We start from the raw sequence: 576,716 nt of genomic DNA on the forward strand, positions 1-576,716 counted from the left end.
AAAATGCCCACTTATATTTGATGCAGGCCACACACTCAAGGAAACTCCCTTTCAACTGACTGGCTACTCACAGCAGATCCCATCATGGAGGTTATCACATTACATCAAATCTCATCATGGAAGTGATCACATCATTCGACTTCCAAATCACTGAGAATCGTGGCCCAGCCAAGTTGACACATAACATTAACCATTACAACTTCCTATTACAGAAGAAAAGGGTATCTCATATTACTTCCCCTTAGAGCCTCCCTTGCCCCATTCCTACAAAAAGAAGCCTTGGTGGTGCAGTGGTTAAGCACTCAGCTGCTAACCAAAAAGTCAGGGGTTCAAACCCACCAGCCCCTCCAAGGAAGAAAGATGTAGTGATCTGCACCCGTAAAGATTACTGCCTTGGAAATCCTATGAGGCAGTTCTACTCTGTCTTACAGGGTTGTTATGAGTCAGAATTGACTTGATAGCACACAACAAAAATTCCTACCATGTAGGTAATATTATAATTTTTGGTCAAATCAATATTCAGTGCTTAGATTAGGATGATTCTGTAATTATTTTTAAAATAGCAGAATCATGTATTACGATTGCATTTTTTAAATGTAGTTTTTTGTCTTTTTTTTTTTTTACAAACTTTGTTTTTCCTGTGGTTATAATCATTGCTTCCCTTTCCATTCACTTTGTCTTTTACATGCCTACCTCTAAGTCATCTTTAAATTGTCAGAATCCTAATACATCTCTCTGTGTTACCAAATACACAAAGTAACTTATTTACCCCATTACTTTTTTCTTGGAGACATCAGTTGTGTAGACTTCCATTCTCTTGCCTCAGTCTGTATGGATTGCTTTTTAGGCCGGTCATACAGCTGTTATCCTGAAAATTTCCTTAATCTTCATTCTGAGTATCCCCTTTTCCTTTTTCCAGTATTAAGGCCATATCTCCATCTCTCTTATTTTTATTCCCTTTTTTGGGTATATTTGGTGGAAGGTTCCCTTATGCACTCTCCTGAGAAAAGCTTCTATTGGAAGAAAACATTTTGAGATCTTATGTCTGATGTAAAAACCTAAATGCGCAAAGAAACACCAATATTAATGTAGCAGAATATATTTATTGCGAGTACATATGATTCAAACTGGGCAGTGTCAATCCAAAGGTATTGGGAAGGCCTTCTAAAGAGGGGACAGTGAAAGTAGGTTATAAGAATGGGATCCTGGCAGGGTAGTCTCCTGCGGATCACTGTAAATTCCATCCATGTTGGGTTCTCAGAGAATGTGCAGGGCTTAAGGGTCAGTCAGTGCAACAGTCATTAATGACATGCCATATATCCTAAAACTGAGCTTCCAGTCAGATCCTGGAGTTCATTCCTCTGGAAACTGGCTGCATACAGATAATCTCAAAAAAAAAAAAAAAAAACCAATGCCTAAGGCAAAACGATCTAAGCTGTTTAGGAGGCTATTATTTTACTTGAAGGTGACTTTAGGAAAACAGTTCCTTAAAGGCTCAAAGTTCACAAGGACTCCAAAAGGCAAATGACCTGAATGGGTCACCCCAACTCCATGGACCCAGAAATCTGGATTCCAGGAGAATTAAAATGGTTCCTCATTGAAAACAGTTTCATTCTACTTTTACACTTGTTTGACTGGTTGGCTTTACAGAGAATTCTATATTGTAAATAATCTCCCCACTACGTGTCTGTCAGTTAACATGATTATTATTCAAATTTATGCACCAACTACAAATGCCATAGATTAGGAAATCAAAGATTTTTACCAACTTTTGTAGTCTGAAATTGATCAAATGTGCGATCAAGATGCATTGATAATTACAGGTGATTGGAATGCGAAAGTTGGAAACAAAGACAAAGGATCAATAGCTGGAAAACACCGCTTTGGTGACAGAAACAATGCTAGCAATCACATGATAGAATTTTGCAAGATCAATGTTAGGGATTGTATTGTGTCCCTCCAAAACACATATCAACTTGGCTAGGCTATGATTTACCAAATGGTTGTCCACCATTTTGTGAACTGATGTAATTTTCCTATGTGTTGTAAATCCTAATCTCTGCCTGTGGTTAATGAGGCAAAACTAGGCTATGTTTAAGAGAATTAGGGTGGGATGCAACACCCTTACTCAGGTCACAGTCCTGATCCCATGTAAGGGGAGTTTCCCTGGGAGTGGCCTGCATCACCTATTTTTTTAATTAAATTGTTCTTTAGGTGAAAGTTTATAGATCAAGTTAATTTCTCATAAAAAACTTAAACATATATTATGTGACACTAGTTGCAATCCATATAATGTGACAGCACACTCCCCCTTCCTACCCCAGGTTTCCTGTGTCCATTCAACCAGCTCCTATCCCCTTCTGCCTTCTCATCCCACCTTGGGACAGGAGCTGCCCATTTAGTCTGGTGTATTTATTAGAACTAAGAGGCACACCCTTCATGAGTATTATTTTATGTTTTATAATCCAGTCTAATCTTTGTCTGAAGAGTTGGCTTCGGGAATGGTTTTAGTTCTGTGTTAACAGAGAGTCCAGGGGTGATGTCTTCTAGAGTTCCTCCAGTCTCATTCAGACCATTAAGTCTGGTCTTTTTATGTAAATTTGAGTTCTGCACCACACTATTCTCCTGCTCCATCAGGGACTCTCTGTTGTGTTTCCTGTCAGGGCAGTCATTGATGGCAGCTGGGCACCATCTAGTTCTTCTGGTTTCAGTCTGATGGAGTATCTGGTTTATGTGGCCCTTTTGTCTCTTGGGCTAATATTTTCCTTGTGTCTTTGGTATTTTTCATTATCCTTTGCTGTAAGTGGATTGGGACCAATTGGTGCATCTTAGATGGCCTCTCACAAGCTTTTAAGATCCCAGATGCCACTCACCAATGTGGGATGCAGAACATTTTCTAAATAAACTTTGTTATGCCAATTGACCTAGATGTCCCCTGAAACCATGGTCCCCAGCCCCTGCAACTCTGACCCTCCAAGTGTTTGATTGTGTTCAGGAAATTTCTTAGCTTTTGGTTTAGTCCAGTTGTGCTGACTTCCTCTGTATTGTGTGTTGTTGTCTTTCCCCTCACCTAAGATGATTCTTGCCTACTACCTAGTTAGTGAATTCCCCTCATCCTCCCTCCCCTCCCTCATAACCATCAAAGAATGTTTTCTTCGGTGTTTAAGCCTTTTCTTGAGTTCTTATAATAGTGGTCTCATAAAATATTTGTCCTTTTGCAACTTACTAATTTCATTCAGCATAATGTTTTCCAGATTCATCCATGTTGTGAGATGTTTTGTGGATTCCTCATTGTTCTTTATTGTTGTGTAGTATTCCATTGTGTGTATATACCATCTGCATCACATTTTATCTTGCAAGGGATAAAAGGGCAGAGAAGGAAGCAGAAAGATAGGGACCTCATTACCACCAAGCAAGAAGAGCTGGAAGCAGAGTGTGTTCTTTGGATCTGAGGTCCCTGCACTGAGAATCTCCTAGACCAGCGAAAGACTCATGACAAAGACCTTCCCCCAGAGGCCACGGAGAGAGCTGGTGCCCTCAATTTGGAATTCTAGCCATCTAGACTGTGAGAAAATAAATTCCTGTTTGTTAAAGCCATCCACTGGTGGTATTTTTGCTATAGAGCTGGTGCCCTGAATTCAGACTTCGAGCTACCTACAGTGTGAGAGAATAAATTTCTGTTTGTCAAAGCCATCCACTTGTGGTATTTCTGCTATAGAAGCACTAGATATCTAAGACAAACAATGACTTATTCATTGCAAATACTTTTTTTTCAATAACATAATGACAACTGTATACAAGGACCTCACCAAATAGAATACACAGAAATCAAATCGACTACATCTGTGGAAAGAGACAATGGAAACGCTCAATATCATCAGTCAGAACAAGGCCAGGGCCTGACTGCAGAACAGACCATCAATTGCTTACATGCAAATTCAAGTTGAAGCTAAAGAAAATTAGAGCCAAAATACAACCTTGAGTATATTCCACCTAAATTTGGAGACCATCTCAAAAATAGATTTGACACATTGAACACTAGTGACTGAAGACTACACAAGTTGTGGGGTGACATCAAGGACATCATACATGAAGAAAGCAAGACATCATTAAAAAGACAGGAAAGAAAGAAAAGACCAAAATGGATGTCAGAAGAGACTTGGAAACTTGCTCTTGAACTTAGAGTAGCTAAAGCAAATGGAAAAAATAATGAGGTAAAAGAGCTGAACAGATTTCAAAGGGTGGCTCGAGAAGACAAAGTAAAGTGTTATAATGAAATGTGTAAGAACCTGGAGTTAGAAAACCAAAAGGGAAGAACATGCTCAGCATTTCTCAAGCTGAAAGAACTGAAGAAAAAATTTAAGCCTCGAGTTGTAATACTGAAGGGTTCTATGGGCAAAATATTGAACGACACCCGTTACCCCTTGCCGTCCAGTTGATTCCGACTCCTACTGAACCTATAGGGCCCAGTAAAACTGCCCCACAGAGTTTCCAAGGAGCACCTGATAGATTTGAACTGCTGACCTTTTGGTTAGCAGCCATAGCTCTTAACCACTGCGCCACCAGGGTTTCCTTGAATGACACAGGAAACATCAAAAGAAAATGAAAGATACAGAATCACCATACCAAAAAGAATTGGTTGAAGCTCAACCATTTCAGGAGGTAACATATGATCAAGAACTCATGGTACAGAGGGAAGAATTCCAGGCTGCACTGAAAGTACTGGCATAAAACAAGGCTCCAGAAATTGACCAACTGAGACATATCAACAAACGGATGCAGTGCTGGAAGTGCTCACTCATCTATGCCAAGAAATTTTGAAGACAGCTACCTGGCCAACCAATTGGAAGAGATCCATATTTGTTCCCATTCCAAAGCAAGATGATTCAATAGAATGCAGAAATTATCAAACAATATCATTAATATCACATGGAAGTAAAATTTTGCTGAAGATATTCAAAACCGGTTGTATCAATTCATCTATGGGGAACTGCCAGAAATTCAAGCTGGATTCAGAAGAGGATGTGGAATGAGGGATGTCATTGCTGATGTCAGGTCGATCTTGCCTGAAAGCAGGGAGTACCAGAAAGATGTTTGTTTACCTTTGTTTTACTGACTAAACAAAGGCATTCGACTGTGTGGATCATAACAAACTATCGATAACATTGCAAAAGAATTGGAATTCCAGAACACTTAACTGTGCTCCTGTGAAAACTGTACATAGGCCAATAGGTGGTCGTTTGAACAGGACAAGGGAACACTGCGTGGTTTAAAGTCAGTAACGGTGTGCATCAGGGTTGTATCTTTTCACCATACTTATTTAACCTGTATGCTGAGCAAATAATCCAAGAAGCTGAACTATATGAAGAATGGGGCATGAGCGTTGGAGGAAGACTCATTAACAACCTTTGTTATGCAGATGACACAACCTTGCTTGCTGAAACTGAAGAGGGCTTGAAGCACTTACTAATGAAGATCAAAGACCGCAGCCTGCAGTATGGATCACAACTCAACATAAAGAAAGCGAAAATCCTCACAACTGGACCAATAAGCAACATCATGATAAATGGAGAAAAGGCTGAAGTTGTCAAGGATTTCATTTTACTTGGATCCACAATCAACAGCCATGGAAGCAGCAGTCAAGAAATCAAACGACGCATTGCATTGGGCAAATCTGCTACAAGACTTCTTTAAAGTGTTGAAAAGCAAAGACGTCACCTTGAGGACTGAGGTGTGCCTGACCCACGCAATATTTTCAATCACTATATATGCATGAAAATGCCAGACAATGAATAAGAAGATCAAGGAAGAATTGATGCTTTTGAATTACGGTGTTGGAGAAGAATATTGAATGTGTAGTATCATGGACTGCCAGAAGAAGGAACAAATCTTTCCTGGAAGAAGTACAGCCATAGTGCTCCTTGGAAGCCGGAATGGCGAGACTTCATCTCATGTACTTGGGAAATACTATTAGGAGGGACCAGTCCCTGGAGGTCACCATGTCTGGTACGGCAGAGGGTCAGTGAAAAAGAGGAAGACCCTCAAGGAGATGGACAGACACAGTGGCTGCAATAATGGGCTCAAGCATAACAACAATTGTCAGGATGGCTCGGGACTTGGCAGTGTTTTGTTCTGTTGTACATAGGGTCACTGTGGAACCAACTAGATGGCACCTAACAACAACTAATCTCTTTTTGAAATTCAAAGATATTGTTCCATTTTATTCTAGATTCCCACGTAATTGTTGAAAAGTCCAATGCCATTTCCCACGCTTAGTTTTCATCTTCTGTCTGTGATCCTTTTGCTATTCTGCCTAAAACATTTTGAAAAATTTCTTTACCTTTGTTTTTCTGACATTTCATGATTATGTGCCTTTATGTAAGTCCTTTTCATTCATTTTGCAAGTACTTTTCAATCTGGAAACTCAGGTCCTTCAGTTCTGGAAAAGTGTCCTTTACACTCAAAAAAATTCTACACTTCTTCCCACCCATCTTCTTTTCTCTTTCTGGAACTCCTACAGGTTAGATATTTGATCTCCAGTCCTCCTTTCTTAAAAAATCTTTTCTCTCCTACTTTTCAACTCGTTTTGTCTTTTTGCCGTTTTGAGACTTCTCAAATTCATTTTTTCCATCCTGCTATTGATTTTTTTTATTGAATTCAAAAATATTTTTAATGCCAAAAGCCCATTTTTTCTCTGAATATTTCTTTTAAAAAATAACATCCTGTTTTCATTCATAGATGCAATATCTTCTTTTCCTTCACTGAGGATATTGCTCATAATTCTTTTGATATTTTCTTTGCTTTGGCTTTGCCCTGCTCCTCAATATTATTTTGTTTGGTGTCTCATTTTCATGACTGTGGGTTTCCTCAAAAGTGATCCCCAGTTATCTATCATATTTAAGTGTGAGGGAAGCCTACCTGTGTGCCTGGAACTTGTAGACAGAGAGCTCTCATTTTGATGTGATTTGGCAGGTGATCTGCCTGTTTTATTAAAAGAGTCTTCCCAGCACCCATAAAAGTAATTTTCTTTGGGGTGGTCAATTTCTCTAGCAAGGAATCCTTCAATATCCTCTTCGGATATGAATCTGGAAACTGGAATTACGGGGGCTGAGTGGGAGAGGAAGTCTCATATTCAGTATGCAGATTTTCACTTATTCCACCAATATGCATAAGGCACCTCACCCCATACTCAGCTGTCACGATGTCCTCAAGACCAGAGCTTCTCTAGTTGAACCTCTCCAGGGAGTAAGTCTTATCGTCTCTGGATTGGGGTTGGGCAGTGTTCTGCCTGGCTGCTTGGCTGGTGTCTATTTACTCCTTATACAGACTTTCAACCAGTCTGATTATTTTCAGCCTTTCTCTCCACCCATGTTCTTGTAGATCCCTGGGCCCTAGATTCCTGATGATCTGGATTTATGTTTATGCAGCACGAAGCAGTTTGTGGAGAGACCAAAGTGTCTGTGTTCAACCCACTGTTGACCAGATTCACTTGTTTCGTTCCAAATATACAGGTTTTCTGAACTCTTCCCAATACTTCCGAGTCAGAATCTGAGAGGCCAATCTGAGAGTCTTAGTTTGAAAAGGTTTTCAGGTGATTCTGATGATGCTAGTCTATTAACCCACACTAACCATGACTTTCATTAACACACACTTGACAGTTATCTTTGAAGGCACAATGAACTAGGTAGAACTAGGGGAATGAGGGAAAGGACGGGTTAACTCTGAGAAACGGATGCCTTAAAAAGGGACAGGCCTTGAGTGATCCAGGGATATTTTGGAGAGGGTATGTCTTAACTGGGTGTGTTGGTGATAGTATTGTTCCATGCAGTGTAGGTCAGGGAAGCAGGAGACCCAACATTGGAGTGCTAGGAAGTAGGCCAACCTTTGGCTGGGAGTGATGTTTGTGAGATGGTGTTCATGAATTTGGCATCTAGACTGAAGGAAGAATAGTTTTCTTCCTCTAACTCCACCATTTCTTCTCTTCTTTCCTCCCCTTATTTTCCTTATACAGATTTATAAAATAAAGGAAGCCTATAGCCATTTTTTGAAATTTGGAAAGCTAATAAAAAAGTCCTAAAGAAAATTTCATTCAAACATGACCTCTGGTAACAGTATTCATTGATAGTAATTTTCAAAATCAATTTAATCCACTGAAAACAGCGTAGCATATATATATAGATAAGCCTTCCATATTGTATATCTCATCATCATCTCCATTTTAGGATTGGTATGTGCAACTAGTTAGGTATGAGCTGTGGATCAGAGAGAGCAGAGTCACAAAGCAAGGAGGTTAGCAGAAAGAAGGAAAAGAGAAGGGGCCCAGATTCAGAAAAACAGGGAGGGATATTATGAGGACAGATGATACCCAACCAAAATTCATCTTGAAGCATGTAAGAAACTTTTAAATAGGAAAATAGGAGACATCGTAAGAGGGATGGGTGGTACTAACCAACAAAAGTTAAAAACTTTCAATCAGTTTTTATTACATCTACATTATTATATTCATTTGTCCAAGTAAATAAGGTTATTAGAAAAGATAAAAATTGGCATTTGGGAAAATAAGGACTTATTTGTTTATCGCAAGAAAAAAAAATTTTTTTTTTTAGTTTTTTTTTTTATATACCTAGGTAGTACTGTGACATTTCAAAGCCACGGTAATACCTGGTATAGATCTAAATCTTAATGATAGAAGACAGATTGCTTAAATGCTATGCTAACAATTCCAACTGAGATTCATGTCCCTCCAGGCCCTGTGGAGATGCTTAGTATTTTATGAGGCCCATGGATCACCTAGACAGGAATTATTTTCTTTCATCCTTCCATATTCTCCCTATATTTATAGATATAAGGGGTTGCACAGTTTATCTGAAATTAGGAGAAACAAAGTGCTGTTAAATGTGGTGCAGTTCAGAGTGATACAACAGGGAAAAAATTAAAGTGAATTTGCTATGATTTTTTTTTTCAGTTTCAAAAATGCACCATAGATTCTCCCCACATGCATTTCTTTCAAATGTATTCATTTAAAATTACATTTCCTAGTACAACACATTGTACAAAGTAGTTTCTTGAGTGAATTGGTAAGAACTGAGTAACAGCCGAAGAACTGGAAAGATGCTTATTCTCTTCAGAGATCTGAGTTCCTTAAAAAACACACAGGGTGTATATGGCTATGGATTGAGTTGTGTATCCCCAAAATATATGTTGTAAATCCTGTACCTGTGGTTATAATCTCATTTGGGAATGGGTTTTCTTTATGTTAATGAGGCAGTATTAGTGTAGGGTGTGTCTTCAGTCAATCTCTTTTGAGATATAAAAGAGCAGCGATTCAGCAAGCAAGCAAGCACAAAAGGAGGGGAAGATGCATGCTGCATGACTGCCAAGGAATCTAGGAATAGAAACCGAAAAGAGACAAGGACCCTCCTCCAGATCCACAGAAAGAAAGCCTTCCCCTTGACCTAGCAACCTAAATTCGGACTTCTAGCCTCCTAAACTGTGAGAAAATAAACCTGTTGGTTAAAGCAACCCACTTCTGGTATTTCTGTTATAGCAGTACTAAGACATACTAAACAGCTCTATCTTCACTATTATATCTTTATTCCTATTCAAAGCTACTTTCTGCAAATATGTAATAATTCACCAACCACATCTTTCTAGATTCCCTTTGTGTAAGGATAAGGAAAAAGTCTAGGGTTCTTGGGAAAGGCAAGCCTTGATGAAGTTGTGGCATAGTGGTTAAGTGCTATGGCTGCCAATCAAAAATTCGGCAGTTAGAATCCACCAGGTGCTCCTTGGAAACTCTATGGGACAGTTCTGCTCTGTCTTATAGGATCACTATGAGTCGGAATTAACTTGATGGCAGCAGGTTTGGCTGGGAGAAGTCGAATTTTGGCTTTACCTATTTAATTCACAAATATTCATTCATTTCATTCATATTAACATACCATATACCACCACTCTTAATGTTCACAGGAAACAAATTTCTATTTTAAGGGGTTTAATACATATGGTATATAGACAGGGAACTGCCAGAAATTCAGGCCGGTTTCAGAAGAGGACATGGAACCAGGGATATCATTGCTGATGTCGGATGGATCCTGGCTGAAAGCAGAGAATACCAGAAGGATGTTTACCTGTATTTATTGCCTATGCAAAGGCATTCGATTGTGTGGATCATAACAAACTGAGGATAATATTGCGAAGAATTGGAATTCCAGAACTCTTAAGTGTGCTCATGAGGAACCTTTACATAGATCAAGAGGCAGTTGTTCGGACAAACAAGGGGATTCTGATTGGTTTAAAGTCAGGGAAGGTGTGCATCAGGGTTGTATTCTTTCACCATGCCTATTCAATCTGTATGCTGAGCAAATAATCTGAGAAGCTGGACCATATGAAGAAGAATGGGGCACCAGGATTGGAGGAAGACTCATTAACAAGCTGCGTTATGCAGATGACACAACCTTGCTTGCTGAAAGTGAAGAGGACTTGAAGCACTTACTAATGAAGATCAGAGACCACACAGCCTTCAGTATGGATTGCACCTCAACATAAAGAAAACAAAAATCCTCACAACTGGACCAATGAGCAACAACACGATAAACGGAGAAAAGACTGAAGTTGTCATGGATTTCATTTTACTTGGATCCACAATCAACAGCCATGGAAGCAGCAGTTAAGAAATCAAAAGACGCATTGCATTGGGTAAATCTGCTGCAGAGGACCTGTTTAAAGTGTTGAAGAACAAAGATGTCACCTTGAAGACTAAGGTGCGCCTGACCCAAGCCATGGTATTTTCAATCACATCATATGCTTGTGAAAGCTGGACAATGAATAAGGAAGATCGAAGAAGAACTGACACCTTTGAATTCTGGTGTTGGCAAAGAATATTGAATATACCACGGACTGCCAAAAGAATGAACAAATCTGTCTTAGAAGAAGCACAAACACAATGCTCCTTAAGAGCAAGGATGGCGAGACTGAGCCTTACATACTTCGGACATTTTGTCAGGAGGGATCAGTCCCTGAAGGACATTATGTTTGGCAGCGTACAGGGTCAGTGGAAAAGAGGAAGACCCTCAATGAGGTGGATTGACACAGTGGCTGCAACAATGAGCTCAAGCATAACAACCATGGCAAGGATGGCTCAGGACCGGGCAGTGTTTCGTTCTGTTGTTCATAGGGTTGCTATGAATTGGAACAGACTCAACGGCACCCAAAAACAATACGTATGGCTTAGGTTGTGCAGTTAACAGCCACTACAAAATATAGGCCAAATACTAACTTTATTATAATTTCTGTTTCTATTGAAATTTATTAGTGGTTCAGGGATAAGATACCCCTAATGTGAGATCATTTTAGAGAACTATTTAAAAACCAAAAAGTAATCATTTTAAGTTCATAGTCTCAATATTTTGGGTTCTTTGATTTTAAAACAGTAGACAAGAAAAGTCCAACTTAAAATTTATGTACGTCTTTCTATGTCTAGGGCTGTTCAGATGGTAAAATAAATAACCCTATTTAGAAAAAATATTTACCACTCTTCTTTGGCTCCTAGTAACTCAAAAGTTTTTCAGCGGAAGTGTGGAGATGGGATTGACATTAGACTGCTGCAGGAAAAGAATGTGGTTCAACCCAACTCACAGGATACAACGCCTAAAAAAGCCTGCTACAATAGGGGAGAGTCACACCCCCAATAGTGACTACCACCTATCATACTTTTACAGATCACCCGGTTATCTTCGTTTAGTTCACATTACTCATTTCCCACCTAATTCTTTCAGTGAAGGCTACTTCAGAAATAACTCTCACTGGAAGAGAAAACCAGTTTGGGTCCTTCAGGCATTCTAGATTCTTGAAGAGGCCATTCACAGGACCTGCTGTAGGCTTTTTAACGGCATCCATCACAATTCCAGATTTGAAAAATCTAGTATTTTTTAGACACAGTCCTAGGCACTGGGAATACAGAAATGGTTCCTCTTAAAGGACTCAAGAATCCATTACCAAACTAAACCCGTTGCTCTCAAGTCGATTCGGACTCACAGCGACCCTACAGGACAAAGTAGAACTGCCCCATATGGTTTGGAAGGAGCGGCTGGTGGATTTTAACCGCCGACCTTTTGCTTAGCAGCCAAACGCCTAGCCGCTGCGCCACCACGGCCCCGAAGAATCTACTGGAGACGCGGGAAACCATCCTATAGCAATCAACGTTATAAAAGCGAAGCAAGTAAAATACTGGAAAGTATAGGAAAAAGTGACTGATTCTGAGGATGAAAGTGCGTATCTGGACTAGCGGGTCTGCGGCCCCAAACAGCTTCCCTTCCCAGGTTCGCCCAACACCCTGCGGGCACACTTAACATTTTAATCAGGCCTCCGCCCCCACCGTCCGAATTCCTTTCCGGTCGCGGACCCGCCGGGTACTCCCTTCCAGGAGGCCCAGCTTATCACCCCCAGCCCGGCCACTTTCCGGCTGCGGCCAGGCGAGCCTCCCGAAGTTTCCTGTGACGCCGCCGTCAGTCTCCAGACTCATCCCACCCTCACTCCCACCCTGGCAGCTCAGGACACAGTCTAGAGAGGAGCAGGTTACCGAGGCAGACAGAACAGCTCGAGCAGGCGGACCTCGGGACCCCACCCGGACCCGGGAGCGGGCCCAGAAGGCGGTGTCCGCGACTCCACGCCTCCCCTCACCGCGCCCGCTGCCCCCGGCTTTGCGCGAGCCCACCGGGCCCGGCGCCTGAGTCCCGCCCCCTCCGCAGTTCAGGCCAATCGGCCGCGCCCCGCCTCCTGGGAGGTGGTGAGGAGGGGGTGTGAGGGCCGGGCGTCAGCGCCCGCCTTCCACCTGCATCCATTGGCTGCGGCCTCTAGGGTGCCCGGAGACCGGAGTGCAGCGGGATTGGCCGCAGAGGCTCGTGACAGCGGCGCTTATTGGCTGCGGCGGCCACCGTGACGCGGGGTGGCGACTGTCTCCCCTGTCTGAGGGGCTCCTGCTTGTCAGGTTCTAGGTAGGTGCATTTCGCGCCGCCAGCGGCAGGCGCTGTTGCGCGGGGTAATTCTTGGGGAGGGGGTAAGAGAAGGGAGGGCAAGCCAAGAGCCGGGGCAATACCTCCCGCCCGCAGGGGGGCGCCTAGGAATCGGCCCCGGCGGCGGCGACGGCGCGGAGGACTCTTTTCTGCCCTCAGCCACCCCCACTCCCGCCTCAGCCTGCGGGGTCGCCCGCCCATCCTCCCGCCAGCGGCGGAACATTCCTGGTTGGGATTTGGGCCGGGCTGCACACCCGGCCCCTCGAGGCCCGCCCCTCCCACCAACCCGGGACCCGGAGGCTGAGGGGGCGGGTGCCGGCGCTAACGGGTGGTGGCGGGTGGGGTGGCCCCTCCCCGCGGCGGGATTGGGGTGCTGCGGCATGTGGGGTAGTGTTGGAGCGCTGTGGGCACCGCCCATCACGCCTGTACCACCTTTACTGTGCGCGCTCCTCTCGCCGGCACCGCCCTCCATTTGGGGCGGACACCCTCGACTGCGAGGTGTTCTGTTAATCCCTTCCCAGCTCTGGGGCCTTGCAGTCTCCGTGACCCCTCTTTAGTATTCAGCCATGCTCCTCCCATGTGCCAAGTTCATCTCCCACTTTTATTCCCTCCTCCCTCCTGTCTTGGCCATTGGTGTTCCCCGTGGTTCCAGATAAGAGACTCATATGTGTGAAGCTAGTACAGTGGGGGTCTCGAGTGAAGGGACAATTTCTGCTCCGTTCTCTCTGCCATTCGGGACTGGGGAGGTGTTTCGAGGCTTTGAGTCAATTTCTGGCTTCAAGTCTCCCTTAGGATCAACTCTCTGAAACATGCTAATTGGGCTGGTGTTGGTAGGGTCAGGGTACTTCATTCACAAAGGGATTTACTGTTAGGTGGTTGCTTTTTTACTTTGTACATTTGTCAATTTCGTATTTAGTGCTCAGCAATACAAAATTAATAATTCGTTAAGGCTGGTAACTTCATTTTCGTGTTTTATACCTTAATGGTTAAAGTGAAGTTTTAATCTTTTTTATTAAGAATCTGCGTATAGCGATTTTACGTTTTGACATAAACTGCGCTAAAGATGAAGTACTATTTTCCCTTCCTCCAAACAGTTTAAGATAGTTTCTCTAATGGAGTCACCATATATAAAAGTGTAGCTGTAAAATCAATAAGAGGATAGATTTTGGTGATTAAAGACTAGAAATACGTTTTAAGCAATGGAACGAAACAGGATTAAACAAAAATGTATTGCAAAATACAGTTGCTTCTCTAGTGCCTTGTAGTCCTGGTAAGCCTATGTGGACTTTACCAAAAACCAAACCCAGTGCTGTCGAGTCGATTCCGACTCAGAGGAACATGGATTTGTGAGAGCTACACGTTTCAGTGGGAAGAATGCAAAGAAAGGGTAAGTGTATCTTTTGTAATCTAGGAAGTCATTTCTTCCAGCACTGTGAGCCAAAGGAAATATGTTTCCAAATGTACTGGGAGTATATTAAAGACAGTACACAGGCACACTTTGAACCTTTTCTTTGTTTCTTATGTGAAGACTTTTGGTGAAGATCTTTTTTTCTTCTGCTCTGATGCTTACGGCAGTCAATATACAGGTTTCCCCTGCTGAAAGAAAAGCGTTCCTTCTGAAACCTTTCATAAGCCAAAATGGCGTAAAGCAAAGAAGCAGTTACCATTAATTTATATGGGAAAAAGCTTTGAGCATTCCAAGGCTCAAAAAATAACCTACCAAATCATCCCAAGTAGCACAGAAGACTTAACACTAACGTGTAGTAAAAGCAAGGATGATATGATAAATACACAGCCACGGCAATGGGTTTTATTGAGTATATAAATTGGAAATTACGTACAGTGGAGGTTCTCTTGCCAGAATCGGGAAGACAGCGAGCACGCCGGAAGGCTGAGACGAAGTGGTGGTGATGATGGTAACCCCGGCAGCTTAGGTGGCAATGGCTGGATTGAAGGGCCGGGGTTCAAATCCTGCAGAACAGTGGGATTTATATTAACTGTGCTTACGGAGGCTTGAATCCTACAGTTAAGGAAATGTACAAGGAACAAGTCCTGGGTGAGATTTCGAGGTGCATGGTGCGTTTATAAGTCACCAGGCATTTGACTGAACATGGCTGGATCTTAAGTAACGGTGGAGGAGTTTGCAGGACGAGGTTGGTCAAGCCGTTACTGCGAAAGGAGCTTTGAGGGTGCCACTCTCCCTGCTGCTTGGGGTGCGCACTGCCTTTTTAATAGCTCACAAATGCTGGACGCTATTTCTGCTTTTCGCCTTTTTTTTAAAACGAAAATCCTCTTCGGATTTCTTTTGATTACTGAAGACAGGTACTGTAATGTAGGTCTTTTGTAAAAGCAGAGTGGCGTAAAGGTAATGTTCGAAAAGCGGGGGACACCTGTACACCATCTAAAATTATTTGGCGTACAGTTTTTTTTTTTTTTTTTACAGTTAGTGCAGCTCTGCACCATTTCGAAGTTGATGAGTCTGTAATGTAGAAGAAATGATTTAGGCTTTTGTTAGATAAAACACTTGCATCCTCAACTGTTAGTAGCTAAATATAACTCTGGTCTGTGAACATTTCAAATTTGCCTGTTTTTTTCCCCAGTATTTTACTGTTAAAAATTTCAAAAATGCAGAAGAGTTGAATTGTACAATGAATATCCACCACTTGGACAGCAATAATTTTTTCATGACAGTAGTTACATAGTAAACAGAGGAACTGAAATGATCAGGTTTGAAAACCAGTGTGAATATGTTTCTATCATAAGGCGCTTATTTCTGTGTGTAGATGGAAATAGTACTCCTACAAACTGCTTCGTAATTTAATTCCATGAGGCTATTACAAAGCAATCTGGTAAGTAAGCAGGAAGTCATCATCTTTGTAAATCAAGGCCCAGATGATAAGTTGCGTTTTGATAATGAGAAAAAAGGAAATTAATGATCTTGTTATAGTAATACAAGTTTTGTTTTAAAACTGGACTCCTGTGTTAATAGAGTTTTATACTAGATTTTTGAGTGAACATCTTTTGGAGAGAGATCCAAGGGACTATCAATTATGTAATATTTTGGTAACATAATAAATTGGATCAATCTTATGTATTTTTTTTGGAATAAGAGTATATTGCTGTAATGGAAAATAACTTAGAAATGTGAACTTTTTTAGTAGGACTTTTCATGAAGACTGAACTTATTTATCTAGAGAGGCTTGAGCAAGTAATTTGATAGGACTGAAAACTATCAGGTTGTCTCATGGTATTGATAAAAGAATATTTTAATATAGAACTTTAATTTATAATAAAGGAATAAGTAGAAATGGGTATGAATTCACAAATGTGTGTATTCTATTCATAATTTTTGATACTTGGAAATTCTTGCACTCTAATTATTTGAACCCAGCTTTTCAGTTTTAGTATACCCTAAATCTGGTTTTCATACCTACCTCATTTATATAATTAATTTCTGAAATATCAAAATTAACAGCTGTGTTGCAGAATTTATAGCTCCCTGGATTGCCTCATTATAATTTTTCTATACCTCATTTGTCTTTAGCATGCTTGTATGGATAACCTAAAATGCTATTGAGAGATTAAGGAGAACAAGCAGGTCATAGTTCTGGAGCTTTAGTAGTAGTTCCAAATCTTTGAGGATACAGCTAAATCGGAAAGAAGATGTCTAGCTTTTTTTTTAAATCAAAGCTCCTCTTTAATGAAAGTTTTCTCTTCTCCCTCCCTCTTCTCCTTTCTTCCTCCTTTCCTTTCCTATTTTTGTTTTGATTATAAAAGTTAAAAGCTTTTATATCAGTTCAGAAAATGATGGAAAAGTCACCTGTAATTCCAGCCCTGGTGGTCCAGTGGTTAAGACCTTGGCTTTTAACCAAGGAGTCATTAGTTCAAATACACCAGCTGCTCCTTGGAAATCCTATGGGACAGTTCTACTTTGTCCTGTAGGGTCGCTATGAGTAGAGATTGACTCGATAGCAACGGGGTTTTTTAAAAAAATAATTCCACCATAGTTAATGATTTGGGAAATATCTGAAACTTTGGCTTCTTCTGTAACACTCTACCATTTGTTACATTTTTATGGTCTTCCTTTTGGGGGATTTGCACATGAACCTAATCGTGGAGGAGTTCCTGAATTTAAGGCTCAGTTACCCTAAATTAGAAGAGGAGTTCTCACGTGGGAAAGTTGAAAAGACTAAATAGAGGACAAATTAGAGTCAGAACAAAGGAATCAGACCCAAGAAATCACCCACTTTTTTTGTTTTCCAGAAGTACAAATATAACCCTAGTTATAAAAAAAAAAAAAAAAAAAAATTTTTTTTAATTTATATGAGACTGCTGTTATGATTGACAAAATAAAGGGCTTCTCAAGTTTCCTGTTTGGAATTCAAAATATCTAGGTGAGATGATTTTATTTAGTGCCTTTCTACAAAAGTTTTTAGATTTCTCTGTTTTTAAGATACTATATATTCAGGTTTTTAAATTTTATGTCATGTATGACTTGTATTTCTTAGATATTCACATGTAGTTATCATACTGTGGTTAATTTTCAGCCTATAGTTCATTACCATAGTAAGCATGATACTGTCCTCTCCTTTAGTATTAGTAATTAAAAGACTGAAAATTTTAGTCTAGGTATTTCTTGTCAGGTAGCAGGGCCTGTATGAGTCGGAGTTGACTCAACAGCAGCCGTTTTTTTAGCAGTGTGTACATAGTAAGAATAAGATCTATCTATTTTGGATCTAGACAGTCTGGGTTTCAGCCCCAGTTCCTCTTCTGTGGGATCTTGGGAAAATTACTTAATCTGTTTAAATCACAGTTTCCTCATCTATAAAACAGTGGTGATAAAATTCCCTCACAAGATTGTTATGAAGAATAAATGAGGCATACTAGGTAAGGTGTTTAACATCATGCCTGGACTTAGAAAGTGCTCAACTTCTATATTTAGCTTTAATTTTATCTCTTGTTAATATGTATTTTATTAATGTTTTTGCTGTTAGTTGCCATCAAGTTGATTCTGACTCATGGTGACCCTGTAGGTGCAGAGTAGAACTGCTCTATAGTGTTGATTCCAGGCTGTGACCTTTTGGGAACAGATCACCAGTCCTGTCTCTCGAGGTGCCTCTGGATGAGTTTGAACCAACCTTTTGACTAGCAGCTGACCACTTAACCATTTTCACTACCCAGGGACTCCTTTTTATTAATACTTGGTGTTAATATGTTTATTCTACAATCCTCAAAGCCCCTGAATTTAAGACTTAGGATATTAAAATACGTACATCAAGTTTACTTAAATTGAATGATATTTGCATTTATACAAACAAATAATTAGAAATGTCTCATATTATCTGTTCTTAACCCCAAATATATCCAGTTTGTCTAGATTCCTGAATTATTTTTCTTTCACCTTATGTCATGGGTTGAATTGTGTCTCCCCCATCTGTCAACTTAGTTGGGCCATGATTCTCAGCATTGTGTGATTGTTCACCATTTTATGTGATTGTCCACAATTTTTTGTGATTTTCATATATGTTGTAAATCCTATCACAATGTAATAAAATGGATTAGCAGCAGTTATATTGATGAGGTCTACAAGATTAGGTAGTGTGTTAAGCCAGTCTCTTTTGAGATGTAAGAGACAGAAGTGAGCAGAGAGACATGGGAACCTCATACCACCAAGAAAGCAGTGCTAGGAGCCCAGTGTGTCCTTTGGACTTGAGGTTCCTGCGCTGCTATGCTCCCAGACCAAGGGAAGACTGATGACAAGGACCTTCCTCCAGAGCCGACAGAGAGAAGAAGGTTTCCCCTGGAGCCAGGGCCCTAAATTCAGACTTCTAGCCTACTGGACTGTATGAGAATAAACTTCTCTTTGTTAAAGCTATCCACTTGTAGTATTTCTGTTATAGGAGCGCTAGATGACTAAGACACCTTAGATTATCTTCTGTTATTAGATGATTGTGCTGAATTCCTTTCATGTAAACCACAAGTATTTGCTTATAAGTGATATAGAAAAGCTAAATATTATTTCCTTAAATCTAACTAGTCCTCCTTCTTCGCCTTGAACTACATTACACATTCCTACATTACTTATATTTAAATAATACACAAAACTCTTAGTTGTATGTGTTTTGTCTCATACCCATGTATTTTTAGGGTACAATATTTTATAAATATCCTTATTTCAGAATGTGTGTTTTATAAGTATAGGGTTCTAATTCTTAAAAAACACAGTTTAAATGCACAAACCAGCCTGTAGTTATTGTGTGGAGTGAAGCAAGCACTGAACTGAGTAAAAGAGTTAGGGGTTGAACTAGATAGTTTTTGTTGTCTCATTCAACAGTAAAACAAAGATTTTGTGACTAAGTCAGCAATTCTTAATATCTTTTTCCCATCCAAGTACAACATGCTCACATGCGTGACGTATTTCAATGTGCAGTTTTATAGCATGCTAGCTGGAATTCTGTATCTCCCTCTTCCACTCAAGAGAGCTTATCAGAATGCAAGTGATAGAGGGTGACATCATTATAAGGATGAACTTGAACCTACTTTGATTTATTGAAGAAAGTAATTACAAAATATGTTTAAGTAATGTTAGTACAAATACTTGAGAAACACCTTATAGTACTGCAGTTGAGACCTAAGTGACTGCCAATTTTCTTGAAATGAAAGCCTCTCTACTTATTAGTCTTTTAAAGTTGCAGAAGACAAGGTTACTACAATAATTTTATGTAATTGATAACGAAGAGTCTTACCTTTAGAAGAGTTAACTGTTCACGAACGTTGAAAAGTGTTTGAATAATGGCGCCCTTGTCTTTCTTGTAAATAAAATCATACCAGTTATTTAGTTATTATTAAGCTTAATGGAAGAATTGACCTTAGTTTTCTAGTGTAAAATATTTTAATTGATGAGAAACTGTTTCATAGCAGGACTAATGGTTTTAGGAGGGGAGACTCTTGCTACTTCATTAATTGTAGCTGTATATATGATAGTAAAATGTAGCATTTTGGGATAAACTTTTATATTCTAAACTAATTTAGTATATAAAATGCTCTATACATTGGGTTAGTCAGAAAAGTATCTCTAAAATTACATTTCTGTGAATGAGATTGCTTTTAAAATTGCTTATTCTGTATTGAAGTAGCACGTATGATATATAGTTAGAAGTAAAGACGTAGAAAAACTAAGTTCAGTAGACCCCTGACATTCACAAGTGGTATATCTGGAAACCTTTGTGAATCTAGGATATAACTTTCTCCATAAAATGCAGGCAAATTTAATGGAAAAACTTAAGTGATCCCGTCAGACAGTTAATGATTCTATAAATAGGACTCAGCCTTTAAAGTTGTTAAAAGGAATTTTGTTTCTAAATTCAAGGTTAGATGACTGCATTACATCCTAGTATACAGGCAGAGGTTCTTATTTTTGACCCCTGTGTCCTGGGGTTTGCAGAACAAAAGAGCATTCTTGGCTTACCCACAAAGTCAGCTGCATTGTCACAAAGTTGGAGTTAGTCCTTGGCCACTGTAATGCTAGGTTCTTGTTGCTTTTCTTTGATATATATTTTCTCTTTGGGGATCCCTGGTGGGTCAAGCAGTTAAATGTTTGGCTGCTAGCCAAAAGGTCGGCAGTTTGAATCTACCAGCCGATCCTCGGAAACCCTATGGGGCAGTTCTCTCTGTCCTATGGTGTCGCTATGAGTTGGAATCCACTCTATGGCAGTGGGTGGATTTTTCTTTTTGGAGTTGAGCACTGCAGTAGTCTTTGTCCTTTCTTCTCTCTGGAAGTCGTCAGCGTGGGAATATTTCCCAGGCTTCTCTTGTCAGTTGGTGGGGCTCTGTTGATAATTTCATATTATGCGAAAAATACATTTGACTAACAGTATTCAATTTTGGTAACAGAGGGGTCAGTAGCTGCCCTAGCACCTATACCATGTCTTACTCCATGAAAATGTTTATATGATGTCCTGACTTTCTCTTGAATTATGTTTCCTTCAGAAATCACATGCTTTCTATGTACATTCTTATACAGGCTAATCATCATTTCAACTTTCACTAATGTGTTGCAAATTTTTCTCTGCTAGGAGCAAAGGAAACATTTTCAATCATCTCCTTTTTTGTTTGTTTCATCATTTAGTCTGTGATGTTTAGTGGATTTAGCAATGTCCCACATCTAGTCATTGTTACATTTTACATCCATTCTGAATTTACTCCAAATTTATGAATTGTGGTTAACTACCATCCATTTCTTAGGCTTCTTTACCTTCATGTATTGAATAAATTGGCAATGGTAGAGTAATTAAGGGAATCTAAACAATGTAGTTGTCTCAAATAATTGTTAATGACAAATAACTTGATAGGTCACTGTGCCAGCCATTTATAAACAGTTGTGTTTGACAAAGTGTATGTATCTTTATCTAGATTTATATACAACAGAAACTTTTTACAAAACCGGAGATTAATTTCTTTGTCCTATTGTCATTCATATGCATATGTGTGTGTGTGTGTGTGTGTATACATATATATAAAACCAAACGTGTTGGCGTCAAGTTGATTCCGACTCATAGAGACCCTATAGGACATAGTAGAACCACCCCAGAGAGTTTCCAAGGACGCCTGGTGGATTCAAACTGCTGACCTTTTCGTTAGCAGGTATAGCTCTTAACCACTACGCCACCAGAGTTTCCACATACTATATATTGTATTGTAATTATTTGTTATGCATGGTTCTTTTTCCTCCCCTCCTTAACATTTTAACTTCCAAGGTAGAAACATTTCTTTCAGAAAAAGTTCATGAGTAAATTACATGGATTCACATATATTGTTATGGGGGAGCCTTTCTTTAGTGCTTATTAAAAGTGCTAGGTACTTTTTTTTTCTTTTCTTTTCATGACAAGCCTATGAATTATATGCTTGTATTTTATTTTAGTGATCAGGAACCAGTTTTAGGTTATGTCTATCCAAATAAGTGATACCAGGGATTTAAACTCAGATCTTTCATACTCTAAAGCCCATTCACCCAAAGCAAACAACAAGTGTTAAAAGTCTAAATATAATAAACCTTTAGTAGTCAGGATTTAACAGCAGTTTCAGCTATTTGGGAGTGACTCTAAAGGTCCATGTTGAAATATTTGCAGTTTTGCGGAGATGAGTTCTCATTGGAAGTGAGGCCCTAAGATACGCATGACAACTGCCCAGTGTCTGCATCTTGCCTTGCTTTTGTTCTCTGCTTGAAGTTGCCCTATACTATAACTTTTGTGACGTGATAAAATATTGTCCTTTTGTAAAAAATTTTCCTGACAAAGCCAGCTGCTACAAGTGAAGAGAAAGTAAAGAGGCCTAAGAAAGTAATGAATCTTAGCCAGAAAATAGACATTTTTGGATATATTAAAAATGAAATATTAAATTCAGCAAGTATTTGATCTGGATGTGAATCAATACACCACACCTTTTAGGGAAACCAAAGTTGATTTGTGAAACAGTTTTAGTAAATGTTCCAGCCATGTTAAAACTCACTTAAGATCTTTTAGGTAGATTTCTTGAAAATGTCAGGGATCTTTTATTCACCAATCCTGTTCCCCTTCCCACCCCTCGTACCCTTAAGAATAATATTTTGAAGAGATTTGGTTGGTTATTAATAGCTGCTACTTTCTAGAAGTTAATGTAGTTCTTAAAAAATCTTAAAATATTAACATGAACAACAGTACCCTTACTTATAGGATAATATGGTTGCTCTATTTTGAGTATTTCATAAATATATAGTAGCTGGACCTTGGTAATGGCCCCTTTCTAAGGTTCTGATTTCCTTATGTATTTTGGAGCCCAATTTACCCTGTGACTGGAACTGACATTCTAGGATCAAAGTGACTTAGAGACACTTGTGTTGTATACAGTAATATCATGGTTTTTGAAAGAGAATGGAGATGGTAGAGAAATAGACATGTTCTTCAAAGTAGCCTACATTAAAAAAATAATGCAGACATATTCTGTGTCAGACAAGAGCAAGCTGCTGTAGGAATGAGGCAGAGAAGGAAGGGAATATGATTCTTCCTTTTTTGGTTACTTTACAAATGTTAATAGACTACTTACGACATGTAAGGCCTTACATTATGGTTATAGATAATTATAAGGCATAGAAGAGTTTCAAACTCCATTTTCCTGAGAGGGAGTATGATATAGTAGAAAAGAGCATGGATGTTGGAGCCAGACCAGGTTAGGATTGAGACTATGCTACCAGTAATTAGTTTTATGAATTAATGCATATTATTTAATTCTTGTGGCTTTTTCATCTGCAAACTGGGAATAAAAATACTCACTAGATTATTAAATACTCTCCACTTGTGTGGGACCAAAATCCTGCTCATGCTAGCTTAGGGCACTGGGAAGAGCAGAAGTGTACCCTTTTAAGGCCCCAGTAATGGCCTCAGGACATGCTCAATGGCTTTCTCTTGTGTTAGGTATACTCTGAGTAGGCTTTCTGAAGTGGAGTCTTCTGCTGGCCCCAGGCCTACATTCTTTCAGTTTTGTAGGCCCAATAAAAGAAGAGGTTTCTTATCCAAAGTTCCAGCAAAAGTCCTAGGATTTTGTCTCATTGAATTGGGTCATGTCTCCATGTTTGATACTGTGGCAAAGGGGACAGCATATGGTGATAGGATCAGGTGCAAACTGCTGGAACTGGGAATAGGAAGTGTGGTTAGCCACCTCTGAACCACGTAGACTGAGAGTCAAGGTGAGGTAGTTGACTAAAAGAAAAAGAAAAAGAAAAAAATGGCCATGATAAAGGGAAGTGTATCTGGACAAGCATACCCAAAAGATATTTAGTGTAATCCTCCCAATATGCATATATGTCCTTCCTTACATACATACCCTTGAAAAAGTGCCTTCACCTAATATAATGCAAATATTTCTCTTACAACTTCTAATGTATTCACTACTCACCCCCTACCCCCACAAGGAAGACAACTCGAAGACTTTAGTTACTGCATCTGGGTTTTTTTTTTTTTTCTCTAAAATTTATTTATTTTGTTGTTGTTGAGACTATATACAGCAAAACACACACCAATTCAACAGTTTCTACATGTTTAATTTAGTGACATTGATTACTTTCTTAGAGTTATTTAACCATTCTCACCCTCCTTTTCTGAGTTCTTAGTACCTCATTAACATAAGCTCACTGCCCTCTAAAGTTCCTGTCTAATCTTTTCAGTTGCTGTTGTAAGTTTGATCCCATATAGATAGTACTCAAATGAGCATAATGCTCAATGCAGACCTTTTTTATTAGTTAAGCTAAACTGTTGTTTGGTTTTAAGGTGCCCTCGGGGGATATTTTTGGCTTAAGGTTTGAAGATTATCTTAGCGCAATAGTTACAGCAGTTCATCTAGCCTTCATGGCTCCAGAAAGTATGGAGTCCATGAGAATTTGAAATTCTGTTCTATATTTTCCCCCTTTTGATCAGGATTCATCTATGGAATCTTTGATCAAAATGTTCAGTAATGATAGACAGAAACCATCCAGTTCTTCTGGTCTTATGGCAAAGGAGGCAATTGTTCATGGAGGCAATCAGCCACACATTCCATATTCTCCTATTCCTGACTCTTCTGCCTCTGTTGCTGTAGGTGGATAGAGACCAATTGTGTCCTGGATGGCTGCTTGCAAGCTTTTAAGACCCAGGCACTACGCAATGAACTAGGAGGTAGAACAGAAGCACTAAATACATTACTAGGCCAGTTAACTGGAATGTCCCATGAAATCATGACCCTAAACCTCCAAACTAGGGAACTAAACCCCGTGATGTGTTTGGTTGTGCATAAGCAGCCTCAGCAGCTACTCTCTCTCTCTCTCTTTTTTTTTTTTTTTTTAGCATTGTCGTAAATATATCTGTCACATAACTTTTTCCAATTAAACTTTTTAGAGGTGTTCAACCTATTGACAGCAATTACAGTAGTCAGCTGTACAACCCCACCCTTAATCAATGCGGTTTTTCCATCACCGTTAACCCTCCTTTTACCACTTCCTCCTGCCCCTGGTAAGCATTAAAAAATTTGGTCTCTATACATTTGTTTTTTCTTATCTTTTTCATATAAGCAAGGTCATACAATATTTGTACTTTTGTGATTGGCTTATTTTGCTCAGCATAAAGTATTCAAGCTTCATCCGTACTGTAGCATGTATCAAGACTTCATTTCTCCTACTGGCTGAGTAGTATTCCATTATATGTATGTAGCACACTTTGTTTATCCATTCCTCTGTCTAATAATGGACATTTAGGTTGTTTGCCACCTTTTGGCTACTGTCAATAGTGCTGCAATGAACATTGATTTACAAGTCTCTTTTTGAGTCTCTGCTTTCAAGCCTTTTGGCTATATACTTAGGAGTGGAATTGGTGGGTCAGATGGTAGCTCTTTTTTTAGTTTTCTGAGGGAACTGCCGCACTGTTTTCCACAAGGGCTGTATCACCAGCAATGGATAAGGGTTCCAATTTTCCCACAAACTCGCCAACATTCATTATTTTGTTATTATTATTATTTTTTTAATCTTAGCTACCCTAGAGGGAGTGAAATGGTATCTCATTTTGGTTTTGATTTACATCTCTCTGGTGGCTAATGATGAAGAGCATCTTTTCGTGTGTTTGGTGGCCATTTGAATGTCCTCTTTGGTGAAATGTCTGTCAAGTCATTTGCTCATTTCATGATTAGGTTGTCTTTTTGTTCTTGAAGTTTTATACATATTTTGGTTATCAGATTCTTGTTAGATATATGGTTTCTGAAGCTTTTTTCCCAGTTGGTAGCTTGTCTTTTCACTTTTTTGGTAAAGTCTTGATAAATAAAAGTTTTTAATTTTTATGAGGTCCCATTTATTTTGTCTTTCGCTGTTTTATAATCCAGTGTTAAAAGCTAGGCCTGATGGCGTTGCCCCTGCTTGTTCTTCTAAGAATTTTATGGTTTTAGTTTGCATGTTTAGGTCCTTAATCCATTTTTGATTTATTTTTGTGTATGGTGTTAGGTGTGGATCTTGTTTCTTTTTTTTGATTGTAAAAATCCCATTTTCCCAGCAGCATTTATTGAAGACCCTCTTCTTCCCCCGTTGAATGGACTTAGCACCCTTGTAACAAATCAGTTGATCATAGATGTGTGGGTTCATTTCTGGACTCTCGATTCCGTTCCATTGTTCTATGTGTCTGTTGTTACACCAGTACCAGACTGCTTTGATTACCATAGCTGTAAAATCAGGAAGTATGAACCCTCCTACTGTGTTTTTCTCTTTCAACATTGTTTTAGCTGTTTGGGGCCATTCTGTATAAAGCTGAGGATTAGTTTTTCTATTTCTGTAAAGAAGGCTGTTGGAATTTTGATTGAGATTATGTTGAATCTATAGATTGCTTTGGGGATAGTATTGACACCTTAATATTAAGTCTTTCAATTTATGAACATGAAACATCTTTCCATTTATTTAAGTCTTTGTTAATCTCAGCAGTGTTTTATAGTTTTCATTGTATAAGTCCTTCATGTCCCTGGTTAGATTTATTCCCAGGTATTTTTTTTTCTTGGTTGCTATTATAAATGGAATTGTTTCCCTAATTTCCCTTTCAGATTTCTCATTGCTGGTGTATAGAAACTCAACGGATTTTTGTTTGTTGACCTTGTACCCTGCAACTTTGCTAAATTCCTCTATTAGTTCTGGAAGTTTTCTTGTGGACTGTGGGATTTTCTGTATATATGGTCATATCATTTGCAAATGGAGATAATTTTTCTTCTTTTCCAATCTGGATACCTTTTTAAAAATTTTTCTTGTCTTATTACTCTTGCTGGAAACCCTGGTGGTGTAGTGGTTAAGAGCTATGGCTGCTAACCAAAAGTTTGGCATTCGAATCCACCAGGTGCTCCTTGAAAACTCTATGGGGCAGTTCTACTCTGTCCTATAGGGTCGCTATGAGTTGGAATTGACTCAACAGCAATGTGTTTGGTTTGGTTTAATTACTCTGGCTAGGACTTTTAACACAACATTGAATAGAAGTGGTGAGAATGGGCACCCTTGCCTTGTTCATGATTTGAAGGGGAAAACTCTCAGTTTTTCTCCATTAAGAATAATGTTAGCTTTTGACCTTTCCTGTATGCCCTGAATCATATTGAGGTATGTCCCTTCTATTCAAATCTTCTTTAGGTTTTTCATCAAGATAGGGTGTTGGATATTATCAAATGCTTTTTCTGCATCCATAGAGGTTGTCATGTGGTTCCTTTCCTTTTTTTTTATTGATGTGGTGTATTACGTTGATTGATTTTCTAATGTTGAACCATCCCTGCATTTCTGGAATAAATCCCACTTGGTCATGGTGTATGACTCGTTTAATATGCCGTTGGATTCTGTTCAGTAGTATTTTGTTGAGGATTTTTGCATCCATATTCATAAGAGATATTGACCTGTAGTTTTCTTGTGGTCTTTTTTTCTGGTTTGGGTATCAGGATTATGTTTGCTTCACAGAATGAATTAGGGAGTATTCCTTTCTTCTCTGACTTTTGGAAGAGCTTAAACAGTATTGGTGTCAATTCTTCTCTAAATGTTTAGTAGGATTCCCCAGTGAAGCCATCTGGTCTAGGACTTTTTTGTTGTGAAGTTTTTGATCACTGATTCAATTTCTTCACTTGTTATGGGTCTGTTGAGACTTTCTATTTCCTCTTGAGTCAGTTTGGGTAGATTACTGTATCTGACTTTAGTTTAGCATCCCTGGGTAATTTCTCTCAATTGTGTTATTCTAGCAACTTATAGTTAAATGATAAACATAACTAATTCTAATAAAGCCAGTTTTCAGTGTTAGAAGAAAAACAGCATAAGGACAACAAAAATTCAATAGGAAAAGGGGGGAGAAAAAAGAAAAAGAAAAAACCCACAGAGATTTTTAATCCATGGCATATACAAATTTCATTGGACAGGGATGGCACAAACTCTTTACCCTGGCAGTAGAATGAGATTTTTGGTTAGCCAATATGGCTATCTCTGGTTTTGCCACCAGGGAGGATCTCCTTTTTTTTTTTTTCTCATGGTCACAGCCAAGATGGGTATTGGGATAGATCTCTTACTGCGAACTGCACTACATTAGTAGCCCACTTTCTGTTGGTGAGGTGTTAGAGCCCAGAGAGTCACTTTAGGGAGTGAGCAATAATAAGCCTTTGCTTGTTGGAAGTTTCTTAGTAAATCCTAAGCTTATCAGTCATCATCTCGACCTTTGCCTCTAAGCCATTCATGTATTTGTTATAAAGATGCACAGCTAATTTGTCCCTGTTGCTGGGCTGTTTCATCCTGGATGATTCTTTATAATATGGGTAATTATCTTGTTTGTTTAGGATGCTTGATAGGAGCCTGGAGCATCAGGCTTCTGCCACATCTCAGCCTTAACTGGCCCTTAGTTTTTGTGTGATTGAAGGCTCTAACTTTGGTTTAAGGCTGTTCATTTTTCAACCCTGTGAGTAGCAAGATTAACAGCCATCTTGTGTTTGTAGGGATAAGCTGAAAGGGCCTCTGTTTTATTAAGACTTCACCCAAGGTGTGCTTCTTTCTTGAAGGACCTTACCGAAGACTACAACATAGCAGGCGGTAAACCAACATCTTTTTTTTAACTAGGTACCCTACAATTCCATCTGCAGTAGATAAACGTAGTCTGATTCATAAGAGATGGCATTTTACCAGCTGTTTTTCTTGTTAAGGATTGCTGATTTCCCACCCTAAAATAGCAGGATGCGAAATTCCCATTGTTGATTCAGTCATTTCCACATTTTAGGGCTGTCACTTGTATTACCTGATTTCTGATTTCTGGCATATACTTTTATATTTGTCAGACTTCTTTTGGATGTCAGTAATAGAAACTCAGTTAGAAAGCCAGTCATTTACAGTGGTAACTCCATTTTTGTATTTTCTCAGGCCCAATACCTTGAGGAGCCCTGCTGGTGCAGTGGTTAAGAGCTCAGTTACTAACCAATAGGTCAGCAGTTCGAATCTACCACCTGTTCATTTTAAACCCTATGGGGCAATTGTACTCTGTCTTGTAGGGTCGCTATGAGTTGGACTTGACTCCATGGCAGTGGATTTGGTTTTTGGTTTAATACCTTGAAGTTATCTTTAGTTCTTCTTTTCTTTCACTTCCCTACCCAATCCTTCAAATTATTCCATTGACTTCAAAATATATCTGAAATTTGTTTACTTCTTACCGCTTCTACTTTAGTCACTCTGGTTCAATACCGTTCTCTCTCTCCTCCTAGATAACTTCTAACAAGTCTCTCTGCTGTTATTGTTGCTCTCAAAATAGTACCTGTGTCATTCTTTTAGAACATAAGATCACTTTTTTGCTCATAATCTTTCAGGGGCTTCCCACGTAACTCAGAGTAAAAGCCGAAGTCCTTAGAATGGGCTACGGTTTTGTTGTCCTGCTCCCTGCTCTCTCACTCAGTGTTCATTAGTAAATATGAACTCAGATTTTACTATTTGGTGCACCACTGTCCCCACACTGGCCTCCTTGCTCTTCCTTAAGTACAGACTTTGCATTTGCTTTTCCCGTTGGCTGGAATGCTCTTCTTCCAGGTATTCATGTGACTCACTTCTTTATCTTCTTAAGGTGTTTGCTCAAATATAATTTTTTTGATCACCTAACATAAAATAAGAAATCTCTGCTCTCTCTTACAATTTTTATTACCTTTTCCTGTCTCCCCTTTATTTCTGTAGAACTTGTCATCATCTAACACTGTATATTTTACTTATTTATTTTGTATTTTGCTTTTTTCCTCTCTCTAGAATATAATCTCCTTGAAGGTAGGAATTTTTGTCTATTTTGTTGTGTATGCTCTCAGTAAATATTTGTTGAGTGAGTTAACAAGAAAAAATATCTTGCCTCGTGTAATTGTTAAGTCTGAAACTCTGAAGGGACTGAGAACATCCTGCTTGCAAGCTAACAAGTTAGCCTGCCTCAGTTTCATATACATATACTAAGAGAAGAACACTGGGTCAGAGACTCAAACAGTTTGTTACTCACAGCAAAAGCAGTGGCCCAAGCAGTGTCTGAGTACCGGTTCCACATGCCCCATCTCTCTTGACAGGTCAGATGTTTACCTGTGCATGTAGTGTATTTGCATCACAGGAGAGGAACTTCAGAATTAAGAGACCCTATAGGGTCTTTTTTATAGGGTCGCTATGAGTCGGAATCGACTTGATGGCACTGGGTTTGGATTTTGGTTTTGGAAGCATGTACAAAAGGAGTCCTGGTTGCTCAATGGTTAAGCGCTAGGCTGCTAACCAAAAGGTTGGCAGTTTGAATTCACCAGCCGCTCCACAGGAGAAGGATGTGGCAGTTGGCTTCCGTAGCGATTACAGCCTAGGAAACCCTATTGAGGCAGTTCTATTCTGTCATATAGGGTCGCTGCTGTGAGTTGGAATCTGCTCAATGGCAAGGGGTTTTAAGCATGTATAAAGAGGAGCCCTGGTGGCACAGTGGTTAAGCACTTGGCTGCTAATCGAAAAATCAGTGGTTCAAATCCAGCAGCTGCTCTGTGGAAGAAGAAACATGGCAATTTGTTCCCATAAAGATTTCAGCCTAGGAAACCCTGCGGGCGCATTTCTACTCTGTTCTATAGTGTCGCTATGAGTTGGAGCTACTTAATGGTATGCAACAACAACAGGCTTATATACAGGGACCCTGGTGGTGCAATGGTAAAGGTCTTGACTGCTAACCAAAAGTCAGCGATTCGAGTCCAACAGCGTGGCGATCTGCTCCCATAAAGGTTATACTCTGTCCTATAAAGTTGCTATGAGTTGGAATTGATTCGATGGCATGTGACCACAACAAGAAACTTGTGTAGGAGTCCTGGTTAGGTGCGGGGCTACTAGCCACAACATCGACAGTTTGAACCTACCCAGAGGTACCTTGGAAGAAAGTCATGGTAATCTGTTCCAGAAAGGTCACAGCTATGAAACCCCTATGGAGAGCAGTTCTACTCTGAAACACATGGAGTCACCATGAGTTAGAATTGACTTGATAGCAACTGGCTTGATTTTTTGGTTTTAGCCTCATGTAGACTACTGGCATGTTTGTCCATCCTCCTCTCTAGAGGGAGAAATATTACTCATTAAGTAAATCTCCTCCACAAGAGAGGGGAAAGTATCTTTAGGCTTGTTGTTGTTAAAAAAGTTGTTGTTATGTGCAGTCAATTCTATTCTGACTCATAGCGACCCCATAGGGCAGAGTACAACTGCCCCATGGGGTTTCCTAGGCTGTAGTCTTTACCGGTGCAGATCAACAGATCTTTTCTCCTGTGGAGCAGCTGGTGGGTTCGAACCACTAACCTTTCAGTTAGCAGACTTAACCATTGCACCACCAGAGCTCCTTTCTTTAGGTTTATTACTTTAGAATGTAAGTAAATGTCTACCCTCGAGTGGGGAATGGGGAATAAGAGAGTTTAATTTCTCCAAAGCTTTTTGAAGGACTCTATCTTTGGGTAAAAAAAAAAAAAAAATTTTTTTTATTATTATATCTTTGGGTAGACATTATCTCTAGCTTCCAAGGCTGGTAATTATACAAATACATTTGTACCCTTTACTCAGAAAGGTCTTGACTGTGCAGGAACGTAAGAAATCCAGGCAGAATTGTTTTCCAACAGTAACTCCAAATTCCAGCAGCTAGATGCATTCATGGAGCCCTGGTGCACCTGAACTCACCTGAACTCAGGTGTGACTAGATATAGGGACAAATGTTTTCAGATTTTTCTTCATTTCTTCTTTCATCTCTTGGATCTTCTTTTCACTGAGTTGACTCATTGTCAGGTAGGTCCTTCCCGTGTTCCTTCAGTTTAACAACCTCAGCTGAAAGAGAACTTTCCTTTCCTGATAGTTCCTGCAAAAGTTTTTGGATTGAGTCTTACAGGTTCCATTTGGGTCATATACCCATTCGTGAACTACCTGGGGGAGGGAATATGCTGATTTTCCAGACCTGGGTCATACACCTATTTCAGGAATTTAAGAGTGGGAAAGATTAGTGCCTCCCAAACCGCATGGAATGAGAATCACAGGAGGGTAGTTCAACAAAGGGGGCATTGATGATTCAGTGGTAGCATTCTCACATTTTGAGTTTCCCTAGAAAAATGTACCTTGAACATTTTTATACAGAGCCCTGGTGATGAAGTGGTTAAGAGCTACAGTTGACTGCTGACCAAAAAGGTTGGCTGTTCGAATCCACCAGCTGCTCCTTGGAAACCCTGTGGGGCAGTTCTACTCTGTCCTGTAGGGTCGATATGAGTTCGAATCGAATTGATGGCCGTGGTTTTGGTTTTGGTGTTTATATACAGGCTAATTTAATATGCATTTTATACAGGTCAATTTTATGGCACTTTACCAAACCAACAAAACCAAACCCGTTGCCGTCGAGTTGATTCCGACTCACAGCGACCCTAAAAGGTTGCTGTAAAATTGACAGAATGGCGAAAAGTTAGTGTGTCTGTTGATGTTCATCATAAATTGTAGATTTGCAATGAGTTTAGAGCCAAAAGATACTGAGTATTTCATCAAAAGAACCAAACAATGCACCAATGTCTAAGATAATTTTAGCTCCACTATTTGAAGCAACAGTGTACATTTGTGATAGAGGGCTAGAGCGATAGAAAGTATGTACTTGACCCTCGAGGTTCGAGGTTCGGTGGTAGAATTCTCACCTTCTGTGTGGGAAACCCAAGTTGGATTCCTGGGCAGTGCACCTCGTCGTGCACAGCCACCACTCATCTTTCGGTAGAGGTTTGTGTTGGTGCTATGATGCTGAATAGGTTTCAGCAGAGCTTCCAGACTAACACAGATGGGGAAGAAAAGCCTGGTAATCTTCAGAAAAATCAGCCAGTGAAAACCCTGTGGATCGCAGCAGGTTTTGTTCCATTGTGCATGGGGTTGCCATGAATCAGGGACTGACTCGATGGCAGCTAACAACAACAAACTCAACAAAAGAAAATTGAGGTGCTATTACCAAAAGAGGGAGAGATAGATGCTCCAGAGTAAAAAACAACAAAAAATTTCTAATACTTACATGTACACATAATACATACTCATTGAAAAAAAAAAGTAGAATCTTCTTGTATATAGGCGTTCGTGCCTCAGCTGTTTTGTACCTAACATCATATCATGAACAAGAAATTTTATTTGAAAGCATGGTTTTAAATGGATGTAAAATTACACTTAAATTAGTTTCTTATTTTTAGATGTTTGGTTTATCGGAATTGGATTTTGAAGAAGTAAAAGGGTATTATTTGTTAGATAAGCATGGAGAGTAAAGGTGGGAAAGAGAGGCAGGACCAGGACTAGGGTGAGGCAAGAGAGGTGCCCAGGATAGAAAATTTAAAGAGGCACTCACTCTCAGGGTCCAAGTCTCAGGGTCTCAGGTGGCACTTGGAGCAGAGAAGCATATTCAGGGAATATGACTATGAGTGTGAGTTAGAGAAGATAGCCTGTGTGATTGGGGAAGTTGGTGGGAAAGGTTAAGATGCACCTAGAAAGTAGTAATTATACATTTCTAACTGTCGTATATGAAAATCTTTGCTGAGTTCTGATGAGGATAATGCCTTTGAAGTAACCCGTAAACCTGTTGCCATCGAGTCGATTCTGACTCATAGCAACCCTATAGGACAGAGTAGAACTGCCCCATAGAGTTTCCAAGGAGCACCTGGTGGATTTGAACTGCCGACCCTTTGGTTAGTAGCCAGAGCACTTAACCACTGCGCCACCAGGGTTTCCTTTGAAGTAACAGAAGGAAAATAATTTTTATTCATGGATTTATAGTAGTCTGAACAAAAGGAAAGTTCCATTTGGACGTGCCACCAAAGAATTTGTTATTTATTTTTAACCTAAACCATTTCAAAGTTTGGCAGTTGTCACTATGAACATAGTGAAAGAAGGAGACAGTGAATGGATGGGGGGTAGGATATTATCTGTTGGATTATGGATGTATTTAGGGAGAGGAGATTGTTTAGAGTGATGGTTCCCTGAGGGTGAAAATGAGTTGGTGTCATTTACTTTGGATAGCCTTCCCTAAGCACCCATTCTCTGCCAAGGGCTCTTCCTCTATGCTTTCATAATGTCCTACCCAAAAACCAAACCCTTTGCTATTAAGTTGATTCTGACTCGTAGTGACCCTATTGGACAGAGTAGAACTACCCCACAGAATTTCCAGAGGGTGCCTGGTGGATTCTAACTGCCAGTCTTTTGGTTAGCAGCCAAACTTTTAACTACTATGCACCAGGGTTTCCTTAGCATATCTCTAAATAGTTCTGTAGGTAGTCATTGATTTATCAGTCTATCACACCCATTAGACTATAGATTCCTTGAAAGCAGAGAAGGTACCTTATTCATATTTGCATTTCATGGTTCTAGGACAGTACCTGGTACATAGCGTACATTGATTGAGTGATCATTGAATTTTAGTGAGTGCATATACAAGTTATTTTTTCACCCATCATTTTGTTTTTGTACTTTAATATGTATTGTTCCTGTCACAATATCAAATGGAAAAATACTGTTTTTCTCATTGGGAAAAGAAAATTGTAGAAAAGATTGAGTTGGAGATTGAGACATAAATAACACATGGGTGCTTTGACTAGCTTCTTTGAGGAGGACACTTGATGTGGTTTAGTGTTGGTCCTTGAGTCCCAGCTGAATAGTTGAAAATTACCATTTTCATATCATAGCGAGACCAAAATATAGATTTCCAGATAACCTTCAACTGTCTTTGCTGATAGAGAGGCTAAAAATTTTCAAATTAAGTGGACGATCTAGTAATTTTTGCATATATCTTTAGAGCAGAATCAGATACAAACATGTGCACATTTAGGTACATGCTATATTTTGTTCCTTGAAAGTATTTATGAATAATACTGTTTATTGTACTTTATATATTTTTTTATTGTACTTTATCTTGAGGATTAAACTGGAGATACTATATAGGAAAGATAAGTATCAAAAGAGAAGTCATGTCTAAAATTTTCATATATAATAAGATTTTATGTCATGAATTTTATCATGTAACAACTCTTGAGAAGACCACGTTTATACCAGAATGTACAAATCAGAGAAAGCTGTAACTCACCTTGGAATTTCATTCATTCAGTAGTTATTTATTTGGAACCCTGGTCGCATAGTGGTTAAGAGCTCGGTTGCTAACCAAGAGATCAGCAGTTCAAATCCACCAGGTGCTCCTTGGAAACTCTGTGGGGCAGTTCTGCTCTGTCCTGTAGGGTTGCTATGAGTCAGAACCAACTCAGTGGCAGCTAACAATGATGACAACAAGTATGTGGTGCAAACAACTACTAGCTGAAAGGTTGGTGGTTCAAACTCACCTAGAGGTGCCTCGGGACACAGGCCTGGCATTCTGCTTCTCAAAGGTCACAACTTTGAAAATCCTTTGGAGCAGTTCTACTCTGAACACATGGGATTGCCATGAGTTGGAATCAACTCAGTGACAACTAACAACACAACAATGTTCCAGGTGTTGTGCAGCATGCTGGCTATATTAAGATAAAACCCCTTTCCTCAATCATCTTTTATGAAAGAAGAGTGATGTAATAATTCTAGCATTGGGAATTTGCTAGGTTGCCGTATCTAGAAGGGAATAAAAAAACTTATCTGGGACAAAGAAGAAACCTTTTGGAAATGGGTAAAAAGCTTAGAAAACTAGTTGACTTGGAGAGCATACTGTGTTTAGTCAGCTTCCTGACCAGAAGGAAAGGAGTAATCTTATAGTTAACATCTATGAAATATCATCTGAATCATGTGAAAGTCAAGGAAGTAGGGGAAACAGAATTGGGCAAATGAAAAAGAAGAGCTTGAAAGAAGAGGACAGCTTATTATAAATAGAGATTAGAAATATTAGGGCATGGGGCAGAAAAATGAGAAACTGAGACAGGGCTATAAACTGTGTAGAGTGGGTCAGTGGTAAAGAAGAGAGCCAGTGACCAAGAAACATCTTAGAAGAGGGAGAAAAGCCAATACAAGGGCCATACTTTGGTATACTAAAGCCTGTTAGATAGAAGAAAGTTACTCAGTGTTTGCCAGGAGAATCCTTCACAAACTTCCTTCAGCTTTTCAAAAATCTTTTCTCACGTAATTAACTACTCCTTTTTTTTTAGGCTGTAAGAACATTTTAACAAGTTTATTCACTTGCTTCTTCTGTTGTGCTTAAAACTTGAAGGTAGTTTCTTGTGAAAATGGAGAAAAACATGAATTATCTCTTCAAAAAATTGAGGGAACAGGTTAGGGGAGAAGATCAAATACTTCTCACATTGTGAAACTTGTGAAAAGAAAGAGGAGGGAGTAATAAGGGGATAGGAAAGTAAGTGAGGTAAGTGTAGCGTTCTCATTCTTAATCTTTGTTAAAGTGGTAAACCCTCACCGTGAATTTCCAGTAATATCCTGTTAAATTTCACGTATACACTTTACCTCTTTCTCTGTAGTGAACAGGTCTAACTCCTTGAATTTCTTCTTGCAGCTCATGTTTTCTGGCTAGACCTGTGATCATTCCTGTGAGACTTCACTGCACGTTTTGTGGTCTTCCTCATCCCTAATGTGTAATACCACAACATGGACCTGCTACTTTAGCTAAGTTATGACCAGCAATGAATAGTAGCAAGGTAGGATTATGTTACTCTTCTTGGTAAAAAAAAAAAAATTTCTTGTCTCTGCAACAGTTTTTACTTGTCTTGATTTTGTAGTGTTCTTTATGTTAGATTATTCTCTAACGTTTTCTATTTGTTATTTCTTTTTTTGCTTGTCATTTATCCTTCTGAATTTTACCTCATCTGTGATGTAATTTTTTTAACTAACACTTATAATCAGCAGAATCCCAATCTATATATCTCTTCCCCAATCTGTGTGCCCACCAGTCCTGTATTTTCCACTGCCTGCCACCAAACTCAACTTACCTTATTTTTCTTCTCAAATATTTGCTTCTCCTTCTGGTTTCTATATTTCAGTTAGTACCATTATTATTCCTATTGTTTAAGTTCTATATTGTATAATATAATATAGTTATATATTCTTTGCTATTTCATTCATTTATCTATTGTACAGTGAGGGGCTTGCTAAAGGGAGCCTTGGTTGTGTAGTGGTTAAATGCTCAGCTGCTAACTGAAAGGTCAGCAGTTCGAACCCACCAGCTGCTCCACGGGAGAAAGATGTGGCAGTCTGCTTCCATAAAGATTTACAACCTTGGAAACCCTATGGGGCAGTTCTACTTTGTCCGATAGGGTCACTGTAGTTGGAATCAACTCCAGGGCAATGGGTTTGGTGATAGGCTTCTACCAAGTTTCAGACACTGTGCTGGCTTCTGGGGACACAGTGATGAGTAAGCTAGATGTCCTTTCTTCATAACTTATATTCTAGAAAAGACAGGTTAAAAGATAAGCTGATAAAATAATTGTGAAGTATGGTAGATTTTTTGAAAGAAAAAATTTGGAGATGAGGAGGTAAGGGCTCCTTTAGGTAGGATGGTCAGAAAAGGATCCTCTGAAGAGTTGCCATTTAAGATGAAATTTACTATATAAAAAGGAGCTACTTAAAGAGTATGTGTTGTGTGTTGTATGTATGGGATATATGTGCCTGTTTGGTGGAGGAAACATTCCTGTTAGAAGGAATAATGAGTGTAAAGATCCTGAAGGAGGAAAGAGCTTGATGAATTTGAGGAACAGGAAAAAAACAAATAAACAAAAAAGACAGTGTGACTGACTTGGTAAGGGGGCAGAGGAAGAGGTTACAGAAATATTTAGGACCAAATCATGCAGGGCTTTGATGGGTTTAACAAGAAGTTTGTATTTTATTCAAAATGGTATTATTGTAGTTTGCTGTGTAAGGAATGGACTGGCTGGGGCAGAAGTGAAAGCTGCTGGTTTTCCAAGCTTAGGTGAGAGATAGTGGTGGTCTGAGCTAAAGGTCCTAGCAACAAGAGATGCTTTTTTTTTTTTTGAGTCAGAATTCTTGGAACTTGTGGATAGTTTGGGTGTGGAAAAGAAGAAAGAACATACTCAAGGAATTCCTCTAAGATTTCTGGCTTTTGAGTAAATATGAGGATGCCAGCATCATGCACAGAAACCTTTCAGAAAACTATCCTCCCCATTATCTGAAGGATTGCTTATTTTACCAAAATTAATTATAATGCTAGAAATAACATTAGTGCAGAAAATAAAAACATCTGGCAAATTTGTATAGAGTACTGGTTAATATTTTGTTTTACCTTCCCCCCCCCCAAAATTTAGTTTTTTAGGACTTTTAATTAATTATGAATTTAATTTCATATGACTTCAGAATCATTCTGGAAGTGAAATCAATTGAGCTATTTTTTACATGGAGTTTTAAGACTCCCCTCTCTTGTGAGTGCTAATGCATTCTCTCTTATGTTCTAATTTTTTTTTTTAATGTTATTGTGTTTTAGGTGAAAGTCTACAGCACAAATTAGTTTTTCATTAAAAAAAAATTATGCACAGATTGTTTTGTGAGATTAGTTGCAATCCCCACAATGTGTCAGCACTCTTCTGCTTTCCCTTTCCACTCTGGGTTCTCCCTGTCCATTCATCCAGTTTTCCTGTCCTGTCCTGTCCTGTCCTGTCCTGCCGTCTCATCTTTGCTTTTGGGCAGGCGTTGCCTATTTGGTCTCGCATGCTTGATTGAAACTGAGAAGCATGTTCCTTGCATGTGTTATTGTTTGTTTTAAAGGCCTGTCTAATCTTTGGTTGAAAGGTGGACTTCAGGAGTAGCTTCAGTTCTGAGGTGACAGGGTGTCTGGAGGCCACAGTCTCCTCTAATCTCTGTTAGACCGGTAAGTCTGGTCTTTTTTTGTGAATTTGAATTTTGTTCTACAGTTTCCTCCTACTCTGTCTGGGACCCACTATTGTGATCCCTGTCAGAGTGGTCAGTGGTGGTAGCCAGGTATGATCTAGTTCTGGGATCAGGCTGGTGGAGGCTGTGGTTCATACAGTCCATTAGTCCTTTGGACTAATATTTTCCTTGTGTCATTGGCTTTTTTCCTTCTCCTTTGCTCTGCACGGGATGTGACCAATAGATGTCTTAGATGGCCGCTCACAAGCTTTTAAGACCCCAGGTGCTACTCACCAAAGTACAGTGTGGAACATTTTCTTTGTGAACTATGTTATGCCAATTGACCTAGATGTTCCCCAAGACCATGGTCCCCAGTCCTCAGCCCCAGTAACTCAGTCCCGCAAGGTGTTTGGATGTGCATGGGAGGCTTCTGTGACTTTGCCTTGATCAAGTTGTGTTTGAAAAAAAAAAAAAATGTTTTGTGGTAAAAAATATGTATAACAAATTTTGCCATCTTGTCCACTTTTAAGTGTACAGTTCAATGGAATGAATTAAATTCACAATGTAGTGCAACGACCACCACTATGTATTTCCAAAAGTTTTTCATTGCCCCCAGCAGAAACTCACTCCTGGGTAAGCAATAACTTCCCATTCCTTCTGCTCCCAGCTCCTGGTAACCCCTAATCTACTTTTGTTTTTATGTATTTGCCTATTGTAGATATTTCATATGAGTGGGATCATATGATGTTTGTCCACTGTGTCTGACTTACTTCACTCAGCATGATTTTAGGGTTCATCCATGTTGTAGCATTTACTTGTTTATTATAATTGTAGAGACCTTTTTTCCTCTTTATAGTTGAATGTTTTTCATTTGTATGTATATACCACATTTTTGTTTATCTATTCATTTGTGTATGGACATTTAGGTTGTTTCTTCCTTTTGGCTGATGTGGTAATTCTGCAGTGAACATTGGTGTGCATGTATCTGTTTGTGTCCCTACTTTCAGTTCTTTTGAGAAAAAGAGATAATTCTTTTAACATTTTTTCAGTTAGTCTTAAATCTTCCCAGAGTGTTAACCAAAGTTCTGATATGTAATTTTGTTGTTATTTTGTTTTGGAGATCCTGTGGTATATACCATTAGATACATACTAACTTCACTGGAAAGAATCCAGCTTGTCTGAAATTCTGGGAGGTTCATTTATTATCTTTTTGGTTTTGTGGCTTTATCAGAGCATATTTGTATTTGGCCTTTTAGAATTGATATTTTAATAGAAACTGAAATAGAATAGACATTTTAAAAATTCCAACTATGTATTACTTATTTCTTCTAAGCCAATTAATTGTCCTACTCTCTTGTTTTTTGTTTGAAAACATTTTAAGATGTTTTCTGAAAAGAGAGAAAATATTTATTGTTTGTGTTCTGTGTGCCAGGCATTTGGCTAGTCATTTTAAATATTTTATTTTATTTTATTCTTTCAACAGTTGTATGAGCTTTCTATTTGCATATGCTTATCTTATGAGTTTCAGAGCAATTAATGAACATTTCGGTTGTTTCCTTTGTGACTGTTGTGACTAGTACTGCTGTGAATGTTTGTGTGCAAGTTTTTGAGTATCTATTTTCAATTCTGTTGTATATATACCTAGGAGTGGAATTGCTGGGTCATAAGGTAGATCTCTGTTTATTTTTTTAGAAACTCTGAATTGTTTTTGACAGTGGCTTAACCATTTTACATTTTCATCAGCAATCTACAAGGGTTCCAATTTCTTTCCTTCCTTGCTTCCTTCCTTCTTCCCCCGCTCCGTCCTTCCCTCTCCTCCCTCCTCTACTCCTCCTCTTTCTTTTTTAATATTATAGTCATTCGAGTTGGTGTGAAGTGGTATCTTATTGTGGTTTTGATTTGCATTTCCCTAATGACAAGTGGGGAGCCCTGGTTGTGCAGGGGTTAATTAAAGCGCTTTGCTGTGTACTGAAAGGTCAGCAGTTTGAACATACCAGCTGCTCTTCAGGAGAAAGCTGTGGCACTCCCGTCCCATAGGTAAAGATTTACAGCCTTGGAAACCCTATAGGGCAGCTCTACTCTGTTCTGTAGGGTCCCTATGATTCAGACTCAGCTCGAAGAGAAGGGGTCAGTGACAAGTGATGTTGAATATCTTTTTGTGTGCTTGTTGGCCACTTGTGTATTTTCTTTGGAGAAATGTATTCAAGTGCCTTGTCCATTTTTAATTGGGTTGATTGTCTTTCTGTTGATGAGCTGCAGTAGATCTTTATATATTCTCAACCGTAGACCCTTTTCAGGGGTTGTCTTTTTAATCTCTTGACAGTGTCCTTTGATATACAAAAGTTACTCATTTCAGTGAAGTCTCTTTCATGTATTTTTACTTCGTTGCTTGTGCTTTTGGTTTCATAAGAATCTATTGCCAAATCCAAGGTAGTGATGATTTATAGTTTTAGCTCTTACGTTTAGTTCCCTATTGGCATTTTAAGTCAATTTTTATATACGGTGTGAAGTAGAGGTCCAACATCATTCTTCTGCGTATGGATGTCCTGTCATCCCAGCACTGTCTGCTGAATAGACTGCATTTTCCTCATTGAGTGTTCTTGGAACACTTGTCAAAAATCATTCACTCTAGATGTATGGGCTTATTTTCGGACTCTCAGTTCTACTCCATTGATCCGTGTCTATATCTGTCCTGATGCCCAGGATAGCTATGTAGTAAGTGCTGAAATTGGGAAGTACAAATTTTCCAACTTTGCTTTTCTTTTTCAAGATTCTTCAGCTGTTCCAGATCACTTGCAATTTCCTGTGAGTTTTAAGGTCAGCTTTTCCACTCTGCAAAATGACCACTGGGATTTTGATAGGAATTTTGTTGGATCTGTAGATCACTTTGGATAGTACTGCCATCTTAACAATATTAAATCCTCAAATTCATGAATGTGAGATTTAAAAAAATTTCTGTAAGTCTTTAATTTCTTGCAGCGATGTGTTAGAGTTTGCAGTGCATAGTCTTGCACCTCCTTGGCTAAATTTATTCCTGAGTATTTTATTGTTTTGGGGGCTATTGTAGTTGGAATTATTTTCTGAATTTCCTTTTCAGAAATACAACTGATTTTTGCATGTTCGTCTTCTATCCTGTGGCTTTGCTGAATTAGTTTATTGTCGGTAAGAGTTTTTCTGTGTATTCTTCAGGATTTTCAGTATATAAAATTATGTTATCTGGATATAGTGGTAGTTTTATTTCTTTGGTTCCAATTTGGATGCCTTTGATTCCTTTTTTGTTGCCAAATCCCCTGGATAGAACTTCCAGTGCAGTGTAAAATAGATGTGCTGAAAATGGGTATCCTGTCTTGGTCCTGGTCTTAGAAGAAAATCTTTCACTCTTTCACTGTTGAGTATAATGTTAGCTGTGGGTTTTTTATAAATGCCTTTTATCATGTTGTGGAAGTTTCCTTCTGTTCCTAATTTGTTGTGTGTTTTTATGTGAAAGGGTGTTGGATTTTTCAAATGCTTTTTCTGTATCAATTGAGATGATCATTTTTTTTCTTTGTTCTATTAATGTGATTTATTATAACATCAATTGAATTTTGTGTCTTGAATCACCATTGCATTTATGGGATAAATACTACTTGGTCATGGCATGTAATCTTATACAGTGCTGGATTTGGTTTGGTAGTATTTTGTTGAGAATTTTTCTATCTATATTCATAAGGGATATTGGTCTTTAGTTTTCTTTTTTTGTGATGCCATTATCTGGCTTTGATATCAGGGTCATGTTGATCTCATAGAATGAGTTAGTAAGTGTTTCCTCTTATTATTATAGTCTTCTATTTTTTGGAAGAGTTCGAGAAGGATTGGTGTTAATTCTTCTTTAAATGCTTGGTAGAATTTACCAGCAAAGCCATCTGGTCCCGGGATTTTCTGTTAATAACTTTTTGTTTACTGATTCAGTGTCTCTATTTTTTATAAAACCAGTAGTCATCTAGTCAAGTCTAACTCATGGCGACCTCCTGTGTCAGAGTAGAAGTGTGCTCCACAGGGTTTTCAATGGCTTATTTTTTGGAAGTAGATCGCCAGACTTTTCTTCTGAGGTACCTCCTGGTGGGCTTAAACTACCAACCTTTTGGTTAGTAGCCAAGTGTATTTACTCACTATTTGTTATAGGTCTGTTGAAATTTTCTGCTTCTTGAGTTAGTTGGTAGTTTGTGTCCTTCTAGGAATTTGTCCATTTCATCTGAGTTATCTAATTTGTTGGTATACATTTGTTCATAGTATTCTCTTATAATCCTTTTTTTTTTTTTTTTGGTGTCAGTATGATTGTAGCAATGAATGTCCTCACTTTCATTTTTGATTTTAGTGATTTGAGGTTTTTCTTTTTCACTTGGTCAGTCTAACTAAAGATTTGGCAGTTTCATTGGTCTTTTCAAAGAACCAGCTTTGACTTTGTTGATTCTATTTTTTTTTTTGTTTTTCTCCACTCTAATTTTTATTATTTTCTTCTTTCTCCTGGCTTGGAGTTTAGTTTGTTCTTCTTTTTTTTAGTTCCTTAAACTGTAGACTTACTGAGTTGGGATCTTTTTAATTGTAGGTGTTTACAGCTGTAAATTTCCCTCTGTGCGCTGCCTTTTCAAAAAATTAAATACCATAATTTTGGTATGTTGTGCTTTTGTTATCATTCATCTTAAAGTGTTTTCTAAGTTCACCTGTTATTTCTTTTTGACCAAACGGTTGTTTATGTGTGTGTTTTTTAATTTCCATGTATTTCTGAATTTTCCAGGTTTCTGTCTGTTCTTCTAGTTTTATTCCATTGTGGCCAAAGAAGATACTTTGTATGAAGTTAGTTTTTAAAAATAACTTATTGAGTATTTTTTTTTTTTTTCTTTGCCTAGCTGTGGTCCATCCTGGAGAATTTTTTATATGTGCTTGAGAATTGTATTCTGCTGTCACTGGGGATAGTGGTTTGTAAATGTCTCTGTGCTCTAGTTGATTTATAGTTTTGTTGAATCCTCTGTTTCCTTTTGATCACCTGTCTAGCTGATCTATTACTGAAAGCAGTGTGTTGAAGTTTTCAAATATAGTAGCACTGTTTATTTCTCTGTTCAATTCTGTCAATTTTTGCATCATATATTTTTTGCTGTGCTGTTAGGTGAGTACATGTTTATAATTGTTAAATGTTTTTGATGGATTGACCTATTTATTAGTTCAGGTAGTCCCCAGTTTACGATGAGGTTCTGTCCTGATGACTCTGTCATAAGTCGGTTCTGATGTATATTGAATACCTCATTTTTTTAGTTTTCATTATGATTGCCTTTTATTATCAGTATCTTCATAAATCAAATCTTTATTTGTCTTTAGGGGTTGGGAACATTACATATAAACTTACAGATATATTTTAATACATACGTAAAGAAAACCAAACCCACTGCGTTGAGTCAATTCCGACTTGTAGCGACCCGGTAGGACAGAGTATAACTGCCCCGTAGGGTTTCTAAGGCTGTGAATCTTTACCAAAGCAGACTGCCACTTCTTTCTTCCATGGGGTGGCTTGTGGGTTCAAACCACTGACCTTTTGGTTAGCAACTGAGTGCTTTAAAAAATACGTAAATCAAAAACGTACTCTGATGATGAGGAAGAATCGGATGACATTGGCATTTTGTCAGTTGTGGTAATATAACTCCACTTGTGGAAGCCTCTGGATCATCTGGATTATCCCTGGGAATGGGGATGGTGTTTCTGGTCAGAAAATTAGCGAGAGTTGTCTGTATGGTCCTTTTCTCTTTTTCTTCATATATTTCATGGTAACATCTCACTGTTACTTGAATATTTTAAAGTCTTTTCCTTAGTAATTAAACTGGGAATTACATTTAACATCTTAACTTTATAACAATTAAGTTTGGATCAATACCGCCTTAGTTTCAATAGTATACAAAAACTCTGCTCCTTTAAAGTCTTGCCCCCCCATTAATTTTGTTTTTGCCACAAATTAAATTTTTATACATTGTGTGTCCATTAAAATAGATTTATAATTATTTTATACATTTTAGAATTATATTTGAAAAAAAACAAGATTTACAAGACAAAAATGCAATACTCCTGGCTTATGTATTTAACTATGTAGCTACCTTTGTTGTTTTGTAGCACAAATATACCACAAGTGGGTGGCTTTAAGAAGAGAAATTAATTTTTTCACAGTTCTGAAGAATAAAAGTCTAAATCAGAATCCTGGCCGTGTCAATTCATTCTTTGTTGGTGGCCCTGGATGTATGTCTTCCCCAACATGTGCCTGTGTCCATGTCTGATCTGCTCCTTTTATAACTCAGAAGTGATTAGGTTTAGGATATATCCTATATTGATGAGGCGTCATTGACATAAAAAAGAAAACCCTATTTCCAAACAGGATTACATCCACAGGAATAGAAGTTAAGATTCTAACACATATTTTGAGGGGACACAATTCAGTCTATAACACTGTTCTTTATTTCTTTGTATGGCTTGAAGTCATTATTTAATATTCTTCCATTTCATCCTGAAAGACAACCTTTAGCATATCTTGTATGACAGGTCTACTAGCAACAAATTTCCGTGGCTTTTGTTTTTCTTGGAGTTTCTTAATTTCTTTTCAGTTTTAGTTTTGCTGGATATAGGATTCTTGGTTGGCAGTTTTTTTCTTTCAGCACTTTAAATATGTTATCCCATTGCTTTTAGGCCTCCATGATTTCTATAAATCTTATTAAACATCTCTTGATATGATGAGACAGTTCTCCCTCGTTGGTTTCAAGATTCTCTTTTTATCTTGGCTTTTGAGAATTTACTATAATGTATTTCAGTGTTGATCACTTTGAGTTTATCTTGCTTGGAGTTCATTGAGCTTCTTGGATATGTAGATTCATGTCTTTGATCAAATTTGGGAAGTTGTCAGGCATTATTTCTTCAAATATTCTTTCTGCATTTTTTTTTTTTTTTTCCTCTCTCTTCTCCTTCTGAGATACCTATAATGTGTATGCTGGTCTGCTTGATGGAGTCTCACAGGCCTGTTAGGCTCTCTTCATTTTTCTTCATTGTTTTTCTTTCTGCACCTTAGATTGAATAATCCTATTTCACCTATCTTTAAGTTTTTGATTCTTTCTTCTGCTTGCTGAAATACTGTTGTATCTCTCTAGTAAATCTGCCATTTTAGTTATTATCCTTTTCCTCCAGAATCTCTATTTGATTCCTTCTTGTAATTTCTATCTATTCATTTATAGTCTGTGTTTTTTAGGACATTATTCCCCTGATTTTCTTTACTTCTTTGTCCATGGTTTTTCTTCAGCTGTGAGCATATTTAGGACAGCTAATTTGAAAGCTTTATCTGGTAAGTCAAACGCCTGGACTTCCTCGTAAAGAGTTTCTGCTTTTTTTCTTCCTGTGAATTGGCCAGACTTGCTTTTTTTTTATTCCTCATAATTTTATGTTGAAAAGTGGACATTTTGAATATTATAATGTGGCAATTGTGGACATCAGATTTTTTTCCCCCTTTTTTGGCTTTTTTGTTACTGCTCGCTATGTGTTGCTGTAGTTTGCTTGTTTAGTGAGTGTTTTGTAAAGTCTGTATTCTTTATTGTCTGTGTCCCCTGAAGTCTTGTTTCATTAATTTGGAGGCCTGCTAGTGTTTTGACAGTTTCTTTAAATCCCTGGAGCCAACAAAAGAAACAAAACAAAAAAACACTCTTCCAGTCTTTTCGAATTGGCTTTGTATTGGTATTTCTTCAACATTTACCCAGGCCATTTACCTGAAAGTCAGCCATGGGTGAAAGGTGAGGGTCTTATTGAACTCTTTTTGGAGCATGCATCTAACCCTGGGGGCGTATGTGCCCTTCTTGATTTTTGGGTACGTGTGGAAGCTTTAGCAAGCCTTTATTCCCCTGTATGTCTTTTTTTAAACTTCCTTCTTCCCAGACTTTTCAGTCTCTATTGCTTGTCCCATGTATGGTTCATTGTCTCTGTCTGCTGTGACAAATACTTGTGCCTTTAAATGCTTTTGACAAAAGCTACCCAGGAAGCCACCCCAGCCACAAAAACACTCTCAGTTGGGAAAAACAAAGGCAAGTCCTTGCACCAGTCTTTCAGGGAGCCACCAAACAGGTTGAAATGGATGACCATAATAGTTTGAGAATGGGATCCATATTGCTCCCTCTGGGACAAGCAGCCTATGCCAGGAGTATGAACAGTAGGTGCTCATGGCTGCCACAAATCTTGGGGTTGGATAAGGTAAGTGAGCAATTTAAAACACTAAGTGCTTTTTTACTGCAAAGCAGCAGCTTTTTTCTTCACCCAGCCTTCCTTAGTTTGTACGTTTTTGTTAAGCTCATTAGTTGCTTTGTAGAGAGACAGAGATCTGGAGTTCCCCGCTCCTCCATTTTCAGTAACATTACTCCTCAATTGTCTTTTTTTTTCTTTTCTCTTTTGCAGCTATTTTGTTATAATCAGAATACAAATAAGTTCCTCATGTTTCATTTGATTAATATAAAGAAATGCCTTCCTGAAAATTATTCTTTCCATTATCTACAAGATTGATTATGTTATAGAAAAGGGAATTAATTATAATCCTAGAAATATGTATGTCTCTAAAGTCTGTTTTAGAACAATATCATTAGTATCACACGCAAGCAAAATTTTGCTGAAGATCATTCAAAAACGGCTGCAGCAGTGTATCGACCAGGAACTGCCAGAAATTCAAGCCAGTTTCAGAAGAGGACGTAGAACCAGGGATATCATTGCTGATGTCAGCTGGATCCTGGCTGAAAGCAGAGAATACCGGAAGGATGTTCACCTCTGTTTTATTGACTACACAAGGGCATTCGACTGTGTGGATCATAACAAATTACGGATAACATTGCGAAGAATGGGAATTCCAGAACACTTAATTGTGCTCATGAGGAACCTTTACATAGATCAAGAGGCGGTTGTTCATACAGAACAAGGGGATACTGATTGGTTTAAAGTCAGGAGAGATGTGCGTCAGGGTTGTATTCTTTCACCATACCTATTCAATCTGTATGCTGAGCAAATAACACGAGAAACTGGACTATATGAAGAAGAATGAGGCATCAGGATTGGAGGAAGAGTTATTAACAACCTGCGTTATGCAGATGACACAACCTTGCTTGCTGAAAGTGAAGAGGACTTGAAGCACTTAGTAATGAAGATCAAAGACCACACAGCCTTCAGTATGGATTCCACCTCAACATAAAGAAAACAAAAATCCTCCCAACTGGACCAATGAGCAACATCATGATAAACGGAGAAAAGATTGAAGTTGTCAAGGATTTCATTTTACTTGGATCCACAATCAACAGCCGTGGAAGCAGCAGTCAAGAAATCAAAAGACACATTGCACTGGGTAAATCTGCTGCAAAGGACCTTTTTAAAGTGTTGAAGAGCAAAGATGTCACCCTGAAGACTAAGGTGCACCTGACCCAAGCTGTGGTATTTTCAGTCGTGTCATATGTATGTGAAAGCTGGACAATGAATAAGGAAGACGAAGAAGAATTGACGCCTTTGAATTGTGGTGTTGGTGAAGAATATTGAATATACCATGGACTGCCAAAAGAACGAACAAATCTGTCTTAGAAGAAGTACAACCAGAATGCTCCTTAGAAGCAAGGATGGCGAGACTGCGTCTTACATACTTTGGACATGTTGTTAGGAGGGATCAGTCCCTGGAGGAGGATATCATGCTTGGCAGAGTACAGGGTCAGCCAAAAAAAGGAAGACCCTCAACGAGGTGTATTGACACAGTGGCTGTAACAACGAGCTCAAGCATAACAACGATTGTAAGGATGTCACAGGACCGGGTAGTGTTACGTTCTGTTGTGCATGGGGCCGCTATGAGTTGGAACCAACTCCATGGCACCTAACAACAGCAGTCTCTTTTAATTAATTCCTTTCTCTCTTTTTCTTGCCATTTGTATGTTGAAGAAAATGGCTCATTTGTTCTGTAGTATTTCCCTCATCCTGGATTTCGCTAATTGAATTCCTTTTGTGCTCTTTAACTTGTTTCTCTATTGCCTGTATTTCCTTTTAAATTGGTAGTTATATTTAGAGATTTGATCAAATTCAGGTTTGGTTTTTATGAGAATAGTCATAGATTATTGCTGTAAACATCCTATTGCATCACATCAGGAGCCATATGTGGTTGTCTGTCTTTTTTGGTAGTGTAATTGATTATTGAGTTCAAGGTCAAATGTTATGAGCTTCATTCATCTAGTATAAAGTTTCCCATCACTCTTTTACCTGATGATTTTAACAGCCATTGATGATCATTTCCTAGATTTATTATTTCATTAGGGCTTGCAAAATGGTGATATTCTAATTCTATAACACTTTCTGCATTTATTAGCAGGAATTCTTTCATAAAGAAGATTTTTTTCTGTCATCATCTCTTTGGTTCTCCTGAAATTAAATTCTTAAGAAATACAGGGTAAATGATTTTTTTCCGTTTATGTTTTAATTTTCAGAATTATGAATAGGTTGTTCCAGAAACCCCCAGTAGTGAGCAATGAAACTTTTTTTATAAGTATCATTAGGAACTCATGAATATTTTTTATATTTGACTTGTTTTAATCTACTGTAGACATTCTTTTTGTTGGTCAAATTTTCCCTTTTTTGAAAGTTTCAAATTAATTCATGATTGCTCTTGTTTTATTTGAATATGACCCTAGTAGTCTTTGACAGGTTTGTTGTCTTCTAACCTGAGGAGATGTCCCAGGCTCATCTTGTACCTTTTTGAGCCGTATCTGGACTTAACCGTTTATTAAAGGGTACCGCCTCCTAATAAAGCCCTGACCTTTATTAGACTGCTCTATGTTCTGGACAAGAGACTATTTTCCAGTATCTGTATATCTTGCCCTTTACTTCCATTTTCAAGGAAATTAAAAAAAAAAAATCCCTGGATAATTGTTAACCAATTGCGATTTATATGTTAGGATAATGACTTTGTGAGCACAAATAAAACAAAATCCAAACCTTCTTATTATTTATTGAAAAATGAAAACTATATTACTCTTATTCATAGTTAAACATGTGATATTCTCCACTTCATTGGTGATCCTATACTGGCTTAGTTATTCTCCTGAGTCATTAAAATGTATTTATGATAACCATATAGATATAGTTGGAATCATGGTGGTGCAGTGATTAAGTGTTTGGCTGATAACCAAGAGGTCGGCAGTTTGAATCCACCAGCCACTCCTTGGAAACTCTATGGGGCAGTTCTACTCGGTCCTATAGTGTTGCTATGGGTTGGAGTCAACTCGACAACAATAGGTATATTGATACAGTCTTTTCAACAATTACAATGTATATTATGTAGGACTTTTTCATAAATCATGTTTGATTTCTCTTTTTTGACTATACCTCTAATTTAGTGTAATGATTCAATGTTTTGATTGTTTTTCTAAATTAAAAGATGTTTCATGCTCACACTTTTTGATGGTACAATATAAATTTTGCTTGTTTTATTTGGGATGTAGTTGTACCATTAAGCTTGTATTTGAATAAAATACCGAAGGTATTTCTAGTAAGTTAGTCATTAGAAAAATCCTTCTGTTAGTTCAGTTTTTAAAATAAAATATTAAATGCTTAAATTTGTGTATTTGGAAATATTGACATATAGGTTGCATTTGTAATTTTTTAAAAGCAGAACTCTCAACTATGAATAGAAGACAAAAAATTCTTGAATGCTGTCTTCCTTTAAGGAAAGTTCATGATACTATTTTCAGAGATAAGGAAGCTTTGATTAGGCAGTTAAAATAGCTTTTAAACTACCTTAAAAACATATTTTGAAACTTGCTGTTTGCTGTGAATAACTTTTTGGCATGTAATGTCGAAGTCAAAAGGCATGGCAAGAAATCTTGATGTATGGCTATCAGGGAATACTGCTGGCCTTAGAAAGGTAATAGCAAGACACCCCCAGGTTTGGGTCAGGAAGAAGAATTATAGGGAAAGCTAGATGACTTAAAGTTGCCTGAATTTTACCTTCGCTTTTTAGGGTTATTTTTCTTCAGCTAATGATGCCAGCATCACATTTTGTCCAGATTTCCCCTTGTAACTTTGATCTGAATATGGGAAATATACCCTTCTTTTGTTCCCCAAACATAGCTAAAAGAGGCTAGAGCTTTATAAAACACCAACAGGAAAACAAAGAATGTAAGAGAAATAAAACAGTATCGCAAAGTACCAAATGTTTTGTTCTGATTCCATGTTGGCTGCCTTGTTCCCAGGACTCATGAGGAACTTAAGAGAACATAACTATAACAATTTCTATCACTATCTACTTGCTCACGTTTCCACAATTAAATACCATATTAGTTAAATATTATATAGTCCCTGGCCTCTGTTGTCCCTGGGTGGCACACATGGTTTGTGTTTGACTATTAACCTAAAGATTGACATCTCAAACCCACCCAGCAGTGCTGTGGAAGAAATGTTTGTCAACCTGCTTCTGTAAAGTTATAGCCAAGAAAACCCTATGGGGCAGTTCTACTCTGTAACATATGGGTTGTCATGAGTTGGAATTCGCAATTTTGATAAGTGGTTGGTTCAATCTATGATCCACATTATTAGTAGCAAGAGGAGTTCTAGTCAGAAAGAGATGCCTTTCTTATGGCTAATGATTTTAGTGCCTCTCCCAGTTCTTCTCTACTCCCTTACTTTTTCTTACCTCTATCTGTGGAATCTGATTTTTATCTTCTCAATCCTCAGTATTAAAAAAAAAGAGAGAGAGAGAAAACAAACTTGTTGGCGAGTCTTTTTTTCCTTTCTTTCTATTTTTGTATTATAAAACCAAAACACTTGTTATAAATATGCAAATTAGAGAGTCATAAAGTAGAAAGTCTCACTTTATTTTCAAGTCTCATTATTCAGAGCTAGCTGGTGTTATAAGTTTGATGGATATCAATGTGGACTTTTATAATATATATATATTCAAAAACACATGTTTATGTGCATATAGTTTTAAAAAATGGGATTATTGGATGCACATGCTTGCTTTTCCTACTTATTGTTTGCTTTTTACTTAGGCTCCATGTAGTTCCAAACTCTGTTTGATATAACTTATAACAGTAGAGGACAGACCAGTACAGAATAATAGGGGAAAACCAGAGTAATTGCATGAATGGGAGAGATAAAATTTAAAAAGCTCAGGCTGAGGAGAATACTTGCTAGTTTTTATTGTTGATGCTTTTAAATTTAAAAGTGGCCTGTATTAACTCAAGTTTAATCTATATGAAGTTATAAAAGTAATCATTTTTCAAATGATGTGTTTGGAACTAAATGCTTGGGAGAGTAAACCTTTAAGATTTGTTGACACACCTAGTTGTGTACACCTATAAACTGGGCATTGTTTGAGAAGCATGAGGATATAAACATGAAAAAGACACTTATTACTGAGGACTAAGTGACAAAATTTTAGAAATGGAGGACTGATTAGTGGTTGCCAGGGGTGAGGACAGGAGGGAAAGAGGCAGGTATAGCTACGAAAGGGCAACACCTTGTAGTGATAGAACTGTTCTTTTTGTTGATTGTGTCAATGCCAGTGTCCTGGTTATGATGTTGCACTATGGTTTTGTAAGATAAGTACTATAGATTGACCATGGGGAGAGGGAGAGGTACAGGATACATGGAATCTCTTTGTATTATTTCTTATAATTGTATGTGAATCTCCAGTTATTTCAAAATTAAAAGTTTAATTAAAAAAATAAAAAAAGAGGGAGCCCTGGTGGCGAGGGGTTAAGAGCTGCTAACCAAAAAGTCGTCAGTTTGATCCACCAGCTTTTCCTTGGAAACTGTCTCATATATGTCCGAATTGACTCGACGGCAATGAGTTTGGTTTGGTTTTGGATGATAAAGAGCAGAGGTAGAGAAGACTGCCTGAAGGAGGTGGCATGTGCACAGTCTTAAGTTACTAGTAAGAATTAAACCCAGTAAAAAAAAAAAACTAGTAAGAATTAAACCCAGTAAAAAAAAACTAGTAAGAATTAAACCCGGTAAAAAAAAAAAAAAGCTGGGTATTAGATGGGTTAAAAAAAAAGGCTATGAAGAGTGAAGAAGGACTGAGTCAGAGCTGGAGGTTGGTAGGACACATGCAGTGAAAAGACAGAAAGGGGAATTCAGTTTATCAATTTAATATATGTAGGGAAAGAAGGGGGGCATATGTCACCATTTGCTTTAGACAGTCCTGTTGTCTGGCATAGTTAAGAATAGCACCCCCTTTCACTCTTGAAAATATCCCAGTTTGGATGATAAATAATATGTTCGTTCTGGAAGGAAGATAGTCTAGGGTGAGCTGATAAATTTAGGGAAAATATCAGTCAGTAGATGGCTAGAAAGACTAGATATAATAGAGGTTAAGATGCCAGAAAGCTGGAAGATTATGGCCTAAAACTAGAATATTAAAATTTACCATTTCAGAGGTGAGACTCTTGGATTCAGGCTGTGGGCAATCGCAGATGGTAGTTGCAATGGTGTTGAATTGAAGGCCTTTGGAGAAGAAAAAGATTACGTAAGTTAAAATTTCCATGGATGAAGGCAAGACCTGGGTTAGAGAATACAATTTCGGGGCAAGTGGGGGATCGAGAGGCAGATTTGCAAACAAGTAACGGCAAGGTAGGGTAGGACTTAGTAAAGCTGAACAGTGTAAATTTCAAAGGAGAAAAGAACTTTGCATAAGATTGGAAGAGTAGTGATTTGGAAATGGTGTAAAGGAACTAGAATAACTTTGCTACCCTGCCCCCCCAGCCCTATAGATGTGAGTGGTTGAATGTAGGGAAGGTGTGGCCTCCATCTGAGAAGCAGGGGAACCAGGTTTCAGATAGGGTGAGAAGTTCCAGGGTAGAGATTTAGGGAAGTTTATTTACAAATTGAATGGGATTCTAGAGGACTCAATAGAAAAGATGGAGTAAAACAAATGGAGAAGAAAACAGAGTTGTAAGGGCATGATCCTAGAGAAAGGATGGGGTGGGAGTGGGGATTCGATGTTGTTAATTGCCCTTGAATTGGCTCCAACTCCTGGCAACCTTACGTATAACAGAATGAAACGTTGCCCAGGAAAAGTCTGAATTACACGTCCAAAAAAAGCCAAGGATGGAACTGACTTTTTTCTCCATGTTGTAAACATGGCACAAGGTTTTTGGAATTGATTGAACTAGTGTCTGATCTTGACTCCCTGAAGGGCAGTTCACTACAGGCTAGGGACTGGCTTTGGCTTAGTTCATTTGACTTGTAACTGATGAAAGTTTGTTGGCCACCATTCTGTTAGGGTATGCCTTTAATGAACCTATTTGAAAGTACAGATATGTATTTCAGAATTATTTTGACTTCTCCCCACATTGTTACTCCCTTTGAAAGAAGAAAATATATTTGGCTTTAATATAAAAGCTTAACTCTTTTATAATAATTGATCATCTAGAAGAGAAAAAGTTTAAACTGGTATCCAGATAATGATATTTTTAGAACTGTGGGGATGAAAAGTCCTATTCAGTAGTACCATAATTAATCTTTTTAACCTTTGTACTTCTGTTTTTCTTCAAATTTGCAATGTTTCATGAGTGTGTTCCTCAGTTTTCCAACCTCTGTACTCTTGTTGGAAACCCTGGTGGCGTAGTGGTTAAGAGCTATGGCTGTTTGAATCCACCAGCCGTTCTTAGAAACTGTGGGGCAGATCTACTCTGTTATACTCATAATCTTGTTAATGTTGAAACTTCTATGTAGAAAGTAACCCTCTTCTACCACTCACTCGTCCATGTTTTCTCTCGTACCCATGCTCTCTCTCATACTTTATTAATAATGACTGCTTTTTAATGTCTCTCTAAAGCCAGATACATTAAATACTTTATCTCGTCTAATCTCCATGACCATCCTGCAAAGTAGGTATTATTATTCCCATTTTTACAGATAAGAAAACTGACCTTGAGGAAGATAAATTAAAATGTACAGTTACACAGCTATTAATTAGAGTTAGGATTTGAACCTAGGGCTTTCTGCTTCCAAAGCCACCTCCTACATACACTTTTGGACACACACACACACACACACACACACACACCCTTTCATAAGTGTTCCTCAAGGCTTATTACAGATGTTCCCTTCTTAAGAAAGGTGTTTTGAGTCCCCTACTCAGCTGGCCCCTTCTTTACTCTGTGTCTCTGTAGCCCTTTGTATCTCATACTTTTATTTCTGTGAAGTTTTCCCTGACAGCCTCTTAGAATGTTGTGCATCCTTCCTTTGTATCCTCACTGGGCTTATAACCAGTGTATAGTTGTGCACATGTTGAATTATATGTCAATTATTTATTTATTTTTTCACATTTGTTCCCCCTAGTAGGTTGGTTTTTGAGACTTAGGATTGTATTTTATGCATCTTAGTGTTCCTGGCACTGAGAAATATGCCTAGAAATAGGTACTCAGTACATGTTTGCTGAGTGAATTTTGAATGAATTAATAATGTCATAGTTACCTGTGAATTTGTCTAATTATTCTCAGTAGATTGTAAATTGTTTGAAGGAAGTAATCCAGATATTATTTATCTTTGTGTCCCTAACAGTAGCTCTCACTTGCATACCTAATAAACACCTGTTGATTTGTATCACTACATTGAAACAAAGAAAATACTTCTGTTAATAATTATGCTCTCTCTAAAGAATTTTAAATGCAGCACTTCAAGTTCCTTTTATAGGTAAAATAATAGTTAATTTAGAAGCAAATATTTTGCTCATTTGTTTAATACAGACTTCTAAGGTTTCTATTCATTGTCTCAGTAGAAGGCTGTCATCCATTAATGTTATACCAGTAGGCTGGCCACTTTACTGCTATTTCACTTAAATTTAGCTTTTATTTTAAACTAAGCTGAAAGCAAAGCTTTCAAATAAAGCACAGAAGGAGGTTTAAATTCTGTATCTGTCGGGTGGCCAAGGTCAGCATACACTAACTGGCATATATGATGTTGCCATTGTAGTTACACTTTGGTGACTCTGTTCATTCCTGCCTGTGTAAGTGCCCTGGAAAACAAAACACACCACCTCACTTTGCATTCATGTGAGGTCAGTTTTTTGGTTTGTAACTGTGGATATTACTGGCATACTTGATGATGACTTTTTGTGACTTTGTTTCTGTCTTGCTCTAGGCAGCTGAATATTTTGTTCAAATAGAGTCATTCTATTTCTGACTGCTGTCACTGTTGAAGCATGTAAAAGGTAAGAAATGCCTCCAGATAATTCTTCTTGTACTTTAACTGGTTAATGATTTTATAGCCTTTATCGCTGAGCAAATATATTCTGATAAAGCAACTTGAGCCATAAACTGAGTTTGATAGGTTTTATTAGTCAAGGATTATAAACTCAAACCCTGTTCATTTTCCTTCCAGTTCTTGAGAATATCTGTTGGGGAAGAAATAAAAGATTTTCTACTTCTATTACGTAGTTTTTATTCATTTATTTGCTGATTTTTCTAAATTAACATATTTTCATAGGTATACTTTACTCGAATCTCTTTGTGAATGTTAAAATAAAGGAAATGAAACATTTTTGACCATAAGACATCATCTGTGTTAAAATAAAATTGCCCTTACTTGGAAGAGAATATTCAATACACATTGTCTAATTATGCTTTATAAAAACATTATTTTTGTCTTTGTACTTGGACATTGTAAAGGCTGTCATTTGTGGTACCAGAGTTCAAGTTGAAAAACAAAAAATTTTAAAACAGATACTTGTATATGTCTTAGGTATTAGGTATTAATTTTACAGTAAATACCATGGGATTCTATGATCCTGCCAAGGAGACTAGTTATCTGTTTTACATTTTGCTACTTAGTAACTTCTGTTTCTGTTTAAGAAGGATGTATTTATAGATTTATTTTATAGAAATTGAGCTTCTAATTTTAGAAAATAAAGCATTTTTTAATGGTTCCTTTAAAGTTTTTAATTACTATTTATGGTGAATTGAAAACAATATATATATGCACTCATTTGATCCTAAATACAAAACTGAGTACCATTAAATAAGATCAATTTATTTACTCCATAGTTTAGTGATTTTTACTAGGTTCACTTTAAAAGAAGATGCTATTTAAAAATAAATATCTTTGCTGATAACACACGTGTACTTTTGTATAGTAGTCTTTGCTTATGCCTGATTTGTATTTACTGTCTACTAAATGATAGAAATTTTTATTTTAAAATCCCACTTTATAAACATCTTTTTAAACAGACTCAACTCTTACAATAATCTATAGAAAATTGAGTGCATTCTGGGTTCTGCTTAATAAGCCCCAGAGCTGTAAATGTTAAAAATACATGATATTCTTGTTTCCGGATACCTCAAAATTTAACAGAGGAAATATATCTGAACAAACAATTAGAATAGGAGAAGTGTTATATTAATTAGATTTACATACATAGTACATAGGATCTGAGAAAAGAGAATACCTAAACTGGCCTGGCACCACATGTCTGTCAGTTTGTCATACTGTGGTGGCTTGCATGTTGCTCTGATACTGGAAACTTTGCCATTGGTATTTGAAAAATACCAACAGGGTCACTCTTGGTGGACAGGTTTCAGCAAAGCTTCCAGACTAAGACAGACTCGAAAGAAGAACCTGGCAGTCTACTTCTGAAAAGTTGACCAGTGAAAAACCTGATGAGTAGCAGTGGAACATTGTCTGAAATAGTGCTGGAAGATGAACCCCTCAGGTTGGAAGGCACTGAAAATATGACTGGGGAAGAGCTGCCTTCTCAAAGTAAAGTCGATGTTAATGACATGGATGGAGTCAAGCTTTTGGGACCTTCATCTGCTGATGTGGCATGACTTAAAATGTAAAGGAACAGCTGAAAACGTCCGTTAATAATTGGAACGTGGAATGTATGAACTATGAATCTAGGAAAATTGGAAGTCATCAGAAATGAAATGGAATGCATAAGGATTGGTATCCTAGGTGTTAGTAACCTGAAATGGACTGGCATTGGCCATTTTGAATCACACAATCATATGGTCTACTAAGCTGGGAATGACGAATTGAAGAGTAATGGCATCACATTCATCATCAAAAAGACTGTTTCAAGATCTATCCTGAAGTACAACGCTGTCAGTGATAGGATAATACCCATACACCTACCAGGAAGACCAGTTAATACAACTATTATTCAGATTCACGCATCAGCCACAAGGCCAAAGATGAAGAAATTGAAGACTTCTACCAACTTCTGCAGTCTGAAATTGATCAAACATGCAGTCAATAATTACTGGCGATTCGAATGCAAAAGTTGGAAACAAAGAAGGATTGGTAGTTGAACAACATGACCTTGGCGATAGAAACAATGCCAGAGATCACATGATAGATTTTTGCAAGACCAATGACTTCTTCATTGTGAATACCTTTTTCACTAATATAAATGGCAACTATACACGTGACTTCGCTGGACAAAGTACATAACAGTGGAATCAACTACATCTGTGGAAAGAGATCATGAAAAAGCTCAATGTTATCAGTTAGAAAAAGGCCAGGGGCCGACTTTGGAACAGACCATCAGTTGCTGATATGCAAGTTCAAGGTGAAGTTAAGAAAATTAGAACAAGCCCACAAGAGCCAAAGTATAACCTTGAGTGTATCCCACATGAATTTAGAGACATCTCAAGAACAGATTTGATGCATTGAACCACCTCAAGAATAGATTTGATGCATTGAACACTAATGATGAAGACCAGACAAGTTGTGGAATGACATCATACATGAAGAAAGCAAAACGTTAAAAAGACAAGAAAGAGAGAAAAGACCAAATGGATGTCAGAAGAGACTCTGAAACTTGCTCTTGAACATAGAGCCAAAGGAGGAAAGGATGAAGTGAAAAAGCTGAACTGAATAGTTTTCAAAGGGTAGCTGTGGAAGACAAAGTAAGGTATTATAATGAAATGTGCAAAGAGCTGGAGATAGAAAACCAAAAGGAAGAACACTCTTGCCATTTCTCAAGCTGAAAGAACTGAAGAAAAAATTCAAGCCTAAAGTTGCAATATTGGAGGATTCTATGGAGAAAATACTAAACAATGCAGGAAGCATCAAAAGAAGATATACGGAATACACAGAGTCACTGTACCAAAAATAATTGGTCATTGTTCAACCATTTCAGGAGGTAGCATATGATCAAGAACTGATGGTACTGAATGAAGAGGTCCAGGTCACAATGAAGGCACTGACAAAGAACAAGGCTACAGGAATTGACAGAATATCAACTGAGATGTTTCAACAAAAAGATGCAATGCTGGAAGTACTCCTTTGTCTATGCCAACAAATTTGGAAGAAAGCTACCTGGCCAACAGAGTGGAAGAGATTCATATTTGTACTCATTTCAAAGAAAAGTGATCCAATCAAATGCAGAAATTATTGAACAATGTCATTATCATTAATATCACACACAAGTAAAATTTTGTTGAAGATCATTCAAAAGTGATTGTAGCAGTACATCGACAAGGAACTGCCAGAAAAATTCAAGCCGGATTCAGAAGAGGATGTGGAGAGAGGGATATCATTGCTGATGTCAGCTGAGTCATGGCTGAAAACAGAGAATACCAGAAAGATGTTTACCTGTGTTTTATTATCTATGCAAAGGCATTGGACTGTGTGGCTCATAACAAATTAGGGATAACATTTCGAAGAATGGTAATTCCAGAATACTTAATTGTGCTCAGCGGAACCTGTACTTAGGCCAAGAAGCAGTGGTTTGAACAGAACAAAGGAATACTTCCTGGTTTAAAGATAAGAAAGGTGTGAGTAATGGTTGTATTCTTTCACCATACTTATTCAATCTGTATGCTGAGCAAATAGTCTGAGAAGCTGGACTCTATGAAGAAGAATGGGGCATGAGGATTGGAGGAAGACACATCAACAGCCTGCTTTATGCAGGTGACACAACCTTGCTCACTGAAAGTAAAGAGGACTTGAAGCAGTTAATGATGAAGATCAAAGACCACAGCCTTCAATATGGATTGCACATCAACATAAAGAAAACAAAAATCCTCACAACTGGACCAATAAACAACATCATGATAAATGGAGCCAATGTTGAAGTTTTCAAGGGTTTCATTTTGCCTGTATCTACAATCATTGTGCAACCAGAATGCTCCTTAGAAACAAGATGGCGAGACTGCGTCTTACATACTTTGGACATATTATCAGGAGGGATCAGTCCCTGGAGAAAGACATCATGCTTGGTAGAATACAGGGTCAGTGAAAAAGAGGTAGACCCTCAATGAGATGGATTGACACAGTGGCTGCAACAGTGGCTTAAGTGTAACGATTGTGAACACAGTGAGGGACGGGGCAGTGCTTTGTTCTGTGGCACATAGGGTCATTCTGAGTTGGAACTGACTTGATGACACCTGACAACAACAACAACGCAATGTCTATGGAAGCAGCAGCCAAGAATTCAAAGGACACATTGCACTGGGCAAATCTGCTGCAAAAGACCTCTTTAAAGTGTTAAATATCAAAGATGTCACTTTGAGGATCAAGGTGTGCCTGACCCAAGCCATGCATGATGTTTTCAGTCACCTCATATGCATATGAAAGCTGGACAGTGAATAAGGAAAACCAAAAAAGAATTGATGCCTTTGAATTGTGGTACTGACAAAGAATATTGAATATACCATGGACTGCCAGAAGAACGAACAAACCTGTCTTGGTAGTACAGCCAGAGTGCTCCTTAGGAGCGAGTATAGCTTACTTTGAACATGTTATCAGGAGGGACCAGTCCCTGGAGAAGGACCCCATTTTTGGTGAAGTAGAGCATCAGCGAAAAAGAGGAATACCCTCGAAGAGATGGATTGACACATTGGCTGAAACAATGGGAACAAGTGTAACAACAATTGTGAGGATGGCCCAGGACCAGGCAGTGCTTTGTTCTGTTGTACACAGGGTCACTATGAGTTGGAACCAGCTTGATGGCACCTAACAACAACAACAGCAAATTCACCTGGGTAGTGGTGGTTGTGGGGATAGTCAGAAGAGACTTCACAAAGAATACAACTTGCAAGCTTAGTTGGTGATTCTTTAGGCAGACAAAGGAAGAAAAACACTTAGACTGAGGGAACAACATATGAAAAGGCACAGAGATGTGAAAAAGATGAAACATTTAAGGAACCGTAGGTAGTAAGTTGTATGACTATTGACGAGGGTATAAAGTTGACCTGGGCCAGCTTTGCTCACTGGGCAAAGGTGTCTGAATTTTAACCTCTCAGTTAGGGTTGTATAATTAATACTTAGTATTACAAGTAATCATGCAATTAATTACAAATCAGTCTATAATATAATTTTATGTCTGCCTGCCTGCCAGACTGCCTACTTACCTACCTGTCTAATTTTTGACTGCAGTATGATTGTGTAATTTCATATGAAGGATATATGGGCTGATTCCAGTTTTTGACTTTTACTGATAAAGCTGCTATGAACATCCATGTACATTTTGTGGAAACTTAAGTTTTTATTTCTCTGGAATAAATGCCCAAGAGTATAATTACTGGGTCAATTCGTAAGTGTATGTTTAGTATTAATATGAAACCAGAGTCCCTGTACCATTTTGCATTCCCACCAGCAAAATATTTGTGACACAGTTTTTCTATATCCTTATCAGCATTAGGTATGTCATTACCTTTTATTTCAACCCTTCTGATAGGTATGTAGTGATACCACATGTGGTTTTAATTTGAATTTCCTTATGACTAATGACTTTGAGCATACTCATTTGTATATCCTCTTTGGTGAAATGTCTCTTCGTGTCTTTTGCTCCCTTCTAGTTGGATTTTTTTTTTTAACTGTTGAATGTTGAAAAGTCTTCCTATCGTCAGATTTGTGGTTTGAAAATATTTTCTCCCAGTTTGTTGCTCGCCTTTTGTCTTACACTGAGTTCTCTAGAGGAGCAAAACCAGTGAAGTGTATATATAAATGTATATAAAACCAAACCAAACCCACTGACATTGAGTTGATTCCAACTCACAGTGACCCTATAGGGCAGGGTGGAACTGTCCCATAGGGTTTCTGAGGAATGACTGGTGAATTCAAACTGCTGACCTTTCTTTTGGTTAATAGCTGTAGTTCACCACTGTGCCACCAGGGCTCCATAAGTATATATGTATGTAGATTTATCTCAAGGAAATGGCTCACGCAGTTGTAAAGGCTGACATGTCCCAAATCTGTGGGTCACGTGTCAGACTGGAGGCTTCTCCTGACCCATTTTGTTGCAAGGGCTGATGGACCCCAAATTGGCAGGTCAGGTGGAAAGCTGCTGGCTCATGGGGTTGTGGGAGCTGGCGAATCCCAAGATCTGCAGGTCAGGAGGCAGGCTGCTGGCTCATGTCCCAAGAACCAGAGGTTAGAGGATGACAAGTCAAATGCAGGATCCAAAGAGAGCTTTGCCAGAACATTTACAAGTATTTGATGTAAGCCTTTACACAAGGAAATTGGTTTACTTTCAACTGAGTGGCTACTCACATCAGATCACAAAATGGAGGATGATTATATGATATCTGTCAAACCACTGAGAATCATGGCCTAACTAAGTTGACACATGACCTTAACCATCACATCTTTTTATCCTCTTCATGTGGGCTCTCACAGAGCAAAAGTTTTTAATTTTGATGAGGTCCGAACAGTTTTTCCTTTATGGATTGTGTTTTTAGTATCTAGTCTAAGAGCCCTGCCTAGTCCTAGGTCCTGAGGATTTTCTCCGTTTTTTTGTTTTCCCTGAAAGTTTTATAGTTTTATTTTTTACACTTAAGTCTATGGTCTTTTAAAGCTAATTTTTATATAAGGTCTTAAGTTTAGATCATACTCACTTTTTTGCCTATGGATGTCTAATTGTTCCCACACAATTTGTTGAAAGGCTGTTTTTCCTCCAGTGAATTGGTTTTGGACCTTTGTCAAAAATCAGTTGAACCTGTTTGTGTGGGTGTTTTGGGGTTCTCTATTCTGTTCCACTGGCCTATGTGCCTATCTTCCACCAATATCACAACAATGTCTTGATTGCTGTAACTAATTTACCAGCTGGACCATGTTTCTTTGAATACTCTTTCAGCCTCATTCTCTTTCTCATCGCCTTTTAGGACTCTAATGATATAAATGTCATATCTTTTGATATTGTCTTACAACCCTCTGAGACGTTCTTTTTTTTTTTCAGTCTGTTTTCTCTTGATGTTGGTATTGGGTGAATTCTGTTGTTCTGTCCTCAAGCTCATTGATTGTATCCTCCAGCATCTCCACCCTACTATAAAGCCCATCTAGGGGGTCTTTTATTTCTGTTATTACATCTTTTTAGTTCTGTAATTTCCATTTGATTCTTTTTTCATAACTTCTATTTCTTCGCTGAGATTCTTTATTTTTTACATTTATTTTAAGATAATTTGTAGTTGCTTGATGAACAGCATTTTTATGATGTTGTTGTTATTGTTAGGTGCCATTTAGTCAATTCTGACTCATAGCGACCCATGTACAGCAGAATAAAACACTGCCCAGTCCTGTGCCATCCTCATAATCATTGCTATGCCTGAGCCCATCATTGCAGCTACTGTTCCAATCCATCCTGTTGAGGAGCTTCCTCTTTTGCTGACTCTCTGCTTTACCAAGCATGATGTTCTTCTCCAAGGACTGATCCCCTAACAACATGTGCAAACTACGTGAGATGGAGTCTTGCCATATCCTCACTTCTAAGGAGCATCCTGGCTGTATTTCTTCCAAGACAGATTTGTTTGTTCTCCTCGCAGTCCATGGTATATTCAGTATTCTTTGTCAATACCATAATTCAAAGACATCAATTCTTTTTCAATCTCCCTTTATTCATTGTCCAGCTTTTGCATGCATTTGAGGCAATTGAAAATACTATGGCTTGAGTCAGGCGCACCTTAGTTCTCAAAATGACATCTTTGACTTTTAACACTTTAAAGAGGTCTTTTGCAGCACGTTTGCCCACTGCAATACATCATTATATTTCTTGATTGCTGCTTCCATGGGCATTGATTGTGGGTACAAGTAAAATGAAATCCTTGACAACTTCAGTATTTTCTGTATTTATAATGGCTTCTTTGAAATCCTTGTCACATAATTCCAACATCTGATTCATCTCGGTGTTGGTGTCAGTTGATTGTCTTTTTCATTCAAGTCGTGATTTCCTTGGTTCTTGGTATGATGGATGATTTTTGATTGAATTCTAACAATTTATCTGTTAGCGGGGGTCTGGGTCCTATCTTAGTCTTTTATTTTTCTAGGCAGTCATCCTGTTTAGGTTTAACCTGCAAATCTTGGACTGTTTTTGGGGGGTCCAAGTTGCTCTGAAGGCATTGGCGAAAAACAAGGCTCCAGGAATTGATGGAATATCAATTGAGATGTTTCAACAAACAGATGTAGCGCTGGAGGTGCTCACTTGTCTATGGCAAGAAATATGGAAGACAGCTTCCTGGCCAACTGACTGGAAGAGATCCATATTTATGCCTATTCCCAAGAAAGGTGATCCAACCGAATGTGGAAATTATACAACAATATCATTAATATCACATGCAAGCAAAATTTTGCTGAAGATCATTCAAAAACAGCTGCAGCAGTATATCAAAAGGGAACTGCCAGAAATTCAGGCTGGTTTCAGAAGAGGACGTGGAACCAGAGATATCATTGCTGATGTCAGATGGATCCTGGCTGAAAGCAGAGAATACCAGAAGGATGTTTACCTACATTTTATTGACTATGCAAGAGCATTCGACTGTGTGAATCGTAACAAATTATGGATAACATTGCAAAGAATGGGAATTCCAGAACACTTAATTGTGCTCATGAGGAACCTCTGCATAGACCAAGAGGCAGTTGTTTGGACAGAACAAGGGGATACCAATTGGTTTAAAGTCAAGAAAGGTGTGCATCAGGGTTGTATTCTTTCACCATACCTATTCAGTCTGTATGCTGAGCAAGTAATACGAGAAGCTGGACTATATGAAGAAGAATGGGGCATCAGGATTGGAGGAAGACTCATTAACAAGCTGCGTTATGCAGATGACACAACCTTGCTTGCTGAAAGTGAAGAGGACTTGAAGCACTTACTAATGAAGATCAGAGACCACACAGCCTTCAGTATGGATTCCACCTCAACATAAAGAAAACAAAAATCCTCCCAACTGGACCAATGAGCAACATCATGATAAACGGAGAAAAGATTGAAGTTGTCAAGGATTTCATTTTACTTGGATCCACAATCAACAGCCATGGAAGCAGCAGTCAAATCAAAAGACACATTGCACTGGGTAAATCTGCTGCAAAGGACCTCTTTAAAGTGTTGAAGAACAAAGATGTCACTTTGAAGACTAAGGTGTCCCTGACCCAAGCCATGGTATTTTCAATTGCATCATATGCATGTGAAAGCTGGACAATGAATAAGGAAGACCAAAGAAGAATTGATGCCCTTGAATTGTGGTTTTGGCGAAGATATTGAATGGACTGCCAAAAGAACGAACAAATCTGTCTTAGAAGAAGTACAACCAGAATGCTCCTTAGAAGCAAGGATGGAGAGACTGTGTCTTACATACTTTGGACATGTTGTCAGGAGGGATCAGTCCCTGGAGAAGGACATTGTGCTTGGCAGGGTCCAACGTCAGCAGAAAAGAGGAAGGCCCTCAGCAAGGTAGATTGACACAGTGACTGCAACAGTGAGCTCAAGCATAACAACGATTGTAAAGATGGCTCAGGACGGGGCAGTGTTTCGTTCTGTTGTGCATAGGGATGCTATGAGTCGGAACTGACTCAACGGTACCTAACAACAACAACAACAGTTCCAATGATAGTTTAATTTTCAGAGTCTTTGTATATTATTATTTTGATCTGCTTTGTTTATCTGGTACTACTCTGGCTCCCACTTGTCCCTGATGGTGTATAGAAGGGGCTTTCTCACGCTGAGCCACCAGATGTCTGTTGGTGAGAAAGGATGTGGTTGGACTTCTTCGCTTTGCTCCCCGGCTGCCCTGATGTCTCTGGGCAGAGTAGGAGCATCTTGAACCCATGAAGAATAAGTGGCTTCCTGACTGAAACTCTTGCTAATGCTTGGCCCCTCTCACTGGTTCTGCCCATCTGCTCTGGTATCTTTGGGTGGGGAAGTAGGTCTTTGGCTTGCAGGAACAAAGAGGTGTCCCGACCAAGATGCTTGCTATAGCCAGTCTCTCTTGTAGGTTCCTCCTTCTAGGTTCACTTTCTTTTGGGGGAAGAAGGAAGTCTCAAGCCTTTCAGGGAAGGAGAGAGCTTCACCTGACCTCTTATTTTTGATGAGGCTCCTGATCATTTTCCCTTGCTGGTAGTGTCTGGCTCACCTGATGCTGGGGACTTCTGTTTGATCCTGGAATGGATTAGCCTCCATGGGCTGCCTTCTGTTGCCAGGTTGGAGGTTGGGAAAAGCTGGGTCCGGGTTACCTTCTTCTTCTGGGTGGAGGGACAAATATTTCCTTGGATGGTGGGAGTGGTATTGGGCACCTTGCCATGCTGCCTAGAGCACCAGGATCTTCTCTTTCTTTCCTTTGAAATTGTGGTTTGAAACTATGGCGTAAGGTTGTTCTCCTTTATTTGCTGATGATATGTTCAAATTTTTGGTTTTTCTTAAAAACTGTTCTTGTTCTTTTCATTAGTTATTGGTGGTAGGAGCTCCTGAGATACTGTTTCACGATACCAACTTTGTCCAAAAATTCCAATAATAACTTTTTTCGCAGTTTTCTTATCTCCCTGTGACATTTGACACTGCTAATATCTTCTTTTTCCCCCTGGTTTCTGTGACTCTGCCAAACCTCTTTTATTCTTTTGTTTACCTAATCTCTTCCCTTTTGATGGCCTCTTCTTTCTTTTCTCTATTGATAGATTCTCATTGATGTTGTCCTTGGCTCTGTGCTTTTCTGTCAACTTCAGTCTGTTGGTTTCTTCTAAGCAATTGATTCTCAAATTTGGATATTTAGCTGTAATATTTTACCTAAGGGTTTATTTTCAGCTGAAATGAGTATACTTTCCTTAAAGTAGCTCCATGTTCTCATTTTTTTTGTTTCTATTGTTATTGTCATTACTCTTTCATATTAAAACTTTGAAGTTGTCATTGGATTGTTTCTCTTTTGTTCTCTAATCCATTAACCAGGTCAAGGCTCTTCTATATTAATTCTCGCTGACCTTGTCAATGCTAGATCTTCATTTCTCAAACTATGTTGCTGTAATGGCTTCTTAACTTGCCTTTATCCTTTTTTTCTCTTCCAGCTATCTTATATCCTCCGGCCAGGTCAAAATCTCTCTCTCTTTTAAACTATAGCATACATACAGAAAAGTGCATGAATCACAGGTGCTCAACTTGATGAATTTTCACATACTTGTGTAACTAGCACCAGCAGATTAATCTTTTTTTTTTTTTTAAAATATCACTCTCGTGACCTTAGTATTCTGCCTTACAAATCAATTAATTCAAGGTTTGAGGTTTACAGGTTTCCTGAGCAGAGGAATAGAGGAGATAAATTGGCATACCATCTCCACTGCTTGCCACACATAGGTTGATTTTGGAGTGACTTTTTTTTTTTTTACTGCACTACATATTCACTTTTTTCCCCATACTGCTCTTACTTATTGTGAAATATATTTATTTCTCTTTTGACTTTTCATAATCTAAATCATGGTCATTATCCTGGGTCCTAGCTCATGTCTTACCATTTACAGGAAACTTTTCTGAGCTATCCCAGTTTTCATTAACTATTCTTTCTTCAAAAATTCTTAATTTATTTTTTGAATAGGTAATATTAATATATTCACAAAGAACAAAGTTCAAATGTTCAAAAGGGTATCTAGAATGACAAGTCTTCTTCCCACCTCTCTGCCCTAGTCATTTTGTGCTCTAGAAATATTTTGTGCACGTACAAGTAAAATTAACATCTCTTATTTCTCTTACTTTTTAAAATAAATGACAGCATACTAAATTCCGCATCTTTTTTCAATTAATAGTTTTTAATGATAGTTCCATATCAAGACACAAAAAAGTTTCCTCAATTATAATTAGGGCCGAGTGATATTCCACTGAATAAATATACCATGATCAGGTCTACCACATAGGGTTGTAAAGGCTGGGTACTGAACAAATTCACATAGACTATGATTTGAATGGCGCTCCCTAAAATTATTCAGTTACAATCTAATCCAGCAGCCTTGATTATAATGTATTTAATCAGTTCCTATGGGTGGATATTTCCAATTTTTTTTTTTGTTGTTATTTCCAACACTACTGTGATGAATAGTCTTATATGTAGGTCACTTGGCATCTATGGGAAAGTATCTGTAGGATATCAATCTCTTAATTTTTGAAGTATTTATAATTTCTACAAGTTCAGCAATTAGATACAGTCTTAATTTATTATAAAGTTGTTTTTTAAAAAAATTCATTTTTTGCATTTTTGAAAGAGTGGTACCTGAAAGGATGGTACCATATAAATTATTTTATATCCACCATTGCCTAGAATGTTGGTGTATATCAGTGGGTCCTTAGAATGGGCTGTAGTGTATCTCACTGGTAGCTGCCAGATTATGTTTCCTTTTTGTTCTTCTGAGCTCTTCACAATTCGTTTAAGATTCCTGATAGTGGGAAGCAAAAAGCGTTGTCAAGGTTTAGATGAGAGCTGGATGTATTTAGAAGCAGAAGCAATATTTATCTCAGATTATGAAAGAATATGTGCCACAATCTCAAATACAGTTAAAAAAAAAAAAGTTTCACCTTTTTTTGGCCTCAAAAAATGTTTTTATCCTTTTGTTGAAAATGTAGGATGAGACAGAGTATATCTCTACTGAGACATAGTTGAGCTGCAGATAATAACAGGAAAACATTCATTGTAAATTTTTGTGCCCCATAAAGATAAAGCAAGTCAGTAATTTTTTTTAAAAAGCTACCACATACAAAGTAAAAATAATACTGAAATTATCCTACTGGATATTAAAGTGAATAAGTACTTTTTATTGCCTTATTTATGTTAAGGTTGTGGTCACTGGATGGTACAAATGGTTAAAACCAAAAACCAAACCAAACCTGTTGCCATCAAGTTGATTGCAACTCATAGCGATGCTATAGGACGGAGTAGAACTGCCCCATTGGGCTTTCAAGGAGTGCCTGATGGATTCGAACTGCTGACCTTTTGGTTAGCAGCTGTAGCTCTTAACCACCACACCAGCAGGGTTTCTGCAAATGGTTAAGCACTGGACTACTTGCTGAAATGTTGACAGTTTGAACACACCCAGAGGCACCTCAGAAGAAAGGCTTCGAAGACATCTACTTTTAAAAGGTCACAGCCTTGAAAACCCTTTTGTGTAGATCTGCTCTGCATACATGGGGTTGCCATGAGTCAGAATTGACTGGGCAGCCACTGAAAATAACATATTATGGTTCATTTAGTGTCTTAGTTACTACTTAGAAAATTTTGATGGACTAGTGTTTTTCTACAACCATTTATTTTTTTCTTAATTCATTTTATGGTTCATAAAACTAGACAGTTTTTATTTGGGGTACAAGTGAAATTTGTTATCTATTTGGAAAATCCTCATTTTTACCATCTCTTCAGATGAGGTTACTGAAGTTAGAAAAACATTTCTTGGTTTGTCATATAGTTTAGAGAACGTGAGCTGAATTAACAAGAAATTGACTTCTAGTATGAGTGAGCCACCCTTTGAAATCTTCTGTTCATCTCTTACTTCATCATTATTTCATTCACTTTAGCTAGTCTACATTCAAGAGCAAGTTTCAGGGTCTCTTCTAACATCCATGTTTCTTTTTTCTTTCTTTCCTGTCTCTTGAATGACCTTTTGCTTTTTTCACGTATGACGTCCTTGATGTGGAAACCCTGGTGGTGTAGTGGTTAAGTGCTGTGGCTGCTAACCAAAGGGTCGGCAGTTCAAAACCACCACATGCTCCTTGGAAACTCGATGGGGCAGTTCTACTCTGTCCTACAGGGTTGCTATGAGTCGGAATTGACTCGACGGCAACAGGTTTGGTTTTTGGTTTGGTCCTTAATGTCATCCCACAACTTGTCTGGTCTTCACTCATTAGTGTTTGTTCAATCCTTTAAATCTGTTCTTGAGATGGTCTCTGAATTCAGGTGGGATATACTTAAGGTCATACTTTGGCTGTCATGGACTTGTTTTAATTTTCTTCACCTTCAGCATGAACTTGCGTATGAGCAGTTGATGGTCTGTTCTGCAGTCAGCCCCGTACCTTGTTCTGACTGATGATATTGCACTTCTCCATCGCCTCTTTCCACAGATGTAGTCAAATTCACTCATATGTATTACATCTGGTGAGGTACACCTATATAATTGGTGTTTATTTTGTTGAGGAAGGTATTTCCGATAAATAGGTCATTGGTCTTGAGAAGCTCTATCATGTGAATTTCCCGTGTCCTTTCTGTCATCAAGGCCATATTTTCCAACTACCAATCTTCTTTGTTTCCAGCTTTGACATTCTAATCAACAGTAATTATCAGCGCATCTTGATTGCATGTTCAATCAATTGCAGTCTGCAAAAGATAGTAAAAATCTTCAGTTACTTCATTTTTGGTATTGGTGGTTGGTGTGTAAATTTGAATACTGGTCGTATTAACTGGCCTTCCTTGTAGGTGTATGGATATTATCCTGTCACTGACAGCATTGTACTTTAGATCTTGAAATGTTCTTAACAATGAATGTGATGCTATTCCTCTTCAATTTGTCATTCTTGGCTTAGTAGTCTATATGCTTGTTGGATTCAAAATGGCCAATTTCAGTCCATTTCAGCTCACTGATGCCCAGGACATTGATTTTCAAGCATTCCATTTTCATTTTTGACATCTTTGTCGAGAAGATAAAGTAAAATATAATAATGAAATGTACAAAGACCAAAAGGGAAGAACACATTTGGCATTCCTCAGGCTGAAAGAACTGAAGAAATAGTTCAGACCTTTAGTTACAATATTGAAGGACTCTATAGGCAAAATATTGAATGATGCAGGAAGCATTAAAAGAAGACGGAAGGAATATACAGAGTCATTGTACCAAAACGAATTGGTCAACAATTCAACCACTTCAGAAGGTAGCATATGATCAAGAATTGATGATATTTAAGGAAGAAGTCCAAGCTGCGCTGAAGGCATTGATGAAAAACAAGGCTTGAGGAATTGGCAGAATACCAAATGAGATGTTTCAACAAATGGATGCAGCTCTATAAGCGCTCACTCATTTAAGCCAAGAAAGTTGGAAGACAGCTACTTAGCCAACCGATAAGAAGAGATCCATATATGTACCCATTCCAAAGAAAGGTGATCCAGCAAATGTGGAAATTATTGAACAATATCATTAATATCACACACAAGTAAAATTTTGCTGAAGGTCATTCAAAAGTGGTTGCAGCAGTACACTGACAGGGAACTGCCAGAAATTCAAGCTGGATTCAGAAGAGGACATGGAGCTAGGGATCTCATTGCTCATGGATCTTGGCAGAAAGCAGAGAATACCAGAAAGATGTTTACCTGTGTTTTATTGACTATGCAAAGGCATTCAACTCTGTGGATTATAACAAACTATGGATAACATTATGAAGAATGGGAACTCCAGAACCCTTAATTGTGCTCATGTGGAACCTGCACATAGACCAAGAGGCACTCTTTGGAATAGAACAAGGGGATACTGGGTGATTTTTTTAAAAAAAGAAGTGTGCATCAGGGTTATCTTCTTTCACCATTAGTTTTCAATCAGTATGTTGCGCCAATAATGAGAGAAGCTGGACTATATGGAGAAGAATGCAACATCAGGATTGGAGGAAGACTCATTAACAACCTGGGATATGCAGATGACACAAAATTGCTTGTTGAGAATGAAGAGGATTTGAAGCACTTACTGATAAAAATCAAAGGCTACAGCCTTCAGTATGGATTACACCTTAATATAAAGAAAACAGATTCTTAGAACTGAAACAATAAGCACCATCATTGTAAATGGAGGAAATATTGAAGTTGTCAAGGATTTCATTTTAGGTGGATCCACAATCAATGCCCATGGAAACAGCAGTCAAGAAATTGAATGACATATTGCATTGGACTACCAGAAGAATGAAGAAATCTGTCTTGGCAGAAGTATAGCCAGTATGTGCCTTAGAAGCAAGAATGACAAGACTTTGTCTCATGTATTTTGGACATGTTATCAGGAGGGACCAGTCCCTGGAGAAAAACATCATGCTTGATAAATAGATGGTCAGAGAAAAGGGAGAAGACCCTTAGTGAGATTTATTGATAGAGTGGCTACAGTAGTGGGCTCAAACATAGCAAGGATTTTGAGGACGGTGCAAGACTGGGAGGTGTTTCATTCTGTTGTACATAGAGTTGCTATGAGTCAGAACTGACTCCGTGGCACCTAACAACAATAACAATAACATGGGTGAGCCAGAACTAAAAATAAAAAGTTTATGTCTTCAGTTCTTCTGAGTGGCCCTGAAAGACTCGCTGCCTGAAATTCTAGGAAAGTAGAGAACAAAATGAATTCTACCATAGTTTTCAGGATTTATAGCAAACAAGTAGGATATTTTTAGGAAGATTCTGGGACTGATTTTGAGATGAACATAAGTTATACTGTGGTGATTTTTTAAGCATCTTTATTGAAATAAAATGCCCAAACCGAAGCATTCACCTGCTGAAAGTATGTATGGAGTCCCTTGGTGGCACAAGGGGTTAAGCACTCGACCACAAGCCTAAAGTTTGGTGGTGAACCCACCCAGAGGCATTTTGGAAGACAGGCCTGGTGAGCTACTTCTGAAAGGTCACAGCCTTGAAAACCCTCTGAAGCACAGTTATACTCTGATACACATGGCATCGCCATAATTAGGAATCAATTTGACGGCAGCTAACAGCAACAGAGTGTACATATCAATGATTTATGGTATGTTTAAAGAGCTGAGCAGCCATGACTACAAGCAGTTTTAGAACATTTCATCATCTCCAAAAGAAATCCAGTACCCATTAACAATCCCTCCCCATTTTCTCCTAAATCCCTCAACCCTAGGCAGCCATGAATCTACTTTCTGTCTCCATAGATTTGCCTGTTCTTGATATATCATATAAACAAAATCATACAGTGTGTGGTGTGTTGTAACTGACTTCTTTAACTTAGAATAATGTTTTCAAGGTTCATTCATGTTGTAGCCTGCATCAGTAGCTCATTTCTTATTATTGCTGAGTAATATTACATTGTTTTATGGGTATGAATAGATAGTAAGCTTTGAAATTGGGAAGCGTGAGTCCTCCAACTTTATTCTTCTTTTTCAAGATGATTTTGGTTATTCTGTGTCCCTTTCATGTGCATATAAATTTTAGGATCAGCTTGTCAATTTCTGCAAAAAGGCCAACTTAGATATTAATAGGGAGTTCGTTAAATCTACCTCACATTTTATTTATCCATTCATCTATTGATAGATATTTAAGTTGTTTTCAGTTTCTGGCCATTGTCAACAAATGCTTCTATGAATATTCATATAGGAGTTTTTGTGTGAATATATGTTTTCATTCCCTTGGATATATACTTAGAAGTGGAATTTCTGGCTAGTATGGTAATTCTGTGTTTAACTTTTTGAGGAATTGCCAAACAGTTTTCCACACTGGCTGCACCATTTCTCATTTCCACCAGCTATTTATGAGGCTTCCAGTTTCTCCACTGTCTCGCCACGCTTGTTATTATACGTCTTTTTGATTATAGGGATCTTAGTGGATGTGAAGTGATTTCTCATTGTGGTTTTGATTTGTGTTTATCTAATGACTACTGATGTTGAGCATCTTTTCATGTGCTTATTAGATTTGTGTATGTTCTTTGGGGAAAGGTCTATTCACATCCTTTGTCTATTTTTTAATTGGTTTATTTGCCTTTTTATTGTGCAGTTGTAAGAATTCTCTATATATTCCAGGTAGAAGTTCCTTATCAGATACATGATTTGCAGATCTTTTCCCCTATTCTAGGGGTTGTTGTCTTGGTTACCTAGTGTTACTGTAACATTTTTTGATTTGTTTGTCTTTTTGTTGTTAAGTTGAAGGAGTTCTTTACATATTTTGGGTGTTAAACTGTTACCAGATATATGGTTCCTCAAAATTTTCTCCCAATCTGTAGATTCTCTCTTCATTTTGTTGATAAAGCCCTTTGATGAGCAAAAGTTTAAAATTCTTAAAAAATTTATTTTGTTTTTGTTGTTGAGAATATATACACAAAACATACAACCAATTCAACCGTTTCCACACGTACAATTCAGTGACATTGATTATATTCTTCAAGTTGTGCAATGATTCTCACATTCCTTTTCCGAGTTGTTGCTTTCCTAGTAATAGAAACTCACTGACCCCAAGGTTCCTATCTAATCCTTTGAGTTGCTCTTGTTACTTTGATCCCATATAGATAGTTCTTAAAAAAGCATAATGTTCAAGGCAGACATTTTCTACTAGTTAAGTTAAACTATTGTTTGATTATAAGAAGACTTCAGGGGATATTTTTGGTTTAAGGTTTAAAGATTATCTCAGGGCAATAGGTTCAGGGGTTCCAGCCCCAGAAGTTTTAGATTTTAATGAAGTCTAATCTATTTCATCTTTTGTTGTTTGTGCCTTTGATGTTATATCTAAGAACCCATTGTTAAAAACTAGGTCCTGGAGCATTTGCCCTATATTTTCTTCTTTTTATGGTTTTAATTTATACATTTAGGTTCTTGATACATTTCGAGTGAATTTTTGTGTATAGTTTGAGATTTGGGCTATTTTATTCTTTCTGATGCTATTATAAATAGAATTTGTTTTTTTATTTTCAAATTGATTAATGTTAGTGTAAAGAAGTAGTATTGATTTTTTTACCCTACAACCTCATTGAACTTATTTATTAGCTCTAATACCTTTTTTTTTTTAATCTTAGAACTTTATGTAAGATCGTGTCATCTACAGATAAAGATGGTTTTACCTCTTTTTTTCCAATCTGGATGCCTTTTATTGTTTATTTATTTTTCATTGAACTGGCTAAAGGCTCCAGTAGGATGTTGAACACATGTGATGAGGGCAGAAGACATTCTCATCTTGTTCCTCATCTTAGGGGGAAAGCATTCAGTTGTAGTTAATTTTTACCCTAAAAAATGGTCTGTAACTTTGCTTTGAAGACTTGATTCCTTTTAAGATTATTTTCTTGTGTTTTCATACACAGATATGTGCTGATTAGAAGCTCACTTGCGTAGTGTGGAGGATAAAGACAGTGCCTTACAAAAATGGGATTTGGGAGTGACCTGAAGAATTCGCATGAAGCTGTGTTAAAATTGCAAGACTGGGAATTACGGTTACTGGAAACAGTAAAGAAATTTATGGCCCTAAGAATAAAAAGTGATAAAGAATATGCGACTACTTTACAGAACCTTTGTAATCAAGTTGATAAGGAAAGTACTGTCCAAATGAATTATGTCAGCAATGTATCCAAGGTAAGAAGAATAATTCCATCATGTGTTATGTATAGCGTTATAATTGTGCTTAAAGCAAATACACCATATTATTGAATGAATGTACAAAGTCAGCGTTCTAAGGCAGCGGTTCTGAAATCTTGCTCATTATCAGAATCTTATGGAGAAACTTAAAAATTATAGATTTTGGGGCCCTACCTCCTGAAATTTTGATTTAGTAGGTCTGGGAGGGACTTTGAGATCTTTTTTTTTTCAAGATGTTTAGGTTATTCTAATGGTTAGTCAGATTTGGGAACCTTTGTTAGAAATTTTGTTTTCTTTTATTAACCTGCTTTTGGTTACATTTTTTTGGTTACATTAGCCCTGTTATGATAACCAACCTCCCTGAACCGTTCTGTGAATCATTAGTATAGTCAGGTGAAATATTTTAATGTGCAGGCTTTCTTTGTTATCATTTTATTTACTTCTAAAACACTAGTCCATTTGTGAATTAGTCACATTAAAAAAATCAATTCAATAAGCAATATAGTTTCTTAACTGGAAGTTTATTCTGTCCTATAAAAAGGAAGGCCAGAACTGCACTGTTAATTGTTCTTTGAAGACGTTAAAGATGAAATATTAAATACCTTAACAGTTTTTAGATATTTGCTCCATTTTTCTTCATTGTCTTATTTAAATATGTTTCACTATATTTATTCATGGTCAAGAAAAATTTGTTTTTACTTTGGAAAGTTAAGAAAGTTGTATTTTTCTTTCATTTATGTATCTTAGTATTTGAGTAAATTGTAGAGGAAAATTCTGTTTTCTATGGAGAATGTGTGCTTGTGTGGTGTGTATATTTTTGATCAGGGAAGGATCTGTGGTTTTATTGAGTGCCTCTTAGTATCAATGTCTTTTACTTTCTTTTCCTGGACCAGTCAGGTTCCCCAGAGAGGAATTCTCTGGTCTCTGGTTTGCATACAGAGTTGCCAGAAATACATGACACCTAGTTAAATTTGAATTTGAGATAAACAACAAATAATTTTTTAGTGTGTACTGAAATTATTTATTTATCTCAAACTGAAATTTAATTAGTTGTCCTGTATTTTATCTGACAACTCTATCTGCAGGTATGAACCTGGTGTTGTGGGAACAGATAAAATAGAAATAGGAAAGTAGGCTGGATAAAAGCCATATTTTATTTAATCTTCCTACTTTTGGTAAGCTTCCTGCTGTCCCTGAGACCAAAGGCTCTCTGGTTCATTTTGTCCTCCCATTTTCTACTGCATTGGTAGAAGAGTAGTTGCCTGTCTTTGGAGGCTGAAGAAGAAGAACTAGGGTTCTGTCTGCTTCTTATACAGATTTTTAATGAATCTTCCTGTTTCAGAACTCTCTCCACAGCTTTTCTGGAGTTGTCTGACTTATAAATTGGCCTTTTCTTCTTGACCTTCCCCCTTGCAGGCACTTACGTTTCAAATTTTCCTGATACGCAAATTACTTACCACTTACCTGCTTTTCATTTTCTTTAATCCTATTGACATCTCTTATCTGTGGTTGTGAATTTATACTTTAAATTACTATATTGCATTTTTAGTGGTATTTTTGGAAGGAATGAACAGATAGCTATGTGTTTTCTTCACTGCTTAATAGAGATATATTCTATAAAGAAGTAAGATAGTAAAAGGAATGAGAAATAAGATTAATAGGCAAGAAGACTGAGGGTTTAAGAGGTTAGGTCAAATGAAGAGTCATCAGTATGGATACAGAAACGTTAAGTGTTTTGGTGAAGGAGCCAAAAAAAAAAAAAAAAATCCAAACCTGTTGCCATTGAGTCCATTCTGACTCACAGCGACCCTATAGGACAGAGTAGGACTGCCCCATACCGTTTCCAAGGAGCGCCTGGTGGATTCAAACTGCCAACCTTTTGATTAGCAGCCGTAACTCTTAATCACTACACCACCAGGGTTTCCTGGTGAAGGATAAAGGAAGACAAGTGCTAAAATAATCAAGGAAGGCAGGACTATATTTGGGATGGGAATGGGTGCTAGGGAAAAAAAAAAGTGGGGGTGGTTTAAGTGGATAGTGTTGCTCTCAAAAGAGGAAATGTTGAGAGGTAGCAGTTGAACAGTGGTTGAGAACGCAAAGGAAAATAAGGAGTATGTCAGCTTTTTCTTTTAACACTGAAAAATAATAATTTATTCTACCTACAAGTAATGTTCATTTTATCAGTTTTTTTTTTTTCTGCAGAGACATGTGCTTTTGTTGCACCTAAAAAAAACCTTTGCTTGACTTGAAGTTACAATGAGTTTCTCCTGTGTCTTCATCTTGAAGTTTTATAGTTTTAAGTTTTATATTTAGGACTCTGTTATGGATTGAATTGTGTCCTCCCAAAAGATACGTTGAAGTCCTGACTCCCACACCTGTGAACATGACCTTGTTTGAAAAGTGTCTTTGAAGATGTTATCAGTTAATATGAGGTCCATACCAGGGTGGATCCTAATCTACTCTTAGTGGTATCCATATAAAAGAGACAGAGGGAAGATGGTTTTGTGACAACAGAGTTATGCTATAGCTGCAAATGAAGAATCACCTGGGGCTACCAGAGAGACAAGAAAGGGTCATTCTCTAGAACCTTCAGAGAGAACATGGCCCTCCCGACAACTCAGAATTGGGACTATAAGTTGGTACAATCTTAGGGCTCACTTCCTTAGTTTATAGTCTGTTAGGGATCACTCTTGTTGTTGACTGATGTTCATTGCCTTGAGTGCTGTTGTTTCATGTATTTTGTCCAGTTTTTAGTTGTTTTAGGCAGGAGGGTAAATTGGTTTCTGTTTTCCCATCTTGACTGGAAGCAAAAGTCTTTAACTAGTGATTTTTATGTCTTTACTTGAAATTGTAAAATTTATAGCAGGGTTGTAAGAATAAAACAAAGAACTTCCCTATGCCCTTCACTCAGCTAATCAGTTAAATTAACATTTTGCCATATTTGCTTTATGCATCCCTTTCTCTCTATGCATAAATATATGTAATTTTTTTTTCCTGAACCATTTACAAGTTAGTTGAAGATATATGCTCCTTTATCCCTAAGTACTTAAGCATGTATTTTCTAATAAAGTATCCACAATATAATGATCATATTTGGGAAATTTAACATTTTTTACCATGTTATTATTGGAAACCTTGGTGGCATAGTGGTTAAGAGCTATGGCTGCTAACCAAAAAGGTCAGCAGCTCGAATCTACCAGGTGCTCCTTGGAAACCCTAGGGGGCAGTTCTACTCTGTCCTGTAGGGTCGTTATGAGTTGAAATAGACTTGACGGCGGTGGGTTTGGTTTTGGTTTTTACTGTGCTATTATCAAAAATATATTTCATATCCAGCTTTTGCCAATTATTCCAATAATTTTTTTTGGCACATATTTTTCATTCTGATCCAGGATCCAATCCACAATCAGTCGTTGCATTTAACTGTTATGTTTCTTCAATCACCTGTAATCTGGAACAGGAGCATGAGAGATCACACTCTGTGATTTGGAGATATTTCTTTTAAATTATTTTGAAATTTGGACATTCTGTCTTCAATTAATCTTGAGGGTGTGGCTTTTGCGTGGTTTTATTTTTCTCTTTTTGTAGTTTTGAATTATTTTAGGAGAAAATATTGAGAGATGGAGACCTGGACAGCCATTTTGTCAACTACCTGGACTCTGTGTCCATTATTGTTTGAGTACTTCTTTACTTCTTGGCATAATAAGATATACTAGGCTCTTCTTGAGTGTTCCCTACTCCAGCCTGGAATAAACCACTTTCGCTAGGAATTCTGGTTCCTTTTAGTGGAGAATTGTACTTAGAATATTTGGAAATTCAATCAATTTACTATGTATAGAATTTTAGGCTTCACAGTATTTTGAAATTACAAATAATGCTTCAATGAATAACTGTGCAGATGATTTTCATATTGTTGTGGGTTTCTTCAGGGTTAATTCCTGGAAATGGGATTTCTAGGTCAAAGTATAAATATATATGTAGTTTTATATATTGCCAGATTTTTTTGGTACTATTTTGCATATTCCACAAAATTATATAGGGTACCATTTCCACTTAATGTGAGCAATAGAATGTGTTATCAAACTTTTGAATTTTTGTTAATCTAATAGGTAAGGGATGGTATCTTAGCATGGGTTCAACTTGTATTTTTTGATTATGTTTGAAACTAAACATCTTTTCATAGATTTAGCAGTTATTTTATATCTTCAATGAGTGATTTTTTTGAGGACTTATTCTATGCTAAAGATGAATTTTACTTTGTGTTTTCTTATTCATCTAAGAATTATACCTGTCAGAATACAATGATATAGAAACTCCCATCATCCCCAAATAACACACAATCTACTTGAAGGAATGATTGGCTTACCTTTTAAACATGAAGTACATTGAAATATTGATAATGTTTCATATTCTATGGGGGAATTAAAACTAATAAAAATGCTTTTTGATGAACCAACCTTATTATTTGTTACATAATACACATATACTGTAACTTGGACCTATACAACTAGAGTTTTAACTATTTGTCCAATATATATATTTCTAGGGCGATGATTCTCAAGTTGTGCTATATTGTTTGATTTGAAAGAATGAATTGGTTCCAGTGCAATTGGTTTATCAAGAAACAGTTTAACATGCATTTTGTGTTTGCTTATGCTTGATTTTGTTTGTGAGAAGCTCTAGGTGAATGCTGAAAGCTTTACCTAGCTGAATAGAGTTGCATAGGAATGCACATAATACACACAGATGCACACATGCTTCAAATATTTAGCAGCTACTTTGACTTTTGTGTTATGAGCCAACCCATCCATCTGTGATATTGCAGCTTTCTGTCCAATTTCAGATAATTGTGAATACAAATAATAGATAATTTCAGATAAAAAGTTAAAAGCTGCAAACCTTCTGACACTTAGACTTTGACAATCTTCAGTGCCATATTTATTATTTATTATATCAGTTATGTATTTATTTATTTATATCACTTATGTATTTCTTAACAACTTAATATGTGTAAAGCTGTACTAAGTTTTTATTAGGTTACTATCTGGTTTTGTAGGTGTCCCTGATGAGCTTTTTGTAGTGTTACATATGTATTATTCAAATTTATGCACCAACCACTAAGGCCAAAGATGAAAAAACTGAAGATTTTTACAAACTACCACTATATGAAATTGATCAAACATGCAATCAGGATGCATTGATAATTACTGGTAATTGGAATGTGAAAGTTGGAAATGAAGAAGCATCAGTAGTTGGAAAATATGGCCTTGGTGATAGAAATGATGCTGGAGATTGCAGGATAGAATTTTGCAAGACCAACGACTTCTTCATTGCAAACACCTTTTCTGAGCAACATAAGCAGTGATCATACACACGGACTTCACCAGATGTAATATACAGGAATCAAATCGACTACATCTGGGGAAAAAGGTAATGGAAAAGCTCAATATTATCAGTTTGAAAAAGGCCAGGGGCTGACTGTGGAACAGACCATCAAGTGGTCATGTGCAAGTTCAAGCTGAAGTTGAAGAAAATGAGAACAAGTCCACGAGAGCCAAAGTACAACCTTGAGTATATCCCACCTGAATTTAGAGGGTATCTCAAGAATAGATTTGATGCGTTGAGCACTAATAACCAAAGACCGGGCAAGTTGTGGAATGACATCAAGGATATCATATGTGAAGAAAGCAAGAGGTCATTGAAAAGACAGGAAAGAAAGAAAAGATCAAAATAGATGTCAGAAAAGACTCTGGAACTTGCTGTAGAACATCGGGTTGCAAAAGCAAAAGGAAGAAATGGTAAGGTAAAGGAACTGAACAGAAGATTTCAAAGGGTGGCTCGAGAAGACGAAGTAAAGTATTATAATGACATGTGCAAGGAACTGGAAATAGAAAACCAAAAGGGAAGAACACGCTATGAGTTTCTCAAGCTAAAAGAACTGAAAGAAAAATTCAAGCCTCTAATTCCAATAGCGAAGGATTCTATGGGGAAAATATTAAATGAAGCAGAAACCATCAAAAGATGATGGAAGGAATACACAGGGTCGCTATACCAAAAAGAACTGGTTGACTTTCAGCTGTTTCAGGAGGAAGCATGTGATCAGGAATTGATGGTACTGAAGGAAGAGGTCGAAGCTGCACTGAAGGCATTTGTCAAAAACAAGGCTCCAGGAATTGATGGAATATCAACTGAGATATTTCAACAAACAGATGCAGTGCTGGAAGTGCCCACTCATCTCTGTGCCAAGAAATTTGGAAGACAGCTACCTGGCCAACTGACAGGAAGAGATCCATATTTATACCTATTCCCAAGGAAGGTGATCCTACCGAATGTGGAAATTATTGAACAATATTATTAATACTACACCCAAGTAAGAGTTTGCTGAAGATATTCAAAAGCAGCTGCGGCCGTATATCAACAGGGAACTGCCAGAAATTTAAACTGGATCCAGAAGAGGATGTGGAACCAGGTATATCATTGCTGATGTCAGATGGACCCTGACTGATAGCAGAGAAAACCAGAAAGATGTTTACCTCTGTTGTATTGACTGTGCGAAGGCCTTTGACTGTGTGGATCATAACAAATTATGGATAACATTGCAGAGAATGGGAATTCCAGAACACTTAATTGTGCTCATGAGGAACCTGTACACAGTTCAAGAGGGAGTCATTTGAACAGAACAACGGGATACTGTGTGGTTTAAAGTCAGGAAAGGTGTGTGTTTTTTCAGGGTTGTATCCTTTCACTACACCTTTTCAATCTGTATATCGAGCAAATAATCCGAGTAGCTGAACTGTATGAAGAAGAGCGGGGCATCAAGATTGGAGGAAGACTCATTAACAGCCTGCGTTATGCAGATGGCACAACCTTGCTTGCTGAAAGTGAAGAGGACTTGAAACACTTACTGATGAAAATCAAAGACCACAGCCTTCAGAGTGGATTACACCTCAACAGAGAGAAAACGAAAATCCTCACAACTGAGCCGATAAGCAACATCCTGATAAATGGAGAAGAAACTGAAGTTGTCAAGAATTTCATTTTACTTGGATCCACAATCAACACCCATGGAAACTGCAGTTAAGAAATCAAAAGACACATTGCATTGGGCAAATCTGCTGCGAAAGAGCTCTTTAAAGTGTTTGAAAGCAAAGATGTAACTTTGAAGACTAAAGAGTGCCTGGTGTTTTCAATGATCTCATATGCATGTGAAAGCTGAAGAATGAATAGGGAAGACCAATGAAGAATTGACGCCTTTGAATTTCCGTGTTAGCGAAGAATATTGTGTATACCGTGGACTGACGAAAGAACTAACATACCTGTCTTGGAAGTAGTACAGCCAGAATACTGCTTAAAAGTGAAGGTGGCGAGACTTCATCTCACATTCTTGGGACATGTTATCTGGAATGATCAGTCTCTGGAGAAGGACATTACGCTTGGTAAAGTAGAGGGTCAGCAAAAAAGAGGAAGACCCTCAATGAGATGGATTTTGGCACAGTAGCTACAAAGTGTGCTCCAGTGTAATGATTGTGAGGATGGCCCACGACCTGCAGTGTTTCCTTCTGTTGTACATGGGATCACTCTGAGTCGGAAGTGACTGGTGGCACCTAACAACAACTACAGCAACAACTATAACTGATTTTTCTGAAAGCCATGCGTTTTTTATTATATGATTTTGCAGGAAGGTTAGATTACTAGGAATAAAAATACTGTGTTATAGCAGAACTGCTGTACATTAGAATTACATGGGTAACTTTAAAAATGCTGTTGCCTGGGCCCCATTCAAAATCTATTCAGTCAGTATCTCTGGTCATAGAACTCAGGAATTGCTATTTTAAAAAGGCTTTTCAGGTGATTATCGTACCTAGGGTTGTGAACTCCTGGCCTAGGGAAACCAGGAAGCTCTTGAAGAAAATGCAGAAAACCAAAAAACCCAAACCCATTGCTGTGAAGTTGATTCTGACTTATAACAACCCTATAGGTATTGCATAGGGTTTGCAGTCACGTTGCGCGGTGGCTAAGAGCTTGGTTGCTAACAGAAAGGTTGGCAGTTTCAATCTACCAGCTGCTCCTTGGAAACCCTGCAGGGCAGTTCTCCTCTATGCTATAGGGTCGCTATGAGTAGGAATCGATTCAAGGGCAGTGGGTTTGGGTATTTTTTTTTTGGTTGTGGTGCAGAAACTGCATTCTTCATGGAAAATTTATGTTGCATTTTAAACAAATCAACCAACAAGAAAGAAAGAAAGTAGTTGGAAGATGCAGTCTGCAGTGAAAAGCTATTTATGACAACTATTATTTAGGTATTTTTCAAGCTTGAGTCATCTCGTTGATTATTTTCAATGCTTTCCTGTAATTATAGCTCCAGTAGTAGTTTGCTGTTTGACTCAGTGTCCTAGAATAAATACTTTTTGGCATAATAAACTCAAAACACTTAAATTGCTACCTGTTTATGGAATACTGATTTACCTCACCACACCTATGTTAGTTGAAAAGTGGAAGGCAAGAAGGGACATGATGTGCGTTTCTAAAGGATATAATTTTTCTCCATATGTTGTTTTCGCTTTCAAAAACTGAGTATAGTGTTTACTTTCTTTATAGCATGTATTCATTCTAGTATAACTGGTACTATTTATCTCAGTTGGCTTCCTAAGAGTAAAGTAGTCACTTTGGGATTTATATTAATTATTTTAGAAACCTGGGATGCTACTGATTGATTTTTTTTTGTGTGTGGGGGAAGGGAAGAATAAAAATCCCGTAAATTGAACCATTATTTCCCACTTATTATGAAATAAGAGATTCACTTATTTCCAGGAACCATTTTATTTTTAGCCACAAAACAACAACAAGAATGAAAACCACATTTAGGTATTCAGAAAATATTTTGAAATCATACTTTTCAGGTAAATGTATATTTATGATATAATATTAATATTTTTCAGTGTACTACTCATAATTCTGAACAATGTTCTAAATCTTAAAAATCTCAGAAGTTTTGTTTCCTTGGGTTATAGGAAGATGTACACTATCTGTGTCATTGTCTTAAAAGTGGTATTACTTCTAATTATCCAGTGTAGTATTGGGGTTGATTAGAAAAAATGATGGTGACTTATTTCTCAAATCTTCTGCTTAGGGCGATTCAAGGGGTGGATCATTATTCTGGTTAAAAACCCAATTACCTTTAGAAGGCTCTTTCATTTTTTTCTCCATTGCTTCTAAGAGAGTGTGCTATATCAAGAATGACTTACTAATCTTTGCCTAAAAGGACTTCTTCACTTTACGAGTTATTCTTGCTACAAAAGTAGATGGCCTAACAGGAGCAGATACCTTATCCCTATCGATAAGAGGGAAGTTAATGATAAAGTACTAAGTACAGATTAATTGAAGATTACTCTGTAACCAGTATATAAAGTACTTTCATCAGTTTAGCTTAAATAATTATTCTCAAATGGTCTTTAGATGCAATAACCTCTAGGTTTCCATAGTTTTTCTGGATATCTGCCTAAAAACTGTAGTGGAATTTCCTTTATAACCAATTTGGAAGAGAGTATCTACAGGTCTTAACAGTTTTCATATTCCTCTTACTCCTTGCTAGTTAATTGTTGCACATTCAGAATTTCTGATTGATTGATTAATTAAGTCATTAATTTTGTATCCTCCAAATATCCTAGTATGTGCCAGGTCTAGCCAAATTAAAAGGTAGATTTGGTTTGAATTTGAGCTCTTCCATTTATTGGCTATGTGATTTTGGACAGATTATTTAAGGTCTCTGCCACTTAGTTTCCACATCTTTAAGATGAAAATATTTGCCTTACTTAGTATTTATATAGATGAATGAGCACCTCCAGTGCTGCTTCCATTTGTTGAAACGTCTCAGTTGGTATTCTGTCAATTTCTGGAGCCTTGTTTTTTGCCGATGCTGTTGGTGCAACTTGAACTCATCCTTCAGTACCATCAGTTTCTGATCATATGGTACCTCCTGAAATGGTTGAATGTCGACCAATTCTTTTTGGTATAGTGACTCTGTGTATTCCTTCCATCTTCTTTTGATGCTTCCTGCATTATTCAATATTTTGCCCAGAGAATCCTTCAGTATTACAACTCGAGGCTTGAATTTGTCTTCAGTTCTTTCAGCTTGAAAAATGCCGAGCATGTTCTTTCCTTTTGATTTTCTAACTCCAGGTCTTTGCACATTTTATTATAATACTTTGCTTTGTCTTCTTGAGCTGCCCTTTGAAATCTTCTGGCCAACCAACTGAAAGAAATCCATATTTGTGCCCATTCCAAAAAAAGATGATCTAAAAGCACAGAAATTATTGAACAGTATCATTAATACCACACATTAATAAAATTTTGCTGAACATAATTCAAAAGTGATTGCAGCAGTACATCATCAGGAAACTGCCAGAAATTCAAGCTGAATTAAGAAGAAGACATGGTGATGTCAGATGGATCATGGCTGAAAGTAGAGACTATCAGAAAGATGTTTACCTGTACTTTATTGACTACACAAAGGCATTTCCCTGTAAGAATCATAACAAATTATGGATAACATTGTGAAGAATGGGAATCCCAGAACACTTGATTGTGCACATGAGGAACCTGTGCTTAGACCAAGAGTCAGTTGTTCATACAAAACAAGGGGATACTGTGTGATATAAAATCAGGAAAGACATGGGCCAGGGTTGTATCCTTTCACCATGCTTATTCAATCTGTATGCTGAACAAATAATCTGAGAGGCTAGAGTTTATAAAGAAGAATAGGATATCAGGATAGGAGGAAGACTCATTAACAAGCTGCAATATGTAGATGACACAACCTTGATTTTTCTGAAAATGAAAAGGACTTGTAGTGCTTACTGATGAAGATCGAAGACTACAGCCTTCAGTATGGATTACACCTCAACATAAAGAAAGCAAAAATCCTCACAGCTGGACCAATAAGCAGCATCATGATAAATGGAAAAATATTGAAGTTGTCAAGGATTTCATTTTACTTGGACCCACTGACAAGAGCCATGGAAGCAGCAGTCAAGAAATCAAAAATTGGATTAGGCAAATCTGCTGCAGAAGACCTCTTGAAAGTGTTAAAAAGCAAAGATGTCACTTTGAGGGCTAAGATGTACCTGACCTAAGTTAGTGTTTTCAGTCACCTCCTATGCATGCGAAAGTTGGACAGTGAATAAGGAAGACCAAAGAAGAATTGATGCATTTGAATTATGGTGTTGATGAAGAATATTGAATATACCATGGACTGCCAGAAGAACGAACAGATTGTCTTGGAAGAAGTACAGCCATAATGCTCCTTAGAAACAAGGATGTGAGACTGTGTCTCACACACTTTGGACATGTTATCAAGAGGGATCTGCCCCTGGAGAAGGACATCATGCTTGGTAAAGTGGAGGGTCAGCGAAGAAGAGGAAGACCCTCAGTGAGATGGATTGACGCAGCGGCTGCAACAATGGGCTCAAGCATAACAACGATTATGAGCATGATGACTGATAGGGCTATGTTTCATTCTGTTGTACATAGGGTTGCTTTGAGTCAGAAGTGGTTCGATGGCACCTAACAACAATAAATGATAGGGAGTTCTGGTGGCTCAGTGGTTAAGAGCTTTGCTGCTAACCAAAAGGTGGGCAGTTCGAATTCACCAGCTGCTTTTTGGAAACCCTTTATAGGGCAGTTGCACGCTCTCCTGTAGGGCTGGTATGAGTTGAAATTGACTCAATGGCAACGGATTTTTGGTTTATAGATGATAGAATTTTATATATAATGATAGATCAAACATTATTAAATTACTTATTTTTTTATTTATGGAAACCCTGGTGGCATAGTGGTTAAGTGCTACTATGGCTGCTAACCAAGGGGTAGGCAGTTTGAATCTGCCAGGCACTCCTTGGAAACCCTATGGGGCAGTTCTACCCTGTCCTGTAGGGTTGCTATGAGTTGGACCTCATAGGTTTTGGTTTTGGTATATTATAAATATTTTTAGTTTTTCTGAAACAAGCAGGGATTCAATTCTTCCACTATGCTTGGATTTCTCATTGGATTTTCAATCATTTTTGCTACTTGTTTTTTGACATACTGTTTTCTAGAACATAAAGATTCATTATAGTTATATCTTCATCGTGGTTGATATTCCTTTTTATCATAATGTGCCCCTTTTGTTTTATATTTTTTACCTAGAATTTTTGTAATTTGAATATATCATTTATATCATTTGAATAAAAAATGATATAAATGATATATCATTTGAATAGAATGGGAATTCCAGAACACTTAATTGTGCTCATGAGGAACCTTTACATAGATCAAGAGGCAGTTGTTCAGACAGAACAAGGGGATACTGATTGGTTTAAAGTCAGGAAAGGTGTGCATCAGGGTTGTATTCTTTCATCATACCTATTTAATCTGTATGTTGAACAAATAATATGTGAAGCTGGACTATATGAAGAACAGGGCATCAGGATTGGAGGAAGACTCATTAACAACCTGCATTATGCAGATGACACAACCTTGCTTGCTGAAAGTGAGGAGGACTTGAAGTACTTACTAATGAAGATCAAAGACCCCAGCCTTCAGTATGGATTACACCTCAACATAAAGAAAACAAAAATCCTCACAACTGGACCAATGAGCAACAGCATGATAAATGGAGAAAAGATTGAAGTTGTCAAGGATTTCATTTTACTTGGATCCACAATCAACAGTCGTGGAAGCAGCAGTCAAGAAATCAAAAGATGCGTTGCAAATCTGCTTCAAAGGACCTCTTTAAAGTGTTGAAAAGCAAAGATGTCACCCTGAAGACTAAGGTGCGCCTGACCCAAGCCGTGGTATTTCCAATCACATCATATGCATGTGAAAACTGGACAATGAATAAGGAAGACCGAAGAAGAGTTGATGCCTTTGAATTGTGGTGTTGGTGAAGAATATTGAGTATACCATGGACTGCCAAAACAATGAACAAATCTATCTTGGAAGAAGTGCAGCCAGAATGCTCCTCAACGAGGTGGATTGACACAGTGGCTGGAACAGTGAGTTCAAGCATAACAACGATTGTAAGGATGGCGCAGGACTGGGCAGTGTTTCGTTCTGTTGCGCATAGGTTCGCTATGAGTTGGAACCGACTCGACGGCACCTAACAACAACAACATCATTTGAATACGATAACTATGGGGTCTTTTATTTACATTTTTCTGGGTAGGCTTTACTTTCCATACACACACACATATATTTTTTCTAATGTTATTTTACTTGTTTTTCTTGTTGAATATTTAAGTGTTTTGCCTTTTTGATTAGATAGTTTTCCTTTCCATAGGTGTTTATACCATTTTCATATACTGTTTAACAGATATGTTTAGTGCCATTTTTATTTTGTAACTTATTTTCAGTTATTCATCCTTTTTCATTTCTTTTGTTTTTTACTTTTTTCTTTATGGACATCATTTATTTTACTTTTTATAAAAATATATAACAAAATTTGTCAATTTAGACTTTTTCACATGTACAATTTAGTGACCTCAATTACATTAATAGTGTTGTGGAACCATCCCCAGATCCACTGCCATATTTCCATCACTGTGAACAGAAACTCAGTGCTTCCAGAATGATGAGTCTGCTTTTCCTCCTCCCTCCTGCCCCCAGTAGTGTTTACTTTTATTAAAAATCACTTCTGATAATTCAGAAGGTGTATATAGCCTTCTTTAATAATAGCCATTAGTTTAATTTTTGAAATTTAAACACTATAAACTTAGACCTGTATTTCTTGATTTATAAACTTTATAATTAAAGTTCTCTATTGACTCTTCGAAAGATTAGGAAATGAACAAACTTATACTTCTTCCTGTCAGTCTCTCACTCTTGATTTTTGTGGATATTCTCTGGGATTTTTTGTGTAGTCAACGATAGTTAAACTACTACTTCTGTACTTTGTAGCTCTTCTTTCAAGAGTTATGATATATTCTGTTTTATAAACTTAACCACTGTTTTTTTTTAATTGTATTATTTTTGCCTATGATTATATTTTTTGATGTTAAACTTCAAATTTCTTTTACCTTTTAATATTTCTAAACCTGACTGTAGCTTTCAACATCAGTCCCTGACTGCTGGTAAAATCCCATTACCCATCCACTGCCTTCAAGTCGATTCAGACTTGTAGCAACTCCATAGTCGCATAAGGATAAATACTGTATGAGACCACTATTATAAGAACTCAGGAAAAGGTTTAAATATAGAAAACATTCTTTGATGGTTACGAATGTGGGGAGGGAGGGAAAGGGGTATTCACTAACTAGATAGTAAAAAAAAAAAAATAGACAAGAATTATTTTAGGTGAAGGAAAGGACAACACACAATACAGGCTAAGTCAGCACAACTGGACTAATCCAAAAGCTAAGAATGTTTCCTGAATACAGTCGATTGCTGTAACCACTGTTGCACCGTGAGGAATATTATTAACAAGCAGAATTCTGTATAATAAAGCAATCTGACAGTTATAGTTATCTTCCACAAAATATCCTAATGAGCAAATAATGCCCTGGTCATTGCGATGCTGTATTAAAGAGTCATATCTGCAAAGTGCCGTATCAGTTTTATTGCAAATGTTGAAATGTTAAGTAGATCTTTACTTTTGTTTGTTACATTATCAAGCATCTGTTGACATTTTACTCTGCCTCTCTCTATAAGAATACTCGAGCTACCCACCTAATTCAGGTACCACACTACTCAATCTTGCCTACTCTCACCATTCCTTTTAGGTCAGTGCTTCGTATTGCCATTTATGCTGCTCCGATTCCTCTATTGTTTTATTTGTTGTAGACAGACCTGCTTATTTTTCCTTCCCATCAGTGGGCATTGCTACCATGCTATCCAATTCCAGGTTAAAAAAATTTTTTTTTTTTTTTTTTGCTTTTTTATTACATACATTCAATTCAGGCTTTTTCCTAACTTCCTTCCCTTCATCCCTTCCCTCCCTCCCTTTATCCTTCTCTCCTTCCGTCCTTCCCAAGAATATTTAGTTTATCTACTGTGGAGCAGTTCTGTGCATACATGGGGTGGCCATGAGTTGGAATCAACTGGATGGCAACTAACAGCAACATCACATCTTAGGTATCCTGGTAAATACCTGAAATAATGAAAAGAAACATGATACTTCCTTATGGAAGAAGTTGGGGAGACATACAAAAAAACAAAGTATACATACAGATAAATAGTGGTGTTGCATGCTAACCAAAACCAAACCCATTGCCATTGAGTTGATTCTGACTCATAGTGACCCTGACAGAGTAGAACTGCCCCATATGGTTTTCAAGGAGTTCCTGGTGGATTCAAACTGCTGACTTTTTGGTTAGCAGCTGTAGCTCTTAACCGCTACACCACCAGGGTTTCCATTACATGCTAAGAAGGTAAAAATAAAAAAGAGAATGGCTCAGGCCATTTGTGATAGGCTGCTAACTTAAAGGTTGGTGGTTCAAACACACCCAGTGACTTTGTGGAAGAAAGGCCTGGTGAACTGCTTCCGAAAATATTATAGCCAAGAAAACCCTAGGGAGTAGTTCTACTCTGTAACATAAGGGGTTACCAAGAGCCAGAGACCAACTTAGTGGCTGCTAACAACAGCAACAGACTTACGTTAGATTTAACTTATTCCTAAAGGAAAATATGGATCTTGCTATGTGAAGGAGAGAAAGAGCAGCTAGGAAGAGGGAAAGCTTTGTATGTTCAGGGAACTGAAGAAAGAGCAATGTACCTAGAATTTATTTTGCTAGTTGGAGAATGTTAAAATATGAAGTTGGAAGGATAAACAGAGGACAGAAAATGGGACACATTATATGTCTTAGAAAGACGTTTGGATTTTATTTTAAATGGAAAGGAAAGCCAATGTAGGGTTTTAAGCTGGAAAATGACATTAATATCTTTTGCCTCTTCAAGGGGAATGGATTTGAGAGGAGTGGGAGTAAGAGAAAGGGCACTAATTAGAAGGTGTTATACTAGTCTAAGCCTGAAATAATCATGGTCACAGAAAGGGGTGACAGTAGAGATGGAAAGAAGATAGGTTTTTAGTATACTTTGGAGATTGAATCAAAAAGACTTGCTGATGGATTGTTTGTGGGCAAGGGTGGCCTGAGCTTCAAAGGATCTGGGAGCAGTAAGCGGGAATGTTTGTTAGCAGCATTTGGCAGGGGGATTTGAGAGTGGGATAAAGACAGGTTTTTGTTAAAGCTAGAAGTTAAATGGAAAGCTCTGATAAGAGGTATAATGAGTTTTCTATTCATAGAGCAGGGATTCTTTAGGTAGGGGCCTGGGTCAGATGAGGAGATAAAGAGAGCAGTGTAGGGTTGAGAGTTGGGGTGGTAATATATGCTTAGGAAGTTTTGGATGTCTGGCAGTAACTACAGTGAATACGCCTATTAGATAGCCTGGGATGTCCCCTCTGGGAGAAGGAGGGCAATCTGACCTTGTTCTGTGGTCTTTAATGTTGGCTTCTGAGAAGGTTTCTCCCCTAGACTACAAGGACTGTTACACAGAATTACAAAAATTTATTGCTACAAAGCATTTAGAGAATATTTCTTTTTTAAAGATATGGCAAGAACTCTTACTCTTCTCCCTTTCTGTGTGTGTTGGGTTTTTTTTTTTTTTTTTGTAGCTATAACCTTCTGCACATTCCGCAGAGCTTTTTTTTCCCAACATTGTATTTTTTAGAGAGAAAATGGGGTGAAAAAGGCAAAGCTACATGAGTTATTATGGCCATTTAGTTTATGTTTTTAATCTGTGTTTATATAGTTTTTTATTGTTTGCACCTTTGTTAAATTTTAGATTTTAAAAGAAGTACCGTGTTATTTTTAAGTTGCTTTGTGGTGTCAAGAGCATGTTAGCACTTACATTTTTTAAATGCAGAAGTAAATATGATGAGTTCATAAGCCAAGTATCTTATTCTATGTTCATCATAGAATTCCAGAACTAAAAATGACCCTCCTGAATCTGGAAAGCGTTATGCTGAGTGAAAATAGTTGCAAAAGGACAAATATTGTATGAGGCCAATATTATAAGAACTCAGGAAAAGGTTTAAATATAGAAGAAAACATTCTTTGATGGTTACGAGTGTGGGGAGGGAGGGAAAGGGCTATTCACTAACTAGATAGTAGACAAGAATTATTTTAGGTGAAGGGAAGGACAACACACAATACAGGGTAAGTCAGCACAACTGGACTAATCCAAAAGCTAAGAATGTTTTCTGAATACAACCAAACACTTTGAGGGACAGAGTAGCAGGGTCAGGGGTCTGGGGACCATGGTTTCGGGGACATCTAGGTCACTTGGCATAACAAAATGTATTAAGAAAATGTTCTGCATCCCACTTTGGTGGGCCGTGTCTGGGGTCTTAAAAACTAGCAAGTGGCCATCTGAGATGTATCTGTTGGTTTCAACCCACCTGGAGCAAAGGAGAATGAACAGCAAAGACACAAGGAAAATATGAGTCCAGGAGACGGAAAGGGCCATGTAAAGCAGAAACTCCATCAGCCTGAGACCGGAAGCAGTAGATGGTGCCCAGCTATCAGCAGTGACTGCACTGACAGGGAACACAACAGAGAATCCCTGATGTTGCAGAAGAAAAATGGGATGCAGACCTCAAATTCACATAAGAAGACCAGACTTAATGGTCTGGCTGAGACTGGAGGGGCCCCAGAAGTCATGGCCCCTGGACTCTCTGTTAGCCCAAAACTAAAACCATTCCTGAAGCCAACTCTTTAGACAAAGATTAGACTGGACTATAAGACCTAAAATGATACTGGTGAGGAGCATGCTTCTTAGTTCAAGTAGATACAGATTATGTGGGTGACTCTTGTCTGGAGGCGAGATGAGATGCAGATGGGGACGGGAGCTGGTTGAATGGACATGGGAAATACAGGGTGGAGAGAAGGAGTGTGCTGTCACATTGTAGGGAGAGCAACTAGGGTCATATAACAATGTGTGTATAAGTTTTTGTATGAGAGACTGACTTGAATTGTAAATTTTTACTTAAAGCACACACACACACATATACACACAAATTAAAAAAAAATCAGAACGACCCTCCTCCACAAATGTTTTCAAAGGCTATTTTTTTTTTGGAAAAATGTATGTTGCACAGTGTATCAAAAACAAGATTACCAAGTTAGACCCTGGTGAGTGCTGACTGGGACTAAGAAATTAGGTTATAATTTTGACTTGGATGCTTACTAAAAATCCAATACAGATTATATTGGAATATTAACAGGAGGAGAATAATTCTGTTCATCCACAGATCAAAACTAATAGAGTAGAAAATTATTCATGTAAATATCTGAAACCATCCTTGTCCTTTTTTGGTATTTTTTACATAGACCTTCCCTTACCGTGTAATTGTTTCCGAATAGACTTTGAAGACCTATAGTGAAGGACATTTATAAGTTAGGAAGTCTGACTAATAAAGGATTTATTCTTCCAGCAGCCTCTGTATGTCTGCTTGTTCCAAACCTGCTATTGAGGCAATGTGTTGTCACCTCAGTTGTGTTGCAGTAAAAACACTATTGAGAACCAATGTATTTATTAATAATTAAGGAGAACTGTGCATAGAAGTCCAGAGAATACCAACATTTAAGACATAGGCAGCAAAAGAAGAGCAGGCACCAAAGATTGAGAAGGAAATTTAAGAAAGGTAGGAAGCTCTGCAGACTCACTCCTGGAAGAAGTCAGCCAGCACGGTTAGGTGCCACACAGAGGCAGATTAGATGAAAATGTCTGTTGCATTTGATCGCTGGGAAGTTTGTTACCTTACTGCGGAATTAGAATGGTGTGGGCAGAAAAAATATTTCAGTATTTTAAAAAAGGAATGAGAAGTGCTAAAACAAAGTCTTTTAGACTTCATTCAGATGTGGACTCTCAAAAGAGTCCTATATTCCTTAATCCCTTTCCTAGTATTTTTTTAAGTTAAAAAAATTATCGTTTCATAGTATTCTTGATAGTCTCTGATTACTGAATTTTGAAGCACTTGTACTTGAATTTGAAGATGTTAAATGTGAGCCATACATATCCTATTGCACAATTGCCAGAAACCTGCCATTATATATTAAGGCAATAATTTATATAAAACTATTTGAAGTTCTTGAACATGTAAAGCATAGCAATGGAGACCTCTAATACAAATGCTAATTTTCTTCATCTTTTTTTTTTTTTTTTAATTAAGTCTTGGTTACTTATGATTCAGCAAACAGAACAGCTTAGTAGGATAATGAAGACACATGCAGAGGACCTAAACTCTGGACCATTGCACAGGCTTACCATGATGATTAAGGACAAGCAGCAGGTGAAGAAAAGTTATATAGGTGTTCATCAGCAGATAGAGGCAGAGATGATCAAGGTTTGTGTTTTCATTCTGGAATTCTTTGTTTTTTAAATTTGCTGAAATATTTTATCCTGTTTGATTCTTTGAAACTGTTTATTGATCATTTTCTGGCAAAAAATAGGCTCTGGTGTCTTTAGTAAGTATTTTCTTATTTTATCGAACATAAAACATTATTGATTATAAGATATTCTGTTACTTTGTGTACCCCTAAGGAAAAGAAAATGCTTTCAATTAAACTATGATACAATGCTTTCTTATCACCAGAGTTTTTATTTTTTGCTTACTGAAATAATTTTTTAAGGCTTTAGAAAAATAAATTTGTATCGTATGACATTGTATGCATACATAATAAAGAAAATATAGGAAAAATAAATTAGTTAAGGTATTCCTAAATTTTCATCACATTCAGAGTTCGTCTTTTCTGGATAACGTTTTAAAACTTTTTTTTATTTGCAAATTTGCAAATATACAAAAGTAGAGAGAATAGTAAAATGAACTCCCATCTACCCATTACTCAATGTTTTTTTATTTACATTCTCGCCAACTTTTTCTTCTACACTAGACCATTTTAAAGAAAATTCCAGGTATCATTTCCTTAAGTATTTTAATATGTACTGCTGAAATAAGAACACTTTTAAAAATATATAACTACATTATCATTATTCTACCTAAAATTAACAGTTCTGTATGTGTTTTCAGCCTGATGAGCTTATTTAAAAAGTTTCCTAATCAGCATTTTACCTAGTAGTCTTAAAAACTAGTGATGTCTGTTACTTAGATCCATTACTTTATTAGGTGTTGCAAGTTGGTGATACTTTACTTCTATCATTATTAATGTAATTGTTAGCTGGAATTCTTCTAGAAGAAATATCCTCTATCAACTTTTTGGTTACCCTGATATATAATTCGTATCGGAAATGGAAGATAAATGGTTGCTTTTTTGAATTTATTTGCCAGTTTTTAGAATTGCAGAATTGAAAATTTGCCATTTTTCAGTTAATTTGCCCAAATTTTAGAATGAATGAATTCTATAGCAGTTTCAAAAGATAATCAGTGAGTTTTTTTCTTTTTGAGGAGTATGCTTTGAACTCATTTATATTGTAGTTGGTGATTTTTTTTTTTTTTAACGCATTGTCACCCTCTCTGACATCAAGAACACTGGTGCTGCAGCATTTCTTAAAAGATGGCTCCACTATTGTTTCTGGTATTTTCTCCCATATTGCCGGTGCCCCTTTTGCAAGTTTCCAGTGCTGTAGCTTTCTTAGTCTTCTCAGAAGGTATAATAGAAGATTTTCAGACAACAACTAGGACTCATATTTTTTCCTAAAATGATATTTACGTAGCTCGTTGCCTGCAGCATCAAGGGGCTGTGTTTGTATAGTCATTCCAAGGAAATAACAGCCAAGTTCATACATGCATGCAGTTACCACTGTCATGACTGCTGCGTGGCCAACAATGTTTGTAAGAGGAATCCTCTTATCAGAGATGTTAAAATGTTAAAAAAAAAAAAATGCATTTTAGAATTGGTGAAATCAGTTGCATCACTAGGGGGTGTGAACCACGCCAGGTGACAGTGTCAGAGGGGGTGACAGCAAAATGCCAGTCTATAAAATTTTTGTGCAATGTTTCAGTGGAAATTTATGATTTTTTATAGAAATATCCCTGTAATTAGTTATCATAACAAAAACATTTTGAGTAAGCCCAGTTTACATGTATTTATATACCTTCAAGGCTAAAACTCTATGCTAATTTACTTTTTGTACCTTCTAATTCGGTGCGGTCAGAGCTGTCATGACCTAATTACAGTGATGCTTCCAATCATGTGATTTCGTCTGCACACCCTACAAGCATGCGCTGTTTTCGTTGCTGCCTTTGTGTTTTTATAGTCGCTGACTTTGTCAACTTTTCTGGTGTTTTAGCTACAATATTTTGGCAATTAGTATTTGTGAACCTATATCAGTAACTTTTTTGAAAATGAAGTAGTAATTAAAGAAATAGGAGAAAATAAAAAGAGGCTTCCATTCAGTTACTAATAAAGTTGTAATTCAATGTAGAAAGATTTTACAAAATAATTTTGTTATTAGTATTCATATAATCTAAGAAATATTAACATTTAAACAATTTACAACTATATTTATTACATATTATTCTATGATTAAATTTGATAATAAACATTACTAAGGATTCTGCCTCATCTGGTATGGGAGGAGGGCCCAGGGTGAGGGGTGACACCATGAATTACTGCACTGAGTGACACCAACTGTAGTGATGCCACTGGATGAAATACAGCCACTTAAAATTTCTTTGTATAATTAAAATATTTTAATTAGTTTTTTTGAATTATAGAAGGTATTTTTATATATAGCAAATTAATTTGTTGTCACTGATTTTTAGATGGTGACAGCACTATTTTTTGATTTGCTCCTTTTTAAGAAAAATTCTCTTTTCATGTGCTATTGAATTTATTACTAAAACTAATGTTCCGTTTGTCTGTCCTTGTATATTGAAGAGCAACTCTGACTTATCTGCAGTAAAATACATGTCAGTTACTGCTTTGGAATTTAATTTCTGTGACAATTTAAGTTTAAACATTAAAAGATTTTCTGCATTTTGCTTCTTTAACAGGTTACAAAGACAGAATTGGAGAAATTAAAATCCAGCTATAGGCAATTAATAAAAGAAATGAATTCTGCGAAAGAGAAATATAAAGAAGCTTTAGCTAAAGGTATGGCAAAATTATGAAAAAAAACATTTGTTTAGTGGTTTCTATTTGAAAATTATATTAGTGAAATGATTCCACTTAGAGCAATTTACATTTAAAAAAACTCAGGTAAAATAGATTGGCTATCAAACTATGTAGTACATCTTCATACTTTTTTGTTTTAAATTATTCAAAGTAATTTTGAAATAAATTGAAATAAGTAAAATTATGTACCACTTAGAATGCAAGGCATGTTTAAATTTTTCTTTCTAGCTTCAAATTTACTTATTAATTAGTAATTATAGTAATTCATGATTAAAGAGTAATTAGTAATTACAAAGTAATAAGAAAAATAAAATTGCATTTATTTAGAAGACTTTTTTAATCTACATTTTACCTGAGATATATAAAAACTGTTATAACCACAAGATCATTTTATAGAATTATATTGTCTTCATAGCTTAATCTTATGTGTCTACATTGTTCTAGGAAACCCTGGTGGAATAGTGGTTAAGTGCTACAGCTGCTAACCAAAAGGTCAGCAGTTCAAATCCACCAGGTGCTCCTTGGAAACTCTTTGGGGCAGCTCTACTCTGTCCTATAGGGTCGCTATGAGTTGGAGTCGACTCGATGGCGGTGGGTTTGGTTTGGGTTTGGTTATATTGTTCTAAAATTTTCATGAGAACTCGTAGAAGTAGATGGAGAGAGAAGTATATTATTTGTGTTTTAAGCAGCTTTGTGTTATAGTTTCTTATTACGAGTTTTAACAAAAGTCTAATTTTTTAAATGTTAGATTTTAGTAGAGATTTAGCATAGATTATGAGCAGAAGTGTCTTTGGGTGTTGCTATAATTGGTGGTATTTTCTTTACACTTAAATGTGACTAGTCTTCATTTTAAGTTTCCAAAAAATTGTAAAAGTTTTTTTTTTTACTCTTCCTAGATAAATATAAGCTTTGTTAGAAACTCCATTTTCCTTTGGTTCTTTAGTTTACTTTTCTCTTTATTAGCACATTTTTTTCCTTTGTCTTTTACTTGTTCTATATTCTGTTGTTATTTTGTGAGGGAAATGAACAACTCCTGAATTTTGCTATATCCTGCACAGTGAAAAAATTTTTTGTTAGTTTGTTGTACCCAGTAGACTATAAACCCATTGCCATTGAGTCAGTTCCAACTCATAGCAACCCTGCAGGACAGAGTAGAACTGCCCCATAGGGTTTCCAAGGAGCGCCTGGTGGATTTGAACTGGCAACTTTTTGGTTAGCAGCCATGGCTCTTAACGACTGCACCACCAGGGTTTCCAAGTGGTACTGATTTGAAGGCAGTTCTACCTCCCTCTCTTGCATCCTCCTCTGCTTCTTCTTTTTCTTCCCTTCCCCTCACTCTCTCTCACTGTCCCTGTCCATCCCCCTCTGTTTCTCCCTCCCTCTGCCTCTCTCCCACTCTCTATGTTTGAAAACGAAACAAAACAAAACTTTGTCTCCCTCCCTCCCTCCCCCTTTTCCTCTCTCTCTGCTTCCACCAACATTTACTTCATGTTCACATTTCTTGTAATGTTTCTATTGCTTTTTTTGAAAGATATACCTTATGTTCACTGTTTTCTTATTTTATTTATTTTTCGTGTACTTCAACCAATATTTTGAGATTATGGTCTCTTTATTACTGTAAACATATCTTTTAAAATGCTTTTTTAGTTAAATTACCTAATGTATTTAAGTGGCATAGTGGAGGGACCATAGACTTTGAAATTAAATTGTTTTGAATTTAAATTACAATATTGAATGATTATTTCATAGATTTTCAAACTTCATGTAGCCAATTTTCATTCTATTGTTATTTTTGAGTGTATTTTAGATAATCAAGAAACATTTACTGAATACTTAAGTTTAAGTTATTGAGGATTCAGAACAATGTTTCCTAGGCATTCAAGGAGCTTAAGGTCTAGTTGATGGCAGAATTTGGAAACTCCAAGTCTCACCTTCTTTCAAAATTTTACTTTTTATACAAGGCATCCCATGCCAAACCGTCAAGAGTCGTTTAGAAATGGTTCAGTACATACTGTATTATTTCTTGATCCACCCAAATAACTAATTTTATAAAGTTCATTAATTCATGCCTGGCTGGCATTCTCAAATTAGTGCTCTTCATTTTAAATACCTATTTCTAAATTCACATAGAGCAAGTGATGACTTAATCCATCTGTGTTATAATCAGCTAATTTTTTTTTCCACACTAGTTATGTATCTGTTAGAGAATGATGAGTTAAAAAAAAAAAAGAAATATATAGTTACTCCCAAGTGTTTGATATCTATTTTTAAGGATATAGTTTATTTTTGTTTAAAAAACAACATCTAAAACTGATATCGCTATAAAGGCTTTTTTAAAAAATAGTTCTCATATATAAAGCTTATCAAGGACTATTCATAGATAGTAGTTGTTTATTGCTTTTTTACTTTTTTGGTTTTTTATTGCGGTAAATATATAGATAACAAAACACTTGGTATTCTGTGACATTATTTATAGTCATCATGTTGTTCAGCCATCGCATTAGTTGTTCCTGAATTTTTCTATCACCCTTAAAAGAAGCTCAGTGTCCCCTAAGCATTGTCTTTCTTTCCCCCTCTCTCCGGCCCACCCTTGGTAACCACTATTAAACTTAGATCCCTATACACTTAACTATTCTAGATATTTCATGTAAGTGAGGTCATACAGTATTTGTTCTTTTGTGATTGACTTAGTTCATTCAGCATATGTTTTTAAGATTCATCCATGTTGTAGCAGGTATCAGGACTTCATTTTTTTAATGGCTGAGTTAATATTTCATTGTGTGTATGAACTATATTTTGTTTATCAATTCATCTGTTGATGGACATTTAGGCTGTTTCTGCCTTTTGGCTATTGTGGATAGTGTTGCAGTGAACATTGGTGTACAATTACCTGTTTGCGTTCCTGCTGTTAATTCTTTTGGGTATATACCTAGGAGTGGAATTGCTGGATCATATGGTAATTCTATGTTTAACTTTTAGGAACCACTAAAATGTTTTCCACTGTGGCTGCACCATCTTGAAATCCCACTAGCAGTGGATGAGGGTTCCAGTTTCTCCACATCCTCACCAACATCTGTTGTTTACTGTCCTTTTAATCATAGCGATCCTAGTGGGTGTGAAATGATATCTCATTGTGGTTTTGATTTGCATTTCCCTAATTTTTTTTTAATGACTAATGATGTTGAGCATTTTTTCATGTGCTTGATGGTCATTTGAATTTCTTCTTTGGTGAAATGTCTGTTCAAGTCCTTTGCCCATTTTTTGATTGGGTTGTTTGTGTTTTTGTTGTAAAGTTGTAAGAGTTCTTTACATATTGTGGATATTAGGCCCTTGTCTATATATGGTTTCCAAAAATTTTCTCCCAATTTTTATCTTTTTACTTTTCTTGACAGTATCCTTTAATGAACAAAAGTCTTTTATTTTGATAAGGTGCTGTTTACTTATTTTGTCTTTTGTTCTTCATGCTTTCAGTGTGATATCTAAGAATCCACTGTCAAAAATTAGGTCCTGAAGCATTACCTTGCTATGTTTTCTTCTAAGAGTTTTATGGTATTGGATCTTACATTAAGATCTTTGACCAATTTTGAGTCAGTTTTTATATATGGTATAGGTCCAGGTTCATTCTTTTGTTTGTGTAAATCCAGTTGCCCCAGACCCATTTATTAAAGAGACTATTCTTGTCCCATTGGATAGATTTGGCACCCTTGTCAACAATTAGTTGATCATAGATGTATGGGTTTATTTCTGGGCTTTCAGTGCTATTCCACTGGCCTGTGTGTCTCTCATTATACCACTACCAAACTGTTTTGATTACTGTAGCTTTATAATATGTTTTGAGGTTGGGAAATGTGAGCTTTCCTACTTAGCTCTTCTTTTTTGAGATTGTTTTAGCTATTCAGAACCTCTTGCCATTCCTTGTAAATTTGAGGATTAAGTTTTCCTTTTCTACAAAGAAGGCTGTTGGAATTTTGATGTGGCTGTTGAATCTATAGATTGCGTTAACAATCTTAACAATATTAAGTCTGATTCATTAGCATGGAATGCCCTTTCATTTATTTTTGTCTTCTTTAATTTCTTTCAGTAATGTTTTATAATTTTTGATTAACAAGTCTTTCACTTCTTTTGTTAAATTTATTCGTAGGTATTTTATTCTTTTAGATGCTATTGTAAATGAAATTGTTTTCTTAATATCCTTTTCAAATTGGTCGTTGCTGATTTATAAAAATCTGACCGATTTTTGTGCATTGACATTTTATCCTACCTCTTTGCTGAATTCATTTATTAGCTTTATCACCTTTCTTGTGTAGCCTTTAGAGTCTTCTACAGTTGTCGCTCCTTACCTGCAGTTTTGCTCTCCACAATTTCAGTTACCCATGGTCAATCGTGGTCCAAAAATGTTAAACGAGCATGTAACATGATGAAATCTTGTGCCATTTTCTCCCCATCATTCACATAAATTTTATTACAGTATATTGTTATAATTGTTCTATTTTATTATTAGTTATTGTTGTTAGTCTCTTATTGTGCCTAGCTTATAAATTCAACTTTATCGTAGGTATGTATATATAGGACAAAATATAGTATATATGGGCTTTGGTACTATTTGTGGTTTCAGGAATTCATGGGGGGCTTTAGAGCATACCTCCCATGGGTAAACGGGGACGACTGTGTATATAGGATCGTGTTATCTGTGAAAGTAGATGATTTTACTTCTTCCTTCCTGATTTGAATATCTTTTACTTCTTTTTCTTGCCTAATTACTCCAGCTAGAAATTTAAGTACAATATTGAATAGCAGTGGTGAGAATGGGCATCCTTGTCTTGTTCCTTAAGGGGAAAGCTTTCCGTCTTTCTCCATTGAGTATGGTTCCCCCCCCACCGCCCCGCCCATCCTTGGACTTACAAATTGTTTGTGTCTTTGGATCTGAAGTGAGTCTCTTGTAGGCAGCATTTTGATTTGAGAATTTCATCAATTACATGTCAAGTAATTACTGATAAGGAAGGATTTACTTCTGCTATTTTGCTAATTATTTTCTACATGTCATATCTTTTTTGTTCTTTAATTCCTCCCTTACTGCCTTATTTTGTGTGTTGATTGATTTTTTGTAGTGTACCATTTTGATTCCCTTCTTATTTCCTTTTCTGTATTTTTTTTAAAAAGTTTTTTGTTTTGTCTTCTTTTTTTTCTGTTCTGTATATTTTTAAAGTTTTTTTTTTTGTGATTATTCTTGAGGTTACAATTAGAGTCTTAAATTTATAAAAAACTAGTATGAATTAATGTCAGCCTAGCTTCGAAAGTATGCAAAAGCTGTGCTCTTATACTTCTTTATCCCTTTCCCTTTATGTTGCTGTTGCCATAAGTTTCATCTTTACCTATTGAATACTTCTAGTAGCCAAAATTTATAATAATGTTTTTTTATGTATCTGTCTTTTAAATCATAAAGGAAAAGAAAGGGGGTTACAAACCCTGAATAAAATAATACTTAGAAAGTTCTGAGGGCTGACAAAACAAAAGAATGCTCCTAAGCCGATTCCTTAGGAGCTGCCAGTCAGGTCAAAACCCACAACCAAAATTCTTCATGAGCAAGGTTCATATTGTCCCCTCTCACATCAGCAAGCCACATGCTGTATGTGGGCCTCTGTCTCTGTGACTGCCTTTGAGTTGGGGAATGGAGAATGGTAGGTGGGTAAGTTAAAATGCCACAGTTCGGTGACGATTGCATTCTTGGAGTTGTGCACCCTCCTTTTTCAAGTTGTTCCTCCCCCATTAACATGAAGTCACTGCCTCCTCAGTTTCCTATCTGATCTTTTGAGTTGCTGTTGTCAGTTTGATCCCAGATAGATAGATCTTAAAAGAGCACAGTGCTCAAGGCAGATATTCTTTACTAGTTAGGCTAAACTGTTTTTTAGTTTTAAGAAGACTTCAGGGGATATTTCTGGTTTAAGGTTTAAAGATTGTCTCAGGGCAGTCATTTCAGGAATTCATCCAACCTTCATGGCTCCAGAAAGTCTAGAGTCCATAAGAATTTGAAATTCTATTCTACTTTTCCCTGCTTTGATCAGAGCAGGATTCTTCTATAGAATTTTCGATCCAAATGTTCAGTAATGGTAGCCAGGCACCATCCAGTTCTCCTGGTGTCATGACAAAAAAAAAAAAAAAAAAAAAAAATGACAAAGGAGGCACTTATTCATGGAATCAATTAGCCACATATTCCATTTCCTCCTCTTATTCCTAACTCTTCCTCCTCTGTTGCTCCAGTCGAATAGAAACTAGTTGTTGTGCCTTGGATGGCCACTTGCAAGCTATTAAGGCCCCAGGCACTATGCAACAAACTAGGAGGTAGAGCAGAGGCGCTAGGAATGTTATTAGGCCAGTTACGGAGTTCCATTCCAAAGACTGTAGTAAGTTGATTCTGATGTAAGTTGAATACCTTTTTTTTTTTTTAAGTTTTCATTATTATTGCCTTTTATTATCAGTATTTTTATAAATCCAATCTTTATTTGTCTTTGGGGTTGGAAACATTACATATAAATTTACAGATAACATCAGCAAATTATGCACTGCAACACTGTAAGTAGTAAATATTACTAACTATATAAAAAAAAGGATGGTCCTAAGTGTGGTTTACTGTAATTTGAATACATCTTAAGTGCGAGAATACCTGTACTCCATGAGCCATCACTCCTTCTTTTCTGCTTTCTCCTGGCCTGAGTAACCACTGAGAAACTTTGGTTTCTACATTTGCTTGTTCTTCTGTTTACATAAGTGAGGTCATACAATATTTGTCCTTTCGTGATTGACTTATTGCACTCAGCATAATGTCTTTAAGCTCCATCCATATTATAGCCTGTATCAAGACTTAATTTCTCTTATTGGCTGAGTAGTATTCCATTGTTCCATTGTATGTATGTACTATATTTTGTTTATGCATTCATCTGTTGATGAACATTTAGGTTGTTTCCAACTTTTGGCTATCAGGAATAGTGCTGCAATGAACATTAGTGTCCAAGTCTCTTTTTCAGTCTCTTTGGTATATACCTAGGAGTGGAATTTCTGGGTCATATGGTTGTTGTATTTTTAGTTTTTTTAGGGACCACCGCACTGTTTCCACAAGGACTATATCATTTTGCATTCCTGGCAGCAATGGGTAAGGGTTCCAACTTCCCCACGTCCTTTTCAACATTTGTTATTTTCTGTTATTTATTTATTTATTTATTTTAATCTTAGCCATCCTATTAGAGTGAAGTGGTATCTTATTGTGATTTTGATTAGCATCTCTATGATGGCTAAGGACACTGAGAGTCTTTTCATGTGTTCGGTGGCCATGTAAGTGTCCTCTTTGGTGAAATGTCTGTTCAAGTCCTTTGCCTATTTTATGATTACATTATTTGTCTTTCTGTTGTTAAGTTGTTGCAATTTCATATATATTTTGGTTATTTGATTCTTTATTGGATATGTGGTTTCCAAGCATATTCTCCCAGTTGGTAGCTTGTCTTTTCACTTTTTTTGTAAAGTATTTTGATGAACAAAAGTTTTTTAATTTTATGAGGTCCCATTATTTATTTTGTTCTTCGCTATTTGTGCTTTTGTTGTTAGGTTAGATAATCCACTGTTAAAAGATAGGCCTGACAACATTGCTCCTACATTTTTTTCTAAGAATTTTATGGTTTTCATTTTCACATTTAGGTCTTTAACCCATTTTGAATTTGTTTTTGTGTGTAGTGTGAGGCATAGATCTTGTTTTATTTTTCTGCATATGGAAATCCAGTTTTCCCAGCACCATTTATTGAATCAGCTTTTCTTTCCCCATTCAATGGACTTAGCATTCTTGTAAAAAATTGGTTGACCAGAGATGTGTGGGTTTTCGGACTCTCAAGTCTATGCCATTGGTCTAGTGTCTATTGTTATACCAGTACCAGGCTGTTCTGATTACGATAGCTGTATGTTTTAAAATTGGGTGTTATAAATTTTTTATTAGGTTTACAATTTCCTAAAAAGTTGATTTAGCCAGTTTTTGCCAAATTAATAATTACGTTAGTAGAGGAATGGATTTTTGGAGTTTCCGGCTCTGTTATTTTCAGTGACGTTTCTTAATATTTTATTTTGACGTAATTTTACCACAGAAATAGTGTGTGAAAAAGATACAAATTCCTATATGCCCTTGACTAATATTTCCCAAATGTTAATATTTTACCACATTTAAAATCTGTAGTTTCTAAATCATTTATGCCAAGTACTTAAAGCCTAAGTAATTTTTAAAATTGTGTTTCACTTTCATAAGAGTAATTCAGATACATAATTAAAAAGTTAAAAAACCAGTATAAGACTTAAAGTAAAATAGCAATCTCTTGTCCCTCTCTTCTCTCTAAAAGTCAGTTATTCTTTATGTGGTTTTCACCCTTCTGTCTTGGAAACTCTGATGGAGTAGTGGTTAAATGGTTCAGCTGCTAACCAAAAGGTCGGTAGTTCAAATCTACCAGCTGCTCCTTGGAAACTCCATGTGGCAGTTCTGCTGTGCCCTCCCTATAGGGTCGCTATGAGTTGAAATCGACTCGACCGCAATGGGGTTTTTTTTTTTTATCTTGGTTTGTATTGTCCCCTGTCTTATTTTCTATTCTCTCATAACTTATCCTTTTCCTACTGTCATTTTAATGGGTTTTTTGAAGGAGTGCTGATAAAGCTGTACATTTAATTGCCCATTCTTGTCATGTGATTCTGTACGTTTTATACTTCTATCTATATTTATATCTATATTCACCTTATATCTTCTAGCTTACAAAAAAACTGTAGAAGCACTTTTATACTTGTAAGAAAGAAATTGTTTTAAGTATATGCTCTCATTGGTAATGTAAGAAGAAGGAAAATAGTACTGGTAGAATTGGAAGAATAAAATAGGACAGTTGATGATAGTCTGTCTCAGTACAGGTGGTCCCTGACTTACGACGGGGTTCCATTCCGAGGGCTCCGTCATAAGTAGGTACTGACATAAGTAGAATACCTCATTTTTTTAGTTTTCATTATTATTGCCTTTTATTATCAGTATCTTTATAAATCTGATCTTTGTCTTTGGGGTTGAAAACATTACATACAAACTTACAGATATATTTTAATACATGCGTACATACATCAAAACTACACAAATCATAAAAATTTGCTCCAGTGATGAAGAAGAATTGGATGACATTGATGTTTTGTCAGTTGTGGTAATAACTCCACTTGTGGACAGTTCTGGACTGGATTATCCCTAGGAATAGGGGTGGCATTTCTAGTCAGAAAATTAGTGAGAGTTGCCTGTATGGTCCTTTTCTTTTTTTCTTCATATATTTTGCGGTAACATCTCACTGTTTCCCGAATCTGCCTATTACCTTTAGCAAAGCAATCAGTATATAGTTTCATGTTTTCAAGTGACTGAAGCCCCTGGTTTGGTTTAGAAAACTAAATCTAAATGGCAGTGTTTTGAACAGTAAATCATAAAATTGAACATCTGCGGGTAAACATATGAGAATAATAACATCAGCGAATTATGCGCTGTAACATTGTATTGCATGTAGTAAATACTATTAATAATAAGATGCAAAAAAAAAAAAAAACTCTAAATGGATGGTCGTTAAGTGCGGTTCATGGTAACTCGAATGCATCATAAATTGGGGCTACCTTGCACATGGTCCAGTGACTATTTTGTATATTCTGTTGATTGATTTTTTATAGTAATTCTGAGTTCATAAGTTAGAAGAAGAAACCAATAAAATTGTCAGTGGAACTTTTGCTTGGTACGTGGTAGAGCTACTTTTTTTATTGTTGTTCCCTTTGGATCTCATTAGCATTATGAAAGCTGCAGGAATTCTAGTGAAAGGAGATAATGTAAAACAATATCTTGATTCACAATAGAGAGAAAAGTAGATATTTGTTCATTAAATTATTGTAGTTCAAAAATCATATTAGTCTGTTCTCTTTAAGTTCATAATGATTCTCTATTTTTTTCCTGTATGATATCCATAAAAATACTTTTTCACATATATGTCTCGTATATTAATTTGAGTCCTGTTAAGAAATTGTAGTTAGGTAATTTCTTATAGTGTGTAGTTTTTTGAAAGATTCTGGAAGTTTATGTTCTACAATAGACAGGAGTGTTTATATCTCATTTGAAATGAAAATTTTCATATAAAATTTGAAGAAAAACTTATCTATTAAAATCAGTATATTGTTGTTTGTTTTTCTAATTAGAAAAGATTAAACTTTCAAGGCTTAATTCTTATTTTCCTTATCAAGATTTCCCAAGAAACTGCTACAAAGAATATCTGTTTATTTTGATTAAACCAAAACCAAACCCACTGCTGTTGAGTCTATTCTGATTCATAGCAACCCTACAGGACAGAGTAGAACTGCCCCATAGAGTTTCCAAGGAGTGCTTGGCGGATTCAAACTGCTGACCTCTTGGTTAGTAGCTGTAGCACTTAACCACTACGCTACCAGGGTTTCCTTACTACAACTAATTTCTGTTAGTTTAAGGCTGATCATACAAAACTATTATCAGTTTTACCATGTTATTTGTCTGCATTAGAAAATTAAAAATGACGACTTAAAATGCTGGATAGTTTCCCTGGAACTTCCTTGTGGATACAGATGATGTCTGCAAAATACACGATAAGGAGAATAATAAGTTAATTGACAGAAGTCTGTCTGATGTAAAAGTCCATGGCCTTAATAGGTTTGTTTCTTCCTATGAAGAGCATGAATTAAATAAAACTCAGTTAGTGATAATGAAAGACTAAAACATATTAACATGATTTTTACAGCTTTACTGGCCTTTAGCGTCATTTGCTCTTTTGACCAAAGAGTTGTCTCAGTTTATTGATTATCACATTTTTGGGTTCACTGTTTTTTTAAGAGATAGAATATATACATGCACGCCTCTGTTCATATGCCAAGTAGCACTTTTTTTCAAAGTAAGCTAACTTTATAAAGTTTAAGCAATATAATTTTGAATCATGTGACACTGAATGAAATGAATTTGAAAATGATTTTGCTTTAAATGTTTGAAGTTTACTTGGAGACATAATGAGGTATCAGAAAGGTTACTCATCTCTGTTATTTATTCTGATGTAGCCTATCTGATTGATTCTGTAGGGTTAGGATTACACTAGGGCATTATGTTTACCAAGCCTCCAAATACCCACAGTAGCATTTGTGGGTATTTCTAGGTGGGTGAACTGTGAATTCTTTTATGTTACCATATATCATATTCATGAAAAAGAAAAAGACAGGATGAGCTACTCTACATCACATGTGCTCACAACAGTCTTCGTCTAGAGAAGCTTAAAACGAGCTCACTTTACCCTCTTCTTTTTTAATCCCCATTATAACCCCTTTGCCATGGAGTCAATTCTGACTCATAGTGACCCTATAGGGAAAACAAACTCACTGTCTAATTCTTTCTGTACAAGAAGCAAAAAGAGTGCTAAGGCTTTAACAAACTCCCTGATAACTTACAAGTCCTCATTTAACCTAAGTAAGCAGAGTAAGAAGGTACCTGTTGCTTTAACTGCCAGGAGGTAGCTCCAAGTCTCATTCAAAAGTAAATTTTTCTGTAATTGGGAAATAGATTCTCTAAATTGCCTCTTCAGGCATTATGAATAATTCTGTGGTATTTTATTTTATAGCCAACTACAATTGATTAGATTCATTGAGTTGTCTCTTTAGAGTACTTTAGTTACGAAAACTAGTTTGCAATGAGTCCAGCCTTGAGGCAGATGGCTAAATTTATGTTTAAATAAACCCAAATTAAAAAAAAAAAAAAATTGATTAAGAGTTTTTTTTTCCCCCTAAGGCTCCTTTTGTTGATTTCTTCAATTTGAATCCACAAAGTATGCCAACTGTCCTTATTCAATCATCTTTAAATCTTGGAGTTTTTGAAAATCAAAATCATGCATAGATCATTCATGGAGGTCCTCTAGAAAAAAATTCTGTAATTCAAATTTGCCTTTTAGTTCAACATGTGGAAGAAATGCATTTTGGATGGAGCACTTGCTAAAGATCAAAGTAGAGTTCAACTTATGTTTGTTGATCATTAACTCTATTGAAATGATCTTGAAATGAGAGATTTTCTCCTTTTGTGGACCTACTCATTAAACCAGGGCTATAGTGGGCGCATTGGATAATCATTTGGCTGCTAACCAAAAAGTCAGCAGTTCGAATCCACCAGCCACTCCTTGGAAACCCTATGGGGTAGTTCTACTCTGTCCTTTAGGGTTACTATCAGTCGGAATTGACTTGACAGCAATAGGTTTGGTTTTTGTATTACTTTACTCATTAAACCATGATATATCATTACCTAACTTATGGCATGGGTACCTTTCACTGCGTGGAGTATAATATGATAGGAACTTTCCAAGGTCATAAAGAATAATGACATTCTCATTTATTAACGTAATTTGCATTGGGTTGAAAGCCCTCATGGTGCAGTGATTAAGCACTTGGCTGCTGAACAAAAGATCAGTGGTTTGAACCCATCAGCTGCTCTGTGGGAGAAAGATGTGGCCACCTGTTTCTGTAAAGATTTACAGCCTTAAAAACCCTGTGGGGCAGTTCTACTCTGTCCTGTAGGGTTGCTATGAGTTGGAATTGACTTGACAGCAGCAGGTTTGGTTTTTTGGTTTTAAAGCTGGGCAGAAATTGGAGTGAGAGTTGAATACCCTCATTAAAAAAAAAAATTAGCTGCTGAAATACTATGTGGGGTGCAATATGCTACATGATTCATTTATATTCTGCAGATGATTTCCTAAAAATACAATGAAAGCATAATAATTTATTTTGTCCCTACTTGGCTTAGTTTTATTAAAAGAAAAGGTAAGTTACATACAAAAAGATAAATTGTATCCTTTTGTTGATTTTCATGTGTGTTTTCTAGGTGAGCTTTTTAGAGATACTAGGTTTGAACTTAATTACTAGAAAGATCTAGAAAGACGCTGTAAACAGATGTGGAAGGTAAAACTGTAATCTTCCTATAAATTACCTTTTAAAATTAATTTAAATTTATGTTTTTATTTAAAAATATATCAATTCATGCATTTAACAAATATTTATTGAGTTCTTGCTATATGTCAGTTACTGTTCTGTGTACTAGGGATATTAAAAAAAAAAAAATCAAATCCATTGCCATTGAGTGGATTTTGACTCATAGTGACCCTATAGGGATATAGTAGATAATAAAACAGATAAAAATTCCTGCCTCCGTGAAGCTTACATTTTAGAGCAGAAGACAGCTTATTATTAAACTAAATGAGCAACATATACAGTATGTTTCATAAAACCAAACCTGTTGGTGTCGAGTTGATTCCAACTCATAGTGACACTACAGGACAGAGTCGAACTGCCCCATAGGATTTCCAAGGAACAGCTGGTGGATTTGAACTGCTGACCTTTTTCTTAGCAGCAGAGGTCTTAAGCACTGCATCACCAGGGCTCTATAAAGTATGTTAGATGATGAAAAGTACCATGGAAAAATGCACAAGGTAGACAGAGTATTGGGAGAATATCAGGTTATGCTTCATGGAAAAGGAGATTTAAAGAGTGAAGGAAATGAGGGAGTAAACCATGTGGTTATCTGGTGCTAAGGGTACTCCTGGTACAAGGAATGGCCAGAGCAAAGTCACTGAGATGGGCTTATGTCTGGGATATTAGAGGAGCAGAAGGGACTCCTGTGTGCATTGACCAGAGTGATAAAAGGAATGGGATGGAGGTATAAGATGAAGTCAGAAAGAATGATGGTGGGTGTCAGGAGAGGCACAGATCATGTAGGATCTTGGTAGGCTTTTTAAACATTTTGGCTTTTACTACAGGTAAGATGGGAAGCCATTGGAGGGTTTTGACCAGGGGAATAATAAGAATCGACTTGCATTTAAACAAGATAATTCTGGTAGCCTTGTTGAGAATGGAACCCTGGTGGTACAGTGGTTAAGACCTCGGCTCTAACCAAAAGGTTAGCAGTTCAAAGCCACCAGCCCCTCCTTGGAAACCCTATGGGGCAGTTTTACTCTGTTGTATAGGGTCGTTATGAGTTAGAATTGACTGGATGGCAATGGTTTTCCTGTTGTGGTTGAGAATAGTATGAGGGGTAGGGGAAGGATGGAAGTAAGGAGACTAGTTGTTTTCAGCCTATTGCAGTAATCCAGGCAAGTACTCATGCTGGCTCGGATCTGGGTGGGAGCAGTGTGGAGGTGGTGAGAAGTGGCCAAATTATGGATATGTATTACAAATAAAACCTTGGGGATTTGTTAATGAAGTGGTTCTGGTTTATGAGAGACAGTGAGAAGTCAAGGATGATTCCATGATTTTTGGCCTGAGTAACTGGTAGAATGGCATTGTTAGTAACTACAATGGAGAAGAATAAGGGAGAAGCAGTTTTGGAATATCAGGAGCATGATTTTGAGATTCTTATTAGACACTAAAGTGGAGATGTCAAGTTTGCACTTGTGTATTTAGTTCTTGAGTTCCAGAAAGTGGTCTTGTTTAGAACACTAAACCTGAATATTGGTTGGAAATTAAAGCCACAAGACTTGATGACATCGCCAAATGTGTGAGTAAAGATAAAAAAGAGAAGTGTCCTAAGACTGAGCTTATCATTAAGAAGTCAGGCAAATAAAGAGGAAATTGTAAAAAAAATCAATAAATCAATATCAGAGGAAAATCAGAAGAGTGTATTGTTGATGGGGGGGGTGTTCAAGGAGGAGCAAATGATCAACTACATTGAATACTACTAAAACTTAAGATGAGGACTAAAAATTGGATTTAGCAAAGCATAGGTTATTGGTGACTTTGACAAGAGCCATTTTAGTGGAGCATTGTTGTTAGGTGCCATGGAGTCAGTTCCAACTCATAGTCATCCTATGTACAACAGAATGAAACATTACCTAGTCCTGTGCCATCCTCATGATCGCTGTTATGCTTCACCCCATTGTTGTAGCCACTGTGTCATTCCGTCTTGTTCAAGGTCTTCCTCTTTTTTGCTGACCCAAGCAATACAGGGAAGAGCCTAAATGGGGCAGATTTATGAAATAATAAGAGCAAAGAAACTGGAGATAATGAGAATAGACAAATCTTTTCAGGGATTTTGCAGGAAAGGGAAGGAGAGAAGTAGGGCAGTGACGGGAAGGAGAAGTGGGATTAAGGGAAGGAACCTTTCCTCTCCTCTACTTTCCTTTTTTTTAATATTGGGAACAACTTGTTTGCTGATAACAGTGATACCATTGAGAAGGAAAAGCTGATGAAGCACCAGAATGACAGAAGAATTGCTGGAGGAACGCCCTGGAGTAGATGAGAAAGGATGGATCTGGTACCCAAGTGAATGGATTGGTCTTAAATAGAAAGAACAGTAGTTTTTTTTAAGAGAGACAGCCACGTTATGGGTACAGATTCAGATAAGTGGTTAGATATGGTAGTGAAAACTTGTGGAAGAAGTTCTCTTCAGATCACGTTTTTGTTCTTAGTGGGGTTCATGGGCTCCCTCTTTGTAGTCACGTCATTCAACACTCAAAATCACAAGGTATAAATCTTGAAGTACACAATGAAAAGTTTTCCTCCCACCAGTTACTCAATTTTGTCTCCAGGGGCAACCAATATTACCTGTTTCTTCTAGACATATCCTGTGCATACCTGTAACTTTTACACTACTTCATTTAAGGAATTTATCAATTTATTAGATAACAACTTCATAGTAGAGTACTTTATTAGGAGTTTGAGGTCAGTGACTGGTTATCCATGCTAAAAAATGGTGACCTCTGCACTCTTTTTCTTCTACAATTATATCCTCTGTTCCAGTGAATAAGTTTCTTTGTGGTTCATAACATTGACATTTTTGAAGAGTACAGGCAAGTTATTTTACAGAATGTTTCTTGATTTGGATTTTTTAATCAAAAGATTTGGATGATTTTTTTTTTTTTTTTTGCTAGAATACTGTAAAAGTGATATTGTATTATTCTCAGTGCATTATATCAGGAGGTACATGATGTCAATTTGTTCCATTACTGGATGTTAAATTGACCATTTTGTCATAATGGTAAATGCCTGATTTCTCCACTGTAAAACTATGATTTTTCTTCTCTTTGTAGTCAATAAGTACCTTATAGGGAGAAACTTGGAAGCTATGTAAATATCATGTTACTTTTTGCCCCACTATTAATGGTTCTTGCTTGAATAAATTATTATGTGATTGCCAAATGGTAATTTTTAATTTCATCATTCGTTTTATACTATTAATTTTCTTCTAATTAATGTAAGGAAGGACTTCTGTCTTGTTCTACTTTTTATTTACTGTTTATTTCTGTTATAATTTTGTTTTTTCTTACAATTTTCTCTTTTTTTTTTCTACTTCATGTCTTAGTTTTTAAATTTCTGTTTGTAGGTTGTTGGCTTTTTCATGTTCCCAAATGCTTGTTTGATTATGTTTCCTTCACTTTAGAATGTCGTACTACAGTTTTCTTCTTTGTTTTTTGGTGGGGGGTAGGTATTTTTCATCAGCTCGGTTGGTTGGATTCTCATTTTCTATTTTAGAGTAATTTTATGTAGATGAAGATTGTTTATGCTTCTACATTTCTGTGGATAGGCTGATGATTTGGTGTGGTTGTCAAGATTCGTAGTTTAACCATCTTCTGTCAGTGTAGTAACATATGGTTTTTTTTATTGTTTGTCTCTTTTAGAGGAGGACTGGTGGGAGAAAACTATCTAAGCGTCTTATATTTTTGCAGGCCTTTTTTTTCAAGCTGAGGCACTGACTTCCTTTTGTCCAGACTATTTTTTTGAGGATCCTTGTATAGCAAAAAATCTTGGTAGATAGAATGTAGGACTTCCCTCTGGAGCAAAGAGCAGGTTTGTTTGTTGTCCACTATAATTAAGATAATGTTTCCCTTTGGAACCCTGGCGGGGTAGTGGTTAAGTGCTGCAGCTGCCAACCAACAGGTCAGCAGTTCGAATCTGCCAGGTGCTTCTTGGAAACTCTATGGGGCAGTTCTTCCCTGCCTTATAGGGTTGCTATGAGTCAGAATCGACTCGACGGCAGTGTGTTTTTTCAGTAGGGTCAAAGGTCAGGCAGACTTACTGCACATTATAAAATATTTGTTTTCCTAATCTCAGAGTTCCTTGCCTGTAATGCACCTAACCTGCATGTACAGGTATCTTCTGGCCCTCTTTGTATCGTTTTGTTGGAATTTCGGCTAATGGTACCAGTACACATATGATGATACTCTGGCTACTGTCACTGTGAGTAAGACATTGTCCCGTCTCTGGCGTGGAAGTCTCCTGTCTTCTGCCAGTATCTAATAAACTGTGTCAGGCTACCAATTATGGTAAAATCTCATAGCCTTCATGGTTCTTCACAAGAATTTGTGTCTTTTGAATTTTTTAATAAAAATTTCTTCTTTTTATTTTTCAGGATACTGAGTTTTCCACCCATGCTTCTTTTTTGCCCTTCACAGTTTCCAAAGTTCTTTTGTTTTAACCGTCTCCTCCCTCTGATATATTACCTTTCTAAGACTGCTCCCTTGCCTTTTACAGATCCTTTTAAGTCCCTTTCCTGTAGTCAGTGCTGTGATCTACCGCTACATTCTTTCCAGTATTTTTACATGCAGGATTGACCTTCTTTTTCTGAGGGAAGTTTTAGGTCAGTCTTAGGCATGCTGCTAGCTCTTCTCCTCTCCCTTTAGTGCATTTTTCCCCCCAGAATAGCCCTTGGTCTCCATGAAAGCTTGCGGTGGGAAGGTGAGAGATGATTTACAGAGATTTGGTGTTTATTTTTCTACTTGCCAGTTCACCAGTTGCTGTTGAGTCGATTCTGACTGATGTCGACCCCACATGTACCAGAGTAGACATGTGCTCTGTGGGGTTTTCAATGGCTGATTTTTTGGAAGTAGATAGCCAAGCCTTTATTCTGAGGTGCTTCTGCCTATTAGTTACATTGAGGGTGTGGATTGTATATGTTTTTCTTTTTGTCCTTTACTGTACTTTTAGATAATTTGTGGGAAATTCAGAATTATGCTGCTACCATTATCCCCTCTGTACCCCCGTTGCCGTCGAGTTGATTCCAACTCATAGCGACCCTATAGGACAGAGTAGAATTGCCCCATAGAGTTTCGAAGGAGCGCCTGTTAGATTCGAACTGCTAACCTTTTGGTTAGCGGCTGTAGCACTTAACCACTATGCCACCAGGGTTTCTTACCATTATCCCAGCTGCCCAGTATCCCAGCTGCCCAGTATCCCAGCTGCCCAGAATTCCTCTGTTCACAGCTTTCTTACACTATATATTTGGACACGATATATTATTCAGTTTACAATTTTTAAAAGACTGTGGGTCAATTGAATTTATCATTGCATGCAAGGAAATGACACTACATAGATTTGAAGAGCTTGGTGTTTCAAGGTACAGTGAAACCTGTGAGTGCTGAAATTCGATGGACTGCCTTGTTTTTCTGGAACTTACAAGTTTTCCTCCTTTGACAGAAGGCAGTCTTACAACTTTTCTACCACTTGTTTTAGTGGAAAATATTTGAGTTTTCCCTCACTGACAGGTTTTAGCTTTACATAAAAAAAATTAAAACCAAAGCTATCGCCTTTGAGTTGATTGCAACTTGTAGCAACCCTCTAAGACAGTAGAACTGCCCCATAAGGTTTCCAAGGAGTGGCTGCTGGATTTCAACTGCCAACCTTTCGGTGCAGCTGAGTTCTTAACCACTGCGCCACCAGGGCTCCCTGCCTTACACAGGTTCTGGCTTTTGTAGGTTTTACTGTATTTATATTGAATTAAACAAACAAACAAACGAACAAACAAAAACTTCCTAAACTCTGCTAGGAGATATCAGAATCCCATGATTCCTTCCCACTTATTTCAGTTCATTCAACAGTATAATACCCTTAATAATGCTTGAGAAATATTTCTTGATTGATACATTAAATGTTCTTATGTCAGAGAATTTATTAAAAGTGGTAAAGTATGGATACACTTGTATTTTTTTTTAATACATTATAGGAACATGTGATCACACAGGTTTTTTTCAGTTCTCCTAACTCTATACTTTATTTAGCCTTTGCCATTAACCCTGAATGTTGATAATTTTCTGCCATTTGATCTTTATCACAACCCCATTAATTAGAAAGAGCAAATAATTTAAGTCCCAGGACTAAGCATTAGAGGCTGAAATTTAGATTAAATCACTTGCTTGGGGTTGCACACCTAATAGAAGGAAAAGCTGAGAATAAAACTGATTTAACAGTGTTTCCTTTAGAGCAAAACTGAGTAAAAACGGTAGCTTGTTCATTGTTCCTGCATATCATACTTGAATTTTAAGTTCCGTGGGGAAAAAAGTGTATTTGTACATATGCTCATTTTCTTCTTATACAGTGTGCCTAGAATTGAAATAGTGTAGTAATAAGTAAAAATTATGAAGTTGAGGAGGAATGTTTGGAGGAAAGGAAAAATATGAGAAAGTAGAATATTTAGTTAAACAAATGAAAGCATTGTCCTCTTGCTGGGGCTTTTTATTTGAAAATAACCACTTCTTACCCGTATCCCTCTCCAACCCATTGTCCAGTCCAATCCATGTCTGAAGAGTTGGCTTCGGGAATGGTTCCTGTCCTGGGGCAACAGAAAGTCTCGGGACCATGACCACCAGGGTCCTTCCAGTCTCAGTCAGACCATTAAGTCTGGTCTTTTTATAAGAATTTGGGGTCTGCATCCCACTGCTCTCCTGCTCCCGCAGGGGTTCTCTGTTGTGTTCCTTGTCAGGGCAGTCATCGGTTATAGACGGGCACCATCTTAGTTCTTCTGGTCTCAGGATGATGTAGTCTGTGGTTCATGTGGCCCTTTCTGTCTCTTGGGCTCGTAATCACCTTTTGTCCTTGGTGTTCTTCATTCTCCTTTGATCCAGGTGGGTTCAGACCAATTGATGCATCTTAGATGGCTGCTTGCTAGCATAAAAATTATCATTATTATTTTTATTTTAAAAGGAGACTTTCCACCATAACATCTAACAATTGGTAAATACTTGAGAAGTTTACAGTAAAAATACTTGACTTTCTAAGCTAGCTTAATGAGTAATCTGGCCTGTCTCTTGTAAATGTCAAACTTACATAATTGAGTTTTGCTAGCTTCATAATATTGTTTATGGCATGACATGTTATATGCACACTCCGTTATTACAAACATTAAACAGATTTGTCAACAAGTGGTGGCAAAAGAACTATAATTCAATCTCTTTGTGAATTTCATTATATGGAGGAGGAAAAATTGGATGTTTTCCTCCTTGTTAATTGACATGTAGAACAGTTCCATGCCCTGCTTCAGTGCCTCACATCATTAAAAGAAGAATACTGAAAGAGATTTATTATAATTCTGTGTCTGTCAATAAAAATTTATTCACTTTGTGCGCTTCACATTAATTTTAAGCTCAAATGTAGTTATTTAAAGGCCAAGAAAAAATAATAGTGGTTTGAGATATACTGAACCAAATGGCTATGTGACAAGAATCATATTACTTGTTTTTCGCAGTATATTTTTTAAGTAAAAGGAATTTTTAAAATTATATTTGCAATTTTGGTTTTCACATAGTGTTACCATTTTTGGGATTTACTTATATAATCTCTGTGGGACCCTAAATATTTATTCAGCAAAACAGGAAGACATATAATAGAATCTTTTCCCAAACTGTGATAACTGAGGATGTTTTTGAAATTCTCTGTTCATATCTAACCCATTGCCATCAAGTCAATTCTGACTCATAGTGACTCTATAGGACAGGGAAAATCTGCCCCATAGGGTTTCCAAGGAGCGGCTGGTGGATTCGAACTGCCAACCTTTTTGTTAGCAGCCATAGCTCCTAACCACTGTACCACCAGTGCTCCTTGTTCATAACTAGAAGGAAGGAAACAAAGGAGGGCGATTAAGGTAGGTAGGTAGGTAGATAGATAGATGCATACAAGCATACCCTATAGCCAAATGCACAAGTGCAGGTGAACTGTAGTCCAAAAAAAAAAACCACCTCCCAAAATGAAAACATACCCTCAAATTCAGTTTAATCCTGAAGCTATTTTTCTTTTCTTTTTAAAAAATTATCATTATTATTTTTTAAATAATTTTTATTGTGCTTTAAGTGAAAGTTTACAAACCAAGTCAGTCTCTCACATAAAAACTTATGTACACCTTGCTACATGCTCCCAATTAGTCTCTCCCTAATGAGACAGCCCACTTTCTCCCTCCACTCTCTCTTTTCGTGTCCATTTCACCAGCTTCTAACCCCTTCTACCCTCTCATCTCCCCTCCAGCCAGGAGATGCCAACATAGTCTCAAGTGTCCACCTGATCCAAGAAGCTCACTCCTTACCCGTATCCCTCTCCAACCCATTGTCCAGTCCAATCCATGTCTGAAGAGTTGGCTTCGGGAATGGTTCCTGTCCTGGGGCAACAGAAAGTCTGGGGACCATGACCACCAGGGTCCTTCCAGTCTCAGTCAGACCATTAAGTCTGGTCTTTTTATGAGAATTTGGGGTCTGCATCCCACTGCTCTCCTGCTCCCGCAGGGGTTCTCTGTTGTGTTCCTTGTCAGGGCAGTCATCGGTTATAGACGGGCACCATCTTAGTTCTTCTGGTCTCAGGATGATGTAGTCTGTGGTTCATGTGGCCCTTTCTGTCTGTTGGGCTCATAATTACCTTGTGTCCTTGGTGTTCTTCATTCTCCTTTGATCCAGGTGGGTTCAGACCAATTGATGCATCTTAGATGGCTGCTTGCTAGCATAAAAATTATCATTATTATTTTTATTTTAAAGTAATAGATTCTGCCTTGGATATTTTCAAAGGAATTTAACATTTTTCTGAAATGTTGATGATCACTGATAAAAAAAAAATTTTTTTATTGATAATTAGAGTTTGGCTATAATAGTTATGGATTGAATTGTGTCCCCCCAAAATGTGTGTCAGCTTGGCTAGGCCATGATTCCCAGTATAGCATGATTGTCCACTATTTTGTCACCTGATGTGATTTTCCTATTGTAAATTCTACTTCTATGATGTTAATGAGGCAGAATTAGAGGCAGTTGTATTAATGAGGCAGAACTCAATCTACAAGATCAGGTTGTATCTTGAGTCAACCTTTTTTGAGATATAAAAAAGAGGACAAAGCAGAGAGACAGGGGGACCTCCTACCACTAAGAAAGCAGAGCTGGGAGTAGAGTGCATTCTTTGGACCTGGGGTCCTTGTGCTGAGAAGCTCCTAGACCAGGGGGAGATTGATGACAAGCTCCTTCGCCCCAGAGCTAACAGAGAGAAAGAACATTTTGCTGGAGCTAGCACCCTGAATTCAAACTTCTAGCCTTCTAAACTGTGAGAGAATAAATTTCTCTTTGTTAAAGCCATCCACTTGTGGTATTTCTGTTTTAGCAAAAAAACCAAACCACGCCTGTTGCCGTTGAGTAGATTCCAACTCATAGTGACCCTATAGGACAGAGTAGAACTGCCCCACAGAGTTTCCAAGAAGCGCCTGGTGGATTCAAACTGCCAGCTTTTTGGTTAGCAGTCAGAGCTCTTAACCACCACACCACCAGGATTTCCTCTGTTATAGCAGCACTAGATAGCTTAAGACAATAGTCTTCTTCAAGTTCTTTGCCATCCACTGTGTCTGGTAAAGAAAAAAAATATATATATATCTGGGAATTCATAATTTTCTGATCTTATTTTGGATTATAAAACATAGGAAGCTGAGCCTGTGTATTTAATGAATCATTCCGGACTAGCTAGAAAGACAGATGGGTAGTATGCAGTTTAAAAATCAGTATAAATAGGGGGACAGATGGTGGTTTAAATATCTCCATGAAAATGTTTGTGTGGAGAGCTTGACTCCTGAAGTTATACTAAAAAAAATTTAAGGAATTAATTAGGAGTAATAAATATAAAAATAATATTGTTCAAAGTGACGTAAAATACGGAATTCACTGAATTTACTGGTTATACCTTTCGAACTGACAATAAAAATTAACAAGCCTCAGAATGTAATAATTAGTAAATACTCTTACCTGGTTAACTGTATGTCTTATTTTCTTATTATGAACATGTAAGCTAGAAAGATTCTTTATCACTTAGAATCAATTTATCTGGGTAATTATAGATGACCTTCTGCACCATCTTTTGTAGTCAGAATTTGATTTCAAGTAACAGACCTCAGAGTAGTTTAAAAGAATGGTGAATTAAAAGAGAAAGAACCAAAGAAACAGGCCTCAGAAAGGGGCAGGAACTAGGGCTAGTCTGGTAGCTTCTGCAGCAGAAGATTTTGGACTTTCACTCTCTTCTGCCATTATTGTGACTTAGCTTGCTTCCAAAAGATTGGTTCCTATTTGGTCAGGTATGCAACTTGGATCTTACATGTTACCTTCACATAGAAGTCAACTTTTCCACTTTGGAAATCAATTTGGTGCTTCCTTAAAAAGCTAGAAATAGAACTATCATACTCCACTCCTTGGAATATACCTTAAAGAAATAAGAGCCTTCACAGAAACAGATATATGTACACCAATGTTCATTGCAGTACTGTTTACAAGAGCAAAAAGATGGAAGCAACCAGAGTGCCCATCAACGAATGAATGGATAATAAATTATGGTGTATTCATACAGTGGAATACTACACAACGATTAAGAACAAAGATGACTATGTGAAACATTTAATAACACGGCGGAATCTGGAAGGCATTATGCTGAGTGAAATTAGTCAGTTGCAAAAGGACAAATATTGTATGAGACAACTATTATAAGAACTCTAAAACCCAATGCAATTCTAGATAAAATTTAAACAGAGAAGAAAATATTTTTTGATGGTTACAAGGGTTTTTTACAAGGGTGGGGAGGGAGGGAGAGGGATATTCACTAACTAGACAGTAGACAAAAATTTTTTTAGATGAAGGGAAGGAAACACATAACACAGGGATAGTCAATACAAGTGGACTAAACCAAAAGCAAAGGTTTCCTGAATACAACCAAAAGGTTCGAAGGCCAGAGTAGCAGGGATGGGGGTCTGGGGACCATGGTTTCAGGAGACATCTAGGTCAATTGGCATAACAAAATGTATTAAGAAAACGTTCTGCATTCCACTTTGGCGAGAGGCGTCTGGGGTCTTAAATGCTAGCAAACAACCATCTAAGGTGCATAAATTGATCTCAACCTACCTGGAGCAAAGGAGAATGAATAACACCAAAGACACAAGATGAATATGAGCCCAAGTGACAGAAAGGGCCACATAAACCAGAAACTCCATCAGCCTGAGACCAGAAGAACTAGATGGTGCCCGGAAGAACTCGATGGTGCACGGCTACCAGAGATCACTGCCCTGGCAGGGAACACAACAGAGAATCCCTGATGGAGCAGAACAGTGGGATGCAGATCTTAAATTTTTGTAAAAAGACCAGACTGAATGGTCCAACCGAGACCAGAGGGACCCTGATGGTCATGGTCCCCAGGCCCCTTGATAGCTGAAGGTTGAAACCATTCCCCAAACCAACTCTTCAGACAGGGATTGGCCTGGACTATAAGATAGACAGTGATGCTGGTGAGGAGTGAACTTTGTGGCTCAAGTACACAGATGAAACTATGCAGGCGACTCCTGTCTGATGGCGAGATGAGAAGAAAGAGGACAGGAGCTGGTTGAATGTACACGGGGAATACAGGGTGGAGAGGAGGAAAGTGCTATCTCAATAAGGGAGGAGCAGCTGGGAGTATACAGCAGGGTGTGTATGGCTTTTGTATGAGAGACTGACTTGGTTTGCAAACTCTAACGGAAAGGACAATAAATAAATAAAAAAAAAGTCAACTTTTGAGAGGTGTGGGTCAGGAGAAAGGTAGGCTGGCCATAGGTGTGTCAGTTGCCTTGACTCTGGGGGACATTTTATGAAATGCACTTCTGTAAGAAGGATGCTAAGTACTAATATTCATGGATTAAAATGCTATATATAACATTCTATGAAAGAACCATTATAGTAATGGACCATGTGGGATGATATGTTCCTGAGAAAGTTAAAACTCATTCATGGCTAGTGTTTTTGAAGTGATTTATTAGTTGCTAAATTAATAAAGCAGGGAGAAAATACCTGGCAATATGCGCCCATAAAGATTGCATCCTAGGAAGCCCTATGGAGCAGTTCTACTTTTTCATATGGGGTCTCTGTGAGTCAGAATTGACTTGCTAGCACACAACAACAAGTTAATGAAATCATCCCAAGTGTTATATAGAGTGAGTATGAAAGAATATTTCTTGTTCTCTAGGGATTTATATTGTTGTTAGGAGCCATGGAGTTGATTCTGACTCATAGCGACCCTTTGTACAACACAATGAAACGCTGCCGGTCCTGTGCCAACCTCACAGTCTTTGATACGCTTAAGCCCATTGTTGCAGCCACTGTGTAATCCATCTCATTAAGGGTCTTCCTCTTTTTCTCTGACCTTCTACCTTACCAAGCATGATGCCCTTCTCCAGGGACTGATCCCTCCTGACAACATGTCCGAAGTACGTGAGACATAGTCTCACCATCCTTGCTTTCAAGGAGCATTCTGGTTTTACCTCTTCCAAGACAGATTTTTTCCTTCTTTTGGCAGTTTATGGTATATTCAATATTCTTCACTAACAGCACAATTCAAGGGCGTCAGTTCTTCTTCGATCTTCGTCATTCGTCATCCAGCTTTCATATGCATAGGAAGATAATGAAAACACCTTGGCTTGGGTTAGGCGCACCTTAGTCTTCAAGTTGACATCTTTACCTTTCAACACCTTAAAGAGGTCTTTTGTTGCAGATTTGCCCAATGCAACGCGTCTTTTGATTTCTTGACTGCTGCTTCCATGGGTATTGATTGTGGATCCAAGTAAAATGAAATCTTAGACAACTTCAATCTTTTCTCCATTTGTCATGATGTTGCTTATGGGTCCAGTTGTGAGGGTTTTTGTTTTCTTTATGTTGAGGTGTAATCCATACTAAAGGCTGTGTTCTTTGATCTTCATCAGTAAGTGCTTCAAGTCCTCTTCACTTTCAGCAAGCAAGGTTGTGTCGTCTGCGTAACGCAGGTTGTTAATCAGTCTTCCTCCAACGCTTGTGCCCCGTTCTTCTTCATATAGTCCAGATACTTGGATTATTTTCTCAGCATACAGATTGAATAGGTATGGTGAAAGGATACAACCCTGATGCACACCTTTCCTGACTTTAAACCACTCGGTATCCCCTTGCTCTGTCCTCTTGATCTACGTACAGGTTCCTCATGAGCAGAATTAAGTGTTCTGCAACTTCTTTGCTATGTTAGCCATACTTTGTTATGATCCACACAGTCGAATGCCTTTGCATAGTCAATAAAACACAGGTAGACATTCTTCTGGCATTCTGTGCTTTTAGCCAATATCCATCTGACATTAGCAATAATATCCCTGGTTCTGTGTCCTCTTCTGAATCCGGCTTGAATTTCTGGCAGTTTCCTGTCAATAGATTGCTGCAGCTGTTTTTGAATGATCTTCAGCAAAATTTTACTTGTGTGTGATATTAATGATAAAAAATATATATATTGTTCAATAATTTCCACATTCGATGGGATCCCCTTTCTTGGGAATAGGCATAAATATAAATCTCATTCAGTTTGTTGGCCAGGTATCTGTCTTCCAAATTTCTTGGCATAAATGAGTGAGTATTTTCAGTATTGTATCCGTTTGTTGAAATATCTCTATTGGTATTTCGTCAATTCCTGGTGCCTTGTTTCTCACCAGTGCCTTCAGTGCAGCTTGGACTTCTTCCTTCAGTACTGTTGGCTCTTGTTTATATGGTACCTCCTGAAATGGTTGAACGTTGACCGGTTCTTTTTGGCATAGTGACTCTGTGTATTCCTTCCATCTTCTTTTGATGTTTCCTGAGTTGTCTAGTGTTTTCCTTGTAGAATCCTTCAATATTGCAACTCGAGGCTTGAATTTTTTCTTCAGTTCTTTTAGCTTGAGAAATGTTGAGTGTGTTCTTTCCTTTTGGTTTTCCATCTCCAAGTCTTTGCACATGTCATTTTAGTACTTTGTTTTCTTTAGCTGCACTTTTAAATCTTCTCTTCAACTCTTTTACCTCATCATTTCTTCCATTTGTTTTAGCCACTTGACGTTCAAGAGCAAGTTGCAGAGTCTTCTGACATCCATTTTGGTCTTTTCTTTATTTCTCATCTTTTTAGTGACCTCTTGCTTTCTTCATATATGATGTTCTTAATGTCATTCTACAACTCATCTGGTAGTCAGCCTTTGGTGTTCAACATGTCAATTCTATTCTTGAGATGGTCTCAAAATTCAGGTGGGATATACTCAAGGTCATACTTTGGCTTTTCCATCATTTCTTCCCACAGGTGTAGTCAATTTGATTCCTGTGTATTCAATCTGTCAAGGTCCGTGTGTATAGTTGCCATTTTTGTTGGTGAGAAAAGATATTTGCTTGAAGTTGTTGGTCTTGCAAAATTCTGTCATGTGATCTCCGGCATCGTTCCTGTCACCAAGGCCATATTTTCCAACTACTGATCCTTCGTCTTTGTTTCCAACTTTTGCATTCCAATCGCCAGTAATTATCAATGCATCCTGATTGCACGTTTGGTCAATTTGAGACTGAAGAAGTTGTTAAAAATCATCAATTTCTTCATCTTTGGCCTTAGTGATTGGTACATGTATTTGAATAATAGTTGTATTAACTGGTCTTACTTGTAGGCATGTGGATATTGTCCTATCACTGACAGCATTGTGCTTCAGGATAGATTTTGAAATGTTCCTTTTGACAATGAATGCAATGCCATTTCTCTTCAAATTGTCGTTCCCAGCATAGCAGACCATATGATTGTCTGATTCAGAGTGGCCAATACTGGTCCATTTCAGCTCACTAATGCCTAGGTTATCAATGTTTATACGTTCCATTTCATTTTTGATGACTTCCAGTTTTCCTAGATTCATACTTCGTACATTCCATGTTCTGATTATTAATGTTTGTTTGCAGCTGTTTCTTCTCATTTTGAGTCGTGCCACATTAGCAAATGGAGGCCTGAAAGCTTAACTTAGTCCATATCATTAAGGTGGACTCTACTTTGAGGAGGCAGCTCTTTGCCAGTGCCTTCCAACCTGAGGGGCTCGTCTTCTGGCACTTTATCAAACAATGTGCTGCTGCTATTCATAAGGTTTTTACTGGCTAAATCTTTTCAGAAGTAGACCACTAAGTCCTTCTTCCTAGTCTGTCTTAGTCTGGAAGCTCAGTTGAAACCTGTTTGCCATGGGTGACCCTACTGGCATTTGAATACTGGTGGCATAGCTTCCATCATCACAGCTGTACACAAGACCCCACACTTCGACAAACTGAGAGACATGTGGGGAGGGATTTATATTAATGGAGGCAAAATGTTTATTGGGGTCTCACTAACATTTAAAAAAATTAAATTGAATAGAATTTTTTAAAAAATCACAACTTATCCCTTATAGTAAAGAGATGAAGTGTTTCATGAATTTCCTATTTCCGTTACATATTTAAAAATTTGCATGATTATTTACTGGTTTATGACATAAAATTTATTACCCTGTAGGTTGTAGTCAAAACCATGTCTTTAGTGGATAATGTTATTTTTTTTCTGACCCCTTCTTCAGAACTGAATGCATTTACTCACCTCCTACCAGTCTAGGGTTATAACCTCGACACAGAGAGGAATTAAGGAAGATTAAATTATAAAATCTGGTGATTAAATTATTTTCTCACTGAGAAGTTCTTTGCGTTATGTCATAAAGTAAATCACTTAAGGAAACATTTTTGGAATAACTTGAACAATTACTAATACCTATAGTTTTTTTTTTTATAGTGTAGGAACTAGCTAATGGACTGTGGCTAAAAAAATTATATTCTATAAAATAATTATGTACAGCTGTCCTAGGAGCAGCCAATGGTAGTTCTAGTGTTTGGAAAGAGTAGAATTTATTGGTAGTAGAGACATAGCAGTCTGCTGGAAAGGTCTGTTTCATTTTCCATCCTGGGTGTAGTCCATGTGCCTCAGAATAAGATGCATGATTAGAAAGGTGAAGAGTTCCCTTCCACTTATACTTGGTTGCTGTGTCTAGGCGTGGTCTAGGGGCCTGCAGTCTCCTCTGTCTGTAAAAACCTTCACTTCTTCTATGTCTTTGTCCCTGGGCTAGAGAGATTCTCAAATGTAGAATATGTTTCTCACTTATCTGAGTGAATATTCAGATGGGTGCTGAGCCTAAGTGGAGTAGGAGCAAGGGCCTCTGGTGTAAAAAAATTCTGAATATGAAATTTGTTTCTGGGCGGAGAGTTTTTTTGAAAGAATCTTTTTGGAAGCAAGGAAAAAAGTAATTTTTTTTTCCAGGAATTTATTTTCTAGACCTAAATTATTGAAAAAATATTTGTTTAATTTACATCTAAAGTTTAAGATTTGCTTTAAAAAAAATCATCCATCCATGCATTCATTCACTTGTGTTGGCAATCTTTAAATATTTTCTGAATGACTCTCATAAAAAACCAAAAACCAAACCCATTGCCATTGAGTCGATTCTGACTAATAGCAACCCTATAGGAAAAACCCTATAGGACAGAGTAGAAATACCCCATAGGGTTTCCAAGGAGCGCCTGGTGGATTTGAACTGCTGACCTTTTGGTTAGGAACCGTAGCTCTTAATCACTACACCACCAGGGTTTCCGACTCTTATAAAAAAAAAAAAAAAAATTTTTTTTTTTTTTGGAACCACAAAAACCTTTCATTCATAAAACATTTAGTTTTTTGTTACAGCCTTCTGCACAAACTTTATCAATATCTCTCAGACTTTTCCCACATCAAGTCTAAATTTCCCTGCTTGATTTTCAAGGCATTCACAACCTAGAATTACCCTACCTACACAGAAGTATCTTTCCAGCTTCCTCAAAACATGCTCTTTTCTTTAGGCAGGGTTATCTCTTTGCTTGTCTACGTAACATTGCTTATTTTTTTTTTTTATCTTTTCACTGAATATTACTATTCACCAGAACAGAATATGGACTCTACGTCAGGGACTCTGTTTTGCGAAATACTGAATTCCCTGTGTTTAGCGTGGGTTGCCTGTCAGGTGTCCAATTAATATTTGTTGAATGAAAGGAAGGAAAATGGGGAAGGAAGGAGGAAAAGAGGGACTGCTGTGGAACTATTGTCTATTATTCTTTCTTACTCCTGTCTAGACATGCCCCATCTTTTAAGGTCTGTTTTCTTCATGACACCACCTCTGGTTACTCTGACTTGCCTTCATTGATATCTCAAAGATAAACCTCAAAATTTAACATTATTATAAACTTTCTTGTTTTCTTGGTTTTACAGTTTTATGTTCACTGGTATTCTAACCTGATATAAGCTCTTTGAAGATGAGAAAGATCGTGTATATGAATTTTTTTTTTACTGTACATTAACCTCTCTTTACCATTTACTGAACTGCATGCATCCTTCTTAGTAGCCACTGTGCCACTGTGCTAGCTATTGGCAAATAACCAGTTTTTTTGCATAGAGCTGATCACATAGTATATGTTCAATGAAGTTTTCGTGATTATTCATAAAATGTATGAAATAATATAAAATAATGGTAACTGATTTTGCACATAGTAGAGATAAACTTTTCTTATCTCTTTGCTTTCTTCAATGTTTTCTTCAGGGAAAGAAATTGAAAAGGCCAAGGAACGTTATGACAAAGCCACAATGAAGCTTCATATTCTGCATAATCAGTATGTACTGGCATTGAAAGGGGCACAGCTTCATCAGAATCAGTATTATGACACCACACTTCCTCTGCTCCTGGACTCCTTACAAAAGATGCAAGAAGAAATGATAAAAGCACTGTAAGATAAATTTTCTATTTTTCATGAAGTAATTTCACCATTATTTTCTGTCCTAGTTAAGCTTTTGTGTAAAGTTGTCTGTATTTCATAAGCTTTGTTATTGACCCAATCCAAAAGGCAGTCCAGACCTGTTCTACCTTGGTTCTTCTTGATTTTCATTTATGGTGTCCCTTCAGTTTGTTCTCATTTTCTAAACCCCTTAGCTAATCCCAGCCAAGGCACATATTTTTGCATGTTTTTGTTTTGTTCCAGTAAGTTGGAAATTTAAAGGAAAAAAAATTCACTAGTTGACAAATGTTAAGAATTAATGATCTGCTTCCAAAGGGTTGGATGTCTAAATCTTAAACACTTGAGAAGTGCCAAGGAAATACTTTTTTGAAAGTGTTTTTTACGAGTCTCTTGGTCTCATTTTCTGTATGAGATTAAAAGCAACAAATAATTATTGAAGTTCTACTATATGCAAAACACACTGCATGGTGCTTTGGGATATAGAGATGATAGAACACAATTTTTGCCTCCAAGGAGCCAACAGACTTCTTTGATCACCAAGTCAACACAAACGTGTTTACCATACACATCTGTGTAAGACAACAAAAAAAAAAATAAGCCATCATATGGTGGACTTAACTTCTTTATTGATTAGAGCTTTCCAATGGAATAGACTCCATTTCTTTCACTGAAAATGAATTTTGAGTGATTCTTCAGTGTTAGAATAGCTGCAGACAAAGAGCAGGAATAGGGAAGAGGGAAAACAAATGGGGTAGGAGTGAAGGAGAGTTAGAGAAGAAGAAAGATGTGTGATGGATTATCTCTGAGTTGGTGATCAAGTTCACAAATAAGTAGTGAATTATGAGAGAAGGAACTTGGGCAAGTCAAGTGCAGGTTCTTATAATCTAGTTAATTTATCCGTAGTTACATAAATTATCAAATGAGCCCCTAGGTTTAGTGTATTCTGAAATGTAGCAGTAAATTAATATGAAAGATGATTATGAGTATTTTTCAGGTTATGATATAAGAGGAAGCCTGAATATCGACTAATAGGTGCCAAAGTAACTATTAAAAATAAAATGACAATTTCTGAAACAAACAAGCAAAACAAACAAAATCTTTAACTTACATAAAAAATAGCACTTTGTATTTTATGAACCACTTTCGTCTGCATTTGCTCACTTCTTCCTTACAGTATCCTGGGGAGTTAGGAAGAGGAGGTTATTACTGTCCAGGTTATATCTGTCACAGACAAGTAAGGACTGGCCCAAGATCACAAAGTTAAGACATGGCAGATCTGGGACTTGAAGTGAGGTGCTCTGATCAACCCAGCCAGTTTTCCATGAGAAGGAGTTATTTAATATGATGATTTCTATTAATGTTTTGATTTTATTTGGAATTTTTCTTTAAACACTCACCATAATTGGAGCTCTTAACTTACTCTTAAGATTTTTTCAGTTTTATCTATTTTTTTTTAAATACCCTGATATTCATGTAATTATCTCTGTTATAGAAACATCTTCAAATATGAAGAAAAAACCATGTGTTATGGATTGAATTGTGTTCCCCAGAAATGTGTGTCAAGTAGGCTAAGCCGTGATTCCCAGTATTGTGTGGTTGTCCACCATTTTGTGATCCGATGGATTACCCTATGTGTTGTAAATCCTAATCTCTATGATATTGTAGACAGGATTAGAGGCAGTTATGTTAATGAGACAGGACTGAATCTATAGGATTAGGTTGTATCTTGAGTCAGTTTCTTTTGAGATATAAAAGAGAAATCAGCAGAGAGAATGGGAACCTCATGCCACCAAGAATGAAGAACTGGATAGGGAGCGCATCCTTTGGACCTGGGGTTCCTGCACTGAGAAGCTCCTAGACTAGTGGAAAGCTGATGACAAGGGCCTTCCACCAGAACTGACAGAGAGAGAAAGCCTTCCCCTGGAGCTGATAGCCTGAATTCAGACTTCTAGCCTCCTAAACTGTGAGAGAATAAATTTTTCTTTGTTAAAACCATCCACTTGTAGTATTTCTGTTATAGCAGCACTAGACAACTAAGACAGAATTTGTTACTGGGAGTGGGGTACTACTCTAACAGATACCTAGAATGTGGAAGTGGTTTTGAAACTGTGAATAGGTAGAGGCTAGAAGAGTTTTAAAGTAAAAGCCTAGATTGCCTTGAAGAGGCCGTTGGTAGAATTGTGGATATAAAAGAACTCCAGAGAGGACTCAGAAGGAAGTGAGGAAAGCTGTAACACTGAAGAAGGTGTATGCAGCAAGAAGCAGCAGCAGAGAAACGGCAGCAGTAGAACTAGGAGACTGATGTGAGACAGTGCTGGAGCTGACCCGTGGAGAGAGAGAGCTGAGTGCCTTTGCACAGGAGGCTTCCTGGCAGAGCGGAGTGCCTCTGTATACTTACCAGTGGAGTTAGGCTTGCCAACCTAGGTAGCAAGAGAGCTGAGCGCCTTCCAGACGAAGTTTACTAGTGGAGTGGAGTGCCTCCAGACACTTATCAGTGGAGCTATAGAGCTTTGGAACACTTGCCCCAGCAGGGCGGATGCAGGTGTAGAGGCCAAGGAACCAGGAAGCAGAAGCTGAAGAGACAAGAAACACTGGAAGCATAGCTGCCTCAGTCTCAAATGGTAGGGCCAAGACCTCTGGGGTCTTAAAGGGTGAAGCCATTGTCTCTGGGGCTTCAAAGGCTGGGGCCACAACTTCCTAGGTTTCCAAGAGTCAGACCTTCCAACTTGGTTCTGGAGTGTAGGGCTGCAGTTCACGAGTGCCAACGGGATGAGGTTGACTGTACTGCCCAAAGCTGAGGGAGCAAGGCTGCCATGCTCAAAGGGCAGAAGAACCAGGACTACCCAGGCTGAGGGAGTAGGGTCACCACTCAGATGGACTAGGAGAATAGGGCCGCTCAAAGGCGAGGGAGCAGAGTTGCCATTCCAGTGGGCCTGGAAGGCCCAGCTGAAGCCCAGCACCACCCTCCACCCAGAATCTGGAGGGTGTGGCCAACATCCAGAGTGTGAAGGGCAGGGCCATTGCCTAAATGGTCTCAGAGAACAGAGGATTATTTGAAAGCCTTGAGAGCTAATGTAGTGTGTTCTGCTGACCTGCTTCATGCCTGTTATCCCTTCTCTCCCTCCATTTTCTCCCATTTGTAATGAAAATGCCTACCTTGTGCCTGCTCCACCATTATACTTTGGAAGCAGATGACTTGTAGTCTAGATTTCACAGAGGAAGAGGAATTTTGCTCCAGGATGACATTTGGACTTGAAGTTGATTTAATACTTTTGGGATGATATGATGGGATGGAAGTGTTTTACATGTGGTAAGGATATAAATTTTGGGAGCACAAAGGGTGGAACTTGTAGATTGAATTGTGTCCCCCCAAAATGTGTCAACTTGTCTAGACCATGATTCCCAGTATTGTGTGACTGGCCACCATTTTGTGATCTAATGTGATTATCCTATGTGTTGTGAATCCTAATCTCTGTGATGTTAAGGAGGCAGGCTTAGAGGCAGTTATGTTAATGAGGCAGGACTCATTCTACAGGATTAGGTTGTTTCTTGAGCCAACCTTTTTTGAAATATAAAAGAGAGAATCGAGCAGAGAGGATGGGGACATCACGCCACCAAGAATGAAGAACCAGGAAGGGAGGGCATCACTTGGACCTGGGGTCCCTGCACTGAGAAGCTGCTAGACCAGGAAAAGATTGATGACAAGGATCTTCCACTAGAATGGACAAAGTTTTCCTCTGGAGCTGGTGCCTGAATTCAGACTTCTAGCCTCCTAAACTGTGAGAGAATAAATTTCTCTTTGTTAAAGCCATTTTTATGTGGTATTTCTGTTATAAGCAGCACCAGATAACTAAGTCTCTGTGTAATAATAGACCATTCTCTAATCTGTCTGAAAATTTATTTTTGTTTGTAACCATTAGAAATTTTATGATCTTTATGATTTGTGACATTACTTTTACTTCTTAAAATATGATTAAAAAAAGTAATATGAACATAATAACATTTCAGACATACATGATTAAAAATTTTTAATAGTTGTGTAAGTAGCCTTGGTGGTGTAGTGGTTGAGTGCTTGGCTGCTAATTGAGAGATTGGTGGCTCGAACCCACCAGCTTCTCTTTGGGAGAAGATTTGGCAGTCTGCTTCCATAAAGGTTAAAGCCCTGGAAACCCTATGGGGAAGTTCTGCTGTATCCTATACAGTCTCCATGAATTGAAATCGACTGGATGGCAATGGGTTGTTTTTTAATAGTTGCATTGAAAAAATAAAAAACAGGTAAAATTAATTTTAATAATATATTTTATTTAATCCAGTATATCCAAAAGTTGTCATATAGACATGTAATCAATATTAAAATTAATAATGGGATTTTTTTGAGGGGTAGGTCTTTGAAATCTGGTGTATATTTTGCAGTTACAACAGATCTCAATTTAGAGTAGTGACACATTAGGCAAGTTCAGTAAGTAATATAAATTATTTGGATAATAGTTTAATATAGGCTTTCAAAATAGACACCCTTTTTTGACTCCTTTCTTTTATTAAAAAAAAAACCTCTTGAATTTTTAATAGTTACCAATTTTGGGATATTTTGAATATTAATGGTGAGGCCAAAATATTACTTTATAGATGTTTTATTTAGGATTGTATGGCAGATAAATAGTAACATAAATTCTCTTAGTTTGACAACTTTTAGGATTCAGTTGTAAAGTTCATTTTAAGGAATAGCATATATTGAACTACACAGGTAAATACCCCTCTGCAGCCAATCTCGTTCTGCTTCTATCATTTTCACTGAGTCGGATTTTGTCATTCTTCCAGGGTCCTTTCAGATGTTTCTTGATTTATTAAATCTGCAACAAAAGCTTCAGATTGATTTGAGTTTTTCAGACCATCCTTGGTAGATTTGTATCTCTCCTGCAGATGGTTTGCCTTCTCGATGTTCCATGGAGGGATTTCTATGTATGTGTTGGAATGACACACAGGTGTTAGGGATGGGTGGGTTGTTTGCGTGGTTCCTTCGTAGCCTGGTGCCTTTAAGAGCCATCACGTATGCCAGAGGACTCCGGACTTGTCAGTAGCCATTTCTTTGCAGTCATTTAAATTTTTAGAGTTATCAACTCTGACAACTTTTATAAAGTACAGATATGCCAAGGAGATAGGCCTTTATTAGCATTTATTTTAACACTGTAGGTATTTTAGAGCTCTTTTTTTTATGTTTGCTTCTGATTTATGATTATTTTTTATTGTGGCATTGAGGATAGTTTCTACACAACCTATGTAAATTATGCTGTTTTATGTTTCTCTTCATATATATGCTTTAACTGGGAAACCTGATTGATGGGAGGGTTACTTTGCGACCTGACAGTTTTATGTTGGCTTATTTGTATGAACATTTAATTACCTGCATGTATTTTACTTTAGCTAATTGCTTGATTAATGAATGACTAGAAGTGTTATCAATAAATTGAACTTCCTTTGCATTTATAAATGACGGTATCTTTTTCACTGTGCAGTATATTGAAAAAGGCGAACACTCAGGTCAATAATACGAGTAGCCATTGGTTCTCATTGCTGCACATGGTTCTTCTATACATGTGTTGTAAATCCTAACCTCCTATGCCTGTGGTTATAATCCCATTTGGGAATGGGTTGTCTTTGTTATGTTAATGAGGCAGGATTAATGTAAGGTATATTTTGAGTCAATCTCTTGAGATATAAAAGAGATTAAACAAGCATGCAAAAAATAGAGATGAAGGAAGAGGGATGGCAAGCCATATGAAGATCGCCAAGAAGCAGAAGCTCACAGAGACAAGGACATTCCTCAGAGCTGACAGAGAGAGAATGCCTTCCCCTAGAGCCGCTGGCACCCTGAATTCGAACTTCTAGCCTCCTAAAATGGGAAAAAATAAATTTCTGTTGGTTAAAGATGCCCATTTATGGTATTTCTGTTACAGGAACACTAGATAACCAAGACAGTTACTTATTCTTACTTTAAATTATATATTATATAAATTATATATTGATTTAGATGTATTTCCTTTCCTACTTTCATTTCATGAATCAGTTTTTTTCACTTTTCATATCAGTCTTTAATAACAGTGTTTTCATCATCACCGAAACCTCTTTTGAATGTGTAATAGTTTCCTAAAACATATTTCTCTTTACTTTTTAATAAATTGTTTGAAATCTGATATTTTAAAATCACTGAAATTGAATCCTGTGACACAAGGACTCATGCAGATGGTATTAGGGGATTTATTTGCCTTCCCCATGCCCCTCCCCATTTGTCTTAGAGGTGAATATTAATGATCTCCATTATTGTATTGCTTTGTAAGAGTTATCTTTAAAAGGGTCGTTTACAGTAATAACATTTAATAGTTTCAATTATAAGATTATAACTCTAGGGATATTTATTAAATCTGCATTAAATTTTTCTGGCTCCTCTTTTCTTTGAATTGTGTCTTTCAGGTGATTTCTGTAAGCATTCTAAACTAGCATTTCCTGAAATAGTTTATGTGTTTTTTTACTCAAACAGTATTTTGTTATTTAAAAAAAAGTAATTGAGAGAATACTTCATGAGAGATTTTATAAGGCTTTGGAAAAGAAAAACAAACCTTGCCTCATATTTATTTAGGCATACGCAGTATAAGCTTGTCTGCACTTGCTGTGAAATCCACTGATGCCCAGCGATAGGATAGCTTTCTTAAGTTTGGAATCTGGTCTTGGCAACAGAACAGTTTTTTCCTTTTTGCATGTATTAGATTAGGCTAATAACTTTGCTGTCACTTTTGCTACTGACTGGAGGTCAAGAACAGATATTTAGATGGCATTGATGACAGAGAACCAGATGAACTCTTTATGTGCATGTATAGAAAAGAGCAAAGGCCCAGGAGCAAGAGAAGAACCAAAAGGGTAGCATGTGTGAGGAAATGACGGATACTGGAAGGAAAATTAAAGAGGTGGGAGTTGGCCCAGAGTTCCATGTTATAGAATCCAAAATTTTTATGAGAATGTTTGGAAATAGAAAGTGAGCAACAATGACCTTACATATTAGACATATCACATACATGCTGGAAAAGGTAATGTTTTATTCTAATTTGCAATTATTATACCAAATGTCAGGTGTTAATCTGTACATTTACATAATTCCTTCACTTTACCATCCTGGTACATGGAATCACATCTGTAAATATTGTATATTATTTCTTATATTTATTGCTCTGATTAATTTTTAGGACTGTATTCCCTTGACAGAATTTTAAATGTTGTAAAAATTTATTTTTCTTTCCAGAAAAGGTATATTTGACGAATACAGCCAGATAACCAGTCTTGTTACAGAGGAAATAGTGAATGTCCATAAAGAGATTCAAGTGTCAGTTGAACAGATAGATCCTAGCACAGAATACAATAATTTCATAGATGTTCACAGGTATGATATTTTTATTCCTCTTTCAGCGTTTAATGGTGTTATATTTTTTACCATATAATATTTAATCCAATTGAAAAAAGAAATATTTAGGTGATAAGACAGGATATTTTAGATTATCTGCCTTTAATTATTTTCAAAGTCCTTTCTCATTGATGATAACTATTTATATTATGACCTTTTAAATTTTCTTAGTTATCATATCATTGCTTAAACCTATAATCTGTAAAACTATTTTATTTTTAACATTTATGTAATAATAATACTATTATTTATATGCATATTTAGCTTTATGGTGTACCAATTACTTTTCCATTCATGAATCATCCTATTTTATATTCATTACAATTGTGACATGAATGAAGAGGTTTATCTCTGAATTGTACAAAGGGAAAACTAAGATTCAAGTTACCTGACTATATCTATGAAGCCTAAGATTTGGTATGCACTAAACTGTAGTATTATAGTGTAATCACACTGATCAAAATTATGCTTTACTAGAACAACGGCTGCTAAAGAACAAGACATTGAGTTTGATACTTCCTTACTAGAAGAAAATGAAAATCTTCAGGCAAATGAGATCATGTGGAATAATTTAACAGCAGAAAGTTTGCAAGTAATGTAAGTATTTGAAAATCTGAATAGCGTTAGTGTTGTTATTGCTGTATAGTTGTACTTTATCGGATTTAAAATTCCATTTTTTTTTTCAAGTGAAAAAAGTAAATTAAAATTCAGTTGATTTTTGTTAGGTCAGAGTGAAATCTTCTGACAAATAGACTACACCTACTGTCTCGTTACTGGACATTTCATATTTACAGCAATAGTAAAAAATCTGCTATCTGACTGTTTTGTGCATTAATGATGTATACCTGGCAGTGACATACGTCTGACAGTATCAAATACCGAGGTGTGAGGCGAGAGTGAACGCTGGCTGTGATGGTTAAGGTTATGTGTCAGCTTGGCTGGGCCGTGGTTCTCAGTAGTTTGGCAGTTAATATGATGATGTAATTTAGAAGTTATGTAATGATGTAATTTGGCAGTTATGCAATGATGTAGTCGTCCTCCATTTTGTGATCTGATGTGATCACATAATGCTGATTTTCACATAATGACCTGGTCTTTGGAACCTAAACATGTCTGTAAGTGAAGAGTGGGTATACTTTTTCTCACTGCCGTCACTAATATTGATAATTCTCAAAATCAGGGTTCTGTGTTATGTTACTTACATTCATTTACCCAATCATTAGTCATATCTTTCACTGGAATAATGCTTATTTCTCTTCAGAAGTTATTTTTGTTTTCTATTCCATTTGATCCTCAAAACTGACTAAAAGAATCATTTTGGAAATGAAGACACTAAATGTTAGAGATTAGGTACTCATCAATATCGGAAGCATTTAGTTACAAAACCTTGACTTTCCGTGGAGTTCTTCTACCTTTAAACAGGGATGTCTCATATTATAAGCTATTAAATAAATTAGTTCTTTAGTTTATTACTGTTACATACAATTTTTAGAAATTTTGAGAAATTTTAATGTCTTTTAGTATCTTTTAAACATTAACAGCAATTAATAGTACATTTTTGAATTTAGAAAACATAATAAAGGGATTCTACTTTTATTTAACCTATCTTAAGATTTTGTTCAGGTGCAACACAAAGAAACTTATACTTATTAATAAACATTGTGTGTGCTTATCTGTGTATGAGAACAACAGCTAGAAATGATTTTGCATTCATTTTCTCTTCAATTTTGGCCACGCTATATCATCTGTTAGAATTTAACATCAGAAGACTCAGCCAAAAGGCGCAATTAATTTGTTCACATCTGATATAATTAAACAACCTCCTTTCTATTGTTCAGTAACATTGTATTGTTACAGATAATTAATTTAGTGGTAGTACTCTGGGACTAGCTCTTGGGAAGGAGTTTGATATCTTTGAAGCTGGCTAGGTGGGATTGTAGAAACAATAAATGCTTGCCAAATTGTCTATACAAGATGAAGGCTGAATAATTATTGTGGACTGACTGCTGATGAAAGGATTGTAGGCATGGGAGTACCCTGCATTAGAGAGTTTTTCTTAGCAACCATATTGGGATTCTTGAAGCTAGTCCCCAAATTTTTAAAGCCCTCCATAGGATTCTCACTTTAATCATTGACTTTAGATATATCACTATAAGGCCAACTATTTCCTAAACCAGTTGTTCTCACCAAGGGTGATTTTTTTTTCCCCCCTCAGGGGACATTTGACAATGTCTGGTGGCATTTTTGGTTCTAGGTATCTAGTGTATAGAGGCCAGGGATACCTCTAAACATCCTATGAGCACAGGAAGGCCTCCCAGAACAAAGAATTATCTGGTCCAAAATGTCAGTAGTGCCATGGTTGAGAAACTGTGGTCCAAACAATAGATTTGGATGCACGGCACAAAATGGATGACAGAGTTTATCCATTTTTTTAATTTCTGTGCTGCTTGATTAATGATGGAATATGACATAACTTACTCCTGTGTTTTTGTTATGACTATATTGCTTCCAAATTATTCATTCATTTATTCATCTAAATATATTTACTTATATCTAAGGTTGTAAGGGTTAATACCTCCAAGGACTTTACAGTACGAATGGTCAATTTGTTTTAATTAACACCAAGAAAGAATGAACATATGGTAGTATAATGTGGTAAAATAAAAATAAGCTGTTATAAGCTTATGTAAACTCAGAGCTTTTGGGACCAAAGAAGAATTTGTGTTACTGCCTTTCATCGTATAATAAGAGCAAAATTCGTTATGCTCATAAATCATTATTTCTTTTTTTATGGTGATAAAATAATGAACAAAAATTAATAAGATAATAAATCTTTGATAATATGATAGAAGATTTAATTGCATGCCTTTACTTTAGCTGCATTTCCTTGAACAGTGTCTGTATTCAGGATATGAGTTTAAATGGTTAAGAGTTTTATTTCAAGAATGAGTTATTCAGTGTATATTGACAGTGTTAAAAAAATCTAAGGTAAGTCCATAAAATCTGTAAACATTTTTTAAATGTAAGTAGGAATTAGAAAAATCTTACTTTCTTTTTACCAATATATTAGTGGTTTAAAATTAAACTAACATCCTACCTTTCCTGAAGGCATTGAAATTGAGATTGTTAATTTTGTTGATTATGTGGAAGAACTATGTCAAATGGAATGAAACTATTGAGTAGGAGTAAATACAAATGACCAAAAATCATGTGAAAAGATACTCTTTATTGATAAAGAAATATAAATTTTAAAAAAGAGGCTTTTTTTATTTACCAGATTGGCAAAGATTAGCCTGTTTGTCAAGTCAATTCTGACTCATAACAACCCTACAGGACAGCGTAGAACTGCCCCGTAGGGTTTCCAGGGAGTGGCCAGTGGATCTGAACTGCCAGCCTTTCGGTTAGCAGCTATAGCACTTAAGCACTGTGCCACCAGGGCTCCAAAGATTAGACAATTTGATAAGACTGAGTGTTACGTAGGATATGAAGAAATAAGCCCTCTTATGAAGTGTTGGTAGAAATATAAAATGGTATAACCATTGTGGAAGATAATTTGGCAATATATGTCAAAATTCAGTGTGCACATACCCTTTGACTTAGAAGTTGCACTTATAGAACTTGCAAAAATATATGTACAAACTAAAGTGGTATGTTGCTTGGGTCTGAGTCCTGGCAGTGCCAAGTGGATATGGCATATCCGTACTATATCCACAATTTTTCCATATTATGCAGGTTTTTAGTACAAAGAGATAGGTTTATATATACGCTTATATGGAAACCTCTCCCAAATATATGATAAAGAGCAAAAACAAGTTACATAATAATATTTATGGAGTAACTGTTAATTAAAAATAATAGTACGTATAAAGGTTTCTATTCACATAGAACATGTCTTGGAAGTGGGGTGAATGGATGGCGTAAGTAGGAAAGGATGTCGGGGCCAAAAGTTATAATAATGTTAAGTGTGGCTTTATTTCTGATCTCTTTGCAATTTTATTGTTAGCAGGACTCCCTCCATAGTAATAGCTATTTATTTTTCCTCCCATTGTGTCAGTTCCTTATCACTTCACCAAACATTTGTTCTTAAATCACATTGTTGTATATACTTTTAGAACAGAGCACTCTCAAAGGCTCTATTTGAATATACTGATACTTTATGGCCTGTCCATCTGTGAATGCTAATGCATTATTAAGGAATTGTATTAAGAAAAAGTTCAGAACATTTTTTTTCTGTTTTGCTCTTTATGCTTGTATAACTGATCAGTGACCCTGTTCTTTGTGGAAGGTTACATTACTTTGGAAATAAGAATCTCTGATCTTTAACTCCTAGAGAATTTTCCTAAAAATTGGAGCCACAGTGACAACCTGCCTAATTGCTAGTTAGAAGTGGTATAAAACATAGAATAAATTGGACTATAGTTTATTTTGACTTTCAAAATTGTTGGCTAGCTGTTAGATATTTTGAATGATTAACATCTTTGTTGAATGAGTGAGTGAATGAAGATGGTTTTATGGAGAGATTTCTGGAAATTTCTAAACAGTGGATCTCATCGCTAGATTAGGATCACTTGGAAAACTTTTAAAAATGCTAATGTCTGCTTCCCCTTTCCCCCCACCAAACCAATTAAATAAGATTTTCAGAGAGTGAGATCCAGACATTGACATTTTCAGTAAATTCTCCAGAAGATTTAATTTCAGGAAGGATTGAAAATTCCTACTGTAAGCCCAGGAAAATTGGTAAAAAGTCATAGGTCATAGTTTTGTTGATTTCTGAAAATTTTCAGAATACAGTTCTTTGATTTCTGAAAATTTTCAAAGGGATTCATGACCCCAAATGCCTGAAGACTATGATTTTACTTGAACATCTGCATTTCATATTTAAAAAATATCTTTTTGTTAAACTTTACTAAAGAACTTACATTCCTCCAATTGAATAGCTTTATTGGGAAAGAAATTAGCATTTTTATAATCGTCTAATTGGAATTCTTTTTTGAGTCTTTGTTTTTTCTTCCAATCTGCCATATTCTGGACCAGTCTTGACTTGTATTTGAGTTTTAAAATAGATGCTCTTTCCCTAAGGTTATCTCTTTCACTTTGCTAGTCATAAAAAGTCACCTTTTATTTTTATTTTTTTTAGATTCTCAAATGTAACATAAAAATAACTGTTTTCATTAGCAGAAACTTGTCAATTGCAGTGAGGCAGCTCTGACTCATGGCAACCTTGTGTACAACAGAACAAAACATTACCTGGTTCTGTGCCATCTTTGGAAACTTATTCACTGTAAATTTAATAATTTACATTCTTGCACTAGATTGCATTTTATTGTATTATATAGATTCTTCCCAAATCGTCTTCAAATGCCACACTTTTAAGACACAGTGGAATGGGGGCTATTTTATTATTAAATTAGATGTGCTATAGGAAAAAAAATCATAACGTTTAATAAAGCAAAAAGAAAGTTTTATTCGGCATATATTCAAAAAGGGAGAAGTGAGAAGCGGACAAGTGTGCTGCCAGAGCTAATGTCTGCCCGAATATGTGACAGGTTACAGCATCATCAGTATGTATTAACATCACAGAATGGGTAGAATCATCGAAAGCTCACTTTTTCACCGACTGGCTAAAAGCTGCTAGATCAACGTGATTCTACATTTTGAATCATCCTTCTTAATAATCATTGGTACAGGTTTTAGTAACGACAGTCAGGAAGGTCTTCATTGGTCCAACAATTTTCTATTCACTAAATGCTAATAGAAAAATATATGAGTGGTAAGTCCTTTGTGTTCTGTTTGATTGGCCTATGTGAAAGGTTCCCTAAAAGATATTTTTCTTCACGAAAAGATATTTTTTCAAGATTATCCTAGCTGTTGTCCTTATCTCAGGGCCTAGTTGATGTATCCTTGTGGGTCCTTGTGAGCCTGGCTCTAGCTGTGTCACATTCTCTATGTTCAAGAACAGGAAGTAACGATTCTAATATTATTTCCTAAATCAGATGGCAAAGCACTGTGTTTATTATGCAATGACATTATAGCTGTGCTAAAATAATACAGTAAATGTTGACATTGCCAGACCCAGCACGGGAAAGTACTAGTCAGGAAAATTAGGAAATTTGAAATGGAATATCTCATCACAGCAGACTTTCTTCACAAAAATAAAAATGAAAATGAGGCTGCAGCCAAAATAAGTTTCTGAATGGTACATTTGTTAGCCAAGCAAGGAAAGCCATTTACCTTTGGCAAATTAAATAGTGTTTCATTGTAGTAACTGGAGAAATATGTTCAGATGAACTAAACTTGCTTAAGACTATTTGCCTATCAGCAAGTACATTTTCTTAAAGAGTTAAGACATTGGGAGCAACATCATTAGTCAATTAAAAAGCAAGGCACAATTAATTTGAGTGATTTCCCTTGACACTAATTGAGTCAGCAGATGTTACCAAAACTGCTCAGTTGTTTATTTGAGGAATCAGTGCTAAGTTCAGGTGACTGAAGAATTACTCTCTGCGAGTAATCTGTGCGGAACAACTCCAGATGAGAATATTTTTTTAAAATTTGAGAAAACAGTAATTCAGTACAGCATGAAGTGGAATCTATTAAGATGTGTTAACAACTGATGATGGTAAAAAATATTTGTAGAGCAGAAAAAGATTTAGTTGGACAAATTACAAAGCTTGTGAAAATTTAAAATGTTTAAAGCCTGTGCTTGTTCATTGTATTATTTATCAGCAGGTACTTTGCAGATAATATTTGAATCTAATTATATGTTATTGAATTAGTAATATAAACAGTGAACTTCAGTCCCTCTCGTGTACCTAACCTTCATCAGTTCCATGAATTTTTGTCAGAAATTGAAGCTGAATATCCTACTTGCAAAACTACACATGACGTCAATGGTTTAGAAGTGGTAAAATTTTCTTGTGTTTTTTTTTTTTTTTTTTGAGCTGAGGGCTGATACTGAAATTTTTCTGAACAAGAACTGCCTTCAACCAGTGTATTGCACGCTAAATTCCAAAAACTTTAGAAATTAGCAGACTTGATAATTTTTATAGTGAATTTAGCATATTATTTCAAATCAAAACACGCTTGTATGAGAAACTTGTACCGCAGTAAAGTCATTTAGATGACAACCAGTGTGGAGTCACAAGTAGTATCCAGCTGCCTTATATATTTCCTTTGCTGTCAAATGTTAAAACAAGAAGACAGATTGCTTTCTCACCAGATTTGCGGCTGATATATTTTTCAAGCTCAGACTACAGTGTTTATGATTTTTAGAACTTGATATAAATTCAAACGATTTTTCTACGTTTCAGAATCTATTTAGCTGTGCAGTTGAGGAGCTTAACCTTCAACTGGAAGTGATGAATCTGCAATATAACGACATGCTAGAAAGCAAATATCAAGAGAATAATCTAATAAACCTTTATAAATGCCAGCTAAGTGATGAATATGCTCAATTACAATCATATGGTCATGGATTGATGTCAGTATTTGGCAGTACCCATCTGTGTCAAAAGACATTTTCAAAGATGAAATACATGAAGTCTTATTACAAAATAACAGTATTAACAAATGAATATTCACAGCTGATTTTGATGATGAGCAGTAACTTTGAATCCTAATAAAGTGGAATGTTATCACTCTCAAAAGATTTCCATCTTCTCATTAGTAAACTGGTATTGCACAAAATTGTACTAAATTTTTATTCTCTTTTTAATTTGCTGATTATATATTTGTGGCTATTTGTTTTCTCACTTGTTACATTAGCACCTACATAAACACTAAAAACAAAAACAGTTGCCTTTGAGTTGATTCTGACTCATGGTATCCTTGATTTTGCCTCTTGGACAGCAAATGCTAAAACATTTACTCTTGGCCCTTTACAGAAAGTGTTTGCTGATCCCTTTTGTAGGGGTTGACACAAGTTTAATCAATCAGGCTGTCTAACTTAACCTTGGTAATTACTGGGGTATCAAATACTGCAAATATTTTACCCAAAACTTTGATTTTACCAAGTCTGTTTTTGGTTATTCTCATTTACAGTTTTTGTTTGTTCTGTACAGTCTGTGGCTGAACATACACCAGAATTATGTCAGGCTTTGTTAGGAGAAGACTTTTAGAAGTGAGTGAGCTGGAAAGGTTGGAAAGATGTAAAATGTTAGAAGACAGAAGACAAGTTAGGATCAATGTTCACTGCAGAATTATTCACAGTAGCTAAAACATAGGAACAACTCAAGTGCCCATCAACAGATGAATGGATAAACAAATCTGTGGTATATACACACAATGGAGTGTTATTCAGCTGGAAAGAAAAGTGAAGTTCTGATATATGCTACCACATGGATGATCCTTGAAAATATTATGCTAAGTGAAATAAGCTAGACAGAAAAGGACAAATGTTTTATGATCCCACTTACAGGAAATACCTGGAATAGGTAAATCTATCTAGACAAAAGAAGATTGATGGTTACCAGGGGGTGGGGATGAGGGGGACTGGAGAAAAATGTCATCATAATGTCCATTTAAAATTGGTGAATTGTATTTTATGTGAATTATTTCTCAATTAAGATTTATTAAAGAAAGAAATCAAGGGGGAAAAAAAAGAAGACATGTTAGAAATCCAGTTTGAGTGAGAGAAACAAAGAAGTTAACTTGGAAGAAGGCTGATGGATTTATTGGATTGCAGGTGGATTAGGGTGTGTATTAGGAGATGAATGTATTTAATAAGAAACTCAAGTAACTTTTGCTTGGTCTGTTAGTTGCTATGATATTCTGTTTAGAGAGAAAAGCTATAAAGATTTATGTCATGGTATAGAAAATCATCCATAAAATGCTATTCTGCTTCAATTATATTTTAAAGAAAAGATCACAAGAAATAGGTTATTTCTTCTGTTTATGTTTCAGTAATAGGTAGAATACAGGAGATGTCAGTAATGTTACTCCAGGCAACTGTAGTCCTTATTCCATTTGTTTTTTCGTTAACCCAAATGTCACAATTAAGTTGGCAGCATTGTAAATTTCATGTAAGAAATAAAAGATGTGAAGATGACTTATTCGGTAAGTCATTTATAGTTTTCCAGGAAGTTGGGTCTCTGTAAGAGTGCTGTAAGATTTAGATAGTGATAGCTCATAGCCAGTGCTTTGAAGCTATGAGAAAATGTTTAAAAAACCAAAAAATCAAACCAGTTGCCGTAGAGTTGATTTCTACTCATAGCGACCCTACAGAACAGAGTAGAACTTTCCCACAGGGTTTCCAAGGCTGTAATCTTTGTGGAAGCAGACTGCCACTTTCTTCTGCAGAGTGGCTGGTGGGTTCAAACCTCTGACATTTTTAAGGTTAGTAGCCAAGCGCTTAACCACTGTACCTCCAGAGTGCCTGTAAGTGTTGTACTGTGTAAGTACTGAAAACATGCTATCCACAATAATTTTTACATTTTTAAATTATTGCATATAGATAATAAAATCTACAGTATCTTACAAGAGGGTACACAATAAAATAAAAATTTTCCCTCCTTCTTTTTGTAGACTTCATTTCTACCTTCGAGGGTTAACTTGTGAAAAAAGTTTATGTATCTTTCCAGAATATATACAAGCATATGCATGTGTATAAATGGTTTTCATAAGTGAGATTATTTTATGCATATTCTTTTGCATCACCCTCTTTTTTAGCATATGTGGAACCTTAATGGTGTATAGTGTTCTCCCGCTTGTATGTAACATAGTTTAATTAAAAGATTTATTTATGTACAAATAGGTTATTTCCAATTTTGTCCTGTTACCAGGGGTGGATCCAGGTTTTGTTGGACATGAAACTTATAGAATTGTGGGTGAGGTTATCTTTAAGAAAAAGTACATCAAATACAAACATGAAATGAAGTACAGGGCCTTTGAAGGGATCCTGAAAGTGAGGGGCTTGAAGGTTAAGCCTCATTAGCATAAGTTTGCCTATTGTGATGCTGTAACAAACATCCTCATACTTACACCTTTGTGTACCTATAGAAACATATTAGGATAAATTCTTTATGGTGGAATTACCATAGAGGCTATGTAATTGTTAAGAGCTCAATTCAGGATTTCAACTGCCTGGACTCAAATGCTAGCTCTTCTACTTAAGGAGCTCTGTGACCTTGGACAAGATACTTAATCTCTCTGTGCTTCAGTTACTCATATGTCAAATGGGGAGAGTAAAAGTGTTGTTAAGACTTATATGAATTTAAAGTGATTAAAACTGTGTGTGGCACTCAATAAATGTCAATTACTATGTCAGATTTTTTTTTTTCTTTTTCCTCTCCTTTTATTTTTTAGGAGCCCTGGTGGCAAGAAAAATTTAAGCACCTGTGTATCTGGTAGCATAGTGGTTAAGTGCTATGGCAGGTAACCAAAAGGCCGGCAGTTTGAATTTACCAGGTGTGTTCCCTGGAAACTCTATGGGGCAGTTCTGCTCTGTCCTCTAGGGTCTAGGGTCTCTAGGTTACTATGAGTCAGAATCACCTTGACGGCAATGGGTTGGTTGGTTGGTTGGATGTATCATCGGAGCCCTGGTGGTGCAGTGTTTAAGAGCTTGGCTGCTAACCAAAAGGCCAGGCATTCCTTAGAAAGCCTATGGAGCAGTTCTGCTGTGTCCTGTAGTGTCACTATGAGTTGGAATTGACTCGATGGCAATAGGTTTTTTAAAAAAATTTTTTGTTTTTCAGGCAGTGTCATTTTATGGTGGTTAACTGTTTTGCATCATAATTGTTTAGTATATCATTGATATTTAATTTAAATATAAACTAAGTTATTTGAACTATTAGTATTATAATTGTATATAAAACATATATAATAACACATGGTGAATAATGCTTTAAAATTTGTAGACGATTCTTACATTTATTAAGTCATATATACATAACGCTGTAATTACTAGGATACTGTTTCCTTTCCTTAACCCACTCCATACTAGATTTTTTTTTTTTTAGAAATGGTGGCAAGAAAAGGAAAACACTTTCTCCATATTATTCTATTCATCTAAATGATCTCTGCTTTGACTTTTGCAACCATGGATATGAAGATATTTAGGAATATTAAGAAGTTTTCACTTCAAAGGCTTACTTTTCCTCAGTTTTTTTAGTTGAGAAGCTTTTTGTATAAAGCTCAGTTATGCTTTGTCTGCGCCAAGGCTGTCAAAAGATAAAGCCTCCAAAAACTTTTCTTCACATGATCAGAGGCTAGAAGAGTAAGAAAATTAATATTATTGTTCCTTTTTCTCTGATGTCCGTTCTTTATTCTTGTCTTTTTTCCATCTTCTTCAGCCCTTCATTGCTAAACTTAAAAAACATGTCGTAAATTCTAGCATACCAACAGAACAGACCTGCCAGGGAACAGAAATATTGTTAGCTATCCTAGGCCCTTGTTTGAGCTTCTAATGCCTTTCCAACTCTTTAGGGAATCTACAGTTTGTAGTAAGCTGGAGGTAGACTTTTTTCTTTCTGGCTTAAAGTTATTTTATCCTAGGCCCTTGCTTGAGCTTCTAATGCCTTTCTAACTCTTTAGGGAATCTAGAGTATGTAGTAAGCTGGAGGTAGACTTTTTTCTTTCTGGCTTAAAGTTATTTTAGCAGAAAATAGAAATTTTAAAGAAAAGAAGTCATAAGTGCCACCTCATTCTTCTCACAAATGAGCTGACATGTATACTCAAAAACTTAACATATTTCTTCATTGATAGTCTTAAATGATACTTTTCAGGAAAATTACTAAAGGAAGTGGAAAGTGTTATGGATCTGGATGTTAATATACTATGCTAGAATTGCCTTGTACCAGTGGTCTGTGATAAATGGGGTTAGGTAATGTAAGGTGCTTTAAACTTGTTTGTTGCCGCAGTGGATCAGGGCTAGGCATTTACCTCATTCCTCTTTCTCTACTCTGTTTAAGAGTAAAAATACCAAACAAAACCCACCCAGTGCCATCGAGTAGATTCTGACTCATAGCGACCCTATAGGACAGAGTAGAACTACCAAATAAAAAGAGGGCAGCAAAACGATTAACCATGGTAACCATGATGTCCACCACAAATGAATGTCTCCCCTTGAGTTTTTCTAAATGATAAATATGAAGAAATGCTTGCAATATAAATCAATAATAAAATTTCTAGTTTTTTGCTTACTTTTAGAATTTATGATAATAGGACTCCTGTTGCGTAACATCAGATCAGCACAAGTGTGGGTGTTTGTGTGTCTATAGATACACTTACCTTTTTTTCTATGATCCTCACCAAAGATAATAAATGCAAACCAATATTAATTTCTCATGAAACTGGCATTCTTCACATTTCCAATAAGTTAAAGTTGTTGGAAATAATATTGTTATGAAGGGCTAAACAATTCTAATTATGAGTAGTTCCTCATAAGGAAGCATACTTACCATATTACTTGTTCTTAATTGGGAATAATATGTAAATAATGAAAATATAACCTGTTCTTGATTTTTACTTAAAAATATATTCAATCCTGCCTTAGGAGCACCACTATTTTTTTACATCCGAAGGTCAGAAAATATTCTTTAAAAAAAGTAAGAGATAAATTCTAAACTTATTTTTCAGATAGATGTTTCTTATTTTACATGGAGCCAATAAAACTGGTTAATAATATAATAATAGTTATATTTATAGGGAAAATATTATACTTCAACTTTAAAAACATGCATCATAGTCATAGGACTATCCAAACAAAAATAAACCCAAACCTGTTGCCGTTGAGTTGATTCCGATTCATAGCAACCCTGTAGGACGGAGTACAACTGTCCCATAGTGTTTCCAAGGAGTGATTGGAGGATTCGAACTTCCAGCCTTTTGATTAGCAGCAGAGCTCTTAATCACTGTGCCATCAGGGCTCTAACTTGTTTTAAAATTTTCTCCATATTATTAGAGGAAACGGAAGTTCAGAAAAGCTAAATCAGTGTTCACCTGGTGGTTTCTGGTTACAGAGCTGGTGTCTGTTACACCAAAATAAGTTTATTTGTATAAAACTTAGTAAAGGTGTAGGGTTGTAAATACAAATATTTCTCTTGACTTATTCTGATATGGTAAGGTGAAGTGATTATCTTGATGATAAATTTTTTACATGAGAGGAATCAGCCCTGTCCTAATGGCTCATGTATAGAGAAGGAAGACTTCCCTTACTCTACCACTGCAGTGTGTTTAGTATCAGTTTACCTCCAGAATTAGTTGGTGAGTGAAAGGCGTATATCATGTGGTTACCACGTTAAGGTGGCTCTTTACAGTTTTATTTTCTAGGTAATTCAGAATAATAGAAATCAGAAATGTCTTGGGAGTTATTAAGGAATTGCAGCAAAAGCTTAATGTGTGGGCTTCTAGTAAGAAAAACAGGACATAGGGAACTGAGTTGAGCACCTACTATGTGCAAGACACTGTGCTAAGTGTAAAGGATATACTATGAAGAGTAAGCCATGGTGCCTACGTCTTACAGTTTGGTGGGACTATGTATTTATTCCAGGATGGAGCGGAGGATATGGTACAGTGACAAGAATTGAGAAGAAACTAGGGAAAGGAAACAGTAATAGTCAAAGAGAGGAAAGAAGAAGAAGAAAAAAAAGGGTTGGAGGATAAAAGGTCGATGTCTCGTCTCCTAGAATGTAAGTTTCTTGACCAAATTTGTTTATTGTTGTCTCCCATCTATGTGTCTAGCAGAGTGCCTGACACAAAGAATGTGCTTAGTAAACACTTACTTTAAATGAATGAATGAAGGGTTGAGAAGAGAGATGAATGGGCAGTTAAGCTGGAAGAGAATAAGGGAAAAGTGTAGGGGAAGGAGGCAAAGGATAGAAAAGAGGAGAGAGAAGTGATAGAAAGAGAAAAGGAGCTTTCTATTAAATTCAGCTTTGATGTAGCATGGCCAAAGCAGTGGTGAGAAGCTGGTTCTTTGCTGTGTTACCTCCAGACTGGGATGACAGAAGGCGGTGGGGACAGGTTCTGAGGTAGGGTCCTTGTTGGAGACTTTCATGAGTTTAAATGATATGTGTAAGGCAGAGTTTTATAAACAAAGCAATATGTGAATGTTATTTACTTATTTATAATTGTTTAATTAATAAATAACTGGAAGCCAGGGGTTGAAATATAGCTTTCTTGAGAATGATCTCTAATTTTGTTACAGTACTGCCTTCTTTATTTGGTCGTCAGGAAATGAGCTATTCCACCTAAGTGGATTCTCTAGATAACTGAAGCTCATGTCGCTATTAAATTAAAAAACATCGTTTTACTGGATTTGATGCAAATCTTTTATAAATATGTGTATTTTCTTAAACAAAAATACTGATCTTAATTCGACCTTTGATGATTCTGGATCATATAAGAAGCATCATTGATGTTTTGCTATAGTATAATAAGGCCCTCAGAAACCTATTGAGATGTGCTGCTTATCTCTAAGCAAAATGAAATCATTTGAATTGCTATATTCTAAGATCTTTTGATTATGTCCCATAGTTATTCTGCCTCTTCCATCTCTATTACTGGTTTAGTAATTTAAGAAAATTAAATCTCTTCATGTTACAAGAGATAAAAATATTAACGTCTACAGAGTAAAATATTAAAGTCCCTTTTTGGCCTTAAATTATCCTCTACCCCAATCCTACTTCCCTTAGAATATTAAAAACCTGTTGATGAAAGTTTGGTTTGTTGACCTCTGGTTCTTCTGTGTGTTCACATATACACACACACACACACACACACACACATATACACAGATACACATAAATGTATTTAATATAATGGAACCATGCTTTATGTATTCTTCTGCATTTTGCCTTTTGATTTAAAAATGTGTCTTGGAGAACTTTATATGTCTGTATCTCATTTTCTTTTTTTTTAGTGGTTGTTTGCTAGTGTGTATCATAAATGTATTGAAATTTATTCAGCTATTCCTTGTTGATGGACTTTTAAATGTTTTCTAGTTTTTTTGCTTTGTCAATAAAGATGTTGCAACAAACATCTTTGTATGGACAGATTTTGTGCATATTGTACAGGTATTTTGGTAAGAAGTTTTTAGATGAGAAAAGAATATTCTAATTTAAAAACTGAGAGAGAATTCTAAGTTTACCCCTGAAAAATTTGTGCCATTTTTGTCACAACAGTATATGAATATTTTTTTTTAAAAAATAATATTAATACTAGAATTATGTATTTTTTAAGCTTGTCACCTTTAGTAGGTTAAAAATTACTTATTGCAGAATCTTCAGGTATTTAGTTGTGGGTCAGGTTGTACATATTTCCATGTGCTTATTGATCATTTGAATTTTTCCTTGATGAACCTTCCAGTTGTTTTTTTTTTTGTCTGTTTTCATATTACGTGGCCTTTTTTTTGTAAAAGTTTTTCCTGCATAAAGAGGCTTTTTGCTAGTACTTTGCACTGCGACTATTTCTTCTTAGTTTGCCTTTTTATTTTATTTATGATATTTTTACCTTCTGGAGATTTAAAATTTTATAGACTTAGATTATTTAATATTTTCTTTTGTATTTGAGTTTCCTGTCTTGCTTTGAAAGCTGTGTATATTTCTGTGGTAGAAATATTTCTGGTAAGGGCCAGGTGCATTTTATGGAACCATAAATTATTCATGCCGAGAGTGTATATTAATTTTGTGTATTTGTTTATCTTCAAATCCATATAGAAAATACCCCTACAGCATTATTAGAATATGTAAAAATAAAAATAGCTTACCATGTACTTAAATTACCGAACAACTGAGCCTCAATTTCTTTAAAATAAGGATAGTAATTTCACTTTCTAGATAATTCAGAATTATCTATCTCATAGGATTGTTGTAAGGATTAAATGACATAGCATATGCAAATAATACTTGCCTACCATTTACTCAATGCCTACTAAGTATCAGTCACTGTATATACACTAGTCCATTTGTTCCTCAAAACACTGGTATGAGGCAGGTGTCACTGTTCTCAAATTACACCTGAGAAAATAGTTTCAATGAGCCCAGGGTCTCATAGATAAAAAATGGCAAAGCTAGATATGAACATATGTTCGTCCAAAAACAAAAACTGGGTTTTTTCACTGTACATTCTTCCTGGGACATGGTGGGTGCTCCTAAATTTATTTCCTTTTCTCTTCTTTCCCTACTTAGACCTACAAAGTGAAATAAGATTCTCCAGACCAGCACTGCAATTATTTTCTGCAATTATTGAAGTGTTCTCTTCTGTACTGTCTAATAAAGTAGCCACTAACCACTGGGCAGATATATCTGTTTAATACTTGATATGTGGTTAAGGCAACCAAGGAAAGGAATTTTCACTTTTTTTTTTAATTTAATTTGAGTTACTGTTTTGGACAACCTAACCCTAGATGAATGAAACTTTTTTTTTTTCCTAAAATTTTTTTTTTTAATGTGTTAAGTGAGCATAATTAATACGCTGGTTGATAACGAGAAAACTGTTCATTCTAGGTTGAAAACTTTAGCAGAAGAACTTATGCAAACACAGCAGATGCTTTTAAACAAGGAGGAGGCTGTACTGGAGCTAGAAAAAAGAATTGAAGAATCTTCCAAGGCCTATGAAAAGAAGTCTGAGTGAGTAAAAGAAAACAATTTGAAGGAGAAAAGTTTAATTGATAATCATTTTACAGAAATACCTTAGTTATATGGTATTGATAGATGTAAATTTTAGTAACTTAAATTTTTAAATGTACAGCTTTATATAGTTGAGTTACTTTCTAGGATCCTAGAACAATGATTCTCTTGTTTTTGTAAATACAGCATACTGATCATGATATGATTTTTTAAAAATATTTATCTCAACATTTTAACAGTTTAGAACTGTTTTCTGAAAAATCCTCTGCTAAAAGCTGCCTTCACATTTCCTCATTCATGACCACCAGACCTACTGTGGATTCCCTTGTTAAGAATGTGGCAGGGAAAAATTGGCTTCTACTGTGCTCGAAGGAAGAAAAACTAATTAGAAAATAGCCATCTGTTTCACCCACAAAAATCAGAAAAAAAGATCTACTACTGCGAGCTAGGATTTCTTGAGTTCTTACCCTATGTCACATGTAATGCTGGATGTTTTGTACATATTAACTCACTGAATGTTACCTTCATGGGCTTGATGTGCTGTAATGGCCTCTATTTTACGTATAGGGCTTAGAGAGTTTAGATGACTTACCTACAGTCAGATAGACAGTAGTAAAATTGATGCTAAAAGTATGAGTTCTTGACTCCAACATGTCTGACTTTTTTATTGATCTTAAGATTTTAATAGCATTTTTCAGAGAATAAGTTAGATGTGGTTAGTATGTGAAGCTTTTCAGGGAATGAGTCCTATTTAATCCAAGTTCTGTTAGTCTTTGTCACCATGGAGTTTTTATTTTGTTTTATTATTAGTTTCAGGGCATAATCTTGAAAATGTTAAATATTCTTATATAACTAGATAGTTATTGTTGAGTCTCATTAATTCAGACATTGGCAGGGTAGAGGTTTACATTGAACTATATCTTAAAATATTTTGCTAAACAAATAGTATGAAAGGAATTCTATGGGAAATGTTTGCATTTCAATGTTTTTAGTGTTACTTGAGCATGTCTTTTTTGTGTGTTCAAGTATATGTGCACACATGTTTAAATACACACGTATATAATTAAAAACAATTTTATCTAGTTATTAAGGTAGGTTTAGAATTAGTTTTTCTTCACAACACTTTGTTAGCCTCATATATTACTTGAAAAAAATAAATGATAAAACTTCCCCACAGACATATTCTATAAGTTAGATGTTCATACTCTTAAATCATATCTAGATTAATAGATTTATACTAAATATTCACTTAGTAGATATAGCATTATTGGTCCTGTCAAAATATAACATAATCAAGAGTCTAAAGTCAAAACCTTTAAATTTGGATTCAATATAAATGCCTCTAAAGCATCCTCTATAACAGTGAGAAAAAAAAGTTACACAAGCAATCATTTAATAGTTTTAATTCAAGAAATGAATAATATGAAGTAAAGCTAAACTTAAAGAATGGTTCTTATGTGACTTTAAATTCACACTGACAAGAGCAGAATTTATGCTTATATAAGTAATGCAGGTCTTGGTTGAAGTGAAGCACCATAACACAAGGTATGCCTGTATATGTGATGTTTCTCCCCAGAGAACAAATTCGGCACCCAAGGATTTTAATGGGAACTGGTCATATAGGCACCTCTGCCTTTCACGTATCAGAATTTCAGACTCCCAGAAGATAAACAGATAATTATGTTTAGCATAAACCATATTGTTTGTACAGTCTAGGCACAGTGAGCCTTCCTAATCAGTTAGGGAAAGTTTTATATCAGTGTACGGAACTTTTTTCTAGCCAGGTTCCCAGATGCCAACCAAGCGCCAAGTTTGTTAGCAGGGGTTTCTAAGAACAGCAGCCTCAAGCCTGGTATGTTAACTCTTTTCTGCACAGTACATCTATCCCATCTTCCTATAAGCAGAAGTCCTTGTGACATTTTTTAATCTGCCCAAATCATCTCACAAAAGCAGATACAGTTACTAGGACACCCCTTGCCGTTGAGTCAATTCCAACGGAGTACAGCTGCCCCGTAGAGTTTCCAAGAAGTGGCTGATAGATTCAGACTGCTGACCTTTTGGTTAGCAGCCGTGCTCTTAACCACAGCACCACCAGTAACTAGGATAGCAAATGATAAAAAACAGAACAAGATAAAATCCAAGGACAGCATGTTCAACATACTAGATGACAAGATATCCCACAAACCCCCAGAATATGCGTGTGAGGGGCCACATGACTAACAGCAGTAAGACTCATGCAGGGAAAGCAACTGTACATAGGAAGCAAAGAAAAGGAAAAAAAAGGGGGGGAGGGCTTATGATGGTCTTTAAGAGCTGGATCTTGGATAGTTATAAGAGCAGAAATATCAATGAATCTCTAAAAGGAAACATCTATACTTGGAGTGGAGGACTTAAAAACCAGATCTTAAACTAACAATCAAAATTGGTAGAGGTCTATGTAGGCTCCCACTGAGGGTGAGAGAAAGTGGATTTTTCTTGTTTTAGAATTGTTGTAAGTCATTTTGGAAGACCCTGTTTATTATCAAGGCTAAAATAACATAAAATAATAGTAATACACAGAGATCAGAAACACCACGGAAAGTAATTTTTAAATACAGAATTCTTTCTCTAAACTATTGTCATGGGTTGAATTATGTCCCCCCAAAAACGTGTGTATCAACTTAGTTAGACCATGATTCCCAGTATTGTGTGGTTATCTTCCATTTTGTGACTGTAATTTTATGTTGAGAGGATTAGGGTAGGATTGTAACACCACCCTTACGCAGGGTCACCTTCCTGACCAAGGTAAAGGGAGTTTCCCTGGGGTGTGGTCTGTACCACCTTTTATCTTTCAAGAGATAACAGGAAAGGGAAGCAAGCAGAGAGTTGGGGACCTCATACCGCTAAGAAAGCAGCACCAGGAACAGAGTGTGTCCTTTGGGCCTGGGGTCCCTGCGCCTGAGAAGCTCCTTGACCGGGGGAAGATTGAGGACAAGGACCTTCTTCCAGAGCTGACAGAGAAAGAAAGCCTTCCCTTGGAGCTGATGCCTTGAATTTGGACTTGTAGCCTACTTTACTATGAGGAAATAAATCTCTTTGTTAAAGCTATCCACTTGTGGTATTTCTGTTACAGCAGCACTAGATAACCAAGACAACTATATAATATATATGGATTGTATTTTTTTTTTTTTAATTGCAATTTGCTATGATGATGCAAGAAACCCTGGTGGTGTACTAGTTAAGAGCTACAGCTGCTACCAAAAGGTCGGCGGTTTGAATCCATCGGATGCTCCTTGGAAACCCTATGGGGCAGTTCTGCTCTGTGCTGTAGGGTGCCTATGAGTCAGAATCCACTCAAAGGCAACAGGTTCAAGTTTCATGATGATGCAATCCTTCTGTTATTTGTTTTGTATTAATAAAGCTAAAACTAATTCTTTTATATCCTTTATTTAACCTGTAGTCTTTTTTTTTCTGGCTGCATCTTGCTTATAACTCTTTAACATTTTTCCTCCCTAAATTTCTAGTTTTAGTGGGACAGTAAAACCACTTCTGGTTTAGGCTTTTTAAATGAATCTAAAATGCATGTGATCTCTGTTGGCACTTGTACTGGTTTCCTATTGCTGCTGTGAGAGGCTACCACAAATTTAGTAGCTTAAAACAATACAAATTTATTCTCGTACACTTCTGGAGGTCAGAAGTCCAAAATGAGCTTTTTGGGCCTAAAACCAAGATGGTGATAAAGCTGGTTCCTTCTGAAGGCTTTAGGGGAGAGAATCCATTTCCTTGCCTTTTCTAGCTTCTAGAAGCTTTCCACAGCCCTTGGCTCTTGGGCCCACATGACATTGCCTCTGACATTGTCATTCTTGCTTCCATCTTATAAGGAAGCTTATGATTACATTAGATCCACCTGGATAATTCAGGATAATCTCCCCATCTCAAGATATTTAAGTTAATCACATCTGCAGAGTCTCTTTTTCCATGTGAGGTAACATAGTCACAGGTTCTGGGAAAAGGATGTGGTCACGTTTGGAGAACGGGGGCATTTTTCTGCCTACCACAGGTTTTAAGATAGAGTAAAATGTATGCTTTTTGCTCACAAAAATAAATGTTCTTTGAATGATGTTTGGATGTTCAGTTCACATTTACTTTTTTTGCAATTATGCCTGTTGGTCATTTTCTATTTCATTTTTGTGAGCTTATTTTTATTCTATAAATTATTAAATTTTGTATTTTTTCCAAGTCATTGTGAAATTTATTTGTAGAGAACTACTGGTCGCTATGAGTCGGAATCGACTCGACGGCAATGGGTTTTTTTTTTTACTGGTAACAGTAATGCTTCTAGAGTGTTATTATTTTCAAGTATACTTTTCTGTTAATACACTTGTAAAATCATTCACCCTTTTTTCTGACTGATCTGCAGATGTACATGAAAATGTATTTTTGCGATCTGTCTTAGTGCTGCTATAACAGAAGTACCACATGTGGGTGGCCTTAACAAGGAGAAATTTATTTTCTCACAGTTTAGGAGGCTAGAAGTCTGAATTCAGGGGTGCCAGCTCTAGAGGAAGGCTTTCTCTCTCTTCTGGCTCTGGGGGAAGGTCCTTGTCTCTTTTCAGCTTGTTTCTTGTTTCCTTGGATATCTTATGTGGCATGGCATCTCTCTTCTTCCATCTGTACTTGTTTGCTTAATCTGCTTTTTTTATATCTCAAAAGAGGTTGATTTGAGATACACCCATACTAGAACAACCTCATTAACATAACAAAGAAAACCCTTTCCCAAATGGAATTATAACCACAGGTGTAATTTAAAAAAACCCATTGCCTTCCAGTCAATTCTGACTCATAGCAACCCTATAGTACAGAGTAGAACTTCCCCATAGGGTTTCTAAGGAGTGGATTTGAACTGCTGACCGTTTGGTTAGCAGCCGAGCTCTTACCCACTGTGCCACCAGGGCTCCAAAACTACAGCTATAGGGGTTAAGATTTGCAGCACATATTCTTGCAGGACACAATTCAATCCATAACAACATCTTACCTTGGAAATTTTACATTTTTTTCTTATACTATTGTCTCTATCGCTCCCTCCCTCCCTTTCTTGTTTCCTGAGTCCCTGGCTCCCTTCCTGGAGTTGAAAACAAAGAGCCCTCAGGAAGGTTTAGATGCATTATTAGGATTATCTTCTCCAAGATCTGGTTCTTAAAAATTTATGTTCATAAAAGTGATTGTTTTAAAAATCAACTTTCTCTGAAAAAATTCTCTGAGAAGTCAAAATAGCCAAAGTCAAAATATTATAAAAGGAGTTACCAACTAATAAGCCAACCAGAATGCCATAAAAAAAAAAAAAAAAACTCAGTGCCATCAAGTCGATTGTGACTCCTAGCGACCCTATAGGACAGAGTAGAACTGCCCCATAGAGTTTCCAAGGAGTGTCTGGCGGATTTGAACTGCTGACCCTTTGGTTAGCAGCCATAGCACTTAACCACTATGCCACTAAACCATAGATCATAAGATCATAATAAAGCATCTTACATTTGGCTTTTGTTTCCAAATATTGCCTTATATTTTGTTAATGCTAGCATTTAACTACTGTGATGACTTAAAATCTGTTTAGGTTCATATTTCTTATGTTTCTAAAGGACTCTTAAAAAGAAGAAAATGAAAGCATAATATACATAGATATTGTTTCATTTAAAGAAGTTGAAATAATTTGTATTTAATTTTTTGTCTTTTAGTATTGTGCTTCTGCTAAGCCAAAAACAGATGCTTGAAGAGCTGAAACAATCAGTCCAGCAGCTGAGATGCACTGAGGCAAAGTTTGCAGCACAGAAAGAACTCCTAGAGCAAAAGGTGCAAGAAAATGACGGGAAAGAGCCACCTCCAGTAGTAAATTACGAAGAAGATGCACGATCAGTTACATCTATGGTAAGTAAAAGAGTAATCCAATGAAAAATTTGAACAGGTAATGTCCAGGCACTAAGTCAATACAAGAATTAATTCTGGTTTGCTAAAACAAAGCATTGCTCTTGTAAATGTGCAACTCCTATTATACTTGTCTGCAAATGGAAAATAGGTCACCCGGAGAGCACTTACAGGAACTACCTGTAAAGTCATTGAAAAAAACTCTCCCCTTTTCCTTCAAAACTGAAAACAAAGACTACATTCTTACATTTCTCTCCACTCAGCCTCCTCGCTCTACCTTGAATGGTCCAGATGCGCTCCTGTTTTACAGTCTTTGCAAACCGTTTATATTTCCAGGGAAAGAGTGTTCCAGCCAGAGGGTGCATCCATCGCAAAGGGAACGAGGCTAGGAAACTAATGGAGAAACAGATCTTGGGACCTTGTGGACCATAGTTAAGAATTGTGTCTTTTCTCTGAGTGAAATGGGAGCCATTGGGGATTAGGGATTGTAACAGAGGAATGATGTGCTCTGACTTTTGAATTAAATGAATCACTGTGGCAGCTGTTTTGAGAACATACTTAAGGGGAACAAGGATGGAAGAATGAGACTATTGCAATAACTCAGGTGGTAGAAGATGATGGTTTGAGCAAGGATGGTAGCACTGGAAGTGTGAGAAGTTCTCAATGAATAAAGTCTCTGTTTTGCTTTTTTTTTTTTATAAGTCAAAAGTGCTTATGTATAGGACCCACCCTGCTCTGGTATGACCTCATTAATATGACAAAAGAAAACCCTATTTCCAAACAGAATCACATCCACAGGTACAGGGGCTAGGACTGCAATACATGTTTTTTGGGTATAGAGTTAAATCCATAACACTCTCAACCCTTTGTCTCCAAGGCCCTTAAGGAAGAATCAAGGGAGAGAGAAAAGAAATATAAAGGGGGGAGAACAGAAGAAAGGTAGAAAAAGAAATAGGTGAGGGAAAGAAGAAAGGTTAGGAGGATGAAAGGTAAGGAGCAGAAGAAAAAAGAAAATATAGAAATAAGAGGTAGGAAAAAGAAAGAAGAAAAGGGACTAGGAAAAGTGATATGGCAGAGAAGAATGCATGAGACAAAAAAGGCTTTTCATTCTCTGTTCTCTCCCTACCTTTCCCAATCATGTGCCTGGCTGACCCACCTATTGTGATAGAACCCACTTCCTTCTTCCCTTCTTCTCTCATGTCCAAGTTTCCATTTTTACTGACTGCTGGCTTGGGACCTTTTATTTTTTAAAACTAGGATTGTACAAGATAAGAATTTGTAGATAAAAGGCATTGATTATATTGGCATTTCTCACACAGTGTTTTGAATTTAAAATAAAAATATTTATTGAACCAAGCTAACTTAAAGGTGTCAAATCTTACAGTTTTTTTGTTTTAGATACTTAGTAAAATTCATTCTCACATTTGATTAAAGTCTTAGGGCAAGAGCCAAATTATAATATTTTGAGAAGATTTGTTTCCGTGTAATTATTAGAGCCCTGGTGGTGCAGTGGTTAAGAGCTCAGCTGCTAACCAAAAAGTTGGTAGTTCACATCCACGAACTGCTCCTTCGAAACCCTATGGGGCTGTTCTACTCTGTCCTATGAGGTTGCTATGAGTCAGAATCAACTTGACAGCAATGGGTATGTAATTATTTGAATAACGCCAAATTAAGGTGTTGATTCCCAAAAGTTTTTATGGGGAGGCATTGATTAAAAAAAAGAAAAAAATGGAAAATTTAGACATTTACCCGAATAATTTAGTCCCCTAAACACAAATCTGAAGTATATTATTTATTGTAACATTTTTGGGGGGAGGGCGGTACATGGACATGGATGGGTATAGACATGCTTTATACACATAGTTGCTTCAGTTTTCTATTAATTATGTTGTGGATATTTAGATGCAGCTTATGTTTTTTTTTATGTTAGCTGTGTTTAATTATTACAGGTATTTATACTTTTTGATGTGTCTTTTTCAATTTTATATTACTTATAAAATATTCATAGTCTTTGCTATTTATTAGTCACCAGTGTAGGTATATTATTAGAAAAGAAAATTGCTAGATAACTCTATTATGTTCACTCATGGTTGAATGACATAAGATGGAATTCAATCATTATGAAAACTCTTATTGAAATCCATTTTTTGCGCTCCCATTGTGTATAGTAGAATTATGTAAAGACTTTCCTGTAACTATAATCATATTTCATGTCTTATTTGATCATGTTTTTAGGACTTAATTCCTGAATTTAAATCTAATAAAGATTAATTGAACAAGAGATTCTATATTTTGATCAGGTAGCATTTTCTAGTATGATACAGTATTTTCTATCTTTCATTTATATAATTGTTTTAGTGTATTAAAAATTTATTTAACCAGAAAGGTTCTTTGCCAGCTTCTTTTGATAATAATGAAATCCATAAGTCTCTCTTGATTTCAAAGAAATATTTAATTATACGTGTGTATGTGTATACACACACGTAAACACACACACATATATATGTGATATACAAACATGTTGATTCTGACTTTTCACTAGTTATTTAACTTACAGCAGAAACTGATGTGTATGTAGGCTATGTGACTGGGCTCATTTCATAGTCACGTCTGGCATCATTAACAGATCCCAGTAAGCGGATTTATTTTTTTTGCCCCTCTTAGAAATATGGTCAACCTTGCGAATTTGTGTTCATGATCTGGAAAGCCCAGCATTTTGAAGGTTAAATGACATGAAAATTAATAAGGGATGGCTATAAAAACCCAGTCCTGTCGAGTCGATTCCAACTCATAGCGACCCTGTAGTGAAAGTAGAACTGCCCCATAGAGTTTCCAAGGAGCACCTGGCAGATTTGAACTGCCAACCGTTTGGTTAGCAGCCGTAGCACTTAACCACTACGCCATCAGGGTTTCCAAGGGATGGCTATAGAAGTGTGTAATATTAGTTTTGTAAGAAAATGAAGTTGGACCCTGCATTGGCATGACATTTCTATGGCACTACAAGAAAAAAAATAAAAATATTGGGGAAAAACTATGTAGACCATAGCATGTATAATTCCTATGCCCACCCATTCCCAAAACCCATTGCTGTCGTGACTCATAGCAATCCTATAGGACAGAGTAGAACTGCCCCATAAGGTTTCCAAAGCTGTAAATCTTACTTATGAATGTCTCATTATTTTCTGGTTTCTATTTGGTTATTCCTAATTTTGTTTTGCACGTTATTATTATTTTTTTGCTTTATGTGTAATCAACCTTTCTCTAGCTTTTTAAATAGATTTTTAAAGAGTGCTAAAAATTTAGCTACTTTATGCAACATGTTTCATTTTGGAGGGAGGGTTCTTCTAAACAAATTTATTTACTATTTATTACAATTCAAAATTTCCAAAGAAATCATTCTTTGAGAGACAATTAATTTGATTCATTAACATTTGGTAATGTTAAGTCACGTGTGTTAAGTTGTTCTAATTTGTCCTTTAAAGAAAAGTACTGAAGGAAAGGAACTGACCCTTAATTACTACTTATTTTATGTGAGACGGAGCCCTGGTGGTGCAGTGGTTAAGAGCTTGGCTGTTACCCAAAAGGTCCACAGTTTGTATCCACCAGCCTCTCCCTGAAAACTCTATGGGGCAGTTCTACTCTGTTCTACAGGGTCGCTACGAGTTGAAATCAACTTGATGATGATGAGTTTGGTTTTTTGGGTTTTCTGTGTGTGAAACACTGTACTAGATATACATCATATTATTTTATTTATACTGAGAAACAATCCTGCAAGGAAGGAGTTATTATTCTTACCTTTCAGATGCAGATATTGAAACCTGAAGAGATTAAGAAATTTGACAAATTCAAATGAAAAATTTGGGGTGGGGGGCTAAGGTTTAAATTTTATCCAAGTAATTGCTGTGAGTTGGAATCGACTCGACAGGAGTGGGTTTGGTTTGGTTTTAATAATTTTTTTTTTTTTTTAGTAGCTAAGCCTACAGATGCTTAGAGACCTTAATTCCGATACTCTCTGTGCCATTAACAATATGACCTTGGACAAAGTCACATTTTCTCTCTCAGATGAGTTTCCTTGTTGGTAAATTTTGGCAAGTTATAAAAAATTCTTAGACTTGATTTAAAAATTAAATAAGATAATGTTTGTAAAATCTTTAGCAATGTCTGACACATAGCTAAGCTCAATAAATGGTAGTTAAAATGAAAGAAAACATTACTATTTCATTTCCTAAATGTAGTTTTCCAGTGTTTTTATGTTGGAGGGCACATTGCACTTTAAAAATATTTTAGTTCTTTTAAATAATCTAATACAGAAAGGTGGTAAGAAATTACCAGCAGGTGGAGCTCAGTGTAAGAAAAACTAAATTCTGAAATGGAGATATTTTTTCATCTTATGTTTTAAAAATAAAGTCAAACAAATGCATACAGTTCTGAAATTTATATGTGAATGCCTTCTGTTTTTAACATGCCAGCCAGAAGTCATCATTCTGCAACATAGTTCTTGAAATATAGAAATCATGCTTTAGTTATTCTACATTTTTAATTATATTTTTAGATTTTTTATTATATCACATATAAGGTAACACTTTACCTCTTTAAGGTGTTAAAAAGCAAAGTTGTCACTTTGAGGACTAAGGTGCACCTGACCCAAGCCATGGTATTTTCAGTGGCCTCATATGTATGCGAAAGCTAGACAGTGAATAAGGAGGACCAGAGAAGAAATGATGCATTTAAATTATGGTGTTGGCAAAGAATATTGATATACCATGGACTTCCAGAAGAATGAACAGATCTGTCTTGGATGAAGGACAGCCAGATTGATCCTTAGAAGCAAGGCTAGTGGGACTTTGTCTCACATACTTTGGAGATGTTATCAGGAGGGACGAGTACCTGGAGAAGGACATCATGCTTGATAAAATAGAGGGCCAAAGAAAAAGAAGAAGACCCTCAACAAGATGGATTGACACAGTGGCTACAACAGTGGGCTCAAACATAGCAACGATTGTGAGAAGGGCACAGAAATTTGTTTTGTAGTACATGGGATCACTGTGAGTTGGAACTGACTCGATAGCACCTGACATCAACAACAACAAGATCGTGGTCTGATAGTACATTTTTATGAATAAGACACTTTTATGTGAACTTCATTTATAAAGATTGGCTAAGAGTTTGCTTGTTTCATTCAGTGAAGTAACTGTATTGATAACCTTAAATTTTACCTGTTAAAGCCCTGAAATCTGCCACTCCTATAGTCTTTCACTTAGTAAGTTGCATCACCTTTAATCAGCTGATCAAGCCAAAATCTTGGGACTCACCCTTATGTCCACCCTTTTCTTCAAACCTCACATCACTCCATCACTTGTTGTCACCATCTCTATTGTATTCATCTATGTAAAACCACCAGAAGTTGTGGCCTGGACTACCTTAGCCAGCCTCTCTGCTTGCTTCCTTGTTCTTCCTGTATTTTATTTTCTTTACACTAACCAGAGTGATCGCTTGGTGTAAACGAGATCATATACTTCTCTTGGTTATGAGCTCCCAGTAACACCCCTATGTAAGTGGAATAAAATTCAATTTTTTTTTTTAAGGTAGCCTAATAGTTTTTTAATAGATGCTACATTATCTTTTTCCTTTCCACTTTCCCCATCATCTCCTACCACTCCTGCCCATCCACCGCACTAGCAGTTTTGGTCTTTTTATTGCAATTTAAACATGGCAAAGGTTTTATTTATGGCACAAATGATGTGTGCTTAATTACTAACCTAAAGGATGGCCGTTTGAACCTACCCAATGGTGCCTTGGAAGAAAGGCCTGGCAATCTGTATCCGTAAAGATTACAGCCAAGAATACCCTATGGATTAGTTCTCTTCTGTTCGACGGCACTGGGTTGGGTACTGAGTTGTAACACGGGAAACCCTGGTGCTGTAGTGGTTAAGAGCTACAGCTGCAAACCTAAAGGTTGGCAGTTTGAATCCACCAGGTGCTCCTTGGAAACTCTATGGGGCAGTTCTACTCTGGCCTGTAGGATTGCTGTGAGTTGGAATTGACTTGACGGCAGTGGGTTTATTTATTTATTTTTTTGGTTGTAACATGTGGGATCACCATAAGTTGGAATCAACTTGATGGCCACGAGTGTTTTGAGCATGTTAGACATCTCATCTCAGGGCCCTTCTGATTTCTATCCCCGGAATATCCTTTCCCCAGTTCTTCACATAACTGACTGGCTTCTTTCATCGTTTTAGTGCATGTGTCACTCCTCTGAGTAATCTTCTCTGACTAGCTGTAATGGGCTCTCTTATTATTCCTCCACCGCTGCTATCATTATTTATCCTATTTCCCTTTTTTATTTATTATGTAGAATTTATTTCTAGTATCTTCACTAGTACTATAACTTGTACTACTATTACCGTGACTATTACTACTACTAGTTTGCTGGCTTATGTTTACTACATGGTAGGTTTGTTCTAAGCATTTCTGTGCATTAAATACTTTAATATGTGAAATTATATATATTAACTAATTTAAATATGATGTTTGTATATGTATGTTTTTATTACCTGTTTCTTCTGTCTGTAATTCCTGCTTGCCCCTGTAAGCTCCAAAAGTCAGACACTTTTAGTTTTTTTACTACAATTTCCTCAGTGTCATGGAGAGTGGTGCTTGGCATATGGAGGAAGCTCAGTGAATACATTTTTAAATATTGGGCAAGCTCTCAGAATGCATAATAACAAATAAAATCATCAAATATTTATATAAAATAACCTTCTAGGTTTTAGGGAACATTTTCAAAGGAAAAAATGCCTGAATGATTGTTCTTAGAGTTCTTTTGAATATGAAGTAATAAGATATATAAGTTATATAGGCTTTTTGAAAATCTTTGACAATCTTTTTTACCAGATAGTATTAAATGTTAAGTCATTATTGGCATGCCAAAGCTGCTTTTGACGTGGCCAAAGAACAATCTTAAAATCAGAAATCAAAAGGCAGCAGTAAATGGTAGGAATTTATTTGATTAGAAAAGTGTAAAGATTAAGGTGTCTCAGCAATTAATCACAGCTTTTTTTTATTATGTTTCTTTTTCTCTTTATTGTGTTTATCATCTTTATGAGTGACCTGAGATAGTGACTGCCTACTAAAGTTTCCATGAATCCAGATGACACCAAATTCTAATAGTTGTGAAGAGCAAAACCAGTAGGTACATATGATCATAGGTGAAGCTCGAAAATGAGCTTTTGTCTTGGGTAGAGCAAGAAGCAAGGAATCCAGCTTCTGTAGATCTTATATTCCTCAACTCTAACCTTTAATTTTGATTTAAGTCCAAGATCTCTTCCAAATTTAAAGTTTTGTGATTTTATGAGCTTGGGTGAGTGCCTGCCACTTTGTAAACGCTCAATGGATATTGAAAGAATATATGAATAAAACCAAACAGGAAATAAGAGATAAATTTTAAGATAGGAAAATTTAGGTAAATACGTTTACATGTGAAAATCCAAGTTATTTGTTTAAAATGAGCTAGGGGGAAAAACGAACCCAAGGAAAGAATACTGAGAATCAATATGCATTGTTTTCTGAGTTTATCAACCTATGGTGAGAAAAAAAATGTTAACGCATCCCTTGGACCTCTTTTGGGCAATAGAATACTTTTAGTGAGTTGGAGCTGGACCTAATCCAAGAAGTGGAGCATAGTAGTTAACTGCATAGATTCTGCAGCAAAATTGCTTAGGTTTAAAACCTGGCTAGGCCACTTACTGGCTGTGTAACCTTGAGCAAGTTAGTTAACCTTTCTATGCCTCAGTTTCTTATCTGTTAACTAATGGTTATAGTAGATAACCTATCTAATAGGGTTGTTGTGGGCAGTAAATAATCCATCTAAAATGCTTAGGACAATCCCTGGCACATAAGAAACTCCCACCCATGTTGTCTGTTATTATTTATTAACAGTAAACTTCTGTTATTCTCAGGAACATAAAATGAGGCTTTTCCTAATGAACTTGATATAAAGATAAATGGTTGCTATTGATAGCAAAATCAAAAGGTGGATATACAAAAAAGGAAAATGGAGGACATTATAGAAGGAGCCAGGTCTTAAAAAAAATATTTAACTGGAAAGGTAGCCAAAGGGTTTAAAGTGGGAGATGCTTGTGTCAGAATTGTGAGCCAGGAAAGTCTTACTACTAAGACTTTTGTATAGTTGCTGAATGAATAATTTCTTTTATAAGGATCAGCATAAAGCTGGTTCCTAACAGGAATGTGCTAAAGATGTCCCAAATGCCTAACTTTGCCAAATTGCTGTACAACTCCATCATCTCTAACATCAACATACTCCTCCTCCCCTCAGTACTCTCCCTTCCATCTTTGGGTTCCATAAATCACTGCAACATCTCATAGAGCTCATGACCCACATAAAGGAAATGGCTCATGCAGTTGTAAAAGCTGGCAAGTCCCAAATCCGTGGGCCAGGCTCAGGGTTCTTCTGACTCATGGGCCTGCAGGGGCCAATGAACCCAAATCAGCAGGCCAGAAGTCAGGCTGCTGGCTCACAAGGCTGTGGAAGCTGGCGAATCAGATTAGATGATAGGCTGCTGGCCTACAGGGCTGCAAAAGCTGGTGAATCCCACAATTGGCAGGTCAGACAGTAGGATGCTGGTTCAAGCTCTAAGAACTGGGGGTAGACAATGATGAACTGAATGTGAGACATAGAGAGAGTGAGAGGACCCTTCCAGAGCACTTGCATATATATATTGGATGCAGGATATACCCCAGAAAGGGAGTGACTTGAGTAAGGTTGGGACTTGACTGTGACACAAGATATACCCCACGGTAATCCTGCTTCATTAACATATAAATGTTAGGATTTATGACACATAAAATAGGAGAAAAATTAGGATGATTACATCAGATCACAAAATGGAGGACAGCCACATAGTACTGGGAATCATGGCCTAGCCAAGTCGACACATAACACCAGCCACCACACCTCATTACTGTTCCATAAACCTTATTTGCATGGTCTCATCCAGTCATTGTGTGGGAGTCACAAAAACCATAGCTAGAAGGGCCTTATTAAATAATTCACTGCACCACTGCAGTTGCTCTCTATTCCTTTTTTTTTTTTCTTTTAACTTGTTTTCATAAAGTTCTTTGAGCTTTGGTTCATTTTAGAAAATGTTCTGCATAGTGCCTGAATGATGCCTGGCAACTAGGAGTTGCATACTGCTTTCTTCTTTAAAAATGAATGAATAAGACAGAGATTTAAATAGCAGTTAACAAGTTATTATAGAGCAGATTACCAAAACAGAAGTCCGATTTTCAGATTAAACATTTAGGATTTTGAGTATCCCAAACACCCTACTGCTTCTTTAGCCTGCCGCCTTACTCTCATTGTGTGTCCCTGTTGCTGCTGCCTTCAGGTAATTTTTAAGCCCAATAATCTTGCTGCAAGGGGATTTCTTATTTTTACTGAGATCTTAAAGATCATTTGTATGTAACTTAGGTTTTTATTTTTTCTCTTTTAAGCAGGAGAATTATAAAGCTTTGGAGAGTTATACCTCAGTACAAAATAATAAAAATAAGAAAGCATTGAATTAAGAAAAGTTTAACATAGCTGTCTGCAAGGTTTTATTTCAAGAAGTGCTTGGAAGTTTGGTCTCTTCTCAGAGATCTTAAGATCCAAGTGCCTAAAATAGACTTTTACATGTTATATAGGAACAATATTAGCTATTTTATTTAAAATATCGACTAGAAAAGAGATTTGTTTCCTAAATAATGTATTTTCACTTAATGCATGAGGATTTTCTCTTTTTTGCTCAGTAAACCAAGAGTGTTTGTTGGATGTACCCGTTCCTTTAATTCAAAACTGAGCGGTACACTTCCGTGCCAACAGGGGGAGATAGTACCAAATAGGAGGTCCAGATCTGTGCCTCTTCTATCTTGCTTTTACCTCAGGCAGGAAAGTCTGTGGTGATGCCTTCTGTGGGTCCACCATCTCTTATCTAAGATTCGAGATGGAGCACAAAAATAAATGTGTCCATTGTGGCAGTAAGCTGGAGCCTAGTTCTGACTCCCAGCACTGTAAAAATTGTTCTTTGAAGCTTGGCAGTGAGGCTGCAGGTCCCTCTACATCAGAAGTAAGAAGAGATCAGGTAGGGAAGAGGAAAGTCTGTCTCAGGTCTGCTTTAGCCAGAGCCCAGAAATTCAGAGTCCAGCGGTCATGTGTTTTATGTTGCCTCTTCGAACAGGAAGAATAATTTTTCTTGATTTCTGAATCTGGTAGTAGTCAAAATTCTTTTGGAGGAATATCGTTACTCAGACGCCAAGCCAATACCATTTAAAACAAAAAAGAAAATGGCTTGTTTTCCATTTTCATTTTATATCATGTGTTCTCTTTACTCAACTCTTAGATTTGAGAAAAATACATGCTTTCTGCTATTCCAATACAAGGGAAGGGAAAAGAGCTCAGTTTTGTTAGATACCTATGGAGAAGCATTGCTTAGGTTTAAATCTGATTATATTAGGATTTCCATTTTTCAGTTTTTAATTTCTCCAGTAGCTAGTGGACTCAATTTCACTTCATTTTCTGTCATTTCTGTCAGCAAAGGAAAATGACAATATTTTTCTTGAACATAGGTATTAAATAATTAGTGACAATACCTGATACAACTTTTCATTAGAATACATAACTGTATAGTTTATAACTAATACTATAATAGCTTCTTAGAGTTTAATTTAGTAACCTGGGAGATACTAATTCATTTATTTTAAAATATATAACATAAACTTTTTATGAATAATTGGAATGGAACCCTATCTTAAAGCTATTGTGTTGGTAAAGAATTATATTTACATGCTACTTTGCAGTTTAAGAGTAGTTGCTTGTATCCTCCAAGCCCCCTAATTAATGTACCTGTATTTTAGGCTATCATTCTTCCAGATTCACTATATCAAGGAAAAAAAAAAAAAAAGTCTGGCCTTCAAATAAGAAAGATAAATGTCAGAAAAGAAAGTTTAATAATTACATAGTTTCATATATATTTTTCCTTATATTTGAAGAGAGTTGTAATAGACATACAATTTCTGTTTTAATGTTACTAAATTCAATATTTGAGTCATGATGTTCTAAATATTAGTGTCCTGCAGTCATGGAGTAAGTAGTATTCATATATATAAGAATCATTCCTTATGTGTATAAGTTCTTTGCTATAGGTTAGTAGTTGAATGCAAATTGTTTTTATGGTCTAAAGATCTAGAAAAATATTAGAGAATGGAAAACCTATAGGAGTCATCTTGTCCAATTTATTAATTTATCTATAATAATGTCTCTGAAACCCAGTATAATTAGTCACTGAAACAGCTAGCTAGTGACTCACACCAACTTAAATTTTCATTAGTTTAAAAAAAAAAAAATCTTGCTTCTTTTTCATTCTTTATTTTCTGATGTATATTCTTTTATGATACTTCTTATTTTATATTTTTCTGTTTATAATCTTACTCTTGTTCATTTCATTATTGTGTTTTGTAATACAACTTTATACTTTTTGTTTTTGAGATTGTTCTAAATCCCACTGATTTTTATTAATATATTTCTTTTCTTTCGTATCAGCTCTACTGCATGTTTTTCAAAATAAAGTAGAAGAGAATAAAATTTTTATTTTATGACTATTTTGTGTAAATTTCATTTAGAATAAGTGGTATAAGACTTTTTGTGTTAATGACTATCGGGCACCATCCTCAGGAAAACATTAACTATAGGGATGTACTCTAAAAAACCTCTAAGTCTTAAAATTTTAAAACAATTAACAAGTGAATACTTAGTCAACTTCCACATCTGTGAACTTCTACACATAACCACGATGATTTCTCTTTGGTTATTAGCTAATGCTGACCTAAATATAATGAGACTTTTAGACTTATGATAAATCTATAAATGTATTTTTAAACTTTTATTATCGTCACTTTGTTCACTTAGACGTTACTACACTCACCCGGACACACACAGTCAGATTCACACATTTCATCTTATGTAGTGATTCCATGCTTAAAGTGATTATAGGAGAGCTCTGCATTCCCTTAGAGTCAGCCTTTATTCTCCTTCTTTCATAAGGTTGTTCTGACTTCTTTGTTTTTTAATCTCTGATATTATTTTCCAATGTTTCCAATGAATACCTGTCAGCATAGAATACACACTGACCCATAAAAGTTAATTTTTAGGCAGGAGTCTTGCCTTTTACCAGTACCCGTAGTTCCTTGGAAATGAGACCAGTCCAGGCCTAGTCTGTCTTTTGCTGGTGAGCTGTAGTACCCCCACAATGCTGCTCTCTCACCTCCAAGTAGCATGTCATATTTATACTGTATTGTATATAAGATCCATTGTGTACTGTGTTTTTACTTCCCTAACCCAGCCCCATACAGCTCCATCCTCTCAGACTTTTTCATTGTGCCCTCTGGAATTTCATTCTGGTAAGCACACTTTCCCATCAAGAGAAGTTTGCTCATTCTCCCAGTGTTGAGAAGTGGTCCATATGCTGCCTTTAAGACCGTCGCTCCTTCACTCTTATGTGAAAACCTTTGTGCTATCAGGGCTTGTGGAATTTGGTTATACTACCTTCTACTCCTTGTCATTGAAGAAATTTTTCAAACTTCTCTTCATTCCTTTTTATTCATCAAAGAATGTGATCCCGGACTGTGTCTTTTTCTACCCTAGTCACCTGGGATGACTTAAGCATTCACGTTGAAGAGCCATCCAAAACCTTAGTTTTTAGGTTCATTGAACTAAAATTAGTATTGACTGAAGGATAGCTGGTAAGCAAATTTAGGTCAAGGGACTTTTTTTTTTTTTTTAAAGATGGAAGAACATTCTTAGGTCCTTGTTGTCCCTGTTGAGTAGAGTAACTGGCACTGCATTAGTCACGAGTGCTTTTTTTTTTACAAATTTCTTGTTTGATGAGAAACGTAAACTCTTGTTTGGTTAGGCTGTGAGTTGAAATCGACTGAACACACAACAGTAACAATTTTAGTCATATTTTTGTCACATAACTAAATGCAATTCTGACTGGAAGTAAATAAACTATTAGTGAAAATAGAAAAATAAGGCAGTGTAGTATTGTTATCTTTGTTGGTGGTATTTGTTTGTTTATATGTTTTAGAAAGTGTTTGCTCCCAGATCATAGGAGCTTGCTATGACACTAAGTTTATGAAGGTAGAAGAATCTTAGTTGATCAATAGATATTATGGTAGATTCTAATGTTTAAAAATTTGAGTACTGTATGTTGCCCTCATAAATACTTACACTTTGAAAGTGTGGTACTCTCCCTTTCCCCACCCCTCTAGTTTCTTGTTGAATTCTTAGGGAGCTTTAATTTCCCCTGGTGATTGACAGCCATGTTATAAAATCTTTTAAAGTTATATATGTATTTCAGCGTTTGATGATGTAATAACAGTATTTATGAAAATAGTTAAATTGATGAGTTCTTGGGATTTATTGTAGGACTTGATCTTTTCCGTAAGAATAGAAACCAAGATTGTAGGAGTTAGTGTTGGAGCCATTAGATTTGTTCAGAGAAAACAAAGTAATTGTATATATTTCAGATTGTCTTTGCTAATTGAATAATTTTATGTTATTGCTTTAGATGCCCAATTTCTAATTTCTGACAGGAGATTTATCCTAGCTCTGAATAGCATAATTTTCATATCGCATGTCTCTTGCAGGTATATGTATTAACACTATTTTTCTCTTTTATTAAAGAAAAGGAGTAGGAAGTGGTAGAAAAGATGCCACAGTTATAAAACAAACCAAAGAATAGATGATACGTGAATGCATTAGACTTTATATTTAATACTTTAACCAAATAATCATTGGGGTCTTTATAATTTTTTAAATTGTCATTATGATCCTTCTGTGAATTTTAAAATATTTTACATAATCTTTAGTCTGATTAAGAAATATGTCTAAAGACATACATGAAAGCGTTGGATATATGATGAAAATTCATTCCAAAATACAGACTCTTGTGTCCCTGAGGGAGCTGGAGAAGGAGAAAGGACATGGTGTGTTTTTTAGCCTTTTTACCCAGTCTCAGTAAGAAAGATATTTGTTTATTCCTAATGTTATAAAGGTGTATATTCTGTGGTAATTAGGAAAAAGAAACTGTTTTGTTTGGGATAGCAAGAAAGAATTGGCTGCCTTGAAGCCTCTTTGCACAACCCCCCAACCCCTCAAAAAAAAAAAAGTTTAAATTGAGGAGACGTTTTGACTGCTCTTTTCCAGGATGAATCCATCTTAAGTGGTAATAGAACAAATGGCAAATACTTTGTTAGGTAAACCTACATACATCTTGAGCATCAATTCCTAGCATCAACAGGTATTGTCAGATGGAATCTAAGAAACCATCAAGATAACTCTATTTATTAGAATTCCAGAAATCCTTTTTTTTTTTAAAGAATGTCTATAAATATGGAAGGCAAACTATTATCTTAAAATGATATTTCACTACTCAATCACAAATCTATACTATCATTTACCTTTGAAATAAACACAGAGTACTTATAAACATGAGGCTCTTAAACCCCACAATCAGTTGACAATCAGTTGATAGTTCACATAAACATTAATATGTAGCTTAGGTTTGGCTAGATGTTAATGTTGATATTTTATTTGGTAATTTACACATTTTTCTATCTAAGGCAAAAAATTTGAGTATAATTTTTAGGGGGTTAAGTGTACAGAAAAGAGTGAATGACAGGCACTATGGGGTGAATGAGAGGGAGAGGCATAGGTGGGAATGAAGGAGGCTACCATAAGCTTGGGTGACTGAGGTCTTATTGGTCACTAAGTGATCGGAGTAGGAGAAGCAGGTCAGAGATCATTTCCGTTTGGGATATGCTAACTTTGAGGTGCTGTGAGCATTCTTATACAGATGATTAATAGGCAGTGTGGGATGACAGACTGAAGATGGAGAATAAGACCTGAGAGTGACACTGTAAAGCAGGGAGAGGGTAAAGAGAGGAAAAAGTAGGATAATTTGAAGTTACAAGAATGAAGGAGTAAACAAATACCGTGAAGAGGTAGGTAAGTACTGAAATGCCGCCTTTGTCTTTTGTCAGTTTAAGAAGTTGTTGATGACTTTAAAAGAAGCCCTGGTGATGCAGTGGTTAAGTACTTGGCTGCTAACCGAAAGGTCAGCGATTTGAACCCACCAGCCGCCCTGTAGGAGAAAAGACATGGCTATCTGCTCCCATAGAGATTACAGCCTAGGAAACCCTGTGGGGCAGTTCTGTTGGGTCCTATAGAGTCGCTATGAGTCAAAATCACCTCGATGGCACACAGCAACAGCAAATGACCTTAATGAGAATAGTTTCTGTGGGGTGGAGGGGCTGGGTGGTGGAGGAGTGAATGGGGGTGAAGAAGTGAGGTTTCAGTTGAGTTTAAGTCCCCAAAGTGTTTCTTATAAACTGTGAGACATTAGACAAATCACTTCACCTGTCTAAGTCTGAGTTTCCTCATTTGTAAAATGGGTGTAATAATAATTACTTTGTGTTCTTATATGGATTAAATGAGAAAATGGAGGTAAAGTGCCTAGCACTTTGCCATATACAAAAAAGTACACTAAATAATTATAATTATTAAGAGAAGATGATAAATGTAGACCACTCTGGGGATTTTTGGATAAGCAGGGAAAAAAGAGTGAAAAGGTGGTAGCTTGAAGGATAAACAGGGTCAAGGAAGTAGTTTTCTTAATTTTTAAAAGGAAGGGAGAAATGACGGCTTACAGTTGAAAGAATAAGGAATGAGTAGAGAGGGAGAGATTCAGGTGAAGGAGGAGCTAAAGAGAATAATTAATATAGTGAGATTTCTAAGAAATGGAAGGGCATCATGGGATGAATAGGGTTGGCCTTGAAAAGATGGCAAGCCTTTTCTCAAGAGAGAGAAGGAGTAAAGGATAGATGTGTGTATAGATGTGTTTGAAAGTACATGAAAAAAAATTAAGTTTTATGAAGAAAGTAAGTGTGTGAGTTTTCTGGGGTTTTCAGGAGAGAAATCTAAAAAACAATTGGCCATTTGAATCTGGAGCATAGGAAACAAATTTGTCTTGGTTGTTATAGAGTTAGGAGTCATCTATGAACACTCTAGAGGGGCAGGGATTTTTATCTGTTTTGTTCACTGATAGGCCTGGAGAACCTAGGTTACTGTCTGGAACATTGTTGTCATTCAGCAGACATTTGTTTGAAAGAGATGAAAGAGATCACAAAGAAAAATAGTATAATATGAGAAATTATACTATCTTTCTAAATTGTACTATCTTCCTGTGTGAGGCCAGATACTTGAGGAACACCAGGTGATGGAGCGAGTAACTCCTAAAATAGAAATTAAGGAAAGACAAGAGAGAAGAAGGAGATCCAACGGAACAGATTGCCAGAATTTCAGTAAAGGAGCAATCACTAAAAGGCAAATGCTTGGAGACCTGGTATTAGTTTTCTATTGCTGTGTAACAAATTACCACAAATTTAGTGTTTGAAAACACCATCCATTTAGTACTTGACAGTTCTGTAGGTCAAAAGTCTGGGACATGGATGCTGGGGTTCTGTGCTCAGTATCTCACGAACCTAAGATCAAGGTGTCAGCTGGACAGCATTTTTATCTGGAGCTTGAGGTCCTCTTATAAACTCTTGGTTGTGGCAGAATTCAATTCCTTGTAGTCATAGGACTCAGGTCCCTGTTTGATTGCTATCAGCCGGGGCCACTCTCAGTTTTTAGAGTCCATCCAAGTATTTTATTATTAAGGGTTTATCTGATTAGCTCAGGCAGACCCTGGATAATCTCCCTTTGTTTAAGTCAACTGTACTGTATAACCTAATCAAGTTTAAATATTAGTAAAATCCATTATATTCACAGTTTCAGGGATTATTCTGGGTATGTCACCATGGGGCTGGAATTTTGGAGGTCACTGTAGAATTCTGCCTTCTATAGATATCAAACAAGTAGAAACTAAATTGTTGTTGTTGTTAGGTACTGTCGAGTCGGTTCTAGTTCATAACAACCCTATGTACAACAGAATGAAACGCTGCCCAGTCCTGCACAATCCTCACAGTCAGTAATATGTTTGAGCCCCCCATCTCCTCGAGGGTTGTTCTCTTTTTCGCTAACCCCCTACTTTACCAAGCATGATGTCCTTCTCTAGGGACTGCTCCCTCCTGATAACATGTCCAAAGTATGTGAGGTGAAGTCTCACCATCCTTGTTTCTAAGGAGCATTCTGACTGTATTTCTTGTTTGTTCTTCTGGCAGTCAATGGTATATTCAATATTCTTTGCCAACACCATGATTCAAAGGTGCCAATTCTTCTCTGGTCTTCCTTATTCATTGTCCAGCTTTCACATGCATATGAGGCAATTGAAAATACCGTGGCTTGGGTCAGGCACACCCTAGTCCTTAAAGTGACATCTTTGCTTTTTAACACTTAGAGAGGTCTTTTGCAGCATATTTTCCCAATGCAATACATCATTTGATTTCTTGACTGCTGCTGCCATGAATCTGCCAGGCGCTCCTTGGAAACTCTGTGGGGCAGTTCTACTCTGTCCTGTAGGGTCGCTATGAGTCGGAATCGACTGAACAGCACAGGATTTTTCAGGGTTGCCATGAGTGTTGATTGTGGATCCAAGAAAAAGAAATCCTTGACAAGTTTAGTCTTTTCTCTGTTTATCATGATGTTGCTTATTAATCCAGTTGTGAGGATTTTTCTTTCTATATGTTGAGGTGTAATCCATACTGAAGGCTGTAGTCTTTGATCTTCAGTAAGCGCTTCAAGTTTTCTTCGCTTTCAGTAAGCAAGGGTGTGTCATCTGCATATCTCAGGTTGTTAATGAGTCTTCCTTCAACCCTGATGGCACATTCTTTTTCGTATAGTACAGCTTCTTCGATTATTTGCTCAGCATACAGATTGAATAAGTATGGTGAAACAATACGGCCCTGAACATACCTTTCATCATTTTAAACCGTACAGTATCCCTTTATTCTGTTCAAACAACTGCTTTTTGGTCTGTATACCGGTTCCGCATGAGCACAGTTTCTTTGGAATGGGCACAAATATGGATCTCTTCTATTCTGTTGGACAGGTAGCTCTCTTCCAAATTTGTTGGCACAGATGAGTGAACACTTCCAGCATTGCATCTGTTGTTGAAACATCTCAATTGGTATTCCATCAGTTCCTAAAAAAAAAAGTTCCTAGAGCCTTGTTTTTTGCCAGTGCCTTGGATTAAATAGAGACTATTACGTTTGGATTGGATGTCCGTTATACCAGGAGTATAATAAAAGCCTGGAAATTCTACCAAAGTCATGTAGATATACTAAAAAAAAAAAAAAACCCATTGCTGTCGAGTTGATTCTGACTCACAGTGACCCTATAGGACAGAGTAGAACTGCCCCATAGAGTTTCCAAGGAGTGCCTGGTGGATTCAAACTACCAACCTTGTGGTTAGCAGCCATCGCTCTTAACAACTATGCCACCAGGCTTTCCCATGTAGGTACAGTTTTAATTAAAAAAATAAAGTAACATAACACCCAGTTTCTTCAGAGGTCATGCTCTCTGAAACCTCAACTATGAGAAAAAGTAAAAGGGAAAAACGTCTATTGGGATCTCACGAATAGATGTTCTTAAATTTACACAATAAAGATCATGTGCTTTACTTAGAGGGAATCTTACTTTTATTTAGAAACAGTTCTAACAAACTTATTTGCATGATTTCTGAGAGTACTGTAGATTAGAAACAGCAAATGTGAATAGTGAGTGTGGGCGAGGTGATGGAGAGATGAAGGAGTGAAGTTGAGCATTGTCAGTGGAAAGAATTGATAACTCATATTTTAACACCAAGAGAAGAATCTTAAACAAAATAAAAAGTACAAAATGCAGATGGAAGAAATTACAAAATAGAGTCTTACTGATTTTTTAACTGTTTAAGTGGACAGGGAAATACATAATTTGTTTTATGAGGATTATTCTTTAAGGATGTGGCCCCATGAGGCATCTCACTAGTGCTATTTAGTTCCAAAGTAAGTTATTCTTTTAAAAATTGTCAATTTCAACTCGAATTTTAACATATCTAATAGCTATTTGATTTTTTAAAATTCAATACAATTTATGGATTTTTTAAAAATTTATGTATAGTTCTTCAAAATGCATTGATAATTTGGTGAATTAGAATGTGAAAGTTGGAAACAAAGAAGAAGGATTGATATTTGGAAAATATGGCCTTGGTGATAGAAATGACACCAGAGATCACACAATTGAATTTTCTAAGACTGACGACTTATTGATTCAAAATACTTTTTTTTTTTGTTTCAACAAAATAAATAGTGTCTTTACAAGTGGACCTCATCACATGAAATTCACAGGAATCAAATCAATTATATCTGTGGAAAGGGATGACAGAAAAGCTCAATATCATCAGTCAGAACAAGGCCAGGGGCTTACTGTGCAACAGGTCATCAATTGCATATATGCGGGTTGAAGTCAAAGCTAAAGAAAATCAAAGCAAGTCCATGAGAGCCAAAGTATGTCCCTGAGTATATCCCACCTGAATTTAGAGACCATCTCAAGAATAGATTTGACATACTAAACTCTAATGATCGAAGACTAGATGAGTTGTTGGATGACATCAAGACATGAAACATGAAAAGCAAAATGTCTTTCAAAAGACATGAATGAAGGAAAAGTCCAAAATGAGTGACAGAATAGATTCTGAAGCTTACTCTTAAATGCAGATTAACTAAAGCAAATGGAAGAAATAATGAAGTAAAAGAACTGAACAGAAGATTTCAAAGGACAGCTCGAGAAGAAAAAGTAAAGTATTAAAATGAAATGTGCAGAGCCCTGGATTTATAAAACCAAAACGGAAAAACGCACTCAGTATTTCTCAAGCTGATATAACTGAAAGAAATTCAAGCCTTGAGTTGCAATACTGAAGAATTATATAGGCAAAAAAATTGAATGACACAGGAAGCATAAAAAGATGGAGGGAATACACGGAGTCAGTGTATCAAAAAGAGTTGGTCAATATGTTCAGCCATTTCAGGAGGTAGCATATGATCAGGAACTGATGGTTCTGAAGGAAGACATCCAAGGAGGCTCCAAGAATTTGACGGAATACTAATTGTGATGTTTTAACAAATGGATGCAATACTGGAAATCCTCGCTTACCTATGCCATGAAATTTGGAAGACACCTTCCTGGCCAACCAACTGGAATAGATCCATATTTGTGCCCATTCCAAGGAGAGGCGAGCCAACAGAATGCAAAAATTATTGAACAATATCATTAACATCACATGCCTGCAAATTCTGCAGAAGATAATTCAAGAGTAGTTGCAACAGTACATCTACAGGGTACTGCCAGAAATTCAAGCCAGATTCAGAAGAGGACATGGAATGATGGATATCATTGCTGATGTCAGATGGATCCTGGCTGAAAGCAGAGAGTATCAGAAAGATGTTTACCTGTGTTTTATTGACTATGCAGAGGTATTCGACTATCTGGTTTATAATAAATTATGGGTAACATTGTGAAGAATGCGAATTCCAGAACACTTAATTTTGTTCATGCAGAACCTGTACATAGACCAAGAGGCAGTTGTTTGAACAGAACGAGGGGAACTGTGTGGTTTAAGATCAGAAAATGGTTTGTCAGAGTTGTATTCTTATACTTATCCAGTCTGTATGATGAACAAATAATCCAAGAAGCTGGACGGTATAAAGAAGAATGCAGCATCAAGATTGGAGGAGGACTCATTAGCAAACTGTGATATGCATATGACACAACCTTGCTTGCTGAAAGTAAAGAGGAGTTGAAGCACATATTGAAGAAGATCAAAGACTACAGCCTTCAATATGAATTGCACTTCAACATAAAACAAAAATCTTCACAACTGGACCAATATGTAACAACATAAGAAATGGAGAAAAGATTGAAGTTGTCAAGATTTTCATTTTACTTGGATCTACAATCAATGCCCATGGAAGCAGGAGTCAAGAAATCGAATGACATATTGCATTGGACAAATCTTTGCAAAACTCTTTAAAGTGTTAGAAAGCAAGTTGTCACTTTGAGGACTAAGGTGTTTCTGACCCAAACCATGGTATTTTCTATCGCCTCACATGTATGTGAAAGCTGGACAATGAATAAGGAAGACCTAAGAAGAACTGATGCCTTTCAGTTATGGGGTTGATGAAGAATATTGAACGTATCATGGACTGCCAGAAGAACAAACGAATCTGCCTTGGAAGAAGTACAGCCAGAATACTCCTTAGAAGTCAGAATGGTGAGGCGTTGTCTTGCTTACTTTGGACTTATTATCAGGAGGGACCAATCTGTGGAGTAGGACATTATGCTTCATATAGTAGAAGGTCAGCAAAAAATAGGAAGATACTCAACTAGATGGATTGGCACAGTGGCTGCATCCATGGGCTCAAACATAGCAACAATTGTGAAGATGGCGCAGGATCGGGAAGTGTTCAGTTCTTTTGTGCATGGGGTTGGCTGTGAGTTGGAACTGACTTGACGGCACCTAACAACAACGTGTATAGTTGTTAAAGCAGTGAAGTTGATTTAAAAAAAGATTTCAGATATTAAATCTGTAAGCTGTCTTGTTATTGTCCAGTATGTGTATGAAGGAGAAGGAATGATTGAATTTATATTGTGTTGTAGGTTTTAATGTCAGAATTAATATTCACAGTAAGAACTTATTATTACTGCCTTTTGTAAAGTTTATTAACCACTCTTAACTTTGGGCTTTTAATGTATGAAATGAGGATAATAACATTTAAAGTTGTAGAAGATTAAATATACAGAGCAAAGCACATACAGGGTATGGAGTACTTGGCACATAGTACTCTATAATGTTAGCTACCCTTAGGTTAGAGCCATTTTCCTAGTAGCTCAATATTGTTTTTCAACAGAAACTTTGAGTAATGTATTGTGGCTGCCCTCTTTGACATAGCCCTTAGAATTTTAGTATTATTGATGCTACTCTCACTGTCATCCATATATTTGATAATATCTAAAAATAATAATAATAATTTGGCTTCTCACTGAACTACTTTGAGATTTAATAAATTTATATGCCAGTGAGTGAAGCATTTGTGAAATGTGACTCCAAATATTCCTGTCTTTATATTCAAATCCATGTCCCCTGTCTTAATGTTTTTTAAACTTTAATGAAAAAAATCTAATTATTTTACCAGCCATTAATATTTAATAGCTTTCAGTCATGTCTAGCTGCTTCTTCCAACATTCCAGGCTAAAAGCGGCTGTGTGTGTTTATCTATGTATCTTCACATTACCAGTGTCTCCTAGTCTTATAATCATTTTAAATTATGTTTCACTAGTCTATTCCTATTTTTATTATATTCTTGAGATGTGGTATTCAAACTACTGCATCATTTTTTAGGTGCACATGAACCATGGTTTTATATATAATATTATAAGTTGAATGTAATAATTATCTCAGATTTAAGAAGTAGAGCCACTCCTCCACATACCCTACTAAACCCAAAACCCAGTGCCATCGAGTCGATTCCGATTCATAGCGACCCTGTAGGACAGAGGAGAACTGCCCCATAGAGTTTCTGACTGATAGCTACCGTTTGTGTGATCTTTTTGGTAATAGTTGAGACAACGTGATACCAAGCAAAGGGGGGGAGTAAGCAAGAGTTTGCTTTGTCATCATATGTGTGTCCTGGGGCAGGCAAGTCATTTCACCCCCTCCAATCTCCATTTCCTCATCTATTGTGAAGTGAAAAAGTTGAAGTAGAAAATCTCTAACTTAGAAGTTTCTTCTATCACTGATTCTATATAAAACAGTTTCATTATATGACTGCTTTGGGACAAAAATGTGATAGAATAAAAATTATGGCCCAGTAAATTTTATACTTATTTTCTGTGTTCATTTTTTTAGTACTTATTCTATCTCTATAAACACACAGTGACCAACTTTTGTCTTGGGAGTTGGTTGCCTTTTAAACTTCTTTCTTTGCTGACACCTGATTATTGGAAACAATATTGGATCCCAGAAAATGAAAAGGAACATGAAACCACGTGTACTAATTAGTGTGAAAATAGATGCTAGCAAAGCAAATAAGTTAGCCAGTGTTCCAGCTACTGCTCTGTAGGTGAGTGAAAAGCCAGAGGGAGAAAATCTAGTGACCTTGCTACTGCCAAGCTGTGAATATTGGTGTATGGTTTCTTGGAATTATCAGGGCTCCTGCTGAAAAAAACTGTTGTTGGGACTAAAGCTGTGCCTCTGACAGTGGATTTGGGGTAGAGTGTTGCTGTAATCAGAGATAAAATTCTAAAAACAGGAATGGAAAATGAAAGATAAAAAAGTACACATATGCACATTTTAATCCAACTGCATAGAATTTATGAGAATACTGCAGTGTTTGACCAGTTGTTCTGATTAATAGATTTCTTATAAGTGGAATTGTTTTTAGATATTTAGGTTAGCTGATGATTTACAGGGTAAAAATATATTACACGGTTAAGTGGCAGTAATTCTTCCTCAGCGTGTGTGTTAGTTTGCTAGGAATGTTATAACATTACCACAAACCGGGTGGCTTAAAACAACAGAGAATTACTTTCTCACAGTTTTGGAGGCCAGAGGTTCAAAATCAAGGTGTCTGCAGGGTTGCCTTTTTCTGCAGGCTCTGAGGGAGAGTCTGTTTTATGCCCCTGGTGTAGTGGTTAAGTGCTATGGCTGCTAACCAAAAGTTCAGTAGTTCATATCTACCAGACACTCCTTGGAAACTCTATGGGGCAATTCTACTCTGTGCTGTAGGGTCACTATGAGTCAGAATCAACTTGACCGCAATGGGTCTACAGGTCCTCGCTTCTGTTGGCTTCTGTCAGTCCTTGGTGTTTGTTGGCTTATAGACACATCACTCTAATCTCTGCCTCTGCCTTCACGTGAGTTTCTCTGCTTCGTCTCCCTCTTCTGTCTGTGGCTTCTTACAGGGACACTTGCCATTGGATTTAGGCCCCACCTAGATAATCCAGGATGATTTTTATCTTGAGATCCTTGATTTAATTGCATCTGCAAAGACGCTTTTTTAAAATGAGGTCACTTACACAGGTTCCCAGTGGACATATTTATTTATTTTTTTTTTTTGCGGGGTGGGGGGAGGGGGTACACTATTCAACCCACTAAAGCTTTTATCTATATTTTCTTTAATTATCAAGAAAGTTTTCAAAAGTTGAAGCTTCGATTGTAAGTGAGATCCTTAACTTTGAGAGAAGCTGATTCTTTTGGCCTTTCATTCAAATGATATTTTTTTAGTACATACTCTGGAGCCCTGAAAATACTAAGTAATTTACCCAAGGTCATCTGGTCAAGCAGCTGAAATTTCATTCAACTTTGATACCAAATTTGTACTCTTAGCCACTGTGTATTTTGCCTGCCTCGAATAGTTTTTGCCAGCCCTTGACCTCATATTTCCCAAGTACTCTTTCTCAAACTCTTCAAAAAGGAATGTTTTTAAAAGTTTGCTCAATAAATGTCTATTTAACTGCTGCAAAAATACAATAAATGGAGAACTTTTTGGTGTTATACCATACACCAAAAAAAAAACAAAACACTACGCCACCAGGGCTTCCATTGTGTTATACTATGGATGTAGATAATTGATTTAGAACCTAGGTTCGAGTTCAGACCTTGACTTGGAGTTGGACCATAAACAACATCTCTGTGTTTCTGATGAAACAAGATTCTTCTTCTGATGTCTCCAAGTTCTGAAACGTTATGACTATCTGACCAGATTTTTTTAAACGTGTTAAAAACAAATTTTGCGTGTTGTGCCTGTAGAAAATTGAAAAAAATAGTCTTTGTATATTATAATGCATACTTTCATAAAATAGAACTTTTGCTGTATTTTGAAGATGGCAGCAGCAGCAGTTGTAACTAGAAGCTTTGCTAAGTCCTTTACATGCCAAACTTAACCCTTGCAACAGCCCTACCTGAAAACCCTATGTGACAGTTCTACTCTGTCCTGTAGGGTTACTATGAGTCAGAATCGACTTGAGGGCAGTGGGTTTGCTTTGATTTCAGTATTATTACTCCCAATTTGCAGAGAAGGAAACTGGTGCATAGAGAGATTAAGCAAGTTTACCAAGGTCATACAAACTGGAAATGGTGGAGTCAGAATTTGAACTCCTTTAGTTTTACTCCAGAATGTGCCCTTTCCACCACTTATTCTGCCTCTGTTGCGTGATTTATATAGTTTAAATGACATAATATTATAGAGATTGGAAAACTATGGCCCATGAACCAAATCTGGTCTGCTGCCTATTTTTATGGGGCTTACAAGCTAAACATTGTTTTTGCTTTTTGAAATTATTGAAAAAAATGAAAGGACAAAATATTTTGTGATGTGCAAAAATCATATAAAATTTAAATTTCAGTGTCCATATATGAAGGTTTATTGGAACATAGCCATGCTTATTTGTTTACGTATTGGCTGTGGTTGCTTTCACACTACAACGACAGAGTTGAGTAGTTGCGACAGAGACCATATGGTCTGCAAACCTAAAATGTTTCCTGTCTAGCCCTATACTAAAAAAGTTTGCCAACCCATGTAATGTTGCTGGTAATTTGTTATTTTTGTCTTTTGTTACTCTTATAACAGAGACATTAACGAAAATTTTAGTTTTCTTTTTAGGCAATGTAGTTTCTTTTTCTAAAAGGCGTGTTTTAAATGAAGCTTTAGATTATTTTATATTTCTTTTGATATTATATACCAGAATAAAAGTTTGTCAGTCACTCAAGGAATTATAATAAAATATTTAGGGAATTTATATTATTGAAAATGGTGTGTGTAAAATAACATTTGTAGGTACATTATTAATAGTTTGTACATTTTTAGGGATTTTTATATCAACTTTACAATGCAGTGTCCAAGGGACTATTAAATATTTTTTGTATTCTTGAGCTAATTCTATATCATACAAAAGTATCTTTTTTGATAACTCATTTAATTACTCAGAATTGAGAGTATTTTCATTCTTTATTCGTATATTTAATTTATGCTACAATAAAGAAATTGAAAATATTATTTAAATCTCAAGCAAAAAATTTAATTATTAGGTAATTGCAGTAACTATATTTGAATCAACAGTCCATTTAGCTAATCACAGACAGCCATTCCCACATAGATTTCTCATTTAAATCTGCTTCAGATGTTCTACTAAGGGAACTATAGGTTGTATTTCTGGTGAAATTATACTCTTGCATTAATGCACTGAATGATTTTAACAAATTGGGAAATACCTGTCTAAGGCAGAAGTAAATATGAAATTGTAAATCATTCTCATGGAGACTTACCATAGAGTTTTAATCTGTGTTCTTGTACAATTTTTTTCTGTCCTGTTTCATCTCTTACATAAAAGCAAAACTGATTTCGTGTCTTATATAAAAGCAAAACTGATTAAGAAACCATTTTTTTATCTCAGATTTTTTTTGCGTAGTATTAAGTGGCTATGACTTCATAGTTAACATGCATATCGAAAGAATGAGTTCTTGCTAATTTTTCACATCTAATATTGTTGAAGTGACATTGGTTTCTGTTAAGGTTAAGGGAATTTAATAATGGATTGGCCCTAGGATCAGAGTTATTCCATCAGATTTGAATGTGGCTCCTTAAAAATATAGTTTTAAACTTAGTTTTTCAAGAATCTGGAAACCCTGGTGGCATAGTGGTTAAGTGCTACGGCTGCTCACCAAAGGGTTGGCAGTTCAAATCTGCCAAGCGCTCCTTGGAAACTATGGGGCAGTTCTACTCTGTCCTATAGGGTCGCTATGAGTCGGAATCGACTCGATTGCCCTGGGTTTTTTTTTTTTTTCTTTTTTTGGTTTTTCAAGAATCTACCAGTCAGATGATCCAGTATGCATGAATACTTTGCTTGTTGAATTGTTTTGGTAAGAATTCAGTTTTCATTATACTTTTAACTTGTTCACCATTGTGTAGAAGTTTTAAAATAATGAGAAAGTATGTATAATATGCCAGTAGTTATCCAACTTAGGTATCTTGATTGTTCTTTAAAGCTTTTTTTCAGTATTGTAATTCAAATAAAAGGGTTTCTGAAGAATAATTTCTACTAGTAAACATGAGTAAACAGTAGGATAAATCCCTATGTACATTAAATTGTAAAGACCCAAACTACTTAACTCTGTTACAGAGACTATGTATTAGTTTATGAAATAGCTCTGGAAATTTCTGTTCCAGCAGACACTAAAAAATGTTATTTCAATGAAAGATTTCTCATGTTACCTTTGAAAAATAATTACATTGAATCTTACATTTGGTAACATAATTATGAATTCTTACCAACACAATTTTCAGTCACCTCATATGCATGTGAAAGCTAGACAATGAGTAAGGAAGACTGAAGAAGAATTGGCACCTTTGAATATCCATATACATATCCATAGGATTCTATGGGGAAAATATTAAATGATGCAGGAAGCATCAAAAGAAGATGAAAGGAATACACAGAGTCATTATAACAAAAATAGTCGATGTTCAACCATTTCAAGAGGTAGCACAAGATCAGGAACCAATGGTACTGAAGGAAGAAGTCTAAGCTGCTCTGAAGGCATTGGAGAAAAACAAGGCTCCAGGAATTGATGGAAGAGCAATTGAGATGTTTCAATAAACAGATGCAGTGCTGGAGGTGCTCACTCGTCTATGCCAAGAAATATGGAAGACAGCTTCCTGGCCAACTGACTGGAAGAGGTCCATATTTATGCCTATTCCCAAGAAAGGTGATCCAACCGAATGTGGAAATTATAGAACAATATCATTAATATCACATGCAAGCAAAATTCTGCTGAAGATCATTCAAAAACAGCTGCAGCAGTATATCGACAGGGAACTGCCAGAAATTCAGGCCAGTTTCAGAAAAGGACATGGAACCAGGGATATCATTGCTGAAGTCAGATGGATCCTGGCCGAAAGCAGAGAATACCAGAAGGATGCTTACCTGTGTTTTATTGACTATGCAAAGGCATTTGACTGTGTGGATCATAACAAATTACGGATAACATTGTGAAGAATGGGAATTCCAGAACACTTAATTGTGCTCATGAGGAACCTTTACATAGATCAAGAGGCAGTTGTTCGGATAGAACAAGGGGATACTGATTGGTTTAAAGTTAGGAGAGGTGTGCATCAGGGTTGGATTCTTTCACCATATCTATTCAATCTGTATCCTAAGCAAATAATCTGAGAAGCTGGACTATATGAAGAAGAACGGGGCATCAGGGTTAGAGGAAGACTCATTAACAACCTGTGTTATGCAGATGACACAACCTTGCTTGCTGAAAGTGAAAAGAGCTTGAAGCACTTACTGATGAAGATCAAAGACCACAGCCTTCAGTATGCATTGCACCTCAACATAAAGAAAACAAAAATCCTCACAACTGGACCAATGAGCAACATCATGATAAATGGAGAAAAGCTTAAAGTTGTCATGGATTTCATTTTACTTGGATCCACAATCAACACCCATGGAAACAGCAGTCAAGACATCAAAAGACCCATTGCACTGGCTAAATCTGCTGCAAAGGACCTCTTTAAAGTGTTGAAGAGCGAAGATGTCACCTTGAAGACTAAGGTGCGCCTGACCCACGCCATGGTATTTTCAATCACATCATATGCATGTGAAAGCTGGACAGTGAATAAGGAAGACCAAAGAAGAATTGACACCTTTGAATTGTGGTGTTGGCGAAGCATATTGAATACACCATGGACTGCCAAAAGAACGAACAAATCTGTCTTGGAAGAAGTGCAACCAGAATGCACTTTGGAAGCAAGGATGGCAAGACTGCATCTTACATACTTTGGACATGTTGTCAGGAGTGATCAGCCCCTGGAGAAGGACATCATGCTTGGCAAAGTACAGGGTCAGCCGAAAAGAGGAAGACCCTCAACGAGGTGGATTGACACAGTGGCTGCAACAATCAGCTTGTGCATAACGATTGTAAGGATGGCGCAGGACTGGGCAGTGATTAGCGCTGTTGTGCATGGGGTCGCTATGAGTCAGAAGCAACTCGATGGCACCTAACAACAACATATCCATATAAAACAATCAAACTTTTATTATGCTTTTCCTATATGGACTGTATTGCTGCTTGTCCAAATAATAGATGAGAGGAAGTATCTCTTTACAGAAATATTCCAACGAATAAATGGAAAAGCAACAATAAAATTTGAAAGATTATCACCATTTTCAGCATCCAGTGAGTCAATGGATCTAAGTTTTGATCATCATTGGCTGCTAACATCACAAAAAGAGAGCAGGCATACATTATTTGTCTCCTCGTATGTACTGCTGTAATTTTAAGAAAGGTATTTAATCTGAGTCTGACTCTTATGGATTGAATAAATGTTCCCCCCAAATATGTGTTGTGAATTCTAACTACTATACCTGTGGTTAAAATCCCATTTGGGATTTGGTTGTCTTTGTTATGTTAACGAGACAGGATTAGTGTAGGGTGTGTTTTAAGTCAATGTCTTTTGAGATATAAAAGAGATTAAACAAGCAAGCAAGAGTAGCAGAGATGGGGGAAGAGAGATGGCAAGCCACATGAATATTGCCCAGTAGCAGAAGCTCAAGGAGACAAGGACCTTTTCCCAGAGCTGACAGGAAGAGAAAGCCTTCCCCTAGAGCTGGAACCCAGAATTTGGACTTCTAGCCTCCTAAACGATAAGAAAATAAATTTCCATTTGTTAAAGGCTCCCATTTATGGTATTTCTGTTATAGTAGCCCTAGATAACTAAGACACTGCCCTTGCCTCTGGATCCAGCTCCCAATTTGCAGGAAATAAGGCTAGAAGACTTGTTGGACTGCCCTATGAATATGGAATCATCAAAATCTAGTCTCTGGGAGACTGTATAGATCAAATGACTGAATTCTTAAGCAGCAAAATTGTAAGAAAAATATGGGGATAGAGGGGGAACTTATAAATTAAAGATACATTTAATAAAATTTAAACAATGGGTAAGGCTAAATAAACTATAATGACTAGGGATGCACAGTTTGGCAATAATAAAATAATGAGAGTAAGTGATTAAAAGTTAAGATAGTGGTTGCTGTTAGGAGGGATGGAGGTGTTGTGATTAGATTAGATCATATGAAGGGTTCTGCAGTAAGTGGCAAAGTTCTATTTCTTGACCTGGCCACTCAGGTCAAGGGTATCTGTCTTAAGTTATGTATTACCTTTGATTCCATATTTTTATTTTATAATAAAAAATGTTAACAAATTAAAAAAAAATTCCAATTTAGGATATTTGAGAATTTTCCTCTGCTCAATACACCAATCTGACTTTAAGGAGTCAATGTGATTTGGCGATTTACTCATTAATTCACCAAACTTTGTGTATATGTGTGAGTGTGTGTGTGTGTGTCTGTACTTTGTGACAAGCACTGTTCTACGTATCTATTGCTGTGCAATAGACCACCCCAAAATTTAAGGTCTTAAAATAATAACAATCATTTATTTTCCTGATGCATCTGCCTTTGGAAAGGGTTCAGTGCAAAAGGCTCATCTCTGCTCCATGTGGCAACAACTGGAGCAGCTGGACCAGGGGCCGGAGGATCCTGTTCCAGAATGGTTCACTCACATGCCTGGCAGTTTGAAGTCTGTGAGCTGGGAGCTCAGCTGACGTTGAGGACCAAAGCTGCTGGTCTCTTTGTGGGTTTCTACATTGGTAGCTTGTGTTTCCTTAGAACTTGGGGTGGCTGGGTTTAAGAGCAAGTTTCCCGCTAGAACCAGGAGGGAGCTGGTTTTATGATCTAGCTTTGGATGCCATGTAGTGCCACTTCTGCCAGAGTCACAAGTCCATCCAAATTGAAGTGGAGGTAATACAGGCCCCACTTCTCAATGGGAGGAGTGTCAAAGTCTTATTGTAAGAAGAGCATGCATGATGGAGATATTGTTGTAGCCATTTTGGAAAATGCAGTATACCTCAGGCACAATCCTAGCTTTGGGTACAAAGCTGAATGAGATAAGAGTCCTTTTCCACATGGAACTCATAACTTAGTTATAGACACATTAGCAGATAATTGTAGCATAGTGTAATGAATTCTATAAAAGTAAATATAAGAATACGTAAGAAGGCTGCTCCAAACTTGGAGTGTGAGATCTCTAGACTTGGGGCATCAGATCTAAGGGCATATATATCTGTATATTTGTTGTTGAAAATATACACAGCAAAACATACACAAATTCAGGAAGGAAGAATTACACTTGTCAGTGGTAGGGTGGGGGAGAGACAGAAAGTTGAGAGAATTCCCACAGGATCATTTCTGTTTTCTCTGACTAGTAGTGAGGTCATTAATGGGGAGTGAAGGGGGTAGCGAAATAGGTGCTGAGAAAAATGGTAAGTCGGGGGTAGGGGGAGGTTGTTGGGAATGGGAAAAGTACAGATGGATTGTGGAGCAAAACATTGTATTGACCTTAATATTTTTCTAGTCTGAAAGGAGCTTACCTTCACTTTCCTTAATACAGGAGATTTGAAGTTTAGAGCTTGTTCGGAAAATCAAGTGTATTTTAAATTTGACCACTATACTAATGCTGATTTGAATATCGCACGTGTCAGTGTTCTTTTACCCACTGAAGAAAGAAAAAAAAAAAGAGTGCCTCCTAATTTCTGCTGTTCTTGTATAATTTCCTTTGATTAACCTAATACTCTACATTATTTTATCAGCTGATGTAGAAAAGAAGATGGCTATGGTGCTTTTGATAATGCCTTTATACAAAGTCATTTATTTTTATGAGAAGAAAATTCCAGTTTCCTTTTTAAAATTAAAAAAAAAATTTTTTTGGTGAGATAAAATTTTTCTTTACCCCTTATTTGGGGTTATTGTTAAATTAAGATCTTCCTTTACTGAAGTGTTGCTTTCTACTGGTATTATTTCAAAAGCAAGTATCTTGTATCTGTCAGTCAGTTTTACAGATTTATGGAGGGAGTAAAGAGGGAGGCCACAATTTAAGCAGTACTGATAAAACATTTGGATTTTACTTGGAATAAAGTATTGCTATTCAGAGGTGTTCTGGTTAGAAATAACACAAATTAATCATATAATTCCAGTTACTAAGACTATGGCCAATAAAATCATTTATATTTTTCCCTTATATTGAAGATTTGGAAAACAAAAAAAAAGCCAGTATCTGTTTTCTGTTATCTTCATATCAGTTAGAGATAAAGTTCTTTGCTCTCTTTGCATTTTAAATACAAATTGTGAGTTTATCATGAATTAGGGGGTATTATGGATTGAATTGTATTCCCCCAAAATGTGTGTCAACTTGGTTAGGCCATGATTCCCAGTATTGTGAGGTCCATCATTTTGTGATCTGATGTGATTATCCTATGTGTTACAATCCTAACCTCTATGATGTTAATGAGGCAGGGCTAAAGATAGTTATGTTAATGAGGCAGGACTCAATCTACAGGATTAGGTTGTATTTTTGAGTCAATCTCTTTTGAGATATAAAAGAGAAGTGAGCGGAGAGGAGAGAGACCTCATGCCACAAAGAAAGAAGCACCAGGAGCGGAGTGCATCTTTTGAGCATGGGGTCCCTGCGCTAAGAAGCTCCTAGACCATGGAAGATTGATGTCTAGATCCTTCCCCCAGAGCTACAGAGAGAGAAAGCCTTCTCCTGGAGCTGGTGCCCTGAAATTGGACTTCTAGCATCCTAGACTGTGAGAGAATACATTTGTTTGTTTAAGCCATTCATTTGTGGTATTTCTGTTATGGCAGCACTAGGTAACTAAGATAAGGGGTTAAATTGGTCTCTGATGGGTGAATTTTGTCTTCTGAGAAACTCTTTGGTTGAAGATGGCTAAATGTTTTGAAGCTCTGGAACAGTGTTTTCAATGTCTAAGGCTATGAAGTATATACTAGAAACAAATGTCCTAGACTTGCAGAGTATTACCACAAGTCTCCTGGCTATGTACAAAAAGGATCTATTGGGCTTACTGTGTGCCTTCCAGTGTAACAGTTGGTGCTAAATAGGTCTAGAATGGCTCTAAACAACTTCCTTTTTTCCATACAAACTTGGAGAAATTTTAAATTCTTTTTTCCATGCGTACTTTGAGAAATTTTAAATTCATCTGATTACCACAGATATTGCAAATATTTGTATCAGTTTTTCTCACCTTTTGCAGGAAGGTATTCTCACTCCATAACCTTTTCTGAATCTTAGAGAAAGCACATTATAGTCACTCATAAGGTAGGGAGTTCATGCTTGAGGGGGGGAGTATTTACAGTGTAGATCCTGGAATAGGAGAGCTACCTGACAAAGGACTGAAGGTAGTGAAGAGCAATTGTATTTCCTTTGTAAGTTATGCTTTATAAGATATGTAGGTCATGTGAACAAAGGGAAATTTAGAGAAAACATAGATAAGAATATGTATTCCCTTTGGCCGTTCTTTTAATAAAGTATAGCCTGTCCATTTCCAGAACTGCCACTGCTAATTCAACAAATCAATTTTTTACTCTAGTTATATCTTGAGCCAGAAAATATATAGTCAGAGCCAAAGTGAATGCTGTGTGTGGGGGGAGGGGGACTCATCAGGAATAAAGATTTAAATACTATTCATAACTTTTCAGATACTTTTTATCAGAATTTTTAATAAGGTTTTGCTCTCAATGAGATAATTACTGGAAAACTTCCAGTAGGCCTTTTTTGGGGGGGTTGGGTAGGGTGGGAGGTACAATCAGCTTTTGTCCTCAGAGCTCTGTAGATAAACTTATATAGAGCTGTTACCTCACACTGATAGATGACAGTAAGATTCATGTTGCAAGTCTTCATTTTCCTTTTTATTGTCTTTCTTCTGAGTACTTCCCATGGGTATAGACTGAGGTATTCTCCTGTATAAAGACCAGAGATGCCCTGAAAAAAAAAAAAAGTAGTTATAAAATCCCTGGGGAGTTCAGAGAGAACAAAAATATTCACGGGATATTCAAATTCTCACTCTTTAAACTTTTTCTTCAAAGGACATAATTCTGCTTTAGTATTATTAACAAATACTATTTTGAATAATCTTATCTGTGTAGTGCCTTTTAATTTAGTGAAACTTTTGAAATGGGTACTTGATGAGTATCCATTTTTAATTTTCTGACGAAAAATTGTGGTTTGGATGATGCCAGCTAATCAGAGATCTTCCTTGTTGCAAGTCTGATATTTGGAGTTACACGTTGGCTGCTCTAGGCCAGGAGTTTAGTATGCTGTCCGTTTCTTATTGATTCTACTCTATCGACTGAAATTGTTAAAGAACTTTTGAAAATACCCAGTATACCCATTGGGTGCTTTATTAATTTAGGGAGATTAGTGCCTATTAGATAGGAACAGAGACCTAGACTTGAGATTTCTAACTTACATTTATATTGATAAAAACTATGTAAGCAGTGGAGATGGTATTTATGAGCCTTTAATTGGGAAAGTCTGATTAATAATTTATTAACATTTTCTGGGTATATATTAGGTTTTTCTTGAACCTGTTTTTGAGTAAGTTAACTGTTTTCGGTTGATGTGTTTATAAACGCAGTTGATTAGTTTTCAAACCAAAAACATCAGAAAAAAATCAGTCATTTTGAAAATGCTACAGAGAAAAAAATCTTTTAGCTCCCAATATATCAAGATATTATTCTGTGTTGTTTTTGAATATTTCTTAAAATTTCAATAAGCATAACTTCAGATTTCCAAAAATTAATCTGAGCTAAATGCTGCATGTTACTTGAATGATTTTGGTTAATTCGAGTCCATCAGTTTTCTTTCTTTCTTTAGATTCCTTTGAGGCTCTTTAGCACACGCACAAAAAAATAGTTCAAATGCATGTGCCACTTTTTATTAATTACTTTAGTGAAGTTTGAGAATCACTGTCTTAAAAGCGTCAATTATTTTGTGGCATTTATTTAATATTTAAATAATTTGAATAAAATAGGTAAAGCCCCCTGCACTCTTGGAACATACATTATATTGTGATTGTGTGTTTGGCTCCCAGATATCTGGGTTGTGTAACCATTCATTGGAGTGGGAAGGACCTAAACAAATAAACAGACTAACAGGTTTGGAGGTTATGAGTTCAGAATTAAATATGTTGACTTGTATCTGCCTTTGAGACACCCAAATAGAGAAGTCACATGAATGTTTAGATATACAGAGCTTAGTTAGAGATCTACATTTATGAGTGGGCTTGGTTTAGGAGGTAATTGAAGACAGTGCATAGAAGAGGTTACCTAGGGAGGAAGTATAGAGTAAGAAAAGAAGAGACCTGAAATCAGTAGAACTTAGAAGCTCACTACATTTAATGACCTGGTAGAGGAGGATGAAGCCTGTGAGCTTGGAGGAGAGTGTGACAGGGGAATAGCTGTTTCATGTAAGAGTAAATAAGCAATAGAGTGGAATTCTGCTGAGAGGTCAAGTAAGGTAAGTGAGAAATATCTCTGTTGGATTAGTGACATGGTTGTTGGTTTCTTAGGAGCATCTACTTTGGTGGATGATGGGGTGAAAGCCAAATGGGAGTAAATTGAAGAATGCGTGGGAGGAGAGAAAATGGAGACAGTGAGGATAGATAACTCTTTCAAAAATTTTGTCTGTAAAGACCAAGCAGTAGCTGGAGCAGGATGTGTGGTAAAGCAAGAGGCTCATCCTTCCTTTCTCCTTGCCCCCTCCCTCCTTCCTCCTCTCCTTCTGCTTCTCTCCCTCCCCTCCAATTTAAACATATATAAAAGCTAAAGGGAAGGAACCAGTTGAGAAGGAATCGTAGACTCTACATCAAAGGTTCTTGGGAGGTTAGGAGGGGATGAGATTCAAAGTACAAGTAGAAAGGTAATCCTTAGATGGCAGAGAAACAGTTCCTTGTTCAAAAAGGCAGAGAAGCTAGAATGGTTTGCAGATTTGAAAAGACAAGATGAAGGAGTTCCTGGCTTATAGGTTTTCTGTAAAGAAACTGGAGGGAGTAGAAAAAAAAGTGATTTTAGGCACAAGAAAAGCAGGAAAGGTTTGAAATGTTGAGTTGGTTAGAGAAATGTAGGAATATTGTCAGATACTTATGGTCCATTTGAAGTTAGTAATGTGACTCTCTCCAGCAGTGCTAAGTTGCTTGGGTGTAAGCTCAGAGAGTAGATAATTGGATTCATCCAGGACTGGGTTTTGCCACACGGGTACAACTAAGAAACAGGATAGCAAGGGAGTTTAGAATATTGGCAAGAGTGCATTTGAAGTGATGTATCATGGAATCTAAGTTGGAGAAAGAGGGAAGAGAAGTGAAGATTGGGAGCAATTTGGAGGCTTAAAGGCTTAGAGTTCCAGTGGGTCTGCAAAATGCTTATAGTGGAACTGCTTGAAAGCAAACTGGTGAGATGGGAGATTGTGACTAGAAAGAGGGAGGGAAGCTTTAATTAGTTAATTTGGAGCTGGAGGAGTTAAATGTGATGGCAAGGCCCAAGAAGAAGCTCAGAGTGATAATAAGAGAGGGAGAGAAATGCTTCCTCTCCTACTGCCTCAGAATGGAAGGTTTGTGGTAGCATTTACTGAAGTGTATTTTGGAGAATAAGATTTCCTGCACAAAGGTGTGTGCACTAGTGCATTATTAAGGCTCTGAGACATCTCAAATTAAAGAAATCCGTTTAACTTTGTTTAACTGGGAATTTCTAAAACCTGTGGCACTGTACTTTTTTGTGTGCAACCTCTATTAGTAACTATCTAAACTAGGGTTCTTCCAAATATGTTTGAGTAGTTGCTTTGTATGTCATATGCTGAAACTGTTAATGTGAGTAAATAACAGTAATTAATTATCACAGATAATGTTTATATTATAAAGAATTTTTATTTTGCAAAGACTTTTTATATCTGCATTAATGTTTTCAATATCAAGAGTTGTTTTTCTATTAAAATTAAGTATGTTTCCAAATTATAAAAATGTATTATTTTGCTAGTGACAGTTGTGAAATTTAAAATTACTGACTGAAAATCTTTAATTTTTTTTTAATAATGGATATTCCAGGAAAGCCTACTATATTAGTTTTATGTAACACTCACTCAGGTCAGATTAGCTAAAGCAAAAAGAGTGCTTAGCTACTCATGTAACTGGTATATCTGAAAAGCTCAAACCTTGTCATCAAAAATTTGTCCATCTTCATTTCTCAGTTCTTCCTTCCATTGTATTGACTTTATTTCTCAGGCAGGTTGTGCCAAGGTCCCATAGTGTGTTAACAGTTTCTCTCCAAGGGGCTGAAGGTGAGACAGGCAATTAGAACCTAATTGACTTCTTTCTAAACCAGGATCTCCTAGCTGGGGATTTGCTGGTAAGTAGCAGTGTATTATAAGCACTGCATTCCTCTCTTTAAAGTTTATTATTTCCTGCTCTTTTATGAAGTCTTAGTATTTTCTCTTAGGTTCTGCAGTTTCTGATTCCATCCTAATATATAAAATCTTGACTGAGGCTTGAAACTCAATTATTAGTTCCAGTAACAAAAGGAGCTCTGAACAGATAAGAGGATTATTGATGCACGTATGAGACTACTACACAGTAAAACTATTCAAGAAACTTTTTAGATAAAGTTGAAAACTTAAAACATGTGCAAATGTGAACTATTAATAATTACCCTTGTGAGGCTGCCTGCAACAATACAAAACTCATATGACAGGAATCAAAAGTTTTGAGACATCTGTACATTAACTCTTCTGAGGAATGTAGCCTTTAACTCTGAAGGCCTATTGTAGTCATTGATCATCATAGTTAATGGTAGTCAATTTCAAGTCTGTAACTTTTGATAAATTAATGGCTGTTTTCTTTGTCATACCAAAGACCTGTAAACTGTATCTTTGTGTTATCTTTGTGAATAAAGGAAAATAAAATGATTGGAAGATTGCTTGTCTTAAAATGGCATATGAATTCTGTATCCAGTTTGGATATAGAAGTCACAAAGACTATCCTTCCTACTTAATCAAACTAAGGCAAATAACCTACAAAATAATAGCTTTTAAAAAAAGTTATCAGAGAGCTGAGGACATGAGGACACTTAAAGGAACTAAACTCCAGAAATTGACAAGTCTTTCATAGGAAAAAAGAGACCCATGGCTGCTTCCATCCTTGGTGGAACTGCATGAGCAGAAATCCGCCATAAAGGGGAATAAGGAGAAATCAACCCAACAAACTTTTAACAAACTTGTAATGACAATATGTGAGCTGGTGTGATCAGATTAGAATCTGAAAGAGCCCTACCCATGAAGGGAGACTGAGAGAATCCAGGAGTCAGGGAAGAAGACTTGAGAGAGAGATATTTCAAATGAAATCCTCTCCACACCAAAGGAGGATGGGGTTCGATTGGAGAACTGAGCACTCTGGGTTTTCACCTACAAAAGAAAAAGAGAGCTCTCTCTGGAGATACTCTGGGCTTTCAAATACCAAAGATTGAGAGTGGGGGAGGAAAGCTGAGAAACAAACACAAACAAACAACAGCAACAGAAACCCCCCAAAACTGCTGCAGGGAATTCTAGGTCTTCACAGAGCATAGACCAGTGGTTCTCTAAAGGCTGGGGATGGGTAATGAGGCTGCAAGATGTCATTTTAGGTACATAAGGTACAGAGTAGGACTGGAGAACAAAGAGAACTCTCTAGGCCCCCCCGCCCCCCCCAAAAAAGCTGGAGAGATCTCCCACAGTTCCTAAGACTGGCAAGTTGGCTTTGGAGAATAGGCAGAATGCTGGAATCTCGCAGGGGCTCTGATACCATTCCTAGCCAAAGGAGAATTCTTGATCCAGCTCTCAAAATATTTGAAGCCAGTGGTGAACTGATTCAAACTAAAGCTACACAAAAGGCCAGACCCAACTTAACTACAACTTCCCTTCTAGAGGCCTGTCAGAAAAAGGAGTCTGTGTGTGTCCCTTTCTCAAAGCAAATACTGTAAATATTTTTCTTTTACATAAACAGTGTGGAATACAGTCAAAGATTATATGATGCACTGAAAAGAAAGAAATGTGACCCACAGCCAAGAAAGTAAACAGACCCTGAGACAGCTCAGAGGCTGGCACTATCAGACAGTGCTACTACTATAGGTATTACAGAATGCTAAGGAATCTAATGGAAAACATGGACAGTGTGTATGAAGAGATGGGGGATTTCAGCAGAGATGTAGGTGCTATAAAACTGGAAATGCTGAAAATGGAAAATGCAATATCAGAACTGAGGAATTCATTAGATGGCCTCAGTAGACTGGATACACAGAAGAAAGGATTAGTGAGATATAAAGACAGGTTGATAAAAACTATTCATACTGAGACAAAAAGAGAAAAAAAAGTAAGAAAATATAGCAGAGTATTTGATATTATGAGGTAATATCAAATAGTTTAACATACGTGAATTAGAATACAAAAATAAGAGGAGAGACATAATGGGATAAAAGACATATTTGAAGAGATGAAGGTCAAGCACTTTCCAACACTTTCAACAGACAGATCCATGAAATTTAAGCAGGATAAATAAAAAATAATAATAATAAAAAGCTACACCTGCTCATATCCTAGTCAATTATAAAAGCAGCCAGAGAAAAAGAATTGGGGAATGAATAATGATACCAATTACAGCTGTTTTCTCACTAGAAACAATGAGACCAGAAGACAGCGTACTGAAAGACAAAAAGCAAAACAAAATCTGTCAACCTTGAATTCAACATCAAGTGAAAGTATACTTCAGAAATGAAGGCAAGCTAAAATTAAGCGAATAAAAGCTGAGAGATTCATATCCAGCAGACAAGCACTACAAGAAGTGCTAAAAGAAATTTTTCATGCTGAAGAGAAACGATACCGGAGAACCTCACATCTGCAGAAAATAATGAAGAGAACCAAAAAGAATAAATGTATTTATAAATTTCTTCAAAAGACTTGATTATTTACAATAAAGCAAACATAATAACAATGTATTCTGTGTAGCATATATAGAAGTACAATATAAGACAGCAATAGCAGAAAGTGTGGGAAGGTGGTAAGTGGAATTAAACTGTTGTATGAGTGCATTGGTGGTTCAGTGGTAGACTTCTCTGCAGGAGACTCAGGTTCAATTCCAGGCCATCGCACCTCATGTGCAGCCACCACCTGTCCATCAGCGGAGGCTTTCGTGTTGCTATGATGTTGAATAACTTTCAGTGGAGCTTACAGAATAGTAAGAAAGGCCTGACAATTTACTTCTGAAAATAAGCCGATGAAAACTCTGTGGATTACAGTGGTCTGATCTGCAATCAATCATAGAGATGGCAGAGGACTGGGCAGCATTGTGCATGCATGGGGTTGCCATGAGTCAGGGGTTGACTCCATGGCAGCTAACAACAACAACAAGATTCAATAAATAGTATTAAATATAAAGGTAGATTCTAATAATGTGACAATGAATAGCGTACTATCTATTTTTGTAGTTAGGTGCAATAGAGTTGGTCCCGACTCAAAGCAACCCTCTGTACAAAAGAATGAAACAATGCTGGATCCTGTGCCAAACTCACAAACGTTGTTATGCTTCAGCCCATTGTTGCAACCACTGTGTCAATCCATCTCATTGAGGGTCTTCCTCTGTTTTGCTGATCCTGTACTTTGCTAAGCATAATGTCCTTCTCCAGGGACTGATCCCTCCTGATAACACATCTGTCCTGGATTGAACTGTGTCCCCCAAAAATATCTGTCAACTTGGCTAGGTCATGATTGATTCCCTTGTATGATTGTCTACCATTTTATCTTCTTATATGATTTCCCTGTATGTTTTAAGTCCTATCACTATGATGTAATAAGATGGAATAGTGGCAGTATGTTGATGAGGCCTACAAAATTAGGTAGTGCCTTAAGCCAATCTCTTTTGAGATATAAAAGAGAGAAGCAAGCAGAGAGACATGCGAAAGCAGCACCAGGAGCAGAGCATGTCTTTTGGACCTGATATTCCTGCACTGAGATGCTCCCAGACCAAGGGAAGATGGTTGACAAGGGCCTGCCTCCAGAGCTGACAGAGCCTTCCCCTGGAGATGATGCCCTAAATTGGGACTTCTAGCCTACTAGACAGTAGAGAATAAATTTTTCTTTGTTAAAGCCGTCTACTTGTGGTATTTCTGTTATAATAGCACTAGATGACTAAGACAATGTCCAAAATATATGAGACATAGTCTCCCCATCCTTGCTTCCAAGGAGCATTCTAGTTTTACTTTTTTCCAAGACAGATTTGTTTGTACTTTTGGCAGTCCATGGAATATTCAGTATTCTTTGCCAACACCACAATTCAGAGGCACCAGTTCTTCTTCATTTTTCCTTATTTATCATCCAGCTTTTGCATGCATATGAAGTGATTGAAAACACCATGGCTTGGGTCAGGCATGTCTCAGTCTTCAAGGTGACATCTTTGCCTTTCAACACTTTAAAGATGTCTTTTGCAGCAGATTTGTGCAATGCAATGAATGCATCTTTTGATTTCTTGACTCCTCCTTCCATGGCCATTGATTGTGGATCCAGGAATACAGAAATTCTTGACAACTTCAGTCTTTTCTCCATTTGTCATGATGTTGCTTCTTGGTCCAGTTGTGAGGATTTTTGTTTTCTTTATGTTAATGTGTAAGCTATACTGAAGGCTGTGGTCTTTGGTCTTCATCAATAAGTGCTTCAAGTCCTCTTCACTTTCAGCAAGCAAGGTTGTGTCATCTGCATATCACAGGTTGTAATATCTGTAGCAACCACTCATAAAATAAAACAAAGAGGTACAGGTAAAAATTTAATACAAGAGATAAGATGGAATATTAAAAAAAAAACAATGCTGTTCATCCAAAGAAGACAGGAAAGGAGGAAGAGAAAAAAAAAGAACATGGAATAAATGGAAAACGTCATGAAGATGGGACCCTTAAACCTAACCATATCATAGACTTAAACACAAAAGCTAAAATTATAAAAGTTCTAAATTTCATTTGTATGAAATCCAAAAACATGCCAAACCAATCTATAGTGATAGATGTAAGAATGTGCTTGCTGGGCTGGGAGGAGAAAATCATTGGAAAAGAGCATATGGACAGTTTCTAGAAGGATGAAAATGATCTGTAACTTGGGTATTTAAAAAAAAATATTGAACTAAACTGGCATAGTGGTTAAGTGCTACGGCTGCTAACCAAAGGGTCGGCAGTTTGAATCCACCAGGCGCTCCTTGGAAACTCTATGGGGCAGTTCTACTCTGTCCTACAGGGTCACTATGAGTTGGAATCGACTCGATGGCAGTGGGTTGTTGGGTAAACACTTAAGATCTGTGCACTTTATTGTACGTTAGTTTAAAAATGCAACAAATATAAGAACATTATTATTGATAATGTTTAACTAGCTGGTAAGTGGGATTGTCTCCTGTTGGCCAAAACCTATGAAATAGAGAGCTGCAGACACTATGGGGGCCAGATACTTTCTTCCAGGGGTTGTTATGAGACTCTCCATCCAGTCACTGTCCTCTGAATCACCACTTCATTATCCCCAGGCATTACTCAAGGCCCCACAATGATTCTCCCATTCTCCTTCTCCCCACAAGTCAGTATGTCAGTCTAGATTTGGAAATGTTTAGTTTTTTCCTCCTGCCCCTCACTATAAATCAAGTGGAGGGTGGAGCTTTAAAGAGCACCACTTGGAGAAAGTGCTGTGCCTGCTAGGAGGGATTACTGACATCTCATTACCTAGATGGATTAGATATCTCACCACCAGCTGTAGTAGTTGATTTATTGTTCTGTCTCCATGCCTGGACTGGCAGAGAATTGTAGAAAGATAATAGGATGGAGTCTCATACTCATAGCGACCCTATAGGACAGAGTAGAACTGCCCCATTTTTGGGTTTTAATAGGATGGAGAGGGGTTCAGTAGTGGAGCAGCGTGCACTTTTCTTTAGAGAAAGGCATATTTGAATTTCCTGTAGGTCAACTGTATACTTCTGAAGGTAGTTGGGCTTAAATCATCCTTTGGATACCCCATTTAAGAAGGCTAGGGAACTGGTTACATACTGTTGACCAGGTTTGGGCTTAGCTGGGGGCTTAGAAAACTTTGAACTGAGTTTTGCAGAACTCCTACATGTGCTCCATGAGAGAGCAGGCTTGTGGATGCCTTCTACCACATTGGCATAGATGAGTGGTCAGCATTAGCTAAGAGAGGGCTACACTAGTGGGCAGATAAATAAGATTAATTAGACCCTTTCCATCCTTCTTATCACTGTCCTAAGAAATGGAGGATCAAGAAGAACCAGAGGAGGGAGAAAAGGAGGAGTGGAGAGCAGACTGCCTGTTTTCTACTATGATTCTTTGTGGAACATCTGAAGCTTGTTGGAGGCAGAGAGGAGATAAATGTTACATTGGCTATACAATTGAAGTTTTAAACTGCATTGGCCCTTTTTTTTTGATACCTGAAAATGATTTAAAAAAAAAAAGGAAAAATTATGAAATTTGGTCAACATGTCTTTCAGTGATACGAAAGGGAGATACAGCAGAACATAATTAAAGGTGCTGTTTGGAGTTGGTATGTTTGTACCCCACCAAGTTCATACTGTTCAGTGTCTGAGCACAGGTGCATTTGGACGCTTGGACATCTCTGGGCATGTGGGTTTAGGCAGAGTTTGGCAAATTGGAAGCCTGCTTTGGTGCTTGACTGCGTGTGCTTACCTGTTGCTGAACTATGCTAAACTGCTGGAGAGTTGTAGTCTTCACAATCCTTCTCAGGGATTGCTGGGTTTTGCAACTCTGTATCTAGTGTTGGCCCTTGCATCCAAAATCATGAATTCAAGAATTCAGAGTTTATTCCTTGCACTGAATTGATGTATAAGATAACCTTTCTGTTTTCAATCCCTTACCTCTGAGATAAAGATAAAAAACTGGAGAATTAAAAAAATTCTTAATTTTTATAGATTTAAAGTTGCTAATTTCTAGTAGTATTTTTATTATCTTACCCCCAATTCTTCTCTTAGTTTGACCTTTTGATTTTCTTTTCTACCAACATTCTTGCTCTTCTTTTGACTGCTTTGTCCTTGACTGTCCTGTTGAAATTCTTCTCTGCTTTCAAAGTGGGCCCTGAAAGCTAACACCTTGGTATAGGCCCTCATGGGTGGTGTCTTAAGTTTTCCCTGTCTCTGAAATGGGTCCTGAATACCTTTTCATATTAAAAAAAAAAAAAAAGTTAATTCAGATTTCTTGAGGAAGGGAGCCGGATATGACAGGGGGAGCATTGGACTGAAAGTTAAGAAACCTTGCCTACTATTTATTAACTGTGTTTTCCTAGAGATATTGGGCTTTAGCTTCCTCATCTGTAAAACGAGAGTAACAAAACCTGCTGTGTATATCGTTTGATCGCTTTAGGATCCAACAAATAAATATTAGTAAAACCAAAATAATAAGAACTAATATTTAAGATCATTCATTATGATAAGAGAGAGGGAGAAGAAAGGAAGGAAAAATGGGAGGCAAAGAGAGAGGAGACAGGAGGAGAAAGGAAGCAAAAATGGGAGGCAAGGACAGAGGAGACGGGAGATATACAAGCTAATGTGAGAAAGGCATGTGCAGCTTAGGCAGGGAATGTCAAAGAGGTTATTTTGACTTGACCAGAATAATTCATTAAGAGGAATAGTGAGCTTGGGAGTTTGTATGGATGTGGCTGAAGTTGGTAAAATGCCTTGATTAGTAAATACGGGGGCCTCTGATGAAATACTTTCACTAACATTATAATGTACTCCTTCTCTTATAATTTATTAGCTTATGTAAAGAAGATAAATTTACTGTTGTATTATTTTGTCCCTTTATTGTTTCAGAAGAATCTTGGTTCAGTCTTGATATTTTAGCTCATTACAATTGTACTTTTTCAAAAAACTGAAATGTATAGCTTCGCTGAGCAAAGTTTATCAGCATTTAAATAATTGAGTCAGTATGGTGCCCACCAAGTAGATGTGCATTTTGCAGTACTGGACAATTTATAAAAAGTATCTTTAACCATTTCTGGAGCCCTGGTGGAACAGTGGTTAAGTGCTCTGGCTGCTAACCAAAAGGTCAGAGACTCAAACCCACCAACCGCCCCGAGGGAGAAAGATGTAGCGTTCTGCTTCTGCAAAGATTACAGCCTTGGAAACGTATGGGGCAGTTCTGCTCTGTCTCATAGGGATGCTATGAGTTGGAATCGAGTCAGCAGCAATTTGATTTTTAGCCATTTTGCTCACACAATTGAAAAAACACCATGCATATGTATGGAACATGTACTGTATTTAGATGTTGAATACAATGAAAGCTGATTATAGCCTCTTGCTTGGGCCTTGTTTCCCCCAGAGATATCATCTATTTAAGAAATACAGAGTCAAGAATCCAAGAATAATGTTTTGACATTTTTATAACATAGAATTCACCAAACTCTTATTTTTTTATACTGTGGATTTCCTTAGCATTGTTATTTTAAAACAAGATCTTGGTAATCATTCATGTGTTCCCTTTACACATTTGGTTTCCAGTTTTATTATTTCAGGAGATGAAAATACTTGACTTAGCATGGGGGTAACTTTCTTTTAATAAATATTCTTGATATGTGAGCATCAAAGAAAAAACACAGCATGACAGACTAGGTTATGAGGCAGAGAATACTTCTAAAATGATCTGCCTTCAGTCAGAACCCAGTTGCTAAAATAAATCATTTAAAAACTGTCTTAATACTTAAATTCTATGTACTGATAGGAACTGTGTATCCTTCATTATCCCTAGCAAATCAACATCTGCTAAAGATTCACTCGTTTGTTTGTAAATGTATTCTTATTATGAAGGACATTGATATTTACAGTATTTCATTTACATTATAGAGTCATCAGCAGTGGAGAATTTTTTCAGGAAACCATCTTCTCTGAGGTTATAATTTCCCTGTAGTTATTTCTCACAAAATCCCTCTGAATTTCACGGCTGCTTTGCATATCAAGTCTCAAAGATATTTGGCACTCAGCCCAGAGTGTAAGCATGCATATTGTTATCTTTTTCTTGATTCTTACTGCCTCCTGGTTTGAATATGAATCTGACTGTTCCTGCTGGGCCAAATAATCATTTTCATTGCTTCTTCCAAGAATTTTATTAAATTGGGTTTATTTACAAAAGGTCATGAGGAATAATATTTGTTAATAACAAAAAAGTGTTCTAGTGACACCTTTTATTACTATAGTTTACCCTCCCCATTGGAAAGGCACCTCAACCTGAATGTGACTAAGTCCTCTAAGGAAAGTGGTCTGGTTGGCATCCAGATACTATGGAACCTATGGAACTTTCATTGATACCAAATGGGGTTTTCATCAATGATCAGTGCAATGAAAATGATTAGGAAGTTGGACATTACTGGTAGAATTTTTGAGATGAAGATATTTTCTAGTCCTGTGCCTTCCTATTTATTGATATGGAAAATGAGAGCCAGGGTAGTTAGGTAATTTGTCCAGATTCACACTCTTTATCCCTTCAGACATCAAGGACCTCATTCTTTCTACTTTCAAGAGCCTGCTTTAGGAGTCTTGGTTTGAGGACCAATGAGTACTTTTTAGTTAAAGTCGTTTTAACTTACTAAGGCATCTAGATAGACTGTCATCGGGAAGAGCTGTTGAGTTTTGTCAGAGTCATTCCAAACACTAAAACCTCAATTCTTTTTTTTTTTATCTCTTTGCCTGTGCTTTCATGGGCAGTGTATGGAGGTGACCTGAGTGCCTGTTTTACTACAGTTTACAAGTTCTAGTGAAGAGTAATTTAACACACTGATTAGAATGTTTTTACTTTAGCTGTAAGTAATTTTGATATGGTTTCTTACAGAGTTATTTGTTTTTAATTGATAACAGGTAACCTTTTAATTAGTTTGCAAAAGATCTTTTTGTTTAATATTTATATATGTGTAGAGAAATAAAGAGCCTCCTCCCCACCTCATTTAATTTTAAAATGATGAAAAACTCTCCTAAAATGAGAGGCAAAACTGATATGCATCTAGAGTTTTTTTTGCAAAATACATTTATAGCTGTACTTATACCATTTTTCTTGGCATCTCATCAAAATTCAGGCATTATTTCCTAACATCTCTTCTCCCCTTTCTGTTCCCTGACTGCCTCCACTGTGAAGGGCTGTCCTTTCACCAGAACTAATCCCTAGCTGTTCTTTATCTGGAAAATGCTCTTTATCTTGTCATTACTTGAGGTCTATAAAATGAATATATCATCACCAGCCTTGGCAGGCGTTCAGGCAAAATTAGACACTGTATCCATGGTAATGAAGGGAAGCTTTTAATTATTTTTTTAAGTAGCTATTTAATTTATTGATACAAAATCAGCCTGTCAGTGAATTCAGTGCAGTCTGATGTGTTATTAGGTAGACTGTAATTTAAATCTGGTAAGTAATAATACATAGACAAGAGCCTTGGCAAATGAGTTCCATGTTTTATTTGTGGAAATCAGGGCACCAAGTGAACTGACACTGCTTAAAATATTTTATAAACCCTATTTCATTTTGATTATTCCTATATGAAACTTAAAAACCAAAATCAAACCCCTTGTCATCAAGTTGATTCCTACTCACAGGAACACTCTAGGACAGAGAAGAACTGCCCCAAAGGGTTTCCAAGGCGACGCTCGTGGATTTGCACTGCTGAACTTTTGGTTAGCCGCCTGTAGCTCTTAACCACTGTGCTACTAGGGCCTCTTAAGCTCTAATATTATTTGTTACAATACATTTTTAAGACCAACCTATCAAAAGAGTATCTTTAAATACAAATCTGGCTTCACTGATTTTATCCCTTTGAACACACAATATATTATGTTTAGTAACTGTAATATTAGAGAAGTTTTTTAAATCTTATTAACCTCATAACTGGACCTATCCACTAGCCTTATATAGTGTTATATCTTAAGAAAATGTTTTCTCTTTTGATATTACAAATGGGTTTTGGGGGAAATACTTCTGTTTCTTTTTCTAGGCTTTGATAACTAAGATAGAGCTTGAGGATAATTATTTTTACTTTCTCAATGAAAAGTATTTATCGTATACAAATAAATGCTTTCTAGTACTTAAAACTCTCTCCTGAGTTTTCTACTACATAATCTTCCATGTAGTTTTCAGTTCCGTTCTCATAGTACCCCAACATTGGAACCAGACTCCCTCCAGTTTTTTAAGAACATTGACACACAAGAGAAGTCTAAATTCACAGTGGAGGTCCTGCTGCTTTCTTGTGAAGCTTTCATTGACATACAGGTAAAGTTGCACTTTCATCTCCTCTTCCGACGAGCAATAGCTGCAAAAACATCAACAACTGTATCACTGCTGCTACCAACACCACTGACACCTCCACAAACACACAGACTGGGGAGAGAAGCCCCCTTAGGAATAAGAAAAAGGGTAAATTGGGTTGGGGAGTGAAAACCTATAGCTACTACAGTACTCTCCAATATGTGTGATTTACCCATCATAATATATTACTTTATAGATGTAATTACAGAACTACTGTATATGCCTTCCTTCCCACTATTCCATTCTCAATACACTGTCTGTACCTTTTGTCAGTTTTTACCTTCCTAAACTTTTTTATTTTGGCAGACTTTTCAAGTACCAGGGATAGTGTGTTACTTTTTGTTTTTGTTTTTGGAAGTAACTGAGCTGAAGATGGACATGCTTTAAAGAAAGATCACTATACTCCTTTAGTACTTCAAAGCTGTCCTTCTTTCAGTTACAGTGATTTCAGTATGATTTTACTGAAAAGTAAAATTTGAGCTACATGTAACTAGAACTAAAGCTCTAGAATACATGCTCACATTCTAAGGTGGTGATCATTTGTATGGTAGTAATACTTAGGTTCTAAAATGAAATTTTATTAAATATTCACATACTTTTAAAGTGTTAACTTTTATCAGTTATAGTAATTTACCTGTAAGTACTATATTAAGATGGGTTGTATTTTTCTTCATTTTTATAGATGATCAAATTGATGTATATGTAGTGATTTCCACAGCATTGTAAGCAAGATAGTCATATGAGTGATGATAATGACAATGATGTGATAAGAAGAAGCTGATGAACATGGATGACAGCTCTTATTTCTCTAGGGTATATTCCTAGGAGTGGGACTGCTAGATCAAATCTTTCTAACTTTTTAAGGAAGTACCATATCATTTTCCAAATCCATTGTACCATTTTACATTCCCACCAGCAGTGCATAAAAGTTCCAGTCCCTCCACAACTTCTCCAACGTTTGTGACATTTTGTGTTTTTTGAATTACTGCCTATATTGTCGTGGGTGAGATGGTATCTCAGTGTACTTTTGATTTGCTTTTCTCTAATGGCTAATGATCTCGAGCATTTTCTCATATGTCTGTTAGCTGCCTAAATGTCTTCTTTGGTGAGGCGTCTGCTCATATCCTTTGCTCGTTTTTAATTGGATTATTTGTCTTTTTGTTCTTGAGGTGTTGCAGTATCTTATAAATTTTAGAGATTAGACCCTTATATATTATAGCCAAAATTTTTTTCCCAATCTGTAGGTTTTCTTTTTACTCTTTTGGTGAAGTCTTTTGTTGAGCGTAAGTGTTTGGTTTTTAGGAGCTCCCAGTTATCTAGTTTCTCTTCTGGTGCTTGTGTATTGTTAGTTATGGTTTGTATACTATTTATGCCACGTACTAGTGTACCTAGCTTTGTCCCTGTTTTTTCTTCCATGATCTTTATTGTTTTAGATTTTATATTTAGGTCTTTGATCCATCTTGAGTTAGTTTTTGTGTATGGTGTGAGGTAGGATTGTATCATTTTTTTGCAGATGGATATGCAGTTATGCCAGAACCATTTGTTAAAGAGGCTGTCTTTTCCCCTTATAGTGGACTTTGGCCCTTTGTCAAGTATCAGCCACTCATAGATAGATGGATTTACATCTGGGTTCTCAATTCTGTTCCATTAGTCTATGTATCTGTTGTTGTACCAGTACCAGGCTGTTTTGACTACCATGGCTAATAATACCATGGCTGTTATAAGTTCTAAAATCAGGTAGTGTGAGGCCTCTCACTTTGTTCTTCTTTGTCAGTAATTCTTTACTTATCTGGGGCCTCTTCCCTTTTCATATGAAGTTGGTGGTTTGTTTCTCCATCTCGTTAAAAAATGCTCTTGGAATTTGGATCTGGATTGCATTGTATCTGTAGATTGCTTTGGGTAGAATTGATATTTCACAGTGTTGTCTTTTCATCCATGATCATGGTATGTTTTTCCCTTTATATAGGTCTCTTTTGGTTTCTTGCAGTACTGTTTTGTAGTTTTTTTTTTTTTTTTTTTTGTATAGGTCTTTTATGTTCCTGGTTAGATTTATTCCTAAGTACTTTATCTTCTTGGGGGCTATTATAAAAGGTATTGATATGGTGATTTCCTTTTCCATCACATGATAGACATATGCACACCTATGTTCATTGCAGCACTATTCATAATAGCAAAAAGATGGAAACAACCTAAATGGCCATCAGCAGATGAATGGATAAACAAATTATGGTACATACACACAATGGAATATAATGCAACAATGAAGAACAATGACGAATCTGTGAAACATCTCACAACATGGATGAATCTGGAAGGCATTATGCTGAGTGAAGTAAATTAGTTGCAAAAGGGTGAATATTGTATGAGACCACCATTATAAGAACTCAAGAAAAGGCTTACACACAGAAAAAAGCATTCTTTGATGGTTATGTGGGTTGGGGGGAGAGTCACTAACTAGATAGTAGGGAAGTGTCAACTTTACTGAAGGGAAGGGCAACATACAGTATAGAGGAAGTCAGCACAACTGGATCAAAGCAAAAGCATAGATGTTTCCTAGACACATCCAAACACTTTAAGGGACTGATTAGCTGGGGCTGGGGCCTGGGGACCATAGACTCAGGTAGCATCTAGGTCAACTGACATAATGTAGTTTATAAAGAAAATTTTCCACCATCCCACTTTGGTGAGTAGCATCTGGAGTCTTAAAAGTCTGTGAGCGGCCATCTATTGGTCCCATCCCACCTGAGATAAAGGAGAATGAATAAAACCAAAGACACAAGAAAAATATTAGCCCATAGGACTAAAGGACCGTATGAACCAGAGACTCCATCACCCTGAGACAAGAAAAATGACATGGTGCCCAGCTACCACAAATGACTGATCTGACAGGGATCACAACAGAGAGCCCCAGACAGAGCAGGAGAAAAATGTAGAACAGAATTCAAATTCACAAAGAGGACCAATCTTAATGGTCTGACAGACTGGATGAAGCCCCGAAACTATGGCCCCCGAACACTCTGCTAGCCCAGAACTGAAACCATTCCTGAAGCCCACTTTTTAGACAAAGATTAGACAGACACGTAAAACAAAAAATAACACATGTGAGGAACGTAATTCTCAGTTCTAGCAAACATACGAGAACAAATGGGCAGCTCCTGTCCAAAAGCAGGACAAGAAAACAGGAAGGGATGGGACCTGGATGAACGGACACAAGGAACCTAGAGTGGAAAGGGGGAGTGTGCTGTCACACTGTTGAGATTGCAACCAATGTCACAAAACAATACATGTATAAATTTTTGAATAGGAAATTAACTTTAGTAGTAAACATTCACCTAAAGCACAATTTAAAAAAAAAAACAAAAAGAAGCTGAGATCGTCTTTCCTATTAAGTTATTCTAAGATTATTTTAAATTATTAATATTCATATTTGTAGAATAATCAGAACTATTAGCACTGGCAACTACTATAATAAAAAGTAAATAAAGTGGGAATAGGCAAATAGAGAGGCAGATACTAAATTTCAGAAACTATAGTGTTTATCAGGCAGCATATAGCCAAGAATGTCTATGTTTACTTTGTATATAGACATACTTTAGGTTTGGAAACAAAGAATGTTGTTTGTGGCCTACTTTTGTTGTTTTCCACTGACACGTATGATTGAGGATCACTTCTGATGGGAGTTGTCATTCCCAACATAGTAGATCATAGGATTTTCCAATTCAAAATGGCCAATACTAGTCCATTCCAGCTCACTAATGCCTAGGATATTGATGTTTATGCATTCCATTTTCATTTTTGACGATTTCCAAATTCCCTAGATTTATGCTTTGTACATTCCATTTTCCAATGATTAATGGATGTTTGCAGCTGTTTCTTCTCATTTTGAGTCATGCCACATCAATAAATGAAGGTCCCGAAAGCTTGATTCCATCCACGTCATTAAGGTCGACTCTACTTTAAGGAGGGAGCTCTTACCCAGTCATCTTTTGAGTGCCTTCCAAACTAAGGGGCTTATGTTCCAGCACTATGTCAGACAATATTCTTCTGCTATTCATAAGGTTTTCAGAAGTAGATCACTGGGTCCTTCTTCATAGTGTGTCTTAGTCTGGAAGCTCAGCTGAAATCTGTCCGCCGTGGGTGACCCCACTAGTATTTGAATACCGGTGGCATAGCTTCCAGCATCACAGTAACATTCAAGCCTCCACAGTATGACAAACTGACAGACATGTGGGTGTCAGAAGACACTCTGAAACTTGCTCTTGAATGTCGAGTAGCTAAAGCAAAAGGAAGAAATGATGAAGTAAAAGAGCTGAATGGAAGATTTCAAAGGGCAGTTCAAGAAGACAAAGTATTGTAATAACATGTGCAAAGACCTGGAGATAGAAAACCAAAAGGGAAGAACATATTCAGCATTTCTTAAGCTGAAAGAACTTAAGAAAAAATTGAAGCTTTGAGTTGTAATATTGAAGGATTCAATGGGGGAAAATATTAAACGATGCCGGAAGCATCAAAAGAAGATGGAAGGAATATAAAGAATCACTGTACCAAAAAGAATTGGTCAATGTTCATCCATTTCAGGAGGTACCATATGAGCAGGAACCAATGGTACTGAAGGAAGAAGTTCAGGCTGCACTGAAGGCACTGGTGAAAAACAAGGCACAGGGAATTGATGGGAATACCAACCGAGATGTTCCAACAAACAGATGCAGCACTGTAAGTGCTCAGTCTTCTATGCCAAGAAATTTAGAAGACAGCCGCCTGGCCAACATACTAGAAGAGATGTATATTTATGCCTATTCCCAAGAAAAGTGATCCAACCAAATGTAAAAATTATCAAATAATATTAATATCACATGCAAGTAAAATTATGCTGAAGATAAGATCATTCAAAAGTGGCTGCAGCAGTATATCAACAGGAAATTGCCAGAAAATCAAGCGGATTCAGAAGAGGACCTGGAACCAGGGATATCATTGCTGATGTCAGATGGATCATGGCTGAAAGCAGAGAATACCAGAAAGATGTTTACCTCTGTATTATTGGCTATGCAAAGACATTTGACTGTGTGGATCATAATAAATTTTGGATAACGTTTTGAGGATTGGGAATTCCAGAACACTTAGTTGTGCTCATTGCTTTCTCTTCTTTCATCTTTCCCCATTCACTTGCATTTGCAACATGGATTTAAAATTAAAAGTTTTAAGGTGAAATTTCTTTCAATTGTTATATACAATATTTTGAAATATAAACCTTATACCCAGCAGCAATCTGGATTCTTTTTTTTTTTTTTAATTGTGCTTTTGGTGAAAGTTTATACCTCAAGTTAATTTCTCATACCGAAATTTATACACATATTGTTATGTGACACTAGTTGGAATTCCTAAAACGTGATAGCATACTCCCCATTTCCACCCTGGGTTTCCCATGTCCCTCCCACCAGCTCCTGTCCTTTCCTGCCTTCTCATCCTTTCTTTAGACAGAAGCTGCCCATTTGGTCTCATGTATCTCCTTGAACTAAGCAGCACACTCTTCATGAGCATTATTTTGTGTTTTATACTCCAGCCTGATCTGTCTGAAGAGTGGGCTTCAGGAATGGTTTCAGTTCTGGGTTAACAGAGTGTCTGGGGGCCAGGGCTTGGGGGGTTCCTCCAGTCTCAGTCAGACCAGTAAGTCTGGTCTTTTTATGTGAATTTGACTTCTGCTCCATACTTTTCTCCTGCTTTGTCAGGGACTCTCTGTTGTGTTCCCTGTCAGGATGGTCATTGGTGGTAGCCATGCACCATCTAGTTCTTCTGGTCTCAGGCTGATGGAGTCTCTGGTTATGTGGCCTTTTTGTCTCATGGGCCAATATTTTCCTTGTGTCTTTGGTGTTCTTCATTTTCTTTTGCTCCAAGTGGTTTGAGACCAATTGATGCATGAATTGACTTTCTTAATGGTAGTTCTTCCAGTACTTCCTTATTTTTACTGCCCACTCCATTATCATCATCATGTGAACTTCCTAGGTACTTAAGGGGAATTCACATTTAAAAAATATGTTCTGTGTAATTCTATTCCTGTTTTCCCCTCTTAATTGTTTCTCTCTTGAAAATCCCTCGTAACTATAGTTCTATCTGAAATCTCTGTTAGATTGTTTCATTCTAACTTGTGTCATTTTTTTTTTCCTGTATGTTCTAATACTTGGTTTTCTTACTTTCTCCCATCTCATGAATTTTTCTACTCCCCTCTTTTCCCCAAATCAAGGCATTTATTAAGGGTTTCGAGTTGATTCCAACTCATAGCAACCCTATGGGACAGAGTAGAACTGCCCTGTAGGGTTTCCAAGCAGTGCCTGGTGGATTTGAATTGCCAAGCAGCTGAACACTTAACCACTGTGACACCAGGCCTCCTGATTGAGGGTTTAGAAAAACTAAAATGCTATGGAGTTTATATGCACTTGGTTGTGATCCTTAACATCAAGGTTTACATTTTATGTAGTTAAAAGAGATGATGGATAATCTGTGGGTAAATACTTAAATATCCAGGATAACTGTGTATATACTAGGTAGTTTGCTATTGTTGAAAGCTTGTTTCTAAATCCCTCCAGGAAAGAAAGGAGAAGCTATCCAAATTTGAGTCTCTTCGTCATTCAATTGCTGGAATAATTAGATCTCCAAAATCTGCATTGGGCACTTCAACAGTAAGTAGGATTAACTTTATGTTCTACTGAAAATGTTTATTTTCTATCTTTTTTCTGACATTCCCAGGAATGTTACATATAATTTTGTTTTCACAACTAGAAAGTAAGTGCATAGTTTAACTTTTTGTATGCTTATGAACCTGTGTACATATACATGTAGTAAGACCCCATTAACATTGATATAAGGATGACAAATAAATGTGTATTATACACTTCCTATACCACACATGCATAATTACAGGAAACAGTCAAGGTATTTTGGGCCTTATTAGAAGAATGGTGTAAACAATTTTCCTTTCTAGTGAAGTATTTTTATAATAGGGATTATTATAAACCTGTTGTTCTAGAGTCAATTCCTACCCATTGTGACCCTATAGTACAGAGTGAAACTTCCCCATAGGGTTTCCAAGGAGTGGCTGGTGGATTCGAACTGCTGACCTTTTGGTTAGTAGCCGAGCTCTTAACCATTTGCACTACCAGGGCTCCAGGGATTACTGTATATGTATTTTAATAATTATGAGTTTATAGATGTATTCATTGTTCTACAACATTTTAATTGTAAAAATGAAATCTGTTTGCTAGATTAATCATAGAAATTTGGGTTTGGCATATCACAGTAATGAGTAGAATATTAATTTTCCATGGTAATAGCAGCTAATGACTAAGCAAGTATAAAATACTCTTATCCCATTTAGATAGTGAAATTGTTTTCCTTACTTCCTTACCTTTTACTAAATTTTAACTTTTTAATTCTAGTCATGCTTCATGCACAATAGAGCTTTACAGTGATATCTTTTTGAATGATGGTCAAAACAATATGCAGTCTGAATTAACCATGCTTTTCCCCCATTGTTCCAAGTTTCTACATAATAATAACAAATCTTAGTGTCGCTTCTCCTTTCAAAACTTAGCTCTTTAAGATAATGTGGCCCAGCCTTACTTAGAAGAATAAAGTATTTCCTAACCATGAATTATTTAAATATCCATTCACCTATTAAGAAAACATTCTGCATCCTACTTTGGAGAGCAGCATCTGGGGTCTTAAAAGCTAGCAAGCGGCCATCTAAGATGCATCAATTGGTCTCAACCCACCTGGACCAAAGGTAAATGAAGAACACCAAGGACACAAGGTAATTCCAAGCCCAAGAGACAGAAAGGGCCACATAAACTAGAGACTACATCAGCCTGAGACCAGAAGAACTAGATGGTGCCTGGCTACAACCAATGACTGCCCTGACAGGGAACGCAACAGAGAACCCCTGAGGAAGCAGGAAAGCAGTGGGATGCAGACCCCAAATTCTTGTAAAATGACCAGACTTAATGGTCTGACTGAGACTAAAAGGACCCCAGTGGTCATGGCCCCCAGGCCTTCTGTTAGCCCAGGACAGGAACCATTCCTAAAACTAGCTCTTCAGACAGGGATTGGACTGGAAAATGGGATAGAAAAAGATGCTGGTGAAGACTGAGCTTCTTGGATCAAGTTGACACTTGAGACTATATTGGCATCTCCTATCTGGAGGGGAGATGAGAGGGCAGAGGGAGTTAGAAGCTGGCAAAATGGACACAAAAGGAGAGAGTGGAGGGAAGGAGTGTGCTGTCTCATTAGGGGGAGAGCAATTAAGAGTATATAGCAAGGCGTATATAAATTTTTGTATGAGAGACTGACTTGATTTGTAAACTTTCACTTAAAGCACAATAAAAATTACAAAAAATATATAAATATCCATACACATTTTGAATTTACCCCCATAATTTCTTTTTAAGATGTTATGCACATTCCCACCACCACATGTCTGCCAGTTTGTTATACTGTGGGGGCTTGTGTGTTGCTGTGATGCTGGAAGCTATGCATGGAAAAGCTGGACAATGAATAAGGAAGACTGAAGAAGAATTGACACCTTTGAATTTGAAGAATATTGAGTAAACCATGAACTGCTAAAAGGATGAACAAATCTGTCTTGGAAGAAGTATAACCAGAATGCTCCCTAGAAGCAAGGATAGTGAGACTGCATCTTACATACTTTGGACATGTAATCAAGAAGAATGAGTCCCTGGAGAAGCAGATCATGCTTGGTAAAGTAGAGGCTCATGAAAAAGAGGAAGACCCTCAAGGAGATGGATTGAAACAGTGGCTGCAACAATGAGCTCAAGTATAAAAACGATTATGAGCATGGCTCAGGAGTGGGCAGTGTTTTCTTTCTGTGGTACACAGGGTCGCTGTGAGTCAGAACTGACTTTGTGTCACCTAACAACAGCAACAACAACACATTCCCATATTTTTTCCATGTAAGCAACTATCTTTTTTCCACAGTTTAGACAAAGCGTAATGTAGGTTAAAAAGAATGACTGAGTTTGGCTACTAAGGAAGAGGTCAACTGTTTGAACCCACCAACCTCTCCTTAAAAACCTATGGGGCAATTCTACTTTGTTGTATAGGGTCACTACGAGTTGAAATCAACTCAAAGACAATGGGTTTTATTTGTTTATTTATTTTGGTTTTTATAGACATCTAAAACAAAAAAAAATATATATACATAATATTAAAGAGATTTTCTGTTTATATGTTGGCTTTCGATACTGTTATTGTCACTGCCAATTTACAAAATTGTTCTGTGGAAATAAAGATAGAGCTGGGAATTAATGCAGACCTTTTCATGTGCCAATAAAGCAAATGAAAATAAAAATAATTATAGGCAATAGCTATTTGACAGAGTAAGTCTCTGCCAAGAGCCATCTCCTACTCTTGTTTTTTTAAGATGAAGGTTAATGATTTATAATTTTACAGATAAATAATAGTTCAAAGGACTTGATTTATTATGATTTGATATTTGAAGTAAAGCCTGGAAAGCTTGATTTAGAATTTATGAGAAATTATACAGTCTACATGAAAATACTTTTTGATAAATTTTATTAGAAGATAAAGAAAAAATGATTCATGGAATGTTTGAAAATTGTTTTTTAGAAACGAAAAACAAAAAGAGCTGTTGAAAAGAAATATTCCAAACTATTTTCAGAGAATGAAAATCAATTCTTGAAAGAAATATGCAAAGACTTCAGTTAACCCATCCTAAAATTATTTAATATTAAAATGGACCAAGGAAACACATAACATAGCTAAGTTACTGTGCAATTAGCTTACCTTTTTTTCAATTTGTGTGCTAGCAACTAGTTGCAGTTTATTGGTAAGCTAATTTGTGAAAGATGCCTCCTGTGTTTTTCTTCTTTTACTGTTAAGCTCAAGCTTGACCTAAGTAAAAGGTTTTAAATTCTTGAGAACCAGAGTCCATTATAACATATGCAAGGCTTCCTTCAGGTTTATTCTTTGATGTAAAGGGTAGGAGAGTGGGATTTGAAGCTTCAAAAACAGAGCTTGTGACAGAAAAAATAAGAGTTCTACAATTGTGGAAATGGAATGACATTCTCCATGTTTGTTTGTTTGTTTGTTTATTATTTCCTTACTACCAAGGATTCCTAAGCACTCTGTGCCCTCAAGAAATGTCACTATGAGTACAACAGTGGCTTCATAGACTTCATGTGACATACCTTACTATAAAGTTCATTTTTAGGGAAACTTTGGCTTTTGGCTTTAGCCAGGGTCTGATTTGATGACTCAAATTTGATAAGAGAATGGGAAAGATTTTCTCTTCTAATATACGCTGATTTACCTGGGAAATTCAGTTAGCTCATTATGAGATTATATAGGCTTGACTATACCCTTAGTGTATGTTAGGTATAATATGAAGAATCTTAATGAGTTGGTGATATATAAAACATAACCTTTTAATCTCTGAAGTTATTTTATGTTATTTTCTCCACTTGAAAATGGTCTTTACCTCGTTCTTAAATAAAATTTTTAAATTGACACTAATTATTATAGGCAAAAGTTTGTTGTTCAAAAACTGCTTTTGCCTTTTACCTAAAATGAAGCGCCTTTCCCACAAAGCATGTACCTCATTCATATATACAGTGTAATCTTTTTTTTTAAAGCTTCTCAACATTCTTGAAATTATGAAATGGCCATTTCTTCTAAGAAAATATTCCCTTGTAATTGAGGATTCTAGAGAATATTCACTCCCTCAAGGCCCAGTCGATCACAACTTTATCTGTATTTTTACAATGAAGGCAGTCATTATCTTCATCAGTTAAATGTCCTGTAGTATTTCCTGGTTCATTTAGAAATCTCGTGAACTAAAAAGTTGTCATACACTATGAACAAATGAATGGAGCTATTCCTCTAAGGTGTTAGGGTATTAAGAAGGTAACTGAGGTCTTAAGTATTAATATAAATATGAAGATTTCAGGTGTTAAGCATGATAATCTAAAATGCATAACAATTTGAACACTACTTAATCACAATTTAAAAACTCTCTTCTGGTATAATATAGTAGTTTTTGGAATGTGCTAGTTTGGTTAAGTTAAAATAGAGGAAGAAAAAATTTTTAATTATTATAAATGATTTTTCTTGAAAAAAGCTGTAGACAATTTGCTGAATTGGCATAGTAAAGCATTTTTATGTTTTTTAAATTGAGATTTACTTCACATAAGATAAAATTTACCATTTTAAAGTGTGCACTTAGTGGTTTTAATATATTCACTATGTGATGCAACCATCACCACTAATTCCAGAACATTTTCATCCTCCCCCTCAAAATAAAAACACCCCTTATCTATTAGCGTTAGTCTCAGTTCCCCCATCCACTCACCTCTTAGGAATCACTACTTTCTGTGTATATAGACGTGCCTATTCTGGACATTTCATGTAAGTGGAATCATAAAGTCTGTGGTCTTTATTTTAGTAATGCTGTCAACCTTTGCCTATGTTGTAGCATGTACTTCATTATTTTTATGGCCAAATAGTATTCTACTATATGGATATGCCACATTTTATTTATCCATTCATTAACATTTGGGTTGGTTCCCATTTTTAGGTGTTATGAATAATGCTGCTATGAAATTCATGTACAAGTTTTTACATGAATGTATGTTTTTAATTCTCTTGGGAGTGGTATGGAAGTGGAGTTGTTGGGCTGGAATTGACTCAGTGGCACCTAACAAAAACAAAAACATAGTAATTCTATGTTTAGCTTTTTGAGAAACTGCCAAACTGTTTCACAGTGGCTGCACCACTTTACTTTCACACCAACAATGTATTAGGATTACAGTTTATCCAGATATTCACCAGCACTCATTATTGAATTTTATTATTATTATCATTATTATAAACATCCTAACCGAAGTAGTATCACATTGTGGACTTTATTTTCATTTTCTTAATGACTAATGATGGTGAGCGTATTTTTATGTGCTTAAAAAAAAAAAATCTTTTTTTTATTAGACATTTTTGTTTGTTCTTTGGAGAAATGTCTATTCAAATCCTTTTCCAATTATTAATAGGTTTGTCTTTTTATTGTTGAGTTGTAAGAGTTCATGAGGGCATTGGTGGTTCAGTGGTAAAATTCTTGCCTTCCATGCAGGAGACTCTAGTTTGAACCCTGAACAGTAAGTGTCATGTACAGTTAACACCCATCTGTCAGTGGAAGCTTGTGCATTGCTATGATCCTGAACAAGTTTCAATGGAGTGTCCCGAACAAGACACTGGGAAGAAAGGCCAGCAATCTGCTTCTGAAAATCAGTCAGTGAAAACCCTATGGGTCACAATGGTGTGATCCACAAGCAATCATGGGGATGGCACAGGACCTGGCAGCTTTTCAATCCGTTGTTCACAGGGTTGCCATGTGCTAGGGGCCGACTCAATGGCAGCTAACAGCAACAAGAGTTCTTTACATATTCTGGATGCTAGACTCTTATTGAATATTTTCTCCCATTTTGCGTGTTGTTTTTTCACTTTCTTGCTGATGTCCATTGACACACAGAAGTTTTTAATTTTGAAGTCCAACTTTATTTTTTTCTTTGGGTGTGCTTTTGATGTCACATCTAAAAAACTATCTTATTCAGAGTCATGCAGATTTTCAACTATGTCCCCACCTAAGAATAGTTTTTAGCTCTTGCATTTAGGTCTTTGATCCATTTGAGTTAATTTTTGTATACGGCCTGAGGTAGGAGTCTAAATTCATTTATTTTCATGTGGAAGCATATTTAAGTTAAAACCTTAAAAAATCAGTAACTATGAATCATTATTTCTTTATTCAAATGAACATACGGAACTTAGTACATCAAAGCATATTTTTAGATAAAATAATGCTTAGGGAAATGAAGTTGGAATTAATCATAATGATATTTTCACTTGACACTTGTTATAGCTATTTGCCTCAGCATTTTTAAGAGTGATTAAAATGTACCACTACCTTTAAAGAAAGTCTTTTGGAACTTAGATTAACAGTCTTGAAAGAAGGAAGAATGTAAGATAATTCACTTTTAGATGAATATGGCTTTAACTGAGTATCATATCTGATGGCAGATGTTTAATATTTATTGCTATGATCAAGGTAGTCTTTAATATGCTTCATCAGCTCCAAGTGTGTACTCTTTCCTTCAGTCTACTAAAAGAGCCAACCTATCATTACTGCCTCAGTACTGAGACCAACTCCACATCCATCATCTTCTTAGGCTTCAGGCAGTTATAATTTTGTATGAACAACTACGTCTGAGAGGCTGCCTCAGAAGCCAGGGCTAGAGGTGCGAGATGCAATTAATTGCATAAACTGGCAGCCTACTGACAATATTGAGTTCCATTTCATTTGGATCTCTTTCAAACCACATTATATTTAATGAGATCTGTTCTATACATGTCAAGAAAAATGTCCCTTATCCACGGCCATCTTCAGAGCCATCTTTTTACTGCATAGTCTACAGTAAGTGGTTGAGCAAAACACTTGTTCCATTTTACAGCCCCCTATGAATGCTGGATGTATCACTGATTTGTGGAGTGTATTGTTGTTGTTAGCTGCTGTTGAGTAGCCCCTTGACTTATGAGGACCTCATGCACAATGGGATCAGACCACTGTGAGCCATACGGTTTTTACTGGCTGATTTTTCAGAGCTAGATCACCAGACGTTTTTTTCTAATCTGTTTTAGCCTGGAAGCTCTGCTGAAATTTGTTCAGCATTCTAGTAACACGCAAGCCTCCACTGACAGAGCTCTTATGTCTGTGCTTGAGGTGTATTGGCTGAGAATCCATCCCTGGTCTCCCACATGGAAGGCAAGAATTCTGCCACTGAATCAACCACTACATGCTAGTAATGCTCATGGAAAAATGTTATATAAAATCACAATTCAGTACATTTTGGTCCCATTGATTTGTTCTAGACATCAAGAATTATTAAATTATTCAATTCATATATCCTTAAAATTAGTATTTTTTTTCTTACAGTCTCTTGACATGGATCTTATTTTAAGTTTAGAATTACTTTGTACTAGAATTTAGAAAATGAAAATATTGAAAAATAAAGATGTGCTTCTTTTGATATGGAATAAACTTGCAAATAAGATTTGTTTCCTTGCTTGTTTTAGAAAATGATAATTCATCTAGGTTTAAATTGTACATTTATTATAATATCAGTATTATAATACTTGGTTTCCATCACTGGCATAGGGAAATGTAGGTATTATGCATAACATAATAAACCTCTTGTATTTTTTAGTGTTCTCATTTGAGTCTACCAGAGAAACCCTGTACTTCCTCTAACAAGGTCTGTTATTAAGTTGACATTAAATATCGTGCATTTTAAACCTTAGTTGTCTCCTATTATCCTCAAGGTCTTTGCTTTTTTATTTCTTATTTTTTTTGCCCAATCACTAAGATGCAAAGAATAAGAAAAAAGGGAAAATAGGAAGTTAAATTTCTTGCACCATATCACTGCCACACACAATGAATTCTCTTGTATAATTAGTCATGGTTAGGAAAATTAAATATGATTTTCTGAATTTCAGGTTTTGAATCAGTAGCATTATCAGACATAATTTTCAAGAAGGGCTTATTGGGATTTATTTTCTATGCTTTACACTGTTATAGGGAACAACTCTATTATATATTTATTCAGATATTTAAAACAAATGATAAGAGATCATGTCAGACTGATACAGTATTCTGCACAGGCAGTCTCAACATGATATTTAAATTTACTGCTATATGATGACATGCTGAATCAGTAGAAAGACCTGGTGATAATCTTAGTTGAGATGTGTAGTACAATACTGCAGTGAATACAATTAATTGATTGAAAGGTATTATTGATATTGTGCCACATTTTATATAATATGAGCATAAGGAAAGAATATTTGATACTGAAAATATAAAAGTATAAAAAATGCATTGAAATAAGAAGAGAGAGGATGAATAAAAGTCACAGGCACAACCTGGAATATTAAATGGATAATAATAATAAAGTGCTAAAGAGAAAGTGATTACTAATAAAGAGAAGAAGAGTAAGGGAACTAAAGAAGCCCCCCCAAAAAGCAGAGAAGTCCAAAGAAGCCAGAAGGTATTAAAGGAAGTAGAGTATTAGACCAAAAATGAAAGATAAAGAAAATCTCTTACCAGCATGTAATTCTACCTAGTCATAATGCTAGACAACAGTTGCTTTATTAACTAAAGACCAAACAAACTGAAGTTCTCAAGATGTACAAAAAATCGTTAAGAAATTTATGGACTTCTGGCCAACATGGTGCCGGGCCACGCCGTTCTTGCACAGCAAAGACCCGAAAAACTCAGTAAAACAGACAAACATGACTCCTGGAACCCGAAGTGTCAAATGAAGAGAGAAAGAATTCAGCCAAGCACCCAGTGGAATAAGAAACCGATAGAGACAGAGAGCGAGGGGTGAGGAGAGATACGTGTAGAGGATCCTTATTACCTAACGCAGCACGGATCCGCCATCTTGGACTCCTGTTGGAGATCAGAGGACAGGGAGCATGAGAAAGCAGCTTCAAGGAGCTGCCAGCAGGAGGCAGAGCACCTAGTAACCAGCGATGCATGTTTTCCCACCTCCCATCCTCTCTCCGCAGCTTTACCTCCGTGCTTCCTGGCTGGCAGCAGTGCATCAGCTGGCCAGGAAGTGCAGGGTCCATGCTCCTTGGTTTCTTTCCACCCACCTCAGAGATCTGTGGCAGAGAGTACTGGAAAGCAGCTTCGTGCAGCTCCCAGCCGGAGACACAGCAGCTGGTAACCAGCGATACACGCTTTCCCACCCACCGTGCTCTCCCTGCTGTTCTACCACCACACTTCCTGGGTGGCGGCGGTGACTCCACCAGCGGGGAAGTGCAATGTCCCTGCCACTTGGATTCACCCCACCCACATCGGAGATCTACAGACAGGGAGTACAGGAAAGCAGCTTCATGAAGTTCCCAGAAGACAGAACACCCAGTAACCAGTGATGTATGCTTTCCTAACCCCCACCCTTCTTCCCCCTCCCTCAGCCTTCTCTGCTTCCGGCCAGTTGCAGTCTCTTGGCTGGAAGGCAACTGTTTCTGCCCCAGGCCGCTTGGATTCACCCTGCCCCACTGGCCGGCTTCCTGAGTGCCATTTGTCAGTTGCTGGTGCCGCTTTTTTCCATTTCTTTTGGTGTCTTCCATGCCTCCCACCACCTTCCCCCCTTCTCTTGAAAACCTGGCTTCGTATGCCATCTTTGCTTCTTCTTGTAAGGCTGTGAAGGGCGGCTCCACTGGGGAACCACTCTCTGGGTCCACAGCACCACACTGGTGGGATCTCCAGGGCATTTTTTTTTTTTTTTTTTTTTGCTTTATTCTGTTCTATTTTATTTGTTTGCTAATTTTCTTCTTCTTTCTGCAGCTTGGGAGCCCCTTCTGACTGGGCGGCACTGCACAGCTTAGGAGCTAATTCCCCATTCAGTGGAATCCTTAGGGGCATTCCTTTTTTCTTTTCTTTCTTTCTCTTTTTTCCTTTCTGTCTTTCTTCATTTCTCAGTTCTCGTCTCTCTATATTTACCTTCTCTTCCTGTCTCCTGAATACCTGGCACTGTGTGGCATCTATACTGCCTCTAACCAGAATATACTGCACAGCCTGGGAGTCATTCCCTGGTCTTTGCAGCTGCACTGGTGGGACCCCTGGGGGCTTTTCTTTTTTTTTTTTTTCCTTCAAATTTTTACCTTGTTACTTTTTTTTTTCCTTTCCTTTTTGTTTTTTTCCATTTCTTGGTTTCTCATCTCTCCACTCCAATGACAAGTTCCTTTAGCACCCTTTTTTGTTTGTTTGCTTTTGGCTCCTGTTTCTCTCTCCACTCTCTCCTCCTCCGTATACCCATATTATCTCCACCCATCACAACCTCCCTCTCCTTCCTGCCAACCTGCACCATGTGCTGAACATCACACCCCCAAGAAGGACAGGCATGGCTTACTGGAACCTGTTTAGCACTGATTCCTGGCCTGCCCTGTTGGCCCTAGTATGTGCCACAAACAACCCATTCCACCCCCTCTCCTTCAGCTGGACCTGCCCCGCTGCACCATAGCTGAATAACTGGACCTGCCCCGCTGCACCATAGCTGAATAACTGGACCTGCCCATTGGACAAGGAGGTGAAAAGCATCGTTACCACAGACGAGCAAACAAAGAATGCACAGCCTGCCTGCTCAGGCATAACCAAATAAAACAAAAAAACAGGATGAAACAAACAGATCTACAATCAGTAAATGAAGAAAATAACTACTGAATTTTCTGAAGAGAGCAGACAATATCAAAACATATTAAAAAAACAGGACAAGATTGTTTCAGTAGGTGTCAAAAATAAGACACCAGATGACCTCCAGTAGAAGAAAAGACACTAGAACTACCTGACGGGAATTGAAATCTCTAGTATTCAGAGCTATCCAAGAATTGAAGCAAAAAGGAGACAAAAATGAGGAAGAAATTGACAAATTCATAGAAAATACAGACAAAAAAGGAAGAATTCAGGAACAAAATGCCGAAATAAATTCACAACTAGAAATCACACAAAAACAACAATTAAAAATCCAAAAGATAGACAACAAGATTTCAGAAATGGACACCGTCATAGAAGGGCTGAGGAGCAGGTTTGAAACCACGGAAGACAGGATCAGCGAAATTGAAGACAAACACTTGGATACAACTCTGCTTGAGGAAAAATCAAAAAAGAATGAAAAAAAAATGAAGAAACCTTAAGAATTATCTGGGATACAATCAAAAGCAAAAATTTACAAGTGTTTGGAGTTCCAGAAAAGGGGAAGAAAATGGAAGACACAGAGAGGATCACTGAAGAATTGCTGATAGAAAACTTCCCAAATATCGTTAAAGATGAAAAGCTGACCATCCAAGAAGCTCAGTGAACCCCGTATAGGATAGACCCCAAAAGAAAATCAGCAAGGTATATCATAATCACACTTGCTAAAACCAAAGACAAAGAAAAAAATCCTGAGAGCAGCTCGAGAAAAGAAAAAAGGCACATACAGAAGAGAAACAGTAAGACTAAGCTTTGATCATTGGGCAGAAGCCATGCAGACAAGAATACAATGAGAAAAAAACAATGAGAGGACCTATATAAAACCTTGAAAGAAAAAAATTGCCAACCAAGATTAATATATCCTGCAAAATCCTTGCTCAAATATGATGGTGAAATTAGGACATTTTCAGATAAACAGAAATTAAGAGAATATGTAAAAACCAAACCAAACTTACAAGAATTATTAAAGGGAGTCCTTCAGTTTGAGAACAAACATCAGACCACAGCCCGAATCTAGGACTCAATATTGTACCAGCCAGATACCAACATAGGAAATTAACTCTCAAGGACTATCCAAAACCAAAAGAAGTACAACAGGGAACCAGAGAGGTTATCTGTAAATGACAACAATGTCAGAAAAATAAAAGAGGGAATAAACAGTGTAGGGGTAGAACTTTCTAATGGAGAGGAAGGCAAGGCGATACCAAGTAATAATAGACTGGTTCAAACCTAGGAAGATAGGGTAAATTTCAGGATAACCACGAAGAAAGTTAACAAACCTACTCATCAAAATATAAAGAAAATGTAAAGTCTCTTTAAAAACAAAATCTACAAAATCAAAAGAAATGAAAATGGAATCACAAACAAAAGGAATTCAGAACAGGAAAGTAAGAGAAAGAAAACATCAGCACCACAAAAAAAAAAAAAAAACTACAAAATGACAGCAATAAACTCACACCTATCAATAATTACAGTGAATGTAAATGGCCTAAATGCACCCAGAAAGGGACAGAGAGTGACAGAATGGATAAAAAAACAAGACACATCAATATGCTGCCTACAAGAGACACACCTTAGAAACAAAGATGTAAATTTATTAAAAATCAAAGGATGAAAAAATATATATCCAGCAAACAGCTACCAAAAAAGAGCAGGAGTGAGTGGCAATATTAATCTCAGACAAAATAGACCTTAAGACAAAATCCACCAAAAAAGACAAAGAAGGGCACTATGTAATGATTAAAGGGACAATCCATCATGAAGACTTAACCATAATAAACATCTACATACCCAATGAGAGGGCTCTAAAATACAAACTGTAACAGCATTGACAAGAGAAATTGACAGTTCCACAATAATAGTAGGAGAGTTGAACACACCACTTTTGGAAAAGGACAGAACACCTAGAAAGAAGCTCAACAAAGATACAAAAGGGCTAAAGGGCACAATCAGCCAACTTGACCTCATAGACATATATAGAACACTCCACCCAACAGCTGCAAGCTACACATTCTTTTCCAACATACATGGAACGTTCTCCAGAGTAGACCACATCTTAGGCCACAGAGCAACCCTCAGCAAAAGCCAAAACACTGAGATAATTCGAAGTATCTTTTCTGACCACAATGTCATTGAAGTAGAAATTAAGAAAAGTAGGAGTAGGGCAAAAAAAAAAAATTACATGGAAACTGAATAACACCCTGCTTAAAAACCATTGGGTAATAGAAGAAATCAGAGAGGGAATAAAAGAATTCCTGGAATCAAACGAGAATGAAAACACATCATACCAAAACCTTTGGTATGTAGCAAAGGCAATCCTCAGAGGTCAATTTATAGCACTAGATGCACACATCAAAAAAGAAGGGACAAAATGCAAGTAAGAGGAATGAAAAGAATCACATGATCATCAATTGACACAGAAAAGGCATTCGACAAAGTCCAACACCCATTCCTGATAAAAACTCTCAATGAAAGAAGTATAGAAGGGAAATCTCTCAACATAATAAAGGGCATCTATGCAAAACCAATGGCCAACACCATTCTTAATGGAGAGAGGCTGAAAATATTCCCCTTGAGAACAGGAATGAGACAAGGATGCCCATTATAACCACTCCTATTTTACATTGTGCTGCAGGTCCTAGCTAGAGTAGTAAGTCAAGAAACAGAAATAAGGGGCATCTACATATATTTTTTTTTTAAGTAGGTAATAAAGAAGTTAAATTATCCCTATTTGTGGATGATATAATACTATATATAGTAAACCCAAAAGATTCCTCAAGAAAACTACTGGAACTAATAGAAAGATTCTGCAGAGTTGTAGGATACAGGATAAACATACAAAAATCAGTTGGATTCCTATACACCAATAGAACAATGAAAAGGAAATCAGGAAAACAATACCATTTGTAATAGCCCATAAAAAAAATAAAATACTTAGAGATAAATCTAACCAGGGATGTAAAATAAAAAGAAAACTACAAAACACTACTGCAAGAAACCAAAAGAGATCTACATAAATGAAAAAACATACCATGCTTATGGATAGGTAGCATTGTAAAAATGACAGTTCTACCCAAAGCAGTTTACAAATACAATGCAATCCCGATCCAAATACCAACAACATTCTTTAAAGAGATGGGAAAAATTATCATTAACTTTAAATGGAAAAAATTATAATTAATTTTAGACAGATAAGTAAAGCACTATTGAAGAAGAAGGGTAAAGTAGGAGTCATACTACCTGACCTCAGAACCTACTATACAGCTATGGTAGTAAAAACAGCCTGCTACTGTTACATTGACCAGTGGAACAGAATTGAGAACCCAGATGCAAATCCATCCACTTGTGGTCACCTGTTCTTTGAAAAGGGCCCAAAGTCCATCAAATGGGGAAAAGACTGTCTTTTTAACAAATGGTGTTGGCAAAACTGGATGTCCTTCTGCAAAAAAAAATGAAACAGGACCCATACCTCACACCATTTACAAAACCTAATTCAAAATGAATCAAAGACCTAAATATAAAGCCAAAAACTATGAAGTTCATAGAGGAAAAAATAGGATCAACACTAAAAAAATATACAGCATTAAGAGAATACAAATCACAATCAACAACATACAAACTCCAGAAGACAAGCTAAATAACTGGGCTCTTCTAAAAATTAAACACTTATGCTCATCAAAAGACTTCACCAAAAGAGTAAAAAGAGAACCTACAGACTGGGAAAAAAAAATTTGTCTATTATAAATCAGACAAAGGTCTAATCTCTAAAATCTACAAGAAAATCCAACACCTCTACAGCAAAAAGACAAATAATCCAATTAAAAAATAGACAAAGAAAACTAACAGACACTGTACCAAAGAAGACATTCAAGCAGCCAACAGACACATGAGGAAATGCTCATGATCTCTAGCCGTTAACCATTAGAGAAATGCAAATCAAAACCACAATGAGATACCATCTCACCCCAGCATTATTGGCAGGAATCAAGAAAACAGGAAATAACAAATGTTGGAGAGGCTGCGGGCCAATTAGAACTCTTCTACACTGGTGGTGGGAATGCAAAATGATACAACGATTTTGGAAAAGGACATGGCGCTTCCTTAGAAAGCTAGAAATGGAAGTACCATATGATCCAGCAATCCCACTCCTAGGGATATATCCTAGAGAAATACGAGTTATCACACAAATAGACATATGCACACCCATGTTCATTGCAGCATTGTTCACAATAGCAAAAAGATGAAAACAACCTAGGTGCCCATCAACAGAAGAATGGATAATGAAACTGTGGTACACGCAGCAAAGTATGTATATATATGTATATATATATGCGCAACTATAAAGAACAATGATGAATCTGTGAAACATCTCATAACATGGATGAATTTGGAGGGCATTATGCTGAGTGAAATAAGTCAATCACAAAAGGACAAATATTGTATGAGACCACTATTGTAAAAACTCATGAAAAGGTTTACGTACAAAGAGAAATAATGTTTGATGGTTTTAAGGGAGGGAAGGGATGGGGATAGAAAAACACTGAACAGATAATAGATAAGTGGTAACTTTGGTGAAGGGTAAGACAGTACAAAATACCGGGGAAGCCAGCGCAGCTTGTACAAGGCAACATCATGGAAGCTCCATAGATATATCCAGACTCCCCGAGGGACTGAATTTCTGGGATGAGGGCTGTGGAGAGTGTGGTCTCTGGGAACATCTGGCTCAACTGGCACAACATAATTTATAAAGAAAGTGTTCTACATTCTACTGTGGTGAGTAGCGTCTGGGGTCTTAAAAGCCTGTGAGCGGCCATCTAGGAAACTTCACTGGTCTCACTGCTTCGGGAGCAAGGAAGAATGAAGAAAACTAAAGATAAAAGGGAAAGATTAGTCCAAAGGACTAATGGACCACATCTACACTGACTCCAGTACAACTAGATGTTGTCTAGCTATCACCACTGACTGCTTTTACAGGGATCGCAATAGAGGGTCCCGGGCAGAGCTGGAGAAAAGTATAGAAAAACATTGTAACTCAAATGAAAGACCAGACTTGCTGGCCTGACAAGAGACTGGAGAAACCCTGAGAGTATGGCTCCCAGACACCCTATCAGCTCAGTAATGATGTCACTCTTGAGGTTCATTCTTCAACCAAGTATTGGACAGGCCCATAAAACAAAACGAGACTAAAGGGGCACACCAGGCCTGGGTCTAGGACTAGAAAGCAGGAGGGGACAGGAAAGCTGGTAATAGGGAACCTAAGGTTGAGAATGGACAGTGTTGACATGTTGTGGGGCTGTTAGCCAATGTCGTAAAATAATATGTGTACAAACTGTTTAATGAGAAACTAGTTCTGTAAACTTTTATCTAAAGTACAATAAAATAAAATTTATGAATAAGAATTCTGCTATTTTATTGTGGAAAGTAAACATTAGGTAAAGTGTCTGTTTTAGTTAAAGATACTAGCAGATGTGAAAATGATCAAATTTTTTTTTTTTTGCTATAAAAAATAGCTAGAATTTGTACAGTTACAAATAGGCCTTAATGCCTATTAAAGACTGGACACTGCTCAAATTTGCATCCCGTTTGTCTAGCTTGAAGACAAAATGGTCTTGAAGATGAAATATTTGTTTTCTTTTTTTTGAAAAAAAAAATGGCAGGAAAATTATTTTTCTTGGTTTCATTTTGTGTTAAGCATTTTTTGTTCAGCTATCAAACTAAATGGTATAAAATATATATATTTTTAATTGAGCTTTAGATGAAGGTTTACAGAACAAACTAGCATCTCATCAAAGTTAGTATACACATTGTTGCATGACATTGGTTACCAACCCCATGACATGTCGGCACTCTCCCTTCTCAAACCTAGGTTACCTATTACCAGCTTTCCTGTTTCCTCCTACTTTCCAGTCCCCACCCCAGGACTGGTGCACCCCTTTAGTCTTGTTTTGTTCCATGGGCCTCTTCAATCTTTCGTTGAAGGGTGAAACTTAGGAGAGGCCTCATTACTGAGCTGAAAGGGTGTCCAGGGTCCATACTCTCAGGGTTTCTCCAGTCTCTGTCAGGCCAGCAGGTCTGGTCTTTCTTTTGAGTTAGAATTTCGTTCTACATTTTTGACCAGTTCTGTCCAGGATCTTCTATTGTGATCTCTGTCAGAGCAGTCAGTGGTGATAGCCAGGTACCATCTTGTTGTACTAGACTCAGTCTGGTGGAGGCCGTGGTAGGTGTGGTCCATTAGTCCTTAGGACTAATCTTTCCCTTGTGTCTTTGGTTTTCTTCATTTTTCCCTGCTCCTGAAGCGGTGAGATCAGTGGAGTGTTCTAGTTGGCCGCTCACAGGCTTTAAGGACCTCAGACGCTACTCACCAAAGAAGAATGTAGGACATTTTCTTTATAACCTCTGTTGTGCCAATTGAGCTAGATGTTCCCTGAGCCCATGGTCCCTGCAGCCCTCAGCCCAGTAATTTGGTCCCTCAGGGAGTTTGGGTGTGTCTATGGAGGTATCATAACCCTGCCTTGTACAGGCTGTGCTGGTTTCCCCAGTATTTTGTCTTACCCTTCTCCAAAGTTACCACTTATCTATTGTCTGTTAAGTGTTTTTCCATCCCTACCCTTACCCACCCTCGTAACCATCAAAGATTGTTTCTTTTTGTATGTAAATTTTTTCATGAGTTTTTACAGTTGTAATCTCATACAATATTTGTCCTTTTGTGATTGACTTATTTCACTCAGCATAATGTCCTCCAGATGCATCCATGTTGTGTGATGCTTCACAGATTCATCGTTGTTCTTTAGCGTTGTGTAATACCCCATTGTATGTATGTAGCTCAGTTTGTTTATCCATTCCTCTGTTGTTGTGCATCTAGGTTGTTTCCATGTTTTTGCTATAGTGAACAGTGCTACGATGAACATGGGTGTGCATATGTCTATTCGTGTGACGACTCTTATTTCTCTAGGTTATATTCCTGGGAGTGGGATTGCTGGATCATATGTAAAATGCTTTTTTTTTTTTCCTTCTCTTTGGTTACATTTCTCTTTGAAAATAGTTTTTTAGAACCTGAGGCACATTCCTATTGGATCGACCGGTATTTCCCACCTTGTGCAAGAGTTTGGTGATTATGTTAATTCCAACTGTATGTCATTCTATTCCTTATCTCTTCCTAAAATTTCCCAGTGTTATATAGTTTGGAGCCCTGGTGGTGCAGTGCTTAAGAGCTCAACTTGGTGACCAAAAGGTCAGTGATTTGAATCCTCCAGCAGCTCTTTAGAAACCCTATGGAGCAGTTCTACTCTATCCTATAGGGTCGCTGTGAGTTGGAGTCAACTCAACAGCAACAGGTTTGATTTATAACACTTTAGAGTTAAAGGGAATTTTATGGACTTTTTGAGAAATGATTAAAATTCTGAGTTACTTATATTCACCCCCATCAATTACCAAACTAGGCTTGGAATAATCCATTACTTAAATTGTAAATTAATAACTAAATTAAGAATAGAAAAGAGAATAAAATATTAATTTTATAGTTATTAAAAAATCATGAAATGTATTTTGTAATGCCTTGTGTTGAAATTTTATTCAGTTTGTTCAAGCTCAGTGAGAGGCTTCCGTGTTCATTTCCCATGTTTTATTCTAGTTTTTAAAAATGGTTTTATATTTGGGTGCTTAATTTTAATAGAACCCAGGCCTTTTTTTAAGCACTTTGTCTTTGATTCTCAAAAAGGAGCTCATCTTTCTTCTCAGACGCTTGAGATAAAGGTGTACAGATCTTCATTAATTACTTAGGAATCAGCCTGAACTGAATAAAGAGGCCTGGTGGTGCAGTGGGTAAAGCAATTGACTGCTAACCGAAAGGTTGGCAGTTTGAAATCACCAAGCGCTCTGTGGAAGAAAGATGTGGCAGTCTGCTTCTGTAAAGATTTACAGCCTTGGAAGCCCTATGTGGTCCCTATGAGCTGGAATTGTCTTGATGGCAGTGGGTTTGGTTTTTTGGTTTGGAGGGTAAGGAGAAAAAGTGACCTTTTTAAATTTCCCAAAGAAAACATATTTTCATTTTCTAGTACTGCCTTTTCATCTCTTCATTTATCTCGCTAAGCCAAATAAGCTCTGTATTTCACTAAGCTCAGTAGGTTTTTACTGGAATATTCTTTAAGAGTAAAGCCTGGAGAAAATTATTAAATGGCTAACCCAGTTAATCAGGAAAGCTTATCATATTAAGTGTAATTTATTAACTGTAGTATATTACTTTAATTATAGAAAATAGGCTTTTTTTCACCCATAACTTTTGCAAAAATCCCAAATAGCAACAAGGAAAAATTTCCACCTACTGAGGCTTAGGAAGTTATGATATTTCAGGTGAAAAATCTCATTTCATTTTTGAAGTATTTTATGACAGCTCTTGGGATATTGAATTTTCTTGCCAATATACGCTACATCCTGTTGCTTTTAAGCTTTCCAAATTATATTGGAATTTTATTGAAATCATATTAATAAAATCGTTCCTTCTAATGCTTCCTGATCGACTTTCAGAGGGCATATGTATGACCTTTCTCTGTGATTGTGAGTGTACATACTCACTGTAACTTCAGCCTACAATTCATAGCAGTATTGCCTAGGGGATGGGAAATAACAAATCTCTAAGCTCCCCTTCCTACCCAAAAGAAATGAATAAACCTAAAGAATTGGAGTGCAGTCCCTATGAGATAGCAATATCGGTTCCTTCCTATTCATTCCTTTTGAAAGGAACAACAACAACACAACAGCTTAGATATCTTCTCAGGGTGATTTTTTCCCAAGCATATTCCTCACCTTCAGATCCTTAAATGGATTTCTCCAGTGTTTGCTAAGCTCTTGTACTTTAAATACTCCTCTGACTTAATTCTCCAGGCTCTCAATTCCCCCAGTTCTAACTGAACACCCATTTGGGAGGATAGGTTGACCAGGACAAGAAAGCAAGCAAACGACATCTCTGTGATGCTTTCCTGTTGTATGGACTTTTTTGGGGGGTAATGATGCAAGTATGTTCTTTGCTAAGAAGTTACAATACATTTCTTACATAGTGACATTTTTTCAGAGAAAAAAATCAATAAAGCACTTTTGCTATTGATGAGACTTGGAAATATTTTTATTGTAGTGAAATTTTGGTATTTACTCTGATGATATGCACTGTGATAAAATTTTGGAAAAGTCATCTATTTATCCATTTTTATTACTGTCTTTTAAGAAGGATAACATATTGATAGTACCAACATATGAAAAAAATTAATTCTGAATGGATCTTGATTTATTTTTAAAAGCAACATTTTTGCTTCTTATAGATATGGTTAGTTCTTCATGTAATTAGTTCTTCAAACTTATTTTTAAGAACACAATTAAAAAAAAAAACTTCAAGTGAACAAAGTAGAAACCAACATGTGGATTCTTCTCCGAGGTCTATTTGGGATTTTCAACGTTGTTTTTTTTAAACCAGAAAATGGGTTTTACATAATATGAAATAGAATTTCACCAGTAAGTTTTAGGTCTCTTCGGTGGTACCGAACAGTGAAGGCCATGTTCAAAACCAGTGTTCATTTATTACCATACATGGGGCCAGATAGAGTTCATAATATCAGCCTGGAAGAACTTGTATGAGAATATTTTGCCTTTTGTTTATTATTAATCCGCATTTCTCCAGCTTAGAAATTACTTTCTAATGAGGCATTGTGCATATTGTATTTTGAGAACCTTAAGAGATAGTGTAAATTATTGTACCTTACGCATAGAATACTCTTAGCATCTGGGGCAGTTTTGTTTCTGTGGGTGGTTGAAAAAAAAAAAAGACAAAAAATCAGTTAACTTCTTACTTATTAGAAAATACGTGATTCTGTTTACTATCAATTAGAAACATTTCAAGGAAATATAGTCAGCTCTTAATTATCTCTGCTAATTGGCATTATCATTTGGCTTCCTAATAGAACAGAGAACTTGCTTTTCCTGCTGTGCTCATGGCTGGTAGTCCTCTCCTGTATTTACCGCTGTTTGTAATTGCACATTGGAGGTTTTCAGTGTTGCTAATTATCTGAAGGCTTTATCTGCCATCACTGTACAGGAGCAGGACCAGCCATGTTGGACAGGTAATAGCTGAGGAAGTGAGGAGAGTGGGGATAGGGATGGGAAGGCATAGCCGCAAAGCAGCAGCAAAGCCTTGGATAGTGCCTCTGGAACATAGGACATGGGCAATTCCCAGCCCATGTGATAAAAAATAAATAACTCAACTTTTAAGTAAAAATGAAGTTGTTTTGTCATAAAATTTCTCTGATAATACCATTTTTGTTTATAATTTCTCTGGCTGATATACTTTAACATCTGAACTTAGTTTATTAAGACTATAAATGCTAATATCAAGTGTACCTGTGTATGATAATACAGAAAAAACAAAATATTTAAGAATATATATTTGTACTGAACTTCAGCAACAGTGCCTGTAGAAGATCTTTTCTTTGAAAGTTGTGAAAATTTTAGATTCATCATGTAATTAATAGGTTAATGAAGGAGAAGAACAAATGTAAGAAGTGTTTATAATTGGTATGAATTTTATCAGAAAAAGGATCACTGTTTTCTCTAACTTAGTTTTTGCTTTTTTTTCTTTTTCCCTTCTATATTTGTTCAAGTTCTCTGATGTGATTTCCATAAGTGAGAAGCCCTTGGCAGAACAGGACTGGTACCATGGTGCAATCCCCAGGATAGAAGCCCAAGATCTGTTAAAACAACAAGGAGACTTTTTGGTGCGAGAGAGTCATGGGAAACCTGGTGAATATGTCCTTTCTGTATATTCTGATGGACAAAGGAGACACTTTATCATACAGTTTGCTGATGTACGTTTCTAGCTTAGTTTTACATGTATACTTTAATGTAGTTCATTGTGGTATAATTATAATAAAGTGAATATTAAAAAGAATAGTTTGTGGTAAATGCTTGTAACACTTAAATTTTAGCACATAATTTTTTCTATCTGAATCCCTTAACTACAGTGCTTCAAGATTTTAATAGCATGTTATAGCTCATTAAAGGAATACGTACTTAAAAATATTTTAACTTAAAAATAATTTATAAATAAAAAAAATTACATTTAAATATCCAATAATTTCAAATATTTTAAGTTTAATTTGAACACTAAAGGTATTTTAAATTAATAATAAGAAATAATGTGATATTATCAAAAATCTTCTTTATTTTCTCCTAAAACTATTTAAGTTTAGGGATTTTATGCTTTTGAAATTGCCTTAAAAATAAGCTATCAGATTTTTAAGAAATATTTTATTGAATAGTGGTAATGAAAATTTCTTATTGACTAGAATAATCATAGTTGAATTGGTTTTGTAATTCATTAAGGATTATATTTTTTGCCCCCTCTGTATAAGTTCTTATAAGCTCTTTCCCATGCGTCTCTCAGTATATCATACTATTGTGGCTTGCGTGTTGCTGTGATGCTGAAAGCTATGCCACCGATATTTCACGTACCAGCAGGGTCACCAATGGAGGTCATGTTTCAGCAGAGCTTCCAGACTAAGACAGACTAGAAAGACTTCAGAAAAAATTGGCCAGTAAAAACCTTATGAATAGCAGTGGAACATTGTCTGATATAGATGAGACCCCAAGTTGGAAGGCACTCAAAATATGACAGAGGAAGAGCTGCCTCCTCAAAAAGAGTTGGCCTTAATGACATGGATGGAGTCAAGCTTTCGGGACCTTCATTTGCTGATGTGGCATGATTCAGAATGAGAAGAAATAGCTGCAAACATCCGTCAATAGTAGAGACTATCACAAGAATAGATTTGATGCATTGAACACTAATGATTGAACACCAAGCGAGTTGTAGAATGACAACAAGGACATCATACATGAACAAAGCAAAAAGTCATTGAAAAAGACAGGAAAGAAAAAAAAAAAATGGATATCAGAAGAGACCCTGAAACTTGCTGTTAAACATAGAGTAGCTAAAGTAAAACTAAGAAATAATGAAGTAAAAGAACTGAACAGATTTCAAAGGGCAGCTTAAGAAGACAAAGTAACATACTGTAATAAAATGTGCAAAAACCTGGACATAGAAAACCAAAGGGAAAGAACATGCTTGGCATTTCTGAAAACACTGAAGAAAAAATTCAAGGTTTGAGCTGTAGTAGTGAAGGATTCTGCAGGGAAATATTAAATGATACAGGAAGCATCAAAGAAGTTGGAAGGGAATACTCAGAGTCACTGTACCAGAAAGAATTGGTTGATGTTCAGCCATTTCAGGAAGTAACATATAATCAAGAACTGATGGTACTAAAGGAAGAAGTCCAAGCTGCAGTGAAATCATTGGTGAAAAATGAGGCTCCAGGTATTGATGCAATACCAGTTGAGATGTTTCAACAAACAGATGTGACACTGGACGTGCTGACTTGTGTATGCCAAGAAATTTGGAAGATAGCTGTCTTGTCAACTGACTGGAAGAGATCCATGTTTGTACCCATTCTAAAAAAGGTGATGAACGCAATGCATAAGTTATTGAACAATTTCATTAATATCACACACAAGTAAAATTTTGCTGAAGATCATTCAAAAGTGGTTGTAGCCGTACACTGATAGGGAACTGCCAGAAAATCAAGCTGGATTCAGAAGAGAATGTGGAATGAGGGATATCGTTGTTGGTTGTCAGATGGATCTTGGCTGAAAGCAGAGAGTATCAGAAATATGTTTACCTGTGTTTTATTGACTATGAAAAGGCATTTGACTGTGTGGATCATAACAAACTACTGATAACATTGCGAAGAATGGGAATTCCAGAACACTTACTTGTGCTCAGAAGAAACCTGTGTGGTTTAAAGTCAGGAAAAGATTGTATCAGGGTGTATCCTTTCACTATTCTGATTCAGCCTGTTTGCTGAGCAAATAATTTGTGAAGCTGGACTATATGAAGAAGAATGGGACATCAGGAATGGAGGAAGACTCATTAACAACCTGCAATATGCAGATGACGCAGCCTTACTTGCTGAAAATGAAGAGGACTTGAATCGCTTACTGATGAAGATCCAAGACTACAGCCTTCAATATGGATTACGCCTCAACATAAAGAAAACAAAAATCCTCACAACTGGACCAATAAACAACATCATGATAAATGAGAAAAGATTGAAATTGTGAAGGATTTCATTTTACTTGGATCTACCATCAACACCCATGGAAGCAGCAGTCAAGAAATCAGATGATGTATTATGTTGGGCAAATCTGCTGCAAGTGAAAGATGTCACTTTGAGGACTAAGGTGTGCCTGACCCAATCCGTGGTGTTTTCAGTTGCCTCATATGCATGCAAAAGCTGGACAATGAATAAAGAAAACCAAAACAGAATTGATGCCTTTGGATTATGGCGTTGGCCAAGAATATTGAATATACTATGAACTGCTGGAAGAATGATTAAATCTGTCTTAGAAGAAGTACAGCCAGAATGCTCCTTAGAAGCAAGGATGGTGAAACTTCATCTCTCGTACTTTGGACTTGTTATCAGAAGGGAGCAACCCCTGGAGAAGGACATTATGCTCAGTAAATAGAAGGTCAGTGAAAAAGAGGAAGACCATAAGTGAAATAGATTGACACAGTGGCTGCAGCAGTGGGCTCAAGCATAACACATTGCCAGGATGGCACAGAACCGGGCAGTGTTTTGTTCTGTTGTTCATAGGGTGGCTATGAGTCAGAACTGACTCAACAGCACCTAACCACAACATATAGGTTCTTGCTTGTAGTCTTTAATAAACAATAAATAGAAATTGATGAAAAATAAATAAAACGATTTATTTACCTTACTTCTTCTAATGCTAATTTAATTGTGGAAATTTATTTAAGTATTGCTAAGCTACTTCTTATGTTGGTTACATTTTCTTTATTGAGCATTCAGCCCATGAAGAAAATCTTAAAATTTTGCTTAACCTTCAACCACTGACAAATGTTTGTTTTTGACATACGAAAGAATCGATACGCTTCTATCTGTCGTTTTTACTCCACTCTTTCAAATGGTATGAATTTTCAAGATGGCTGTCCAGAGGATTTCAGTTTATGTCCAGGGACTAGAGTGATGCTAACTAATTGCCTTATGTACTAAATAACCTCAGACAGGTTTAGATGACACACACACATTGAAGTTCACATAACATAAAATTCAATATTTTAAAGTGTGCAATCCGGTGGGATTTAGTACATTTATATCTGGTAACTTGTATTAAAAAATAGACAGCATTTAAATGTAGTTAGATTGACTAAGGCTATTAAAGTATATATTGTAACTTTGACACTGGTTGTTAGCTTTTTATAGTATTCAGACCCCCACTTTATAATCATATTTGCCTGCTTTCATGATCCAACTCACTGTTCTAATAGTAATATGTTGTTTTTTATTGACAAAACCTTTTATAATGTGTGTGTGCTGGTAACTTACCTTATAACAATTTGAGACCATGTGGATGATATTTATAAAATTGTATGAGAATTGTAGAAGGAAAAATTGTAGGTAAAGCATAATAAACTCTAAATAATACTATTTTTGAAATATGCCGTATATTAAATAAGACTGAAATACTTCCCTTGTACTTTTAGTTTAAAATTTAAGTGTAGGAAATTAGATTAATATTCTTACTAACAAAAAGGAAAGAGTCAGCTTGCAAATTATCAATTTTCTTTGATATCACCATTTTGCTTTAAGGGGCTAAAATGAACAGCATAAAAAAAACCCACTAATATATGCTAAAAATAGACATTGGTACAAGTTAATTTTTAAAGTTTTATTCAGCTTCCCTTTGTTATCGAAATTAAAGATCTCTGTTAAAGATGAGAGTGCTTGTGTTTCAGTAAGTGCTTCAGGTTTTGCACTGCCTAATTTTTATTCTAATGTGTTTTCACCATATAATGCCGAGCGCTTTAGGTGGCTGAATGTGGGGTTCAAAGTGTTGGGAAGTTTTAATGATTTTTTATTTTGCACTGGTGAATCCTCCATGAGCTAAAATTATTCCACTTCTTTCTTACGTGCTTGTTGCCTTGAAGCAGGCAATAAACAGAAATTTATTATTAGATATCTAATGATTATCTGTAATGTTCCAATCAAGGAATTTATAATCCAGTATTAAATTATAAAATCTGTACATAAATGATGTGACAGATGTGTTAAGAGAGGAAGACATAACGTAATAAGGGCTGTTAGAGAAGGAGAAGATTAACAGGGAAGAGAGCTTTGTGCTTGGAGTCATAAGACTGAGGTTTCAGTCTCTACTCTGTAGTTATAAGCTCTGTGGTTTGGGAAGTCATTTAATTCATTTGAACCTCAGTTTCCTCATCTGCGTGATAGGGTTGATATCCTGTAAAATTTTTGTGAAAATTAGATCAATGAATCTATACAGAAGTACTTTATAAGGTGTGAAGTGCTGTACAAATATTAGATATTGTTACAATTATTTGATGTCTTTATTTGAGAAAAATACAAATGTAGTTTGTAAGAAATATCAGTGTGATTGGAAAAGTTAATTTTAGAAATGTCTTTTTGGTTTCTGAGATTTATTTGTGAAATTTTAATTGTGATAAATATGTTATTTTGGGATTTATCCACAAATATTATTTTTAGCAGCATTGCTGCTGTCAACTGGAGTCTAGGGTGGCAATTTTTTGAAGGTTTATTTTTGTATTCATGTCACAGTTACTTTTTAACATGGTGTGAAGCTCCATCTTGTGAACATTATGACTGAGCAATATGGACGCAGATATTTTCAATTTTTATATCTTTTACCACTTTAGCAGACTTCTAGCTATTTCAGGCAAGAAAAACTCTACCTCTTGTTTTGCATTAAATATATTAATTTTATAAAACTGAGAGTATCTGGCACCATGGCGCAGCAGTTAAGTGCTTGGCTGCTAACCAAAATGTTGGTGGTTTGAATCTACCCAGTGGCTATAGGGGGTGAGTGGGGCGGGGGGGAACCTGGAGATCTGCTCCCATAAAGATTAGAGCCTAGAAAACCCTCTGGGGACAGTTCTGTTCTGTCACATGGTGTTACTATCTATGTGTTGGAATCCACTTGATGGTACCCAACAAAAGCAAGAATATCTGAATTCATCATAATTCTAGTGTTGTTTACTGACCTATTATGTGGTTACTAGCCTGTTTATGTTGTAGAATTTGTGATTAAGCTGTTTATTTTGTATCATAAATGTTGATAGATTTTCATATTCAAATAGCTTCATTCCATTTGATAAGTAAATATATAATCAAATCCTTGCTTTTGTTTATGATAAAACAAAAAATGCATATGATAAAACAAAAGCACTTTAAAAGTTCTTATGCTATTATTAATAGGAGCATACTAATTTATATTTCTATAATTAATTTATCTAACACTCATTTGCTAAGCACCCATTTTTGCAAAGAACCATGATATGTAACACAAGGTGCTGAAACTGAAGCATGTATGGCTCCTCTTGTCAGTGGTTTAAAACCTAAGTATGTGTTACAGTAGTAGAATTGTGAACAGAGAAATATTAAAGATGCAAGATTAGGGATGATTAGTTGAACCATGAAATCCAAATTAACATATGATGATGAACTAAAAATAACAGCATAATAAATACTTGTAAATAAAATCTTGGGGGAAAAATCCTTGATGTAATGACATAGCATCATCTTTTATTCATTTATTCGTTCAGGAAATACTAAAGGAGTGAGTACCAAGTGAGGTCCTGGGATGTAATTGTGGGTAAAACCATGTTGTATTCTTTTTTTTTTTTACACAGAATCAGAGATTTAAGAGAGCTCCTTCTTACCAATAAAGGGAAGTTGGAGGTTGTGAGTAATTACCATGTAAAACTGGGTAGGGTTGTATCAAATTATTAATTCATTCAGCAGGTGTTTATTGGATATCTGTCTTGTGCTAAGCTTTACTTTGAGGTGATGGATTCATTCTCTGAATGTACCAGTTAGGTTTATTTTGTTTTCTTGCCACAATCTCTAGACTCTGAACTAACTTTTAAATTCATGCTGTAGGTCTTATGGGAGACTAAACGGATATGAATAGTAATCCAGTTGTTTGGATGAGAGTTAATTCCAAGTTTGTGGTCTTAGCTTTGTATATTTAGAATTAGTTTTTGCCCTTCTAGTCCTACCATTTAAGGACACAAGGGAAAGCAATAAGTACCTTGAAGTCAAAATGAAACTGTTTAAGATGTCATTTTCTGTGTCCCTCATACACAAATAAAGACTTATGAGACTTTTTTCTTAGTAAAATCAAGCCATACAAAAAACTTTCTTAATATTGTTTTCTAGAATATACTAATTGATTGAGTTCTGTATAAGGCCCGAGGATATAATGGTGACACTTGTAGTCGAGGGTGATCACAGTTATTCATAAATTACACACAGTATAGAATTATAAACTGTAATAAGTTCTATAAGGAGAGCTACACAGTGCTATGAAAGCTTGTATCAGGGGGACCTAAGGAAGTTAGTAAGGTTGAGCCAACATACGAAGAATGAATAAATGGCCATACCAAAACCTTACTAATATTATTCTCCAAACTCCCCTAGAATCCCTTCTGTAAAAAAAAAATAAAAAGTGTGTACCTGTTTAATTAGTTATTTGTAATACTCCCTGTGCCATTTTTATTTGAGAAAACTGCAGCTTATATTTTGTATTTTCATTGTTAGGCATTTTTCAAAAAAGGAGTATGTTAACTTTCTGTTGTGTTCAACTTATCTCAGCCCCGTTCAGAAATGATTTTCCTTTCCATTTTTCTTCCTTAAACCTGTTTATCCTGAACCCTGAATCTAGATGTTTTTTCAGGAGATCTCTTCAGGCGTATTTTTTCAGGTTATACATTCACTGAATCCCCTTCTCGTTTTTACGTGCTGTCTCTGTTTTGTCTGACTTCCTGGCATAATAACAGTCCTCTAGATATATGTATAGGAATAAAATCAGATTCTATTCTCATGTGTTTTTTATCTATATGCATGATTCATTCACAGTGATAACTCAAAAACAAATTCTAGGTGTAGTAAATGTTTTAAAAACAGAAGTAATACATAATTTTTATAAAATTTCAGGCACATGGAATGTATACTCCATAATAATAATCTCCTATTGATTCAGTGTATATTTTTGTAGGTTTTTGAAATATACTCATGTATATAATTTTTATTTTATAAAAATTGAGTCATACCATATTTCTGTTTGTACTTATTTAATAATATACTTAATATTTGGTATTGTAAAATATAATATCAGTAACAATCAATAAAATGATCTTTGTAGACAGTCGTAGAAATTTATTCTACACTACTATTTTTTATTGCTTCTTTTGGAGTTCATATAAGAGATGATTAGTAGCAACCTTAGCTCGAAGAGAAGCCTCTTATTTAAAGGTTAGTCTGGATTTTCTTTATCATATTATTGTTAAAACTATTTGGAGATACTTAAAACATCCATCTGTAGTTGAAACCAACCTCAGGTCAGGTGAGTTACAAGAAATTTAGAGATCTGTACAAGGTCAAATGTAGTATTTGGAATTTTGAGCTTATTAAGTCACAGTTCCTTCAATTTTGGTGAATGTACTATTCTGAATCTTTCAGCTGTTTAGATGAGCTTTATCAGCATATAGTCTTAGCATCATTTTTAGATTGATTACCCTATCTTCATTTTTAAGAAAAGTAAATTAATCAATTTTTGCGTTGTATTAGGGCTCTGAAACCTTCGCTGATTTCAGAGTGATTGCTTTAAACAATAATTGCTAATGTTTATTTTCAGCCCATGAAAGAAGTATTTCTGCTTGTATAGCTGTATTAGTCCATCATGATTACTCTGTCAATGGCAGACACCTATCTTTAAATTAATAACACGATTTAGTTTTAAATTAAGAAAAAAAAAAAAAACCCATTGCTGTTGAGTCCATTCCGACTCACAGCTACCCGGTAGAACAGAGTAGAACTGCCCCTAGGTTTCCAAGGAACAGCTGGTGGATTGCAACTGTTGACCTTTTAGTTAGCCGAGCTCTTAACCACCAGGGCTCCAAATTAAGGTAGGGAAAATTAAAGTATTAAATATTTTATTTAATATTTCTGTAGTTATAGAGTTGTATTAAAATTTTACTTGAGGCATGATGACACTGGAAGCTGATTTGAAATTTCATTCTCTGTGAACTTCATCTCACTACCTACTCTTTTCCAAACATTGTATTTTGGCATCTTGAGTTTATGTATGTGAACCTCCCTATTCATTTCTAAACTAAGTTGTCTCTTTAACTTCTTCACTGTTGTTAAAAATGCATTGCATTTCATTCATTCACACATGTTTATTGATTCAGGCGGTGTATACTAGAAACTGTTCTAGGCCTTTAGGGATATTGTGATAACAAAACAAATGTAAAAATCCATCACCTTATGAGCTTACATTCTAGAGGGGGAGATAGACAGTAAATAAGATAAATGATGTTAATAGCAATAGGTTCTAAGGAGAAAAATTCAACCAGTAAAGGGAAATAAAGTATTTAGTTGGGGTGAGAAAATGGATATTGAAATTGTGTAGGGTGGCTAGGGTAGACCTCACTGAAATGGTGACATCTGATGAAGGACTAGAAAGAAGTAAGGGAGCTATTACCCATATGGCTATCTGAGGAAGTATTTCAAGCCACAAATACAAAGGCCTTGAGGAAGGAATGTATGTATCGGCTTTTGGAACAAGAAGCTGGCAAATGTCGCTATAGGGGAGTAAACAAATGGTAAGAGATGAGGTAAGAGAAATTATGGGAAACAGACCATACAGGCTGTTATAGGCCATAACCAGTGTTCATCAAGTCAACTCTGACTCATGGTAACACCATTTGTGCCAGAGTAGAAATGTGCTCCATAGGGTTTTCAGTGGTGCAGTGGTTAAGTGCTGGGCTGCTAACTGGAAGGTTGGCAGTTTGAACCCACCAACTACTCTGGGGGAGAAAGATGTGGCAGTCCGTAAAGATTGTCATCATTGTTGTTGTTGTTAGATGCCATTGAGTTGGTTCCGACTCACTGACCCTGTGTACAACAGAACGAAACACTGACCAGTCCTGTACCATCCTCACAATTGTTGCTATGTTTGAGCCCACTGTTGGAGCCACTGTCAGTCCATCTTGTTGAGGGTCTTCCTGTTTTTCGCTGACCCTCTATATTCCGTTGTATATAGGGTTGCTATGATTTGGAACTGACTCAGCGGCACCTAACAACAACAACTACTTTATCAAGCATGAAGTCCTTCTCCAGGGACTGGGCCCTCCTGCTGACATGTCCAAAGTATGTGAGACAAAGCCTCACCATCCTTACTTCTGAGGAGCACTCTGGCTGTACTTCTTCCAAGGCAGATTTGTTCATTTTTCTGGCATTCCATGCCTTGGAAACCCTCTGGGGCATTTCTACTCTGTTCTACAGGGTCACTTTGAACAAGACTTTGTGTTTTTTTTTTTTAGGTTTTGACTTTTTGGAAGTAGATCTCCATCCCTTGCTACTGAAGTGCTTCTGGGTTGACTCGAACCTTCAATCTTTTGGTTAGCAGCTGAGTGTGCTAACCCTTTGCATCACCCACTAATTCCTATATAAAAAAAAAAAAAAATTCCTATAGGCCATACCAAACCAAACCTGTTGCCATCGAGTTGATTCCAACTCATAGTGATCCTATAGGACAGAATAGAACTGTCCCATAGGATTTCCAAGGAGTGGTTGGTGGATTCAAAATGCCAACCTTTTGGTTAACAGCCATATGCTTAACCGCTGTGCCACCAGGGATCCTTATAGTAAGTGTTTTATTCTGAGAGAGATGAGGATTTTGAGTAGAGTAATAACATGATCAAATTTCTGTTATAGTACTATACACTCCCTCCACTACTGTGTTAAGACTACACTGAAGGAGAATAAAAGAAATAGTATATTAGTTTGAAATGTTGCTTTTGTTACATGTTGTGCATCTATGACCTTTCAAATTTCTTTATGTTTTAATCAATTTTATATAAGAATTCTGTGATAATTGAGTTATTTAGAGGTAATCATTATTCCTTGAGAAAATGTAATTTATACTTAATCAGTGTTCTTTGAAAATGTTTCTTTTCATATATCCAGATTTGGAATCTAAGGTTTATCATGCATATGGTGATATTTTAATTGAATGCATACCGTGTGCCATACATTGAGCTAAGTGCTCTGCGTGTTAATACTTGGTCAGGTCTCACAGTTATTCTGTGAGAAGTCCAAAGATTATTTCGTTTCACCAGTGAATAAACTTGAGGCACTGAGAGATTAGTAACTTGCTCAGTGTGTTGCACACATATTAATATATTAGTTTCTTCAGTGTGAAATATTTCTAAACATCCATGGTAATATAGCAGGTTTAGCTGCTGTGTAGAGAAGTTTTTTAGGCAGTTTATTAACAGCTGCCCTGAATAGACTCTATGCAAAATGCCTGAGTTGAATTATACTCTATAGTTTTAAGTATTAAAGTAAAGCTAATGATGTTTGTACTTCACTTGATGAAATAGAAATATTCATTTAAAAAGTGGTCTGTAAATTAAATTATGATAGCCAAAAAAAAAAAAAAAAAACCATTGTCGTCAAGTCTATTACTACGGAAAAGGTGATCTGAGTTTTCTATTTGTTAATTAGGAAAATAATACAAATAATATCCAAAATTAGAGAGTTTTCAAAGTTCTTATTTCTTATTTTCTTAAAATGGAGCGGATTCACATTTGTTGTATATACAGGTGAGCACTTTGTGAACAATTAGATGACAGTTTTTATTACATGACAGTACAGTGCTTCCTGCATTGAAAAGTCATGGCTAATGACATATTTTTTTTTTGCTCAATTTATGATTATCTGTTCATCTATATGATAGTCAACCTGTATACCTATTTGAAATATGATGATAGAGAAGTGGGATCTTGGCAGAGTTTGGAAAAATGTTATTTACCTGATATGAAATTTAAAAAAAAATGCTAAGCTCTGAGCATGCTGATATCTGAGTTTTGTCATTGGTACATTTTATTTTTATTTTTTTGCCAAAAGTTTGTTGTTGATAACTGAATAGATAATGCATAAATAACCTCACTATAGAAAAACTAATTAATACTATGTTGATAAGTAGAAAATAAATTATCAGAGGTGTTCTTTAAATATTTATTATTAAACTGTATATACTTCAAACTTTTGGCATTATTTTTCATCTTGTTTTATCAAATGGAACATACACGTAGACATATCTAAACTTACATCTTATTCTTCAATTCAGATGTATCCCATGCTTTGCTTTGTTTGGTTATTATTTTAGCAAAATGCATTTCAGATCTATTCGTTAATTTTTTTAATTGAATTTAATTCATTGATGAATGTAGTCTTTTTAATGCACTGTCTTCACATTTATTCTACTTCATTGTTCTCTCTCCAGAATCTGTATAGATTCGAAGGCACTGGGTTTACGAACATCCCTCAACTTATAGATCATCACTACACAACAAAACAGGTCATCACTAAGAAGTCAGGTGTAGTTCTGTTAAATCCTATTGCTAAGGTAGGTGCATATATATACTTTTTATTTTTTCAAGAATGCTTTGTGAGTTAACACTTCCCGCGGTAAATAAAATTCCTAGATTATTTCCCAGAAATTCAGAAATAAAAGGGTTGTACGATTACCACTAGTACTAAAATAACTGAAGCATAGAATTTCTTGTTTCAGTAAATCCCAGTATTAAAAAAAAGAAAAATTCAGGTTCAGTAAAAATAGTTTTTTCCCATGGTAGGTTCAGGATATACAGCTGGAGTTTCAGAGATATTAATACCTCATTTCACAAACCAACCGAGTATTTGCATTGTATAAAGGCTTAGCTATGGGAAAAAGATGTGGCAGTCTGCTTCTGTAAAGATTTACAACCTTGGAAACCTGATGTGTCAGTTCTGCTCTGTTCTACAGGGTCACTATGAGTTGGAATTGACTCAACAGTAGCGGGTTTGGTTTGATTTTCGGAAAGGCTTAGCCAGATCTAAATAGAGAGACCAAAGTCATAAAACAGGAACATAAAAATGCAGATCTGGGCTTGAGTAGAAATATATAATTTTAAATAAGGCTGTAGTCCTCACTATGTAAAATTTTCCATGAAGTGAGCCTAGGTAGATGGAGATTTTCTGGACTGTTATCTGATCAGTTATAATCTCTCTCCCCAACACTGAGTATGGAGCTGATTATCTCATCATTTTATAGCACGACCCATAAAATATAACTGTAAACTGAGAGCTACACAAGATTAAGGGGCTGTGTATGATTGTTTTATGAGGTAAAAATTTTAAGTTTATATAGCTGACTATTAACCTGTCCTAAAGTACTGGTTTCCAAGGAGCTCGACGGCACTGGGTTACTGGGTAAAGTACTGGTATTTGAAATATGCAAATCATTATGTCAGTTTGTTGTAAATGTTATGTTCTTGATTTAAAGACTGATACTCTTTTAGAAGAAAATCACAAAGAGATTGTGAAAGTTAAATAATTTTCAATTATGAGTGGAGCAAATTATATGGATTTTGTGGTGGTGGTTTTATCTATCATATATATCTTCCTTTGAAAAGTTATTTGTACTCTTATAACTGGGATCTCATTCTTGATTTAAATTTGTGTAAGAAGTTAATGTCTTTGACCATATAATGTGCTGTAAAATGTCTAATTCCATCATGCCAGACTTCATTTTTAGCCTACATAAAGAATGATGTTTTGGTCCCAAAGTAATTTCTGTTTTATAGCAGTTTTCTTCTCTCTTACTTATTTCTGCTCTTACCTAAGAAAACATATCGTTATAATGTCTGACTAGAGGACACAGCAGCCAATGTAGTCTCTTTCTTATCTTCATATTCTTATGTGTATTCCTTCAGAGTTCCAGTAAAGTAGATGATCAGACTAAAGATATTATTTAACTTTCTCCTGGTCATGAAGCTAGTAGGTACCTGAGCCACCCACTCCTCACCCTCCCCTGGCTGATCTACACTGACTCCCAGAGTCTGTATAGAGTTATGGAAGATGGAAGGTCTTGTAAACCAAACCAAAAACCAAACCCATCGCCATCAAGTTGATTCCGACTCATAGCAACCCTATCGGACAGAGTGGAATTGCCCCGTAGAGTTTCCAAGGGGTGCCTGGTGGATTCAAACCGACAACCTTTTGGTTAGCAGCTGTAGCTCTTAACTACTATGCCATCAGGGTTCCATTGTTGTAAACAGGAGCTATTTATTATCCAACATCATCATCTTCGTATCAGCGAACACATTGGACGTGCACATGGCCTGTTCTTTGTCCAGTTTATTGCTCAAATGTCACTTCATCATCAGAGAGGCCTTTTCTGACTAACCATGGTGAAATAATACCTCACTGTCCCCCACCCCCTTATCTTCTCAATTTCTGTTTGTCATAGGTATCTAAATTCTGACATTATATAGTGTATTTTTAATTTTTTTTTTATTGTGCTTTAGATGAAGGTTTACAGAGCAGAATAGTTCTCATTAAACAATTAATACACATATTGTTGTGTGACGTTGGTTGCCAACCCCACGACATGTCAACACTCTCCCCTTCTCGACCTTGGGTTCCCCATTACTAGCTTTCCTGTCCCCTCCTGCCTTCTCGTCCTTGCCCTTGGCCTGTGTGCCCATTAAGTTTCATTTTGTTTTATGGGCCTGTCTAATCTTTGGCTGAAGGGTGAACCTCAGGAGTGACTTCAGTATTGAGTAAAAAAGGTGCCCCAGGGGCTATACTCTTGGGGTTTCTCTAGTCTGAGTCAGACCCATAAGTCTGGTCTTTTTTTGTGTGTTAAAATTTTGTTCTACATTTTTCTCCAGCTCTGTCCAGAGCCCTCTATTTTGGTCTTTATCAGAGCAGTCAGCGGTGGTAGCTGGGCACCATCTAGTTGTGCTGCACTCAGTCTGGTGGAGGCTGTGATAGCTGTGGTCCATTAGTCCTTTGAACTAACCTTTCTCCTGTATCTTTGGTTTTCTTCATTCTTTCTTGCTCCAGACAAGGTGGAACCAATGGAGTATCTTAGATGGCCAAAGTAGGATGTAGCACATTTTCTTTTTTAAACTCTGTTACGCCAATTGAACTAGATGTCCTCCAACAACATGGTCCCCAGTCCTTAGCCCAGTATATCTGTCTCTCAGGTGGTTTGGATGTGTCTATGAAGCTTCTGTGACCTTGCCTTTGTCAAGTGATGCTGACTTCCACAATATTGTGTACTGTCTTCCCTTCAGCAAAGTTACCACTTGCCTATTATTGTCTAGTTAGTGTTTTTCTGTCCCTACTCCTCCCCTCCGTAGTAACCATCAAAAATTGTTTCTCTCTGTGTGTAAGCCTTTTCATGAGTTTGTATAATGGTGGTCTCATACAATATTTGTCCTTTTGTGTTTGACTTATTTCACTCAGCATAATGCCCTCCAGATTCATCCGTGTTGTGAGATGTTTCGTATACTCATCGTTGTGTTTTATCGTTGCACAGTATTCCTTTGTGTGTATGTACCATAGTTTGTTTATCCATTCATCTGTTGATGGGTACTTAAGTTGTTTCCGTCTTTTTGCTATTGTGAGTAATGCTGTAATGAACGTGGGTGTGCATGTGTATATTTGTGTCACGGCTTATATAATGTATTTTTAATTGTCTATCTCCCCTAAGTTAAATGTAATTTCTATAAGGGCCACAACTGTGTTTAACAGTTAGTACAACACCATCGCCAGTACCTTGAACAGTGCTGACCCCATAAATACTTGTCGAAGGATTAAATTCATTGAGGAATTTCTAGGAGCCTGGTGCTCGTTGAGTTTTTTATATGCATTCTCATTTAACCCTCACATATTCTTGTATTTTTTTTAAACTCATACAGTATTATGAATAAGGAGCTGAGGCTTAAAATAGCAAATTGCTTGTCTGTGATAACACAACTGATAAGAGGCAGAGCTGAGAAATGAGCCCATGTTCTTAACCATTATCTGTTGCTCCAGATTGTAGAATCTAGATTTTAGAGCCTAGGTTATACTGTTTAGAGTGAGGTAAAAAATAAGTAAGAAAGACATTTAGTTCAACTTACTGTTTAAATGATACTCTGAAAGTTTATTTGCTTTTTTGAATTTAGTGTTTCTTCAGATTTAACTGTTTTTTGAAAGAAATCTATTTCTGAATGGATATCAAAGCAAACAAGTTCATGATTAAATTCAGTTGAGTTAGAGAGCCAATATCTTGAACCTTAGACAAATCACTTGCATGTCTGTTTCAATCAACTAATTGTACCTTTCTACCAGAATTTGGTATAAAATTCCAGAATAATAGAGGCAGATTTTGGAGAGGAGAGTAAATCTCTCTGTGGCTGAAACTGCTAACTTGTCATGAAGAGATAGGTTCATGGCAACAACATTCGTGAGCAGATGCATTCAAACAGAGAACAGTTCCTAAGAGAGGAAAGCAGTATTTTTAATTAGGTGCTGTACTCATTTTCTTGGTTTCAAATGACTTAAAAGACTGTTTTATGTTATGTATAGGTAATATAGCTTGCCTCTTTCACTATTACTGTTCAATGATTTTCCTTCTATACAGGCTTATAATATACTTTATGATATATTCAAGTCTTTTCAATTTATTATTTTATGCAATCAAACAAACCTTCTTTTCCTTAAACCCATATCAGAGTTCCTTCCATAGTTCACTAGGATCTATTGGGTCATTATTAGCACAATTTTTAAAAGCTAACAAAGACAGTAATGTAAAATATATGTGATTCAACATCTTTTCATTTAGAAAATATTTACTTGGCACTCACCGTGTGCTGCACAGTGTTCTGTATTTTGTCAGAATACAATAAATGCTATGAAAATGAAGCCAGTTAAGGAGATAATGAATGGCTAGATCTGAAAATGATAGTGAGGACAAGGGTTAGATAGTGTGTATGTGTCTGTGTAGGGGAGAGCTGCTAATTTCAAATATCACAGTCAAAACATGTGGTCAGAGAAGGCCTCCTAATGAGCTTTGAGCAGAGATGTGATTTGAACAAAGGAGTTATCTATGGGGTTATGTGCATGGTAATACTAAAAGTGTTTAGCACTTGGTAAGCATGGATATTGACCTGTCCAATTGTATACAACTGGTAGAGCCATTGTGATGTATTTGGCTGAATATCCTCCATGGGTATCTGGGGAAAGAGCATTCCTTGGTCTGAATGAGGAACTGCAGAGGCTAGCGTGGCAAGAGCAGAGTGTTCAAAGGGGAATGAACACAGATTAAGATTAATAGCTAATATATATTATCTGGAAACCCTGGTGGTGTAGTGGTTAATTGCTACGGCTGCTAACCAAGAGTTCGGCAGTTCAAATCCGCCAGGCAGTCCTTGGAAACTCTACAGGGCCGTTCTACTCTGACCTGTAGGGTTGCTATGAGTCGGAATCAACTTGACAGCAGTGGGTTTGGTTTTTGGTTTTTATATATTATCTTAAAAGGTCAGCCGTTTATCGCATATTTTAAGAAATTATCTTCATTTGAGAAGAAACTCAACATAAAATTTTGCAAATTTTCATAGCGAGTCTTTTAAAAAACAAGATAAAAAACAAGATATTTATGGTTAATAGTGGTAGTAAATTTCAAGGGAATATTTTTATAGTAATATAGCCATCCTGGAAACCCTGGTGGCGTAGTGATTAAGAGCTAAGGCTACTAAGCAAAAGGTCAGCAGTTTGAATCCACCAGGTGCTCCTTGGAAACTCTGTGTGGGAGTTCTGCTCTGCCCTATAAGGTCTCTGTGAGCCGACAGCAGTGGGTTTTTTTTTTTTTTTTCTTAATGGCCATCCAGATAAATTAGAGCAAAACCCATGTTTTTTATTTCTAAAGAACTTTTTTTCCCCAGTAATATTATTTTTGGAGGCATCTAACTGGCTGTGCTTCTGCTGTTAATCCTCTTATGCTGTCATTTGTCTGATATTTTTAAAAAGTGCTGTGTGTTTAAAATTTGAAGAGAGATAGTGATCTTTTTCTTTTTAGGTTTTGAAAATGAGATAATTAAATATCATGTCAAATTAGATTTCCAGTTGTGGAAACCCACAGTTTGAGAAAAAAAGTTCTGAACTAGAATACGCACTATTAAGATTCTATTTAAGTGGCTCTTTTAAATCAATTAATTAGTCTATTGAAAATAGAAGAGCGAAAAGATTATAAAATACTCTTCTTAGGAAATTCATCAGGAATATATAAATCTCCATGTGGGCCAGGGATTTGAACACAGAGAACCCAGTCCAGTACTAGCCACACCTTGGACAAGTCAGCCTTCTATAGTAATTCCACATGGTTGTTGTAAAGATCACATAAGAAAACCTATGTGAATGTATGTTGGAAACTCTAAAACCGCATATACTTTTTTTAGTTTAAAACTTTTTTTTTTAAAAAAAAGACAGAAATCAAAACAGAAGGCAAATTTGAAATATTTTAAATTGTGAAAAAGCCATAACCAAGGTCACACGACAACTAAGAGCCCAAGAGACAGAAAGGGCCGCATGAACCAGAGACCTACATCATTCTGAGACCAGAAGAACTAGTTGGTGCCCGGCCACAATCGATGACTGCCCTGACAGGGAGCACAACAGAGAACTCCTGAGGGAACAGGAGATCAGTGGGATGCAGACCCCAAATTCTCATAAAAAGACCATACTTAATGGTCTGACTGAGACTAGAGGAATCCCGGCAGCCATGGTCCCCAGACCTTCTGTTGGCACACGACAGGAACCATCCCCGAAGACAACTCATCAGACATGAAAGGGACTGGTCAGCGGGGGGGAGAGAGATGCTGATGAAGAGTGAGCTAATTATATCAGGTGGAAACTTGAGATTGTGTTGGCAACTCTTGTCTGGAGGGGGGATGAGAGGATAGAGAGAGAGGGAAGCTGGCAAAATTGTCAGGAAAGGAGAGACTGAAAGGGTTGACCCAATAGGGGGAGAGCAAGTGGGAGTACGGAGTAAGATGTATGTAAACTTATATGTGACAGACTGATTGGATTTGTAAACGTTCACTTGAAGCTTAATAAAAGTGAATAGTAATAATAAAAAAAAGCCATAAGCTTGCAGTCTCTACAACATCATCACTTCTGACCTATTGGCTACAAATTTGGGTTTTGTACTACTGCCCCTTTAGGATTCCAGCCATAAGCTTGGGGGTTCCCAGGATACCCCTTCACTTCTAACCTGCTGGCTCCCACTTGTCCCTCAGGTTTGATAATTCACTAGAACTACTCTCAGAACTCAGGAAAGCACTATACTATACTTATGATGACAGTTTTATTATAGCAATAAGGATACAAATGAAGAGATGCATAGGGCAAGGTTTGGGAGGGTTCCCAGCGCTTAGCTCTTGTGTTCTGAAAAGTGATGTGCTACCTTCCCATGTGCATCAGTGTCTTTCACAAACCAGTAAACCCATGGAGTTTCCATGTCCAGAGCCTTTATTGGGGCTGAGGTCAGCTGATATCATGAAGTGGCCTTTCTGGTATGGACAGCCCCCACCTGAGTCATTTGATTAGTATAAACCCTCAGGTGTGATCTGAAAGCCTCATCAAAGACACTTCAATCACTGGAGAAATTCTAAGGTTTGAGAGGTTATTTCTCAGGAAGCAAGGGCAAAGACTAAATTCTTTGGGTAATGTCCAATTCTTTACTCCACAGTTGTATACCTGAACATTTTAACATTTGACTAAGTTGGGTAGAGGATTCACACACTGAGTGAAAAATATTTATGATGGAATGGATTATTGTTGAGTATTGTTTTCATTCATACTTTTTCCTCATAAAATATAGTTCATAATATGCTGCCAATTTTTTTTTTATTTTGCAAATTAATTTAACACATTCTTTAGTTTCTTACTTTTTAAATCTTGGACTAGGACAGTGAAAACATGTTTAGTGTTCTGAAGACCAAAATTTTCAATGTACTAAGATAGTGAACTCTAGAAAGAAAGAAAAGACTATTAAAAAAAAGAAAGAATTTCTTTTAGAGTTTTCTTAATGTTGGTGTTTCCATCCTTCAAACAGGAAAGAAATGGTCAATAGAATGGGGGGAGGAGGGAGATGAGAAGATGTAAGGAGTCAGTGAGGTGAGTTGATAAGAAGTAGAAGTATGACAGAGAAGAAGGTACCTGTTCCACCTTCATGCTGGATTAGTCTCTTCAGTTACATAACCCGTTTTCTTCAGAATTACTCGCTGCCAGCACCCCACCCCACTGTCCACATAAACTTTTGAGGTGAAAACTCCTGATGATGAGGGGTAGTTTCTGTTTTCATAATTAGTAAACATTGTTTGACATATACATTCATATTCTGTGAAAATGCCCTCCTGCTTTGGACTCACATTGAACTTTGCACTAGTTACGTGTTGTAATTATTAGGTGCCCTTGGGTTGACTCTGACTCACAGCTACCCCCATATGATGGAGCAGAACTGCCCCATAGAATTTTCTTGGCCTCATAGGTCTTTCTCCTTGAGAACTATTGGATGGGTTCAAACTGCTGACCTTTCATTTAGCAGCTGAGTGCTAAGCATTGCACCACCAGGGCTCCTTGCAGTAGTTATACCATTCACTTTATTTAGTCTTCTATTTTAATAGTTTCGTGTGTCTGAAATTCCCATTTGATAATAATTTACTTGAGAACAGTATTGAACTTACACATTGAAAACCTGTTTTTCTAGTTTTTACTCATATTTGTGTATCACACAGCGTCAAGAATATAATCAACATTCAGTAAGTAGCTAATAAAAGAAAGCCTAGGCTAATAAATGTTTAATATAATATTTGAAAAATATTATAACCAAAAGACTTTAATATTCTCTTTTCAGAATAATGTAGAAATTTTAGCTTTTAACATTTTCAAAGTGGAGCATGGTCTAGATCTATGAATGGATCCCTTTGGAAATATAATATATTCAATTTTAGTTCCATTTGTATAATACTGTATTTTCCATATTGTCATTTCCTTCTTTTATTGATTTATATTAGGAGTTACTTTTTCATGTAGCTATGATGTTCTTAACAAACTTGCTTAATTTTCTAAGTTTATAAAGCATATCTGATCCATTCTTGTTCAGTTTATCTGTATTTTATATGACTACAAACTATTTTTGATTAGTTTCATAAAACTCATTTGACATCTTTATAAGATTTCTTTTTGGTACTAACTTTAAAGTGATGAAGCAGCTCTTGACATTTATGCAATTTTTAACATCCCCTATTTGCAAATTACTGTCCTGTATGAACCCATTTCAGAAGTGAAAATGAGATACAAGAACAGACATTACTTGTTTTCATTTTTTTAAAAAACCATTTATTTCTCTTTACCATATTAACTAAATTAGTGTTCACCTTCTGCTATATCGTCCTTGAAGAGCAGAATTTAATTGTGCCACAAAAGACTTGATCCACATTCTATTTTATATAGACTGAATGTGCATGCTAAGAATTTTAATGGTATTAAAATAATAGGATTTAAATTACAAAGACCAAGGACATTAAAAAAGATATCTGCAAGTGATTTTTTAAAACAGAAAGACTCGTTCATCTATATTTATAACCCTTAGAGCACTGGGTCTGGGTAGAGAAAATGAAACTTATGTTCTTCCTTCTGTTATTTATATAACAACTGGTATATATTAAAAGTAGACAAAAAAATTAAGTTTTCTAACAGGAATACCCATACAGAGAAACTATAATCATATTGACATCCTTGAACCTTAATTGGTGACTATTGAAACTAATAGGAAATAGAAATCAGTGAAGATCAGTTATAATTTCTTATGTGTGTCTTAGTAATAAAGGACCCTCATGTTCAGACTATGGTCTTAACTGTTTTATGGTCTTACCATTAGGGATATTTCCTAATAGTGGTCTTTAAAACATATTATTTTCCTGATACTTTATAGAAATCCTTTGTGTTCTTTCAAATAAAAATTTATACTTTCTTTTTCCCCTGGAGTCACTTCATTCGGAGGCCATCAGAATTATTACTTAATGTTCATAATACTGGACTGTGAAATAATCAACTGAGCTTTCTCAGTCTTCCTTAGAAATAACTTTAAAAAGACTTCTCCACTTCTTTTGCCGTCTTGAATGTGGGGCTTTTGGAAGGTTAACAGTGTTCATAAATAGGTCAAAATTTTCTATGAATCCATTAAAAAAAAAAAAATCCATAGGCATGTCTTTAATTGCCTCTTTGTTTAGCATTCAACATATACATATTGAGTACCTCTTATATACTAAAAACTATACCAGGTATTGAATATACAGATGACTGTGACAAAATGCGTCCCAAAAGAAATTACAGTCTGGCTGGGAAGACAGTAAATAAGAATTACTATTGAGGGAATAACTCGTATCACCTATTCTAGAGGAATTTTATGTTATTTTGGAGGACATAAACAAATAAACAAAAAACCTAACCTGTTGCTGTTGAATCAATTCCAACTCATAGCAACCCTATAGGACGGAGTAGAAACTGCCCCACAGGGTTTCCAAGGAGTACCTAGTGGGTTTCAAAGGCTGACCTTTTGGTTAGCAGCTGTAGCTCTTAACCACTATGCAACCAGGGTTGCCTACACCATATTACAGGACTCCATATTGGAAGACATAGAAAGACACTTTACCTTAACAGTTCATGAAAGGCTTCTAAGAGGATGTGTTGTTACGCTGAGTTGTGAGTGATGACTAGGAGTGTACCTGTGAAGAGCCTGAAACATGGTGTTTCAGGCAGAGGAGCTGTATCAGATCTTGGGGTAAGAAATTTTATGGTACATTTGAGGAACCGTAAGAATTTTGGTATATATACCTGTAGTGGAGAATAAATTAAGAGTCAGTGGAAGCGGGGAGAGGAGGTGTGGTAGACAGAATAATGCCCCTCCCCCAAGTATGTTCACATCCCAGAACCTGTGAATATGTTACCTTACGTGGCAGAAGGGATTCTGCAGATGTGATTGAGTTAAGATCTTGAGATAGGAAGATTGTCCTCCATTATGTGGGTGGGCTCAACCTAAATAAGGCTTCATATAAGGGAAAGAGGGAGGCAAGACAGTCAGAGTCAGAGAAAGAGATGTGACTGCATAAGTGGAGATTAGAGTGGTGCAGCCGCTAGCCAAGGAATGTGGGCAACCTCTAGAACCCAGAAAAGGCGTGGAATGAATTCTTTAGAGACTGATGGAATGCAACTTTGCTGACATAGAAATTTTAGCCCCATAAGGTCTATTTTGAACTTCTGACCACTAGAATTATAAAATAATTAATTCGAGTTGTTTTAAGCCACTAAGACCATGGTAATTTGTTATAACAGCAAGGAAAAACTAATATAGAAGGTGAGGTTGGAGAAAATAAAAGTAGCTTGGTGATAACTGGAGCCCTGGTAGTGCAGTGGTTGAGAGCTATGGCTGCTAACCAAAAGGTCAGACATTCAAATCTACCAGCTGCTCCTTGGAAACCCTGTGGGGGCAGTTCTACTCTGTCCTATAGGGTCACTATGAGTTGGAATCAACTCAATAGCAATGGGTTGTTTGTTTTTTTTAAGTAATATCTATTTCATGCTAAAGGGCTTGAACTTACTCTTAAGGACAATAGGAAACAATGAATGGTTTTATCCTGTTGTCATGATCATATTTGTATTTTATAAAGATATGACTTGATCATGGGAACCATTTAGTGAGTGGTTGACAAGTGAAAGGTGTAAATGGCAATGAGATGTAGAAAAGTAGGTTTATAACTTAGAGAATGATTGAGTATTTGAGAGACTTGATGGATGAAATTCAGAATGACTAGTTATGTATCTGAGTCAACAAAACTTGGTAAATAATATGATGATGAGAGAAGGGTATTGAGGATTACTTTTAGTTTTATAATTTGAGCAATGAGGTAGATGATGATGGTATAGATTGAGGTATGTTAGAAAACTGGGGTGGGAGGAGACTTAGAACATGTTGTGTTTGAAGTGTATGTGATACTTCCAAGTAGATGTTAATTGGTTTGGAAAGTGTAATATGCATACACTTTGGAAAGTATATTATCTGTCAAGTTTTGGAAGCTTAAAAATATCAAGATTCTGAATAATAGGTTATTTTTTTTTTCATAATAGCACAAAATTTCTTAATATTCATTAGATTCCTGTTATAGAAATGAGTTTGACCCAGATGTATTAAACAGATATACTGACAATCTAGGACAAAATACAGGGGAGACAGTAGATCATTGTATGGGTTATAGATTGAACTAATGACTTACATTGAATTCATTCTGAAAATAGAAAAGAAGTTAGATGTATTTCGATGGTAAGCTCTTTTATTTAATCAGCTTTGAGAAAATAGGAGAGGAGGATATGGAAGATAAAGTTATTAAACTGGGAAAGGAAGTCAGTGCAAGAGGAAGAATTTAGAAAATCAGTATTTGGAAGTTATAAATTGAACAACGGATGTATTTTATATTTAATTAAGTCAAATCAAAGAGTTCAAGAAATATTACATAGCATTATTTTGAGCAAAGAGAAACGTAATTTTAAAAATTATCTGAAAAAGTAGTGCATATTGAAATATCCACTTTCTCTTCAAGTATACCATTAGCTGTGATATTAAGAGGCTAATCCTAATCTAGTTAATACTGGATATTATACAACAAAAATATTACTGGTGAAAAATACTTCATACTAGAGGCCAGTTTTGCTATGTCAGCTAAGTGGTCATGAAAGACACCATTATTCTGGTAAATTCTTGTAATTATTCAGATTTATTTATCTAACAGAAACCATCCACACTAAATACTGTTTAGCATCATTTTTCTAATACCACTTCCCCTGAAGTAAAGTCCCATGTGAAGTGCTAATGTATTTAATATTATTGTGAAGCTGGCTATTTTCACAGCCTTTGGAAAGGTCATTGTGATGCACTTGGAAGTCATAGTGAAGTTGCCTTGTTAGTTGGTTAAGAGTGATAAAAAATTTGAATTACCAATCACCATGCAGAACACTAAACATATTTATTATTGTCACCAGATTCCCATAGTTCACAAGCGGTCCTTGAACATTCCTTGTGGGCTAAGCGTTATTACCGAAGAGTGTGCAGAAGCAAAAATAGCAGGTGACTTCTGCCCTCAGATGTTTTATTGGACACACAGGATATAAAAAAAAAAAAAACAGGATATGCAACCTACGAATTAAGATCTCTTGCTATTTGCTCAAATTTTAGTAACAACTGAATACATTTATTTGTTCAGAGGGCAAAAAATGACTCTTGGTGGGTCAGGTTTTGTAGAGAAATTTTCCTAGAAGTGATTTGGGTAAGAATATGATAATTTATGATTACTGTGTCAAAGGCATTAAAGAATAGCTAAAGTCATTTTTTAGTTCATAACTGAAGCTTAAAAATACATTTTAGTTTACTTCTGTGGCTTAATAATGGTAGTATTTAAGCATAGAAAAAGTAATATTTATTGGCTGATTGATATATGTGTGTATATATATAAAAGATTTGGAGATGCATACAAAGATATGTTTAATAAAGCGGTTAAAATGAGGGAATGGAGAAACTGGAGTGAAGAGAAGAAAATCGTGGTAACATATTTAATGAGGCTGTAATTACTATATTGAAATGTTTGCCTGAAGTTCCTCAAAAGTGCGTACAGGCCACACAATCAGTCCGAAAAGACTAAACAACAAACATGAAAAAAATGAAGCTTTTCAAGAGACCAATGACTATGCATAGTTATATAAGATCTGATCTGAGAGAAAGCTTCCAGAAGGTCTTTATTGAGGAGATCTGGGTTTTGTTTAATAAACACTTATGTATACTACAGGTCAGATATTGTTCTAAGTGCTTTACTCATTTAATTCTCATAAAAACCCTAAAAGGTGGGTACTATTATTCTTCAAGTTTTACAGATGAAGAAACTGAAGCACAGAGAAGTTAAGTAACTTGCTGAAGACCACATAGCTAATAAATGGCAGAGCAGGGTGTTCAACCCTGGCAATCTGCCTTCAGAGTTCTTGCTCTTAAACACTATGCTCTGCTGCTTTTCCAAATGGGGTAGAAGACAGTGCTTGTAATTCCATCTTTATAGTAAGTATACTGAATTTTGTGTGACTCTTTCACAGTACAACTATCAATGATGCCAGTTAAGGAATCGATTTGATGGCAGTAGGTTTTTGGGGGTGAAGTTAATTTAGGAAATATAAGTCCTTTCCTACTTTTAGTTCCAGCTTTCCTTGTAGGCCACCTCCTAAACCAGTGGTCCGGAAAGTGCAGCCCCTAGACCAGCACCGTCAACATTACCTGGGAACTTGTTAGACATGCAAAATCTCCGGCCCCACCACAGACCTGCAGAATCAGAAACTGGGAGTGGAGCCCAACTCTCTGTTTTAACAAGCCCTGCAAGTGATCCTGCTGCTCACAAGAGTTTAAAAACCACTAATTTAGACTAATCTAGACGGAAAGAGAAGTGCTGTCCTGAACCTGTAAATTATCTTGATTACATTATCTCTATAATTTAGACAGGAAGAATGTAATAGGAATTTGGACTAAACGTACATGTTTTCTACCCTTGAAAATAAGGGAAGAAAACACTTTTTCAAGGAATAGATTGATAATTATTCGATGTATCAGGAATGACCTCTTTAAACTTGAATCATTTCAAAGCATCCAAATGATCAAAAATCAGTGAAGCAGAAATGCCTGTTTTATGGCTTTTTGGAAAAGATGGTGTTCAAAAATTGGTTTTCCTGGTCTTATCAGAATTCAAAAGAAAGCTATCTAAAAAGATATTCTACATGAACCCTTTATTTTTTTTAATTCCTCTGATGAGCTATGTATTCAGTATAATCATTCTGAGGTGATTGTAAAACAGAAAATAATAAAGTTCATCTATTTAAGAATTGTATTTTTTAGAACTGTTTTTGGTCTGTCACATTTAAGATTGATCAAGGAAGCTAAACTGAGAATATTATTTCTTCAGAGAAACATTCCTGACCCCTAGCAATATCGGGTCCCTCTGCTTATTTTTTTTTTTTCTGCTTATACTACACCTTTTCTTCTCAACATTTTTCGTTGTTTGTAATTATACACTTACTAATGTAAGCCTATTTATGCTTCATATTTCTCCTTCATAAAATAGCAATAATCATACCTTATTGGTTCTTATAATACCGAATGAGATAATGAATTCCTTAGAACATTTGTTAGTTTTTTTGTGTAGTTTTTGATTAATACTTGCCTTTTCGTCTACACACGAGGGCAGAAATGGTACCTGTTTTATGCCATTGTCTTCCCTAGCGCTTAGTCAAAAACCAAAGCCGTTGCCATCAAGTCAATTCCGACTTGTAGCGACCCTATAGGACAGAGTAGAACTGCCCCATAGAGCTTCCAAGGAGCACCTGGTGGATTTGAACTGCTGACCTTTTGGTAGCTCTTAACCACTACACCACCAGGGTTTCCTAGCACTTAGTAAGTACTCAATAAATATTTGTGGAATGTGGGAATTGGTGAATTGAACCATTCTAACCTTTAGGAGACACTGTGGCAATGTGGAAGTATGTGTAGGACCAGGAGCAATTTTAGAGATAACTGAGTATCATATTATACTCAATTATATCTAAAATTAGCAAGAAGTTTTAAGAGGGATAGCATCTTTGACCGAGAATTATACTCAGAACATGCATAACACTTTCAGTCTTACCTCCTTCCTGCTTCTTCAAAGCTTACTTTCTCGTCTGCTTCCTCAAAATGTCTTGACTGCTTTTGGTCTAAATGAAGTTGAAATCTAGTTATATTTTAACATGGAGTTGATTTTTGGCACAAATCTGGACAGCTGATTCATAGTATTCTAAGTATGAAATATATATAAAGTAGTAAATTAAACTTTTGTCATCTGATGACAGTTAAGTTTTTGACATGGCAGTCCTTCTCAGCAGCTTTATCAACACATGGAGCAGATGAGCAGTATTTCTAAAGCATAAGGAACTCCTAAGATGAGGACGAAGGGAACACTGAAGTTACTCATCTGGATTCTGTCAGTAAAATTTGACTTTAGGTGCTTTAGAATTTTAATATTTTTACATTTGAATCAGCAGAACTCAAAGCTGCCAAAAGTAAGAGACAAATGGTGATTTCAAAAGTACCTACTTTAAAGTCGTCTAGGTCAGCTAGGTGTGTTACCCAGGCCCTTCTTCCAACAAGGGTAGAATTGTGAGATGGCTTTTAAAAAACCTATTCAAGGCAAGTTAATAAACATTTACACTTACACATTCTCTCCCTTTCTTCTTTATCGCTTTCTTTCTCTCTATCTACCTTCTTGATCTCTTTCATGCAATCAGCAGATATTTACTGAGCATTTACTGTATACCTGGTGCTGGGCAATATAGTGAAAAACAAAAAGACATGGTGTCTACCCTTGGAGTGTATCTTCTGGTGACTTATATGATTGTTCAAAAAGATACTCTTACTGTAAATGACTATATTCATACTTTTCTGTCCTCTTCTCTGCTTGCTTTACTTTCTCAGTACTTTCCCAGAAGTATAAGATTCCTAAAAGACTTGCTAGAACTGTGTATCTTGTCTTTCTTAATCCTGAACTTGTCTATTTAAAGGGTTAAAGTTAGTGGAGCCAAAGATCTAGAAGAAGAGAGAAAACAGAGTTGAGAATATGCCTAGTAGGTTTATAGAAACTACTCTTTTAGCCAAGTTGATAATTTGATGTTGTTAGGTGCAGTCGAGTCGGTTCTGACTCATAGTGACCCTGTGCACAACAGAATGAAACACTTCATGGTCTCGCACCATCCTCACAATTGTTGCTATGCTTGATTGAGCCCACTGTTGCACCCACTCTGTCAATCCATCTCCTTGAGATCTTCCTCTTTTTCACTAACCCTCTACTTTACCAAGCATGATGTTCTTCTCCAGGGACTGATCCCTCCTGATAATATGTCCAAAGTATGTGAGATGTAGTCTTGCCATCCTTGCTTCTAAAGAGCATTCTGGTTGTACTTCTTTCAAGACAGATTTGTTCGTTCTTTTGGCAGTCCGTGGTATATTAGATATTTTTCACCAACACCACAATTTGAAGGTATCTATTCTTCTTAGGTGTTCCTTATTCATTATCTGGCTTTCATATGCATATGAGGAGGTTGAAAATACCATGGCATGGGTCAGGCACACCTTAATTCTCAAGGTGACATCTTTGCTTGTCATGTGCATATGAGGAGGTTGAAAATACCATGGCATAGGTCAGGCACACCTTAGTTCTCAAGGTGACATCTTTGCTTGTCAACACTTTAAAGAGGTCTTTTGCAGCCAATATGCCCAATGCAATATGCTTCTTTTGGTTTCTTGACTCTGCTTCCATGGGTGTTGATCATGGATCCAAGTAAAACAAAACCCTTGACAACCTCAGTCTTTTCTTCACTTATTATAATGTTGCTTATTCAGTTGTGAGGATTTTTGTTTACTTTATGTTGAGGTGTAATCCATACTGAAGGCTGTAGTGTTTGATCTTCATCAGTAAGTGCTTCAAATCTTTTTCACTTTCAGCAAGGTTGTTAGTGAGTCTTCCTCCAATCCTGACGCCCCGTTCTTCATATAGTCCAGCTTTTCGGGTTATTTGCTCAGGATACAGATTGAATAGGTATGGTGAAAGGATAAAGCCCTGATGCATACCTTTCCTGAGTTTAAACCCTGCTGTATCCCCTCATTCTGTTTGAACAACTGCCCCTTGATTTACATATAGATCCCTCATGAACACAATTAAGTGTTCTGGAATTCCCATTCTCTGCAGTGTTATCCATAATTTAATATAATCCACACAGTCGAATGCCTTAGTATAGTCAATGAAACACAGGTAAATATCTTTCTGGTATTCTCTGCTCTCAATCAGGATCAATCTGACATCAGCACTGATATCCCTGGCTCCACATCCTCTTCTAAATTCAGCTTCAGTTTCTGGCAGTTCCCTGTCAGTGTACTGCTGTAGCCTAAGTTAATAACATAGAAGACAGAAATATAATTTAAAATAATCAGGAAAAATAAGATAAAATGTCCCACCAAAGCCTGGTGATTATATGCACAAGTATAAGCATGCTTAGATATTAAAGTTAAAAAATATGAAATCTGATTGAAGGATTAACTAAGCATATTTAAAAATATAGAAAAAAAGTATCTGGAAGTAGAAATTGTTCTTAACCCAAGTTATGATGCTAGAGAATGAGTAAATGCCAAACCAAACCAAACCCATTGCCGTCGAGTCAATTCTGACTCATAGCGTCCCTATAGGACAGAGTAGAACTGCCCCACAGAGTTTCCAAGGAGCACCTGGTGGATTCGAACTGCCGACTTCGTGGTTAGCAACCATAGCTCTTAACCACTACACCACCAGGGTTTCCGAGTAAATGCCAGTTAGTAGTTATTTCTGTATATTATTCATTGTTTACATTTTATTGAGTATTGAATTCATATCTCTTCATGTTGTTTTTCACAACCCAATTTATAATGCCAGAGAATGAGTAAATGCCAGAAAAAAAAAACCAAACCGTTGCCATCAAGTCGGTTCTGACTCATGGTGACCCCTAGATGGCACAATCAGTTTGCACTTGACTACTAACCTGCCTATGAACCTACCCAGAAGTTTTGCACAAGAAAGACCTGGTGATCTGCTTCGTAAAAATTGCAGCCAAGAAAACCATACGGAGTTCTACTCTGTAAAACATGAGGTTGCCATGAGTAAATGCCAGGCAGTAGTTTATTTCTGCATATTTTACATTGTTAGATTTTATTGAGTGTTTTATGGTCATGTCTTTTAATTACACTTAAGGCAGAAATCTGAAAAATTATTATTCATCTCAAAATATATGGGGAAATACATGATAAAGGATGTATCAAAAATCAACTGGGAAGAGGACTATTCCTCAGTCAGTGGTGGTAAGATAAATTGGTTAGCACTTTGGTAAAGCCACAGTTTAGACACTCATTCTCAGTATTATGTATTCATAATTGATTAGACTTACATATAAAATTCAAAAAATAAAAATCTAATATTTATAAACTTCTTGAGATAGAGATGGGACATTCAAAAATTAGAAAACATACAGAAAATCATAAAGGGCAATGATAGCAATTTTGAGTATCTAACAATATACAAATCTTAAATGTGAAAGTCCCGGGTAATAAGACAAACCACACATTAGGAGGAGTGCTTATCATGGAAAGAACTCATGAAAACTGAGGAGAAAAATACTGAAATTCAAGACTTAAGTGGACAAAGGACATGGGTGACAGCTCAGGAGACAGACTATGATTTTTTAGAAATATTTAGGTGTATAATGTGTCAGTTCAATATAATCATATTTACAAATAAACGTATAATTAGATTTCATTTTTTAGCAAACACACACGATGATATCTTAGTAGTAAATGGAATAACTTGTCCTACTCTTTGATCTCTTAATCTTACTACCAAGAATCAATCCTAAGGAAATAATTATTAAATGGAAAAAGCTGGATACCCGAGGTTACTCATCTTGTCACTTATGATGGGGAAGAATCAGAACTAGCAGTTATGGAAAAAGGTTATGAGAATACATGAGGGTGGATAATGCCTACCTGTTGTTCTCCATGGGTTACTTAATATAAAACAACAAACATTGCCAGGATCCATTTTGCAATAGCATTTTAGTTTTATGTTATAAATAAGTAAAAGGAAATAATTAAGAAATGTTAAGTCCGAAGCATATATCTGTGAATATAGTGAAATATTAGCATTTCGGGGCTTACTGAGTACTTTAAAAAATCCTAGGTCATTTAGCACATTGTTTTCTGTTCGTAAAATATTATCCATGCTTTTTTTTTTTTTTTTTTGGATGAACTTAACTAATGCCACATATGTACATTTTTCTTTATTTGACCAGACTAGGGTTTTTTTATCTTTGTGCTTTTTTATATATGACTAGTTCTTTCACCTTGAGTCTTGATTACAAGCCTTTGAAAAATGTCCAGGTAAGAAATTATGCAAATATAGTCGCATGTGGAGTAAGCATGAGAATATGCAATTATTAATATGAAGGAATTCAATATGATTTAGCTAGGCATTTAATACCTTTTTGTTGATTTGAACAGGACTGTACTCTAATCATTATTGCTTATTTATTTATAATCATTCACATTGTCCTTGTAATCAGCCTAAGGTCAAGGAATGTGTTGTACTTTTTGTATTCTACAAAAGTGCTTCGCACCTAGGGACACAGTATAATTTTAAAGAATTGATTAGGTGATTTGGGCATGCCATGGATACAATCCCAGACATGCAGTAGTAAACAGCCCTAGAATAGGCAAATGTATAGAGATCAAAGTTTAATGGTGGTTACCAGGGATGGAAGGGAGGTGGGGACACAGGGAATCATTGTTTAGGAAGCAGTGAGTTTCTGTTTTTGGTGATGGAAAATTTGGCAAAGGATATTGGTGATGGTTGAGCAACATGATTGACATAATTAGTGTGACTGAATTGTACACGTGAAAGCTGTTGAATTGGCGAAGGTTGTGGTATCTATATTTTTACAACAGTACAAAGAAGAAAAAAGTAAACAGCTTCTTAATATTAGCCTTTGTCAATAAAAACCAAAAAGTATTTTTAAAAATTTTAGCTTAGGCATTGACCATAAATATTGATGAAACTGATAGCAAACTACTACTTATATAATTCCTTTAGTAGCCAGTCAACTCAACTATTATAAGAAGAAAAACTTAGGGTTTTTGAAACTTTTGTTTTAACTTGGTGATTCTTATGTGTATTCTACTTGTGTAATAGGTACTGTAATCAAACTGTGAAAAGCATGATTGATAAATAATGTTATATGTTTCAAAATATCAGACTCAGAATCCTGTAAAATGTGTTGTGAATGACATTTTGGTTTGCATATAGCAATATTTCAGTTTAGAGAATTTTGATGACACTCGTTATAGTATTGGTATATGCATGTCTGTATGCGTGTGTTACCCCATCCTAACGGACCACTGAAACTCAAATATAAAGAGATTTGGGAAAGAAATTACAGGTGAACAGGGAATGAAGGAAATGGATGAGAAGACAGGGAAAAGTATAATAACACTGTGTTGGTATTTTAGAGGTGTTAATGACATTTTTGATAGCTAAAGATGAAACGATTAATGATCTTGAGAGAGACAAGGAAAGTACATCTTTATAATACCAGAAATAAGAGAGAAAGTGAACAGTGAAATAGAGAGCTGAGTCATCTCTCTTTAGCACCTTTAAAACAAAGCCTAAATGAATTCAAGCATTACACAGATTTCCTATCCAAGTATGTTGGAGAAATGGAACATGTTTCTATACTAAACAGCTGTGATTTTCCACACTGACATTGCCAAAAACGGTCTCAGTACTGTACACTTAACATTAAAATATGTACATAACGTAAGTGCTTTGCTGAGAGTTAGAGTCATTCTGAGTATGCATTCACATGTACCTATGAGTTTGACAAAAACATTTTGTATTTATACATACGCACACACACATGCACACACTCACAGTCACACAGCACTGCTCTTATTTGTAATGAGATATTAAGGGAATTATTAGTAATACAGTATATTGGAGAAAATGTCAATATTGAGCATAAATACTAAGGTCAATATAGCATGTCTACCTCATTTTATGTGTGTGTGTACGTGCATGCATGTATGTAAATGTGTTTGCCTGTGCGTAGTATTCTAGCTGGTTTCTAGCTTATCGCTAAAGCCATTGATTGGATTATTACATAATTACTGCATTTATTAGGAAGGCAGAAAAACATTATAGGCATATTTAGTAATCCTGACTATCAGGGTCCCTTCAAAACAAATTAAAAAACTAAATTAACCAGAAATCACCTATACGTAAGGCTTTAGAATCTAATGAAAGATAAAGAGTTAAGAGAAGTAAGAAGCTTTTTCAAATAAACAGATCAATATTGATCTCTCATTTTTTAAGGGCTATACATTTTTTCAGGATATAAGTTTTTTTCAGGATTGTCATTTATACTGTATTTATGCAAAGTTTGTGACCCCAAACAGATAGACCTCAGGATCTCCTTCATTTATTCAGTTTTTCATTCATGCATGTGTTCATTTATTCATTCATTCATCCAACAAATGTCTATTGAGTGCTGAATTTTTTTAACACTTTCATTTTATGAAGAAAAAGTTCTCGTATGATTTAAATCCATCAGGGTATAACTTAGCCACAGAAATATATTAAATTATCTCAAAGGTTTCTCTTCCTTTGGCTACTAATTCTACTTCCTGTTTTGCTTCATATATTTTGAATTCATGGTGATGATATTCTTCTGATATTGAATACTATAATCGTGAAATATATTACCCCCAAATGCAGTCCTATCTGTCTTTGTATCAAAAGCTTAATGTCATACTTTAGACTGTTTTGAAGGTGAATGAAAGGGCAGGGACTTTGAGCTTGATGCTTGCCATTTAAATAACATTTTGTGCCCTGTTCAGTGTAAGGAAGCTTGATGAACATTAAGCAATAGTGATAATAAATAAAATGAACAATATCAATTGAGGTAAAGAAATAACCAGAGACAGTACTGGAAAGCTGCAGCAAATACCAAAATCCTTAAGGAGTAAAATATAGTTTTTATTAAAATCAAAAGTAGAAAAGAATAAGGGAAAGGTTAAGATCACAAAAGTCAAAGTAGGAAAAGAGATGCAACTTAAATACGGAAAATAGAAAAGAAAATCATAGCTTTTTTTAATATTCAATATTTGAAAAATAAAAGAGACAATAGAAAAAATTCTATTAGCTTCTTGTCTGGAAGCAGGAACACTAAATAGCAAAAATATTCTAAATCTGTGAACGCCCTGCTAATATTCTATAATCACAAATATTAATTTATTAATATTTTCATATTAGTTCTATATTAACTGACCAACATTTCTTAAGTGAAGGTTTTAGACTTTTAAGTGAATGTGAACTTCCAAATTGCCTTTTTGAATTTAAACACTGAATTTCAAATTGTTTTTATTTTTATTTGTTTATTTTTAAAGAGGAAAATCTGTACTTCTTTGTATGTTCTATAAGTTCAAAGTTTATGCTTTGAGTTATGTGACCAGTGCAACAATCAGTTTCCGACATCCTTTTATCAACTCAAAAAATTCCCTTGTGGAAAGACCTGGTGATATACTCCCCTAAAGATCACAGCCTAGGAAATTCTACAAGGCAGACCTACTCTGCCCTGCAGGGCCGCTAGGCGTCTGAATCAATTAGATGACACAGAACAACAACGACCCCTTTGTAGTTAATCTCTCCCTCAGCGCCTGCAACTACCAGCCTGATGTTGTCCTTCATGTTTTGTTTTTTCTAGAATGTCATATAAATGAAATCATAGAGTGTGTAGCCTTTTGAGCCTGGCTTCTTTCCCTTAACATAATGCATTTGAGATTCATCAGTGTTATTGCATGTATCAATAGTTCCTTCCTTTTTATTGCTGAATAGAGTAGCTAAAGCAGATGGAAGAAATGATGAAGTAAAAGAGCTGAACAGAAGATTTCAAAGGGCAGCTTGAGAAGACAAAGTAAACTATTACAATGAAACGTTCAGAGACCTGGAGTTAGAAAACCAAAAAGTAAGAACATGGTTGGTGTTTCTCAAGCTGAAAGAACTGAAGAAAAAATTCAAGGTTTGAGTTGGCAATATTGAATGATTCTACAGGGAAAATATGAAACGATACAGGAAGCATCAAAAGAAGACAGAAGGAATACACAGTCACTATTCCATAAAGAATTGGTCGATGTTCAACCATTTCAGGAGGTACCATATGATCAGAAACTGATGGTACTGGCAAAAAACAAGGCTCCAGGAACTGATGGAACAGCAATTGAGATGTTTCGGCAAATGGATATAGCACTGGTAGCGCTCACTCGTCTATGCCAAGAAATCTGGAAGACAGCTACCTGGCCAACTGACTGGAAAAGTTCCATGTTTATGCCTGTTCCAAAGAAATATGATCCCACCAAATGTGGAAATTATCATTAATATCACATACAAGTAAAATTTTGCGGAAGATCATTCAAAAGTGGCTGAAACAATATATCAGCAGGGAACTGCCAGAAATCCAGGCTGGATTCAGAAGAGGATGTAGAACCAGAAATATCATTACTGTTGTCAGATGGGTCCTGGCTGAAAGCAGAGAATACCGGAAACATGATTACCTGTGTTTTGTTGACTATGCAAAAGCATTCAACTCTGTGGATCATAACAAATCATGGACAACATTACAAAGAATGGGAATCCCTGAACACTTAATTGTGCTCGTGAGAAACCTGTATATGCATAAAGAGGCAGTTGTTCAAACAGAACAAGTGGATACTGCATGCTTTAAAGTCAGGAGTGGTGTGTGTCAGGGTGATATCCTTTCACCATACCTATTCAACCTGTATGCTAAGCAAATAATCCAAGAAGCTGGACTACATGAAGAAGAAAGGAACAGCAGGATTAGAAGAAGAATCATTAACAACATGCATTATCCAGATGACACAACCTTACTTGTTGAAAGTGAATAGGACTTTGAAGCACTTACTAATGAGTATCAAAGACCACGGCCTTCAGTATGGATTACTCCTCAACATAATGAAAACAAAAATTTTCACAACTGGACCGGTAAGCAGCATCATGATCAATGGAGAAATGGTTGAAGTTGTCAAGGATTTCATTTTACTAGGATCCACAATCAACACTCATGGAAGCAGCAGTCAGGAAATCAAAAGACACATTACATTGGGCAAATTTGCTCCAAAAGGCCTTTAAAGTGTTAAAAACCAAAGATGTCACCTTGTAGACTAAGATGTGCCTGACCCATGCCATGGTGTTTTCAGTTGCTACATATGCACGTGAAAGTTTGAAAGTGAATAAGGAAAACTGAAGAAGAATTGACACCTTTGAATTTTGGTGTTGGCAAAGAATATTGAATATTAACTGTACCGTGAACTGCCAAAAGAATGAACAAATCTGTCTTGGAAGAAATGCCAGAATGCTCCTTAGAAGCAAGGATGGTGCGATTAGTCTCACATTCTTTGGACATATTATTAGGAGAGATCAGTCCCTGGAGAAGGACATTATGCTTGGTACAGTAGAGGATCAGGGAGAAAAAGGAGGACCCTCAATGGAATGGATTGACATAGTGGCTGCAACAATGAGCTCAAGTATAACAATCATCGTGAGGATGGCTCAGGACTAGGCAGTGTTTCATTCTGTTGTACATAACGGTTGCTGTGAGTTGGAATTGACTTGAAGTCGCCTAACAACAGCAACATTGAATGGTATGAATGTACTGATTGGTTTATTCATTCACAGTTGAAGGACATTTGGATTGTTTCCAGTTTTTGCTGATTATAAATAAAGTGCAAATAAACATTTTTAGGTTTTTTGTGAACCAAATTTTTATTTCTTTTAGTTAAATAACTAAAAATGGGATTTCTGAATCATATGGTATTGTGTATTTTAAAGAAACTACCAACATATTTTTCAGAATGGTTGTACTATTTTACGTTCCCACAAACAATATCTGAGAGTTGTAGTTGCCCCACATCTTTGTCAGAACTTGTTACCAGTATTTTTTTTTTTTAATTTTGCTATTCTAATGGGTGTTTTAATGGGTGTATAGTGGTGTCTGATGTGGGTTTAATTTATATTTTCCTACTGGCTATATATGACTTCATCTCATGCACTTTGGACATGTTATCAGGAAGGACCAGCCCTTGGAGAAGGACATCATGCTTGGTAAAGTAGAGGGTCAGCAAAAGAGAGAAAAATCCTCAATGAGATGGATTGACACAGTGGCTACAACAATGGGCTCAAGCATAACAATCATTGTGAGGATTGCACAGGACCCGGCAGTGTTTCATCCTGCTGTACATGGGGTCACTATGAGGTGGAACCAACTCAAGGGCACCTAACAACAATTGCTAATGCTGCTGAATATATTTTCATTTGCTTATTTTCCATCTGCATATCCACTCTGGTTAAGTGTCTATTCAAATCTTTTGCCCGTTTTTTAATTGGTTTGTTTGTTTTCTTATTGTTGAGAGAATCTTCTGTATGTTCTGGGTATAAGTTCTTTGTTGAATATGTTATTTGCAAGTATTTTCTCCTAGTGTGTGGTTTATCATTTCATTTCCGTAATGGTATCTTTTGTAGAGCAGAAGTTTAATTTTGATGTTCTTTTTTTTTTTTTTTACCGTTTTCTTTTATGGAATGTACTTTTGGTATTCTAAGAACTTTTCAAGTAGCCTCATAAATATTTTCTTCTGAAGGTTTTATAGTTTATGATTTATTTTGAGCATAAAGGAGGTTGAGTTTCCTTATTTTTTAATTTGGTACATGATCTTGATTTACTAGAATTTTGTTGATGAATTTTGGATTTATGTTCATGAGGGGTATTGGTCTATAATTTTCTTATGTCTTTGGTATTAGGATAACGCTGGATTCATAAAATAGGTTGGGAAATATTTTTGTCCTCTTTTTGTATTCTGGAAGAGAATGAAATTGGTATTATTTCTTCTTTAAGTGTACAGTAGAATTCACCAGTGAAATCTTCTAGGCCTGGATGTTCTTTATTGTAAGGCTTTTGACTGAATTAAATTATTTATATATATATATATATATATATATATATATGTGTGTGTGTGTGTGTGTGTATAATTGCACTACCAGGGATCCATATATGTATATATGGATCCCTGGTGGTGCAGCCGTTAAGAGCTTTGCTGCTAACCAAGAAGTCAGCAGTTCGAATCTACCAGCTGCTCCTTGGAAAGCCTATAGTGTAGTAGTGCTCTGTCCTGTATGGTCACTGAGTCAGAATCGACTCAACAGCAATGGGTTTAGTTTTGCTTTTTCATATACATACATATATATAAGCCAAACCTAACTCGTTGTTGTTGAGTTGATTCCAACTCATATAAAACTATTCAGGTTATTTATTTCTTCTTGATGAGTTTTGGCAGTTGGTGTCATTCTAGAAATTGGTCCGTTTCAACTAAGTTATGCATTTTATGTATTTTTTTTAGTTATTTGTAGTAATTTTTAATTATTCTTTTAATATTTGTAGGGCCTGTAGTAATGTCCCGTTTTTCATTTCTGATACTGGTATTTTGTGTAGTGTTTCATATAATAGAACGAAAAGTTCCCTGGTCCTGTACCATCTTTATGATGGTTGCCTTGTTTGAGCCCATTGTTGAGGCTATTGTGTCAATCTGTCTCATTGAGGATTTCCCTTGTTTTTACAGACCTTCTACTTTACCAACCATTATGTCCTTTTCTAGCAATTAGTCTTTCCTGTTAATGTGTTCAAAGTAAGCAAGCCAAAGTCTTGATATTTATGCTTAAGGAACATTCTGCTTGTATTTGTTTTAAGACTGATTTGTTCTTTCTTCTGACAGTCCACAGTTTATTCAGTATTCTTTGCCAACACCACAGTTCTGATGTATCAGTTCTCCTGTCTTCCTTTTTCATTTCCAGCTTAAGCATGCATACGAGGTGATTGGAAAGACCATGACTTGGGTCAGGGGAACTTTAGTCATAAAGTGATCTTAAAGTTTTAGAACTTTAAAGAGGCTTTTGCAGTAGATTTGTCCAACATAATATATTGTTTAATTTCTTGACTGCTGCCTCCCTGAACTTTGATTGTTGATCCAAGTATATAAACAAAAATAACATTTTTTAGAGTGTTCTTATCCTAAGAAAAACAAGCTAACTAACTCTCTAGGAGAAAAATGTGCAAAGGAAAAAGTACAGTTCACAAAAGAAAAATGAATGGATAGTATAGATATGAAAAAATATTTAACCTCGGCATTTGAAGAACTATATTATAAAGCAATAATCTATATTTTCCATTCAAATTGACAAGTATTAGAAAATAACTGTGAAAGCTAATGAAGATGTAGTCTATTGATAAAAGCGTAAATTGCTACAGTTTCTCTGGGTGACAGCTGAGCAATAGTATCTAGAGATGTGCTGTGCGGTGTAAGTGGCCACTAGCCACATTGGCTACTTAAATTAAATATTTATTCGCTCAGTCTCACTCACCAAATTTCAAGTGCTCACTAGCCACATATAACTAGTGGCTACATATTGTACATAGTGAATACAGAATGTTTCTATAACTACAGGATATTCTGTAGATCCAAAGTTGCAAAATATTCACCTCCTTTTTCCAAATAACCCTACTTCCAGGAATGTACTCTAAAGAAATAGAAGTTTAAGGATCTTCTGCAAAGTATTGAAAATAAGAAAAAATTGGAGATAGTCCTAATGTCCACAAAAAGAAACAGATAAATGAATATGATTTATTAAAAATGTGTTTTTGCATTAGTGAGTGTCATAGTAATGTGCTCAAAATATGCTGTTAATTGAACAAAAGAGGCTGTAAAACATTACTTACAGCATGATTGCAAATTTGCTTTAAAATATTTTAAAATTTATATTACAAAGCATGAAAGTTTTTTTTTTTTTTTTTTTACTTTGCAGTATTTTCTGTCATACACACATGAACACATATTACTTTCATACAAAAATAAAAAATGAAAAGTACATTGGTTTGGGATCCATTTGATTCTGAACCTCATGAAGCAATTAGTAATTATGCCCATTTATAGGTAGTTGGTTTCATTTTGAAATTTAGTGGTGGTTGGCCTATTTTTATGTTTAAGTATCATATTGCCTGTGTATGAGTGATACGTTTGTATGTATATCAGAGGGCGAGAGAGAGAAGACTGGGTAGAAAATAGAATCCCACTCAAATGACTCAAATGAACAGATTTTTTTAAAATAAAGGAAGTACCAATAGAAGCAGGGACAGAATTGAGGGAGCAGTTGTGCAGCCATTCTTATACCCCGGTCACTAATCCAATTAATCATTCTCTTCTTTGTGTTGTCTTTGATATTAAGCAAAACTGTTAATATAATATATATTTTTTGTATTATTATTGTTGTGAAGATGTCTCATTATGAGCTTCTTAAAGGTAGAGAACATGTATTATTATGTCAACCCTGTTATAGGCTTGCTGAGAATGCTTAGCAAATTAAGTTAGTAGAGATAATGGTTACACCAAAGATCACATAGATCACTGTAACTCAGCTGGTTTAATGAGTAAAGATAGAGAGGCTGGTTGCAGAGAATTGGAGGGCTACTGATTTAGTTTGCTTTTCATAGCAGGGGTAGCAACATTGCCTTTAGTTGACTGGGATGTTTCATATGTGCCAATCAAAATTTTATATACCTGTTTTGAGGCTAAATCTGAAACCCCATTACTAACTTAGTCCTTTCCAAGAGTGCTTATCTCCCTTCATTCTTTTTTATTCGTTTTAATGTAAAAACTTTTATTTTTAAATAAAAGACTTTTATTCATGTAATGTGATTTCCAGAAACAGTCTTTCCAAAGGTTGATTTCTTTGTGCCCTGTTGATGTTATTGCGATAACACTGTAGCAGAACTTGGTACTGGAGAGCTTTGCTAAGAGATACACTTTGTCTCGAGGACATAAAGTAAATGTAGAGATGTGGGTGAAAATAACTTCTAATTACAATTTTCTGTAGATTATAAAGTCTTTTTTTTCTCTTGTGAAAATGGAAAAGAATAAAAAATCAATAAGGGTAAACGCTGGAAAATTCTATGAGAATGTGATGATTCATAAAAAAATACTATACACATATTATTTGATAGACAGAAAATGACAAAAGCAAGAGACATTAGAAGTAAAGACGCATTGCATAACTCATTGCTGAATGTGTGGAGTGGAATTACCTGTCATTAGAATAGTGTTGATGGAATCTTAAATGCATTTTCTGACTTTAGTGCTGTCTTTGTTTTTAAAGTTATCTTTTTAAATGTTGATTTTTTAAAAAAGAACATCTTGTTCTAAAAGCCACTGCTGGTGTTAATGTGAAAGTATGATATTTGTATCTCCAGAAATAATGTCAGACTAAATCTAGTTATCAGAAAAAGTTGCTGATGTCTTTGACAGTTACATTGATCTCGAGTCTTGTGTGTATAGGATTTCATAAGCTCCTTGGTTCTAAATGATAGCAATATAGTATTTTTATGAGAGCAACATCTGCTAGCCCCTTTGCAGTCATCACAGTGGTATCATCATTTCCATTTATCAATCTTTGCTATTCGGTGCTTTTAAAAACTGTGTTGTATTGGTTTCCTTTGTAGCTAAACTTGAAATATCAGTTCTTGGCATCGAAGAACATTTTCTTTTACAACTGACTTTTAGATAAATTGAAAGTGATTAAGATGGATATGGAGAGGCAAATGCTTTACTTTTTTAAACAGTAGTTAAGACACTATTTTTTTTAGCAGTTATTGTAAAAGTAAAACTAACAGCGCTTCTTTATTCATGTAACATCATTGGAGTGCCCATTATGTGACAACTTCTTGATAGACTCTGGAGATACCGTAATGGCTAAGACAGGGTTTCTGCCCTCTTGGAGCTCCCAGTCAGCTGGGGAACATCATACGTAAACAGATAATTATAATACAACGTGACAGGTGACATACTAGGAGCATGAACAGAACTGTGGAAGCACCAGGGCAGAATCAGCACATCCTGCCTGGGGGAAGCAGGAGATATCATTATATTATGGTAATTCTAAATTAAATGGGATCATGAATAAAACTATTTTTAAGGAGAAATTTTTTTAACTGTAAAATAACCCTTCTTTTTGCTGAAATAATTTTTCTGAATGTGTTGCTGTTGCTGTCATTTAGAAATTGGCTTTTTCTTCTCTAATCAACGTTGTGTGCCCCTTCCCACACTTGTTTCCCCTCCTTGCCCCTAAATGTCCCCCAAAAATGTCTTTACTCTCTGACTTACTGTGTCATATTGCATCTGTGATCTACATTGTGTGGTTGGGTGCCCTGAGTGAGGGTACTGTAATTTAAGCTTTTATTGAATTCTACTGTGATCGTGGAGCTTTTGTTTTTTGTCTTTGTTTTTTTGTATGTTGTCAAACACAAATTTTCTTTTAGTGTAAGAGATTCCTTCCTAACTAAATGTGTTCAAAACAGACTAGTATACATAAGTAAAAAATATTATTTTTCCTAATTCTACAGCCTTGCCTAAAAGCACATTATCAGTTGCCGTTTTTGCATACTGTGTGCATCATAGTATCTGCCATTTATTGAATGCCATACGGCATGCTCCAGATGAGCATGCAATAGACCAAAGCTAGGAGGAGCCATCAACACTCTTTCCTAATCAATCTCTTTGACAAGGGGGAGCATTTCTGAGATCCAGGCTGGTTGGTATGAGACAGGGGGACTTCATACCACCAAGAAAGTAGCTCCAGGAACAGAGCACATCCTTTGGCCCCGAGATTCCTGGGCTGAGATGCTCCCAGAACAAAAGACTGATAACAAGGACTTTCCTCCAGAGCTGACAGAGAGAGAAAGCCTTCCCCTGGAGCGAGCACCCTGAATTCGGACTTCTAGCCTACTGGACTGTGATAGAATAAATTTCTCTTTGTTAAAGCCATCCACTTGTGATATTTCTGTTACAGCATCACTAGATAACTGAGACAGTAGTCATACACAGTATAGCATAAATTTGGCCCATGTCTCTGCTCTCTACCACAGTTTTACAAGTAAGACCACAATTTCTATATATAAACCTTCCAAACACCAAATTAAAAGAGAAATCAACAAAAAACACCACCATCCCTTTCATTCTTTATTATATATTAGAAAGAAAACTATTCTACTATTTCATTAATTTGTTGGATCAGCAGAGAGGAAAAAATTAGTATTTGTATAAGAATATATTTTTTTTAATTGCTTGGAGGGGCCCCATTAAGAGATAAAAATGTACGATAGTTGATGGAGCTCTGGGGTTACTGAGGCCGGCTTGCTGGAAATCTTTCCTGGGTAGAAAACTTGGTTATGAGAACGATTAATTACATTTATCCAGCTGTTATATACCCCTGTGAGTTTTTGGCTCAGACTTTGTTCCCTAGCTCTGCTTTATGACTTTATGTCTGTGCAAACAGAAGTTCAAAAGCAGAAATTGCATTCTGGCTTTCCCGAAGACTAAAGAAACCTCAGAATTGGTTTTCAGCCACTTTGCCAAACAAAAAGCCTTCTGACTGATAAACTCCTTTGGTATGTTTGTTTTAATTGTTGAAAAACTGTGGGGAACTAATTGTCTCAAAGAACGTTGAACTTTTCTTCCTTTCTGAGCAAACCGCCATTGGGTACTAGAATATATTAGAACTTTCCTGTTTGATTTGGGACCAATCTGAATGAAAGCTTTTTATTATGCTCAAAGCATAAAGAGCATCCTGTTTTTGTTATGACCATAACCAGGAGGTAAGGAATCATTTTACCGTTATTCTCCTTTAAATGTAAGTAATTTTAAGTGTTTTATATCACATATTTAGTAGAATAATTTTAGTGTAGCTAAGTTTATACATCCGTTATCACAAATGCCAAAATACATGACAACAACCTCATGATCAGACTCAAAAGAGACAAATGATTTTTTTTAATGTTGTACTCAGTACTGTCTTTTATGGTTTTAATTAACAAACTTAGTTTTTAGCAGGTGTGCAGGAGCATGGTAAAATTTAAATTTTGACTTACTGTAGGCCTTTTAAGTTTTCTTTGACCAAAATAAGAATGAGATTGGGTTGGATCTCAAAATGTTGGATTCCCTGTTATGAAATCTTCCTGAACTTTCTTTTAATCTTGAAATCAAGGAATTTCTGTATAATAAAATGCATAGTGTGGTGATATCTATAATTATCAAGATGTTAAATGAATTTTTAAACTCATAAATGGAAATTGCTTTTCAATTTTATTATTTTAATGACGTTCACTAAGTTCTGATTTGCTAGAAGCATGTTTTGAATATTCTGAATATTAGAATGTATTACAGTATTTTCTGCTGAAAGTATACTTTCTTATTGGCCAGTTCCTTCTTACCTACTTACCTACTAGCCTTTGGTTTATAATGAATAATTGTCAATATTTATCTTAATACGTTATAAAATTACTGAGGCTTGAGGATAAACATATCACATCTCACCTTATAAAGTAGATTTTTTAAAACTAAATTCTGTAAGTCTCATATAAATTAGATGAACCAAAGGCAAATTATTAGTTTTTTTTTTTTTTTCAGATTTGGTACATGCTTATTTGTGAAACATGACTTTTTGAAGAATGTGCTTTTTTTTCTAAAAATGGTTATATTTTCATGTTATATCAGTATAAGTATAATCCAACAAATATTTGTTAAATACCTACTGTATATGTCATACAGTGCAAGACAGACAAAGCCCCTGTAAGTATACAGTTTACCTTTTAGAGGAAGGAGATAGAGAAAGGTAAACACATATGTTAACAAGATAGTTATAGGTTGATAGTGCTAAAAAGGAAATAAGCAGGGTGATGACATCCTTAGGTCTCGAACAGGGGCTTCTATACTGGATCCACTTTGGCACTTCACCAGTTGCACCATCCCTACAGTTGAGTTTGCAGCACCCAGAGAATGTGCCTACCTGTAGTTCATGCATTCTTCTCAGGGTCTCTGTTATTGTTGTGTGCCAGAGTAGAACCTCCCCACAGGGTGTAATCTTTATGGGAGCATTTCCCAGGTCTTTGCTCCTGTGGAACCACTGGTGAGTTTGAACTGCTGACTTTTTGGTTAGCAGCTGAGTGCTTAATCTTGTGCCACCAGGGCTCCTTCCAGGGTCTCTAAACCAAAAAAACCAAATCCATTGCCATTGGGTCAATTCTGACTCATAGCAACCCTATAGGACTTCAAATTTCATGTCCTAGTAACTCTGAGCCCACTTCGTTGTCTTCCCAGGCTTCTGACTCAGGGCCTTTCTCCCAAGGGTGGACCACCTGAAGTTGGGAATATGGATGGAGTTTGGATGTACAGAATTGAGTGTCCACAGACATGCACACGCTAGGTGCCTTGAGTAGTGTGATGGAATCAGGTGTGAGACAACAGGAGAACAGGCCTGGAGAGTGAGACCTCTAGGGAAGCATTTTATTATCCTACCTACCATGTGCTAGTGCAGAATTCTTGAGGAGTGCGTATTTGGCTCTCCAGGTTGTTAGTAGTCAAAGGTAATGGGATGAAACATGTTACATTTAATAGTTTGTTAGCTAGATTTACAACTTTTACATGTTTAGATATGTGATTTTAGTTTCTATAAATGTTACTGACATAATGCATAAATACATATGCTACGTTTTGAAGGCCACTTTAGATAGGGTGGTCTGATAAAGTTTCTCTAAGACCATATAATTTGGGTCAAAAACCTGGAGCATGAAAATGAGTCACTTATGCAAAGAACTTGCAGGGAGCATTCCAGATGGAGTGGCTATGTAATACAAATGCCCAAAGACTCCAAAACAACAACAAAAGAGTCTGTATAAGGAATGGAAAGAATCTTTAGAGGAGTCTGTAGAATGAGATGAGGGTGGAGCTCTTTAGGAACCAGATCAGGCAGGTCCTAGCAGGCTGTGAAAAAGAGTTTGGGTTTTATTCTAAGAGCAATGAGATGCTATCGGTGGTTTTAATAAGGGGAATGGCAGGTTCTTAATTTTCGTTTTTAAAAAGATTACTTTCAGCTGTCTTGTCGTGTCTTGAAAATTCATGTACAGTGAGGGTGGGAACAAGAAATCAGGTCAGAAGACTTACAATGGTCTAGGGAAGAAATAATGTTTGCTTGGTCTTCAGTGGTGGCAGCAGAGATAGAAAGAAAATGGATAAGTAGATGTGTTATCTATTGGAAGTATATTCAACATGTTTCTCGATGGTATTGTGTGTGAAGAATGAGGCCGAAAAAGGAATCAGGAATGACTTTTAAGATTTTTGGCTTGGGAAACTGGATGGATGGTAGAGATGGAGAACAATGTAAAAGGAACACTTTTGGTGAAGATAAGAATTGAGAGTTCTATTGTGAGCTTGATTAGTTTGAGATACTATTAGACATTCAAGTGAAGATACCAAGTAAGCACTGGAATACTCATATATCAGGGTATCAATATGGACTCTTTCTGTTCCTTCAACATACCAGATTCTTATGTCTTACAGCCTTATTTTGTGTGTGTGTGTGCTTTAGGTGAAAGTTTACAGCACAGGTTAATTTCTCAGACAAAAATTTATTCACATATTGTTTTGTGACAATAGTTGTAATCCTCACAGTGTGACAACATACTTCCCCCTTTCTAACCTGGATTCCTTGTGTCCATTCAACCAGTTCCTATCGCTTCCTGCCTTCTCATCCTACCTCCAGACAGTAGCCACCTATTTGGTCTTACATATCTGATTGAACTAAGAAGCACACTCCTCACATGTATTTTCTTTTTGTTTTATAGTCCTGTCTAATCTTTGTCTGAAGAGTGGGTTTTGGAAATGGTTTCAGCTCGAGATTAACAGAGTGGCTGGGAGCTACAATTTTCGGGGGTTCCTCCAGTCTCTGTCAGACCATTAAGTCTGGTCTTCTTATGTGGATTTGAGTTCTGCTCCACACTTCTCTCCCACTCCATCCAGGACTCTGTTGTGTTCACTGACAGGGTGGTTACTGGTGTAGCCGGGCAACATCTAGTTCTTCTGGTCTCGGGCTGGTGGACTGTCTGGTTTATGTGGTCCTTTAGTCTCTTGGGCTAATATTTTCCTTGTGTCTTTGGTGTTCTTCATTCTCCTTTGCTCCAAGTGCAGTGGGACTAATTGATGCATCTTAGATGCCCGCTCGCAAGCGTTTAAGACCCCAGATGATACTCACCAAAGTGGGATGCAAAACATTTGCTTAATAAACTTTGTTATGCCAGTTGACCTAGATGTCCTCTGAAACCATGGTCCCCAGGCCCCAGCCCCAGCTACTTTACCCCTTGGAGTATTTGAATGTGTCCAGGCAACTTCTTAGCTTTTGCTTTGGCTCATTTGTGCTGTCTTCCCCTGTATTGTGTGTTGTCCTTCCCTTCATCAAAGTTGATCCTTGTCTACTGTTTAGTTAGTGAATTCCACTATTCCCCCAACTCCCCGTAAACGTCAAAGAATACTGTTTTCTGTGTTTAAACCTTTTCTTGAGTTCTTACAAAAGTGGTCTCATACAATTTGTCCTTTTGTGACTGATTAATTTCACTCAGCATAATGTCCTCCAGATTCATCCATGTTGTGAGATGTTTTGCAGCTTCATCATTGTTCTTTATCTTTGCATAGTATTCCATTGTGTGTATATAACATAATTTGTTTATCCATTGATCTGTTGATGGGCACCTAGGTTTTTTTCCATCTTTTTGCTATTGTGAACAATGCTGCAATGAACATGGTTGTGCATATGTGTATTCATGTGACGGATCTTATTTCTCTAGGATATATTCCTAGGAGTGAGATTGCTGGATTGTATGGTGTTTCTATTTCTAGCTTTTTAAGGAAGCACCAAATTGGTTTCCAAAGTGGTTGTACCATTTTACATCCCCACTAGCAGTGAATAAGTGTTCCAGTCTCTCCACAACTTCTCCAACATTTATTATTTTGTGTTTTTTGCATTAGTGCCAGCCTTGTTGGGGTGAGATGGTATCTCATTGTAGTTTAGATGTGTATTTCTCTAATGGCTAATGTCATGAGCACTTCCTCATGTATCTGTTAGCCATCTGAATGTCTTCTTTAGTGAAGTGTCTGTTCATATCCTTTGCCCGTTTTTTATTGAATTTTTTGTCTTTTTGTTGTTGAAGTGTTGCAGTATCTTGTACATTTTAGAGATTAGACCCTTATCAGATATGTCATAGCCAAAAATTTTTTCCCACTCTGTAGGTTGTCTTTTTACTCTTTTGCTGAAGTATTTTGATGAGCATAAGTGTTTGATTTTTCTCTTCTGGTGTTTTTGCATTGTTAGTTATGGTTTGTATACTGTTTATGTCATCAATTAGGGCTCCTAGTGTTGTCCCAATTTTTTCTTCCATGATCTTTATTGTTTTAGATTTTATATTTAGGTCTTTGAACCATTTTGAGTTAGTTTTTGTGTATGGTATAAGGTATGGGTCCTGTTTCTTATTTTTGCAGATGGATATCCAGTTATGCCACCACCATTTGTTAAAGAGACTCTCTTTGCTCCATTTAATGATCTTTGGGACTTTGTCAAATATGAGCTGCTCATAGGTGGATGGGTTTATGTCTGTGTTCTCCATTATGTTCCATTGGTCTGTGTATCTGTTATTGTACCAGTACCGGGCTGTTTTGACTACCATGGCAGTATAATGGGTTCTAAAATCTGGTAGTGTGGGCCTCCCACTTTGTTCTTCTTCTTCTGTAATGCTTTACTTATCCGGGGCCTCTTCCCTTTCCATATGAAGTTGGTGATTTGTTTTTCCATCTCGTTAAAAAAATTTTGGAATTTGGATCAGGATTGCATTGTTTCTGTAGATCGCTTTGGGTAGTAGAATCGACATTTTCACAGTGTTGAGCCTTCCTATCCATGAGCAAGGTATGTTTTTCCACTTATGTAGGTCTCTTTTGGTTTCTCACAGTAGTGTTTGTAGTTTTCTTTGTATAGGTCTTTTATGCCTCTGGTTAGATTTATTCCTAAGTACTGTATCTTCTCGGGGGCTATTGTAAATGATATTGATATGGTGATTTCCTTTTCGAAGTTGTCTTTGTTGGTGTAGAGAAATGCACCTGTTTTTTTTAATATGTTTATATTGTACCCTGATACTTTGCTGAAATCTTCTACTAGTGCCAGTAGTTTTCTTATGGATTCTTTGGTATTTTCTGTATATAAGACCACATCATCTGTGAGTAAAAAACCAAACCCAGTGCCGTCGAGTCAGTTCCAACTCGTAGCGACTCTATAGGACAGAATAGAACTGCCCCATAGAGTTCAGAGGAATGCCTGGTGCATTTGAACCGCTGACCCTTTGGTTGGCAGCTGTAGCACTTAACCACTACACCACCAGGGTTTCCCTCAGCTGTGGATAGGGATACTTTTACTTCTTCCTTACCAATTTGGTTGCCCTTTATTTCTTTTTCTTGCCTGATTGCTCTGGCTAGGATGTCTACCAGGACATTGAATAAGAGTGGTGATAAAGGGCACCCTTGTCTGGTTCCCATTCTCAAGGAGAATGCTTTCAGTCTCTCCCCATTTAGAGTGATGTAGGCTGTTGGCTTTGTATAAATGCCCTTTATTATGTAGAGGAATTTCCCTTCTGTTCCTGTTTTGCTGAGAGTTTTTATCAGGAATGGGTATTGGACTTTGTCAAATGCTTTTTCTGCATTGATTGATAAGATCACGTGGTTCTTATCTTTTGTTTTATTTAGGCGATGCATTCCATTAATTGATTTTCTAGTGTTGAACCATGCCTGCATACCTGGTATGAACCCCACTTCATCATGATGAATTTTTTTCTTTGACGTGTTGTTGAAATTTATTGACTAGAATTTTGTGGACGATGTTTCTGTCTATGTTTATGAGGGGTATTAGTCTGTAAATTTCTTTTCTTGTGGTGTCTTTACTTGGCTTTGGTATCAGGGTTGTGCTGGCTTCATAGAATGAGTTTGGGAATATTACTTCCTTTTCCGTGCTCTGAAATACCTTTAGTAGTAGTGGTGTTAACTCTTCTCTGAAACTTTGGTAGATTCTTCAGTGAAGCTGTCCAGGTCAAGGCTTCTATTGGTTGGGAGTTTTTTAAATTAACTCTTCAACCTGTTCTTTTGTTACAGGTTTATTTAGCTTTTCTGCCTTGGTTAATGTTAGTTTAGATAGGTAGTGTGTTTCTAGAAATTTGTTTCCTCTAGGTTTTCAAACTTGGTGGAGTACAGTTTTCCATAGTATTCTGTTATGATCCTTTTAATTTCAGTTGGGTCTGTGATATCACCCATATCATTTCTTATTCAAGATATATGTTTCCTCTCGTGTTTTTCTTTTATCAGTTTGGCCAGTGGTTAGCCAATTTTGTTGATCTTTTCAAAGAAGCAGCTTTTGGTCTTGTTGACTCTTGCAGTTGTTTTTCTATTCTCTGTTTGGTTTGTTTCTACTGCAATCTTTATTATTTCCTTTCTTCTGGTGCCTGAGGGCTTGAGTTGTAGGGTTAATGTTTTGCTTTTGGCTCTTTCTTCTTTTTGAATGTGTGCAGTTTTTGCTGTAAATTGACCTCTAAACACTGCTTTTGCTGTGTCCCAAAGGTTCTGGTAAGATGTGTTTTCATTCTCGTTTGATTCTATGAATTCCTTTATTCCATCCTTGTAACCCAGTAGCTTTTGAGCAAGATGTTGTTCAGTTTCCATGTATTTGATTTTTTTTTTCCTCCTGTTTCCATTATTGATTAGTACTTTTATGCCTTTCTGATCAGAAAAGATGCTTTGTAATATTTTGATGTTTTAGATTCTGTTAAGGCTTGCTTTGTGGCCTAAAGTGTGTTCTGTTCTGGAGAGAACGATCCATGTGCATTGGATAAGAAAGTATACTTCGCTGCTGTTGGGTGGAGTGTTCTGTGTATGTCTATGAAGTCAAGTTGATTGGGGCATTTAGATCTTCCGTATCCTTGTTAAGTTTTTTCTAGGTGTTCTGTCCTTCACTGAAAGTGGTGTGTTGAAATCCCCTACTATTATTATGGAGCTGTCTATTTCTCTTTTCCATGCTATTAAGTTTGTTTTATGTATTTTGGAGCCCTGTCATTGGGTGTGTATATATTTAGTATGGTTATATCCTACTGGTATATTGACACTTTAATCATTTATATAGTACACTTTCTTACCTTTGTGTGGGGGATTTTGCTTTAAATTCTATTGTATCAGAGATTAATATTGACACTCCTACTCTTTTTTTGGTTGTTGTTTGCATGATATATTTTTTTTCCATCCTTTGAGTTTTAGTTTGTTTGTGTCTTTGAGCCTAATGTGTGTCTCTTGTAGGCAACATATTGACGGACTGCGTTTTTTATCCATTCTGACACTCTCTGTCTCTTTATTGGTGCATTTATTCCATTTACATTCAGTGTTATTATTTTTAGGTATGAGTTTAGTGCTGTCATTTTGACTTTTTTTTTTAGTGGTATCTGTTCGTTCCACCTACTCTTCTGTGTTGAGTCATTTTTCTGTGTATTTTATTTTCATCTTTTTCTATATTGTTGAATTTTTGTTTGCTGAGTCTTTATGTGTTTCTTCTTCTTTTATTTTGATGGCTAGGTGGTTACCTCAAAATTAACCTTTATTTTTCTATGTTTATGCCAATCTTTTATTTCTTGATATTGCCTTAACTTCCTCTCCATATGGAAGTTGTATGACTACACTGCTTATTCCATCTTTTTTTGTTTTGACATGTCATTGTTTTCATACTGACATCTCTGTTTCCCTGTTTTCAGTCTTTTAGGTTTGACCTGTTTTTGTGACTTGCCTATCTGGGTTGGTAACTGGTTGATCTGTCCTGTGTTCTAGTCTTGGGTTGTTGTCTGATATTGTTGGTTCTCTAACAGGAGGAATCCCTTTAATAATTCTTGTAATTTTGGTTTCCTTAACTTCTGTTTATCTGGAAATGACCTAATTTTGCCATCATATTTGTGAGACAGTTTTGCTGGATATATAATTCTTGGCTGGCAATTTTTTTTCCTTCAAGGCTTTATATATGTCATTACATTGCCTTCTTGCCTGCATTGTTCCTGCTGAGTAGTCAGAGTTGAGTCTTATTGGTTCTCCTTTGTAGTGACTTTTTGTTTATCCCTAGCTGGTCTCAAGATTCTATCTTTCTCTTGGTTTTGGCAAGTTTGATTATGCTATGTCTCAGTGACTTTCTTTTAGGATCTACCCTGTGTGGGACCCATTGAGCTTCTTGGATAGATATTTTCTTATCTTTCATGATATCAGGGAAGTTTCCTGCCAGCTAATCCTCAATACTTCTCTCTGTGTTTCCTGTTATCCTCCTTTGTTCTGTTACTCCGATCACTCATAGGTTTTTCCTCTGGATAATGTCCCACATAATTCATAGGCTTTCTTCACTTTCACTTTCCTCAAATAAATTGGTGTCAAGTGCTTTATCTTCAGTCTCACTAATTCTGACTTCCATTGTCTCTATTCTGCTCCTATAACCTTGTATTAGTCTTCTGAATTCTTTCTCAGGTAATTCTATGACCTTATCTCCCTTCAGGTTTCCTCATTCTGTATTTTGGTCACTTGTTGGAGCCATCTTGATCTGCTTCTTTATATGATTTGATATTGACCCTTGTCTCTAAGCCACCAATAAGTTATTATATTTATTTATTGTATGTTTGTTTTGATATGCCCAAGTAGGGTGGGCATGTGAGCTACTTTGGTTTTTGGCTTCCTTGAAGCTCTCACATCCTGCCTCCAGGTGATTAGAGCAGCTACTAGGTGTATAAGCTCAGGTGTCTATTCGCATTTCTTGTGTGGGTGCAGCACAGGTGTCCAGGTTGTCAGTTACTGAGTATGTGGTGCAGATTCTCACCTACAGTCCTAGGCAGACAGGGCTACATAGAGGTGTTCAGAGCAGAAACAGATATCTGGCTGCAGTAGGGGGCTATATGCAGAGCGAGGCAGGGGCTGACGGCTGTCCCCTGGTGCCTGGGTGGAGGGTGTGTCCCTTGGGGGGTATTTTAACCAGTTCTCAGGCACTCAGTGCTGTTGGCTGGAGGGACTGAGTGGCATCACTTTTTTTCAGACCCCTGTCATGGGTGGCTAAATGGAGTAGGCAGTACTGCCAGCCCTCAGGCCCCTGATGTGAGTGGGTGAGGACCCTGCTTAATGGACAGAGTGGTATCAAATGTCACGAATCTGCACCTCCCCCTTGGCTGCTGCAGTTGAAAGTGGGCTTCAGGTGTGTGCCCTGTTGTTTTATGCTCATGAGGGTATGCAGTGTTGAATCAGCCCACAGAGGTCTGGGCAGGGGTGAAGGGCATTGCAAGACCCCATATGCCAGTGGCTGGACGAAATGGCAGGGCCTCCCCACCCACCCTGAGTTCCTGGCTTGGATGTGTGGCATTTTTTTAAGCTGTCGGACTGGTGTGGGTGTGGATAGTTCCAGCTTAGGGGGCACGGCAGTGTTGAATACTGCAGGACTGGTCTCAGAACAGAGAGGGGTGGGGAGTGGGTGCAGCGAAGTAAGCACTTTTCTGCCATGAAACTCCCAGAGAGGAAGGGGTTATTTTGCCCCTGCGTAGCAGGTTAGATGCTTGCACTTACCTTTCCAGGTGCAGCACCACTTCCATCTGGCTCCACAGGCTTGTGCAGACTTGCTGCTGCCTGGCCTCACTGATGTGGTGAGATGCGTCAGAAACACTACTGCTTGCCTCAGCCCACACAGGCCAGCCAACCCAGCCAGCAGGGTGCCGGCAACCTCATGACTGGCACTTCTTCGCTGCTTTTGAATTATCTCTCCTTCCCCCTGCTGCTCAGTCTGACTCTTCCGTTTTGTCTTTGATGAACAGGGCTCCTAGATTGTCGTATGTAATTGATTAACTTGGTTTTTCAGGTCTTTGTTGTAAGAGGGACCACAGGCAGCATCTGACTATTCTGCCATCTTGGCGCTGCCCCCAATAGCTGTCTTACAACTTTTGTTTAAGCTGTACCTTCTGTCTAGAACACTTTTTCCCTTCCTCTTTGTCTGGTTTTAGTTTCAGTTTAAATGGAAGTCTTTCTAGATGATTCTCCTTATTCTAACTTTTATTCTCTGTCTCAAAATTGTTTTGTAATTTATGCTTTTGTTTGCAAATTCATTTTTACTTTTTCCTCTCCTTACAAACAGCTTCTCAGGGTGTTAGAAGCTGGCCGAATGGTCATGAAAGATAGAGTGGAGGGAAGGAGTGGGCAGTCTCATTGGCGGGAGAGCAATTAGGAGTATATAGCAAGGTGTATGTAAATTTTTGTATGAGAGACTGACTTGATTTGTAAACTTTCACTTAAAGCACAATAAAAATTAAAAAAAAAAAGAACAGCTTATCTCACCCTGGAAACCCTCGTGGCATAGTGGTTAAGTTCTACGGCTGCTAACAAAAGGGTCGGCAGTTCGAATACGCCAGGCACTCCTTGGAAACTCTATGGGGCAGTTCTTCTCTGTCCTTTAGGGTCGCTATGAGTCGGAATGGACTCGATGGCACTGGGTTTTGGGTTTGGTACCTCACCCTGCTCGGCCAGTGCATAACATACAAGGCCTGTCACATAATAGGTATTCAGTAAATACTCATTAAATGAATGAATGAATGAGCAGGATCATGATTTGCTTAAAAGCAAAGACAGAGTACTTGGGGTAGATAGGTGTGAAAGATGATGGACTCTCCAACCCCCAAAGGGAGGAAGGATCTTGCCAAAATAATGATAATGATGAGAAGAAGAATGGCTGATATTTGCTAAGCACTGTATGTTAGGTAGTGTTGTGAGCATTTTACACAAATGTTATGTAATGCATAAAACTTCCATATATAGCAGCAACTATTTTTATCTTCATTTTACTTATTAAAAAATGGAGGTTCAAAGAAGCAAAGTATGTTTCTGAAATTTACACAGTTAGTACAGCACAGCCATGTTTAAAGCCCAAACTGTTAGACTCCACAGCCTCCTTCCTTAACCATTAAGTACAATGGAAGGTTATTATAGTGCCATAGATGATTTGGATTGCTTAGGCTTGAAGAAAACTAAAACCAAAGCAGTTGTTATCGAGTCACTTTCAACTCATGGTGACCCCATGTATATCAGAGTAGAACTGTGCTCCAATGGTTTCCTGTGGCTGATTTCTCAGAAGTAGATTACCAGTCCTTTCTTCTGAGTTGCCTCTGGGTGGACTCAAACTGCCTACCTTTTGGTCAACAGCTGAGCTGTTGAAGAAGGTTCTGAAAAATCTTAAGCAATTGCGGGACTGTCCTCAGCACCGCTTGGTAGTCTCTTGCCAGTACCAGGTTCCAGAGATGATACCACTGGCCCCAAAAAATGACTCTTCATGTATTCCTTAAGGAAAGGACAAGGGTCAGTCCTTGTATACCTGTTCTTTAAGAGGGTGTCACGCCATACAGAGTACAGCAGAGAGAAGGGAAGAAAGCAGTCTTGAGATATCCCTGAGAGAAGGGCCCAGACTTGCTCCAACCCACAGACAGGCCTCCTCCATTAAGAGCTCAGCTGCTAACCAAAAAGCCAGCAGTTTGAATCTACCAGCTGCTCCTTAGAAGCCCTATGGGGCAGTTCTACTCTGTCATGTAAGATCACTATGAGCCAGCAATGGGTTGGTACTGGGGAGAAAGGCAAACCCACCTAATAGGGACCCCTTTTCTTAATGGCCAAAGTATGTGGGCATGGAGAGGAGGGGGATGGACGCTAAGATCAAAAAGAAAATGCCGAGCATCATCTTTTCTGATCTCTAGGGATGAAGGTACTGTCCAATCCTCCTTTCTTTTTGCTATTCTCAGTAGATAATAAACTCCTGAGAGCAGAAGCTGCCCTTTGCTCTCATTTTAATGAACGCTATGCCTTTCACATTCTATTTTTTTAAACTGAATTCAACCAGCAAAAGGGATGAATCTATGACATTGTATTTATAGAGAAATAATAAGATAAATTTCTTCTAGGAATTTGGTAGACCAAGTTGAACCTGCATATTTTTCTAGGTGGTTATTTTTAGTCACTCAGTTGCTGGAACCTAGAAAAGGTCTATATCAGCATTTTTGTGCTTATACCAGCTGCCCCTCTTCATTTGGAGAGCATGACTGTTCAGTCAACAAAAATTAGACATTCTGAAGTTAAGACGAATGAAAATGACTTGGAAAATTGTAGTACACGTACCGAAAGTTCTTATACAGGCTTTTGTTCGATTAATAGTATGCTAATAGAAACAGAAGTTTATTATATAACTAGGGAAGTTGAGTGGACATTTATTAAAAATAAGAGCAATTAAAATTCTCTTTAAAAAGACAGGATAAACGTAATCCCCCCCACACACAAACTATTTTATGTAGCTGATAATGCAATGACATATTTTCTAAGGTGGTAATGTATGTCTTTCCTAGATAAGAACGTTTTGTGGGAAAAGAAGTTTTTGATTATTTGGCATGAATTTATAGACATTTAAATAAGTGTTCAATTACTAAAAGCTTCTCAAATGGATTTCAGAAAGGCAGACTAATTTGCATACTTGTCAATAAGAATTTTTTGCTCTAAAGCAACCCTGATAAATTTAATGACGAAGCTGATCAAATTCTGAATAATCCTTGGACTCTAAAAATATGCTATGACTGAGATTTTGAGTGGAACAAATGTGCTAAGCAGGCTAAGCAGGTAATGAAGCAGGCTGTCTGAAAACCTGTGTGTAAAAGAAGAGATAGCAATTATTTCTCAGTATGAATTAAAAATTATAGTTTCTGACAGTCACTTTTTATTATGTATTGTGACATTTTATTAATTATTCCTTTTAAGGATTATACATTGGGCTTTTGGCTTCAAAATAAAAACTCTGAAACGTCATATTGTCAGTATGTTCCAAAATTCATCTGCTTTGGGTGTTAAATCTTTATAGTGAGAATTTTTTTTTAAGTTGAAATTTAAATTTTTGCCTTTTGCTTTTTTTTTTTATTATTATTACTGTTATTAAACTATTACACTGGATGACCTTTCCCATCCATGTGACTATAACATGAATAAAGCTTACATTCCCAGTATTTTTTGGTTAAATTCTAAAGACAGACCTACATTACATTGACTCATGCATGGTGGTAGTATTCTATTAGTGAAGTTGTCCTGTATTTGTTTAAGGCAGAGGTGATTATAAAGCCAAGGGTTTAAAAGTGAAAATGCTGCATTAAAGGATATAATTCATCTTCATCACCCATATGGAAGCAAGAGCTTCTTTCATTTGAATTTTGACCGTGGGGAAGATATATAGGGGTAGAAAAAGACTGTTCTGTAGTATTGTTAGAAGTTCTTTTTTTTTAGATGGGCTTCCTTCCTGGAGAACAATGTGTATCAAAGTGATGTGTTAATTTAAATCACACTTCTAATCACTCTGACTTCCTGCTTGAGATCTAAGAGTTTTCAAATATGTCCATATATCCCTGTAAAGCCCTTTTAAGTGTTGCTTTAGGACGGAATGTACAGCCATTGCAGAGAGAGTGTTGGCAGGGATTGATTGGCATAATAAATAATGACCATCTGCACCTTGTGGCAGTCCACCAGGAAGTGTGATTAGTCCCCTGCGGGCTGGGCAGACTGTGGCTGGTTGTCTTCAGCAGGTGAACAAAGGAAAAGCTGCTTATTTGCTACTTTGTTCCCTTCATTTAAAATGGCTACTTTCGTGAGGCCAAATTAATTCTAAGATTTAGGTTTTAACATTTTAAAGCTGGAATTAGGTTTGATTTTCAGTTATTTTTATAGCTCATGCCTACTATTATGCCGATTGATGTGCAAAGATGTAGGAGTTACAAGAACATGGTGTTTCCATAAAAGTGGGAAATACTACAATAATGGCTTAATTTGGTTGATTCCTTGTTTCTTTTTTAAATGATTTATTTGAATTTTATAGAAAAATTGGTATAGAGTTACCATGGAATAATATGTCATATGTTATCTATATGGAAATGATAAGTGCTATGGAGAGTGAAATATGAGTTACTTTTTACTTTATAGATTGTATAAAGGCTTTACAAAATTGATTCATGATTTGCTAGCTATGTAAAGCCATTTCATTTTATTTGCTTACAACTTGAAATTTTTACTGTGTTTTTTTTTAACCAAAAACTTTGAATGTACAAAATGTAAAGATTCAAAGTAGGTTATAATCTAATAAATCCAGTGAAGGAAAAGCAATCTATAATTGATTTACATAAAGAAAAGTATATAAACCATATAAGTCAGAAGCCTTCTTTGAGGACTAGACCTTATCATTTACAAGCTTGAAATGGAATGTATAATTCATTTTATTTTAATTAAAACCGAAAATTGCATGATAATCTCTGAATTAGAAAGAGTCATATGCAGTGCTTTAAGTAAATTAGTTTACTTTGGGAGGCAGTATAATTTGTTAAAAAGGACGTAGACTTCAGAGTCAGACAGACTGGGTTCAAATACTGTTTCTGCCATTTGCTGTCAGAGTAATCTATCTCTCAGAACCTTCACAGAGTGCCTTGATAAGACCAAAACTGGATTGTACCTGTCTACCAGTACTGAACATTTTGATCAAAGATTCCATAGAAGACCCTGATCAAAAGGGATAAAATGCAGAACAGAATTTCAGATTCTCAGGGACTTCAGACTTCCTGGAGCCATAGAGAGTGAATTAACCCCTGAATCTATTACCCTGAAATAATCTTTAAACCTGAAACCAAGAGTATACCTTGAAGTTATCTTAAAATTAAACAGTAGTTTAGCTTAACTAGTAAAAAAGGGCTGTCTTGAGCATTGTGTTCATTATGGAACCCTAGTGGCGTAATGGTTAAGAGCTTGGCTGCTAACCAAAAGGTCAGCAGTTCGAATGCACCAGCTGTAACCTGGAAACTCTATGGGGAAGTTCTACTTTATTTTATAGGGTTGCTATGAATTGGAATCCACGCAACAGGTTTTTGGTTTTTTTTTTCAGTATTATGCTCTTTTAAGAACTATCTATATGGGATCAAATTGACAACAGCAACTCTAAGGATTAGGTAGCAACTTTAGGGGCCAGTGAGCTTATGTTAATGGGGGCGGGACAACTCAGAAAAGGAAGATGAGAATGGTTATACAACTCGAAGAATGTAATCAATGTCACTGACTTGTATATGTAGAAACTATTGAATTGCTGTATGTTTTGCTGTGTATATTCTCAACAACAATAAAATAATTTTAAAAACCCTGCAATTACATTAAAAAAAAAAAAAGTTGGACTTTTGTTCTTATACTACAGGTACATAAGGCTCTGTTCAGTTTTTTGTTTGTTTCCCCCGCCCCAGTCTCTTCTCCTTGTTGTTTTATTGATCTGTCCTCAAGTTCAGTGATTCTATATTCTGTCATCTCCACTTTGCTATTTAGCCCATCCAGTGAGTTTTTTCTTTAATTTCTATTAATTTTTTTAGTTTTAAATTATCCATTTTATTCTTTTTTAAAACTTCTATTTCTGTTGCTGAGATGATCTTTTTGTTCATTTGTTTCAGAAGAGTTTGTAATTGTTGAAGCATTTTTATAGTTACTTTAAAATTCTTGTCAGATAATTCTAATATCTGATTCATCTCAGTGTTGGTATCAGTTGATTGTCTTTTCTCATTCAAGTTTAATTATCTTTGTCCTTGGTATTACAGATTTTTTTTTCTTTTTTTATTGTACAGTAGACAGTTTGTCTATGATGTTAGGAGACTCTTAGTCCTATTTCAATCTTTTATTTTAAGCCAGTCACCCTGTTTAAGTTTAGCATGCAGATCTTGGCCTACATTTTTAAACTATAGTTGCAATGGCAGTTTAATTTTCAGAACATCTGCAATGTGATTTTAGCTTACTTGGTTTATGTGACGCGGCTGGGTCTCCTGCTTTCTCCGCTGGTGCTGCCTGAGGGGATAAATGGAGTTTCCCCATGCTGGCCTGTTGATGTACCACTGTGGGGGAGGGGAGTCTCAGGCAGCCCTTGGAAACAAAGTAGTGTCTCTTGCCAGGTGCTTGTTTGGCAGAATTTCCCTGCTTACAGGGGATGAAGAGCACTTCCTGGGTTAGGTGCTTGTTGTGGTGGGGTCCTCCCTACCAGTGCCCCATGGATGCACTCTTGTTGCTAGGCAGGGGGCAGGAGTGTTAGGCCCATAGGGACAAGGAACTTCCTAGAATAAAGTGTTTGTTATGGCAGTGTTTCCCTTGCCATCACTGCCTGACCAACCTGGTGTTTCCCGTTGGGGTAGTGTTAATCCCAAGAGCACAAAGAGACTTCACAGGCTTGGCTGCTTGTTGCAGTGAGGTTCCTCTTGCTGGTGCTTTGGGGCCACTGCAGTATTTCTTGGTGGGGATCTCAGGCCCAGCAGGAAAAGAGTTCACTCCCCCTGGCCACTTATTAGCTGGGGTCCTGATCGTCCTCTTGCAAGTTGTGCTAATCTTGCCTAAGTGTTGTTGGTGGGTTTCCCATTTTCTCTGGGGAAAGAATGGGCAGACCCACTGGGATGCCTTCTATTACTGGCTTGGGAGTCAGGAATGCCAAGTCAGGGTCATGTTCATGTGTTCAGTGGAAGAACGTAAGATATGCTGCCTCTGTGTTCTCTCATACCTGAGGTCACAAAACTGTTTGCTCTTCCTCTTACCAACTTTCTGAGTTCTCCTTTCATTGCATTTTACATTATTTCCAAGGATTATATTTGTACTCCACCACTCGCCTCTCAGTTTATCGTACTGTGGTGGCTTGTGTGTTGCTGTGATGCTGGAAGGTGTGCCACCAGTATTTCAAATGCCAGCAGGGTCACCCATGGTGGGCAGGTTTCAGTAGAGCCTCCCTCTAAGACAGACTGGGAAGAAGAACCTGGCAGTCTACTGCCAAAAAAATTGGCCAATAAAAACCTTATGAATAGTAGCAGAACATTGTCTGATATAGTGCAGCAAGATGAGCCCATTAGGTTGGAAGGCACTTAAAAGACGCCTGGGGAAGAGCTGCCTCATCAAAGTAGAGTCAACCTTAATGACATGGGTGGAATAAAGCTTTTGGTACTCTCATCTGTGGATGTGGCATGACTCATAATGTGAAGAAACAACTGCAAACATCCATTAATAATCGGAATATGGATTGTATGCAGTTTGAATCTAGGAATATTGTTGTTGTTAGGTGCTGTTGAGTCAGTTCTTACTGATAGTGACCCTGTGCACAAGAGAACAAAACACTGCCCAGTCCTGCGCCATCTTCACAATCACTGATACACGTGAGCTCACTGTATCAATCCATCTTGTTGAGGGTCTTCCTCTTTTTCACTGGCCCTCTACTTTACCAAGCATTATGTCCTTCTCCAGGGACTGATCCCTCGTGATAACATGTCCAAAGTATGTGAGACATAATCTCACCATACTTGCTTCTAAGGAACATTCTGGTTGTACTTCTTCCAGGACAGATTTGTTCATTCTTTTGGCGGTCCATGGTATATTCAGTATTCTTCACCAACGCCACAATTCAAAGATGTCAATTCTTCTTTGGTCTTCCTTATTCATTATCTAGCTTTCACATGCATATGAGGTGAAAACGCCATGGCTTCCGTGAGGCACACCTTAGTCTTCAGGGTGACATCTTTGGTTTTCAACACTTTAAAGAGGTCTTTTGCAGCATATTTGCCCAATGCAATGCATTGTTTGATTTCTTGACTGCTACTTCATGGGTGTTGATTGCGGATCCAAGTAAAATGAAATCTTTGACAATTTCAATCTTTTCCCTATTTATTATGATGTTGCTTATTGGTCCAGTTGTGAGAATTTTTGTTTTCTTTATGTGTAATCCATACTGAAGGGTGTGGTCTTTGATCTTCATCAGTAAGTGCTTCATGTCCTCTTCACTTTAAGCGAGTAAGGTTGTGTTATCTGCATAAGGCAGGTTGTTAATGAGTCTTCCTCCAATTCTGATTTCCTGTTCTTTTTCATATAGTCCAGGTTCTCAGATTATTTGCTCAGCATACAGACTGTAGAGGTATGGTGAAAAGATACAATCCTGTTGCACACCTTTTCTGACTTTAAACCATGCAGTATCCCCTTGTTCTGTTTGAATGACTGCCTCTTGATCTATGTACAGATTCATAATGAGCACAAGTGTTCTGGAGTTCCCATTCTTCACAATGTTATCTTTGATTTATTGTGATCCACACAGTCGAAAGCCTTCACATAGTCAATGAAACACAGGTAACCATCTTTCTGGTGTTCTCTGAATTTGGCTCGATTTTCTGACAGTTCCCTGTCAATATCCTGTTGCAGCCACTTTTGAATAATCTTCAGCAAAATTTTACTTGTGTATGATATTAATGATATTGTTTGATAATTTTTGCATTTGGTTGGATTACCTTTCGTGGGAATAGGCCTAAATATGGATCCCTTCCAGTTGGTTGGTCAGATTGCTATCTTCCAAGTTTCTTGGTATAGATGGGTAAACACTTCCAGTGCTGCATCCGTTTGAAATATCTCAGTTGGTATTCTGTCAATTCCTGGAGCCTTGTTTTTTGCCAATGCCTTCAGTGCAGCTTGGATTTCTTCCTTCACTACCATTGGTTCCTGATCATATGCTGCCTCCTGAAGTGGTTGAACATTGACTATTTCTTTTTGGTATAGTAACTCTATGTATTCCTTCTGCCTTGTTTTAATGCTCCCTGCATTGTTTAATATTTTCCCCCAAAATATTAGAAAACTGGAAGTCATCAAAATGAAATGAAATGCATAAAGATCGATATCTTAGTAAGCTGAAATGGACTGGTATTGGCCGTTTTGTATCGGACAATCATATGATCTACTATGCAGGAAATGACAAAATGAAGAGGAATGGCATTGCATTCATTGTCAAAAAGAACATTGAAGATCTGTCCTGAAGTTTAACACTGTCAGTGATAGGATAATATCCGTGTGCCTACAAGGAAGACTGGTTAATATGACTATTACTCAAATTTACTCACCAACCACAAATGCCAAAGATGAAGAAAATGAAGATTTTTGCCTACTTCTGCAGTCTGAAATTGATCGAACACGCAATCGGGATGCATTGATAATTACTGGTGATTAGAATGCGAAAGTTGGAAACAAAGAAGGATCAGTAGTTGGAAAATATGGCCTTGGTGATAGAAACTGTGCCGGAGATAGCATGGTAGAATTTTGAAAGACCAACAGCTTATTCCTTGCAAACACCTTTTTTCACCAACAGTAAATTATAACTATACATGTGGACCTGGTCAGAGGGAATACACAAGAATCAAATTGACTATATCTGTGGAAAGAGATGATAGAGAAACTCAATGTCATCAGTCAGAATAAGCCCAGGGGCTGACTGCAGAACAGACCGTCAGTTGCTGCTGTGCAAGTTCTCATTGAAGCTGAAGAAAATTAGAGCAAGTTCATAAGGTCCAAAACATGACTTTTTTTTAAATTTAGAGACCACCTCAAGAATAGATTTGATGCAATGAACTGTAATGACTGAAGATCAGACAAGTTGTGGAATGACATCAAGGGCATCATACATAAAGAAAGTAAAAGGTCATTAAAAAGACAGAAAAAAAAGAAAAGACCAAAATGAATGTCAGAAGAGACTCTGAAACTTGCTCTTGAACACAGAGTAGCTAAAGTGAAGGGAAGAAATGATGAAGTAAAAGAGCTGAACAGAAGATTTCAAAGGGCAACTAGAGAAGACAAAGTACAGTATTATAATGAAATGTGCAAAGACCTGGAGTCAGAAAACCAAAAGGGAAGAACATGCTTGGCATTTTTCAAGCTGAAAGAACTGAAGAAAAATTTCAAGCCTCAGTTGCAATATTGAAGGGTTCTATGAGGAAACCCTGGTGGCGTAGTGGTTAAGTGCTACGGCTGCTAACCAAGAGGTCAGCAGTTCGAGTCTGCCAGGCGCTCCTTGGAAACTCTATGGTGCAGTTCTGTTGTGTCCTAGAGGGTCACTATGAGTCAGAATCAACTCGACGGCAGTGGGTTTGAGTTTTGGTATGGGGAAAACATTGAACAACACAGGAAGCATCAAAAGAAGATGAAAGGAATACACAGAGTCGTTGTACCAAAAATAATTGGAGGACATTCAACCATTTCAGGAGGTATCATATAATCAAGAACTGATGATAATTGAGGGAGGAAGTCCAAACTGCCCTGAAGACATTGGTGGAAAGCCATACTGCAGTAATTGCTGAAATACCAGTTGAGGTGTCTCAACAAATGGATGGAATGTTGAAGGTGCTCACTTGTCTATGCCAAGAAATCTGAAAGACAGCTACCTAATCAACCTTCTGGAAGAGGTCTATATTTCTGCCCATTCCAAAGAAAGGTGATCCAACAGAATATGGAATAATAGAAAAATATCATTAATATACCACACAACAAAATTTTGGTGAAGATAACTCAAGAATGGCTGTAGCAACAGGGAACTGCCAGAAATTCAAGCCAGATTTACAAAAGGGAGGTGGAAAAAGGGATGTTATTGCTCATATCAGATGGATCTAGACTGAAAGTAGATAATACCAGAAAAGTGTTCACCTGTGTTTGATTAACTATGCAAAGGCATTCAACTGTGTGGATTGTAGCAAATTATGGGTAACATTGTGAAGAATGGGAATTCCAGGACACTTTTTTGTGCCTATGAACCTGTACGAAGACCAATGGGCAGTCGTTCAAACAGAACAAGGGGATACTGAGTGGTTTAAAATCAAGAAAGGTGTGCATCAGGGTTGCATCCTTACATCGTATTTATTCAGTCTGTATGCTGAGCAGATAATCTGAGAATCTGGACTATATGAAGAAGAATGGGGCATCAGGATTGGATGAAGACTCGTTAACAACCTGCAATATACAGATGACACAACTTTGCTTGCTGAGAATGAAGACAACTTGAAGCACTTACTGATGAAGATCAAATATACCCGCCAGTATAGGTTGCACCTCAACATAAAGAAAACAAAAATCCTCACAACTGGACCAATAAGCAGCATCGTGATAAATGGAAAGATTTTTGAAGTTGTCAGCATTTCATTTTTCTTGGATCCACAATCAACATCCGTGGGAGCAGCAGTCAAGAAATCAAAGGTTGTGTTGCTTGGGGGAAAATCTGTGCAAAAGACTTCTTTAAAGTGTTAAAAGCAAAGATGTCAATTTGAGGAATAAGGTGCACCTGACCTAACCCATGGTATTTTTAATTGCCTGATTGGCATGGGAAAACTGAACAATGAATAAGGAAAACTGAAGAAGAACTGATGCCTTTGAATTATGGTGCTGGTGAAGAATACTGAATACATCATGGACTGTTAGTAGAAAGAACAAATGTGTCTTGGAAGAAATACAGCCAGAGCTCTTGGAAGCAAGGACGGCGAGACTTTGTCTCACATACATTGAACATGTTATCAGGAGCGACCAGTCCCTGGAGAAGGACATCATATTTGGTAAAGTAGGGGAATAAAGAGGAAGGCCTTCAACAGGATGGATTGGCATAGTGGCTGCAACAATGGCCTCAGGCATAACAACTGTCATGAGGATGTCCTAGGATCAGGCAGTGTTTCATTCTATTGTTTAGAGGGTCGCCATGAGTTGGAACTGACTCGATGGCACCTAACAGCATGACAATAATTACACTTAGTGGGAAGTAGCAGGGAAAACTGGCTATATACCATCTTGTCTAGTGACTGCATGATTTTAATTTCTGTTTTTGAAGGTGTTGTATAAAATGCATTATATATTTGTGTAGTAAACAAATGTTCATTTAAAATAAATTTATAGATTATACAAACAGAGGTGTTGGAGACCCCTTGTGTATAAGGTTAAGTAAATACTACATCTCTTAGGATTTAAAGCTCTCCATGGTGTGGTCAGAAAATAAATGTCTAGTTTTTCACCCCACATTGCTTCCTTTTAAGAACTCTTTCTTTCACTGTATTGGTGCATTCACTTTGCCTGGAAAAAATCTTAGGCTTTCCCATTTCTTTCTATACCTTTGCAGAAGTTATTATCTCCTTTTAGTACATCAGAATTGTGTTTGAGTTCAAGGCTTATCTGAAATTCCACCTCTGCTTTGAGTCTTTTTCTGACTACTCTAGCACAATATGGCCTCTTTTTCTTCTGAACTCTTTTATCATCTGTTACATTACTCATATGACACTTAAAATAACATTTGGAACAGAGCGTGCTCCAAAAATTCATTTTTAATTCATTTGTTTCGAGATGAACTTTCATAGAGAAGCAATGCTAGCAATGGTGCTTGGGTTTTCAAATTTATATATAATGCATCCAACCTAAACATTGCTACCATTTTACAATGATCTATGAGTCGTAATCGACTGAACAGAAGGTTTGGTTTTTGTTTTTTTTAATGGAGTATCCCCTTAGAGTTCTGTCTTAAAATTCCAGGACTATATTTCTCCCAGCCCATTTCTATCCAGTATGGTTAGACTATTGACTCCCATAGGAGTGGTGGCTCCCATGGCTAATAGCAGAGGCTGCACGTAGTGGACTCTGGGATAGCTTGTTGGGAGTGAAGTAGAAAAACAAACCCTCTAGTTCGGGGAGAAGTTGGAAAGAGAAGAGCTCGTATTGGTAGAATGATGACCATTACTAACCATAGGTGAAAGAAACATGAACATTCCCACCTTGCCCCCATTCTCCTCCCCTGCTTATGTACACGTACCCCTGTGCCTCAGTTTTCTACCCCAAAACAGCTTCCACTTTAGCCATTCCTTTTTCCTTACAAGGACGCCAGGGAATGACGTAGCTGTTTTCTTTTCACAGAAACCAGGTACTATTTCTTACCACTGAAGCAAGAACTTCATGGTTTTCTCCATTTAGTAGCTTTAGGAAATAAAACGAAAGTTAGTTCTGAGAAATTTTCAAAACCTTTGTACTTCTTCTGTGAAACCATTTTTAGCCATCTTAATAATCTTGACCGCTTGTACCTCTGTGTCCCAGCTCTATTCTGAGCATACTTCTCCCTTAGCCTCTATAAATTTCACTCTTTGTATGCTTATATATGGAGCCCTTGAGGATATGGACTGTTTCACTTTCTTTATATTCACATATCATTGAATTTTTAGCACAGTTTAGTACTTGTAAGTGTACATTAGGATGTATTTGGAGCTAGGCTCTTACCTGTCTGTGGGCTTCCACTCTTTACTTATTAGCGTGCTATTTCACTGTTTCAGCTTTCTTTTAGTAACTTGGCATAGCCTGGTATATTCCGGACTGTGTTGTATCTTCTTGTATATTATATTGTAAGTCCTGGAAAAATCCTTTATAATAGTTTTTGTGACTGTAGTGAGCCCAATTCATAGTTCATATATATAGGCTCGACTAGGCATCTTGACTGCTTTCTTCATGATCCTGCTTCTTCCCAAGAGAGTATAATTATATTTCATTGCCTTATTGCTACAATAGTAGTAGGGTAAATTTGAACTGTATCTCAAGTGTGTATTGCTAGTTGTTTATTCTTCTGCTTACCACTTAGCCTATTTCTCATTTGCATCCCTTACAGAAAATAAAAAGAGAAATGGGTCTCAATTTACTTAATTCTGAGACTAAACTGAATGGAGTTTGAAGTTGAAAGCTAAAATGAATCTATTGAATAAATTTTCATGTTTCTATTACATCAATTTCTGTGAGTTAAATTGCTCTCTATGACACTATTCATTGTGATATGTTTCATTGTAAAGAAGACATATATAAAAATTCATTCTAATATAAGGAACTGATTTGGAAATTACATGATGGCTTAGTTACTAATTTTAATCTCAATTGTTTGAGAAAATGCATTCTCATTAGTTCACTTGGTGAAGCATTTTAATCAATATTGCTTCTTTATGTCTCAGCATCTCCTACTTTTTGTCCATATTGAGTATTTTATTTCTGAAAGCCAACTGTTTTCTGAGAAATAAGAAACAAGATTTGGGTCAGCAAACAGAATTTGTATGGTATTCTGCTCTAGAATATTGTGCTAAGAGTGGATTAACCCTTATGTGACCTTCTAATGCTCTGTGTTGCTTTATTTAAACTTCATTCTTCTTTTTACTTTGAAACTCTTTTATGAAATATGAAAAATAATCCTAGTTAATTGAATTCATTTCTTACAACTTATATGCAAGAGAGATGTATGTACAGAAAGGAACTGAAACACTAAGGTACAAGTGGTCAATTCTAGCAAGATGGTTAAAAATGGCCCCACAAGGAAAGTGGAACAGTTTCTAAAATTTCTTATAACTAGAGATTTACTCATTTTTTTATATAATCACTTTTCCTAAAAGTATCTGATTTATAAAGATCTATTACACTCATAAATGTAATTTATAATATCTTGAGACCAAATTTCACAATATCATTCCTAATAAAATGAAATTAATGAGACTATCGAATTAAATTTGGCAAATTTCACTCTCTAAGCAACATTTATGTATGCCTAGTGTTTAAATAATCCAGTACTTTAAAAAAAAATTACCCTTGGAAGATTTTTTTATGAGATAGTGAAACAGTTTTCTAACATTTATCATTGTAATTTATACTTCAGTACAGTAAGATGTCAATCATCTATTTAGAAATTGATATCAGAGGCATCCTCATCAATTTTTGAAAAAGAATTAAAAGCCATTTTATGCTGATAGCAGTAAGCTTAGTTCAAAAATATGGATACTATGAAAATAGTATCATTGCTAGAATATGCTGCAGTACTTGCTTATTCCTAGTGATAGAATACCACATCTGTTAATAGCAAGAGTAAATTCCAGATGCAGACTTATATATTAAAAATCTAAACAGAGATAGCAAAAGGTCAGGTATATATTCAAATTATTACATGAGAGATTCAGGATAGAGTCAATAAAGCAACACTACACTAAATATTAACTAAATCAACATTTAAAAAATGTGTGGGTAGCTTTGAGTAAAGGTAGAAAGAGGCAATGTCAAAGACAGATTAGTACTCAGTTCAGGCCAGACCAGTAAGAACAGAGACAGGAAGGTTCAGAAAGAGGGATCCTTTAGGCCAGGTCTTTGGGAAGATGATAAATGATGAAGGGGTTGTAGCAGATGTTGTCATTGAGCTGCTCATAGCCCTCAGGCCTTTCATTGTACTCTGGCCAACTTCCAGTTACAGATATTTCATCTCTGACTTTTTTTCTAGATTCACGGAAAGTTTCTTTGTCCATGCTTACCAGGGGAATTGCCAGGGAGTTAACGCCCTACACCAGTGAATCTCAGGAGTTGGCATATAAGTATCCCTTGGGTGGGCTAATTCTGAGACATGTGTCTTGTATCATTTCCTAGAGTTTGCCCCCAATCTAGCAACTGGCTTAATAGTTTACCTTGTATTGGCTGCCTCCACTGCCCTGTATTATTTCCTTCTTCTCTACTGGTGTTCCTTGAACTCCCAAAATTACCTCAGGGTCTGCTTCAGGGAGAACCCAAACTAAGACAGGGGCAGAAGCTCGTTCACATCTAGAAGTTATCAGAACCAGACTCAGTAGCCTTGGCCAGCTTGTCAGAAGATCAATAGGGCCGTCTCATCCATTCTTTCCACTTCTTAATCTCACTCATAAATCAACTATTAAAAGGTACATTGTGATTTCTTGGGTTCATATTGCCACCATAGTTTGTTTCTCCAGCCCACATCTTCCAGTGATTACCAAAATGCATAATTTCTATCTCCTAAATATCTTCTGAATAAATCCATTCCTTGACATCTTTATTAATACTGTCATAAATCATACCATTATTATCCTTTACCTTGTTGTTTTAATCAAAGAATTCTTTGAGTTATCTTCTGTTCAAGGGTGTGAAAAATGGGTAGTCCATGAAGCAATAAATATCCAATAATAGGGTCATTTACCTATGCAGTTCAGAATCGTTTTTCCCCCCCAGTGTCAGAGAAAGGAATTTTCCATACAAATATCTCATGCTGCAGAAGTCCAAACAATTAACTGTAAAATAATTAAAGACAAAAAGTAACCTATAGGGAAAAAAAATTGCTTTTACATTTCTGTTTATTGTATCCTAGTCTCTTATGCCCATTTATAATTCAGTCTCTTGGTTTTTTGAAAACACTAAAACACATATCATTAAAGTAATAATTATTATTATCATGATATAATTCCCTGAAGCTCGTTATTATGTCAAGCCACGTTTATGAAGATAACCGATGGTTTATTTTTTAATCATTATGAAGCAATGTTTAAAAATTTTTAGACTCCTGGTTGAATATATACTAGGTTGTTACAGTTGTATGCTTATTATATCATATGAATTTTATGTTTCACATGCAATTTAGACAAATAACTTTCATTATATAAGGTCTGTTACTTGTTAAAAATAATCGAGTATTAACATTAGCTCTAGAGTAGCTACATCACTTGCTTATCGTATCACTAACCTGAACATTCTACTTATTATCACAAAGATAGCCTTCAACAAAGTTTCATATAAAACAAAACAAGACAAAAAAGCACTTCAGTAATGGAAACCTCCCTCAGAAAACTGGAATGTATTCAAAAGCCCAATAAAAATGCTAACATTTTTCTAATCGTTTGGGAATATCTCTGTCTTGCCACATTTTTCTTCTTAGAAAATCACTACTTGTTTGCCCATTAATAATTGTCAGTCAAATGAATTGTTAAATTTTAGAAACAGAAAAAAAAGAAAAGAAAAATGAAAAAAACCCACCACCTGTATCATAACTAGTAATTCAACTAATACACTGGATTCAGGATATATTTACCTTATTAAGTAATGAAATAAAGTTTGAGTAGATTGTAATAGCACTGCTTCTTTTGTTTCTGAATATAATATATAAGGCAGGAAGTTGAGGTAGAGTGCACATACATTTCCCAAAACTGTGCTGATCACAATATATTTATTATAATTTAACCACACACACACGAAGATGCACAATACACGAATATATTTAATTCCCAGTACATACACTTCAGAAGTGTTTGTAAATTACATCACATTAGAAATGATAGAACGTTAGAGATTTTAGATTAGAAAACCTGGACTTCAGGAGGATGTGGTTTTTGTCTTCAAACGTAATATGCTGCTATGTAGTAGATAGAGGAGATACATCTTTTGTGTCCCCAGTACTGGAATTGATAGAAGTTAAATATAACAAAAAGTCTTAAAAGAATTAGAACAACTCAAACTTAAATTGAGTTTGCTGATAAAATAGTGTTTCCCATCACTGGGTTTTTAGTGATTTCCAATTGCCTGAAGTCGTAATTCTCATCTGCTACAAGTAGCAGTGTCAATAAATGTTTGTTGAATGGATGGATGGATGGAAGGATGGATGGGTGGGTGGAGACAACTAGGGCAGGAGGGTGGGCTGAATTATCTCTACAGCCCTTTCCTGTCCAGATTTCCCTGGTGCTTTTATTCCAGTAGTGTCAGAGGGCTCCATTCAACAGCAAAAATAGGCTATAATGATTGACCTTAAAAGAGGGCAAAATGCCTGGCATAGATAGAAAGTATTAACCATTTAAAACCTTTTGTATTTATATCTGTTAATTAAATATTCCTCATTGTTTAACTTACTTAACAGTTAAATTAGAATTGCTCATTGCTTCTTTTCTTTATTAAAGTAGGCATAACTGGTGGTACCTTTGAAGTATAAACAGATTTTGCCTTACATTCAGTGAGTAGTTTGGACTCTACAGTATTCTTTAACCCAATGGTAAAGGCTGTAAAATTTTCAGGAACAGAACACAAATAAATTTGACATATCCTAAAGCCTTGTCTGAGAAATGTTGCCATGACAACCATGTTTTAAAATTATACTTAAAGCTAGCCATGGAGATAAATGTTGATCTACACAAATGTTGATCTACACTTGGAATGTTGTTGTTGTTAGCTGCTGTCAGGGCAGCCCTTGACTTACGACGACGCCAAGCACAATGGACAAGATGCCGCCTGATCCTGCACCATTCCCATGATCAGTTGCAGATAAAAAAAATAGAGGCTGCTGAATTGGGACTTGGACAACTACTTATAGTGTAATTAGAGAATAGGTTGATATTCTGGCAGGCAAGCAAGCTGGAATCAATCTTATTGCCATAGAGATGGTTGGGAGGAAGTGCGTTACTGAAGATTATGCAAGGTATGCTTTAGGCAGAATTCCCATATCTCCCAGCCCATGTTGCCTCGAGTCCATGTGTCCTTTACCCAAGATAATTTCATTTTCAGACCATCTTAGTTGACCTTCCAGTTTTATAATTCAATGAAAAACAATTTTTAATCCATTTTTATCTTAGATGCAACAGCCATAGACCTAAATGAAATGAGAGTTTGGACTTGTGAAGTTTTTTCACCTCTAGGTACTTCTACAGTTTGGTTTGAACTGACTCTCTGAAAGTATAACACTCATTTATCATAGATTATAGATGAATATCTAGGAAGAAATAATACATGACATTTATTCAGGTTAAAGACATATGTTCTATCCTTTGATTCTCCTCTTTAGTTACCTGACATGATATATATACTGTTTCTAAACCTAAACCAAACCCATTGCCTTTGAGTTGATTCTGACTCATATTGACCCTTTAGGACAGAGAAGAGCTGCCCCATAGGGTTTCCAAGGAGTGGCTGGTGGATTGGAACTGTCAACCTTTTTGTTAGAAGCCACTGTACCACCAGGGCTCCATATACGAAATTCAGACTCAGAAAATTACTGCATTTAGATTCATTTTGAATGTAACATCTCTTGATAGTACAATAAGGGCAAAAGAATATGTCGGAACACTGAAGTAGGAAACAAAAGATTAGGGCTCTTATCCCAGCCCTGCCACTTATTACCCCTGTGACTATAGACAGGAATACCCTTTCAAGGCCTTGGTTTTCTAATCTCCAAAATGGAGATCAGAATGGTTTTCATGCCCATCTAATGAGGCTTCTTCTGAGATTCAACAAGAAAGTGTCTATGGGAATATTTTGAAAATGTGCTTTTACCTGTACTTTGGATTTCAGACAAGTAAAGATACTTTGTCTCTACTCTAAACCCAAACCAAACCAAATTGTTGCCTTCAAGTTGATTCCAAGCCATAGTGACTCTGTAGGACAGAATAGAGCTGTCCTGCAGGGTTTTAAGGCTATAAATCTTTATGGAAGCTGACTGCCACATCTTTCTCCCTTGGAGTGGCTAGTGAGTTCAAACCACTAATCTTTTGTTTAGCAGCGAAGAGCTTAACCGCTATGCCACCAGGGCTCTCTCTCTACTGTCAAAACAAAAAAAACCAAACCCGCTGCCGTGAAGTCGATTCTGACTCATACTCTACTCTACTTTTTTTTTTTTTTTTTTTGTAGGTGGGCTTAAATCTGCTTCAACCAATTTGAAAAGATACTCTGATTAATTGAAGAATTACAAACATATTAAGTTTTTTTTTTAAATGTATTCAGTTCTTACAATAACTCTCCCAATTCCTCTTTAAAAAGAAAATCTTTGGCTTAGAGAAGGATCTGCACATGATATCCTCCCCTTTGACTTCCTTTTAATAAGACACTACTCAGAAGAGATTAGAATTAGAACCTTTTGTACTTGACACAGTGGTTAAGAGGTTGGCTGCTAATGAAAAGATCGGCAGTTTGAATCTACCAGCCACTCCTTGGAAACCCTATGGGGCAGTTTTACTCTGTCCTATAGGGCTACTGTGAGTTGGAATCGACTCCACAGCTGTGGATTTTTGGTTTCGGTCTATTCTAGTGTGACCTTGTTTGACATAATTGATAACAAAAGAAACACCCTCTTTCCCCAAACAAGGTCGCATTCAACAGTGCAGGAATTAGGACTTCAACATATCTTTTTGGAGACCACAATTCAATCTGTAAGAGTTAGGGTGGGGTTTTACTTCAGAAAATTTGTTACTTGTTACAATTTGTATTGTAAATCATAATAACAGTTCAGTCTGTGTTTGTAGTGGGGAAAACTAAACACATCTAAATCATGAATATAAATGTCACTCCAGGATTTTATTCTTATATTCTCTCTCTCCCAGTCTCCCCTTTTTCCCCTCTGCCTCCCCTCTCTTGCTCTCCTTCTCTCTTCTTCCTCCTTCTCACCCTCCCTCACTTTCTTTCCTCCCTTTCTCCTTCTTCCTTGTTTTATTCCTTTTATTTTTTTTTTAAATCTGCATTCTTTTCTAACATTATAACATTGTGTGGTTTAATAGTCAAAAATTTTAGATGATAAAATATTTCCTAAGTAGTAACCACTTCTTTAAATCAGATAATGAGATGCTGTTGTATAATGGCATATTTGAATCACTGGTCTTCAGTACCCTAGTGATGTTGTAATTGATAATTGTCGTTTTATTATACTACAGGAAATTACTTGGGAAAGATATGGGACTACATGCAGTGTCTTAGACAGCTATAACTCATGGCTGGTTTATATGTGGAAAAACCAGCTCCTGGTAATGTGACTTGTGTAGAAAAACAGTTCTCTAAGATCAAGCGAAAATTGGAAATTTTTGCGCTATAAAATAAAATTCCCTTATGTACTTATGACACAACTTTTTGTGAAATGGCAAATAGTAGGAGGGCCTAAGCTTTCTGCTGGGGGAGTGTGCATCCTGAGTTCTGGTCACAAGGGTACACTCATTCTAAAGGCTGAGTTTTCTGATAGAAGTTTGTTGTAATGTAGATTTTAATATCGTGCAGTAACATTTCTTAAATCTGTTTTACAGCTTTTTGAGGTTATAACTTATTAGTGTGCTGTTGATTGAAAGTTCTGAATGAAATATCACTTTAGATCTTTTTTCCATTGCCTCAAATATATCTTATAGGAAATTTACTCTTCCTGGGGCTAAATAAATGTTCCTTTTTCTTTGCTGCAGGATAAGAAATGGATTCTTAATCATGAAGATGTCTCATTGGGAGAGTTACTGGGCAAGGTATGTAATCAGCTAAGCCAGATAACCACGAATCTTCATATTGATTGTGAACTCTGCAGATTTTTTCTTTTTCTTGAAAGCTGTTTTTGTATTCTAGCACAGAGCAAGGTACATTGCATTTTAATCTGGAAGAACACAAGACCACATCTTTTGTAACTACTGTGTTGTCCATTGAAATGAACGTGTGAAAATCTTTGAAAGGTTGATTTTAGACTTTTTAAAATAGAACATGTACCTTTTTTTTTTCTGGAAAGAATACAAGCCATAAATTATTTTATTACAGTGTGGTAAAGCCAAAACTAGTGAGCTGAGATTTGAAAAGAAACTGTGGTGGTAATAAAAGTTTAAATAAACATCTAATGGCATCATTCCATTTGTTTCTAGTTATATGTGCTAGTTCAGAAAAAGTGAAACACTGCTCACTGGAATTTCAGAATTGTAGGGAGAATCATAGTAAAATTCATTTTGTAACTAGGTCTATTGATCAATGAGGGCAACTGTAAGTAATGAAAGTCCCTTTCTTCCAATATAATTGGAAGTGTTTTCCAACTCATAGGCCCTGTTAAAATACTTTTTATTTATATAACAATAATGGAAGGTATTTGTTCATTAATAATATTTGATCATTAATAATAATGTTTATAATTGAGTTCCAATGGGTAAATATTAACTTCTTTATCAATGACTTAATCAGTAATTTTTCCACAGGAAAGTTGAAATTGAGTTTGGCTTCATGTGAAATATAGCATAAAATTCATGTATTTACAAAAAGCCATAATATGTACGTATATGATCAGTAGACTTAATTAAGGCCCAGCATTTTAGGTAAAGAAATAAATGATTATTCGTTACTTTTTTGATTCAAATATAACCTTGATGAATTGACTAATTTTTTTTTCCTATTTTTTATCTCTGATGTATGTTAAGAATGTAAATCCCTCTTGAAATAATCTACTTTGCAGGATTCTTATTATTATTATAAAATACCTTTTCCAAATACAAGTAGTAAATTGCTACTGGAAAGCAGATTTTTTTTGGCTAAAGCTGAAATCAGTAGCAGATATGTTTATTTACTCTTATGATGATCTAATTATTTTTAAGAAAATATTCTGTCTTTCCATTGCTCTAGATTAGAAGCTCAATAGCAGTGGTTGGACCAAAAATTACTACAAAGAAATTAAGCAAATCTCCATGAAAATACAATGAAATACTAAACTGTAAAACTAAACCCCTTACTAAAATAAGGAGAAAATATATGAGATGGACAGATTGTTCCTCTCTAAGGAAAAACTGTTTTCAACTAAAGAGAAATAGTTCAATTATTTTTTTTATGTTTAGTTAGTACAAGCTCTGTCAAGAGAATTTTAGCATTTAGCTCCTTAGGAAGGGTATTTCAAAGACTACTTTCTCAATAACAAGGTAGTAATTTAATTTTTTAAAAAAAAAAAAGATTGAAATTTTAAAAGACATTGTATAAACTTGTTATTGGTGTTGAGCGTTCCCATCAAGTCTGTTCCCACTCATAGCAACCTTATGTACAGCAGAACGAAACACTGCCCAGTCCTTGTCATCCTCACAATCATTACTGTATTTGAACCCATTGTGTCAATCCATCTCGTCAGAGGTCGTCCTCTGTTTTGCTGACCCTCTACCTTACCATACATGATGTTCTTCTCTGTCTTAGTCATCAAGTGCTGCTATAACAGAAATACCACAAGTGGATGGCTTTAACAAAGAGAAATTTATTTCTTCACAGGAAAATAGGCTGAAAGTCCAAATTCAAGGCATCAGCTGCAGGAGAAGGCTTTCTGTCTCTGTCAGCTCTGGAGGAAGGTGCTTGTCCTCAATCTTCCCATGTTTGGGAGTGTCTCAGGCACAGGGTCACCAGGTCCAAAGGATGCGCTCTGCTCCTGGTGCTACCTTTTTGGTTATATAAGGTTCCCAACTCTCTGCTTGCTTCCCATTCCTTTTATCTCTTGAGAGATAAAAGGTGGTGCAGGCCACACCCCAGGGAAACTCCCTTCACGTTGAATCAGGAAGGTAACCTGAGTAAGGGTGGTATTACAATCCCACCCTAATCCCCTTAACATAAAACTACATTCACAAAATGGAGGACAACCACACAATACCAGGAATCATGGCCTAACCAAGTTGATACATATTTTGGGGGGGACACAATTCAATCCATGACATTCTCCAAGGACTGGTCTCTCCTGATAACATGCCTAAAGTATATGAGAAGTCACCCTATTCTCGTTTCCAAGGAACACTCTGGCTGTACTTCTTCCAAGACAGATTTCTTCTTGCTTCTGGCAGTCCATGGTGTATTCATTATGCTTTGCAAACACCATAATTCAAATGCATCAATTCTTCTGTTGTCTTCTGTATTCATTGTCCAGTTTTTGCATGCATATGGGGTGACTGAAAATATCATGACTTGGATCAGGCACACCTTAGTCCTCAAAGTGACATCTTTGCTTTTTAATACTTTAAAGAGGTCTTTTGCAGCAGATTGCCCAATGCAATATGTCGTTTGACATCTTGACTGCTGCTTCCATGAAAGTTGATTATGGATCGAAGTAATATGAAACCCTTGAAAACTTCAACCTTTTCTCGGTTTATCATGATGTTGCTTACTGGTCCAGTTGTGAGGATTTTTGTTTTCTTTACGTTGAGGTATAATCCACAATAAAGGCTGTAGTCTCTGATCTTCATCAGTAAGTGCTTCAAGTCCACTTCGCTTTCAGCAAACAAGGTTGTATCATTTGCATATCCCAGGTTGCTAATGATACTTCCTACAATCCTGATGCCGCATTCTTCATATAATCCAGCTTCTGGGATTATTTACTCAGCGTACTGATTGAATAGGTATGGTGAAAGGATACAACCCTGACGCACACCTTGCCTGACTTTAAAAGCACACAGAATCCTCTTGTTCTGTTTGAATGACTGCCTCTTGGTCTAAGTACAGGTTCCTCATGAGCACAATTAAGTGTTCTGGTACTCCCAGTCATCTCAATATTGTACATAATTTGTTATGATCTACACAGTCAAAAGACTTTGCATAGTCCATAAAACACAGATATACATCTTTCTGGCATTCTGTGCTTTCACCCAAGATCCATCTGACATCAGCAATGATATCCCTCATTCCACATCCTCTTGTGAATTGGGCTTGAGTTTCTGGCAGTTTCCCATCAATGTACTGCTGCAGCCGTTTTGAATGATCTTCAGCAAAATTTTACTTGTATGTAATATTAATAATATTGTTTGATAATTTCTGCATGCCATTGAATCACCCTTCTTTGGAATGGACACAAATATGGATCTCTTCCAGTTGGTTGGCCAGGTAGCTGTTTTTAAAATTTCTGGGCAAAGAGGAGTGAACACCTCCAGTGCTGCATCTGTTTGTTGAAACATCTCAGTTGGTATCCTGTCTATTCTTGGAGCCTTTTGTCAATGCCTTCAGTGCAGTTTGGAACTAGTCCTTCAGTACCATCAGTTCTTGATCATATGCTACCTTCCAAAATGGTTGGATGTCAACCAGTTCTTTTTGGTACAGTGATTCCTTCCATCTATTTTTGCTGCTTGTGTTCAACATTTTGCCCATAGAATCCTTCAAATTTGCAACTTGAGATTTGAATTTTTTTCTTCAGTTCTTTCAGCTTGAGAAATGCTGAGCGTGTTCTTCCCTTTTGGTTTTCTAGCTCCAGGTCTTCGCACATGGCGTTATAATAATTTACTTTGTCTTCTTGTGTCTCCCTTTGAAATCTTCTGTTCAGCTTTTTTACTTCATCATTTCTTCCATTTGCTTTGCTACTCTGTGTTCAGGAGCAAGTTTCAGAGTGTCTTCTGCCATCTGTTTTGGTCTTTTTTCTTTCTTGTCTTTTGAATGACCTTTGCTTTCTTCATTTTTGATTTTCTTGATGTCATCCCACACTTATCTATTCTTCAGTCTTTAGTATTCAGTGTGTCAAATCTATACTTGAGGTGATCTCCAAATTCAGGTGGGATATATTCAGGGTCATATTTTGGCTGTCACAGACTTGTTTTAATTTTCTTTAGCTTCAACTTGAACTTGCATGTGAGCAATTGATGGTCTTTTCCACAGTCAGCCAATGGCCTTGTTCTGAGTGATAATATTGAGCTTTTCCATTGTGTTTTTCCACAGATATAGTCTATTTGATTTCTGTATATTCCATCTGGTGAGGTGCACGTATATAGTTGCTATTTATGTTGTTAAAAAAAGGTATTTGCAATGAATAAGTTGTTAGTCTTGCAAAATTCTATCATGCAATGTCTGGCATTGTTTCTATCACAAAGGCCTTATTTTCCAACTTCTGACCCTAATCCTTCTTGTTTCCAACTTTCACATTCTAATCCCAAGTAATTATTAATCCATCTTGATTGTATGTTTGATCAATTTCAAACTGTAGAAGTTGGTATTAATCGTCAATTTCCTCATCTTTGGACTTATTGGTTGTTTTAGTTATCTATTACTGCTATAAAGGAAATACCACAAGTGGTTGGCTTTAACAAAGAGAAATTTATTTTCTCACAGTCTAGTGGGCTAGAAGTCTAAATGCAGGGCATCAGCTCCAGGAGAAGGCTTTCTTTCTCTGTCAGCCCTGGAGGAAGGTGCTTCCCATCAATCTTTCCTGGACTAAGAGCTTCTCTGCGCAGGAACCCCGGGCCCAATGGACGTGCTCCCAGTGCTTCTTTCCTGATGGTGTGAGGTCCCCAAATCTCTTCTTGCTTCCCTTTCGTTTATCTCTTGTTAAATAAAAGGTGGTGCAGGCCACACACCAGGAAAACTCCCTTTGCATTGTATCAGAGATATGACCTCAGTAAGGGTGTTACAATCCCACCCTAATCCTCTTTAAATTAAAATTACAATCACAAATGGAGGACAGCTGCACAATGCTGGGAATTATGGCCCAGCCAAAATGGTACATTTTGGAGGGAATTCAACCCAGACAGTGGATGGTGTGTAAATTTGAATAATAGTCATACTAACTATTCTTCCTTTTAGGTATATGGATATTACCCTATCACTGACAACCCTGGTGGCATAGTGGTTAACAGCTATGGCTGCTAACCAAAAGGTTTGCAGTTCGAATCCACCAGGCACTCCGTGGGAACTCTATGGGATCGTTCTACTCTGTAGTGTAGGGTGGCTATGAGTTGGAATCAACTCGACAGCAACGCGCTTTTACGGGACAGCACTGTACTTCAGAATAGATCTTGACATGTTCTTTTTGACAATGAATGCAACGCCATTCCTCTTCAATTTGTCATTCTCAGCATAGTAGACCATACAATTGTCCACTTCAAAGTGGCCAATACCAGCCCATTTCAGCTCACTAATGCCTAGACTATAGATCTTTATGCATTCCATTTCATCTTTGATGACTTCCAGTTTTCCTAGATTCATACTTCATACATTCCATCATACGTTTCAATTATTAATGAATGTTTGCAGTTGTTTCTTCTTATTTTGAGTTGTAGCGCATGAGTAAGTGAAGGTCCCAAAAGCTTTACTCCATCCACATCATTAAAGTCAACTCTACTTTGAGTAGGCAGCTCTTCCTCAGTCGTATTTTGAGTGTGCCTTCCCACCTTAGGGGCTCATCTTCTGGTACTATATCAGCCAGTGTTCTGCTACTATTCATAAGGTTTTCACCGGCTAATTTTTTCAGAAGTAAACTGTCAGTCAGGTCCTTCTTCATAGTCTGTCTTAGTCTGGAAACTCCAGTGAAACCTGTCCATCATGGTTGATCCTGCTGGTGTTTCAAATACCTGTGGCATAACTTCCAGCATCGAAACAACACACAAGCCACCACAGTACGACTGACAGACACATAACAGTTGTATAACTTAATTTCAGTTAATATTTTTGAGTAGAAGAAAATTATTTGTTTATTGAATATTTTTTACTACCTATTCTTAATAAATACTTGCAGCATATTGTTTGAGAGCTCGTAGTCATTAAAAGAAAATTAGCAGTTGTTTCTATCCTTAAGTACTTTGAATGTTAGTAATACTATAAGATAGAGTGAGGAACTAACTTTCTTATTCAGCACTATATTAAAAATAGTCTGTACTTGATATATATGTATCTTTTCTCAATAGATATTTACTCATTGCATATTTGTTGAGTGCGTACTAAATGGCAGGCAGTCCATTAGAGACTTTGAATACATCAGTGAACTAAGCAGACAAAAATCCTTGCTCTTATGAAGCTTAGATTCTTTATTGCAGAGGAAGACAAATAAGTGTAATAAATAGGTAAACTATATGTTATAGGGTGCTAAGTCATGTGAAAATATATAGGAGGATTGGGAGCGCTATTGGTTGGAGTTATAATTTTAAATCAGAAATTCTGAGTAAGCGTAATTGGAATGGTTACTTCCAAATAAAGACTTGAAGAAGGTGAGGGATTTAATCATGTGGATATCTAAGGAAAATAATCACAGGCGGAGAACAACCAAAGCAAAATTCATTTGAAGAGCAAGGAGACAGTTTGACTGTAAATAAGTAAGCAAGGGGGAATATGGTAAGAGGGGAAATCAGTGATGTGGTGAGTGTATATATCACTGAGAGCCTTTTAGGCCATTGTAATGACATCAACTTTGTGAATGAAATGGTGAGCTGATAGCCAATTTTGAGTGGAGGAGTGACAAGATCTCAGTTTTTTAAAAGATCACTTTGGCAGTTGTGTTGAGAATAGTCTGAAGAGTTGGAAGAGTAGGAGGCAATTGCACTTATCTGTCTCAAAGATGATGGTTGCTAGACCAGGTGGTGGCAGATGGTGGTGAGAAGTGATGACGTTTTTAATATATTTTTAAGGTCAAACCAACAGAATATTCTGATGGACTCCGTGTAGTGCATGAGGGCAGCATTTTTGGCAAAAGAAGGTTAGGAGTTCAGTTTTGGATGTATTGAGTTTGTCTGTTGGACTTCCAACTGGAGATCTTGGGAAGGCAGTTGTATATCAGGACTGGAGTTTAGAAGAGAGGTCTAGTCAGAAGTACAAATTTGGTAGTTGTTGGTATGTTGATGCTGTTTAAAGCTGTGAGACTAGATGAGTTCAACAAGGAAGTGAGTGGGAGATAAACGAGAAAGCAAAACAGAGTTGGAGTGTATAGTATCTAATGGGGACTAGTGAAGGGGAAATGGGGGTTAACCAAGGACCAAGAGTTTCTTACAATGACTGATATAGACAGGAGACATCACAAAATTTGTCCTTATGGACTTAAGGTCAGCAGTAGTGATGAGGCTGTGTCTGTTGAATGGTAGAAAGAGATGGGTATCCTAGCCTTCCTCTTGACCTCTTTGGATGGAGAGGAAATGGTCTGGGGATGCGTAGTCTTTTTCTTAGTGTTTGGAAATATTCCTCTTAAACAACTGTTGATAGAGTTGAATCCTCTTGGTAATAGTTGTTGAATGAATGATTAAAATTTTCAAATGCCTGCTGTATGTCAAGACCAGTACTATAAAGCAGAAACCATTAGAATGTTACAAAGGGTGATGAGCGTTCAGGGACAGGAGACATAGTTTTGGGAAAATCAAAAGACTCTTCATGAACGAGGGAACGTAAAAATTAGGTAGCATTTTCTGTGATTTAACGTGGGGTTTTAAGAAATGTAGGAAAAAATGTAAAAAAAGGAATGACACGTTTTTGAGATCAGTAAATATTTGAGGGAAACCCTGGTGGTGGTGTGGTTAAGTGCTACAGCTGCTAACCAAAGGGTTGGCAGTTCGAACCCACTAGGTGCTCCTTGGAAATTCTATGGGGCAGTTCTACTCTGTCCTATAGGGCCACTATGAGTCGGAATTGACTCAATGGCAGCAGTTTTTTTTTGTTTTTTTTTTTTGAGGTCATTAAAAAGACAGGAAAGAAAGAAAAGACCAAAGTGGATGTCAGAAGAGACTTTGAAACTTGCTCTTCAACGTAGACTAGCTAAAGCAAAAAGAAGAAATGATGAAGCAAAGGAGCTGAACAGAAGATTTCAAAGGGTGGCTTAAGAAGATAAAGTAAAATATTATAATGACATGTGCAAAGACCTGGAGATAGAAAACCAAAAGGGAAGAACATGCTCAGCACAACTCAAGCTGAAAGAACTGAAGAAAGAATTGAAGCTTCAAGTTGCAATATTGAAGGATTCTACGGGGGAAATATTAAGCAATGCAGGAAGCATCAAAAGAAGATGGAAGGCATACACAGATTCACTGTACCAAAAAGAATTGGTCAGTGTTCAGCCTTTTCAGGAGGTAGCATATGATCAGGAACCAATGATACTGAAGGAAGAAGTCCAAGCTGCACTGAAGGCATTGGCAAAAAACAAGGCTCCAGGAATTGATAGAATACTGATTGAGATGTTTCAGCAAACAGATGTAATGCTGGAAGTGCTCACTTGTCTATGCCCAGAAATTTGGAAGACAGCTACCTGGCCAGTCGACTAAAAGAGATCCATATTTATGCCTATTCCCAAGAAAGGTGATCAGGCCAAATACGGAAATTATCAAACAATATCATAAATATCACACACAAGTAAAATTTTGCTGAAAATCACTCAAAAGCTGCTGCAGCAATGTATCGTCAGGGAACTGCCAGAAATTCAGAAGAGGGCGTGGAACAAGAGATATCACTGCTGATGTCAAATAGATCCTGGCTGAAAACAGAGAGTATCAGAAATATGTTTATCTGTGTTTTATTGACTATGTAAAGGCATTTGACACGTTATGGATAATATCGTGAAGACTGGGAATTCCAGAACACTTAATTGTACTCATAAGGAACCTGTACGTAGACCAAGAGGCAGTCATTCGAACAGAACCAGAGGATACTGCATGGTTTAAAGCAGGTAAGGTGTGCATCGGGCTTGTATCCTTTTACCATACCTATTCAATCTGTATGCTGAGCAAATAATCCAAGAAGCTGAACTATATATGCAGAATAACATGGCAGCAGAATTGGAGGAAAACTCATTAACAACCTACGTTATGCAGATGACACAGTCTTGCTTGCTGAAAGTGAAGAGGACTTGAAGCACTTACTAATGAAGATCAAAGACCACAACCTTCAGTATGAATTACAACTCAACCTAAGGAAAGCAGTAATCCTTACAACTGGACTAATAAACAATATCATGATAAATGGAGAAAAGATTGAAGTTGTCAAGGATTTTGTCTTGCTTGGATCCACAATCAATGCCCATGGAAGCAGCAGTCAAGAAATCAAAACACGCATTGCACTGGGGAAATCTGCTGCAAAAGACCTCTTTAAAGTGTTGAAAAACAAAGATGCCACCTTGAAAACTAAGGTGCATCTGACCCAGGCCATGGTGGTTTCAATCGCCTTATATGCAAGTGGAAGCTGGATGATGAATAAGGAAGACCGAAGAATTGACGCCTTTGAGTTTTGGTGTTGGTGAAGAATATTGAATATAGCATGATTGTCAAAAAAGCAAACAAATTTGCCTTGGAAGAAGTACAACCGGAATGCTTCTTAAAAGTAAGGATGCCAAGACTACATCTCACATACTTTGGACATGTTATCAGGAGGACAGTCCCTGAAGAAGGACATGATGCTTAGTAAAGTAGAGGGTCAACGAAAAAAGAGGAAGACCCTCAACAAGATGGATGGACACAGCAGCTACAACAATGGGCTCAAGCTAGCAACAATTGTGAGGATGGCACAGGACTGGACGTTGTTTCGTTCTGTTGTACCTAGGGTTGCTGTGAGTCGGAACCGACTTGATGGCATCTAATGACAAATAACAACAACCAATATTTGAGTTTAGAATACATTTAACAGTTGGAGGCTATAACGTGGCGCCATTAGAGACTAAGAAAATGATGGTGATTGAAGGATATCGAGCAAAGAAGTGGTGTAATCAAAGTTGTCCCTGGAGAGATTAATCTGACAGTGCTGTGATAGATGAATTGGAGGAGTGAGGGATTGAAGATGGGATAAACTAAGGTGAAAAAATTGAGATCCTCAATCAGGGTAGCCATTCTAAAAATGTAAGGGGAAGAAAGACAGGAGTTGTTGTGGAGGTGAAGTCCAAATGCTTACAGGGGGAATGATGATGGTCTTAGTAACTGAAAAAAAAGGTAAACTAGCCAAGAAGAGTTTTGATGAATAAAATGATAAATTTTAGAAATGTTGAATTATAGGTGCTTTCAGAATCATTCAGGTGAATACAAGCCTAGCAGTAGTTGTGTATATGAGTAATAACTTCTATTAGCTCTAATTCTTGTGTCATAAATGATCTGAAAATCGTGCCCAAAAAAAAAAAAAACTTGAGAATACCCAACAGGAAAAAAAAAAATTGAAGTTCAAATTTCCTTTTTTCTCATTTATAATGAATGGCTACTATGTTAAGAGAATTTATAGTATGTTTACTTTTCATGAAAGAATAATCATTGTTTTTCAATGAATATATTATAGTTGAATATTAGATTTAAGAGTAAAAATGAATACAGAGCTTGTTTTATTAAAAAATATTTTCAAATCTTTTAATAACAATTTTAAAATTATTTATTAATAACCAGTAATCAAAGTATGTAAATGTTACATGTTTAAGATTTACATTGATCTCAGAACAGCAGAATTCGGTAACAGGCAGACTCTGAGTTAAGTTACTTTTTGGCCCCAACAACATTATTGAAGCTCATTATATCGTGTTTGCATATTATGATTATAGTTATTCAAAAAATGCATATGCATATATTGAAAGACCTGAAAGGAATAATTAAAAATAGCTGCTGTGTTGGTTTGTTAGCCTTATTCATTTTCTTCTCTAATTTCTAAACATTATGTGATATTTTGTTTTGCATTTATAATAAAAGAAAAATCAATTGACTTCAAACTTCCTACCTTTTCTTAAATAAACAGAACTGGAAATCAGGCATTTTATATCAAAATATATTCTAGCCATAGGATAAAGTTAGGAGCCCATACATTTAGAAATTAGTTCATCATGGTTGACATTGGCATTTGGGTGAGCTCTTTCTCCTCGGTTGTTTTCAAAGATTGACAACCTACAACAGTGGCTGTTGACAGTGCTTCATCGTTCTTGGTTGTGTTGCTTCTCACATATTCTCCTTTGCCCTCACACTCTTCAGCTGACATGGCTGTGTGGATCAATACCAAGTGTTACCTCTGCGAATCTTTGGTTCCTGTTTAAATATTACTGAATTTTTTTTGTTATTATTGTTCATATAATAAGACGTAGAGCTTGGTGTGTTGAATAATGTATTTAGAGTTGGAGGATTGGTGAGAGCAACATTTCCTATTTTTATTTCCTCCTCAAACTCTGAATAAAGCTTACAGAGTACTTTGATTAATTCAGAGTGCTTCATTACATGGTTTGTGTTTAGCTAAGTTTTATGTGGCTGTCATACACCTCAAACAATTAATGTATTTGTATTTTCAGGGAAATTTTGGTGAAGTATATAAGGGCGTATTAAAGGATAAAACTGCTGTTGCTGTTAAAACATGTAAAGAAGATCTTCCTCAGGAATTGAAAATAAAATTTTTACAAGAAGCCAAGTAAGTTCTCTTACAAAATGAGTATTTATAAGTGTATCATCAAAATGTAAATTTGAAGACATCTTAAGTTGTGACTTGCTAAAGTAGTTAGTAAGTAAGCATTTTCAAAACCTTCATTAAGTAAGTACTCTCACAATGTTGAAACAGTCTGTTTTTGAGGTAGACTGAGGATCAATTAGGCAAGCATAGTCAAGGAGCCAGGTGCTAGCAAGCAGGAAATGAGGATTCTTCAAGGCTTTAAAAAATACTGCCATTTTGCTTATCTCACATGTTCATACATGAATGTTGTTATGGCTTTTATAGTAGAAATATAAAATATATAATTTATATCTATAGTTATATCTACCCTACTTTCTTAGATATTATGGCTTGATTCTGTTTTTCCAGCTGATAGCTATCCTTTCTGAGAACCTCAATTTCCTTCGACTCTGTTCTAGCATTTGTTCGAAAATTTGCATATTGTTTCTTTTCTAATTGATATTCTAGGGTGATTCTGTTCTCTTTTTTTAAAGTTTAATATTCCACATGGCTTACCCCTGTATTGCAGGTAGTTAAAATTATTTCGTTAACGGTAAAATAGAGTATATATGATAAAACACAGGATAAATGGAAAGGTCCTCTGGACAAAGTAAGCAGGATAAACATATGGATGAGAGGATGGGCGAATGGATATATGGATGGACGGGTGAATGGAAAGGAGACACAGAGGATACATGCATGGATCCAAAGATACATGATGTAAAGGGAGGAAGGGAAGGAAGTGTGTGTATGTGTTTATATGTTCGTGTGTGTTGAAGGAAAGAAAGTATGTGCATGTGTTTATATGTGTCTGTCTGTCTGTGTGTGGTCTCCCTCATGGCTTAGTATATAAAATGAAGTTACTATAGAATGCGGTGGGGGAACAAAAGAGAAGGCAACAAGAAAACTAAGTCCAAGGGCATGGAGTATTTTGACCTGCATTTTTTCATTCATTTATGGCAATGGATTAAACTAGTTGGATACATTTATTAAATACTATCTATGGAATAAGCCTTTTCCTTTCATGTATATTCTTGGCAGTTCAAAAAACTTTTGAGAATTTTCTCAAACTTTTGAGAATTTTCTATTTTGAAATTGATCATGATCATCAAGAAAGCATTTATTTCTCGTGAGAAATAAAAAGGCATGCTATCACAAACTGAAGTTTCATAGCCTCCCATTTTATAAGTTATTCATAAGTGTTCTTAAGGTTTAAGGCTATACCTAACATTATTTTCCAAAATATTTAAATATCTTGCTTTCTAATTTGTTATTGTTTTACTACAACAAAAGAGTTTAATTTCCTCTTTTAAAATGAGATTTCATAGCTTCATGTTAAAGATGGAAATGATGTCTTTACGAATTTCCAAGTGTCCTTTACTACACTTCAGAGCTATATATAGATATTTAACATTATCAGAGTTTATGCCGTTTTGTGGTATTTCTTAACTAAGCAGTTTCTCTAACCTAAGAGCTGACATTTTGTATTAAAGTCATACATTCTAAAACTTTTTCAAAAATTTCTAGTAGAAGTTGTAAGCTTCCCTTTCTCCAAATACAGTTATTGTTCCGTTCTCTTAGGAAAGAAAACTGCACTTTTCAAATGTGAGTGAATTTATAGCTATGTTAATAGGATAATAAGGAATAAATTTTGGTAATGGAAATCATTGGGGTAGACAAGCTTCTTGGCTTTTCTAGTCTATTTTTTAGAGTGTGTGCGTATATATACATATATGTGTGTGTGTATATGGAGCCCTGGTGGTATAGTGGTTAAGAGTTCAAGCTTATAACCAAAACGTCAGCAGTTTGAATCCACCGGCAGCTCCCTGGAAACCTTACGGGGCAGTTCTACTCTGTCCTGTAGGGTCTCAATGAGTCTGAATGGACTTGACAGCACACACCAACAACAATATATGTGGATTTTTGTCTGTCCTACTTTTAACCTCTAAAGCTCCCTTTAATGAACTTTTGCCTTTCTCCTTTTTAAAAGTCTGTCAATTAATTTTTAACCTTTTGCCAGCTTTCTCAAAACTTTTGAGAATTTTCTATTTTGAAATTGATCATGATCATCAAGAAAGCATTTAATTATTACAAAATATAATGAAGTGGTTACTTTTAGCATTTACTAGTATGAGTTGAATTCTTATATTTATGTATTCTAAAATCAAGTGTATACATTACAGTAAAGAAAAGAGATACCATCCTAGCACCTTACAGTTTTTGGTTCACCAACACTTTTGAGCTGTAGTTTTGTGGTGGTGGCTAAAACCAAATACTTTTTAGGGAATTCTACATATTTTTGGTCTAAATAGATTATTCCTGTGTAGTATGGTTGTTAGTTGTTCAGACTGGATAATAATTGTAAATGAATATTTAATTGATCAAAGAAAATTGACTCATTCTTCCTGTATTATTTTGCCAGTAGTCATCAGTATTTGTTTGTATACATCCCACTTATGATAAGTTGGGGTCCTGCTGAACTTTCAAAAATTGGGATCTAATGGTTAAAGTGCATTCTACTTGTACAGATTACGTAATAAAAAATTAATGCTTTAGCTATTTATTATCCAAATGATAACTACCCTTATACTTTTTCCCTGTCTTACCTAGAATTCTCAAGCAATATGATCATCCCAATATTGTTAAACTTATAGGAGTTTGCACACAAAGGCAGCCTATCTACATCATTATGGAACTGATTCCAGGTAATGTGATTTGAAAGGTTTGCTCGATGACATTTTAATGTCATGTTTTATTACTTTTGTATTTTCGGTTTCTTTGATTTCTCCCTGTAAAATTTCTAAGGATTTTGTTTAACATTTTCATGATGGCAAAGAACTTGTACACATACTCAGTGTTCTTTATAGGCTATAATACTTTGGTATTTTCTAGAAAGTGTCAGCCAACATTTTTTTTAAACAGATTTATTATTACAGTGCTGTTATACATGGAATCTAGTTATTTCTAGTAGTTCTTTGAGAAAAGATCTTTAGAAACATAGTCTAGTTAGTTTGACTTTATAACAATGATAGTAATGCATTTATTTCTTTTTATATCATTTTTAAAGTAGATCTCCGTATATCCTCTTGTTTGATGATTGTATATAATGATCCTGTGGTGCTTTGAGTCACTTATGAACTCTGAGCTTCTTTCATATGTGGACAGAGAAAAAGGCAGTCTGTCTAGGAATTTGTGCTGGTATTTTTTTCAGCTGACTCTCAGGGCTTTCAGGTCTTTTGATTGACAACTTTTGTCAGCAGACAAGAACAACTTCAAATGGATGTACACTCATTCCTCACATATCAACTGTCTCGTTATCTAACATTTCACATTTACGACAGTAGTAAAAAAATCTACTCTTCGACTATTTTGGCCTTAATGACATGCATCTGGCAGTGATAAATGCTAAGGCACAAAGTGAGAGTAACACTGACTATGATGTAAGGTTATGTGTCAAATTGGCTGGGCTGTGATTCTCAGTGGTTTGTCAGTTACATAATGATGTAATCTGGCAGTTATGTAATGATGTAGTCATCCTCCATTTTGTGATCTGATGTGCTCATCCATTTTTGCATAGCGCCAATTTTCACATAATTACCTAGTCTTTGTAACCTAACGATGTCGATAAGTGAGGAGTGGGTGTAGTGTGTTTTTACGTATTTTCATTGTACATCTGCATGTTCTAGAAAATACGATTATAGAGATAAATTTTCTTTTTTATAAGGTACTGAATATAATATCTAATAACTGAAAAATATTTGCTTTATCTTGAACAATTATTCATTTAAAAATAAATTAAAAAGGAATTTGAAAAATATTTCTAACTGTAATTAAACATAATATTGTAGGCTTCCCACTAAATATTACCAGCATAATTCTTCCACCATTTAAGGATTATTGGTCCCATTTTATTATAGTGTTTTGTTTGCTGTTGGAGTACTTGATATTATCATATAATGTAATGTTCATCCTCATCAAGATGGGATTGTCTGTGTTAGCTACAGCATATGTATATATGGCTCACACTATTTACAATATATATCTTAAAGTAGCCTTCACTATAGTTATGAAAAGGTGAAAGAGTACTGTCAAAAATATATAAAAACAATTGAATACACCATAATTTTTATTAAAATGTGATGTGTAAATATTATAAATATGTATTAACATTCACATAGGTGCACATGATCTTATCTAAAAGCTCTTGGAAAGATTCTGCTACCAAAGTCATTCCAGCTGTTGACGGAATCCCATTCCTTACAGTTATTGGATGTAGCTTGGGGCATCTCTCAACTCCTTAAGGTCTCCTGCATTCCTTTTCTCATGGCCCTCTCCATCTTCAATGCCAGCACGTGGCTTGACATTCTCTGACTTCCTCTTCTGTTACAAGCCGTAGTATACACTCTGCTTTTAAAAGGACTCATATGACTAGATCAGGTGCACCTGGATAATCTCCAAATCAACTGTGTCATGCAACAGAATGTAATTATAGGAGTGATATCTAATCACATTCACAGATTCCAGGGGATTAGAATGGGCATCTTTTTGAGGCTGTGTTTGAATTCTGCATATCACAGTAGATAGTACTAAATTTTCTTAAAGATTAGTTGCAGTGTGGAATCTGAAACCATATCAACGAACTTATCATACTCTGCTACATTAAGCCCATCAGTCTGCCTTGCACTTTTACGCATGCATGATTTTGTAGCATCCTTCTTTGGTCATTTGGAAAATATTAGGTTACCAGGTTATGCAGATCTTCCAAATGATGACACAACTAGTTATACAGTATCAAAATATCAAATTCATTAATAAAACCACTGTTGTTATCAGAAGAGTATTGAGAATCTGTGAAGTTTATGGTGGCAGATTCATGTTTTCCAATATTTTAACTTTCGTTTGAAATCTTGGGTTTTATCAGTGGTGAAAAACTGTCAGTTGTTTTCTTCGAAGAGTCAGGCTCACTTTATTCATATTTGAGAAAATGTCTGCCACATATCTAATTTAATAACCATAGTTTCTTGTTCCTTCTTTTTTTAGACAGCTTTATTAACGTGTAATTGACATATATATATAAAACTATACATATATAAAATACATAATTTGATTAGTATTGACAAAAACACATACACACACACATATATATGAAACCGTCACCACAATCAAGGTAATGAACACATCCATGTTTTCCTTATGCTCTTTGTGATTCCTTCCTCTCATCCTCTCTGTCCCTGTCCCGTTCCCCAGGCAACCACTGATCACCTTTCTCTCATTATATATTAGTTTGCATTTCTCAGAATCTTATATATGTTGTATTTTACAGTATGTATTTATTTTGTGGAGGGTCTTGTTTCTTTCACTCAGAATAATTATTTGAATTCATCCGTGTTGTAATGTATTATCAATAGTTCTTTCCTCTTTATTGCTGAGTAGAATTTCATTGTATGAATATACCATAGTTTATCTATTCCTCTGTTGATCGGTTTTTGGGATGTGTCCAGTTTAGGGCTATTATAAATACAATAATATAAATATTATGCTCAAGCATAACAACAATTGTAAGGATGGCTCAGGACCGGGCAGTGTTTCGTTCTGTTGTGTGTAGGGTCACTATGAGTTGGAACCAATTCGACAACACCTAACAACATACATACATACATACATACAAACATACATACATACATACATAAATAAATCTACTATGACCATTCATGTACAAGTCTGTGTGTGGAAATATTCTTTCATTTTTCTTGGGAAAATACCTAAGAGTGCAGGATGGATCATATGGTGTGTGTATGCTAAGTTTTTAAGAAGCTACCAAATTGCTTTCCAAAGTGATTATACCAGTTTACATTTCCACCAGCAGTCTGTGAGAGTTCCAGTTTCCATATCCTTGTCAACACTTGATCAGCTCAGTCTTTAGCCATTTTAATACCTTTGTAGTAATACCTTGCTGTAGTTTTAATTTGCCTTTCCCTGACTGAGTAATGATATTGGACATCTTTTCATGTGCTTATGTGCCATTTATATCTTCTTTAATAAATGCCTGTTCAAATCATCTACCTATTTTTTCATTAGGTTGATTGTTTTTTTGTACTTGAGTTTTGAGAATTCTTTATATATTCTGGATACAACTCCCTCAGCTATATGATTTGCAAATATTTTCTCCTTGTCTGTGGCTTGTCTTTTCATTCTCTTAAGAGTGTCTTTTGAAGATCAGAAGTTTTTAATTCTGATGAAGTCTAATTTATCACGTTTTTTCTTTTATGGTTCATGCTTTTGGTGGTGTATCTAAGAAATCTTCGTCTAGCCCAAGGTCACAAAAGTTTTCTCCTATGTTTTCTTCTAGAAGTTTTATAGCTTTAGGATTTATATTTGCATCTGTCATCCATTTTGGATTAATTTTTGTGTATGTCGTAAGGAGTGGCTTGAATATCCAGTTATTTCAGTATCATTTATTTAAAAGACTATCCTTTCTCTCCTTTTACATTTTTACATTTGTACAAAATTATATATACATGGACTCTATTTTTTGCCATCAATCATTTTGTTTGCCTTTATGCCAGTACCACACTGTCTTGATGACCGTAGCTTTATAATAAATCTTAAAATCAGGTTGTGTTAGTCTTTAAACATAGTTGTTCTTTTTCAAAATTACTTTGGCTATTAGATGTCCTTTGAACATCCATATGAATTTTAGAATTTTTTAGTTTCTGCATAAAGGCTTACTGGGATTTAAATAGGCAGTACGTTGTATCCCTAGGTCAGTTGGGAGCGAACTGATATGTTAATAATATCCAGTCTTCTGACCCAGGGACACAATCTGTTTGTCTACTTATATAGGGTTGTTTGAGTCAGAATTGACTAAACGGCAATGAGTTTAGTTTTTTTTTTTTGCGGGGGGAGCAGTTTTATGGATCCTCTTTAATTTCTCTCAGCAATGGATGGTAGTTTTTAGCATACGGGTCTTAGACATGTTTTGCCAGACTTATCCCTGAGTATTTCATATTTTGTGATGCTATTCTAAGTGATTTTTTAATTGTAGTATGTGCTATAGAAGTTACAGAAGATTTGAATAGCACTGTCAGTCAACTTGAAATAATTGACATTTATAGGATGTTACTCACAACATCACCAGAATATGCATTCAAGTACACAAATAATATTTACCAAGATACACCATATTCTGGGCCATAAAACAAATCTTAGTATATTTATAAGAATTCAAGAAAGAAATCTGAAAAATTCCCAGAATGTTTGGAAAATAAATAATGCACTTCTGAATAATCAATAGGCCAAAGAAGAAATCAAAGTAGAAATTAAAATGTATTTTGAACTAAATGAAAACAGAACATCTCAGAATTTTGGAGGTACCACTGCGGGGTCTCTATGAGCTAGAATTGATGGCGGCAACAGGTCGTTTATTTGGGTTTAATAAACATTTGGGGGAAAATTTTTAGCACTAAATGGCTATATTAGAAAAGAAGGAAGGACTCAAATCAGAGATCTCAGCTTCCACCTTAAGAAATTTAGAAGAATAAGCACAAATTACACCCAAGTATGTAGGAGAAAGAAAAAATATAGATAGTAGTAAAATCAGTGGAACGGAAAACAGAAAAGCAGTAGAGAAAATCAGTGAAACCCAAAGTTGATCATTTGAGGTCAATAAAATTGATAAACCTCTATCCAGACTGATCAGAAAAAAAGAAGACATAAATGACCAGTATCAGGAATGAGAGAGGTGACATCATTATAACGTCTACAGATGCTAAAAGGATAATAAGGAAATATTATGAGCAACATTATGAATTTGACAACTTAGGTAATATAGACAAATTTCTTGAAAGACACAAACTACCAAAGCTCACTTAAAAGGAAATAGGAGGTAACCTGCATACCTCCATTATCTATTTTTAAAAATGAATTTATAGTTAAAAATCTTCCCTTAAAGAAAACTCCAGGACCAGATGTCTTAGCTAATGAATTCAGCCAACTTCTACCAACATTATATCATAATTAATATTGTTGTTATTTTATAATTGGGGGGAAAAAATGACTAAAATAACCACTATAATCCAGTCGGAACTTTAATCCTAACTCTGAGTATGGCCTGCCTCTGCCTCTAACTCTAACCATAACCTAGATTTTTCTAAGGCTGACCTAAGAACAAATTGGGAAACACAGTTCGTCTTCAGTTCTTCCCTTTCCACCACGCTTTGTGATTGTTTTAATTTTTAACCTTGATGGATCTCACTCTCTTCATATGTAAAAGTAAGGTGATGGATTAAATGGTCTCTAAATTTAATGTTAATCTGTAATTGTTTATACTTTATGAAATTTTTTCATGAAAAATTGAAACTACTTCAAAATAATCTCTTCATTCTTCATTTTATGAAAAGAATGACTGGGAAATAGTCTTCATTCTTATAAAAGCATAATAATATATAATAATGTATGTTTAAGTAATACTTTGGTTGTTTTTTTGGGAATACTTACAGTTTTTAAATCACTTCAATGAACATTGTATGTTACCCTCCATTTACAGGTAAGCTAATTTGGGTTCAGAGAACTTAAAGTGACTTTTCAATGTCATGTAAATAGAAAGGGGCAAGATAGTACTCTGTTTCCTAGTAGGTCATTAAATTTATAAGTAAGTCAAAAATATATAATCCTTTTATGAATTAAAAATACAAACGAAAACTCAAGCAACATGTCCTTGCAAGATCGTGTGGTTAAATACATGAACCCCCATCCTATAATCTCTCAGCCTTGTACACAGGTAAGTGAATAGCTTATTGCAGTAAACAGGAAAATTTTTGTTTGAGTTACTTTTCTTTCTACTGGGAATCAAGCTGAGGAAGGAAGATTTAGTAAACTGGTAGTCTAAAAGCAAGATTTAATAATTGCTTAGTGCTTAATATGCAAACCATTTCTAAAATGTATTATGCAAAGATTTAATATGCTTTTGTTCTTGTCAGATAACTGAGCCCTTTGGAATCGTAAATCTGAAATATATTTTAACCAAAGTAATGTTTGAGAAGATTATAAGCAGTTGAGAATTCAATTTTAGAATGAATACTCTAAAATGATCCTGTCTTCGTTGGAATCATCCCTTGAATTATGAAGACTTTGTTTGTCTGCTTGCCTTTGGGTTGCTGGATAAGTAAAATCAAAACAGAATGCTGTTATAAATGTTAATAGGAAATACCAAAAACAAAACAAACAGAAAAACTCTAATATGTTAAAAGATGACCACATTTTATTTTGCAGAAAAGCTACCTATTACTTACAAATTCATATAAAGGAAACAGTGAGAGGATTTTTATGTTTTTAAAAAGTAACAAGCCATGACTTAAGTGCATATTTATGATCCAGGCCACTGTGATTTTTTTTATGTATTTGATGTGTGTGATTAAATTAGGACTGCCAAGATATCCTTCACAATCTCTTTGAAGACCCTGGGTAGAGCTGATTAATTTTAGCAAACCTTAAATGTCAGTCTCCACTCTTTTTTTCACTAGAGATTTGCAACTGCCCCCTTCTTTCTAAGCTGAATGTTCTCTTTGAGTTTAGAATGTCTTGGAACTAATTGAATGGTATATTATCTGGTACATTTCTCAGCTCACACAAATCATGCCCCTTGGTAATCCTCAAATACATCATAATTTTAAAGTGACTTATAGCTTTGGAACTTTTAGAGCTATTAAAGAGTTTCCATCAGATTTGGAGCATTTTTAAAATATATGTCACCTTTATAGCATGACGTCGTATTTATGGCTAAAAAAATAAAATGAAAAGATTGAACTCATTGCAGTTTATGTTGTCTGGAGATTTTACCTTAGAAAACTGGGACATGGTTATTAATATCATTCTTATAAATGTCTTTAAGCTTTCATAGAAATATTTAAATTATCAAAATTCCTTTTCTTTTAATCATTCATTTTCCTTTGTAATTTCTATAAGCAATTTCACTAATTTTGCTGGAAGGTTAAATTCTTTTTAAAAAATAAACATTTTAGCCCTCTAAGTCACAATGGAGTCAGCAGTTCTAATCCACCAGTCACTCCTTGGAAACCCCATGGGGCAGTTCTACTCTGACCTATAGGGTTGCTATGAGTTGGAATTGACTCAGCAGTAACGGGTTTTGGGTTTTTTAAGTCATAATAATGAAAGAAGCCCTAGTGGCGCAGTGGGTAAGCACTTGACTACTAGCCGAAGGTTTGCAGTTTGAACCCACCAGCTGCTCTGCTGGAGAAAAGACCTGGCAATCTGCTTCCGTAAAGGTTACAGCCTTGGAACCCCTATGGGGCAGTTCTACTCTGTCCTATACGGTAACTATGAGTCAGAATTGACTCCACAGCACACAACATCAACCCCAAATCATAGTGAAATTTTATATTTGCATGTGATTTCAACAGAATTAATTTCAGTTGTGTGGCATCACAGCTGTAGAGGGTTATTATGGTATTCACTGGAAATTACAGTTCTAGCTCCTTTTGTAGCTTAGTTCCAGAGTGTTAGCTGTGGATACTTGCCTGGCATCTGCTGCTTTCACCCCCTACTTCCCCCCGTAAATGTAGAAAGAGTGGATCATTCCAACAAAGGATTAAGCTCAAAATCCAAACTGGCACCTTGCCCTACACAGAGAGAACACTTCACCAGTTGTATAAGAATATCACTTCACAGCAGTAAATTTTGAGGACAGGAAAGAAGACAACACGCAATTCTTAAATTAATATTTTATCACATATTTCTGGCTTACCAAAAATTGCAGGCTTTGTCAACCCACTGGCTGGACTTTTTTTTTTTTTTTTAATGTTGTAAATAAATCATGAAAGAAAAACCTAATTCTGTGGAGCTTATTGATTATGCTGTTCAGAAAGGATGATAGAGTACCTAAAAAACAGCTTTTCTATGTGCCTAAATGAGAATTATTATAAATTAAACCAAAACCAAACCCATTGCCATCAAGTTGATTCTGACCCTAGTGGCGCAGTGGTTAAGAGCTATGGCTGCTAACCGAAAGGTCGGCCATTTGAATCCACCAGCTTCTTCTTGGAAGCCCTATGGGGCAGTTCTGCCCTGTCCAATAGGGTGGCTATGAATTGGAATTGACTCGGTGGCAACAGGTATTATAAACTAAACCTGTTGCCATTGAATTGATACTGACTCCTACTGTAAATTTCATTTAAATTACTTCAGAGAATTTTTTTTTTCGTATTTTAACTGTCATAATATCTAAGCTTAGGCATTGGTCTTTATAATTCAAACATATGGCATTAATAAACATCAAAATAAATGTCCTCAGTTTCCATTTTATATCATAGATAATGCTTTTGATAAAATGTAAAATATTTCCAAGACAACATTTTGAAAATATAACGTCTTTTAGTTGATATTTCTTTGTGAGCCAAGGAATACATTGGGTTGCCCTGTTGTCCTGTTTGCTTCCTATTATCCCAAAGGAAATATGAATAGGGTAGTTTAAGCTGGCCATTTCTCCCTGAAAGCACTCATAGCCTATGAAACTGAAGTTATTTCTTTAATTTACCTGTGACATAAATTGATAACCTGTTAGAATTCCACACATGTGGTACTGACTTTTTTCCACTTGTTTTTCAAGTAGACTACACCCTTCTAGTAGTGCCTGTTTTTGCCCAGGTGGAGCTAAGAGCTAGTTTTTAGTCCAGAAGAAGGATATGAGAAGTGAAACCAAGGAAGTATCAACTCTTTGATCTGAGTGGTTTTAAAGAAGTAGTAAAGCTAGGGGTTTTTTCCCCCCATCAATGAGCAAAGGTTGATATAATAGACATTAAGTGTTGGTGGTACATTTGAACTATCGGTACCTGGTATATACCTGAGCAATAGTACTCATATGCTTTTTATGTTCTGAGCTTCTGATACACTTACTCCGTGTGAATAAGCACCTCTACAAAGAGGCAGATGGCCTAGTGAGCAGGACAAAAGAACCATATTCAGGCTTTTAAAAGGCTTTGTGGTATTTCAAGTTCCTTAATTGTTGAAAGAAAAGTGTAGGAGTTATGAACGCATATGCATCTTTCCACATGGATAACTAGTTCCATAAAGTAGTGGTGAATTTTACTGTTGCTTTGTTAGATTATCATTTTTATGTTTTTGTTACCATACGTGGAAAGTCTTAAAATTCCCAGAAATAATCAAAGTTGAAAATAGTATATTAAATGATAAGAAATGTGTTTTATTGTTGAATATCTACTTATATTTGATGCAAATTCCAGAGGCTTGTCCATAATCTGGAGGATGAGTGTTCCAGGCCTTGAAGAACAGAGAGAGTAGGGTGGGTGGCGGAAGAGGAAGTACAGGGAGAGTAGTAGATGAGGTTAGAAAGGGAGTGGGGATCAAATCATGCCAAACTTATAGATCATGTTGTTTTTATTAGTTGCCCTTGAGTCGATTTTGACTCATAGTGACCACATGTGAGAGAGTAGAAAGCCCCATAGGGTTTTTAGGCTGTAATCTTTACGGAAGCAGGTTGCCCAGTCTTTGTCCTGTGAGCTGTTGGGTGAGTTTGAACCACTAACCTTCTGGTTAGCAGCTGAGCACTTAACCATCACACCATTTATTTCAGCTTAAAACGTCATCTGGTGGTGATTACCCTGAAGTAAACACGCTAGATTCCAGCTGTCTTCATCAGCTTCCAAGTGGTGGCACAGTGGTTAAGAGTTGGCAGTTCAAATCCACCAGCCACTGCTTGGAAACCCCATGAGACAGTTCTACTCTGTCCTATAAGGTCTCTGTGAGTCGGAATTGACTCAACAGTAATGGGTGGGTTTTTAAGTGTACGTAAATGGAGCTTCACGTTTATGACAAATTTATCAGAAAATACTGAATATCTCTTAGGCCGTTCCTCCAAGCCTAAGCATCTGTGATTTTGTTGTGTCAAATGGATAGAATATATATATATATTAACCTCATCTTCTTTTTCCTTTACAAATTTGAATAAACTTTTAAGGCCAAGTGCTAAGTGCTTATTTTATAACCACCTACATTAATTACTTCTGAAAATCCATTACTCATTTTTTTTCTTTTCTCATTTCTCTCATTTTCTGTTCTCATTTCTGGTCCTATCTAATATCTTTCCTCTCATTTAGATACTCTTCCTTCCCTTTATAGGCCTTCAGATACTATATAACATAAAATATCTTCACGGAATTTATCTTGAAGGACTGCATTTTGTATTAAGCATTGTATAGCCTCTTGTTATTGCAAATGTGAAAATAATATTAGAAATTGTCATTATAACACAGTTTTGTGTATGTGGAACTTTCCTGTTCTTTATTTGCTTTCATTTGTCCTTCTCTGTAAAACTGAAGTAGACTGTCGTTGATACCTATTTATAGGTATGCATTTCAATTCCAGGAAGAATATGATTCAGTACCTGACACAGCTGTGCCTGAGATTGAGAGCTTAATAAATATACCTAGGAAATGTAACCTTTGCTTGAAAGAATAAATTTGCCTGAATTCTTCCCATCAAACTTGAAAAAACAGTATCATATCTGACAATATCTGCATTCAAAATGGCTTTAGATAGCAAACTGAGATTAAAGAAGTGACTCTGTATAGCATTTTTAATAATTTTGTACCTTGAGAGATTATGTGTATTAAATATTTTCAGGTTAGCACCTGTTTTCCTTAAGACGTATTCTTCTTTTTGTTTTCTTACTTGTTATGTTATGACTGTGTTAATGTTTCAAGCAATCTCACCTATTTTCCAGGTCTTTGATAAGGACTTCCAGACGAATTTATCATGTAAGATGATATTTGCTACCAGCAAGTGGTGTAATGTCTGCAATTTTCTATCTTGACTGGTATAAATTAAGGAAGAAACTCTTCCTATAGTTAACATCTGTCATGATCTCGTGCCGTTTGTTGAATAGGACAAAAGACTCAGATACCTGTCTTTTTGCTTTTTTACATCTTTAAAATACAGTGCTTTGTAAAATAAAATATTTTGTATGTAGGTAATTATATTTGAAAAATTTATAAGAATTATATCATTAAATTTATCTACATTTATATTTAAAAATGCCCAATTTATATTCTTAAAATTCTTTTTAAGGTGGAATTTCTAATGGTACTGAGATTTGATGGCGCTTTATTTTTTCCAAAAATTCTGAACCAGTCAATTTTGGTGAAAATGAACCCAGAAAATGCAATGACGGTTAATTTATATTTTTAATAGAAACATATATATTACCATATAGTCAAGTGACTTCGAAATTTAGAAGACATCTGTTTTTCTTTAAGGCTTTTCATCATTTAAAACAAAAACAAAAAAACCCACTGCTGTCGAGTCAATTCCAACTCATAGCAACCCCATGGGGTTTCCAAGGCTGTAAGTCTTGACAGAAACAGACTACCTCATCTTTCTCCCACAGAGCTGCTGGTGATATTGAACTGCCGACCTTTTGGTTAGCAGTTGATCACTTTACTCACTGTGCCACCAGGGAGGTTTGGATTAATTACTTTATTTGATAAGTACTTACTAAGCACCAGCTATGTTTCGTACACCACATGCATTGGTGAAAAAATAGATTTGTGATATCGCCCTCCAAAGAATTCACCATATAGTGGGAGAGACATGCATTTAATAGTAATTACAAATAAATTATTTCAAATGTTGTTATAAAAAGAAAAGAGTATTGTTCAGAGAGATGGTAGCAGATGGCACTCAATTTATTTAAGGGGCTTAGGAAATATCTCTAGAAGAAAGTGGCATTTGGGTTAAGATCTGAAGAATAAAAATAATCCAGCCTTGCAAAGGGCTGGGAAAGTGCAAAAGCCAGCCATAGTGAGCCAGGGAGAGACTGGCATAGGATAAGGGCAGAAGAGTAGGAAGAAGAGACAAATGATGCAGAATCTCATCGGTCAGGGCAACCAGTTTGGGTTTTATTCTGAATGCAATAGAAAGTCATTAAAATGTTTTAGGCAATGGAGTGACTTTACCCTTTTTAACTATTGCCTTTAAAGTGTACGGAAACTCTGGTGGAGCAGTGGTTAAGAGCTACGGCTGCTAACCAAAAGGTTGGCAGTTTGAATCTACCACGCGCTCCTTGGAAACTCTATGAGGCAGTTGTACTCTGTCCTATAGGGTCACTATGAATCAGAATCAACTTGATGACGACGGGTTTGGCTTTTCGGTTTAAAGAGTATATAAGGGAATACAGTGAAAAGCCTTCTTTCTGCCCCTGACCCCATTCCCACCTTGTTTCTCTCCCTGGAGGCACCCACTTTTACTTTTTGTGTGTGTATGTTTTGTTGTTGTTGTTTGTTTGTTTTTTTATTTTATTCTTTGAGAGATTTCCTATGCAAATGGAAACATACATTCATATACATCTTTTTAATTTTTAAGACTGAAATAATAGCTTACCACACACACTGTCCTGCCTTTGGAATTTTTGTTTGTTTTCATTTGACAAAATAGCTTAGGTATTTTTTGCATCGGTATAGAAAGATTTAATTTACTTTCTAATAGTTGCATGGTATTTATTTACACCCTGCCTGATGATTATATTTTTCTAGTCATCTACTAGTCATTCTTAAGCAATTAAGAATGAATCTGAGGCCTCGTTTCTTTCTTTTCCCACTAGGTCATTACCAAACAATTAAATTTAATGGAAATGAGATTTATTTGTAGATTAGTAATGATATTCAAATATCAAAAATTTTAGATTCTAGAAAAATAAGTAAATTACAGACAAATACAGTAGAGTTGCTTGTATATAGCAGCTTTCAGTTGGCCAAGTATTTTAACAAAAGTCAGACATAAATGTAAATGGAAATATGACTCTGAGATGAGCTATAAGAAATTGGTATTTGTAATATGAGAAAGTTTGGGAAGCAGTTAGCCCAAACAAAATCACAGTTAACAGATTCAGAAATTCATGGCAAGAAATAGACAAATCAAGGTTAGAAGACAAGTAGAGACTAAGTAGGTGGTTTAGAGGACAAGAGATCTTTGGAGAGCCTAAAACCTATCATTGATAGATAGGAATGAATAAAATAATCAAGATGTATATGAAACCAGAGTATTAAGGCCAGCGTTAAATGATAAAATAATCTGGCTGAATTATCTCCACCCCCTGAACATACTGAAGATGGTTTTATGAAGAGTTTAATTTTAATAGTTGAAATAAGAAATGATGAAACTATGAAAAGCAGTTCTTTAATCCAAATTAGGATGGATTCTGGCAGTGTTCCAGGGAAAATGTTGCCAAACGGGGAAAAAATCCTTCATGTCAAGGATTTTTCAAAATGTCCTTGTATTGCCAAGACAGTGTTTACTTATGTGTGTTATCCAATTCAGGATGATGAGCTATAGGGTTTTTCTGTTTGAATACTGTCTTTAAGTACAAAGGAAATAAAATTTTTTTAAATATGATAGGTGATGGATGTAAAATTTGGTCTGTTTTATGTCATTGGTTATTTTGTTTTGGTTGCTTGACCCATAGGTTGTTTATATTCAAATAACATTGACTGTTATTTGTAATAGAAGGTGTGTCTTATTAGGTTATATGATACTATGAAATAGTTTATGAAACAGTTATTTCTGTTATGCCAGATCTGCCTTAATGAGCCCTAATAGCACAGTGGTTAAGTGCTTGGCTGGTTTGAACCCACCAGCTGCTCCATGGGCAGTCTGCTCCCTGTAAATGTTACAGCCTAGGAAACCCTATGGGGTAGTTCTACTCTGTCCTATAGGGTTGGTATGAGTTGGAATTGACTCGGTGGCACACAACAACAACGAATTTGCTTCTGCCTTTGAGTACTATAGGCACTTTAGAAGTTACACTGTCCAAGCTCAGCTTCCAGGAAGAGTTAAGTGCCTTGAATTTGGCCTGTGATCAGAACATTGATGACCAAGTCCATCATCACAGTTCATGCCATGTAGTTCTTTGTAATATATTTAAGGACAGGAATGTGAGCTGGAAGGCTAGTGCTGTGGTTTGAACCATTTATAGAGTTACTGAGCTAAGAGGCCATTATCTGCACCTTAGCATGTCTTTGTCTTGCTTTATTCACCTACCACCATCATGTAAATATTCAATGGGGAAAGTTATATATAGTAAGGAACCTGTGAGCTTAAGGATTCAAGAAAGTTTCAGCATATAATTCTCATGAATAAGAAAATTATATATTCAAATAGTGGTTTTTATACATAGCTAGAAAGAACAAGTAACAAATTCTTGAGCTCTTATTAATAGAAATATTTATTATGGTTATTTAAGTGTTGCAGAATCGACTCGATGGCAATGGGTTTTTATAGTTATTTTAATAAAGCTTAACTATCAAGCTAAAGTATTTGTCTTACTCTGTATTACCCAAAAACACATTTGAAATTTGAGGTTGGATAAAATGCAAAGAAAGGAAAAAATCATGGTGAAGGAAAAATAAAAATAGACTAGCAGGATCAGAATAGTCTGTGCATTGGAACCAACTCAATAGCACCGAACAACAACAGCAGGATGAAATGATAATAATAGTTAATATCTAGAGAATGTACTGTGTACTAAGCACTGTTCTAAGTGCTGAAATGTGGAACTTCTTTGTTATTGCTATAATCCGTTAAAGTATTATCCTCATTTTATAGATTTTACTGAAGCACAGAGAGATAAGAGCCCACCCTTATAGTTGCCACCAGTCAGGATTCAAATCTAGCCAGAATCAAGAGGCAGTACTCTTAATCATGATGTTATATTGTAATCAGGAGTTTAGTTCATATATAGAAAGACACACTGTAATATGCTTCAGGATTTCCAAATTAGGCCACTAATTAATTTATGAAGTTTCTGGAAGCCAAAGCAGAGATAGAAAGCGAGTCAACTATCAGATTCATTGTCGTTGTTAGCTGCTGTCAATTTGGTTCCAACTCATAGTGACCCTATGTACAACAGAACAAAACACTGCCCAGTCCTGCACCACCTTCACCATCCTTGCTATGTTTGAGCCCGTTGTTGTAGCCACTGTGTCATTCTACTCATTGAGGGTCTTCCTCTTTTTCACTGACCCTCTACCAATCATGATGTCCTTCTCCAGGAACATACCTATTGCCTAGGACCCATAGCTATGCTTGGCCTTAAAGGCTGAGACACCATTTATATGGAGTTCCATTCTACAGTATAGTCCCTACAGTAATGAGTTTTACAGTTCCCTTGGAGAGCATACCTAAGTATGACATAGGAGGTCATGAAGTGTAATTTCATAAAAGCATTAAAGTACCACTTAGAATCTCTATAGGAATGGAAAGGTTACATAACTCATAGTTGGAAAGCTGAGTTGGGGGTCACATTCCTTGGTGTGAACTATTTTTTAGATGTATTATGTTGTAGATTAAGTAATGTGAAATGTGAGTAAATTTTAATTTACTGTGCTAAGCACTCATTAATATTAACAGAACTTGACTAAACAAATAATGATTCCTTAGAGGGATAGAGAGAAAAAAGATTATAAATATAATGATATATCTTATTAATAATTGAAGTTCCACCTGAATCAAGTATTATTAATTAGCTAAAATCAGTTTCTAAGCATCAAAGTGCCATATATATGATTAATTTTCTAACCTTTCATGAGTCTCATTTGTGCATCTCCATCCCAAATCCTTCATTCTCTCCTTAATCTTACCTCTCTTTCTTTAATATTTCTTAGAGCAAAAGGTAATTTCAAAGACTGTGATTAGTTAAGATTTAAAGCATTTTTAATATCAGAAAATTTAGCTATACCATTAATATCATTGGTCACCAGTTTTGTTTTTTTGCAAGCATAGTAAATCACATTGCAGCTTGCTGTAAAACTGATCCATAAATCAATACCAGAAGTATGAAATCATATTAATTTTGAATATTACCTTCTAGATCATTCTTTGGCTAAAAATATTCTAGAAATGGCATTTGCTTAGCATTTAACATGTACCTGCCCACCACCTAAAAACAGATTTAAACTAATCATGGTGGGAAGCTAATAAAAATTACAGGGTGCTATAAATACATTCTGTAATAAAGAAGAATATTATCTTTTTTCAATTTGAATTACTGCTTGTCTTCTATAAAACAATTACCTGAGCTTCCCTACATTTGAGTTGTTGGTGTATCCATAAGCATGATGAAGCATATAAACGCTTATGATTTTTAGAGTGTATTTTCAGAAAACAAGCATGGAAAAACAACTTGAGAACTATTTCAGAGGGACACAGCCTCTATGACAATAGCCCTCAGTTTTTATCAGTGTATTTTTTTTAAGATTACTTTTTCCAGTTAGAACCTTTACAATACCCATATGAGTTTTCTGTATTAATTATGTATAGAATTGTTTTCTTTATGGCTGTTTTTTCTGAGAATTTAAATGATCACATAAACCACGTTGCACATGAGGAGTAAGATAGCCAAGGACAAGGATAGCGAGCAGAGCTGACAAGAAATCAATAAAGTTTCAGAAACCAGATATTCAAAGTTATCTTCTATCCTGTAGCAGAACAGTGACAGAATTCATCGTGATAAATGCAACACTATAATATCTCTATATTAGACTAAAAGACAAAATTTATTAGTGTGCTCTAATTGAAGTAAATTTTATGCTCTTATTTTTTTTTTTTTAACTTTGTGTGGTAATTTTAGTGGTCATCCTGAATGGTTGACTTCTGTTTCCTTGAAAGGTAGTGGCTATACATTACTAGCCTAGCAGTTTTCTAACTTTGTGGCAGGATATTATTCAAAAACTGGAAGTCTGGGGGAAGTTCAAGTATAATAGCAGTAGCAATGAGGTCAGTTAACGGTAAGTGTATATTTCCTGGGTTTTTAGCTTTCTGTATGCCATGTACTGTGCTAAACTCTTTAAATCTTTGCTAAAGCCCTGTGAGGTGATTATTGTTATGCCACGCACCGTTATGGAATGAAGCAGAGGCCCAGAGAGGTTAGGGTTTTGCCTAAGGCCACATGGGCAGAGCCAGTACACATCCCAGGTCTTCAGGGCTCCAAGTTCTCTATTACAGTGAGCCTTTGAATGGGACAGGCCAGCCTTCATCTCTTAAACTTGTCTGCCTTTACATACAGTCCTTAATATCAGCTAGCTTGTCTGCCTTTTACATTGTCTGTAATACCAGCCAGATTATGAAAAGCAAAAATGAAACTGTATAATGCTAGAGTTTAACAATAGTGCTAAAATGAAAAATTTGAAGGCATTATGGGACAAAAATATTTGTGAATCACTCTGTCAGAGAAGCAAGCGTCACAGAGAGCTATCCCAAGAGAAATTGTATTTAGAAGACGTGAGCAATTGGAATGAAGTTTGCCTAGATTTCTGCACCATCTTGGTGTCCCCTTTGGTATAGCGCTTAAGAGCTATGGCTGCTAACCAAAAGGTCGGCAGTTTGAATCCACTGCTCCTTGGAGACACTGTGGGGCAGTTCTACTCTGTCCTGTAGGGTTGCTATGAGTCGAAATTGAGAGCAACAGGTTTGGTTTGGTTTGAGATGTCCCTTTAAGGAGCCCTGGTGGTGCAGTGACTAAAGTGCTTGGCTGCTAACAGAAAGGTTGGTGGTTTTGAACCCACCAGCTACTTGGCAGGATGAAGATGTGGCAGTGTGCTTCCATAAAGATAGCCTTGGAAACCCTATGGGGCAGTTCTACTCTGTCCTGCAGGGTTACTATGAGTCAGACTCACCTTGATGCAGTAAGTTTTGATGTTCCCTTACTCTATAAATTAATTTCAAATCTAATGTACTCTGGCCATTTAGGTAATAAACCTTTAAAAAATACCTTAAGATCAGGTAAAATAGTCAAACACATTTTGTAGCATCAACAATTGCTGCATTCAGAATAATCTCTTAAAATGATGTTAGGTACTGTTGAGTCAGCTGCAACTCATATTGACCTTATGTATAAGAGAACAAAATGTTGCCCAGTCCTGTGTTATTTTTACAATTGTTGCTATGTTTGAGCCCATGATTGCAGCCACTGTTGTTATCCATAAGATTTTCATTGGCTAATTTTCAAAAGCAGGTTACCAGGCCTTTTTCCTAGCCTGTCTTAGTCTGGAAGCTCTGCTGAAACCTGTCCATGCAAGCCATCACAGTGTGACAAAGTAACATTTACAATGATACACATGTCGTATTATTAGAAATTATTTGTGAAAAAGCAGACTATGGAATTTTTTTTCCTCAAAATAATTCTTTCCATTTACTACTCATTTAAAAAGATGAATGCATTTGTTACAGCCCGTTTGTATTTCAGGGCCTTTTGAAAACCCTGTACTTAAACCTAAAAGAAGCAGACCACTTGCTCTGGGCCACCTGTCAGGGCAATGCCTTGGGCTTCCTCATCTTTTCAGGACAGACTAAGGGTCCATTGTCATTACTTGCACTCCCTCTGTTTCCATCTAGTTTCACTGCTTTTCTTTAATCGTCTTATTTGACTTTCTTTCTCCTGTAGGGTCGCTATGAGTCAGGATCGACTCAACGGCAATGGATTTGGTCTTTTGTTTTTTTTTTAATAGGGTCACTATGTGTCCGAATCAATTCGACAGTGATAGTTTTTTTTATGGCAGATAACCACTGTGCACATCACTTGGCTCACTTAGTAACAGCCAAGCAGAAATAAAGGAAAAGTGACAAAGGGATGGATACCACACAACTAACATTATTATTGTGGGTTTTTATTTCATAACTTTTCAAATTTGACAAATAGGACTTGATTTTATAAAGAACTTTTAAACACATTATTTGATTTTTTTCACAATCACCCTTTAAAGTGTAGTACTTAGGTATTACTATAATTTCCATCTTACACAGGAGGAAATTATGGCTCAAAGAATTTATTTACTATAATCTTGTGAATCAGAAGCATTTCTGAAATAAACCAGCCAAAACCACTATCAGCTTATCCCCAAAGGATTGTACAAGTCCAAGGCTGGACCCAGGAAGTATCTGAGAAAGATGGAAGTCCTTCAGAGTGGCCCAATAACATCTGTGTGAAGAATAGAGTAAAAAAATACAGAAGGAACAAAATTAAAGACATATACCACAAGTACCATCCCACTTTACTCCTTATTATACAGCAGTTAAGGGCTCATAGATATGTTCATGCTGTTGTTGTTAGGTGCCATGGAGTCAGTTTCTACTCATAGCGTCCCCCGGTGACATAGTAGAACTACTACATAGGGTTCTTCAGGCTGTAATCTTTACAGGAGCAGACCACCAGGTCTTTTTTTTTTTCCCACAGAACCACTAGGTGGGTTCAAACTGCCAACCTTTTCGTTAGCAGCTGAATGCTTAACTGTTTGTGCCACCAGCGCACCTGGATAAATTCATAGCATACACAAGCTGTTGCAGCAGTCATAATCCTGGAAATATCACTTATGGAGAAGCTGGTGGTTTGTTGGTTTATTAGTTCATTACTAACCAGAACTATTATTTTGTATCCCTCACTGGAAAGGAGGTGATTTAAACCTGTGTGACTATTTAATGTTGCATTATTTTATATTTCCACCACTGAGTAATTTATCTACATCTTTCACAAAATAGGAAACCCTGGTGAAGTAGTGGTTAAAAGCTACTTCTGCTAACCAAAAGGTTGGCAATTGGAATCCACCAGGCGTTCCTTGGAAACTCTATGGGGCAGTTCTACTCTGTCCTATAGGGTTGCTATGAGTGGGATCGACTCAATGGCAGCAGGTTAATGGCTCACAAAATAAGTAGGCATTGCCTGACTTCCAGTTTCTTCTTTGCTCTCAGTCAGACTGGATAGGTCTGGAAAGTTGAGCCAGCCCATGCTAGTGTCCTTTCCTGTTGGTCTTCCTTTAAGAAACAATAGTGCCTTTCTTGTTTGCTAATTCCCCTCTTTTTACATCATCTAAGTAGCAAGGATAAGAAGTTGATATACTGCTTAAGAGTAGATACCCACAGCTGTTGTAGAAATTGTTTATACATTTGATAAACATTTACCTAGTCACTCATATAATGAACATAGTTACTTACAAGAAATATAAAAGAGCATAAAAAAGAAACTGCCCTCTAGGAATTTATATCTAGACAACATTGCCACCAACAGCAACAGCCTTATATAAGACAACAACATATAAGAAGGTCCACATTATTATCTCGTATTTGAATGTTCTCAGAGTTGACCCCCACATAGCTTAAGTCCATGAGAGAAGATAACTATGAATTGAGTGTTTAAGTATAAAAAAAAGGTATAGCTACCAGTTAATTGATTTTTTATGGGTGGTAGGGGAGAATCAAAATTTTTACCTGGTCTCTGGGATGAAAGAAGCCCTGGTGGCACAGTGGTTAAGAGCTCGGCTGCTAACCAAAAGGTCAGCAGTTTGAATCCAACAGCCACTCCTTGGAAACCCTTTGGGACAGTTTGGCTCTGGTCTATAGGATCGCTATGAGTCAGAACTGACTTGACAACAGGTTTTTTTTTTTTTTTTTTTCCCTTTGGGATGAAAGGAAGAGAACAATGGGAGATTGCATTCCCTTTTTTCCTTGTTCCCATGTGTCTGTGGAACATATTTGACATCTTTCCCATGCTAAGTCGTACCACAACTACACCCATACCCACACAGTTTAAGTTTGGGTAAGATATCCTTGCCTGTTTTTCCCAGTGGCATTGTTACAAGACTGGAAAGAAAAAATTTTCCAGAACCTATTCTATGTTAGTAGTTGAAGAGCAAGTGAACTTCATAGGTTGCTGTGCTCGCAGAAGTGCCTTAACCTGCTACACCTGGGGAAAGGGGAGAAGAAACAGTCCCTAAACGTTAAGAAGAGCTTTTACAAGGGGGGACGTATATGAAAAATGCCTCCCTTTTTTAAAAAAAAGTGAAGAAATATTGGGAAGTTGTTGAAGGCTTTTTTTTTTCAGTCTTTTAAAAGCCTGGACTGTTTTTTTTTATATATAGCTTCATTGAAATATAATGCACATATCATACAATTCACCCATTTAAAGTGTACAATTCAGTGGTTTTAGTATATTCACAGATATGTGCAACCACCGTCACTGTTGGTTTTAGAATATTTTAATCGTTTCAAAAAGAAACTCTACCTTGTTGCTATCACTCTTCTCTCCCCCTACCCCTCCCCACCCCTGCCCTAAGCAACTACTAATCTACTTCGGTTTGTGTAAATTTCCCAAAAAGATTGGCATCATCCACTCCACGGGAGAAAGATATGGCAGCCTGCTTCCATAAAGATTTATAGCCTTGGAAACCCTATGGGGCAGTTCTACTCTGTCCTGTAGGGTCACTGTGAGTCAGAATCGACTCAAGAGCAGTAGGTTTAGGTTTTAGGCATTTGTTGAAGGCATTTCCGACATATGGTAACTCCAGATTGTTGCTTTAATGTGGAATTAAACATTTATTCTTTCATCGTTAATCTTGACTGAGTGTCTTGTGGTGCAGTTACGCCGTATTTACTAAATGAATGAATGAATTGCAAAACATAGTAATAATTTAGTTTTTGCTAATTTTTTTTCTAGCCTTAGTAAAATACCTTCCTTTTATGCACAGTTGGAAGTCAGCCAAAGTACTGGTTGTAGCAGAAAGATATTTCAGTGTAGATGCAGAACGTCTAGCCAGAATTCCAGCTTGGGGACCCTATAGCCAGGCAAGAAAATGATACCCAGGAAAAGTTACAGTTATCTCAAAGAAACCCACTCAAGGCACAGGGTGTCATGTCAGTTTAGATCTTGCAAATTTTCAGGGTAACCTTTCCTTTGCATAAACTGCACTACAGTGTGGCTGTCAGATACTATAGCTGAGCCACTGGCAATCCCACAGTCCTTTCCTTTTCATCCTGACCTAATTTCTAGAGTAAATGCTAACTGTGCTCTTGGAGCTGTTTCTGGCAATTTAGGAATTACTTAAAAGGCGTCACTTCCTTTTGCCAGCCTGTCCACACCACTTGAGCAAATCTTGACCTTTCCTTGGTGTACATTTACGGTTATGGATTTGGTAATTTAATAAAAATGCTACCTTTATTGCTAAATGCAATTTTTTTATCCTTTGGCTAAATGAATAAAGTGTAACCAAAGAGAAAGATAAAATCCCAGCTACGTATAGCATTTTTTCTCTCTGCTTGCTAATTAAGCTTTTATTCATGTCGTAAAAAGAAAGTAATCAACATCCAATAAGAAATGACCTGCAATACCTTGAAAAAGAATGCCTATGTAATCCAAATTCTTTTGATGGTCTCTCTGTGGCATTTAACCTATCTTTTTTAAAATCGTAGTAAAAATATATATAACAAAACATTTGCCATTTCAACACTTTAACCCATCACTTTATTGAAAACAATTTTAATTGCTTATTTGCACATGATATTGTACAAAGTGACTTACACACTAGTCAGTGGTTTCTGGGGGCTTATGATAAAAGACCTAGAATACTCCATGTAAGTGGCTTTGAAAAGACCACATAGATAGTAACTTTAGAATTTTATATAAAAATTAATGAAGTATTTACTGTTTTAAAAATAAAGTTATATGGGTTTGCTAAGAGATGCAGGATGTGTTACTCATTTTGATTTGAGGGTGTTGATAAAAGTCATCTTTTGATAAATCAAGAAGGAGGTAATGTTTAAGGATTTTAAGTCTGAGTAATGACAATGTATTAGTGGCAAGCTTCAAGGCAAGGTTACTCTATTTGTTAGAGTTTGTAATAAGAAAATTCTTAATATTCCAAAAATGAATGCACAGGAGCTTGGCCTAAGGCACTGAGAGTAAAGAGTATATGATAGAGGCAAGGATTGTAAATTCGACATACAGAATAAAGTACACTTATCAACAAATTATTGTTCTTGGATTGCTTCAGTCAGAGATAAGAGAAATGTTAACATTGATTATTGAGATGTGAAGTTTGGGGATAAAGAATCATAGAGGAACTCCAACCTTATACACACACACACAACGTGCTGTGGTCTTGGTATAGAGACAGTGCTGGGTAATGGGGGTAGAAGACTTCTACAGTTAATAGAAGATGACTTCTTGCCAAGTGTCCAAAGTAGAACATAGTAAAACTGGGAAACCAGGAATGGTGCTTAAATAATCACCACATTTCCTGTTTTCTATTGGACTGAACTTCTGGGTCTAAAATATAATATACCTTAGAAGCCATTCTACCCAGTCTCTTTAGTTAACTGATTAAATTCAGAGAGTTTGAGCAGTTTACTCAAGCTTCAACAGCTAATTAAAAACAAAGTTTGGGTGAGAAAAGAAAACAAGTTTATATAATAAAACCATATTAAAATTAATCTTACAGCTATGAAGTGTTTATTTTTCCTTTAAATAACTCGAATTTTACTGTATGCATGGTTCACACCTCTTTCCTGAGAGTGCTTGTACTGAGAAGAACATTTGAGAGTAAATTGCTGATAGCTTTCCTTCCCACTTAGGTTTGAGAACGTTCAGCACAGTTGGAAACCTGTTTCATGATGACCTGAATTAGGAGGATTATCTGTCTGTTTATGGCCAAACCTTGTGCTTTTAGCGGATTATAGTTGTTTCCAGAACAGACATATATTCTAATGGAGAAACTCCAATTAAGGCAATTGGCGTTTATTTCATATCCTAAATGAAGTTTGAAGAAAAAGATGTTCTTAGTATTAGGGTGAACCCAATTTGGCTTTTTCCTCGAGGGCAGTTACTTGAATATTCATCAGCAATAGTGCCAGTTTAACACATTTTAAGTAACATGAAAGTGTAAACAAATACAAGCAAACATTTGAGTCTTGGAAGCTGATTTGGTAGCTGTTTACTTCCTTTGTTTTGTTGCTCTTCGTTTGTCTTCCCTGCATTGAAATCCTGCTCTATCCTTCAAGGCTTTACCTTTTCTCTGGACTCTTCTCCTATCCCATCAGTCAGAGTTATAACGTATTGTGCCTCTAGCTGTTATTTCACTGTCTTTTATTATAGTTTATTGCTGAAATTTCTGTCTTTCCTATCAGTTTGAGAACAACTGGAGGACAGGGAATATGCTTTAATTTTAAATTAGTAGGTCTTCAGCAGTTTATCTGGAATTCAATGGAATCAAATTAATCAGGTATATTTTGAGTCTTATTTTTTCTACTCCAAAGTCTGTTGAGTGTTGTTCTTTCTTGTATTCATTGATAGAATTCCCTGACCCTACCAAATGTATTTTAAAAAAGACATTGTATATGATGGCTGCTGGAAGAGCTTTATTGTATGACATGAGAGGCTGCACACTCCACAGCCTGCCGGGAAACCCAGCCATAGCCCTCTCTCATGTAGAAAATTTTGTGTTCCTCGCCATCAGATGTGTCTCACATGACACATCAAATACGTGTTTTTTCAGGACATGCTGACTGCTCCACATCTGAAAAGCTTCTGTAGCCAAGAGAATTCTGATCTCTAGACAAAATACATGGATTCGAGACCCAGCCCTGCCTCCTGCTTGCCGTACATTCTTGAGAAAGTCAATGAATATGTATAATAATATTGTTAGGAGGGTTAATTGAGAAAATGCATGTAATAACATGTTTATTGAACACATGCAAGAGACTTTTCATATTAAACAAAATCCACTGGCAGTTTTACTTCTTTATAAAAGAGGAATTTTTCTCCTGATTCCAAAACTTGAAATCCAAAGTTTTTATAATATTTCTAAAATTCTGTTTACTGTACTTTTAAAAAATGTCAATAGTCTTATTATATGTGTTTGCCTCTGATAGATAGTTTAAGAATTCAATCTCTTGAAAAGTCATCCATCCTAGGAAATTTTAATACTTCTAAAATCTTGTATCCAAGGTGAGAAATCATCTTTTTATCATTGACTATTCATCATTGTGGAAATCTGTTAGACTCATCAAAATACCTCTTTTTACTTTTTTATTTTGAATGCTAAGCAACAGCTTTCTGTTCTGATCGAAAAAAGGGTTAAATTCTCCTGAAGCAAATATTTGAAGGTGTAAAAATAGGTGTGAAGCCATGCTTGAGGATTTCCTTTAGTGCCCTTAAAGAAATAATGTACATATGACATCCTAGTACCCATGAAAATACAAACCTACTTAAAACTGGAAGTTATATAGAAAATAATGAAGTTCTTATTTCACAATGAAAGTTCTTCACATTTTTGAAGCAGCTTTAAAATCACCCTAAATATCACCTACCCAGAAAAACAACTTTGTTTAACTTTTTTGTACTATATATAACATGCCTTTTATGCTTTCATCCAAATTCTTGGTAAAAATGTTGAAAAGAAGAGGATCAACCATGCAATTTCAAGTCATACCACTATTGACATTCTGCCACATCTCCATCAAACCTTAAATCAGTATTCTATGGCTCTCTTGGTGCAGTGGTTAAAGCACTCAGCTGCTAACCAAAGGGTCAGTGGTTCAAACCCACCAGCCACTCAGCAGAAGAAATATATGACAGTCTGCTTCCATAGATTTTTACAGCCTTGGAAACCCTATAGAGCAGTTCTACTCTGTCCTTACAGGGTCGCTATGAGTCAGAGTCAAATCAACAGCAATGCTTATGGCTATCAGTTGTTCAAAGGAGCCCTGTTGGCCAACAGTTAAGCACTCTGCTTCTAACTGAAAGGTTAGAGGTTTGAACTCACCCAGCTGCTCTGCAGGAGAAAGACCTGGTAATCTGCTTCTGTAAAGATTACAGCCAAGAAAACCCTATGGGGCAGCTCTACTCCGTTACATGGGGTTGCTATGAATTGGAGTCATCTCAGTAGCACCCAACAACAACATCATCATTCAGCCTACAAATCTATTTAAGTATAATCCTACCCAGCTCACTTAGTTCCCATTTTAACCACAGGATTATGGTGATCGGCCAAATGGCTTGGCTGAAATCTAGTTGCATTGTGTTTATGGCATTCCTCTGATCTACTTTTTTAGTAGTATAGAAAAAGAAAAGATCTAGCAAGCTTTTTATTAAAGTATGTTGAGAGATACTTTTCCATGTATGTCTCACATTTCTATACATCTTACATGGGATGAAGTCGTATTTCCCTCTAAGACAAAGAATAGGTTGTTTACTTCCTACTGTAAAATGGATTTCTCAGGCTCCAGGTTCCTTTCTCATAACACAACCTACTCTGTGTTCTGGGATTCTTCTGGGCTCATCCACAACACTCTCATGGGATTTTTGGTACAAGGGTGACTGACATAAACTTAAAGCTCGTGATGCTTGCTGTGTTGTGAATAATAAAGTGCTTTTCTCTGACCCAGGAATCTCATGCCTATGTTTCCTTCTAAGAACTTTATATTTTAGATCTATAAATCATTTGAAATTAATTTTATTTATGGTGCGAAGTAGGAGTTGAAATTCTTTTTTTAGGCATACAGTTATCTAGGTCATCCACTACCACGTCTTTAAAAGACTTTTGTTTTCCCACTGAATTGCTTTGGTACCGTGTTAAAAAGGAATTGACCATATGTAGGTGAATCTATTTTTGGACTCTGTTCTGTCCCACTGATCTATTTGATTATTCTAAAGCCAATAAATGACACAGTCTTGATTACTGTAATTATATAGTAATTCTTAAAAGTAGATAGTCTAACTCCTCCAAGTTCTTTTTCAACCTTTTTTTTTTCTTTTTTACTTTTTAAGATCTTCTACATGTTCTTGTAAAAATTTAGAAGCAGATTATCAAATTTTATTTTTAAAAAAAGGCGGCTGGGATTTTAGTTGGGATTGCATTGGCTAAATAGATAAATCTGGGGAGAATCAACTCTTAGCAATCAATAGTAAGTTTTCCAATCCATGAATCTGGTATGTTGTTTCACCTAGTTTGCTCTTCTTTCATTTCTCTCAGAAATGTTTTATAGTTAGTATAAAGGTCTCACACATCTTTATTTAAATTTATTCCTAAGGATTTTATGTTTTTTCATGCTGTTATAAAGGATATTTTTTGAAGTTGCATTTTTAGTTGTTTTTTCTAATATGTAGAAATATAACTGGTATTTTGATATTGACTTAGTATCCTGTGACCTTAGTGAGTTCATGAGTAATTCTAGTAATTAGTTGTAATAGCTTTTTTATATAGATTTGTTTGGATTTTCCATGTATTTATTCATAGTTATCTGGAAATGCTGAGCTTTTTCTTTCTTTTTAATCTTTATTCCTATTTTTTCTATTCTTGCCATATTGCACTGGCTTTGATATTCAGTAAGATTTTGAATAGACATAGTAAGACCAGCCATCCTTACCTCGTTCCTGATCTTAGGGAGGAAATGTTCAATATTTCACACTAAGTGTGTTAGCTATACTTTTTTTATAGACCTAAGAAGGTTTCTTCTCTCCCTAGTTTGCTGATTTTTGCTTGTTTTTATTTGTTTGTTTGTTGTTGTTTTTATCATTGCCAGTTCTAAATCTAAACCCGTTGCCATCAAATTGATTCCGATTCATAGGGTCCCCTAGGGTTTCCAAGGACCATCTGGTGGATTCCACCTGCCGACCTTTTTGTTAGCAGCCAAACTGTTAACCACTGTGCCACCAGGGCTCCTTTTTATTATTAACGGTTGTTAAATTTTGTCAAATGCTTTTCCTATATTGATAGGATCACATGATTTTTCTCCTTTTTTCGTTAATATGATGGATTACTATAGAAATACTATAGATGAATTACTAAATAATAGATAGATTATTAAAGCATCTTTGCATTACTGGGATAAAACCGACTTCATCATGGTGCATTATCTTCTCAGAGTATCTCTGGATACTATTAGTGATTTAAAATTTGAAAAAGTTAAGAAAATTTGTCAAGGGATTTTGTTCTGTAATTTCCTTTTCTTATAATATCCTTGCCAAGTTTTAGTATCAGGGTTATATAGGACTTATTTTTTAAAAGTTGGAAGTATTTCCTCCTCCTCTGTTTCCAAAGAGAATTTGTAGAAGACTGGTATTGTTTTTTTTAAATAACTTTTAAGAATTTACCAGACAAGCCATCTGGCTGTGGAGTTTTCTTTGTAGGAAGGTTTTTAATTACAACTTCAGTTTATTTAACAATATACTCGTTGCCATTCAGTCAATTCCATCTCATAGCAAACCTGTAGACAGTGTAGAGCCACCCTATGTGGTTTCCAGGGAGCAGCTAGTGGATTCAAACTGCTGACCTTTTAATTAGCAGGCCAGCTCTTAACCACTGCACCACCAGGGCTCCATTTAACAATATGAGGCTATTTAAATCTTTTATTTTATTTTGGGTTTATTTTATCCAGTTGTATTTTCAGGAATTTGTCTGTTACATTTCTCATTTGTCAAATGTATTGCCATCAAGCTTTTCCTCGTATTCCCTAATTATTCTTTTTGTGTCTGTGGGTGGTAGTGATGTTCTCTCTTTCAATTCTGGTATTGACGAATTGTGTTTTCTCCCTTCTTTCCTTGATTGGTCTTCCTAGGTGTTTGTCAATTTTATTAATCTATTAAAAGAAACACGTTTAAGCTGTGTTAGTTTTCATTATACTTTTTTATTGTTGATTGCCGCCTTATCTTATTTCCTTCCTTCATCCTATTTTCAGTTCAATTTTATTTTCCCCCAGGTTCTTATTATAGAAGTGTAGATCATTAATTTTAATCCTTATCTTTATCTAATATACACATTTAATTTAAATTATGGCCAGGCACTGTATGACTTTTGTCCTTTGAAATGTATTAAGACCTGTGTAATTGCCAAATGCACAGTCTGTCTTGGTGAATATTCTGTGTGTACTTGAAATGACTGTGTCTTCTGTAGTTGTTGAGAATTCTATAAATGTCAGTAAGGTTCAGTTAGTTATGTTTACAAAAACTTTTTAAATCCTTATTGATGTTTTATCTACTTGTTCTGTTAACTATGGAGAAGAAGAGCATTAAAATCTTCAACAATGATTATGTATTTGACCATTTCTCCTTTTTGTTTTGTCATATTTTGCTTCATGTATTTTTTCTTAAGGTTCATACTATCATTTCATATTTACCTTTGCTTGTGTATCATCTGTCTTTGGAACATGTCCCGGATACATAATGGGCTTAGTTGTCATTTTCATCCTCATCAATTTTTTTTTTTAATCTCCAAGCCCAACCACTGTTGTTTTTCCCCCATGTATGGACTTTGAATATCTGTCAGCCTCCAAAATTACATACAACATGGGTATATGTTCTTGTAAGCATTGGAGCAGAATGAGATCTGTCACTTTCATCAAACTCTTAAAGAGATCCATGGTTTTACAGAACATAAGAACCATTAACTTAGGAGTTTCTGGCCGAGGGACCATCCCTGAATATTTCAAAATCTAATTTTACAAAGCATATAGTAGTGTCTTTTAGTAGTTGGACTATGGCCCAGTAGTAGGTCAAGAAATCAGTTTAGTGAGTTTCTACCAACATTTTAAAAATCCAAACAGAGTAGGAAACATGAGAGGATATTGGCCATAGTAAAGGTAAGTATTTTTTCATTTGTATTTCTTCAGGTTTACAGGCATAGGATTATGTGCATTTTGGGTCACGTTGTAAAATGTATTACTAATTGTGGGTCATGACCACACATCCAGAGACTACATTTGATTCTGATTTGACAAGTTTCCATTTGCATTTTTTAGAACTGAGCCAAACTGGACAATTACATCTCTTAGGTTTGTTGTTTAGACCAGGTAGTGAGTTGCTAATGTGGTTTTCCTGTTTGTGTTTTGGTTCCAAATTGGTTTTTTCTCTGAGTTTCTTGAATAATTAAAAAAGCAAGATGGAATGCCATTTGTCATGATCAAGAATGGAAACTATTTAAGAAAGCTTTTTTCCCGCTCATAGATATTAGTATAATCATCTGAGGTAGTCATTGATATCATTGACTTGGGGACCTTAATATCTCTAACACACCTAGCCTATGATAAGTTCAGTTTCTGAAACTATTGTTAGCTTTTATGAGCATTTCTTCCCTATTTAAATTTAAAAATACCTTTGAATTTCTTTTTATCCCCCATCTCTTTTAAAAAAAATATATATATATATCTTTTAAATCTGATTTTCCTAACCATTCCTGCCCTTACACTTTACATCAAAGGCACCTTTGAGGTGGAAAAGAAGTCAGGAAATGAAAAAGTGACTAGTTTGGCATGAAAGCAGGGAGTGAAACATAGTCACACTTCTTTGTTTTGGCGGTAGACAGTGAGTTGTGAATGGGGAGGGTGACAGGGGATTTATGTGTGTATTTGTATCAGCCTGTGGACATAAAAACTTACAATAATTGGTGAAATCATTTTTCCAGCTTACTCTTTGAGAATTAAAAAATAGCATTATTGAGTCCTGATGCAAAAAACACAGTGAGAAAAGCGAAATATTGGTAGACAAAGTGGTTGTAAGAATCATTTAAACAAAAGGAACTATAACTATAAAGATAATTTTTATATGGAGTATTTTTTATGAGTAATTACCTTAGAATAGGTGTTGGCAAACCTTTTCTGTAAAAAGACAAATAGTAAAATTTTTAGGCTTTGTAGGCCATAGAGCCTCTGTCACAACTACTCAGTTCTGCTTGAAGCAGCCATAGGCAGCATGTAAAGGAATGACTGTAGCTGTTTTCCGATAAAACTTTATTTATAAAATCAAGGGGAGGGCTGAATTTAGCCCCCAGGCTGTAGTCTGTAGACCCTTGGTTTAGACTTTGAGTAAGATCACCATAATCACCATCTTAAAAATAAAAGCTGGGTTAAATTCAGTTCCCTCCTCCATGATAGGAGAAAGCTAGATTATATTGTCTCCAAGATCTTTTCCCATGCTGACATTCTAAGAATCTGTGAAAGTCAACTATGGTGTCTGTCTTGGCTCTTCACATCATGTCTGGCAAGATTATAGCTATTACCCCTTGAACCAGCACGTTAAAAATGCTGTAAATGTATTCTTTTATTTCATAGATCTGTTACAACTGTTACCGACTTACTTTCTTAAAGATCATCTGCAAAGGAAAAATGCAAAAGGTTCCCCATTATTCTGCAGTGTTAGCAGAGCATGGCCATTAAGGAACCCCATCAGGAAAGAGTGATGTCATGTATTAGCCCAAACTGAGAATACCACATACTCACCTCTGCATTTGGCTTAGCTGAGTTATGTTACTTACGGGGCAAGCCGTTCAGTAAGTGCTTCTTTAAGAAAAAGAAAATGGAATCAGGAAAGCCAGTATATTCTTGGAGTCACTTTCAGTTTTTCATTATTTCATTTTCTTTGTCTTTCCCCACAAACTGACCCATTTCTTGCTTATTACTGAGTCTTTTCAGATCTACCTTTTAGCCTATTTCTATGAGTAGTTCTTAGTATAAGCACTCATCACCTCGCTCAAGGACTAGTGCGCTCTCCTGGCGAATCTCCCCTTCTATGCAATCCCTTTCTCACAAATACACCCTACATGCAATTCCAGTATCTTCTGCATCAGTGTTTGCCTTGGTCATTTCCTCTTCAGGAACCTGTTTTGGCTTACATCCTAATGCATAAAATCTATTCCATGTTTCAGAATATGTTGCAATACAAGTTGAGTCAGCATACATTGCTTATGCTTATCACATAGGTTGTTTCCTTATCTTTGATGGACTGGCTAACAGCCACAATTCCCACTACAGTGGCTTAAAAAGGAAAACTTTTTTAAAAATAAGCACTCTGAACGATGACGTAAATGGAGCCCCAAAAATAGCTCTCCATAATTTAATAGTTGTTTTGATTCCTAGCCTTTTTTAAAATGTATAATAGAGTACAACTGAACCAAACAAGCTTCTCAGGAAACAAACTAATATCCTAAAAACCAAGTGTAATGAATACACTTTATATATCACTAGGGATCAGTATCTTTTAATTTAGTAAATTTTGAAGTTATTTGAGGGTAAATTAAGATCTCTCCATGATTTGGTGATAGGAGGTCATTAGAGGTATAGCCCTGATTATCCCTTTTCTCTAATTATAAATTGATAAATTAGTACTAATGTTTATATAATCTCTCTGAGTTTAATATGATCAGTTCCACAAAGCTCCATTAGTACTGAGAGAATATGACCAAATTGCAATAACATAGAGTATTTACAGTCTCTGAGAAAGAGCTATTGTTGAATAAAACCTTCATCTTATTAAAAATTAACTACAAACAATAATAAAAAACAATAATAAGCACTTCTATTTAATGGGAAACTCTGGTAGCGTAGTGGTTAAGTGCTACAGCTGTTAACCAAGAGATTGGCAGTTCAGATCCTCCAGGCGCTCCTTGGAAACTCTATGGGGCAGTTCCACTCTGTCCTATAGGGTCGCTATGAGTCGGAATTGACTTGACGGCAGTGGTTGGGTGGGTCTATATAATGAGCTTTCTACTTGTTCCAGATATTTAATATATTTTCTTGAATCCTTAAAACAACCTTCTGATATAGATATTATTATATCCTTTAGGAATCTTCTGAGTTGCTATCACAGGAAATATATAAAAAATTAGAGACTTTTTTAGTTCAAAAAATCTAGTGGCTTAAACATGTCACCAAAGAGCAGTCTCTTTCCTTCACTCTGTTTTTTTGTTTGTTTTTAAAAAACATTTTATTGTGTTTTCAGTGAAAGTTCGCACAGCAAATTAGGTTCCCATTTAACAATTTCTGTACCTATTGTTCAGTGACATTGGTTACATTTTTCACAATTTGTCAACATTCTTGTTATTTCCATTTTGGTTGTTCTGTTTTCATTAATCCAGTTTCCTTGCCTGCCCTCCCCCGCCACTACATACACATCTTACCTTCTCTTTGCTTTAGAGTAAATATTGACCTTTTGGTCTCATATAGATGATTTTTTTAAAGGAGCACTGTACTCATGGGTGGTATCGTTTATTTTATGAGCCAATGTGTTATTAGCTGAAAGGCAACCTCTGGAAGTAGTTTCAGTTCAAAATTTAAAGGGTATCTCAGGGTGATAATCTCAAGGGTTCCTCTAGTCTCTATCGGTGTGGTAAGTCAGAATTTTTTAAGAATTTGAGTTTTTTTTTTACATTTTTCTCCCATTCTATCAGGGTCCATCTATTGTGTCCCTAGTCAGAACAGTTGGCCGTGGTAGCCAGGCACCATCTAGTTCTTCTGGTCTCATGGAAGTTGAGGCTATGGTTCATGTAGGTTATTAGTTATATAGACTTTGAGTCTTTGGTTTCCTTCTTTCTTTTTTGCTCCAGACAAGTAGAGACCAATAGTTGTATCTTAGATGTTTCCTTAACTCTTACTCTACTTTCCATGGTAATAACTTCATTCTAAGGCTAGTGGTAGTCCTTGTTTACTTTCAGTTGCAGAGAGCACTCCTTTCCTTGTACTTCTCTCAAAAGAGTAAGAAGTTTCTTTTGCTCTTCAAGCATCTCCTTGTATCTTGTTGGCCTGAATTAAGCCATGTACCTATGCTTGGGGGTCTCCGTGCTTGGTTGCTAACTGAAAATTGGAGGTTTGAGTCCACCCAGAGGCTCCTTGGAAGAAAGGCCTGGTGGTCTACTTCTGAGAAATCAGCCACTGAAAATGCTATAGGGCACAGTTCTATACTGATATATGTGGGTCTTCATGAGTTAGAGTTCACTCGATAACAACCGGTTTACTGATTTGCCTATCCTTGAACCAATCACTTGGGCAGAGGAACGGACTTAACTGATTGGTTTAAGCCAATTCAGGCCTAGTCTTAGTGTTGAAAGTGAGGTTAATGCCTTCCAAAATAGTAGAGAGACAGCCCCTGAAAGGAAACTTGAGGTAAGTGATGGGAAAATAGATACTATGTGCAAACAACCAGTTCCTACTATAACTCTTCCTTATTTTACATGCAAAATAACTTTAATAAGAACAATAAATAATAAGTAGTAGTAGTATTGTATATACCATGCGCTAGGCACATGCTTAGGACTTTAAATACATTTTTATCTTCAAAACCATTTTGAGAATTATATGCTATTAATCCCTGTTAAACAACTGGCCTAAGGGCTCGTAGTTAATCAGACCTAGGTCAATCTGAGTCCTATAACCATACTCTTTTCGCAATGTCATCTTGTTTTCTAAGTAAGGTAAGCATTGACTATGCAAATATACTAAGTATTATCTTAGAAATTCATCACTGTCATAGAATTCTAGGAAATTATCCATCCTATCTTGGTTTAATGTGCAGTATACCCAAACAGAGGTAAGCCTTGTTAAGGCTTGTTCATCAGCTCAAAAGGGGAAGTTATTTATCTGGCTTTGTCCACTTTGAGCACCGAATCTTTACTGCAGTGGTTAGGTCAAAAAATCCAAACTCACTGCCACTGAGTTGATTCTGACTCATGGTAACCCCATGTGTTAAAACGTAGAACTGCTCTATAGGGCTTTCTTAGTTATAATTATTATGGATATTGCCAGGCCTTTCTTCTGATATGCTACTGGGTGGGTTTGAAGCATCATCCTTTAGGTTATTAGTCAAGTGTGAACCATTTGTGCCATCCAGGGACAGGGCACTCTATTGTATATGCATATACACACTTATACTTACATACGCATATATATATATATACACACACAAATGTATACACACAAACTGCATATATGATTATTGTATATAACACGTATTCTAAGAGTGTTCTTTAACTTGGTACAGGTAGTCCCCGATTTACAATGCATTCCAGTTACAACGAACTTCACTTATGACTGTATTATTTTGTTGTTGTTGTACATCTTATTTTTAGAATACGTATGTATATATGTATTAAAATGTATCTGTAAGTTTGTCTGCAATATTTCCAACCCCCAATGACAAATGAAGATTGGTTTTATAAAGATACTGTTAATAAAAGTCAATAATTATGAAAACTAAAAAAAAAAAAAAAGAGAGAGATTTGACTTATGTCAGAACCAACTTATGATGGAGTCATAGGAACAGAACCCTGTCATAAGTTTGGGAATACCTGTATTTGATGAAAATGACCAAAACAACAGGTTAAGAGGGATGGGCCCTGCCTTCTAATCTCGCAGTGAATATTAAAAACTATGATCATCTGATATCAATTTCCAGTCCCTCTTTTCTTAATAGTGATAATCCTTAATTATTTTGCCTAAGGGAATATTTCTGGCTCAGTCTGAATTACTCTTCTGGATATCCTACATTTGCCCCATGTTTTTGTCCCTGGATTGTTTACTTCTTGCTTCAGGGTTTTAATACTTGTAATTCCCCAAGGCTCAGGCTTTCAGTACTGAATTGAAAGTATTTAATATTTACTGAAGACATTGCTTCTCTCCAGTGTTCTCTAAGAAGCTGATTAGGGCTTTGGAATGCTACAGCTCTTTTCCTCTACCTAATCATTATATCTGTGGCTTGAACAATTAAAAACTGGAAATAAATTTAAAGTTTACTTTCCTAGATTTAATGATTTGAAGGAAGAGATTACTCTAAGCCAGATATATTGTTGGATTAACTACAAGACAGTGAGACATCCCTTTCTCTCTGTCTTTGGCTGTGTCAGAGTATTTGGACATATCTGTATATAGCTGTATTTTCTTGGTACTTAAGCTTTATTGACTTGCTGTCACTTTTCAACCAGCAAATTTTAATGCTATTCAAAAATGTTGTCTTTTCTTCGTTTATTAATATACATGTGTTTATTGTTTTATAATCCTTTCAACCTAGGATTGCTTCTTTGAAAATCATTTTTGAAAATGATGCAATTTTTAAGGCAGTAATATTATAGAAGTACCAAGATGAGCTAGAGCATTAAGTGCTCTAAATTTTATTGTTGGAATTTAGAGAATTTTCTGGCATCCATCAGTACCATTAATAAGAAATAGAATGTCATTCTTTTCTAAGAATTTTTTTTAACATTTAACAATTACTTGAAAAGTACAGTTCTAAGAACTGATGAAGGGGTACAGAAAAATTAATATTAATGAGAAATGGCCCTTACCTTCATGAATAGCTCATAGGCTGCAAGAGGAAGGAGATATAATACATTGTTTATTCATTAATTCAGGAAATGTTTATTGAGACATTACTATATGCCAGACACTGTGTGGTCATATTGAACAATGGAGGCATGAGTTTTCACAGGGTTTTATAATCCGGAGGGTGTGGTGTGCCGGGAGGATTATATAAAGGAGTAAATTTTGATAGGGCGGGAGGCAAATGGAAAAGAGCTGAATATGAGCTAACTTTGGAAAGAAATAGTATCAGAATTCCACAGAAGACCACTGGGGTCATGTCATATACTGCTTTTAAATCAGATTCCAGAAAAGGTCTTTTCATTTGAAAATTATTCCATAGTTTAAACAGAATGTTACGTGGTTTCGAGACTAGAAAAGTACTTGTTTTCTAAAACAAGCTAATATACATCTAATAAAAGAATTTATATATATGAATACTGGTCCAAGTAATAACTTGAACAAAATATTGCTTTCAAGTTCATTTTAATAGACATTTTTGATACCTAATAAAGCTAAGAAGTTAGTGGTTAATTTTGCTTTTTACTGTTGCATTTACATGTTTGCTCAGATTTTTAAGTTAACCTTGATAGAAACTATTTCAGTTATCATCCTAGTAATATAATATATTTAATATTGTCTTAAAACAACAGAAAAATCAATTTACCTGACATTGCTGAGTTTATTTTTAAAGCATAAAACTTAGTGATTTTGTAAATAGCCCACCTAAATTTGTGTGACACTTGATTTGTGAATGAGAGAAAAGCTTAGAATAAAAGAGTATTAGAAAGAGAGTTAGGGAGGTGTTTATTTTGTAGGTACTCTCATTAAAGAAAAAGCCATTAAGTCACCTCACCTCTAGAGCTTTTCTATTTAAGGACGCCTTTTTTAGATCCCTGGCGAAGAGAGTAAAAAAGTTCAAGAAATGGTAATTAAAATGCTAATCCCTCTTGCAAAATTTGGGCTTAACATCTGGGAGCCTAATAGAAAGAGAAAGTAGGCATAACAGTTTCTAGAGAATGTTTATTCTAATATACTTTAACTTTAAAAAAAAAATAATACTATTGTCTTAGTTCTCTAGTGATGCTATAACAGAAATACCAGAAGTGAGTGGCTTTAACAAACAGAAATTTATTTTTTGACAACTTAGGAGGCCAGAAGTCTGAATTCAGAGTACCAGCTCTAGGGAAAGGCTTTCTCTGTCTGTCAGATCTGGGGTAAGGCCCTTTCCTTGCCTCTTCAGCTTCTATTTCTTGGCTCCTTCATAATCTTCATGTGGCACGGCATGCCTCTTCTTCCGCCTCCGCTTTCTTGCTTGTTTCATCTCTTTTATATCTCAAAAAAGGTTGACTCAAAACACACCCTACACTAATCCTGCCTCATTAACATGACAAAGACAACCATTCCCAAATGAGATTATAACCACAGGCATTGATATTAGGATTTACAACACATATTTGGGGGATACAATTCAATTCATATCAACTATATGCTACAAACTAACCAACTGAAAGGGAGAACTAATCAAACCATCCACCACTCTTCTGTCAGTCCTACTATGGTGACTTGTGTGTTGCTCTGATGCTGGAAGTTATGCCACCAGTATTTCAAATACCAGCAGGGTCGCCCATGGTAGACCAGTTTCAGCAGAGCATCCAGACTAAGACAGGCTAGGAAGAAGAACCTGCATCCTGAAATTGATCAAACATGGAATCAAGAAGCACTGATAATTACTGATGATTAGAATGCAAAAGTTGGAAATAAAGAAGAAAAATCTTGTGGAAAATAAGGCCTTGGTAATAAAAACAATGCCAGAGATCACAATAGAAATTTGCAAAACCAACGATCCATTCATTAGAAATGCCTTTTTTCAACAACATAAACGATGGCTATACACATGGACCTTGCCAGATGGAATACACAGGAATCAAATCGACTACATAGGTGAAAAGAGACCAGGACGAAGCTCGAGAATCATCAGTCAGAACAAAAGCAGTGGCGGACTGCAGAACAGACCATCATTTGCTTATATGCAAGTTCAAGTTGAAGCTGAAGAAAATTAAAACAAGTTCATGAAAGCCAAAGTTCGACCTTGAGTATCACCTGCCTGAATTAGAGACCATCTCAAGAATAGATTTGACGCATTAAAGACCAAAGACTAGAGGAGTTGTGGAATGATATCAAGGTCATCATTCATGAAGAAAGCAAAAGGTCATTAAAAAGGCAAGAAAGAAAGACCAAAATGGATGTCAGAAGAGACTGTGAAACTTGCTCTTGAACGTAGAGCAGCTAAAGTGAGTGGACAAAATGCTGAAATAAAAGAGCTGAACAGAAGAATTGAAAGGGTGGCTAGACTTAACAGGGCGGCTTGAGAAGACAGAGTAAATTATTATAATGAAATGTGCAAACACCTGGAGTCAGAATACCAAAAGGCCATGTTTTCCAACTTCCAATCCTTCTTCTTTGTTTCCAACTTTCGCGTTCCAATCAACAATAATTATCAATGCATCTTGCTTTCTTGTTTGATCAGTTTCAGACTGCGGAAGTTCATATAAATCTTCAATTTCTTCATCTTTGACATTAGTAGTTGGTGTGTAAATTTGAATAGTAGTAGTATTAACTGGTCTTCCTTGTACGCATATGGATATTATCCTATCACTGACAGCCTTGTACTTCAGATCATGAAATGTTCTTTTTGACAATGAACGCAACACCTTTCCTCTTCAACTTGTCATTCCCGGCATAGTAGACCATATGATTGTCTGATGCAATGACCAATACCAGTCCATTTCAGCTCACTAATGCCTAGGATATCGATCTTTATGCGTTACATTTCATTTCATTTTTGACAACTTCCAATTTTCCTAGATTCATACTTCATACATTCCATGTTCCAATTAGTAATGGATGTTTGCAGCTTTTCCTTCTTATTTTGAGTCATGCCACATCAGCAAGTGAAGATTCCGAAAGCTTTACTCTATCCACATCATTAAGGTCAACTCTAGTTTGTGGAGGCAGCTTTTCCTCAGTTGTGCTATGAGTGCTTTCCAAAATACATTGAGGGGCTTATCTTCCAGCACTACATCAGAGAATGTTCTGCCGCTATTCATAAGGTTTTCACATGCCAGTTTTTTCAGTAGACCACTAGGTCCTTCTTCCTAGTCTGTCTTAGTCTGGAAGCTCAGCTGAAACCTGTTCAGCGTGGGTGATCCTGCTGGTATTTGAAATACCAGTGACATAGCTTCCAGCATCACAGCAACACCCAAGCCACCACCGTATAATACACTGACAGACAAATGGGAGCTAAATGTGACTAGTGCTTCTAAAAACTAAGTTTTAAATTTTATTTTAGTTTCAAAATTGATACTTGATTCAGTTACTGTAAAGCTTTCAGACTAGTCTGGAACAAATTAATTACGTGAATCTAATTTTTCAAATGCAGATTTTTTAAAATCAAAGTACAGATTACACATTTCAGGTGAAATTATAAATTGAGATGTACTATAAGTATTAAATAAGCATCAATTTTCAAAGACTAATTACGATAAAAGAATTTAAAATATTTCAATTATAATTTCTATATTGATGCATGTCGAAATAATATTTTGGATATATTGGGTTAAATGAAATATTAAGATTAATTTCTTGATTTCTTATTACTTTTTTAATGTGGCTACTAGTAAATTTAAAATTATTATGTGACTCACATTGTATTTTTCTTGGACCATGCTAGTTTAAGAAACCCTGGTGGTATAGTGGTTAAGAGCTACAGCTACTAACGAAAATGTTGGCAGTTCAGATCCGCCAGGCACTCCTTGGAAATCCTACGGGGCAGTTCTGCTCTGTCCTATAGGGTCACTGTGAGTCAGAATTGACTCAACAGCAACGGGTTATGCTAGTTTAAGGAGTTTTTGTAAAACATCACTGGAATCCATTTGATGCATAAAAATCCAATTTGAGTCAACAACTAAATCTCATCAAAATCATAGCTTCCACTCACACATGGCACTACTATCAGTGACGGTGTTCTTGGTAATAATCATATTTTTAAAGCAATTACTATATATAATAACTCATCCCATAATATTTACTTTTTTTTTTAATCATAACTAGTTTGATATTAGTGAAAATCAAATTGCTTAAAAAATTTTAAGAACCCCAGAGGTCATGGTCCCCAGAACTTCTGTTAGCCCAAGACTGGAATCATTCCCAAATCCAACTCTTCAGACAGGGTTTGGACTGGACTATAAGATAGAAAATGATACTGGTGAGGAGTGAGCTTCTTGGCTCAAGTAGACACATGAGACTACGTGGGCAGCACCTGTCTGGAAGGGAGATGAGAAGGCAGAGGGGGACAGAAGCTGGCTGAATGGACACGGGGAAGACAGGGTGGAGATAAGGAGTGTGCTGTCTCATTGGGAGAGAGCAACTAGGAGTACATAGCAAGGTGTATATAAGTTTTTGTATGAGAGACTGACTTGATTTGCAAACTTTCACTTAAAGCCCAATAAAAAAAAATTTTTTAGCCAACAAGTTGTTGGAAAATTTTGACAGGAATAAGTATGACTTTTGTTGAATGTTATTCTAACAAGACTAGTGTATAGTATGAGGTACTTAAAGTTCTTTAACTATATCTAGGAGAGTTTATGGTGTCTGCTTTCTAATAAGATGTGTTGCTTTCATATTTTCTTTTATTCTCACCTCAAACAAATTGGGCAAAAAGCACGGCCAAATATCTAATACTTTTTGTTCTGTCTGGTATCTCGTATCATGATAAATGTGACTTTTATTATAATTCTGTCTCATTGTTCATCCGTCATTTCTTCTAGGAGGTGATTTCCTCTCTTACCTGAGAAAGAAGAAGGATGAACTAAAACTCAAACAGTTGGTGAAATTTTCATTAGATGCTGCTGCTGGAATGGCATATCTTGAGAGTAAAAACTGTATACACAGGTAAGGAGAGCTTTTTTAAAGCATTTTCTGATTTTGTTAATAGACTAGAAAAGTTATGTAGATTCTTGTTGGTTTTCATTTCATATGTGAAAGCATTCTGGTAGTTATTTATATAGCTAACAGAAACATTTTTCTCATAGCTTTCTTGAGAGAAATGCTCCTAATTAGAGAATGACTTGCTTACTAATTAGAATTTGTTTTATTATAATCAAGAATAACAGTGACGTAGAATGTACACAGTTTACTAATATAACCAGCAACAGTCACCTTAGCTTTATAACAAAATAAGATTGTCTAATTGTTACCTTTTCTCGTTTTTCTAAAGAAATTACATATAAAATTATGGAAAAACATAAGAATAAAACAACAATTTCCAACAGTGAATTTGGCCAAGGATGAAAGGTTTTAGCATACTATTTATTTCAAAGTTGATTTTAGAAAACTTTCTCTGATCACTCATAGTCACCTGTTCTTAATGCTTTATAGATTGTAGTTTTAGTTGCTGGTAGCTGAAACTGTTCTTCATGGCCAAGTCAACACAGCTTAAGATCTCTTTCAGAATTCATGTCAGATCCTAAATACGACAAATGTAATGAATGTATATAAACAAAATGAAGTGAAGAATTGATGCAGTTCTTATTCACTGGAAACATCACACAGTACCTGCCTCATGCACAGCAGAGTTCATTGTCAGATTGAACTGTGGTGGCCTTTATCCAAGCTCAATGAGTGAATACACTTTTCTCTGATGTGACTTATTGTACACCCTTTGACTTAACATTCTAGTAGAGTTGTATAATTATAGGAGAACAAAGTTACCTTCACCTGAAATATACATTTATTTAATCTCAATGGATATTTTAGCTTAATTTTCCAAAAAAAAAAAATTTTTCTTAGTATTCATTGTCATTCTATGTCATTGTCATATTTCTGTTGTACTTTCTATGAATATGGCTTAAACTGCATTATACTAGATTTTTCTAATGACTTAAAAAGCTTTTGATTTTAGTTGAAAATTGCACTATCTTTAATTTTTTTAGAGGCAAAAATTTTTTTGAAGGTAACCTTGAAGAGTTTTGGTCTCTATTTAGAGAAGAATCTAATTTGCATTGCTCAGGAATTGATGCTACTTTGGGTTTCAAATTCAGCATCAAATTCTCTACTATAGTTTTACATTTTGTCTCAGATTCTTTTTCAAACCATTAGACCATCTGGGCTTTAAGCCACAATAAATACAAATTATTAAAACTATTTCATGAATTTGTCAGTTACTTCTAACTTTAACTTCCAGTACTTTGCTTGCAATTGAGGGAACTGTTTCAATTTCTTGCTGCTTTGTAGTGATTGCTTTCTTTGTAAATCGGTAACTATATTTTTTTAAATGCCTGTGGCATCACCATAGAAGCCATTCTAGTTTGTAGGTGGCTGTTAGCTTTTAAAAATATATCCTGTTCACCAAATCATGACATAATCTGCTGTAATATTATTTTCCCGGTTTCCTTTTGAAGAATTTTCATGCATTCATAAACTTTTGAAAATCAACCCTTGCTTGACCACATATCCTAGCAGGTTGTGCATAGGAAGTTTGTCTGCTGGGAAGGTTTCCTGTTTGAACATCTTCAACAGTGTCACTGACTGCAGGTTTAACAAATAAGTTTCAGCTTTAGCTCCAACGTCCGGTGGTTGGTAGTAGCTCTCTGTGGCGCATGTTGAGGATTCCAGGCTTAGCTAAAAAGAGTACAGCAATCCATTAGCCATGTCTGCCAGGATGCTAGTGAGTGTTAGTTAGCATACAGGTCACAATCTGTCACCCTCAGCATAGAATCTCTTTTTTTTTTTTTTTGGTCTTTATTCTCCTTAAAAACATTTCCCTTATTTTTAACTTTTTGATACGTTTTTTCTTACTAGCCATGATATAGCAATGATGTAATATTTTGCCATAATCATTTCCATTGATTTCTTCTAAGCTATATGATCTTATTTCCGTTGTTAATCATGATTCCTGGATGAATTTTTTTATATCTCTAACCAGTGGTCTTTTGTTCCTCTTTAAACTAATGCAAGTGCTATTTGGATGAATTCATTTTTCCTTCTTTTCATGTTAGCACCTCACCAATACATGACATTATAATGAGAATATAAAGCATTATTTGTGCTGAATTTTTTTTAGTAGTCAATTGTGCTGTAGAACCCTATCCCTATGGGTCAGCCTGTGCAACTCTATCTATAGTAGCAATAGTGGTTGCCATGGAATTTTGGTTGAATCGTAGTTAAAAGACACATTCAAGATGCATTGTGTATATATATCCTCTAAGAAATACCAAAAAATGTATGTAGAATTTACTACAGTGAGGTTTTTTTTTTTTTCCTCATTGCAAAGATTTCCGATTAGGTTTTTCGAAAATGAGTTAAAATAATTTAAAACATGATTGAAAAAAAAATTTTTTTTTAAGTAATAAGAAAAGGCAGCAAAGCATGTTCTTGACATCCCAAAATGTTACTAAAATAGATGCGTGTCTATGAATTACATAATGTATTTCTCATAAATCAAAGTGAAAAATTTAAAGATGCTTAAAATTTTGTATGATCTTATAAATGTTGTCTGAATTTCTTTCTAAATCTGTGTCTTGGTTATCTAGTGCTGGTTGAACAGAAATAACTGCAAGTGGATGGCTTTAAGAAAGAGAAATTATTTTCCTCACAATAAAGTAGGCTAGAAGTTCAAATTCAGGGCATCAGCTCTAGGGGTAGGCTTTCTGGAGGAAATCCTCCCCTGGACTAGGAGCTCCTCTGTGCAGGAACCAGGTCCAAAGGATGCGCTCTGCTCCCAGCACTGCTTTCTTGGTGGTATGAGGTCCCCCTTTCTCTCTGCTCACCTCTCTCTTTTATATCCCAAAAGAAACGGGCTCAAGACGCAGTCCAGTCCCGTAGGATGAGTCCTGCCTCATCAACACAACTGCCTCCCATCTCCCCTCATTAACATCATAGAGGCAGGATTTATAACACATAGGAAATCACACCAGATGACAAAGTCGTGGAGAGTCACACAATATGGGGAATCATGGCCCAGCCAAATTGATACATACCTTTTTTGGTGACACAATTCAATCCATGACAGTATGGCACTAACTTTACTTTTAAATTTCATTAGGAAAAACTAATTCAATAAAGCTAAGGTTGCCCAGAATTGAACAATATTTCATTTTACTTAAATGTATTCTGGAAGAAGATTGTCTCATTCATTGATTTCTGATAAGACTTAGCTGTGTGTACTTTTTACTATAAATACAAGATGCCGATTCTATTTTTGTTTTTTTGAGACTTCATATTTTACGAGGCTAAAGATTTAAAAAAAAAAAAAATTTTTTTTTAAAGATTTGGCATTACATTGATCATATACATTTTTCCCCAGAGTTTTCTGAGGTTTTTCTCTATTTTTAACTAGAATTTATTACCTAGCATCTGAGCTTTTCCTAAGCCTTGAAATGTACTTTAAAGAAAAAGGATACTTCATCTCATTTAAATGGTAATATAAAGACAAAATAAGCTAAGTGAAATATTTTCATTCGATGATTTTTAAACCTTCATCATTTCTGAATCCTAGCACTTTGATTCTGTGCCCACACACTGAATCACTACACTCTACTCTATGGCTTTCCATAATAAAAACATCTTTTGACCAATTACGAGATTCAGGACAAAAGGTACCTAGTATGACAGCTCAGTTTATAGTTAGCATCTAGACTCTTTATGCTCATGAGTGAAAACAGAACAGGGTGCTGAAGCCTATGAAATGTTATTTTAGAAAGACATACCAAAGTGTTTTTTTGTTGTTTTTTAAAGAATAGCTGCTGAAATGCAGCAGTATTTTGTTATTGCCTCTACATTTAATTAAAAAAAAAAAATTAGAGCTCGAAAATTAATTTTTTTCAAGTTTTATACACTATTGTTTACATATCCCCTTCTGTTTATCTGTTAATTAAAAACACAGGATTAGCATAGAGATGTGATAATCTCAGGTAGTTGACTAAGCATTTATGACTGATTTTCTCGTTCCAGCATTTGATTACATTTTTTAATATATTGAGCTGTATTTTATGTTTTAGTTTTTAAACCGATATTGCTACGGTACAGAGAGAACAACAACAACAAAAAAAAAAACCTGTTGCAGTTGAGTCAATAAAAAGAAAAAAAAAAAAAAGGCTGTTGCCATCGAGTCAATTCCAATTCATAGCAACCCTAAAAGTCAGAATAGAACTGCCCCATGGGTTAACAAGGCTGTAATCTTTACGGAAGCAGACTGCCAAGTCTTTCTCCCACAGAGCCAATTGTGGGCTCGAATTGCCAACCTTTCAGTTAGCAGCCGACTGCTTTTACCACTGTGCCACTGCTAAATAATTTTAAATATGTCAAAAATATATGGTCCTTCTCTAGTTTAACCTTTTTTTGTAGTGCAGTTTGGTATTTGCATATGAATAATTGTCATACAAAGGATATCACAAGAATACCTGTCTAAAAATTATTTATCCTGCTACTTTATTCAGGGAGCCATGGTGGCACAGTGATTAAGAACTACAATTGCTAATTAAAAGGCCAGCAGTTCTAATCCACCAGCAAAAATACCAAACCAAACCCGTTGCCATCGAGACAATTCCGACTCATAGTGACCCTATGGACACCTTATGGGGCAGTTCTGCCCTGCTGTATAGGGTCACTATGAGTCAAAATAGACTAAACAGCACACAACAACAACTTTATTCAGTGTCAGAATTTCCCTCCACTACTTTCAGTCATTTTAACTAAGGGGTTTTTCTCTAAACTCACATGTATATTTCCAGGGACGAAGATGGGGCCTTTTCCTGTATTAGAATCTATTAAATTGCTGGCTCAGGTTAACATGCCAGGGTAGCTAGCTGCCTCTTTGGAAAACAAAAATAAGAGATTTGGGGTAATGGATCAGAAGACAGATAGCTTTTGATTTAGGGTTAGTGGTAGGAAAGATACAGCATATATAAGACACTGTTCAGAAATCAAGGCAGTCCACCAAACAGAACGAAAGTCCTTAAGGGAGTAAGGAGAGGAAAGGAAAAGCATAAGAGTACAGAAAAGCTATTTCATGGTTTGGTTAGGGCTAGTCTTGTCTTATATTAGATAGAAATGATAGAAGGGGAAACTGGCCGATGTTCATTACTTTTCATTATTTCTGACTTTTATTCAGTCAATTATAGGTAAGTACATTTGAGGTTTAGAATGCCAAAAAGTGATCCTTTACATTAAAATCACAACTGGTTAGAATTACCATTTTTCTGTTTGAGTATATTTGATTCCAAGAAACAGAAACTGTCTAAGTTAACTTTAGCAAAAGTAGATTTCTTGTAAGAAAACAGGGTTATCTCACAGAACTCAAGGACAGGAAGTTCCCCAGCCTCAGGAGCCATTGGACCTGGGAACTGGGAAGCTGTCAAGGGCTAAGGCAACATCTCTTTCTGTGTCCACTTGATCTTTCATCATTTCGTCTCCTTGCATTACTGTTTCATTTCCTTCTCTCTCTAAAGACTACTTTTCCACTGCCGCCATTTGCAGAGGGCCCACAAATGACATTTGAGTCAATATAACCTTCCAGACCCAACACCTGTAGCCTAATTAATTAACCTTTGAATTCTAATATCAGATTCTTGGAAGAACAAATTGATTAGCCCAGCTTGTATTAGGTTTTACCCGTTTTAATCAATATTGTAGGTAGACAGGGAAGAGTGTACAGAATCGCGATCACATAGAGCTGGAAGAGCCTATTCGGAGGAAGAGTTCTCAGAAGATGGGACATGAACTAAGTAGGCTCCCAAAAAGATGACTGTCATATGTTTCTTCACAGAGTCTTACTATTTGCCAAATCTTCGTTATCTCATTTAATCAGCATAATTCTGTGAGGAAATTACTACTTATCTCCATTTTCTGATAGATCAAATTGAGACACAAAAAGTAAGTAACTTGTCCAGCACAGCTAGCAAGAGGCAGATTCAAGCCTAGATCTAGCTGATGACAAACGCTGTGAAACTAAGCAAAAATTTAAACTATATTTTAGATTCATTTCCCAGTTTCTTATGTTTCATGAGTATGATGAACAATGTGGAAATCTCTCTTATGAAGCAGAACTTAAAACCATTTAATAAATGCTGATTTAGAGAAAGTCTCATTGTAGAAATAAAAGAATCCTTCACATAGTTTATTTTCATAGTTTCTTGGGATGATTTATTCCCACTCAGTTCCATGGTATAGTTTTGGCACATTGGCTCCTTCTTGAAGCTGGTCTATGAAGTGTCCTTGAATCCTAGCTCATACCAAGTCCATATCTCGGAACAGTAGAGTTAGGTTCATGATTACCCTAGATATTTGGGTGACCATTGGTTGAATCAAGTCAAACCTGATTCATGCTAAATTACCCTAGCTTTTTAAAATTAGTTTTAGTCAAATGGAAATCCTAGTCTCTAGGGAATCCATTAAAACTGGAATGGACACAGAAACAAGCTTAACCTTCTAGATTACAAATTATCTCCTGCCCTGGCAACCAAGGCAAAATCGGAGCTATCACCTTACGGAACTAGAGACAAAAAAAGCCTGTGCCATCTGTTAGGTATTTTGAGAATTACTTTTTTTTTTTTTTGCCAAGTTATTGTTTTTAAGTATTATTCATTTTTTATTTTGTAGGATATAAATGCACTATAAAATGTCTTTTTCATTCCCAGGTTTCCCCTTTGAAAGTATTTCTATGACAATCTAAACTGTCTCCCTCTACATTGCCAACTGACATCCATGAGGCTTAGCATTTCAGAGCCACTTAGCAGCTTCAGCATAGTAGTTAAGACCACAGATTTGGAATTGGAATGCTCTGTGTTTGAATCCTGGCTCTGCAACATATTAGCTGTGTGACTTTGAGACACCCCTTCCCCCCACCTCAGCATTCCCTGTAATCTTTACCCTGCTTTATTTCTTTTTAATCACAATCACAGTTATTATCACCTAACATTTATTTTATATATGTATGTACATATACATATGTGTGTATAAATAAACAATAAAACACTGTTCCATTTTTTATTGCCTGTCTCCCCTGACTAGAATGTAAACTCCATGAGGACATTGACATTGTTTTGTTCATTACTCAGTCCTCAGTACAGAGAACAATGCCAGCATCTGGCTGGTGCTCAGTAAATATTTATTGAATGATTAAATGAATGCATGAATGAATGGTGTTTCTGTAATTCTTTTTTTTTCTAATATAAAATGAGGGTAATAATATTCATTTCATGGAACTTTTTACAAGAATCAAAGGACACACCTGTACCAAACATGTAGTAAGCACTTATTAAATGCTTAGATGCTACAAAACAATGTTGGTGCCAGGCAGTTCACTCTGATGCACTGATTTTGTTAGAGAAGGCAAAGCATATACTACTTGAGTAGGAAAAGGAGTATCTCAAGGCTCCCCACTAAGAAATATCCCTGTAGCATTTCAAGAGGGCCACAATTTAGCATGAAGAGATCATACATACCATACCATTGTAAGATTGGCATGACCGCATAAAGCAAGAGCAAATGCAGGCTATCTTAATTCAGTTTCCCTTGGTTCCCAGGGTTTCTAAGGATGACATTGTCTGCACGGAATAGGGCCTTGTTGAATCTGAGACTCTTTTCTTGCTACGCTATAATGGAAGTTACAACACCATACAGGAAGTACTTACACAATCTGTGTGGCTTTGTTTAATGCTTTAAACATATGTACCAAACTCAGTGTCAACAAGGCCACATCTTCATTCTGTGGAAAAAGCAAAGTTGAACAGTTTATCTCCATCTCCAGCCCATTTCCCCACAGTTTACTACCTTACTTGCATTACGCTTTTATCTAAGTGTTCCCAATACTATGTTTTGTCCACATACTTTTTCTAGGTACTGTGACTGCAGCAGTGAATGAAACAAAACTCTGCTCTGATAGAGCTTACGCTAGTGAGGGAAAGCAGATAATAGACGCATATGAAAAATAATAAGCAAGTAAATATAAAATATTCTATGTGGTGATAAGTGATACAGAGAATCCTAAAATAGAACAAAAGGGATTGGGGGTGTGGAGGAGGGCACTGGTGGTAAGAGAAGACCTAAAGGTGGTAAGAGAGTGAGCCAAGTAAATATCAGTGAGAGGACCATTCCCGATAATGGGGTAGCAAGTATGAAAAGGCCTTGAGGCAAGAGCATATTTGGTATGCCTAAAGAAGACCAATAGGCAGGTAGAAAGTGAGGTTGGTTATTAGGCGTCCCTGGGTGGCCAAATAGTTTACGCTTAGCTGGTAACCAAAAGATTGGCAGTTCGAATCCCCGCAGTAGCACTGCAGAGGAGAAAGTCTGGTGATCTGCTTCCTTAATGGAGCAGGTCTACTCTGTAACACATGTGGTCATCATGAGTCAGAATCGACTCAGGGGCAAAAGACAGCAACAATAATTAGGTGGCCAGATCATAATGGTCTTGTAAGTCAGTCACTGTAAGGCCTTTGACTTTTAGTCTGCATGAGATGGATAACCATTGGAAGAGCAACTTGATCTGTCCCAAGTCCTTAAAGGATAAGTTGGTTTTTTGAAAATAGATTTTAGGGGGAACAAGTTTATAAGCAAGAAGGACTCTTGCAGTAATCTAACGAGAGATGATGAGATCTTGGATCAGGATGATAGTGGTGGAGATCATGAGAAGTGGTCAAATTTTGGATGTATGTTGAGGATAGAGCCGTATTCTCACAGAGACTTAAAAAATGATCTTGCTGTATTCTTATAAATTCAGCTAGCCATATGACAGTTTCCATTTTTAAAAATAATTCTGACAATCCTAACATTACTGCTTCAAACCGTAATAAACCAGATAAAAGTATAACATGTAGCTCCTTTTTACTGAGAGCCTACTATATGCTGACAACTGTGCTAGTGATATAGCCATGAGCAAGATGGACGGGTACCACTGCCTCTGACATTTTCATTCTACCATACCTACTTCGTAATTCTGGTAATGGAAGAAATTGGCCTTGAAATGAATGGCACTCGAGGGCTCATCTGCAATTTTTTGTATTTAAATTCAACATGCATTTCCCAAATAAGTTATAGATCTTTAAGAAGTGTACTTTGCAGATAGTATCCCAGTTCATGGACCCAGTGGACCCAATGATAATGATATAGAGAGATAAGTAAAATTAAATCTTTGTGTAATTCTAAAGGGTCATCTTTCCACCCAGAGCTTTGGTTTGGGAACTAGTAGATGAACAAAATTAATTATTAGTCCCTGAAGTGAATAACTCTGTAGTGTTGCTAGTTAATAATGCCAGAAGATCATGCCTGAGTGAGCAAGGTTTTCCCTTAGAGAATTAATATCATCTGTGGAACCAAAGTGACATGAAAGAGAAGATGTCATTGACTTGCTATTATGTTTAGTATACAAGAGGTCATCCTCTCCTGAAGTAAAGTTATGTACCATAAGATAAAATTACCTCTGTTATAATAAATATTAAATTCTTTAAAAAAAATGGTTTAGACTGTTTGGTATGTTTTTGTCTGCTTCTTATGGGCCGCTATTGTTATTATTATACAAAGAAGCACTTGCCGGGCATCCCAGGGTGGCACAGTCAGTTGACTGAAAGGTTAGAGGTTCGAGTCTACCCAGAGACATCTCAGAAGAAAGGACTGACAATCAACTTCTGAAAAAAATCAACTACTGAAAACCCTATAGAGCACAGTTACACTCTGATGCACATGGGGTCACCATGAATCAAAATCGGTTTGACGGCAACTGGTTTAAGAAAACAAACACTTGCCTATTTTGCTTTCTTAAATTGAACTTTTAATGCTGAACTTTCTCTGTTACTTTTTGTGAGGAAGGAACCTGTGCTGATTTTCTGTGAACATTTTTAAGTCGGTGCTTTTCGCATAGTAGCAGCTTGATAAACAGCCAAGGTATGAATGAATGAATGAATGAATGAATGAATAGATGGATTAATGCTATCCAGAGTGCCGATTGTCATTAGAAGACTAAGGATTTCCCAAATAATTATAAACTGTTTAACCTATAAATGTTAATTCTTCATTTTTACTTTCTGCTGATTCATTTTTAAAAGGCACTGATGAAGGAAGAATATATCTGATACAAACCTGTATGCATTATACAGTCAGACCAAAATCCTTTTTCTGTCAGAAGTCAGTATGAAAGCTTTGAGATGCTTATGACACTTTTTGAATTGTTTGAACGTGATCATTCCAGAGTTTTAGTTTGACAGTATCAGGTCAGACAATGTTCTTTTCAGAAGGCTGTCATCCTCCAGGGGCCATGGAAGGTGAATACTATACTGTTTCCATCCATTTTTCATCTAACAGTAGTTATTTGTTATATTGATTCTGGTCAGGGCTTAAGAAAGCAATAGTGTTTATAACATTGCCAGAAAATATTAATTTTTAACATGTGCTTCAAAATAAGTGGCAGTAAACTCAGATGTATTATTATGTCTTAGAGTACTCAGTGGGCCTGTATTGCATTTACTGTCCTTCTCCCTTACCTGCCCTTTGCCCACTCATTATGTAAATAACATGAAATTGTGAATGCTTTGGCTAAATAGTCACAGTATTCTTAGTTCCTTACCTTCTGATATAGAGAACAATTGGGTAGGGTGTAGTCAGTAACAAGTAGCTTTAATTCTCATTGAGTAATATGTCTTCATTCTTAAAATTCCCATTATGTCTCTTTAAAATTAGTCCTTTATTTACTTACATAAATTAATGAAGGAATAAAAGTAAAACAATTTTATCTGTTACTTAAAATCTTTTTTAAACCCCCAGGCAGGACATTACCATATAGCCTGAAATACAGCCTATAAACCTCCTTATAACCAAACTAAAACTTACTTGGTACGTAATTTAAGACTTTCCTTTTTTTTAATCACATTGTGCTATGTTATACATTTTTAAGACTTATTTTCTTTCAAATATGTATCATGTGAATAAAAGAAGAATATAATTTTCAAATCATATTTATACTTAAGTACATTACCCTAGTAGAAACAGATTATTGGGGTTTCCATATTTTTGCTTTTATGATATCATATAAACTTTCTTGGTGAAATTTTTTTATTTTATTCATAATCTCTAAAACCTTTCTGTGCCCCACAGATTAAATCTAGCAAACACCATGTACTGAGTGCCTTCTTTTTGTGAAGCACTATTCAGACATGCTCCCTACTCAAGAAAAATGAGAGAAGTAAGATAAAGATATAAAACTATCTTGATAGCTTGATAAACAATGAGTTGGGGTTTCTGAAGGACTTTGATATTAGAAAGAAAAAAGTAGTGTACTGTTGTAAGAATTTACCAACAAATACTGAGAATATTTATTAAATTTCTTTTATATGACCAACTTTATTAAAAATAAACTTAATTTTTAAGAGATTTCCTAATTGAGCTTTTACTTTATCTTAGCAGGTTTCATCAATCCCCTAATTTTATTAAAGAATACATTATCTGCAAGGTTGGTTTAATATTAGAAAAACCATTAATGTAATCCACCATATAAATAAAACAAAAGACAAAAACCACATGATCTTATCAATTGATGCGGAAAAGGCATTTGACAAAGTCCAACACCCATTCATGATAAAAACTCTCAGCAAAATAGGAATTGAAGGAAAATTCCTCAGCATAATAAAGGGCATCTATACAAAGCCAACAGCCAGCATCACCCTAAATGGAGAGAGCCTGAAAGCATTTCCCTTGAGAAGGGGAACCAGACAAGGATGACCTTTATCACCGCTCTTATTCAACATTGTGCTAGAGGTCCTAGCCAGAGCAATTAGGCTAGGCACAGAAATAAAGGGCATTCAGATTGGCAAGGAAGAAGTAAAATTATCTCTATTTGCAGATGACGTGATCTTATACACAGAAAACCCTAAGGAATCCTCCAGAAAACTACTGAAACTAATAGAAGAGTTCGGCAGAGTGTCAGGTTATAGGATAAACATACAAAAATCACTGGTATTCCTCTACATCAACAAAAAGAACATTGAAGAGGAAATCACCAAATCAATACCATTCACAGTAGCCCCCAAGAAGATAAAATACTTAGGAATAAATCTTACCAAAGATGGAAAAGACCTATACAAAGAAAACTACAAAGTACTAGTGCAAGAAACTAAAAGGGACCTACATAAGTGCAAAAACATACCTTGCTCACGGATAGGAAGACTTAACATAGTAAAAATGTCTATTCTACCAAAAGCCATCTATACATACAATGCACTTCCGATCCAAATTCCACTGGCATTTTTTAATGTGATGGAGAAACAAATCACCAACTTCATATGGAAGGGAAAGAAGCCCTGGATAAGTTAAGCATTACTGAAAAAGAAGAAGAAAGTGGGAGGCCTCACTCTACCTGATTTTAGAACCTATTATACAGCCGCAGTAGTCAAAATAGCCTGGTACTGGTACAACAACAGGCACATAGACCAATGGAACAGAATTGAGAACCCAGATATAAATCCATCCACATATGAGCAGCTGATATTTGACAAAGGCCCAGTGTCAGTTAATTGGGGAAAAGATAGTCTTTTTAACAAATGGTGCTGGCATAACTGGATATCCATTTGCAAAAAAATGGAACAGGACCCATACCTCACACCATGCACAAAAACTAACTCCAAGTGGATCAAAGACCTAAACATAAAGACTAAAACAATAAAGATCATGGAAGAAAAAAAAAAAAACAACGTTAGGAGCCTTAATACAAGGCATAAACAATACAAAACATTACTAAAAATGACGAAGAGAAACCAGATACCTGGGAGCTCCTAAAAATCAAACACCTATGCTCATCTAAAGACTTCACCAAAAGAGTAAAAACACCACCTACAGATTGGGAAAAAATCTTCAGCTATGACATCTCCGACCAGCGCCTGATCTCTAAAATCTATATGATTCGGTTAAAACTCAACCACAAAAAACAAACAACCCAATCAAAAAGTGGGCAAAGGATATGAACACACACTTCTCTAAAGAAGATATTCAGGCAACTAGCACATACACGAGAAAATGCTCTCGATCATTAGCAATTAGAGAAATGCAAATTAAAACTACGGTGAGATTCCATCTCACTCCAACAAGGCTGGCATTAATCCAAAAAACACAAAATAATAAATGTTGGAGAGGCTGCGGAGAAATTGGAACTCTTATACACTGCTGGTGGGAATGTAAAATGGTAAAACCACTTTGGAAATCTATCTGGCATTTTCTTAAAAAGTTAGAAATAGAACTACCATATAACCCAGAAATCCCACTCCTCGGAATATACCCTAGAGAAATAAGAGCCTCTACACGAACAGATATATGCACACCCATGTTTATTGCAGCACTGTTTACAATAGCAAAAAGCTGGAAGCAACCAAGGTGTCCATCAACGGATGAATGGTTAAATAAATTGTGATATATTCACACAATGGAATACTACGCATCGATAAAGAACAGTGACGAATCTGTGAAACATTTCATAACATGGAGGAACCTGGAAGGCATTATGCTGAGTGAAATTAAAAAAAAAAAAATAGTCAGATGCAAAAAGACAAACATTGTATAAGACCACTATTATAAGATCTTGAGAAATAGTATAAACTGAGAAGAACACATTCTTTTGTGGTTACGAGAGGGGGGAGGGAGGGAGGGTGGGAGAGGGTTATTTACTGATTAGTTAGTAGATAAGAACTACTTTAGGTGAAGAGAAGGGCAATACTCAATACAGGGAAGGTCAGCTCAACTGGACTGGATGAAAAGCAAAGAAGTTTCCAGGATAAACTGAATGTTTCGAAGGTCAGCAGAGCAAGGGTAGGGGTTTGGGGACTATGGTGTAAGGTGACTTCTTAGTCAATTGGCAAAATAAATTCTATTATGAAAACATTCTGCATCCCGCTTTGAAGTGTGGCATCTGGGGTCTTAAATGCTAACAAGCGGCCATCTAAGATACATCAATTGGTCTCAACCCACCTGGATCAAAGGAGAATGAAGAACACCAAGATCACATGATAGCTATGAGCCCAGGAGACAGAAAGGGCCACATGAACTAGAGACTTACATCATCCTGAGACCAGAAGAACTAGATGGTGCCCGGCCATAACCAGTGACTACCCTGACAGGGAGCACAACACAGAACCCCTGAGGGAGCAGGAGAACAGTGGGATGCAGACCCCAAATTCTCATAGAAAGACCAGACTTAATGGTCTGACTGAGACTAGAGGAATCCTGGCGGTCATGGTCCCCAAACCTTCTGTTGGCCCAGGACAGGAACCATTCCCAAAGACAACTCATCAGACATGGAAGGGACTGGACAGTGGATAGGAGAAAGATGCTGATAAAGAGTAAGCTACTTGTATCAGGTGGACACTTGAGACTGTGTTGGCATCTCCTGTCTGGAGGGGAGATGGGAGGGTAGAGAGGGTTAGAAACTGGCAAAATGATCACGAAAGGAGAGACTGGAAGGAGGGAGCAGGCTGAATCATTAGGGGGAGAGTAAATGGGAGTATGTAGTAAGGTGTATATAAGCTTATATGTGACAGACTGACTTGATTTGTAAACTTCCACTTAAAGCACAATAAAAATTATTTAAAAAAAAAAGAATACATTATCTACTCATTTTGTAAGCATCTGGGTATTGAAAATAAGTCACATTGTAGGTGTCCATGCATATCAGAGTAGAACTGCACTCCATATGGTTTTCAGTGGCTGATTTTTTGGAAGTAGATTACCAGGGCTTTCTTCCAAGGTGCCTCTGTGGACGCAAACTGCCAGCCTCTTGGATAGTAGCCCAGTGTGTTAACCGTTTCCACCAGCCAGGGACTCCAGGTGCTCCATAAATGTTAGTTTAATATGAGATGCTAACTATATACTAAGAGCTTTCTGTATGTCAGGTACATGGTAGGTAAGCTGAGGATAAAATGCTGAGCAAATCAGATGTGGTCCCCATCCTCATGGAGCTGACCATCTAGTGAGCAAGACATGCATTAATATTCATAAAGAGAACATTTAAAAGCAGGATATGACCCCATCAAGAGGCCATGGAAGGCGTCCCTGAGGAAGTGATATTTGAACTAAAAGTTAAGAATTAACTAAAGGAAGGTGGAAGTGAAAATAATTTAACTACAGGACTAGAAGAGTAGAAAAGATCAGTTAGGAGGGGAAGTAGCATGGAGGTGGGAAGGAGAATGAAAGAAATACAAATTATGACTCAATTGAAAAAGACCTTACTGACTTGAGATGTGACCTGTGAAGGTAGGCCAGGTTCAGGAGGTTGGTCTTGACCCTGAGGGCAATGGGAAACCACTGTAGGGTTTTCAGTAAGAGAGATCAGATTCATGTCCCATGCAGGTCATTCTGGCTACTGTGTGGAGAGGGTAGTGGAGAGAAAATAGTAGGGGAGTTTTCAGGAGAGGAAGTATCAAGACATATTCCAAGTCTCTGGTTTGTGCAGCTGGATTCTGAGGGCTCTCTTTGCTCAGGAAACCCTGGAAGAGGAGGATGTTTGCAGGAAAGTGAATGAAAATTAGGAGTTTAATTTAGGGCATGTTGAATCTGAAGTGCCTGTGAAGTATTTGTGAAGTTCTTGAGTAGTTAGATGACTATTTAGACCTAGAATTCCAGGGAAAGGTCTGACCTGGAAAGAACAATGTGGGAATGATAGATGCAAATGAATGAATAAATGTATAAGTGAATCAGTGAAACCTTGAATTAATCAATGAATCAGTGAAATACGTATTTGAGAACAGGATAAGAACATAGGATAGTTCTGTTGTTTTTTTTGTTTTTTTTTAACTCTGCATATATGTATTTGAAAATGCACAGCTCGTTTTGCCTGTATATTTTTAAAATAACAAGGCACTTTTAGAAATTACTTTTATTTTTTGATAGTAGTACCCAATATTTGTAATTTCTAGTTCTGATAATCCCATTTGACAGAAAAATAACTCTGGAATAATGTTCATTTGTTTAATTTACTTACTACTTTAGCAACCACGTTAATGGTTAAGTACTTCCTTTGAAGTCTTAAAACAAATTGTATCAGCCTTGGTAACTTCTTTATGGTCTCACAAATAATAATGACAATTGGAAAAAGAAAGAGAAAATATATTTTCATTGTTTTGAGAAATGGCCTTAATTCCATCTAAAAGAAATTTGTAAAATCACCATTAATAAAAAGAAACCCATTTCCTTTGGACATTTTTCTTAAGGAAGAAAATCAGGATAGTAACTGATTTTGTCTTTTGGAAGTTTTGCTGTCTAGCCAACAGCTCACTGTAACGTTTGAGATAAGATAACAGGAACATTAAATACAGCTTGGTGCTAGTCTCCAGTGACTAGGAGTTCAGAGTAGCAACAATGAAAGTATCTCTTCACTGCTTCTCTTACATCTCAAGGCCTGCATATTTATTTACCTAAAGTGGACACATTTCCATTTTTTCTATAATAAAAATCAAATTTAAAGGCAAAAATAATTATCTTTCAGGAAAAAAAAAAAAGTATATTTCTTAATATCCAAAGGTTTTTTTCCCCTTCGTCTATTAAAAGGGGGAAAGCAATACCAATCTCACAGACAGTGGCTGTAAGGTTAAATTAAGAGATGTGAATGCCTTTGAGAAAATGATGGTTCAAATTATGCATAGTTGTAAAATATTATCCAGTTGTAGAGGAAGGAGTTGGACTCTAAGGCACATTAGATGAGCAAAAGTAAACAGAGACAGGTGAAGGAATAGATGGGTTAAAGAAAGTGTAAATTGAAAAGGCTTGACTAGGGTAAAAGCAAATGGTGATCATTCTTCTGTATGTATAGTGTGGTGTCTGTGTATCAGCTGCAAAAGACCACTGTGTAAACCGTCATGGAGCCAAGGTGAAACTTACTCCTGGGAGCTAGTGCCAGCTACCTCATCTGGGCCTTTCTGGGGCTGCTGCTCCAAAATAGGGCTGGGGGGACATCAGTCTGCCCAGAGCTATTTGGCTGCACATACATTATTTTTATTTTTTCATTTTCAAGGCTGTATTTATTTAGAATAAAAAGACTACAGCATTGAAAAGCTTTATATTTATGTATTTATGTCTGTTATTTTTTCTTTTCTTTTATGAGAAGAGGAATTAGCTTTTCCCCCATCATCTTCATTAAACCCCTGTTTTAGAGGTGAATTAAATCCACCTTATGAAACATTTGAATATTTCTTAAAAGGAATGTCTAATAACAGAAGAGCCACTGCAGTTTTCAGCAGTGCATGCTCCTGCCTCCTATTAGTCATAATGTTATTTGTACCCTGCTGAGAAGAGTAGGTGGCTGGTTTTCTGATCTGACGTATTAGAGACACTGCCTCCTCTCAGTAGCATGAAACCTTTCACATTTCATAGATACCCATGCCCACTCAATTCATGCCTTACCTGATGCATCTGCCAATCCAGCTGTCTTTTCTAGTGCTAAAAAACATGGTCTAGAATCTCCCAGAATGTGAAGAAGGAAAAACCATGACTGCTGAGTCTAGACCCAACCTGGTGATGCCAGGAATACCATGCTTATCTTCCACATCACTCAGTTAACTGTTGCTTATCAGGTCATCGCTGAAATGAAAATTGGGCTTCTCTTACCTGATCTTTTGCCCCAGGATCCTCTGCCTACCTATCTGTGACTTGGAGATATCGGTAGTCCTTGATCAGGCAGAAGCAGATGATACAGAAAAGGCATGGATCTTTTTCTCATGTGTTTTAACACTAAGAAGTGAGGAAAGTGTGGAGTAGGTCTGAGAACCACTACTTTTTAAACGGTATCCATTGAAACTCTGTTTTCGCCTCTTAAGGAAACAGAAATTTACTTACATCTTTTATTTGATACTCTTCTCTTTGAGCTACTCAATTTTTCCTCTGAAATTGTTTAAGTATTAGATTGTTTTGTACATACATGCATGTGTGCACAGCACAAACTGGAAACCTCCTGGCCATATTTTGTGTTTTGGCCCTATCCCCATTGTCTACCAAAGTGTCTGGCACGTAGTTCTACTCAGTAACTCAGCATAAAATAATGAAATCTAGATGTTAAGAAATCTAATTTTTTTGCAGAACAAGAAGACCAAAGTATACTTGATCTTTATAAATGCTTACTCTTTGATAATGATTTAGTTTTTGCCAAATAGCATAATATATTCAAAATGTTGTGTAATGTTAAATCATTTAATATGTAAGAGAAAAGCCAGGAGAAATACCTAACAGATGAAGCAAGACATCAAAATAGAAAACTGAATAATCAGAGGCATAAGAATGGCTTTTCTAAGGTGATATTGCATTTTTGTTCTCTAAGTGATTGTGATAATGATGGATAGGGCTGATGAAGTGAAAGTCCGTTGTTTGCCCAGAGTGGACTGTCTGTATATAGGCTGTACGCCTAGTTCTCCACCCACTACGTTAATGTCCCTCATTCTAAGTGCAAGGATTTGTCATGGTATTGATTGATTCTGTTCATAAACCATGTCTTTTGTGATTTGCCATGTACATGAATGGTTAGCATTGAAAACCCAGAACTAAGTTTAATGTTACTCATTTTTTTATTTTAAAGTTCCAAATAGCTATCAGTTAATTTTCATTTATCAATTTCAAATTGTGTATCACTGCAAATGTTTGAGTAGACAGAAGTAAACTTTATTAAAGTGATATCCTGTAAATGATACTGCTTTCCTCATATTTGTATGCTAATATCAAAACTTCATTGCATATGAAAATATAAGAATGTGTGAAAGGATTTTAGCTTAGAATTTTTGAGGATTGGGCAAAATGGTTGAACCCTTGCCCTAGAACTTATTCTTTGGGGCTAGAATATTTTAGAATATTTTAAATTTTCCAGGCTATAGGATTTCTATCACAACTACTCAACTCTAACATTGAGCTTGAAAGTAGCGATTGACAATATGTAAAGAAAGGAGTGTGGCTGTGTTCCAGTAAAACTTTGTTTACAAAAACAAAACAGTAGACCAAATTTGGCCTGTGGGCCGTGGCTTGCTGACCCATGCTCAAGAATGAGAACTAAAACATTTAAAAGAGAATTGTATCCCTCTTCTCAGCCTATTTCCAATTTTCTACTGAGACCCGTGCTCAAATCCTACTCCTCCTACTAGCCTCCCCTCTCTCTTTATCCCTTTTATCTGGTCTATATCTTATTCTAAAGTTAATGGCTTGTTTCCCCAACTATATTGTTGAGTGTTTACATTGTTTCTTTCCTTCCCTCTTTTTTTCCTTCCTTCCCACCCTCCGTCCTCCTCTCCTCAGTTCTTAGTAAGCTGGTGAATTTCGTTGCTAATAATGAGTTTGTTTTAACTCTTAACTATCATGATGAAGATATTCCAAAATTAATTAATGATTTTATTTTTTATTTCTCAGTTCCTAACATAAGAATCTTTGTTGTAGCTAATGAAGATTTAATTTTTTTTCCTAACATTATCAAAATTTTAAAGTATTTATAAGATCAGGGAGACCTACTTAATAGGTAGAATCACATGCTTTACAGATAGGTTGGACATGGTAGGTAAAGATAGCTCCTAGGTATCTCTGATCCAAATTGAAACCCAATGTTTTCCCAGTAAGACTACCATACCTGTTAACCAGCCTAGGAAACTGTAAGTGGAAAAGGGCTTGCATAGTAAGCAAAGCAAAATACATGGCATATTAACAAATTCTCTCTACATCTAGGAGTTTTGTGAGATTTGCTTATAATGGTTTTCTTGTTTGGGGGTTATTCAACCCAAAAATAAAAACAGTCCAAGTTATTTTTAGGCTTCCCCATAAGTAAGCTTCAAGTTAGTAGTCTACCAGACAAATTTTGCAATTGTTTGCCAGGAAAAACTCCTTTGTTCTTTTCGAAGGATTAGAATTTTCAAAAAAAAAAAAAAATTTTCTTTTTTTTTTTTTTTTAGTATATATAGAGAGAGAGAGTATGTGTGTGTGGCTTGTGATAATTTTATTCTTTCATTTTGTAGATGCTTTCTCACTAGAATTCAAAATTATAAAAATATAATTCACAAAAATATTACTATAAACTTCTTCCTTTTTTGTCTTAATACTTTCCCCTCATTCATCAAGCCATGTTGATCTACTCTGTGCCAAGCATACTCTGAGTTCTGGCAGAGAATTCTAAAGTGAATAACACACCATCTCTTCCATCAAGGGCATATCACATAAGATATAAGACATACGCATGCAACCAGAATGCAATGAAAAGATAAGGAGCTGTAAGTGGAAAGTCAGATAAAGTGGTTTGAATGAACATGGGAGAGTGTGTTGGGGGCCCTGTTAGTTACAGTATCAGTGCTTCCTAGGCTACCTCAGTCTAACGATAACCAAAAAAAACAAAAACCAAACCCACTGCCATCGAGTCGATTCCGATTCATAGTGACAGTGGTGTCTTAAAGAGGTCGTCAGGTTTCCAAAAATGATTAACCTTAACCTATAAAAAAATATATATATATATTTTTTTTTATACTAGCTAGGAAGAGAGAAACCTATGAAATATGATTTTGCCAGTTTTCTTTACTGATAGATGTTGACGAGCAATGCAATAGTACTGATTCTAGATACCAATTACAATGAAATCATTTAAAAACTTTGGTTAAAACCTTTGACTGCTCTTGTTTCTCTGTGGATTTTTTTCTTTCCTTGTAGATTGCTGTATTTCTGTTTGCAAATATAATTTGGCAATGTGTTTGTCATTCGAAATGTTAAGAATCAGTCTTTTCAGCATACCTGGTGAATTAAACCAAATCTGCATCAAGTTTCTTGTTTAAAATGTTGCCGTTCTGCCTTATTCTGAGAAATAAATGTGTATTTACATTCTGCTTGTGCTGATGTCCTTGATTGTAGGCTGCCACCATATTTCAAGATAATTGTTACTGATGCAGCCTGTCTTCATACACATAAAACGTTTGCATTGCATTTTGCCTTTGAAATGTCACTCTTTGTAAGTAAAAACAAAAACATACTTTAAAACACATGGTGTTTTTAAGCCTAATGTTATTTTCTACTTCTTTCTTTGGTATTAACAAACATTATTCAGTAGTTCAGAGTAAGGACTAAACTGAAGTGGATAACAGAAAATATATCTATCTTTGATCGTACTTTTAAAAAAGGTCAGAGAATAGAAGATGAATGGAATTCTTAGGTTTAGGATGAAAGATTTAGCTACTTCCTATCATTATAAATGTCAGAGCTCTTAGAAGGGAACCTACTGTGAGACAATTTGTCCAAGCTTTTAGATTTCTATTTCATGTTTCTTATGGGACTTTACCTTTAAGAGACTTTGTTGACAATGCCGATTCATTCTCAGTTGTTATGTGTTAACTCTATTATACTCCTACTACAATTCAGAAAGGCTCTCTTTCCCCCAGGATAACATTCTAGAATGGTGTCATCCATTAAATGTTGAACCCATGTCTCTATACATTGGATAACGTGTAGGAGATTCTATGGGTGAGAATTGTCATTGCACTAAAACGTAATGATTCCTATGTGTTTTTAATCCTATACATTTGACATTTGCACAGTTTCATGCCAAACGGGGAAATATCAAGTTCTTTTATATATCATATGGACATTGTGGTATACTAAGGTGGGGGTAAATATAGTCTACCATTTTGTGATTTTTGTAATGACAATGGTAGTAAACTTCTGTCATCCTTATGTAAAATGTGGTACCTGGAGTGAGATTTATTTTTGTTATAATTATCTATTATTTTGATATCCTCCGTCGATAGTGAAATTATCTAGATAGTGAAATAGCTTTGCCTGCAAGCTATTTAGCCAAGAGACTTTGCATAAAGTAGTAACCTACCAAATGTGCTTTGAATAAATCATGGTATGATAATATGAATAAAAATAACTTATAAATTGTAAACTATACAAATAGACCATCTTATGTTTTAATTGTATAGGACCAGAAGCTATAGGTTAGAAGCTAATTGTGTAGGACCTAGAAGCTTTATAGTTGAAATAAAGATTATAAAATCAAAGTATTTTTAAAACAATCAAAGTATTTATTTACTCCTTAAACCAAAAAAAAGTTGACATTGAGTTGATTTCAACTTATGGCTACCCCGTGTGTGTCAGAGTAGAGCTGTATTCCATCGGGTTGTCAATGAATGGTTTTTGGAAGTAGATCACCAGGCTTTTCTTCCAAGATGCCTCTTGGTGGATTTGAAACTCCAACCCTTCAGTTGGCAGCTGAGCACATTACCATTTGCACCACTCGGGGACTCCTGTGAGGCAGGGGTGAGGAGGAGGTAATATGTTCATCCTAATATACCCAAGTGTAGCTGTCATGAGTTCTTATATTCTTGACAAATGTACTTTAAATATTTGGCTCCTTATTTAACAGTATTGCGTTCACTTTTCCTTTTCAAATTTAAAGCAGACTACTCATTTTCTAGTTAATGTAAAGACTGTAGTTTAATTCTAATATAAGCAACTGCTAGACAAGAGAAGATGAATTTACGTTTTCATCACTGCTCCTTTTATCTTGGGAATATTTTAACCTGTTTACTGAACATCTCAGTCAGTATCTGGTTACATTTGTGTGGCTTAAGTTAACAGTGAAACATTTGAAAGGAACAGAAAACTAAATGCTTGGCAGTTCCCCTTATCCTTGTTATAATAACCAACAGGGAATCGTCAAGAGACACAGTGCAGTGGGAAATCACAGGAGTGTGAACACTTTGTGCACTAGTGAAACAGAAGTTTTAATGAGATCCATTTGCAATTTCTAACTCCTAAATCACTTTGTGGATCCTCCTCTCTTCCTTTATATTCAGAAGGGGCATCAATTCTTAAAAACATAATACCTGTCAACTATAAGGTTTTGTATTGTCATTTCTCAGAAGACTTTTTTTTTTAATAAAAATAACCATGTTTATTCTTAAAAATATGTAAAATATACAGAAACAAAATAAAAGAAATCATCAATAGTTCTTCCACTCAAAGATAATCACTGTTCATAGTTTGGAGAATTATTTCTTTAGTTTTTCTATGCATAGTATTATTTTTTTGTTTTTAAAATATGGTTGATATCATACTATGTGTGTACATATTTATAAATAATATTTAAGGATATATTATGTATCTTGCTTTTTTGCTTAACCTTATAAGAATTTTCATTCATTCAGAAAATGTCAGACACCTTGGTAGGTGCTGGGAATACAGTGGTCAATAAAACAGACATTTCTGTGTTCTCAGGGAACTTATAGCCCATTGACTAGAAATATAAACCAGTAACACCAATTGCCATTAACTCATGGTGACCTCATGTGTGTCAGGGTAGAGCTGTGCTCCATGGGGTTCTCAGTGAGTGATTTTCTGAAAGTAGATTGCCAGGCCTTTCTTCCAAGGAGACTCTGGGTATACACGAACCTCTGGCCTTTCAACTAGCAGCCAAGCTCTTTAACCAGGACTCCTAGATATATACAGTGTCCTTGATCATCATATTGTGGCTTTTTTTTTTACAGGAATACTTAAATGGCAAGTGCATTTTTTAAATCATCTTTGTAACATCTAAATAGTTGAGATCATATTTAAAGCTAATCATCAAGCTTTTAGAGAAGCATGTCTTATTTTCTGTGATTTAGAAAAAAGATGTTTTTAATGGCTTTTTTTTCTTTCTTTTCTCCCTTCCCTGATGGACAGCAACTTTAAATTCAGATCTTAAAATTGTGACTCTGAGACAATTACTTAACCTCTTGTGGAAGAAAAGGTCACAAATGGAAAGAAAATATAAGATTAGAAATATGAGTTTCTCCCATTAAGACAGAAGTTTGACTTCTAATCAAGTGGCGAAAGTACTTTAAGCATTTTTTTTTTCCATTTCACTAACCTTACTGTTCTCAAGATCCTAAAACCTGAGGAAATAAAGATGAGCAATTGTTAGTAGTACTTCCTGCTGCATACATTGGGATGCTTTATGGAATATGGTGGATGTAAATGTTTTGTGAGTCATCGTTTGGATAATTATATAGCCATAAAGCAGTAGTCACTGTGAAATATAATTGTGGTTTAAAATTTTTAGCAGTTTAAATAAATGACTCAGCAATATGTTTACTAAGCTTTTCTTGGAGGTGCATTATGTTCAAGGACTTCAAAACGTGTGATTAAGTTCACTTTTGCCGCCTACAGCAGTCAGATGTTTTCAATAATTCCAGACCATTCCCCCATCCCCTAAACCTACACATAGTACAGTCTGTAAAATGAGGATAATAATAGCGCTTATCCAGTAGGATTCTGGTGAAGATTATATGTAAAATGGTAGCACAGTGCTTAGAACATTTTAATCACTGTGTAAACGTTAGCTAGTATTCGTTGTAGTAGTATTGTTTCTGAAATGTTAAAGTAACAGAAAAGAAGAACTAGATTTGTTCTCTCAATATACTTCTAAAACCTGACCTTCCCAAGTGTTTTATATTCTAAATCACCTCACAGGAGACTTTGTTACTTAAGAGGTAGGAGTTTTAAGGTAACAACATCCACACATTGTCCTTAATATGCTTGTTCCTAAATTGGAAATTCTTTTTAGGCATCCCCTGACTCCTCCAGGACGCCATGTTCTTCTAATTTATCAGAAAGAATGGAACAGTGAGGACTGAGTGCTATGTCCAGGGGTGGCTCATACATTTCTTAGTACTTGGAAGCTCATATCTACAGCTCTTTCTTTTTTTGTCTTTCCTGATGCAACCAGTATTTAGCTCAGTTCCAGAAGCCATACTTGCTGCTAAGAGACTCCCAGCCTTTATGAAATTTTTTTTTTTTCTACAGATAGCTGTAGTTCTATGCTTGGAAATAATTGCAGTCATTACCTAAAAAATACAGAAAAATGTCTAAACATCTGCAGTGTGGTCTGTGATACCTGCTTAAATCCACAGTACACCCCTTTGCCCCTCCCCTGCACCTGTTTCTCCAAGTAGTTCACCTGGTCATCTGAGCCCAATTTTATGTTTGCACAAAGTTAAGGATCCTTTAGTTTCCATGCTTGCTATATCTGTAAGCACACTAGCCTCCATTCCTCTTGGACGTTCTAGAGCAACAGCAGCACTACTCCTTTGCCTCATCCTCTGTTAACTTATTCACCTTACATCATATATGGAGCCAGTACACAGAAGTTGCTTTGAAGAAAGGGAGTTTGATCTACCAGGCAGCAGAAAAGATTATCAAAGCACGTTGTTGTTGTTAAGTGCTGTCGTGTCAGTTCTGACTCATAGCGACCCTATGCACAACAGAACGAAACACTGCCCGGTCCTGAGCCATCCTTATAATCGTTGTTATGATTGAGCTCATTGTTGCAGCCACTGTGTCAGTCCACCTCGTTGAGGGTCTTCCTCGTTTCCACTGACCTTGTACTCTGCCAAGCATGATGTCCTTCTCCAGGGACTAATCCCTCCTGACATCACGTCCAAAGTATGTAAGACGCAGTCTCGCCATCCTTGCCTCTAAGGAGCATTCTGGCTGTACTTCTTCTAAGACAGATTTGTTCATTCTTTTGGCAGTCCTTGGGTATATTCAATATTCTTTGCCAACACCACAATTCAAAGGCGTCAATTCTTCTCTGGTCTTCCTTATTCATTGTCCAGCTTTCACATGCATATGATGCGATTGAAAATACCATGGCTTGGGTCAAGCACACCTTAGTCTTCAGGATGGCACCTTTGCTCTTCAACACTTTGAAGAGGTCCTCTGCAGCAGATTTACCCAATGCAATGCGTCTTTTGATTTCTTGACTGCTGCTTCCATGGCTGTTGATGGTGGATCCAAGTAAAATGAAATCCTTGACAACTTCAATCTTTTCTCCATTTATCATGATATTGCTCATTGATCCAGTTGGGAGGATTTTTGTTTTCTTTATGCTGAGGTGTAATCCATACTGAGGCTGTGGTCTTTGATCTTCATTAGTAAGTGCTTCAAGTCCTCTTCACTTTCAGCAAGCAAGATTGTGTCATCTGCATAATGCAGGTTGTTAATGAGTCTTCCTCCAATCCTGATGCCCCACTCTTCTTCATATAGTCCAGCTTCCCGTATTATTTGCTCAGCATACAGATTGAATAGGTATGGTGAAAGAATACAACCCTGATGAACACGTTTCCTGACTTTAATCCAATCAGTATCCCCTTGTTCTGTCCAAACAACTGCCTCTTGATCTATGTAAAGGTTCCTCATGAGCACAATTAAGTGTTCTGGAATTCCCATTCTTCGCAATGTTATCCATAGTTGGTTATGATCCACACAGTCAAATGCCTTTGCATAGTCAGTAAAACACAGGTAAACATCCTTCTGGTATTCTTTGCTTTCAGCCAGGATCCATCTGACATCAGCAATGATATCCCTCAGGGGTTCCAGGTCCACTTCTGAAACTGGCCTGAATTTCTGGCAGTTCCCTGTCGATATACTGCTGCAGCCATTTTTGAATGATCTTCAGCAAAATTTTGCTTATGTGTGATTTTAATGATATTGTTCTAGAATTTCCATGTTCGGTCGGATCATCTTTCTTGGGAATAGGCATAAATATGGATCTCTTCCAGTCAGTTGGCCAGGAAGCTGACTTCCATATTTCCTGGCATAGATGAATGAGCACCTCCAGTGCCGCATCTGTTTGTTGAAACATCTCAATTGATATTCCATCAATTCCTGGAGGCTTGTTTTTCGCCAATGCCTTCAGAACACCTTGGACTTCTTCCTTCACTACCATGGGTTCCTGATCATATGCCACCTCTTGAAATGGCTGAACATCGACTAATTCTTTTTGGTATAATGACTCTGTGTATTCCTTCCATCTTCTTTTGATGCTTCCTGCGTCGTTTTATATTTTCCCCATAGAATCCTTCACTATTGCAACTTGAGGCTTGAATTTTTTCTTCAGTTCTTTCAGCTTGAGAAACACTGAGCGTGTTCTTCCCTTTCGGTTTTCCACCTCCAGCTCTTTGTACATTGTCTTCTCGAGTTGCCTTTTGAAATCTTCAGTTCTTTTACTTCATCAATTCTTCCTTTTGCTTTAGCTGCTCAATGTTCAAGAGCAAGTTTCAGAGTCTCCTCTGACATCCATCTTGGTCCTTTCTTTCCTGTCTTTTCAATGACCTCTTGCTTTTTTCATATTTGATGTCATTCCACAACTCGTCTGGTCTTTGGTCGCTAGTGTTCAATGCGTCAAATCTATTCTTCAGATGGTCTCTAAATTCAGGTGGGATGTACTCAAGGTCATATTTTGGCTCTTATGGACTTGTTCTGATTTTCTTCAGTTTCAGCTTGAACTTGCATATGAGCAATTGATGGTCTGTTCCATAGTTGGCCCCTGGCCTTGTTCTGATTGATGATGTTGAGCTTTTCCATCGTCTCTTTCCACAGATATAGTCAATTTGATTTCTGTGTGTTCCATCTGGCGAGGGCCATGTGTATAGTCCCTGTTTATGTTGGTGAAAGAAGGTATTTGCAATGAAGAAGTCATTGGTCTTGCAAAATTCTATCATTCGATCTCCGGCATTGTTTCTATCACCAAGGCCACATATTCCAACTACTGATCCTTCTTCTTTGTTTCCAAATTTCACGTTCTAATCACCAGTAATTATCAATGCATCTTGACTGCATGTTCGATCAATTTCAGACTGCAGCAGCTGATAAAAATCTTCTATTTCTTCATCTTTGGCCCTAGTGGTTGGTGCATAAATTTGAATAATAGTGGTATTAACTGGTCTTCCTTGTAGGCGTACAAATATTATCCTATCACTGACAGCGTTGTACTTCAGGATAGATCTTGAAATGCTCTTTTTGACGATGAATGCAACACCATTCCTCTTCAAGTTGTCATTCCCAGCGTAGTAGACTATATGATTGTCTGATTCAAAATGGCCAATACCAGTCCATTTCAGCTCACTAATGCTTAGGATATCGATGTTTATGTGTTCCATTTCATTCTTGACGATTTCCAATTTTCCTAGATTCATACTTTGTACATTCCAGGTTCCAATTATTAATGGATGTTTGCAGCTGTTTCTTCTCATTTTGAGTTATGCCACATCAGCAAATGAAGGTCCCAAATGCTTTACTCCATCCACATCATTAAGGTCGACTCTACTTTGAGGAGGCAGCTCTTCCCCAGTCATCTTTTGAGTGCCTTCTAACCTGGGGGGCTCATCTTCCAGCACTATATCAGACAATGTTCCACTGCTATTCATAAGGTTTTCACTGGCTAATGCTTTTCAGAAGTAGACTGCCAGGTCCTTCTTCCTAGTCTGTCTTAGTCTGGAAGCTCAGTTGAAACCTGTCCTCCGTGGGTGACCCTGCTGGTATCTGAATACCGGTGGCATAGCTTCCAGCATCACAGCAACATGCAAGCCCCCAGAGTATGACAAACTGAGAGACACGTGGGGTACCAAAGCATATGTTCTATAATTAACAATTGTTACCTTTCATAATAGTATTCAGATTCTAATTTTCCTCTTTGCTAATTTTTCTCCTGCCTTCATTTTCAACATTTGATCTTTATCTAGTATATACGTAGGCTAATAAATGTCACATTAGAGTCTCTTCATTGAATGTCTCTTGCATACAGGAGCTATCCAACATACTGAAGATACCGATACTGCAGTAAATCAAAAAACCAAACCCACTGCCGTCAAGTCAATTTCGACTCATAGCAACCCTATAGGATAGAGTAGAACAGCCCCATAGGGTTTCCAAGGAGCGCCTGGTGGATTTGAACTGCCAACCTTTTTAGTTAGCAACCATAGCCCTTAACCACTACACCACCAGGGTTTCCCATACTGCAATACTTCATACATAATACCAAACTATTGTTAATTTTTCTTGAGTGTACCAAATAGATACAAGTATCAGGCTGCTATGAAACAAGCAGATTGTTGATGCATTTGTTGTTGCTATAAATTATTAATAACTTTATAACTTGTATGTCACCATGTCATGAAAGGTCACTGCCAGCAGGAGGAAATAATACTGTTTATGTAAACCAACCATTTCACTTTTTTTTTTTTTTAAGTATAGCTTCATTCATGTTTGGTATTAACTTTTTCTGGTTTAGTTTTATTGAAAACTGTAAATCAGAAATTTCATAAGCCTTTGATTTAGCATTTAATTCATGTGAGAAATATAAAAGTGACCTACCCAGCTGTGAAGTTTATCCTAACATAGACAAAGAACAAATATTTCTCACCCTCTGCTTTCCTACCCAATTATTGATCACATAAATCTTTATCATACCTTTGCAAGATACACAAGTTTTTTGTTTTTTTAATAAGAGATATATGGCTAACTATTCCTTAATCATGAAGAAGTATTAAGTACCCAGATCATCAAAGTACATTTTCACATGCAATCATTAATTATGGCATTTTATACATATATTATATATTTACAGACCAAAATATATGTCAGAAGAGACTCTGAAACTTGTTCTTAAACATAGATTAGCTAAAGCAAATGGAAGAAATGATGATGTAAAAGAGCTGACCAGAAGATTTCAAAGGGTGGCTCGAGAAGACGAAGTAAGGTATTATAATGAAATAAGTTATAAGATTATAACTGCAAAGACTTGGAATTAGAAAACCAAAAGGGAAGAACACACTTGGCATTTCTCAAGCTGAAAGAACTGAAGAGAAAAATTCAAGCCTCAAGTTGCAATATTGAAGGATTCTATAGGCAAAATATTGAATGACACAGGAAGCATCAAAAGAAGATGGAAGGAATACACAGAGTCATTGTACCTAAAAGATTGGTCGATGTTCAACCATTTCAGGAGGTAGCACATGATCAACAACAAATGGTATTGAAGCGAGAAATACAAACTGCACTGAAGGCATTGGCAAAAAAAAAAAAGACTACAGAAATTGACGGAATACCATTTGAGATGTTTCAACAAATGGATGTAACACTGCAAGTGCTCACTCACCTATGACAAAAAATTTGGAAGACATAATACCAGACTGATTGGAAGAGATCCATATTTGTGCTCAGTCCAAAGGAATGTGATCCAACAGCATGCAGAAATTATTGAACAATATCAATAATATTACATGCAAGTTACAGTTTTGCCGAAGATAATTTAAAAATGGTTGCAGCAGTACATCCACAGGGAACTGCCAGAAATTTAAGCCAGATTCAGAAGCGGATGTGGAACAAGGAATATCATTGCCAATGTCATATGGGTCTTGATGGAAAGCCGAGAATACCAGAAAGATGTTTACCGGTGTTTTATTGACTATGCTGAGACATTCAACTGTGTGGATCATAACAAATCATGGATAACATTGTGAAGAATGGGAATTGTAGAATATTTAATTGTGCTCATGCGAAACCTATATATAGACTAAGAGGCAGTTGTTCAAACAGAACAAGAGAACATGGTATGGTTTAAAATCAGGAAAGGTGTGCATCAGGGTTGTATCCTTTCACCATACTTATTCAATCTATATGATAAGCAAATGATCTGAGAAGGTGGGATATAGGAAGAAAAACAGGACATCAGGATTGGAGGGAGATACATTAACAACCTGCGATATGCAGACGACACAACCCTCCTTGCTGAAAGCAAAGAGGACTTGAAGCACTTTACTAAGATTAAAGACTACAGCCTTCAGTATGGATTACACCTCAACATAAAGAAAACAAAAATCCTCACAACTGGACCAATAAGCAACATCATTACAAACAGAGAAAATATTGAAGTTGTCAACGATTTCATTTTATTTGGATCCACAATTAACGCCAATGGAAACAACAGTCAAGAAATCAAACAACATGTTGCATTGGGCAAATCTGCTGCAAAAGACCTCCTTAAAGTGTTAAAAAGCAAAGATGTCCCTTTGAGGATTCAGGTGTGCCTAACCCAGGCCATGTATTTTCAATAGCCTCATATGCTTGCAAAAGCTGGACAATGAATAAGAAAGACCAAAGAATTGATGCCCTTGAATTATGGTGTTGATGAAGAATATTGAATATACCATGGACTGTGAGAAGAACAAACAAATCTGTTTTGGAGAAAGTGCAGACAGAATTCTCTTTAGAAGCAAAGCTGGTGAAACTTTGTCTCACGTACTTTGGACATATTATTAGGAGGGACCAGTCCCTGGAGAAGGACATCATGCTTGGTAAATAGAGGGTCAGCGAGAAAGAGGAAGACTCCCAATGAGATGGACTGACATAGTGGCTGCAAAAATGGGCTCAAACATGGCAAGGATTGTGAGGATGGTGCAGGATGGGGCTGTGCTTTGTTCTGTTGTTAATAGGGCCGCTGTGAATCGGGACTGACTCAATGACACCTAACAACAACAATACATATCTATGACCACTTTCAATGGTCAGTTTTGGGAGCATAAAGAATCAGTCTTTACCTAGTAAGGCATTCACAGTAAATTCTTTTAATATCAATATGTAATTTTGGACTGTTCCTTTTAAGCTAATTAATCATCTAATGATATTTCTAATTCATATTTGGGAGTTAATGAAAATGAGAAAGGATGCACTTAGGATATTTTGTCATCATCTGATGTTTACTGTTTTATAGCATGTACTTTGTCATGTGTTAATTGCTAATGTAGCAATGCAGAATGGGGATTATAAAGATCATGATACTTGCACTAAATTCAGCAATAACCATATGTTAATCAAGTATAGATTTTAGAGTATGTGAATGACAATGTACTTAAAATGATAAATTCACATTTTATGCAAATAAAATAAGTTGTGAGTTTTATTTTAGTATTTTGAACATACATTTAGTATACTTCTTATCAAAATCCTAGTAGTTGATTTGGAAGCTTTATAAAATGATTCAAAAGTACATCGGGAAAAATAAAAGGGCAAATAATGAAGAAGGACCCAGAAGTCTACTTCTGAAAAGAATTAACTGGAAAACCTTACGAATAGCAATGGAACATTGTCTGATATAGTGCTGGAAAATGAGCCCCCCAGGTTGGAAGGCACTCAAAACATGACTGTGAAAGAGCTGCCTCCTCAAAGTGAAGTCAACCTTAATGACGGGGATGGAGTGAAGTTTTCAAGACCTTCATTTGCTGAATGGCATGACTCAAACTGAGAAGACACAGCTGCATACAGCCATTAATAATCAGAACATGGAATCTATGAAGTATGAATCTAGGAAAATTGGAGGTCATCAAGGATGAAGTGGAATGCATAAACATCAATATCCTAGGCATTAGTGAGCTGAAATGGACTGGTATTGACCATTTTCAATCAGACAATCATATAGTCTACTATGCCAGGAATGACAACTTGAAGAGAAATGGTGTTGCAATCATCATCAAAAAGAGCATTTCAAGATCTATCCTGAAGTACAACGCTATCAGTGATAGGATAATATTTGTACGCCTACAAGGAAGACCAGTTAATACCACTATTATTCAAATTTATGCACCAACCACTAAGGTCAAAGATGAAGAAATAGAAGATTTTTATCAGCTGCTGTAGTCTGAAATTGATCAAACACGCGATCAGGATGCATTGATAATTACTGGTGATTGGAATGCAAAAGTTGAAAAAAAGAAGAAGGATCGCTCATTGGAAAACATGGCCTTGATGGCAGAAAACAATGCTGGAGATTGAATGATAGAATTTTGTAAGACCAACAACTTCTTCATTGCAAATGCCTCTTTTCACTGACATAAATGGTGATTATACGCATGGACCTCACCAGATGGAATACACAGGAAACAAATCGACTACATCTGTGAAAACAGACAATGGAAAAGCTCAATATTATCAGTCAGAACAAGGCCAGGGGCCAACTGTGGAACCGACCATCAATTGCTTATATGCAAGTTCAAGATGAAACTGAAGAAAATCAGAGAAAGTCCACGAGAGCCAAAGTATGACCTTCAGCATATCCCACCTGAATTTAGAGACCACCTCAAGAGTAGATTTGACACGTTGAACACAAATGACCAAAGACCAAACAAGTTGTGGAATGACATCAAGGACATCATACATGAAGAAAGCAAGAGGTCATTGAAAAGACAGGAAAGAAAGGAAAGACCAAGATGTATGTCAGAAGAGACTCTGAAACTTGTTCTCGAACATTGAGCAGCTAAAGCAAAAGGAAGAAATGATGAAGTTAGAGAACTGAACAGAAGATTTCAAAGGGTGGCTTAAGAAGACAAAGTATTATAATGACACGTGCAAAGACCTGGAGATAGAAAACCAAAAGGGAAGAACACGCTTGGCATTTCTCAAGCTGAAAGAATTGAAGAAAAATTCAAGGTTTGAGTTGCAATAGTGAAGGATTCCCTGGAGAAAATATTAAACCATGCTGGAAGCATCCAAAGAAGGTGGAAGGAATACACAGAGTCATTATACCAAAAAGAATTAGTTGATGTTCAGCCATTTCAAGAGGTAACATGTGATCAGGAACCGACGGTACTGAAGGAAGAAGTCCCAGCTGCACTGAAGGCAATGGTGAAAAACAAGGCTTCAGGAATTAACAGAATATCAATTGAGATATTTCAACAAACGGATGCAGCAGTGGAAGTGCTCACTCATCTATGCCAAGAAAATTGGAAGACAGCTACCTGACCAACCAACTGGAAGAGATCTGTATTTATGCCTATTCCCAAGAAAGGTGATCCAACCAGATGCAGAAATTATTGAACAATATCATTAATATCGCATACAAGTAAAATTTTGCTGAAGACCATTTCAAAAGCGGCTGCAGCAGTATATCAACTGGGAACTGCCAGAAATTCAGGCCGGATTCAGAAGAGGATGTCAACAAGGGATATTGTTCATGTCGGATGTCAGATGGACCCTGGCTGAAAGCAGAGAATACCAGAAGGATGTTTACCTCTGTTTTATTTACTATGCAAAGGCATTTGACTGTGTGTATCATAACAAATTATGGATAACGTTTGGAAGAATAGGAATTCCAGATCACTTAATTGTGCTCATGAGGAACCTGTACATAGATCAAGAGGCATTTGTTTGGACAGAACAAGGGAATAATGAGTGGTTTAAAGCCAGGAAATGTGTGAATCATGGTTGTATGCTGAGCAAATAATTCAAGAAGCTAGACTACATGAAGAACAGGGCATCAGGATTGGAGGAAGATACATTAACAGCCTGCAATATGTAGATGACACAAGCTGGCTTGCTGAAAGTGAAGAGGATTTGAAGCACTTGCTGATGAAGATTAAAGACCACAGCCTTCAGTATGGATTACACCTCAACATAAAGAAAACAGAAATCCTCACAACTGGACCGATAAGCCACATCATGATAAATGGAAAAAAGATTGAAGTTGTCAAGGATATCATTTTACTTGGATCCACAATGAACACCCATGGAACCAGCAGTCAAGAAATCAAAAGACACATTGCATTGGGCAGATGTGCTGCAAAGGACCTCTTTGAAGTGTAGAAAAGCAAAGATGTCACCTTGAAGACTAGGGTGCACGCGACCCAAGCCATGGTATTTTCAATCGCATCATATGCATGTGAAAGCTGGACAAAGAATAAGGAAGACCAAAGAAGAATAATTGATGCCTCTGAATTATGTTGTTGGCAAAGAATATTAAATATACCATGGACTGCCAAAAGAACGGGCAAATCTGCCTTGGAAGAAGTACAATCAGAATGCTCCTTAGAAGCAAGGATGGCGAGACTGTGTCTTACATACTTTGGACAGGTTGTCAGGAGGGATCAGTCCCTGGAGAAGGACATCATGCTTGGTAAAGTACAGGGTCAGTGGGAAAGAGGAAGACCCTCAACAAGATGGATTGACACAGTGGCTGCAACAGTGGGCTCAAGCATAACAATGATTGCAAGGATGGCGCAGGACTGGGCAGTGTTTTGTTTTGTGGTACATAGGGTTGCTATGACTAGGAACCGACTTGAAGGCACCTAACAACAATAACAACAATGAAAAAAGCATTTTGAAAGAGTGATGAAGAAATTTCTTTTGTATACGTTAAAACATTGATAAAGCTATTCCTTTTTATTATTTTTAATATGTATGTGATTTAGTGGTGATACCACCTTTTCTTTCTGATATTCGTAAATACGCCGTTTTCTCTTTCTCCTCAACCCCCCCTCCTTCCCCCCATCAGCTGGGTGGATCTGGGTGGAAGTTACAAGACCATAGCTAGAAAGGCCACACACAAAAGTAATTAATCACACCACAATATCTACATATACTTGTTGATTTTTTGTTTGTTTCGTCCAATCCTAAAAGTGGTGTAAAGTTATTACATACTAATTTATCAAGACCTCCTGAATTTCCAAGACTCTTCGCCTTTCATTTCACCACTGTGCAGTTTCACTTAGCAATCAACAAATCGCTGTTAAAAGGCAACCTGGAGACCTGGAGGACAAGGCTTGAAATAGCTATGGTAAATCTTAATATTCCATAACATACAAAAAAAAAAAACCCAGTGCTAAATCAATAAAAAAGCAAATTATCTCAATAGACAAATGAGCAAAGGACATGAACGTGCAGTTAATTTAGAAGAATATACATTTCCAATAAGCCTTTGAAATAAACACAAATTTAAAACAAAATGAAATACCATTTTCCTCTTATCAGAGTGGTAAATATTTTAGAAATCTTTGATTCCCACTATTAGTAAATGCATAGAGAAACATACTTTCATGTGCTCTTGGCAAGGGTATAAAATGATACATGTTTTTAGAATAGAAATCATTAATATGCATCATACCTCTTTAAAAATACATGCCATTTGATATAGCAATTCAGTTATTAAGAATTTATCTCAAAGCAGTTATCAATGATGTCAAATATTATGTTTATACTCGTTTATCATATCATTGTTTATAAGAATATATTTTTTTAGAAACATCCTGTATCTCAGCATAGATGGGATCCCACTTTTACTACTGAGGGAACAAATCATGATACCAAATAACAGGTTTAGTGCAATCAGTTTTTCTATAAAAATAAATGTATATTTCTATTCTTATCCATAAAAGTTTTAGAAAGACATACAGCAATGTATTAATAATTACAGATAGGTTTTTTTATACATTTATATTTATCTGTTTTCAAAATATATCAGTGTGCACATATCTTTATAATTAAAAAAGCCATTCCCATATTTTAAAAAATAATCAAGAAAATAATTAAGACTTTTACATTGTAGGAAATATAACAGTTAAAATATATCTGCTTAATAAAGTATTTGACATTTAATATGGAAATTATATTTGATGACTTTTAATTTTTTTTCCTCTCATTTTAGTGCTTTATAGACTCTCCTTAGAGTCTTTTTTAGATCCCTGCCCCTCTGTACAGAGCTATCATGGCACTCGTCAAAGATGGTACAGTGTAATTCACGGTTAATTTTCTTCCATTAGAGATGTCCAGTAGGTATGCAGTATGAACACATGTGTAATTTTAAGTTTTCTAGTGGCTACATTAAAAATGTAAAAAGAAATGGTTGAGATTAATTTTGATAGGATATTAATTCAACATATGCAAAATTTTATCATTTTAAGATATAATTAATATGAAATTTGTTAATGAACTGTTTCATGTTCTTTTGTTGTACAAACTTTTCAAAATCCAATGTGTATTTTACACTTACAGCACATCTTAATCTGAAGTAGCCACGCTCCCGCCAGTGGTCAGTTGCCACGTATGTACGGCTAGCGTTTGGCTGTATCGGACAAGCTCGCTGAGGACGAATGATCTGTTTTACTCTTGTATCTCCACTACCCAACATAATGCCTAGCATTTAATTAGCACTTTTAAATATTTGAATGCACTTCCCCATAGTTTGTTACTTCTAACTCTGCAGTGTCACTTGTTCTGTTCTATTGTACTTCTTATTTACATGCCTGTCTGCTGCATTAAACTGTGTGCTCCTGCAGATACTACTCATGTTTTATTTAGTCATCTTTCTAGTAGATGCTCAACAAATTTTTGTTGGAAGGAAGTAAAGGAGAAAGGGAGAACGCTGATCTAATTTTTTACTTCAAAGAACGTTTTTCTAGTAAATGAGTCTTTTGAAATTTACATGTTAAATCTCACAGTCAAGGTTGTAGAATTACATAGGAATTTAGCAATAGAAATTGAAAGAACTGAACTCTTCACTTATTTGGACTTCAGATTAAGTCATCCAAAATGGCTGATTGTTTCTTTTCTTTTAAAAAATCTCTAAGGGTTAGAAATTCAGCAACCTTACTAAGTATAACCTTATCCAGGATTGAATAAATTTTACAACGCAGAGTTCCTCCCTGTCAATGCTAACAATCCCTTACTGTAACATAAGACTTCTTCCCTGTGATCCTTGCTGGAGACAGAGAACAGTTGGTCCCCATTAATCACGTATTGAGCTTTCACATTAGTAAAGTTACTTGTTATATTTTCCCTTAAACTTTATTTTTCCAAACTGTAGAACAGTAGTTTTTTTAAAAAAACTACTTCGTGGAATGCTTTTATATTTTTTCTAATAGAAAAGATAAATCCAGGAATGTGTTTATTTATTGGGTATATGTAACACTGTTCTACACATAATTGGTGTTATAAATAACACTAGGGAGTACTTTTAGCCTTACCAATAATAATAACTGAGTAGCCATCACATGCCAATATGGTATTAGTTGCTGAGAGTGGGAAATAATCTGTATTTGTTGTTTGGTGTGCTCTTAGCTAATAGTTTTATTTTGGGTCACAGGCCTGAGAGTCATTGTTGAGCCATGAGCATCATGCACACTGCTTGTGAGTGTAACCAGACCTGTAATGTAAAACAGCTTGCTGTCAGACATGCCCAGTTCAAATCCAGGCTTTGCCAGTCGTGCAACATCTCTAAATCTCTTCTATACATTATGCATCTCATAAAGTTGTTGCAAGAATTACACAAGATAAATGTGCCTAAAGTACTTGGCCATAGTAAATATGCAATAATCAATTGCAGTTATTATTATAAAGTCTTCTCTGAAGAATCAGCCAAAACAAGTTGCTATCAACATTAGAATCCAAACGCTCGGCATTTTCAGAAACTTAAAAATTACCAAAGACCCAAAAACAAAACCACAATAGGTCGTTGTTAGGTGCCCTCCAAAATAGGTTACAGGTACTAAATCATGATACAGCCACATTTGGAATATCGGCTGTGATTTCTCAGTCTTTCCTCAGAGGAAAGATACAACAAAGTGAGAAAATTCCTGAAAAGTGGGACAACTAAAATAATTTATGCAGATGAGTTGCTAATTTAGGAAGGCATTAATTTATACATTCATTTAATTTATTGAGTTACTATTATATGCCAAGCACTATTTAGGAGCTTGGGATATATCAGTGAACAAAACAAATTCCTCAAGAAGCTTAGAGTCTTTACAGTGAAATTCATACTTCTGGTGTTAACCTCAGGAGGCTCTGCTGTGAGGCTAGAAGGGAGAAGACTAAGCTAGAAACAGGTGGAGCCAGGGAAAGGAGGCCGTCTCTACTCTGACTGCTAAAAGGCTAGATCGCAAGACAGAAGACCATAGGCCAAAACACAGTGCCCAGTGTCTGAGGAGACAGATGGCCTCAAGTGTAGTAATTCAGGTTGACATTGATATCCAACAGGCTTAACTGGTTCATTTCGTGGGGAAAGACAGTAAAGGTCTCTAGGCAATGGTGACCTTTGGGAGGAGGGTCAGTCACTTATTAAAGAAGAACAGCCACAACTTAAGATATACAGCCCAGATGGCTGCTCCTGTTGAGAGGGACTGTCATGTCACTGGAGCCACAGCCCAATCAATGACAATCGAGGAGAAACTAGTATACTTGAAAATTTTACAAACAGTAGTAAAGACCAAAATTAATTTTTTTATTATTTATAAAAAATATATATACATGGTCTTAAATAGGAGAAATTTTATCTGAATTGCATAATTAAAAGTTATTAATAACTCTCAGCGATAAAAAGAAGGCAAGTTTTCTCTATTTGACTATGTGAAATATTGAAGCAAGACCTTGACAAGAAAATTGAAGCAGTTTGTATCTTCTCCATTTGTCTGATGATTGTTGCCTTCGTCCTGATTTATGTACCAAAAACTGCATTCGATATGTTTCCCATCAATCAACTTATTTTGTCTTTAATATCTTCTGTATCTGGCATTCTTGTAAGGGATATAAACAACATCTAGTATAAAAGATTACATCAAATATAGCTTATAATCAATTCTTAAAATATGTTTCAATGCTGGTATTTCTTCCTAAAGAGTACGATTTTAATCGCAGATGTTATTTTTATTTCTGATTAATAATTGGACCCTTAATTAGTAATGATGCCTGAAGGGTTTGACTAAGACATCAGGGTTTGACTAAGACATCAGGGTTTGACTAAGACATCAGACACAATTTTTTCTCTCTTCTTCTGTTGTGACATAAATAATTTTCCTATTTTTTAAAGAAGAGCATTACCTGAAGATAATGTTTCTTATACTGATTTTACTTTCTTATGAAGTTGAAACATGCAAAAGTAGATATGTATTGAAAATATTCCATTGTGTTGGTATAATAAACTTCAAATACTAAAAAGTTCCACATTATGTAGTATTTTATGGCACGATCAGTCTGCAATGTTTTAAAAAATAAACAGAACAATGGCATATCCCAAATAGTCAATGTTACAATTTTATCTAAAAGGCAATCACATTCAAACTTTAAAAATCAATTGAATTTATTTTACAGGATTTATCAAAATTAAATGGATAAAACAGAAATGTAACATCAAGAGAAGTTTTATAATCAAAGTTTTTCTTCTGTCATTTATTGAAAATGACTATTGAATGGCACTGATAGGATATAATCCTCTTCTCAATTACTTAGAGGCATATCCCAAACAAGTACCATACTTTTACACAAAAAATAACATGCGTTTTTAATACCGCACAACTCCTTCGCGCCATTTTCATAAGAGCTCTGTACCACTATTTTTTTTACACCTTGATGACTTACCATCTCTGTCTTTTTTTTTTTTTTTTCTGTACAATGAATTTAATGTTAAGTCTTCGCCTTGGTGCCTGTTGATGCCGAGGTTTGCTTCTCAGCAGCAGACCCCCATCAGTCTACCCTCGGTTTGTAAAGCAGCCCCTCTCCCAGCAGGATTCCTTTCCAGTTCTGCAAACTGCTTTCTCTGATGCAGGAAGAAATCACCTTTTTGGCCCCGGGAACAGCCCTTGCCAGGGCGGCTGGCTGCAGCCCACAAGGCCCGAAGTTCTGCGCACCCCCCAGGCCTGAGAGGCCGCTCAGGTGGTCGAGGCCGGCGCTTAGCCGTGCGCATTCCGGCCACTGTCCGTTAGGGCTGTTTGAATCCCCCACCCATGCAGACGCTGCGGGGTGAGAATGAGAGGTGGTGGTGCAGTGGAATGGAGCTTCCCTCTTCAAACCAGACGGTGCCCACTGGCCTCACAGGGTCGGAGCAGTGCACACCCACACCATCCTGCCACCCGGCTTCACGTGGAGTGGGGCCTGGGCACACACGGCAACGGCCCCCACTCACGGTAGGACCAGCCCTGGTAGCGCTGGCTGTAGCAAAACGGCGCACAGCAGTCCACCTGACTCTGTGCTGGTCTCCGGCAAATAACTTACCTGGGCACAGATCCGCTACAAGGAAGTCCACTGCCCTCAGGTCGAAATGCTCACTGCCCCAGAGCAAATGCACGGTTTTGATTATTTTCTGATTATCGGATGCCTTAGTTATCCAGTGCTGCTCTAACAAGATATACCATAAATGAGTGGCTTTAACAAACAAATTTAGTTTCTCACAGTTTCAAAAAAAAAAAAAAACCCACTGCTGTCGAGTTGATTCAACTCAGTAAGACAGAGTGGAACTGCCTGATAGAGTTTCCAAGGAGCACCTGGCAGATTCCAATCGCCAACCTCTTGGTTAGAGCAGCCATAGCGCTTAACCACTATGCCACCAGGGTTTCCTCTCACAGTTTATTTAGGAGGCAAGAAGTCCAAATTCAGCATGCTGGCTCTAGGGGAAGGCCTTCTCTCTCTCTTGGCCCTGGAGGAAGGTCTTTTGTCTCTTTGAACTTCTGCTCCTGGGCCATCTTCATATGGCCTGGTTTCTCTCTTCCCTCATCTCTACTTTTGGCTTGCTTGTTTAATCTCTTTATATTTCAAAGAGATTGACTCAAAATACACCCTACACTAATCCTGCCTCATTAACATAACAAACATATTTACAAATAGGATTATAACCATAGGCATAGAGGTTAGGATTTACAACACATATTTTGGGCTGACACAATTCAATCCATAACACTGGGGTACTACCTAACTCAATCCATGACTTCTTCACCATGACTTATACCTTTATCATATAAATATGATCAAAAGTAACATTTTCAAACTATTGAACAAGGGGGAGTGAGGCCAAAATTCACTTCTGGAAATGTCAGGAGACATGCTCGGTTAAGCCTGTGCACGCTATGCCAGAACTTTTTAACATTTTTGCCCATTATATGTGGGTGCGCTATTTTCAAAAAAATAGGTAACTTAAATCGGATTTTGTTCTTTTAATTTTGATATTCAGCTTTGGTAATTGTTTGACCAGTATAGCCAGATAGTGACTGATGGTGCATCTGTTAAAAGCAGTTCAGCCAGGAGCTCTGCTTAACACTAGAGCCACTGAGAAAGAGACATACAGTCTCTGTCCTGGAGGAGCTGACAACTACTCTAGAAGAAGTAACATGTAAATGCGTCACTGAAATATAAGTTGTGCTCTCCAGGCATCCTCCTAGAAACAGGAATAAAACATACGAAGAAAGATTCACTCATTCTGGGGGCAGCTTCTCAGGGGACATAGCTCAGGGATAGAGTCTTAATGTTCAAACAGAGGTCACTAGCAATCTTTAAACAGTACATCTTCGCCTCGTAGATTGTGAATGAGCCCTGGTGACTGAACCATTAAGCACTCAGCTGCTAACCAAAAGGTTGGCAGTTCAAAGCCATCCAGTGGCGCTGTGAGAGAAAGACCTGGTGATCTGCTTCGATAAATCCTATGGGCAGAATCCTACGGGCAGGTGTATTCTATCACATGGGGTCGCTATGAGTAAAAATCAACTCCAAGACACCTGACAACAACAGTTAGATTGTGAACTTCATAAGCGGGCAGGAACCAAGCATTTTTTTTTCACAACTGTTTCCTCAGAAGCCAGCATAATAGTGCTGAGGAAGTGATTGTTGAATGACCAGGTGAAGACAGGGGAAAAGGTGTACCAGGTGGAAAGATAACAATCTACATTAGGTATTCAGGAAACTATAAATTGTTGGTGTTTTTGGAGCACAGAGCCAAGATAGGCAGGGGAGTGAGTGGTTGGAGGTAAAGCCAAAGAGGTAATGATGATGATGAAAAAAAAAAAAAAAAAATTACCATCAAGTCGATTTTGACTCTTAATGACCCTATAGGACACAGTAAAACTGCCCCATAGTGTTTCCAAGGAGCAGCTGGTGGATTCACACTGCCAATCTTTTGGTTAGCCACTGAGCTCTTAACCACTGTACCACCAGGGCTCCAATAATGATAACAGGTAATATTTATGTAGTGCTTGCTATACCATGCCCTTTATGCATCTTATGTGTATTAATACACTTATCCCTCACAACAATCCTTGTAGTAGGTGCTGTTGTTTTCCCTTAGTTTTTGCAGTTGAAGAGACTGAGGTACAGAGAGGTTAAGTGATTTGCCCCAGATCATACAGCTAATAAATACAGAACCAGCATTCGAACCCAGGTAGTCTAGCTCAAAGTTTCTATTCTTAATAATGTATTAATGCTTTTTGTATTTGGTTGAAACAAATGTGCTTTCCATTTTTGTAGGTCAAAAATAGCTAAATAGTAGTGATTTCAAATGGTTCAACCTAATGCTACACAGTGGAATTTAGATATTATATTATTGATATGGATAGAACTCTTGAGTGCCTTTGAGCAAAGGAAACAAGATGACATTAGCTTGGGGCAATGGTCTATAGACTTCTGTAGATGCCTTGCAGTCAAGGACAAACTAGGGTTTTACCCCAAATTATCCAGGACTCTTCCCACCTTAAGCCTGACTTATTCCCTTTTTTTTTTTTTTTTAATTGGCCTGGCTCTTCACCTTTGGTATTTTCTTTGGGCCTTCAGCTGCCTCATGGATGTTGGTTGACAGTCATCTTGCTATTTCTTCTGATTTCTGCCACTGCAAGGTGGGGCTTTAACAACCAGCACTCAAAAATAGGAAGGAAACCAGAGCAGCTCTGTGTACAGCTTTCTGTGGAACCTTGCTTCCTTCTGCGTGGCCTGGGCCATCCCAGCTCTACCCTTGAGGCATATTGATGTTAGATTGAATAGGAGATAACCTCAAGTATAAGAGATGAAGAAAAGTGAGAATACATGTAAAAAGAGCATTTTAAGTGGGGTCTCTTTCTGTTTCTATGCTTTGGAAATGTCTCCAAGTATGAGTAACGCAGATATCACATACAAAACAATTTGGAATATTTTTCACAGTTATTCTCTAAACCATATTCTTTAGAGAGACAGTTTTGAGAATAATGATAGCAATTACATTTATTTAGCTAGTTATGACTTAACAAATTACTTGCTCATACAGTATCTCACAGTAGCCAAGGGAGGTAATTATCACTGTTTTATAGGTGAAAGAACAGAGGTTTAACAAGGATATATGTATTTTCAGAGCTTGAATCTAGGTTTCTGAACTTCAGATCTACTCCCTTGTTTTCCTCTACAGTACCGTGCCCTTCCATGTTTATAAATTTAATAAATCAAAATAGTATCTTGCAAATGCCGGATAAATACTAGAAACACATGGATTTCTAGTCCAAGCTTTAACTCAATTACCTCTGTGAGATTTGTATAATCCAAGTAACCTCTCAGCTCTTTGATAATTACTAAAGTAACCTATCATCTTTTTTATGGTCATATTAGTAATTATGATGTTGTCAAGATGAAGCAAAGAAGCCTCATTTTAATATAACATACAGGTAATAGAGGCCATACAATTCATCTCTCTAATGTTGTAACTTAAATTAGTGTTTCTCAAATCCTCTTAGTTTCTTTGAGAAGTATTTTTTAATTGTTTCTTAATTATAACAGTGGTTTTATAAACTTATTACCTGTTCTACTGACTTGGGATCCTACTAGGCTCTGTGGGGAAAGGGGGACATGGAGAAGGAGGCCTCCAACCTAGAAGAGTGATGAGGGCTTTTTTTCTACCCAGAAGTATCTCTCAGGTCCTATTTGATGGCCTTAGCCACGTTTCCAGAAGAGCAAAAAAGGTTGCACCAAAGTTGCCTTGTGTCCTCCTGGGCTGTGCAACCGCTCATTGTGCCCTTGCACCATGCAACTGTTGACTCTCCCTGATGGCTTACTGAAGTTGTCCAGTTCTCCCATGTTTGTTCTTGACTGGGTTTCCTGCCAGGCCTCTTTTTCTCTGTTCAAGTTATCTCTAAAGCCTGGGATAAGGCTTTGACCTTGGTCTGACTTTTAGGAGCTTGGGAAAAGTACAGGAGTAGAATAAGACTGAGATCAACTATAGGGGATAAAGTCCTGGGGGGAACACAAGAGAATGTCTAATGTGAAATCCAACTCATGAATCACAAACTAATCTAACAAGCCTACTACCCAGAGGTACCAGAAAGAGAAAAAATTCATATTTTATGGAAAGGGGCCACAACAAGAGAGAGGAAGATGGAATGAACTGGGGCTGGGTGGCAGGGTGGTATAAGAGGCCAGGCCTGATGAGAGACCCATAGAGGATGGGCACCTTTTCATAGTACACCTATGGCATCAGCCCTGGGAAGAAGGGAGCAACTAAAGACATCAAAACTGATTTTCAATCCCACTTCCGCCTTTGGGGCTTGATAGTTCACCCAGATTGATTCTAATCATTTCCTTATGGACTCAGCTCTGATCCATTAGCTAGTGGCTTAGTTTAATTTGGGAAGAATATCCTGCCTAGTTACCCCCTCGAAACACACTTGGACCCACCTTTCAGCTCCATCCCATGACTAATGCACTGGTTAGGCCTTCCCGTTTACCCACTCTCTGACTTAAACCAGAGGCTTTCTGTTATATTGGAACTGGAGGGTCTCAGGCCTCAGGAAGTGTGGGAGAGAATGTCAGATGTGGGGATGGAACAAAGGATGTACAGGGCAAGGAGAGTGGGGAAAAAGGAGGACAACTACTCTACCTTTCATTTCCTTAACTCACCCATGGGATACTCTGGCTTGCAGGCCTTCAGGATGTTTCATGATTCATATTATTCATTATTAATTATCTTACATGTTTCTTCTAGTAGCATTATCAAAGACAGAAAAAGTTGTTAGAAAAGAAATTCAGTGAGACCTTTATGTCAGCTTAAAGCCTTAGACTTACTTGTTCTCACCCTGAGAACTTCTGTTTTTCTCGTTTGAAGCAATATTGCTGCTTCAAAAATTCTTTATTTCTCCTAGTTCTTCCACTTTCTTTCAGCATGCAGTCAGCTGTCCCTCAGTTTCTAACTGATGTTTCACAGATTGGGGGCTATGAAGCCACTTACCTTCTCTGAGCAGTTAGGAGACTATTATAGTTGTCCCAGAAAGAGATGATAACGGCCTGAACTATGACAGGTGGAGTGTGAGTGCCAAAGAGAGGTTGAATTCAAGAGCTGTTTCAGAGGTAGAGTAATTATATATTATTGATATGACAGGGTGAGTGAAGGGAAGAGTCAAAGACAATGTTGAGAGTATATTTCCAACATGGGTAGGGGGGCACATGGCAATTCCGTGAATCAAGACAGGGAACAAGGATGAGAAGCAATTGGGGGGGGAGGGGAGGGGTGGTGGCGGAATTCAGCATTTATTTTGGACTTAATTGAGTTTGGGGTACCTGTAAGTTTACATTTAAGAAAGCAATCTAGAAGATTCCAGTTGAAATATTTGGATGGAAGATATAAAATGGGATGCCTGTGTGGTAATTAATGCCGTGGGGGAGAATAGGGTCACTATGAGTCAGATCAACTTGATGGCAATGGTGAAGGAGAGTGAAGAGAAGTGGGTCTACGCCAGAACAACATTTTTAAAGAAGAGGAGCTATTGCAAGAGACTCCAAAAAGTATAGATGAGCTTCAAGTTGCTTCTTAAATATTGTATATCAAAATATCGTCTTTCTTTCCCATAGACTGCTTCCTCAGTCTGTCTTTCTGCCAACCTTGCAGAAGATCCCGGTGCCCCACCCCATGCCCCTAAAGGACTGGGCCTGGGCCTTTACTTCTCATTCTTCATAACTGATGGACCCCTTGATAAAAGATTGAGAAATTGTTCTTATTTAACGTTACTAAGGAAGCATTTTTTAAGGAAATACGGTTTGACTCACTTTTATTTCATTTTTTTCCCATTAAGATTTAGAAGTTTTCTGGTAAGTCAGCATAAAAATTGTAGTAGCTATATATATGCCGTGTTATGAAAGCAAATCCCTAGTTTTCTCCTGGATAAGATGTGTTGATATGGGAACACACATTTTGCTGACACGTTCTGAAGCTTAATATTTTGATGAATTGACCTGGGAATAAGAACTGATAGAAAACTTCTCAGTTTTACAATGGTTGAAAGTAAGTATGGGTAAGGAAGATGGGCAGCCAGTTAGCTGACAGGATCTACACAGTGCTAGATGGGTTGCAATAAAAAAACTGAATTAAAGAGGAAACAGTGCTATCAATTACCAGCTGACTGGCAAGTACATTATTGAATCATATCAGAAATAAAGGCCAAAACATTTTTCTCTGACTCCCAAAAAAGCTCGAATTCCAAATACTTTCAGTGCCTAGCAAGCAAAACAATGCTACCTTATGTAATGGAAAATATTATAATAGACAATGAAAGTGTTTAGCTTTTTGTCATTAGCAGATTAAGCCTATTTTCTATTCTGTGCACACAAAAACCATATGCATATTACATAAAGCAGTAGATTATTTTTGTGACTCTTATTAATGATTCAAATAAAGCTTCAAAATAGAAAAGAATGGATTCAAGTAAACCAGAGTTTTATCTGTAATAAACTAAAACCACATCTCTGTTTTCATTATACTGGTTAATTAAAAACACAGGTACAAATAAAGAAATAGTATAAAACATGTCTTTTCTCAAGTAACACTACTGGCATCTTGAACTGATCAATCCATCTTATGCTCATATTGTCTAAATTTTTCCATTCAAATTCCATAGGAAAGCATTTGACTTTCATTTGTAAGAGTATGATCAGTGGTGTTTTTAGAAAATAGAAAAACAGTATGACGAAATACCTATGCAACTAGAAAATGTGTGTTTTAAAAATTGTCTTCAGAAATGTACTAAAGATTTTTGGGAGAGCAAAAAAATTTACTAAATACCATAAAAGCTTGTTTTTTTATGATATCATGCAAATCTTGAACCTCAAATACTTTTGCATTTAACACTGCTATAATTTTACTAATGAAAGAAAAATGTTAAAGTCTTCTATCTTATAACTGGAGATACTAAGAAATATACAGAAAATTTCTTTCATGGTCTGAGTCATCTGATAATAGTGTGGAATATATTTAAACTGTAATGAATTGGAAGGAAGGAGATCGTTCTGTGGTAGACTTAAATATTCTTATCATTTATGTAAGTAGGCAATTTCAGCAATCTCTTCATAATTCATTTTTTGTCCTTTTTAAAAAAAAATTTGTACTTTAAATGAAGGTTTATAGAGCAAATAAGTTTCTCATTAAACAATTCATACACATATTGTTTTGTGATATTGGTTGCCAACCTCACAACCCCTTCTCAACCTTAGGTGCCACATTCCCAGCTTTCCTGTCCCCTCCTGCCTTCTCATCCTTGCCCCTGGGCTGGTATGCCCATTTAGTCTGGTTTTGTTTTATGAGCCTGCGTTGTTTTTTATCTTTGGCTGAAGGGTGAACCTCAGAAGTGACTTCATTCCTGAGCTAAAAGGGTGTCCCGGGGCGCTACTCTCTGGGTTTCTCCAGTCTCTGTTAGGCCAGTAAATCTGTCTTTTTTTGTGAGTTAGAATTTTGCTCTACATTTTTCTCCAGCTCTGTCCAGGACCCTCTATTGTGATCCCTGTCAGAGCAGTCCGTGGTGGTAGCCAGACACCATCTAGTTGTGCTGGACTCAGTCTGGTAGAGGCTGTGGTGGTTGTGGTCCACTAATCCTTTGGTCTAATCTTTCTCCTGTGTCTTTTGTTTTCTTCTTTCTCCCTTGCTCCAGATGGGGTGAGACTAGGGAAGTATCTTAGATGGCTGCTCACAAGCTTTTAAGGTGCCAGACACTACTCACCAAAGTAGAACGTACAACATTTTCTTTATAAACTATGTTATGCCAACCAAGTTAGGTGTTCCCCAAGACCATGGTCCCCACAGCCCTCAGCCCAGTAATTCACTCAGGGAGTTTGAATGCGTCTATGGAACTGCCAGGAAACCCTGGTGGTATAGTGGTTAAGTGCTACGGCTGCTAACCAAAAGGTCAGCAGTTCAGATCCACCAGATGCTCCTTGGAAACTCTATGGGGCAGTTCTACTCTGTCCTATAGGGTCGCTATGAGTCGGAACCCACTCGACAGCACCAGGTTTGGTTTTTTTGTTTATGGAACTTCCATGGCCTTGTCTTGGACAAGTTGTGCTGGCTTTCCCAGTATTGTGTACTGTCTTACCCTTCACCAAAGTTACCACTTATCTATTGCCTATTTTTTTTTAATTGCTTATTTAGTGTTTTTCCCTCCCCCTCCTCCCCTCCCTCATAACAATCAAAGATTGTGTGTATGTGTGTGATGTAAACATTTTCATGAGTTTTTATATTAGTAGTCTCATACAATATTTGTTCTTTTGTGACTGACTTATTTCATTTAGCATAATGCCCTCCAGATTCATCCATGTTGTGAAATGCTTCACAGATTCATTATTTTTGTTTATCGTTGCATAGTGTTCCATTGTGTGTACATACCATAGTTTGTTTATCCATTCATCTGTTAATGGGCACCTAAGTTGTTTCCATCTTTTTGCTGTTGTGAACAGTGCTGCAATGAATGTGGGTGTGCATATGTTTACTCGTATGATGGCTTTTATTTCTTTGGGATATATTCCTAGAAGTGAGATTGCTGAATCATATGGTATTTTTATTTCTAGCTTTCTAAGGAAGTACCATATTGTTTTCCAAAATGGTTGTACCATTTTGCATTCCCACCAGCAGTGCATAACGGTTCCAGTCTCCCCGCAGCCTCTCCAACATTTGTTATTTTCTGTTTTTCTGATTTGTGCCAGTAATATCAGGGTAAGATGGTATCTCATTGTGGTTTTGATTTTATTTCTTTACTGACTGGTGATCGAGCATTTCCTCATGTATATGTTATCTGTTTGAATGTCTTCTTTGGTGAAGTGCCCCGGATAAGTAAAGCACTATTGAAGAAGAAGAATAAAGTAGGAGGACTCGAACTACCTGACCTCCGAATCTACTATATAGCTACCGTAGTTAAATCAGCCTGGTACTGGTACAAGGACAAACACATTGACCAATGGAACAGAATTGAGAACCCAGATGTAAATTCATCCACCTACGGTTGGTCACCTGATCTTCCACGAAGGCCCAAAGTCTATCAATGGGGAAAAGGCAGTCTTTTTAACAAATCATGCCAGCAAAACTGGATGTCTGTCTGCAAAAAAAAGAAACAGAACCCATACTACACACCAAAAACAGTACACAAAAATTAATTCAAAATGGATCAAGGACCTAAATATAAAACCAAAAATTATAAAGGCTGTAAAGAAAAAATAGGATCAGTGCTAGAGGCCCTAATACATGGTATTAACAGGATACAAACCATAACCAACAAAACATAAACACGAGAAGATAAGCTAGATAGCTGGGATCTTCTAAAAATTAAACACTTTTGCTCATCAAAAGATTTCACCAAAAGAGTAAAAAGTGAACCTACATACTAGGAAAAAAAATTTTGGCTGTGACAAATCTGACAAAGGACTAATCTCTAAAATCTACAGGAAAATCTAACACCTTTACAATAAAAAGACAAATAATGCAATTGAAAAATGTCATAATTTATTTTTGCCCTCCAACTCACAAACAGAGCTGAGATCCTCTGAGAAGTCATCCAAGGTAGAATCCTGGACCTCTGCTCCTTGATAACTCCTCTTCTTCTACATCTTTTGTTCATACCATGTTCAAAGAAACAAAACCAAACCCATTGCTGTTGAGTCAATTCCAACTCATAGCGACCCTATAGGACAGAGTAGAACTGCCTTATAGGGTTCCCAAAGAGCAGCTGGTAGAGTCAAATTGCCAACCTTTTGGTTAGCAACTGAGCTCTTCACCACTGCACCACCAGGGCCATGTTTACAAAAATAGTTTTAAAATAAAAAAGCTGTTAATAAATCATATTAGATCATTTGAAAGCTCCGTTCCACTTCTTTTATTTCAATCTAATAATCTGGCCCCAGCTCCTTTCTCTAGTGTTTTTATTATAGAAATGACAAGGGTGGCCACATTGTTTGATGGTAAGCCACTGAGCAGGTGTGGGAATTACACAAACAAGCAGGCTTCAACACGGGAAGTTTTCATGGGAGAGGCAGGATTTTAATTAAAAAAATGATTTTAAAAATTAAAATATAAAGAGCCATGCTTAAAGGAAATAAAAAGAATGGTATGACTGCATGGAGCATTTATTAAGCAACTACTGTATAACACATTCTGTGCTAGGTGCCAGGGATCCAAAGAAGAATAAGATATGACCCTCTCTTGAAGAAGATCACAAAAGAGCCTATCCAGCATACAGCATGTTTTGGGAGAAGTTTGGAGGTTCTAGAGGGGGACTTATCCAAAGGCATCAAATGGTAAATTCAGCCAAGAAACAAGGAGAGAACAGACTGGAGAATAGGAAGATATAAAGCAATAGACCTCTCAGTGACTAATCTGTATTTATATATAAACCTGATTCTGACTCATAGCAACCCTGTAAGACAGAGTAGAACTGCCTCATAGGGCTTCCAAGGCTGTAAATCTTTACAGAAGCAGACTGCCGCATTTTTCTCCCTCAGAGCAGCTGGTGAGTTTGAACCACCGACCTTTCTGTTAGCAGCTGAGAGCTTATCCACTATGCCACTCAAAAAATCCAAACCGACTGCTGTCAATTCCGACTCATAGCAACCCTATAAGACAGATTAGAACTGCTCTATAGAGTTTCCAAGGAGCGCCTGGTGGATTCGAACTGCCAACTTTTTGGTTAGCAGCTGTAGCTGTTAACCACTATGCCACCAGGGTTTCCACTATACCACTAAAAAAAAAAAAATACCACTAGGGATCATTATATCTATATACATACATATCTTTATTTCTATTTCAGCTCTGACCTCCTTTTATATTTCATATTTGGCCTATTCTGTGATGTTTAGTGTTTACATAAAAATGAGAAATATGGAATATAGAATCGTAGGTTGTATTCTACTAGCAGATAATGAGGAAGCCTAAAATTTTACCTTTTCAATGTTAGTGAGATTGATGGCCAACCAGTGACAGATAAGTCTTTTTTTTTTTTTGTCCTGTCATTGAAGATGGGATGTGACTACTTTATGACAAAAGCAACAACCTTACATCACTTCTGGACACTCTAATTTAGCCCAAAACCCATCTCTGTTGAGTGATCTGTTCCTGTTTCACTAAGAGGGAGTCCAGGGTCAGTGAGAAAGCTAGCAGCTCCGTCATCCCATTAAGTAACTTGGACAGTCAGAGTCAGCATTTGCCGCAATCTTAGGAGCATCAGGAAGAGTTATATCAGGGAACAAGATTCAGCGGCTGCTCCAGCCAAATCCACTTACAGGTATAAAGAAAAGAGCTTGTTGTATGCAATAAACTGCTTGACTCTAGACACACAAATTTAGTTGTCTTCTTGCTAACCGTAAGAGATAAATTGTATAATCAGTCTTGTGAGTATTGAGTTAAAGAAAGGGCAGGCAAAAACATTTGGAGAAAAACAGGACCCTAACTAGGGTCCAGCATGAATAATTTTTTTTTTTTTAATTTGACCTATTTTTCATCTCAGACCTTTCTACCAGCCTGTGTGTAATTCACACTCCAGTTTTCAAAGGTCTCCTCCTCTGCTTTAATGTCACCTCCTCAGAGGCCTTCTCTGTCACCCCCATCTAAAATAGGATCCACTTCACCTCCCTCCCACTCTATCCCCATAACCTGCTGTTCTTCCTAACACATGGAACTGCCAGAAATTGCATTACTTCTTTACTTATTTATTGTTTGCCTCTCTCACCAATTTCTAAACTCCAGGAGAAAAGATATTTGTTTATCCGTGTATTGCTGTATCTCAGTAAATATTTGTTAAATAATTGTCAAAGCCATTAGCCACTACAGAAGCACGATTTGGCAGAGCACATTTATCTGGGGAAGCCGTTTCATATAGCTGAAGGCAGAGAGCTCTCTGGATTCTGAATCGCTTCTTCTCTGTTCTCTTTTTTCCTAATACTCTTCCTCCTAGCATTTTTACTGGTAAGATAATTGTTTTTGTAGAAGTAAACAATATGAAAAGATAGCTAACTTTATAAATTGAATATCAACTTAACATCCTTGTGTCCAGAGGCTGCATGGTAGGCCTTTAACAAGAACCCGCTGGAAGCTGGTTAACCTACATTCTGGACCAGTTAGTGCCTCTGGCTTCCTTGGAGATCTGAGTCTTCCTATGCAAACAGAGGGGGTCAGATGCTTGCAGGGCCTCCCACACTATAGCAGGCTAATTCTTACTATGCCCAGATAGCCTTTTCTTACTCTCACACGTGTCCTTGAAAGTGAGAGAGTCTGAGATACAGAATTTGTTTATTTTAGGGTTTTGTTTAGTTTGGTAGCAAAGTGCCAAAGGGCTGTCACCAAATGTTGTTTGGATGTACCTAGGACACAGAGTGGTTCTTTCAAGAGCTCACTGCATCTGAGAAAAGTAGATATAACCAATATGAAAATTACTGTGAATATCTTTTCTATCGGTTCTAATACCATATCAAGAGAATTGCAGAATATGAGAATAAATATGATATTTAATTTGTAACTGTTTCTCTTTAATTCCTTCCTCTGCAAGTCATCTTAAAGTTGTGGAAAGAAAAGTGTTTCTAATTTTCTCTTTCTAAACTCTGTTCCCTATTTTTTCAGGATATTCAAAACATATGACCAGAATTGTTTCATTTCTTTATTTTCTCTTCATAGAAAATATAATCAAGTTTTATTGTTGCATTTAAACCAAGAGCACATGTTTATGCTAATAATGTGTGGCAAACTCAGGTATAAGAAGCTTTACCTAACAAAGTTCTACTTCTCCCCCCGTCCTAAACTTTCTTACTTCCTGTGCTATACATGTGTAAAGCCACTGACTCTACCCAGTATGTCCCAAAGGACGAGGTGACCCTCACCAGGGCTTACACAGCCATAACAGATGAAAGTAGTTCTCCCTCCAGGGAAAATGTTCTCTTTGAAATCTCAAGCTTAAAAATAGCAAAAGCATCCCCTTGCAGAGCTTTACAACAATGACATGAAGAAGGAAACAGGGTGTTCAAAGAAAACTTTTTCATATCACTTTATGGAATTAAATTTACCTTCAGATTATGTGCTTCAGTGTTTTATATTACGCTACAAATTTTTTCTTGCCCGAGTTGTAAAGAATTTTTTGCCCTGTTCAAATCACTTACCTGTGCTTTACATTTCTTGCCATCAATCAGTGCCTTTAGATTGGGAGACGTCCTGATTGCTAGCAACATGTAATATTCAAAACTGAACAAATGTTTCTTAGGGGATCTTTATTCAATGGTAGTGAAACCGTTTCTGAGATTATTCAGAGCTGAGATTCGTGGGAAGGAGGCTGTATACATATGGAATGTTATTACTGGGACTTTATTATCGCCACACTGATGTAGCATTTCTCAGGAAAGGTATGCTAATGTGTTTCTACTTGCCTTTTTTTAAGGCCTTAAGTAGATGGGCTGAATATTGAGTCTATTTGGCTGCCTAGAAAATAGATCTTACAATTTATAAACTGCATGTTGCTATGTTTGAAGAAAAAAAAAAACTAATAATCTTCTAGAACTTAGAATAAATAATACAGAGATAAAAAAAAACTTGGGTGATTTAGATCTTGGTATTTGGTTTGTAAGATATGTGCATGCAGATGGCAATCCAGGCAACCAGTAAAGAAAAGTATAAAGATTTCTCAGTAAAAGAAGTGAATGTGAACATATACGAATTTCATTTTAATTCTGTGAATTTCAGCAACAAAGGAGAAAGTCAGAGTTACAGAGTTTTGGCCCTCAAAAAAACTTTAGTTTTTAGCACTTCTCTTGTGATTTTTTCAAATACTTTTTTTTTAGCCATGTAGTAGATACCTAGGCCCAGCCCTTTCCCACCACTAAAATACAGGTAGAAAGCCCTATCTAATCCAGCTGACATCAGAGAATTTAGATATTACTATTCCAGGGTCACTGACCTGAATATTATGGACTAATCTTTTACATGGATAGAACCATATTTATCCACAAGTGGAATCTCCTCCTTCATTATTGTAATTGTTTTATCTGGCTTATTCCTTTATTTCTAAATGCAGTTAACAGTTCTTTTTAAAATTTCTGAAATATGAGTTTGTGGTATTTATCCATGTATTCAGCATGTGTGAGGTGCCTCTTACTTCTCAGGCACCATGTAGATCAGATAATTATACGTGCCTCACCAGAGATACAAAGTCCTTCCCAAAGGTGACACATGAATGATTTTAAAATTCACGTGCCCTAAATGAAGTACTGACAGAATAAACCACAGAGTTTAAAATGTTGCACCATATGGCACGTATGTCATTGGCAAGGCCTTACATACTATGGTATATGTGTCATTACCTCACACTGATGGGTTGGCAGGAAGTCCAAAGGATAATAAAAAATAAAGCCGAGAGGGGCCTTAGAGCATCTATCACAGGATTCTGTAATGTGATAAACAATTAAGAGACAATAGTTTGTTTTTTTTTTTTTTTTTGTGAATACACAATTAAGAGACAAAAATATTGGGAAAACACACAATCATATGAGAAGTGATAGCTTTCATTCCTAAAGTTTATTTATAAATCAATGAGTAAAAAATACATAACCCAATGGAAAAATCATTAGAGTGATGAAAAGGCACCTCACAGAAAAATGTTTACAAAAAAACAAAAGTATTTGAAAAGAACTTGCTAAACTTCAGTAGTTCCATGAGAAGTACAATATAAAACAGGTATTATTTTTATTCTGCCAGATTGGTAAAGATTAAAAACAATGCTGTGAATCAGTGTGGATAAAGATGTGATAAAGCAGACATGCATATGCCACTGGTGGGAGTGTAAATTGCACACTGTCTCTGAGGAGTAATTTAGGACTATGTTTGTAAAACCATGAACGTTTGCTTTTACTTTGTCTCAGCTGTTTCACCTCTGGGACTATATCCTGTGAAAATAGGTAAAGACAGGCTGGTAGATGTGTGTGACCAGGTGTTCACTGTAACATTATTTATGATAGCAAAAGAAAAAAAAAAAACCTGGAAAAGTAAACTAAAATATCCAACAATCGAGCATCAGTTATATAAATAGCATGCCCACTAATGGAATATACATAAATACTGTTATAAATCCTATGATAAAAGAATATTTGGTGGGAGAAAATGTTCACTCTATATTTCTAGCTGAAAAAGGCAAGCCAACTTTTCAAATCTATAATCTGATACCATCTTTTTTTAAATGGTACATACACAAACATACATATTTTCTATGTAAAGAGAATACACATATATAGAGAAAACACTAATAAAGCATACCAAAATATTAAGAGTGATATCTTTAGTAGATTCCAAATAATTTTTTCTTTTCCTTCTAGTTTTCCATATTCTTACCATTTTTACCATATTTTTACAATTACTTTTGTAATTGGAATTTTTTTTTTAATTTCTCCATCCAGTCAAAATGTAGTATTTATTTTGAATTGCCTAAAATGTCAGTCCTTTCTTCTTCAATCATGTGTAGGTTTAATAGTTTTTCTTTGTTGTACATGCGTATATTTAACCATAGTGGTGGTATCTGTCTTAGCTGGATGCACTCAGATTTTCTAATCTATGTATAAAGCTTACTTACCTAGGATATTATTATCTGGCAATACCAGCTATCCAGAGAATAGATACAAATGGGAAATAATCCATGAAAGGTCTCTAAAGCCTAAATAAATGCCATAAAATCCCCTGCACCAAAACTCTGGCACTTTAGGTTTGGGATCTTCCTTTGAGACATCTTTATGTTTTAATTGAAGCTTAAACCTTGAAAGTGGTTTTCAGGTTTTCACGGATTTGAATCAGCAAATTAGAAAAGGGCATGGAGAAGATTGCTAACCAGGGAGAGAAGAAAAAAGGACTGTTTTAGAAACAGGCACAGACAAGACAATCCAGGAAAGAGGCAAAATTGTAAAATCAGTAGATAGCAGCATGAGGCCATTAAGCATAAGAAGAAACCTACTTACTTTGAATGTCTTTCAGGAATTACTCTTACACAAAGTGTAGTAATTGTCATTGGTAATGATTACCCTGAGTCACGGGGGCTGGGTGAAATTCTTTTCTGGCTGCTTACTAATATAAGAAAGTGTGTATAATATTTCAGACTTTTTTTCATTGAAAATGGTTAAAGGTGTTTAAAGGCTTTTCTTAAAGTATTAACCCTCATTTACTTGGATAATTTCCTTATGTAAATCACCTAGTTCCTTGATGAGGCCAATGAAAATGAGACTTGCCGTGTGTACTTACAGAGTAAGAGAGTCACCTGCGACATGCTTTGATGGTTGAGATCACAAGTACCAAAGTGGCAACACATAGGTAAGATAGCCTTGGAGAAGCTGAAGATTAGAAAGATCTCACCAAACAAGGATCTGATACAGACTTGCATTTTAGCCTAATTAAATTATAATGTAATACAGTAGGGCAAAATATTACCAAACTCTCCTTTACCCATGGCTATCAATTGTCACCAAACTGAATTCAGTCAGGGTCTCTAAAAGTTCAAGTCACTTTCATTTTTTCTGGTTTATTAAAAAACAAAGAAATGTAAAAGCAGGTTATAAAAATTGACTACCCAGTCTTGTCAGAATGTCCCTGTGACCATATGTATAACCTCATTTAGAGATAAAGAGATAAGTGTAAATTTGAGGCCCTTTCTAGATGTAAGGGTTCAGCCAAATGGCTCTTCTGCCTTTCCCCCTCACCATTATCCCCAAGAGTAAATAAGACTCAAAATAGTTCATTTATAATGGGAATGGGAGGAGGAAGAGATAGAAAAAAACATGGGGTCTGAGACACCTTAAACCTTTTTGAGTGCTCATAGTCTTATTCCATAGACTGAGCGTCTGAGAGCAGAAGGTTCCTTCAGTGTGTGGGACCTAATCAGCTGGCACCCACTTATTTCTGTAGCCTCATGAATGAAAATGAAATTTCTTGTGATTTTTGCTGTATTATTGCTATTTGAACGATCTGTAACTTATTTGTGACATTTTAAATATTTGACCTTGAAGTAGAACCCATGACAAATTTCTCTTATTTATCTCTGAGTCATCCTAATAGAATACATGATGATTTAATTATAGCCAAACAATGTTAAGGCGATCAAAATGGCATTTTGTAAAATTGCTATTGTGTTGGAAGTAACAGACTCTAAAATAATGCATTATAGAATTATCTTCTGAAGAATCTTGAGTATTTCAACTAGTTCTTTTTCCTTTTGACAGTGGAAAGATAGTCTAAAGTGGCCTAATTGAACAGAAAATTGTTGCAATTCACTGAAAGATGTTTTCATGCTGTGCTATAATTTTTTGATGGAGGTTTTCAATTAAAAAAAAAATTTTTTATATATTTGTTTTCTCTAATTTTGAGTGTCAGGGACATTTTTTCATACCCACTTTGAGACACAAGAACTAGAATCATAAGGTTAAATTCAGTCTAATTGAATTGATAAAAAGGTTACTAAAGTCACATTAAAAATTAGATTTTCTGCTTTACATGCGTTATACTGAATTACCACTCCAGAGACCATAAAACAAGAAACTTGCTCAATAAGAAAAAAAAAAAAATGCCATGTTTACTAAATTTGCAAACTGGTACAAAAGCTGTAAACACGCATTTACCCGGAGTGACAGATCAGTAAAATATGCAAAGCCAGAAAACACATCAGGGTGTGTGAGTTCTGTTTTGCTTTTGCTAATACAATGCATTGTCTTTCGTTGATAAATTAGTTTTTGCTCTAGTAGGAGTTCCTGAAAAACTTGACTCTAGAAGAGATTGCTCCAGCAAAGAAACTTTCAGAAACAGGTTGTTTTCATTACAGATAACTACAGTCATCTGCAGGATAAGTCACAAGGGTTGTAGTCAAAGCGTAGTCTGACAGCAGCCCAATACCTGCTCAAAATAATGTTCATCTTTCTGATATTTTAGAAGTGATCCATTGGACATGTTTATAGCCACTCTTAGACATCTTCCAAGTTTCATCCCACTATTCACTTGCAAAATTAGAAAGCAGATGACATTATTTTTAGCTCTTTAAAGATGTGCCTTCACTGAGTTCTGGTTTACTGTGGTGCCTCCTGCCTTTTGGGAAGATCAATGCATGAATTGTCAGATTGTACAGCATTTCTGAGACTTCAGCTATAGTTGAAGATAGTCGAGATCTGTTATTCTAGGAGATAAATGATATTTCTACGTAAGTTCCAGAATAAAATTTGCATGCTCACATGGCTTTGTGTGTCATCTCATGTAAGGAAACAAAACCCTGTGACCCTACACATTTCCCTTTCTGCCTTAGCTGCCAAACATGTAGCATCAAAATCGTGCCTGAATGTATTAAATCCACTATGTCATCTACTCATTCTGCTTCCATTTAAAAGAAGGTCCAGATTCTTTTTTATCCTAAATCTGTGTTTTAACCTACCTGAGAGGGCATCAGTATAGGTACGTAGTTCATGTCCTGCCCTAGGGGTCACATGGGAACTAAATGCAGCCTGCACTCCATTTGTCCACTCAAAGGGGCACTCTTTTTAGATTTGCATAAAGGCACCATACGGCTATAGGTGCTGCCAGTACCACAAGCCCACTAGAAGTAGGCAGGTTATAAATTATTAATAAACATAAATGTCAGGTGTAGGACTCATGCAGCCCTCTGGAAAAGGCACTGAATTATGACTGCTGTCAGGAAAAGGTCAACATACATCTCTGATTTATGTGTGTGTATAAAATATATAAAACAAATATATTAATTCACACATATATTGGATTCCAAGCATTTGTAGGATAACTTCACTGTGAAATTGTTAGCATATGTATGCCTACATTCTATCTATGGTTGCATTTGCTATTATCATGTTTAGGAAAGCCCTTTCAGTGAACTTCTAGAACTGTGTCAAGGAAGGAAGCATGAAACCTGTAGCTTTATGTACCACCTGCATTATTATTACCCCATTAATGAAATGTACATGGTAAAATAAGCCCTTCAAATGTGAAATTTTGGAGGCTTCATTTTTAGTATTGAGTTTTAAGACCATTTATGTTGTCTTTGAAAAAGAAAAGGTTAACAAAGTATGATTAAAAATAAGGACTAGCAAAGATGTAGGCAGAAGGTACTGTAGCTTTGTATGTACACACAGCTAAACTGAAATGCTACACTCTTTAGAATTAGGAGGCTGTGCTAACTAACCCGGGAATCAAAACAAAGATGAGCACGAAGCCCTTTTCTGACCTCATGTGTACTTTGTTGGTGCTGGTTCCCTAGTAACCCAGCATTTTAGGGTAAAAAGTTAAGTCAATTCGGATAACCCTTTGAGTTTTCATTAAAAGTCAGCATCATAACATGATCAATAAAATTATCTGTCTGTTGATTTAGTTGTTTTCTGGGGTTATATATATATATATATATATATATGTTATATAGGAAGATATTCCAAGGAATGAAATTTGAGGGTTTTTTTTCTCTGTGATTTTCTATTATTGTTTAAATTCTTTATCAAAAACATGTATTATAAAAACAACTAAGTCACTCTAAAAATGGAAAAATCATTTGACTTGTGGTTGCATTTTCAGTAATAAAGTATGCTTTCAAGTCAACTATATCAAATCTGGAGCCCTGGTGGCACAGTGGTTAAGAGCTCAGCTGCTAACCAAAAGGTCGGCAATCCACCAGCCACTCCTTGGAAGCCCTGTGGAGCAGTTCTGCTCTATCATTTAGGGTCACTGTGAGTCTGGATCAGCTCTAGAGCAGTGGATTTGGTTTTCTGGGAGGTATATGTGGCTTCAAGGATTCAGGGATATTGGAAAGAGTACCAGATTTAGTTCTAACACTTAACTCTTTAACTTCACTGCATAACATAATAGTCTCAAACGGTTATGTAGTACTTACTATGTGTCGAGCCATGTTCTAAATTTTACTCATTTAATCCTCACTTTTTATTCTAATGTGAGTACTGCGTTTTTACACAATTACCACTTGCATTCTACATTTTTGTTTTGTTTTATTTTCTTTTGCCAACCATGCCCTCCCCCCTTGAGGTATTTTCATAAGCACTATGCTAATTATTTTTTACAGCTGATTATTTTTAATTGCTTTTTACAGCAAGATACATACAAAAATGGGAGGGGAGAGGGAACGGAGCAGTTGGCAAAAAAAAAAAAAGAACTTAGAACATGATTATGCTCTTTTTGTAAAGATACCATATTATTACTATCCGCATTTTACCAATAAGGAAAATGAGACCCAATCATGTACAGCTAGTAAGTGCCAGAGCCTGGATTCAAACCCAAGCCCCAGAGTCCTTGTTTTTAACGATTATCAATATGCTCCCTCTCTCACTTTAGAAAAATCACTTCACCCATCAGAACTCCGATTTTCACATCTCAGAATTAAGTTATTGTTTACACAATGTTATGGACCGTTTGTCTGGAAGCAGCAGGAAGAAACAAGGAGAAGAAGAGCAGGGAATGATCAAATTGTACTTTCTTGCAGATTGCAACAAATCGATGTTTCCTCCAGTGACTGTCATATTTGTTTAAGGGTCTCTACGTTTGTAGAAACTAGCAGAAAGAGAAGTAATACTGATGCTTACATTTGGGGATAGTACAACAATCATATGCTATTGGAAGGGTGGGTCTACCCTGTATAGGAGTTTAGTTCTGAGGAGTATCCCAGTTGGCACCAAGAAACAGGTGTAATGGATGTTTTGACTTTATACTTCTCAACAAGTGTCAGGGATAGCTATAACATTTATGAAACTTAATACCAGGAGATATGAAAGCTGAAGGAACTAGAAAAGCCTTCAGAGATTGTACCATGTTTATCTTCCTGCTGGAGTCCAATCACCAGCTCTGGTTGTTAAATGCAGGCTGATCTTTACAGTGTAGGTGAAAGGCTTAATGAATTGATTTCTTCATTCAACTTTATTGGGGAAGATAGAATAAACAATTCAGAAATGGAAGTAGGAAAGAAGCCTTTTTATAGGGACTAAAGAGGAAGCTAAGCCCATATCTTTAAGATAAACATGGAAGAATGAATGGGTTGAAGAGGTCAAGAAGAAGAAACTTATAAAGTAGCCCTTAACAATTAGCATTTAGGTAAAGATGAAAGGAATGAGGAATATAGTTGTATTGCTAGACCTTTGAGCTGGACAGAATAAATTGGTTACTGTGTTTCTGATACAGGTCATCCAGTCACCCACTTGGCCCTGATGCAAAATACAGTAGTAAATTCGTAAGGTGGTAGTAAGGGCTCCATCTATTTGCTTATCTCCTACTATGAAAATAACCCTGCTTAAGAATGAGAAACTGCTTAATAGTGAGGTGACATGATGTGACTCTTATAAAAAATCTTTTTTTTTTTTTTTTGCACTAGCCAAGGTGCCAGATTAGACATAGTTATATACCTAAGAGTTTAGGAAATTACTTTCTAAATATTCGGATTAAAAAAAAAAAAAAAACACTTGGCATCTGTATTACTTTCCTATTGCTGCTGTAACAAATTACCAGAAACTTGGTGGCTTAAGACAACACAAATTTATTATCTGACAGTTTTGAGTAAAATGTCTGAACTGAGCCTTACAAGACTGAAATCAAGGTATCAACAGGGCTGTGTTCCTGTGAACACTCCAGGGGAGAATCCATTTCCTTGCCTTTTCCACCTTCTGAAGGTTGCCTGCCTTCCTTGGTTCATGGCCCCTTCCTCCATCTTCAGAACATATCACTCCAACTTCTGCTTCCCTCATCACATCTCGTTTTTATGACTCTGACCCTCCTGCCTTCCTCTTATTGGGACCCTTGTGATTACAGCAGACCTGCCCAGATAATCCAGGATAACTCTTCATTGCAAGATCCTTAATAACATCTGCAAAATCCCCTTTGCTTTGTAAGGTAACATATGTATAGGTTCCAAGGTTAGGACATGTGCCTCTTTGGGGGGCTATTATTCAACCTAAAAAGAGAATATTGCACAATTGGAATGGAAGCCCTTTAAAACAGATTTTGAAATAATGGTGAACAATCCTGTATTAGGTAGGAAAGATTAAGCTATGCCACAATAACAAGCATTATAGTTCAACGACTTAACATATAAAACAATATGTCTTGCTCATAGAAAATCTGCTACTGAGGTCCTTTAACTCTGCAGAGAAGTTCCCTTCCAAGCAGTGACTCAGGTCCAGGTAGTTCCATCTTATAGCACGACCATCACAGCATATGCCCTACAATCGCCATGGCAAGGGAGAGTGAGACAGTTGTAAAGGAGCTTTTCATCACCTTAGCCCAAAAGTGATGCATCATACCCTCAAATTCCATTGGCCAGAACTAGTCATATGGTCATACCTAACTATAAGAGGCTAAGACGTGTAGTTTTCCACGTGCCTAGGAATGAAAGAAACAGATATTAATGAGCTTTAATAATATCTGCTATAGATCCCAAAGTGGAAAAAAAATGAAGACGTATTTTAAACGGATATGTTACTGCCTGGTGACGCAGTGGTTAAGAGCACGGCTGCTAATCAAAAACTAGGCATTTCGAATCCACCAGCCACTCCTTGGAAACTCTGTGGGGCAGTTCTACTCTGCCCTATAGTGTTGCTATGAGTTGGAATCAACTCAATGGCAACAAGTTTTTAGGAAACTAGTGAGAAACTCTCTGTGAAAATAGTACCGGCAGGCTAAAAGTTAAAATGAACTGAGGCTGTTGAAAAATATTAACAGGCAAAATAAGAAGGGAAATGGACTTTTTTTCTCTTTTTTTGTGATGTTCAAACTAGGAAGAAAAGAGCCAGCACTTAGAAAAGATGGAGTTATTTAATAAGTGATACAGCACGTGAGAGGACGGAGAAGGAGAGAACTAACATTACCTTATGAAGAGGTTCTTGTCATTCAGAAATGATCAGGAAAGTGTATCTGCTTGGAATGAGTTTACTGTCTTAGTTATCTAGTGCTGCTATAACAGAAATACCACCAGTGACTGGCTTTAACAAACAGAACTTTAGTCTTAGTCTGGTAGGCTAGAAGTCTAAAATCCAGGCACCAGCTCCAAGGAAAGGCTTTCTCTGTTGGTTCTGCAGGAAGGTCTTTGTCATCAATCTTCCCCCGTTCTCGGGGAACCCCAGGCCCAAAGGACGCCCTCTGCTCCTGGCGCTAGTTTCTTGGTGTTATGAGGTTCCCTGTCTCTCTGCTCACTTCTCTCTTATATCTCAGAAGAGATTGACTCCAGATACAACCTAATCTTTTAGATTGAATCTTACCGTATTAACATAACTGCCTCTAATTCTGCCTCATTAACATCATAGAGGGGGATTTACAACACATAGGAAGATCACATCAGATGGAAAAATGGTGGACAGTCACACAATACTGAGAATCACGGCCTAGCCAAGTTGACACATTTTTGGGGAACACAGTTCAATCCATAACACTGTCTAAGGTGAACTATATAGCCCAGAGTACAAAAAAAAAAAAAATGCTGGTGAGATCAGTAAACTGCTGATAGTGATCTAAAGACTCATGAAGAACAGAAGAGGAGCTAAAACACTAGAGACTACAAATATCTAGAGGAGAGATACAGACTGAGGAGTCATCAGCATATAGATGGCTATTAGAGCCAGAGGAGTGTATGAGATTAGCAGAGAGACCTTATACACTGAGAAGATCACCTGGGACCAAACCTTGGAGAATACCAATATTTAAGGAATTCAAGTGGAAAAGAGACCAACAAGGTGTAGCCGAAGATGTCTTAGAAGCTAAAGGAAGAGTTTCAATGAGGGCTCAGTGTCAAATGCTACTGAAAGGTCAAGAAAAATAAGGCCTACAGCATGGCGTTGAATATAACCACAGAGAGGCAAGAGCAGTTTCAGTAAAGCGACAGATGCAAAACCAGCTTATAATGAGCCAAGGAAGGAGGTAAAGTAGTAGAGACAGAGAGGAAAGAAATGGAGTGAAGTGTGGAGGGAGATGTTCAGATGCCAATGAAAATATTCAGTAGAGAAAAGGAGGGAGAACACAACTGACAACTAAATAAACTCTACTAAACGGAGACGTAGGCACTTACTTCTCATAGGCCACTTAACCCAGAAGTATCATAGCCGTTTTTGAAAACTGCTAAGCTACATGAATTTCATACTGGTTACATCGTGAAGAAGTTTACTGTCTCTACAAGCCAGTCAAGCCTGTGGACTTAACAGTTTTTCAATGAATCAGAAATATATACACAATTAGATTGAATCAAGTCTTTATTATCTTCTGGGAGACACTATGGCATTTTAAAATCTGCTGGCAATTCAGTGTTACTCAGATTTTCTTAGTGACTGTTTCTATGAAAACACTTTAAAATGCAATTTACTGCTGTGATCAGCAATAGGGGAAGGCTGTAAACTTTCCACTGTTCTAAATTCTATTCCCCTTGGTCTCTCCTGCCTGGACTGTAATTTCTGTAAACCATTTATCTTCTTGTTGGAATTTTCCACTGGAGTATACATTGCTAGTGGTTTTATTTGATCACTGGCAATGAGTTTCTGATATTCTTTTTCTGATATTGAGCTTTTCAAGAAGTTCCCTAATGAGTCTGCCTCTGCGCTCCAGTGCTGTTAACTTTGATAGATTTCCTATTGTGAGAATAAACTTCCAAAAATAATTGACTTACTTTCCTTGGTGACTCTCCATTTTTATGGAACTTCATTATTTCTAAAATTGTGGGTTTTAGTTTGCCTACCCAGAACTTCTCTGGTTTCCTAGTTTAAGTGGCATTTGGACATGGGAGACTTGAGAACATTCATGCGTTTATTCAGCAGGCATTTATTGAGGACTACTGTGTGACGCATACCTAGGCATGGAGGTTTCAAAGTCTAATAAGAGGGTCTGTACGAAGCTAACATTTGAGACAGAGTAAAACCAGTAAATCAGTAATTATCATTTAGTGGGACACGTGCTGAATTGTGCTATGGTGACATCAGAAAGCCTTCCAATGGTGACAGTGCTTGAGTTAGGTTTTGAAGAATTAGTAGGAATTAGTTAGATGAAAAAGGGAGGGAACACCTGAGTTAAAAGGGGGGAAAATGTTTTTAAATAGCCTGTATTTTATATTAAAAAGCTGGGGAGTCTGTGAAACAAATGAATTGGGAAAAATGATGGTGGCAAACATGCTTCACTTAAGAACACAAAACTCCCCCTAGACTTAGGGCCTCTATTCTATCCTTTAATCCACCATGTTTTTGCTTCAATAATGTTCTAAATTTCAGCTGTAATTATAACCTCTCTGGAGAAATGTTCAGTGGTTCAACATTGTCTCCTGATGATATCCAGAATCTAAAACTGGCATTCGAGTCTCAGGAATCTGGGTGGGGTCTTCTCATGGGCATTGGTCCTACTGAACTCAAAACCCAGAGTACTCAGTTTTCCCTGAGCCCACCGAGCACTTTCCCATCACCAAACCTTTGCTCAGTTATACCCTCTGCTTAGTATGTTCTTCCTTTCATCCTCCTTCCCTTCCTTGCCAAATCTTACTGGTTAAAATACTGCTTATTCTTAAAAAAGTACAATATCTGAAATAAATATTGGTACATTCATGCAATGAAGTACTTTTGTTGTTGTTAGGTGCCATTGAGTCACTTCCGATTCACAGAGGCCCTATGTACAACAGAAGGAAACACTGCTGAGTCCTGTGCCATCCTCATAATTGTTGCTATATTTGAGCCCATTGTTAGAGCTCTGTGTCAATCCATCTTGTGAAAGGTCTTCCTCTCTTTCACTGCCCTACTTTACCAAGCATGTCTTTCTTCAGGGATTTGTCCCTCCTGATAACATATCCAAAGTACGTGAGGTAGTCTCACCATCCTCACTTCTGTGGAGCATTCTGGCTGTATTTCTTCCAAGGCAGATTTGTTCATTCTCCTGACAGTCCATGATGTATCCAATATTCAGTATTTAGTATACTCAGTACTCTTAAGACATTAAAAATAATTTTGTAAGATCAATAATTATCATGAAAAATGATTTTACTATATTGCTAAGGAAATCAAACAGAATACGGTACAGTGTGTTTAGTTTGATCACATTTAAAATATATATATATTTATAAATCTGCAAGGTCCCTGGGTGGCACAGATCGTTTGTGCTTGACGCCTAACTTAAAACCTGGCAGATTGAACCACCCAGTGGCATGGTGGAATAAAAGCCTGGCGATCTGCTTCCATAAAGATTACAACCAAGAAGAACCCTTGGAGCAGTTCTGCTGGGTCATCCGGAGTCAGAATTGACTTCAAAGCAATAGGTTTTGTTTTGTTTTGTTTTGTTTTTTATGAACGTACAGAGCCTAGCAACATTGGCTGTATTCAGCATGGTGTTAGCGTTCATTTTCTCTGGCTAGTTCGATAATGGCTGCTCTTCTTCTCTCCTTTTTTGGCCTGTTCTTTCTTTTTTTTTTTTTTCTCACAGTAGGCAGGTAGTGTTTTACAGTAGGAAAACAAAATAATAGATGTTATTTTCAATTTTTCAAATAAGTTTGTAAAACCTTACTCTTCCTCAAAGGGGCTCAACCCATTGTTATTTCTTCCGTAGAATTTTCTGCCACCCACTAATCAGGAATTGTCTTTACCTTCTCTCTGCTACCATTGCATATCTCTGTGCTTCTCTTATAACACCGTATCACGTTCTTAGATTTTATTTACAAATTCAAAGGTTATCCCCACAGTCTCCACAAACGAACTGGTACTGTGGACAGAGACCACTCTGTTGAATGAATGCATGCATGCTTTTGGGAATTCAGTGTGGGATAGTTCTTTTCTTTAAAGTGCTTAAAATCTCATTGGGGAGACAGTACTTGTAATCAAGAAAAATATAAGACTTACAAGGCCATAGGGTAATAATTGTCAAAAAATTTGTAAATGTAGAGTTGTGTGGTACAGTGTGTGGTACAGCCAACACTGGAAGAACTCTATAAACATTGTCAGTAGAATCCTGTTTCCCAAAATGAGATCCAGGGATTGTCGTTGAGATAGACAGGTGCCAAAAGAAAGTATTCTTGCTTGGCAACCTACTTCAGTGATATTTGAAGGTCAAAAATATGAATGCAGAATCACGGAGTAGAGTCTGTGAATAGCCCCAGCCCACCCTCCTCAAGCCTTTCACACTGGCTGTGCACAAAAATAGAATCATGTGGCAGTAATCTGCAAAGCAGATCATCTGCACTGATAACAGGTCGTTGACTAGTTTTAATTTCCCTGCCTTTTGAAATTCTTGTTGAAAGCACAGTATTTTCCTAGAGATGGTTATTAAAGTGACATAGAAAAGAACTGCACCTTGTTTTTGATTTTTTTTTTTTTCCCAGCTCGAACCTTGTAAGAGCATCTGCTGGGAGGAAAGAAAATGAAACCAAAACATCTTTCTGCCTCAAATAAATATTTCCTGATAAATTGGAATGCCATTCATGCTTACTCCTTTCAGATGTAATACACTAGAAATAAGGCATTCTGCATAGATTTCTCCCCCTACAATTAAAAGTTAGTCTGATAGAGCCATATAGTTATCTCTTAGGGATTCAGTCAGGTTTCAGACTCAGTGCTGCTGATTGTTTTGCCTTCAGACCACATGGGAAGAAACAGTGATGAATCAAATGACAGGGATGAGAAGAGATTCCCGAGGTCTGCTGTCCACCAGGAAGCCCTGCTGCCTGTTAAATGCAGAGCTGGTTCAGTCAGTTTTCTCTCATATCCTTTCTGTATTGGTATTTTAACAACTTTCCTTGAAGGAATAAAAAAAACAAAACCTCTTGCCGTGGAGTCGATTCTGACTCATAGCTACCCTATAGGATAGAGTAGAACTGCCCCATAGGGTTGTCAAGGAGTGGCTGGTAGATTTGAACTGCTGACCTTTTGGTTAGCAGCCAAGCTGTTAACCACTGTACCACCAGGGCTTCCTTGAAGGAATAGTATATACATAATTGCAAATGGTTTTTGTAAATGTTTCATGGGAGGAAAAATCCTGTTCTGGAAGCTTCCAGTCATAACTTGGTGTGCAAAATTGCTACTCCATCTTATAAAATTTCTTCCCTACTTCAGGTGTTTAATGCCTAGAGCTGTTAGGTTTTGGTTCTCTGTAGTAAATGAATTAACTCGTCAAAATCCTGGTTCAAAGTAGAGTCTGTGAATAGATGGTTCAAGCCACCTCCTTCCCAATGTCTTCGTAATTTCTTTTCATTCTCATTACCTTTTATTTTGTCTAATTTTAAATTGACAAGGAAGACACAGCTTGGCAGTTCTTGACCAGCATCACATGTGCTTTTCTGGGTCTCTTTTTCTGAGCAGAATGTCAGATGTCCATGTCCTGGAATGAGAGGAGACAAACCTTTGAGACTTGTCATGTGGTAAATTGCTTTTCTCCATGGTCTTTCAACTACCACAAAATTATTGGGTGGGACTATGCAAGTAAGACACTTGTGGTCCACCAAGGGGATAGGACAGTTTTGCTAATGCAAATGAGGTACATGGAACCCTTGTAGCATATTGGTTGTTTTTGCCATCCTCCTAGGCTTAAGGAAACCCTGGTGGCGTAGTGGTTAAGTGCTACAGCTGCTAACCAAAGAGTCGGCAGTTTGGATACGCCAGGCACTCTTTGGAAACTCTATGGGGCGGTTCTACTCTGTCCTATAGGGTCGCTATGAGTCGGAATCGACTCTACAGCACTGGGTTTGGTTTGGTTTTGGTGCTAGGCTTAAAGGGAGCCAATCCCAGAGGTTGGAGGGGGACCTCACTACCATCAATAAGAAGAGCTGAGAGCGGAGCACATCTTTTAGATCTGGGAACCCTGTGCTAAGAACTTCCTAGACAGAAGACAGAAAGAACCATAACACTGAAGATGGCACAAGATGACAACAGCACAGGACTGGCAGGCTAGGCTCACCGACTCATGGAGCAGAGCAAGAGACCTGACCACCGTCAGGCAGGAAGCCTCTTGGTGGAGTGGGGTGCCTCAGGGCACTTTTTGATGAAGCTTTGTAACACTTACCCAAGCAGGGCAGAGGCCATGCTGAGGGCCAAGTGCTGAGAGCAGAGGGCAGAGAGCAAGGGCCAAGGGCCAAGAGAGAGGCCTGCCTGTGGGCATGGCCGAGAAGAAGCTGTCCTGATCAAAGAACTGTATCCTGAGTTGTTCCTCATACTTCCAAGTTGATTCTGATCCTGAATTGTAACCTGTTAATTTGCTAATAAACCCCACAATCATGAGTATGGCCTGTGAGTTGTGTGTGGCCGTTGCAATGAATCATCCGATGCAGCAGAAAGGTAGAGAGTGCCACAGGAGGGACGGCTGGTTTCAGAATTGGTAAAGTGGTTAGAGAGTGGAGGTATGCCTGACCTCCACCTCGTAAGAATCCGCTTTGTGGTGATGCTGAGGATGATAGTGATTGTCCTCCCAGCTCAGGAAGTTAGACGAGGAGGTCTGATGCCATGCCGTTTTTGCAGGACCAGACTAATTGTGTGACTCTATAAAAAACACTGAGAATTTCTCTAAATTCTGAATTCAAGCTAAAAATAGAACTCTAGTACCTGAACTTTCTGTTGGGAATGTAATAGCCTGATGGATGAGGGAGTTTGAGGGGGAACAACACATTGATATATTACCTTATTCTTTGCCACTGAGTGTAATGATCTTTTTCAAATTCTGCCTCTTCAGGGTGTGCCGAAAGGCTTTGGGAGACTTACCATACATAAACACCAAATGCAAAGGTCAAGAGCAAAGTAAATGTGTAAGATGAAAAATAGGAAAAACAGGATCAATTGCTTAATGCAGAGTGTGACAGCGCTGTTAATGTATTCCGCTTCCGACTTCATCATTTGTTGTTTTTGTTGTTAGTTGTCTTCAGGTGGATTCCTGCTCATGGCAACCCCATGAGTTCAGAGTAGAACTGCTTCATAGGGTTTTCAAGACTGTGACCTTTCAGAAGCAGATGGCTAGGGCTGTCTTTCAAGGGCCTCTGGGTAGGTTTGAACCTCTAACCTTTCAGCTAGTAGTCAGACACTTAGCCATTGGTACCACCCAGGGACTCTGCATTATTTGTAAAGGGCTCAATTATTTGCTTAATTATCCTTTTGTAATAGTTTTTGTAGATTACTTTTGTAATTAGTATTTTTTAAACTTTTCTAAATCTTGAAATCATTTATTAAATGTTTTTAGTGGTCTGAAAATACACGTACTTTTCCAGGAATGCCTGCTTTCAAGGCATTTTTGTACAATTAATATCTCTAAAAAAATACAAATTAATAGGAAATATAGAAATGATGAGTTTCCTAACATTTAAGAGAATAACTCAATTTCTATTTCAGTAATAAGTGTTCTAGTTCATAGTTTCTTCTGTAAGAATTCGTCATCCTAACCCCTTATACAAAAGTAAGGGCAGTTATACCACTGTTTTATTTTCTTAATTATTAATAATTATGTTATTCATTAAGGCAACACTGTTTTTTCTATTGCATAACATCATTAAGATAAAGTAATATGGAGGTAGTTTATTGAATTTTATTTTGTGTTACAAAAAGAAGCCAAATAGAAAATGCAGGTGCCTTATATAGAGATCCCCTAGCTGTTTAGCATTAGAAAAGCCCAGTCAGGAGCCTCATACTCCCACCAGTCCTTTCTCCATGTGTCTCACAAATACCGGTCACAGAAGGTACTGATCTTGTGGAAATGGCACAACAAAAATCTCTCCGAAATAATAAAAAAAGCAGAAAATTTACTTTCAGAAGCATTTTCATATATTAAGAAAGGTAATTTTTTTTTTTTTTTCATAAAAACTGACCTTCAAAGTGGTTTTTATCCTGATAAAGAAATTTTGGCAGGGAAAACAACCTAACCCCTCCTCCATTTATTTCTTTAGTATAATACAGTCATATCAATTTGCCTTGTTGCAAACATTTTCCTGTCGTGGTAGCATTCAGCAAGCTGGTGGTTTATTTTCTCTTGACTAGCTAAAATGGAAAGAAAAACTCCACTGTATTTTTATTAGGATAGAATATAAAGTATCTTGAATTTATGTTTTATTTATTTCAGTAACTTTGATCATGCCATTTTGACATAGATCAAGGGTTATAATTTCTTGCCATTTAAAATGACTGTTCACTGAGTATGGCTGGTTTATTTTCTCTGTAACTTATTGAAGACATTTAGAAATGGCTCTACTTAAGTCTTACCTTGAATCCCATATGCTAGAGTTGTTGAAGAAAGGTATTATTTAAATACATTTATTTGCTTGATTTAGCTTAAAAATAAATCAATTGACTGTGTGGCCCCTAAATTATTTTGCAGTCCATGTAAGAAATCCTGTAGTAAGCTATGAATTTGTGTTTATGGTGATGGGAAATTTGACATTGATTAAGGATAATGGCTATACAGCATGATTAATGTAATTGATATCACTAAGTTGTATCACCTGAAAAAGATTGAATTGCCAATTTCTTGTTTTATGTACATACCAAAAACCAAAACCACTGCCGTCAAGTTGATTCCGACGGTTAAGTGCTACAGCTGCTAACCAAGAGGCTGGCAGTTCAAATCTGCCAGACTCTCCTTGGAAACTCTATGGGGCAGTTCCTACTGTGTCCTATAGGGTCTCTATGAGTTATATACATACATGTGTGTATATATTTTACGATAAAAAAATTCATTAGGAAAAAAATCCCACAGTAACATACTATCCGAGTTCTTCATTAATAACACCATTAACTGTAGAGTGATGAAATATATTTGTAAGACTCTTAAAGGATAAATACAGTAAAAATATACCAATTTTAAGGGTACAGTTCGATGAGTTTTACCAAATGTACATAATCATGTGTAAAAATGACTTGAGGGCAGTGTCTGACCTCCTCTAACATTACAAGGGGAAAGGAAAATCAAGACCAACAGCCCAAGGCTGATTCCTATGAGGCAGAGGTCAAACATGCATTCCACCATCTCTACCAACTCTCTAACCATCCCTCCCACAGCACTTTCTACTTCTCTGCTGGGTTGGATAGTTCATCGCAATGGCCACACAGAACTCACAGACCATACTCATGGTTATGGGGTTTATTAGGGAAGCAACAGGTTATAGGTTACAATATAGTTCTTCCATCAGGACAGCCTCTTCCCAATTGTGCACACAGACATGCCTCTCCCTGGCCCTAGGCATCTCCCCAAAGGCACTCAGCTTTCTTTCTCCTCGGGCTGGGAAGCCTACATCTCCTGTTGCTAGGTCTCTGCTTCCAACCCTTATCAACATCTTCAGGGTACAGGTCCCTCTCTCTCTCTCCCCTCTCTGTGTTTCTCTCTATCTGTCTCTCTCTGTCTCTCTCTCTCTCTCTCCCTGTCTCTGTCTCTGTCTGTCTGTCTCTCTCTGTCTCCTGCTTCCAGGAACTTCTCAGCACATGGATTCTGGGTCCAAAGGATGCAGTGGCTCCTGGCTGTTCTTCCTTGGTGGCAGTTGGCTCTTCTCTCTGTTCTGAAATTGGCTCTCTTTTAAGGCAAAACCGACCAATTCCCTTGGTGCACCACAATTACCCTATCACACAGTCTCGCCCAGTCACCTAGGCAGGAGTTCCAAAACCATGGCTAAAAAGGCCACACAAAAGTAATCAGTCACACTGCATCATGTAACCAGCACATTATTTCCATCACCCCCAAAATTTTCTCATCCTGCTTTGCTGTCAGTTCCCTTCTACTGCCCCAGGCTCCAGAAAACCACTGATCTTCTTTCTGTCACTATAGTTTAGCCTATTACTAAAATTTCATTTAAATGCGACCATACAGTAGGTAGTCTTTTGTTCTAGCTTTTTCACTTATATAATGCTTCTGAGATCCATCCATGCTGTTGCAAATATTGTGTGCCTTTTTATTTCCATCGTATGGCAATACTACAGTTTGTTTTTCCAATCTCCAGCTGATAGGCATTTGGGTTATTTCCAGTTCAGGGCTACTGGGAATAAAGGTGCTATGAAAATTAATAAATGTCTTTGTGTGAATATATATTTTTATCTTATTGGGTAAATATCTAGGAGTTAAATGGCTGGATTATATGGAAAATGTATGCTTAACTTTATAAGCTTCCAAAATGTTTTCCAAAATGGCTGTACCATCTTTGCATACCCACCAACAATGTATGAGAGTTACAGTTTCTCCATATCCTTGCCAACACTTGTTGTTAGCCTTTTGATTGTCAGTCATTCTGGTGTATATTACTTCCCTGATGATTAATGATACTGAGTATCTTTTCTTGTGTTTATTTGCCGGTTACTTGTCTTCTTTTGTGAAATGTCTGTTCAAATCTTTTGCGTGTTTTTAAAAATCAAGCTATCGTGTTCTTATTATTAAGTTGTAGATATTGTATTTTTTGGATACAAGTCCTTTATCAGATAGGTATTTTGCAGATATTTTCTCTCCATCAGCGACTTGACTTTTTATTTCTTTATTACATCTTTTGAAGAGAAGTTTCTGATTTTGATGGTTTATCGGTTTTGTCTTTGATGGATCATGCTTTTGGAGGTATGTTAAGAACTCCTTTGTAACCAAGGTCAGAAAGATCTTCTCCTATGTTTTTGGGGTCTTCCCTCACTCCTCCACCCCCGACACCCCCACAAAAGAAGTTTTCTAGTTTTAGCTCTTTCCTTTAGATCTAAGACCCATAGAGTGCCTGGCTCCAGTCTTTCCTGATTTGAGACCTTTTATGACTCTTCCCAGCATTTGATTCTTTGCTTACTTGCCTGCATGGTTTCTGGCTTTGCACACCTTATGGTCAGAACATGTCTATCATTCCCCCAGAACGTTGCCTTTTCTGGGGAATTCCCATTCCAGGCCTATCTCATCTCCTTCTGAAGGTCAAAATACATCAAAAATCTACTTTTAATAGTATCCATTTTCCCCTTATTTTTTAGTAGCATTTTTAGAAATATATTCTTCGATGCCATATGTATACCTCTGCCATAGCATCCTCTAGAAAAATGCCAAATATTTTCTTTATTCTTTTGCCTGGTAAAATATGTAAAAGTTCAGAAATGTATAGGACTTGAAATAACCAAATATTTAAATTCAGTGTGAAACATTTAGTGTGAAAGTTCAGAAAATTCCATTATGTTAATTTGATCATAGTATAATAAAAGCCTATAAAGATAGCACTGGAGCAGTTAGTCTCTTAAGTAAGGGTAAAACTATGAGAGATTCTTCCTAAGTCACATCAAACATGATTTCCACATCTGAATAACCACCCTCTTGTTGTCGTTTAGCCGCTGCCAAGTTAGCCCTAACTCATAGAGACCCCATGTTTGTCAGAGTAGAAGTGTGCTCCATAAGGTTTTCAGTGCCTGATTTTTCAGAAGTAAATTGCCAGGCCTTTCTTTCAAGGTACCTCTGGGTGGACTCGAACTACCAACCTTTGGGTTAGCAGCCTACTACTTAACTGTGTGCATCACCCAGAGACTGAATGATTACCTTAGCTAGCATGTAATTGACAAGCATGTAGAGCTAACATGATCTACTCTAGCATGAGGCATTTCTAATCATCCCTCCCCATCGACTCCCTTTTTTTGTGTCCCAGCTTATCCTCTATAGACCTCTATCAACTCTCCTACAAGACTACTTTGTAGTGCCACAGTATAAACCCATTAAAGACAGGAACCTGATCTTTCCTAACACTACACAGTGCTTTGTACATATTAGGTTCCCAGGAAATGTTTGCTGCTGAATGAATGATCTTATTGTTTCTTTGACATTTCCAGAGAAAGAGATAGTATCATCTACCTATCTATTAAAATCCTAAAAATTGCTATGGGTAGGAATTCTGCCATCTCATTTGCTATTTAAACTCACTTTCTTCCACAGTGTCTTATTCTTCTTAATCATAATCATATTATCAACTAAAATGCTACATTATCCATTGACTCTCACTCTTTTAACGCCATTCAAACCAAAACCAAATCCGTTGTCATCTAGTCGATTCCAACTCATAGCGACCCTATAGGACAGAGTAGAACTGCCCCACTGAGTTTTCAAGGAGCACCTGGTGGATTTGAACTGCTGACCTCTTGGTTAGCAGATGTAGCACTTAACTGCTACACCACTGAAGGTGGCATTTTACTAAACTTAATACCTGCTTTTGAGTTTTTAGTAAAATGATGATACCTTCTTTGAGTTTGGGCTTCATTTCATAAATCCTCTTCCTGAACCATTGTTGGCTCAGCATGAGTAGAATTCTTTGTTATTATTGTTGGAAAGAACTTTAATGGGTGATTTTTAGAAGAAAAAAATGGATTTTGGTACAGAAATAAGCATCTGCTCTTCTAGTGCAATCAGAAGGAAAAAATCACTTTCGGTGCATCCAGTTCAATTTTATTTTAAATAAAATATTGAACATTAGGGGCCCTGGTGGCTCAGCGGTTAAGAGCTTGGCTGCTAACCAAAAACTTGGCAGATCGAATCCACCAGCCGCTCCTTGGAAACCCTATGGGGCAGTTCTACTCTGTCCTATAGGGTTGCTATGAGTTAGAATCAATTCAACAGCAACAGGTTTGGTTTGAGTTTTTTACTGAATGTTCATTTTAAAACATTACCACTGCTTCGTATTTTCTTTGATAAACCAAAAACCCAAACCTATTGCTGTCAATTCCAACTCATAGCAACCCTACAGGACAGAGTAGAACTGCTCCAACAGGGTTTCCAAGTAGCGGCTGGTGGATTGGAGCTGCTGACCTAGCAGCCATTGCTCTTTACCACCGATCTGACATAAATAGATTCAGAATATAAGAGAAACTTTATAGAATTTTCTGGGGGCCTCATAAGGTTCTAGACAATAATTTTATTGTTTAGCACATGGCAATTTGATGAACTATACATACTTATTCTATAGCTAATATAATAGATTATGGAAACATTCAGAAAATAAAACCAGTTCCTTATCTGCATAATGGTTGTTTTGTCTATTGCTGTACTAATAGGTTCAGTTACCAAAGTACCTAATCTTCATAAAACCTAAACCAGTTAGCTTTAAACAGTAATTGACTCTGAAATTACAATTGGACAAGGCCTAGTAGAAAACTTACCCCTGTTTCTTGAAAACATATTTGCTCCCAAAAAGATGTTCCCAGAGGCCTTGATGAACCTGGCTTCATATAAGCCAAACAATGAAGCAGGCCCAACTTCTACACAAAGTGACATCATTACCTGTTTGATAATCAGACCACACACTCTTATAGTGAGTTTCCATAATTACTTTTGATTGTTTCAACATGGATCAAATTTGAATGACCCACTTTAATTAGTGATGTTGTTGTTGGGTACCATCGAATGGATTTAGGTTCTTAGCGGCCCTTTGTGACAAAGTAGAACTGCCTCATAGGATTTTCTAGGGTTTTTTTTTTTTTTAAATCTTTACAGGAGCAGATTACTAGGTCTTTCTTCTCTGGAGCCTCTGGGTGAGTTTGAACCACCAACCTTTCAGTCAGCAGTCAAGCGCTTAACTGTTGCACCACCAGGGCTGCTTTCAGTGATGGTATTGTTAAATACGCACACGTGGCCTCCATTTTCCTTTATTAGTGTTAGTTAAGTTGCTGTTTGCTTAGAAGGCAGATCCTCTGGTCCCTGTTGGATATTTGCCTCTGATGCTGCCGTATTCAATCATTGCTGATATTGCTGGCTTTTCACCTCTTACATGTTTTTTACATTGTCTCATTCTAAATCAGTTGTAAAGCTTCACTTCTTTCGTTCTTGCCCTTAATTCACACTGTGCCTGGGTTCCCCTGTTGTCGCTTTCACTCTTCTTGCTGCGTTTTCCATTTAATACCGTTAACAAATCTTTTTGGTGAATTCTGCTTTTCTAGAAATACAGAACAGTTCTTTTTATTCTAACTTATGCTCTTTTTTCTCAAATTCTATTTTCTGGTAGCAGTATAGTCACACCTGATTTTTGTTTGTTAACATGTGTTTCTTATGCCTGTTTTCTTTTATATCCTAACTTTATTCTCTTCTAGTGTGAACAGGATGACTTCAGCATGTTTTCACTTACCCCACTCTGTTCCATTTCCTCCCTTCCGCTTAGCATAGTGAAGTCATCTGGGGTTTTCCTGCCATTTTTTTAAACAGAATTCATCAACATTTATTTAGACAAAATTTTAATTCTCATTTATTTCTTTTCCCATATTGTTTCTCACTTCCCACTTCTTCCCCTTTTATGGATCCTCTTTTTACATTATGTGCAGTATTCCCATGAGTAATTCTTTTAGAAAATGTCTTTGAATTATAAACTTCCTAAGTTCTTGTAGTACTGCTGGCTTCCAGGAATTTTTGAAAGCATACTTGTTTTCCAGAATCATTGTGAAAAAAAAATTTTTTTTTTTTTTTTTTAATGTCTTCTCCTTCATTTCAGGGGTTTCCCAACAGGAAGGAGAGTAGACACATGTGGTCAGTTTACCAGCTTAATCCAATAATCACAGATTTTGTTTTTCACTTTTAACCCAGAAGCTAAAATTGACCCTAAATTTGGAAGGCAGCTAATTGTTTGAGTTACTGAAAGCATCCTTATTTTGATGGAAATTTAGTAAGCTCTAATGTTGATTCTGGTGATGAATACCTGGCTGGGAATTAGGCACTCTTGACTATTCTAGTAAGGGCACATTTACAAGATACAGACTAACTCAGCCTGCAATGTGCTGCTTGTACAATGATCATGAAAACAGGTAAGAAAAATAAAACAGGGCCGAAAGGGGTCCTAAAAGTGTCGTTCTTCCTGTTGCCGGATTCTAGCTTACTCATGCAAGCCACACAAATATTCCTTTTTTAAAAAATGACTTCTGAGACATTGCATAGCCATTTTTATTTACAGTGAATCCTTAACCAAGAACTCCAACAAACATTGGTATATTCCCTTCCGGACTCACCGTAGCATTATTTACTGGCTGTACTGTGTATTTTCTGTATCAGTTATATGTCCTATTTTACCTTCTTTTCTGCAATAATTGCATTATATCTAACTTCTTCATATGTGCAAGCTTTTCTTCCAACAAAATGGCAAGCTCTTTTAATTCAAAAGCTGTGTAATATTTAGTAATGCCTCATTTAACTAGCTCCTGCCAGATTAATCTAAGTTCCATGAGGACATGGATTCATGCCTGTTTTGTTCACTGCTTTGCCTACAAATAGTAAGTGCTAAATTCATATTTGTTAAAGGAATCAAATAAATTTATTTTATCCCTTGGCCTTTTCCTTTGCAATTTTAAATCTTTTTATGGAAATCATTATAAAGTATCACATTTTCCTGCTTTCTGAAGCCCAAGTGTACCCCACAATCATTAAGCTATATGGATCACTGAAGGTCATTATGCATATCATTTACTGTGATTTCTCTAATTTGATATCAGAATTCCCTGAAAGTCCTTCAGAGAACTTTACCTCTAAATTAACTGGCTTCAGTATGGCAGGCATTGATAAATTATTTTTCTTCTCTTTCTATCAGGCTAGGAATGCTAGTACAGAAGCCTGGGGGTCTCAGAAAGCTCTGTGGGAACATCATTTGCTGGACGTGAAGGTATCCCAAGAAGCAGTGTCTTAAAGAGATACTGCTCAAATAGGATGGAGGTCAAATGTCATGTTATTTGAAAAAAAAAAAACCAAACCCATTGCAGTCAAGTCGATTTCAACTCATAGTGACCCTACAGGACAGAACAGAACTGCCCCATAGGGTTTCCAAGGAGTGCCTGGTGGATTCAAACTGCAAACATTTTGGTTAGCAGCCGTAGCTCTTAACCATTATGCCACCAGGGTTTCCAAAAGGCTTAAAAAAGGGAAAATTCAGATTAGTAGCTTACAAAAAGCCAGATAGGAAAATAAATTCAAAGCTGAAGATGAGAAACAGAACCAAAAGCAATTATTGCACCAGTGAGAGGGTGCCTGCAATAGCTTTTTATCAGGTATGAATTGGAAGGAAGTAGACGATTGCTTCAGTCCCTTCATGTGAACAGTGATAATTTTCTTTAATCTCTTACTTCTCTACTCTGCCTTGCTCTTCAGCTATCATTCTCCCTACTGTTAATGAACCTGCTATACCAATTATCCATAAAATGCCGCCCCAAAATTTAGTGGCTTAAGATAACAACTGCTTATTATTTCTTATTGTTCTGTCAGTTTGGGTAAGCAGTTTGGGCTAAGCTCAGCTAAGCGGTTTTCTGCTGTTCTATCCTTTATTTATTTTTTTTTATCCTTAGGTCACTTATGTGACGTCAGTCATCTGGTACTTGACTAGGGCTAGAGGTTTTAATATACCCTCAGTCACATGTGTGGAGCCTCAGTGCTGGTCATAGGCTAATCCTCTTTCTTCCCTGACATGTTTCTCATCTTTACATTATACCAGGAGGGTTCCAAGAAAACAAAAGTGGAAGGTGCAATGACTCTTCGAGAGTACACTCCAGAGCTTTATTATATCACTTCTGCCACATTCTGCTGGTCAAAGTAGGTTACAAGGTTGGCCTCGATACAGGGGTGAGGAAGTACAAAATATATTGGTCATTTTTTCAGCCTACCACACCTGCCTTTAAGAGCTACCCCTTACCTTCTAACTTGTAATTTTCAATATTGTAATTTACATGCTCACATAGTATCTCTTCTTAGAGAATTGAACTCCTTGAAAGAAGGGACTAAGTTCTGTTTTTCAGCAGCACATTGTAGACACGCTGTTACTAGTAGGGCCTCAATATATGAATGTTGAACAACTGGAGGACTAATTAGTTGACATGTACATACATATGTATGTATGTATACATGTTTCTAAGAAGCCCTGATGGTACAATGGTTAAGCATTCGGCTGCTAACTGAAAGGTTGGCAATTAGAACCCACCAGCTACTTGATAAGAAAAAAGACCTGGCAGTCTGCTCCTGTAAAGATTACAGCCTAGAAAACCCTGTGGGGCAGTTCTGCCTGTCACATAGGGTCACTGTGAATAGGAATCAAGTCTACAGCACACAGCAATCATCTTTTTAGACCATGTTTTGTGTACTTTTAGTGTCTAGATTCTGTATATATAAGATTAATGGAACAGTACTTCGCACAAAGTACAGAGTTCTATCTGTAATGGGATTTAATTGATTTCAGTTTAAAATAGTAGGGATTTCTGTTCATATCAAGAAATTACCATAGAACGCAGCGTTCTTACAACGTAGAAACTATTGTGTAATATTTGTTGCATTTCCTTGATCAGTTCCCAGATTGAATAGCCAGATGTGATTTCATCTCCTTTCTCCACCACTATCATCACGCATGTTGAACCTCATAGCATGTTATATGCTGTCTTGTGCCATGTAGCTTAGTGTCATAATAATGACCATTTGTGCCAAAACAACAAGGTTTTAATAAGAAAATGTAGTCCCTAATTACTTCGCTTTAAAAATACTTTGATAATCTAAGAGATAAAACAATCACTGAATATCATCTAAGATTCAATTGATGACACTGATGTGCCTGTTTAATATTTCATAGTTTTAAAATTCTGTGTCCTTCTCAGTGAAAGCAGTGCTCAGAGGTCAATTTATATCAATAAATGGCACACATCCAAAAAGAAGAAAGGGCCAAAATCCAGGAATTATCCCTACAACTTGAACAAATAGAAAGAGAGCAACAAAAGAAACCCTCAGGCACCAGAAGAAAACAAATAATAGAAATTAGAGCAGAACTAAATGAAATAGAAAACAGAAAAACAATTGAAAGATTTAACAAGACCAAAAGCTGGTTCTATGAAAAAAATCAACAAAATTGATAAACCACTGGCCAAACTGACAAAAGAAAAACAGGAGAGGAAGCAAATAGCTTGAATAAGAAATGAGATGGGCAATATTACAACAGACCCAACTGAAATTAAAAGAATCATATCAGATTACTATGAAAAATTGTACTCTAACAAATTTGAAAACCTAGAAGAAATAGATGAATTCCTAGAAATATACTACCTACCTAAACTAACACAAACAGAGGTAGAACAACTAAATAGACCCATAACAAAAGAAGAGATAGAAAAGGTAATCAAAAAACTCCCAACAAAAAAAAAAGCCCTGCCCTGGACAGATTCACTGCAGAGTTCTACCAAACATTCAGAGAAGACTTAACACCACTACTAAAGTAATTCAGAGCATAGAAAAGGATGGAATACTACCAAACTCATTCTATGAAGCCACCGTATCCCTGATACCAAAACCACGTAAAGACAACACCAAAATAGGAAATTACAGACCTATATCCCTCATGAACTTAGATGCAAAAATCCTGAACAAAATTCTAGCCAATAGAATTCAACAACATATCAAAAAAATAATTCACCATGACCAAGTGGGATTCATACCAGGTATGCAGGGATGGTTCAATATTAGAAAAACAATTAATGTAATCCATCACATAAATAAAACAAAAGACAAGAATCACATGATTTTATCAATTGATGCAGAAAAGGCATTTGACAAAGTTCAATACCTATTCATGATAAAAACTCTCAGCAACATAGGAATAGAAGGAAAATTCCTCAGCATATTAAAGGGCATTTATACAAAGCCAACAGCCAACATCGTCCTAAATGGAGGGAGCCTGAAAGCATACCCCTTGAGATCGGGAACCAGACAAGGATGCCCTTTATCACCGCTCTTATTCAACATTGTGCTAGAGGTCCTAGCCAGAGCAATTAGGCTAAAGAAATAAAGGGCATCCATATTGGCAAGGAAGAAGTAAAATCATCTCTATTTGCAGATGACATGATCTTATACACAAAACACTAAGGAATCCTCAAGAAAACTACTGAAACTAATAGTTCAGCAGAGTATCAGGATACAAGATAAACATACAAAAATCAGTTGGATTCCTCTACACCAACAAAAAGAACATCGAAGAGGAAATCACCAAATCAATGCCATTTACAGTAGCCCCCAAGAAGATAAAATACTTAGGAATAAATCTTACTAGAGATGTAAAAGACTTATACAAAGAAAACTACAATACACTTCTTAAAGAGACCTAGAAAAACATACCTTGCTCATGGATAGGAAGACTTGACATTATAAAAATGTCTATTCTACCAAAAGCGGTCTATACATTTAATGCAATTCGGATCCAAATTCCAACAACATTCTTTAATGAGATGGAGAAACAAATCACCAACTTCATATGGAAGGGAAAGAGGCCTTGGATAAGTAAAGCATTACAGAAAAAGAAGAACAAAGTGGGAGGCCTTACTCTACCTGATTTTAGGACCTATTATACCGCCACAGTAGTCAAAAGAGCCTGGTACTGGTACAACAACAGATACATAGACCAATGGAACAGAATTGAGAATCCAGACATAAATCCATCCACATGTGAGCAATTGATATTTGACAAAGGCCCCAAAACGGTTAAATGGGGAAAAGACACTCTTTTTAACAAATGGTGCTGGCATAACTGGATATCCATCTGCAAAAAAAAATGAAACAAGACCCATACCTCACTCTGTGCACAAAAACGAGCTCAAAATGGATCAAAGACCTAAATATAAAATCTAAAACAATAAAGATCATGGAAGAAAAAATAGGGACGTTAGGAGCCCTAATACATAGCATAAACAGTATGCAAAACACTAACAATGCAGAAGAAAAACTAGATAACTGGGAGCTCCTAAAAATCAAACACCTATGCTCATCCAAAGACTTCACCAAAAGAGTAAAAAGAATACTTACAGACTAGGAAAAAGTTTTTAGCTATGACATTTCTGATCAGCACCTGATCTCTAAAATCTACATGATACTCCAAAAACTCAACTGCAAAAAGAGAAATAACCCAATTAAAAAATGGGCAAAGGATATGAACAGGCAGTTCACTAAAGAGGACATTCAGGTAGCTAACGGATATATGAGGAAATACGATCATTACCCATTAGAGAAATGCAAATCAAAACTACAATGAGATTTCATCTCACTCCAACAAAGCAGCATTAATCCAAAAAACACAAAACAGTAAATGTTGGAGAGGCTGTGGAGAGATTAGAACACTTAACACTGCTGTTGGGAATGTCAAATGGTACAACCACTTTGGAAATCGATTTGCCGCTTCCTTAAAAAGCTAGAAATAGAATTACCATACTATCTAGTAATCCCACTCCTCAGAATAAATCCTAGAGAAATAAGAGCCTTTACACGAACAGATATATGCACACCCATGTTCATTGCAGCACTGTTTACAATAGCAAAAAGATGGAAGCAACCAAGGTGCCCATCAACAGATGAATGGATAAATTATGGTATATTCACACAATGGAATACTATGCATCGATAAAGAACAGCAATGAATCTGTGGAACATTTCGTAACATGGAGGAATCTGAAAGGCATTATGCTGAGTGAAATTAGTCAGTTGCAAAAGGACAAATATTGTATGAGACCACTATTATAAGAACTCAAGAAATCATTAAACAGAGAAGAAAATATTCTTTGATGGTTATGAGAGGGGGGAGGGAGGGAGAGTGGGAGAGAGGTATTCACTAATTACATAGTAGATAAGAACTACTTTAGGTGACACACATAATACAGGGGAGGTCAGCACAACTGGACTAAACGAAAAGCAAATAGTTTCCGGAATAAACTGAATGCTTCAAAGGCCGGCATAGCCGGGGCGGGAGTTTGGGGACCATGGTTTCAGGGGACATCTGAGTCAATTGGCATAATAAAATCTATTAAGAAAAAAAAATTCTTTGTCCTTCTAAAGTTGCCACGTGGGTAATTATTCCAGACGTAATTTCACCAAGATACTGTGATACTCGTTTTGATTTGCAGCCATCATGTTTTTTCCTCTGGTAGTTTAGAGATCATTTAAAATTTTCCAAAAGTCTTTGGGATCCTTTAAGTATGATAAGCTTTTCATATACATAAGTTATCATTTTACCCACCTTGAGTCTTTCAGATATTGTTTCATGTAACTGTGGTCTACAAGTTGATAAAAGCAAATGTCGTTAAGAGACCAAAAAAAAAAAAAAAAAACACCTACAAAGTTAATATTTGCTTAGACAAATAATTCATCATGAACGCAAAATGAAGTTTGTGTGGATTGCATCAAAGAATCACAGAACAAATAACAACTAATCATAGAAGGGCATTTGGTGAATATTGTAGGTAAACATTTTTAAAAAAGCTTTATCTTACGGAACTGCAAGGAGAGAAAAATAGCTACACATATGAGATAAAATCTTAATGTAATGCCATAAAAATAAAGTCTTATCAAAAATAATGCAAAATTATTAAAATTGAACAAAGATAAAGCAAGTTTTCCTGACTGTGGAAAGAAAATATATAGAGACAGGAAAGAAATTGAATTTCAGATCTTTGTTCAAAGATAAAGATGAATTATCATAAAATGACCTGTATTCATAACTTAGACTCTACTGTTTGGATTTTGTACATTGAAAACAATCATGGGGCTGAAGGGAAATTTATTATAAAGTTACCTGGGATATCACTTCATAAACATAGAAAACATTAGAAATTGAAAAGAGAATAGTGAAAATTTCATTTTAAAAAAACATAAATGGGAGGCAAGGAAAGAACTGTTGAGATATTGGAAAGTCACTGCTTCTCTTGAATTTCTATAAATATTGAAAAGTATTTTTCATTAACAGAATACTTGTGCTACAATACATATGACTAGATATTTCTCCCTCTGCACATAGTGGCCCAAACTATTCTAAAGACTTTTTCTGTGGTAGTAATGTCAGATGTCTAAAGACATTTTCTGTGGTAGTATGTCAGATGCCTCCATGTGTCTGTCAATTTGTCTAACCGTAGGGGCTTGTGTGTTGCTGTGATTCTGGAAACTATGCCACCAGTATTCAAATACCAGCGGGGTTACCCGTGGAGGACAGGTTTCAGCTGAGCATCCAGACTAAGACAGACTAGGAAGAAAGACCTGGAGGTCTACTTCTGAGAAGAATTAGCCAGTGAAAACCTTATGAATAGCAGCGGAACATTGTCAGATATAGTGCCAGAAGATGAGCCCCTCAGGTTGGAAGGCATACAAAAGGCAACTGGGAAAAAGCTGTCTCCTCACAGTAGAGTCGGCCTTAATGACGTGGTTGGAGTCACGTTTTCAGAACTTCATTCGCTGATGTGGCATGACTCAAAATGAGGAGAAACAGCTGCAAACATCCATTAATAATCAGAATGTGAAATGTACAAAAATCTGGAAAAACTGGAAATCATCAAATAGAGAAGGACATCATGCTTGGTAAAATTAGGTCAGCGACAAAGAAGAAGACACTCAACGAGATGGATTGACACGGTGGCTACAACAATGGGCTCAAGCATAACAATGATTATGAGGATGGCGCAGGACTGGGCAGTGTTTCATTCTGTTGTACATAGGGTTGCTATGAGTTGGAACTGACTTGACGGCACGTAACAACAACAACAATGCCAGATAAGGCTGTCTTTCCACCTGCCTCTCCAGGAGTATGGAAGAGTCTAGGCACCAACAAATTAGAGGGCAAAGTACAAGTTGGCCGTGTAGCTCTCTCTGATTTGGGAGGATTGGAATGCAGGGCAATCCAGGAACAAAGCCCATTACTGATCATTTCAGCAAAATATAAAGTCACTGGCATCTCTTGCACAGAGAAGTTTATCCTACAAAGAGCTAACCATTGCATCATCTACAGGTCCTTCAATATCTAAATCTAGGTGCATTCCATCATAACTACAGTATTAGCTGAACATTTTGTGAACTGTAAAAATTGAAATGATCCTAAGGCTCATTATGGCACTTCGTGTATGACAAATTATGCAGTTGCCCTGCGCCTTTATGTGCCTTTTGTATCTTAACTTAGGTCCCAATATGAGTATGTACATAACATTGTAAGAGTATAAACTATACAAAAATGGTTATGGAGGGATTGTTATGTATCTTTGTACAAAATAGAAAAATCAAATAGAAAATAAGAATGTAAAAGAGAAGATAGACAATTGAATAAAAAAATAAAACATATTTTAGTCCTCTCAATATATTCTATATTCCATGGGCTCAGCACTGAGTCATGGGCTCCATTCAATTAAATTTAAATGGGAAATAAATCAAGTCCCAAGAACAAAATGGCAGAAAGATTGAAGAGTATAAGTTTTGTCAAGATAAACTTAACAGTATTTCAAAGAATTCAAAAGAACACCCAGCACTGTGGAATACTGAAAGAACATGGGCTTTGGAGTAAGAGAGATTCCTTAGTTAGCCACTTAGCAGCTATGTGATCTTGGGCAAGGTATTTAATCTCTGAGCACCAGTTTCTTTATCTATACAATAGAGAAATCTACCCTGCAGATTTTTAAAAGTAGGGATAACAGGTAAAGCTTCTGGTATCGCAGCTGGCACATAGGTGCTCAATAAAATCATTACTATTATTCTTACAGGGTTGGAAAGTATGTTTTCTTGGTAGTACCAAAAAAAAAAAAAAAACCCAAACGAACTGCAGTCTAGTTGGTTCTGACTCATAGAGACCTCATACAGTCTCGAAGTCTGTAAATTTCCACAGACGCAGACTGAGACATGTTTTGCTCTTGGAGCTGCTGGAGGTTTCGAACTGCCGACCTTTCAATTACCAATCGATCACTTTAACCACTACATCACCAGGGCTAGCCCACAGTTACTCAGCAGAGGCAAACTAAAGGATGCCTGCATTGTGATAGTTTGGTCCCGAGGTAAGTGGAACGGTTGGCCACGTGGAGCAGCATGGCATTCTTGTGACTCACTTACCCAGTTTCATTTATATTCGTTAGCTGCCAACACTCACTGTTGCACTGGCAACCTAGAAAATTCTTCACCAGGACTATCTAGCACCACTGTGCGGTACCCAGTTGATTCATCTGGTCAGTTAGAGAAAGACAATGCCTTTAACCTAGAGTATACCAAATGTTAAGAGTTGAAAGGACCATGCCCTAGCTACCAGCCAGTAAACCACAGACCTCTGGTTTCAACAAATTATTGCAAGTGTTCCAAACGTACACGGAGCATCATCTGAGACAGAGTAATGTCCTGTACATATCTATGTTCAGCATGATTTTACTGTTACGATTAATGAATGACAAATTCGTTTCAAAACATTGCTGAATTCTTAGTAACTTTTCATCGTGTATTTCCCTATTATCCATTATGAAACATACAACTGTCATATCAGGTTGGATATAGTGCTGAGGAAACACAAAATTATTTGATATCATACAGGACCCATTATGCTTATAAAAGTCAAGAACTGCTATTCTCATTTCTATGGTTCTGGGAAATGATAGGTCGTGCATATGCTTACATAGTCTGTTAGGAGAAACACTGGGCCTAGAACTTGAGTCTCCTGATCCGTAGTCCAGATCCATAATACAGTGGAGGTGTTTGTATCATTGCATCCAGACAAATTTGTGAAATGCATTTGATGTACAGATTTTATTGTGTATGAAGTTGATATTGACGGAAACTAACCAGTAAAAAAAAAAAATTTGCTGTTGAGTCAATTTCGACTCATGAAGACCATGTGTGTTAGAACAAAACCGTGCTTCTTAGAATTTTCAATGGCTAATTTTTCTGAGGCATCTCTTAGTGGACTCAAACCTCCAACTTTTTGGCTAGCAGCTGAGCGTGTTAACCATTTACACTACCCAGGGACTCCTGACAGAGAATAAAAAAAAGAGACTAGGTTACATGAAAAACATTTAAAATAACACTTGGCACATTTAAAGAAGTCCATAAATACTATTATCATAAGGAGTGGTTTTCTCGCTGTTTTCGTCTGTTGCTCAGAGTAACTTATTGCATCCAAATGTAACATGTTTTTATTATGAAAAAAAATATAACAAACATTTGCCATTTCAACATCTTTTACACGTACAAGTCAATGACATTAATTATGTTTAGCATGTTATGCAACCATCCCCGTTATCCGTTTCTAAATTTTTCCATCACCCGCAGCAGAAAACCAGTACCCCTTAAACAATGACTTTCCCTTTCATTCTCCCTCCTGCCCCTTCTAGTCTCTCTACATATTCCTATTTTAGATATTTCATATAATGAGATCATACAATATTTGTCCTTTTGTGACTCACTTATTTCACTCAATATAATGTTTTCAAGGCTCATCCATGTTATAGTAGGTACAAGTGTAACATTTTAAATTATAGCATTTGTCACTCAGGTAAGTGGCTTCCATTTTTACTTCTCATATTGTCAGAATGACAGGAGCTGGATATTTTAAAGATCCCCCTTCCAGAAGACTTTTAGGAGTATAGGCTCCTGCCATCATCAGTACTGAGGCCAGCTTTGAAGCCAGGTCCTTGCAGTGCATTTTATTGCAACCTGGAACTGCTATTGACCTTTAATGTGAATGCTTACAGCAAAGCTCAGTTTTCTTTTTGAATTATCTCAAGAATTTAGTTTATTTCTGTGAACTGAAGAGATTTAAACATTTACTTTTCATCAATGTGTTTTTAACTTGTCCCTCCATGTTCCTCTGCATTGGATTCTTTATTTTTAAGAGGTTTAGCATTAGATCAATATTTATTAAAAATCTGCCCAGAGATAATCTCTAGAGCTTTGGTATCTCATTTCACAGTGTGGCCCACAGGTGATAGAGAACAGAAACCACTGAGTGAGAGAGATTTATATCTGACTATGCAAATAAATAGCATACACATTTCATAAAACTGTAAACTATCCAGATTAATCACAGTAGTTAAATACAAAGACAGGTCTCCTGAGGTTTTTTGAGGCAAATTTAATTCTGAAGTTAAGTGTTACCACTGTGTGTTTGGTTCTGATTTTTCTTTTCAGTATCCATGTTAAGTATAAGTTCACTTTCTTTAGCCAACTATCTAGGAACTTTATTTCTAAAGTAAATAAAAGAATATGTTGGGGTTTGCACTTGCACATGTCCATTTAGAATTCTCTTTGAGGGGTTACCCACAGAAAGGAGTTGAAGGAGCGAAAAGGAGTAAGCACTTCTCTATGTGCAGAGCATGTCCATTTTAAGTAACGGCAGGTGACTTACAGTAACTTACATAAATGGTTCTCATTCAGGGGGATGTGTCAGACAGAGACTTGGTTGTTTCACGTGCCATCCATCTGTTGAGCAGCAGCTTCACTGGGACAAATCACCAAAGGCTTTTTTTTTTTCCCCTCTGGAGAACACAGCTCAGTGTAGCATTACTTCAATATAATAGACTCAGTGGTTGAGGCATCCAGATCTCCCCAGGTGGTGTTCCTCTGCTGTTGAGAATGAGGTGACTCTGTTTACAATAAATATACTAGAGCTAGATAAAATTTTTGGAAGTTATATTAGCATTGTTTCCCCCACTGAATGTCCCTCATACCCTTAAAATATTCACGCAGTGCCCAAATTGACTTTCCCCACAAAAGCCCACCTTATACATTACCCAGACTTGCTTTCCCCAGCCAGTACCCTGTACTAGTCAATTTTCTCTTTCCCCTTCTTTTTTCCATTATCAGGACATACCTGCCCTGACATTCCATTCTCTTAGAACTTTCAATGACACCTTTTCAAATCTCTGTTCAAATAATTTATGCCCAAATGTGAGTAGGTGGTGATATGTGCCTCCTTCTCCACAAAGTAACACATTTACATTTTTGCAGTGACTTTAAGTATATGAGGAGACTCAAATACTGAGGCTTCTAAGCGCCCTGGCAGGCAGCAGGAGAGCTCTTTCAGGAACAATGAGTCCTTTGGCTCTCACCATATATACCCATCAGGTGTTGGACCAACCAGAGGGGGAAAAAAATGATGCTGTCAACCCTCACTCCCCACCAGGCCCGCTACTGTACTCACAGAGGCAGCACTTTTGTTTCCAACCTACCAGAAGTCTGTGCAACTGGAACAGCTTTTCAAAGGAAGAGAAAAGGCAGTTTAATAATAAGACTAATTTTCACAGTTTTGCAGCTAGGGCTTCCTTCTTTTAGAAATAAATGGCCCATTAATAATGGGCACAGAATTTCTGCAGGGGAAAGGCATGTGGTGGTGAAGGAGGTGTGAAAGGGAGACAGGAGGTGAGGAACAGAATGGTGAATGGAAAATTGGGAGTCAAACGAAGGGTGTGCTGAAATGAGAGATGTAGAGAGGTTTTCATATTTACATCACTTTAGTCAAAGGAAAGATAAGGTAGACTGTGAAGTGAGAAAGAGCAACATCTGAATTGCAGGAGAATCTGGTTGGTCATGTCTTTTTTGCCAAACTCTGATCCTATCACTTGCAGCTGAATAGTGGCCAGTATGTAATGGTCCCCAAGGTGTCAGCTCTATTGCCAAAGACTCCCCACCTTGCCCAACCACAGCTTCCTGGCATGCCCTGTGATACAATTTACAATTCCACTTCTAGTATTGTGTGCAGACGTTTTAAACAAGAAACAAGCAATCCTATTCCCCTTCCATCAGAACATTTATGTATATCGTTTTAAAGACGTAAGGAAAATTTAACTCCTTCAGAAAATGGATTTTTCATATGCTTATTGTACAGGCCATTTTTGTTTTTGTTGTTGTTAAGAATGCTTAAAGTTCACTTCCTTTCTACTTAACGGTAACCAATTTGGGCTCTTCTGTTGTTTAAAATCCAAAAATTGTAGCCATTGACCGTGGATCAAGAGGTGCATAGTTTGATTATATTCCCAAAGAGAATTTCTGGAAATATTGAGAGGCATCATGGCAAGTGTCTGAAATTCCAGACTCTAGGTCCGGACTTTGATCTTCATGAAGATCAAAGACTACAGCCTTTAGTATGGATTACACTTCAACATAAAGAAAAACAGAATCCTCACAACTGGGCCAATAAGCAAAAGGGGAAAATATTGAAGTTGTCAAAGATTTTCTTTTACTTGGATCCACAATAAACCCCCATGGAAGCAGCAGTCAAGAAATCAAAAGACACGTTGTATTGGGCAACTCTTCTGCAAAAGACCTCTTTAAAATGTTAAAAAGCAAAGATGTCACGTTGAGGATTAAGGTGTGCCTGACCTAAACCATAGTATTTTTAATAGCCTCATATGCATGTGAAACTGAACAATGAATAAGGAAGACTGAAAAGGAATTGATGCCTTCAAATTATGGTGTTGGCGAAGAATACTGGACGTAACATGGACTGCCAGAGGAACAAACAGATCTGTTTGGGAAGAAGTACAGCCAGAATGCTCCTTAGAAGTGAGCATAGCAAGACTTCATATGACGTATTTTGGACATATTATCAGGAGGGACCAGTCCCTGGAGAAGGACATCATCCTTGGTAAAGCAGAGGATAAGGGAAAAAGAGGAACCTCAATGACACAGCAGCTGCAACAATGTGCAAAAATATAGCAACTATTGTAAGGATGGCACAGGATCTGGCAGTGTTTTATTCTGTTGTACACAGGGTCACTGTGCATGGGATCTGACTCCACAGCTCCTAACAACAACAGAAGGGCTGGACTGCTGTGTTTCAGCTCTTGCGTTGCCCCACTTAACTTGTTGTCTGTCCGACCTTGGGCAAGTCACTTAAGTCTCTGAGTCTCAGTTTCATTGCCTATAAAAATGGAGATCATAATTACAGTAATTAGGAGAATTTAGGAACATATGACAAGTGCTTAGAATAGTGCCTGACATAAAAAACCAGCCTGACACATAGCACTATATAAGTTGTTGCTGTTAAAACTAAATTAAATGACCTTTGTAGTCATAGAAAGAGAAATTATCAAATAGTTTATTCCAATTAGGAGAAAAAAAAAAATGCTGTGATTCTCCAACATATACCTTCTAGGGCTAAAATTCAAGTTTTGCTGTGTTAAGTGTGCAGTTTTATATCTCTCTGTAGCTAACATTTATTGCAAGCCTACTATTTTCCAGTTACAGTGCTAAGCGATTTACGTATTATTTAATCTTCACAACAACCTTATGAGGTGGGTACTATTATTATCGCTATTTTACAGGTAAGAAAACTGAGGTACATAAGTAAATTTCTAAAGATTCAAGTGCTAGTAAATGATAATATAATACTTCAGAATTAGTGCTTTTAACCACTGCTGTATAATGCACCCAAAATATGCTTGCAACCACCTACCAAAATACAGATGATTTGGGCAGTAATAAAGCTGATTGCTCTCCTCTATATATAAGAACTTAGTAAGGCAAAGGAAGTCTACTTATTTATTTCCTAACCCCTGGGTTGTAGGTTTAAAAAAAAAAGGTTTTATGCCATGTTTTAATCAGAATAAGGAAGCCTTAGGACTTTAAATAGGCTTTTTCCTCCTAATTGCTAATAGTTATTTTTGGTTCAGTATTATCCAGACGCAGTGGGAATCTTTTTTACACCAAAAAAATTTTCCTGAGTCCTTTTCTATGTGAGGGATAAATCCTGACTTTGTGGAATCCTAGCTGCAAGTAGTAAATGATGTTTGGAGTAAAGCAGCATGGTGAAGGAGAACGCTGGCTCGGCCTCATGGTTATTCTGGTTTCCCAGAGTGTTTGCTGTGAGTCAACATCACCACAGAGCAGGATGCCCACTGTTGTGCTTTCCTGATGGTGGAAGAAAATTTGCTCCTCTCCATTGCCTGCTGGTGTTGAATTTCCTACAACTGTTCTCTGTTCTCATTTTACCCTTAATTAGCCTGTCTCATATTATGTATGACTTGTAAGACACCTCTGGTACACACTCAGAAGTTTGACTTTGAATCTTCAAATAAGATTTCTCAGCAGACATAAATGGAACATTTCCATATCTTTTTGGCTGTCAGCATTTGCTGTTACATTCCTCTGCATGTGGTGAGATGCAGCTATTTCTGATACCTCCTGTGAATGACAACCCAAGCCTGGTATGAGAGTTCCCATCTCTGAATTCCTATAGGATTTACGATCTATAAATAACAGGCTCACATTGGCTTGTTCTCCAGCAGTTTCATGTGTGAAGAGGCAGGGAGCACTATTGTGTTTCCTAGAGTGTCTGACTGAGGCCTGGATAATAGCTGAATACAGAAAGAAGTGGGGAAAAGAAGGGAGGGCAATGTATGTCTGCCTTATCTCCCAATTTAGATTGTCATCTTCTCAGCCCAGAGACCATATCTTCTTTCCTATCTCCTTTAATACTTAGAATATTAGCCAAATAGAAAGTACACAGTGCATGCTTATTGCCTGATGGCCCACGGTTTTACTGAAATTCATAGATTGTGCCAAAAAGATTCCATTTCTGTTCATTTGAACTTAATGCAGCCCAAACAAAGTTTCCTAGAAATGTTATTGAAATTTTATTTACCTTGAGTTGAAAAATAAAAAAAAATCACTAAATTAATTTCTGGTTGGTCCTCATAGAACTGTATCATCATTTCAGAGGACAAACCTATAAGTTGGTGGTACAATGAAGACGGTTATAACAACAGAAGTATACAGAGTCCTGAAGCATAAGTCTTGTTTTGGGGAAAGTACTAAATATGAAATCATGTAAATGACTAAAATGCTGCAGTGAATAAAATCTTATTCTGACCCAGAAGGATGGCATTTGCCCCTGAGGAGTAGTCCGCTGACCCATGGACTAGGGCTGACAGGTACATGGTGTGGCAGCTCCTCTGGATTGGGGAGGACTGGCTGAGTCAGGAAGAATCTGCAAAACAAATGAACTGAGGTCACCAACAAAAGCTTTCCTTCCTTCCCTTGAATGGCACCAGAATTCACTTGCCTCCCTTTGCACTAGAGTCCTCTACTTCTTACTGATTTTGTAATCTTGGGTAGGTTGCAAGCCTCTCTATGCTTCCATTTCCTCATCTATACAATGGGGGTGGCTCTGCTTACTTTCCCAGGTTGTTAGAAAGTCACCTAAGTAAACTATAAACCATGCCACATAGCACAGCCATCCACAGCTATTAGTCCCCTCCTACCTTCTAAAGACACCATCAGAAGCTTATCCTCAACACCTAGGAGCTTCCTTACCATCTTCTCTGTCCAGCATGCTCCTTACAAACAAAGATGGCAAGACACAAGACTTCTGCTCGCTTACTTTGGACATGTCATCAGGAAAGACCAATCTCTAGAAAAGGACATCAAATTTGGTAAAGTCAGCAAAAATAAGGAAAATCTTCAATGAGATGGACTGACACAATAGCTGCAACAATGAACTCAACAATCAGCATGAAGATGGCACAGGACCGGGCAACGTTTTTTTGTGTTATACATACATAAGGTCTCCACGAGTTGGAGCTGACTCGATGGCACCTAACAACAGCAAATGCCTAGGATTCTGCCTTGTTCAATTGCCAGTTGAGAGAATGTTTCCCAGTTCCCTGACCATCTCTGTTAGGGGAAAGGGCTGACTGTTGTATGCTTCAGGGAAAAGTACTTGGGTGGTTCTCCCACAGAGATCCCCGGTATTAAATGTACTTCACTTTGTGAGCTAAATATTTAAATACAGAAGAAAAGGATACCAATATTTTAACTTTGGAAATGTATCATTTTAAACAAATCGGTGTGCCCTGTTTGTTTTTTTAATATAAATGAATATTTGTATGTAATTGAATTATTTTAGAAATAATGGTACATAGGTAATAAAAAAAAATTGAGCTCTTACTGATGGTAGGCTATGTATATATGAGCTCCTTCAATCTTCACAGGAACTCTGTGACGTAGGTACTATTGTTAGTTGTTGTTAGCTGCCATCTAGTTGGTTCCAACTCATAGTGACCCTGTATACAACAGAATGAAATGCTTCCGGGTCCTGCCCTATCCACACAACCATTGCTATGTTTGAACCCATCCTTGCAACCATTATGTCAGTATATCCTGTTGAGGGTCTTCCTATTTTTCACTGATGCTCTATTTTACCAAGCACGATGTCTTTCTCCAGGGACTGGCCCATCCTGATAACAGGGCCAAAGTACATAACCCAAAGTCTTGCCATCCTTGCTTCTAAAGATCATTCTAGTTGTACCTCTACCAAGACAGATTTATTCATTCTTCTGGCACTCTATGTTATAGTCACTATTCTTCCACAACACCATAAATTAAATGCATCAATTCTTCTTTGGTCTTATTCATTGTTAAGCTTTTGCATGCATATGAGGTGAATCAGAATACCATGGCATGGGTCAGGTGCATCTTAGTCCTTAAAGTGACATCTTTGCTTTTTTAACACTTTAAAGAGGTCTTTTGCAGCAGATTTGCCCAGGGCACTACATCATTTCATTTCTTGATTGCTGCTTCATGGGGGCTTATTGTGGATCCAAGTAAAATGAAATCCTTGACAACTTCAGTATTTTCTCTGTTTATAATGATGTTGCTTATTGGTCCAGTTGTGAAGACTTTTATTTTCTCTACATTGAGTTGTAATCCATACTGAAGTCTGTAGTGTTGGATTTTCATCAGTGAGTGCTTCAAGTCCTCTTCACTTTCACCAAGCAAGGTTGTGTCATCCGCATATCTCAGCTTGTTAACTAGTCTTCCTCCAATCCTGCTGCCACATTCTTCTTCATATAGTCTAGCTTCTCGGATTATTTCTTCAGTATACAGATTGAATAAGTATGCTAAAAAGATACAACCCTGATGCACACCTTTCCTAATTTTAAAACAGGCAGTATCCCCTTGTTCTGTTCAAATGACTACCTCTTGGTCTGTGTACAGTTTTCGCATGAACACAATTAAGTGTTCTGGAATTCCCATTCTTCACAATATTATCCATAATTTGTTGTGATCAACACAGTCAAATGCATTTACATAGTCGATAAAACTCAGGTAAACATCTTTCTGGTATTCTCTGCGTTCAGCCAAGATCCATCTAACATTAGCAATGATATCCCTCATTCCACATTGTCTTCTGAATCCAGCTTGAATTTCTGTAGTTTACTGACTATGTACTGCTGCAACTGTTTTTGAATGATCTTCAGTAAAATTTTACCTATGTGTGATATTAATGATATTGTTCAATCATTCCTCCATTCTGTTGGATCACGTTTCTTTGGAATGGACACAAATATGGATCTCTTCCAGTTGGTTGGCCAGGTTGCTGTCTTCCAAGTTTCTGGCATAGGCAAGCTTTCAGCATTACATCTGTTTGCTGAACCATCTCAGTTAGTATTCTGTCAATTCCTGGAGCCTTGTTTTTCGCCAATACCTTCAGTGCAGCTTGAGCTTCTTCCTTCAGAACCATCAGTTTGTGGTCGTATACTACTTCCTGAAATGGCTGAACATCAACCAGTTCTTTTTGGTGCAATGACTCTGTGTATTCCTTTCGTATTCTTTTGATGCTTTCTGCATCTTCCAGTATTTTACCCATAGAATCCTTCAGTATTACAACTGGAGGCTTGAATTTTTTCTTCAGTTTTTTCAGCTTGAGATGTGCTGAGTATGTTCTTCCCTTTTGGTTTTCTCTCTCCAGATCTTTGCACATTTCATTATATTTTACTTTGTCTTCTGGACCTGCCCTTTGAAATCTGTCCGGATCTTTTACTTTATCATTTCTTCCATTCACTTTAGCTACTGTACACTCAAGATCAAGTTTCAGAGTCTCTTCCAACATCTATTTTGGTCTTTTCTTTCTTCTCTGTCTTTTTAATGACCTTTTGCTTTCTCCATGTGTGATATCCTTGATATCATCCCACAACTCATCTGGTTTTTGGTCATTACTTTTCAGTGCATCAAATCTATTCTTGAGATGGTCTCTAAATTCAAGTGGGATATATTCCAGGTCGTACTTTGGCTCTCATGGACATGTTTTAATTTTCTTTAGCTTCAGCTTGAACTTGCGTATGAGTAGTTGATGGTCTGTTCCACAGTCAGCCCCTGGCCTTGTACTGACTGATAATATTAAGCTTCTTTGTCATCTCTTTCCACAGATGTAGTAGATTTCATTCCTATGTATTCCATCTAGTGAGGTCCACATATAAAGTCACCATTTATGTTGTTGAAAAAAAGGATTTCCAATGAATGGATCATTGGTCTTGCAAAATTCTATCATGGGTTCTCTTCGTCATTTTCATCACCAAGGCTGTATTTTCCAACAATGATCCTTCTTCTTTCTTTCCAACTTTTGCATTCCGATCATCAGTAATTATCAATGCATCTCAACTGCATGACTGATCAATTTCAGACTGCAGAAGTTGGTAAAATTTTTCAATGTCTTCATCTTTGGCATTAGTGGTTGGTGGGTAAATTTGGTAATAGTCATATTAACTGGTCTTCCTTGTCGGTGTATGGATATTTTCCTATCACTAATAGCATTGTACTTCAGGATAGATCTTGAAATGTTCTTTTTGATGATGGATGCCACACCATTCCTCTTCAATTTGTCATTCCAAGCATAGTAGACCATGTGATTGTTTGACTCAGAATGACCAATGCCAGTCCATTTCAGCTCATTAGTGCCTAGGATATTGATCTTCAAGCATTCCATTTCACTTTTTACAACTTCAGTTTTCCTAGATTCATACTCCATATATCCCATGTCCCAATTAGTAATGGATGTTTGCATCTGTTTCTTCTCATTTTGAGTCATGCCAACAACAGCACTCATCTGCCATTTTGCTGTACTGTGGTGGCTTGTGTGTTGCTGTGATGCTGGAAGCTATGCCACCAGTATTTCAAATACCAGCAGGATTGCATGGTGGACAGATTTCAGCAGAACTTCCAGTCTAAGACAGACTAGGAAGAAAGAGGAAGAAGGAGGTACTATTAGCATTCCCATTTTACAGATGAAGTGACTGATACATAGAAAGGTTATGTAATTTGCTGAAGGTAATGCTCATGAGCATAGAAGCTGTACTTTGTTTTCATAACTTCATTGCAGTGTAATTGAAGTACAATAAACTGCACCTAGGAAGCCCTGGTGGAACACTGGTTAAGCTCTTGGCTGATAGCCAAAAGGTTGGCAGTTTGAACCCACCAGTCACTGCACAGGAGAAAGATGTGGCAGTGTGTTTCAATAAAGATTTACAGCTTTGGAAGTCCTATAAGGTAGTTTGCCTCTGTCCTACAGGGTCACTATGAGTCAAAATCAACTAGATAGCAATGGGTTTGATTTAAACTGTCCATCTTTAAAGGGTACAATGTAATCAATCTGACATATGTATATACCCATAAAACTATCACCAGAATCAAGATAATACCCTTAAAAGTTTACTTGTGTCCCTTTGTAATTAATCCTTTTCTCCTTCCCCATCATCAGGCAATCACTGATCTGATTTATGTCACTATAGATTAATTTTTATTTTCTAGAATTTTATATAAATTATACACTGTATACTAATTGGAAAGAGGGCTGGCTTCTTTTATTCATCATAATGATTTGGAGAGTCATCCATGTTATTGAGTATATGGTAGTTCCATGTTATTCCCAAGTAGCATTTCATTCTATGGATATCCCATTATTTGTTTATCCTTTCATCTGTTGATGGACATTTAGATTTGAATTGTTTCTAGTTTTCATCTATTACACATAAAGCTGCTATGAATATTTGCATGCAAGTCTTTGTGTAGACATATATATTTATGTTTCTCTTGGATAGAACCCTATAAGCAGAACAGCAGGGTTGTGTGGTAGGTCTATGTTTAACTCCTTAAGTAACTGCCAACTTATTTTCCAAAGCCATTGTGTAATTTTACATTTCCACTAGGAATGTATGAAAGTTCTAGTTGCTCGATGTCCTCATCAAGACTTGGAATAGTTAGGTTTTATGGATAATATTACAAAGAGTGGAAATTCCAGCACATTTAATTATGCTCATGCAAAACCTATACATAGACAAAGTGGGAGTCATTAGAACAGAAGAGGGGATACTGTGTGGTTTAAAATCAGGAAAGGTATGCAGCAAGGTTGTATCTTTTCATCATACTTATTCAATCTGTATGCTGAGCAAATAATCCGAAAATCTGGACTGTATGAAGAATGCAGCATCAGGATTGGTGGAAGACTCATTAACAACCTACAATATGCAGATGACACAACCTTGCTTGCAGAAAGTGAAGAGAACTTGAAGCACTTACTATTGGAGATCAAAGACTACAGACTGCAGTATGGATTACACCTCAATGTAAAGAAAACAAAAATCTGTACAACTGGACCAATAAGCAACATCATGATAAATGAAGAAAATATTGAAGTTGTCAAGGATTTCATTTTACTTGGATCCACAATCAATGCCCATGGAAGGAGCAGAGAAGAAATCAAATGACATATTGCATTGGGCAAATCAGCTGCAAAAGACCTCTTTAAAGTGTTGAAAAGCAAAGATGTCACTTTGAGGACTAAGGTGCGCCTGACCCAAGCCATGATATTTTCAGTCGCCTCATATAGATGCAAAAGCTGGACAATGAATAAGGAAGACCAAAGAAGAATTGATGCCTTTGAATTATGGTGTTGGCAAAAAATATTGAGTATACCATGGCTTGCCAGAAGAACAAACAAGTCTGTCTTGGAAGAAGTACAGCCAAAATGCTCCTTGGAAGCGAGGCTGGCAAGACTTCGTCTCGCATACTTTGGACATATTATCAGGAGGCACCAGTCCCTGGAAAAGGACACCATGCTTGGTAAAAGAGAGGGTCAGCAAAAAAGAGGAGGAACCTCAATGAGATTAATTGACACAGTGGCTGCAACAATGGGTTCAAACATAGCAACGCTTGTGAGGATGGCTCAGGATAGGGCAGTGTTTCATTCTATTGTACACAGGGATGCTATGAGTCAAAATCGACTAATGGCACCTAACAACAACATGTAGAGGTACCTCATAGGGTTTTAATTTGCATTTCCCTGATAAATAATAATGTTGAGCATCTTTTCATGTATGTATTTTCCTTCCATATATCTTCTTTTGTCAAGTTTCTGTTCACATCTTTTGCTGATTTTCTCACTGGATTGTTAATCATCTATTAGTAAATTGCAGGTCATCTTTATCTTCTTTATATATTCTGCATAGAAGTCCTTTGTCTGATATATGTGTTGTGAATATTGTCTTTGACTTACTTTTTGTTTCTCAGCCTTGTGTTTTGAAGAGCTGAGTTTTGAATTTTAATGAAGTCCAATTTATCAATTTTTTTTTCTTTTATACTTTGTGCTTTTTGTGTTCTAAGAAATGTTTGCCTACCACAAGATTGCAAAGATTTTCTCCTATATCTTATTTCAGAAGTTTTATGGTTTTGGGTTTTACATTTTAGGTACATGATCAATTTCTAATTAATTTTTGTATATGCTGCAGGATATGGATCAAGGTTAATTTATAAGTAGATATAGCTATTTTTTTTTTTTTTTTATAAAAGCCAAAAAACCAAACCTGTTGCTGTCAAGTCGATCCCAACTCATAGCGACCCTATAGGACAGAGTAGGACTACCCCCATAGAGTTTCCAAGGAATACCTGGTGGATTCAAACTGCTGACGTTTTGGTTATCAGCCATAGCTTTTAACCATTATGCCACCAGGGCTATAGCTATAGATACAGATCTTTAGATAAGCAATTATCTCAGCATCATTTGTGGAAAAACCTTCCCCTTCATTAAATTGCTTTGTCCCTTTGTTGAAAATCAATTGACCATATGTATGTGGATCTATTTCTGGACCCTCTATTCTGTTTTTGGAGTTATGTATTTATCTTTTCACCAGTACTAATCCTTATTGCTTACTACTTCTATCCTGAAGTACAACTCTGTCAGTGATAAGAAAATATCCATACGCCTACAAGGAAGACCAGTTAATGCAACTGTTATTCAAATTTACGCACTAAACATTAAGGCCAAAGACGAAGAAAGTGAAGTTTTTATCAGCTTCTGCAGTCTGGAGTTGAACGAACATGCAATCAGGATGCATTGGTAATGACTGATGATTGGAATGGAAAGTTGGAAACGAAGAGGGATTGGTATTTGAAAAATATGGCCTTGGTGATAGAAACAATGCCGGAGATCGAATGATAGAATTTTGCAAGACCAACGACTTCTTCATTGCAAATACCTTTTTTCACCAACATAAACGGCGACTATACACATTAGATCTCGCCAGATGGAACACACAGGAATCAAATTGACAACATTTGTGGAAAGAGACGATGGAAAAGCTCAATATCATCAATCAGAACAAGGCCAGGGGCTGACTGTGGAACAGACGATCAATTGCGCATATACAAGTTCAAGCTGAAACTGAAGAAAATTAGGATAAGTTGACGAGAGCCAAAGTACAACCTTGAGTATGTCTCACCTGAATTTAGAGACACTCTTAAGATTTTTTTTTTTTTCCTTAAGATTTGACGCGTTGAACACTAATGACCAAAGACCAGACGAGTTGTGGAATGACATCAAGGATGTCATCCATGAAGAAAGCAAGAGGTCATTGAAAAGACAGGAAAGAAAGAAAAGACCAAGATGGATGTCAGAGGAGACTCCGAAACTTGCTCTCGAATGTCAAGCAGCTAAAGCAAAAGGAAGAAATGACGAAGTAAAAGAACTTAACAGAAGATTTCAAAGGGTGGCTCCAGAAGACAGAGTAAAGTATTATAATGACACGTGCAAAAAGCTGGAGATAGAAAACCAAAAGGGAAGAACGCGCTTGGCATTTCTCAAGCTGAAAGAACTGAAGAAAAAATTCAAGCCTCGAGTTGCAATAGTGAAGGATTCTGTGGGGAAAATATTATACGACACAGTAAGCATCAAAAGAGGATGGAAGGAATACACAGAGGCATTATACCAAAAAGAATTAAATGATGTTCAACCATTTCAAGAGGTAGCATATGATCAGGAACCAATGATAATGAAGGAAGACATCTAAGCTGCACTGAAGGCACTGGCAAAAAACAATGCTCCAGGAATTGAAAGCATATCAATTGAGATGTTTCAGCACACGGATGCAGCCCTGGAAGTGCTCACTTGTCTATGCCAAGAAATATGGAAGACAGTTTCCTGGCCAACCGACTGGAAGAGATCCATATTTATGCCTATTCCCAAGAAAGATGATACAGCCAAACGTGGAAATTATAGAACAATATCATTAATATCACATGCAAGCAAAATTTTGCTGAAGATCATTCAAAAGCAGCTGCAGCAGTATATTGACAGGGAACTGCCAGAAATTCAGGCCAGATTCAGAAGAGCACACGGAACCAGGGATATCATTGCTGATGTCAGAAGGATCCTGGCTAAAAGCAGAGAATACCAGAAAGATGTTTACCTGTGTTTTATTGACTATGCAAAGGCATTCAACTGTGTGGATCATAACAAATTATGGATAACATTTGGAAGAATGGCAATTCCGGAACACTTAATCGTGCTTATGAGGAACCTGTACATAGATCAAGAGGCAGATGTTCAGATAGAACAAAGGGATACTGAGTCAGGAAAGGTTTGCATCAGGGTTGTATCCTTTCACCATACCTATTCAATCTGTATGCTGAGCAAATAATCCAAGAAGCTGGACTATATGAAGAAGAACAGGGCATCATGATTGGAGGAAGACTTATTAACAACCTGCGTTATGCAGATGACACAACCTTGCTTGCTGAAAGTGAAGAGGGCTTGAAGCACTTACTGATAAAGATCAAAGACCACAGCCTTCAGTATGGATTACACCTGAACATAAAGTAAACAAAAATCCTCACAACTGGACCAATAACCAGCATCATGATAAACAGAGAAAAGATTGAAGTTGTCAAGGATTTCATTTTACTTGGATCCACAGTCAACGCCCATGGAAGCAGCAGTCAAGAAATCAAAAGACGCATTGCTTCAGGCAAATCAGCTGCAAGAGACCTCTTTAAAGTGTTGAAAAGCAAAGATGTCACCCTGAGGACTAAGGTGCACCTGACCCCAGCCATAGTATTTCCAATTGCATCATATACTTGTTAAAGCTAGACAATGAATAAGGAAGACCAAAGAAGAATTGATGCCTTTGAATTGTGGTGTTGGCGAAGAATATTGCATATACCATGGACTGCCAGAAGATGAACAAATCTGTCTTGGAAGAAGTACGACCAGAATGCTTCTTACAAGCAAGGACGGCAAGACCGCATCTTACATCCCTTGGACATGTTGTCATGAGGGATCAGGAGGGACATCATGCTTGGTGAAGTAGAGGGTGAGCGGAAAAGAGGAAGACCTCAACGAGATGGATTGACACAGTGGCTTCAACAGTGGGCTCAAGCATAATGATTGTAAGGTTCTATTGTGTTTTGTTCTATTGTGCATAGGGTCACTAGGAGTCAGAATCGACTTGATGGCACCTAACAATAACAACAACCCGTACTGGTAACTTTAACTTTATATTAAGATTTGAGACCAGGCTGGGTAAGTCCTTCAACTTTGTACTTCTTTATTGAAATTGCTTTGATTATTGTAGAAACTTTTCATTTCCATATACATTTCAGAATCAGCTTGTCTAGTTCTACAAAGACATCTAGAATTTTTATTGGGATTGCATTAAATCAATAGATCAATTTGGAAAGAAGTAACATCTTAACAATATTGAGTGTACCTCTTCATACGCATAGAATATCTTTTTATTTATGTATGTATTTATTATTTTTTCTCACCCAAGTTTTGAAGTTCTAAGTGTAGAAGACTTGGATAGTTTTCTTATTTCATTTCTAAGTATTTTGTTCTATTGGTGCTACCCTAAATGGTATTTATCTTATTTTTTAATTGTTTGCCACTACCATATAAGAATATAATTTTTGCGTATTAACCTTTTATATTGCAACCTTGCTAAATTCATTTATTCTTGTTTTCATTATGTAAATTTTTTAAGGTTTTCTATGCAGAAAAAATCATAGGTAGATAGGTACAGTTTTAAACTCTCTTGCTTATATCTCATTAGCCATAACTTAAGGTTATGGTTCATGCTGTTTTGTGTTCTAAGAAACCTTTGCCTACTATACCTAACTCTGGGGAGTCTACAATTTGTAGCTTGTTTTTAGCTGGATGGCAGTATATTCAGCTCAAGATCAAGAATCTTTTACTAAAGAAGAGAATAAAATAATATAGCATCTAGCTGTCTCTGCCACACACCCTGAATCTCTTCCTCCCCCGGTATTCCCCATTTCAATGTCAACTCCATTCTTCCAGTTGCTTAGGCTAGAGATCTGGGGATCATCCTTTACTGTCTTTCCCTCCCACTCCACATCTAGCCCTCCAGCAAATCCTATTGATTCTACCTTCAAAATGTATTCTAAATCTGGTTAAAAAAAAACAAACCCATTGCTGTAGAGTCGATTCTGACTCATAGTGACCTATAGGACAGAACTGCCCACTAGGGTTTCCAAGGCTGTGATTTTTATGAAAGCAGACTGCCAAGTCTTTCTTCCCTGGAGGGGCTGGTGGGCTCAAACTGCCGCCCTTTAGGTTGGCAGCCAAGCACTTTAACCACTGTTCCTCCGCCAGGGCTCCTTCTGAATCTACTTTTCACCAATTCCACCACTCTTAGTGTAGCTTATTATTACCCCTTCTTGACTTCTGAAAAAGTCTCCTAACTGGTCTCTCTGGTTCTACCAATCCATTCTTCACATAGTAGCCATATGATCCTTCAAAAACATAAGTCAGATGATGTCACTCCTGTGTGCAGAACTCTGTTAACTCCAGTCTTCTCTGAATAAAATCCAAAGAGCTTAATGTGGCCTAAAAGTTCCTACTTCATTGGTCTTGGCTAACTCTAGTAAATCTGCTATTATCTCTCTCACTCATTCTACTGCGGCTATATTGGCTCCTTCATGTTCCTTGAATATGCTAAGAATATACCCACTTCAGAGCCTTTTTATCTACTATTCCCTACCTGGAATCCTTTTCTCCCAGATATTTCCCTGGCCTGCTCCCTAACTTCCTTCAGGTCTTTGATCAAACATCACATTATCAAAGAGGCCTTCCCTAAAAGCTCTATCTAAACTAGGATTCCCTCTTTTAAATCTCTTTCCCTTTATACTGCCTTTTATTTTTTTCTTCTTAATGGTTAGCACACTTATTACACTATATTGTTGTGTGTATATATACACATGTACATATATAAATATATATGAATTTGTTTATTGAGTATCCCCCCCCCACCCCCGGTAGAATTAGAATACAGCTTGTCACATTTGGGGGCAAAAAGAAGCCCAGTATGGCTAGAACATAGTAAATGATGGGGAGAGTGGAACAAGATATGAAGTGGAAAAGAGAAGCAGGAGCCAGATGGTCTTTAGGGTTTTGCCTGTCCCAGAAGCAGTAGAAAAAGAATTGCCAACTTCTCTGGCACCACAGCCCTTCCCCAACCTTTGGGAAGCTCTGGGGCTACACTATCAAAAACAATTGCTACTAGCCACATATGGCTATTTAAATTTAAGTTAATACAGCATAAACAAAATTTAGTTTCTCAGCACCCTAACCATATTGCAAGTGTTCAGTAGCCGCATATGTGGCTAATGGCTACCTTATTGGACAGCACAGATAGAGGACATTCCTTTATCACAGAAAGTTCTGCTGAAGAGTGCTGCTCTAAGAAAGACAGAGAAACAGGAAATGGTGCCAAGTATGCACAGCCTCTTCTCTATGATCTTCTCTTTTAATCTTACAGTCAATATTTTACTATTTAAATGGAAATATATGCTGCCTAGAAGACTTGCATGTGGCCTGTTCCATATGCAAATGTTCTCGTGGATAGTTTTTACCAATGACAGCAAAGATGGGAAAAAAAAGAAGAACTGGTAAATCACAGGCATTCATAACCTTATTACAAATACACTGCAAATGTAAAAATGCAAAGTGTGGAAGTCATAAACATGAAAACGGCTTTCAATTTAATAGGTGTTTTCTATGTCGTATTGTAACCTAGGGACCTTGCTGCAAGAAACTGCCTGGTAGGTGAAAATAATCTTCTGAAAATCAGTGACTTTGGAATGTCTCGTCAAGAGGATGGTGGAGTGTATTCATCTTCTGGCTTAAAGCAGATTCCCATTAAATGGACAGCACCGGAAGCTCTTAATTACGGTATGGATAGACTCTGTTTCTCCTTTTGGTGGTAAAAATGAGCTGTGTCAGCATGAAAAATGATCAAGGAAAGTTACAGGGGTAGAACAGAGCCCAATTTAGAATGATCTGAGGATCAACACAAATGAGTGTAACTGTTCATGTATTGGAACTTACACATGAGCAGAAAATTCATTGAAATTTTTTATCAGGTTTCTGTATGTAAGAGTGCTAGATTAAAAAGGTAGATAAGGATTTTAAGGTGTAACTAATCATCTGAGAGAGAAATATTTTTTCCTTTTTACCAAAAAAAAAAAAGATTATTTTTATTTTAATAGTCAGATTATACACAGAGTAAAACCATGGCTTCGGCTCTGGATTGTTTCTTTTGCATAGCTTATAATTGGTCTGTGAACCTCATCTAATATTTGGCTCCTAAACTACTGATTCGATCAGTGCTTTAGAGTTTTTCTCTCTGACAATTGACTTAGTATCTCAGCATCTCAGTCTCTGGAACTTGTATAAATCTTGTGAAGAGGGAGATAGGAGTTAAATTTTAAAACAACAGGGATTTTTTTGCACTTGATTTTTATGTGTCATTGTAACTGGAAATAAATACAGCATTATCTGTGGGCGGGGTGAAATGGACCATATCAAGATGGATAACAGCTCAGGAATTTTAAAAAGACCAGATTGTACTTTCGGTGAAGTTAGAAATTACATTTTCATTAAGGGTAGGAGCATATGAGCCCATGGATTGGTGAACTGATGTAGTATGTTTTGAATAAAACTATAAAATGATGCTCTGTTGATTTAAAACCAAAAATTACTTCATCATGAAAATGAACTTTTGAGGCATTTCTAAAGTTAAAGGCAGATAAAGATTTTGAATGTAATTAGTTCAGTAGTTACTTAGGGCCAATCCAGACACCAGAATCTATTTTGTAAGGATTCTATACACCAGAAACATCATGAAATATATGTGTCGGTAGTTGTCATCATGAGAATTGACTAAGCTACTGTAGTTGATAACAATGAAGTATTTGAACCGAGACTGTACAGATACTAATACTCATCCTTAGTTTGCCTTCCCATGTGCCAGCAAGAGAGCATTTTGTGAGCCTTCAAGTGAGCACAAACCAATCCCACTATTCCTCAGAATCTACAGCCAGTAGGCGTCCTGCTATTTTCCATAGAGAATCTTCTTAGGGATGGTTGCGATTACTCTGTGGCTATATTGCTTAAGGAATAATCACAGGTCAAAAGGTAGAATCAGAACACTTTGTATTTACACAGAGGTTTTCTTCATATGACCCAAAACATTTATAAACCCCTTCTTGTTTATTCTTCAAGCGTCCCTGTAAGGGAGCTCTAGCAGGACTTGGGAGGCCCTATAGGCTTACCATTAAAATCCAACTCTCTAGACTTTGTTCTTAACGATGTTTGCCAGATCCTCTACATTATGTTGTCTTTAAAAATCGTCTTACAATTAAGCAATTACCCCAAGTGCAGTTCTACCTCTCACTCACAGTATACTTTAGCTGAATTGCAAGTCTACTAAAGTATTTAAAAATCTAATTTCTAATTCTAGATGCCTCTAACATCTAGACGTAAAACATTTTAAATAATAAGGACTAGTATCAAGGTCTTTGATTGACAATGTAGGACAGTTTTTTAGCGATCTTTAATATTAACTTTGTAAAATGCAGAGCAACCTAAATGACAAAGACACTGAGATTTTAGTAGTAGATGAGGAAGAGGTCGTAGTCTGAAGTACTTATTACCCAGTCTGTTGAGGGAGTTCCTGAAAAGGTCTGCAGATCTCATGGAAAAATTATACCTTGAGAAGCTGTTTTAGTTCTCACAGGCCATAATTACTGAAGATTAGCTCTAAATTCTAGCATTTTCTTAAAGCAGAGAAAATATAAATAATTATCTCATGAATGAAAGTCTTTGTTCCTTGGTATACTTCTTTCAAGTTTTATATAAATATAGTTATGTAATTGGGGGTGCCAAGAAATATGGAAGATAGCTTCCTGGCAAACCGACTGGAAGAGATCCATATTTATGCCTATTCCCAAGAAAGATAATACAGCTGAATGCGGAAATTATCGAACAATATCATTAATATCACATGCAATCAAAATTTTGCTGAAGATCATTCAAAAGCAGCTGCAGCAGTATATTGACAGGGAACTGCCAGAAATTCAGGCCAGATTCAGAAGAGCACATGGAACCAGGGATATCATTGCTGATGTCAGAAGGATCCTGGCTAAAAGCAGAGAATAACAGGAAGATGTTTACCTGTGTTTTATTGACTATGCAAAGGCATTCAACTGTGTGGATCATAACAAATTATGGATTACATTTGGAAGAATGGCAATTCCAGAACACTTAATCGTGCTCATGAGGAACCTGTACATAGATCAAGAGGCAGTTGTTCGGATAGAACAAGGGGATACTGAGTCAGGAAAGGTATGTGTCAGGGTTGTATTCTTTAACCATACCTATTCAATCTTTATGCTGAGCAAATACTACAAGAAGCTGGACTATATGAAGAAGAACAGGGCATCATGATTGGAGGATTAATATTAACAACCTGCATCATGCAAATGACACAACCTTGCTTGCTGAAAGTGAAGAGGACTTGAAGCACCTACTAATGAAAATCAAAGACCACAGCCTTCAGTATGGATTACACCTGAACATAAAGTAAACAAAAATCCTCATAACTGGACCAATGAGCAACATCATGATAAATGGAGAAAAGATTGAAGTTGTCAAGGATTTCATTTTACTTGGATCCACAATCAACAGCCATGGAAGCAGCAGTCAAGAAATCAAAAGACGCATTGCATTGGGCAAATCTGCTGCAAAGGACCTCTTCAAAGTGTTGAAGAGCAAAGATGTCACCCTGAAGACTAAGGTGCGCCTGACCCAAGCCATGATATTTTCATTCACATCATATGCATGTGAAAGCTGGACAGTGAATAAGGAAGACCAAAGAAGAACTGACGCCTTTGAATTGTGGTGTTGGCGGAGAATATTAAATATACTATGGACTGCCAAAAGAACGAACAAATCTGTCTTAGAAGAAGAACAGCCAGAATGCTCCTTAGAGGCAAGGATGGCGAGACTGCCTCTTACATACTTTGGACATGTTCTCTGGAAGGATCAGTCCCTGGAGAAGGACATCATGCTTGGCAGAGTACAGGGTCAGTGGAAAAGAGGAAGACCATCAACAAGGCGGATTGACACAGTGGCTGCAACAATGAACTCAAGCATAACAACAACTGTAAGGATGGCTCAGGACCGGGCAGTGTTTCATTCTGTTGTGCATAGGGTCGCTATGAGTTGGAACCTACTCGATGGCACCTAACAACAACAACGACAATTGGGAGTGAGCTTTTGCCTCCTTTCCAAGGGCCTTTTCATCCCTATTAATGCTTTTCTTCACTCCTGCCTCAGAGTACATGAAATATTGCCCAAGTCTCCACGAAGTATGCAGTCAGCCTAAGACCTTCAGTCTAAGAAGGCTCTGTGAAACTTTGGCTTAGAGACGTAGAATTAAACATATTTTCACCATTATTTTCTTATTATTGTTGTTATTTAATTTTCAAAAAGATAATACTGATACATAGACTTGGTTTTTTAAAAATCAAGCCATATTAAAGGGCCTACAATGAAATATAATCCCGTCTTCCAACCCTGTCCCTAACCACCCAATTCCCCTTCCCAGAGACGAATACGCTTATCATTTGCTTATATTCCTCTCAGAGATTTCTCAGCCATTTATTTGTATATATGACCCACCTCCTCTTTTTTAACTCAGAATAGTAGCATACTTCATAGGCTGTTCAGCATGTATTACCACCGTCTTTAGTCATTGCTGCTATGAGTCAGAATCGACTCAACGGCACTGGGTTTTTTTAGTCATTGCTGTTACCAAAGGTACTATAGGGAATATAGGATACTGGTTTGTAACCGAGGAATAAAAAGATCTATTCATCAATTATTGAAAAGAAATTTTTTTCATTTGTCACCTGGGAATTATGGGCTAAAGCACCCTCTAATTTAATTACTGTGGTGTAACTGATTCTCAGCTACCCCTATGAAAGGAGCAAGATTTATAGCGAAGAGAGTTCTAGACCACCCATCAGGAACCACTTTTCATAACCAGTTATGTCAGTAACTGTATGAGCTTGGTAAGCCATCTTCTTCTCTGCACCTACATTTCCTGATTTGTAAGGTGAGAGTGATAGTACCTTTTCCTCCTACTAGGGTGTTATGGGAGCCCTGGTGGCATTGTGGTTAAGAGCTCAGCTGCTAACCAAAAATCCACCAGCAGTTCAAATCCACGAGCCGCTCCTTGGAAACTCTATGGGGCAGTTCTACTCTGTCCTGTAGGGTTGCTGCGAGTCAGAATTGACTCAATGGCAATGAGTTTTTAGGCTATTATGAGGATCAAATGAAAGATGGAAAAGTAGCAAAGTTTTGTACTTTGTAACAAAGTAACAATTGTAAGTTACTTGTAGCCCATTAAAATTACCCAGCAAAACCAGGTTCAGTGGTCCAGGTAATAGAGTTAGGTTTTAAGCTTTTACTTCTGAAGTGTGATCTTGGCTTTTATATAACTTGATCTCTGCCCAGATATTATCTTACCAAAAAATGTATATGGCTCTACTCAACTTATACTTTCTTAAAGAACTAATTAGTCATAACTTATAGCCATTGAATGACTTTCATGAAAAGTATTAAATTATTGGATGCCAAACTTGGAAAGAATTGATATGCAGACAAGAAAACTAATCTTTCCACCAAACATCACAATCAATGTCCATAATTACTGCCTTCTAAGAAGGAAGTTAATTCACACAGCTGGAGATGAAAATCAGTAAGTACACTCCAGACTCTGACGTCAGTGTGGTTACCATAGTGCAAGCATACTCTCATTTTAATTTTACTTTTTGCAAGAAAGAGAAAGGGCCATCCTACTTGAAAGTAACAAGCCACTTTTAGAGGAGGGCCATTTATAAATACTGAAATGACAGAGTTAAGGCAGGAAGCTACAAGAGGCTTAGAAAATGTAATCATTTAAGAAATCTTTAGCACCACTGAAAATGGAGTTTAGCTATGATAGTATACGCTCTATATGTAAAATTAAAACAAAAGTACAAACATGTTGAGAAAATCTTGGAAATTCTTACCCCTAGGAGTTTGGGAAGGATTTCCTGCCTTCCTTCCTTGATTTCACATCCATCTCCAGAAGGCATTTTTTGTTGGTTTTTATTTATGATTCTCTAAAAAACTATTAAAAAAAAAAAAAAACTAAGAGCTTAGCTCATATAGATCCGTAAAACAGGTGCACCAAGATATTTTGACAAAACAAGGCACCATATAATTTAAAGTTGTTTTTATCAGCCACTTATGTTAATTTCCACTCTATTCAAAACAGAAAATGTATTTTCCGTAAATGAAACTATCAGTGGAGAAAATGAGACCTTCAAGCATGTAAGAATATCTGTAAACAGTGATGAGTAAAAATTTGAAGTTAAGAAACTTTCCTTATTGCTTTAAGTTTGTTTATAATTTTAGTGGAAAGAAAATGATGCAGGCAAAAGAAAAAATTGCAGGGATCCAGATTATTTAATCTCCTAGGCATTGATGTGTGCAAATTTATACATTTGTTTTAAAATTTAAGCCATTCATCCACAGTAAGGCAGGCTTGCATACTGGCTGAATATTTGTTCTTGGTGGGAGGAGAAAGTGAATTGGAAGCTGGTTTGGTTTAACTGGAGCCCTGGTGGCGCAGTGGTTAAGAACATGGCTGCTAACCAAATGTCAGCAGTTGCAATCGACCAGCTGCTCCTTGGAAACCCAGTGGGGCAGTTCTACTCTGTCCTGTAGGGTTGCTATGAGTCAGCATTGACCCAATGGCAACAGGTTTAGTTTTTTGGTTTTGGTTAAACTAGCAACCTGAAGATATTTCATTTAATTGGTAATATCACTAAACCTGGAAAATAAAATAGGATCACTAATTACTGAGTTTTTTTTTTGTTGAGTTTAAAATATGCTAATACATGACTGACATAGACATATATAACCAGAAAAGTCCTCCCACTTGTCTACTGTGCCTTGCTTGGTTATGGTTGTCGTTTCCCTCCAGGGAGATACAGCTCTGAGAGTGATGCGTGGAGCTTTGGCATTCTCCTCTGGGAGACCTTCAGCTTAGGGGTCTGTCCATACCCTGGAATGACAAATCAGCAAGCGCGAGAGCAGGTGGAAAGAGGTGAGCCAAAGACGTGGGTTAGGAGGATTCACAACCAGCCCTGGGGCGGTGCTGATGCTGTGTCTGACAGCCACACTTCCTGGGGCAGGGGGCGGGGAGCGGGCTGGGGGGTGCGGGAGGCCACCATTTGAGTACCTAAGTAGAGATCAGAAAGAAGAAAGTTTTTGAGAATTTTTTGACCCTTCTGAAGAAACTCTGTGTTGTTCCCAGATTTGAGATGGAATAACTAGGCGATGATAATACTCTAACATGCATTCGTGTAGGGCACAGTCTTAGCTTTCAACAGAAAGAATGCTTCCAACAAAGTGCCAGTGGCCTAGCGCCAGACCTGCCAACAAAATTGTTGTAGAATCGGGTGGCTGACTTTCTGGCTCCCTTCCTTTCTCTCCTTCCGCTCACAGACATCGCACTCTCTAAGGCAAACATGGCACACACACACTACCCAACAACTGCTGCACAACCACCAGACTTTGAATTGAAGACGAGATTTTTCTTAGGCTGTAAAAGAGTACAACTCATATTCATTTATATTTCGCTTTTGAGTTAATGTTTATGAAATGCTCATCCTCCTTTCATCTTCAAGAACATAGGTTGTAGAGATGATTTTTTAAAAACTCTGCCCACAGCATCTAAAAGCAACTAAAATGTGTCTTAATCAGACCTTGTGACAAGCAAACCAAAAAAAAAAAAAGTCTCCTGTGTCCCTGTGGCTTTGTAGTATTAAATTCTGTATCCCTAAAAAAATATATCAGTTTGCCATGAAGTGGATTTTTTGTTTCTATTACACCTACACCATAAGGTGTTAAGGTTTCAAAACTGCACAATGCCCCGTGTGAGCATCTTCTCTCTGTGCTAAATTCTCTGTTCCTCTTCTCTTGGGTCTTCAGGATACCGGATGTCAGCCCCTCAGCACTGTCCAGAGGATATTTTTAAAATAATGCTAAAGTGTTGGGATTATAAACCTGAAAACCGCCCCAAGTTCACTGATCTTCAGAAAGAGCTCACTGCCATCAAGAAGAAAATCTCGTAGTGATGAAAAAGTGCCAACCTCAGCGTCCAGCACTCTGTCTCCCAGCAGGGTAATATTGTTCTCATCAACAATGAGTTCATACCACATTACCTGCAACAGTCTTCTAAGGTTATTTTTTTATTAACTGTTTGGATTTTTTTGTAATATGTTCCACTTTTAAAGAGAGGCAAAGGTAAATGGGTTAAAAAAAAAGAAAAAACAGTTCTACCAAGCAAGGGCTTTGTTAGCTAACCACAGCAATCCTGCCATTTCAGACCATTGTAAATAGAAAAGCACAGACTTTAGATGTAAGGGACAACAGATCCGTCTTTTTCACACCCAGGACTATTGATGTTTCTCAAAGGTTTTCTATGTCAGGCACAGTTCACAGGCTGCCATCCTACGCCACAGACACCTACTCTCTTGGTGCTATAAGCTACGTTGGTACTGCCACACTTGCAGGGCACATTCCAGCCAAAGTTGGCTTTCTTCTCTGCTGAGTCAAGATAATATTTGTACACATCTTTTTATATTGGGAATTATTTGGACTACTTAGAGTTTTTCTTTTTTTCTTTTTTGCCAAAAATAAGCCTAGTGTAAGCATCATCATACTCTGGCTTTATTAGTAAGGTGGCCATTTCCCTCCTCCTTTGTCCAGGCAACTGCTCCTAAAGGACGCTGTAGAGAGCTTTGACAGCAAGAAGCAGGTTTGAACAGGAAGGTGTTCTGGAGAAAAGAGCAGCTAGAATGGTGATCAAAAGTAGAGAAGAAAAGGAAAATATAAAATCACCCTTCTTATCAGAATATGCCTTTATAAACACACACACACACTTATCCTTTTTTTATATTCTGAATTCACCAAAAAAGTCCTAAGAAATTTTCAGGAATTCATAGATAGAAACTTCTTAAAGGCAACAAAATGTTCTTTTCAGAGAAACTACAAAGCAGAAGCCCATAGAACTTAACAGTTCCTTCTAGTTAAGTGTCTTCACCTCAAAGGAGGCATCCCAAAATTTAGTTCCCTTCATTTGTATCAGTTTCTCGAGCTGTTGGGATTTCGTGATCTTAGTTCACAAACACACTCGTGTGTACACACACACAACCAAGGAGCATGTCAGGCATGCATTAAGTAGATGGTTAAGACAACAAGTGAACATTAATGAGGCAAAAAGCAATTACGAGGAGAAAGACATAGGGATAGCCATCCTATTTCCACCCTACCCTGTCATTTACCCTTATATCACTACCTGGAAATTCTCATCATAAGCTGATGGGTATGTGACCACAGTACCAGAAATGTTCAGTGTGGATGACATGTAACACAGAGTTAAAACTAGGATTCTGTTGAGCTGAACCTTAGCTCCATCCAGGGAACTCGCCCCACGTTTTGTATATAGTTGCTTCTCGGGATAAATGTGTGTGTAGGAGAGGGTCACGCTCAGGGGTAAACGTGGCCTGGGAGTCTTATAAGTGCTCAGGCATTTGTCCAGATAAACAGCGCCTTAGTGAAGATTTGGTCTACATTCTTTAGAAGAGCTTAAGAGAGAGAAAGTTCCTCCTGCCCTCTCCAGCTGTTTGCTGCCTCTGAATATCAGGGCGCCGAACTCACACCCAGTAGTTTAAAGAGTAAAAAGGATGATACTGAACAGAAAAATGGCTTGTGTTTATCGTTTCAATCTCCATGCAAGTTTTGTGTACATTTAATGATCCAGACTAGGAGCTCTAGTAGTGCAGTGGTAAAGCACTTGGCTGCTAACCAAAGGGTCAGCAGTTCCAACCCACCAGCTGCTCTGCCAGGTCAAAGATGTGGCAGTCTGCTTCCATAAAGATTTACAGCCATGGAAACCCTATGGGGCAGTTCTACTCTGTTCTGTACGGTCACTATGAATCAGAATCGACCTGACGGCAACGGGTTTTGTTTTATTTTTATATTCAGACTAAAATGAAAGAATAATAAACTTGCCCTCAAAAATATTCTGTAACATACAAAGCAACTTCTTTTCATCAGTATGGTTTTCCCTTCTATCAAATGTTAAAAATAAATGAAAATTTCTTTTGATGACACATACTATGGTAAATCAAAGCTTAGACTCCGGAGTCAAGTGCTGTAGTCTTCAGGCATCTGTCAGCCTTCAAAAGTAAAACTAAGATAGGAGGGAACGTTTCCACCCTTTGTCAGTATTTCCAAGTGAGTCTTTCTGTTTGTAAGATTCTTTGTCTGTTTAAAGAAAACAACCTTCCATCACTTAGCGACCTCAGTGCTGAGCTCTCAGAAAGAAGAGAGAATGATGGTTTGGGCTTTAATTTTGTGAACAAGACCCAAAGCTTAATCCTTGCATTCTAGTGTGAAAGATGAACATGGCATTGATATTTCGCTCATCCAGGCTGTTAGAATTTACAATTCACATCAAAACGCTGTGCTTAAATTAAAAAAGCTTTTGAAAACATTGTGACATCTGCAGCATTTAAATTCTGTTTTATTCTTTGTCCCAAAGCACACAGTGGTACAGTTCCAGATTAATAACTCGTTGGGCATCTTTCAGGGTCATGTCAGTTATATAGACCATTAAATTTAATATAGGCACATACGTTAAGAAAAAATTATGCAAACTAATTTTTTTACTGTTAATTCTGTTGTGCTTGAAGCATAATTTATTCATCCCTTCTGTCACTGATAATTATTGGGATTATATACTTTAGGAGGCTGATCCATACCCAGAAAGCACAAGTATAAATACTGTTCCAAATTTGCAAGTTGATTTAGGGAAAGGAGGCTTCCAAAATGCAGAAAATACTGTGACTTGTTTAGTAGGAAAACAGTTGTAACCAAAATTGCCACTGGTCTGGATGTAATTAAGTCAGGTCACAAATCTTTGTTATTAATGGATTGTTCAAGAGTTGCATATGTCACTTCTGTATAATTCCTCTTATAATTTCTTAAATTGATGAGTACTGGTGGTACAGGACAGGCAGTCTGAGTCTGACCCGCATTTATCTGCCTTCAATCACTAAGAAGCCTTTGGGAGACATATGTAGGTAGTTCATCATTTTTCAAGGAAGGAAATCTTTTAATGTCAAATTAACATTTATTACCAGCATATGAAGCCTAATGAATTTTGTATTCTGTGTTATCTAAGGTTATTTCCCAAAGCCAACATATTCTTTCTCTTCCAAGGCAATAATAAAGGATTAACAGGTTTTGTTCAAACTTTTAAAAAGAGGCTTTATTTAAGTCATCCTGCTACTAGGTCCCCTGTGAAAGGACTTCTATAATCGTTTCTCTTTTACGTCCCAAATTTAATAGGAACAATAAAGTTTCCCACCCACAATTCATATTTTACCACAGTATTATTGAATCATCTTACAAGTCGAAGAATGTAGACCATGAGCTGACTTGTGTTAGGTATTATATAAGTGCACATTTCACAACTGTTTTTCATTTATAGAGTTATTTTATTTCAGTTTGAAAAGTGAATGTTTAGTCATCAAAATCATTTTAATTTCCTTTAAGCCATGACATATTCATGTTTCAGTTTTGCCGTAGGGTTTTATGTTTGGCCAAAACCACTAAAATAACTATTATTTCCCAATGCTGTTATTAGACTGTTTCAAGAAGAAAGCATTTTAGTCATAACGTATGCTTCACACTGAGGACCTTGTAGTGGGATTAAACACAACAATTTGAATGCATGTCAAGATCATATGTCACTGCCACTCAGAGTTATCTCACTCAGACCACTTTACAATTAATTCTTGTGAGTCATCAGATGTGCTAAGAGTGTACCTCAAACCTTACTAAGTATAACTCTGTGCACACTATTCTGCGGCCACATGTCCTTTGAAGTGGGATTAATTGCTAGTGTTTTCTGAAAAGACGTTTACCTCAGCCCTCTTTTTTTATACACATACTCCCTTTATCACACCACTGAGATTTTAGATGTTTCTTATCAACAGAATTGATTGTCCGTAAGCAGTGTTCTGAGTCAGAAAAAGACTGACTTTTGCATTTAGGAGAGCAGAGGCCTTATGCAAAACAGAACTTAATGCAAAATAAAAGGAGCAACAAAGGCACAGACAACTGAAAAAAACATGTCTTCTTGATATATTGATTTCTTAACTAAATGGAATAAAAAAATCTTATATACAAATGAGTTTATATTACATTTACAATATACTATTGAGTTAGTATGAAGTTTACCATTACAATAAAGGTGGTATCTCTTTTATTATTAACACTGATTTGATTATACATACCGTAATTGTTTTATTAAACATTTAATTTTATTTTGCTCTGTTTTGATTAGTCTCATATCCAGTATGAATACTATATCATTTGGGAGAATCCAGAACTGCATATTCATTTCCACAAAAGAAAATACTCTGATTAAAAAAAGTCACAATTCCAGTTACCAAGATTACCTTCTTGCAGAAGATTTTGGTACAGTGTTAGCATGCCATAAAATCTCTTTTAAAAAAAAATACCATAATCCAGAAAATATATAAACTATACATCATAGCCATAATTCAATGTCAGAAAATATTTGGTACTCCTTAAAAACCATCCTACTGCTGCATACTGAGTCCAAGATTAAAATATGAATTGTTAAATATAGGCATTAAGAATCACTTAGCTGCTTACTAATGACTGACGTTCTTGAGGGGTCCAAAAATTCTGCTATAGTAAATTCTTAGTCACTTTAAACTGCACAGAAGTAATACGCATAGGCTTCAGTATGTCTCTAATCAGATACGTTGCATATGCAAAAGCGAAAGAGGGAAGAACCAGTTATTCTAAAGTAGGATAATGCAGCCCTACAGAGGGCATGGCAAATTAAAGTAAAACAAAGACAGGCAGTGTCACTAGAAAGCCTGAGGAGAACAGTGACACAAAGCTGGATCCTTCCCTATAAAAAGGGAAAGATTACTGGAGGCAAAAGAAACAAGAAAGGTCACCTGCCAGTGTGTGGGCCTTAGCATGAGCAAACTCAATACCTCCCCTTGCATTGTTGTTAGGTGCCATGGAGTCAATTCCGACTCACAGCAACTCTGTACAACAGAACGAAATACAGCCCGATCTTGTGCCATCCTCACATTCCTCGTTATGCTTGAGCCCATTCTTGCAGCCACTGTGTCAATCCATCTCATTATGGGTCTCCCTCTTTTTCACTAACCCTCTACTTTGCCAAGCATGATGTCCTTCTCCAGGAACTGGTCCCTCCTGATAGCATGTCCAAAGTTTGTGAGATGAAGTCTCACCATCGTTGCTTCTAAGGAGCATTCTGGCTATACTTCTTCCAAGACAGATTTGTTTCTTCTTTTGACAGTCTGTGGTATATTCAGTATTCTTTGCCAACACCATAATTCAAACATCAATTCTTGAGTCTTCCTTATTCCTTGTCCAGCTTTCATATGCATATGAGGTGATTGAAAATACTATGGTTTGGGTCAGGAGCACCTTAGTCCTCAAGGTGACATCTTTGCTTTTTAACACTTTAAAGAGGTCTTTTGTAGCAGATTTGCCTGATGCGGTGTGTCATTTGAGTTCTTGACTGCAACTTCCATGGGCATTGATTGTGGATCCAGGTAAAATTAAATCTTTGACAACTTCAGACTTTTCTCCGTTTATCATGATGTTGCTTATTGGTACAGTTGTGAGGATTTTTGTTTTCTTTATATTGAGGCATAATCCATACTGAAGGCTGTAGTCTTTGATCTTCATCAGTAAGTGCTTCAAGTCCTCTTCACTTTAAGCAAGCAAGGTTATGTTATCTGCTTATGGCAGGTTGTTAATGAGTCCTCCTCCAATCCTGATGCCGAGTTCTTCTTCGTGTAAACCAGCTTGAATTATTTGTTCAGCATACAGATTGAATAAGAATGGTGAAATGATACAACACTGACACACACCTTTCAGATTTTAAACCATGCAATATCCTCTTGTTCTGTACAAACAGCTGCCTCTTGATCTATGTAAAGGTTCCTCATGAGTACAATTAAGTGTTCTGGAATTCCATTCTTTGCAATGTTACCCATAATTTGTTACAATTCACACAGTCGAATGCCTTTGCATAGCCAATAAAACAGGTAAACATCTTTCTGGTATTCTCTGCTTTCAGCCAGGGTCCATGTAACATCAGCGATGATATACCTCGTTCCAAGACCTCTTCTGAATCCAGCTTGAATTTCTGGCAGTTCTCTGTCAATGTACTGCTGTAACCTTTTTTTTTTTTCTCTTCATTGTCTTCAGCATAATTTTACTTGCATGTGGTGTTAATGATATTGTTTGATAATTTCCACATTCCATTGGATCACCTTTCTTTGGAATGGGCACAAATAAAGATCTCTTCCAGTTGGTTGGCCACATAACTCTCTTCCAAATTTCTTGGTATAGATAAATGAGGCCTTCTAGCATTGCATTCATTTGTTGAAACATCTCAGTTGATATTTTTTCAGTTCTCGGAGCTTTGTTTTCTCCAGTGCCTTCAGTTCACCTTAGACTCCTTCCTTCAGTACCATCAGTTCTTCTTTATTATATGCTACCTCCTCAAATGATTGAACATTGATCAGTTCTTTTTGGTACAGTGACTTTGTATATTCCTTCCACCTTCTCTTGATGCATCCTGCGTCGTTCAAATTTTGCCCATAGAATCCTTCAGTGTTTCAACTCGAGCCTTGAATTTTTTCTTCAGTTCTTTTAGCTTGAGAAATGCTGACTGTGTTCTTCCATTTTGGTTTCCTAATTCCAGATCTTTGTACATTTCATTATAATACTTTGTCTTCTCAAGCCATATTTTGAAATCCATTCAGCTCTTTTATTTCATCATTTCTTCCTTTCATTTTAGCTACTCTGCATTCAAGTGCAAACTTCAAAATGTCTTCTGACATGCATTTTGGTCCTTTTTTTTTTTTTGTCCTTTTAATGACCTTTTGCTTTCTTCATCTATGATGTCTTTAATGTCATCCCACAACTCCTCTGGTCTTCAGTCATTAGTGTTCAATGCATTGAATCTATTCTCGAGATGGTCTCTAAATTCAGGTGGGATATATTCCAGTTTGTAATTTTCTTCAGCATCAACTCAAACTTGCATATGAGCAATTGATAGTCTGTTCCACAGTTGGCCCTGGCCTTGTTCTTCCTGATGATATTGAGCTTCTCCATCATCTCCACAGATGTAGTTGATTTCATTCCTGTGTATTCCATCTGGTGAGGTCCACATGTATAGTTGCCATTTATGTTATTGAAAAACAACAGACAAGTGGTGGTCCCTTGCATTAGGAGCAATTTTTTATTCCTAGCTTAGTCTCTACAACATTTTTTAAATGGCATTGAATTGAGTATCAGTCGGATTTTCTTTATGTTCACTTTAATATCAGGAGGTAGCCACTTTTGAATCAGAACTGTTCCTTCTTTTTCTGTAAGGTGTCAGTCATGTTGGTGATTCAGCCCACTCACCAGCAGAAGGAAGCCGTATAATGGCACACATCTGTCTGAGGTAGCCAACATTGGTGGAAAATTGTCATGAAAGCTCCTGTTTTTTATTTTATTAAGGAAAAAATATCTACACTTACTATATGAAGCAGATTTAGCTTCCCTCCTTGCAAGCAAACTTCTAAGAGACCCAAAACAATATTTGGGACCAACTCTGAAGAGGTTCAATCTTGAGTTTCTAAATAATCTTCCCAAATATGACCAGTGAGACCAGCAACATGCAAGTGTTTTACAAAGAAATAGAATATTCTAAGTGATAATAATGACCCTGGTAGAAGAAATTTATGTTTCCCTCAACTTTCTTCATTGAGAAAGCATTTCTTGAACATCTCTGCCATGTCATGTTTTCCTAGTATTTGTTTTTGGCTTTTGGTTAGTATTTCCTTTTCTTATAGTTGATTTCTCAATCTTTTGCTTTACCAAAATAAAAAAAGCCTTTATCATCAGCTTGTATTGGATAGTGTCATAATTGGCCTCCACTAAGGAGTTTCTCCTCACGTGCTCAGGAGGCTCCTGTCTTATAGGGAACTCCCAGGCATTCATTTACCAAGGTTGGCTGCACAGTCACTGCATGAGAGGGCCCGTGGTAGATGGAACTTAGCGTATGAAGAGTTGTAGTCTTCGTTGTGGAGAGAGAATGACTAGGTGGCTGATGTGTTAGACGAGTGGCACTATCAGTAGAGGTTCATGGAAGATTTTCCCAGGAAAGAAAAATCACTGTGAGCAGACATGTCCAGAGAAACAGCATGCTGAAATGCCTCAGTTGACCTTCCCCCAAAGAAATGTTAAACACTAACAATGATTGCTTTGCCTTAAACCCCTGGGCAAGGTTAATACTTCTACTCCACTCTTCTATGCCAATATTTTTGTTGTTGTTATTTCCTTCATACACCTCTTGTTAGTAAATGTCCAAAAGTATTTCCATTGTGCAAATATGAAGTCTTAAGTTCAAAGCAACCCAGTCTACGTAGACATGTAGACCCCAGAGCACCATTCTGAAGTATCACTCAGGTAAAACATCAGCTCTACTCTGCAGTTCTCCAAAGCAGTGTGCTTCCTAATAAGCCAAACATCACACTTTTCTCCTGTTTACTAAGTACTCCTATGGTGTCAGAATAAACACATTCTAAATGCTATCGAAAGCTGATTCTAAACCAGTTCCTAAGAAGCCAGGTTTTGAACTACAATCATCACAGCTGACAACAGAAACCTCACTTCACCTCTCTGTTGTCAGTTGAAACATCCTTGAGAAAACTATAACCACTTAGGTAATTCATCTAATCACAGGAGATTGTATCTTTTTTGAAAGCATAGGGCAAATGTCAGTATGAAATGTCAGTGTGCTGATCAACACAGGATAAATGTAAAGTATCCATAAAAAAAAAAAAAAATTTTTTTTAAAGACCTGCATTGGAGCAGCAAATACCTGAGTGTAAATAATGAAGTTGCTTATGAGCCTGAACTCTCATTATTTTCTTCATATAGCTCTTGTCATATAGTACAACATTGGGGTCTTCTTTTGAGTTGCCTAAAGAATCTTTATAAAGAAAAATACTAAATTTCCCCCAGTGGGGCCTCAGATCCGTAAGTGCCCTGGGTCCCCGTTTTTCTTTGGTAGAAGCTGAGAGGGAACCTAGAATCTGGGACTACTGAAATCCTAGGTGAAAGGCCCACCCTGGCAGTATCTTTACCAGCTCATCCATTAATGCTTTTGTCTATTTTTATACACAGAAGTGGTGGGGAGAACCTCTTATATAGGAATTTTCCACTTACAGATAATTTGACTTGATAGAAATAAACTTGCCTGCCTGCCCAGACTGTTGTAAGCAAATACAGAAGGCCAAGTGCCCTGAGCCATGCTCAGTATGATGGCGAATGTTTTCTTCCTGACCCAATGAGTACAGTGGTCTTGTGTTTAGACTGTAGCATGCTACAGAGGCCTGTCCCTGCCAGTCTGAATTGCTTTGTTTCCACAGCAGTCAGAAGACCAGTTCCAACAGAAGTGGGTTTATTTGCCATAATTGCACCTCAGATGCTAGGCTTTTCACACTTTCAAGGTACAGAATTTTTTTTTTTTTTTTTTTTTGAAATTCACTATTTGGGGCTTTACCATCAAAGATACTGATTCCATAAGGTTCACTTGATTTTCTCTAATAAGTGTATTTTATTTTCCTATGATTCTAAATCCAACCCTAGGTGTAGTTTCTGAGCATCAAGTCAAAATCAAAGATAAGGATCACTGGAAGAGGCATCTCGGTTATTTTAAATTCATGGCCAAAGTATCCAAAGACATAACACTCCCTTTCACTTGACTATACGAAAAGTCGCTTACTCAGTTCCATCCTGTGACACAAGCCCGCTCAACATGGACCCACGGCCCTGTTCACTGGCCCTGTCTGTTCCTCACTCTTCATACAGAGTTAGGATTCCTCATGGAAACAGCTTCTCTAGTCAGATAACTATAGATTTTAGTTCATGTTTAAACATATTGCATTAGATGGCCTAACTAAGCAAGGAGAGTGGGGCGGGGGGTGCGGGGGGCTGGTGGTGTGAACTCTGCCAGCCTTACGTTGTGATTTTTTTGTGTGCTTTTTTTTGGTTCGGTTTGGCTTCTTTTGGTGCATACCCTAAAAAATTGGAACTCTGAAGTCATACAACTACATAGGATTAAGAGAAGTCAAGTAAAGACAGGGGAATAAAATCAAGTTACCAGAGTCCTAAGAACACCCTTGACTTCTTCAGGAAATGAGTAAATAGAAAGCAGAGATAAGATAGAAAGTGCAAATGGTACCCTCACCATTTGACTGTGGACGACCCACTGGCTAAGGCACTGCAGTCTCCCGGCACCATCCCACAATGAGCAGTTGTGGGAATGTGATTTTCCTCTTCCCTTTGATAGAAGATAAGTTTGGGATGCTGGGGTGGAGGCAGGGTCTGCCCTTGGCCCCCATGGTATAGCTGTTCCAGCTGCAGGCCTCACTTTGAGCAGAGCACTCCTGTGGTTTACAGATTTTTCTTTTAGTGCCAATATATGGTCAGTTTAATGTCAGGTTAGAGCACCTTTAGTCCTTTTTGCTATTGTTTTGAAATAATATATTTGTGAAGTGGATAAAAGAGACACTGGAAATAGGGTGCTTCTTTCTTCTGAAAAGTTCAAGTGTAAACAAGGCTTTTGGTGGGTTTATCTGGCTTTGTAAACAAGCCTGAAAATGAGTGAGAGCTAAATATATAAAGGAGTTAGCTGTCTGTCTTTTATAATTTTTAACTCAGATCTGTATTTAACACTTATTTATTTGTTAGTTTTTGCATTCAGAAGAAATACACTTTGAACTTTGGCTAACATTGTAGGATATTTTTAAATGTTTTCTACTTTTTCAAAACATGATTTCATCATTTTTGTGAATGTAGGCCATTTTTAAATTGCCTCCTTTTCTTTCCCAAAAGACCAGTTACCACTTTTGAGTCTGCGGAATCTCTTTTTACTGTATTCTTATAATAAATGTAAAATATTTGTATCAAACTGCCTCATCCTGTTTAATCTTTCCATCGTATTTATATTTGTCTTTCGTTTCCACATAAATACACTCTAAGTAGAAGAAAAGGAAAGAGAGATTTCCATGGTAACTGACCTCCTAGGGATGTAACAGTGCATAAAAGATTATTAGCATTCAATTTCCCTGTAATTAAGCTTATGAGTTCTGATGAGAATGGGTGTGTGCTGCTCACAGTCCAGTCACTGCTTCCTCTGGTTAGAAATCAAAACTGAAATGTAATTCAAGGCCCATTTCTCCGCATGGATTGGCTGTGTGCTCGTTTTTTTTGTTTCATAACAGGAGAGATTTAGATATCAGGAAAGGGTTTAGGGGAGAAAGATGACTAAGAGGGACATTTGGAAAGAGAAGCTGAGACCTGCTACTCCACAGCAGTTACAGGCGAGTGTCATCCCCTGTCTCTTGTACAGACCTGAGCTGGAAATAGAGCCAAGATGCCTGACTTCTATTTACCCTTCAGGCAGCAAATCAATAACCTTTCTAAAACTGCATGCTGTTATTTACACAGGTTTTGGGCCACATTCCAGACATCGCCCATTCATAATGCTTCCCTGCATTAAGCCAAGCTGTCTCCTCACCCTTGACCACGAGTTATAAGCTTCTGCCCCGTTCTGCACATCCACTGTTCGTGGGGCAGTGACAAGCTTCTTAAGACAGGCAAAGCAAAGCCACACACCCGCTAGACCTTCCTAACTTCTGCAGCTCTCTGACTGACCAGAGCTAAGTGTTTCTGGGCCCTTGGTGAATTCCTTTTCACTATAGCTCTTAATTGTCTGTCTAAGATTGTATCCTCAAATCCAGTAGGCTTGATTTCCGGTGCAGCATCCCAGACAGCCTGTACATTGACTTGGTTCTATTAATTAGGACCAGGTACATCCACCATCAAGGAAGGTTGATATCTGACTGAAATCCCATTCCCCAGGATGGATGAGCAGCATCCCTGAAATTCCTTGGGGTTCCTGTGGTATTTAAAGTCCTTCACTTCACTTCACTTCACTGTACACTCCCCCTCTAGCTGCTGATTTCTTCAAGCAGATGGTAGTGATGTTGCTTGGATGTAAGAACAGCTTCTATTAAAAGCATCATGGGTTACCCCTTCAAGTAAATGAAGTGCTTTTACATACCCCCTAAATCCAACACATATGGACTAGCGAACACGCTTTCCAAATCTCAGCCAATAAAAATCCTGTAGATCACAAGGTCCCAATCACAGCCAATCATGCGCTGGCTCAGAACCAGGCAGTGTTTCATTCCACTGTGCATGGGGTCACAATGAGCCAGAGGCCAACTCGACAGTAATAGCAACAAAACAAGGCTGATGATGCAGGGTTCCAAAGGCATCTCTGATTCCTTACCCCGAAGCAGGTGCTCCATACTGAAAGAAGCACCAAGATGAGAGTCAGGTAAACCAGGTTCATTCCTGGTTGGGCTGTCTAATTCATAAACTTGGACAAGCCATATCACTGTATAAGCCACAGTTTTCTCATCTATAAAATGAGGTTGGAATAAATAATTGCCTAGTAATGGTCTTTTTTGGCGGGGGGGATTTTCATCACCCATTCCCCCTCTTCCTGAAAGCATCCTGATTTTCTCTTTAGCATTTGGTTTGCTCCTGATGAAAAGGCAATTCTAAGTTTCCACCTCTTTGTACAGAAGTCAAAGGATCCATATCCTTCCTTACTCAACTGGGTCCTTTCTCCCAGGACTGAATCTTGAAGGGAGAGACAAAAGAAACATCTGGAAGGGCATTCATTAATGCAGAGTCCATTCCTCCTAGGAGAACGTGACTGTAATTCCTGGTTCCAGGAGTCCGTGGGTGGCTCAAACAATTAAGCACTTGACGACTAGCTGAAAGGTTGGTGGTTTTGAACCCACCTAGAGGTGCCTTGTGCCTTGTAAGCAGCCCTGGCAATTTGCTTCCAAAAGGTCACACCCTTGAAAACCCTATGGAGCAGTTCCATTCTGCACACATGACGTCACCACGAGTCAGAGTCAACTCTCCAGCAACTAACAACAGCAGCCCACCAGAGTGTGCCTGGGTTCTTCCCGTTCCTGGGCCTGGTTCTCCAGCCTCCCATTGAACTTGGAATCTCCTGATAACCTTCAGTTAATTCCCTTTACTTAAGTTATCCACAGTCCGTTTCTGTTGCCTGCAACCAAGGATCCTGACAGAAAGAAAGATTCCTAAGGCCCCTTCCAATTTTGACATTCTGTGCTCTCCCATCGCCTCGGGGTCATTTTGGACTCCATAAACACCAATGCTCTGCAGGAAGGGCTCTGTTCCTTTGCTTATTACAATGTGGCTGTCCAAATTCAAGAGTGATGAGAAAAAGGAACGCTCCCCAAGGGTTCAGTCATCCAAATGTGCTGCTGATTATCCAAAACGAGCCTTTTAATGTTTCCCGAGCTCTGGACCTAGGTAATTCAAAATTATAAATGTTTCTTTTGCAGTCTCCCTGTGGAGACGGTGGCACCATAGGATAGTTAAATGATAAGGTCAATGGACTATAGTGTTGTGAAAGGCTAATTGATCTATCACCGCAATATAAATGCCAAGAATTAATAGAAAAAATAAATGTCACAGGAAGCTGATATATTGACAACCTTAGAAGCTACTCACTTCTGGTCTCCCCCTCCTAGCTTCCAATAGGGCTTAATCTTTTGCCATGTTGGAGGGTCCTTGCCTTTCTTCTGTGGGTGGGTGGGTGGGATTATACACACACACACACACACACACACACACACACACACCTGTTGCTGTTGAGTTGAACTGCCAACATTTTGGTTAGCAGCTGAGCTCTTAACCATTGCACCACCAGGGCTCCTCTACATAAACAAAAGATCTGCAGTTGAAATCAATGGCAATGGGCATATATATAATGAGTATGTACATATATGTACGTATGTGTGTGTGTGTGTGTGTATAGATATATATACCACCAAATGTTTCCATCTAGGCCTGGGTAAAAACCAATAAACAATTTAAACCTGTTGGGTTTTCAGCCTGAGCTAATTTTCCAAGCAGCCCTTGGAGGCCTTCCCTCTGCCTGGTGTCCTCCCTCCTCCTGTCCCCCTACCAAATGTCAAGGAATGATGATGACACAGTAATGCACTGCAGCGGGGTTCGGAGGGAGGCACTTGGGGTATATTTGCCTTGATGAAAGGGAGTGAGTGGGCCAGTGGGAGGACTTGCTCGTTTGCATCCCATCCAGGCTCTCAGTCTCATGGGCTTCAGACAGTGAAGCTCTGTCACAGTCAGTCAAAAATGCAGAAACCAGGCTTTTTCCCTTCCAGAACTGCACACTTTATTAGTCTTTAGGAAATACCAGTCAGAGATGAGAACATCTTATCTATTATGCCTGAACTATTACTTTGAATTTCAATCAAATATGGGAAGGGGCGAGCCATGTGACCCAGCCAGGTTAGCGTCTAAATTATTTTTTGTATCATACTAAATCCTACTCCACCCCTACATAGCTCAGCTGCATATAGAAACTTAGAAATTGGAGACCAGCAGATTTATAGCACCAACCCTCCCTTCTTTACTCCACTGTTCTCTCCCATTCTTCCTTCTTTCCCTCGTCCACACCCTTTCTCATGTACTGAAATGAGAGTCCTCTGTCAGTACACATCACAGTTCCTTATCCTAAAGCAGGTGCTCCATGAATATAATTATTTGCATCTTTTAAATGTGTATTCCTTAGCTGCAACCTTGGAAAGATGACAGGTCATTTACAAGATTAAATATAAGGTAAATCAGGAAAATTATAAATAAAAACAAAGTCCGGTAATAAAGGACAGAGAAACAGAAAACCAAGCATCTGAAACTCATTAATTACAGGCAGTCCCCGGATACAAATGTCTGACTTATGCACCACCCATGGTTACGAACCCAAACCTGTTACCTGTTGCCATCAAGTCAGTTCTGACTCATAACGACCCTACAGGACAGAATAGGACTGTCCCATAAGGTTTCCAAGAGCAGTTGGTGGATTTGAAGTACCGACATTTTGGTTAGTAGCTGAGCTCTTGACCACTGCTCCACCAGGGATCTGGTTATGAACCAACCCTTGTAAAGCCGATTTTCTTAAAAATTTGAGGTACATCCAATGGTTCGTAATAACAAATGGGTGTTACTTTGCAACAGACATCAAAACATTACTATTATTACTGTATTATTATATTAAAGATGTTTTAGTGTATCTGGAAGTGTTTCTTTAATGTTTTTTATACATAGAAAGGTACACTATATGCTAAGACAAACATTTGTGTAACCAACATTAGATACAAACTGTACCTGACTGTGCTGATTTAAGAACAAATTCGACTTAAAGACAGATTTAGGAATAGAGCTTGCTTGTAATCTGGGGACTGTGTATTCTGAAATTGGGCAATATATGTCACTGAATTTCCTAACAACCAAAACAAAACAAAAAAAGGTGGGGAGAAGGGAGTACTTATATTAGAAAATGAATGAGTTAAGCATTCAATTTAAGAGTTTAGGGGAAAAAAAACACAAAGTAGGAAAAAGGAAATTAAGAAATTGAAAGTAAAAAAAAAGACAGGAAAAAAAATCAGATACTAATGGAATAGAAAACAAAAGTAACAGGACTAAAATTGAAGCTTTGGCCAAGTCTCTGAGGTGACAGAGATCAGATACTGTAGTGGACATTGTGGTGTGTTACTCAAATCCCTTTCAGGACTGAGGTATTCATTCCCCTAGCTACTGGGAATATTTTCTGTTGGCAGTTCAGAGCTGAGTCCCCTCTCAGAAATTGGCTTCCACGAAAGAGAGCTTTCTCTCCTGTGGTCACCTCTACGCTAGGCAGCCAACATCAACTGAATGGTTGATGCAGTACAAAGGTCCAGCCTCCTTGCCTCGATTCAGGACAACTCTGAAGGATAATTCCAGCTCCAGGCCTCAGAAGAGAGATGGTGAAGGTGTCTCCAGATTCTTGGAGCATGTAGAAGGACTGAATGACCACAGAATATGATTCTCAAGTAAGAGATCCGTAGTGATTGGGAATCTCCAGAGAACTCATGAAAGTACCCCAGAAAGGAAGGAGTCAGATTTAAACGCCTCCAGGCTCAGAAAACACAAAGCTAGCTAATGACAGCGCCACTGAAGGAAGAACTTCTCTGCTCTCTTCTCTTTCCTCCCCCTCTCCCACTCCAACCAGGAGAGGTCAGAAATAGCCGCTGACATGGAAGAAAGAGAAAAAGAGAGGAGGCCCACCATTCCTATAATAAAGAGAAAGACTCCATTTTTGATGTTTGACCACTGACAGCTTTCAAGCTCCACTTTTCCTCTTTCTTTTTTGCCCCACATCTAGGTCAGTCAATAAGAAAGCCCCACACTCCCTTCCTTGGTGCTGGAGGGAGGAATCCTGGTGCTGCCTAGGGGACTTTTCAGCCTGGCCCCACTTCTAGTCACAATAAAGAGCAAAGCCACTAGGACAGGCTTTCTTCTGCCTTATTCCCCCCAGAAAGCCCCAAGGTATGAGTAATAAATCTTTTCATAATCTCTTGGTGTGAGTAGTGTCATCAATCTCAACATACAAACTATTTCATTGGGAAGGGATTCATTCTGCCCTCCACGAGGTAACTGAAAACAATGTCCTGCTTCCTGTAGGCCAGGAAACCCATGTCAGGCCAAGGGAAAGGGGAGAAACCTAAGTTCAAAATTTATATTATTACAAAGAACTAAACATTATAAAATATTGAATTTAGAGCATGTTTGCAACAAAGTGATTATAGAACTTCCTGTTTTCTAAGATTGAACATAAAAGCCATGGCAGTGTTTCTCATCTGGTAGTGAATTTGCCCCCAAGGGGACATTGGCAATATCTAGGACATTTTTGGTTTTTACACCTGGTGAGTGCTACTGGCGTCAAGTAAGAAGAGGTCATGGATGCTGCTAAACATCCTACAATGCACAGGATAGCCCCCCACAATAAAGAATTTTCCAGCCCAAAATGTCAATGATTAAGAACCCCTGAGTCATGGGCCCTGTCTGAATTTCCATCAAAGAACAATGGAAGCCTTTCTTTAACTGAATGAATTTTACAGGAACAGTAAAAGACAAAATAAAAATGTTGTTTTATTTACTTCTCATAATATGGCATGTTTCACTGTGTACTACTTACACAGGGAAATGATCTAAAGGGTTAACAAAGCCAAAGTTTATTTTTAAAACAATACTCTAGTGAGATTGGTCAAGGAAAAAAAATAAGAATAAACTATATTAAGAATGAAAGCATAGAAAAAAATAACTATGAGCAAAAAATTGAATGATGCAGAAAGCATCAAAGAAGATGGAAAGAATACACAGAATCACTGTACCAAAAAGAACTGGTCGACATTCAACCATTTTAGGAGGTACCCTATGATCAAGAACCACTGGTACTAAAGGTAGAAGTTCAAGCTGCACTGAAGGCACTAGCAAAAAATGAGACAGATTGACACAGTGGTTGCAACAATGGGCTCAAATATAGCAACAATTTTGAGGATGGCACAGGATCAGGCAACATTCTGCTCTTTTGTACATAAGGTCTCTATGAGTCAGAGCCAGCAAAATGGCATCTAACAACAACATATTTTTTCATGGCAAAGAATACTCTGTATTATGAAATATCAATTCTTTTCAAACATAATTCTTATTCAATGTCCAATAGAGATCCTTATAAAAGTTGGCAAGATAATTCTAACCTTTATATTGAAGAACGAAGTGTCAAGAATAGCAAAGACCCTAAGAAAAAATCAGGGGGAGCAGGAATGGAAACTTGTCCTATTAGACAAGATTTATCATAAAGCTATAGTGTGGTATTACTACAAAGATAACAAATAGAAAGGGGGCCAGACTAGAGAGCCCAGAAATAGAGCCAAACATATGAACGAACACTCGATATATTACAAAGTTGGTGCTACAGATCAGTGGAGAAAAAACGGATTAGTCAGTGAATGGTACAGGAAGATTTGGTTATCTGCATGAGAAAAAAAAAATTAAGATTAAATCTTCCACAACATACCTACACATTAAAAATAAAAAACCAATGGATTAAAAACAATTAATGTGAAAAGCAAAATATGAAATCATTTAGAAGAAAATATAGAAGATATCTTTATAGCCTTGAGCAGGGAAGTTCTTCTTAAGCAAGACACAAAAGGAAAAGATTGCTAAATTCAACTACATTAAAATTAAACATTTCAATTCATCAAAGCACATCATAAAAAAGTTAAAAGACCAAATCATAAACTGGAAGACAATATTTATAATATGAAAGAAAAATTACAAATCACCTATAAGCACATGGAAAAATGTTCAACTTTATTCGTCATCAAGGAAATAAAAATGAAAACCTCAAGGGGATACCACTGCATGGCCATAAGAATGGCTAACCTTATAAAGACTGATGTTACCACCATTGGCCAAGGATGTCAAACAACTTGAACTCTCGTACATTGCCAGTGGGAATGCAAAATGATAGAGCCAGCCTGGAAAACATTTTGGCAATTTTTGATGAAATTAAATCTATACCTACCATACAGTCCAGAAAATCCACTTCTCGATATTTATCCAGGAGCCCTGTTGGTGCAGTGGTTAAGTACTAGGCTGCTAACCAAAATGTTGGTGGTTTGAACCCACCAGCCACTCTGTGGGAGAAAGATGTGTCAGTCTGCTTCCATAAGGTTACAGCCTTGGAAACCTTATGGGGCAGTTCTACTCTGTCCTATAGGGTTGTTGTGAGTCGAAATCAACTCGATAGCAATGAGTTTTTCAACACATATTTATCCAATGAAAACACACGACCACACAAAGACTTGTTCGCGAAAGCCTTACACTAATTGAAAAAAGCCAGACACAAAAGACTTTATACAGTGTGATTCCATTTAGATGACATTCTAAAAAAAAAGGCAAAACTATCAGGAAAGAAAACAGATCAGCAGTTGCTCAAGGCTGAGGGGTAGGGGAGAGGACTGACTACCAGGGGCACAAGAAAAGTTTACTAGGTGACAGAAATGGTATTTATCTTGATTGTGGGGGTGATTATGCAGCTGTGTTCATTTGTTAAAACTTCTTTGAATTGTATACTTTAAAGTGTGAATTGTATTGTACCTTCATAAACCCAACTTTCAAAAATTTGGAGTGAAAAAAGCAAATCATAGAAGAATAAATAGAGTACAAACCCATTTATATAAAGGTAAAATTGTTTATAAAAATGTACAATATTGTTTTGGGATACATAAGTACACAGTAAATTTATAAGTCAAGAAAATAAACACAAAACTGTAAATAGTAGCTCCCTCTTGGGAAGAGGAGGAGGGGTTGGGAGAGGTACAAGGGGAGCATTGTCTCTATGTTGGCATCTGAATTTTTATCCTGTATTTCTGATACAGTATATACTTTTTTATGTATGGAATATTACATTGTACAATAAAATTATAATTAAAAATTAAAATAAAAAGGAAAATAAATTGAGTTATAAATTTATGTGTTGGAACAACTTTTCCTATACTGGCTCAATCAAAGACAAAATTTATCAAAATTTCCTTGTAGAAATAATACATATTTATTGGTTTAATATTTTCTTATAGAAAGACAATGCCTGTAGAACTTTTTTCTCTAATAAGTGTCTCATAGCTGCAGACCGACACCTATTTTAGTATTAGAGCTTGTCCATGGAAGGCCATGCACTAATTCTAAAATGTCTTCAGGGAACCATCTCAAGATTTTGGTCCATGTTAAAGAGCACTCTCTTTACCAGGCAGGCATGGTAGACCTAGAGGACTATCAGAAGGGCTACCCTGTATGTGGAAATAATTCTATCTCCTGTTTTTTTTAAGAAGTCCCTGGGTGGCGTAAACAGTTAATGTGCTCAGTTGCTAACTAAAAAGTTGTTGGAGGTTCAAGTCTACTTAGAGGCACCTTGGAAGAAAGGCCTGGTGATCTACTTCCCAAAAATCAGCCATTGAAAGCCCTGTGAAGCACAGTTCCACTCTGACACACATGGAGTTACCGTGAGTTGGAGTTGACTCAATGGCAACTGTTTTTGTTGTCGTCATTTTCGTAAACAGCTAGGTACAGAGGGTTGAGGGTGACAGTGTGCTGACTGTTAATGCCAACACTCAGGACAGTCATGTGTTCAGCTCTCTTGATCCAGGCAAAGCAGAATGACTGAAAGAGACTGAACACGAATGGCCAGAGTGCACAGAGGACTGTGCAATGCTAAACAATTGTCCCAGTTTGGGCAGCTTAAGGGGAGTGATTGGCAGTTAGCCTTCTCCACACTTCCAAATCCCTTGCCCAAAAGTCTGTCCTCTGCCAGCTTCTTAATCTCCTTAAATTTTCACATTTATTCTTAAACTGCCTGTTTTCTGAGCTGCCATACAGCACCCTCCACCTCCTGAAAGAGATGAGATGCTTCATTAATGTAGAGGAAGACAAGTCCCCAACAGGGATGACAGTCCTGACAATGGTGGGATGAGGGCGGGCCGGCCAGGCAGGGGGTGGGGCACCGAGCAGTGCTGGTTCTCTCATGAGTACCTTTTTGCCATGTTTGCCTGTTCCAGATCAGTGCCCTCTTCTGAGGCATTAGTCCACTGCTGTTAGAAAACTTGCTCAGTGCTCAAACTGTCACCCAATAAGAAAAATGAAAATAAAAAATGCACTGAAATACCACTTCTTACCTATCAGACTGGAAAATTCCAAAACTTACCTAAAAAAACAAACGAACCAACAAAAATAGATTCTAAAATACCTATGGCATTGAAAAGGACCTGGAATATCCAAAACAACCTTATAAAAGCACAAAATTGGAGGACTTACTAAGGTGGTATGGTACTGACATGAGTACTGACAAATAGATATACAGAACTTAATGGAGCCCAGAAGCTGACCTGCACTTACATACCTGTTGCCATGGAGTTGATTCCAACTCATAGCAACCCTACAGGACGGAGTAGAACTGCCCCATAGGCTTTTCAAGGAGCGGCTGGTGGATTTGAACTGTCAACCTTCTGGTTAACAGCCAAGCTCTTAACTACTGCGCCATTAGGGCTCCACACTTGCATAGTTAACTGATTTTTGACAAAGGCACCAAAGCAGTACAATGGGGAAAAGCAAGTATTCAATAAATGGTGCTGAAATAACTAGATATGGGAGAAAAAAGAAGAAAAAGACCCTCAACCCCCTACTTCATACTATACTGAAAAATTAACATGAGACGATTCATATTCCTAAAGCAATACCATAAAAATTTGAGAGGAAAAATATTTTAGGAGAATAACTTCATGACTTAGGGGATAGCTAGAATTTCTAGGACAGAAGAGGCAATATAACCTTAAAACAATTGATAAATTGATTTCATCAAAATTAATAACTTCCTTTCATCAAAAGATAATGAACACACAAGCCAAAAACAGAGGATATATTCACAAAACCATATAGTAACAAAGAAGTGGTTTGTAGGATATGTAGGAGAAAAAAAAAAAGAAACTTCTACAACTCAATAATAAAGGACAACCCTTTTTAACAATAAAAAAAAAAAAGTGGGGGAGGCAAAAGATCTGAACAGCACTTCACAAAAGAAGACATGTGAGTGCTGAACAAGCACTGAAGCGGTGCTCAACATCATTAGTCATCAGGGAGATGCAAATTAAAGCCAAAATTAAATACCACTACACATCCACTAGAATGGCTAAAATATAGAATTACATTACCAAGTGTGGACAAGGATCAGGAACAACTAGAACTCTCATTCATTGCTAGTAGAAGTGTAAAATGGTGCGACCACTTTAGAAAAGCTTAGGCAGCTTTGAATGAAAGTAAACATACACCTACCCTGTCGTAGGTGCCGTGGAGTTGGTTCCAACACATATCCACCCTATGTACAACAGAACGAAATGCTGCCCAGTCCTGCGTCATCCTTACAATACCCTACATCCTCACACCTACCCTACAGCCCAGCAATTCCACTCCTAGGTATTTACCCAAGACAAATAAAAACATGTCATATGTCAATAAAAAGACATGTTATTCATGCAGCATTATTCATCATGTCCAAAAATAGAACCAAGTGTCTGTCAATAGGAGAAGGGATAAAGTGTGGTAAGCTCAACAATGGGATAGTACTCAATGATACAAGGAATGAATTACTGATAAGCACGACATGAATGAATCTGAAAAACATTTTGCTAAGTGAAAGAAGCCTTATATAAAAGTGTATATACTACATGACTCCGTTTATCTGAAGTGTTAGAATAGACAAAACTGCTCTGTTGTGTAAAAGAAATCAGAATAGTGGTTGCCTCCAGGGTGGGGACAGGGATTAACTGAGAACAGACCATGTGGGAATATTGTGGGGAAAAAGTAATGCTCTATATCTTGGCAGGGGGTTGCTTTACATAGGCATATATATGCGTTTGCTGCAAACAGTGAATATACACTTAAGATTTGTGTACTTCATTGTTTGTAAATTTTACATCAAGAGAAAACAGTAAACAAATATTGAACTCTAATGATCTGTCTGCTGGAGTATTTAGGGGTAAGTGTGATGATGGCAATATTTTAAAATACAACAGTAATAATAATAATGAGACATACTGATGGAAGGATCTAAAACCCATTGACATCAAGTCAAATTCCCACTCATAGCAACCCTATAAGACAGAGTAGAGCTGCTCCATAGGGTTTCCAAGGCTGTAAATCTTTATAGAAACAGACTGCCATATCTTTTTCTCCAGGAGTAGCTGGTGGGTTCGAACTGCAGACTTTCCGGTTAGCAGCTGAGTGCTTAACCACTGTGCCACCACGGCTCCTCAATAGAGGGGTGGAAAAATGCATAGGTATGTTATAAAGTGTCTTAGTTCCCTAGTGCTGCCGTAACAGAAATACCGCAAGTGGATGGCTTTAACAAAGAGAAATTCATTTTCTCAGAGTCTAGTAACTTACAAGTCCAAATTCAGGGCGTCGGCTCCAAGGGAAGCCTTTCTCTCTCTGTGGGCTCTGGAGGAAGGTCCTTGTCCTCAATCTTCCCCTGGTCAAGGAGCTTCTCAAGTACAGGGACCCCATGTCCAAAGGACGCACTCTGCTCCTGGTGCTGCTTTCTTGGTGGTATGAGGTCCCCAACTCTCTGCTTGCTTCCTTTTCCTATTATCTCTTGAGAGATAAAAGGTGGTGCTGGCCACGCGCCAGGGAAACTCCCTTTACAATGGATCAGGGAGGTGACTTGAGTAAGGGTGGTGTTACAATCCCACCCTAATCCTTTTAACATATAATTACAAAATGGAGGACAACCACAATACTGGGAATCATGGCCTAACCAAGTTGACACATATTTCAAGGGGGACACAATTCGGTCCATGACATAAAGCACGTATAGGAAAACGTTAACTGTAGAATATAGGTAGTGAGCACATGGTTGTTCTCTGTTAAAATCTTCCAATTTGGCTGTATGTTTGAAATTTTTCATAATAAAATATTTTAAAAAGCAAGATGCAGAACTGTGTATATAGTATGCGCCCTTTTATTTAAAAAATGGGAAGGAATAAGAATATATATTCATCATCTGCTTATATTTGCCTAGAGAAATACTGGAAAGATAAACAGTGGGGGTAGATTGGAGTGTCTCAGTGTAGAGCTTTAAATACTGTTTTGCTCTTTGAATCATGTAAATGCATAAACTATTCAGAACAGTTAAATGTTTTAAAAGAAGAGTTTGCCCAAAGAAGGAATAAAGATCAGATCTTCATTCCTCCTGCCCTCCCGTGTTTGCAATCTATTCATTCTGAGGTCTTGGGAGAAAAGAGAAAAGGCAGATGGTTGAGCTTCTTGGAAGTCTACCTTGAAAATCTAAAACCTGACAACAAAATTACAAAGCTCCCTTTATGTATCCAATCTAATTAGTTCAAAATGGGCCTTCTAGCGAGATTTCTGTTTTAGCCACATCTTTACCCACCTCCTGTCTATACACACACCCACTCACATTCATTCACACTCACACATTCATATACTCACACACAGACATACACATGCACACACACACACACACTTATTCACATAGTCACATACACTTCTATACACTCACATTCACATATGCTCACACATTCACACTCACACATCACACACACTCACACACTCACATACATACTCACACACTCTCAAACACACACACTCACATAGTGTTGTGCACGAATGATCCGAAGGAGCCATCGCCACGACGTCCCTGTGACCTCCTCCACCAGCCAGCATCCCCCCAATTCTTCCTCTCCCCCCTTTACGTCCTCTCCTGGGAACAAGGTCTTATCAATCAGGCACACAGGATGGCAATTGAGGCACACGTATACATGTATCTTCGTCTAAACAACCCTGTAGGCCCCTTTATCCAGTCGCTCAGGCAAGGCTTGGCCTCTCTGTGAAATACTTTTGCTCCGAAAACGTGGCTGCGCTGAAGTGGTAACATGAAGCTGGGAAAGGGAAGTCACTACCAGCTTATAGCTGAGCTTTCCTCAGACTCAGCCACCTACCACTGATGTACTCAGTTCATCTATACTCTGCAACACATTTCCCATCTCCCCCAAAGTAAGCACTTAGCCCAGGAGCTAGCCCCAAACTGTCCGAGAACACTGGACTCCGCTGGGGTCCTAACCACATACACAACACATTCCCTGCAGGCCCACTGGTCTGCTACCAGATGTGAAAGGCATACCTGTGAACAAGAGGGTTAAGGAATTCATGAGACGATTCCATATTTGGAGAGAAGAGAGAGAAAGCGTTTTTCTCAGATAGACGGAATGCTGTTAAGATTGATTACCCTGGGGGAAAGGCCAGGGAAGGGCAAAGAAGTTGGCCCTATAGCTGAAAATTAGAGCTATGAACAGCAGCCAAGAAAACCCAACTGATAGCCGCCTCTAAAGGAGAAACACCACAGGAGATATTAAGTTAAAGCAGCGAATTAAAAATTGTGGATGGGCTGTCTCTCTTTATCAGCTCAGATCACTAATGAAATCCGAATCTCCATGGAAAGCTGGGAGGAAAACAGAATGTTAAGAGGCAGCTGGCTTTAAAAAGGAGTGTCCCGGGAAAGGCGAGATGTTTAATCTATGAGTCTTGCAGAAACTATCTCAGATCTTCCACTTCCCTTTCTTGGAGCTGAGGCCCCCATTCAAGAGAGCTGGAGCCCATGTCGGTTAGATCTGGGGAAGAGAAATCACTGAAAGAAGGAAAGAAATTAAGGGATGCAAACGAAAATAACGAAGGCGGCTCCGGAAGTCGTTTCACACACTTCATCAGGGGCTGCCTTAGGTGGGGACCGCACATGCCGCGGGGATCCCACGTTCACGTCCTCTCTTGCCGTCAGTCTGGGGTTCGCCTGTAGAGGGCGCACCCTTCTGTACCAGGCCTCTCTCTGCCGCGGGGCTGGGAAGCCTCAGCTCTCAGCAAAGTTCAGCTAGCACAGCCAAGTCCCAGTCCCTTTCCATCACCCCAAAAGATGTTGGAGATCTGGGAACGTTCTCAGCACCTGAACCAACACATCTTTTCTTGCCTTTGGCAGTGATCACACTGCTGCAGCGAGGCTTCACAGTCTCAAAGACCCAAAACCAAAGCAAATCTGTTGCCTTCGATTCCCACTCATAGCTACCCTGTAGAGCAGAGTAGAACTGCCCCATAATGTTTCCAAGGCTGTAACCGATCAATTAACCACTGCACCTCCTCTCCTCTGCAGAGAGTGCTTATTAATCTAGTTCTGGGCATGAGCACAGCCTGAGGCAGCCATCTACCCTTGGAAGTGGCTACAGGGACCTTCAGAACATAACCAGAAAATCACCCAAAGGAACTGAATTGTCTGGAAGAACCCCTGGCAGGCTTGCTCCAGAAAGCCTTTTCTATCTCCAAAACTGGCTAGCTCTGGGCAAAACTGCTGGGAAAAGTGATAAGCAGCCTTCCCACCCTTCACTCTCTTGACCTCTTTGCTAGAGCTCTAGAAGCCTGGCACTCTTCTCAATCTTAACAATATCTTCTATCGGGGAGCGTTATGTTATCAGTTATTTTCCCTCAGCATAAATCAGACAGTGTAAAAGCTTTGGCATTAAATTGACCAAGGTTCAGATCCTGACACCACCACACACCATGAACAAGTAACACACCCTCTCTGTGCCTTGAGTCCCCTACTCTAGCTTGAAATAGAATCAGTCAGCCCCTCACACACTAGCAGACTGGATTGCCTAGTACAAAGGTGCCCTAATGTTCTTGGTTCTCAGTCCCTTAGTGTCTCAGTAACTTCTTTCAGGGCCAAAAGAAACACCTAACAGTTCCACTTATTAAGTAATTACTCCCTACCAATTAATAAGTATTTATCTTTAACAACTTAGTAGCCATTTGAAATAATACACATAAATTAAAAGAAAAGATAGCATTTTGATTTTATTCTTAAATAACCAAAATTGCTTACAAATGCAATGGGTACACCTTTGGGTCCTGCACAGCTTCTCATACCTTGGAATGAGATTGGACCCAATCACCCTCACTTCCTGTTCCACAGTGACTTTTGTTTTTCATTGCAGCAACCACTGAAAACCCAAATTTGTGAAGATATACTGCCATCAGATGAAATACAGCATGATCTATTGAAACTATAAACTACTTATAGCTAGTAATTCATGCAGTATCAGACAGAAGTTTCCCTCAAAAACCCAAAATAGCTTATGGCACCTCTATGAGTTTTCTGTGGCACCCTGAGGTGCCTCTGTGCACCGTTTGGTAACCACAGCCCTAATTATAAATATTTCCTTACTAGATGTTTACCTGGGTTCAAATCTTCAGTTTCCACCTCTTTAAAAAACCTGTAAAATTATGGTACTTACTTCATATGCATCTCCTGAAAATTAAATGAGAGTGCCCATTTTTTTAAGTGTCTAGCACACAGCCTGGCAAAAAGATCTTTGTATTAGTTTTCTATTGCTGTATAACAAATGACCACAAACTTAGAGGCCTTAAATGAAGGAAGACATTTATTATCTCATATTTTCTGTCAGGAGGCATGGCTTAGCTGAGTTCTTTGCTCCAGGGTCTTGTTGTTGCTGTTAGTTGCCTCTGAGTTGATTCTGACTCATCGTGACCCCATATGTGCAGAGTAGAACTACTCTACAGGGTTCTCAGTGCTGCGGCCTTTCAGAAGCCTATCTTCCAAGGTGCCTCTGGCGGGCTCGAACCACCAACATTTGGCTAATAGCTGAGTGCTTAACCATTTTTGTCACCCAGAGACTCCTGCTCCAGGGTCTTCCCAAACTGCAATCCAAATGTAAGCTAAGGCTGCAGTGTCAGCAGGGGCTCAAATGGAGAAAGAAAATTCCAAACAGAATTTATTTCCTTGTAACTGTAAGACTGAAGTCCTCATTTTGTTGCAGACTATTGGCCAGAGCCTGCTCTCGGCTCCATAGAGACCCAGCCACAGTTTCCTGACACATGGCCCACTCCATGGGCAGTTCACAAGACAGCAGCTTACTTCTTTGAAGCCAGGAAAGTTTCTCTTTCCAGGCTAAAAAGACAGAGTCTGATGTAATGAAACATAATCATGTGAGTGACATTTGGTATGTAATGTAATCTAATCAAGAGAGTGACATCCCTTCACCTTTGCCATATTCCGATGATTAGAAATAAGTCATAGGTTCCACCCACACTCAAGAGGAGCATATTCTAAAAAAAAATGTGACTCATTGCGGGTCATCTTAGGTTTTGCCCAGCACATGCTTGAAAATAGTATCATGTCCCCTCCAAGAGTTCTCTTCTCCAGGCTAAACGTGCTCAGGTGCTCCAACTATAACTTGTATGACAAGATTAAAATCCCTGGTCAGAAAACATTTGACAGAGTCCTGCCGATTTGCTCTGGAAGGAAGTGGGGGAGGCAGCTGTGTAGAGGAGATGGGTCCCCTGAGATGTGGGAGAGGGTACATTGGAGTCACTTTCTATTTCCATGTATTAATTTATTCATCCTTCTACTCATTCATTCAACAAATTTTTGTTGAACAATTTCTATGTTCCAAGCCCTGGTAATCAAAGAAAAGATTGACGTTGTTAAGGATTTCATTTTACTTGGATCCACAATCAACACCCCTGGAAGCAGCAGTCAAGAAATCAAAAGACTGGAGGTGGAGCCAAGATGGCAGAATAGTAAGACACTTCCTGTGGTCCCTCTTACAACAAAGACCCCCTCAAAAAGCGAATCAATTATGTATGACAATCTAGGAGCCCTGAACATCAAAGACATAGTTGCCAAGTAGGACTGAGTGGCAGGGGGAGGGAGAGACAGTTCGGAAGCAGTGAGGAAGTCCCAGACCTGACCTGGCCAGCATCCAGCAGGCTGGAGCATTTGGCACATGTGAGCCAAGGCAAGCAGCAGTGCTTGGGATGCATTTTCCAAGTTGGGAGAAACCGAAAGGTAGAGAATCTGCACAAGCCTCCAGAGCCGGGGGGAGCTGTGTTAGATGTGCGAAAGTTAAGTGCAATTGTATAACCTACCACACAGGATCAAAATAACACTCCCCACTCTGGGAAGTACCTCTCTTCCCCTCACCCACCCCCTCCACATTCTGCTCTGGTCCCAGTCCAATGGTGTTCAGTGGTTGCCACACTCCCTAGGCCTGAAGTGGGGCCCGTCACATACCCGAGCCAGTCTCCTGGCTTTGGGGAGGGAACAAATAAACAAACAAACAAACAGGAAAAAAGAAACTACCAGTTCCCCTAAGCTGGGAATTCAGGTCAGGCACTGCCCCTTTGCCTAGGTACAGGCATAAGGGGTCCACAGACTTTGAATGCCTTTCACTCCTGTCTAGACCTTTAGCATAGTACAACAGGGTATATACCTGAAGCCTATTTTCAACTGCAACAGCTAAGGGGGAATGGCAGTTTTGTGACACTTGACACAGCCCTGCCCATTAAGCAGGGTCTTCACCTACCCACATCAGGGGCCTGAGGACTAGTGGTTCTACCCACACCACCCAGCCACCAACAACAGAGGTCCAAGAATAAGTGGTGCATCCCAGTCCTTACAGGCAACAGCACTGGGCACTCAAGGTCTGGCTGCAAAACCTACCCAACTATGTACTCTAGGGGACAGGGACACACTTTCCACCCAAGCACTCAAATGCAGCTGTCAGCCCTGTACCTTACTCAGCACATAACCCCCTACTGCAGCCAGATACCTGTGCCTGCTCCAATCACCCCTATGTAGCTCCGCCCATCTAGACTGTAGGTGAGAGCCTGTACCACACACTTGGTGACTGATCACCTGGACAACTGAGCTGAATCCACACGAGAGAAATAAATGGACTCCTAGGCTCACATACCTAGTAGCAGCTCTAACCACCTGGTGACAGGATGTTAGAGCTTCAAAGACTGCAATAATCAAAGTAGCTCACACACCCTGTCTATTTGGGCATATCAAAACAAAACAAAACAGGAAGCTAGGACACAGTAAGCAAACATACAATAAATAAATATAATAACTTCTTGATGGCTCAGAGGCAACAGCCAGTATCAAATCACATAAAGAGGCAGACCATGATTGCTCCAGCAAGCAACCAAAACAAAGAAACAGTAAACTCCCAGAGGAAGATTAGATCTTGGAACTACCAGAGGTAGAATTTGAAAGATTAATATACAGAGCTTTTCAAGAGCTCAGGAAGGAGATTAGGCAAAACTCAGACCAAGCCAAGGAACACACAGATAAAGTAATAGAGGAATTTAGGAAAGCTGGGCAAGAGCAAAATGACAAATTTAACAGGCTGTTAGAATCCATAGAGAGACCAAAAAAAAAAAAAAAAACCAAACCCAGTGCCATTGAGTCGATTCCGACTCATAACAACCCTACAGGACAGAGTAGAACTTCCCCATAGAGTTTCCAAGGAGCGCCTGGCGGATTTGAACTGCCAACCCTTTCGTTAGCAGCTGCAGCACTTAACCACTACACCACCAGGGTTTCCTCCACAGAGAGACAGCAAATAGAAATCCAAAAGATTAACAATAAAATTTCAGAACTAGACAACTCAAGAGAAAATCATAGGAGGAGAATTGAGGCAATGGGAGTCAGAATTAGTGAGAATGAAGATAAAGCACTTGACACCAATTTATTTGAAGAAAAATCAGATAAAAGAATTAAAAAAAAAAAAAGAAACCCTAAGAATTATGTGGGACTCTATTAAGAGGAATAATGTATGAGTGAGTGGAGTACCAGAAGAGGGGGTGATAACAGAAAATACGGAGAGAATTGTTGAAGATTTGTTGGCAGAAAAGTTCCCTGATATCGTGAAAGATGAGAAGATATCTATCCAAGAAGCTCATCGAACCCCACACAAGGTAGATTGCAAAAGAAAAGCACCAAGACATAGTTAAACTTGCCAAAACCAAAGATAAAGAGAATTTTAAGAGTGGCTAAGAATAAATGAAAAACCACCTATGAAGGAGAATCAATAAGTTCTGACTACTCAGCAGAAACCATGCTAGCAAGAAGAAAATGGGATAACATACATAAAGCCTTGAAGGAAAAAAATTGCCAGCCAATAATTATATATCCAGCAAAACTGCCTCTCAAATATGAAGGCAAAATTAGGACATTTCCTGATAAACACAAGTTAAAGAAATTTGTAAAAACCAAAGCAAAATTATAAGAAATACTAAAGGGAGTCCTTTGACTGGAGAATCAACAATATCAGAAAACAACCCAAGACTAGAACACAGGACAGAACAACCAGATACAACTCACATAGGGAAGTAAAAAAAATAAGTCAAAGCTAAAACACTAAAAATAGGGAAACAGAGGCGTCAATATGTAAAAGATAAGAACATTAAAAAAAAAAAAAAGAGGGACTAAATAGTGGAGTCACAGAACTTTCATATAGAGAGGAAGTTAAGATGATGTCAAGAAATAAAAGATTGGTTTAAACTTAGAAAAATATAGGTAAATTTTAAGGTAACCACAAAGGAAACCAACAAACCTACACATCAAAGTAGAAAGAAGAAAACCATAAAGGCTTATCAAATACAAAATCAACAACAATGAAAAAGATGAAAAGAAAATACATAAAGAAAAACAACTCAGCACAGAAAATTAAGTAGAACAGAGAAACTGTCAACACCACACACACAAAAAAAGCAAAATGACAGCACTAAACTCATAACTATTAATAATTACACTGAATGTAAATGGACTAAATGCACCAATAAGGAGACAGAGAGTGGCAGAATGGATAAAAAAAAAAACAAAAAACAAAAAAACCACAATCTGTTTATATGCTGTCTACAAGAGACACATCTTAGACTCAAAGACACAAACAAACTAAAACTCAAAGGATGGAAAAAAAATATATCAACCAAACAATAACCAAGAAATAGCAGGAGTGGCAATATTAATCTCTAATAAAATAGACTTTAAAGCAAAATCCACCACAAAGGATAAGGAAGGACACTGTATAGTGATTAAAGCGTCAATACACCAGGAGGACATAACCGTAATAAATATTTACACACTCAACAACAGGGCTCCAAAATACATAAAACAAACTCTAACAGTATTGAAAAGAGAAATAGACAGCTCCATAATAGTAACAGGATACTTCAACACACCACTTTCAGTAAAGGACAGAACATCTAGAAAGAAACTCAAAAGAGACACAGAAAATCTAAATGCCACAGTCAACCAACTTGACCTCACAGGCATATACAGAACATTTCATCTAACAGCAGCCAAGTATACTTTCTTTTCCAATGCACATGGAACATTCTCCAGAATAGACCACATATGAGGCCACAAAGCAAGCCTTAACAGAATCCAAAACATCGAAATATTAAAAAGCATCTTTTCTGACCAGAAAGCCATAAAAGTAGAAATCAATAACAGAAAAAGCAAAGCAAAATATATATATATACGTGTACTTTATATATATATATATATCAAATACATGGAAACTAAACAACACCTTGTCCAAAAACTACTGAGTTATAAAAGAAATCAAGGAGAGAATAAAGAAACTCATAGAATAAAATGAGAATGAAAACACATCCTAACAACTTTTGGGACACAGCAAAAGCAGTGCTCAGAGGTCGATTTATAGCAACATCCAAAAAGAAGAAAGGGCTGAAATCAAAATATTAACCCTACAATTTGAATGAACAGAAAGAGAGCAGCAAAAGTAGTATTCGGGCATCAGAAGAAAGGAAATAATAAAAATTAGAGCAGAATTAAATGAAATAGAGAATAGAAACAATATTGAAAGGGTTAACAAGCCCAAAAGCTGGTTCTCTGAAAAGACCAACAAAATCAATAAACCATTGGCCAAATTGACCAAAGAAAAACATGAGAGGAAGAAAATAACCTGAATAAGAAATGAGATGGGCAATATCACAACAGATCCAATTGAAATTAAAAGAATCAGAGCAGAATACTATGAAAAACTGTGCTCAACAAATTTGAAAGCCTAGAGGAAAGTGACAACTTTCTAGAAACACACTACCTACCTAAACTAACACAAACTGAGGTAAAAAAAAAAAAAAAAAAACAGAAGAAGAGACTGAAGGTAATTAAAAAAAAAAAAAAAAACTCCCGACAAAAAAAGCCCTGGCCCTGATGGCTTCGCTGGAGAATTCCACCAAACTGGCAGAGAAGAGTTAACACCAGGACTACTAAAGTTATTTCAGAGCATAGAAAAAGATGGAATATCCCGAACTCACTCTATAAAGCCAGCATAGCCTTAATTCCAAAACTAGGTAAAGACACCACAAAAAAAGAAAATTACAGACCAATACCTTTCATGAAAATAGACACAAAATCCCCAAGAAAATTCTATCCAACAGAATTCAACAACATATCAAAAAAATAACTTACCATGACCAAGTGAGATTCATGCCAGGTATGCAGGGATGGTTCAACATTAGAAAAACAATCAATGTAATCCATCACATAAATAAAACAAAAGATAAGAACCACATGATCTTATCAATCGATGCAGAAAAGGCATTTGACAAAGCCCGACACCCAGTCATGATAAAAACTCTCAGCAAAATAGGAATAGAAGGGAAATTCCTCAGCATAATGCAATTTACACAAAGCCAACAGCCAACATCATCCTGAATGGAGAGAGTTTGAAAGAATTCCCCTTGAGAATGTGAAGCAGACAAGGATACCCTTTATCACCACTCTTATTCAACATCGTGCTGGAGGTCCTAGCCAGAGCAATAAGGCAAGAAAAAGAAATAAAGGGCGTCCAAATTGGTAAGGAAGAAGTAAAAGTATCCCTATTCACAGATTATATGATCTTATACACAGAAAACCCCAAAGAATTGACAAGAAACTACTGGAACTAATAGAAGATTTCAGCAAAGTATCAGGTTACCGGGTAAATATACAAAAATCAGTTGAATTCCTCTACACCAACAAAGAGAACTTTGAAAAGGAAATCACTGAATCAATACCATTTACAATAACCCCCAAGAAGATAAAATACTTAGGAATAAATCTAAGCAGAGACATAAAGACCTACACAAAGAAAACTACAAAACACTACTGCAAAAAACCAAAAGAGACCTACATAAGTGGAAAAACATACCATGATCATGGACAGGAAGACTCAAAAATGTCTATTCTACCCAAAGCGATCTACAGATACAATGCAATCCAGATCCAAATTCCAACAACATTTTTTTAAAAGATGGAGAAACAAATCACCAACTTCATATGAAAAGGGAAGAGACCCTGGATAAGCACAGCATTACTAAGAAGAACAAAATGGGAGGCCTCACATACCTGATTTTAGAATCTGTTACACCGCCACGGTAGTCAAAACAGCCAGGTACTGGTACAGCAAAGATACATAGACCAATGGAACAAAATTGAGAATCCAGACATAAATTCATCCACCTATGAGCAGCTGATAGTTGACAAAGTCCCGAAGTCCATTAAATGAGGAAAAGACAGTCTCTTTAACAAATGATGCTGGCGTAACTGGATATCCTTTTGTAAAAAAAAAAAAAAATGAAACAAGACCCATACCTCACACCATGTACAAAACTAACTCAAAATGCATCAAAGACCTAAATATAAAATCTAAAACGATAACGATCATGGAAGAAAAAATAGGGACAAAGCTAGTAGCCCTAACACATGTCATAAACAGAACACAAAACATAACTAACAATGCAAAAACACCAGAAGAGAAACTAGATAACTGGGAGCTCCTCAAAAATCTAACACTTATGCTCATCAAAAGACTTCACCAAAACAGTAGAAACACAACCTACAGACTGGGAAAAAGTTTCAGCTCTGACATATCCAATAAGGGTCTAATCTCTAAAACCTACACGATACTGCAACACCTTAACAACAAAAAGATCAATAACCCAATTAAAAAATGGGCAAAGGATATGAATAGACACTTCACCAAAGAACACATGCAGGTGGCTATCAGATTCAGGAGGAAATGCTCGTGATCAACAGCCATTAAAAAAAAGCAAATCAAAACTACAATGAGATTCCATCTCATCCCAATAAGGCTGGCACTAATCAAAAAACACAAAATAATAAATGTTGGAGAGGTTGTGGAGAGACTGTAACACTTATACACTGCTGGTGGGAATGTAAAATGGTACAACCACTTTGGAAATCGATTTGGGGCTTCCTTAAAAAGCTAGAAATAGAACTACCATATGATCCACTCCTTGGAGTATATCCTAGAGAAATAAGAGTCTTCACAGGAATATATATATGCACACCCATGTTCATTGCAGCTCTGTTCAAAAAAGATGGAAAAAACCTCGGTGCCCACTAATGGATGAATGGATAAACAAATTGTGGTACATATACAGAATGGAATACTACACATCGATAAAGAACAATGATGAATCCTCAAAATATCTTACAACGTGGATGAATCTGGAAGGCATTATGCTGAGTGAAATTAGTCAGTGGCAAAAGGACAAATATTGTATGAGACCACTATTATAAGAACCCAAGAAAAAGTTTAATCACAGAAGAAAACATTCTTTGATGGTTACGAGGATGGAGGGGGAGGGAGAAGGGAATTCACTAACAAGATAATAGACAAAAATCATCTTAGGTGAAGTGAAGGACAACACACAACACAGGGGAAGTCAGCACAACTGGACTAAACCAAAAGCTAAGAAGTTTCCTGAATATAACCAAACACATGGAGGGACAGAGTAGCAGGGGCTGGGGACCATGGTTTCTGGGGGCATCTAGGTCAATTGACATAACAAAGTGCATTAAGAAAATGTTCTGTATCCCACTTTAGTGATTAGCATCTGGGGTCTTTAAAGGTTGCGAGCTGCCATCTAATATGCATCAATTGGTCCTAATCCACTTGGAGCAAAGGAGAATGAAGAAGACCAAAGACACAAGCCAAATATTAGCCCAAGAGACAAAAAATAAAAAAACCAAACTCACTGCCGTTGAGTTGATTACTGACTCATAGCATCCCTATAGGACAGAGAAGAACTGTCCCATAGAGTTTCCAAGGATCGTCTGGTGGATTTGAACTGTTAACCTTTTGGTTAGCAGCTGTAGCTCTAAACCACTACACCACCAGGGTTTCCGAGAGACAAAAGGGCAACATAAACTAGAGACTCCATCAGCCTGAGACCAGAAGAATTAGAAGGTGCCTGGCTACCACCAATGACTGCCCTGACAGGGAACACAACAGAGAGGCCTTGATGGAGCAGAAGAGTGTGGAGCAGAACTCAATTTCACGTAAAAAGATCAGACTTAATGGTGTGACTGAGACTGGAGGAACCCCTGAAGCCATGGCCCTGGAACACTCTGTTAACCCAGAGCTAAAACCATTCCCAAAGCCCACTCTTCAGGCTGCAGTATAAAACATAACATAATACTCGTGAAGAGTGAACTTCTTAGTTCAAGAAGATACATGAAACCAAATGGGCGGCTCCTGTTCAGAGACAGGATGAGAAGACAGGAAGGGACCAGGAGCTGGTTGGAGTGACACGGAAAACTTGGAGTGGAAAGCGGGAGTGTGCTGTCACGTTATAGGAATTGCAACTGGTGTCATATAACAATATGTGTATAAATTTTTGTATGAGAAATTAACTTGAGCTGTATGCTTTCACCTAAAGCACAGTAATAAATAAATAAATAATGGAGAAATCAAAAGACATATTTAATTGGGCAAATCTTCTCCAAAAGACCTCTTTAACGTCTTAAAAAGTAAAGATGTCACCTTGAAAAATAATGTGCACCTAACCCAAGCCATGGTGTTTCCAATTGCCTCATATGCGTGTGAAAGCTGGACAATGCATAAGGGAGACTGAAGAAGAACCAATGTCTTTGAATTATGGTGTTGGCGAAGAATATTGAATACACCATGGACTGTCAAAAGAACGAACAAATCTGTCTCGGAAGAAGTACAGCCAGAATGCTCCTTAGAAGTGAGGATGGTGAGACTTCATCTCATGTGCTTTGGACATGTTAACCGGAGGGACAGTCCCTGGAAAAAGACATCACGCTTGGCAGAGTACAGGGTCAGCGGAAAAGAGGAAGACCCTCGACGAGATGGATTGACACAGTGCCTGCAATAATGGGCTCAAACATAGCAACGATTGTGAGAATGGTGCAGGACCAGGCAGTGTTTCACTCTATTGTACATAGGGTCACTATGAGTTGGAACTGATTAGACAGCACCAAACAACAGTGACAACGACAAGCCCTGGTCTGACCCTGAGTGGAGACAAGGAGTATGGAAAATCTACAAGGTCCCTGTACAGTCCTCCAACTACCCACATTGGGCGCAAACCTAACATCATTTGAATCCATTCAAATGGGAAATGTAGACCATTTCCTAGACTTGTGCTTGCTCTGAGGTCAGGGGCTTGCCAGCTCCCTGGGCAGAGCTGTGGTCTTCCATATGAACACAGATGTGGCCAAGAGCAACTGGCCCCAGGGAGAAAGAGAGGGAAGAGGCAGAGACAGATGGCACAGAGGAAAAAGAATGTGACTAGGTGTCAGTATGCATGGGTTTCAGGCCTTATTCCCTTTGTGAGTTCTCCCTAGAACTCACTTTCTTCATCTGTACCAAGAAGGGGTGGTCTGAACTAGTGACTACTAAACTTTCCACTGCTAAAATCCATTTTTATTATCTCCCATACCCACATTTTGTAAGATTCTGTCTATCCAAACCACCTACATTTATTAAAAATTAGTCTATTTGTTTTCCCATGAAATCAGCAGTGTTACACATGAATTGACATCAGTTCAGTCAAATACTGGGAAGTGAATGCCTAGGCAGCCAGCAAGTATACAACTGAATACAGGGCATTTAGGAATTGAAAAAAGCACGCGGAGTCCCGTGGACTTCTCACTACTGCTGTGGGCTTTCGGCTGTATAGGTCCCTGCCTACTCAGCATTTCCCCAGAGTGGTATGGGAGTCACTAGTGATCCTGGAGATGATTTATGTAGTACATAATTTTTATAGGTAGCATTTATTTTAATACATAGTAATAAAAAATTGTAACTAGCCCATCAAACCAATGAAATAATTTCCATTTAAAATAAACAAAATAAAATTGTTTTACACAGTAAATAAATACCAATCCAGGAGGTAGGTGGCTATGGTAACACTGTGAAGGCCATATGCAAATGACTGAAATGTGGGAAACTCTAGCTTTCGTGACCCCAAAGGACTCTTCACCCCCATACTTGGTTTCTCAAGCCAAGCCCCAGCCCCACATCACCCCAGGTCCTCTGGACTTCTGCAGCAGCTGGGGGCCTCAGACATATCAGAGAATGGAGCTCAGGAACAACCAAGCAGCTGAACCATTTGGGTGCCACCGGCTATTCGATTTCAATTTTTCAAATTGCTGATCAACTATTTTACAACAGCCTTCACTTTCTCATTCTTATAATTTGGTGTCAGGTATCAGACTGTAAGTCAAAACATGATAATGATCAGGGATGTTTTGTCTTGAGATTTAAAAAAAATGGTATCATTCTTGCTAACATCCACACACAGGCTGTTTGATTCAGAAGCACATCTAGAATGCAGCTCACGTGTGGCCTCCAGGCTATTCCCGGCCTTTCTCCCGCTGACACATTACAGTGTCTGCTTTAAAAGTATTTCCCTTTTTCCCCCTTATTCCCCAGCATTTTTCCTGCCAGGAAGATGACAGTAAAAAAGTGCAAGGTAAGCCTAGAGCCTTGACGTTGGAGATTACCGGGAGACAAATGAAGTCTCTGTCTATCTCTTTATCTGTCTGTCTGTCTGTGTCTGTGCACACCCACAGGCTCCACCTTAGCAGCTCGGCACTGTGCTCCAAGCAGAGAATTGTGCCACATTCTGATTTATTTCCACTCACTGTATTCCTCTAAGCACATAATTTAAAGGGAGGAAATTGGTATTTTTATATCTTTTATGGATGGAATACTTTCTCCCTATCTGCAACAGTTTGGAAGTGCTTTTTAAGAACCCAGATGACGAGGTAAAGAATAAATCTTTCTTTCAGCTTGGAGCTCCCTGAGAGTGTAGAAATGAATGAGGGCCTCACAGCAAGGCCAGGGGAGCAATAGTACAAATTCACGTGTCCAGAAGCACACATGTGCTAAGCCTTTAGCTGCCTGCTCCTCCCTGAGGCAGGAGGAGGTGGGGAGAGAGGTAGGCTCAAGGCTGGTTATCCCAAACTGAACCTCACTGTGGAAAACAAGGTGATGACTGAGGAAAACTTGTACAAAAACAAATGCACTGATAATGGCTTGTAGGATGGTGGCCGCTGAGATTTTTTTATTTATTACAAAGTAAAATATGTCCCACGTTTGAGGAAAATTGAATGGATGGCAGAAAAGCCACTTGGCTTCTTTCTCTGACAGCTTTTGAACACTTTTATGTCCTCCAGTGGTGAATGTCATGCAGAAAATTTCCCTAGCCCTCGTTTCTCTGCTTACCTCTGCTTTTCTAGGATCTGCTTTTAAAAACCAATTGTTGTCAGCTCGATTCCAACTCATGGCAACTTCATGTGTGTCAGAGTAGAACTGTGCCCCACAGGGTTTTCAAGGGCTGACATTTTAAATCTCCAGGCCTTACTTCCGAGGTGGCTCCGGGTGGACTCAAACTGCCAACTCTTCAGTTAGGAGCCAAGTGTATTAACCATTCGCAGCACACAGGGATTCCTGGATCTCCTCAAAGTCTCCCCAGATCCAAGCTCCCTGCAGCAGCCCTGGCTTTCATTATCTATGTATCTCCTGATTTGACTCAGATCTTGGGCAAATGGTTCCTTGTTTGTCTGTTTTCTCCATATCCCCTGGGGAGCTCATAATCCTAGGAAAGGAGGTGAGATTCACAGTTCGCAGTGGAAATATTTGATAAGTCCTGGGAGGAGGGAGAATAAAGGAGTTGGAGGAAGAAGTGGGCAACACCTTTTCCTTGGGAGCCTGTTCTTTAATTTATATCACTGTTGGAGTTTCTTAGAACGCATTCACCTTATTGATATATTTAGGCTGTTTTATGCCAGTCATAACAACAATAAAAAAACAAATCCGTTGCCATCAAGCTGATTCCAGCTCATAGCGACCCTGTAAGAGAGAGTAGGACTGCCCTTTAGGGTTTCCATCCAAGCAGCAGCTTTTAGATTTGAACTACCAACCCTTCGGTTAGCAGCCATAGCTCTTAACCACTGTGCCATTCCATAACAATAATAGTCATAGGAATATCTTATTGTCACTGGGATATTTTATATCCATATAGCTTGAGTCAAATTTCAGGGACCTATCCCATCTATTGCCTCGTTTATCCTGGAAGCAGTCCTAGCACATTCTCAAGGGCCTGCCTTGTTTGACAATCTACAAGGAGATGGGATGGGATAGACTCTACATGAGCTACCCTATGTTGATGTCCTCAAAGTGAAGCAACACTTTCAGATCACTGGCTCACAGATGCCAAAACAGGACTGAGAGGGTGGCCCTAAAAGTTTACAGGATATTCATGACAGTGAAAGAGGCTGCTATTTATTAATAATTAAGCTAGGACAACAGGACTGTCCCAGGCAAACTGGGAGGTGTGGTCACCAATTCTAAGATACAGGAACGCTGCTGGAGCTTGCCACCCTGCCTGTCTAGTCCAGCATTCCTTTCTGGCAACAGGTTAACTTATAGCTTTGTGGTGCTGGACTTGTACAAACTGGGTATCTTAGACTGGGTTCTCTAGAGAATCAAAACCAGTAATGTATATAAATATACCGAGAGAGATTTATACTAAGGGAACAGCTCACGCAATTGTAGGGGTTGCAACGTCCCAAGTCCTTGGATCAGAATACAGTCCTTTTACAATTCACAGAGCCACAGAAGCTGGTGAACCCAAGATGAGCAGGTTAGAGAGCAGAGATCCTGCTCACAGGTTATGACCGTCAAGGAATCCCCAAGGTCAGCAGGCAAGACCACAGGGTTTCTCTTGAGTCACTTAGCTGCAGGTCGGGGAGCAGCACTCTTGCTCGCAGGCCTTGAAGATCAGCGAATCTCAAGATGGACAGGTAAGCTGCTAGCTCAAGTCCCAAGAACTAAAGGTCAGACAAGAGACACCTGCTGAATCCGGAACAAGCCAGCACCATTTGCAAGGCAAGCAGGAAGGAAGTAGGCAGTGGAAGGTGGAGAGATGAAGGCTGAGGAGGCAGTGAGCTGCCACAGGCCCCACACCCGCTGGTACCACTCAGCAGGTTCCATCATGGGGGTGATCACATATCAAATTTCAACAGGAAGGTGGTCACAACATTATACCATACCATACCATACCATGCCATGCCATGCCATGCCATGCCATGCCATGCCATACCATACCATACCATACTATACCTGTTGCCGTTGAGTCAATTCCAACTCATAGTGACAACATTGTACAACTGCCAGAACACTGAGAATCATGGCCCAGTCAAGTTGACACACAATCTTAACCATCACACTGGGGTTTATTTGTAATAAACCCAGTGCACTGGGGATGAACAGGGGTAGGCTTCCAGAAATCCATCTAAGAGAGGGAAAGAAAAAAATTTAGTGCTCTTTGGAATTGTAATGAAAATATTTCCTATATGGAAATAAATGGATTGGCACTGTAATTCTGAGCCAGAATGGATGGAAAGGCCATCCAAAATTGAAGAATTTGAATCAGGGAGGGGCAAGAACAGATTTTTTGGAAGGAAAAGTTGAAGGAAGACAACCTGTAAAAGGACTGTTGCTGCACTTTAGGAACCCACTCTTAAAGTATGGACGTGAGGTTGGAGAGGAGGGCAGGAGGGCATGCACCATATGGCTCTGCTTGCTCAGCTCATCCATCCACACCCAGAGATGCCCCAATGTTCCCCACTCCTGTCCAGAAAGGTGCCTCTAGGTCCAGAGATGATCGGGACTATCCTGGGGTTGCCTCTGGCTCGTGTGAGCATTCTGCAACTCCCACCATGCCTGGGCCCTGAAAAGCCCTGCTTCTGTGTCCCATTGGCTGGGTTGCTATTGCTGCTCTTGGTCTTCCCATCTCCTTGAACTCCCACTTGCGGTGAGCTCAGGGGGCACCTGTACTCTCGAACACCTCTAGTTTATGTGGGCTTCTGTCATCACTAATCTTAGAGTGGCATAGAGGTACAATGACAGGGTTCCTACCAGCATCCTCACGCCATCCACTTCCTTTTTGATTCCCGTTCTCCACTCAGGATCAGGGCTGGGAAGCTTTGCCCTTGCTCTTCACACATTTTCAAATGTTCCAATTACCTTCAGGGTACCGGGTTTTGAAACTAAAGGTTTCTTCTCTGTGTTTCTGCTGTAATAACCCTCCTCCAAGGAAGACTCCCGAGTGACCCAGCTGTTGTCTGAATGGGGGGAAGGGAGTGGTGTAACAGGAAGTACAGGGGGAAAGCTTCCAGCAAGAGTGCAAAGGTATTTTCTCCACAAAAAGATTGAAACCATGTGGCACAATGCCTGCCACATAGCAGGTGCCAGTAATCCTAGGTCCCTTCTTCCCCCCAGTCCCCTTCCCATCTGAATTTCTTTCTAAATCTCTGTCTTGGTTATCTAGTGCTGCTTTAACAGAAATACCACAAGTGGGTGGCTTTAACAAAGAGAAATTATTTTCCTCACGGTAAAGCAGGCTAGAAGTCCAAATTCAGGGTGTCAGCTCCAGGGGAAGGCTTTCTCTCTCTATCAGCCTTCTCATCAATCTTCCCCTGGACTAGGAGCTTCTCCTTGCAGGGACCCTGGGTCCAAAGGACGCGCTCTGCTCCTGGCACTGCTTTCTTGGGGGTTTGAGGTCCCTAACTCTCTGCTTGCTTCCCTTTCCTTTTATCTCTTATAAAAGGTGCTGCAGGCCACACCCCAGGTAAACTCCCTTTACATTGGATTAGGGATGTGACCTTAGTAAGGGTGTTACAATCCCACCCTAATCCTCCTTAACATAAAATTACAGTCACAAAATGGAGGACAACCATACAATACTGGGAATTGTGGCCCAGCCCAATCGATACACATTTTTTGGAGGGACATAATTCAATCCATGACAATCTAAGACATCTGTTTTTCCACAACAGTGTGCCTCCCAGACCCCATGCTCCTCTTCCAGCTAGTTGTCCTCCCTCCCTCCTTCCTCCTTCCCCTTTCTGTCCCATCTGGGAGCTTTCATGTGGGCTTTGCACAGGACTCTTACAGATGAATGCAGATGAGCCAGGAAATTCTTCTCTCCATTGGACTCCATGCTGTCACTATCTTTTTTTATTTGACCATTCATCTTGTATAATTATCACTACATTCTGGGCTCAAGTTCTTATGTGGGTCCCTTGAATAAATCTGAACAAAGCCCCAAGGACAAATAACAATTTTAGGATGAATCAACCTCGATTGCCTTTGCTGAGCAAATCAGCTTGTTAATGTCATTTGGTTTCTTTCAGAATGAATGATCCCAGTCACAGCTCAATTGTTTACTGGAGTACAAGACCCTGTTCAATCTCCGTGGTCTTGCCCAGTGGGAAGCCATGAACTACTCTGGCTGGAATACACTTCTCCAAAGGGTTCATTTGAGAATTCAATTTTTTCTCTTTAGAATTCTCCGTTAGTTCTGACATCCTGACACCTGACTCTTGTATATAGCACAGGTTCAAAATTTGAAAGATCAAATTAATTTCTTTGAAGTTCATTATTCAGGGATTTCTCTATATTCATCAAATATCCCAACTGGGCTTTTAAGCCCAATATGATTTCCTAGTTAATGAAATAACCACGTGTTCAAGAAGCAGCATTTATCCAGGAAGGAGTGGGAGTAGGAGGCCCACAGAAGTAATAGGTCTGAACATTTCTCTCCACATGATGCCAGTGCAAGACACTCATGTTGTGAGTTAGAAATGAGAGAACCTGAGGTTTATGTAGAGTTTTACAGTTTATAAGGTGCTTTCCCATATGTCATGTCATTTGTTTTGTGGGTTTACTCTGGCATTAGATCAAAGCTTCTGTATTCTAGAAAAAGTACTGAGCCAGGATGAGGGGCCTGAGTTCTGCTCTTAGGTCTGCCACTGACAAGTTTCTAACAGGAGTCGAGAGTCCTGGGTCCTGATCTCAACACAGCTGATAATGATGAACCTGCTCCTTTCTTGTCAGACTACATGTGGGAGAAGTTGATGATTGCTGGACCATGTCCCCTTATATGGTCTCAGAGTCTTTTCAGAATGTTTATTTCAGGTCCCCTTGTGTTCCCCAGAGGAGTTCTTGGGTGGTGCAAATGATTAATGTGTTCAGCTGATAATCAAATTGTTGGAGGTTCAAGTCTACTCGGAGGCACTTTGGTAGAAAAATCAGCCATTGAAAATTCTATAGAGCATGGCTCTACTCTGACACACATGAAATTGCCATGAGTTGGAGTCGACCCGACAGCCACTGGTGGTGTTCTCCAGAAGAAACCAGTCAGTTGGCAATTCGGTCCTTTTCCAAAGCCAAAGTGCGAGGATCAGGAGCTTACCCCACCTGCCCGCCCTTGGGAAACCATTTGATGATTTTCCTTGGCCTCCAAAAGGCAGTTCACCATGGCCAACACCATGAATAAACAATAGAAAAGCTCGGTGAGGAAGCTAGAAATCTTCCCAGCAGCTGTAGGAACCCTTACCCAGTGTCAGTACAGTCAGGTCTAGCCCTTATGCTACTGCTTTGGAAAAGGCCCAACCTGTCAGCTGACTGGACATGTACTGGGAATACCAAGGGGCCTTAAATAAATACACCCAAAGGCTTCTGAGGCTATGGAAGGAAGCAGCCCTGCAGGCAGGCAGATAATTCTCTCTGGCCTCCCAGCAACAATGCCTAAGTGTCCAGGGGCTACCACAAGAATCTCCGCAGGAACCACCTTTTTCAAGGAGGATTTCAAGAAAGGTGGCTGGAGCCCTGGGTCCCAAACCAAGGGTATAAATCTGCCAGATTTGGGAGCCTAGCCACACCTTTGGAGTCCCTGGGTGGTGCAGTTAATGTACTTGACTGTTACCTGAATGGTTGGAGGTTTGAGTTTACCCAGAGTTGCCTTGGAAGAAAGACATGATGATCTACTTCTGAAAAATCAGCCATTGAAAATCCTATGTACCATTACTGAACATTTTGACCAAAGATTATGTAGAAGAGTCCTGATCAAAATGGGGAAAATGCAGAACAGAATTTCAAATTTTCATGAACTCCAGTCTCCCTGTAGCCATGGAGAGTATACAAATCCCTGAAGCTATTGCCCTGAGGTAATCTTTAAACCTTAAACCAAAAATATCCCTTGAAGTCTTCTTAAAACTGAATAGTTTAGCTTAACTAGGAAAGCCCCCATATGTCTGTCAGTTTGTCATACTGTGGGGGCTTGCATGTTGCTGTGATGCTGGAAGCTATACGACTGGTACTCAGATACCAGCAGGGACACCCATGGAGTACAGGTTTCAGCTGAGCTTCCAGACTAAGACAGACTGGGAAGAAGGACCCGGCAGTCTACTTCTGAAAGGAATTAGCCAGTAAAAACCTTATGAATAGCAGCGGAACATGGTCTGGTATAGTGCTGGAAGATGAGCCCCCCAAGTTGGAAGGCACTCAGAATAGGACTGGGGAAGAGCTGCCTCCTCAAAATAGAGGTGACCTTAATGACATAGATGGAGTAAAGCTTTTGGGACCTTCATTTGCTGATGTGGCATGACTCAAAAGGAGAAGAAACAACTGCAAACATCCATTAATAATCAGAGACTGGAAAGCAGGAAGTATGAATCTAGGAAAACTGGGAATCATCAAAAATGAAAGGGACCCATAATATCCTAGGCATTAGTGAGCTGAAATGGACTGGTATTGGCCATTTTGAATCCGACAGTCATATAGTCTATTATGCCGAAAATGACAACTTGAAGAGGAATGGTGTTGCATTCATTGTAAGAAAGAACATTTCAAGATTTATCCAGTCTGGTCTTTTTTTTTTTGGCAGGGGGCGGGGAGGGTTAGAATTTTGTTCTACATTTTTCTCCAGCTCTGTCCAAGACCTTCTGTTGTGATCCCTGTCAGAGCAGACAGCAGGGTGGTGGTAGCCAGACACCATCTAGTTGTACTGGACTCAGTCTGGTGGAGGCTGTGGTAGCTGTGATCCATTAGTCCTTCGAGCTAATCTTTCCCTTGTGTCTTTAGTTTTCTTCATTCAGAATCTATCTCTAGTGATGGGTGAGACCTCCCAAGATGCTGGAAGAGAAATTTCAGCCTCTGTACTTCCCACCAGGGATTGGTGTGCCCACCCCCTCCCTTGGATCTTATGCTGTTTCCAGCTCTGCCCAGCGTCTTCCTTTACTTTGGCCTTTCTCATGACTTTCATACCCCAGTACAGAAATACTAGTGAGCGTCCCTTTCCTGGCAAAGTAACGTGACTTTAGAAAAGAGAGGCTACAAATTGCTGGTGAGGTGTTGTTTAGCAGCAGTACAAATATCATAAAACCTTTCTGGGTAGAGCTTTTTTTTTTTACCATTTCGCAGAGGATCAAAAGGAGAATAATTTTCCATGTATATTGTCAAGATCACCGTGAGTAAGTGTTGAAAAGCAAAGATGTCACCTTGAAGACTAAGGTGTGCCTGATCCAAACCATGGTATTTTCAGTCACATCATATGCATGTGAGCTGGACAATGAATAAGGAAAACAGAAGAAGACTTGAGGCCTTTGAATTGTGGTGTTGGCAAAGAATATTGAATATACTATGGACTGCCAAAAGAATGAACAAATCTGTCTTGGAAGAAGTACAACCAGAATGCTCCTTAGAAGCAAGGATGGCAAGACTGTGTCTTATATATTTTGGATATGTTGTCAGGAGGGATCAGTCCCTAGAGAAGGACATCATACTTGGTAAAGTACAGAGTCAGCGAAAAAGAGGAAGATCCTCAAGAAGGTCGATTGACACAGTGGCTGCAACAATGAGCTCAAGCACAACAACGGCTGTAAGGATGGCTCAGGACCGGGCAGTGTTTCGTTCTGTTGTGCATAGGGTCGCTATGAGTCGGAACTGACTCGATGGCACCTAACAACAACAACAAGTAAAAATGTCTGCCTTAAGCATTATGCTCTTTTAAGAACTATCTATATGGGATCAAACTGACAACAGCAACTCGAAAGATTGGATAGGAACCTTAGAGGGCAGTGAGTTTATGTTAATGGGAGAGGAACAACTCAGAAGAGGAAGGTGAGAATGGTTGCACAACTCGAAGAATGAACTGATATTACTGAATTGTTCATGTAGACACTGTTGAATTGGTGTATGTTTTGCTGTGTATATTCTCAACAACAACAACAAAATAAATTAAAACAAAAGAAAGAAATCTCCATGGAACACAATTCTACCCTGACACAAAAGGGGGTGTCATGAGTCAGAGTCAACTCGACAGCTGGTTTGGGTTGAACCGCGACTACCATACCAATCAACTAATGTGGCTTTGGAAAGATAATGTGGGATGCTCCAGCAGCTCAGGGATGTGTGTGTGCCAAAGACCAGGTAGCTCCATTCCTTCAGATGTTGCAATTTAGAGAAAATAAGCTGTCAAGTCTCTGATATTGGAGTTCCAGGCCTCCAAAAATCACAGTGCTCAGGAAGGACTATGATCACCCAGTGTCAGCCAAAAGAGGAGTCTTCCTGACTCAGAGGAAAGAAACAGCTCAGCTCAATCTGGCCATTTTCTTTCTTACTTTTGAAACTTTTACCTTCCTCTCAGATATATCCAAGGGTAAGGAAAACCAAATGCTGACTCTAGCTTTTCTTATTTCTCCCTTTTCAATTTATTGGCTTCTGCCTCCCAATTAGATACTAACCTTTTGCCTGACTGTTGTTTGTTTTCTCCTTCCTAATTTGGACATGTTATCAGGAGGGACCAGTCCCTGGAGAAGGACATCACACTTGGTAATCAAAAAAGAGGAAGATCCTCAATGAGATGAATTGACACAGTGGCTGTGACAATTGCTCAAGCATAGCAATGATTGTGAAGATGGCGTTCTGTCGTATACAGGGTCACTATGAGTCAGAAGTTACTCAATTATACCTAACAAAAGATGCTTTACCTACACTTAGCAGTTGCCATCTGGTCAACTTTGGCTCATGGTGACCCCATGTGTGTTAGTTCAGAGCTGTACTCTGTAGAGTTTTCAATGCCTGATTGTTCCAGAAGTAGATTACCAGGCCTTTCTTCCAAGGTGCCTCTGAGTGGACTCGAACCTGCAACCTTTCAGTTAGCAGCTGAGCACATTAACCATTTTGTGCCACCCAGGGACTTTACTTGCATTTAGAACAGTGTAAAAATTTTTTTTTTTTTTTTATTCATGTCTAGCTTTCTAGAAGTGTTCTCCTCTAATGGCATGGGGCCAGATTTGGAAAGCCTTCCACCACCCCCCACATTCAGGTCAGCATCAGATTCTGTCCTCAGACTCATTCCTGCCCATACCTGCTGTTTTGGGGGCAGATATCTTTTGTGGAAGAGCCTTTTGGAATTGTTCAGCTGCCTGACTCTGGTTTCTTACCCAAGGTGATTTTGACAACATACATGGAAAATTACTCTCCTTTTGATCCTCTGGGAAACGCTAAAAAAAAAAAAAAAAAATCTCAACCCAGAAAGGCCTTATGATATTTGTGTCACTGCTAAACAACACCTCACCAAAGCAGTCAGCAATTTGTAGCCTTTCTTTTCTGAAGTCTAATTTCTTTGCCAGGAAAGGGACACTCACTAGCATTTCTGTGCAGGGGTATGAAAGTCATGAGAAAGGCCAAAGAAAAGGAAGACGCTGGGCAGAGCTGGAAACAGCATAAGATCCAAGGGAGGGGGTGGGCACACCAATCCCTAGTGGGAAGTACAGAGGCTGAAATTTCTCTTCCAGCATCTTGGGAGGTCTCACCCATCACTAGAGATAGATTCTGAATGAAGAAAACTAAAGACACAAGGGAAAGATTAGCTCAAAGGACTAATGGATCACAGCTACCACAGCCTCCACCAGACTGAGTCCAGTACAACTAGATGGTGTCTGGCTACCACCACCCTGCTGTCTGCTCTGACAGGGATCACAACAGAAGGTCTTGGACAGAGCTGGAGAAAAATGTAGAACAAAGTTCTTACCCATAAAAAAAAAAAAAAAGACCAGACTTACTGGTCTGACAGAGATGAGAAACCCCAAGACTATGGCCTCTGGACACCCTTTTAGCTCAGTAATGAAGTCACTCCTGAGGTTTACCCTCAGCCAAAGATTAAAAATCCATTGCCGTCTAGTTGATTCCAACTCATAGTGACCCTATAGGACAGAGTAGAATTGTCCCACATGGTTTCCAAGAAACACCTGGTGGATTCAAGCTGCCAACCTTTTAGTTAGCAGCTGTAGCTTTTAACCATTATGCCACCAGGGTTTCCAGTAGCCAAAGATTAGACAGGACCATAAAACAAATTGAGACCAAAGAGGCACACCAGGCCAGGGGCAAGGACCAGAAGGTAGGAGGGGACAGGAAAGCTGGTAATGTGGAAACCAAGGTAGAGAAGGGAGACTTTTGACACGTTGTGGGGTTGGTAACCAATGCCACAAAACAATATGTGTATTGTGTATTGAGAAGCTAGTTTGTTCTGTAAACCTTCATCTAAAGTACAATAATTTTTTTTTAAAAAGAGATGGGTTCTGAATATCAGCTTCTCACACCCTCTGGGTACCTGGACTGAGGTAGTGAATGCATTACCCGCAGGAAAGAAAGAAGCAGGGAATGGAGAGATGGTTTACCTCTGAAAAGCCACACATGGTTGAAGAAACACACAAATAATCCAAGCTAATTGATTGAACCAATAATTTCAAGTGCTGCCCCTACCTCTGTTGTACAAACATTGCAAAAAGAAGGGCAGAGGCCTTGAAAAGCCAGAGCACTGAGAATGTTGTTTCTGTTGTTGTTAGGTGCTATGGAGTTGATTTTTGATTCAGAATGACCCATGTGACAGAATAGAAGTGTTCCACAGGGCTTTCTAGGCTGTTATCATAGTGGGAGCAGATCTCCAGGTCTTTTTCTCATGGAGTGGCTGGGTAAATTCGAACCACCAACCTTTTGATTAGCAGCTGAGTGCTTAACCTTTGCACCACATGGGTGCCATCTTAAAATGCTCGGCTTTGGGAATTAATGGAGGTTGGGGAGTTCTAGGAGTCAGAGAAGTGATTCTGTAACGGCCAGCTGGGCAGTGAGATTGTGTTTGAACACCTCAGGGAGTGGAGGGCATGAAACTTTGGACCTGCGGAACACCTTGCCTTCTTTGAACACTTCCCAGCTGTGAACCTCAGGGTTCTCCACCCATCCCATTTTGCCCTCAAAGTCTCCGTCTACTCTACAGCCTGGTCCAGTGTTGTTCTCAGTTCGTAGGGTTGCTTTACAAGGTCAGTCCTCAGGAGATTCATTTCCTCACAGCCCCAGGTCCCTCTCCCCCAGGTGTGGATTTGATGCTTGGGAGATGGCCTCACAGCTTACTACCAACTGTGAGGCAAAGGTAAGAGTAACCTTGAAATAGAATGGTACTTTTCCCGCACTCAGATAAAAAAGAAAATTACTGAAGAAACTGGAAAAAAAAAAAAAAAAAAACTGCTGCCATCGAGTCATTCCAACCCGAGTAAAGCTGCCCCATAGGGTTTTCAAGACTGTAAATCTTTACAGAAGCAGACTGCCACATCTTTCTCCCGAGGAGCAGGTGGTGGGTTCAAACAGCTGACCTTTCAGTTAGCAGCTGAGGGCTTAACCACTCCACCACCAGGACTTCTAAAGCAACTGAACATAATCTTAATAAGTTTTGTTGTCTTGTTGCAGATTTCTTGGGTTTTCCTGACACACTACGATTCACCTAGAAATCCACAGAAAGGTCTGGAACATTCTCTGTAGCCTCTCCTTTTCCCCAGCAGCTCTTTTCTCTCATCAGCTTTGAAGAACCAGTCGCATGAGTCCATACTGACACTTCAGGAAAGTTAGGGGGCTCACAATACAATGCCGCTTAATTTTACTCAGGTTTTCATAAAATATTTGCATTTGTAATAGGTTGAATTAGCCTTTTCCAGACACCCCTTGAATTTGCTCTTTTTCAGTTGTTCCCCATCTCCGCTTTCAGGCCTGGGTCAAGCTAACCCTCGTATGATTATGATCTCTGGAAAATTCAAGATTTGAAGAAACAAACAAATGTGCAACTTGATGCTTTTCATCTGTTGACTTTTAAAAAAAACCAAACTGGTTTGCCGTTGAATCAGTTCTGACTCATGAAACCCTGGTGGCATATTGGTTAAGTGCTATGGCTGCTAACCAAAAGGTCAGCAGTTCAAATCCACCAGGCAGGTGCTCGTTGGAAACTCTATGGTGCACTTCTACTCTGTCCTATAGGGTCTCCATGAGTGTTGACTGTTACAGTCACTAATTCTGGCACTATTTTTTTCCTTCAGGTTGAACAAGATCTGATCTCTTTGATTTGAGGATATTTATAGAGCTTTTCTAATGAGCAGCATTGCTTGTTCAGACAGCATCTTTTAAGGAAAACTATCTGCCTATTTTGGTTCACCCAAACCCTGATGGCGTAGTGGTTGAGTGCTATGGCTGCTAACCAAAAGTTCGGCAATTCGAATCCACCAGGTGCTCCTTGAAAACTCCATGGGGCAGTTCTACTCTCTCCTGTAGGGTCACCATGAGTCTGAATCGATTCAACAGCAGTGGGTTTTGGGTTGGAGGGCCTGCAGTAGGCTGACAGAGAAACCTGAGACCCTGAGACTGCATGAAGAGAAGAAAAGTCTTGGTTGAGATGGCCTGAGCCCTAACAGGAGTCATCTGTGCTCTGCCATGTGGTGAATTGAGGCACATGTATACACAACTCGTGAGTGACACACAGCCATATGCTGATATAAATACCAAGTTCCTTACAGAAAAATAAAAGTAAGGATCTTACCCAATCTGCTATGGCTTGGTCTAGGCTTCTGTTTTCCTTCCACTGTGTGCTGTGTAAGCTCTACTGATTGACCTGTGTATGTCATGCTGTTCCTGCCCCATCCCAGAATGCCTTGGAAGAAACATTTTTACATCAAACCAAACCAAACCCCCTGCCATGGAGATGATTCTGACTCATGGCGACCCTATAGGACAGAGTAGAACTGGCCCACAGGGTTTCCAAGGCTGTAAATCTTCAGGAAGCAGATTGTCATATCTTTCTCCTATGGAGTCGCTGATGCGTTTGAACCACTGATCTTTTGTTATCAGCCTAGCGGTTAACCACTGCACCACCAGGACTCCCTATTTTTGCATCAGGTCCCTATATTTACATATGACTCAAAACACTTTAAGGGTGTCTTAGTCATCTAGTGCTGCTGTAACAGAAATAGCACAAGTGGATGGCTTTAATAAAGAGAAACTTACTGTCACAGTTGGAGGCTAGAATCCCGAATTCAGGGTACCAGCTCCAGAGGAAAGCTTTCTCTCTCTGTCGGCTCTGAAGGAAAGTCTTTGTCATCAATTTTCTCCCAGGAGCTTCTCAAAACAGGGACTCTGGGCCCAAAGGATGTACTCTGCTCCCTGCACTTCTTTCTTGGTAGTTTGAGGTCCCCCTGTTGTTCTGCTCACTTCTCCCTTTTATATCTCAAAAGAGATTGACTTAAGACACAACCTAATCTCGTAAATTGAGTCCTGCCTCATTAATATAACTGCCTCTAATCCTGTCTCATAAACATCATAGAGGCAGGATTTACAACACATAGGAAAATCACACCAGGTAACAGAATGGGGGACAATCACACAATACTGGGAATCATGGACTAACCAATTTGATACACATTTTGAGCGACACAATGGATTGAAATCCATAACAAAGGACTAACATCAAGAGAGGCTTACACTCTTCCAAGCACTGCTGGGGTCTGACGCCAGGCCTTGCACTCAGGATTCTGTTTCTCTCCTCTGTGGTCATGAAAAAGCACCTACTCTGTTTTTTCGGAAACCCTGGTGGCGTAGTGGTTAAATGCTAAGACTACTAACCAAAAGGTCGGCAGTTCGAATCCACCAAGTGCTCCTTGGAAACTCTGTGGGGCAGTTCTACTCTGCCCTATAGGGTCGCTATGAGTCAGAATTGACTCAACAGCTGCGGGTTTGATTTTTGGTCTGCTTTTTCAGTTTTAAAAAAAAGTAACCTTCCTGCTTGGGGTCTGGGCTCACAGATATTTCTGGCGTTGCATAGATTAGGGTTACTGGGTCAGTACCATTAAACAGCCTCCTACCACCACCTCACATGTATGATTAGGATGCCATTCTAGCCACTAATGATAGAAACCCCAAACACAGTGGCTTAAACAAGATAGGAGTTTATTTCTCTCTCACAGATAAGGCTGAAAGTAGGTGGATCAGGGCTTTGTGAGGCTTCCTGAGGTAAGGCCACCCAAGGATCACTTTATCTCGTTGCTCAGCTTCTTGTAGCTTCCATACCCAAGGCCACCTCATGGTCTAAGAAGGCTGCTTCTGCTCTGTCATATTCACATTTCAGTCAGAAGGAAGGGCAAGGATAAAGCATGCCCCCTCCCTATGAAGACGCTCCTCAGAATTGGCATACGCCATTTCTGCTTACATCTTATCGGCTAGAATTTTGTCCCATGGCCCCACCAGCTTCAAGAGCATTGGGAATGTAATCTTTTTTTTTTTTCTGCAGGGTCCTATGGCTAGCTAGAAAATAGAGAATTCTATTACTATTATCATAGAAAAAGGAGGAAAAGATATTTTGGAGAACAACCAGCAGTGACTCCACATATCTTCCATTCCATTCCCTTCAACACATATTTCCACGTCACCACATTCCCACATTAAATTATCTTCAGTCTTTATTCCCTGCTCGAATTCATCCCAGAGGTTGCCAACAAATTCCAAAACTTCAGATTAGTTTGAATTAAAATCTCTTGCAACTTCCCTCAGTGCCTATCTTTTCATTTCCTACTGAAAACTCACAGGCCCTTCTTAAACAGGCAACAGCCCTAGCATTGTGGTTCTTAACTCCTTGACTCACACAGCAGACACACACACACACACATACACAAACACACACAGCTTCCAAACTTCTTATCTTTCCATTCACCCTGAAAGACAAAAATAATCACAGATGTTGTTTGTTGATAGAACCCCTGTGGTTTTCTTTTTCAACCAAAAGGTAGTAACTTTCTCATCTCCTGTTTAAGAAGAGACAGAAGGTTCTACTCAAAACAAGAACTACCAGAGCTGTATGTCTTGAGGAAACCCTGGTGGTGTAGCGGTCAAGTGCTACGGCTGCTAACCAAGAGGTCGGCAGTTTGAATCCGCCAGGTGTTCCTTGGAAACTCTATTGGGCAGTCCTACTCTGTTCTATAGGGTCGCTAGGAGTCGGAATTGACTCGACAGCAGTGGGGTTTGGTTTGGTTTGGGTTTTTTTTCTATGTCTTGACTCTTTGGGGTATGTAAAAGGAATATTTTCTCATTCTTTTTACAGGAGTCTACTTTTTAACCATAAAAGTAACATTATAGATAGAACATGGAATCAGTACTTAAAAGAAAAAAAAATGTATTATGTAGTATGTATTCCGTATAACCCCATTACTCTTACACAAACGCTGCTGTCAGTGGGGGCCATTTCCTTTCAACCTTTTGTCAAATGGGCGTAATTGTACCCAATATACATACTTCTTTATTTGAAATTATTTCCTAACATTTTTCATATTTCTACATTAGCTTTCAATAAGACCATTATTTTTAATAACTACATAATGGGGTAGATATATCATAATTTTTGAAATAGTTTTCTACTCTTCACATGTAGCTTGTATCCAATTTTCTTCCTTTCCCTGAGGTAACAAACAATGGGCATTTTTATGAAGATTCATTGTATATTCAAAATCACAGGAATTCTGAGTTTTATTTTTTTAAGTGGAAATTTTAAAACTAGCTTATTTTATTTTACAATTAATACACTCACATTTTCTTAAGCTAACTGTAGAATAAGGCATAATCCCTAGCAGTGGCTGGCACTAGTCCCTCTTCCCCAAGACACCTACTGTTATGTTTCTGTTTTATTCCTCTGGTGACCTTACATCATAATTTTGAATAATATTTATGTGGCTTTAAATATGTACATCTAAGAACTGCTGACTCTTTGAATTTATATTGTCCTCTTGAGTGGCAGTTGTATGTGCGTCAAAGTCTAATGCATTCCTTTTTATTTATCTTCTGTAGCTGTTTTCACACCTGCTGGCTCATATTCAACTCCCTCTGACTCTTGCTTCCAATGCCATTAATCTTCTGGACTTCTTACTTGTGTTTTTCTGGAATACCACCTCAAATAATTTTTTCAAATACTTGTATGGGGGAAGGATAAACTTTACAAATACTTCCAGGTTCAAAAAGCTCCTCCCCCCCATAACTCACACTTGGTTGATATTTTGGCTGGGCATAAAAAAACCCACTGCCCTCAAGTTGATTCTGACTCATAGCAACACTATAGGACAGAGTAGAACTGCCCCATACGGTTTCCTAGTAGCACCTGGTGGATACAAACTGCCGACTTTTTGGTTAACAGCCATAGTGCTTAACCACTATGCAACCGGGGTTTCCTGGCTAGACATAGACCTCTAGGATCAAATCCATTTTTCCTCAGGACTCTGATGACAATCTTGTAAAGGTACATCTAACACTGGTGCTGAAAATTCCAATATTCCATCAATCTGATTTTCAAATCTTTGTGGGTAACCTTTTTCTCCCAGGATTTTTTTTTTTCTCTTTAATTTGGCAATTCTGAAATATCCATGTCAAGATCTTCTTTTGGTAATCCTGACTAACTCTCTGAGGGACATTTTATTTATTTATTTATTATTGTACTTTAGATGGTTTACAGAACAAACTAGCTTCTCATTAAACAATTAGTACACATATTTTTGTGACATTGGTTTTCAATCTTACAACATGTAAACACTCTCCCCTTTTCAATCTTGGGTTCCCTATTACCAGCTTTCCTGTCCTCTCCTAGCTTCTTGTCCTTGCCCCTGTGATGACGTGCCCATTTAGTCTCGTTTTGTTTTATGGGCCTATCTAATTTTTGGCTGAAGGGTGAACCTCAGGAATGACTTCATTCCTGAGCTAAAAAGGTGTCCGGGGGTCATATTCTCGAGGTTTCTCCAGTCTCTGTCAGACCAGTAAGTCTGATCATTTTTGGGGGGGGGGTGGAGGTGGGGTTAGAATTTTGTTCTGCATTTTTTCTCCAGCTCTGTCCAAGGCCTTCTATTGTGATCCCTGTCAGAGCAGTCAGTGATGGTAGCTGGGCACCATCCAGTAGTGCTGGACTCAGTCTGGTAGAGGCTATAGTGCTTGTGGTCCATCAGTCATTTGGACTCACCTTTCCCTTGTGTCTTTGGTTTTCTTCATTATCCAGATGGGGTGAGACCAGCGGAGTATCTTAGATGGCTACTCAGGAGCTTTTAAGACCCCAGATGCTACTCACAATGTAGAATGTAGAACATTCTCTTTATAAACTATTTTATGCCAACTGAGCTGGAGGGGCATTTTAATTTAAAGATTCATGTCTTTTGTCAGCATAGGAACATGTTCTATTTGTTTCCTCTTTAATCATGTTCTCCTAGAAGTTATCTGTTCTCTGTTCTTGGCACCCAATAAATTGATGGAGGAACAAGATGGTGAGGGACATTCTTCCTCCTTACTTAACTTCGCTCTTATATTTTCCATCTCTTTGCCTTTCTGCTGTGCTGGTAAATTTCTTCAACTTTATCTTCCACTGACTAGTTTTTTAACTATTTCACTTTATTTTCAGCTATACTTTTTTTTATAATCATAATTTAATTTCCAACACTATTTCTCTTCCCCTGATTCTCCTTTAGCATTAATGATCTCAGAGAGAAGTGGGTGCTAGTTTCCTCATAGCTCCAGGAAAAATCCCTGGCAGGGCAGGATTGGGTTGGCAAGGCACCTCTAAGCCAACCACAAGGGGGGATGAAGTAACCCAGGCAGGCCTGGCCTATGTGCCCACCCCTTGATCTGAAAAATCCAAAGAGGTGCTGAGAGGCGAACAGCATATTTCTTTCCTCTGTAGGGAAATGCTGACAGGATCCTAGAAAGATGGGGGCCAGCAACACTGTAGAGAGTGGATGATCGGGAAGTGACAGCAGTTAGAAAGATCAGCGCGAAGTCTTGTGAAGTCCAGGTAGAAGCCGATGGGGGGCTGGATACGGCTGTAGTGACAGAAGGGAAATGTCACAGAGATGTTTAAGAATAAGCAGAATGCGAGGTCTGCTTAAGTGTGGGGATGAGGTGAGGGGGTGGCTGGTTTGACAGCCTGTTCCTGATTTTAGAGTGATGTCTCCTCACCAAGCGACCACAGACAGACATTTCCCCTGGTACTTGCAGCATTTTAGAGCCTTGGAAACATCAGGACTCGAGAGAGAAAACACATCTGATGAAACAAAGAGAAGTGAAGAGGGTCTCAAGAACACTCGAGGGTTTTTATTCCCTTTCTCACATTCCCTGCTTTTCCAATATAAATGTAAATTTTTTAGCAAAAAGGGGGGGGGGTCTCTGACTAATTGAATCAGCTTATATTACTTATGCATTAGTGAAGATTATTCCACAATTCATTGCAATCCCTACAATCAGTCTTCAAGCAGAAGGCAAGTGTGGAAAATAATTTTTCATGATAATAACAACATATATTAAGAAAAATCATCCTTACCACCACTCTTGTTAGAAATCTAATCAGGAGCAACGTACTTGACAAACTGTCTGCCAAGGGCTGACAACCAACCACTTCTGCGTGCACACAGGCCGCTCCGGCTTTGGATAACGGAGGCCAGCTGCAGGGCAAGACGTGTTGAGTTGGGGCTGCCTCATTTCTAGAATTTCTGAGATTGCTTGAGCTAGAGTATAGGCTGACATCTAGAGTGACTGTAACTAATACGATATCAAATGCATTTCCATTCTGTTGCAAGGGCCCCTGGGAGCCCCTTGCCCAGCCTCAGAGAAGAGGGCAAAAGTAACCAGCATTCTCTCTATAGCCCCACAGCACCTGAACCCCAGGTCCAAAGCCTCGAATGTGTACACAGGAAGGTGAAAAAGGGGGCACAGTGGGCCAGACAGCACTTGCAGGCTAGCCAAAAATGATTGCTATTGATTTAGGGCAACCTGATGTGTGTCACAGTAAAAAAAAAAAAAAAAATTTTTTTTTTCATGTGTGTCACTGTAGAGCTGTGCTCCATAGCATTTTTAACAGCTGTTTTTTTTTTTTTTGGAAATAGATTGCCAGGCTTTTTCCCCAAGGCATCCCTGTGTGGACTTGAAGCTCCAACGTTTTGGTTGGCAGATGAGTGCATAAACTATTTGCACTACCCGGGAATTCCCGCAGGCTAGCAGAGGCCTGGAATTGATGCCCGGAGAGTTTTCCAGGAACGTGTTCCTTAACTTCTCTGCGCCTCAGATTTCTTATCTATAAAATATGGCTAATGAGGCCAGTCTCACACGGTGGTCATGAGCATCATATGAGATGATGCATGTAAATATTTACCCGACTCATAGCTACCCTATAGGACAGAGTAGAGCTGCCCTGTAGAGTTTCCAAGGAGCACCTGTTGGATTCGAACTGCTGACCTCTTAGTTAACAGCCGTAGCACTTAATCACTACGCCACCAGGGTTTCCTTACCCAGGGTAGGCCTCAACAAATAGTAGAGAGCCTTTGGAATTCCTCAGAAATGTGATATTGCTTTTGGCTTTCTATTTTGGTAAGGCGAGGACCGTTTCAAGGACTTCTATGGTCTTCACCTAAAAAATAAACCTTGCTCCACAGGACAAGGAGCCAAGATAGAGATTCTGCCGGTTGCTAATTTTATTTTTTCTAACTGCTCACTTGAGAACCAGAGAAATAGGATAGACCCAACAGGCCCACTGGCAAGGGACCAAAACTTTTACTTGTCACAAACACCATTTCTCATCTCACTCCACAAGCCCCTACTCTAACTGGTAAACGACAAAGAGCCAAAGACCAATAATACACTAAATGGGTGGGCAGGTCTCTTCACCCGGCACACAGCTATGTGGGCAAATGGCTGCGGGTCTCTTAGGAGAAGGTTAGGAGGGAGATTTGCGGAATATTCTTGTGATTTTATCATTGGATCCTTCCTCAAGGGTGTGTCACCTCCCTTCATTTGGGGATTCCTGGATCTGTGAGCTGTCTCAGGCCTGGGAATTAGGTGAAGCAACCTGGCTCTCTGTCAACATCATTTGAGTCAGCCTTCTGTTTGTGAGGGGTAGGGTTTTTCCAGCTACGCAGTTCAAGTGGTATTCTTGTGGACTATCCATCCGTCTTAATCCTAAGGACACTGTGACCAGTCAGCCACTGACAAAGATCCCTGCCGATCAAACCCTTCTGATATACCATCTGGTCAGGGGCCCTTGACAGAAATCCTGCCAACCTTGCCTCTGGCAGGTAAATGCTGCTCTTTCCTTCCATCACCCAGAAATCTAAACTATCTATATTAGAACCAAGGAGGCTATTTCTTTGACATTATCTCCGACCTTCATCTCTGACCTAAGATGACAGCCACCTCTATACTTTTTCAAGGATGTGAGCTGTCATAAGTTCAGCTACCTAGAAGCAGAGCCTGATCCAATGTTTGTTTGTGTAAGTAATTTACTGAGGAGTGCTTTCAGGAGAAAAGGCGAGAGGACGGTAGGATACAGCTGGGGAAGAAAACGAAGCAAGGAGTTGGTGTTGGCTGGACACTAGCTTCAGCCTGGTCCTTCTGGGAAGCACTGATGCATGAATTGCTCCACAGAAAATGATACCACCTTGAGGCAAGGGGGCTGGTTTTTGATACCCTGCCTCAGGCAGTCTTTGGATTCTGGATACCTGGGGAGTGTGACAGAATGGCATAAAGTGGCTCCTATTTGGCAGAAGGCAATTGTATGGAGAAAACAGAAGCCAGAACTCAGAGTTGCTGAGTAATAGATGTTCTGGCCTCATGAAGGGGATCTGAGCATGGGCCAACAGTATCCAACTTGCAAACATTTCCTTACTAATGTATTGCTCAATGCTGTGGTGAAGGAAGTGCCCTCTGGGAAGAGAGCCAATAGCATATGATACAGTTACTCCAAATTCCTTCCTAAGTCCTTGGAGTCCTGCTTCTACATTACACCAAGGAATTTCTGACGTCTAACCTTTGCCTACTGTAGACCACTGCACTAAATGGAGGGGAGGTGGTTCAGTGTTTCAAAAAGAGGAAATGATGATTGTACAAAGACTCAGACACAGAGCAGGACAAGTTTGAGGATCTGAAGAAGTCAATGAGACAAGCTTGAAGAGTGTGAGGAAGGAGTGGCCAAAGATGAGGCTAGAAAAAGAAGGGAAGCCCACATCATACAGGACCTAGGGGCATGGTAAAGGATTTGAATTTTATACAGAAGCAACAGGGAGCCATCCAAGGGCTCTGACCAAGGAAAGAGCATGGTCACATCTTCTCTTCAGAAAATTTCACTCTGTATGTACAGAACGGGAGTGGATTGAAAGAGAGGAAGAATGAGACTGTGGTAGTCATCCAGGCAGAGGGCATGAGGATTGGACTAGGGAGATGGCAGTGGAGAGGGAGAGAGGGGATTAGGTCCCAGAGATAGTCAGAAAGGTGTTTGATCCTTAAAAATAAAAACCCATTGCTGTCGAGTCAATCCTGACTCATAGCAACTCTATAGGACAGAGTAGAACTGCCCTATAGAGTTTCCAAGGAGGGCCTGGCAGATTTGAACTGCCGACCTTTTGGTTAGCTGCCATAGCACTTAACCACTATGCCACCGGGGTTTCCATTTGAGCCATTAGTGGGCATAAAATTAATTTAGTGAGTTATGACCAGAGTTTTTTGTTTGTTGGTTTGTTTAATGAAATAGATTAAATTAAACTATGGGGGAGGGGGTACTTTGTTTAGAAAGGATAGGTATTGCTTCATGAAACATTTGTTTCCAGTGTGTATATGTGTGTGTGTGCACGCACTCACTGCACACCTGTGTTTGTGTGTGCATGTGTGTTTTATGGTATACTGGATTGCGACATGTGGAGTCCTGGTGGAGCAGTGGTTAAGAGCTCGGCTGCTAATCAGAAGGTCGGCAGTTCAAATCCACCAGTTGTTCCTTGGAAATCCTATGGGGCAGTTCATCTCTGTTCCCATAGGGTCAATAAGAGCCGGAATCGACTTGATGGCAACTGGTTTTGTTTGTGGGTCACAATAGGAATTTGAAAGCCACTGATGTGAAGTCCCTGAGTGGTGCAAACTTAAAAGAGTTCAGCTGCTAACCAGAAGATTAAAGTTTGAGTCTGCTCAGCAGTGCCTCAGAAGAAAAGCCTGGCCATCTATTTACAAAAAAAAATAAAATAAAATTATCTATGGAAAATGCTATGGGGCACATTTCTAGCTGACACACATGGGGTCACCACGAGTCAGAGTCAACTCCAGGGCAACTGGTTTTAGGTGTTGCAGCTGGACCTCCTGAACTTGGTGACTGATTAGACGCGGGGACTGAGGGGGAGGAGTGAAGATGACTCTGATTTCAGGCTGCCCAGTAACACTATTGAGTGGAAAGGTGGGGAAAATGATGTTTCTTCTTAATTTTAGGTAGACCAATATAGGTTACACACAGGTGAGGGAATACCAAAAGCAAACCCATTGCCGTGGAGTCATTCTGACTCATAGCGACCCTACAAGACAGAGTAAATTGCCCCATAGGGTTTCCAAGGAAAGCCTGGTGGATTCGAACTGCCAACTTTTTGGTTAGCAGCTGTAGCTTTTAACCACTGTACCACCAGGGGTGAGGGAATGAAGGGTCCTTAAAACACGGGGTGCCCCCGCAAGAGACCTCTTGGTAAGAGTGAGTGTGGTTCCTCTGTAGCATTTCCTGCCCTTCAAAAAAGGGGTCAGTCAGCTGGTCCTGGGCTTTAGGCAAGGCCTTGGAATCTAGCTTTGCCCCCCGACCCTCCTCCCAGGGGCATCTTCTGGTCTTGAGTGCTGACCAGCCCACACATCCATCATCGAGACTCTGCCAAAGAGGCTGTCGGCGGAATCACGGCGGAATTTCTGCCTCATCACTCTCCGCCTGCTCCTGGGTGTGATGGATGGCCTCTGCGCAGCTCGCCATTGATCCTGGCCCGCGCCAAGAGTAAAACAACCGTTGCTGCTACATTTACATCGCGCGCTGACATGTGTCTGCAATGCGGCGACGAGGCCCCGGGACTGTGCCCAGCCCACCGTTTGCCTTGTCGGGGAAGGACTCGCTGCAGCACACGGCTCAATTCCTCCTTCTCGCGACCCTTTGTAAATTGCCTTTGTCAGCGTCTCCTAAAGGAAGCTGCTCTCCTCATCAATCAGAACCAATGGCCTGTTGGAATGAAAGATTCCCCTTCCCAGCCAGCTGAGAAAAACGGTTTCAGGCCCAAGCTCTCCCTCATCGCTCTCAGGCAGCCACCGACACACTCCCACCCCTGGCGGCCGGGCTAGCCAGAGGCTCTGCCCCAGACCAAGGACTCACCTCCCACCTGATGCCACTTGTGACAGCGCAGAATTCAGAGTTGAGTCCCTTTAGGAGTCAGAACTGCCCAATTTCTTGTCCTGCTAATGGCGATACCTCTTTACATGTGTTTAGCACTTCACGTGTCCATTAAACCTTCTTTTCATTACTTTAGAAAACACGTGTTGAACGCATACTTCCTAGGGGCGGGAGATTTCTAAAACAGATTCACATGCATTATCTTCGGAGGACACAGGGTAAGGTAAGAAAAGGAGTCCCAGGGCCAGGCCACCCTGGGTTGAATTCTGGCTCTGCCACTATTAGCTAACTGTACAACCTGGGGCAAGCAAGTCACTTAACCTCTCAGTACCTCAGTCCTGTCTCTGTAAACAAGGATTGCATAGGCACCTACCTCTTAGGGCTGACGTGAGGATTAAATGACCTAATGAACGTAATACGCCTATCATAGTACCCGGGACATGGTAAGGGCTTTGTAAGGGCTACCTATTATTATCACTGTCGTCATCAGCAACAATGGCATCCCTATTATCATTATTTGATTAACCCAGTGAGAGAAGAAGATTAGGTATTATTATGCCCATTTTAGGCAGCTGGGTGGTTCAAATGGTTAAACTCTCAACTACTAGCCAAAAGGCTGGCAGTTCAAACCCACCCAGAGGTGCCTTGGAAGACAGGCCTGGTGATCTGCTTCTGAAAGGTCACAGCCTTGAAAACCCTATAGAGTTGTTCTACTCCACACACATGGGGTTACCATGAGTTTGAATCAGCTCAATAGCAACTAACAACAAACAGCATGCCCATTTTATAGATGGAGGAACGGAGGCACAAAGGCTTAAATGCGTTAGTGACTCACTCACAGACCCAAAGCCTGCAAGTCGTGGAGCCAGAACTCAAATATAGGTGTCCTGACTCCAAATGTTCTTTCCCTCTCTGTTACATAGTTCTACAGAGTTAAGATGACTCTTTCACCCACATTATTTAAATTCTAAGAAAGCATCCAAACTTTGCTATCCCCAAATAATTTGACCAGCCTGCTCTGTGGACCGTCTCCTCCTCATGGCAGGATAAAGCAACCCCCTTCCAAAATGCAAACCCCTAGGGGGAGTCTCCAAGGACATTGCTTTCAAAGGATGCTAACATCACTCACCAGGGAAAAAGAAGGGGGCAGAAGGGACTGTCCTGAGGCCAACCCCCCAGCCATATCTGTAGGCTCTCTTAGGTCATCTGCAGACAAGTGGGCCCTGGGACATGTAGGCTCACAGAGTAAGTTGCAAGTTCTTTCCAGATTGTCAGCGACACTTAAAGCTGCAGGTATACTCCTTGTCTTCCTTTGGACTCACGCTGGTGCTGACCTCTGGCACTGCAGGGGCTGATTCCAGTGAAGTAGGGCGCACTGGTCCACAGCCAGGGATGAATGGCTTTGATTCTGCTTTCCGTTCTGCCGAGGGGAGGAAGGTGCTTCAGGGGACCAGGTGGTGCAGGGGGACCAGGTGGTACAGGGGAAGCAGGTGGTGCAGGGGAACCAGCTGGTGCAGGGGAACCAGGTAGTGCAGGGGTAACTTGAGCGAAAGTCCCTGTGTAGTACAGTTAACAAGCTTGGCAGCAAACCCCAAAGTTGGAAGTTCGAGTCCACCCAGAGGCACCTCAGAAGAAAGGCTTTGCAGTCTACTTCCAAAAAAACCAGCAGTTCTACTCTGAAACACATGGGGTCGCTATGAATCAGGATCGATTTGACAGTGACTGGTTGAACTATTGAGCCAAGTTCATGCTAACGTGAGCTGCCAGGTGTTGAAGGCCTCCTTCCTATGGGTGATTTGTTCTCCTAAACTTGACAGCCTCACTTTGCCCCTGTGCCTCTCACCTTGGCCCCTCATTGCTGCCTCCTTCCTCTCTAGACTCTCGCTGGCACATTTCCACCTCTCCCAGACCAATTTCCAAGAGCTCTCTTAGTTCAGAACTTTTGGTTCTGAGCCCTGACTCTAACGGCCTGATGCAGACAGGAAGACCAAGCACCTCCCTCCCTATCCCAGGGTGGCCCCAGTGGGCTCCCTCACTCCCCAGGAAGGACAAGCGGCCTTTCTTCAGGTGGGCTCCTACCTAACTATGCTGAACACAAACAGACGGTGGAGCGGATTTCTGCCTGTGGCTTCCCTCTGTTGCTGCTATTAGCCATCTATTTCCCTTCATGCCCTATCTTCTGAGTGACAGGGCTAATCCATCACTACTAGCCCACCACAGAGACATTAATGCAGCTGACTGCCTTCTGACAACAGCTAGCGGAAATACGGGAGCCTCTTGTTACGGGAGTGGTGATGTTTATTTCAAGAGAGAAGCCAAGAATTTGAACCTAAAAGTAGAATGGAAACTAGTATTAGAAGTTGCAGTAAGAGCACTTATTCTTCCTGCCTTTTCTATACCACTTCTTCCTAAGAAATTTCATGTCCCATGCTGCTAGAATACTGCATATGCCCAAAACAAAACAGCAACAACCAAAGCAAGAAAAAGGCATTGGCTGCCACTTAAATTTATTGCTGGGACATGCTCATCAGATTATCCTTGTTTGTCTTGTGCTCTGAAGGCCAAATCTGTAGAAAGCCGAGATTCCTATAAAAGACTCTAATAAACACTTAGACAAGTCTCGGGAGCTAACGGCCACGTCTTTCGGGGTTAACGGGGGTGCCCCTAGAGAGCAATTTGCTTTGCTGAAGACAAAGGAACTTTGAATGTGTTTTGAAGACAGCACTGTTTGGATGAGGCTGCTTGGCTTTTCTAACTCCTGCCTGGAATTTTGGAGGTGGATTTGGTGGTGGCTGGTTCAGTGGGAGTGGGTGGTAAGCAGAGGCAGGGGCATGGCTGCTGCCCCTGTGTACCCGGAGAAATTTAAAAATGACATTTTAAAACCAACCATTAGTTTATTGATGCTGAGAAGGTTTGTTAATCAAGTCAGACTTTTTCTTTTCTTGATCAATACATATCTGACTTGTCCTGCTAATAGACAGCTACCCAATTAACTGCTCTCTAATCATAGCCTCCACAGAAACTTGGGCTTATTTCATTGATTAGGTGACAGCTAAATTGGCACGCAGGCTCTCACAGAACAGATTTAATCTGGGCTGCATTTGATTAAAATGCTTTACCCAAACCAGTGCCAGATGTAATTTCATCACCCTCAGAAATGACCCAGAGCAAAACACGTGACAAGGCCTAGCGTGTCCATTCTCCAGTCCTTGGAAACTTCTATATGAGCCATGACCTGGATAAATTTGTCTTTAAACACCTAACTCCTGGTTCTCACCTCCTTGAGATAAATTCCTGCAAGTGGAAATCCTTGACAGGAGGGGCAGTTCCTTAGCATATCTAATGATTCTCTTGGTTGCGGAAAAAAAGAGGATAAGAACATAAATATCGCCAAAACATAACTGTAGGAAAATACAGTGTTCCCTTTGTGAGTCAACTTAATAAAAGGTAATTTTTCTGAGAATCACAATGTGTTACAGTGATAATCATATAGAAATCTTAAAAGCAATCTCTATGGCTTTAAGCACTTATGTTATTATTATTTATTTAATGAATCTCTCATATTGTGAAACAAAAAGTTTAATTAAAATGAAGCTATAGGCTGCAACGCATTCATACAGAGTAATCACTTACCCTGTCCTTGGGGATTAAATACTGAAACCAAAGTCTTCCTAATTACCAAGAAACAAACAAACAAACAAAAAACCTAAGTGTTATCTATGTCATTAGTTTTCACCTCAACCTTGCAAAAGGAGAAAATGCAATTAACTCATTTGCAAAAACAATCTGAAATTCTGAGAAATCAAAATATAGCCAATATTTTACAATATGTAAGTGATGTAAATATAAATTAGTTATAAACGAATTGTATTATATACCCAGCAAAGGAGCAGTAAGCTCCTTGCCCAGTATAATGCAAATAAGGGAAAAGGTAAACATGCTGTGGAAGTCCTGGGGCGAATGTTACTGCCTTTACTATCAGGATTCCTGCCTTGATTCTGCATAAGCCACCCAAACACCAAACCAAGGAAGCCCAGACCCAAAACCTGTGCTCAGAAATACCTGAGAGGAGAAAGGAACAACGCTGTATTAAAAATATATATATTTTTTATAGTCTTGTTTAAATGATACTGGACTTGGTTTTAGATGAAATGCATTTGCTTCCCCATCTGAAAGTGGAAATACTACTAATAATATAAATACGTTCTTAACAAAGGTTTTTTTTCTTTTTTAAAGTGGCTATTTTCTTTCTGTAAAAATTTGTATTATACAATAAAGTGGTAGCAAACATGGGGTAAAAGATAAAAGGGATAATAGAAACAGTAAATCACGAAATTTCCAGATGTTGGCTTTTTTTTTTTTTTTCCTTGAATCGCTCATACTGCTCTGAGAACTGACATTGGGACCTAGAGCTTCACGGAACAGGAATAGAAATAGGAAACTTTCGGATTTCTGGAGACCACACTTTTCTGGCTATTTCCCATATACCAGAAACACTTCATCCCGCTGGGTTAAGCTACATCCAGAGGAAGCTTGTCACGTCACGGGACACAGTGTGAAGTTCAGTCCTGGATGGGAGAGCCCAGCTGAAGCACTGGCTACCACTCCAGTGCCCAGCAGAGAGCTGCAGAAATTCACTTCCCTTAAGAAAAAGAATTGTAGCGATAGCTAACACAGAGTGTGCGTATATTGTACGTTTATTAACTCATTTAATCCTCGAAGTAACCGAACGAAGTACGTAATATTACCTCTACCTTGTTGTTGTTGTTGTTGTTCAAATCCACTAGTCACTGCTTGGAAACCCTATGGGGCAGTTCTATTCTGTCCTGTAGAGTCGCTATGAGTTGGAACTGACTCTACGGCAAAGAGTTTTTTTATTGTTGTTAGTTGTCATCGAGTAGATTCCAACTCATGGTGACCCTGTGTGCAGAGTAAAACAGCTGCATAGGGTTTCAAGGCTTTTGAAAGCAGATCACCAGGCCTTTCTTCCAAGGCACCTCTGAGTGGATTTGAACTGCCAACCTTTCAGCTGGAGTTAAGTGTTTAACTGTTTATGCCACTTAGGGACTCCATGGAGACACAGAGAAGTTAGGAAACTAGCCAGTGCTCCATGTCTAGTAGCTGGCTGAGCTGAGAATCAGGCCAGAGAGTCTAGAACCGAGTAGATGTTCTTTTGACTCTCATGGAAAACACAGCAAGGATTTTTTTTTTTTTGTATGTACATATTTTTTAAGTAGGAAAATTTTAAATTAAGGAACTATTTACATACAATGAAATTCACCCATTTGAGTATGAATTTTGGTCACAGTTTGATGACTTTTGGTCACTATGTAACCATGACCCAAATTGAGATCTAGAACTGGTCCCTTGTTCTGAAAAGTTGCCTTCAAACTTTTTGCAACTGATCCTCCCCACTCCAAGCCCAGGCAAAACTGATCTGATTCTCTCACTGTAAAACCAAAACCAAACCTATTGCTGTCGAGTCATTCCGGCTCATAGCAACCCTATAGGACAGAGTAGAACTGCCCCCTAGGGTTTCCAAGGAGCGCCTGGTGGATTTGAACTGCCGTCCTTTTGGTTAGCAGTCGAACTCTTAACTACTGCACCACCAGATTTTCCTCTATTACTACAGTTTTGCCTTATCTAGAATTCCATATAAATGAAATTAGTTTGCCATCTATTACTTTGGACTTCTCTCACTTAATGTTTTTGAAACACATTCAGGTTGTTACATGTATTTTGTACCTTTTTTATTGCTATGTGTCCTCCCATAGTATGGATGTCCAACACTTTATTATTACTTGATGGACATCTGGATTCCTTCCAGTTGTTGGCTGTTCTGAACAGTGATTTTATGAATATTCTCTTACATGTCTTCGTGAGGATATATAGGTTTTCATTTCTCTTGGATAATTACCCATGAGTGAAATTGCTGAGTTTTATGGCAAGTGTATGTTTATAAAATACTACCGTTCTGTTTTCCAAAGTCGCTTACCATTGCACATTTAACAGTTAAATGCTTAACTACAAGCAGGGTGTGAGAGTTGCCAACACTTTGTATTGCCAGTCTTTTTAATGTTAGCCTTTCTAGCAGATATGTAAAACCATCACACTATGGCTTTAATGTCTATTTATTAGTGATTTTACTTGTGACGTCTTTACTAATTTTGACTAGAGATGTGGAGCACCTTTTTAGTACTTACTGTTTCAAGAGCAACTCTTGAAAGCAGCAAGAAAAAAATGACACACTACATATAGGGGAACAATCATCTAATTAACACCTGACCTCTTATCAGAAGGAGCCCTGGTGGTGCAGTGGTTCAGAGCTTGGCTGCTAAATAAAGCGTCGACAGTTCAAATCCACTAGCAGCTCCTTGGAAACATTATGGGGCACTTCTGCTCTGTCCAATAGAGTCACTAGGAGTCGGAATCAACTTGACGGCAACCAGTTTTCTTATCAGAAACAACAGAGGCCAGAAAAGAGTGGAGAAACAGTTTTAAATGCTGAAAGAAAAATAAAAGAAACAAGCAAATTATAGACTCAGAATTCTGTATTCAGTGGATTTTAAAATATATACTACCCACGCACTTGGGGTAAGACCAACATTCCAATGCACTGTTCACCATGTGCTTGATGAGGTCAGGTCAACCATGGTGGGGAAGTGGAATCTGCAGGAATTTAAAAGGTGGCACTGCCCATCATGGTGTTACCTGGGATTCCCCTGGTGCTGGTTCTGCTAGGGACAGGCAGGCTGGTCAATGTGTCATGAAACCATATCCAACAGTAGTCGCCAGTCCCAGTGCCTCAAGGGGCTCAGACATACAGGCTTCTCTGTCTCTTGATAAACACCTGACTTATTTATTTTGGGACTTTCAATGATCAGCCTCCCAATTTACCAGAGAGACAGACAGGCAGAAGAAATTTCATAGTTTTGGCCTGTGCCATATGGATTTTGGACTTGCTTAGCCAGACTTGACAACCACATAAGCCAATTCTAGGTAATAAATCTCTTAATATCCATAATTTCTACTGGTTCTGTTTCTCTGGCTGAACCCTGACCAATATAAAAAAAAAGTACTTATGTTATTATGCTGTCTTACAGATGGGGAAACTAAGGCAATGGAGAGCTTAACTGATTTGTCCAGACTCACACAGCTAAATGGTTGAGCAAGGATTCAAACCTAAGCATCCAGATCCCAAATCCTGGGTCTTAAGCAATACTGCCTTTCTAAACCCCAAAGTGACATAAATACACATTTACTTGCTCCTGTGTGGTTGTTGTTTGCCATTGAGTTAATTCCAACTCACAGCCACCCTACATGACAAGTCGATCTTCCACATACGGTTTCCTATGAAATCTTTATGAGAGCAGATCTCCACGTCTTTCTCCTGAGGAGCAGCTAGTGGGTTCAAACCACAGACCTTTCAGTTAGCAGCCAAGTACTTAACCGTGTGCCACCAGGGCTCCTTACTTGTTCCTGGCCCAGTGATTTTTCCCACAAAAACTACTTTGTTAGTTGTATATTAGCAACAGTAAATAACCAATGACTTCAAGTTGTTTTGTTAATTTTTTCCTGATATAAACATTAGCTTCTTTGTCATTAACCACTGATGAGTTCATATTTGTGATTTATAATAGATGATAAGCAATTACTCACTAACAGAAATATCACTGGCTTGTCTTCACCCAATTATTCAGAAATAAGAGCAGCTCTGCTAGTCATAAAGATTGTGATTATTACAAATTTGGTAGTTTGTCCGAACACACATATTAAATCTAAAGATCAAACCCAGAACTATCTGTGCTAGCAAAGAAAATCCACACTATCACCAATTATTAGGGTTTCCTTACATTTCTTTTGCCAGTGTCAATCATCTGTCCTATAGGATTGCTGTGAGTCAGAATCAACTTGACAGTAACGGGTTTGGTTTGGTTTTTGGTATGAACATAAATAATAAAATATCTTTAGCTTTCTAAATTGGTATTTAAATTTTACAACTTTACTTGAAAATAAGGACTCAGTCAACACTTTAAAGAATAAAGTCTAAAGTACAAAATACAACTAGCCTGAATTAAAGAAGTGGACATAATGTTGCAAATTTAGCCAGCTGTCATTCCCTGAGGCATGCTACTTGTCTTCTCCCTGTGGATGTTACAAATTTTTTTTGTTCAAAATATAGGGATAATAAGGGGGTAAAAACCTCATTCCCTCTGAGGGTACAAAACAGTGAGGATTTGAATTGTTCTGAAGGAAGATACATTAGAAAAAATATTTTGAGACTCAGATTCTCTGCAAGGGGCGAGGATAGTGGGTGCTTTCCCTTTACCTTAAAGCAATAGAGATGGATTTTAACCAGAGAGCTTAATAGTCTGCAGCTTGAAAGGGTCACTGTGAACTGGCATCTGATTCCAGCCTATAAAATCTAAACAGCAAGAGATGGGTTGGTTGGTTGCCCTGCTAGTGGACAGAAGATGGATATGGTCAGCAGCATGGGGAATGACCTAGACTCCTAGTACTTATCAGGGCAAAGGGTCGTGCTGCCCCCAGACTAGCTGTGAGCCACAGGCAGAGAGCTGGCATGAGATGACTAAGATCTTGTTCAAGAGGGATACCTGGAGGTGCAAAGACCCTTTGGTATAAAGAAGCTGCAATAGGTCATGAAGGTGCATCACCGACATGATGGGAAACACAGGGACGGTTCCCAGCAAAGGGGTGGAAGAGGAAGGGTCTCCAACCCCCAAGAGAGAATCAACTCAAATGCCTGCTGGACCAGGTAGGGTGACACTCATGACAGTTCCACACTAGGATTCTCCTGTTCCCTGCCCCTCTTTTCCCTCCCTAATCTCTGACACAAGAAGGATTATAAACGGAGATGCACAGTAGAGGAATAGAAGAGCTCTTTGAGGGAAAGGAGACACCAACCATGATCCCCTTCTGCTGACTTTCAACTTAGGGCAGACTAAAGCTGGACATGGGGAGATGCCTCAGTGTGATGGTTAAGATTGTGCGTCAGCTTGGCTGGGCCATGATTCTCAGTGTTTTGGAAGTTATATAATGTTGTGATCACTTTCTTGTTGAAATTTGATATGTGATCACCCCCAAGTTGGAATCTGCTGAGTGGTACCGGTGGGGGTGGGGCCTGTGGTGACTCACCGCCCCCTCAGCCTTCATCTCTTCACCTTCTGCAACTTAATTCCTTTCTGCTCACTTTGCAAAGGTGGTTGGCTTGTTCTGGATCCAGCAGCTGTCTCTTGTCTGACCTCTGGTTCTTGGAACTTGAGCTAGCAGCTTACTGGTCCATCTTGGGATTCACAGATCTTCACAGCCTGCAAGAGTCCTGCTCCCTGGCCTCCCTATCTTGGGTTCGGCAGCCCCTGCAGCTAAGTGACTCAGGAGAAATCTTGCGGTCTTGCCTGTTGACCTTGGGGATTCCCAGACCGTCACAACCTGTGAGCGGGATCCCTGCTCTCCAACCTGCTCATCCTGGGTTCACCAGCTTCTGTGGCTCCGTGAATTGGGAAAGGATTCTATCCTGATCCAAGGACTTGGGATGTTCCAACTCCTACAATCGCATGAGCTGTTTCCTTAATATAAATCTCTCTGTATATATTTATACGCATTACTTGTTTTTCTTCTCTAGAAAACCCAGCCTAAGACACCTAAATTTTCAAACAAGTTCAGAGTTTTTATTATTACATGGAACTGAATTTGTAATTTCTGAATAAGGACTGCACTGAAATTTAGAGTGACTGGAGGAGTTTTGTTATATAAGAGTGACCAGGAGTGTCATGGGATGTCTAGCTTTCCTTCTAGGGAAGGACCCGTGGTTGAGTGCTGTAAAGTCAATTTTCTACTCAGTGATCCCATGTGACAGAGTAAAACTGTCTCACAGGGTTTTCTAGGCCATAACCATTACAGAAGCAGATCACCAGATCTTTCTCCTTTCGAGCTGCTGGGGGGGTTTGAACCACCAACCTTCCGGTTAGCACCCGAATGTTTAACTGTTGCACCACCGGGGCTCCTTAGGGAAGGAACTAGCCCTACACAATAAGCTTAAAGGAAAAGTGGGAACAAAAATAAACTTTTTTTTTTAATACATCCCATGAAACGTGCCTGTCCTAAATCAGCTGTATTTGTCGTAACATTTCCATAATGTTCAGCACCCTCAACTGTTTCTCTCTGGAGAACATAGCACTCTTTTATCTTTTATGAAGATTCTTTGCAGTCTAAGGTACGAGCAAACTCAGAGATATCTGATTCTTTCTTTGACATTTGTCATCATTGTATGGGTGACTCCATTAATTATCAATATGAAAAGAGAAAAATACAAGCAAACAGCTTTTATTTAAAAAAATAAATAAGTAAAATGTTCTTTGTATTTATCCCTTCCACTTCCAACAAACCATTAGTCTTCTCACGAATTCTTCAATGGTCACACTTCTAAGCTGTTGTTATGTTTTAAGCCCCTTAATTTCAAATGTTATTTTGTGGTCCCCAATCCCGAAGTTAGCGTCTTTCTTTCATACAGGAATTAGCACTATAGTTGGTCTTAATGTATGTTGTTTTTACTCTGTTCCACGAGAAGTTAAAAGAATCAGAGATTTGATGGGATTTCACACAGACATAGGAAGACTACACAGGAAGAATACTGCTCCCCAAAGCTATAACCAAAACAGTTGCCTTCAAGTCAATTAAGATTCATGGTGACCCCATGTGTTTCAGGGCAGAACTGTGCTCCACAGGGTTTTCCATGGCTGATATTTCAGAAGTACCTCACCAGGCTTTTCTTCTGAAGCACCTTTGGGTGGACTCAAACTTCCAACCTTTCAGTTAGCAGCCAAGTATGTTAACCATTTGTACCACCCAGGGACTCTCCCAAAGCTATACCCCCAAATAAAATACTTCACATGTTTGGGTCTCATTGCTCTCCAAATTTGACCTTCCCTTCCTTCCTTTCCTCTTCCCCTTCCTCTCTTTTTAGAACACGCCCCTGCTGTAATGTGAGAAGTTACATGTCTTTCCTTTGCTCGGTGGCAGGAACACTTCCACAGGTCTTCTGCGAGGATGTGTCTCTCCCACTGGTGGAAGCTTCGCAGACTCACTTGCTGAGGAGGGTGCGCTTTCCCTTTCTAATCCATAGAGGGGGGTGACTGTCAAATGTGCACACACTGAGCCGGCAGAGCTACTGCTGGGCTGGCGATCTTGCATCTTCACTGAACACTGTTTTAAATATCTCGGCTCCCTCACCTTTGTGAAAGAAAAAGAAAAAAAAAAAAAAAAAGATAAAGCAAAACAAACCCAAAAGCCATAGAAAGCAAAATCGGTTTCCATTAACTTGAGCACTGAAAGCAATTGTATAGGGTTATATATTTGGAAAAGCCTCTTTGCATTTCAATAGTGTGCCACCTACAAATATAACCAGCGAAACAGAATTCAGCTTAAATGGATAAGATGCAGCACCTAACCGAAGTGTCACAATACATGAAAAACATGTACTCATAGGAGATTACAGTTGTGTTCTTGGCTTGTTCCTGGGAGACAGCACAGAGGTGTGGATAAGAAAAGCAATGCCTGGGACCATATATGTGTTTACACCTAATCATCTTTTTGGAATGCCACGAAATTCTCCCAAATTGCCTTCTTTCTGAGAAAAATTGTGTCGCTATTGACATGGGCTTTTTGATATTTCCCTCTTGGCAATCACTGTCACAGAATCTTACATTTTTCTCCCTTGATTCAAAACCCAGGTCAGAGGTAGGATTGAAATAATAATAGAGCCATTCAAGACAAATATTTTTCCCTGAGTTTTCTGACTGACAGCAACCTGGGAATCCCTGTGACCCTAGAAAGTGACTCCCTACTCTTGACTAGAGACCCCCATTTCTATTTCATTCCATTGGTTTTCACAGGTTTTTCAGTCTGTGACATGAGTGACCATGAGTATGAGGAAATCACTAAAAAGAAACTAATACAGTCTGACCCTCACTTTGTCCACAGCCAGCCTGGAATCACACTTAAAAGGACCTAATCTAATGTCATCTGGTACCAGAAAGGAGCATGTTGCAGTGAGGAAACAGGCTTCTGGGTAAAGGGGCTCACAATTGTGTGGGGAGAGCTGGGGCTAGAACCCAGGCAACAGTGCTTCCCCATGCTTCTTCCCCAGCCATTCAGTTTAACCCTCAGAGTTTTCCAGAATGCACCCTGGCCTCAAATCTCATGAACAGTTGGCACACTTACCACATCTCTGATGAGGTGGAAGTATGGCTGCAAACCTGAGAGGGAGAAAGTCTTGGAAGACCCCATTCAGGTTCTCCACAACCACCTCTAGAAAGGGAGGCCTTCTTTTCACGTCCTCTGTCAGATTCCCAGAGGAGACGGAATCTGGCCTGGCAACTCTCCTCTCAAAGGCCGAGACCTGTCACTGTCTGGCTATTGCTTGTCGCCCACCTCCAATCACCACACCTTTTATTGAGGCAAGTTTTACCAAGATGAGTTCATGTCCAGTCAATCCCGGTTCATGACGACCCTAAGTGTATCAGAGCAGAACTGCTCTCCATAGGGTTTTGAATGCTGTGATCTCAGAGGCAGATCAGCAGGCCCTTTTGTCCAAGATAACTCTGGGTATGTTTGAACTGCCAACCTTTCAGTTCAGAGCCAAGTACTTAACTGTGCCACCTAGGGACTCCTAAGGCGAGTTTATTAAGGTATATTTTACATACAGTAAACTTCACCACTTTTTAGATGCAGTTTGATAAGTTTTGACAAATGTATGCAGTAATCACCACAATAAACAAGATATAGAATATTTCCCTCACCTCATAAAGTTTCCTCTTGCCCCTTTATAGTCAATCCAACCTTTGCTTCCATCCCCTGGCAAACACGGATCAGTTTTCTGTTCCTATAATTTTGTTCTTTTTGGAATGCCATATAAATGGAATCATACAGTATGTAGCATTTTGCATCTGGTTTTTCATTTACCGTAATGCTTTTGAGACTTGATCATGTTGTTGCATGTATCAGAAGGTCATTCTTTCTTATTCCTGAGCCATTTCATGTCCACTTTAAATCTCATTTCCCTTTACAACAATGACAAATAAAAAAAAAAAAGAGTAGATGCCAAAGCTGCTTATGTACAACAAAATACCTCACGGGACTTGGCTTCTTGATTTGGAGGTTTAGGGTCATGTTTTCATGGAACATCCCAGTTAATTGGCCTAATAACATGTTTAGTGCTTCTGTTCTACCTCCCTCTACCACCCCACCATCTCATCTCTCCTCTTCTCTTGGGCATCTTGAGAAGTCTGTTTGCATGCTTGTTTATGTCTTGTCTCAAGAGTTCAGTGGTAAACTTCTTAAGAAAGGATTTAAGACAATGTTGGCTTGCTCATCACTATAGCTGGCACAAGGCTAGGCATATTTGTCTAATCAAATTCTGTTTGTTTTTAATTAATAGTCTGTTTTTTAGAGCAGTTTTAGGTTTACAGAAAAATTGAACAGAAGGTACAGGAGTTCTTATATACCCCTTCTCCCCAGCCCACCCACCCCTACAGTTTCACCTGTTGTTAACATCTTGTGGTGATTTGTTATAACTGATGAATCAGTACTGATACATTATTATTATTAATTAAAGCCCCTAGTTTACATTAGGGTTCACTCTTTATGTAGTGCAGTTCTGTGGGTTTTGACCGAAGTTTATTTTCATGTGTATCCACCATTGCAGTATCGTTCAGAATAGTTTCACTGCCCTAAAAATGCCCTGTGCTCCACCTATTCATCCCTTTCCCCTTTCCCACAAACCCTGGAAACCACTGATATTTTTGACTGTCTTTATAGTTTTGCCTTTTCCAGAACGTCACAGAGTTGGAATCATATAGTATGTAGTCCTTCAGATTGGCTTCTTTCACTTGTATGGACATACTGCAGTTTGTTTATCCATTCACCTATTGACTCTCTGTGTTTTAAAGATCCTTTTCCCCTTCTTTGCTGCCTTTGTGCTGGGGCCAAAGACAAGCAGCTCACCAGCAGCTCTGTGTGTGTGAGTGAGAAAGAGAGAGAGAGAAGGCACGCTCTGAGTCTACAATCTCCTTAGCCTTTTCCACTTGAGGCAGTTAACTCAGGGTCTTTTCTTTCTACTTGGGACCTAGTTCCCATTCATCTGATGACTCATGAAGCTGACAAAATATTGTCACCCACCCCCCACGCCCCACCCCCAGGATCACTTCTACACAACAAAGGCTACTTAACTGCCACACCAATGACTGCCCGAGCATTTTCTTTCCCTTGCCTGCACCACCAGGCAAACCTGGAGTGCCAGTGAGTTAATGCTTGTGGTAGCAGCCCTCTCAGTTGAGGACAGACTGGCAGCTGGGAGTCAATGGATCAATATCCCAGCTTCCTCGCTGTCCTCCTCCCAAGGTGGGATAACTCTGAGGTGTGGCCTACACTGTCTCCCACAGATTCCCAGCAAGACTGAGCCCCAGTATGCCACAGAGGCAATAGGCTTGACATGAATCCTTTATTGGCTTCCTCCTCCCTGTCTCTCTTCCCTACTTCCCTACCAGTGCTTCCAGGGGTCAGCTACCAAATAAACTACTTGCACTTAAATCTTTATCTTAGAGTCAGCTTCTGGAAGAACAACTCAACTTGCTTTGCATTCTTTTGGAGATCTTTCCTAAAACACAAGTCATTCAATCCCGAATGCTTTTTCTGAGAAGTGCTGGTCAATGACAGCAGAAGCAGAAGGACAGGTCTGAGCAGCCTTGTCTCAGGCTTTCAGGATTCATGATAGCAACACACTCAACACCCTGGGCTGCCTCTCACCCAGCATGCTTCCAGCAGATTCCAGGTCCAGTCATTTCTAAAATTCAGAGCTGAACAGCAGCACCCAGAGAATTCACTGAGTCTGGCCTAAAGTGCTTTGCACAAGTCCAGACAACTCTCGGTTCTCTGACAGGAGTGGCCATGGGGTGTGCTACATTTGGATCAAATTACCAGTGACCTTCACCAAAGCACAACCAAAGCAGTAGTTTACATACAGGCAGTCCCCCGGGTTACAAAAGTCCAGCTTAGATACAAGCTGTAGTTTTGGACCAACCTCCGGAAAGCCTGTTATATTAAAAATTTGAGGTACGTACAATGGTCCATGATAACAAACGGGTGCAGTTTTGCAACATGAATCAAAACATTATTATTGCTATTACACTATTATTATGTTAAGCATGTTTTAGTGTATCTGAAAGAGTTTCTTTAATTTTTTTTTGCATGGAAATGTATACTATGTAGTATATACTAAGACAAACATCTGACTAATTGATGTTGGATATGAACTGTACCTAACTATTCTGATTTTTGTACAAATTTGATTTAAAGACAGACTTAGGAACGGAACTGGTTCATAATCTGGGACTGCCTGTATTTTCCTAGGAGTTTTTCATTTCACTGGCAGAAAGCTTTAAAAAAATTAGAAAAGATTCTTGCAATAAGGGTCTGTCTAGTATCAGACCAGAGCCTGGCTGCACAGTGGTTAAGTGATAAGGCTGCTAACGAAAAGGTCAGCAGTTCAAATCCACCAGCCATTACTTGGAAACCCTATGGGGCAGTTCTTCTCTGTCCTCTATGGTTGCTATGGGTGGGAATTGACTCGACAGCAACTGGCAACTGGTAGTATCAGATCAAACAAATTCTGAAGTATCCACTTTACGAGCCCCAGTCCACTTTTAATACAATAAAATTTTCTTTTTTCCAGGCCTGTATCATGTCTGAATCCATAAAGCAAAATGACCCAGCTTTGACATTATTTGTAGGTATAAAAACATAGTGCTCTGGAAATAATTATCAATGCTTTAGTAGGAAAGTCTTTTTTTTTCCACCTTGAAAAGTGAAAATCAATGTCTAGTGTAACATGTAGCACTCTTAGAAATAAGGCAAATTCTATACAAGTGACAGAATCTTGTTTGAAGCGAGAAGCTTGGGTGCATTCAATCCAGCTATTGCTGTGATCATTAACAAAAACTGAAGCAGTTTCTAAGCAGAGGAGGGGATTGAGAATGCTGGACAACTGCATCTGTACTCACCATTCAGCGAAGGTCTAATTAATGTGGGAACACTTGGTCCACTGTGCCTAGGGACTTGCTTTTCTTCTGGTCTGGTCTGGGGTTTCTTTTGTTGTGGTGGTGGCGATGGTCAAGTTCAACTGATGGTCATCTGCGTGTCCTGCATATTCTTGTTATCTTCCTCATTATCCAATTGTGCTCTTTGCGGAAAATTCTCAGCTTCTCCTTTTGCAGTTGTCCAAATTTCCCTTTATTGCAGGGTCTTTTCTTTCTCACTTGATTGCTGAGTATTCTGCTTTCCTCCTCTGTGCACTCCAACTTGTTGGTCCTGAGTTGCTCACAACCAGGACCACCACCTCATGTCTGTGCTATGTAGCAGGTGGGCTGCGTGTGTCTGTGTATCCCCATGTGGTTATCCATTCTGTCATCATGGGAGGTGTTATGAACTGAACTGTGTTCCCCAAAAATATGTATTATGGAGCTGATTTAAGACTTTTGGGATAATGTGATGGGGTGAATGTATTTCGCATGTGGCAAAGATGTGAATTTGGGGGTGGGGGCAAAAGGTGAAATATTATGAGTTGAATTATGTCCCCCCAAATATATTTGTTGTAAATCCTAACCTCTATGCCTGTGGTTATAACCCCATTTGGGAATGGGTTGTCTTTGTTACGTTAATGGGAAGGATTAGTGTATGGTGTGTCTTCAGTTAATCGCTTTTGAAATATAAAAGGAGCAGATTAAGGAAGCAGAGGTGGAGTAAGACAGATGTCAAGACACATGGAGGTCCCCAAGGAATCAGGAAGCAGAAGTTGAAGAGACAAGGACCTTCCTCCAAAGCTGACAGAGAGAGAAAGCCTTCCCCTAGAGCTGGCGCTCTGAATTCAGACTTCCAGCCTTCTGAACTGTAGAAAATAAATTTTTGTTCATTAAAATACCACCCACTTGTGGTATTTCTGTTATAAAAACACTGAGAAACTAAGACAGTAAGGTTCTATTATTATGCACACTGACTTTCTGATGGAAGATAGCTTCCAAACTGATAGGCAAGTATATTCCCCCAGAACAGAAACTTGGGCTCAAAAACGCTTCATATGTCACTTGGCATCCCCACTGGCTGCCACCTTCCAGGCCTTGATGTGTGATCACTGTCTGGCTGATACTCTGTGGTTCATGTGAGCATCAAGGCATATGCTACCTGTGCCTGAGCAGCATCCATTCTTCAGCCATCTACTTAGCAGCACTCCAATTCTCCTTTGGGAAACCTGCTTTCTCTAGCTCTCAGGTGTGGGGTTTGACTTCACCACCTGGCTTTAGAGGTACAGATGAGGCATAGTCTGACCAATCTGCATAGTCCATCCCTTTGGCTACAAAGACTGGAAGAGGGAAAGGCACATGGTCCAGAATGGGCAAATCACAGTAAATCTGAGGATATTTGCAATCAATTTTGGGAGTGAGCTCTCCACCAGGGTTACTAAATTGGTAGGGTGTAAATGTTAGAGCTCTCTTCCTGCTGGGTTAGCAGATCTTGCTGGAGTTTCACTAATGCAAAGGAAAGCAGCTGTTAGAGACAAAGATAAGTTTAAGTGCTTGGATCCAGCCATGCTTGAAGTCAGCCCTTGGATGTTTTAGGTATATGAGTCAATACATTTCTTTTTTTTTTTTTTAATGTCAGTTTGAAGTGAATTTTGGTTGCTTATAAATGTGAGTCCAGGCACATGATGATTCTTACACATGATAGTGTCAAAACCAGCACCAGGACTAGAATAAGGCAAGCAAATTGCTTTGGGCACAAAATTTAAGGAGATACTCACTCCCAGTGTTGTGCAGGTACAGAGTTGGCAGTTGCACAAACCTGAAAGGGAATGCCTCCTTACACTTTGCACCCTAGGCACCTCGCTCACCTCTGATCAAAACATTCACGGTGGTTACTGAGAAGTCATGCTGAACGTTGAGAAGGTATTCTTCCATCATCAAAAAAATCTTCACAACGGGATCAATAAGCAACATTGTGATAAACGGAGAAAATATTAAAGTTGTCAAGGATTTCATTTTACTTGTTTCAACAATCAACACCCATGGAAACAGCAGTCAAGAAATCAAATGATGTATTAAAAAAAAAAAAAAAAACCAAATCCAGTGCCATCGAGTCGATTCTGACTCATAGTGACCCTATACAACAGAGTAAAACTGCCCCACAGGGTTTCCAAGGAGCTCCTGGCGGATTGGAACTGCCGACCCTTTGGTTAGCAGCTGTAGCACTTAACCACTACATCACCAGGGTTTCCAAATGATGTATAAAAAAAAAAAAAAAAAAATGATGTATAGCAACGGGCAAATCTGCTGCAAAAGTCCCATTTAAAGTATTGAAAAGCAAAGATGTCACCTTGAGGACTAAAGTGCGCCTGACCCAAGCCATGGTGTTTTCAATCGCCTCATATGCATGTGAAAGCTGGACAGTGAATAAGGAAGACTGCAGAAGAATTGATGCTTTTGAATTATGGTGTTGGTGAAAAATATTGAATATACCACGGACTGCCAGAAGAACAAACAAAGCTGTCTTGGAAGAAGTACAGCCAGAATGCTCCTTAGAAGTGAGGACAGTGAGGCTTCATCTCATGTACTTTGGACATGTTATCAGGAGGGACAGCCCCTGGAGAAAGACATCATGCCTGGTAAAGTTCAGGGTCAGTGGAAAAGAGGAAGACCTTCAACTAGATGGACTGACACAGCGCTTGCAACAATGGGCTCAAACATAGCAACAATTGTGAGGATGGTGCAGGACCAGGCAGTGTTTTGTTCTGTTGTACATAGGGTCACTATGAGTTGGAACTGACTCGACAGCACCTAACAACAACAACATTCCTCCATCATAGAACACTGTTATGCTGGTGTCCTCAGGAGTATAATATGAGAGTAAGTAGCATCCAAAGCTTACAAGGTTAAAAATGTTGTTAGCTGCCTCCTACTTGACCGCCAACTCATGGCAACCCTACACACAACAAAACGAAATGCTGCCCAGCCCTATCTCATCTCCATGATCAGTTGCGGATCAGACAGTTGTGATCCGTAGGGTAGTGATTTTCAGACATAGATTGCCAAGCTTTTCTTCCTAGTGCATCTTAGTCTAGATGGTCTGCCGAAGCCTCTTCAGCATCACAGCAACATGCAAGCCAGTGACAGACAGGTGTTGACTGTGGATGAGGTGTATTGGCTGGGAATCAAAGCCAGCATGGGAGGCAAAAACTCTATCACTGAACTACCAATGTACTGGAATATAAATTCCAAGCCTAATTATAGTCCTAATTTTGGATTGCTCAAAGGTGACTCTTCCTCGTTTGCATTTTCTGTGGGATTCTCTTAGAAAATTACACCATTAATATTGAAATAACTAAATAGCAGTGCTGATCAGTATACCCTTTTGGCTCAGGTCTTTGTTGGTCACAGTGGAGCTCACTTGAAATCACATAGAGCTTCGAGTTTGGGTCAAACTAATTTATGCCTCTGTAAATGTCTTCCTTTGAGAGGATGCTTGCTTTTAAAGCAATTAAAGGCAGAGCAGATGCAGTAAGTCTTTAGAGGAAAAAAAAAAGTCCCCATATAATGAAAATCAATTGGATCATGTTAATGTGGAAATGGCTTTCAGAAATGGTTAGAGTGGTTTATCATAATATTAGTCCCAGACCTCGGAGGACATTAAGAAAATGTTACACGCATGTTAGAGCACAGGGAGTCTTTCCTGATCATATAACTTTAGATGCAGACGACCTGCCATTTCTGAGATTTGTTTAATGGCTCCAGCTTTCAGATCCTACTTGATGGTAGTGCTTAAGCTTTTTGAATGCAGTAGGACTCGTTTGCTGAATCTCTGCAACAGGTCAAAAGATCAGGCCAATATCGTTTATCATCTTGTATTAAAAGCCCAGCCGGGTTCAAGACCTAGTGCTATTGATTGTTCCTGCTCTCTCCTGTATCATCAGCCTGTCCCTTGTAAGTGGCTCCTTTCCATTAACATTTAAACATGCCCAAGCCTCTCCCATCTTAAACATTTATAAGCTCCCCTCTATTGCCCTCCTTTTCACAGTCGAATTTTTTGCACTTCCTGGTTGATTTCAATTCCTTACCTCTCATATATTCCTCAACCCAAACATAGCCTGGCTTCTCTCCATTGCTCCATGAAAACAGTTCTTGCCCTCACCACAAATGGCCTCCTTGTCATGAAATCAATGGGCAGCTTTCAGTATTAATCTCCATTGTCCTCCTGGAAACCTTGATGCTGCTGACCCTCCTTCCTCCACCAACTCCCAACTTCCCTCACTCCCCACCCCTGGTTGGACTAGGGTGGTGTAGAAGGGTAGAAGGGTACAAGGATTGAGAGTCACAGGGCATACTTCCCCCTCACGACTCTGACCACATTGGTGCTACAAACAGGATTGCACCACAGTGAGATCTGTTGCAGGAAGGAAGAACCAAGATGGACTTTGCAGCACATATTTTTTTTCTTTCTCCTCCTCCTTAAAATTCACCCAATCAAGTAAGAATCATATGACAGTTTCCAGGCAACATGTGAAAATAAGGACATCATCCTTCCCTCTGAGTTTCTGGTAAGTTTATCAAACATAATATGCTAAATTGTGAGCCAATATATTTTTAACCGATGGAAGTAGGCAGGGTTAGCTATCACTTGGGCTTTTTACTCCGTCTGTCTTCAGTCACATGTCCTTTCTCCAAGTCACCCCACTCCCAGCTTCATGAATTTCTAGAAATAGGTCTAAGTTCTTGATTTACAGACAACTCCCTCACCCCTGCCAATGTATTTGTCTCCACCATGATACTGTAGCCATGACTTCTATCCAAGTTCTATCCAACTAGCTTTCTGTGGGGCCTGTAGAATTGCAGTCATGAATGTTCTTTCTATAGAGTTTTTTAATTTCCTAGACACTGGCATTTGGCATATAGATATATGAGGCCATAAATGTTGTTCTGCTTGATTTCCTTCTCATTTTCTCCTAAACACTTAGGCAGCCATTTCAAAATTATGCCTTTTTCAACACTAAAACCAGACAACAGCACTAATACCTATTATTCTCCTCCTGGTGTCCAGACTCCATTGCTGCACAGTTCTCTCTGATAGAAAGCCCTTCTTGCACATAGTAGGGCTAAATGATGTTCTGTGGAGCCCTGGTGGCCCATTGGTTAAGAGCTCGGCTGCTAAACAAAAGGTCAGAAGTTCAAATCCACTAACTTTTCCGTGGAAACCCTATGGGGCAGTTCTACTCTGTCCTATTGTGTCTCTATGAGCCAGAATTGACTTGATGGCAACAGGTTTTTTTTTTTTTAAACAATGTTTTGATGGAATCCCACACCTGTTCCCACTTTCAATAACTTTCATTTATCTTTCTTCTGTCTGTCTTCTGGAGTTGCCCGAAAACACCTGTCAAAAAAAAAAACCCGTTGCCATTGAGTCAATTCCAACTCATAGCAACCCTGTAGGACAGAGTAGAACTGCCCCATACAGTCTCCAAGGAGCGGCTGGTGGAGCCGAACTGCTGACCTGTTGGTTAGCAGCCAAGCTATTAACCACTGAGCCACCAGGGTTCTGACTTGTGCATTCTGTGAAAACATGGTGTTTGCAGAATTGATTGTTCTACATGACAGTCATTAAAGTGACTGAAGGCTGATTTCATGTCTCCATTTTGGGTCATTTTGGGGGCACCTCACCCTATTACAGTAAAGGAAAATCTTTTTTCTTCTGTTAAAAAAAATATACCTTAGGTTCTTACAATAGCTTATAAGGAATTTACTCCCATTATCACCCTGAGCAGCCCTCTGTCTGCTCCTGGCCTCTCTCCCTCCTCCCAGCCATACTGGCCTTCCTGCTATTCCTCAAACACTTCAGGCCCCCTCCTGCCTTAGGACTTTGGCTCTATGTTCCTTCTGCCTCAACTGCTTTTTCTTCCTGATACCCACTGCACTCATTCCTTCACCTCCATCCAGCTGCTCAAATGTCGCCTGAGCCCCAACAGCTGTCCACCCTGCTCCAGAATTTCTGATGCCCCAAATTCTGTTTGTTTGTCCACAGCAAATGATATAATTTACTTAACGTATTAAGTTTATTGTTTATTGTCTGTCTTCCCAGCCCCTCCCCATGAGGGCAGGGATCTTTAACTCTTTATTGTGTATCCCAAGGGCCAAGAAAATGCCATGTACCTAGTAGGTGCTCCATTTACTCATTATTGTATGAATAAATGAAAGGAAAGGGCACATAAAAAATGAAAAACACTGTAACCGTAAGCAAACTACAACTCACCGTTCTTTTCCCAGTAAGACCGCTCCAGCCCTATTTACTATCTTTGTATTTTCTTCACAGCTCGGTAGAAAAGCTGGCTCTTGAGAGAAGGGACCCAAGGGACTAGCTTGCTGGAAACCATAAATTGGGCAGAGGATTATGTGATGGGGTGGGCTTGGAGAGGAGGAGTCGGTGGTACACCAGATGAGAAAATAAGTTGAAAAGGTACAAATTCAGGAGATAAGGGCGAAGCAGAAAGCAGCAGAATTGCACACAGATCTACTAAACAGGCGGACAAAGGAGAGCGCCACCTCAGAAAGAACCCACAGTTTCTAGTTGAAAGGATTCGAGGCAGGGAAGTTTGATCTGCTGCTGCTGCTGCTGCTGCTGGATTTCGTTTGAGTTGTGATGGACTTCAGTCATGCTGGTAGAGCCAGAGGAAGAAGCTAGCAACCTTATACGCTGTCTAGATCTCAGAGAATGGATGCCTTCGCGGAAGAAGAGACTTTCTTAAGAAAAATAGTGGGAATATGTTTGCGATTTTAACAAGGTTGTGATGCTAACGTAACAGCAGCCTCTCCTGATGGTCTGCTCGTGTTAAAGCACCGACAACAAACCCATCCAAGGGTTGTCCTCTCCCCTTACCGCTCTCTGGACTAGAACTCCTCACTCCCAACCTTCCAGAACTGGGAACAAGAGCTTTGCCGAGCAGCAGATGAGCCTGACTTTCTGGAGCAGCTTCTCTGGGCCAGTCCTGTGTTAAATCATGTGAGGTATCAGACAGCAATAAAAAACCGGCTGCCTTCAAGTCAGTTGTGACTCATGGCGACCCCACGTGTGTCAGGGTAGAACCCTGCTCCATAGGGTTTTCGATGGCTGAATTTTTGGAAGTAGATTGCCAGGCCTTTCTTCTGAGGCACCTGTGGGTGGACTTGAACCTCCAACCTTTCAGTTAGCAGCCAAGTGCACTAACCGTTTGTACTATCCAGGGACTCCACAGAGAGCAGTAGTTGTAGCGATTGCTCTCAAGGAGTTTCTAGTCTAGGGAGGTCACAGGTGTATATAGAGAGAACCAACACAACTGCCGTAAGGATGTTAATAAAAAGCCATTTACTTCAGAGCTGGGTCTTTCTACTTAGAAGAATCAGGGGAAATTTCTCAGAAACGGTGGGGGTTAAACTGGAATAGAAGAACAAGTAGGGTTTTAGTAGGGCATGGGAAGTGTATTCCTGGCATAGGGGACCACATGTGCAAAGCTGAGGAGATACTGGGAATGGAAAATACGGGAGAGCACGGCATGGTACACTTCAGGAGCAGTAAAGGGAGATACAGACGCAGAGAAAAGTCGTGTCCAAACTGAGGAGATTCCTGAAGGATAATCTCTGGGGGTGAGCTTTATTCTGACAGCAACAACAAGTCATTGGATGCTTTTGAGCAAGTACGTAAGCAGATTAGAGTACAGCTTTTCCGTAGATATTGAGAATGGAAGATTAAAAAGAACCCATTTGGAAGGAGATTGCAAAGTCCTGAGTTATTCTCAGGTCCAGCTAACATGATACGCATTCATCAGTAGAAGGCAAAATTGAATATCACGGAAGCCCAGGCAGCTGCTCCAAGCTCTGGGTCTGTCAGGCCTCCCTCTGGACTTTCCTAAGGCAAGTGGCCACAGGCCATCGAAATGAAGAAAGTGTATCCAGGCCCAGGAGAAATAGCAGTCGTGTATCTGAAATTTATGTTCCCTGAATAGATTTTCTACCTCAAATTGTTCTTGCCAATTTGCCAATTTCTTTTTCTGGTGTTGCATTAAGTCAAATCATTTTCTAAAAAATACTACCTCTAAAAGGAAATATAACAGACATACTGAGTGAAAAATAAGCAGAAGGGAGCTGTAAATCATATTTCTAAAAGTAGTAAGATGAAATAATCACATCTGTGTTAGAATCATGGTCACAAAGGCATTATCTAATATCTGATGAGACAGCTCCCTTCAAAAAAAGTAAATGAAGATGCTGACAACTTTGTTGCTCTCTGTGTATGTCATCACTTCTTCCGAGGTGACCGGGCATAGGTAGAAAATATTGCTTTAAAAATAATTTTCTGTCACTTTTCAATTTCCAAATAAAATTGGTTATTTGGCTCAGAAAGTACCGCATGAGATATAAATCATTGCAAAGAAACATTGAACTGTTATTAAATTTTTTTTTAATTTAAGTGGTAGACATTTCCACTTTAAAAATAAATACATACTTTACAAATCAAAGTATAGCAAGAGCATTTGTTCTACCAAAGTTGACAAGAAAACATGGTTAAGTGAACATGCCATCTGCTTCCCCTGCCTGAACGCTGACATTTCCCTGCTCCGTCGTGTGCACCTACACGCCTTGATGGACGTCACATGTTCATAGCAGACACTGGGAGCTGCTCCCATTTCTGCTGCTTTCAGAAACTGTAGCAGATTGTATTGAGTTATTCCATGATCATATTGTCTCAGATCTAACAACCACTGTAGACTTATGCTGCTCTGTAAGTAGCCAAAGCTAAATACAAGCTTTATATCTTTTTATGTGACCTGAGGGAACTGGTTTTGGAGCTGTAGCTTAAAGCCATGAAGATCTGGCGGCCTTATCTGGCCTCCCCAGACTTCTTTGTTCTCTCTTCTACAATAGGTAGCTCTGGCCTTAAAAGGCATTTAATTTTTTTATTTCTATAAATATTTTGATTAACTTCTATGTATCCAGAAACATTTCATTCTTAATTACGTGTTAGATAGGCATGCACACACACACACTCACACCACACACACACACCCACCAAGATGTCAAGACTGCATTTTTCTGTAAAGACATTTAGCTAAAGTATACAGAACCACCTCAGAACTTCAGACAAAAATTGATTTGAGTTCGACATCAATCAATCTCCACATCAGTTTCAGTAACTCCACTCAGTTCCACTTACAGGCATGTTTGTCTTTTCACAGTACATCTTTGGAGTGTTTCTATTTTAGCTAAAAAGCGATGTTAATGACCTTTATTGTTTTAATACAGTTACCGGACCGAAGCACAGTGTGGTTCTATTGGTAAGAATTTAAAGACCTGGTTTTGGCAACTTGGCCCTTCCACAATGTATAGAAAATATCTTATAACACATTATTGGGTTCAGGTTTATTATGCAGCATTAATGAATTTTTAAAAAAATGTTTACATTAAGGGTTCTGTGTTTACACAATCTCAGTTTTGCTTTGCCTTTCAGTATAAATGCCTCTGATGAACATAACACAGTCTCTGGTTATGTGTGGTCTATTTCCCACTCTCCTCCACCTGTCCTGCCGTTTACACATGCACTTAGAGCCTTTTTGCTGTGGGGCCTGAATAGTCATGCCCATGCCATGATAAATATAATTAGTGGATTAAGGTGCACATATTGCTGTTGATGCTCAAAGGTAGTTCAAGAAGCTGGAGAAGGGAATAATGAAGACAGGAAAAAGGCCATCCTTTTTAAGGTATGAGATATTACTAGGACCATTATCCAAGTAATTTATCATCCTTCTGAGCCCAACCCAACAAACTTGTAGCCAAAGCTAAACCATATTTCACACACTCTATACCATTCTGGGTAATGTCCAGAATAGTCCAGAAATTCTGTTGTATGAAAGAGGAACGAGCTGAGTATCCTGCCTTCTCCCTCCCCCAATCTCTACCCTCCAGCTACAAAAGGAAATGACTAAAGGAAGAAGAGGAAGAAAACCAGCTCTATATTGTTTCTGGGAACAGAATTAGGACCCAAATTGGGGAAGCACAAAGGAACCGATTTTAGTATTTTAATAATAGAATGTAATTTGAGCCTGGGGTTGCTCACTAGTGGCACAGATGGCCTTGTGAGCTTCTTGCACTGATGTCTTCATGGGAACTACAGATGGTCTTCTGTACTGGAGGATGAAATTGAACCAGAAAAGTGGTTCCTGAAGTTGGCTTCTGTCTCAGTTCTCTAGTGCTGCTATGACAAAAATACCACAAGTGGATGGCTTTAATAAACAGAAATTTTATTTTCTCATAGTTTAGGAGGCTAGAAGTCCAAATTCAAAGTGCCAGCTCTGGGAGAAGGCTTTCTCTGTCTGTCAGCTCTGGAGGAAGATCCTTGTCTCTTCAGCTTCTGCTTCCTGGTTCCTTGGAGACCTCCATGTGTCTTGGCATCTATTTTACCCCACCTCTGCTTTCTTAGGAAACCCTGGTGGCATAGTGGTTAAGTGCTACAGCTGCTAACTAAAAGGTTGGCAGTTCGAATCCACCAGGCGCTCCTTGGAAACTCTGTGGGGCAGTCCTACTCTGTCCTATAGGGTTGCTATGAGTAGGAATCAACTCAAAGGCAATGGGTTTGGTTTTGGTCAGCTTTTTTTTTTTTTTTTTAATAATAATTTTTATTGTATTTTAAGTGAAAGTTTACAAATCAAGTCAGTCTCTCACTTACAAACTTATGTACACCTTACTACATACTCCCAATTACTCTCCCCCTAATGAGACAGCCTGCTCCCACCTTCCAGTCTCTCTTTTCGTGACCATTTTGACAGCTTCTAACCCCCTCCCATCTCCCCTCCAGACAGGAGATGCCAACATAGGCTCAAGTGTCCACATGGTGCAAGTAGCTCACTCCTCATCAGCATCTCTCTCCAACCCACTGTCCAGTTCAACCCATGTCTGACGAGTTGGCTTCAGGGATGGTTCCTGTCCTGGGCCTACAGAAGGTTTGGGGAACGTGACCGCCGGGGTCCTTCTAGTCTCAGTCAGACCATTAAGTCTGGTATTTTTATGAGAATTTGGGTTGGTCTGCTTTCTTAATCTGCTCCTTTTATATCTCAAAAGATATTAACTCAAGACACACCTAACACTAATCCTTCCTCATTAACATAACAAAGATTAAAAAAATGGGATTATAACCACACACATAGGGGTTAGAACTTACAACACATATATTATGGAGACATAATCCAATCCATAACAACTTCATTTTAGATGCACTTGAAGAATTCCTTCAAACTGGAGATTCCTGGCCCCTGCACCAGACTTACTAATCAAAATATTCAAGGGTGGGACCCTAAATATATGTACTTTTATAAACTCCCCCAGGTGATGCAGATGTGCAACCAGCATTGGGAACTACTTGTAACACATAACTCTGAGATTCCATCCCAATTCAACTTTTACCCCAGACACCAACAACAGTAACAGTAACAATAATAATAGCTTTATCACCAGATGTCTTTTTCTCTTTCTATGCCTAAGCTTTGCTTTCCCTCTGTGTTGGCCTTGCTTTTGGCCAGGGTATCTTCAGTGGGCGATAAACTGACAACCAGCAGCTCTAGGTCTAGTCTCTTCCAAACAATACTTATTTGCCAAAATCTTTTATTTCCTATAATACAAATAGAAGTATAAAACCAAGCAAGAAAGAATGTTTAAGGGATTATGAGCTGTTAACCCACAGTTATATGAAAGTTTATTTTCCTATCGAAGGTGGACCAAAAAAAAAAAAAAAAAAAACACCAAACTTGTTTCTGTTGACTCAATTCTGACTCATAGCCACCCTATAGAAGGTGGACAGCTGTTCTCAATTCCTCCTGAGGACAGTGCAAGACAAAATGAGTTTATTTTAGACACAAAGGCAAGTACGTTGTTACTGAAGGTGGTCACACCTTGAATATATTCCCTAAAGCAGATGTAAATATTTCCTTCAGGGAGTCTCTGAAAAATATGTGGATTTCTACAAGCCCAAGATGGCTGAATCCTGCCTACAGGCCAGTAGAAAGGTCAGGTGTTCTTGTGGTCCTGAATTCTGTATTAACTTTCAGCCCCCAAATGTATCTACAATTTAGACACTTTCTTGGGCCTGGCTTCAGTGTCTCCCAGGGATAGGGTGTGGCTGGGTCTGGTGGCAGGGGTTATGGTAGTGGAGATGGCTGAGGGCCTAGCTTTAATTTTCACAACGAAACTTTGTTTTCACTGAAACCAGGGATCAGGAAGATGATTGGGTATTTATGTTGTTATTATTCACTCATTTGTTTATTATCTGGCTCCCTTCACTGGAGTAAGAAAAAACTAAATTTGTTTGATTGCTTTAAGGATTTCCAAGGCCTAGAATTTTTGTCAAATGAGTAAATCAGGGAAAGAGTTGGTTTTGAAAGCTGCAAACAAAAGAGAGATCAGTGAGCAACAGGTGAGTGCATATTACTTTCTCTGCAGAGACTTTGCAAGTGGAGTGAGTGCTGCATTTGGTGGACCTGACCAAATACAAGGTCCCTTCCCCTCTGGGCAGTGAAGCCCTGGCCAGGCCACCACCAGTATCACGACACAGAGAGAGTCTGTGTTCTGTGAGCTGTGATTGGCTTGGAAAGGGGTCATTTGGTTCAACTTCAGCAAACTAATCACGGATCATAGAACACCATGTGTGTTAGGGAAGACCCTGTGGTGTGGCTTGTGCAAAGTTGGGAGGGCTATTCACTACACAGACCAACTAGGTGCTCCACTGGGGTATCCTAGAGGCTCCATGTTATGAAATCAAGGAGCCAAAGATAGACATGTACTGAGCTGGTTTGATGGAGAATAACTTCCCAAACCAACCAATCAGAAGTCTCTTCACTTCTTTGTCCTTCTTTATCTTTCTTGCTCATCTTTTTTTTTTTTTAATTGCGGTAAATATATATGTAACAAAGCATTTGTCATTTCAGTATTCTTCCCATGTACAATTCAGTGATGTTAATTACATTCATCACGTTGTTCAACCGTCACCATTACCCATTTTCAAGTTTTTCCATCACCTTTAACAGAAGCTCAGTGTTCCCTAAGCAATGGCTCCCCCTTGTCCCTCGCTACTTCCCATCCATGACTGATCTTTTTTAGCAACATTCTCTTCCTCTTTGGACAAGTCAATGTTGCACATGCGAAATATTTAACTAATTTTTCCTACAGAAATCCCAATTCATTGAACTGACCTTCACCATTTCTAAGATTGTATTTGACAGAGAATGTCTTCATGGGAATCATGCAAGCAATAGTGAGCAGAGTGGTGACCTGAGTACCAGGAGGTAGATGGTTTCAGGACACCATTCCACAGATAACCTGTCCTCTGTTGGGAACTGCCAATTGGCCTTGACCATGTGAGTCCTAATTCTTTTTGAACCCGATATTATACAATTTGCATTTAAACAATAAATAATGGAATGAATGTCTTAAATTTTTTTTCTACCTAGGATTTCTTTAACCACCCACCATTTAAACATGACAGACCAAATCTTCTGAAGGGTTTCAACACCCACAGCCTGGCAACCCAGAGTAGGAAAAAAACAGTTTTTAAAGTATTTTTAGTTTCTTCCATGAAGTGACATTTTATTTTCCTCCTCTTAGAAACATTCAACTTCAACAAAGGTTCATGTAGGCTAAGTTCTGCAATCCGATGAACAATAGGCTTAGTTATTCAGAACAATGGACAGCTTCATCCAAATTCGTTTGCCCAAGTCATGGCAGGCTCATAGAAATCTGATCTGGTTGTGAAACAATGGAAGTTTACCAAAGGAAGTGGTGGAGTCTGCTCTCCTGGAGAAAATAAAGAGTTCAATTCCTATTCTAAAATAAGATACATTTGTTCTACCTGGCAGGGAATATTTGTCTGATATGGCACATATGGGATGTATGATGGTGTCGGGGGAAAAAGATGGCAGATCCAAGCTAAGGAATTTCAAGTGAGCTTAATAAATGTACTACATAAATGGTGTGGGCAGGGCATAGGGAAATAATAAGGAAATTCCTAAGGCTAGCAACAATAGGAAGTCACCATCCCTAGGTCTTATAGGAGATGAAACAGTTGTGTTGTTGTTGTTGGGTGCTGTAGAGTTGATTTCAACTTGTGGTGACCCCATGTGACAGAGTAGAACTGCTCAATAGGGTTTACTAGGCTGTAATCTTTATGGGAGCAGATTGCCAAGTCTTTCTCCCAGTGAGCTGCTGGGTGGATTTGAACTGCCAACTTTTTGGTTTGTAGCTGAGTGATTAATGATTGCGCCATCAGTTACAGGAAACCCCAAAAGAGTAGCTGTGTAAAGAGAGCTTCCTAGCCCAGTCCTCACTCTCTGCCCACACTCCAATCTTCTGCTAGTGCCACGCATTGGCTGAACCCAGTCAGAAGCCAAATGGCAAGGGAGCCATTGATTTAGTCTCAAGCATAGAACAAGATTGAAGGAGTGTGCTATGGATCCCAGGGAAAAAGGAAGATGAGCAGTAAATGAGGAAGAGATTGAAAAAGATAGAGGTGATCAACTGGATGCTCTTATTCATCTTTTTGTTCATTCTTTTACTCACCAAATATTTATTTGTTAAACACCTTCTAAAAATAAAAGCACCTTGGGAAATACAGGTGAAGGATGATAGGTAGCCACTTCTCTCGTGGTGCTCATAATGGAATTAGGGAAACAAGACATGAGCACATGGAATGTCATAAAACAAAAGCCTAGCTGAGAGTTGGGGGTGTGCCAAAAAGTGTCCATGTGACAGGAGTTCAGAGAAGGTGGTGGCCAGCCTGGGCTCTGAGAGTGAAGGAAAGCGAGCTTTCAGAGCACGGCAGGACTCAGATGGAAGAGCAGAGGATTTTAACAGGCTTCTAGGGTTTGGTAGTGGGTGGAGTGGTAGGGAATCCTGAAGCCTTCAGTTCCCATCTCAGCACCTCTGTGAAGAGACAGCACAGCCTAGCAATCTCTCAGTGAATTCTAGAACTGTACAAGCATGCACGTACACACACCATATTTTTATGCAAATAACGTGTGCCTTCTATGTTTGTTTGCCAGCCTTGCCCTCCCCTCTGTGAGGTATTTTCATAAGCTGGATATGCTAATTTTTTCACAGCAACATGTTTAAAAAAATGGCATAGCATCGCTTATGAAAATATCTTGCAGGGGTGGGGAGGGCATGGCTGGCAAACATAGACGGTTCATGTTATTTACATAAAAATACAGTACATGTGTCATGAGTTCAAATTGACTCAATGGCAACTAACGACAGCAACAAATACACACACACACAGAGATACCCACCCTGGGTCACACAAATGATTTAACACTGGGTTACTAACTGAAAGGTTGACAGTTCAAACCCGTCCAGTAGGCACTTCCCCCATACTTCTGTCAGTTTGTCATATTGTGGGGATTTGTGTGTTGCTATGATGCTGGAAACTATGCTACCAGTATTCAAATACCAGCAGGGTCACACATGGAGGACAGGTTTCAGCTGAGCTTCCAGACTAAGACTGACTAGGAAGAATGATCCAGCAGTCTACTTCTGAAAAGAATTAGCCAGTGAAAACCTTATGAATAGCAGCAGAACATTGTCAGATATACTGCCGGAAGATGAGCACCTCAGGTTGGAAGGCACTCAAAATACAACTAAGGAAGAGCTGCCTCTTCAAAGTAGAGTTGGCCTTAATGGCATGGATGGAGTCAAGCTTTCGGTACCTTCATTTGCTGATGTGGCACAACTCAAAATGAGAAGAAACAGCTGCAAACATCCATTAATAATTGAAACTTGGAATGTATGAAGTATGAATCTAGGAAAACTGGAAATCATCAAAAATGAAATGGAATGCATAAAGATTGATATCCCAGACACTAGTGAGCTGAAGTGGACCGGTATTGGTCGTTTTGAATGAGACAATCACATGTTCTACCATGCTGGGAACAACTTGAAGAGGAATGGCATTGTATTCGTCATCAAAAAGAACATTTCGAGATCTATGCTAAAGTACAGGACTATCAGTGATAGGATAGTATCCATACATCTACAAGGAAAACCAGTTAATACAACTATTATACAAATTTATGCACCAACCACTAAGGCCAAAGATGAAGAAATTGAAGATTTTTACCAACTTCTGCAGTCTGAAATTGATCAAACATGCAGTCAAGGTGAACTGATAATTACTAATGATTAGGATGGAAAGCTGGAAACAAAGAAGAAGGATTGGTAGCTGGAAAATATAGCCTTGGTGATAGAAATGATGCCAGAGATAGCACAATTGAATTTTCAAGACCAATGACTTCTTCATTGCAAATACCTCTTTTCACCAACAGAAACGGCGACTGTACACATGGACCTTACCAGATGGAATACACAGGAATCAAACAGACTACATCTGTGGGAAGAGACGATGGAAGGGCTCAATATCATCAGTCAGAACAAGGCCAGTGGCAACTGTGGAACAGACCATAAATTACTCATATGCAAGTTCAAGTTGAAACTGAAGAAAATTACAACTAGTTGACAAGAGCCAATGTACGGCCTTGAGAATATCTTACCTGAATTTAGAGACCATCTCAAGAATAGACTTGAAGTGTTGAACATTAATGATGGAAGACCAGATGAGTTGTGGAAACACATTAAGGACCTCATACATGAAGGAAGCAAGAGGTCACTAAAAAGACAGAAGAGAAAGAAAGACCTAAATGGATGTCAGAAAGGACTCTGAAACTTGCTCTTGAACATTGAGTAGCTAAAGCAAAAGGAAAAAATGAGGAAGTAAAAGAACCGAACAGAAGATTTCAAAGGGCAGCTCTAGAAGACAAAGTATTACTATGACATGTACAAAGACCTGGAGATAGAGAACCAAAGGGGAAGAACACATTCAGGATTTCTCAACCTGAAAGGAGAGAAGAAAAAATTCAAGCCTTGAGTTGCAGTTCTGAAGGATTCTACGGGGAAAATATTAAATGATTCAGGAAGCATCAAAAGAAGATGAGAGGAATATACAGAGTCACTATACCAAAAAGAATTGGTAGACGTTCAAACATATCAGGAGGTAACATATGATCAGGAACTGATGGTGCTGAAGGAAGAAGTCCAAGCTGCACTGAAGGCATTAGTGAAAAAAAGAGTCCAAGAACTGACGGAATACCAGTTGAGATGTTTCAACAAACGGATGCAGTGGTGGAAGTGCTCACTTGTCTGTGCCAAGAAATTTGGAAGACAGCTACCTGGCCAAACCAACTGGAAGAGATCTGTATCTATGCCTATGCCCAAGAAAGGTCATCTATCCAAATGCAGAAATTATCAAACACTATCATTAATATCATATGCAAGCAAAGTGTTGCTGAAGATCATTCAAAAGCAGCTGCAGCTATATATTGACAGGAGACTGCCAGAAATTCAAGCTGGATTTAGATGAGGATGTGGAACCAGGGATATCATTACTGATGTCAGATGGATCCTGGCTGAAAGCCAGGAAGATGTTTACCTGTGTTTTATTGACGATGCTAGGCATTTGACTATGTGGATCATAACAAATTATGGATAATATTGCGGAGAATGGGAATTCCGGAACACTTAATCCTGCTCATGAGGAAATTGTACATAGATCAAGAGGCAGTTGTTCAAACAGAACAAGTGGGTACTGCGTGGTTTAAAGTCAGGAAAGGTGTGTGTCAGGGTTATATCCTTTCACCATACCTGCTCAATCTGTATGCTGAGCAAATAATCCATGAAGCTGGACTATATGAAGAAGAGTGGGGCATCAGGATTGGAGGAAGACTCATTAACAACCTGCATTATGCAGATGACACAATCTTGCTTGCTGAAAGTGAAGTGGACTTGAAGCACTTACTGATGAAGATCAAAGACCACAGCCTTCAGTATAGATTACACCTCAACATAAAGAAAATGAAAATCTTCACAACTAGACCAATTAGCAACATCAAGACAAACAGAGAAAAGATTGAGGTTGTCAAGGGTTTCATTTTACTTGGATGGACAGTCAACAGCCATGGAAGCAGCAGTCGAGAAATCGAAAGATGCACTGCCTTGGGCAAATCAGCTGCAAAAGATCTCCTTAAAGTATTGAAAAGCAAAGAGGTCATCTTGAGGACTAAGGTGTGCCTGACCCAAGCCATGGTGTTTTCAATCGCCCAATATACATGTGAAAGCTGGATCATGAATAAGGAAGACAGAAGAATTGATGCCTTTGAATTGTGGTGTTGGTGAAGAATATTTAATATACCATGGACTGCCAAAAGAACAAACAAATCTCTCTTGGAGGAAGTACAGTCACAATGCTCTTTAGAAGGGAGGATGGTGAGACTATATCTCACATACTATGGACGTGTTGTCAGGAGGGATCAGTCCCTGGAAAAGGACATCATACTTGGTAAAGTGGAGGGTCAGTGAAAAAGAGGAAGGCCCTCAATGAGATGGACTGACACAGTGGCTGCAACAATGGGCTCAAGCATAGCAACAATTGTGAAGATGGCACAGGACCAGGTAGTGTTTCATTCTGTTGTACATATGGTTTCTATGGGTCGGAGCTCACTTGATGGCACCTAACAACAAAAAACAGCAAAGGCACCTTGAAAGAAAGCTGTGGTGATCTGCTTCTCAAGAGGTGCAGCCACGAAAACCCTATGGAGCGCAGATCTACTCTGCAACGCATGAGTCTCCATGAGTTGGAATAGACTGGAGAGCAATTAGTATGGTAGAGTAGTTAAGTAGGTATATAGGTAGGCAGATGGAGAGATAGATAGAAAGATATAGAAGATAAATATATTCACACACACACATAAACACATGCATATCACTTTCATTAAACACAATGTGCCAAGCACTTTATGTATAAAATCTTGTTAAAGCCTTACAATGACACTGTTGAGATGAGTGCTATTTTCCACATTTTATTTTTATTTTGGATGAGGATAAATAAAGAGACAAGAGGTGAAATTTATCTAAGGTCACACATCTAGTTGGAAAGGAGCTGGGGTCCAAAGCCAGGTGTTTCTGACTTCAACATCCAAGCTATTACCTCCTTAGACAATAAAGAATATAAAGGATTTAGCAGTGGTCTCTGCCTTGGGTTTAAACATTTCTCTTGGTAACACCCCCGTGTGTTCTCAGATGATGAGTAGCTAAAACTTTTTTCCTATTTTAAGAAGCTGCTTGACTTGTAAAATAGGTTATGTTTTTCACATGAGCTGCCTGCACTTAGGTATAGTATTTGTATCTGAGGAAAGCTGTATTGGGGTGTTGCCTTTGTTTCATCCCTGTTTAAGACCCTCTTGTGACTTCTCATTGTACTTGGAATTAACTCCATGAACTATAGATACTACAAGATCTGGCCCCCCTCCTGATTTATCCCTTACCACCCACCATTTTCTCATCTGCCCCAGCCACACTGGCTTTCCTTCTGTTCTTTGAATATGCTAAGTTCTTCCCAGCATAGGTTCTTTGCCCTAGGCGTTCCCTCTGTGGTTCCCTCTGTCTAAAATTCTTTCCTTACAGATCTTCACAGACAGGCTCCTTTTGTTATTTAGTCTCAGCAGAAATGTCAGAGTATTTTCTGACGACCCTGTAAAACGGCCCTCCACCCAACTTCTAAAAGATCAACTTGTCTTATATTCACAACACTTATCACTATATGATTATTTCTTGGTTTATTTAATTTCTATCCACAGGAGGGTTGGAAACTTTCAGTAGCTTATGCAATGCTAGATGCCCCTGTGCTTTGAAGAGTGTCTGGCTCCTTAAGCGGTTGCCAAGTCAATGAATGAATTA

The 576,716-nt window shown here is 37.6% G+C and overlaps 1 protein-coding gene across 12 annotated transcripts; it reads left to right on the forward strand.

The window, feature by feature from the left end:
• Positions 1-12,882: 12,882 nt before the first annotated feature.
• FER (FER tyrosine kinase) lies at positions 12,883-482,978 on the forward strand. Of its 12 annotated transcripts, XM_023547996.2 has the most exons (22): positions 12,883-12,995; positions 36,503-36,644; positions 53,269-53,359; positions 55,978-56,047; positions 75,061-75,328; positions 94,527-94,700; positions 97,311-97,410; positions 128,117-128,300; positions 135,601-135,738; positions 136,237-136,356; positions 152,202-152,324; positions 158,036-158,225; positions 213,102-213,194; positions 234,490-234,693; positions 246,290-246,412; positions 309,373-309,429; positions 320,874-320,989; positions 323,618-323,712; positions 364,741-364,864; positions 471,263-471,417; positions 477,563-477,685; positions 478,573-482,978. In XM_023547996.2, the coding sequence occupies exons 5-22, from the start codon at positions 75,122-75,124 to the stop codon at positions 478,713-478,715; spliced, it is 2,469 nt and encodes an 822-aa protein (XP_023403764.1). In that variant the 5' UTR covers positions 12,883-12,995; positions 36,503-36,644; positions 53,269-53,359; positions 55,978-56,047; positions 75,061-75,121; the 3' UTR covers positions 478,716-482,978. The 12 variants fall into 12 exon arrangements, with proteins under 12 accessions (XP_023403764.1, XP_003405054.1, XP_064130813.1 ...); XM_003405006.4 differs by lacking the exon at positions 53,269-53,359; XM_023548002.2 differs by lacking the exons at positions 36,503-36,644; positions 53,269-53,359 and having other exon boundaries at positions 12,934-12,995.
• Positions 482,979-576,716: the final 93,738 nt, after the last annotated feature.

This window comes from Loxodonta africana, chromosome 2 (genome assembly GCF_030014295.1).
Source record: "Loxodonta africana isolate mLoxAfr1 chromosome 2, mLoxAfr1.hap2, whole genome shotgun sequence".
NCBI classification, from domain to species: domain Eukaryota; kingdom Metazoa; phylum Chordata; class Mammalia; order Proboscidea; family Elephantidae; genus Loxodonta; species Loxodonta africana.

Bases quoted from the DNA above. Each gene is read 5' to 3' on its own strand.
- FER (XM_023547996.2), top strand. From the start codon at position 75,122: ATGGGATTTGGGAGTGACCTGAAGAATTCGCATGAAGCTGTGTTAAAA. The intron at 135,739-136,236 runs GTATGATATTTT...ATGCTTTACTAG, and splicing joins AATTTCATAGATGTTCACAG to AACAACGGCTGCTAAAGAAC. The intron at 323,713-364,740 runs GTAATGTGATTT...CATTTCTTCTAG, and splicing joins CATTATGGAACTGATTCCAG to GAGGTGATTTCCTCTCTTAC.